General features: G+C 47.5%; 13 protein-coding genes, 5 long non-coding RNA genes and 5 pseudogenes across 23 annotated transcripts in view; 13 read left to right on the top strand and 10 right to left on the bottom strand.

Moving 5' to 3' along the window:
• The window catches only part of LOC144109765 (acidic mammalian chitinase-like), a 13,868-nt gene extending 7,021 nt beyond the window's left edge, over positions 1 to 6,847 (bottom strand). Inside the window, exons 1-4 of the mRNA XM_077642562.1 lie at positions 6,655 to 6,847; positions 4,996 to 5,213; positions 3,157 to 3,251; positions 877 to 988 (exon numbers count right to left, since the gene is read on the bottom strand). Coding sequence (XP_077498688.1) covers positions 877 to 988; positions 3,157 to 3,251; positions 4,996 to 5,213; positions 6,655 to 6,847 — 618 coding nt within the window. The remainder of the gene's footprint in view (positions 1 to 876; positions 989 to 3,156; positions 3,252 to 4,995; positions 5,214 to 6,654) is intronic.
• Positions 6,848 to 9,809: 2,962 nt separating this feature from the next.
• On the bottom strand, positions 9,810 to 12,363 carry LOC144111375 (uncharacterized). Its single transcript, XR_013310036.1, has 3 exons — positions 12,277 to 12,363; positions 11,369 to 11,431; positions 9,810 to 9,833 (listed from the first exon to the last, which is right to left on the bottom strand). It is a non-coding gene; the product is annotated as an uncharacterized LOC144111375 (long non-coding RNA).
• Positions 12,364 to 22,506: 10,143 nt separating this feature from the next.
• On the bottom strand, positions 22,507 to 345,772 carry LOC144111374 (uncharacterized). The gene is made up of 4 exons (XR_013310035.1): positions 345,495 to 345,772; positions 343,234 to 343,331; positions 37,493 to 37,644; positions 22,507 to 22,695 (listed from the first exon to the last, which is right to left on the bottom strand). It is a non-coding gene; the product is annotated as an uncharacterized LOC144111374 (long non-coding RNA).
• On the top strand, positions 32,247 to 32,392 carry LOC144111693 (U2 spliceosomal RNA; annotated as a pseudogene).
• On the top strand, positions 58,993 to 65,189 carry LOC144110824 (uncharacterized; annotated as a pseudogene).
• Positions 80,241 to 83,138, bottom strand: LOC144110497 (uncharacterized). The gene is made up of 3 exons (XM_077643458.1): positions 82,986 to 83,138; positions 81,155 to 81,248; positions 80,241 to 80,902 (listed from the first exon to the last, which is right to left on the bottom strand). Exons 1-3 carry the CDS (start codon positions 83,136 to 83,138, stop codon positions 80,241 to 80,243), a joined length of 909 nt encoding a protein of 302 aa, XP_077499584.1.
• On the bottom strand, positions 91,570 to 92,641 carry LOC144111083 (uncharacterized). The gene is made up of 2 exons (XM_077644223.1): positions 92,006 to 92,641; positions 91,570 to 91,899 (listed from the first exon to the last, which is right to left on the bottom strand). Exons 1-2 carry the CDS (start codon positions 92,124 to 92,126, stop codon positions 91,580 to 91,582), a joined length of 441 nt encoding a protein of 146 aa, XP_077500349.1. The 5' UTR covers positions 92,127 to 92,641; the 3' UTR covers positions 91,570 to 91,579.
• Positions 96,748 to 99,022, bottom strand: LOC144110022 (uncharacterized). The gene is made up of 3 exons (XR_013309679.1): positions 98,620 to 99,022; positions 97,769 to 97,830; positions 96,748 to 97,415 (listed from the first exon to the last, which is right to left on the bottom strand). It is a non-coding gene; the product is annotated as an uncharacterized LOC144110022 (long non-coding RNA).
• On the top strand, positions 127,325 to 131,945 carry LOC144111373 (uncharacterized). The gene is made up of 5 exons (XR_013310034.1): positions 127,325 to 130,364; positions 130,438 to 130,492; positions 130,560 to 130,759; positions 130,955 to 131,019; positions 131,280 to 131,945. It is a non-coding gene; the product is annotated as an uncharacterized LOC144111373 (long non-coding RNA).
• LOC144110823 (uncharacterized) lies at positions 130,951 to 136,156 on the bottom strand. Its single transcript, XM_077643915.1, has 4 exons — positions 135,585 to 136,156; positions 133,110 to 133,165; positions 131,988 to 132,925; positions 130,951 to 130,959 (listed from the first exon to the last, which is right to left on the bottom strand). The coding sequence occupies exons 1-4, from the start codon at positions 136,121 to 136,123 to the stop codon at positions 130,951 to 130,953; spliced, it is 1,542 nt and encodes a 513-aa protein (XP_077500041.1). The 5' UTR covers positions 136,124 to 136,156.
• Positions 153,550 to 161,629, top strand: LOC144111372 (uncharacterized). Its single transcript, XM_077644654.1, has 3 exons — positions 153,550 to 154,202; positions 154,636 to 154,724; positions 160,477 to 161,629. Exons 1-3 carry the CDS (start codon positions 154,061 to 154,063, stop codon positions 160,735 to 160,737), a joined length of 492 nt encoding a protein of 163 aa, XP_077500780.1. The 5' UTR covers positions 153,550 to 154,060; the 3' UTR covers positions 160,738 to 161,629.
• LOC144111376 (uncharacterized) lies at positions 199,143 to 201,301 on the top strand. The gene is made up of 3 exons (XR_013310037.1): positions 199,143 to 199,294; positions 199,638 to 199,852; positions 200,525 to 201,301. It is a non-coding gene; the product is annotated as an uncharacterized LOC144111376 (long non-coding RNA).
• On the top strand, positions 204,365 to 214,852 carry LOC144110821 (uncharacterized). The gene is made up of 5 exons (XM_077643911.1): positions 204,365 to 204,492; positions 208,424 to 208,549; positions 211,040 to 211,269; positions 213,793 to 213,952; positions 214,440 to 214,852. Exons 2-5 carry the CDS (start codon positions 208,444 to 208,446, stop codon positions 214,850 to 214,852), a joined length of 909 nt encoding a protein of 302 aa, XP_077500037.1. The 5' UTR covers positions 204,365 to 204,492; positions 208,424 to 208,443.
• On the top strand, positions 245,211 to 252,072 carry LOC144110820 (uncharacterized; annotated as a pseudogene).
• Positions 254,636 to 256,215, bottom strand: LOC144110819 (uncharacterized; annotated as a pseudogene).
• Positions 260,868 to 266,751, top strand: LOC144110818 (uncharacterized; annotated as a pseudogene). The gene is made up of 9 exons (XR_013309928.1): positions 260,868 to 260,926; positions 261,720 to 261,824; positions 262,741 to 262,825; positions 263,052 to 263,213; positions 263,717 to 263,864; positions 264,173 to 264,183; positions 264,588 to 264,759; positions 265,568 to 265,653; positions 266,042 to 266,751. The product of XR_013309928.1 is annotated as an uncharacterized LOC144110818 (transcript).
• Positions 345,773 to 345,936: 164 nt separating the features above from the next.
• LOC144111452 (nuclear pore glycoprotein p62-like) lies at positions 345,937 to 372,462 on the top strand. Its single transcript, XM_077644757.1, has 9 exons — positions 345,937 to 346,072; positions 353,066 to 353,177; positions 354,008 to 354,148; positions 360,266 to 360,317; positions 363,068 to 363,158; positions 364,593 to 364,819; positions 367,388 to 367,499; positions 370,650 to 370,716; positions 372,326 to 372,462. The coding sequence occupies exons 2-9, from the start codon at positions 353,123 to 353,125 to the stop codon at positions 372,400 to 372,402; spliced, it is 822 nt and encodes a 273-aa protein (XP_077500883.1). The 5' UTR covers positions 345,937 to 346,072; positions 353,066 to 353,122; the 3' UTR covers positions 372,403 to 372,462.
• Positions 372,463 to 376,370: 3,908 nt separating this feature from the next.
• On the bottom strand, positions 376,371 to 385,125 carry LOC144111025 (glucose-induced degradation protein 8 homolog). Its single transcript, XM_077644113.1, has 4 exons — positions 384,819 to 385,125; positions 382,488 to 382,717; positions 378,727 to 378,912; positions 376,371 to 376,904 (listed from the first exon to the last, which is right to left on the bottom strand). The coding sequence occupies exons 1-4, from the start codon at positions 384,850 to 384,852 to the stop codon at positions 376,629 to 376,631; spliced, it is 726 nt and encodes a 241-aa protein (XP_077500239.1). The 5' UTR covers positions 384,853 to 385,125; the 3' UTR covers positions 376,371 to 376,628.
• A 34-nt stretch (positions 385,126 to 385,159) lies between these two features.
• On the top strand, positions 385,160 to 425,022 carry RhoGAP93B (MyTH4 and RhoGAP_KIAA1688 domain-containing protein RhoGAP93B). Of its 5 annotated transcripts, none has more exons than XM_077644107.1 (12): positions 385,160 to 385,293; positions 389,503 to 389,604; positions 391,241 to 391,379; positions 393,236 to 393,316; positions 396,510 to 396,584; positions 397,569 to 397,821; positions 400,712 to 400,836; positions 403,866 to 404,126; positions 404,675 to 404,919; positions 407,856 to 408,156; positions 410,096 to 410,338; positions 416,980 to 425,022. In XM_077644107.1, exons 1-12 carry the CDS (start codon positions 385,280 to 385,282, stop codon positions 417,172 to 417,174), a joined length of 2,034 nt encoding a protein of 677 aa, XP_077500233.1. In that variant the 5' UTR covers positions 385,160 to 385,279; the 3' UTR covers positions 417,175 to 425,022. The 5 variants fall into 5 exon arrangements, with proteins under 5 accessions (XP_077500233.1, XP_077500232.1, XP_077500235.1 ...); XM_077644106.1 differs by having other exon boundaries at positions 400,709 to 400,836; positions 416,980 to 417,318; XM_077644109.1 differs by lacking the exon at positions 393,236 to 393,316.
• Positions 425,023 to 425,263: 241 nt separating this feature from the next.
• Positions 425,264 to 430,689, top strand: LOC144111026 (uncharacterized). Its single transcript, XM_077644114.1, has 4 exons — positions 425,264 to 425,783; positions 426,032 to 426,078; positions 426,258 to 426,444; positions 429,748 to 430,689. Exons 1-4 carry the CDS (start codon positions 425,765 to 425,767, stop codon positions 430,026 to 430,028), a joined length of 534 nt encoding a protein of 177 aa, XP_077500240.1. The 5' UTR covers positions 425,264 to 425,764; the 3' UTR covers positions 430,029 to 430,689.
• A 1,614-nt stretch (positions 430,690 to 432,303) lies between these two features.
• LOC144111027 (ubiquitin-conjugating enzyme E2 T-like) lies at positions 432,304 to 440,181 on the top strand. Its single transcript, XM_077644115.1, has 5 exons — positions 432,304 to 432,604; positions 432,794 to 432,863; positions 434,233 to 434,338; positions 438,160 to 438,258; positions 438,766 to 440,181. The coding sequence occupies exons 1-5, from the start codon at positions 432,490 to 432,492 to the stop codon at positions 438,841 to 438,843; spliced, it is 468 nt and encodes a 155-aa protein (XP_077500241.1). The 5' UTR covers positions 432,304 to 432,489; the 3' UTR covers positions 438,844 to 440,181.
• A 1,689-nt stretch (positions 440,182 to 441,870) lies between these two features.
• Fpps (Farnesyl pyrophosphate synthase) lies at positions 441,871 to 452,282 on the bottom strand. Its single transcript, XM_077644112.1, has 5 exons — positions 451,793 to 452,282; positions 450,968 to 451,262; positions 443,872 to 444,231; positions 443,061 to 443,273; positions 441,871 to 442,191 (listed from the first exon to the last, which is right to left on the bottom strand). The coding sequence occupies exons 1-5, from the start codon at positions 451,966 to 451,968 to the stop codon at positions 441,988 to 441,990; spliced, it is 1,248 nt and encodes a 415-aa protein (XP_077500238.1). The 5' UTR covers positions 451,969 to 452,282; the 3' UTR covers positions 441,871 to 441,987.
• A 141-nt stretch (positions 452,283 to 452,423) lies between these two features.
• Positions 452,424 to 486,052, top strand: r-l (rudimentary-like). Its single transcript, XM_077644111.1, has 11 exons — positions 452,424 to 452,801; positions 452,897 to 452,995; positions 461,666 to 461,827; positions 462,699 to 462,802; positions 464,363 to 464,504; positions 477,076 to 477,204; positions 479,165 to 479,298; positions 480,905 to 481,034; positions 482,258 to 482,339; positions 485,120 to 485,218; positions 485,800 to 486,052. Exons 1-11 carry the CDS (start codon positions 452,670 to 452,672, stop codon positions 485,991 to 485,993), a joined length of 1,407 nt encoding a protein of 468 aa, XP_077500237.1. The 5' UTR covers positions 452,424 to 452,669; the 3' UTR covers positions 485,994 to 486,052.
• The last annotated feature ends 2,467 nt before the right edge of the window (positions 486,053 to 488,519 follow it).

Raw genomic sequence — 488,519 nt, 5'->3', positions numbered from 1 at the left:
CAATCACTAACCTCTGACGTTTTTCTTACGCACGTGCCCTTCCTTGACTCATGTAACAGCGGTTCACACTGGAAAACGCATTCCAGCCCACAAGCAGAGTCGACACGTCGTAGCACGTCGACGTGTTGACTCTGCTTTTGCTATGACGTTAAGACGCGTTCTGTACTTATGCACTTCGGTCCTGCCTTCCGCGTTTGGTGGCACGCCCTTGAGATGGTTGGCAGTATCTGACCTCCAGTGATGACGTTGAGTGTTGCGTCGGCACTGCGTGCACATTCATGGTTGCTCATGTCATTGGGCACGTGATGTATTGGAATGTATATAATGTGGCCTGTTTTCAGTATAAATTCAGTTGGTAGTACAGCGCTTGTCCTGTGTTCTCGTGTCTCTCTTTCGTCCTTGTTCCTTCGCGCTGCCGCTTCCCACTAGTAGATGTCGCGGCAGAACCTGCTTTCTTTTTTTTTTGCTGTGTTTCACAACACAGTTGAACAAAAATTAAAAAAGCCAAGCATGGTGGCAAGGTGCCACCACCCCGTTTGAAAGGGGACGATCCGTCCGTCCAGTAAACAAAACAGAAGAAGTGCAATAATTTATCCGAAGTGTTGTTGAGTCAAAATACTCATAACTGCTCACAAATTAAGAGAAAGGTTGCCTAAAACCTAAAACGAGAGTTGTTTCACGTCATCGTTGTCTTGGCATCCCTGGTTCCAGTCCATATGCTGCAGACAGTGACGGCATCGGCGCTTCCGCCTGGCAGATTAGTTGACTTCAAGTACCGAGCACGACGTAACGGCAGGAATGGATTAAGCGCGCTGGGCAGCCGCGGTACTCTTCCGGCCGTTTATGTACGCGATCAGGCGCTGAAGCAGAACTCACCAGGAACCGCGCGGAGGTGCTGTTGTCGTACTTGTCGTAAGGGTTGGTCAGCGCGGTGCGTTCGTCCGAGTGGCGCACGGGGCTCGTTCTGAAGGCCGCGAAGTCCACCAACCTGGATGTATACGTTGCTCGTTCGGTCCCTGCTTTACAGGCAAGCGTGAACTGCTTCGCCCCTATAGCTCCTGCCTCAGGCGCCAGTGTTTTAATTCTAAATGTGCTCTGATCATCGCTTGTATATAATCAGTGCTCTTTCACAACTGGGCTGTGAAAATACGGTTGCACTTTATTTCTGCTTCCTTTCGACTGCCTCCTGTTTAGTGCTGTGCAGGAACGGGAAACGAAAAACCGCAGGCGTGTGCGAATAGCACTTTTTCCAACTCGAATCGAATAGTAATCATGCAGCTTCGCTTCCGAATCGAACACACGACACGAACGTACTCTATTCGATCTCTTCAATTCCCCTTCCCCACCCCCGTGCAGTGCAGCGAAGGTGTTCTGCGAAAGAGACAGTTGCACGCCCTGCACACAAATTTTCCCCACCAAATAGAACCACCACTTGTCGAACACAAATAGCTCGGCTAAAAACGAAATCAAATACGAATCGAATATCAATATGATTATTGGATACTTTTGCGCATATTCGTACAAAAAGAGCAATAGTACGAAACACTCAAGTGCCAGTGGTGGCACTGCCCTATACGGTGCTACAAGTTTAGAAATTATGAAGGGAAAGCTGGTGAAAGACGCAACACATATAATCCACTAACTGGTCGCAACACGAAGCCACTACAGTAATTCCAAGACCGTCAAGTTGTAACCATAAAAAATAACTATTTGCTTGCTTTGGTCAAATACTCTTCTTTCCCAAGCATTTTACCCCAGAAAAGCCGAGCTCTAGGCCTGAGGAAACCTTGTGACCATCAGAAAACCGGTGGGCACCCGGCGGCACTGGAACCACACTGCAGGAAATGAGACTGGTGGTCCCTACGCGTGAGCGTACCGCAGCGATGGCCTAGTGGTTTGGGGTTCGATCCCCAGTGCCGCCGGGTGCCCACCGCTGCGGTACAATGAGTACAAGCTTTCCCCTGCCTGGTGCTCGGCTAATTTAGGGTGAAATGCTTGGGAAATCGGTCTTTGACCCCACCTTGAGCAAACGAAAAATACCTTGTGTCATGGCGCTCTTTGGCCAAAGCGGCCATTGCGCCATAAAAATTCATCATCATTAATTCATTCCCTACATGTGAATTATAACCACTGAGATCGAGCAAAAAGGCAGGGTTTTCCTGAAGTCGCCTGAGTCCTGCCGCGCCGTCCAGTATTAGAGGCCACGCACAAGCATTATGAACGCCAGCGCACAAATGGACCGCGCCGTGGCGCTGAAGTCTTAATCCAGTTCATACTTTTATCGTGGAAGGATTGTTCGCGGCGTCGGTGTGGTCCGTTTTTGGAACAGTCGTCGAATAAAAATACGGCGGGAATTACTTGAACCTCCTGCCGATAATTCGAAAACTATGCTAGAAGCTCAGAGCATGTTCCATTCGTTTCGAGTAATTTTGAATGTGCACTATCTGACGCGTTCGAATAATCAAATAGAAGTATACTCGATTCGCTATTCGAAATTTTCGAAAATTCGCCCACCCCTAAAAAAGTGACAGAACTAGACTACTGCTAAGTCAAAACATTCATTGAGAACAGTCACTGGTCAAAATTTACAACTTGCAAAATTCTGTGCGTCAGCTGAACCGTGAATATTTTTTTGCACACAAAAAGGCGTTAGGGCGAAGAGAGATGCGCTAGCCTCTTCAATATTAATCTTGTTATAAAGAGAAATCCTTTACAAACATTTGGAATTTTCAGTAGTTTTATCTAAGATTTTTAATGTATGCATTTTCATTTTAAATATAATTTTTAAAGCCTGTATTTACATTAAAAATTTGAAATGCGAAATTAACCTTTTAATTTATATTAAAATATAAATTCAAAACTTTAATCTAAATGCATATTTATAGCTTTACAGTTTCATCTGAAATGCAAATTTATATCGAAATCTCAATTTACATTTCTAATAAGTATGAAATCTCAATTTGAATGAAATATAAATTTGCCGGAGCTGACAGTAAAAGCGCCGCGCACTGTTTCGGACTCGGCTTCGGCGACGTTTCAGGAAGACTCCCAATAACAGCTCTCGCCGTACAAAAAAAAAAAAAACACCAGAAATCCGGGGTTCGAATCAGTTCGTGGTAATGGCAGTGGCATCTCGAGCGTGCATGGGAATCGTACTTAAGTATCTTGAGTAGCTCCTTCTCGACGATCTTCTGCGTGCGGTCGACGCCAATGGTGAGCAGGTACTGCCGCTTGAACGACCTGCGCAGAGCCTGCGCGAAAATAAAAAGTGGAGACGTGATGAGAGCGGGAGAAAAAAATGAGCGAACCCGCACCTGACAGTAGTGCTCGAGCAGTGGGCCGATGGTTGTCCTATGTCACGTCCAATCGAGCTTTGAATCAAATGTGGTATTTCGGATCGATAGTGTATGCGACCTTAACTCACAAGTGTCATCTCGCTGCTCTAGCGAATCACACGGAATTCAAAGGCTTGAGGTCGCATTCCAGCGGCGGAATGTGGTTGTTTTCTCGTCTACATTCTAGAAAATTAGTTTTGAGCCATAACATGACTACACTGTTAATTTCCCATTAATTAGCAACATAAATTTAAAAATCTGAAACATTTTCCTTTCTCTGCTTGGTTTCAGTGACTGTTGGCTTACGTCACATGCACGAACTCTGATAGTAGCAGTAATAGTTCGATAGAGGCGAAATTCTAGAGGCCCGTGTACTGTGCGATGTCAATACACGTTAAAGAACCCCGGGTAGCAGAAATTCCTGGAGCCCTTCTCTACGGGGTCCCTCATAGCCAGAGCCGCCTTGGGGCGTTAAACCCCCACAAACAAACAGGAACAATCCTAGAGTGAAAGCACGCGAGGACAGGTTAATTGACTGTTTGATGGATGACTCAAAATAAAAGGAACAAGAACAAGGATCGGGGGGGGGGGGGGTGTACCCCGGCTTAACTCGACAAAGTTCCAATCGCGCGTGGTTGGCAGAATGGGACGCGCACAAGATTACGGCCGTATGGTCAGCTGGAAGCGCTGGGGTTGCTTACTGCTGTCACTGACCCTCATGTTTTCGAACGGCTTTCAGTAATATCCCGCCAGAAGAGCGGTTGTCCATTTCGTTGAACAGATAGAACACCGCGGCGATGAAAGCACACACTTCACAGATACGTTCAGTGCACGGACATTACGTAGCCCTCTCGTTATGCGAGCAATCCTGGAGTTAAACTATAGGCATAGTTGTACTGAGTCTTGTGTGCGCTATTTGCACGGTCTTGAACAGTCGAGCAGAAATGCGCAGTAATGGAAACCCAGTTCTTCCAGGCGACGCTCACGTGTCACAAATGAATGACTCATTTGCACACTGGCGGCACCTCGAGGGAGCAAACAAAAGCGGCCCACACACTTGGCAGTGACGAGTGATGAAACTTCTGTGGCGCGCCGCCACTGAATGCCACCCGTTTGTCGCTTCCCTTTCAATCTGTGAGGTCATGTGGCCGATAGTAGAGAAGCTTGGGAGACCCTTCTGCGGAGCACGGACCCCGTCAAGCAGAAGCAAGCCATTCATCTGGCGGTGGAGGCCACGAAGAGCCAGCAACTCTTTGCCTGCCTTTAATCGCGGGGGTCCCGGCCCCTACCCCTAGGCCTGCGTGCCGGGGGTAGGGAGTAGGGGGCCTCCCTTCTGATCGAAATAAAGGTTTTTGGATTGGATGCTCCCACCAATGAGTTTAACCTGATGTGTGCCGTCGCTCTCTGGACTCGGTAAAAGATGCGTCCTCCACAGAGAGCAAATTTGGAGATCGGCTTAAATATCGCGAAATGAAATGAATAATGAACGAGAGATACATTGGTGCGAGCCTATCTGCACCCTGGGCACTGAAATAGCGCGTAAGGTGAGAAAGATAGCGGGCGCGAAAAAGTCACAAGCACGTAGAATTCTGCCACCATTGTCCTTTCACGTTAGTTCTCTATCCGCGTTTCTCGGCACAAAAAACCCACAGCTGCGAACCGTGACGACGTCGCTGACGTTCTGCACGGTCCTGGGCAAGAGGTCGAGCCCCGTGACGTGCAGTCCGTCGACGCCGCTGCGGTCGAGCCAGATGCGGGCGTCGGAGGCCAGCCGCTTCGGCGACCAGCCGGTCTGCAGCATCGCCTGCAGGTCCACCGAGAGCAGCAGCCGCGCGTCGGCCGCAGTGTCGCGCACGTGGAGGAACTTCCTGAAGGCCCCTGCGTCGACACATTGCGCAGGTGGACGAATGTTATCTTACCCGCCACGGTGGGCTCAGTGGTTAGGGCGCTCGTCTACTGAGCCGGTGTACCCGGGTTCGAACCCGACCGCGGCGGCCGCGTTTCGATGGAGGAGAAACGCAAAAGGCGCCCGCGTGCTGTGCGATGTGAGTGCGCGTTAAAGATCATCAGGTGGTCGAAATTATTCCGGAGCCCTCCACTATGGCACACCTTTCTTCCGTTCTTCTTTCACTCCCTCCTTTATCCGTTCCCTTACAGCGCGGTTCGGGTATCCGCCGAGATGTATGTGAGACGGTTACTGCGTCATTTTCTTTCCTAAAAACCAATTTTCAATTTGATGTGATCAAGTTAGCGGAGCGTGCGTATGGGTTCATACTGGAAATAAAAATCCTCACCCCGTAAAAATCAAGCCGGATACAACTCAAGAGTGAAGCGGCGGATGCCTCCCTAAGGAGGCGGTCCAACGAAAGTCGTCAACGTATTGTCATCACGTCGAGGTCAACCGCCTTGCACGTGCACGTGCCCTTGGCGCGATCCGGATCGGCCTTAGTACTCCCGGGCAGGATTCTTTTCTCGTGTCCTGCCTACGCCAAGGATGGTGGTAACTCTGTGCCGTGAGAAGAATCCTGTGCGCTAGCTATCTCTTTTCCTCGCGCCTAATAATGCGATTTACAGCAAAACGTGGTGTGCGTGAGGCAACTGTCTCTGAAAGCAAAGCTAAAATATGGGCCAATTGGTTCTGCATTCTGGTTTACTACGCGTTACTATACAACACTACAAACGATGAGACGAAGAAACAGACAGGTCCAGGGCTGTTCAAAAGTTTCCGGGCAACACGGTCTGTGTGTCGGCATTGTAGGTAGTGAGGCATTTATTATACCTCCGATATTCAAAATCTCTGGATGGTAGATGATGAGTTATTCTCCCTCCTGAGGGGACTGGCAATCTCATGAAAGCAGACCCTGTGACATAACTTTTGAATAACCCTGTACACATGAGGCGCGAACTCAAAACTGTTTATTATGCATGAGACAGTTGCTTGTTATACATTTTTAGCGCATGCTGTGTCCAATTATTTGGTCATGATGATGCACGTGTCGCTCCATTTCAATCCTTTCTTGATTACATCTCTGTTTCTGTTTAGACAACGGAAGGGTCACTAACCCACTTTTCACGATCTGCTTAAATCTCTCGTTCTATCCTGTCATTTCTTTGCTTTCATTTCTTTGAAACGATAAAGTTAAAGCAGCTTGAACAAGCTCTACAAAAACTATCACAGAAATCATAAATTAACCCCACATACGAAAATGCATATGTGCAATTAGATATTTCACTGCAGTTCTGTTAAAATAAATGCCAGCAGGGGGGGGGGGGGGGCATACTAAGAAAAAGCAGTGTGGCTGGCCGCAGCGCCACGGACCTTGGTCGTAGCTGTAGAGGACATCCGGCGAGTCGGTTCTCGCCCGATTGGGCACGCTGGCGTAGATGAAATGCGTGCAGACGCCGTAAGGGTAGATGCCCGCCCGGTAGCGGGGCGAGAAACGGCACAACAGGTTCACGCTGCTGGACGATGCTGCTGCAGGCGCGACCGGGGAGTCACCGTGAACAACCATTGTAGGGAGTATAGGCAGAAACTGGAACCTTTCTCGCAAGCGCAACCACCGTTGATATAGCAAGGGGGACGCAAGGAAGTTTTCGAATGCGGATTCGAGTAAGAAACGAGCTTTCAGTTTTGCAGTGAGTCATTAAGTTTAGTATAGACAGCGCAGTGAATTGCTTCAGGTCTCGTCCACAGTGTCACGTGCACGCTTGCTTAAACACAATTTTTCGGCACAAAACGTGCTTAGGCGAGGCCACTGGAGTTCTACCAACGATGTACACAGTCGATAACGCATAACTGGAACACCTGAGAGCGCGGTTCTGCGGCTACCACACGGTAGCATTATAAAGACTCTCACATTGCAGTCAAGCTGTCCATGTGCTTGCGGCTGCCACTGCGCGAGCTGCAAAATCATGACCTGAAGCACTCCCGCTAAGCGTGAGATCCTATAAGTGGCGTCTGAAAACTAAACATTTTGACAGACTTGCCTGTCTGGCTGGTGTGATAACGTATACTAAACTCTGACCCATCTCCAACCAAAAAATTTAATCGAAAAACCAACGTGTCGGAGCCGGCTCGGCTCCTTAATCAAAGGTTAACGGGGGCTGTAGCTAGCGCCTTTAAGTATGCATGGAGGGGAGCAGGAGGTCGAAAGAAGGCAAACGGTGATGCGAGAGGCGTGGGGGAGGGGAGGTTAAGGCTGTGAGTCACGCTGTCGGACTGTGGGGAGGCGGTCAATGGCGACTCGTCTTCTTGGAGCTGCACAGCGAAGTATATGCACTGGGACTTCACTGTGCAGCTCCAAGAAGACGAGTCGCCATTGACCGCCTCCCCACAGTCCGACAGCGTGACTCACAGCCTTAACCTCCCCTCCCCCATTCTTTCGACCTCCTGCTGCCCATATAGCCTACCCTGAAGAAGGAGCCGAGTCGGCTCCCAAACGTTGGGTTTTAAAATTAGTTTCTTCTTGGAGATGCACACAGTTTATTAAATAAGGGGCGTCGTTACGACAGTTTGGGGACCCTTATTGCGACAAATGTTCTGTAAACAAACTGTCTGAAGTTTTAAAAGCCCCCATCACTCAAACCAGCGCCACTAAAACCATGTTAGGTCCACTATGCCATGAGCATCGACCGAGTCACGGGAGATTTTCAGCAGTTGAATATTTTATCATCAAAGTCCCAGCAACCAACAAAAAGTACACTTGGGCCCATATTCTGCAAGGGTTCTTGACCGGCTCATTCTTTTCGGCCTTTATCATTGGTAGCTGGTGAATGCTGTCGCAAGGTTGACAGTAAGCAAGTAGTGAACTTCTGGCATCAAAGACGGGGCTCTCGGGTCAATGGTAAATAGGGAATATAATGAATCAGGAAGATAATTCTCGCCGAATAGAATATCAATGGATCGAAATGCTAGTAGAAAGGTTGCTGCGCGAAAGGTGATCGTATTTCAAGGACCTCATTTTACATCGTACAGCTACACTAAAAATCAATTTTTTTGTTTTTGTGAACTGGGAGCTCAATGCTGATGAATAAAATTTTATCACAAATTTTCAACCGACTTTAGAGCACTATATGGTGCACCCTTATAAGTACCTAGGTGTAACCCTCTCTCACGATCTGTCTTGGCGCGAACACGTTACCAATGTCATCTCGGCATCTAATAAAACCTTACTCTTTTTGAAACATCGTTTACGAAACGCCTCGCCACATGTTAAGCTACTCGCGTACAAGACACTCGTCAGCCCGAAACTCGAATACGCCTCGGCAATTTTGAACCCGAATTAATGATATCTCATTGACTCATTAGTATCTTTCCAAAATCACGCTACTAGGTTCATTCACTCCCTATACTCGTACGCCGTCAGCGTTACATCTTTAACATCAGAATCCGGCTTGTTAACGCTCTATAGTCGACGCCGCATTGCAGCCTGTCTTTGTGTCACAACTTCTCCTTTTCTTCCCTTAATCAAGCACCATACACCACAGCAGCGTCCCGCATATCCCACCGCACCAGCCATCAGTTTCAAGTTGCCCGCCCACGAGCTAGAACCGCTACATTCACTGCTTCCTTTTTCTACCGAACCGCGACAGACTGCAACGTCCTTCCACCAGACATCGCTGCTACCACGTGCCCATCTTCATTTTTACACGTTTTAAATGACGATTTTGTTAGATAATTACTTGTCTCGAGATGTTTTTCTCTGCATAAAAACCCATACCTTATGTAATTCCTCCCCCCCCCCCCTACATGGAACTTTAAGCCAATAAACTGAACTGAACCCTACTTAAAGAATTCTATGGATGCTTTCAGAAACGGCGATATTTCGCCTGATACGTTCTACTAAAGGCATATTTAGCGCCCCGTGAGGTCAATCTTCACTGGTTTAGAAAACAGCAAATAGTTACTACTGTAGTTGGAAAAAAAATCTGTTGCCTTTGCTGTGATTGTCTCTGACAGACATAAGTGTAGCAGCAGACATCCACATTGACTATATAAAAAGTGGGTAACCTTTGGTAACCTCAGAGTATAAAACACCCTTCTACTGAAAGTGTTTCACTCTGGTTTGAAGGATGCGGTGCAAAAGCGCTCTGAGTACGCATGAAACAATTCTATAAGTTAATTTAACTGCCCTGGCTATTCGCCCAAATTTTTAATTGCAACCATTCCTTTCCTCTTCGTTTATTGGTGAAGAGGTCGAGGCGTACACAACTTATTACTGTACATTGCTCACACATGCCAAGCACATGCAGTCTGGCAGGCAACGGATGAACTTGAACAGAACATTCTGAGGAAATGTGTGGTTCACTTGCCTCATATTCAAGAACACGAATTAAAAAAAAGAAACAGCCAAAAACTATGCATCGCGAGAACGTTCCTAGATAAGCTAGTGCTACAACAACATAATGGTCCCATTAAAATCTGCACGACTGGGGCGCCAAATTTATGTTAGTTGTATCGATATGTATACTTGCCCGAGTACTTTATCGGTGCGTTTTCTGAAAGGACATATATAACGTTGATATTGATTCATTCATACATTATAAATATATACTTACATACTGTAAAGCGCTTGCACATGTTTGTAATAAAGGACACCCTATTTACGTTCCCGAATCACTACAGCATTATAAACTTGAGGGCGCTTAACTACAAAGAAATCCCAAATGGTCAACTTGGCGTAGAAGGCCGGTGGGTGCCAAGTATTACTTCCAGTGCTGAAATTTAACCTCACTGAACATGTACAGGGTGTTTCATCTAAGACATTGCACAATTTAAAAAAACATAGGCTTAAAAATAGGGCGAATTAAGGACACAGAGCAAAAATTTTAACGATTCGAGTTGCCGGCGATTGGCAAGGGTAGTTATTTGTAATGATTCGAGAGAAGAGGAGGATGAAAAATCACGGCGATAATTATTACATATGAAGTGAACTATCTACCTTTGGATGGCCTGAATTTAATGTCTGTTACTTGTAAGCGTTCCACATAAAACAACCATAGTTAGGTATTCGAAGGATTAGGGATTAATTTATAGTGCTAGATCAACCGCAGGACACTGAGAGTGACCCTCTCACCAATTCAGGATTTATCTTGACCTAGGAATCGGTAAAAGGGTCGCTCTCCACCTACAATACTCGCCGCGGTGGCTCAATGGTTAAGGCGCTTGGCTACTGAGCCGTAGCTCCCGGGTTCGAACCCGACCGAGGCAGCTGCGGTTTGATGGAGGCGAAACGCAAAAGGCACCCGTGTGCTGGGTGATGTCAGTGCACGCTGAAAATCCCCACTTGGTAGAAGTTATTCCAGAGCCCTCCACTACGGCAGCTCCTTTTTTTTCTTCTTCCACTCCCACCTTCCTCCTTTTCCTTACGGCGCGGTTCGGGTGTCCACCGAGATACGTGAGACAATTACTGCGCCATTTCCTTTCCACAAAAACCAATATTCAATTTTTTTTCGCCTACAAAGGCTTACGATACTATTCAGAGCAGCAAAATTGGCTACTGTGAATTATGTTGAATGTAACAGCACCCTCACTAGGAACCTGCTTCCTTGTGGGTACGTGGCCGAAACGCATTAGACATGTCATACATATCAGCCGCCACTGCGCCTGGAATTGATGCGGCCACTAGGTTTCGAACTTTGCGACCAAAAGTGACTATCCCTCCGGAGCGCCTGATACACAGAACGCATTCAGCACCAAAAACCAATTATTATTTATTATTATTAAGTCCTGCTTGAGTATTCCGAGGTGGGATCCGGCGTTGTGCATCATCGTTCTCGTTGTGTTCTCTCGCATCTCATAAATGGAGACAACAATAGTTCCGCAATTTTCGATGCGCTTTAAGGACACTTGTCCTGCGAGGAAGCGATAGGAGCGCCAGCTTTATTTTTTCACCGCTATGTTTAAAACGCAGGTCGAACGACTGCCTGCTACACTCTTGTCAGGCTAACACTGCCCGCATCACAGCTATGCCCCGCCATCACCTCACAGAGCACGAGTCCCGACGTGTGAGCCAGCGCTGCGGATCGCTTACGTTCCAGGTTGGAATTTTCTTCGAAGGCCTTTCTAATGACGTCCATGGCCTCCTCTGGTGCGTCTGCGTAGATAGGAACGAATGTATAAATGGTTCATTGGTTATTACACGTCAAAGAAACACTAAGGGCCATGAGGCAAACTCCTGACGCTTTAGCGCCCAGTGTCGCTAATTCGTGATGTCAATCAATCAACCAATCAGTTTATCAATCCTGCGTTTTAGGCGACAAAATGTAATTGTGCGCTTATGTATACTGTAACGAAGCCTCGACTATATGTCATCGCAGTTTCCCATAGTTTTAACAATGGGAGTTTCACATACAAATTCGTTACTTTATTTGCTTTTTCAATGCTATTCTCAAAGAAATCGGCCAGCGTTTCAAACGCGCTGCAGACAACAGATTTCTTTAAAGCTTCAACGTGTGTCCAGCTTCTCAGAAAGATCTCGTTGTATCTGCCAGCAATATGATAAAACGTGCTTTTAATCCTTATAAATATCCATGTGATGAAGAATACTTGGACAGAATAAGAAATAAGTATTTTTAATGCCATCCATTCAACAAATATAAAAGATATAATCTGTTTTTTTTTGTCTTGGTTGCCCGCGCTGTTACGCATCACACGCACAACGATGTCAGTGCACGTTAAAAAACGTCAGGTGGCCGAAATTTCCGGAGCCCTTCACTACGGCGTCCTTCGTACTCTGAGCCACTTTGGGACGTTAAACCCTACAAACCATAAACTATAGATGAATGTTTCTTAGTGCGAAGAGACGTAAATATTAACGCTAATAAGTGTTTTCACCAATTTGATAGGACTACGTTCGAACGGCCCCACTGCGAGGAGGCCATTGAAAGCACTGGATCTTTGCAAAAGACCGGTGCTCCCCAGGTGATGCCGTTTACTTGCCTTCGACGCGCATGCCTTCATCGCTGTCAACGTTTCCGTCTTGCGCTGCGAAAGAGAAGAGCCATCAAACTCACTCGACGATTGCTGGTTCTCAAAGCGACTGTCCTGCGGAGCCTCTGGAACTCAGCTCTGTGTGCCGTCACTGAAGAAGAATACCTGACCGCACAGAGTAACGGAAAGTATTCGGCAAAGACCCGTGGAATGAGTTTTTAGTGGGCCCTGATTTCGACTCAGGACACTAGAAACCAAAGGGCCCAGAAAGATGTGTAGAATAACAGCGTGCTCACACATTAATTGTGCAGTTTATATCTGGATGAACTTGCTTGTTGTTGTATGGGGTTTTATGGCGCATAAGCAACTATGGCTATGATGCGCCAAACACAAGGTTAGATGATGCTATGTCAAGTGTACAGAGGTTACATTATAATAGATTTAAAACACTGGCTTTCTTTAGAAACTTACAAACAAGTGAAAATTCGACGAGTGTTTGCTCGCCTAAAAGCAATGCGGGATGAAATGGAATGTGTTCATTGTAAAATACCGTAAAAACTTTTTGTCTAAGTTCTTCGAGATGCGAACAAGAAATTAAAATGTGATTTACTGTGAGCTCTTCACCACACATTTCACACACAGGTTTGTCTTTTTTTGTTAATAAGAAGTTATGGGTGATGTGTGTGTGACCTATGCGTAAACGACATAAAATTACTTCGATAAAACGCTCTTTATGGTGGCATGATTTCCATTCTTTTATAATGGGCTTTATGGTATGCAGCTTGTTGTGTCCTTCATTTTCCCAAGAAGCTTGCCACTTGTCTCTTAGTCTGCTATGCACTAACTTCATGTAATCTCTAGGAGGCAAATTCACATGTTTTATTTCCATGGTTCTGGTTTGTGCAGCACACATGTCGGCTCTCTCATTGTCCTGAATGCCAACGTGACTGGGAATCCAGCACAATTTTATAACATGTTTTTGTGTTGTGACCTTTACTATATTTTGTATGATGCTTCCAATCAGTGGCTCCGTGGCATTTTTAGAGTTTAATGCTGTAAGGACGCTCAGTGAATCTGTATAGATGATGCTGTTTTTGATGTTTTCATTTGTTATTTTCTGCACCGCAACACTAATAGCATAACACTCCGCGGTGAAAACTGTAGCACATGAGGGAAGTCGTACTGCATTTTCATTTTTTCCTTGTATTACTGCGCTTCCTACATGAGCATGAGTTTTTGACCCGTCAGTATAAAATGGAGTGTAATTTCTGTATTTTTCTTGTAGTGCTAGATATTCTTGTATTATCTGGTCGTGTGGTGTACAAGTTTTCCTGAGGCGTGTTAGTGTGACGTCACACACTGTGGGAAGAGTGTACCACGGTGGTAGCGCTTCGCATCTTGGGGCAATATTTTTAATTTCATTTAGTATGTTTAGTGCTTGGCATTTTTCTTCGAAGCGCAAGAGCAACGGTTTAATTGCGTGAGGCTTGTTGTTGAAGAGTATTCTGGATGGGCATTTCGTGACGATTGAGTAACAGAGATGTTTGGGGTGAGAAAGGATTTTGAGGATGTATGTACAAGTTAGTGCAGTTCTTCGTTCTTCTAAGGAAGGTTCATTCGTTTCCACATACAGACTTGCTATTGGTGAAGTTCTGTAAGCACCAGAAGACAACCTTAAACCAAGATTGTGGATAGGATCTAGTCGTTTTATGTAGGACGGTCTTGCTGAGCCATATACTATGCACCCATAGTCTAACTTAGAGCGAACCAGAGAACGATATATATGTAATAGGCATGCCCTATCAGATCCCCAGCGTTTTCTTGACAGTAGTTTTAGCACATTGAGGGCTTGGGAAGCTTTTTTCTTTAAGGTGTTTATATGTGGCAAGAAAGTGAGCTTTTTATCGAAAGTTATCCCTAGAAATTTATGCTCTTGTTTGACAGGTAATTGGGTTTGGTTTAGACATATTGTGGGGTTGGCCTGTAGGCCTCTTCTCAAAGAGAACAGAACCTACGTTTTTCTGAGGGGAAAATCTAAATCCGTTTCTATCTGCCCAGGTAGCCAGTTTATTTATTGTTATTTGTATCTGTCGCTCACAGGTGGGTATGCTGGATGACGTGCATGCTATTTGGAGGTCGTCTACGTAAACAGAGTACATTATGGATTTTGGGATTACTTTTTCTATTGAGTTCATTTTGATGATGAATAAGGTCGTGCTGAGGATGCACCCCTCGGGTACGCCAGTTTCTTGTGTAAAAGTGTTGGAGAAGGTTGCACCTAGGCGGACTCGGAACGTGCGGTTGGTTAGGAAGTCATTCAAACAGCTCAGCATCCTGCCGCGGATACCTTGGTCCGCTAGGTCACGGAGGATACCGAACCTCCACGTGGTATCGTAAGCCTTCTCCATGTCGAAGAAGACCCCGATACAGTGCTGGTTGTGGATGAACGCTTCCCGAACTGTGTTCTCAAAGCGAACGATGTGATCGGTTGTGGAACATGTCTTTTTAAAACCGCACTGGTGTATATCTAAAAGTTGCCGGGACTGAAGTATGAAGGTTAGTCTGATGTTTAGAATGCTTTCGAATGATTTTGCTATACAGCTAGTGAGTGCTATTGTCCTGTAACTGGTGGGAGTAGTTGGTGGCTTGCCAGGTTTTAGGAAGGGTACTATGATTGCTTCTTTCCATGCTTGGGGGATTTCTCCACTCATCCATATTTTATTGAAAAATTTTAGGAGAGCCTCTATGGCAGTCTCAGAGAGGTGAGCAAGCATGGCATAATGTATATTGTCTGGGCCTGGTGCTGTCATTTTACCGGATGTTAGTACTGTGTTTAGTTCCTGCATTGTAATAAGCTGATTGTAGTCTTCGTGTATGCATGTTCCAAAGGGAAGTTTTTGTTTTTCTACTATTGTTTTGTGCTTTTGAAATGTTTGTGTATAGTTGGATGAGCTTGAAACTGTGGAAAAATGCTCACCCAATATGTTGGCCTGTTCTTCTAATGTTGTTTGAGTACCGGGTGTTGTTAGCATTGGAAATGTGAATGGAGTAAAATTTCCAGTGAATTTCCGCACCTGCTCCCACATTTTCTTGGATGTTATTGAGCTGTTTATGGAGGATATGTACTGTTGCCATGATGCCCTTTCTGTGTTGCGTCTGATGTATCGTGCTTTGGCTCTAGCCCTTTTGAAGATGAGCAAGTTTCCTGCAGTGGGATATCTGCGAAGGTTGCCCCAAGCCTTGTTTTGCTGCTTTTTAGCCGATGAGCATTCGTTTGACCACCAAACTTTATGTGTTTTTCGTGCAATTTTAGACGTTTGTGGGATGGCTTCTATTGCTGCAGATATTAAGCATGTGACAAATTTTTCATTTAGTTCTTCTATAGTAAGGGTTTCGGCATATTCTTTTTCTAGTGTGGCCTTCGTTCTGAAAAGTGCCCAATCGGCGAGGTGAATTTTCCATCGCCGTGGCTTCGTAGGGATGATGGATGTAGCTGATGTTAGCTTTAAACTGTAGGTAAGTGATCACTTCCCCGAGGGTCGTCTAAAACATCCCAAATAAAATCATTAAAAACCGATGGTGATGCAAACGCTAAATCTAGGCAGGTCATTTTTCCAGAGCTGGGGCAGCAGTACGTTGCTTTTCCAGTGTTCATTAAACATATGCTATTTGAAAGAATAAAATCCTCGATGAGCTGACCCTTGGAATCAGTATGCTCACTTCCCCAGAATGAGGAGTGTGCGTTAAAATCCCCAATTATGACATATGGCTCAAGCAACTGTCCCGGAAGTTCTTCTAGGTCATGCATAGTAATTGTGTTGTGTGGTGGTATGTACACAGAACATATTGTTATTGTTTTATGGCTAATGATGTTTACTGCGACCGCTTCTAAGTTCGTCTTTAATGATACCTCTCTTGCAGGGACATCGCTTTGCGTAATGATAGCGACGCCTCCTGAGAGTCGGCTAGCTTGTTCTCGGTCTTTCCGGAAAATATATTTTTTTAAGATGTTTGTGTGCTGTGGCCCAAGGTTCGTTTCTTGCAGGCACACAGCTGTAGGCGCCATTGTTTTGAGCATATCGGTTATGTCTGTGTAGTTTCTGTGTAGACCTCTACAGTTCCATTGTATTAGATATGCCATTGTGATAAGTTGGGGATTGGGGAAAGTCACTTATTTTCAGGAGCAGTGATTCGTGGTTTCCCTTTTTTCTCTAGGGAGTCTCGCCGCCGCTGCAGCGGTGGCGAACTAAGAGTTGTATCCATCGCCACTTTCGTGGCGCCGGATTTCTGCGGAGATTCCGCGGATGCGTGTATTTTAGATGTCCGCGGACTTTCGCTGACATCCATCTCCTCCACGGTGGACGTGGAGGATGCTTCTTGGTTGCGATGGCCCGTGGCCTTCGCATTCGTCTTTTTTGCTGGCACCGCTGAACCAGGCCCTGCTCCAGCGGCAGAGTCTTTTGGGCCAGTAGTTGCCTTCTTATAGGGGTGGGGCGACAGGTCCAGTTCAGCATAGCTGTTCTGGGTGTCTATCGCCGAGGATGCCACTGCTGAAAGTAGGGCCTGAGGGCCTCCGGCGAGGATCGCGTTGTCTTCCCGCGAAATTTTCAGCCCTGTGGACTGTGTCATTGACTTCTGTGGTGGGGACTTGGTTGTCGACCCCAGGTCCTTCGGATCGACCTGTGTGCCGACAGAAACCGAAGGCGGCGGCGGTCCCCGCGTCACCGCTTCGGAGTATGTCCCTTTCTGTTGGAAAGAGACGCGTTTTTTTGCTTCAAAGTAGGACAGGTTTTCTGTGGTCTTCAAAGTTATGATTTGTTTTTCTGTTTTCCAAACTGGGCACGACCTGGAGTACGCGCCATGTGCGCCATTGCAGTTGATGCATTTTGGAGTGCGTTCGCATCTTTCTTCTGTATGTGCGTCTTCTGCGCATGTGACACACGTGGGTTTGCCCCGGCAAGCCAACATGCTGTGTCCAAAGCGCTGGCACTTGAAACATCGTCTCGGATTTGGTATGTATGGGCGGACTTTACAATGGAGGTATGCGGCGTGGATGGAATCAGGGAGAGTTGTACTATTGAAAGTTAGGACGATGTGTTTTGTCTTGATTTCAGCATTATTTCTCCGGATGGTTATTCGTCGGGCTGCTATTACTCCTTGTTCAGCTAGTTCTTCTTCCATTTCCGCATCCGTACTCTGTAGGAGTTCATATTCAGATATGACGCCCTTTGAGTGGTTCAGGGTGCGGTGCGGGGTTACCTGTACGCTCATTTCTCCAAGATTCTGTAAAGACATCAGTTTCGCGCTCTGTTCTTTTGTGTTTATTTCTACAAGGAGATCTCCGGTTCGCTGCTTTTTTGCTTTGTAGTTTTTGCCTACACAGCTTTTTAGGGTGTTGGCGATGACAAATGCAGACAGGTTGGCTACCGGTTCATCAGTGTTTGAGTGAACCATGAAAAACTTCGGAAACGTTTCTGGTTTCTGTGGCATCAATTGTTTCGCATCGGTGCGACTCCTTTTTGGGAGCCGATCAGATTTTTTTGAAAATTTTTCCATACGGCATGTACTGGCTAAGGGTTCCAAATACTTTGTCGCCTCTGATTCACCCTTATACACAGAGGAAGGTCCCGGGACTCCACCCCTGGTAGACAGACGAGGAGCCCATCGGCCGAGGATTGACCACTTCCTCGACCGCCACCGTTCAAGGTTTCTTCCCTCCACCTTTCAACCTATCGCCACGGTACGGATGACAGCTTCGGTATGGGGGCTAAGGGTCCGTGGTGGCGCCAAGCACCAACACCTCGTTACACAAGGTGCCCTTGCGGGGGATGAACTTGCGGATAGTTTCGCAGTAATGTGGAGCAGACCGATTCGGGCAAGCGGTGTTGCTTTCCTTACACTATGCTGAGCTTAAGGCCTTCTACTGTGTTTGCATTATTTCTTCTTATTTAATATTATCGCCCAAGCTATTATCAGTTCTGTTTCTTCTACAGCAATACGCACTATAGGTTCTGAGGCTTAGCAAGTGAGCTTTATTAACTATGGCAGTCAGTATTTTTCGCGTACTATCTGGGTACGCAGCCATAATTTTTGTTTGCTCACACACGTTGTCTTACACATCACGTCGAAATAAATTATTTATGCAAGTTAATTTCGTCCGCGTGATATATACACCGACACACTTTTATTGATACGCCTCCTTATTATGAAAGCAGATTGTATAAGTTATCTATTTATTTATACCCATTTTCTCTTCTCCTCTATGTGTTCTTTCCTAACAATGTCATCATCGCTGCTGTTTCTGCCAAGTGTTTCTCAGTAGGGTGTAGGTCTTCACCTGCCTCCTGAAGCCCTTTTGCCTGCACCCGAAAAATTGCATATATACCGTGTGATGTCGCAATAAATTGATTCTGATTCTGCTCGCGATTCCAATGACGAAAAATTGGCAGCGGCTTAACTTGGCTAACCCAGGCATTCAGCGAAAAGCAAGGACGCTTGCTAAGCGTCTGAGGCTCGTCCACGGCAGCTTCGCTACACGCTCGTGGCAACCGTTCTATATATAGCCACACGACCACGTGGCCATGACGTGGTCGTCTCCCGCATCTGCGTAGACAAGGTGAGAGGTGGCCATTGGTTAGATTCTTTCAGACGTCAGGCAGCTGCCGTGGCCGCTGCCAATAAGCCGATTAGCTCCGGCGGGTCGGGAAGCTCTGCTCCCAGAGGGGGGTCGGCGAAGGAGCGCCGACCTTCCAGCGTGCAAAAAGTGACGAGAGGAGAGGGAAAGGCGCGAAGCCGCTGAAATTCAAATTTTAACTACAGATAACGCAGCTTCTACAAAGCGCATTTAAGAAATCCTTGCTGGACACTATTCGTGCAGCGGCGTGCTTCAATATCCCAGGCATGCCGCAACTTTATTACAGCCCCTTCACAGCCCCTTTAAGGCCAAGGGCTCGACACCACAACTGTACCACATATGGTCATGAGCCGTTCAAGGTAATTCTCCGGCCTACGCGACGACTGCTTTACCTAGCGTAGTGAAGCTTTTCGCTTAAAAACTATCCTGCTGCACCGCCACCAATCGACTATAGTAATACCCCTGTCACACGGGCACTTGTAAGGCCTTAGAAATTAAGGTCCTTTGCCCGAAAGGCGCGTGACGCGCATCTACACGGCAAAGCGTCGAGACCTTTGCGATAAAGGTCCGTAGCAATAAAGGCGGCCGTCAGCGGCCTTAAAGTTGCTTAAAGGAGCAACCCAGACGGCAGCGCCAGCTAGCGAGCTCAAAGAATAAAAAAATGACGCAATTTTAATTTTGAAACCGTAAAAAAATATCTAATTTATCTTATTTAATGGTTAATTTTGCGTTACAGTGCACTTAACCGTAGAGGAGGCTAGGACTAAAGACATCCACACTGCTAAGAAAGGACTTGAACGCTTTTCAGCAGCCGCAACGACACACACGCGCTTGCGCATCTCGCTTTGCTGTTTTTTCTTCGTTCGCTCTTTGTTGAGTGCGTGTTTTGAGCTTGCTTGTGTGCACAAAGACACAAGCAACAAAGCACGCTTCTCGAACACAACGAGGAGCCGAACGGAAAAGTGCGCCTACCGTGGTCGGACCGAGAACGATGAAAAAAAAAAAGAAACTGTTTCAAAATATCCGTTTCTCACCGTCAGAACGCTCGCTTATTATCGTGATAGCTACTTTTTCCAACATAAACGAATGCACTCTTAGCTGAAGTGCTACCGTCTGCTTTAATTTCATAATGTTACTAGCGCCGCTTCACACACAGCGGTGACTTTTGGCATTCACGGAGGCCGCGTTCTAGCTCCTTTGGATTTTCCGCGTAGCAGCGTCGCTGCTGCTTTTCGGTTTTCCTCCTTTAGTGCAAAAAGACAACTTTACGGCAAAGGCCGAGAAGAAGTCCCGTGTGACAGGGGTATAACCCTCGTGAGCTTCTCAAAAGGGGATTCTGTTACTCGAGTTACGGTGATTGTGATAGCTGTTGAGCAGTTCTCAGTGCTACAAAGTCCCACAACCCCCTGAAGTTCTCAACCCCGCACCACCGATGCGTGTCCTGGTATGAACGTTTAAAGGTCACTAATTATAACTCCATCCAATTATTGTTTTGAGTAAGAATTGATCCTTTCCGGATCTTAATGGCTCCGCCGACATTTGACTTGCATCCTCTGTTTAGATACGGTGGTTAGCATGCAACGATCTTAACTTGAATCCTGGTGTGAGCACAGTACATGACCCACTTTTGCAGGCTGAGGTGCTCCAAATGGGGTTTGGAACCGAAAGGGGGCAGCGCGGTTTGCGGAGCCTCTTCGAAGCGCATGCACCTAACCACGGCCCGCTCCGCTCAGCGAGCTAGCGGAAGCGCTACTGCGCATGCGCAAAACGCTCAGGCGGGAGCGCGCGAGCGGAACGGTTACTCGGCCCCGCTCCCGCGCGAGCCCGGAGCGGCGTGGTGAGCGGGCCTCGCGCAAAGCCTTGTGGGCTCGCGCTAGCCGAACCAAACGAACACATTCAACATGGCTGCCGCCAGCGCTTCTTCTGCCACCTCCGCTACCTCCGCAGAATGCACAGATGCCGTTTCGATTCGAACGCCTCGAAGGAGATTTCGTATCAGCGAGGATCTGTGTCTCTTGCGCGAGGTGGTGTCGGTGAATCCATTTCAAGACCCGCTCAGGTGGCGCCATGTTTTGAAAAATGTTGCGGCTGCCATCCAGCGCAAGCTGACTCTTCGTGCCATGCTTGACAGGGTGGACCTGTTGATTGGTTATTTCCGGCAACGGGACCGTGCTAATCTGCGAAAGTAAGTGACTGTGTGCTTTTTATCTTGATGTGTTTGCGCTTATAGTCGTGTTGTGTGTGGGGATCCTGTACTATGCTAGTTGTCCAGCGTTTCCGCGGCCGTCCCCGTCACTTCGGTTCACGAGGTGGCTGCGGCGCTCGTATTTCTGTCCTTCCTTGAATCTGTTTTTGCTTTTTATTCCCTTTTAATCGCATGAAGCATTGATAGCGGCCCTGTTGTTTGTAGTCGACAGGCTCGTGATCTTTCCTCTTGCTGCTTTTAGTACCACTAATTGGCATTCGTAATCACTTACATAACCAAGCCTGAGATTCTCGTATTTCCTTCTCAGATCCAGCACAGAAGAGGATTACAACGAGCTAGAACAGTTTCTGCAGGAGGCTTCCGACCTAGCGCGGGAGTTTGCGCATATACTCAGAACTGTTCCTCGAAAGGGGAACAGATCGGCGCCAGAGAAGCGGCAAACGCCGCCAGCACAGACATCGGCCGCTGCAGAAATGCGTACGGCCCAGCGAAAAAGAGACGCTGCTTTGGCGGAAACATCTATTGTGCAGGCCAGCCAGGATGAGGACAGCCAAATGAGCAGTAATTGTTGTGGTCTTGTTCACGAGTATTTCTGCGCTAATCCTGGTTTGCACTTCGTTCTCCTTGTTGAGATGTTTGTCATCGGTGGGTGTTTGCATGACTGCAATGATTAGTAAGGGCATATAAAATGCGAATTTCGATTTGGGTTAAATGGGCTGCTTTATGGTGTATACAGATAATATTTTATTGACTCACACGTTATTACTTTCTGCATTGCCTTTTTCTAGCAGACAATGAGTCAGCAGCTAGACAGCTGCTGATGACTTTGTGCGAGCCCTAGTGCCGGCAGCCATATTCCCCACACAGCCCGCAGTCACTGCAAAGCGAGCAGGATGCCACTGCAGAAAATAGTGCCGCAGTCCACATTGGAAGCGGCATTGTGCCTAGTGCACAGGTAGACGAGCAACAGCAGAAACGAAAGCGGCAGTGCAGGATGAATGTCGCAACAGGCAAGAGAAAGCTCTGAGAGGTGCCCTAAACCAGCTTGTCACCATTATGTTCAGACATTAGTGTCAAGCAAACCTGCATATATTATCCCTTGCAGGGAGCACTTTTGACTACAGGAAAGCTGTATGTTGTATATTTGGAACGTGCACCTAGACAGTGTGGCACATGTCACACCTGATTCTTGCACCTGAAACATTTGAAAGTGGTTCTTCCCTGTATAAGTACTCTTCCATGTAGACATAATGCAATCAGAAAAATCCAAGAATGCACATCAAACAGCTGCCACAGATTTAATCAAGCAAAGCTGTAATGCACACCTGGTCACATCTATTTTTAATTTTATTTCTTAGAGTTTCAACAAGGAAAACAATTCAACATGTACAGGTGCGGACATAAGTAAATGGAGCACGAAGTTTTGCTCTAAGTGCAGTTACGTCTTCTGTATGAAAAATGCAGAAACACTGACATTGCAGTTGCTGTTCATTCTGTCAAGCCTGCCGTTCCGCCTCAGACAGTTGGTTCCGAGGTCCACTCTTGTCTTCTGCAATCTGTTGGCGTCTTCTCATTGTTCTTCACCAGTCTGCCATGGGCCAGACCAGGTAACATACAGAAAAGCAAAAAACTGCTTTTGAGCTGAGTAGAAGCCATAGTTCTAGCACACTAAAAACAGAGCAAAAATACAAGGCACATAAGTTGAAGCATTATTTCCAGTAATGTTTGCGTTTACTATATGTTTAATTAAGAATGATTTAGGCTTTTCAGAATGATTTGAGCATGCACACATCACCTTGACAAAGACTGTACTCGGCCCCTCCGCTCAGTCAAAAGTATACAGTTGAAGGGGTCTGCTTGTGAGGCCTGCAGCAGGCTTAGTTATGCATCCTCAGCGACAGAAATCTCTCGAAAAGAGGAATGGTTTCGCGTCTCCAACCCTCCAAATCCTTACACTGCTAGAACAGCTTAGAAGCAAACTCCTTGGGCTGTATACTTAGAATGGGCGCTACACAATCAAAGGCAATGTCCCGGTGGACATCGCGATGGATAAGAAGGTACTGTGGCATATTAATTTTGAAGGTACCACGTTTCATCAGAAAAGGAAGCATGACCCTTTCAACCTTTGTTATAGGTTAGTTTTGTACTTTGCCAGTTTGCATAATTCACTACAGAATATGTGCGGAATTATATATGGGAAATACAGTAGGATGTGGGTATCTAAAAGTATTCAATGATTTTTTCCTAGGTATTTTGCAAGGATCTCGCCTGAGTTTTGCATGCCCTTTGATTGGCATTACCAGGGTAAATTGATTGAGGATTACTGCATCTGGAGCTGCACTGCGGAGATTCTAGCTGTCTTTCACAGCATGCGTGGGTGCATGCATTAGTTAAGGATGTATTCCACTGTAGATGGAAAGTGAACTTCTGGCCACATACTTGTGCTCTTGGACTCTTTTAATCTGCTTACTGGTAATTAGGTGGCAATAAGTCATAACGCCTTTTTAGGAGGGGGGGATGAAATAGCGACAAACTTGCCTGAGAACACTCGGTGCTGGGCGAGTTATCCAACGTGACGGTGAAAGGCCACTATGCGTGTCCGCAGCTTTTTTAATGTGTTAACAGTTGCTTGCTGTACATTTATTCTTCATTTGGAGAAGGCAGGTGCATTACAGGTTAATAGGTTTTTGATTACTTTATGCTGCGTTGCAGCAATATATAATGTAACTGGCTGTCCTCATGGTAGTGTTCTTTCAGGCGACATTGCTCAAATTTTCCTTTTGCCGTCCCAATAGGAGTGCGAAGTCTTCAGGCAATGGGCTTGCAGCTCCTGGCTCGCCGTGAGGATTATGAATTTCGGCTGAGGCAGGAAGAACTGGCACTAGGAAGACAGCGGCTGGCCCTCGAAGAAAGGAAACTAGCTCTCGAGGAAGAACGGCACCGCCTTGAAGTGCAACGCCAGGCAGAACAACATGATCATGTGCTTGCCCGCCTGGACAGGCTTGAGAGACTTCTCGAGAAAAAGAACACCTCGGGTGCTTGAGCAATGAACATCAAAAATGAATGGGTTGTCATGCTTCATTTTCACGTAGCTGTCAAGAGCAGCAGCGATGTGTGGAAGCCATCACTCAGGGTAAATCTTGAAGGAAGGCTCAGTTAGTCCTTGTAATTGGCAATGATGTGCAGACACGTAGTATAAGTACACTACTTAAAACAACGTAATGCCTTCAGCACTATTTTTACATTCTGAGTTTTAATTCAACTTTATTTTCCAGAAGATTCTGGTCGGCTATTTGAGCTTGACATGGCCCAGACAACCATTACTAGGCATGACTTCACACACACTGGCAGAAATATTCGTACACGTCAAAGAAATACTTTAAACGCATTAGAAGCATAACCCAACCAGAACAGGAAATGAAGGGAGCGCATAACACACATATGTCCACTAAGTTCATTAATATCAAAATATAAAGGAGATAAACATGAAAAATAGCAAGAATATGTATACAATCAACTGCTCAATAACAGCAATTCACATATACATTTTTGGGCTCTTATGCAACGTAAAAACAAGCGAAACAAGACTGCACAAAAACTAAGCTGAAAGAAGTTGAGGTTACATGATTACAAAGGGCACAGCACAGTGAGAACCTTTAGTCAAATAGACGGCCTTGGAATTGCCACCCAAGTGACGTGCTGAAGTACAGCATGCAAAGCCGAAAAGACCAGCACAGTCACCTGCTTGGCCGGCTTGAACGAACGGAAAATGTTTAGTAAATGCTGAGGAGCCCCGGTTTTTAAATAGGAAAAATAAAATTGTGTTGATTTGACACTGTGCACGTTTCGCCACGTGGCTCTCATAGGTGGTTTTCCATTTCATGCTTTGTTTTTAAAGTTTACACTCCACCAGGCCTTTTGTGTTTATTGTGCAAACACGACAGTAGGTACCACATCATTTGAGTGTGTAATTGCCCCCACTTCGCGCACTTTTGCGTGTGCTCCCAGACACCCTTAGAGCGTGTGGGGGTAGCGGTCTCGGTCACGAAGCAGATGCCCTCGACTCAGCTTGGCAAGCTCAGTCGGAGACCAGCTACCAAGTGACAAGGGGGTTGGTCGTTTGGTGCCCAGCTTTCGCCGGTCGCAAGCCAGAGAATGGTCAAGTAAAACTCTAGTTTGGGCGAGTTGGTTCATGTTGAAAGAAAAACTGGTAATGGCGCAAGAAACGGGGACACAAAAGGCACACAAAAGACAGGACTGACGCCAACTTACAACTGGGGTTTATTGCACCTAGCCTGCCTTTTATACCACAACCAAGCCATATCAACAAATGCGTAAACGTTGTACATATCAAACGGCAATTCATGCGAACACTGGCAACAAAGTAACGCTGATCACTACAGAATCTAATATACACAGAGCTTGGGAAGCCAACTTCTTTTCTGGCCAGCAGAAATAATAACAACATCATCCAAGGGGCATGACAAGTCCACACTATCAAATTATTAAACGCGTGAAGAAGGCGAAAAAGAGCACGAATTGAACGACAATGAGATAAAACCACGTGAAAAAAGATGACAATAATGAGGGATGAAGTCTGAAGATACAGCGCCTAGCGTCAAGTGATAAAAACTGAATATCATTCCTGTAAAAAACAGTCGTCTTAGCGTCTAAAAACTAAAAATTGTAAAACACCGAAAGAAAGGACGAAACGAGAGCACGAAACCAAGGGAAATCTGCGAACTACAAAAAGCCTTCTATAAAAGACGTCTCGGCACTGCTAAGAATAATGGAAGGCCTGCTAACGCATTTGTTTCCAGCTTTTTTGATGAAATATGCCTCAACAATCTCTCTCTCAGTTTATCTTTTCCACTCTTCAAAAATCTAGTTTTGTCGAATTCGGGACCCCGCCGCGGTGGCTCAGTGGTTAGGGCGCTCGACTACTGATCCGGAGTTCCCGGGTTCGAACCCGACCGCGGCGGCTGCGTTTTTATGGAGGAAAAACGCTAAGGCGCCCGTGTGCTGTGCGATGTCAGTGCACGTTAAAGATCCCCAGGTGGTCGAAATTATTCCGGATCCCTCCACTACGGCACCTCTTCTTCCTTTCTTCTTTCACTCCCTCCTTTATCCCTTCCCTTACGGCGCGGTTCAGGTGTCCAACGATATATGAGACAGATACTGCGCCATTTCCTTTCCCCAAAAAACCAATTATTATTATTATTATTCGGGACGGCACTTAGAACAGCTATTGCAGTGGTCAACGAGGAAGCTCCTTTCGTTGTTGCGCAAGTTTCGGGAATGTTCACTTGCACGCTCATTAAAACAACGACCTGTTTGCCCGATGTAAACGAGGCCACAGCTAAGCGGTATCTCATAAACCACTTGTGTCCTGCATTGCGTGAACGTTTTTTGGTGTTTTATGGTGCAAGCCGGCCGCTTTTCTCTGTTGGTCATGGCACAATGTCTTGAAAGCTTACAAGGCGCGGTGAATACAACCTGAACATTGTGTCTGCTCGCTATTTTCTTAATATTATGCGACACCTTGTGAATATACGGTATTACTGTTACTGATGAATGCGAAACCGGCTCCCTGATGCGAGTGAGTTGCTTAAGTTTCTGCAAAAGCATTTCGCAAACCGGCGAAATTAGACAAAGCGGATAACCTGCCTGTTTTTGCGTTTCAACTTGAGTTCGAAAGCTTGTTGACAACATGTGGGGGCAGGATTTGTTTAAGGCAGATTGCAGGGAGTTAAAAACAATCGCGCGTTTCACAAGCTTTGAATGAGCGCTGTCAAATGGTAGCAAGCCTTTCTTAGAACGCGGGTTGCACATCCAACAGAGACGTTTTTCCGGAAACAATAACTTGATATCTAAAAACTGGAGTTGGCCGTCCGTAGGGACCTCCTTGGTAAACGTGAGACCCTGGCCGTGGCTTGAGAAAACGGACACAATCCTCGTGACGGCAGCGTCTAAATCCTGTTCCGGATTGTCCTTCATAATGACCAAGATATCGTCGACATAGCTGTGTAGGAAACTACATGAGGGTCACAGACATGTCTGCTGATGTCCGCTCCTACCACTGAAAGGAAGATGTCGCAAAGGACAGGTGCAACAGAAGAGCCGATGCAGATTCCTTTCTTCTGGACGTAGAACTTTCCCTCGTAGGAAATTGCGGTGGATTTCAAGTAGAATTCTAATAGCGTAATGAAATTATCAGTGCTTATTCCAGCGGCATTTTGGAAGGGAACTTCTCCTGTAGATAGAGTTTTATCCCTGACCGCTCTTAGGAGTCCTTAGTGAGGAACCGAGTAGTACAGTTCCTCTATGTCAATGGAGAACGCGGTGTACTTGTGGGCGGGCAAAGCCTCTAAATGCTTAATAACGTCCGATGAACTGCGCACAAGGAAAGGGTCATCGGTTACCAGGGTGCCAAGGTTTGCCTGGAGGTAGCGGCTAACGAGACGTTGCCAAGTTCCTTTTTCTGACACTATGGTGCGCAGCGGAAATCCAGGCTTGTGGGTCTTTACAGTGAAGAACACTTCAAGAAATCCTTCCTTTTCACCCTTTGCCAATTTCTTAATGCCTTCTAGATGGAACTCTTCTAGGATTTGAAGAGCTTCTTTTTGTTTTCGAACTTTAAACGGGACCTGTTTGAAGTTTTTGTGAATTGCAGTCAATGGCTTTTCACGGAATACACCAGCGGACAGGAGAGCAAAGCCACCCTCCTTATCAGCCTGTAGCGGTACGAGATCATTGTCCTTTAGTGCAGTTGAAAGCTTCTGCAATGGCGGCTTTTTCGAACGACAGCCATGTGCTGTGGCCTTCAGGCAAGCAACGCCGTCGCTTATGATTCTTCCTTTTTCCTGGTCTGGGGCATTGCTAGCCACCCTTCTTACCATGGTACGTAGCTCTTGACGCTGAGCACAAGGAGCCAGGCTGAACTTTGGGCTTTTTTCCAAAATCCGTTGGACTTTTTCAGGCACAACTGCATTTCCTAGCATGGTAAGCTGCCTGGGGCTTTCAGCAGGCGGCCTCTTTTCACGGGGAATAAGGCTCAAAAGAGCACGCTGCCAGAGAAACTCTGTAGAACTTGCCGCCATACGCTTCATCTCTTGAAAACGCCGGTTTTCCTTGGCAGGTTTACTTCCTACCACAACGAGGACACGAAGCCAATCTTGGTACATTCGTACTTGCCTCCAGTACTCAGACTTGAGTATCTTGCAGACGCGCCTGACGTGCCCCCAAGATGGCTGCAGAACACCGAATAATGACTAAACCTCCAAAGGAACTATTTTCCGTTTCAAGCAATAGGAGACCACTCGAGACTGGCACGTTAAGACGGCAATCAGGTTGAGACACGTAATGGCAGGTTCGGTGCGGAAGATTCGAAAGAGGAAAAGGCCCGTTGTAGGAGAAATATGGTCAAGTAAAACTCTAGTTTGGGCGAGTTGGTTCATGTTGAAAGAAAAACTGGTAATGGCGCAAGAAACGGGGACACAAAAGGCACACAAAAGACAGGACTGACGCCAACTTACAACTGGGGTTTATTGCACCTAGCCTGCCTTTTATACCACAACCAAGCCATATCAACAAATGCGTAAACGTTGTACATATCAAACGGCAATTCATGCGAACACTGGCAACAAAGTAACGCTGATCACTACAGAATCTAATCTACACAGAGCTTGGGAAGCCAACTTCTTTTCTGGCCAGCAGAAATAATAACAACATCATCCAAGGGGCATGACAAGTCCACACTATCAAATTATGAAACGCGTGAAGAAGGCGAAAAAGAGCACGAATTGAACGACAATGAGATAAAACCACGTGAAAAAGATGACAATAATGAGGGATGAAGTCTGAAGATACAGCGCCTAGCGTCAAGTGATAAAAACTGAATATCATTCCTGTAAAAAACAGTCGTCTTAGCGTCTAAAAAACTAAAAATTGTAAAACACCGAAAGAAAGGACGAAACAAGAGCACAAAACCAAGGAAAATCTGCGAACTACAAAAAACCTTCTATAAAAGACGTCTCGGCACTGCTAAGAATAATGGAAGGCAGGCCTTCAGCGTTACTTTGTTGCCAGTGTTCGCATGAATTGCCGTTTGATATGTACAACGTTTACGCATTTGTTGATATGGCTTGGTTGTGGTATAAAAGGCAGGCTAGGTGCAATAAACCCCAGTTGTAAGTTGGCGTCAGTCCTGTCTTTTGTGTGCCTTTTGTGCCCCCGTTTCTTGCGCCATTACCAGTTTTTCTTCCAGAGAATGGGTCGGAGCCAATGGTTCACAAAACAAAACAAAGTTTATACAGCAAAGGCGATACAGAGGATTTCACTATCACTCGTACGAGCAGATACGAAGTGATTTGAAAATACAATGCAATCGTGCAAAGTAGCAATAGAGAGAGATACAATTCAACAAAATCTTTGCACCTAAAGTGCACTAACACAGAGAGAGACAAATAATGAAAACACAATTTATTCCCCGGGCACTGCGACAGTCCGACGACCTGAGGACCACGACGGGGCCGATCCGCAGACTGGCGCACGTTGCCTTGCTGGTCCGTGGCTGGGTGAGTGGTGTTTTCCCCCGAGTCGAGCGGGCGCGCTTCTCGGAAGCTTAAACGGCGGCTCGGACTAAAAGACAGTAGTAAGTGGATGAAAAGGGAAGAGGAAAGGAAAATGCACGGGCCTGTGACTGGTGTTAAAACACCACCACCACTGCCGGCGTGCAGATAGAGAGAAGGATAGGTAGGGTTTCAGAGGAAGAAGGAAGAACGCGCGCGCAGGGGCGCGCGGCGTTCTCTCTAAAAGACAGCGGTTGAAGTCCGTCCTTTATAGGCGCAGTCCACGTCTGTTCTTCGCGCCATGGCAGGCGCGCACATACACACAGCTTCAACTGCACAAACTCCTCCTTGCGCCGGACGCGCGACCCCATTGGTCGAGCGCGGAGCCAGCCTTCCAGAATTTCGGATGCGAAGTCGCCGGCGAGAGAGCGAAGGGGAGAGGGTATCACTTTAGCGCAGTCAAGGTTACGCCCTCTCCGTAGACGATGAGTAGAAACTACTCAGACATTTTAGAGAAATCGCCGCCGTGCGTGGCTATGTTTACTTTGGCACCGTGCCGGCGAGCTGAGTGGAAAGGGAAACAGAACACTCAAAGTTACGCGCTCTCCGGGGATACTTCCCCGCTGTTTTTGTTTTATTTTACCGCGCGCGGGCGCGATTTCTTACGCGCAGCGCCGGTTTTTTCGGAGATGCGCCGAATTTTGTGACAGTAATACTTGCCTGCGTGTCCTCGTCACCGGCCTACAGTTAGGAAACAACGTGCGTAAGACACTACTCGAAGGAAATTTTGAGCAGCGTAGATTGAGTACTCACTGGTGACAGACACACCGACAGGTATTACATACTCAAATAATGATACGTACTGTAGTGTTTGCTTAAGAGCCACAAAGGACCTGCTGCAGTGGAAACTGCAAAAACGAAGCTTGCAATGAAAAAGCCAATCACAGTACACGCTCGTGTGAAGCACAGCGAGGTGTCAAGTACACTTCAAGTGACGGTGGTTCCTGGTCAAAATATAGCGACACTTGGGCACTGTATAGGCATGTGTGGCAATTAGCCAGCAAAGCACTTGCCTTAAATATACGTGACACATTTTGGAGAAAGAGCTGATTTTTTTTAAATCCACGAAAGCAAACAACTATTTTTCCTAAGCCCCATTCTACCGCCTGTATCACAGCGCTCATTGACTCATTAAAATCATACTGCTGTGCTGTTAAGTGGGCACCACCATATGGCTTCAGCAGGAGGGGTCGCAGTGGATATGCCAGGTCTCGATATGTGGAATAGCTACGTCCTTGCACAAGTTTTTGTAGCTTCGCATACACATTGCTCCTCCCGAAGTTACCTGCAAGGGCATAAAAAATGGTACATTCAGACAAGCTTAGATGACACCTAGCTTCAAGCTGCAGGTACAGGTAGACCAGCTTGTTGAGCCAGCTAGTGTTTTACTTCTGCTAGTTGCACGCTTACAGGCGTCATGTTTGCTGCCGGAATAAGAGCCATCCAACTGGCAGATTATGCCATTTGGGCACATAATGACCTGGTACTTCAGGGCATGAAAGCGTTTGTGGCCACTGAAATACAGCTTCTGGTCCCTGGACGGCCGGCATATTGCACGCGCCGTGCCGTCAATAAACCCCCAGAAGTTCCTAAGTGGGGCTCCTTTTGCGTGGATAGCCTAAAACGAAAGGGCGAGTATGTAAGAAATTTTCAGGACCACAGAAATCCCCTAGATTTTACTTACTTGCGAGAACTTCTCCAAAGTGTTAAGATCAAGCCACGCGTGGTTGTTCACGTCGTCCAACAGATGAAAGAACCTTTCATCGATGTGTTGCAGAACGGCACTCGTGACCGATGAAATTGTGGAGCTGTGCCGCCAGAAAAAGTTTTCTACTTTGAGGAGCCGGTTGGGGTATGCGAAGCGACGTAGAGTGATACAAAGGGCCTCGTCCCCAGGCACTGTAACCCTTTGAGGAGTTGTCACAGCCTCGGAAATGAGCAACGCTCTTTGCAGCCTGTTTAAATCACTTTTTTTTTTTAATCGGAAGCAAGTCCGGAATACGCCAATGTCCATAGCGTCAATATTCAGTAGGCCGTGTATGGAGAGAGGGTCCCGGCGGTTTTCTCCGAGTACTTCTACAAGTCCTCGATCTCGGACCACTCCAGCTGGGAAAGCAGAAGTGGGTCCTGAAGAATGCTCTTGGGCATAGTGGAGACGCAGCAGACGGTGCCAGAGACGGTGTCAGAGCCCGAAACTCGCGAAAAACCAACGTTTTAAAAAACTCACGGGCGGCATTCACGACGATCGCACAAGAAAGGGCTTGCGAGCAAGGCCTTGGCTTGACTCGCACTGGCACATATTTTTTAAAAACAAAGCCCTAATTGCTAAAATCAGTGCGCGGTTTTTATCAAGCAATGCATATTTAATATTACAAGATATTTGTATATTCATACGTAAAAACAGCAGTATCTATTCATTGCCTTTTCCCGGTAGGTCCGAATACGAATACTAGGCGGCGCAGCCGGACTCCTCGCTTGTGCGAGCGGAAAACACGCGGCGCTAAAACTCATTTCTTGCGTGACGCTCTGCTAGCGCTCCGCTCGGGTCTGGATGTTGAACTAATTTTTGAAATCGGACGGAGTGCTTGAGGCTCGCCTCACCTCTGCCACGGGTTGACCCGGCATTGCAGTGCCGCTGGGACCAGCCCACTAAAAAAAAAAAAAAAATACTCGTGCTACACGGGCGCTTCGAATGCCTTCCAACCGAATGCCATTCGGCTCGACTGCCGAACTTACGCTGCTACACGAAATTTTTCGACGGCATTCGGTTCAGATGCCATTCGAGTCGACGGAGCTCCGCAGAGACATTCCAGATTTTGGAATGCCTTCGAAACGCGAACACAGCACGAACCGGCCAATAGGCGTTGCCGCCGCCATCGCTTCGCACCGCCCACAGCCGCGCGTCTGCTTTCGGCTCTGTGGCTGCTCATTTTGATACCCGCTGCTCGCTTTTTCCGGCTCTTTGCTTAGCAAATAGCTCGTGTTCTGTCTACGTAAGTGCTTGAAGGTAATAGTACACCAATGAACATTTACCGCATGGGTATGAAATTTCTCCAGCAGTGCGCCGATGAGGACGGCTATTATTTACATCTATTATGATGAGGACGGCTATTATGATGAGGACGATTATGATGAGGACGACGATGAGGACGGCTATTATTTACATCAGCTATTGTTTACATCGCTGCCTACGACCAGCTAGCGCTCGTTTTCATGACATAAAACGCATTCCGCGCTTTAGTTCTATTAAATAAGCTCATCTCATGTGTACCGATTTCACCCGTGCTTGTTAACGCAATGCGACAATCTGTTGGGAGGAAGCGCCGTATCGCTCGCCTGAAAAACACTTGCCAGCTGGGCTGCTGACATCGCCTACGACCGGCGCTTGTCGCTAACTGTCCCGATTTCCTCCGACACGATCAGTAGTTTATTTTAAACTGCTTTATTCAGAAGTATGATTGGCGACCATTCGCGGTAATTAAAACGGCATAACTTGTTATCCACAAAATAGTAACGGCGACGACTGCTCCTGACCCTAGTGCTCGGCGGCCTGGGTCACACCGGCGCTTCCCGTTCATCGAATGCGCACCCTGCGATGTGAGCGATAGTTGATTTCAGATCACTGTTCTCAAAACTACACTCGTTGATCATTTGCATTCGCTAAAACTTGTGAATTCGCTCTTCACAACCGCCGAATTCACAGACGTAAACCTGCGGACTCACTAGGCCTATAGTCGCCGCGGAAGGGAAGGGAGTCGCCATCGATTAAAATTAATTTGGCAAGCGCTTATAGCTGGTGAGTGTTCGAATGCGCACATGTGAAATATACCCGTTAATTTCGCTTGTTAGCTATATGGATAAGGTAGAAGGGCGAATATATTCACACCGTCGCCTCATCAGCGTGTTTTCGCTCAGCCGCCGGCCTGCCGAGGACATGAAGGCTGACAGTCCGCCGTTCGGATTCCTCGGTGTCGTTGGCCTCAAAAACTTGTCCCACTACAATCATATATGCTGCTGTTGACCGTGGCAGTGTCGTTGTCGCACTAGTGTGACCACCGCCGTCGTCGTCATCGTACACTGAAAACGAGCTGAGGAATTTTCAAATGCGCTTGGAAAGCGTCGTGTAGCGCCGCGGAAGTCGGTCGAGTCCGAATGCCATTCCAAGTCTCGAATGCCGTTCGACTCAGATGTCATTCGAACGTGCCCGTGTACCACAGGTATAATAAGCCTGGCGCCGGTCCACGGGGCGCTTGCACCCGTCCTTGTCCGACGGTCGGTTTCAAACACCACCGCCCCCTCCCCCAGCCGAGGCGTCTGCCAAGCCACAAGGCCACTCGTTGCCTCCCACCCTCCTTCCCTGTTCCTTAAAACTGGAGAGGGATATCCTCCCTCTACACATTGCCACCAGTCGCCCCCTCCTCCTTGTCCAACTCTCCGTCTTCTCGCTTACAAGTGGAGAGGGTTATTTCCCTCCGCTTTGCCGCCTACAACCGAAGCAGGTGGCACTGTGAACGCCGACGACGACGGCGCAAAACTGAGGAGTGAGCTCGTGAAAGTTCATAACGGAAAAATACAGCGCAGAAAAGTCTGCAGACGAGAAGAGAGAGATAGACAGGTCTTCCGTCTTTTGAGCGGTATTTTTTCCAACATGAACTTATTCCAAATCGCCCAACTGAACGTTCTAGTAGTAAAAGCTGACGCTTTAAAATTTGCCCGCCAGTGCATGCAAACTCGTGACGGCCTCACCGCGTCTGAGATCCCCGCAAAAACTCAAGTATTTTACTAATGAAATCGGTCGGTAATAGCGACACCTGTCTATAGTTTTTTTGTTGCTATTTCTCAGTTTATTAAAACCTATGTTTTCGGTGAAAGTAGTCCGCGATTAGAGCGCGATGCATTCTTTTCGGTCATTTTAAAGCTGGGACCGTCGTATGGCCAAGAAATGGTTTTAGTATTGACACTATCACACTGCAGAATTTATAAAGGACTGCTTTGTATTGTGGCACAAAATATTCATTTGGAAAGCTAGTGGAACCGAGTAACCAACAAAATCCCTCCAGTACAAAACTGATATTTATGTTAGGTTAGTGGCAGTAAAGAGCAATGGGAGTGCGAAATTCGCTTAAGCTCACTTCGCATGAAAACGCCAAGCAGTCAGGCTCAAACTGCTCGCTCAGTTAAAGACAGGGTTGAAAAGACAACAAATAATTTTTTTCGTAACAGCAGTGCCTGCCGTCGCAGAGTGCACGGCAGCTTTCACGCCAATGTACTACGTCTAACTGTAGCTGAGCTCAATGGCGACCTTCGTAGCCTAGCTGTGAACCTTGAGCCAGAACTGCGGAGAATTGCGAACAAAAGAAAGACAGGGCAGAGAGGTTGGTCAGATGGCTCTTGATAATCACAAAGTGAACAAGAAAGGTAAAACCACAGGGTTTTATCTCCCTTGTTCAATTTGCGATCACTGGGAAGACAACGTAGTTAAAAGCCTTGACAGCCAAGAATTCAATTAGTTCTGGCTTTCCTCAGTGCGGACACACCAGACGGCCGTCCCCTCGAGTTACGCTTCTCCTCACAAACTTTCCACAAAAATATGAACAGGCGTTCATACCACGTGATGCGACAAATATGCATTATAAGTATTGACTGCACTCTTAAATCTCTTTTAGATTAATCGTCTTAGCTTTGCATCTTTGAATTTGATTTTGTCATCGCTTTTTCATTCCACTGAAGCGTGGGCTTCTGTAGTGTGCAGGCGGAAGTAGATTCGGGGGTGGGACAGTTTTTAAAACCAGACAGTCCGGAGGCGCTCCTTCCAGAGGGTACTCCGGAAGCGACACCTTCAGGTAGCGGATTACACACACACACACACACACACACACACACACACACACACACACACACACACACACACACACACACACACACACACACACACACACACACACGCGCGCACGCACACACACACACACACACACACACACACACACACACACACACACACACACACACACACACACACACACACACACACACACACACACACACACACACACACACACACACACACACACACACACACACACACACACACACACACACACACACACACACACACACACACACACACACACACACACACACACACACACACACACACACACACACACACACACACACACACACACACACACACACACACACACACACACACACACACACACACACACACACACACACACACACACACACACACACACACATGTTGTTCCAACGCAGCAAGCGCCACGTACGGCGCGAAAACGACGAAGGCACAGCGGAAATGTGAGCTCTGCTATTCGCTAGCGAGATGTAACCTCGCGGGAAGGCATCCAACGAGTTCGCTCAGTCCGGCCTCGGAGCGTCGCCCCAGTCCTGCAGCGGGCCAACAGTAACCTCGCTGCTGGGTCGGGTGTTGTAGACTGTAGTGCAGCCCGCCCGAGGAACACCTCGTCTGTCGATAGCAGACTTTCTACCATTAATGAAGGTAGCTTATCTGTCACAACATCGTCGCGTTTCTTTGTTCCCATGAGCATGGCTCCTCGCGGCCGGACTGTACCCTGTTGCTCTAGAAATTGAGCCGCAAGGCCTCTCCCACATCTCTCCAATTGGCACTGCCCTGTGCCAGCTGCGGTCACCCAATCGCCGCAAACTTCTCAATTTCTTCTGTCGCCCGCTGCTACGCTTGCCTTCTCTTGGAAACCACTCCGTTACCCTTAAGGACCAGCGGTTATCTTGCCTTCGCATTACATGCCCTGCCCAAGCCCATTTCTTCCTCTCGATTTCCACTAGGAGGTCATTAACCCGCATTTGTTCCCTCACCCGCTCTGCCTGCTTCCGCTCTCTTAACGTTACACCTATCATTCTTCTTTGCATAGAATTCAGTAGTTGTACGCATTTCTTCCGCGTTTTCTTGTTACCCAGTGATCCTGTTTTTCTCTGTGAATTTTTGTGCATTCTCCAGTGCAGTGCACAAGTTGCTGTCTAACGGCTTTCGATGTGTGATCTGGTGCCGTCAGTGTGCGCGCTGATGTTGCCAACTTAATTTAATAACGTTTACTCTAACTGAAATATTTTACAGGTCTAACCAACAAGCTCACGTCGAGTCGAGGGCACCTCCTGAGAGACCGGAACCGCTACCCCCGTACGCTCTAAGGTTGTTTAAATCCAGTGGAGGTGCATATGGGACAAGCTTTTACCGCGACGCGGCCACTACGTCAGTCTCGTGCGTTGTGCTCCTCAAGGTCTTGGTCCCTCGCTACTTCCGCGGGTCCGAGAGGGCCGCCGCCCCCTTCCTGGGGGTGCTGCCCGCCTTCTCCTCGGTTTCGCTCTGTCGCTGCCTTTCTAGAGCTGCCGAGCCCTGCGGTAAAAGCTTGTCCTCCCTGCGTGGAGGGAGCCTAACCGATTCTGGAGGCATTTTCAATAAAGTTGTTCTCTCTCTCTGCACATGGGGCTAGAAGCTATGGGAACGTGCATGATTCAAGGTGTATTGTGACTGCGATTTGTGCGACGGGATGGCTTACGAGTTCGTGTCTGGCGTAGCAGCATTTTTGGGCAAGTACTGCTGAAATATGTCAGGGCAAAGAACATAGTATCAAGAAGGCGAGCTGAGGAGTGGCCACGATGCGAATACCTCGACGAGGTTTCGACAAAGTGCAGTTCTCGACGCGCCACGACCATCGTAAATGGGCTAGCTGTTAGAGTACAGGAGGAGCTCACCTTGCTGCTGCGTCCAGCCGGCGAAGGCGAACAGCGCACCAGACGCCAGCGCCGCCACGCATGTGACGGCGAGGAAAAGGCCGCACTTCCAAGGAGCCGCCGGAAGCCACAAGGAGACCCGAGACTCCTGCTGCTGCTGTCCCGGACGTTCACTGCGAATTAGCGCATGGAATAGGGCCCAATGTGACTAGGCATCTGGCTGCGATAGAGTTGTTGAGGGTGCTCTATGATATATTTTGAAGTCGTGGCCGTGAAGGCAAGGATGCTTCACCACGGTGGACTATATACGCTTAAACGTATAAGCGCTGCCTGACAGTTATGCAAGGCCTTTTGGCCAGTAATAAGGGAATAATTACTCACTGGCATCCACTCAAGCGCAGCCATCGGCTGCAAAAGAGAGCTGCACAGCTTTCTCGGAAACTTCACAGTTAAAGAAAAAAAAATGAATGCCAATGAGTAATTACTCCATTATAACAAATATTTCTGCACCTTGGGGGATTCCCCTAAACATTTTACCAGCCTCTTGGCCTGTAACTGCCCGGCATTGAAAACATCTGATAAAAATAAAACTTGTATAATTCCGTTCTAAACAGTACCTTCAATGAGGATATGTAAAATACTGGAAGGCTTCTTTAAAGCAATTAATTTAAGCTAATTTCGATGATTTCTCAATATAAAAGACGATGAGAAAAATTCAAAACTGCTCAATCGCCTGCAAGAGCAGCATCACAACCAAAAACATTTTAAGCCGTTTTGCCATCATTGCTAGCTTTGGATAAATATCTTTCAGACGGCCGTCCAGAGCTCTAGAAGCTTCTAGTATGACCTTAAATTGAAAAATATATTTCGAAACACTGTTTCTTCAAGTATGTTAGCAAATAATGTTGTTCTGCGAGCAGAAATCAGAAGTGTTCTCACAGGCCACACGTGCAGCATCAGAGAGAAAATCATACTATCTAACCGCCTTACGGAACGCATCAGAAACAATTCCGTTGCGGCAAAAGAAACACGCAGCAGCAAATGATTTCTTCGGCCTGTCTATGGGCACGGCGGCCCTACCGGCATGCGGTGGAATAATCATTTTGCCTTCATTGTGCAGATGGTCATCGGAGCGCTGCCTCCGACCAGCGCCAGCATCAGCCGCTTGCCCGAGGAAAATGCCTTCGATCGCGGAATCACCATCGCCAAGTTCCACGTGCGAGACGCGCTGACACCGCATCTGGATGTTAACTGGCTACACCGATCGTCACCGGGCACATTCGCGGACCACTGCACGCACGGATCGCTACCAGCGCCACCGCAGATCAACAGTATATACTGCCTCCCCGAACATCACGCTGTCACTGGGCACGGCGGCACTACCGGCATGCGGTGGAATAATCATTTTGCCTTCATTGTGCAGGTAAGAAAAGAATTTGGAAATTGTTACCGTTCAGCTGACCGCTTTCTACTAGTGCTGCCGTGCCCGCAGCTTCAGAGTATAGTGCACGATACTGCACTGTTTCTTGGAAAATTGTTGCTCTTAGGAGGTGATGTGGAAACTAACCCTGGCCTGAACTTGCGCAGATTGCAAAACAACTAAAGGACATTGCTTGCGACATAAAAGACATAAAAGAAAAACGACTCACAGAAATAGATAAGAAACTGGATGCATTGTCAGTGTTAGAAACCAAGATTACGTCTTGCCAGAATAAAGTTTCCCGCATGACTAAAATTATTGATACACTAGAAAGACGGATTAACAATTTGGAAAACCGGAGCAGAAGATCGAATCTAATAGTGTATGGCCTAGAAGAGGAGAATGAAGAGAACAGAGAAACTCTAGAGCAGGCTGTTAACAAAAAAATTATTCAAGATACTCTGGGGCTTGACCAGGTCGCCATCGAACGAATTCATAGATTAGGACGACCAGAGAGCAACAAAATCCGCCCGGTTATCTTTAAACTATTAGATTCGAGACAGAAGACAGCTATATTGAAGAACGGTCGGAAGCTAAAGGACACAAGATTCTGTATTGGCGAAGATTTTTCCCCCAGAATTCGTGAAAGCAGGAAAAATTATTTGGGCGAGCGCGAAAGAAGAACGCGAAAGAAAAGAAAAGGTGTCTTTGGCCTTCGGCAAGTTATTCATCAACGGCCGTGCATATGTCTGGGACTATGAGAAGAATAATCGAGTACCTCTGAGAGAACGTGATGGGAAGACCAACCAACCACCGCTGGAAAAAAACCCTACCGATCTAAGCCCACCAATGACTCGACGCGGAGCACGGTCAAAGAATTGACGGTTATCAACATCAATGCGAGAAGCGTTATAAATAAAGTCGAATCGCTAGAGACTGTTCTGCTTGAGTACGAACCAGATATAGTTGCGATTACTGAAACCTGGCTCTCCCAAAATGTCAGCGACGATGAAATTGCTCCACCGAACTACGAACTTGTCCGAAAGGATCGCGCCTCCCGCGGTGGTGGCGTGGCACTTATGATACAAAAGCGCATCCCATTTGTCATGCTTCCTGAAGTAACCGGCGCTAAAGCTGTTTTCTGCAAAGTTATTTTCAACAACAGCAACATTATAATTGGCAGCTTCTACAGAAGCCCTTCTTCTGGACACGAATGCATATCGGTAATTCAAGATTTCCTCCAGCAATACTGTTGTAACTCACGAATCATTCTAATGGGCGATTTTAACCTACCAGATGTCGACTAGACTACCATGCATCACACTTCAGTTATCTCCGACGCAGTAATTAATTTGATGATAAACTTTAACCTCCATCAAATAGTTTTCGATCCTACACGCGTACAAGGCTCAACAAAAAACATTCATGATTTGAATTTAATCAGAGAACATTTCCCCGTCCATCGTGTTGCAACCCACGTCATCGAAGGCATCTCAGACCATAAAATCCCAGTTTGTGAATTACCGCTACAGTGCATCATGACATGCCACTGTCCAACCACCACCATAAAAAACTTTGCAAAGGCACACGACGCAGCGATCCTAACTTATCTCGCCCATGAATTCGACAGCTTTGCCGAGAGCGCATCAGACAGATCTACAAACATAGACGCTACATGGCTTATCTTTAAACGCGCTGTACAGTACTGTATGGCTAACTTTGTCCCGCTCAAGATCAAACGCATCGCTAAAAATAACCCTTGGATCACTAGAGACGTCATTCACGCGCAGCGTCAAGTAAAGAGGTTACGCAAAGCTATCAAGACCAAAGGTGGTAGTCATTTGAGGAAATCTAAATTAAGCAGTGCCGTTGAAAAGCTCAAGCAGGTCACGAAACAAGCGATAGACTACTACTTCAATGTAACTTCCCCAAGTTTTTTGAGAAATAATCCACACAGGTTTTGGAGCCATTTTCGTGGCCATAAAACGGTGCAGTCCGGTCTCTCTGTAGAAGATAAGGACAATACTGCTAATATGTACAACGATTTCTTCTTTTCAGTCTTTACTAAAGATAACGGCATCATCCCCGACTCCTGCAATTTGCCCCTGCTAAATATTGAACCTCTCAGAATTACCGATGACGGGATTTTCAATCTTCTGCTGAACCTAGATCCAAAAAAATCAACAGGTCCGGATGATATTCCAAATGAGTTTTTAAAAAGATAGGCCGAATGGTGTAGCAAGTACCTTGGTACTATTTTTCGCAAGTCTATTTCATCTTCAAGGCTGCCCAGAGACTGGAAAATGGCAAAGATCATACCTATTCATAAATCAGGGGACACTACCTCACCCTCAAACTATAGGCCAAGCTCTCTTACAAGCACATCATGTAAAATTTTGGAACACATAATTTCGAAGCACATAACCTCATTCGAGGAGCGCAATAGTATATTAACACCCCATCAGCATGGATTCAGACGCGGGTTATCAACCGTTACTCAACTAACAGAGGTTGTACACGATCTAGCACTTAATATTAATAACTGTAGCCAGACAGACATAATATTGCTCGATTTCTCAAAGGCATTTGACTCTGTATCACACAATAAGTTGCTAGGAAAACTAAAAACTGTTATCGGGGAAGGCGAATTACTATCTTGGTTAGAAGATTTTGTCAAATCGGTCTCAGTTCGTGGTTTTTGAGTATGTTTCATCTAAAACAGTTCCAGTAACGTCGGGCGTTCCTCAGGGATCAGTCCTTGGTCCATTGTTATTTTTGCTCTTCATCAATGACATAACTAATGACATTGATTGCAGCATTAAGCTCTTCGCAGATGACTGCATTCTTTACAAAACAATTAACAACCGCGAAGACCATCTGTCGTTAAACAGTTCTCTAAAAAAATAACAGAATGGTGTAATACGTGGCAAATGACAATAAACACTAAAAAATCCGTTTGTATGACAGTAACAAGAAAAAAATTCCCGTTTTGCTTTTCTTACTCTGTAAACGGCGTTCCATTAACGAAAACTAAACACCATAAATATCTAGGTATTACGCTGTCTTCTGACCTGAGGTGGGACTCTCACATTGCTAATATCACGTCTACAGCTTTACGGAAACTTCTCTTTATCAGGAGACGCTTGCGGTCCGCACCAGTATCTTCTAAACTCCTGGCCTACAAAACCCTTGTAAGGCCAGTCTTAGAATACGCGAACACAGTCTGGTTCCCCCAATCAATAACTAACATCACAAAACTTGAGGCTATAAAACGCAAAGCCCTACGAATAATTCACAATAAATACAAGCGCACAGATTCCCCAACATTGCTTGCAGCTTCATCCAGTCTCCAAACACTATCCGCAAGAGCAAAACAAGCGCGCTTAAAATTTTTGTTTCAATTATTACACGAGCAGTACAGGATAGATGTGCAAAAATACGTGACGTACTCAAAACCGCCACCTTCACGGCACAAACATATGAACACACTGGCCGCCGCGGTGGCTCAGTGGTTATGGTGCTCGGCTGCGGACCCGAAAGACGCGGGTTCGATCCCGGCCGCGGCGGTCGAATTTCGATGGAGGCGAAATTCTAGAGGCCCGTGTACTGTGCGATGTCAGTGCACGTTAAAGAACCCCAGGTGGTCGAAATTTCCGGAGCCCTTCACTACGGCGTCCCTCATAGCCTGAGTCGCTTTGGGACGTTAAACATTCATAAACCATAAACCATATGAACACACTAACCGAGTATGTGTGCCATAATGACACGTTTAAGCATTCCTTTTTCCCTCTCTCCATTAGTGAATGGAATCGCTTAGATCGTAACATCACCTGCACTCAATCCTTATCATCATTCGTGTCACAGATGGAGCATTTGTCGTAATGCACAGTGGCGATGCAGCAACCGTGACCACAAATCTAGGCAAGAAGACAACCCCTTCTAACTTGTCATGTATGCGATTTTGAGTGCATTCTTAAATTGTGCCTACCATTGTCGAAGATCTGTTCTGTATATCCTTTTGCTATGGCCAATTCACTTTTCCCTACCTTTGCTTTTATGCCATGTTTGCTGCCTTTGAATAATATGTTTAGATTTGTTTTCTTTTTTGCACTGTACTAATTGCCCCTGCTATGGTCTTGCAATAAGACCAGCAGTATTGTAAATAAAATAAATAAAATATAGTCTCACAGGTCAAGACTCGGTGTACGGCGCGCGTGACCTGAGCCGACATTCGGCTAGCATTTTGGTATCTCTGACTTTCAGAGCTGTTAATTTAGCTTCCGAAGCATTCTACAGCATCTGGAAAGCTACGGAAGGCACAAAGGGGGGGGGGGGGGGCAGGTTCGCTTTTGTTTACGCACTGGTGATACAAATGGCTACAAGCTTTCCCCTGGCCTGGTGATCGGCTCATCTGGGGTGAACTGCTTCGAAAATGGGTCTTTGGCTCCACCTTGTGTAGTTCAAGAAAAACTTCAGAGTATCACTGTGGTTTTGGGCAAGGTCGGATTTCTCTGGCTTTCTGACTTCACGAGAGAAAAGGCCACAGTGAGCTTTGCCACATAAGGCGGATTTCGGTCACTCGACGATAGATTTTCTATCGAGGGAGAGGTGAAGTTTGCCAAAGCCCATTTTCCAAGCAATTTCCCCCGTAAGTGCCGAGCTCCAGGCCGTAGGAAATCTTGCACCCATAAGTAAACAGGTGGATACACAGCGGCACTGGGGATTAGACCCTGCACCTCCCGAATGCGATGCGGATGCTCTATTATAAGGCGACCGTTTCGGTTACTCAACAAAGGTAGGAGCAATGCTCGGTTAAATTGCGGCTACTTGTATACAGACACTCACTCATGAAGAATACGCCTTTGCAATGACACTGGAAAAAACATTGAGTGAAAGAGGGAACGGGACTGACGTCAGGCTGCGCAGTCTCTCCAAAACTGCCACAATGCTTACACTTTGGGAGCAGTAGTTTCCCCACCTTGGGTACGCTTGTGAACTGGGTGCACAGAAGGAAAGATAAAACGACACGTGATTCAGGACGTGCCAGAGCGTGTACAGTGCAATGGCTACAATCTAGGATAATTCACGTGAAGCGTGCAAACCTTCCGGCTGCAGCGATGAGTTAGTCAAAAAGCATTCAATAAAATTGGGAGACATCGTAGAGTCCCAGGTGGTGTTCCTAGTCCGGAGCATCATATGTGGCAACCACCACATCGGCGCGTGCCACCAGCGCTCATCCTTTTTCTATTACTTCGTGCTAGTCCTATGCGCTAGTCTCTTTAATAACTGCCAAAGTGGACCGGTGGCCGCGTGTCACGGGCATTTGAAGCAGAATAGAGCATGCACTCTTTTTTGGTTTTTGAGGAAAGGAAATGGCGCAGTATCTGTCTCACATATCGGCGAACACCTGAACCGCGCCGTAAGGGAAGGGGGATAAAGGAGTGAGTGAAAGAAGAAAGAGGCAACGTAGTGGAGGTCTCCGGAATAATTTCGACCACCCGGGGATCTGTAACGTGCACAGACAACGCACAGCACACGGGCGCCTTTTGGTTTCGCCTCCATCGAATGCTGCCGGGTTCGAACCCGCTGCAACTCCGGGAAAGTAGTCGAGCGCCCTAACAACTGAGCCAGAGCCACTCTTGCAAAAACTCATTTTCTGAAGGAAGAAGCCGCGTTTTCAGAAGGCCATTCTGCGTCGCGCACGCCTTTCCTCCTCAGGCTCTACTGGTTGAAAACAAACCGCCAGCTTCTACTGCGTGTTCAGAGTTCACGTTAGAGACAGGTGCAAGAGACAGGTGGCGCCAGCTGTCAAGCACACACTTGCCACTTCGTAGGCTTAGTTGGCGCCTCGTGAAACCGGATCGCCCCTGAGTCGCTCGTGTGTGTTTGTTTACAACCAGTTTTCTGAGTATCGGACGAACTAGGCTGATGGGTTATAAGAGAGGAGAGGAGTAGGAAAGTTTAAAGCACGACGGCGAGATTCACAGGAATCATCTTTTTTTTAAGAACAGGAAGGGCGTAGTAACTGACTTCTTGGTAGACCGCACCGTGAGGGAAGGGATGGAGGAGGGAGGGAAAGAGGTGCCGTAAAGAGGACTAGCCCTGCCCCATGGATGAAGGGAAGACTTCAGGGGAGCCGTTAGGTGAAATTTTTTGAAGCTGGACGTGAGGGTGAACCCTCGCCATCCAAGCGCGCTTGCGCATGCGCAGCAGACGATCTTGCGTCGCGCCGGGCCTCCGTAGCTGAAAGACGCACCGATGACCTAGACGACGACGCTGCGCCATGGGCCAAAGCATGGCCAAGGTGTCCAGAAGTCTTGAAAAAAAATTGGTGGACGATTACGATAGTCGGTAATGCGAAATTTGAGCACAGTTCGTTACACGCAACCTTCCAGGATCTTTCAGTGGTGGCCATCTTGCGGTTGTCCATTCCTTCACTCTAGCCGTGGCAGGTGGCATGTTGCGCAGACAACGATGACTATAGCAGGATACAAGTTAAAAAAACAGCAGTTGCTAACACTGGGCCACGGTCCGCGGCGCCTTGTATTACTCCGCTAGCCAATCACAACCGTAAACGAAAGAGGCTTTTTAATGTTTTACTTTATTAAACTATCCAGCTATCAAAAATGTAGAGCTTGTAATTTTTTTCTTGCGATTATAGTTTCTTGTTTAGGTAACGAGAAATGTTTTAACTAGGACTACTTTTTGTCGTGGAAGAATTCTGTGAGGCGGTAGTCAATGTGGGGGGACCTTCACTGGAGACTTAAGTTGTATCCGACTATACGACGACGAATCCACGAACGGGTTCTTAAGAGCTGCGCTCTAAAACACTAACGTCTAGCACACTTTTTGTCATGCAGCTCGGATAGCAAAGGCCTCTTCTAAATTTTCCTTCCTCCGTGCCCTGCACTGTACATACGCAATGCACAGAGGGAGCGCCAATAGCAGCGCAGAGTGGATGGGGGCGAGGGGAATGCAGAAGCGCAGAGGGAAGGGTGAAATCAGCAGCTACAACGCAGGCCTGTGGGCAAGGTGGAAAGGCCACTGCCCGACGCAAGAGGGCACAGGCGCGACATAATAGCAATCGCTGAGCTGTTGTATTACGCTACACATCTCCGTGTTGTTGTGTCTTCATAGTGGTTCAACGCGCTTAACTTTTCACAGAACGAGACGAGCTACCTACTAGGCCCAATTCTCGCCATTTTAACGTGCACAGCCTGATTTTTAGCCAACGCCAGTGAGTGCGTACAAGCCAGCTCCTTTCAGAGGCTGAAAGCAACATAAATGCCACTGCAGCTTTCAGGGATCAGAATGGAAGTTGAGCCTACTTAGCGGCCTATCACTAATGCAGAGATAAACGTAATCTAGTTAATAAGCAACAAGTGTGAGCAAACATTAAAAATAAGAAGTTTTGCTACATATATTACGTCAGCACAATAAATAAACAAAGCAACGCAGCGTACTAAACAACTATTTATAAGGAAAGCATTAACAGGGTCGAAAACGCCAGTAAATTAAATTATCACCTTGGAACCGTAGAGGCGATAAATGAATTACATTCCCTTAAAACATACTAAGCTGTGTGGTTCTGCAGTGGGTGCAGTCAGGTTGACGATGATGATGGGTCATAGCATTCTTACAGCCATGTTATCACACCCGTTCTATGTCTAGGTCCTACTGGTGTCCCCCCTGGCAGCTCCCATGAAGGTTGTGACCCCCGGAGTGTGCCCCTGCTCTACGGAGTGTGCCAGTATCTATCTCGGCAAGCTTTGACTCGGATGTTGATGATAGTCTAGTGCTCCTGTTTCATCCCTTCCCTGCATTTCCACACTGGCACCAGGTCTGGCTGCAGCAGTGAATCTAATCTGGCAACAAGGACCCACTGGGGGCGAATTATCTGAGGGGCGGATACTTAAGCTGCCTCTGCAAGACGTCCGGGGCACAGCATTTTGGTCACGTGATTACACCTGCTCTACGCCCACGTTAGTTTTCTACTACCTGCTAAATGTTACCATAGTTCTAATAATAAATTTGCAATAACAGTGCTGTGTGCTCCAGTGACTTGTTCATGGGAAAGTATCTTGCCCAGTTGACTTCTGCTGTCACTGCCTTGTCAAAGGTATTGTTTATGCTATCCAGAGCACTACCAGCTTTATAGAGAGTGACCTGTTTATGAGTAGCTGCACCAGTGCCCTGGATTAATTTTTTTTGCTGCTGTTGTGCTTTAGTTCACTCAACTGCCAGTGCCGCCACTAGCTCTGGAACTTACTCCCACGCTGCTGTGGTGCATTCTGTTAACATCCCTTGGTGGCCGTGTTTACCAGTGTTTAATCAATTGTAGTTGGCTGTGGGTGCATGCTTAGAATGTTTTAATGCTATGTGCTGTGGTCACCATGTTCTGAACTGGTGATATTAGTAGGAATTTTGTCAGCTGCGTAGTGAAAAAATCGCACGCATTTTTATCTGCTGTGTTACTCTTTGCAAATGGAGCACCCGCACGATGATGCAATTTTCTTTTGATGAGTTTCATACAACTGTTGTACGGAACTGGTTGCTCAGCAGGATCTGATGACGTTCCCGTGGAACCACGAAGATCAAGATCACAAGAAGGAGAAGACACAGGCACTTCAATAAGCACACCTAAGGCCCGGAAGCGCAAGCCTGAGGTTCTCTTCACAGGCATAGACTGATGATGTCGTTCCCGTGGAACCACAAAGATCAAGATCCGAAGGAGAAGACGCAGGCGCTTCAATAGGCGCACCTGAGACCCGGAAGCGCAAGCCTGAGGTTCTCTTCACAGGCATATACTGATGATGTCGTTCCTGTGGAACCACAAAGATCAAGATACCAAGAAGGAGAAGACGCAGGCGCTTCAATAGGCGCACCTGAGACCCGGAAGCGCAAGCCTGAGGTTCTCTTCACAGGCATATACTGATGATGTCGTTCCTGTGGAACCACAAAGATCAAGATACCAAGAAGGAGAAGACGCAGGCGCTTCAATAGGCGCACCTGAGACCCGGAAGCGCAAGCCTGAGGTTCTCTTCACAGGCATAGAGTCTTTCTGTGCGAAGTCCTTCACCACAGAGACAGGGGCGATAGGGTTCCACCATCTTCAACCATAACGTACGCGTAGGATGGCGTTGTCATCTTCGTTCGAGGGTTGATGAAGGAGGAAATGCGCAAGACACAAAATCAACGAATACGAGCGAGTGTCAGCGCGTTGCTGGCACGCCTAACTGCTACAGCGTAAAACATCGGCGACAACGCGTTAAATGCAGGTGCGACGACGGACGTCGGCCTACTATATGCGTAGGCCAGCATTCACTCCGCCACACCATATGCAAAAACTTGCGCGAAAATTGAAATGCATATGCAGCCTGGCTTTCTTACCGAGCATCCCAATGCTCTTCGTCTTCTTTTACTCGGAAACTCGACGATGATCCCCGTTGTAAACCTGATGGGCCTTGTGACCAGCCACTGCGACTTCCGTCTTATGCGCGGAAACTCACACTTCGAGAGTAGTCAGTGTGACAATATGCGCCTGTGGATAAAGGGTGTAGTGATTCACACAAACTTACACAAAATAAACTGCCAGATTTTGCCCTTGATCGCGTGATTCGCAACGCTAGTCCTCGGCGTAGTTAACAATTTCGGATTTGAATCCTGCCGGCTGTGGCCAAATTTCCCATCCATTATTGTTTTTTTTTTGTTCCTTCAAATAAAAGCACATTGCTGTTCTGATGACGACGATCTGAGAATGCTAAACCTCGCATATTTTCTTTTTTGCCTCTGTGGGCGTAGTCAGGTTGATGATGATAATGCATAGTGGCTACATACGATGGTTTATTTCTAGTCATTTCGACGTGCACTAGCTATGCTAGCTACAACTGGCAACGGTGCATTTTGCTAATTAACACACTTTTTTGCGGTTCGTATGAGCAGGTGCCATCACCGATAAACAGCATACATGTGCATGCTGCTCAGGCTTACTGGGCAGGTGGCTTGCGACCGAGGAGGGCGGGGGGGGAGGGTGGAATCTGGCGCCAGTGGCTCTTTGTTACTTATGTTGTCAATAAATGTACAGACATCAAATTGTCTCATTTACTCATTTTTGCGCATGTAATTGTACAACGTTGCCTTTAGAAACTCGTGTCATAGAAAATGGTTGCCGAAATTAAACATCTGTTCAAAATGGACTTGTAACCTTGGGGAACGAGTAATTGGATTGCTAATTAGTGTGCTTGGTAGCATGCGGTGAACAAAGGGTAAGCTTGGGTGGGAAATATTCGGTAGCCAGTGAGTGCGGCTGGATGCCTGTTACGAACCAGTGGATCAGCTTGGGTGGGGCATATTAGGTAGCCAGATAGTGTGGTTGTATGCCTGTGATGAATAGTGGATAAGCTAGGACGGGAAATATTTAATAGCCGGTGAGTTCGGCGAATTGCCTGTGATGAACAAGCCAAAAACCCAGACAGCCATTGATGTCCATGTGATGTCCATATATGATCACAATGTCCGATATCACTTGCGGATATCCTAGCAACATCCAGACGATTTTCGACGGTGAAACGTAAGCAAAAGGATATTCACAAGATATCGTTGTGAAGACATTTTTCTTTTTTACCGCGGTGCTTGCAGCTTTATCCAAGATTCTGCTGCCTTTTGTACTAAATTTGAGGGGCCATATATCTACTGCACATAAAATTAAGCGCGCCACTCCTGAACAATTCCCGCGGGCCTAATAATTTCGAATGAATCTCAGCCGTGTTGAGAATCGAGCGAAATGTTTAAATGAGATTAAAATTATGCAGAAGCTCCATGTCCGGGGCGTGTGCAAGAAATTTATATACCCGCACCGGGACGTCGAGCTGTCTCGCAATTGTCCATCATCATCATCATGGAGATTTGCAGATTGAGGCGCCATCTATGGGTGGAAAATAAATTCTTGTCCATTATTTACATATTTCCGAAGTCTTAAAGTGTGCTGGTTGTTTCAGCTTTTTCTGGAGCAGTTTTGTTAGAATTTTCATTACTGCATCTATTATACTCAGTTTGTAATTTGTACACAGCCGAACTAGTCCGTAGACGAACTGGTGGTGGTAGTGGTTGTTTATTAATGTGTTGTGTTTAATGGCGCATAAGCAGCTAAGGCTATCATGCGCCAAGCTCAAGGTATAGGAAATGTTTTCGCCAGAATTTACAGATAAGAAAAAAAGGCGGTGTAGAAAGTTTCAAAAGTTATTTCCTTGTACATATTATAGAGAGCGAAGACAAGATTGATAAATGGCTAATATTAAAAGCTTCAAAGGAGGTCGGGTAACCTCAGCAGCCGTCCTTAAGGGGCCAAGGATCTGGAGGCTACCAACCGGTAAAATAGACACCTCGGCCTTCTTCTTAGGAGACAGAAAGTGGCCGAGGTGTGTCAACGACAAGTGGGAAATTCGCAGTTTATCAAGAAAACCCGCTTCTCTTAAAAAGTTAAAAACAGAAGACATATCAACAATTGCATAATCACTTAAGAGCAGCGCAGAGTGAAATGGGTTGCACTGGTTGTAAAACTGAGTAAAATACTCCTTTCTTCGTTTTTCGAGTTTTGGGCATGATAATAAAATATAGTGTATTGTGAGCTCGTCTCCACATCTTTCACAAAGAGGCTTGTCCTGATTGGTTAGTAAGAAATTATGCGTCAGGTGTGTGTCCGATGCGGAGACGACATAAAATTACTTCTGTAAAACGTTTCTGGTGTGTACATGTCTTCCATTCGCCGAGGACAGGCTTTACGAAATGCAGCTTGTCGGTTATTTCATTATCCCAAGCTGTCTACCATTTAGCCTCCAGATTTCTGTGTATTAATTTCATGCAGTCTTTGTGTTGTGTTGTGTTGGGTTTAATGGCGCATAAACAGCTAAGGCTATCATGCGCCAGGCTCAAGGTATATGAACACTTTTCTGTAGGTGGGAGGAAACATGGTTGTGTAGAGGACTTAAATTGCTATTTCGTTCTGGTAGTAATAAGAGAAAGAAGAAATTTTATAAATGGCTAAAAATAAACGCTTTCAAGAAGGTCAGATAACCTCAGTAGCCATCCTTGGCTGGGCAAGGATCCTGAGGCTCCCAACCATTCAAATAACCACCTCAGCCCTCTTCTCATGGAATGAGAAAATGGCTGAAATGCATCTTATTTTAAAGAAAAGCTGTGGATCAAATTTTACAGTTTCTGAAGAACATCTGCTTCTTTTAAAAAGCTAAAAACGGAAGATATGTTAACAATGGCATTTTCGCCTAAAAGCAGCGCTGAGTGTAAAGGAATGTATTCATTATAAAACTTCGTAAAGTGCTTATTTCTTAGTTTTTCGAGTTTTGCACAAGAGAATAAAATATGGTTTATTGTTAGTTCGTATCCACATCTTTCACAACGAGGTTTGTCTTGTTTCGTTAGTAAGAAATTATGAGTAATGTGTGTATGTCCAATGCGGAGACGACATAAAATTACTTCAATAAATCGTTCCTGGTGCCTACAGGTCTTCCATTCACCCAGGACAGGTTTTACAAAGTGCAGATTGTTGTTAACCTCGTTGTCCCAAGAGGCCTGCCATTTTTCTCTCAATTTATTCTGGACTGACTTGATGCAGACCTTATGCGGTATGTTTACTGGTTTTATTTTTGCGTTAAGGGCAAGTGCGGCGCTTGCATCAGCCCTCTCATTTCCGCTGATGCCCACGTGACTGGGAACCCAGCAAAACTTTATTGTATGTCCTTGTGAATAAGCTCGTATTAGATTATGTATTATGTTTCCTATTAAGGGTTCAGTTGCATTTCTGGGGTTTATTGCTGTAATTACGCTGAGAGAGTCACTGTAGATAACACTGTTCTGTATGTTTTTCTTCAATATTTGTTCTACAGCTAGAGCAATGGCGTAGCATTCTGCTGTAAAGATTGAAGCGCACTGAGGCAGCCTGACTACTTTTTCCCATTTCCCTTGCACTATCGCGCTCCCTACATAGAGTGCTGTCTTAGAGCCATCTGTGTAGAAATCTGTGCAATTGTTGTATTTTTCACTTACTCCAAGAAACTCTTGCTGTATATATTCCAGTGGGGTATGTCTTTTTTGAATGTGTGTCAGTGCGAAATCGCATACACCAGGAAACAAGTACCAAGGTGGCAACCTATCGGGTCTCTGGGAACATCAGGAAGTGCATCTAGTATGTTTATTTCTTGGCATATTTCTTCAAAGCGGAGGAGCAATGGTTTTACAGATTGAGGTTTGTTGGTGAACAGTGTTCTGGATGGGCATTTTGTAACTATGGTGTAACAAAGATGTTTCGGTAGCGACCTTATTTTCAGTACGTATGCACAGGTAAGCATTGTTCTCCTGTTGGTGAGGGTCGGTTCATTTGCTTCTACGTGAAGGCTATTTATGGGTGATGTTCTGTAAGCACCAGTTGAAAGGCGCAACCCGAGGTTTTGTACTGGATCTAGCTTTTTAAGGTATGATGGCCTCGCAGACCCATACACTATGGATCCATAGTCTAACTAAGAGCGTACTAGAGAGCGATAGATGTGCAATAGGCACCTCCTATCGGATCCCCAACGCTTCCGAGAGTACTTTGAGTATATTCAGGGATTGGGTGGCTTTCTTTTTCAGGGTGTTTATATGTGGTAGAAACGTTAGCTTTTTGTCAAAAGTTAAGCCTAAAAATTTGTGTTCTTGTTTTACTGGAAGTGTGGCGTCGTTCAAGTGGAGGGTGGGATCAATCTGCAGTCCTCTCTGCAGCGAGAAAAGAACCGCAACAGTTTTCTGTGGAGAAAACCTAAATCCATTTCTGTCTGCCCAAAGTGCTAATTTGTTTATTGTGAGTTGTAGTTGTCTCTCGGGTGGGATCAATCTGCAGTCCTCTCTGCAGCGAGAAAAGAACCGCAACAGTTTTCTGTGGAGAAAACCTAAATCCATTTCTGTCTGCCCAAAGTGCTAATTTGTTTATTGTGAGTTGTAGTTGTCTCTCGGGTGGGATCAATCTGCAGTCCTCTCTGCAGCGAGAAAAGAACCGCAACAGTTTTCTGTGGAGAAAACCTAAATCTATTTCTGTCTGCCCAAAGTGCTAATTTGTTTATTGTGAGTTGTAGTTGTCTCCCACAAGTTGCCAGGCTAGAAGATGTGCATGCAATTTGAAGGTCATCAACGTAGACCGAGTACATAATGGACTGTGGAATTATACTGGTTAAAGAATTCATTTTTACTATGAACAATGTAGTACTTAAAATGCATCCCTGAGGAACGCCGTTTTCCTGAGTAAAATTATTTGAGAGGGTTGCGCCGAGACGAACTTGGAAAGAACGGTTGGATAAAAAGTCGCTCAAATATTTCAGCATCCTCCCGCGGATACCAAGATCTGCCAGGTGGCGAAGAATCCCGAACCTCCAGGTCGTGTCATATGGCTTCTCCATATCGAAAAAAAACTGAAAGGCAGTGTTGTCTGTGTACAAAGGCCTCTCGGATTGTGTTTTCCAGGCGGACTAAATGGTCGACTGTGGAAAATGTTTTTTTAAAACCACATTGGTGGACATCAAGAAGCTCTCGGGATTCTAGAATAAACATTAATCTAATATTTATAACACTCTCAAAAGATTTGGCAAGACAGCTTGTAACGGTTATAGGCCTGTAACTGTTAGGGGAGGTAACAATAATGGCTTTTTTCCAAGCAGCTGGTATTTTCCCTACTACCCATATTTTGTTAAAAAATTTTAACTGAACTTCTACAGATTGCTCAGATAGATGGGATAGCATTTCATAATGAATTTCGTCGGGGCCTGGTGCAGTTTGTTTACCTATAGACAGTACTCTCTGTATTTCTTGAAGTGTAATCAAATTATTGTAAGGCTCGTTTGTGCTGCCTGCCGTAGGGAGTCTTTGTTTTTCGGTTGTGTTTTTGTATTTTAAGAATGACTGTGTATAGTGGGAAGAACTAGAAACTATAAAAAAATGTTGCCCCAAAATGTCTGCTTGTTCTTTAATACTTGTCTGAATTCCAGGATCCGTCAGCAGAGGAAGGGTGAATGGGGAATAGCTGCCATTTACTTTTCTGACCTGCTCCCACAGTTTTTTTGATGTTACCGAGCTGTTTATGGACGACACATAATTTTGCGAAGACATTTTTTCCGCGTTCCGCCGTATATATCGGGCTTTAGCTTTTGCCTTTTTGAAAGCTATTAGATTTTCGTGAGTAGGATACCTACGAAATACACCCCAGGCCTTATTTTGTTGTTTCTTGGCTTCCCAACATTCTCGCGTCCACCATACCTTGTGGTTCTGGCGCACCACGCCTGTGGACAGGGGAATAGCTAGCCGTGCAGCATCGATGATGCACTTTGTGAGAATTTCATTGATTTCATCTATGTTAAGTGTTTCTGAGTGAATGTCCTCTAATCTGGCCTTTTCTCTAAACAACGTCCAATCAGCTAGATGTAGCTTCCATCGCCGTGGTTTGGTCGGGATGACTGCAGGTGAGGATGATAGGCTTATAAAAACTGGTAGGTGATCACTCCCAAACGGGTTGTCTAAAACGTCCCACTTAAAATCGCTAAAAACAGAAGGCGAACAAAAAGACAGGTGTAAACTGCTCATTTTCCCAGATGTTGGGGAACAGTATGTGGCCTTTTTCGTATTTAAAAGACATACATTATTCGTCAGGATAAAATCTTCGATTATTTGACCTCTAGCGTCACAGCGTTCGCTTCCCCACAGGGAGGAGTGAGCATTAAAATCCCCAAGTAACAGATATGGCTCCGGAAGTTCTCTGATTAGTTGCTGTAGATCATGGAGTGTTAACGTAAAATGTGGAGGAATGTATACGGAACAGATTGTTAGTGTTTTGTAGCTTACGATACTGACTGCAACCGCCTCAAGTTTTGTTTTGAGTTTAATTTCTTGAGCAGGGACACCGCTTTGAACGACTATCGCGACGCCTCCCGATAGCCGATTTGCCTGCTCTCGATCGCGTCTATAAGTTTTATAATGTTTCAGGATATGTACATGTTGTGGACCAAGATTGGTCTCCTGAAGACATAAAGCTGTGGGTAACATTGACCCTAAAATATGTGTTATGTCGCTGTAATTCCGCATAAGTCCTCTACAATTCCAATGGATTAATAATAATAATAATTGGTTTTTAGGGAAAGGAAATGGCGCAGTATCTGTCTCACATCTCGGCGGACACCCGAACCGCGCCGTAAGGAAAGGGATAAAGGAGGGAGTGAAAGAAGAAAGGAAGAAAGAGGTGCCGTAGTGGAGGGCTCCGGAATAATTTCGGCCACCAGGGGATCTTTAACGTGCACTGACATCGCACAGCACACGGGCGCCTTAGGGTTTTTCCTCCATAAAAACGCAGCCGCCGCAGTCGGGTTCGAACCCGGGAGCTCCGGATCAGTAGTCGAGCGCCCTAACCACTGAGCCACCGCGGCGGGGCCCAATGGATTAAAAAAGCCATGTTTATGTTTTTGAGAGGAAATGAAAGGGGATTTACTTAAGTAGTGGGCCCGTTATTATGGGCCTGTCTTTTTTCCGCTCAAGAGAGCTGTTCCGCCTCTGTAGTGGAGGCGGAGTGGCAGTTATATCCATCGCCTCGCGAGAGGCGCTGGAGGACCGCGGGGAAGCCGCGGGTTTGTGGGGTTCAGTCCTCCCCCGGTAGGGGGAAGTCCTGCGGGATGCCGACGCATGGACCGGCGCTCCCTGCTTTGACACTGGCAGGGCAGCTTTCGCTGACCCTGCCTGGGGCGTGAATGGTCCTGCCATTGGCTCGATGGAAGTGGCCTCGGCAGCGACCGGGGTGCGGTGTGGTGCATCGCCCCTGCGCACCACATCAGCAAAGCTGGATTTTGCTGTGAAGGAGAACTGGTTGGTAACGGCAAATCGCCTTCTTGCTTCTCTAAATGAAATGTTTTCCTTGGTTTTTATCGTAATAATCTCTTTTTCCTTCTTCCAGGACGGACAGGCCCTGGAGTATGCAGCATGTTCTCCTTCGCAGTTAGCGCAGCGCAGGGCTGCGTCACATTCCTCAGAAACGTGATCCTTGGAAGCACATTTTGCGCACGTTTTGCGGCCGCGGCAGCTCTGTGAGCCGTGGCCAAACCTTTGACAGTTGAAGCATCTTCGTGTGTTTGGAATATAGTGCCTGACATTTACTTTTAAGTATCCTACATCGATGGTTTCTGGTAATGTACTTGTATCGAATGTTAGGACCAAGTGTTTTGTCTCTATTTCTTTATTGTCTTTCCGGATTTTGATTCTGCACACATCTGTGACATTTTGGTCAGACAGGCCTTCCAGCAATTCTTTCTCAGTTAGGTGTATGAAGTCGTTTTTAGAGATGACTCCACGGACTGAGTTTAGGAATCGGTGCGCTGTTATGAAAACTGGGGTTTCTCCGATGGATGCAATGTTTGCGATTTTCGAGTTCTGGGTGTTGTCAAGGAGTTCTAACAATAAGTCTCCGCTGGCCATTTTAGAAACCTTGTAGCCAGGGCCCAGGGTATCTGTTAGGCATTTAGACACAAGGAACGGAGAAATTATTCTTGCTTGTTTTTCATTACTTTCGCTGTGGATAACATAGAACTTGGTGAATGTCAATGTCGGTTTCTTTTTTGAAAAAAAGTCTGCTGCTTCGTTCCGCCCTCTCTTGAGAGAGCGATCGGGTTTTGAAAGGGGGGGAGCCATAAAAATGAAGTTTTTCAGTCATGGTGCCAGCCACCCACCATGGAGTCCAACAAGGGGACGGGACTGGAACTTGAACGCAAGTCCTGCCTACGCCAGCTGTACACCTCAACTATAACCAAATCCGACACAACTCAGTGTGGTTGGCCACACAAGGTTAACCCTCGCCGCCTATGAAAAGTGAAAAAAACTAAGAAGTGAGTAGGAGATAGCAGAGTTGTGAGAAAGAGATAGGAAAGTGAAAGACAGAGTGGAGGATAGGAAAAGGCGACTGCCGATTTCCCCCGGTCGGGTCAGGCCGGAGGTGCCGTCTACGTGAAGCTGGGGCCAAAGTGGTGTGTTGCTTCCGCCGAGGGGCCTTAAAGGTCCAAACGCTCGGCATCGGCTCAACCACCAGGATCCCCTTTTCCCCGGACACGGCGATGCCACGCACGGCGAAGCGTGGGTGCTCGGGTCCGTGGTGATGCACAGTTCACCATCATCCCCTTGCGGGGATGTCCCTGCGGATGCTCGGGAACCCGCGGTGTCGCCAATCACCGTCGCGACGCCTGCAAGCTGCAGGCGCCCCCCTGCGGGGATGTTTTTGTGATGTAGGTCTTCCAAAGAAAGGCTCGGTTTGGACGCATGCAGAGGTTCTCCTGATCTCATATTCCAATCACAGGCAGGACTTCAGTGGTCGAAAACAGAAATCTGGGCAAGGATCAGCAGTGAGATGTGCAACCATGGACACATGCATACTGGTAATGACTGTGAAATAATATTCAAGGGCTCCAAGAAAACCTACGACAAGCACCGTCTGTAAAAAAGCAGTTGGGGGGGGGGGGAGAAAATAGTGGCCATATTTCCAGTTAACGAACGAGTAGCCCTCTGCAAGCATGGAGTATGAAGATCCTGTGGTATCAAGCCAGGGCGAAATACCTACCACCTCAGCTGTCTATGCAAATGCAGGCTGCACGCCAGCTGGTGGCAGTGAGGAACAAGCAGAGATATCTGCACATAGCAGGAAGGCGCAGACAAATGATGGACTATCTTACTGAGAGCGCCCACCAAATGCTTGGTAACATCAACACCATCCGCCGTCTAGCGTGAAATCCTGAGAAACATGAACCTATGGCAAGATGAGAGACAACGCTACAAGCAGCAGCTCAAGGTGCAGCGACTCAAGTTGCAAATGCTCAAGCACCTTACCAACAGTACTTGGTAGGAGGAGTAACTGACTTTTCGCCCCTTTTTGTGTGTTTCGTCTTTTTGCTGGCAGAACTGCTGGCTGGCATTTTCATTCCTAGTGAATACCGTGAAATTCCGAACAATTTAAGCGCCCCCACCCATGCAAGGGCCCCCTCTTAAGTTTATAGTCAATTTCATATTTCCGCGCTATTGCGGGAAAACACCCCCTGCCCCCGCCCGCGCTCTTATCACGCGCCGCGCATATGCAACACTGATCTGCCCCATCCAGTCCAAGAAGCCAATCCAAGTCCTTCTTTTCAAGCCATTCGCATGCTCATTCGCACGTGCCATTTGTCGTCTTCTTTTGGCGTTGTAAAGTTCGCGAAGCCGATGCATTCGTACACAGTGGCGAAAAAAGTAGAGGTCGTACAATGGCATCGGGAAAACAGAAGAAACGTGCACCAAACGTCTCGACATTTCAAGCTGGACCGCAAACGGATACGGGAATGGGACAGTAATTTCGAGAAGTTGCTTCAGCAAAACTTCGCAGAAAGCTCAGTAACGGCCCCCCAGTTTTTCAGTGAATCGTGTGGACGCTGTGCTCTTCGAGTTCTTCGAGCAAGAAAGAGTGGCAGGACGTTCCGTTAGTAACCTGCTTCTCTCTAAAGAGGCTATCAGAATAGCCACAATATGCAGTTGGGAAACTTCGTAGCTTCCAGCCATTACATAAGTCGATAGAAGCAGCGGTTCGGCGTGTCAATGTGCCGTTCTACGAACGAGAGCCAGAAAATGCCCAGAGTTTTCGGAGGCAGCAAGTGCCTTTCGGTCTGCCGAAAACTCCCTGCGATGGCGCAACGACTACACGTTGTACAACAGCGCCAATATGGGCCAGACGATGGTCCGAATAGACAGCCCAGCCAACAGGGCAAGCAACATGGTCGGGAAAAGCACCATACAGATCGCTGACACTGGATGTGCCCGACGAGGCTTCACAGTTTGCCTAGCCGCACGTGTCACCGGCCACAATCTCCCGGCATTCGTTATTTTCAAGGAACAAACCAGAAAAACTAAAGCCAGGGTCATCGCGAGCCTTCACATACCAGGTGAGAATGCCTTTTTTTTTTCAATGGGGCGACACAGTGTCGCCAAGTTTGTTCTATCAAAATGCTGACTTTTTTTTCTTTCACTCGTAGCAAATGTTCGTCTCACCACCACAAAAAATGGCTGGATGACATCGAAAAAGATGCAGGGGTGGCTGTCAAGAATCTGGGGCCCAAACGTCGATAACGTGCGGCGTTTACTGATACTGGACCAAGCACCCATCCATAAAACTCAAGCTGCCAAGACTGCTTTTGTTGTTGTTGTGTTGGGTTTAATGGCACATAAGCAGCTAAGGCAATCATGCGCCAGGCTCAAGGTATATGAACACTTTTCTGTAGGTGGGAGGAAACATGGTTGTGTAGAGGACTATTTCATTCTGGTAGTAATAAGGGAAAGAAGAAATTTTATAAATGGCTAAAAATAAACGCTTTCAAGAAGGTCAGATAACCTCAGTAGCCATCCTTGGCTGGGCAAGGATCCTGAGGCTCCCAACCATTCAAATAACCACCTCAGCCCTCTTCTCATGGAATGAGAAAATGGCTGAAATGCATCATATTTTAAAGCAAAGCTGTGGATCAAAGTTTACAGTCTCTGAAGAACATCTGCCTCTTTTAAAAAGCTAAAAACGGAAGATATGTTAACAATGGCATTTTCGCCTAAAAGCAGCGCTGGGTGTAAAGGAATGTATTCATTATAAAACTTCGTAAAGTGCTTATTTCTTAGTTTTTCGAGATTTGCACACGAGAATAAAATATGGTTTATTGTTAGTTCGTCTACACATCTTTCACAACGAGGTTTATCTTGTTTCGTTAGTAAGAAATTATGTGTTGTGTGTATGTCCAATGCGGAGACGACATAAAATTACTTCAATAAATCGTTCCTGGTGCCTACAGGTCTTCCATTCACCCAGGACAGGTTTTACAAAGTGCAGCTTGTTGTTAATCTCGTTGTCCCAAGAGGCCTGCCATTTTTCTCTCAATTTATTCTGGACTGACTTGATGCAGTCCTTATGCGGTATGTTTACTGGTTTTATTTTTGCGTTAAGGGCAAGTGCGGCGCTTGCATCAGCCCTCTCATTTCCGCTGATGCCCACGTGACTGGGAAACCAGCAAAACTTTATTGTATGTCCTTGTGAATAAGCTCGTATTAGATTATGTATTATGTTTCCTATTAAGGGATCAGTTGCATTTCTGGGGTTTATTGCTGTAATTACGCTGAGAGAGTCACTGTAGATAACACTGTTCTGTATGTTTTTCTTCAATATTTGTTCTACAGCTAGAGCAATGGCGTAGCATTCTGCTGTAAAGATTGAAGCGCACTGAGGCAGCCTACTTTTTCCCATTTCCCTTGCACTATCGCGCTCCCTACATAGAGTGCTGTCTTAGAGCCATCTGTGTAGAAATCTGTGCAATTGTTGTATTTTTCACTTACTCCAAGAAACTCTTGCTGTATATATTCCAGTGGGGTATGTCTTTTTTGAATGTGTGTCAGTGCGAAATCGCATACACCAGGAAACAAGTACCAAGGTGGCAACCTATCGGGTCTCTGGGCAACATCAGGAAGTGCATCTAGTATGTTTATTTCTTGGCATATTTCTTCAAAGCGGAGGAGCAATGGTTTTACAGCTTGAGGTTTGTTGGTGAACAATGTTCTGGATGGGCATTTTGTAACTATGGTGTAACAAAGATGTTTCGGTAGGGACCTTATTTTCAGTACGTATGCACAGGTAAGCATTGTTCTCCTGTTGGTGAGGGTCGGTTCATTTGCTTCTACGTGAAGGCTATTTATGGGTGATGTTCTGTAAGCACCAGTTGAAAGGCGCAACCCGAGGTTTTGTACTGGATCTAGCTTTTTAAGGTATGATGGCCTCGCAGACCCATACACTATGGATCCATAGTCTAACGAAGAGCGTACTAGAGAGCGATAGATGTGCAATAGGCACCTCCTATCGGATCCCCAACGCTTCCGTGAGAGTACTTTAGGTATATTCAAAGATTGGGTGGCTTTCTTTTTTAGGGTTTTATATGTGGTAGAAACGTTAGCTTTTTGTCAAGAGTTAAGCCTAAAAATTTGTGTTCTTGTTTTACTGGAAGTGTGGTGTCGTTCAAGTGGAGGGTGGGATTAATCTGCAGTCCTCTCTGCAGCGAGAAAAGAACCGCAACAGTTTTCTGTGGAGAAAACCTAAATCCATTTCTGTCTGCCCAAAGTGCTAATTTGTTTATTGTGAGTTGTAGTTGTCTCTCACAAGTTGCCAGGCTAGAAGATGTGCATGCAATTTGAAGGTCATCAACGTAGACCGAGTACATAATGGACTGTGGAATTATACTGGTTAAAGAATTCATTTTTACTATGAACAATGTAGTACTTAAAATGCATCCCTGAGGAACGCCGTTTTCCTGAGTAAAATTATTTGAGAGGGTTGCGCCGAGACGAACTTGGAAAGAACGGTTGGATAAAAAGTCGCTCAAATATTTCAGCATCCTCCCGCGGATACCAAGCTCTGCCAGGTCACGAAGAATCCCGAACCTCCAGGTCGTGTCATATGCCTTCTCCATATCGAAAAAAAACTGAAAGGCAGTGTTGTCTGTGTATAAAGGCCTCTCGGATTGTGTTTTCCAGGCGGATTAAATGGTCGACTGTGGAACATGTTTTTTTAAAACCACATTGGTGGACATCAAGAAGCTCTCGGGATTCTAGAATAAACATTAATCTACTATTTATAACACTCTCAAAAGATTTGGCAAGACAGCTTGTAACGGTTATAGGCCTATAACTGTTAGGGGAGGTTGGTGGCTTTCCTGGTTTTAGAAATGGAACAATAATGGCTTTTTTCCAAGCAGCTGGTATTTTCCCTACTACCCATATTTTGTTAAAAAATTTTAACAGAACTTCTACAGATTGCTCAGATAGATGGGATAGCATTTCATAATGAATTTCGTCGGGACATGGTGCAGTTTGTTTACCTATAGACAGTACTCTCTGTATTTCTTGAAGTGTAATCAAATTATTGTAAGGCTCGTTTGTGCTGCCTGCCGTAGGGAGTCTTTGTTTTTCGGTTGTGTTTTTGAATTTTAAGAATGACTGTGTATAGTGGGAAGAACTAGAAACTATAAAAAAATGTTGCCCCAAAATGTCTGCTTGTTCTTTAATACTTGTCTGAATTCCAGGATCCGTCAGCAGAGGAAGGGTGAATGGGGAATAGCTGCCATTTACTTTTCTGACCTGCTCCCACAGTTTTTTTTATGTTACCGAGCTGTTTATGGACGACACATAATTTTGCGAAGACATTTTTTTCGCGTTCCGCCGTATATATCGGGCTTTAGCTTTTGCCTTTTTGAAAGCTATTAGATTTTCGTGAGTAGGATACCTACGAAATACACCCCAGGCCTTATTTTGTTGTTTTTTGGCTTCCCAACATTCTCGCGTCCACCATACCTTGTTGTTCTGGCGCACCACGCCTGTGGACATGGGAATAGCTAGCCGTGCAGCATCGATGATACGCTTTGTAAGAATTTCATTCATTTCATCTATGCTAAGTGTTTCTGAGTAAACTTCCTCCAATCTGGCCTTTTCTCTAAACAACGCCCAATCAGCTAGATGTAGCTTCCATCGCCGTGGTTTGGTTGGGATGACTGCAGGTGAGGATGATAGGCTTATAAAAACTGGTAGGTGATCACTCCCAAACGGGTTGTCTAAAACGTCCCACTTAAAATCACTAAAAACAGAAGGTGAACAAAAAGACAGGTCTAAACTGCTCATTTTCCCAGACGTTGGGGAACAGTATGTGGCCTTTTTCGTATTTAAAAGACATACACTATTCGTCAGGATAAAATCTTCGATTATTTGACCTCTAGCGTCACAGCGTTCGCTTCCCCACAGGGAGGAATGAGCATTAACATCCCCAAGTAACAGATATGGCTCCGGAAGTTCTCTGATCAGTTGCTGTAGATCATGGAGTGTTAACACAAAATGTGGAGGAATGTATACGGAACAGATTGTTAGTGTTTTGTAGCTTACGATACTGACTGCAACCGCCTCAAGTTTTGTTTCAGTTTAATTTCTTGAGCAGGGACACCGCTTTGAACGACTATCGCGACGCCTCCCGATAGCCGATTTGCCTGCTCTCGATCGCGTCTAAAAGTTTTATAATGTTTCAGAATATGTACATGTTGTGGACCAAGATTGGTCCCCTGAAGACATAAAGCTGTGGGTAACATTGACCCTAAAATATGTGTTATGTCGCTGTAATTCCGCATAAGTCCTCTACAGTTCCAATGGATTAAAAAAGCCATGTTTATGTTTTTGAGAGGAGATGAAAGGGGATTTACTTAAGTAGTGGGCCCGTTATTAGGGGCCTGTCTTTTTTCCGCTCAAGAGAGCTGTACCGCCTCTGTAGTGGAGGCGGAGTGGCAGTTACATCCATCGCCTCACGCGAGGCGCTGGAGGACCGCGGGGAAGCCGCGGGTTTGTGGGTTTCAGTCTTCCCCCGGTAGGGGGAAGTCCTGCGGGATGCCGACGCATGGACCGGCGCTCCCTGCTTTGACACTGGCAGGGCAGCTTTCGCTGACCCTGCCTGGGGCGTGAATGGTCCTGCCATTGGCTCGATGGAAGTGGCCTTGGCAGCGACCGGGGTACTGTGTGGTGCACCGGCCCTGCGCACCACATCAGCAAAGCTGGATTTTGCTGTTAAGGAGAACTGGTTGGTAACGGCAAATCGCCTTCTTGCTTCTTTAAATGAAATGTTTTCCTTGGTTTTTATCGTGATAATCTCTTTTTCCTTCTTCCAGGACGGACAGGCCCTGGAGTATGCAGCATGTTCTCCTTCGCAGTTAGCGCAGCGCAGGGCTGCGTCACATTCCTCAGAAACGTGATCTTTGGAAGCACATTTTGCGCACGTTTTGCGGCCGCGGCAGCTCTGTGAGCCGTGGCCGAACCTTTGGCAGTTGAAACACCTGCGAGGGTTTGGTATGTATGGTCGTACATTGATTTTCAAATATCCCACGTCGATTGTGTCGGGCAGGGTGCTGGTGTTGAACGTCAGGATCATGTGTTTTGTGTCTATTTCCTTGTTGTCCTTCCGGATTTTGATTCGGTGGACATCTATGACGTCTTGGTCGATGAGCCCTTCGAGCATTTCTTTTTCAGTTATGTGAAGAAAATCATTTTCCGATATTACGCCTCGGACAGTGTTTAGTGAGCGATGAGGAGTCACGGAGACCGGGATTTCCCCTATGGACGTTAGGTTGGAGAGCTTAGAATGTTGGACATTGTCACACAGTTCGAGCAGTAAGTCGCCGCTGGCCATTTTTGACAGCTTATAACCAATGCCTAGGGTTTCAGTCAAGCACTTTGACACAAGGAAGGGGGATATTATTCTTGCCTGTTTATCTTGTTGTTCACTGTGGATCACATGATATTTGGGGAAAGTTACTTTTCTTTTTTGAAAGAAGTTGTCTGCCTCGTTCCGTCCTCTTTTGAGAGAGCGATCAGGTTTTGAAAGTTGGGGAGCCATAAAAAAACTGTTTTTCGGTCATGGTGCCAGCCACCCCCCACGGAGTCCAACAAGGGGACGGGACAGGAACTTGATAGCAAGTCCTGCCCACGCCAGCTGTACACCTCAACTATAACCAAATATGACGCAACTCAGGGTAGTTGGTCACACAAGGTTAACCCTCGCCGCCAGGAAAAAAGGAAAAACCAAGAAGTGAGTAGGATATAGGAGAGTTGTGAGACAGAGATAGGAGAGTTAAAGATGAAGAGGAGGATAGGAAAAGGCGACTGCCGATTCCCCCCGGTCGGGTCAGGCCGGAGGTGCCGTCTGCAGGAAGCTGGGGCCAAAGTGGTGTGTTGCTTCCGCCAAGGGGCCTTAAGGGTCCAAACGCTCGGCATCGGCTCAACCACCAGGATCCCCTTTTCCCCGGACACGGCGATGCCACGCACGGCGAGGCGCGGGTGCTCGGGTCCATGGTGATGCACAGTTCACCATCATCCCCTTGCGGAGATGTCCCTGCGGATGCTCGGGAACCCGCGGTGTCGCCACTCACCGTCGCGACGCCTGCAAGCTGCAGGCGCCCCCCTGCGGGGGAGACTGCTTTTGAGGAGCGCGATACCGACGTGCTCTCTGTGCGTGCGGGGTGCATGAGCATCCTGCAGCCGGCTGACGTGTAGTAGAACAAGCCTTTCAAGTCTACCCTACGGTGTTTATAGAAAGAATATATGCGCAAAGAAGATAGGACGCTCAAAGGATACCTGAAGAAGCCGTCGCAGCAGCATGTTCTTAATTTTGTTGCCGAGGCGTAGGCTGCTGTACCCAAGGATTACTAACGCACTCAATGGCTCGGAGGATGGTGACCTGCATGGCAGACTGGCAGATGTTGGAGTCGCGGCGGCAGAAGACCGGGGTGGGCTTCAAGCGGAATGCTGTGAACAGGTTGCATCGCAGCTACTGCTTGGATGCATGCCACTGTAAACAAGGAATCTCATTAGAAATTTTGATGTTGCAAGATTTTGGCCATAAAGTGTAGTTCTGGCTGAATCTAGCTGCTCATTACTTGCCATTGTTTGTGAATAGAGTTCCTGGTCGTAAACCTGATTGAATTCTTGGTGTGTGTAGTCTGCATCCATGTATTGCAGGGTAACTAAATTTCTGAGCTGTCACATGGCAGTGGCTGTCATTGGGTGGAGATTTGCTTGCCTCTCAGAGCTCGGTTAGTTAAACAGGTATATCCATTGTCCTCGACGAACAGACTCAATCGATGCTCACCTTAACCTCTTTTGTGTTATCACAGACAGTCTAGTAGTTCCTGGTGCAAAATAATGACTTTTTGGTTTGAATTGATGTTGGAACTGTGCAGCTTGGAAGACAAGCAGTTCGCTGCCCTGAGTGAAAGTTGTGATGCAAGGACACCGGTTAGCTATGGCAGCGACTGCTATTGCAAAGCAGCTTGCCTGCACTGGCAAAAATTTCATGAAGTTGATGGTCCTGCCTAGTTGTATCAAATACTAGTGGGATATAGAAAAGGCTGACTAAGCCAGGGTGTTCACACTTGAGAGCCAGTTAGACTCTCAGCTATTGCTAGCAGAGATGCACCTCCTCTGGTTGTTTTCAAGACACTTGAACTTTTTTTTGCGACAGACTCGGAGGAGTCTTTCGATGGTTTTGAAAGCGATTGACATAGCAATCATGAATCTTTCGGTCACTAAAGTTCACGTTCCTAGAAGTAACCAAAATTTTAAATGCATGTGCACTGCGCTTTTTTTTTTCTCGCGGGAAAATGTAACCACCATCTGGAATTCGGCGCCGTTCCGGGATAGCGCCCCCCTACTTTGCCAGTGATTTCGACTTGCTTGGGGGGGGGGCACTTGCTTGGAAGTTTACGGTAACTCTATTTTGCAACAGCATTTTTTTCCAGTGCTTTACTTCTTGCCTTTTGTTTCTAGTCACAGTGACTGTATTCTGAAAATTGCAACATAATGAACGATTTACAGTACTCGAGAACAACTATTTAGTTTATTTTGTTTTCTAAAAATATACAGGCAGCGTATTTATTTACTTGAATAATATTTTATTGCCATTCACAGGCCTGTGTGGCCAAAAGTATTCATACAATAAATTGTTTAGAGAGAGTCGGCCTGTGTGTTGCAGTGTAACACTTTCATTTCGGGACTGCAAGTTCACATCATATTGTAAACCTTCTTTACACCATATTCTGCACAGGAAATGTGCTATTGCATTTTGTTTTATTGCAGCGCAGCTATTTGCAGGCTCTGTGTCCTCATCATCAAGAGGTGTATCCGCGTCACTCTCTTCCTGCATGGCGTTGTCACCAAATGATGCTACAGTATAGTTGCTCATCTTCAATGTGGGTTGCATGTCGAGATACTTGAGTCTTCTTAATTTTCTTTCGAGCTAAGCAAATGCTCGCTCAATTACGGACTTTGCTGCTGGAAGTCTGGAGATGGAGAGAAGGAGAACAAGCTAACTTCCAGGAATGAGGTCGCCGTCACAGATAAGCGGCGACATAATAATCCGGAAGTTAGGATGGAGGAAGGGAATAGCCAAGTGCTTATCGGTGGTGACTAAATATGAGTAGGTGCAAAAGAACTATAATGCCCTGCTTGATTGCTATTTGCTGACGAATCTACATGGCTCGTTATATATGAAAACAAAAATACCGGTGGAGATGGTGAATGAACCCAAATCTTAATAATTAATTGATCTTTTCTTTTGCTGTGAAGGTTTGCGAGCTACATTTCAAGCAAGAGCTTCTCAAGACCACCTCTAGCTACACATCTTCTGGTGGGAGGACAGTGTAAGCACCGATGGGACTTACATGTCTGACACAAGAGGCTGTGCCAACCATTTTCCCCAATAGCCCTGCCTACCTATCACACTTTACTCCAGTGCGTTATGCACCGGAAGAAAAACGAAGGCGCCTTGAAGCATCCCATCTGGAGGAAGCCGTGCAGTTATCACTGGCAGCACATGCTGAAGAAGAGCACAGGAACAAGCTGGCATCATATGCACGATGTACTCAGAAAAGTGATCTTGGAGCTTGAGAAGGCAGGACTCACAGTAATTGCTGTCATAACAGACAATGCAATAAACAGAAAAATGATGTCCATGTTTTCACCGAATAAACAGGTTGGATATAGTTTACCCTCACCCTGCTGACAAATCAAGGCCCCTATTTTATGTAGTGGATCCTGTTCATTTATTGAAATGTGTGAGGAACTATTGGCTTGATGAGAAAAATCCTGGAACATGAATTTTCTATCCGGAGCTTTCAAGTGCATCGTCATTAGTTCGCATTAATGGAGCTTCTTTTAAGGCACTGCGCGACATACACGAATTGCAAAGAAAAAGTCTCATAGTTTGGCTATGGGCTCACATACAATGCTCTCCACCCATCCAACATAGAAAGACAGAACGTAAAACTAGACACAGAAAGTTTTCAATCCATTCGTTATTGAATAATAATAATAATAATAATAATAATAATAATAATAATAATAATAATAATAATGATTTTTTGGGGAAAGGAAATGGCACAGTATCTGTCTCATATATCGTTGGACACCTGAACCGCGCCGTAAGGGAAGGAATAAAGGAGGGACTGAAAGAAGAAAGGAATAGGTGCCGTAGTGGAGGGCTCCGGAATAATTTCGACCACCTGGGGATCTTTAACGTGCACTGACATCGCACAGCACACGGGCGCCTTAGCGTTTTTCCTCCATAAAAACGCAGCCGCCGCGGTCGGGTTCGAACCCGGGAACTCCGGATCAGTAGTCGAGCGTCCTAACCACTGAACCACCGCGGCGGGGCGTTATTGAAGCCCTGAAGTCACTCGGAGCAAAACTTAGCCTGTCCTATGCTGAAGGAACGGCAGACTTTATAAAGTGGTGGCACATTGTCAACATAAAAATGCCTAAGAAAGGCTGTCGGGTAAGAGACCCCTATCAAGAACCAGTGACGAGCTTGTCTGGTGTTCAAGTGCAGTTCCTAAGTTCTTTTATAAGCTGGTTAGATGTATGGAAAGAGGTGAGAATGGACACTGGTGCACCGACAACTGAGCATGCTGCACTCACTCACAACTTATTTCCTAATTGAGACCTGCCGCTATTTTTTTGACGAGCTTCACTTGGAGTATGTCTTGCTTGGCAAATTCCAAACTGACAGTCTCGAAGAAAAGTTTGGAAGATACCGTCGCCTTTGTGGGACAAACTCTCATGTCTCCATACAGCAAATATATGAGGCTGAAACGAAGCTAAGGCTGCAAGACTCGCTTATCTTCCCTGAAATGAGAGACCTGTGGAAATCTAGCAGCAAAACATTAGATGCCAGCTGCCTCATAGAAGACTACAAAATAAAAATAACAGAAGAATACATTAAAAGCAAGGATTCTAGCTTGCCAGCTATTACATACATAGAAGGATTTTGTGCACATGTAGCCCTAAAAAAGGTTCCTTGCACAGCTTGCAGAGAAAACTTTACTGCCCACGAAAGAGAAATGGAGCTGGATCGCAACATAATAATTGGGAACCTCTCCAGGGGTGGCTTGAAGTTCCCGAGGCCTGTAGTCATACATGCCGTGCTACAAATGCAGCTAGTTCTTGAGAAATTGACTACACAAGAAAATGTTCTGCAGTTTCATGCTTCCAGACATCAGAGGGAATTGCTGATTGGATTCAAACAAGAAGTAATAGACAATGAAGGATTCGATATCTGTTCTCAGTCATTATCCTGATGTTGTCTATCACAATATACTGTGGGCAGCAGCGAAGATATTGCTTAAAAACTATATCCAAATGAAGACAGACCTCAGCAAAGAAAGCTCAAAACACTTTCGTAATGGAGACAGGTTGGTTGGTTCAAGGGTTTGTTTGTATTGTTTGTAGTCAGTGTATTGTAGTGTGTGCTCTTAGTGTTTGTGAGGATTCAATTTTCGTTCTTCAGTGTGCATTTGAAGTAAATCTGTCAGTGTATTGTTCAGTGTTTTTTTCTTAATCAGTGCTAGTATTGGAAAATAAACCTTTTTTCCTTAATGCTACTGCCGCCCACTCTCTTGTTGCTTGCATGACAGCATGACACCATTAAGGGGGGACACCCCTCTTAGTACTTTTTTCCTTATTTATGGGTGGATCTGGTTGAAACTCGCACCATTTGTATATTTTTGCATGCTGATTTCAAATATCTGATTAGTTGTCTTGTAGATGAAATAGTTTTCAAAATTTAACCTAATTCATGCTGCTCATTTGGAGGTGGGCTAATTACTAGACACTTTGTATAGAGTGATCTATAAGGATCATAGAGTGCAACAAGAAAAGAATTAATGTGCTAGAAGAATTTCAACCAAAGTTACACCTAGTCAAACTTTTGTGACAAGAAGCCCAAGTTGGTACCCAAGATTTATAATTAATTTTGTAAATTGTATTGTATTGGGTTCTATGGCACATAAGCAACTTAGGCTATCATGCGCCAAACACATGGTATAATTTATTTCAAAAATTGGGTGTCCTCAGCGAAAGTCGTCTGGACAAGGACTCCGAGGAGCCCATCAAATTGAATGCAGACCTCAGCCTTCTCAGGACTGAGAAAATGGATGAGGTGCGTCATAAAATGCGCGAAAGCACGGGGTAAAAAATTTTTAGAATTATTAGTTCTGGGATATTTGATGTCATATAGTGTTAAAGATGGCCGCATATTTCAGAAAATTAAAAACAGATGAAGTTCTTACAAGTGGGTTATTTCCTAAAAGTAAATTGGGGTGGAAGAAAATGCGTTCATCGCAAAAAACAGTAAAATATTTTTTTCTTAGCCGTTCAAGTTGTGAGCACGAGAATAAAATGTGAAACTGTCAGCTCATCTCCACCTTTCTCACATAAGGGTTTGTTTTGTTTTGTCAGTAGAAAGTTGTGTTAGGTGTGTGTGTCCGATGCGCAGGCGGCATAAAATTATTTCTATAAAATGTTCCCGATGCCTGCATGATCTCCATTCTCCCAGAATAGGTTTTACCAAATGTAGTTGGTTATTTTCTTCACTATTCCATGTACTTTGCCGTAAGTTTATTTTTTACTAACTTCATGCAATCTGCATAGGGTATATTTACAGTCGGGACTTCCTTATGGCGAGCTTGAGCAGCACACGAGTCAGCTCTATCGTTGCCACGAATTCCGAGATGGCTTGGTATCCGACAGAGCTTAATTTCATGTCCTTGTGTTTGAGCAGTTCTTATGTCATGTATTATATTTCCTATTAAAGGTTCCCTTGCGTTTTTGTGTTGTGTTGTGTTGGGTTTAATGGCACATAAGCAGCTAAGGCTATCATGCGCCAGGCTCAAGGTATATGAACACTTTTCTGTAGGTGGGAGGAAGCATGGTTGTGTAGAGGACTTAAATTGCTATTTCGTTCTGGTAGTAATAAGAGAAAGAAGAAATTTTATAAATGGCTAAAAATAAACGCTTTCAAGAAGGTCAGATAACCTCAGTAGCCATCCTTGGCTGGGCAAGGATCCTGAGGCTCCCAACCATTCAAATAACCACCTCAGCCCTCCTCTCATGGAATGAGAAAATGGCTGAAATGCATCCCATTTTAAAGCAAAGCTGTGGATCAAAGTTTACAGTTTCTGAAGAACATCTGCTTCTTTTAAAAAGCTAAAAACGAAAGATATGTTAACAATGGCATTTTCGCCTAAAAGCAGCGCTGGGTGTAAAGGAATGTATTCATTATAAAACTTCGTAAAGTGCTTATTTCTTAGTTTTTCGAGTTTTGCACACGAGAATAAAATATGGTTTATTGTTAGTTCGTCTCCACATCTTTCACAACGAGGTTTGTCTTGTTTCGTTAGTAAGAAATTATGTGTAATGTGTGTATGTCCAATGCGGAGACGACATAAAATTACTTCAATAAATCGTTCCTGGTGCCTACAGGTCTTCCATTCACCCAGGACAGGTTTTACAAAGTGCAGCTTGTTGTTAACCTCGTTGTACCAAGAGGCCTGCCATTTTTCTCTGAATTTATTCTGGACTGACTTGATGCAGTCCTTATGCGGTATGTTTACTGGTTTTATTTTTGCGTTAAGGGCAAGTGCGGCGCTTGCATCAGCCCTCTCATTTCCGCTGTTGCCCACGTGACTGGGAACCCAGCAAAACTTTATTGTATGTCCTTGTGAATCAGCTCGTATTACGTTATGTATTATATTTCCTATTAAGGGTTCAGTTGCATTTCTGGGGTTTATTGCTGTAATTACGCTGAGAGAGTCACTGTAGATAACACTGTTCTGTATGTTTTTCTTCAATATTTGTTCTACAGCTAGAGCAATGGCGTAGCATTCTGCTGTAAAGATTGAAGCGCACTGAGGCAGCCTGACTACTTTTTCCCATTTCCCTTGCACTATCGCGCTCCCTACATAGAGTGCTGTCTTAGATCCATCTGTGTAGAAATCTGTGCAATTCTTGTATTTTTCACTTACTCCAAGAAACTCTTGCTGTATATATTCCAGTGGGGTATGTCTTTTTTGAATGTGTGTCAGTGCGAAATCGCATACACCAGGAAACAAGTACCAAGGTGGCAACCTATCGGGTCTCTGGGCAACATCAGGAAGTGCATCTAGTATGTTTTTTTCTTGGCATATTTCTTCAAAGCGCAGGAGCAATGGTTTTACAGCTTGAGGTTTGTTGGTGAACAGTGTTCTGGATGGGCATTTTGTAACTATGGTGTAACAAAGATGTTTCGGTAGCGACCTTATTTTCAGTACGTATGCACAGGTAAGCATTGTTCTCCTGTTGATGAGGGTCGGTTCATTTGCTTCTACGTGAAGGCTATTTATGGGTGATGTTCTGCAAGCACCAGTTGAAAGGCGCAACCCGAGGTTTTGTACTGGATCTAGCTTTTTAAGGTATGATGGCCTCGCAGACCCATACACTATGGATCCATAGTCTAACGAAGAGCGTACTAGAGAGCAATAGATGTGCAATAGGCACCTCCTATAGGATCCCCAACGCTTCCGTGAGAGTACTTTAAGTATATTCAGGGATTGGGTGGCTTTCTTTTTTAGGGTGTTTATATGTGGTAGAAACGTTAGCTTTTTGTCAAAAGTTAAGCCTAAAAATTTGTGTTATTGTTTTACTGGAAGTGTGGTGTCGTTCAAGTGGAGGGTGGGATCAATCTGCAGTCCTCTCTGCAGCGAGAAAAGAACCGCAACAGTTTTCTGTGGAGAAAACCTAAATCTATTTCTGTCTGCCCAAAGTGCTAATTTGTTTATTGTGAGTTGTAGTTGTCTCTCACAAGTTGCCAGGCTAGAAGATGTGCATGCCATTTGAAGGTCATCAACGTAGACCGAGTACATAATGGACTGTGGAATTATACTGGTTAAAGAATTCATTTTTACTATGAACAATGTAGTACTTAAAATGCATCCCTGAGGAACGCCGTTTTCCTGAGTAAAATTATTTGAGAGGGTTGCGCCGAGACGAACTTGGAAAGAACGGTTGGATAAAAAGTCGCTCAAATATTTCAGCATCCTCCCGCGGATACCAAGCTCTGCCAGGTCGCGAAGAATCCCGAACCTCCAGGTCGTGTCATATGCCTTCTCCATATCGAAAAAAACTGAAAGGCAGTGTTGTCTGTGTATAAAGGCCTCTCGGATTGTGTTTTCCAGGCCGACCAAATGGTCGACTGTGGAACATGTTTTTTTAAAGCCACATTGGTGGACATCAAGCAGCTCTCGGGATTCCAGAATAAACATTAATCTAATATTTATAACACTCTCAAAAGATTTGGCAAGACAGCTTGTAAGTGTTATAGGCCTGTAACTGTTAGGGGAGGTTGGTGGCTTTCCTGGTTTTAGAAATGGAACAATAATGGCTTTTTTTTCCAAGCAGCTGGTATTTTCCCTACTACCCATATTTTGTTAAAAAATTTTAACAGAACTTCTACAGATTGCTCAGATAGATGGGACAGCATTTCATAATGAATTTCGTCGGGGCATGGTGCAGTTTGTTTACCTATAGACAGTACTCTCTGTATTTCTTGAAGTGTAATCAAATTATTGTAAGGCTCGTTTGTGCTGCCTGCCGTAGGGAGTCTTTGTTTTTCGGTTATGTTTTTGTATTTTAAGAATGACTGTGTATAGTGGGAAGAACTAGAAACTATAAAAAATGTTGCCCCAAAATGTCTGCCTGTTCTTTAATACTTGTCTGAATTCCAGGATCCGTCAGCAGAGGAAGGGTGAAAGGGGAATAGCTGCCATTTACTTTTCTGACCTGCTACCACAGTTTTTTTGATGTTACCGAGCTGTTTATGGACGACACATAATTTCGCCAAGACACTTTTTCCGCGTTCCGCCGTATATATCGGGCTTTACCTTTTGCCTTTTTGAAAGCTATTAGATTTTCGTGAGTAGGATACCTACGAAATACACCCAGGCCTTATTTTGTTGTTTTTTGGCTTCCCAACATTCTCGCGTCCACCATACCTTGTGGTTCTGGCGCACCACGCCTGTGGACCGGGGAATAGCTAGCCGTGCAGCATCGGTGATACATTTTGTGAGAATTTCATTGATTTCATCTATGCTATGTGTTTCTGAGTAAATGTCCTCTAATCTGGCCTTTTCTCTAAACAACGCCCAATCAGCTAGATGTAGCTTCCATCGCCGTGGTTTGGTTGGGGTGACTGCAGGTGAGGATGATAGGCTTATAAAAACTGGTAGGTGATCACTCCCAAACGGGTTGTCTAAAACATCCCACTTAAAATCGCTAAAAACAGAAGGTGAACAAAAAGACAGGTCTAAACTGCTCATTTTCCCGGACGTTGGGGAAAAGTATGTGGCCTATTTCGTATTTAAAAGACATACATTATTCGTCAGGATAAAATCTTCGATTATTTGACCTCTAGCGTCACAGCGTTCGCTTCCCCACAGGGAGGAGTGAGCATTAAAATCCCCAAGTAACAGATATGGCTCCGGAAGTTCTCTTATCAGTTGCTGTAGATCATGGAGTGTTAACGTAAAATGTGGAGGAATGTATACGGAACAGATTGATAGTGTTTTGTAGCTTACGATACTGACTGCAACCGCCTCAAGTTTTGTTTTGAGTTTAATTTCTTGAGCAGGGACACCGCTTTGAACGACTATCGCGACGCCTCCCGATAGCCGATTTGCCTGCTCTCGATCGCGTCTAAAAGTTTTATGTTTCAGGATATGTACATGTTGTGGACCAAGATTGGTCTCCTGAAGACATAAAGCTGTGGGTAACATTGACCCTAAAATATGTGTTATATCGCTGTAATTCCGCATAAGTCCTCTACAATTCCAATGGATTAAAAAAGCCATGTTTATGTTTTTGAGAGGAAATGAAAGGGGATTTACTTAAGTAGTGGGCCCGTTATTAGGGGCCTGTCTTTTTTCCGCTCAAGAGAGCTGTTCCGCCTCTGTAGTGGAGGCGGAGTGGCAGTTATATCCATCGCCTCACGCGAGGCGCTGGAGGACCGCGGGGAAGCCGCGGGTTTGTGGGTTTCAGTCCTCCACCGGTAGGGGGAAGTCCTGCGGGATGCCGACGCATGGACCGGCGCTCCCTGCTTTGACACTGGCAGGGCAGCTTTCGCTGACCCTGCCTGGGGCGTGAATGGTCCTGCCATTGGCTCGATGGAAGTGGCCTCGGCAGCGACCGGGGTGCTGTGTGGTGCACCGCCCCTGCGCACCACATCAGCAAAGCTGGATTTTGCTGTGAAGGAGAACTGGTTGGTAACGGCAAATCGCCTTCTTGCTTCTCTAAATGAAATGTTTTCCTTGGTTTTTATCGTGATAATCTCTTTTCCCTTCTTCCAGGACGGACAGGCCCTGGAGTACGCAGCATGTTCTCCTTCGCAGTTAGCGCAGCGCAGGGCTGCGTCACATTCCTCAGAAACGTGATCTTTGGAAGCACATTTTGCGCACGTTTTGCGGCCGCGGCAGCTCTGTGAGCCGTGGCCAAACCTTTGGCAGTTGAAGCATCTTCGTGGGTTTGGATTGTAGTGCTTGACATTTACTTTTAAGTATCCTACATCGATGGTTTCTGGTAATGTACTTGTATCGAATGTTAGAACCAAGTGTTTTGTCTCTATTTCTTTATTGTCTTTCCGGATTTTGATTCTGTACACATCTGTGACATTTTGGTCAGACAGGCCTTCCAGCAATTCTTTCTCGGTTAGGTGTATGAAGTCGTTTTCAGAGATGACACCACGGACTGAGTTTAGGGATCGGTGCGCTGTTATGGAAACTGGGATTTCTCCGATGGATGCAATGTTTGCGATTTTCGAGTTCTGAGTGTTGTCAAGGAGTTCTAACAATAAGTCTCCGCTGGCCATTTTAGAAACCTTGTAGCCAGGGCCCAGGGTATCTGTTAGGCATTTAGACACAAGGAACGGAGAAATTATTCTGGCTTGTTTTTCATTACTTTCGCTGTGGATTACATAGAACTTGGTGAATGTCAATGTCGGTTTCTTTTTTGAAAAAAAGTCTGCTGCTTCGTTCCACCCTCTCTTGAGAGAGCGATCGGGTTTTGAAAGGGGGGAGCCATAAAAAATGAAGTTTTTCAGTCATGGTGCCAGCCACCCACCATGGAGTCCAACAAGGGGGCGGGACAGGAACTTGAACGCAAGTCCTGCCCACGCCAGCTGTACACCTCAACTATAACCAAATCCGACACAACTCAGGGTGGTTGGCCACACAAGGTTAACCCTCACCGCCATGAAAAGTGAAAAAAACTAAGAAGTGAGTAGGAGATAGGAGAGTTGTGAGAAAGAGATAGGAAAGTGAAAGACAGAGTGGAGGATAGGAAAAGGCGACTGCCGATTTCCCCCGGTCGGGTCAGGCCGGAGGTGCCGTCTACGTGAAGCTGGGGCCAAAGTGGTGTGTTGCTTCCGCTGAGGGGCCTTAAAGGTCCAAACGCTCGGCATCGGCTCAACTGCCTGGGTCTAATTGCTTAAGGTAGGATGGTCGAGCTGAGTTGTACACTATACACCCATAATCTAGGCAAGAGCGAACTATGCTGCGGTAGATGTGCAAAAGGCAGGTTCTATCAGACCCCCAGCGTTTATGTGAAAGCACCTTTAAGATATTTAATGATCGAGAAGTTTTCTTCAGGTTCTTTATGTGGGGCAAGATGGTCAGTTTTTTGTCAAATGTAACGCCCAGAAATTTGTGTTCGCTTTTTATTGGTAATTCACTTTCGTTCAGGTGTAGTCTAGGATCTGTCTGTAGGCCACATTTGAGTGAGAAAAGAATGGCCACTGTTTTCTGTGGGGAGAACCGGAAACTATTTCGGTCAGCCCTTGTTGAAAGTTTATTTATTGTTAACTGCACTTGTCTTTCGCATGTTGATATGTTTGAGGATGTGCAGGCTATCTGCAGATCATCGACATAGATCGAACACATCATAACAGACCTTGGAATTATTTTGCTAATAGAATTCATTTTAACAACAAAGAGGGTCGTGCTTAAGACACTTCCTCGAGGCACTCCATTTTCCTGAATGAAAATTCTCGAGAGGATTGAACCGAGGCATACATTGAATGAACGGTTTGACAGGAAATTTTTTAGGCAGTTCAACATCCTGCCACGAAAGCCAAGTTCAGCCAAGTCGTGAATAAATCCGTACCTCCAGGTTGTGTCATATGATTTCTCTAACTTGAAAAAAACAGCAAGATGTTTGTGTATGAAGGCCTCACGGACAGTATTTTCAAGGCGAACTAGGTGGTCTGTTGTGGAGCATGCCTTTTTGAAACCACACTGATGGACATCGAGAAGCTCACGGGCTTCTAGAACAAAGGTTAATCTAATATTCACGATACTTTCAAATGATTTTGCAAGGCAGCTGGTGAGGGCTATGGGCCTATAACTACTGGGAGAGGTTGGTGGTTTTTCGGGTTTTAAAAATGCAACGATGATGGCCTTCTTCCAGGTTTCGGGTAGTTCCTCTACGGCAGGTTCGGAGAGGTGGGACAGCACTTGATAGTGTATTCCATCCGGGCCCGATGCTGTCTGTTTGCCAGCAGACAAAACTGTTCTGATTTCTTGAACTGTAAATAAATTATTATATGGTTCATTTGTATATCCACTTGTAGGTAGTCTTTGTTTCTCAGCTGTGGATTTGTACCTTAGAAATGATTCTGTGTCGTGTGATGAGCTGGTAACTACCAAAAAATATTCACCTAAAATGTCTGCCTGTTCTTCGATGTTTGTCTGTATAGACAAGCGTCAGGCTGGGACGGCGAACAGATGCGGCGGCTCTGGCGTCAGCAGCGACTTTCGTTGTGTAGGCAAAAAGCGGGACCTACCGCATTCGGCCAACAGAACAGGCTTGTAAGGGGCAACTGTCCAAATATTTTAAGATTTGGACGGTCGTTTCTCCTAGCACACGGCGACTCGGGTGCTAGATTGGAAAGAGTTCATAGAGCGCACTAGGAACCTAACTGCAGGATTAAAATAAATTAATAACAGCAATATCATAAGCAGGTAGATTGCATTCAATTACTCAATTGTGTAACTAATTAAGAACGCTCCAGTTGCCTTATTCACATTTATTGTCAACCTAGAATGACGGTTTTTTTTGTAGAAGAAAAATGATTAATGTGCTTTACGTGCCTTGTCCTAAGAAATAAAAGCCAGCGCATTCGCCACACGTACATGGCAGTACCTGAGCCGCGCATGCATGCATTGTGCACTGAAAACCCCAAATATCTCCAGGCATTTTTATACGCGTGTAGTCGGCCATTCGAACTTGGCGGGACCACTGTATATTGGTCAAATGATGAGGAAAGTTATTAGTCGCAGTGAAAATACATCCGTTTATACTCGAATGGAATCGAAATTTTGAGGTCATTAATAGGTCAAACTAATGAGAGTCGACTGCATTAGTATATTCAACGCGCACTTAAGACAGTGTTTTAAAGACAAAATAACAATCTATTGCCGCGATCAGAGGTTAGTTGAAAACAAACAATCATTAATATTGTTTAAAACCATGAAAGTTGTTTATTTGCCCCGAAAAAAAATATTTCAGGGTACTTTGAAGGCATGTTTGCACAGATTATCCTTGTCTTCAGAACCTGGAGTCAGTGCAATTTAGAACACTTATTAGGTGTAATAATAGGAACTCCGCTAATGCTAGCAGCATGAGTGTACTTCAGCGTGGATAGAAGCTTAGGTTAAATTAACTCCCGCACACGTCTTGCTTGCGTGACCATTGAGGCGAGCTTTCTGAAGGTGTCGGAGGAAGATGCGCAGTCTCAATCTTGCGTACCTGTCGGTCAGCGTTTTCCGTATTTCTTCATCATGGCTTGCGCACAGCTTCAAGCGCGGTCGGTATGCTTGCTTGCAGCAGACCTTTCCTAGGTATGCTGTAAGTGAGCGGACAGGTGACTTCATTGTCACTAGTTTGCCTGTGCACCATGAGTTTATCCCTACAAAGTGCTCCTCGTAGATTTTGAGCATGTGCATCACATCATCACTGGGATAAATTAGGTTGTCACCTTCTGACACATATTCCTTCAGAGCAGTCAGAGAGGCATGTTCGTCACTAGCACATCCCAGTAGGGCATCCTTGCATTGCTGGCAGCTGACAGACGGCAAGATTCCTTTCAAAATGAAGCCTCCTAAGTAGTGTAGAATGCTGCACTCTGTTGTGGACAGTTCTTCAATGAACAGAATTTCTGAGTCATTTATCTCATTAGCTTCCACTTCTGTCCTTTCTTTCTTTGCCTGCGAGAGAAGGTCTACCAGATATTCGCGGCCATCGAGATCGTAGCACGTCGTCCGTGGGGTAAATAAAAACTGGCTCACGCTCACAAGCCTCAGAGCGCATTTCATATCATACGCACTGGGCACAGGTTTTCTTAGTCGAACCACCGAAAAGAGGTTCCACGACAACGGTTGTTGCAATGAGAAGGTCAGCTTGGCATAGTTTCCACAGTGATGTGGGCCCCATTTTCGTACTTCTAATGGTCTCCATTGTCGTGTGCAACGTGCCTAGGGCGGCATAATACTTGGCCATACTCCTGCGACTTAAGGCCATTGTTGGGTTGCGAGACGACATTAGAGAATACCATTTGAAAATGAGCTCCAAAAACCATGCAGTGGTTTCAGCTTCTTCAATTACAGATGCTCTTATTAAAAACCGAATAGCAGCTGGTGCTTCGCGGAAAAACTGAACGGCAACACCAACTTTCATTTTCGTGAAATGGCCAGTGCTAGTGTGCACCTCGCATAGGTTGGGCGCTACCTTGAGCTCGTGATCTGCGTCATAGTCGAGCGCAGCCTGAACATGCTCGAGTTTGACCTCCGATGATGGCAGGTTGTTCTCCTTTACAGTGGCGTCACTCAACATAAAAACTGATGAACTTAGTAACTGTCCTCTGAGATTTTTGAGAACGTGTGCAGGGTCAGCCGCGAAAAACAGTTGCTTTCCATCCAAACATGGGTGTGGTATAGAGCACACAGTTGAGGAGTTCCTGTGGCTTGAAAAGCCAAAGTCTTGCCACATCGCTCGATTTGACACACCCATATCAGATGTCACAACACGAACTCTGAGGGACACCTGGCTGCATAACTGAACAAGCTCAAGGACATAGTGCTTGAGCACAGTGCCCTCTACGTGATGTCCGGTGAATTCATAAGCGATCACCTGTTTCCACCTCTGATTTAAACCGCCTAGCATGAACACTAACGCGTGATTGGCAGGCTCGTCAGGCTTTGGCGGTAGCGTCTTTCCTCCAAGGAGCGCATCTTCAGCACGGTCCAACTCATATCCACTTGAAATCTCCATTTCATCCAAAAAAAGGATGCAATCTTTCTCCGCCTCCTCCATGGCCATTGCCTTGCACCGCATGACGTCAATAACCTAGTGAAGTATCCCCGGAAGGAACTTCAAACCTTCGAGCCTGCGAGTCAGTGTCCTGTTTGACGGAAGGGGATATCCCAGCTTTCTGAGCGTTTCATATCCAGTTGTCCCGGAAGCGAACTTAATTTGAAGGCCTTGCTTGACCGTTTCAGGCGTCCAGGAATTGCCCCGGTTGTTGCTCCTAGACAGAGCACGGAGCTGATCTTCATTCAGGAACTTGACATTTTTTGAAAAATTCCTGATTTCGCTTTCAAGCCTCTGAACTTGATTTTTGAGGCCCTTAATACTGTTTCTGGCGGCAGCATGATGGTCCTGAAGGTCTGTGTATTTCCTCGTGATGTCCGCTAGCTGCTTCTTCAGCTCTGCAGAATACGAGGAAGCAGTCTGGGTCCCACTAGGTTCGCCGGCTTGCTCTCTCCTGTCTGCATCCTGAACCTGCCGTGGACACTCAGCAATGACATTGCTGACCTGGAACGAGTCCATTTCGGATGTATCTTCCTGAAGCGGAGGTCTGAATTGAGACTGCTCCGTGGTCTCAGAGAGCGTTATTCCTTCACATGACGAGCTTCTTGCTTCCACGGGGGTCGCATCTGATTTACCATTTGAGAGCGAGATCTCTGAAGCCGCTCTCTCCTTCGGTGCTTTTCGCTCCTTAGGTAAAGCTGCAACATAAAAAAATATGCACTTTAAGATCGGTTTATTCGACCTGGCGAGCTAGTACATTCTTTTCTACAACAAGCAAGATGGGACCAAGGATCCCATCTTTTCTACAGTGTACTCTTGAGAACGCACATAAACTGGAGCAAGCATGTTAATGTTGTACGCTAACGTGCACGAACCCGACATTTCCTGTAAGCAATGCAGGTAACAATAGCTATATAATACTTATCCGGACTTTAGAAATAACAACTTACGTTTGAATGAAAAAAGAGTTGGAACTGCATTCGGCTTCAGCTTTTTCCATCCATCTGAACGATGCTGTTCAAAGCTGCCTGGTTCAAAGTGAGCCTGCAAATGAATGTGTAAGGTTGAGGCACATTAGCATTTTTGTTTCACTGTAGATGATATAGACAAAACCAAGTATATCATATAACTGGTATGTCCAAAACTGTGTAGTATAACCAAGTGTGTCATAAATGAAACTTTGTTTTACACTTGCTTGACGGAGAGCATCCGTAGAGCACCCAGAGCGAGATTTTATTTACAGACCCCAAGTATAGATAATTAATATAGCAACGTGCGAACAAAAATTCCAGTCATCATGAATATGTGCTCGCAGCAAACAATGCAGGTCATAGAGACGAGGGGGTGCATGTGCTCAAGGACAGGGTGCGAAATAAGTGATAGCAGGTACCAAGAAAAGCCTATGCAGAATGCACTGAAAAAGTGAAGCTTTATTTTCGCATGCATTACTAATCGAACAAATGCACTTTTTCTCAGCTGTTATAAATTTTTTAGGACAGTACCACTAATTTTATTTGTAACAAGCACAGGAGGACAATTATGCCATGTGTACTATAAGCGGCTATCCGCGCATCTTATACCGAGCAATGAAATCAATTAGGTGGCATCAGTGATGTGAGCTGCAGTCGGTACACTGTTACGGCTGTCGCTAAACGTTTTAATGCGAGGGCAGCTCTCGCATTCCTTGGCTCGTTGTGCGAAAAGCCCGCCGTTGCCGTGGCAGGAATGCGTGGCAAGCACCCCCCCCCCCCGTAATTAACCCGGGGGGCGGGGGGGGGGGTTATGACGAGTGTATTGTCACCGCGGTGGTGACAATGCACAAGTTTAAACCTGTCGGCGTGGTGAAGGAATGTAGAAGAACTTCTTGCTGGGCGAGTTGGTGCATAGCTTTCTTGGGATCGAGCATAGCTTTCTTGGGAAGGAAGGAGCGAGCAGACAGCGGAATGTTTCTGCAGCTACCGAGTGCATTAAAAGGAAAATCCCGCGGTCAACATCAGCTGGCCTTCAGTTTTCGGAGAGCGAGGTTGCGGTGCTATGCCGTCTTCACCGTCTGAGGTTCAATCACTCGCGTCCACATCACCACTCGAGACAGCAAAGCATGGCCGTAGGCGGCAGGGTATGGTGAGAACACCGCAAATAAAACCCAGCTGAGAGATCGCAATATGACCGATTTGTCGTCTCGCTTTGTCGCGACCTCATAATAAGCAACTTTCGGAGCCTCGCAAAAATTACATAGCCGCACTACACATTGCAGTAGTATTTCGCCGCAGCCCTACACTCAGCAACAAGTAACGCTCTCGCCTTTACACAACATAATGATTGCTTAGGAGCCCACATAATCGAAATAGACTGCACTTTTCTTTACTTTACTATGAAGGGGAATTGTGTGCGCCATTGTGAAGAGATTTCATGTTCATTGTTTCAAGTTAAAATGCAGTCAGTGAGTCTCATTCGAAGGAAAATACTCGAACAACGCCTCCTTTTTTTTTCTTTTTTCAGTCTCTCTCGTCAAGTGAACGCGGGCATTTTTGTTTTCTTAAAAGGTGCGGAACTTTCCGGGCAGCGATACTCGTTCTGTGAGCAATCTAATTTGCTCCCAACATTTGCCACACAATCCCTGTGCACGAAGTTGCTAATCCTCAGCGGCACTTAATTTTAGAGCGATCATATTTACATGTCCCTGTTCAGACCTTCCACACGTTCTCTCAATAAAAATGAATCGCGTACCTCAACGGCACGCACATGCGAATCCTTTGGCATACGAAGGAAAGTTTTACTCACGCTGCAGATGCACGATGTGTTTGTCGGCTGCCACTTGTCGCGCTTGGTCTTTACTGTCCAAAGCAGCCTTCTCTTGGGGTCCCTCGGGAACTGAAACATTCTCCATCCCTTTCTAGAGTGGTTGGTGCACTGCGGCACACAACATCCCGGCATTTTTCGATGTGCGCCACCGGTCAGCACCAAGAGAAAAGGCGACAGAGCGAACGCACGTGTTACGGCCGCCGCGCCGCCGCGAGAAAGGGCATGAAAATGGCCGCAGGTGGACCGTCCCGGCCGAGGAGGCGGCACTCGCCCTCCCAAATGGTGACCTCACCCTAGAGGGCGCGCGCGCATCGAGGCACCCTAGCTGGATGGATGGATGGATGGATGGATACGGCTGAACCCTTTACATCGGGCGGTGGCTCAAGCCACCTAGCCATGTCTTGTGAAATTTTACTCCTGTCTTGCTTTTAGCCACCAATCAGATAACCTTCGCTTGGTTACTTCTAACCTCTTAAAATCCACTTTCCCCTCACTATCCCTAAACCCCAATGCCTTGGGTAAGTCAGCCCCGCTGCCTTCCACTGTAGGGTGAAGCCCTTTACAGAAAAGTATCAAGTGTTCAGCCGTTTCCTCCTCCTCTCCGCACGCAATGCACAAAGTGTCTATCTCCTGGTACCTGACTCTATACGTCTTAGTCCGCAAAACTCCAGTCCTGGCCTCAAACAGCAAAGAACTTCCCCTACAATTATCATAGATATTTTCTTTGACAATTTCCTGTTTAAAGGTCCGGTATGTTTCCAGTGCCGATTTCGTCAGCATCCCTGTTTTCCACAACGCTCTCTCTGTTCCCCTAACCTTTTTCTTAACCGATAAATGCTGATTTGCCCCCTTACTGCTGTCCAGATATTTGCTTGTCAATTTTCTAGTTCGCTTTCTCCATTTCGTGTCAACATTCTTTATATACAGGTATCTGAAAACTTTCCTAGCCCACCGCTTTTCCTCCATCCTTCTCAATCGTTCCTCAAATGCTATCTTACTGCTAGCCTCTCTGCTCTCGAAAGACGCCCATCCCATATCCCCCTGTACCCCCTGATTTGGTGTATTGCCATGTGCTCCCAAAGCTAACCTCCCTACTCCCCGTTGCCTAATTTCCAGCCTTGCTTGAACATCTGGCCTCATACACAGGACCGCATTCCCGAAGGTCAGGCTAGGGACCATCACCCCTTTCCAGATCCCTCTTACCACCTCATACCTATTGTAATTCCACAGTGCCCTATTTTTCATGACAGCTGCATTCCTACTAGCTTTATTCATTACATATTTTTCATGCTCTGTCAGATACTCAGCACTGTTATTTATCCACACCCCAAGATACTTGTACTCATTCACTACTTTTAGCACGAACTCCTGTATTCTATGCTCGCCGCCCTCTTCATTAAATATCATGACTGCAGATTTTTCCTTACTATACTTGAAGCCTAATCTATCTCCCTCTGTACTGCATATGTCTAACAACTTCTGCAGGTCTTCCTTGTTGTCAGCCATTATCACTATATCGTCCGCGTATATTAGTCCCGGTAATGTCTGTTTAATCAATTCCCCTTGCTTGAAAAAAGATAGGTTGAAGCCTAGTCCACTCCCCTCTAGCTTGGCTTCCAAACCTTGCAGGTACAACATGAAGAACAAAGGGGACAGAGGACATCCTTGTCTAAGCCCCCGCTGTATCTCTACAGGCCCTGATACATTTTTTCCCATTTTATGAGCACTCTGTTACCTCTATATATATCTTTTAAAAGGTTAATTACTCCATTTTCCACATCCAATGTGCCCAATATGTCCCACAAATGCTCCTGAGTAACGTTGTCATAGGCTCCTCTAATATCCAGAAATGCTAGCAATAAGGGCATATGTTCCTTTTCCGCAATTTCTATACACTGTGTCAATGAAAATAGATTGTCCTCCAACCTCCTTTGTTTCCGGAACCCATTCTGTAGTTCCCCTAACACCCCCTCGTTCTCCACCCAAGCCTGCAGTCTATCCTTTATAATTTGCATCACCACCCTGTAAACCACAGATGTCACTGTTATGGGGCGATAGTTACTTACGTCTGCTTTGTCCCCCTTTCCCTTATATATCATGTTCATTCTACTTAATCGCCATTCATCGGGGACTTTCTCATCCACTATCATTTTGTTCACTACCTGTATTAATGTTTGCTTGGATTTTGGTCCTAACTTCTTTATCAACATAATCGGGATACCATCTGGTCCTGTTGATGTGCCACTAGGAACCTTCTTCTCTGCCCTTTCCCACTCTCCTTGCTCAAGTGAAGCTATTGCTGTAACCGGTCTATCCTCCTTCGATAAACTATGTACCACGTGCTTTGCTGAAAATTTTTCCGTCATCCTTGTTCCTATGTGTTTTATTGCTTCATCCCCTTCTAGTCGAATACCCTCATCTGTAACAATAAACCTTTGTTCTAGCCTAGTTTTATTACTCATTGCATTTAGATGTTTCCAGAATTTTTGGGCTGCTTTTCTATCCTTTTTATTTACTTTTGACATCCATTGGGCACCCTTTCTTCTAATTTTCTCATTAATCAAATAGGATGCGTCCCTTCTACACTTTATGAAGGTATCCCATTTTCTGTCTACTTCGGGTTTTGGTTCCCCCCTCTTCTTGGAATATCTGTGTTCTCTGGATGCTTCCTTGCGCTTTTCTATTGCCCTCTTGACCTCCTCATCCCACCAACTCTTGGGTTTGCGTCGTTTCCCTTTTAACTTTACTCGCACCTTAGCTAGCTCTAGCTCCAGTAATCGAGTTAATTTGGTATAAGTCCATTCTGTTTCACTATCCTCAAAAATTACTTTCTCGATTCTTTTGGCTGCTACTTCCAATTGCTTTTCTGAGTAAAAATTTCCCCCTGATTGTTCATCTTGCTTCAGTCCTACATTGCATTTTCCTCTGAAGCTCAACTTGATACGCTTGTGGTCACTACCTAGACTTCTGGAACCATCTTCATCTATGCTCATTACCCCTAATCTGTTATACATCCTCTGTGACATTAGTGCATAATCTATCGTCGAGTGCAGACTCCCCGCCTCCCATGTTATGAGCCCTTCACACTTCTCGGTGCTGTTGCATACAACTAAATCATGCCTGTCACACATGTCCTGCAGCATGCTTCCTGTCGAATCCGTGTACCCATCCAGGACTTCTATGTGTGCATTCATGTCACCTAATATAATTATCTCGCCCTGTCCTCCTAGCTCATCAATGTCGCTTGCAATACATTCCAACATTTTCCTGTTTTCCTCTCTGGCATTGACCCCTGTCCACAGGTATAAAGCCAAGGAGTGTTAGCTTGCCTGCCACTGTTCCTTTTAGCCATTAATGTTCCCTGCATCCCAGTCTAACCCTTTGAAAATTCATACTTTTATGAATGAATGCCCCAATTCCACCTCCCTTTCTGCTGCCCTCTGTTCTATTGCAATATTCCCATGCGTAGTCTGGGTTACAGGGTGGTTGCTCCATGTCTCTAAGATGTGTTTCCGCTAAACCATATACCATTAATTCCTCCTGTCTTAACTGTTCTTCTATTTCCTCCCATTTCAGTCTATTCCTGCCACCTTGCATGTTAATGAAACCTGTATCTGAATTAACTTGGCCCTGGCGCTTGCGTCTCTTTCTTCCCCTATGGTTCCATTGTCCGTTTGATCTTAATTCTTCCTTCTCTACACTGGTTCCATCAGAGCTCTGGGTCCCCCCAAAAAAGCTGTTGCCTGGCGACCTATCCTACTACCCACCTTCTTGCCAGTGGCACCACCGTAGTGGATGCCATCCTGTGCAAAAGGGTGGGGCCTAACCTCGTACACGTCCCTGTTCACCTCCATCACCTCGTATCTTAGTCGTCGACTCAATAGCCTAATTACCCGATTAGTCTCCACGACCCTCCTTTCCGTTTCGCGAGCCTGTCTCTGGACCTCTGGGATTGTGCATATGGTCACATGCACACTCCTAGAGGCCTCTCTAAGCCTACGCATCCCCACCTCCAACTGCGTCTCAAGATTCTGGCTCCTCCCCTGCAGTACATCATTGAGACCAGCATGGATGACCACAAGGTGTTCGCCATCCATGCTGCCCACCACCACCTCCCGGGCTCTGGCCATTGTATCCACCATGCACTTTCCCGACTGAGCCTCCACCTGCACCCGCCTGTCTGCCTTCACTGCCGTCAGAACGCCTCCCTCAACCCTCGCTACATTCGAGTCCCCGACCACAAGAACTCTCCTGCGCCCCAAACGTTCGCTTCCTAATTCCATCTGTTGGCCTCCGGATCGCTCTAGCTGCCTCTCCTGCCGCTGTACGCTATTGTCGCGAGTTTCCATGCCCGCTTTAACCTTTTTCATTGCGTTCTCATTTTTCTCACTCGATGCTCGCTGCACTACAGCACTGTACGATTGACGAGCCTCGTCCCCCGCCTGACACTTCTCCGAACTGGGGTGCCCAGCCGGCCGCGACCTGAGCGCTTCAACCTGTTTTTCTAGTTGGATCCGCTTTTCCCGCTCTTCTTTAATCTCGCCCACCATTCGCTTCAACAGGGCGGCATTATTCTCCTCCTTTTTAATCAAATCGGCGACCTGAGCTTCCAGCTTAATCCGTGCCTCTCGTTCGACCTGCCAGTCCGCATTAAGTGCATTAAACCCAGCTTCCCATTCCCCTTTTAACGCATGAACGGCGTCCCCAAACCGCTTGCACATCTTACACACGAAGCTAGCCTCATCCGCCTCGGCTAAGCTCCCGAACCCAGTCTCATCTAAGTAACACCAACGGTCGCACTCCTGGCACTGTACTAACTCCCCGTCCTCGTCCTCCTTAACTTTCCTAGCTTGCCGACCCATCGTCCGGCCGGCTACGCCTTGTGAAAGCCCGCCAAAATTCCTATGCCGATAGCCCTCGACCCTGCGCAACGTAAAAACCCGCTAAAAATTATTCTCACACTTCTCACAAGCTTTCTAATGCTTTTAGCGCCATCTATTGCCACGAGCAAAAACTGCAACGCGGATTCAATCGAAAGAAATATCCAAGCCAAGCCTCAGTCTTTCCGTTCTTGTAATCTTCAGGAGCCGGAGCGAGTTTTCTGCGAGTTTTCTTCTTCCTTCATTGCCATTATATTTTAAGATGCCTCGAAGAAGTGTTCTTTCGAATGCTCATGTGATCTCTATGTTGTCATGGCAAGAGATCGACATCACCTGGCGAGCGGAACGACGGCTATTTGGAGCTGCTACGCATCCGCACAACGGCGACGACTACGAGATGAGCAGCAACTGGGATGAATTTTCCAACTACTGCTCACGATATGGGCTGCTCGATATTGATAACTTCGAGCCTACACTTTTCAGACAGCAGTTCAGGTTTGCTAAGGAGGATTTTGGTGAACTGTGTAGCGCCCTTCGTATTCCGGACGCAATCAAGACTGCGCAAAACGTCAGCATTCCTGGCCGAGAAGCCTTGTGCATTACGCTGCGAAGGCTCGCTTATCCAAACAGATGATGTGACTTAGAAGCGATGTTTGGAAGGCATTCGTCTGTAATGTCGAGAACTGCAGCAATGGTGATAGACCACATCGTCGCCGCTTTAGGACACCTTATCACCGACTGCAACAACCATGACTGGTTATCGACTGCTGTCCTCCAAAAGTTTGCAAATGTAAGTCACAATTGCAAGTTGCGCGCCTGACGCTGTCATTACACAGCAGGACCTAAATGCTTGTCTTCTAATTTTTCGTTACAGGCTGTTGAAGCAAAAGGTGCAGCATTGCCGAACTGTTGGGCTTTTATTGATGGGACTGCCCGCCCTATATGTCGTCCCAAAAGGGATCAGAAACTGTATTACTCGGGACACAAAAGAGTGCATTGCACAATATATCAATCATTAATGCGCCCAAAGGAATCATATGTCAGCTGGATGGGCACTATCCAGGGAGCTATCATGATTCAAGTGAGCCCCTTATATTATTCTCCCTGATAGTTCGGTGTCTTGATATTCTTCACTGTGTGCCACAAAGACTGGCACCGAAATGTCAGAAACATACTAGTGTGATTTACCTTCCATAAATGGGCTTTTTTTTGTGCAGGAATACTCCGAGTGGACTGTATGCCAAGTTGAAGAAGCTGGTGAAGGGGGAAGATTTGGTTATTTATGGGGACATTGCATACCCGCTTCGGCCACTTCTGATGAAGCCGTATGGTGGTTGTCATTTGACGCGTGGCCAGGAGGCTTTCAATTGTGCAATGAGCGGAGTCCGCCAGGCGGTAGAATGGGGATTCGGCAAGGTTATTGGTGAATTTGCCTTCCTCGACTACAAGAAGAACCAAAAACTTCGTTGGCAACAAGTGGAAAAAATGTACAAGGTGGTCACAATCTTAACAAACTGTCACACAACTATTTATGGCAGCAAAGTGTCCACATATTTTAACTTAGACCCACCTATCTTGTGTGAATACCTGCTCCCACTCCCTGTGCAATTATCTCAGCTGAGATATAAAGCCAACAGAGCTACAACTGGGGCTAGTTGGAAATGCAGTCTTGAAGGTAATGATGAGCGCTGTCAAAATACAAGAAGGGACGAGCACTTTGCCCTGTGTGCTCGTCCCTTCTCGTATTTTGACAGCGCTCATCATTACCTTCAAGAATGAGATAAAGCTTAGTTCAGAGAAATGAAACAAGCTTGTGCTTGGGCAAATCCTAATTTATTTTTGTCGTGAGGCTTTGAACCAACTGTATCAGAGCATTGTCCCTTGCATCAGTACGATGTCGCCACTCCTCTTCTTTTTCTTCGGCGCGTTCTCTGCGTTCCAGAATACTTTGTGCTCCACAATTTTCAACTCTTTCTCCCATAGAAGCTTGCCTTCTTCTAACGGCAATCGCCGCAATTCAACCTCTTTCTTTTTCTTTTATGATCATTTCACGCCTCATCCTTTTAAGCATGAAATCGTAGTCGGTGTTCTGATCTGATTCTTCTTTTCTGTAGAAGACACAATTCTCAAGGATAAGCAGGGAACATGTATGGCGCTTCATGTCTCAGGCACAATGTCTAGAATATGAACATCATTTTTGCTCACAGCGCAACAAGAACGGGACAAGAGACGAAAGACTACCACAGACAAGCGCTAACTAGCAACTGGTTTTTTATTGAAGAACGAAAGGCATATAAATACACACAATGAACTACTTATCAAACAACAAAATTTATCTGGAAGTCACATGAGAGGTCAGATAACCCAATTCCCTCTCGGATAATGCAATAGAAGGGCTCCTGATACACGTTTACTGTTGTGGCGAATATAGAAGGCCTCCATTACCTCGCGTGTTAGCTTATCGCTGTGTTGGAAAAGGATACGCGTGTTCTTGTAAACAGGAACGCATCTGCACTCCTTGCACTGAAAAGTCGACTGGCCAAGGGGTCACCTTTTGCTCTCCTTTCTGCATAATCTTTCTCATGCTTGCATTGGCATTTTCTGCAGTGGGAGCCTGTGTGGGAAAGGGGATCTTTTTTTCTTGTGTTCTCATGCTCCATCAGACGTTTGTTGACACACCTGCCAGTCTGGCCAATGTACATGGCACCGCATGAGAAGGGGACCTGATACACCCACCTCACACGGTATAGATGGCGAAACATGACGCACATGACAAGCATCCCTCTTGCCGTCTTGCCTCTGACTGACCTGTTTGCACATTGTGCTAAGTTTTCTAGGCACAGAAAAGACATCAATGTCGTATCTGCCAGGAATTTTTTCAACCCATGTGACAAGCAGTGTGCATACGGGACCACAGCCGCCTTTTTCTTCTTTTTGCCTTCTTTCGGCTGAGCCCCATTCTTAAGCTGTCTAAGGAGTTTCTCCGCTGCCATAGAAAAAAGTTGATCAGGGTACCCATTCACATGTAACCTGCTTCCTTGCGGCAAAATGCTCTCCCCTGTCCTCTCATGGCAAGATTTCCTGAGAGCTGATTGCAAGCAAGAAACGGCAATGCCCTGCTTTGAGCTTAGAATGGCCAGACCGAAAGTTTAGCAACGGTTTGGTAGTCCTCAGGCAATACCACCAGCACAAGTGTTTGTCCTCACCACACAATGCCAAATCCAAAAACTGCAGTTATCTGTTGCTGGCAACCTCAGTTGTGAACTCTAGCCCACGTCCATATCCCTTAAAAATCTCCAGAACGTCGACCAGACTTCTATGCAAGCCGCCTGTTCGGGTGAACACCAAGTAGTCGTCGTCAACATACCGAAAAACCCTAATGACTTATTCATCCAATGCCTTTTCAATTGCCCTATCAATCCTGCTTAAAAAGATGTTGGCTAATAGTACAGGTGCCACCCTGGAGCCTATGCTCCAGTGTCCAGGGTGGCACATGTGCATAAGCTCCAGGGTGGCACGAGGGTGCCCCACGTGCCTTCCAGATAAATTTTATTGTTTGATAAGTAGCTCATTGTGTGTATTTATACGCCTTTTGTTCTTCAATAAAAAACGGTTGATAGCCAGCGCTTGTCTGTGATAGCCTTTCGTCTCGTCTCTCGTTTTTGTTGCGCTGTGAGCAAAAATGATGAACACTTACCAACTCTCCCACATTTTCGCCTTGCTGAATGCTACAATATGAACGCTTTCAAATAACCTGCCTCGTCCTGGGTAACTCAAGGGCGTTTGCTGTTGCACTGGCTCAGATGGCTGAGTGCTGGGAAGGCTCCTGGCATCAGGCACTGCAGGAGTTGAGTCCATAGGAGGCCTGACTTCAGTTGGGTCCATAGGAGGCCTGGCATCAGTCATTGCAGGAGTTTGGTCCATAGGAGGCGTGTTTGGGTCGCGCTCCTCGTCATCTGCCGTCGTTGCCAGCATGCCGTGCAATAACTCTCCCGGCGTGACCCCGCTGCTGCCTGTAAACGCAACAAATGAAAATTTGCTTTCACCAACAAACCTGCATGATGCAAATTCAGCCTCTGTGATCGCAGCTGAATTATTGCCGTCTGCTGGAACGCTTACCGGCCATGTCGATGTCGATACCAGCACTTTCTGGTGGTGTATCCCGGTATGCCGCCGCATACCTCTCCATGTACAAATCCTTGGCAGCGGCCGTCTTCTTCCCCGCTGTGGTGTTGTTCATTGGCTGGGAAGCGACTGCAAGGTCTTTCCTGCTCGCAGACCCACCATCTTTTCTTGAACGTTTAATCTTATAAGACGTCCCTTCGATTAGACACAATATATCCTGAAGGAGTTGGTCACGCTTGCTGTACTCTTCTTCTGTTCCCGATCTGAATGAAGTCAAGTACAGAAATTAACGCTTGCGCGCACACATAAAAATAATAGAAAACTTGCTTCTTTTGATTCCTCTTATCGTTGGCGGCGTACCACGTAATCAGGAGGTCAAACCGATCGCGCACGCTACGCGACGTGAATGGTTTTTTCAGCATCGCCTTCAGCCGAAGGGCGATGTCGTCCCATTGGTCGGGATTCCGAAATGGGTCACTTGTTTGTACTTCAAGAACTAAAGTGACATCCAATTTCGGCGTATAAAATACTCTGCCTGCATTGACAGCACCTCTTCCATAACTCGCGTCGGCGTGCATGTTCACCATGGATGACAGCACGTGCACCAGTGTGGCGTCTGCATCTTTACGATGTTGTGGTTCCGTATCGTGCTGCCATCTAGTGACAAACACTGAAAGCGCTGTAGCGCTGGGCTGCACATCTTTTGCTTTCTGACAATTGTAATTAGTATATTACTGTTTCTAATGAAGAAAAAAAGGTATAATGTTTGTTTAACAAAGTGCAAAAGCAGGCACATCACAAAAAATTATTCGACAAGTGCAGTTGCTATGACGATAAACGTACACAACGGTACTTAAGGTTAAAAGGTCAAAAATCACTTCAGTATCTGAGGAGGAGGAGGAGGAACAACTTTATTTACGTCATGGCCTAATGGCATCATGACCTAATGGCGCCGTGACGGGGGCCCAGGCGGCAACTCAGCGGAGGATCTGAGGCCTTTGTCGCTCAAGAGCCGCCGAGACCTGCTGGACGGACCAGGGCCCGGATTACGGAACTCGCTCCGACCGCTCTACAATTGAGAGCGCTCTAAAATGCCCGCTCCTATTGGTCGCCGGCGCCATTTTGAAAAGTTGCGTCACGGGAAGCTGCAATGGCGTCACGGACAAGAAAAAACGCATGACGTTGAACACCTAATTATGCCCGCGGTTTTAGACTGTTTTTTGCGACCGCGAAGAGTCGGTCTACAGAGTTTTAGAGGGAAAATGGCGGCGGCGTCGTCTGCTGTTTATTGGTGGCGGAGGCGGCAACGTCGGCGCCAGCAACGACGAAGGACGGTGTACGAGGACGAGCTGTTCCGTCGGTTATTTCGACTCGATAAGGAGAAAGTGGAGTGGTTGTGCGGCGAACTTGCAGACGAACTGCGAGGCGTACGGACGAGCGTTTTGTCGGTGCGGCGGCAGGTGCTGTGCGCTCTCCGTTTTTTTTTTTGCCTCCGGGGGCTTTCAAGTGTGCGTCGGCAACGAGCAGACCGTCGGCCTCGCACAACCGACGGTGAGCAAGTGCGTGCGGCGTGTGGCTGAGGCCATCTGCAAAGTCGGCGCACAGAAGGGATGGGTGCGTTTCCCGGCGCACCCCGAGGAAAAAGCGGCAGCGAAGGCGACCTTCCTTCCCCGCGGCACCATCCCAGGCGTCGTCGGCTGCGTCGACGGCACGCTGATTGCCATAAAAGCGCCGCGGGGAGACCCAGCAAACCGGGCAGCATTCTGGAGCCGCAAAGGATACTATGCGATGAACACCATGATCGTGAGTAGACTGGCTTTCTGACCGCATGGGTTCGAAAGCCGCGACCTCGACAGTGGAAGTTCACGTCCAAGATTGTCTGCCTGTGTTTCTCGCAGATCTGCGACGCAGACATGAAGATCCTTGCGGTCGACCCTCGCTGCCCGGGGTCTTGTCACGATGCCTTTTCTTGGCGCTACTCACGGCTGCGTCGGAAGGTGGAGCACGGGCTGCTGGAGGATGGAGAGTTTCTTCTGGGTAAGCAGCACTTCGACAGCACGTATTAAGCTACAGCAGTGGCTCATACCTAAAAGAGGCGGGTTATAACATGGATGACATGCAACAATATGATGTATCCTATTTATTTTTTGTGTATTTACTGTTACTGCTGGTGCAGAGGCACAAGAAACATTGTTATAAAGTGAATCGTATTTCAAGCGTAAAACATCAAGGCAGAAGAGGTGTGCACATCGTTATTGTCGTGTAAGATATCACAGTACATCATTAACCTAGAAGGCTGTGCTTACAGAGGTACCCCTTAGTCATGAATATTCTGCATGCCTATGAATTCTGGTTCAGCATACTGGCTTTGAGCTGCTTGATATGAATCATTTATTACATAGGCAACAACACACTTCACTGCAAATTTTGGTCGTGCAGGAGACAGTGGATATCCACTGGAGCCGTGGCTGCTCACACCAGTGTCACACTGCAGAAGGGCAGTACAACGCAGCACACGCCTCAATGCGATGTGTTGTGGAACGCTGCATTGGTGTTCTCAAAAGCCGCTTCCGGTGCCTTCAAAGGTACCGAACACTCCACTACGAGCCGGAGCGGGCGGTGGTCATCATTGCAGCGTGTGCTGCGTTGCACAACATCTGTCTTGAAGAAGCCCTGGCTGCAGACGAAGACGACACTACTGATGACCCTGACAACAATGGACCACCTCTGCTTGCCGGGTACTTGGCGGGGACAGGATCCCGCATGACCTACCTGCGTGGTAGAGCCATGCGAGACCGTATAATTGGCCTCTTTGGCACAACCTGTCCGCAGAGGCAAGCACACCTGCAGATGGTGCGGCGACAGCAGCAGCGGCAGCAGCAGCGGCAACAGCAGCACCACCGGCACTAAGCCCTAGACCATCTGGCAGCTGTGGCTGCAATGACTCGCCGTGCTGGCGTGGCGAGTTGTCGTAGCCACTCTTGCTACGGGCAGTGCCATTGCCCTCTGTTAGTGCGTGAGCCCCTGTGTGATATGATGCCCTTGGCCACTGGTAGCCACATTCCAGCATTTGTAAATTACTTTTTCTTACGTGTGCTTGAAAGCCTCCAGTGTCAAGATATGAAGTGCACACACCAACTGCTGCTCCACCGGCAGTGGTCACCAGTACGCCTTTCAGTGCATCAGCAAGCTTGCCGCACAGCTACTGCACTTTCTCCTTCTCAAGTCGAAATACACGCCGAAACAGCTCGTCCAACAAGTGAAATGCATCCTTGTACACCGTCTTTCGCCGTTGCTTACGTCGACCTGCCCACTTAGGCAAACAGTTGCTTGCTGTAACTATGTGTTTGATGAATGTGCACGAGGGAAAAGTGTGGTGTGGAGACTGCTAGGAACCAGTAAAGCGTTTGTTTTTGCACCACGTTTATTCATTGGTCACAATAATTTTTTTCGCCACAGCTGTTCATACTAGTTTGCCAACTGTAACACACAGCAGGGAAACAAAAGCATGCAGCATCAACAGTGATTTGCATATGCCTTGTCGAGTGCTGCGCAGAGATTGCACAATAACAGTTGTATCTTACACTCTGGCCAAACGGGCGAGTTGGATGTACATTTTTAAGGCGAACAGTGCGAAAGACATAGCCGGAAAGCACAGGAAACACAGGATGAGCACTCGTCCTATGTTTTCTTTGCTTTCCGTCTAAGTCTTACACGCTGTTTGCCCCTTAAAAAAAAAGCTTCATCTTGACTGCCAGCTTGAATGCTAGTAATCACAGGTTTGGCATGTTGTGCAGACTTGTAGGCCCGATGCAGCCCTGGTTTGCAGTTTTCTGAAACACATTGCATAACTGGTGGAATGCACAGCAAGTGCTACACAAGACATTGCTCTTCGTAGATTTTACTGGACTAAAAAAATCATGTTACGTGTAAAAGACACAAGAGTATCACAGACGATGATGCCAACATGGCTGCGTTTGAAGTTGTAAAGGGATCCACAAACGAGATATTAACATTGTTGCATCATACCTTTAAAGGCGGAGCTCAAGCATCCGCCAAATTTTTTTTTTGCCTGCATTCAACACTAGTTCAGAAGCGACTTTGGACGAATGCTGGCAAGCCTCATTTTTCCTCGGGTCTACTGAGGATAGAACATGTTACAATGCACACAATGGACACTTTACGGAAAAGCAGGAAAAGTAATGCGGAAAAAAAACGACTCAGGAACATGCAAACAACCTTAACAGACACAAAATCGAAGTGTTCAAAATTTATCCAGAATCCCCATATTATGATGCCCTTCATAACTACAGTCACTTCAGAACAACTTTGCCCCACATATTGCACTTGCCCACATATTGCAATGAAAGAAAACAAGCACTAGAAATTGCACCTTGTGCACCTGCCACAGCTGCAGGTAAACATTTGAAAGGAATGGAAAATAAAAGAGTATAGGAGGCTTTCACACCTGGCAGAGCTTAAATTACATAACTGGAAGAAAATAAACAGTGTGAAGCATCCGGGCCTGCAGAGCTTACAATAAAAAAAATGATGCTATGGCACATGACAGAGATGATCTTGAATAAATACAAAAACAGAAACCTGACAGAGAAGCAGACAATGTAAATAAACAAACACATAAAACAGAAATTTTAACAAGCAAACTAAAAATTGTTCAATGAGTCTGCACCTGGCAGAGAAGTAAATAATGTTCTTGAATAATAATAAACATATGAAGAGGTTCTTTCATAAAAATAAAAACAAGCAAATAATGACATAAATATGAACAATTCAATGTGGTGCAGGTGGCTCAAGCTGCTTTTGTAAGATTAGTGTCAGTAGGTTCACATTCTGGATGAGCAGCTCTTGCTGACCATTTGACGCCTGCACAGCATCTGTCACCTCCCATATGGCCTGCATGTAAAAATACTTCCAATTACAAATTATTACTGACAACCAATTTTGAGATCTCGCTTAAGCTTTATGTAAAATTTCAGGTGCTGAGATATTTTGGACAAAGTATGGCTGTAGAAGACTCGTGTCAGTTTCATAAACTCAGCTGTCCCAACCACCTCCCACAAGAGGCGTCAAAACAGAAGTAGAGGTGCTCAAAAGAGAGCACTGATATTTATGCTTCAGGTGACGGCTTCGACTCTTCAAAGTGCAGTGTGCGCAGCGAGTACACACCTCCAGCATGCTTTGCTGAAAAGCAGCGTCCTGGCGGTTCCGGGCGTCAGTAAGGGAATCCAAGCGATGCGATTCATACAGCATCTGGCGCAGCACCTTATTGGCCCCATCGTCTCGCCGTCGCTTCCCAAGAAGGCTAGGCGTGGCACGCGTTGAGGGCTGCAGTGGGGGCTCTGGTGTGTGCTGTGTGAGGGCTGCGGCGAGGGCACCGGTGTAGCTGTCGGGAAAGAAAATGTGCTCATCACGTGGTGGAATACGCAAAACATTTGGTAAAATGTGTTAGAGGACTTGACATAAATATACAGGACAGCAATCTTGGGCAGCATTGTAGTAGCATATTTCATGTGCACATTTGCTAGACTGCTAGGAGATGTCACAGCCTCACTGCAAGAGAAATAAACATTCTGCACTGCGTGGCAAAGCCAGAGAGAGATAGTTTTGTGTGTACTGTAGAATCTCTGCAGTATTTTGGCTACTGCTGCAAATGCTGCCAGAGAGTATAGTGCTATTACTTTCAATCAGCTGCCAGAAAGGGTAGTATGGAGCTTGAATAATGGAAAGCCAACTCACGGTCTGTGGGGCTCCGTGTGTCTTGTCGACAACTTGCTGAGGCTCCCCGTTCATCTCCTCTGCTGTAACAGGGTAAAAGGTGCGGCTGATTGGTACTGGCAAACCATGAAACTAAAAGAGCACTAGCAAAAGAGAAGCAATCAATAATGCTCAACCACTTGTCTATGCATTCCTGCACCTCCTCCGAGACTAAAATACACCACAGATGGAATAAACAGTGCTAGCAAGGCGCAAGGCAAGGACATCATGTTTTTAAACGGCCGACCCCTTGTTGTTGAGAATCGACGCAAGCTGGATCCACAGCTCGCGCTTTTCAACAGCTGTGTATGAGTTTGTTAGGTCGGCAGAAGCCCGGGCCAAGAGCGGATGGCTCTTCATAGACTCTATTACGATTAGCTCTTGCTCGCTAGGCATTCTTCGAGTTGGCGCCATTTCGAGACTATAATTCCCGCTTAGAGAATTGCAGCAGCGAACACAGCGGGGAAAACAAACAGGGAATAGTTTCTGTTCCGCTTTTCGAAAGCAGGGAATAACAGGGAAAAACCTTTGCTCTGAGTTCGGGCTAATATGTTTTTACAGGAACATATGCGTGTGCTGCGCTGCAGCAACTTATAGCACAGCCAAGAACGACCGAAAACGAGCAAAGTTGTTAGCGTGCGCCCAACCGCCTTGCTTGGTTCTTGCTCCTTCCCAACTGAATCATTTGTGCCAGACGTTTATGAAGCCAAAAAAGTTGATTTTATCCAACAAGCCGTGCTTCGTGGACGCCTTGTATTTGCTAAAGTGAAAGAAACAGAACCCAAATCATATGCTTGGCATGTGGCATCTTTAAACCAATAACACAGGCTTACCTCAAGTTGTCTTCGTCGATTTTCGGGCCCGACGTTTCGTGCAGGTTCCTTTCTGGAGGCCCGTGACCTTCACTGGCTTCGATAATTGTTATCCGCTCACTTTGGACAACCAAATAGAACCTTGATTTCAGACGACGCCTAAAAAAGCAGGAACTAGCCGTGGGATCAGCTGTTTTTTAGAAGGCCGCCATGTTCAGTGTTTACATCTGCCAGCGCGCCCTCATGGCAACAAAACTTACCCACGAAAGCAGTTATTTGCAAAAGTGAATGTCCTTCTTGTTTTACTTCATGGCAGTGAGAGTGAAATACACTTTTATGAAAGAATAAAACAATGTTTATTTTATTCACTGCGTATTCTTATAAAAAAGTTAGCATACGGCCCCTTGCCGTGCAAATTGGCCTCTTGTCGTGCAAATAAACTCTTCCGGGGCGGCACCCTACTAGCCATTCGTTGATTCCGCGTTCCGTCACGCGTTGACGTCTCGCCTTGTCGTCATGCTGTCGTCATTTTGACGTAACGCTCTACAACTTTAGAGCGAGTTCCGTAATTCGGGCCCAGGTTTGCACATTACGGTCAGAGCATTCCGCCGCAGCCGCGAGTCGCGGCGGAATCGTTATGCTTTTAGAAGCCTCGTCGGGGAATTTTGTGCAGTCCCATAGGATGTGCGTCAGAGTAGGCGAAATAAAAGCGAACCGCTACCATTTGAGCGAGCTATTGCGTAAGACAATCCAGCGGCGACATGTATTTAGTTCGAAGCCGGCGAGCTGGGCGCCGTCATCTTGTCAACGCAGCACGTAGCGTCTCACGTTGCGTACGCTACGCTATGCTTTATAGCGGGCGTACGTCCGCAAAGCCCGGCTAGATACGTTGCGTTCTGCGCATGTGCACTTGTTACCCGCAGTGTCGTTGCGTACGCAAGCTCAGAGCGTACGTCCAACTAAAAGTGTCTAACGAGTGAGAAATTTGGATCAAACCTGGGGGAAATTTTAGCACTTTTCATTCACAGGCTATAGCGAAATGCAGCGTACTTTCTCATTTGTCTTTTGTCATTTGAATCAGCCCTGGGGAAAATTTTAGCACTTTTCATTCACAGGCTATAGCGAAATTCAGCTTACTTGCTGTTTGGCTCATCTGAAGACAAATGAGAAACATTCGACGCTTTCTACTCAGTTGTCTCCTGGATACAGTCTGAGAAAATCACCTTTTTAGGTGTTTTACAGAGAGGTTTTCTATAGAGGTGCGTGTTGTTTTCAGTGCTTGAGGTTTTTTGCAAAGTGAGAGCAATAAAAAGGGCTGTTTGTAGTGAGGACTAATTTAAATTAGCTGGGTCTGCTGAGTTCTGTCAGGTTTTCTTGCAATCACTGTGCAGGAACCTGACACTAATGTGATTGACATGAAACCACATGGCAAAAAAACAGAATTTTATTCTACTTTGAAGCCAGGAATAAGTAGGGTTATTTTTTTACGCTACACTGGCTGCACTAGTGTAGGCGGTGTAGCAAAAGACAATTTTTTTTTTGCCAGTGTAGAAAAAGCGTGGCTCCGCCCACCTACACAAATGCATTTCTTTTTCGTTTAGTGTAGCATGAAAGCTACACTTTTTACACCGAGTTGCTTGGAGGTGTAGGCTAGCAGACGACAGAAACCAGGCGGGAGTTTCGAAAGCCCGCGCATTCTGATAACCGTTTCCACACGCAGCAGACGTGCTTTTTCTCGCCATGGAGAAGCGCAGCCTTGCGAGCTTGCGAATTGTCTTCCGCCTCGAGGACGGCAGCGAAGTGGCGGCGCACCCGCGTGTCGGAGAGAGCGGCAACCTTATCTTTTTCGGAGATAAGATCGCCTACACCACTGAAAGTGCGTATTTCTGCCTGCAGAACGGGTTTTCGTTCGTTTGGCCGTTTGTTTCCTTGTGTGTAGTTGTTTACTTTTAAAGAATGATGTGCGATTATTGTGCCGATCAGGAGTCTCGCGCAATATCACCGGGTTTAGGCGTGTAATAATTTACGCCAAGGTGTATGCGCAGATGGGGTGCCGATCCTCGTTTCTCCCGAGGACGCCGGCATGCAGGTGGTGACAGCTCAGCCTGAGGCGCCGACTGGGCGAGTGCCGCTCGAACCGGCAGCGCCGGTTAACGGCGGGGACGCGCTGGAGCGCTGCTGGACGCCCGACAGGACAAAGTTCCTGATTGAACTTGTCAAAGTAAGTACTTCCCGGTCCTATAATTACAACGTGCTAATGGCACGTAACACCGGGGCAGGGAACGCGGCACCCGGCGGCGATCATGCGCGCACACGTATACATATACATACACGCGTTCGCGTTGGCATATGCCCGCTGCAGCTAGAGCATACGTGGCAATTAACATTAATGCATGCTGTGCTATTAGTCGCGAAGGGTACGATCCTGATACGAACAAAAGTACGTTCACAACATAAATGTCCCTCGCCCTACGCGGTTTTCAATATGTCGTCACCGCGACTTTTTCTTTTACTTCCATGGCGATTTCAAATTATAAGGCGATTATAAGAAATGAAAAGTAGGGACTGACGCAGCTGCGCGGTTGCTGTAGGGAAATCATTTATATATACGTATATATATATATAGCACACAGGTATTGACTACTATTTACGGGACAGTTAGTGTCTGAAGAACCTTCCACATACTGCAGCTTTCATAAAGATTCATGCGTATGTAATTAAAAGGCCTTACATGTCCTGTAAAAAGTCACTAGCATTGTATATAGCAGCCATGAATTTGTATATCTGCTAATTATAGAAAACAGACAAAATTTGCATGAAAGATATAGAGTTAATTGTTATTTAATTGAGCCTTACAAATAGCAGTTGGCCTAAATCATTCACACCACAATCATGCAATTAAGTGTGCCTGAACTGAACACAGATGTGCATGCATTTCTAAAAAGCAGCAGGATAACAGGCACGAAGCAACATATGTCATGCAAGTCGACAGTCAGGTTACATAGTGTTATGTACACAATTACCAGTCTTGCTTTCTCCCTTTCTGCACCTCGCAAACAGAGCAAGCTACAAAACCTTGCGTTCAAAACGAGGAAAGCAATGTGGGAGGATGTGGCGACATCACTGAGGGACCGCTTTCAAGGCACAGGTGTCACCCCGCTCCAGGCCGAGAACAAGTGGAAGACGCTGGAGCGGGCGTACAATCGTGTAAAATATCACAACATCAGATCTGGTCACCAGCACAGAACTTGCGTTCATGAAGAGTAAGTATGCAGAATAAATGAACCTCACAAAAAGCAGCTAGGTGCCCAATTAACCGCATATATTTTATTGTTGTACCCAATTCACCCTTCCGTCATCCACAGGTCACATATCACTCCATCATTAGACTTTGAATTGAATTCATCGCATAATCAATTAGCTCACGCCATTTGATTAATCATTAAAGCATTGCAGGAGTACTGTTTGAAGGTCCAGTTGGCGTGTCAAGGTTGAAACACACACAAAAAAGGGAACAAGTGAAAGAACAAGTAAGATGAAAACTGGAGGTAATTGCCATCTGATTTATTGTAATAACGCCCATTCTTTGTGCACACGACTGCACCATTATTGAGCAAGAAACAGAGGGCTTGAAACAGGCACCGAACAAAATAAATACAATCATTTCATGTCAGCAAATTATATATCTATAACCACTTGGTTTAAAACGAAACCAGCATAAGCCCACTTCTTTGTTCTCACTGAGATACACACGGTGCCCAAGGTTACCTGTAAGCAGCTGTTTTCATGTGGAAGCTCGGCTTCATGATTTCTACATTCAAATTTGTGTTCTTTTGATGAACTGCGTCCTTTCATAGTTGGGCTGACACCTGCAAGTGGGACATCGGGTGCCATCTGGAATTATCCAGCAACAAACGCTGTCCTTGCTGTCTCACTAAACCTCTGTAATCATACAAGCAATATTACAAGCGTAGAGCCTGTCAATGAGGCAACTAAAACAATCAAGCATGCAAATCATTAGTCCGGTATATTTTGGTGCAAGGAACGTGAGCAACAAAACCATCTTTATTTGCAGCTCAGTGTGTGCACATGTATCTTAGACTAAAAAAGCACGAGGATTGCCGCAATTCGACTGTCATATTGATTCAGATGTGATCTTCACTGTATACTGCAATCGATGCATGTACAGTACTCACGGATTGAAATAGGACATTCGGAGCGCTAGCCTTGCAGTGCCACGCAGGCATGTGGTAAACCACAGGCCGGCTGACTGGCTACTGGAAGGAACAAATCTGCTTTGTAGATGTTCTCCCTCTCACGCCATACCACAATGCACCACCTTGGTTCCATGAGCGTCTACGGGCGGCGCTCCATGAAGCGACGGCCACGCGCTCCGAATGTCCTATTTCAATCCGTGAGTACTGTACATGCTTACATTATACTCTTGAAGAACTCACAGCCAATATGCCATTTATGAAGCACTGACAGCAAGTTATGTAATGCATGGCTTATTCTTGTTTCTTGATCTTGACCATGGCTGATCAGCCTTCGGGTAAGTATCGATTTTCACAATATATACCTTTTGAAGTCTCGAGTATTTGCGGCTGATATTTTTTATATTTATTTCCTACTGTTAGCGCAGGCAGCATGCGAAAAATTGTAGGCCTAACCTGCATACTTTTTCTGGAGTGGTCTTTTGTTTACATGTCCACTTTTGACGACATCAGGGCTTAGTGGTTGCAAGTCGTGCGTTTGTCGTTTTATCCGCGTTCTCTTTCTTATCTTTAGGTGCATCGATACCGGCGGCGTTATTTTATTCAAGCCATGGTAAACGCTCCCGACTCTTGCAAGAATGCACGGATAATCTCTTTGAACAACTGGATAACGGTAATTTATCAGACGTGGAAGACGAGTGCGGCGAGTCTGGCGGCAGCGGTGACGAGGGGGACGACGAGTTTGGAGCCCCGGCGGAGAGCGAGAGTGATAGTTCAGAAGCTGACTCGGAAGATGATAGCACACAAGCAACGGCAAACGGATGGGCGAGAAAACCTTTCAAGGTGCCAGAGTCTGTATTCAAAGGGGCAGCTCGCGAAGACCTTCACATCGAAGGGGACATACCCTCACCATTTGGTTATTTTAGCCGTTATGTCCCGAAGGGCGTCTTTACTGAGCTTGCTGAGAAAACAAATCAGTACTCGGTTTTTCAGAATGGCAAGTGTGTAAACACTCATGAAGATGAAATCAGCCGACTGGTGGCTCTCCATCTGAACTGCTCTCATCGCATCATGCGAGATCTCGCGCAACAGCTTCGAGAAGCTGCGCAACACTCTTCACATCGTTGATGCGAACAAGCCAGACACCAATGACAGACTCTGGAAGGTGAGACCTCTGCTCAAGAATTTTCAAGCAAAGTGCCACGATCTCGAGGTAGAGGAGCATCTGCGCATTGATGAGCAGATTGTTCCTTTCAAAGGCCGTTTGGACATAAAGCAATATGTGAAGGGCAAGCCTCACCCTTGGGGTGTGAAGGTATTCATGCTATGCGGGGAGTCCGTCCTGATTTATGATTTCTTGGTATACAAGGGCTCTACAACAAAGCTGAACGAGAGTGAAAAACAGCTATATGGTGTGACAGGTGCAATCGTTTCGCACCTGGCCAAGCGAATCCCGCCGTTTGTTGGCCACAAACTTTTTGTTGATAATTACTTTACTTCGTTGCCCATGCTGCGCGCCCTGCGTGAACAAGATATATTTGCAGCTGGTACTGTACGCATGAACAGGTGTGAAAAGTGCCCGCTCATGAGTGAAAATCAACTAAAGAAAAATGGTCGAGGCTCATCTGACAGTTTGGTCAGCAATGACGGCAAGATTGTTGTGACGCGGTGGCTGGACAATCGAGCCGTAAATATGTCCTCAAATTTTATCGGTGTAGAAGAGGAGGATACAGCACAGCGCTGGAGCAAGGTGGACAAATGTTTCATTGATGTGAAACGCCCAGCTGTAGTCGGAGCGTACAACCGAAGCATGGGAGGTGTAGACAAAGCGGACGTCCTTGTAGCCTTGTACAGGACCACAATTCGTTAAAGAAAGTGGACCCTCAGAATGATTTTTCATTTTGTGAATCTTGCTGTTGTGAACTCTTGGTTAGACTACAGACGTGATGCTGATGTGCGACGAGTCACATCGAATGAGCAACTTGACCTCCTGGACTTCACCCTCATAATCATTGATGCTCTTGCAAAGAAAGACGAAAAATGCAAGATAATGAAGCGTGGTAGGCCATATTTGTAACCACTAGAGCCCAGGAAGCAAGCTCGCTTTACGGAGAATAGGCTTTTAGAAGATGTGAGGTTCGACCAAGTTGGACATTGGCCAATTCACACCGACGCTGGGGCGCAGCGGTGTAAAATGGACGGTTGCACAGGGAAAGTTCGAGTTTTTTGTGAAAAATGCAAGGTGCACCTGTGCTTGACGAAGTCGAGGAATTGCTTCAAGGACTTTCACACAAAGAAATACTCAAAATTGTGCTTAGTTTTTGCTGTAAGAGCGGCATGAAATAAAGTGAACATTTTTTATTCCTACACCCACTGAGCCCTGACGTCCTTTTTTAAGGGCATGAAGCCAAATCGGTAATTACTTCACACACAAGCTTTATATTTTGTGAGCATGTCATTCTGACCTTCCAAGTGAAGAAAATGAGAGAGAAAAAAATCTGCGATAAAAATAAGAATTCCAGGGCTACGAGCCACTACGAGCCATTCTAGATGTAGATACGCTCGTCAGAAAGCTGCATGCACTGTTTCGGTCTGCTCGTGTCAGTTCTCGAGACTGGCGATGCCCGATCTAGACTCGCTGACCGGCCGAGCCCCGGCATGTGCGCTTCCTTGTGTGATTTTGTGTTTCGGGTGAAGCCAACCGCGGGTAGCTCGCACAGCAGTACTGGAGGCGGCAATTCGCGTTACGAGCCGTTCGAGAGGTAGATACATCCGACAGAAAGCTGCATGAACTGTTTCGGTCTGCTCGTGCAAATTCTCAGGACTGGCGATTCCCGATCTAGACTCGCTGGCCGGTCGAGCCCCGGCAATGGTGTTTCCTTGTGTGAATATGTGTATAGGGTGAAGCCAACCGCGTATAGCTCGCACAGCAGTACTGGAGGCGGCAATTCGCGTTACGAGCCGTTCGAGAGGTAGATACACCCGACAGAAAGCTGCAAGAACTCTTTCGGTCTGCTCGTGCCAGTTCTCAGGACTGGCGATTCCCGATCAAGACTCGCTGGCCGGTCGAGCCCCCGGCATGTGCGCTTCCTTGAGTATGCGTGTGTATCGGGTGAAGCCAACCGCGAGTACCTCGCACAGCAGTACTGGAGGCGGCAATTTGCTTTACGAGCCGTTCGAGAGGTAGATACACATCCGACAGAAAGCTGCATGAACTGTTTCGGTCTGCTAGTGCCAGTTCTCAGGACTGGCGATTCCCGATCTAGACTCGCTGGCCAGTCGAGCCCCGGCGAGTGCGCTTCCTTGTGTGAACGTGTGTATCGGGTGAAGCCAGCCGCGAGTAGCTCGCACAGCAGTACTGGAAGTGGCAGCTCGCATCACGAGCCGTTCGAGGGATAGATACACTCGACAGAAAGCTGCATGAACTGTTTCGGTCTGCTCATGCCAGTTCTCGGAACTGGGCTCGACCCAGACTCGCTGTCCGGCCGAGCTCCGGCAAGTGGGCTTCCTTGTGTTAGGAGTGTACAAGGTGAAGCCAACAGCGGATAGCTCGCACAGCACTACCGGAGGCGGCAGCTCGCGTTACGAGCCATTCGAGAGATAGATACACTCGACAGAAAGCTGCATGCATTGTGTCGGTCTGCTCGTGCCAGTTCTCGAGATTGGCGACGTCCGACCCAGACTCGCTGGCCGGCCGAGCTCCGGCAAGTGCGCTTCCTTGTGTTGAGAGCGTGTACAAGGTGAAGCCAACCGCGGATAGTTCACACGGCAGTATCGGAGGCGACACCTCGCATCACGAGCCGTTCGAGGGGTAGATACACTCGACAGAAAGCTGCATGCGCCGTTTCGTTCTACCCGTGCCAATTCTCGGGGCTAGCGTTGCCCGATCCTGGCTCGCTGACCGGCCAAGCCCCGGCAAGTGCGCTTCTTTGTGTGACCGCGTGTAGAAGATGAAGCCAACCGCGAGTAGCTCACACGGCAGTACTCAAGGCGGCAACTCGCGTTACGAGCCGTTCGAGATGTAGATACACTCGACACGAAACTGTAGTCGCCGTTTCGTTCTGCTCGTGTCAGTTCTCGGGACTGGCGACGTCCGACCCAGACTCATTGGCCGGTCGAGCCCCGGCAAGTGCGCTTTTTTGTGTGACCGCGTGTACGAGGTGAAGCCAACCGCGGTTAGCTCGCACAGCAGTACCGGAGGCGGCAGCTCGCGTAACGAGCGGCTCGAGAGGTAGATACGCTCGACAGGAAGCTGCATGCACCGTTTTGGTCTGCTCGTGTCAGTTCTCCCGACTGGCGATGCCCGATCTAGACTCGCTGACCGGCCGAACCCCGGCAAGTGCGCTTCCTTGCGTAAACGTGTGTCTAGGGTGAAGCCAACCACGGATAGTTCGCACAGCAGTACCGGAGGTGGTAAGTCGCGTTACGAGGCGTTCGAGAGGTGGATACACTCGACAGGAAGCTGCATGCGTCGTTTCGTTCTGCTCGTGTCAGTTCTCGGGGCTGACGATACCCGATCCCGACTCGCTGACCGGCCGAGCCCCGGCAAGTGCGCTTCCTTGTGTGAGCGTGTGTATCGGAAGAAGCCAACCGCGGGTAGCTCGCACAGCACTACCGGAGGCGGCAGCTCGAGTTACGAGCCGTTCTAGATGTAGATACACTCGTCAGAAAGCTGCATGCACTGTTTCGGTCTGCTCGTGTCAGTTCTCGGGACTGGCGATGCCCGATCTAGACTCGCTGACCGGCCGAGCCCCGGCAGGTGCGCTTCCTTGTGTGATCGTGTGTACGAGGTGAAGCCAATCCCAAATAGCTCACACGGCAGTACCGAAGGAAGCAGCTCGCACTACGAGCCATTCTAGATGTAGATACGCTCGTCAGAAAGCAGCATGCACTGTTTCGGTCTGCTCGTGTCAGTTCTCGGGACTGGCGATTCCCGATCTAGACTCGCTGGCCGGCCGAGCTCCGACAAGTGCGCTTCCTTGTGTGACCGTGTCTATCGGGTGAAGCCAACTTTGGATAGCTCACACGGCCGTACCGGAGGCGGCAGCTCGCGTTACGAGCCTTTCCAGAGGTAGATACACTCGACAGGAAACTGTAGTCGCCGTTTCGTTCTGCTCGTGCCAGTTCTCGGGACTGGCGATTCCCGATCTAGACCACCACCACCGAGAACTTGCAAGGCCGGCGCGCCACCTCCTCTCACAGCCGCCTACGTCACGACCGCGGGATGGAGCCGGGAATAGTCAGGGGATGAAGCTGCTCACGCTGACGAGTTGAGCCGTTGAGTTACTACCGGTTGAGCCGGTTTGGCTGTCACCACACAGAACTTCTACCGGGTCGGCCGAGTGGCGAGGCGACGGCATTCCTTCGGTGGCTGTGCTGGTGCAAAATTGTCGTCGAATTCTCTCGTGTTGGTTGTCAATGGTGACGAAAAGGTGCTGTTGGAAATAGGAGCCGTGCGCAGGCACAGATCAGAATGCCTGGCTCATGCTGTGCCGCGTCCGCAGTGTCCGCGTCTACAGGTTTCCGAGTGACCTGCAGCAGAGAGCGGCGTGGACAAAGGCGATTTCTCGTGAAAATTTCACGCCAACAAAGCATACTGTGGTAAGCATCGTTTTTTTTTTTTGGTTATGCTCGATGTATATGTAACATAAAACAAGCGCTTTTCCTTACGTTTGTTGTGCTTATTGCGGCACACTAGCTCTCTCGCCTGTAGGTATTTGTTAAGTCTGTGTTCATGCTCGCTTCGATCCGTTTCCCGTAAGCGTGCATAGAACTATACATTACTCTTTTTTTCAGCTGTGCGAGAAACATTTTGTCGAAGCAGACTTCGTTAGAACTGCAACATACACAGATGCGCAGACCGGCAAGGTGATTGAAGTGCCGCTGGAACGCGTTCGCCTAAAGCGAACAGCAGTGCTTGTTTTTGCGGGACTGCTGTACACAATATCACCGCATGCATATAAGTTTATCCGAAGTTCTATGAAAGTGAAGTGGCCCCACCCTGTAACCATAAGGCGCCTCTGCTCTTCATATCTGGTGAACCCTGCCCTAGAGCAGCACGACTCTTCCTTCCTGAGCTATACGAAGACAGAGTTGAGCGTGATGAAAGAGCATGAGCGGACTGTTACTCTGATGATGGACGAGATTCATCTCCAAAGATACTTTGATTATAAAGGTGGCTTTATCACAGGCGCTGCAGTAAACAGCTCAAGTCCAGCCAAAACAGCTCATGTTTTTATGATACAAAACCTTCTTTCAAACCACAAAGATGTTGTTCACATTCTGCCCGTAGCTCAGATTGATGCAGAAAATCTTCATAAATTCTTACACAAACTAATAGGGAATCTTGAATCACTTGGACTGAAAATTATAGCAGTTGTCTCAGACAATAACTCAATAAATCGAAAGGCTATGAAATTTTTCGCAAGTCCGCCAAAGGCCAGCATTGTCTATCAGCATCCAGCTGATTCTTCTCAGCCACTGTTTTTCATTTTAGACCCAGTTCATGTGTTAAAGTCGGTGCGAAATAACTGGTTGAACCAGCGTAACATTGGCAAATGCATGTATTTTCCAGATCTGAACAGCGCTGAACCAAATCCACCGATTCTGACAGCATCATTTAAAACTTTGCGGGAGCTCCACGATGCAGAGAAAAATGAGCTATTAAAAATAGCACCAACCCTATCATTAAAGGCACTAGACCCATCGAATATGGAGCGGCAAAACGTGAATCTTGCACTTCGCATTTTCAATGACTCCACAGTGGCTGCACTGAAATCTACCAACATACGGCATGCAAAAGAAACTGCTGATTTTATTGCTACAATTCTGACTTGGTGGCGGATAGTCAATGTAAAGACGCCAAGGAAAGGTCAGCGCCTGCGGGATGAGATGCAGTATCCTGTGAGTTCCACGTCATGCCCTCAGTTGGAATTTTTGAAGAAGATAACAGAGTGGCTTGACTACTGGGCTAGCCTAAAGCATGTTGCAAGGCGTTTCACACCAGAAACACACATGGCTCTCGGACACACAAGCCACGCTCTGCATGAAATTTCACTTTACTGTTTAGAGGAGCTTGGGTTTAAATATGTCCTACTTGGAAAGTTTCAGACAGACTCTCTAGAAGAGAGGTTCGGAAAATATCGCCAGCTGAGCGGTTCCCAATATCATGTCTCGGTTCGGCAGATTTATGAGTCCGAGAGCAAACTACGGCTGCAAAAAGTCCTAGATCTTCCCGACTTAGATGTCATAGGACGGCCGGTGTCGAAGACAACTGCCAGCTCATTTCACGAGCAGTTTCCAATAAATGTGTACAACGGAGACATTGAAAAAAAAACTTCAAGGATGCCAGCTGTGACATACGTTGCTGGATATTGTGCGCATGCTGCGTTGAAGAAGCTCATGTGTACATCGTGTAAAGAAATGCTTGTTTTAGAAAATACAGATTTAGACAAAGATGAAAACGTACTCATTGCAGGCATGACAAGAGGGGGTTTGAAATTCCCCCCAAGCAGTGGTCGTCAATGCGGTGCTCTTCACTGAGATTGTCCTTGACAAGCTTAAAAGCCAGCAGTATTCTTCGCAGTTTCTTGCTCTGGCTAATCAAAAGGAGGCACTGGTAGCACTCGTATCTCATGCTCTTGATGGTTTTGAGGCGCCTGACTACTGCGATTCGGGGCATTCTCCGCAGGAGGTCATGCATCACATCCTCAGTGCGGCAGCCAATACACTCCTCAACAATCTATGCAAAGCAGCCAACAACAAACTGGCTATGCCAAAACCAAAGCGAAAGCTGCAAACTGTACAGAAATGAAGTGACTGCACGCAAAACTACTGGAATTGTTAAAAATGCATAAGAGGTGTATTTTTTCATCTTGCTGTGATTATGCTGCATTCTACATATTTTCCTCAATTTTGTGTTGTTTACCATAATAAATCACTCGTTTCTTGAAACACTGTAGCCATTCATTCCTGGCTTCCTTTCTTCTGTGTTGTCAACAGGCTGTGTATTTACATTGCTTTAAATGCCGTGTATTGATTCTTTGGTGACTGAATTTATATTTTGTGGTAAATGACCTGGCCAGAACATTTCCATGCGGACACCGCGGCGAAATTTACTTGCGGAAGTAAGATCCTATCAATCAGCGAAAAGCACACTAATTTAGGCATACGCTAAATAAAACCACAAAATTAAAAGTGATTGTGTTTCTGTCGGGAAAGTATTTTGTAATAGTAGTTCTTATTACTATGGTCCTTACATGAACGAAACGGTATAAACCGACGGCCTCGGGGTAAGGAGCGCGCTGAAGATCCGTCGAGGAGTACCGCGCGAGGTGAAGCCGACTTCCAGGCCCATCCCGCGAGCGTGACGTCACGGCGGCGCGCGGAGGCCTTGAGTTAGTCTAGGTGGTGGTGTCTAGACTCGCTGGCCGGCCAAGCTCCAGCAAGTGCGCTTCGTTGTGTGACAGTGTGTATCGGGTGAAGCCAACACCAGATAGCTCACACAGCCGTACCGGAGGCGGCAGCTCGCGAAACGAGCCTTTCGAGAGGTAGATACACTCGCCAGGAAACTGTAGTCACCGTTTCGTTCTGCTCGTGCCAGTTCTCGAGACTAGCGATGCCCGACCCAGACTCGCTGGGCAGCCGAGCTCCGGCAAGTGCGCTTCCTTGTGTGACTGTGTGTATCGGGTGAAGCCAATTGCGGGTAGCGTACACAACCGTACCGGAGGCGGCAGCTCGCGTAACGAGCCGTTCTAGACGTAGATACACTCGACAGAAAGCTGCATGCACCGTTTTGGTCTGCTCGTGTCAGTTCTCCCGACTGGCGATGCCCGATCTAGACTCGCTGACCGGCCGAGCCCCGGCATGTGCGCTTCCTTGTGTGATTTTGTGTTTCGGGTGAAGCCAACCGCGGGTAGCTCGCACAGCAGTACTGGAGGCGGCAATTCGCGTTACGAGCCGTTCGAGAGGTAGATACATCCGACAGAAAGCTGCATGAACTGTTTCGGTCTGCTCGTGCAAATTCTCAGGACTGGCGATTCCCGATCTAGACTCGCTGGCCGGTCGAGCCCCGGCAATGGTGTTTCCTTGTGTGAATATGTGTATAGGGTGAAGCCAACCGCGTATAGCTCGCACAGCAGTACTGGAGGCGGCAATTCGCGTTACGAGCCGTTCGAGAGGTAGATACACCCGACAGAAAGCTGCAAGAACTCTTTCGGTCTGCTCGTGCCAGTTCTCAGGACTGGCGATTCCCGATCAAGACTCGCTGGCCGGTCGAGCCCCCGGCATGTGCGCTTCCTTGAGTATGCGTGTGTATCGGGTGAAGCCAACCGCGAGTACCTCGCACAGCAGTACTGGAGGCGGCAATTTGCTTTACGAGCCGTTCGAGAGGTAGATACACATCCGACAGAAAGCTGCATGAACTGTTTCGGTCTGCTAGTGCCAGTTCTCAGGACTGGCGATTCCCGATCTAGACTCGCTGGCCAGTCGAGCCCCGGCGAGTGCGCTTCCTTGTGTGAACGTGTGTATCGGGTGAAGCCAGCCGCGAGTAGCTCGCACAGCAGTACTGGAAGTGGCAGCTCGCATCACGAGCCGTTCGAGGGATAGATACACTCGACAGAAAGCTGCATGAACTGTTTCGGTCTGCTCATGCCAGTTCTCGGAACTGGGCTCGACCCAGACTCGCTGTCCGGCCGAGCTCCGGCAAGTGGGCTTCCTTGTGTTAGGAGTGTACAAGGTGAAGCCAACAGCGGATAGCTCGCACAGCACTACCGGAGGCGGCAGCTCGCGTTACGAGCCATTCGAGAGATAGATACACTCGACAGAAAGCTGCATGCATTGTGTCGGTCTGCTCGTGCCAGTTCTCGAGATTGGCGACGTCCGACCCAGACTCGCTGGCCGGCCGAGCTCCGGCAAGTGCGCTTCCTTGTGTTGAGAGCGTGTACAAGGTGAAGCCAACCGCGGATAGTTCACACGGCAGTATCGGAGGCGACACCTCGCATCACGAGCCGTTCGAGGGGTAGATACACTCGACAGAAAGCTGCATGCGCCGTTTCGTTCTACCCGTGCCAATTCTCGGGGCTAGCGTTGCCCGATCCTGGCTCGCTGACCGGCCAAGCCCCGGCAAGTGCGCTTCTTTGTGTGACCGCGTGTAGAAGATGAAGCCAACCGCGAGTAGCTCACACGGCAGTACTCAAGGCGGCAACTCGCGTTACGAGCCGTTCGAGATGTAGATACACTCGACACGAAACTGTAGTCGCCGTTTCGTTCTGCTCGTGTCAGTTCTCGGGACTGGCGACGTCCGACCCAGACTCATTGGCCGGTCGAGCCCCGGCAAGTGCGCTTTTTTGTGTGACCGCGTGTACGAGGTGAAGCCAACCGCGGTTAGCTCGCACAGCAGTACCGGAGGCGGCAGCTCGCGTAACGAGCGGCTCGAGAGGTAGATACGCTCGACAGGAAGCTGCATGCACCGTTTTGGTCTGCTCGTGTCAGTTCTCCCGACTGGCGATGCCCGATCTAGACTCGCTGACCGGCCGAACCCCGGCAAGTGCGCTTCCTTGCGTAAACGTGTGTCTAGGGTGAAGCCAACCACGGATAGTTCGCACAGCAGTACCGGAGGTGGTAAGTCGCGTTACGAGGCGTTCGAGAGGTGGATACACTCGACAGGAAGCTGCATGCGTCGTTTCGTTCTGCTCGTGTCAGTTCTCGGGGCTGACGATACCCGATCCCGACTCGCTGACCGGCCGAGCCCCGGCAAGTGCGCTTCCTTGTGTGAGCGTGTGTATCGGAAGAAGCCAACCGCGGGTAGCTCGCACAGCACTACCGGAGGCGGCAGCTCGCGTTACGAGCCGTTCGAGAGGTAGATACATCCGACAGAAAGCTGCATGAACTGTTTCGGTCTGCTCGTGCCAGTTCTCGGGACTGGCGTTGCTCGACCCAGACTCGCTGGCCGGCCGAGCTCCGGCAAGTGGGCTTCCTTGTGTGACCGTGTGTACGAGGTGAATCCAACCGCGAGTAGCTCACGCATCAATACCGAAGGCGGCAACTCGCGTTACGAACGATTCGAGATAATCTTTATTTGCAATAGCGACAACGTCCCCCACACGACACCCGCAATTTTTTGCGCAACGTCCTCGGGCCGCAGATAGGGCGTCACGAAGCACAGGGCGGGCAGCCGTTCCAACAGCTGTTCCGGCGCGCGACTCCACTGCCAGAAACGGAGTCGCACAAACTTGGTCACGTTGGCGCAAATTTGGCGCACGTCGATCCCGTGGTCGCAGCTCGCACTAGCCAGAGAAACGTGCTTGACAAAGTGGCAGTCGTCGGCCGCTCCTCGGGCGCAGTGCGCGTGCATCACGTCCACGAGGCGCCTAAAGCGCTCTTGAAGCAGTAGCAGCGCAAAGGGACAAGCTTGGTCCTGGCTCCCGGTCGCAGACTGCCGCGCTTGTCGCGCTTGCCACGCTTGTCGCGCTCGCCTCGCTCTCTGCGTCTGCCGCCCTTGCAGCTCCTGCTGCGCTTGCCGCTCCTGCCGAGCCTGCTGCGCCTGCCGCTCCTGCTGCGCCTGCCGCAGGCACAGCATGCGTTCTCTCTTCACTCGCGCGCAAAAAGCGTCGAACGAGTGCCCGTACCGAGCGACGATGGCGACCGCCTCAAAGTACAGGGTCTCGTTGCGAAAGGCCACCGGGGAGTATCGCAGGCCACTGCGCAGACACGGGTTCAGCAGCGCCTCTCTACGTGGCACGAAAGAGTACGAACACAGCGGCCACGTTTCGCGGCAACAGAGGCGCCTGTTTCTCTTGAGCAGCGCGTACATCTCGCCAAAGCGCACCCGGTCGCGTCTCAGGTCTCTGGCGACGCGCGTTCCTTCTTTCCGACCGTAGTGGTCGTCCGAGTCCCAGCCGTAGTAGTCGGCGTCGCTCTCGCTGTCGCCGCCACTGCTGCAGTCGGTGCTGCTGTCGTCGCTGCCGTCGGTGTTGTCATCCGCCGGGGGAAGAAGCGACGACGAGAGCACGCGAAAGCTCCACGCGTGAGCGTTTGCGGCCACCGTCCGGCCAAACGCCGCGCGCGCGGGCTGCGTGTCGAAACGCACAAAGCCGAGACGCAGGCTGGCGCAGCTGCTAGGTATCTCTCGGAGCGCCTCTCGGTCGGCGGCCGTGCGACAGTAGTACTTGTTGTACGAGTGGAGAACGACGCGGTCCGGGCGTACGCCCGCGCCACGCGAAACGCAGACAGCAGCTTCGTGGGCGATTCTTCCGAGCCCTGGTCAAAGTTCGGCATCCTGGCGCACATGGTCCGCTGCAGCACGCACGAGTCTTGTCGCGCGGGCGCGGCGCCCGTCCCCGCGTGGACGGGCGTCGCGTGGACGGGGGTGCACACGGGAGTGCGCACGCGCACCTCCACCGACTGGGTAAACTTTGGGCACGCTTCAAATCCCAGTCGCACGCTCAACACGTTCGTGCCGGCCGGCGGCGGTTCGGGACCATCCGGCCCGACCAGCTGCTCCCAGTCCGGGCCGCTCAGGCGGTCGCGCCGAATCTGCAGCAAGATCCAGTCGAGCCAGCGCAGAAACTTGCCGTTGAGTGCGTCTCGTCTGCGCATCAGTTCCTGCGGACGCCAGGCGCGAGCGTCCGCCGCCAGCACACTCCGTGCTCGCTCGCGTCCTCTCCGCTCTTGTCGCTCTCTTCGCTCGCTGCGCTCTTGCCGCGCGCGTTGCCCGCCCTTACAAAAATGGACTTCGAGTTTCTTTTGAACATGTATAGAGAGCGTAATGATTCTAAAGGACCTCTATAGGGACTCGCTGTCTATTGAGCCAGCTCATTAAGCAGTCTATGTGTTCTGTAATGAGACCTAACTATAAAGTTCAGCTGTGTTCACAGTCCATAAAGATTCTATTGGCTCAATAAGACTTTATAATGAGTCAACCTTATAGAACTTGTTTTGTGCCTTCACTATAAGAAGTCGCTCCTTTCGAAGTCAGAAGAGCCTCTATAGACATAGCTCAGTAAGACATCATAATGAGTCAGAAATTACAGAGCTTGTTTCGTGTATTCTCTATAAAAACTCGCTCCATTTGCAATAAAAACAGATTCTATCGAACTGGCCCAGTAAGACTTCCTAATGTGCCAGATTTTATAGAGCCTGTTTTGTGACCTCGCTATACGAACTCGCTCAGTTCGAAGTCAAAAGGGGCTCTATAGAAATAGCTCAGCAAGACTTCATACTTAGTCAAAATCTATACAGCTTATGTCGTGCATTTCCTATAAAAACTCGCTCTATTTGCAGTCAAAACAGATTCTATACAACTGGCCCAGTAAGACTTCATAATGTCCCAGATTTTATAGAGCTCGTTTTGTGACTTCGCTATACGAACTCGCTCACTTCAAGTCAAAAGGGGCTCTATAAAAATAGCTCAGTAAGACTTCATGCCTAGTCAAAATCTATAGAGCTTATGTCGTGCATATTATGTTATAGGCCTTCCTGCCTTCGCTGTGTAGACTCACTTCTACGACTACGATACGCATGTTATAGACAGTGTAATAAATGCATTAATTACGAATCATAATCAGCCCTTTTGCGTATGAATTTTATTGACTCCCTTAACGCGCTCCATACATGTGTAATACTGATGCCATAGGCAGAGTAATGAGAAATTGAAACACTACATAGTGAGTACAGTTTACAGCAATGATAAGATCACTTGTGCATGCAGATGGTGTATATAAGAAAAGACAGAAAAGCACTCTCCAGCATGCATGTCCGAGTAATTATGACAGATATGCAACATGTAGGCAACATTTACGAAAGCAAAACACATCAGGTATCAGGAGTATAAATCCCTTCCGGTTAAATTTCCTTTTACGAAATGTCACCTGCATTTTGGTGCTCCTTCTCACACTATACTGAAGGTTTATCACAGTTCAATCAATTCAGTATACTTTTCTCCTGCCACACTAATGACAGCTGCCTTACAGTGAGGTAAGGACCACGGCTGTACATAGTTATAATATGCATGCGTGGGACATAGTGAGAAAAGCACGTATACATCCTAAACGCCTCTCTGACATTCCCAACTTCAAGACCTCGAACCACGCGAACTTTGGGCATAATCTGCTCCTCTCATCGTTGTCGATTGTGTTATCTGGTGGCAGTGAGCACGCATTATTGTCTGAGGCCTAGTATAACTGCTGTAGACTACGCATCCACGCTACATTACTGGTGACGCCGCCACCCTTTTCCGACAAATGTTGCCTGTCTTCACTTTTGTTTTTCTTCTGGAGGGTATATATCAGCCCCCAATAAAATGTAAAGTGTAGCTCCTGTCACAACGCCTTTCAATAGTCACTATATAGTAACACCACGTGTGCATTTGTGAAACGATCTGCCTTTGAGTGTGTAGGTCTACCCACTGAATCAAGCCAATAGCTGGTCTTGCCGTGCACTTTTTTTACCGTGCACGCAGTCAGCGTATCGCAAGTGCCAGCAGGCGCACTGTGCATTCATCTCCCATAGGAGCCGCCACTTCGCCAATGCGAGAGCAGTCCAGGTGCGGCCTTCAAATGGCTGAGGTCGCATGATCTGCAAAGCACTGTTTTTGCAATCAAATCAACTAATCATGCAGCCCACAAAATGCTTTCCTGTCAGCTGAGAAGGACTGTTTATCAATACTTACTTTTCCCACAAGCTACAAAACATTCCAATACCAGACACCAGGAAACACAGAATGCTTATCATTTACATCAGTGCACCCATTATTAATTACACTTCCTCTATTCCACCATAACATTAAGTACTTGCTGCCATTTCCATCAAATCTTGCCTATGAAGATGCCACACTAAGACAGCATGCATGCACTGTTACATACAACAAGCTGTCATTTAGAGCACGAAAAATACAACATGTTTGCCAATTCCAACATGCCAATGTGTTTCGGCCTCAAACACAAATATACAATTCAAACATATTTCAATAATTACGCTGTGACCTTATACATCTAGGAACACTAGTTTTGTTCAGCAACTTACACTGAAACTAATGTATCAATAACTGATATGATTAATACACATATGAAAAAGATGCACACATAATGCGCCGTTGTATCATCATCAGAGTGACTACGTCCACGGCAAGGCAAAGGCTTCTTCCACATCTCGCCAACTAACCCTGTTCCGTGTCAGCTGCGGCCACCCTGTTCCTACTAACTTCCCCAATCTCATTTGCCCACTTTCTGCCGCTCCCTGCTATGGTAGATTTGTCTTGGAATCCAGACCACTGCCTTTAAGGACAATCGGTTATCTTGCCTTCCCATATTGTATGCCCTGAGGCACGAAACCGGTGTTTGCCCCATCACCCACTCCGCCCGTTTCCTGTATCTTAATGCAGCACCTATAAGTTTTTTTCATAGCTCGTTGCATTGTCTTCAGTTTAAGTTGAACCATTTGTTAGCCTCCACCTTTCTGCCCCGTAGGTGAGTACCAATAAGATATAGCTGTTATATACTCTTCTCCTAAAACTATATATCCTCAAGAAAAACCACACATCTGTGCGCATGAAAAGACAAGGTAAAACACTGTGCTAAACAGCAGACACATATCTTACAAGATCACATAGAAAGCAGCGGCACTGAAAACCGTGCAAAATAGTGGCAAAACCATCTTTCTCCACTGCAGCCAGGTTTAGTGTGAAACATACATACATGTAATGAATAACCTTGTGGATAATTCTTGACAATAATGCATTATGAAACTTTTTGCACATAGCATAGATAAGAAAACATATACAGTCGTGCCTCTGTAACATATACTTTGCTTCCCCGAGAAAAACTGTCCATAAAGCAAGTCATCTGTAATAAGGAATTGGGAAGAAAAGCAACAAGCTATGAATAGTCTGCTTCGGTGTATAGTGATGGCCAGTGAAGGCAAAATCAGGCATAAGTATGGGACCTACACACCCATTATCCTTGTTGCCATTGCGCTTCAAATAATAGGGTGCAGCTTGATGTGCCTACTAATCTCTGATACCATCCCACGAAATGCTACTATGCATCAGCACTCAGTTCGCTGACAGGAGCTATGTGGCTTTCTACATGCATGCAACGTGGAATATGGTAAGGCGTGCTGAATGGACAGTTTTGTATTCTAATTAAAGCATGAAATCACAAAAGAAAAGGGCTATCACTCAGCCATTTGCACTTTTTCACTGAAAAAGAATGTTCTGTCACTGTACATATTAAATAAATTTTGTGTTGTGTTGTGTTGTGTTTTATGGCGCATAGGCAACTAAGGCCATCATGCGCCAAGCTGGAGGTATAGGAGAAATCTCTGGATGATTTTATGGAAATGTGAAAATCGTCGCTGGTGCAGAGTGCTTAAATAGTTAAAATTACCTCATGATGATGAAGGAAAAAGATGCTAGAAATGGGTACTATTAAAAACGTTTAAAGGGGGTCGGGTCACCTCAGCAGCCATCCTTACCAGGGTAAGGATCTCGAGGCTTCCAACCAATCAAATACAGACCTCACCCTTTTTCTCAGGAATGAGGAATGGCCGAGGTGTGTCAGACGAAGTACTGGGTCATGATTTAAATATTTTTAAGAAAACCAGCTTCTGTTAAAAATCTAAAAACACAGGACATGTCCACAATTGCGTTATCACTCAAGAGCAGTGCTGGATGAAAAGGGATGCACTGGTTATAAAACGGAGAAAAACACATTTTCCGTAGCCTTTCCAGTTTAGAGCATGAAATTAAAATGTGAGTCACTGTAAGTTCATCTCCGCATGTACAAACTGGTATGTCTTCTTTCCTTAGCAGAAAGTTGTGTGTGAAGTGTGTGTGACCTATCCGGAGTCGGCAGATAATGACCTCTTTGAAACGTTTCTGGTGCACACATGACTTCCATTCACCTAGGACTGGTTTTATTAACCGTAGTTTGTTATTTAGTTCGTTGTTCCAGGTGGACTGCCATTTTTTCCTTGCATTAATATGTATTAAGTTCATGCAATCTCTATAGGGCACATTTATGTTTTTAATTTGCTTTTAACAAGCTTGAGCAGCGCACAAATCTGCTCTTTCATTGCCCTTTATGCCAACATGACTTGGTACCCAGCAGAGTCTTATGTTTTGTCCTTGAGCTATGGCTGTTGTAATGTTGTGTATGAGGTCGCCAAGCAGCGGGGTTATTGCATTTCTAGGATGAATGGCTGTGAGCACACTTAGTGAGTCTGTGTAAATAATACTGTTGGGTAGGTTCTCGTTTAGTATTTTTCCTATGGCTACACAAATGGCGTAACATTCCGCAGTGAAGATGGAAGCGCACTGTGGAAGTCTTAATATTTTATTCCAATTTCCCTGTACAACTGCACTTCCAACGTATGCATCTGTTTTGGAACCGTCGGTATAAAATGCTGTGAAAGTAGTATACTTTTCCTCGAGTGTGAGGAATTCTTGTATTATATGTTGTTGCGGAATTTGTTTCGTACGGAACTGTGTTAGAGTGAAATCACAGATTTCAGGGAAATTGTGCCATGGCGGCAGTGGACCTCGCCTTCGGGCAATGTTTGGCAATACGTCTAATATGCTAAGGTTCCGGCACATGTCTTCAAATCGCAAGAGGAGAGGCCGAGTAGCTTGCGGCTTGCTGTTGAAGAGTGTTCTAGAAAGGCACTTTGTGGCGATAGGGTAACATAGATGTTTATGCAGTGAACGGATTTTTAGAATGTATGAGCATGTGAGTATGGCTCTTCTATCTGTAAGCGATGGTTCATTGGTCTCTACATGGAGACTGTTTATGGGTGATGTCCTATATGCACCAGTGGAGAGACGTAAACCTAAATTATGTACCGGATCTAGCCGTTTGAGGTACGATGGTCTCGCTGATCCATACACTACACATCCGTAATCCAGGGTAGAGCGTACTACAGAGCGGTATATTTGTAACAGACATGTCCTATCGGCTCCCCAGTGTTTTCTCGACAGTACTTTGAGTATGTTCAGGGATCGAGAAGCCTTCTTTTTCAGCGCATTTATGTGAGGCATAAAGGTGAGCTTTCTGTCGAATGTTACACCTAGAAATTTGTTCTTTTTTCACGGCTAAGTCTATTTCGTTCAGGTTTAGGGTGGGATCTATCTGCATGCCTCGTCTGAGTGAAAAAAGAATGGCCACCGATTTCTGTGGAGAAAAACGGAAGCCATTTTGGTCTGCCCATATTGCCAGTTTATTTATTGTTAGCTGTATCTGTCGTTCACATGTTGATGTATTCGAGGATGTGTAGGCTATCTGGAGATCATCTACATAGACAGAATACATTACGGACCTCGGGATTATTTTCCTGATAGAATTCATTTTTACAATAAAGAGTGTTGTGCTCAAAATACATCCTTGAGGTACTCCGTTTTCTTGGATAAACTTCTTTGAAAGGGTTGAGCCTAGGCGGACGTGAAATGTACGGTTAGACAAAAAGTCTTTAAGGCAGTTCAACATCCTGCCGCGGATGCCCAGTTCAGCCAGGTCCTGAATAATCCCAAATCTCCACGTTGTGTCATACGCCTTCTCTAAATCGAAGAAGACAGCGAGACAATGCTGTCTGTGTACAAAAGCCTCACGAACAGTGTTTTCAAGACGAACCAGGTGGTCGGTGGTGGAGCAAGCCTTTTTAAAACCGCATTGATGGACATCCAGAAGCTCCCGGTCTTCTAACACGAATGATAGTCTGATGTTCAATACACTTTCAAAAGATTTCGCTAGGCAGCTAGTCAGAGCTATGGGCCTATATCTGCTAGGAAGGGTAGAGGGCTTTCCGGGTTTTAATAGAGGAATAATAACAGCCATCTTCCAGGCTTTAGGAAGTTTCCCCGATACCCAAACTTTGTTTAACAAATTTAAAAGCGCCTCCACAGCCGGTTCAGAGAGATGAGCCAGCATTTGATAATGTATTTCATCTGGGCCAGGTGCAGTTTGCTTACCAGCGGACAGTACTCTATTAATTTCTTGGATTGTAAGTAGGTTATTATAGGGCTCATTTGAACTGCCACTTGTCGGCAGTCTTTGTTTTTCAGCTGCGTTTTTGTATTTCAGGAATGATTCTCTGTAGTGAGATGAACTGGAAACTTCAGAAAAATATTCACCCAAGATATCTGCCTGCTCTTCTAAATTTGTCTGTATGCCAGGGGTTGATAGAAACGGAACTGTGAATGGGGAGTAGCTGCCATTTATCTTTTTTACCATCTCCCACATTTGTTTTGACGTATATGAGCTGTTTATTGAGGACACGTAACCTTGCCATGAAGTTTTTTCTGCATTACGGCGAATATATCGAGCTTTTGCTCTTGCCTTTTTAAAGCTTATTAAGTTCTCGTGCGTTGGGTACCTACGAAAAATTCCCCAAGCTTTGTTTTGTTTCTTTTTTGCATCTCTGCATTCCTGTGTAAACCAAATTTTGTGATTCTGCTTTACTACTCCAGATGACCGAGGAATTGCTAGGCGTGCAGCTGTTCAAATGCAGTTCGTGATAGCTTCATTCAGTTGGTCTATGCTGAGGTCATCTGAAAATATTTTATCTAAGCTGTCCCTTTCTCTAAAAAGTTCCCAGTCGGCTAATTGTAACTTCCACCGTCGTGGTTTCGTTGGGGTGACTAGTGGTGGGGATGTTAGGCTTATTGATACAGGGAGGTGATCGCTGCCGTATGGGTTATCAATGACATCCCATTTAAAATCACAAAAGATAGAAGGTGAAGTAAAAGACAAATCTATGCAACTCATTTTTCCCGTGCTCGGAGAGCAGTATGTATCTTTGCCGGTGTTAAGAAGGCAAACATTATTACTTAGAATAAAATCTTCTAAAATACGACCTCTTGCATCAGTGTGTGCACTGCCCCAAAAACCGGAGTGGGCATTAAAATCACCAACTAGCAGATATGGCTCCGGTAGCTGTTCTAAAAGGGATTCTAAATCATGAAGTGTTACTGTTAGGTGTGGTTCAAGATATATGGTGCATATTGTGAGTGTTTTAAAATGAAGAATGGTGACTGCGACGGCTTCGTATTTGGTTTTAGGTTTGATCTCGCGGGTTGCCACACCATTCTGGATGACAATGGCAACACCTCCAGACAGTTTGCTTGCTTGCTCTCGGTCACACCGAAAGATATTGTACTTGTTTAAAATATTTTTTTTTGGACCTAAGTTGGTCTCCTGTAAGCACAAAGCCACCGGGGACATTGTGTTTAAAAGGTCTTTTATGTCAGAGTAGTTATTTATTAGTCCTCGGCAGTTCCACTGTATAAGGAACGCCATATTTGACTAGTGTAGTTAAAACTTAGGGTACCGGTTTTGGGGGTGCCAATACCGGGGTCTTTTTTCTTTCTCGCTCCAGGGAGCTGTGCCTCTGCTGCAGCAAAGGCTAATTCTGAGTTGTGTCCATCGCCTCATTAGAGGCTCTGGACTTCCGCGGTGAACCCGCAGGTGTACGGTTTGTGGGCTTCTCCCGACTGGGGGAAGCCTTACGGGCGGCCGACTGAGGGGCCGGCGGGCCCTTGCTCAGAGGTGGCAGGGCAACCTTCGCTGCATCTGCCGGGGGGGGGGTGGCCCTGCCTCAGGCATTTCCTGGGCAGTGGCCGAAGCCTGGTGTGGTGTGCCGCCCCTGCGCACCACATCGGCGAAATTTGTTTTTGCCGTGAATTGGAAAGCTGATGGGAGTCTTTTACGAGCTTCTTGGTATGTTATGTTTTCCTTTGTCTTTATTGTTATTATTTCCTTCTCTCTCTTCCAGGTAGGACATGACCTCGAGTACGCGGGGTGATCCCCTTCGCAGTTCGCGCACAGTGGTGAAGCACTGCAGTCCACAGATTCATGATTTTTTGACGAACATTTGGCGCATGTTTGGCGGCCACGACAGCTCTGTGAGCCATGGCCAAATCTTTGACATTTGAAGCAGCGTCTGGGGTTTGGGATGTACGGTCTTACATTTATTTTGAGATATCCTACTTCTATGGTTTCCGGAAGTTGGCTGGAGGCAAAGGTCAGGACTATGTGTTTTGTTGCTATTTCCTTGTCATCTTTTCGGATTTTAATACGATGTACTTCGGTGACGCTCTGGTCTTTTAGACCCTCCAACATCTCTTCTTCAGAAAGGTTCAGGAAATCGTGTTCAGATATTACTCCTTTCACTGTGTTTAGTGATCGATGTGCAGTAATGGATATAGGAATGTCTAGAAAGGACACTATGGATGGGAGTTTGGAAAATTGGACTTTGTCTCGGATTTGGAGGAGTAGGTCGCCACTGGCTAGCTTCGTCACCTTGTAGCCAAGGCCCAGGGCGTCGGTAAGAGATTTAGAAACAATGAATGGGTACATTTTGCTAGCTGGTTGATCTAGATTTTCACTATGTACGACATGGTACCTAGGGAAAACTTCTTTTGTTTTTTGCAGGAACTGCGTAGTGGCATCGGTCCGCCCTCGTCTATGAGGGCGATCATTTGTTGAAGGAAAGGGATCCATAAAAAAAAAGTTGTTTTTCGGCTGCGGTGGCAGCCACCCACCACGGAGCCCAACATGGGGACGGGACAGAAGGTTGCAAGCAAGGCCTGCCCGCGTCAGCTGTACACCGCAACTATAACCGAATATGACGCAACTCAGGGTAGTTCGTCACACAAGGTTAACCCTCGCCGGCAGGAAAAAGGAGAAACCAAGAAGTGAGTAGGGGATAGGAGAGTTGTGAGAAAGAAGATAGGAAAGTAAAAGATGGAGGGGAGGATAGGAAAAGGCGACTGCCGATTCCCCCCGGTCGGGTCAGGCCGGAGGCGCCGTCTGCAGGAAGCTGGGGCCAAAGTGGTGTGTTGCCTCCGCCAAGGGGCCTTAAGGGTCCAAACGCTCGGCATCGGCTCAACCACCAGGATCCCCTTTTCCCCGGACACGGCGATGCCACGCACGGCGAGGCGCGGGTGCTCGGGTCCGTGGTGATGCACAGTTCACCATCATCCCCTTTTGGGGATGTCCCTGCGGATGCTCGGGAACCCGCGGTGTCGCCACTCACCGTCGCGACGCCTGCAAGGACATGCCAAAATAAATTGGCCCCATGAAATTTTTATCTGCGAGTGGGGCGCGCTATATGAAGCTTCATCAACAGCCAGTTCACTTCTTATATGAATTGTTATATGAAGTGTACAGTCGCGCCTCTCAAACATGACCCCCCTTAATATGAATGACATAATTTTGTGGACAATTTTTGTCGGAGGAAACTTTTTCAATGTATTTACGCCTTGTTAATATGGAAACTCATTGTCTGAATAATGGACAAGGGGAAAATGCACAGAGTCCATGGGGCCAATTTATTTTGGCATGTCCATATATTAAATAAATATGGACATGCCAAAATAAATTGGCCCCATGTACTCTGTGCATTTTCCCCTTGTCCATTATTCAGACAATGAGTTTCCATATTAACAAGGCGTAAATACATTGAAAAAGTTTCCTCCGACAAAAATTGTCCACAAAATTAAGTCATTCATATTAAGGGGGGTCATGTTTGAGAGGCGCGACTGTACACTTCATATAACAATTCATATAAGAAGTGAACTGGCTGTTGATGAAGCTTCATATAGCGCGCCCCACTCGCAGATAATAATTTCATGAAGCCTCCAGAATCATCACGTCAGACAAAGAAGACAAGTAAATTTCTCCATTGCACTTAATTGCCATACACTTCCTCATGGATGAAGCAGACACAGTTGTAAATGTACCTGTGGATTCTACCTGCACAAGCGTGAAGCTGCTGACACTGTTGACACTGGTCAGCAGGTTTTTCCTTGCTCTGAACACCTCAATCTTAGCATTAATGTTTTCTCTTTGATGATCACAAACACAACTCTTTGCTGTGCAACAGCTAACAAGATCAATGTCTATAATACGCCCAAAAGTGGGCCCTGACAACACAAAGGAATTGCATCGTCTAGATTTGTCAAGGTCAGCTGTGCAAAAGCAGAAGTGACCTAGGCTCATCTTTTTGTAATGGATTTTACCATTAGCTGTCATGCCCTTGCCATAAAGTACCAGTGAGCCGACTTTGGTGTACCTTTGTCTCAAGCTGTAATCTTTTATGAGAGTCCAAAACTGACTACTTATGTGGCTTTCCTTTTGACTCAGTGATAGATGCTGCCAGAGTTTAGGCAATGCCGATAGAAGGCAAAACTTATCAATGATTTGAGTTTCTGCAAACCTTGTCCCGCAAACGAACTTACCTAGCTTTCCATTCATCGATTCAAAAGGGTACAGTGAGTATCCCCATAGGGGGCTCCACTGTTTTACACTATCAATGAGATGTGTGAGCAGATGAGCATTATAAGTCATGCACTCCTTGCCATACAAACTTTCATATTTTTTTAAGAATTTCTTCATTTTTGTTCTCAAGAGCTTGATTGTCTCCATTGAAATTGTGGGAGCCAACATGCAGTGCATCATTTCAACAAAATGCATCCAGTTGTTGTAGTTTTTTGGGGGGAGATCGCCATACAGAAGAACAGGAGAGAAAAACAACACCCAGTTTCTCCATTCTGATGATTTCCACCGTCTCACTTCAGACAATGGGCGTGGCAAGCGAGACTGGTCCCATGTAGGAGCCCAATGAACCACGGATATCCGTCGTACGTCCGTTTAAGATCCGAATCTCCAGTGCCAGGGGGGGATGTCCGTAGGGCATCCGTGAGGATGTCCGTATTCGGATATCCGCATCGGAGATTTGGTGTATGTCCGATGGACATCCGTTATCGGATGTCCGATGGATATACGATTCTGTATAGCCATGGAATATCCGTTTTCATCCTTTCGTGGATATTTTGATGAGCCTGCAGCTGTGCATTGCAAATTTCAACATGCATTTTAATTTCTACAGTGGAATGATTGATGAAACAATTGCTTAAACCTTCTAATGGCTTTGCCTCTGCATGCAAATGTAAAAAAGCTAAAACCACTGGTGCTTCCTATAATTGGCTGCATTTTTTAGCTCAATTTGCGTGAGGTGTTATTTACTTCAAACTGTCCACACACTTTCAGGCATGTAATCTGAAATACCTGCACAATAATTTTCGTATGTGAGCTGCACAATATAACCGCTCTCAACAACAGATCATTCCACTCTCGGCATGAATCTGTTATGGAAGCATTATATTGAAATTAAAAGCAATCATAACATCTGGAGAAATACAAACACCTAGTAAATATTCAGCAGCAAACAAACGTAGGGCCCAGAAAAGCTTTCAGGATACCAAAGGCTTGGCTATGAACGGATGGGGTGCAGACTAGTGCAGCCTCAAGCGGTGTCATTGCGATAGAAAAATTATAAAAGCAATATTAAATTTTGTCACATAGACAGATAAAACTACTGTAGGTAACAATTTTAAAAATAAAATGTTTCATTTTTAAAACTGCTGGAAAAAGTTGAAATGTTGCTACTATTTTTATGGCTTTTTTGCTCGTCTGGCAACTACATTTTAGGGTACGCCAGCTACACAGGTACCGCGGCTACCGCTAGCCACTCCACCAACCCCACCATCGCGTCAACCGCGCTACCGTGCTCGCGACCGTGCTTGGTACCCAGGGACAGGTGTGCACGTGTGTCGTTGCGTGATTTCATTTTGTCGAGGTGAACTGAGCCACCCAGTTAGTCTTGCTCTTCGATGCACGCAGTTTCAAGTCTCAATTGTGCTTTCCGAGACGCCTAAAATCAAGATCGAGGAATAGGCTTATGCAAGGGCAAAAGCCTCGCGCGAGACTAAGGTGCTCTTCGAGAACTTTGGGCGATGCAGTCGCCAAAGAACGGTACCCGTGCCTGCAGCTTCTGTTGCGTCGTCTGCCGCTTCTACTGTGTCGTGTGCCGCATCCAGTGATGGTGCCACTACAATATCAGACGCATTCTTTGACAGCCGCGCTCTCCAGAATGAACAAGTGACTGCCGTGAGCGACATAGCAGCAACACCAGGCCTCCCAGAAGTAGCGCCAGCTGTTTCTTCAGGATTCCCTTGTTCATCGGCTTCAATTTGCGACACAGCTTCCGAGGACCCTGCTGATTGCCCCAACCCAAAGCCAGCCACCGAGTCTCGCGATCTGGTGACAGCACTGCGGGCTTGGGCCCTAAAAGAAAACATTTCGCACTCGGCATTATCATCCCTACTCAAGCTTCTGAAGGCACACCCTTTCGATACAACTTGCCTTCCGTCTGACGCTCGCACATTGCTCCGCACACCGCGAGAGACTGAATATTTCAGCGCTGACCGCCATGCCACCCGCGGAATACTGTCATTATGGTCTCGAGCACCAGCTCAGAAACATGCTGTCACATAGAAGTCTCGTAGGCAGGTCTGTTAGTCTTTCTTTTAATATTGATGGACTCCCAATTTCTAAAAGCTCTAGAATGCAGTTATGGATAATTCAGTGCCAGGTTCTTGAATGTCGCAGCGCTGCACCTTTTGTTGTAGGTGTATTTGCTGGAATATCAAAGCCAAACTGGCCAATGAGTTCCTATCTCCTTTCGTCACTGAACTGGGGCAGCTTATTTCATGCAGGATTATCGTGCAAGGTCAAATTTTCCAGGTTTCAGTGAGGAGCCTTATTTGCGATGCTCCAGCGTGGTCTTTCATCTTCTCTATCAAAGGCCACATGGGGTATTCAGGTTGCCCAAAATGCTCTGTAGAAGGAATGTATGTTAACAACAGGGTTGTCTTCCCTTCAAAAAGCTCGACACTAAGGACAGACGATTCTTTCAGACGCCAGACTGACCCAAATCACCACAATAACGTGTCAGTTCTTACGTCACTACCCATTGACTGCATCACAAGTGCGCCTCTTGACTATATGCACTTGATGTGCCTTGGTGTCATGAAAAAGTTGTTAAAGCTATGGTTGGAATGGGCCACTGAGCATACGTCTGGGGCCAGCAGAGCGCAAGAAGTTGTGCGATGCGAACATCTCCTTAGCTGCACACGTGCCCAGTGAGTTTGTGCGAAAACCACGAAGCATTGTGGAGTTTGACTGCTGGAAGGCAACCGAATTCAGTCTTTTTATTGTTGTATACAGGTCCAGTAGTACTCAAATCTGTTCTTCCTACTGCTGTGTACTCTAACTTCCTCGCCTTACACTGTGGTGCTTTTCTTCTTGCTCATCCTGCACTGTGCCACAAGTATGTGGAGTTTTCAGAGGCACTTCTTCAGCATTTTGTGAAGACATTTCCAAGTCTATATGGAGACGAACATATTTCTTATAACGTTCACTGTCTTCTACATATAGCTAATGATGTGCGCAACCATGGGCCGCTTGATTCATTCAGTGCATTTCCATTTGAAAACAACATGCAGTTTTTGAACCGCCTTCTCAAAAGGCACAGTGCTCCACTCGCCCAACTGTACAATCGTCTAAAAGAGCGGGAAAACATGGAACCTATTGATAGGTCATCACCATCCACTGTCAAACTTGAAAGGCAGCACACAGATGCACCTCTATTTTTTGGTTGCAGTCCTCCATTGTATAAGTGTGCAAAGTTTGAAAATTTCAAGCTTGTTTCAGGGACAGCCAACAATTGCTGTATGATAAAGGGCTCTGTAATCCTTGTGGAGAGCTTTGCACGCTTGACTACAACACTAGCACCTTGTATAATTGGCAGAGAATTCACAGTGAAAGAGAACTTTTACAGCAAACCATTTATCTCTGGTCAAATTGGGGTTTTCATTGTCTCTAGGCCATCTGGTATAAAATGCTGGCCAGTAGATGGTGTCCGTAAGCTCGTCAGGTTTCCTTTTTCTGAGAAGTCAATTGTTATTCCACAGCTACATACATGTTAGCTGTCAGAGGCAAACTTTTTAGTATCAGGTTTAACATTTCAAAAAAACATGGACTATGAAAGAGACTATAGTGAATGGGTTTGGTTTGGTTTGGTTTATGCGGCTTAACATTCCAAAGTGACTAGGCTATGAGGGACACTGTAGTGGAGGGCTCTAGATAATTTCGACTACCTGGGGTTTCTTAACGTGCACTGACAAAACGCAGTACTCGCGCCTCTAGAATTTTGCTTCCATCGAAGTGCAGCTGCCGTCTTTCAGGTCAGTAGCCGAGCACTAACCACTGAGCCATCACGGTGGCCAGTGAATGGGTTCCAGATCAATCTCAGACACCTGCAATTCTATATGTGTACTTACACCACACAGTACATCATACTGCCGCCATAGAAATGCAGTCAAGATTACTGAACCCATCTTCTCAGACTCGGCAGCCGAGTGCCCTAAACACAGAGCCACTGTGGTGGAGCTTGGGAAGTACTACTGAGTGACAGCATTACAGATTTTGATGATCCACTATTGCCAAGACAAGCCATTCCTGCTGTAACCCTGTCTCGGCTACAGTTGCGGCTCTTACAGGTCTGCTCAATCTTGCACATCATGAAGAAAACACAAGTAAGTACAGCCATCTGCCTTTTAAGTTTTCTAATCACATACAGAATTTTTCTAGCCCCTAGAACTGCGGACTGCATCAATGCTCATGGGATGCATTATCTCTTACTCTGCCTCTGTGTTCAGTGGTAAGTTACAGTTGCTTGGCAAATGTTGCCTACTCACACTCTGTTAACTTGTTTTCTCACGGATGGTGCATAGATGTGAACAGCCTGTTCTGGTATAGGAGGTTGCAGTACGGAGCAGCAGTCCACATGTAAGTTTGTAGTGCGTTGTTAAAATTGCCAACTCCCCAAATGCATATCTCGCTTTTTCCTTTGCAGCATGCTTGTGGAGGCTCGTGCAGCTGATTGTAGCAAATGTGCCACATCGTACAGTCAACAGGTATGTAGTAACACCAGCATAAGTGTTGACCACTCTTACAGCCTGTCCACTTATTCCCTCAGGATAGCTGTGTGGATGTGACCAGCCCATTCAGAGCAACTGTGTAGTAGCTTGCGCTGCAGAGGAGCAGTCTACATGTGTAAGTTCGAAGTCTTGTTGAAAGTGCGAACTTCCCTCATGCATTTTCCAGTATTTCTTTTTGAGCATGCATGTGGACGGCTCGTGCAGATCATTGTAGCAAATGTGCTACATCGTAGAGTCAACAGGTTTGTATATTAGTATCAGCTAGCAGAAGTGTTGCCCACTCTCGTAAATTATCCACTTGTTCCCTCAGGGTTCCTGCATGGATTTGACCAGCCCATTCAAAGCAACCATATGCTACTGAGGAGCAGTGTGCACGTAAGTTCAAAATATGTTGAAATTATCAACTGCCCTTATGCATTTTTCATATTTTCCTTTGCATTATTTGTATGGATGGCTCATGCAATTGACTGTTGCAAATGTGTGACATAATAGAATCAATAGGTAGACGTTCTATCTCTAGTATCTTTCATTATGATCTTCAGTGGCAGTATCTTGAATTGAAAAATCATGTACCCTTTCAGTGACACTATTTTTGCATTTGTTGTTTTCTTGGGAAAAAACTTCTTTTACAACAGATTCAACTGAGAATACAACCTGCACGCAGTCACCCCTTCCTATTGCGTGGGACTTCTTCCTGCATCAAGCGTGAAGAATGCTTCTTGAAAGCTGAATGCATGTATTAATGCCTTTAATAAAATTATTTTGAGTTTAAGACAACTTGCTTTGGGTTTATTTGCTTCCTATAGGGACATGCATTTGCCATATGGTGAGGCCCGATTTTGGGGCTTGTACAGCTATATTAGTGGCTGCAGTCACCAAGGCCTGCTTCATAAAAGCACAGCATGCCCAACATGCCAATGGCCTCATTAGATCCGTGGGGGATATCCTCGGATATTTGGATCGGACGTCCATCGGAGATCGTTCCAGTTACATATGTACGTCCTTGGAACGTCCGACGGAGATCCGTCGGACATCGGCGGATCTCCCACGGATATCCGTATATCCGAAAACGGACATACGTAGTACGTCCGCTGGACGTACAGTGGTTGATTGGGAGACATATTAACGAGTTTAGCGCTTAGCTCTTCAATTCACTGACGCATTCAAAAATTTCTGCATTTTTCTGACTCAAGCCACATCAGTGTTGTTGTCTTTACGAAACCCGAGCAAACGGCATGCATGTAATCAACAACAAAGCTGGAGCTGAAGCTGAAAAAAGTCATCATAGTTAGAATGCTCAGCCCTTTCACACCACAGCTGGCTTGCTTTGGGTCTCTTTTTGCCTTGTTTGCATGCTTTAGAAAGGACTCTTGTGTTCTGAGGGCTGGAGCACTTGAACGCGTGGGGTAGACACAGCAGTGACCCCTACCTTTGTTAACAACTTCTCCAGGTTCTTCGCACCATACGCAGCCATGCTCCCCATTAAACTGTGTCATACACATGACCTCACACCTTGCCACACTATCAACAGAACACGGTCCTGGAAACACCTTCGTTATCCTGTCTTTACCCGTGCTGTCCCTCCAAGTGATGCCTTCACTTGAAAGGCTGTTCATGTGCTGAACGAAAGGTAGAAGAAATGTGTTCATGGCTGGCTTTTTGGAGCGAAACCAAAGACCAGCCAGTAGCAGCCTTTGCATTCGTTCATTATATTCAAGCTCATTTACTTGGAGCAGTAGCGGCCACATGCCAAAACCAGAACTCTCGTATAGTGGCACACCATCTGTGTTAAAAGTGAGAGTGAGATCACCTGGCTGCAGTGGGAGTCTGTGGTAAGCACGACTTTGAGTGATATCACTAACATCATATGCGTGGGCACACATTTTAAAGCAACTGGCTTTTTCTTCAAGAATATCTCTAATTTGATTTTCAAAATCTACAGTGTAGAAATAGCACCTCTGTGCATTTGAAGTCATTGTACAATGCTCCTTCTTGCAGTATGGACATGATACATTCAAAGCGCTGTTTTCAAGTTCACCAATGTACGAATTGCATGCACTGCAATAGAAGTGTTTTCGTTTCTGATCGCTCAGAGAGAAGTTCTTGAAGAACTGAGTGTGCTTTGTTGACGGAAAATCTGTTCCTTTTGGAAGATGGGCCTCGACAAGCTTCAGCACACTCTCCGTTGCCTCCTTTGATGCACAGTGCCTCAGGCTATGTCCCATAACCAACAGGATGCTTTCAGCCTTGGTCAGTTGCGCACCAGGATAAAGTGGTTGATCTTGTTGGATCATATAATACACAACAGAAGCGTGAGCTTATAAAAAATTGAATATAGGAAATAGCTATCAGCATGCAAAACAGCCGCATCTTCTCATGTCTCTCATTCTGCTCAGTGCAACAATGTACAAAAAATAACTGAATAAACAGCAAGGGTCAGTATTCCTGATGGGCAGTGAAATGACATCCCAAAATGATAACGCAGTCCTCCGAGCTGTCCTCCATTGCACGGATCCAGTCACTGATCATTAGAAAAATGAAGATAATGTGCTGAGCACGTATGCTACTACTTCACAGATTCATGCGGCACTGTGGCCGAAACCACATTGACATTCCACATCACAAAACACACAAAAACCAAGGCTATATTTACGGTTTTTCTGTTTGCAGCTCTGCCTGCCAGGACACGTCACACCACTGGGGTTAAGCTGGTCTAGCATTTATGACAGTATACAGCGTGCTATACTCCAGTACAATTTGTGTGTACATGCATGCACTGTGGCCCAGTGTTAACAAGTGCTGTTTTTTTTTAAGTTCTATCCTACTATATTCAACTGCAAGTATTTATTGCAAAATAAATTTAGAATTTTATTTTATTCTTAAATGTCTCACTGCTCCTGTGCTAAAAAAGAAGCAGAGTCATTCCACAGGCAAATCATTCTAAACCCCCACAATGCCACCGAAACTGTTGTATATACTTCTAAGGACCATATCAGATGAAACGCGCATGCCGCTGCAACTTGACGCACATGCGTCGAGCGCACCGCTGATGTGTACGTACATTACTCAGCCAGTAGAAGTCCTCTCGAGCTACCACGTGACTCAAGCCGCCGATCGTATCAATGTATACTTTGCTTTTGTTCTACTGACTTGTTTAATTTTGCTCGAAGAAATGCTGCCTTTTGGCTACCAGAACTTTTGTATCATGGCGATACAAAGATGGCGGTGCTTCGTGTCGTCAGAAAGCTGAGGAATCCGCGATGCGCGGAGACCATCGGAACGCGATTCGCTCACAATTTTCAGCAGTATATTTAAAGAAAGCCTTAATTTCCGAAATTTCTACTCCTGGAAACAGGCGCACGTCACAGGACTACGTAAACTATAAATCGCAAAACTTAAAATTTGGAAATTAGGACTACACTGCCAGTTTTATTTGGCGCGTACGTCCCTCTTGTAAGTTCATAATCACGAGATGCCCGTTCGTCCTAGACTTTTTAGATTCATTTAATTACATTATCACTAAAATTGCCTCCAATTTTTGCTCTGCGAGGTCAATGCAGGTTTTTCCAGGCATTTCTCTTCAATCTACACAACTATGCATGTTAAAAGCTTGGCACCGTATAAACTATGTATTTTCAGACGCCTTAATTAACTCAAGTCGCGGTCTATACGCCGGAAACCAGCAATATATATTGACAGCTAAGATGGGATGTTTTACATGGACTGAACGACTTTGTTCTAGTTCCCCGCAGTAAGCGTATAATCTGAGATAAACATGACCCTTTTGACATTTTTTTCATTAGACCAAGCGGATTGCTATAATCACATTTAATAGTGCTCTCGTTGGAAGCTGTCATGTCCCTTGTAAACACTGGCTTACAAAAAGTTCAAAATTAAAACTATTTTTAGACAAATGTTGTATTGGCAATTTTGTGTTAAATAGTTTTCCTGGCATTTTTTCATGAGTGGCGCGGAATAGGGGGAGGCGGCACAAGTCAAGCTGCCGCAAGTTATGAACACTACTGTGCGGACAGGGCTGCAGGTAAAATGATAATATACCCCGGAGTTTCAGTGAACACATTCCGAAAAGTATAGTGGTTGAGATGTAAAGCCACGGCGGATGTCAATAACTACCCACTAAAACTAACAGTCTGGACTTCATTGCGAATATCGAGATATTAGCCACAAAAAAAGACAATCCGGTGTCCTTACGGACGAAAATGAAGCTCAGCGCATGAGGCACGCAACAAGCTCAGTGCCAGCGCAACGCCCCCTGGTGACGTGTTGCATGCAGTGTGCACGGCACGCTATTCGAACAGCCGGCTCTATTGTTTGTTGGTTGGCCTCAAATAAAGCTGGCAAATACCGACTACGGAGGAGTGGCCAAGACACAAGCAGTTAATTGCTGGAAACAGGAACGTTTTGATGGGAAAAGGAGTAGTAATAGTATATAGGCTGACAGATTGGAAGACGCAATGACAGGAGTCCTGCTAACTTGGAGACTGAAGACGGGACAATGGCTTAATGTGCATAATCGTATAGAATCGTATCTATTGTATTTCGGCACGCACTTTCTTTTGATTCGTCGCTCTCATATAGCGACGACGTGGTTGCCGATGACTATCCTTTTTTTTGCCTGTGGTGCAGCACTTGGCCGCTAAATACTACAAAACGTGACTTCTTCCTACGGGCGGCGCAACCAGTAGATACAAAACGACTAAAATTCCTATTACGCCAGTTCCTCGTAACAGTCAGGCCTCATGCCGTCTACTCCCCAAAAAGCTCGCACACATACATATGTCATCACACTTTTCTCCTCAGAACAGTTCAAATTACGCGCCCAACGCATCACCGTCGTATACGTTTCGCTATACAGAGCTTCCTGCGCGCTTCGTGCGTTTAGTTTCGTGAGGAAATGTTACCTGAAACACCCGGTACACTAGCACATGCAAAAGTATGTATTGGACGTCAATATCGTATCAGCGGACATACAGCGTAGGCTGTGAAAAGAATTCTCGCTTACCATGTCAGTCAGGCGACACTTTGGGTCATCGGTGTTCTCACTGCGCTGAACTTGGCTGCAGAATGAGGAATCAGACGTGCCACTTTCGGAAGCAAAGTCGTTGCATGGTTCGACAGTCGCAGCAGTCTCGTTTCCAATTTGTTCTTCTGTTTCATCTTCCATTTGGTCTTCAGATTGGTCCATTGTTAGTGCCATGCATCCCTCCGCAGTTGGTTCGTCACTTGCCATGGCTGAAGGCGCTGGAAGCGCTGACGCCTTATCTCGATCTGATGACCCACTGCCACCACAAAAAGATTCACCGGTGGCATCGTCTTCCTTCCAGTCCTCCTTGACAGTGCGGTCGTTGATGCATCCGCTGGCAGAATTTTCAGCTTTCTTAAAGCGGTACTTTGACCGCAACGGAACTTCACACTTTGGGTCATATAAATAGCGGCCATATCTTCTCTTGTACGGCATGCTGAATTACTCTCCTAAGGTTTTAAAATATGCAGTGCACTATACAGTAAATAACTATATACATTAAACTCTCTAAACCACTGACGAGAGATGTTCAGCATTAGTCTACGTACTATAGAGTGATAAAGTCCCTCTGATGCCTGACTGGTTCGCAGGGACAACGCTGTAAGAAACCCGGAAGCAACATATGCTTGGCCTTGCTCTGAATGAACCCTTAGGTCCCCATTGCTTTTTAAAGGTATACTGTCAGGTAGGAATGAAATGCGAACACGCATATACCGTCATTTTTTACCTTGCAGCGAGATTTTTTTTTCACTCAGTTTATGAATATGTACCTTGGTAGAATTTTTTCCCAGAAACATGAAGCAGGCTCTTTGTACGCTGCAGCTGAAAGTACACAGAATTTTTTTTCCCGTGTGCTTTCGAGCACTCCTCACTCTCGCGTCCGTCGAGAAGACAGGTAGTATATGTTTCGCATTCACAGATCAACACTCAAGATCAGGAAAGCCGTTGGGAGAAGAGCTGTGAAAGATATTTGGCAGAGCAATGCAGATATGGCATGCCTTTGCAAGCTTGACGAATCTTACCATCCGGCGAGGAGAATGTTGAAACGCACTCTAAAATTAAGCAACCTCATGCATGAGATTGCCAGCTGGAGGATTCACAGCATGTTTCGCATGACTATGACATATTTGCCCTTTGGACCCTCCAACTGGCACGACTATATGAAGCCTTTGCGGTATATACTGCGCCAATAGATTGTTGCGCCGTGCACTATATGAATAAATATTTAATTAACGGCACATTTTGTGACGTGTCTGTCATACTTTAAAAACTTTTCACATATGGCGTAAAAAGGTTTACATCTTAGCGTGATCAAACAGACCGATCGACGCGCAGGTGTTCCATAGTATTAAAATCATGTCCGGAACCTTGGTTCCGGACTTGCTTTTATAATACCGTGGAACACAATGATGGCGTGATCAGTGACCACATTTTCACCTCCGCTTGCGTAACATTTGACTAAAGGCTAAGGGGAAAAAATATGCTGGCTGCTTGCATGGGGAACCAATATATCACGTACGTCACGTTCACGTAGTTTTTATTGCGAAAGCACTATTAATTCCGATGGGTAAACTCCGAGCAAGATCTAGCGGTGTTTGTGGGTTTGTGCCAACCAAAATGAATAAATAAAAATAGATCAAAGAAATATTGACTGGGATGCTTAAGAGCTGAACATTTCCGCTTTGAGGCTGTCAACAGGCGCAGACTGAGCAGCATGATTTTTCTTGGACCCCGAATATGGCATGAGATTCCCAATGCTTATTCTAAGACAAGATTTTTGGCGATACTTACGCCGTTGCTGCACATATATTCTTATGCGCTGTTTGCACACTTGGACACTGTAGGTAACGTACCGGAAGCGGAAGAACCATAAAAAAAATTACTGACGATTTAGCAATGGTTCGGCGAAATGAAATATAGGCGCGCATAGTGTACGTTGTGCTTATTTGGGGCTTTGTTTTAGCGCACTAAAACTGGAGGGGACACTCATACTCCGCATAAGGGCATAAAACGATAGACTTGACAGGTTTTCATGCAAAACATACCGGATGCGGGGACTGCATACTGTAACTTACGGTATTTGCTTTCCCGCGCACTATGACTACCGATTGCCTCGATACGAGGAAAGACTCGCAGTACTTCTCTTTTTGTTGTGCACCTCACGGGAAGATATTTCGGCACCTCAACCGAGAATTGCTTAATTTCGGCAGCATTTTCCTGGCTACAAATAAACTTAGTATACTGTAGTCAGCAACATGACTGGTGCTTGTAAAGCCTGTGTAAAAAATTGAACATCTAAAGGTAGCGGTCATGGCAAAAATTGATAATCGAAACCGAAAGTGAGCAGAAAGAGCAAAAAATATTGTAAAAAGCAAATAAACATCAAACGTTAGTTACATTTAAAAACTCAATTTTTTTGTTTGAATAGTAAAGAATAATTTATGAAATATAGGTCAACTTAAAATATTTTTTCACACCGGCTACATTTCACCATCGGCCTTGCCAGTGGCTTTGTCGCCTTGTGTAGCCACTAGCCAATACAAGCCAGATAATTTGACAAAAAGCGCGTGCATGGTGCTCGTCACGTCAGATTTAGGCGTGTGCGTCTCTCTGTCTTAGCCTCTTTAGAAGTGGGAGTTTAATGCAAAGTGTTTATTGGATGTGTTCCGTGAAGTTACGAGGACCATCTGAACACCAATTTTATCTCTGTGAGTAGAATCTATTTCCACTTACGGGACATTGAAATCTTGAGGCGGCGAGAGTCACGCTAACCCTAACGCCGACGTAGCGTCGGCCGTGGCCGAAGCAGGAGACGCATGGGCTTCGCTGGCCCTACCGGGGCTGAGCAGCCTCGACGGCGGCATGGCATCAGCATCGACTGCGGCACACATTACGGCCCCGGTTATTGAAAATAGCCCGGGTACGGACCAGCCCCAAGCCATGGAGCTTGCAAGCATCAGCAACGCCGGAGGTACGAGGGGACCGCAAGAACAACCAAGAGTCTACCCAGTCAACGAGACCCCGTGGCGAGTGATGAAGGAATTAGTGGAGCGCAGAGCCCAGAAGGATAGGAAAGCTACCGGTCAAGCAAGTACACCTTCCGAGGCCAACAAGACTCCAGTGAGTACGAGCGATCCGCAGCAGCAGAAACCTGGGACGCTGGGACCGAACGCCATGGTCCCGAACGCGCCACCGGCGTCCGCTGTAAACAAACAACTGAAGACGCTCGCTGGTAACAGGCGAGATTTCGTACAGCTCCCGAAAGGAGGATACAAAATCGTATTCCGACCGAAGAGCCACAACCTAAGAGTGGGAGATTTCAAGCCCAGCGATTACATACAAGCCCTGGTGAAGGAATGCAACCTGGTCTACATCGGCGACATGCTTGTCGCGGTGAAAGCCATCTCAAACATAATAATAGTCCGGACGCCAGATGGTGCGAAGGCAGAAGCTCTGCAAAAGACGAGGAAGTTGTGCCTCGGAGACAAAGAATTCGAGTTCAATGCCTACTGCTCCACAGCGGAGGGAACTGTCCGGGGTGTGGTGCATGGAGTGATGGCCGGCACCACGCAAGAAATCCTAATGAACCACATCCAAGTAGGAACGCCGGGAATTCGTGCAGTCTACGCCAGAATGCTCGGGAAGTCAGAGTCAGCGCTCATCGCGTTCGATGGACCGAGGTTGCCCAAGACAGTCGCAGTGATGGGAGGACTGTACAGAGTTTACCCTTACCAACCTACGAAGCAGGTGTGCTTCAGATGCCACCTGCAGGGGCACCGATCAGACGTCTGCCCGGAACCACAACCCATTCCGCAGTGTCCTAGATGCAAACGTGCCAACGTCGACGGACACGAGTGTGGGGAGCCCAGGTGTGAGTGGTGCGGCGACGCTCACGCCACGGGCGATATAGGATGCAAGAGACGCCTCAAGCAGAAAGGCCAGCAGAACAAGCAAGGCAAGAAAAAAGAAAGTAATTACCACGGTGGCCACAGGCCGCGGTGGTTCGACAGCGAGGAAGCCGAAACGAGAGGAAAGAACGGATCTTCGAGATCTGCGTCTCGGAACAGGCGCGGCGGCAGCAGAAGCCGAACGCCGTTCTTCAAAGATGGAGACTTTCCGGGGCTAGCAGACGCGAGATCCACCGACCACGGTGGCGGCAACGCCTGGGTTCCAGGGAACGCTCATGACGCTTCCGCAACCAAACAGAAGACCAAGAAGTCCAAGAAGGTGAGTCAGTCTAGGAGCGAGTCTCCAGTCTATCCCACTGCTCTAGACTATTCCATACAGGCTCGATTCGAAGCTCTAGAAAAAACAAACAGGTAACTTAGAGAGGAAAACGAACGACTAAAAAGGAGGCTTTCGTTTATAGAACAGCGACAACAAAGAGAACAAACAAACCAACTTGCCCAACAAGACGTTCTTTTAAACCAAGGAAAAGTACACGGAGTACAATCGCCCTCGACGACAACAAGCACGCAGGGGCCAGCAGCCGTACAACCGCAAGTAACGGAAGCAATAGATGCTACTAAACCACTACACCAAATACAGGAACAACAGAAAACAGTCTTGACGACGCTGGAACAAATCATGACCAGACTGAACGCGACCGATCAGAGACTGGCAGAACTGTTCAGGAGACAAAACAAGAGAGCACCAGAACAGGTCGACCTAAACGAAAGCGCGAAGATCTTCGCGGCGCAGCAGTAGTGTCACATCATGGCTAACGCAGAAGAAAAATTTACAATATGGCAATGGAACTGTAGAGGATTTAGAAACAAAAACGATTTCAACGTACATGTAATGCAGCATAAACACCCACCTACTGTAATAGCGCTGCAAGAAACTAACACTTCGCCGAAGATAGTCGGCTACGACACCATAGTAGATGAAAGATATAAAAAAGTGGCCATTTTATGTCAGAAGGGGGTCACTACGCACAAGCACACGACGCCAGAAGAAGATATAGAACACCTTTTAATAGAGGTAATACCTAAGAAGCGCGGGGAGAAGAGCCTGTTCGTACTTAACATTTATTCCCCACCGCGCAAGAGGAGACATGACTTCAGAGAAATCATTAGAGCGGTGATCGGCCTGGTAAAACAAAACCACCTTGTGATTGTAGGAGATTTCAATGCTCCGCACAAAGAGTGGGGCTACAAGATGAATACAAAGAAAGGAAAAACCATCCTAGATGGAGTGGACACGCACGGGCTGGAAATCGTTACCGATAGCAGATACCCTACTAGGGTCGGAAACAGCGTTTCAAGAGACACTAGCCCTGATTTGACCATCATAGGAAATATCCTAGACTACGAATGGTCTAACACCGGGGAGCAGTTCGGAAGCGACCACTACGTAATTCAAACGCAAATTAAACTTACAAGGTTCAGCACAATCCAGAGGAAGACAAAAATCACAGATTGGAAAAAATTCCGACAACAGTTGGAGAATGAAGGCGGAAGAAATGCGATAACGGACATCGAAAAGTGGACCAAACGACTACGGGAGGTCCACAGAGACAATACTATGACGCTAGATGTTACCGATGAATTTCCACGTGCGGATAAACGATTGCTACATCTTTGGGAGGCTCGTAGGGGGCTGACGAAAAGATGGAAGAAACAAAAACATAACAGAAAATTGAGACTCAGAATAGCTCAAATCAATAAGGAGATAGCAGACCACACCGCAAACTTACTTAGAGATAATTGGCACCAAATTTGCGATGAACTAAACGGCAACTTGGGTAGCGCTAAAACATGGGCGCTGCTCAGGCACCTCATAGACCCGACAAAATCGAAGAGAGAAAACAGCAAAACGATAGAACGTATCACGCACAATTTTCAGGGCACGGACGCCCAGATTACAGATTTTCTTTGGTCCAGGTACGTCGGAAGCACGCAGGTGCCACCCTGCACCATGGTATATTCAGGGACAAGGAACTCGAAGCTGGATGACCCGATAAAAGAATACGAGGTATACGCGGCTGCCAGGTCATTCACGAGGAACACAACACCGGGAAAAGATCAAGTAACCAATGCAATGATCAGAAACCTCAGTGATGACCAAATGGAAAGCCTGACCGGACTAATCAACGAGCACTGGGAAAGGGGCACGGTCCCGGCGGAGTGGAAACACGCTGAGATTATCGTGATACCTAAACCAGGGAAAACACCCAGTTTAGAGAACCTTAGGCCGATATCGCTAACTTCATGCCTTGGTAAACTATACGAGAAAGTGGTCAAGACTAGACTGAGCAACTACATGGAGGACAACGGTCTGTTTCCGGATACTATGTTCGGGTTCAGAACGGGACTCTCCACGCAAGACGTGATGCTCCAGTTAAGAGACATGGTACTAAAACAAATATCGGGGACTCGAGAAGGCGTAATCTTGGCTGTAGACCTCAAGGGGGCCTTCGACAACATCAGCCACAACGCCATTCTCGCAGAACTCTCGACAACAAACTGTGGGGAGACGATCTTCGCATACGTAAAGGCCTTCCTGTCTAACAGAACAGCAACGATCGGCATCAACAACATTAGGTCAGAAAAGAAGACGACGCCAAACAGAGGGACACCACAAGGATCCATCATCTCACCTTTGCTCTTTAACATAGCAATGATTGGATTAACTAGGAGACTGAAAAACATCAAAGATGTAGAACATTCAATTTATGCGGACGACATAACAGTGTGGACGACAAAAGGATCGACAGGACACAAGCAAGAAATACTGCAAAGAGCGGCGGATGAGATCGGTCAATTTGCTTTATTTAGCGGGATGCAGTGCTCTCCAGAAAAATCAGAATTTATTAGACTTCACAAAAACAAAGAGGACAGGGGATCGATAGAGTTAGAGATCGATGGACAACCCGTAAGAAGGACACATAAGCTTCGCATCTTGGGAATGTGGCTGCAGGAGAAAGGCAAACGAGACCATACCATCCAGCTCTTGGAACACTCCACGAAACAGATATGCAGGATGTTAAGCCGGATTACGAACAAGAGAAAAGGGGTGAAGGAGCGAGATGCGTTACGGATCACTTCTGCGCTCATCATACCGAGGATGACGTACGCGCTTCCGTACCTACAACCTAATAAAGGGGAAAAGAACAAAATGGAAACATGCATCAGAAAAGCGTATAAGCAAGCCTTAGGCGTCATGACCTGCGCCTCGACAGAAAAGTTAATGAACATGGGTGTGTACGGCACCTATGAGGAGCACAGTGAAACTATGCTCAGATTTCAACTCGAAAGACTTAAAAGAACAGCCACTGGCCGCGCACTACTGCTAAAGCTAGGATACCCGGCAGAAGGCGAGGGCGAAGACAAGACAGACATTGACAGCCAAATTAGGAGCACTTTCTTGGTTAAACCAGTGCCCAGAAACATGGACCCGAAGAACCACGAAGGAAGACGGGCGGCGAGATCATTGGAGTTGGACAGGTTCCTCAAGAAGAAACAGATGGTTCTGTATGTTGACGCGTCCAAGTACAGAACGAAGGAAAACACTAGGGCGGTAGCAGTAGTGAACGCCAATGGGAAGATAATTACTGGTGCATCAGTGCGCACAAGGACAACACAAGCAGCGGAAGAGATCGCCATAGCTCTAGCCCTGACTGAAGCCCATCGGCAGGGACTGAATTACTGGATAGCGACGGATTCTCAGGCTGCAGCGAGGGCATACAGAGATGGCAGGATCGGCCAAAAAGCCGCGAGGATTCTCTTCGCACAAAACCAACACAGACATGGATCAAACAACACACACATTCAACACACCATCATTTGGGTCCCTGACACTGGGGTTGAGGGAAATCTCATGGCAGACACCGTTGTCCGAGGGTTCACGAACCGGAGGGCGGGTTTGCCGGTCGAACCCTTCAGCACGCCAGAATCGTACGGGGAGGCAATGAAGGCGTTGTTGGGAGCGCGCAAGAAGTACTCGGCTCCGGCGGATATCCTCAACAGAGAGCAGGCCACCACGCTCAGAAGACTACAAACAGACACCTACCCAAGCAGAGCCATGTATCATAAAATGTGGCCGAACAGATATGCGAAAGAGTGCGTGTGGTGTGGGGGCTACGCCACAACGTACCACGCCACCTGGGGCTGTGAAAAAAGCCCTTTACTACCAAAGATAAATAGCCCTAGTCTAGAGCAGTGGGAGGCCCTCCTGGCTGACTCCGACCCGAGCACACAGCTTATGCTGGTGACGAGGGCCAAGGCAGCGGCGGAGGCCAACGGGATCCTGGACTAGGGAATACCGACCACTGCAGCTCCACTTCTATCTATCCCCAACACCCTACTCCCTTACTCTTCCTTCTGTGAAAATAAATGTTTTTACTACTACTACTACTACTAGAAGTGGGACGTATATCCGATACGTGCTATGGTCAATACGGCCGTCGGCTTCCGCCTGCTGACGGAGCCCGGCGCCATCGATGATGTGCGCGGCACAATAGAATTGTTCACGTGGAAGGACAGTGAACCACCTGCTCCCGCAGAGGTCCTGGATATTAGTAAGTGGTGACGAATTTCCTCATGTTAGCAGTTTTTGAATTATTCTGCTTCTTGTCAGTATTTACTGTTCTATTTGTTCCAGGCAAAGCGCGCGTACTGGAGACGAAGCGCGCGCGCCTCGCTTCAGCTGGGTTAAGGGACGAAGGCGACGTCATGACCGAGTCGCTTGAATGCAGCCCTAAGGGCCCATTCACACTTGCGAGTCGCAGAGGTCGCGCGACTGTTTTGGTCGAAAAGAGACAGTCGCAAACGGTCGCATTGGTCGAAAAGCGACGGTCGCAGGCCAGTCGCTCCCTGCTCGATTTTTCAGCCTTGCGACTGCGACTCGCAAACGGCTGAACCAATCAGCGGCGCTTCGGAAGTTGACGAAAGCGCCGCCTACATCCGGTTGTTCATTCCTGGCGGCAAGATCGAAATTTGCGTCAGACAACAACATGGAGTACTCCGCTGAGCTGCTCATCAACGCTGTGCGAGAGCACAGATTCCTCTACGATAAATATAGCCGAGACTTCAAAAACAGAAGCAAAAAGGACTTCGCATGGGAAGAAATAGGACAGTTATTCGGCCTAACCCGTAAGTATGCCACGTTTTTTAGATGTGCTGAGTTAGGCCCGTTTCACATGCTGCGACTGGACCGAAAATATCCGGTGTAGTCGGTGAGGCCGCAGTGCGATTTTCGGTCACTGCTTTCACATGCGACACCGACACAACGAATTCGGTCAGAGGAATAGGCAAGGTTTTTTTATGTTTGCATAGGCAATCCATTATTAAACGCGACAGAAACATCGCGCAGAATGTGTTGATGATCTTATGACCAGCGTATTTTTAGATGCAAGGCATTATTCCGTATGTTTTCATTAGAATAAAGTTTTGCTTGCACCGCGATAACAGCTCCCACTTGACCGCACGTCGCACGCCGTCTCGGCGCTCCCCATTGGCCAATCGCAGTGCGAACACATCGACACTGCGACTGAATACCAACCGTACGGAACTCGATCGCAAGCCGTCTGCGACTAGACCGACGGCTCTCCCCAGTCGCAGACCGACAGAATTCGCAGTGTCGCAGGCGAAAATCGCATGCATATGAAACAGGCCTTAGTGTTGTTGTAGCATGCATGATGAGGGCAGCTTGTTTTTCCTCAAGAGCGCGTGCTCATGTTTACATACGACGAAAATATACTGCGAACTGTTTTTATCTTCGATCGCTTGGCATTTGTCCCTCTTTCGCTTGAAATGCGGGAAGACGAGACGTGTGTTTTCACGTTCGCGAGACACGTGTGTTTTCACGCTCGCGACTCGCGAGACACGTGCGTTGGCTACCACGAGGACTGTTTACTCTCGCCCGCCCCCCATTTTTTTCTCTCTCTCCCCGTACCCTGTCTTTAACGCTTGCTCAAGTGCAAGTTATTACTACACGTTTGTGCGCACCCAATTGCGTTACTTCGGCGCCAACCCAAAATGTACATACTCTGAGCATACACATGCCATGCAGCGCAGTGTTCTAGAGAGAAGCAAAAAGGTCACTACTTCGAAGTAGGAACACTTTGAGCACAGTCAGACAAAACAAGCTGAACGCACAGCCTTTCCTGAATGATGATTATTTTATTTGCAGATATATTCATGATGTTTTTATCTTCCAGGCACCCAGGCGGAGCAGAAGTTCAAAAACTTAAAGGATATTTATGAGAAAAAAACAAGAAATAAAAAATAAACAAAAGAGTGGAGCTGGGGTAGCAGATATTCCCACCATAAAATGGCCACACTTCGAATCAATGATGGCATTGATGGAGCCCTCACCACAGCCTGCTCTGTGAGTTGAATTTCTAGGAATTTTTTCTGCTATGGGAATCATTAATGTCAATTCACCCTCTGCCTCAGTGCGATGACCAGTTGTCCTCAAATCTGTGCATGTTATCAAGCAGCTATATTTGTTCTCCTGAGAGTGGATCATAAAAAGCTGAACTACATAATTTTTTTTTCCAGTCTCCTTTGCAGTACAGAGGATGATATAAGGTGAGAAACAATAGGCAACTAAAAGAACATATAGTTTTCTGCAAACAAATTTCACAAGCAACTGCACTTGGTCATGCAGAAAGTTCATTGTGGTTATCCTGGTGTGAAATATTTCCGTTATTTTCTTTTCAGCTTCAAATTATCTGCTGACGAGGCTGGTGAAAGGTTAGTGACCAACAGGAGTCTTTTTAGGCATAACTCCAGATGTATGCCGCATGGTGTGGGCCTGCCAAGACAGCATGGAAATAGACATGATAAAAGGACCGATGAATGAGCGGTTGAAGGAAACACTGGCTAGCTTAGACCCAAAAGTTCAGTAGGAGCTGAACTTTGAAATTGGTCTTGTATAAGCTCCTGCCATTAGTGAAAACAAGAATTGAGGGTTTTAGGGAACAGTGTTTGAAATAAGCAAATCCTGTTGCAGTTACTTGTGAAGCATCTATGGTGCCTTTGCATAAACTGTTGTCATGCTGCTAGATATTCATCCTTGATCTTTGGTATTGCAGCTCCACGCAGGCAGTCGAAGGGCTTCCGGAAGCACTGCCTCAGGCGTCTGGCTGTGATGTGGAGGGGGAAACCTGGGAACAAGAGTAAGAAAAAATTGAAATGCTCTGATAGATTTTCACATTCTTGTAAGCCACCTACTTCGCAGTCGGTTGTGTGTTGGTATAAATTACATGTGTAGAAAAAGTGCCCTAATCATACTCGTATTGCAGATGCAGTCCTGATGTGTATGAGCAAGAGGCTGCCCAGCTGCCGCCTGCAAAACGGTATGTGTGCAGTTTCTGGCGGAACAGATAGTTAGTTAAAAACCCTGGGTGAGTTTATAACCTGTTTATTACTGAGAGTGTACATGTTTTTTTCCTCAAGTTTAAGGAATTTGCAGCAAGGTTCATTGTGAGACTGTGCTTAGTCTGTTGCTCTCCCTTGTCCAGTCTCTTTTGCTCAAGATTTCCTTCAGTGATGTTTCGTGAACTGACTCACTAGTTAAGTTTCCACTACTCTAAAATGCTTGGTCTACAGGAACGCAGGTGACGAAAACATCTTGCAGGCATGTGTGAGCCATTTGTCAACAATACGGGAGCAGCGAGAAAGGCAACAAAAAGACGACATTGCACTATTCTGCATGTTGTTAGACTCCCGCCTGCGACGCCTGTCACGTCAGGTAGCCGAAGACTTCATGCACAACATCGAGATGATGACATACGACGTGCTGCTGCAGGCTAGAACTGGAGTGTAAATAGTGGTGGTGTGCTTTTATTTTTCATGGTACTACCTTGATGGAAAGAAACGCGAACAACCCGGCGCCAACAAGCCCTGCTGTTGGAATTTATTTTCATTGTGCTTTTACCTGGGCGGTACGAAAAAGATGTTAGAGTCGTCCTAGAATGTATCATGGACGAGTCTAGGGTCTTTTTGCTATCACCGAAGAAAAAGCGCGGTGAAAAGAAATTGAAAGAGGGGAGCGTGTTGGCGCCAGGTTGTTTGCGTTTCTTTCCATCGAGGTAGTACAAATAGTTTTCTACAAATGAACGTGCAATATCTACAAAGTCATTTTCTAGGTTCTTTTTTTATGTGTTTCATTTTTAGCGTTGTCTTACATGATATGACTGAAGTCTGATATTTCTGGTTCCCGGTCCATCAAAGCCAGAGTTGCTTTCGGGAATGAAACCTCATAAACGCTCAAAGCAGTCATGCTTTGCGTAAGGTTGGCTGTAGAATTGTTGAGGTATCACAGTCGAGGTGTCAGGGGTTTGACGTCCCAAAGAAACTCAGATTATAAGAGATGTCATAGTGGAGACAGGGATCAAACATGCATCTTTTGAGTCAACAGTCTGGCACCATAACCACTGAGCGATTGTGGCTATGTGACTACCCTGAAAAGTACAAATGATTGCTGCGATTAAATGGCCCACATAGCAATACTGAAGTGCCTAGTATTTATTTATTACTCATAGTTCCTTTGTCAAGGCATTACAGTGAACGGGGAAGAATAACAGATTTCACTGTTCCTGTTCATGCTCCTGTTCATTTTTTATTGTGATATTTTTATGTAATATTTTAAAAATATGCAATTGATAAAAATTACAAATGGCTTTTTACTTGCATAAATACATGTGCAATCTTCATCTTCAACCAGTCACTTCTCATGTTACTTGTGCTTCACTTATAGGTAATCTCACTGCATGCATTCTTGTGAAAGAAGCTCATATCTTCCCTGTTCATGTAAATGTACAGTCTGTTGCAAAAGCTTTCAGTCTGCTATGCCATTCAAAGCAACGGTGCAGAGGACTGTAAACCTTTGTTACAGACAGTACATATTTTTTTATTAAGCAAAAGATCGTCTTGCAAGTATTCATTGTATAAAATAAAAGTCACCATTATTCAACCCACCTTCAGTTGTGATCACCAGTGACCATTGCATGCTGCCATGGCACTGCACCAGCCGTGACGAAGTGGTGCGTCAGCTTGTCACGCACTTGCTTGGCATGGCTAGGAAGAAATTTCACTGAAGTTATATTTCATAATCTCCATAAACCAAGTCCAGTGCTGCATGTCACACAGTGCCAAAATATTGCGAGCGTCTGATGTGTACCATTAAACTTGGGTTTCTAAAAGTGGGTTCTATAGAACCCTCTAGTTTGCTGGGCTATTTTTTTTCCTCTCAGATTTTCTGCATATAATAAATCGAAACAAATTACATGAGGTTTAGTAAGTTGAACAAGTATGATCGCCAATGCCAGACGCCTACAGTAGCACACTGAGAAGTGTGCTCCTGTTTTGGTGATGCGTATAACGCGTATAGTGCAAGGCTCGGTACAACTCGCTATAGTATAACAAACCTCGTACCGTGTTGCGTTGCAGCCTGTCAGCTTTTGTGCCTTGAAGGCCAAGCTGGAGTCATCGTCCCTCCAGCTTCCAGGAGAGAGGCGCCCCGCCCAGTCTTCAGTGTCGGCAGAGCCTGGCGGGCAGTACATTGAAGAGGATTCTGCGGACTCTTTAAGTAGACAGTTGTGCAGCACTATGCACGCACCAACATATCTATTGATGTTAATAACTTTCACCTTAAAGGGTCGCCGCAGAATCCTCCACCTCTGCGCCAGGATGCCAAACGCATTCTCTATAATGCGTCGTGCCCGGCTAAGCCGATAGTTGAAAATTCGGCGCTCATATTTTTCCTGCAGCGCAGCTTCATGCAGGGCTGAAGACAAGAACAGGAGAGATAAAGTACAGAGAACATTTTCATACACTTCTAGGTCATAAGCACTGCACTGCAAGACCAAACGGTCTACTTTGTTGCACGGAAAGCATGACCTTGAGGCCTTCAGTGAAGCTGAAAAGTTTCAAGTGTGAAGAATACTGAGGTTCGTGCTACTGTTTATAGAAAAGTTACACTGCACATGTTTTGTTATTTTCCGGTACCCCTGCTATGGCACACCTGGAGCCGCATTTTTGGAATGTGATTTTGGTGTTCTTGTTAACAGCGCAGTCACTGGTTTACAGAAATGAACCACAAACCTGCTAGTTAGATGGAAAGGTGATATTGCAAAGCCTGAGCTGATGAATTCGTGACATCCAACACAAAACTGTCAGCATGCTTTAAACTGGCCTACTTTACAGCCTTCTTGAAATGGTAACATATGACAAACATTGATGAAATCAGGCATGCAACATTTGGAGAGCAAAAAATATGGAGAATTTGGATTATGACAGATGCACACTTCACTGCTTGATCATGCCAGTGATTTAGCTCTTTTTGTCTTAAGTGAAGTGAAACCTCATATGTAGACCTCTACCTCGTCTTGGATAAGGCCTCATCATATATTCTTTCAGTGGGAAGGCCTCGTCCCCGACGAAGAAGTATGGCAGTGGCCCCTCGCTGCCTACAGGCCTTGCAGTGGGAAAGCCCCACTCGCCTCCAGCGATCTTTTTCTGAAGCGTTGAGGAGGCGAAAATTCCCCCATCACAGTCACTGCCAAAATGCCCCATTTCAATGTAGAAGAACCTGCATGAAAAATAGTTTGAAATTCAGTGCAGATATATAGACTAGCAATGAATATGTGTGTTTCTGACAACTGCTGTTTTGGATTGGACCTGTAAGTTATGTTTTAAAGGTCACACCATGATGCAGTTGCTGAGAATGTGTAGTGCTCAATAATTTTATGCATGGATTGAAACCCAAAGTGCTTAAACGAAATGGTGCCCTATGCATAGCATCGAGATTGATCATGTGTTTTGTTCACCGCTGTCTGATAGTCAGCAATCATGCAAGCCTGTGGTGGGTGTTATTAAGAAGGTGTCGCTGAACTGAACTTTCAATATGATTGTCTCGCCACGAGTCGGCATTTCTTAATTCATGATGATGAGCCTAGTGTTTTTGCTGCTGGCACTGCTGCTTCCGCTTCCTCCCAATTTCCGTGCATCTGTCGGTCTGTGTATTTATACGCTCACGCATTAAACACAATCATTTGGTAGTTGGTGCTTGTGTGTCTGTTCCTTCTTCATCTCGCCTTTTTGCTCTGTATGTGTCTAAGATGAATTGAACGTGCCAAGATTGTTGTATAATAGAGGGCCTTACCTGTAATGCGCATCACAGACAGCAAGCAGTGACTTGCTGAATGAGCCTTTATAATTGTGATTGGCGCTTCCAGAATTTGCTGGGCATTCTATAAGGACGTGCTTTCCGTCGATAGCACCAACACAGTGTGGCATCTGCCACCTCTCCTCAAAGTCTGCCGCAACCTGCAGAATAAATTTTAACGGCTATACATCCATATATCAAACTGAATTGCATTGGTCACTTACTCATTGTTCCTGTGCCTGCAGAGCACAGCAGCAATAGCATAATTATGATAACGAAGCTTACCTTTATCCACTCATCTGCTGCCTGTGGATGCCTCAGATAGAGTGGCTTCAGCACAACCCACAGTGCCTGGCAGACCGTTGCCACAAGGGAGCATGCAGTAGACCTTCCTACTAAGAAGTTAAAGGATAGCTCCCTTAGGGTTTGACCCGTGGCCAGGAACCTGCCGAAGCAATGACATAAAAAGGTTGAACAGCATAGATATTCGCTTAACTATGAAATTGATTTACACACCACAGATGAACTATTCATCCTTGATTATTTATAATGAAAACAATGCTCACTACTATGCAGCATGAGCTCATGAAACAGATCAATTCAGCAAGCATTCTGTTATGACATGGTCAGAACTAAAATACTGTATACATGCAGTACATGCAAATAGAGTTTACCATTTTTCTAGCAACGCGAGTTACCTGATTGTCATGGCCAAACGGTCAGCCACCGGAATCGGTGTCCTGCACAGTTATAGAACTTCGCACCAGATCCAGGAGTGTGTCGAATGTCCGAGGCGGCATCCGGAGAAAGCTGCAAAGTGCAAAGGAGAAAAAAGAAGGATTGAAGAAAAAAAAGGTTGCAAAGTTCTGCCTTGTGCCACGAAGAGAGAAATGAAAACTTACTCTCTGTAGTACTCCTCATCGTGCGCCCGCAGCTGCGGTAGCAGGTGGCTTGCGTGTCCGGCCACTTCCCGCGATCGGAGACAGGGCCGGACCCACCAGCGACGCCGTTGCCGCTTTTTCTGTGCAGTACGCGCGCACGCTGCAAGAGCTCGCGTGGCCGCACAGCACATCAGAACGGCGACGACGTCTTCCTCTTCGCTCATGTCATCGCAATACATATTATAAAAGCACAGGAACAGCACAACAGACAAGCACGAGCGATCGAGGGTCTGGCGCCAACAAGCAGAAGACAGAGAAAGAGCGCGAACGACGTCATTCCCGATGGTTCTCGTTTGGAACGAGAACGGAACGGGAAGGCGACTCAAGTAGTCGCTTTTCAAGTGTGAACACCGGTGTTGTTGAACTGCGCTGTAGTCGCAGGCGACTGCTGGTCGCGCGACCTCTGCGACTCGCAAGTGTGAATGAGACCTAATGAAGAGGTTAGTGGCATGGTGCACTGCCCAGCATTTAGGAATTGTGCCGATGGCTGTCATCGTATCGAGTAGAGCGTTGAGAAAGCACTTAGTCGCGCCGCATTGTTTTTATGGCGCTGTTTTGCGAAGGACGTAAAAAGTGGTACTTGCGTTGAAATATTCAGTGCTGTTTTATCTGGACTGTGCACGCGATGCATACCGAATGCGCACGTGATTTCATTGAGAAGTGCCCATGCGTGCACATTTGCAGGCAGTGCATGGGACGGTCGTGGTATGAATGGTTGATATGGTATATGGAGTTTCAATCATTCCAGAGGGACATGGGCATTGAGGAACGCCGTAGTGGAGAGCTCCGGCTTAAGTTTGACTTAATGGGGTTCTTTAACGTGCAGTGATATCGCTCAGTACGCGGGCGCCTTGTGTTTCACCTCCATCGAAATGCAGCCTCTGTGGATAGGATTGAACCCGGGTTCAAGAGAAGGCTTAATCGGGCTGGTTGTTGCATGTTGATGGTAATCGGCTGAACAGTGCTAACAGGCAGGGCATAAGAGATAAACACATACACAAGCACTGACTGGCAACCAAATGATTTATTGCGTTTGATATTTGATGCTTTTTGTTTAGCTTGCTTATATTGCAGCCTTCCCTCCCGCAGTAAATCATTTGGTTCCTAGTCAGCGCTTGTGTCTATGTTGTTCTCTTGCGTCATGTTTGTGCTCTTCAATCAGTTTCCATGAACCCAGGTCCTCAGGCTTGGCATCTGAGCGCCTTAACCACTGAGGCACCCTGGCAGGATGCATGGCATTGTCGTGATATTCGGTGTGTTCTCTTCATATCATTGCCGGCATGACAGGCAGTACACCTCATCTTTCTGCCGATGTTATACCTGCACGGCTGCACGCCAGTGCATACCACCGATAACATGTGTTTTTGTTAAGTTGGAGGCCAGCTCGCAACAGGTATTCGAATTGAGTGCCGGTATGTTTCACTCAGACCTCTGTAGATTCAGCGTTTGCGAATTTGCGTTCAGAGGCGCATCTTCGTTTCATTTTTCAGTGCGTTTCATTTTCCACTGCTGCACATTAGCAGCCTTAAGTGCCGTTTGAATTTTTTTCACATCTACATAGTACCGACTATGTGTGATTTAATTGCCTCATTAATATATCTTGCAAGATGCCATTTTGCGCACAGTGCAATACATGTGGTGTCCACAACAATAAATTACAAAAAGCCAATTGCCTAAGCTAACAGCCTCCATTTGCCAATAAGGACACCAGCCCACCATTACTTTTTTGATATCTTTATTGTAATATTTTAGATCTCCCTCGCCCTTATCTAAAGCCCCAACCTGAAGGACTTTAAGGGTGAATAAATGATGAATGATAAAGTTTATAATAGCCTCTGGAAATCGAGCGAAAGAAAATGCAAAAGATATAAAAGATACAGGAATCTGTCTTGCCTGTCACGCATGTGTAGCTACAGGTGCACTGCTTGCTTTCTTGATTACACATTAACGTGTCAGCGTTAAGGCTCTCATGCAGCAAGGAACCCGGCGGCATCCGAGAAAATGCGGATTGCTTGAAAAGGTAGTTGTGGTGTCATGTGGAGTGGCAGATTTTAAGAGATGAAAACATTGCATAAATTGTGAATATAAGGTCGCAACATGACTTAAGTGCCATTATGACACATATGAGTCATTAATTGCACTCAACATAAAATTAAGGTGACGGGAAACAGACCCTTGTATCCAGAGTCGGACACTTTACCCTTAGGCCACTGAGGCATGTTTGTTCAACTTGGTTGAAGGGAGGCCTTTTGTGCCATGTCCAAAAGTGTCAGTGCCTGCAGATAGGACCTTAGGCCATTGGAGGCAGCCGTTAATGCTATCGTGCCATACCCTTAAGGTGGAACCTAAGTGTCGTCCAATTTTTTTTCATTTGCAGTTTTGTTCTCAATGTGAGAACATGCGCAGAGAGTTGGATGTCGTAAAAAGGCGAAACGAAGATCTGGAGGCTGCCCATGGTATGTCAGATCATAACGGTGCTGTTAAGGGCTGTTATAACCTTTATGAGTGTAGCTTGAGTTTGACCTGGTTGTATAATGGGCTTGATAGCTTATCTCCAATATACCTACTTTTGAAGCGTCATCTGCTTTTCTTGGTGTGCTGGTTTGTTGAAGCTTATTCCTAGTTTTGTATGCTGTGAAATGGCTGCTTTCCTACTGTTAACTTGCATGTAACTGTCTAATGTACAGCTGCTAGTATTAGAGAGTTACAAATCTGCTCTTTTAGCAGGCACACTCTCAAAAATTATAACCATGTAGCTGATTCATGTCGTTTTGTAGTAGGGCACCATAGTAGGCAAACAAAATTGTTATACTGTATAAAACAGCTGGCAGAATGTAGTGTTATGCTGTCACTACAGTTTTTTGATAATTTGGTAAACTGCTCTTTCAGAGTCGCAAAAGGTTCTGAAAAAGCTCAAAAAAATGCTTGATGACATGAAGAGCATTGATGCCATCAGTGCAGTGCGGCCGTGCCCCCAGGTAAGGCCTTTCCCTTACAAGTTTTGACATCTTCTGGATGGGAACAGGGTTTTAACATGCACACTTGTGTAAGGGCTGCTTTCCTGAACTTAACAGCCAATAATTTAAAAAAAACTCTGGAAAGAGCTATTGCTTTCCACTTGTGTATGGTTTTCCTCGTGCGGCATGATTCATTGGATGATTTCATTTAGGCTTCACCTAGAAATGCTATTAGGTGGAGTCTTTGCCACCATGCAGCAATATCTTTGTGCTTTTGAACTTGTCTTCTGTGATATGTGTTGGCCTTGCGAAAGATAAAATGTGAACATAATGTTTACATCTGACGCGAAGGCCAGGGTAATTTGCACCCATGCTGGCGGAAGTGTCTCCTGCAGCAACATGCTTGCTATCGGTGCATCAGGCAGTGGTGGTCTGCTAGCATGCCGCTCGCTTGAGGTCTCTTTTCCTGGCATGCCTTGCATGCTTCACATCAGTGCCACTGTGGAAGGTGCTCTGAAGCTGATGGCCCCTTATCATGAATAGGCTAATCTTGTAACCAATTTCCCAAGAACAGATTTGCCTCATATTAAAATGACTTGCAATGTACATTAATGCAACCTTTGGCAGCGAAGCTAGTGGGTATGTGTTCCAGGAGAGAGCCACCTTGCACTGGTGGCTGTAGGCTACATGCACTAAGTGTAGTTTGAAAGCGTCATTCAAACCACTGCAGTCAAAGTTCAATATAACTAACACAGATATTACGTATTGTTGGCTATATTGAACTATTCCTAGATATTTTGAACAAGCACAGGCAATTCTTGCTTCATATATTGAATCCAGTTTGCCATATTAACTTATGTATCGAACTGTTAAGCACCTAGCTATGCCCGCTTCGATGACTGGTGGCAGACTTTGCCTTACTAAATGAGTGACTGGGGGTGCCAGTGCGGCAAGCGACACAGTTCACGCTTTGTCTTGCACTTTTTAATAGTACCACGGAAGCTTAGCGACTGCAACGGTTGGTAGCCTGGAGGTCAGCACCCTTTTGCGGCTCTCGAACCCATCAGTAGTGTCCCACAACTAGCGGCATGGCCGTTTGTAGCCTTCCAGTAGCCATCTCATCTTCATGTCAACTGTCATGGAAGTGGCGAACACTGCGACAGCTTTTATTCTGTCATCCCAATTTTCACCCGACACTGCTGTTATTCGGGGATGCCGCCCTAACTGGTGTTTCACCTGCCACCACCCCACGCTGGCAATGCTTTGTTAAGAAGCCAGCCTAATTGGCATTGAACTATTTAACAACTTTTATCTGTTCATGTAATGAAGTTTGATTGTATTATGGTCCATAGAAGTTGTATTATGGTCCATAGAAATCTCATTGCTTTTCACGTGCGATTCTGCCTTAATTCTTATTTCAAGTAATTTTGATGTCCTACCAGTCTTTTTTAATGCAGGCAGTTCTCCCCAGCCGTTCAGATTTTGTGTGTTTGCGAAATCTTATTGCGAAATAATGCATAGAAATTAAACTAAAGCTAAATGTTGCTTTCAACAGCAGTCTATGTTAGCAGCATGCCATGCAGTTGCACTAGTCTGTTACAGAAGTTGCAAGTGCTATGCATAATTTCTTATAATGAACTGCTAGGTGTCAGATATTCTTAGTTCTTTGGTAACAATGCCATGCATATTGGAGATCTTGGCTGTGTAATCAAAAAGATGTAATGAACAGTGCTTACCATTCAAGGAAAGCCACTGTGCAGTTCTGCTGTGTGTTGCTAATTTGCACATGCATTGCCGCAAAGTGACCGCCGTTCTAGGGAAGGCTGAACAGAAGTCTGAACAGAAAGCCGTACTGCACGTCACAAACAGTCTTCAAAGGGTCAGAGCAGATAATTTAGGTCCGCTATCCAATCATCAGTTTTCGACGCGATTGTGATGTCTACTTAACGCGCAGGGGCAGGAGCATTCGCATGCCTCGTCTAAAGCCGCCACTTCGACGCTGAAAAGCCTAGCTGCGCGCCGTCTCGAAGTAATTCTTGCAGAAAAAAATGAGCGCTTTTATAATGCGCATAAAAGAACATTTATTTCTAAAAGCCAAACTAGGGGGCTCATTTATGTGCAAATGCATCACTTGTGTGAGATTTTCAATTATAGGACGGTTTCGCGCAGTCTGCTGAAAGTTAGAGGTTCTACTGTATGCGCCAACTGTGTAACAACTGAAAGCACGCGTGATCACCTTCTAGCTGACATGGTGATCTGTTTGAGCTCGGGCCATAGGAGTCATATTGACTAGGAATTTTTTTTAAACAGAACAGCGCGTAGTTTGACAGGAACACGACACAGATGAGTGCTGACTTTTAACTGACGTTTATTGCTTGGAACGGGGCATATATACAGTTCCAACCAAAAAGAAGAAAACAAAACAACCATTCATACAAGCCGCTCTGAAAACAGGAAATAACTAGGATCATCATACCCCCCCCCCCCCCCCCCGCTAAAAATGCAAGTTCTTTGGAACAAATCAATAAGGAGGGGCTGCTGACGCAGGCGTCTTTTGACCAGGTGATGTGCGCTGCTTAAATTATTTCATGTGTTAGTCACGTGACACTAGTGTCAGTGTCAATCTATTCTGAGTAATTTGGGCAAAGACAGAAAAAGAGAGCAGGCAGATTCTATGACGCGGAAGGAAAAAGAAAAAAAACCACTGTTGTGCCTTGCATTCATCATTTCTCCCACAGACTAAAAAAGATAGCAAATAGAGTACTTGTAAAAGTCATTTTTTTCGGCTCCGGATAAGCTTGGGAAGATGTGCAAAATGGTTAACACTGATTTCATTCCCAGAGAGTGCGACATCAAGCATGAAAATCAATTCATATGCTGCGAAGAAGGTGTAGTTTATGCCATTCCCTTGTCATGTGGCAAGCTTTATGTGGGTCAGACGGGGAGATGCCTCAATGAACGCTTGAAGGAGCACAATAACAATGTGCATAATACTGTAAAAGAGCATCTCGGCATCCACTGTAGAGACTGTGACAGCAAAACATGCACCCCTGACTTCACTCGCACACAAGTTTTAAGCTAGCATAGTAACCAACTAACACGTGAAATAATTCAAGGAGCGCACATTGCCTGGTCAAAAGACGCCTGCGTCAGCAGCCCCTCCTTATCGACTTGTTCCAAAGAACTGGAATTTTTAGCAGGCGGAAATAATTATCCTAGTTATCTCCTGTGTTCAGTGCCGCATGTATGAATGACTGAATCTATGAATGGTTGTATTGTTTTCTTCTTTTTGGTTGGAACTGTGTATATGCCCCGTTCCAAGCAATAAATGTCAGTTAAAAGTCAGCGCTCATCTGTGTCGTGTCTCCCTTCGTGTCCCTGTCAAACTACGCGCTGTTTTGTTTAAAATGACTTACCAACTCGCCCAAGCATCCATCTTAATGATTGACTAGGAAAGCTGCAGTCTTGTAAGGGAGATGAGGGGGGATGAGAGGAATAGGGAGTATTTACTGATGTCCTAGTGGCCGCCATTTTGGTTTACATAAAGCATGGGCAGAGGCAGCATGGCATGCCTAACTGTGTAGTCAAGCGTTACACTGAAATCCATCTGGTTAGGCATGGCGATGCAATGAAATGAAGTAGGAGTCGCTGACTATAGTCGAAAAGGAGGAAAAACATCGCGAAACCAGTGTGGCTTTCTTGTGCACAGTGAGCAGGACAAGAGCAGTGGCAAATTTATAACCGATGAATGTGATGTAAACATGGGGCATAAATGGTTTTCATGGGGCCGGCGTTCTTGTTTGAAGTCGGTTGCACCTTCTAAATGAATAGCGATTTCATCAGAAGGCACATCCCCAGGTTCCTTTTTCTATATGAGGTAGAAGAATTGCCCCGCGCAGTCTGACGGCCACTGCTGTGTGCATGGCCTGCATCCCTGTCAGTAAGCTGCAGAATCAACAAATGAACTGACCAAGACCGACTACAGATGAAGTTTCCAGGAGTTATCTACAAGATACCATGCCTGAACTGTAATCATGCTTACAGCAGTGAGAGAGGAAAGTTCTCAAGACTCATAAAGGAGCATCAAAGTGATGGGACAAATGACAGGCATGCCACAAATGCATTGGCGCGCCACGCACATGGCACTGGCCACCAGATTGATTGGGGCAATGCCTGTATCTTATCCAGAGAAAGGAGTCTGACGATGTGCCTTCTGCTTGAATCCCTATTCATCCAGACGACGCAAGCAACAAGAATGCCGGCCCCATTCCAAACATCTATGCCATAAGTTTCACATTCTTCAGTTATGTGTTCTCCACCATTCTTGTCCTGATCATTATGAACAAGAAACCCTTATGGGTTTTGAAATGTATTTCTTTCTTTTCGACTATGGTACGTGACTGCTACTTAATTTTATTCCCGACTGTCGTATTGCCACCTGCAGCCTGCAGCACTGAACCTATGTGCTGTACATAATGGCACCCACAATGTTACATGAATACTTTCCGCCTGCTTTTTATCACTTATTGATTCTATTTTTAATATTTTCATGTTTCACTTCTTATATATGGGGTGGTTCAATGAACACCCAAAAATTTTCAGTCTTTTTGGGGTAAAAATTCGGTTTTTGCGGTATACCAGTGTGGGCGGACACCATAAAACCGGTGAATCTTCTTAAGTAGTAAGCTAGTTCTCTAGCTGGTCATTAGTAATAGCCATATCAGTTTTTAGAATTATGAAAACACTATTACCCTGGGTGCTGTGGCTGGACGAAATTTGGCTTTTTCAGCTAGTTGCATGCACTGGAGGGGTTGTTTTGCCTGCATGCTTCCGAAAGCATGTTTTTGCACGATGCAGCCAAATTTTGTTACCCACAGTGCCAGGACAATCGTGTTTTCGAAATTCTAAAAGCTGGTACAGCTTTACTAGCAGCCTATCAGAAATTGGTTAGCCAACTTATTATTTAAGACAATTCACAGGCTTTTTCATTTCCAGATCGACATTAGGGGCGGTGTTCTGATAGAAGAGGCAGCCCTTGAAAAGCTGCGCAGCAGCTGCCCAGGAGCCCCTGCGAAATTTGCAAGGGGGCTGATGCGGCAGCTGTTTACAGCTCATGAGTTGAGAGGAAAGTCGTTATTTGGGCAAAAGTCGAATTCCCACCCTGACGCATCCTTGAGGGAGGCCTTGGACCCTGTAAGAGTGAACGCCATCATCGGTACGTCACTTTTTTTCCTACCATCCGGATTCACCACTTGAACATTTATTAGAACTGCTTTTCTTTCATAGCCTCTACTTCTGTGCACGTATGTGAAGTCAGCAACATGCATTTTACTGCACATTGCTGAGCTTGAGTGTGCTTGTGTATCAGTTTACCTTAGCTCTCTTTTTAACTACTGGAAATTGAAGGGTTTGCTGTATTCCAGATGCCCAGAGAGTTTTTATCGCATTCACTGCGTTGTGGGTAGTCAATCTCTAGCTGGTCATTAGTAATAGCCATATCAGTTTTTAGAATTATGAAAACACTATTACCCTGGGTGCTGTGGCTGGACGAAATTTGGCTTTTTCAGCTAGTTGCATGCACTGGAGGGGTTGTTTTGCCTGCATGCTTCCGAAAGCATGTTTTTGCACGATGCAGCCAAATTTTGTTACCCACAGTGCCAGGACAATCGTGTTTTCGAAATTCTAAAAGCTGGTACAGCTTTACTAGCAGCCTATCAGAAATTGGTTAGCCAACTTATTATTTAAGACAATTCACAGGCTTTTTCATTTCCAGATCGACATTGGGGGCGGTGTTCTGATAGAAGAGGCAGCCCTTGAAAAGCTGCGCAGCAGCTGCCCAGGAGCCCCTGCGAAATTTGCAAGGGGGCTGATGCGGCAGCTGTTTACAGCTCATGAGTTGAGAGGAAAGTCGTTATTTGGGCGGAAGTCGAATTCCCACCCTGACGCATCCTTGAGGGAGGCCTTGGACCCTGTAAGAGTGAACGCCATCATCGGTACGTCACTTTTTTTCCTACCATCCGGATTCACCACTTGAACATTTATTAGAACTGCTTTTCTTTCATAGCCTCTACTTCTGTGCACGTATGTGAAGTCAGCAACATGCATTTTACTGCACATTGCTGAGCTTGAGTGTGCTTGTGTATCAGTTTACCTTAGCTCTCTTTTTAACTACTGGAAATTGAAGGGTTTGCTGTATTCCAGATGCCCAGAGAGTTTTTATCGCATTCACTGCGTTGTGGGTAGTCAATTAATCACATTGTGTATTCATCTTATGCAGCTTTCAAAACTGAGACATGCAATGAATCAGTGCCAGAGCTCTTATTTTTAAGTGTGCCCATCAAAACAATGCGTGCCAATTAGCTATTGCCATCTCTTGGCAGCTCACAGATGATGGCTTCACCAGTGGCTGACTTGCAGGTCATGCCATATGCAAGAAAATTTGACAGCGGCCTATGGGGAGTTTTGCACAGTCTGTTTTCTTTTTGTTTTTGTACAAGGAGACGATATAGCATAGCTAGGCAAAATGCAAATTAGGTGCACTACCACTTCGGTATTTATTTTTGTTTCTCCTCAAGGTTCGGCTCTCATGGTCAAGCAGGCTTCAGGCAAAGATCGATGAAATGAGACTCAAGCTTAGGGGTATGACGTGATAGCGTTAAAGGGGAATGTCCAAATATACGGAATTGGTTGTTCTCTACTTTTCATTCATAGACTGTTTGGAGTCTTCATACCACTCTTGGCACAGTGGTCCAGCAGTTAAGTGATGCACCACTGCACTGCGATAGCAGGTGCTACAACCGGTGGGGGTTGAGACACAGGTTGCGCTTCCCGAGCAACTTGTTGCGACCAATCTTTAATTGAACTGACACCTCCCATGTTGACACTGGACAAACAGACAACGGCCAAATTGCCAAGTGGGGCTCTAGTGCTAGTGCACTAAATAACATACGAAGGAGCGTACTTCCCTAAGTCCAGCTGCATTATGGATATGGAATAGACTTCAAAGAAGAGAAACTGTTGATCAGCGCAACAGAATTGACAGAAGTATCAGGTTGTCTTACAGCGTATAAGCACTAAAATACACTAGGAATGAAATGGGTGTGACTAAGTGTAAACTAGTAATTAATTGTAATAAATTGGGTATTCTTTTTAAGTTTGTAATTCATTACTTTTTCTAAATGGCAAGTTCTGGGTAATCTATTCTTGGTAATCGGTTACTTTTTCCAAAAACAATTAACTGGTGGTATAGCTCGGACAACTTGAACTTCGTGGCAAACGCTGGCGCTAGCCGGAGATGTTTCCTTCATGACAGCAACAACGAACTGGCTGCGGAGCAGCATTGCGCGCAATTCTGCCTGGGCCACGAGAGAGGCATGGTTGCCTCCAGTGGTGCCTGTCCTGGAAACTATCACTTGACTGCTCTGTAGGGATCCCTGGTCCTGTTGGATGGCACTGAAATTTTACTTTGACTACACCGAGCTTGGCGGCAACTACACAGAGCAAGAAGGCAGAGATATATAGCTCGCAACAGTGCATAAAGGAAGGATTCTGTTGAAACCAGTACTACTTCCAGAGTTTCATATATTACTACAATAGCTTCAAAAAACTCGTGAAAGTTGACACTGCACGACAGCATATCATGCAAGCTGCACGAGTTCATTTTAGTCTGAGTATCTTGCATTATTACAATAAAAGTTGGAACGCAAATAATGGAGTAGAAATCATTTGCCTCTGGGGCTGTAATAGACCAATGAAATAAGTTGCATTTCAATTGTAACTGGTTACTTTTATTCTGTAGTGTATACAAGACTGGCCGTGACGCATAGGGACTAGGGCTGTGGAAGTTGCTGTTCCAGTCAATCTATTAAACAACACTGATTGTCCCAGGCAACTGAAACCAAGTGCCATGAACAGTGCCTTAACACCCATCAGCGTTGAGTTTGTTCCACTTGCCTAGGACACTGATGTGCTTTTAAAAAACTTCATTACGTTTAGCCGGAACACTAGTATTTACTCTGCTTCTATATGCAGCCCTTCCCCCTGCAATTTCAAAAAACAACTGATCGACATGTGCAGTGCTGGTTAGGCTCTTCAAATGTAGTGCTTTCCACTGCATTGAAAAAAGCTGGGTACATGAGTTGTTGGTCTCCTTAAATGTCATGTCTGTGTGCTGCCTATGCATTACATTTTAACTGCACATGTACCTTAAAACATCTAATTTTGCACAATTTTGGCTGCCTTCATATCTCTTCTATAGTAGGATACAACTTTAAAAAACAGCAGTTGTTAACACTGGGACACGGTCTGCGGCATACTGTATAACTCTGCTAGGCAGTCACAAAAGTAAACGAAATCATTTTTAATGTTTGACTTTATGAAACATGCCAGGTATGAAAATTTTAGAGCCTGTAGCTTTTTTCTTGTGATTAGGTTCTTGTTTAGGTGACAAAAGAAGTTTTAACAAGGGGCTACGTTTTTGTCATGGAGGGATTCTGTGCACCGGTCCTAAATGTGGGCGGAGCTTCACTGCAGACTTAAGCTGTATCCGACTATAGTAAATTTTGCTGGTACAAATGAAATGGCTTGTGGGGAGCTTGCCTTCTCCCCACGTTTTCATCATTCTCTCTTTAACCATGATAAACTGTTGTATGTATTTCTATGCATGTTTGTATGTGTTTTGTGTATTTTTGTTGCTTCATATGCTTCTGTCAACAAACATTTTTTTAGGTGGGCATGTGTAGCTTGGCCACTTGGGACACTTGGTAAATGTTTGGGATGAAAAGTACTGTAGGAGGGCAAGGTAACATCTGACTTCTTGTGTTTTCATTTTTTGTGCTATTTATAATTGGGATGGGGCCTCTTAGCACTGTAAAGCACGAAGACAGAAAAAAAAGGACATCATAAGGTATTGCCACTTTTCCGCTGGCTGTTGCTGGCCCCTGCTCTGAAAATATGGGAAAGGAAAGATCTAGCTGGGGTAGTCAAGGTTTTCTTCTCATTGCTATGCATATAAATGCTGCAAAAACACATGGGCTCCAATGGCCTCTATACATTTCCACCTTGTTTATTGTCCAGGCAGTGAGCTTCCATACTGACGAGGCATAAATGCACTGCAGAAATTTTGTCTGCTGAAAAACTATCAGTAATTAGAGTAGTCTATATTAATGGGGGTCATATTATTGGAGCACGACTGCACAGTTTCATACATCAGGTGCAATGCTGTTCAATCTAGCGCTCTTGTTTGAGCAAAAAATGATAAATGCTTTTCCTGCAGGCTTATTGCATGATACATTTGTCATGAGCTTGGTTAAATGCTCACTTATTGCCGACAATACGTTGTCGGAACAAGCGTGGAGTAACACACCTTCCTATATTTTTTTTTTTGTGCAGACTGCCTTTCACGAACCTTTCACAGTGTTGCACCTGATGCATGAAACTGATTATTATTCCTATGCATCATGTCCCACCGGGAGGCTGCCATTCTTGGGCTACCTGCGAGGCCAGCTTCTTTTAGCCGCCAACAGATGACACTAGCAACCTGGCGTGCATGCATTTTGCTTGCTCTTTGAAAAACCACATCTATGCCAAAGCGTCATCACATGATTGAGTATTCATGGCCACATAGCTTGCATACAGGACGTGTCCACCCATGACCCACAATGCAGTGTGTAAAAGGAGTCAGTTGCATCCAAATTTTAATGCGGGAGTTCCCTCCGTGTCGGAAAAAATTGCCCTGTGTTGGCATTGGACACCGTTTGAAGCCTCGCAGCCAGAGAAGCCACCCAGAATCTTGTGACCTTGTGAAATCATCACAACCTGTTCACTATATTGTGAGCAAACAGACCTCTATCACAGGTGGAAATAAAATTAATGATTGGTCAGGAGAGGTTGCTCAGGAAGAGCAACCACACCAGTGACAGCATCTGCCATGGCAGGGCAGTGGCGCATGACCTAACCGCTGCACCATTGCGCCAGGAGTGGTATGAGGACTCCCAAGGATCTATGAATGCATAGTCGAGAATGCCCAATTTCACATATATGGGCATTCCCCATTGCGATCGCATCATACCCTTAAGGCAGAGCTCAAGTATCCCCTCCAATTTTTTTTATGCGTGTTATTCCAGTTTGGGATTAGCTTAAGAAAAGTCAACAACGGACTCTATTCTTGCCGCAGAGAATTATATGGTAGATGTGAATAATGTGGGTTGAAGCTTCATTGAAAACTTAAGTTCCGTTCGACGAAAGTGGCTAAGTTTAAGCTCACTGTGTTAAAATTAGTTAATAACATGTGCATGAAGTGTCGAGTGTGCGAGATTTGTGTCAAATTATTCATCTGCTTGCGTGCTTCTTTGTGCAGGCTTCACTATTCGGGAGTTCAAGGCCGACTCTATCCGCCTGAAGAGCAGCTTGTCCTCCCTGCTCTCTCGGGAGATTAAATGAGACTAGGTAATAAACAATGCATGAAGGACCTTCTTGTATGATTGCATGTTTTGCAGCACATATCACATTCACTCACTTTTTCAAGTCCCCGTGGCTTCAGTCTACAAGTATTTCTACCTACCTCTTCATGTTCGTAAAGAATGTATTGAAACTCGTTTGGTAATACTTATAGAGCTTCAATAACTACACTGTAAGCTCTACTCAGGAAATCCAAAAGAGCAATACCTCCTAGGCTTCCTATAGGAATGCGGTGGCCAGTTAGTCATTGAAACTCGTTACATAATAGTTAGAGGTTGAGTAAATCCACTATAGGCTCTATCAAGGAAAGATAAAGGAGGTTCTTTTGAATCTCTCAAAAGATTTGCAAAAGACGATCAATGAAGTGTTTCAATAGCACTACCTTTTCGTGTTCCTATAACAATGCGGTGAACAATTAGTTATTGGAACTCGTTAGGTAATACTTACAGAGGTTCAGTAAAGCCACTATAGGCTCTATTGAGGAAAGCTAAAAGAGCTTCGATTGGATCTCCTTAGAGAGTTGCAGAAGACACTCATTAAATTATTTATATAGCAAAGCCTCATTGCATTTTTATACGGATGCGGTGGCCAATTAGTTATCGAAACTCGTTACATAATAGTTATAGAGGTTCAGTAAATCCACTATAGGCTCTATCGACAAAAGCTGAAAGAGTTTCTATTGAATCTCCTTAGAGAGTTACAAAAGACACTCATTAATACAGTATTTCTATACCAGTACTTCTTTGTGATCCTATAAGAATGCGGTGGCCAATTAGTTATTGGAACTCTTTTAACATACTACATACAAAGTTAAAAGCAACACAATAGATTCTATTGAGAAAACTAGAAAGAAATTCTAAAGCAACACGATACAAATTTTTGTAAGGATCGCGACGTCTTCTCCGCGTCGCTCGCGCTCCTCTCGCTCGTACTGCTCAAATTGGTGCTCGAGGTCTCGATCCTCGCCTCGCCCGCGTCGCTCCCGTTGCTCGACGTCTCGAATCCTCCAGCGCGTCCAGCTTTGCGGGGCGTCGTGTTCGTACGGCTCCTCGTAATCGTCGCCCTCCAGAACCGGCGCTATCCACGAAGAGGACCACACCTGTCGGCTGCACCTCACCTCGCGAAGGCTAGGGCGGCAGTCGGCCAGCTGGTGCGCCACGTTCAGCACGTCTTGCACGTCCAATCTGTCGAACGGGCCGGACCCCGGGACCACATATTTGGCCAGCACAGTCGCACCGACAACAGCGACGCCAGCTCGATCAGGCTCGCTCGGTCGGTCCACACGCACAGCTCGCGCAGCTCCCGCAGCTCGCGTCGCGGCGCGCACAGCTCGCGGGGTCGCGCAAACGGTAGGCTAGAATGAGCCAGTCGCGTCTTCTGCAGGCCGATCGGTGGCAGGCGGTAGCTGTTCAACGCGTGCAGCAAGAACGGCTGGCTCTTGGACCGCTTTACCGACAGCCTGCGCAGGCGGAGCAGCGGCGGCAGCGACAGGAGCAGTTGGTCCAGCGAGCACGGTTCGGCGCAGTTGGATCGGATCGTAACCGAGGCTGCCTGCAGGGTCCACTCTCGCAGCGCGTCCGTCCAGTTCACCCCGGGGCCGCAGCAGAGCATCACGATTCCCTTCACGGTCGACACGAAGCGGCGCAGGGCAACGATCAGCGCCTCTTGCGAGGGTTCGTTCTCGGTGGCCGCCGCCGCCTCGCCGGTTGGCTTGTACAAGGAAATCTGCGCGTGGCGGGCCAGGGGAATTCGCGAAACGTCGTCGTAAATTTGCGGCACTGCCGGGACGACCCGCAGGTGCAGACTGAGAGACACCGTTCCCATGTCGGAAGCGCCACAAGTAAACAGCGCGCGAAGAAGCGCGTGCGCTGCTGCCGCCGCCGCCGCGTCCGCCGCCGCAGAGTCGTCGGATTGATGCAGGCTCGACAGCGGATGACACCACACGCAGCAATGAGCCACGCAGTCAGGGTGACGCGCGAGCAAGTACACAACACCCCCTGGACAGGTTTTCAGGCCTGCGCCCAAAATTCTGACGTCACGGCCCGCCGGCCGACGTTCCCGGCCTCCCTTCTTCCCGTCAGGAATGTGGTTAAAATTGAGCCGTCACGGAAGCGGCTACAGTGGCCAGAGTGACCCTCGACCTCGCCTTGACGGCCGTGCCTTGCTGACTTCCTATGCGTGTTATAGGAGGTTGAAGGTGCGATGCCCAATAAGTGTTGCGTGCCGGGTTGTTCTGGCAATTACCTGAAGGGAAAAAAGGTGCAGGTGTTTTCGTTTCCAAAAGACGAGAACACCATAAGAAAATGGACACGTGCCATTCCTCGGAAGGATTTTGTGCCGACTTCGTACACCAAGGTGAGCTCATTCTTGCATCTCTGTAGCTTTTCTAGTGCCACTTCATCTGCGTTAATCCTGCTTTATTGAAAGCGTTAATTGCTGATGCAACGATGTGGCAGGATAACCGGTAGTGGTAATGTTTGTGAGACTGAATGTGTACTCCGTGTTTGCGCAGGTGTGCGCCGATCATTTCGATCCTTCGTGCTTCGAGCGAAAAACAACGTACACCGATCCGAGGACAGGGAGAGTGCTTGAGGTGGACTTGCCAGTGCCTCGTTTACGCCTCGGATCTGTGCCGAATTTGTTCCCTGAATGTCCGTCATACCTATCAAAGGCAGGTCACAGCACAAGAGAGGCGCCTGACGTGAAAAGAAGCCGACAGGAAGCTTCAGAACTAGCTCGGGCTCTCGAAGAGTCTGTTGCGTCATATGAGGAACAGCGTCAACAACGTCTCTTCTCAACGCTTGAAGAGATGCGAGTGCGGCTCGAAACTGCACAAGTACCCAAAATGTGGACAGTCATTCATCAGACCGAGTGCACAATGTTTCTGCAGATTGTCGATGAAGGAACACCATGGCTGAAAGCGTCAGTGACAGTTTTCGGCAATCTGCAACTCAGTGCATGCCATTATGGCGTTCAAATCAAGAGGGTAGCAGAAGGTGTTGTGCCTGACTCTGTTCGCGATGTGAGCGACTTGATGGATTTATTAGAACGTCTTGGCTCGTTAGGTGATGAGCACCAAACCTGTTCTCACTTTCTGAACACAATAACTGCTCTCATCGACAAGCTTGAGACGTCTCTGGATGAGAGCAAAAAGAGACCGTGAAGTTTATGCGGGAGCAGTTGCTACTTGTTGGAAAAGAGCGCATCCAGTACAGTTCACAGACTATGGTTCTTGCATGTATTTTGTGTGTTCATCTTTCCGATTGTCGCCAGAGAATGAGTGCTCAAACAATAATTTCTTGCAATATGTTGCACAAAGGTTCAAGAATCTACAGCCTCATGAGCACACAGTTATTCTGATGCTGGATGAAATATATATAAAAGCTTGCTTAGACTACAAAGGTGGCAACATATGCGGCGCCGCTGCCAATTCCAGTGAAGCAGCGACGTCGGCGCATGTGTTCATGATTCAAAGCCAGCTAAGTTCCTTTAAAGAAGTGGCACACATTCTGCCTGTTAAGACGATAAATGGTGATCAGCTTTATGCTGTTCTGAAAACAGTCATTTTGGGCTTAGAAAAAATTGGGTACAGAGTAGCTGCCGTCGTCTGCGACAACAACTCTCTCAACAGGAAGGCGATGATGATGTTCTCAACACCACGTAAACTTCGCATTGTTTATCAGAATCCAGCAGATTGTTCGCGACCACTTTTTTATGTGGTAGATTCTGTCCACCTCCTGAAATGCATTCGTAACAACTGGCTAAATCAAAAAATTTTGGCACATGCTTTTTCTACCCTCACTTCGACCTCTCGGACAACAGTGTCCATCCCGAGAGCATTAAAACAGCTTCGTTCAAAGACTTGCGCGAGCTGCACAAGCAGGAAGCTTCAGAACTTTTAAAGTCAGGTTATGGTCTAACATCAAAGGCACTGAACCCCAGCAATTTAGAAAGGCAGAACGTAAAACTCGCACTTCAAGTATTTAATCCACATGTAGCGGAAGCCCTCAAAGCCAAGAACTCAGACACTTCTCTCTACCATGCGGAAGCGACGTCGAACTTCATCAAGATCATCAATCTCCAAAAAAGGGATTCCACCATCGCAATGTGTTCGAGGAGCCCATTTCATCTACTGAAGATGATCCAAAGATAGCCTTCTTGTCTTCCTTCATCACATGGCTTGATGCCTGGGAATTTTACCGTCACGACACAGGCGTGCTGACAAAGGAAACGTTGAGCGCTTTAAGGCTTTCATCGTATTCTCTAATGGAGTTTTCGAAGTATTGCATTAGTGACCTTGGCCACGAGTACGTACTTCTTGGAAAAGTTCAGACCGACTCTTTAGAAAGCCGCTTTGGGCAGTACAGGCAGATGGCAGGGGGACAGTATCACATTTCTGTTCGTCAGCTGTACGAAACTGAAGGAAGGATCCGCCTCCAGAACTCTCTTCCCGTAATGAGTACCGTAAACAGTTTCCACATAACAGTTACTGACGCTGACCTTGATGCTCTGAAGTCGCGTATGCCTGTCATTGCTTATGTTGGCGGCTATTGTGCTCATGCTGCATTAAAAGTCGTAAAATGCGACAGCTGTCGAGACAGCCTGGTTGTTGGTAGGGTTGAAAGTGCGCCAGATGATGATGCCCATTCATTAATAGCCCAGCTTGATCGCGGTGGCCTGAAATTCCCATCAGCATTTGTGGTCACCGTGGTGATGCACGCAGAAGCCGTTGTCAGGAAGCTTGTAGCAGAAAGCACCTACGCACACTTTCTACAAGTCGGAAATCAAAAAAAGCTTGTAAGGTACCTGACAATGAAATCACTCCCAAGCTTTGAAGAGGTGTCTACTTGCGAAAAAGGTCACACATCCGATTTGCTGGGGGCGTTAGTGACTAACTGTGCCACAAATATTTTGCTCAATAATCTGTGTAAGCAGAAAAACGATCTTGACCGTGTCGTACGAGAGGATAAGTTGAAAAAAAGGAAGGCGAGCATTTTTGTTGAAAAGTAAGCTTTGCCTGTCTTACGCTTTGTGTACTTGTGCGCCGAGTGATATATGTAAATACATGTTATATTTATTTGGCTATGTTTTTGATTCACTGCTTGCAGAAGTCATGTACGCTTGTCCTTCGCCCCCCATATATTTTGAGTGTTTTTCCTCATGTACACTTTGCAATAACGTTAGCATCTAAACAAGTTCGCCGATCATTTTTGGTTCACGCGTGAGTGATGCTCAAAATAAACAAGGATACTTCTGTTTGATTTCTGTCTGTCATTTAAGGATGTATGGCTCACTGGAATCTGAAACCGTACAAAATGTGTACTCTAGCTCCTTACCAAAAGTTTGTCTGGGAGAACAACCTGTTTCTTCGTGGGTCATCAGCACAATAAATGAACACCAAACGGATGTTCAGCCGGCGCGTCATGAGCTGCGTTCGTTTACATCTCTAAAATTCCTATTTTTATACGTAAAACACACGTCCGTATATGCGGATGCTTCCCTTTTCGTGCTCATGCGTTCGCAACGCGCGCGAATGAATACCAGCCAAACCGGCTGGCCTTCGCGCCGTGACGTCGCCGACGTCATATCACGTGACGCGCAGGCCTGAAAACCTGTCCAGGGGGTGTTGAAGTACACCGCCCTGCACAGCGACGCGTCGCGCTCGCCCTCACCAGTTGGTCTTGGGCGATTGCAAGTGCTCTTGCAGGACAAACTGTAGGCACACGTTGACGAATCCGACCGGAGCCAGATCCGGGTCGTCGAGGCAGTGGCTCTGGCGCGGCGTGGGCAATTTCGGAGTGTACTGCTCGAACGACACGCAGTCGGGCGTTTCCACCGCGCACACGTACTTGAGCGTCTCTTCTTCGACGGTGGTGAATCGCCGAAACCCCGCGGGCGTGCGAATCCAGCACGTGTCGCGGCTTCCCGTGCAGGGCGGAAACGACGCCTGGTCGTGCAGTGTCTGGTCCACAAAGTCTAGCGGGAACGCGACCGGGGGAATCGAGGGCCGGCCCAGAGCCACAGAGAGCAATTCGTTCGTCACCTGGTCTCGAGACACCTCGACCGACCGGCGTTCTCCAAAGTCGACGTCGGGAACACGAGGGTCCGCAGACAAGTCTCGGTGCGCCTCGGTCGCCGCACGTGGCGTCCGGTTCGCACCTTCGAGTAGGACGGGCGCTGCATCCGTCGGAGAATCTTGGCACGCCTGGGACACGCGGCGGTCTGCAAGGTTGGCTACCGCACTCGTAGATGAATCTTGGCACGCCGGGGACACGCGGCGGTCTGCAAGTTTGGTTGTCGCGCACGTCGATGAGTCTTGGCACGCCGGGGACACGCGGTGGTCCGCAATTTCGGTTGTCGAGCACGTCGACGAGTCTTGGCACGCGCGGTCTGCAGGTTCGGTTGTCGCGCACGTCGATGAGTCTTGGCACGCCGGGGACACGCAGTGGTCCGCAATTTCGGTTGTCGAGCACGTCGACGAGTCTTGGCACGCGCGGTCTGCAGGTTCGGTTGTCGCGCACGTCGATGAGTCTTGGCACGCCGGGGACACACAGTGGTCCGCAATTTCGGTTGTCGAGCACGTCGACGAGTCTTGGCACGCGCGGTCTGCAGGTTCGGTTGTCGCGCACGTCGATGAGTCTTGGCACGCCAGGGACACGCGGTGGTCCGCAATTTCGGTTGTCGAGCACGTCGACGAGTCTTGGCACGCGCGGTCTGCAGGTTCGGTTGTCGCGCACGTCGATGAGTCTTGGCACGCCGGGGACACGCAGTGGTCCGCAATTTCGGTTGTCGAGCACGTCGACGAGTCTTGGCACGCGCGGTCTGCAGGTTCGGTTGTCGCGCACGTCGATGAGTCTTGGCACGCCGGGGACACGCGGTGGTCCGCAATTTCGGTTGTCGAGCACGTCGACGAGTCTTGGCACGCGCGGTCTGCAGGTTCGGTTGTCGCGCACGTCAATGAGTCTTGGCACGCCTGGGACACGCGGCGGTCTGCAGGTTCAGTTGTCGCGCACGTCGAAGAGTCTTGACACACCTGGGACACGCGGCGGTCCACAATTTCGGCTACCGCGCACGTCGAGGAGGCTTGGCATGCCAGGGACACGCGGCGGTCTGCAGGTTCGGCTACCGCGCACGTCGAGGAGGCTTGGCACGCCTGGGACACGCGGCGGTCTGCAGGTTCGGCTACCGCGCACGTTGAGGAGTCTTGGCACGCCGGGGACACGCGGTGGTCTGCACGTAGAACGGTAGCCGCATCCGTCGAAGCATCTGCGCACACTTTGGTTCCTCGATCGCGATCCGCAAAATCAAGCAGGACGTTGGCCGGTGGCGAGCCCTTTCGCGAGAGGCGGCGTATCTTTGTTGGAGGAGATTCCATCGGTTCGGGCGTGATGTGCACGCCTGCGCACGCGCTTCAAGCTTGTGTCGCAGCAAGTGTCCAGCACGACAACGCTTCGACGCTGGTCTGCAAGAGACGCCTGCCGCCGCGTTATTAAGCATTTCTCGCATTACTCAACGGGCGCGTGTCGCAGAACGAAAGAAATGCCCAGCGCGGCGCATTACGAAATTCTGGCGATAAGCATAGTACCCCGTAAGCGTTTCCCATTACTCGGCGGCACGTGTCGCGGAATCCAGCACGGCGCATTGCGTAACGATAAGCACCGTCACACGTTACTTGCTTGCGCATCGTCGCCGCCTGTAAGCGTCGACGGCGCGTACCGATAAGCACCGTCACGCATTACTTGCTTGCGCATGGTCGCCGTCTCGGAGCCTACACAAACAAGCATAGCAAACACCACTACGGCAAACTGGGGGTACGGTGATTCCGAGAACCCGTCGCCGTAAAACGGTGCCGCACGTTTTCGGTCCGGAGGTTCGGAATCACCGTACCCCAATGTGCCGTACTCGTAGTCACGACTACAAAACACGAGGGGTACGGTAATACCGAGACCCTGTCGCCGCAACAAGGTGCCGCACGTTCTCGGTCCGGAGGTTCGGAATCACTGTACCCCAATGTGCCGTACTCGTAGTCAGGACTACGGCACACGGGGGTACGGTAATTCCGAGAACCCGTCGCCGCAACCTGGTGCCGCACGTTTTCGGTCCGGAGGTTCGGAATCACCGTACCCCAAAGTGCCGTACTCGTAAAATGTAAATGAGAAGGGGGGGGGTGTTGCGCAATCAAGGATAGCGAGATCGACCGGGTCCGGACCCCAAACCTTGGCACCCGATCTCGCACACCTCCCGTTTTCAATTTTTGCAAAAAGTGTTGCACTCTCTGCGTGATGACGTCATCGCCCCGACTCTAGTTTCACGAGTACGGCACACGGGGGGTACGGTAATCTTGAGACCCTGTCGCCGCAACAAGGTGCCGCACGTTTTCGGTCCGGAGAGCCCGACTCCCCGTACCCCGTGTGCCGTACTCATAGTCACGACTACGGCACACGGGGGGTACGGTAATTCCGAGAACCCGTCGCCGCTACAAGGTGTCGCACGTTTTCGGTCCGGAGGTTCGGAATCACCGTACCCCAATGTGCCGTACTCGTAGTCACGACTACGGCACACGGGGGTACGGTAATCTCGAGACCCTGTCGCCGCAACGCGGTGCCGCACGTTCTTGGTCCGGAGGTTCGGAATCACCGTACCCCAAAGTGCCGTACTCGTAAAATGTAAATGAGAAGGGGGGGGGGGGGGGTGTTGCGCAATCACGGATAGCGAGATCGACCGGGTCCGGACCCCAAACCTTGGCACCAAATCTCGCACACCTCCCGTTTTCAATTTTTGCAAAACGTGTTGCACTCTCTGCGTGATGACGTCATCGCCCCGACTCTAGTTTCACGACTACGGCACACGGGGGGTACAGAAATCCCGAGACCCTGTCGCCGCAACAAGGTGCCGCACGTTTTCGGTCCGGAGAGCCCGACTCCCCCGTACCCCCGTGTGCCGTACTCGTAGTCACGACTACGGCACACGGGGGGTACGGTAATCTCAAGACCCGGTCGCCGCAACAAGGTGCCGCACGTTTTCGGTCCGGAGAGCCCGACTCCTCGTACCCCTGTGTGCCGTACTCGTAGTCACGACTACGGCACCCGGGGGTACGGTAATCCCGAGACCCTGTCGGCGCATCAAGGTGCCGCACGTTTTCGGTCCTGAGGATCGGAATCACCGTACCCCAATGTGCCGTACTCGTAGTCACGACTACGGCACACGGGGGTACGGTAATCCCGAGACCCTGTCGCCGTAAAAAGGTGCCGCACGTTTTCGGTTCGGAGAGGCCGACTTCCCGTACGCGTAGTCACGACTACGGCACACGGGGGGTAGGTAACCTCGAGACCCCGTCGCCGCAACGAGGTGGCGCACGTTATCGGTCCGGAGGTTCGTAATCACCGTACCCCCGCGTGCCGTACTCGTAATCACGACTACGGCACACGGGGGTACGGTAATCCCGAGACCCTGTCGCCGTAAAAAGGTGCCGCACGTTTTCGGTCCGGGTGGCCCGACTCCCCGTACCCCCGCGTGCCGTACTCGTAGTCACGGTAATCTCTCTACAACACTACTCGGTTTGCTAGAAAAGAGTATTTTAGCGCGGCCGCCGCCGATGCGGCAGACACTGGTGGGCCCGGCGGGGTCACGAGCCGCCGTGCTGCTTGGTCGGCCGCTGCCGTCCCATGCGGTTCCACTCGGACGACAAGTACTTTGCGTACGACACGTAGCGCCGGCACAGCGTTTTGGCACTCAGTGTAAACACCTCCGTCTGCGAACTCCGATCGTATTCGTCTTGTTCTTCCTTGGCCATGCAGCCCTCGTCCTCTTCTTCTTCGGCGATGCCCCCCTTCGTCGAGTTCAGTTGCTGTCTCTGTCTGAGCGGCACACCGGCGGCGCCGGCAACGACGACGGCGGCCTTTCTCTTCTTGTTCTTTCTCCTGCGCCTCTTGGGCCTCCTCCAGCGCCACGACTCGAGGGGCACGAGGCCGTGGTCGGCTATGGCCGCCGCGCGTTCTTGCAGGGCCACTTGCACCTGTCGCCTAAAGTCGCGGTTGTCGCTCTCGCACTGCGCCCGCGCAACCACCAGAACGTTGCGCAGGTTCTTGCCCGCGGGAGACGCGGCGCCGAACGCGAGCACCCACAGTCGGGTGGACCGTTGCAGCCGAAGCAGCTGGACCGAGTCGCCGCGAGTCTCCTCGGGCGACGCGGTCGTCATTTCCAGGTCCCACAGCCGCCGGTTGCCGAGCGCCACGCTGGCGGCCCGGCGGACCAGCGCCTCGTTGGAAAACGGGAGACGAGAAGCGTACTAACGCGCACTCGGCCAGCAGCGTCTCATGGCTTCTTTGCGCCTCTTGCGGAACGCGTAATACCGCTTTCGCTGCTTTCTTCTTCCGTCCCTGGAGCGCACACGGTTGGGACACCTAACGTGCACGTTGGACGAGTTCTCGTCTTCCATCATGGCCGATTGGAAAATGCTCACTGGGCGACGCCAATCTCGGCCACGTGGAAACGAAGGTGTAAGGATCGTCCTCGGTTTCCTCGTCTTCCCAATGTGCGCCACCGACGAGAGGGTGAAGTGCAACTTGCGCCGGTGCAGAGTTTGCACTCTGTGCATCTGCTGACTCGGTCTATTTGTGTTGGGATTCAAGAAACTCGAGTAATATTCTTTTTAAAGAGTCAATGTTGGCCGCCGTTTGGTCGTTGTCTTCGACCGGCGTCTGCGGCGATGCCGGAGGAGGACCAAAGAGGTCCAGACGTTGCGGCGTGCTACTCCAAGTAGTATCGCTCAGACGCGACCAACCAGCGTCCGTGTTGGCGCTTTCGTTGTGCTCTTGCCAGGCCGCAGCCGTTGGAACAACTGCAAAGGAATCGTACGTACACGGGATGACAGTATTGTGGGGGGATACTTCCAACTGCTGCTCCGTAACCCCTGAAGCAGCAGCAAAGGAATCGTACACACCTGCGCACACCTCGCTCGTCCGGGCATCGATGCCTTGCGATGGAGGCGTATCTTGGGCCTCCAACGATGGCGAGTCGCCATGGGCGTTGTAGCGTCGTCCTCGTCGCAGCATTTCTTGCGATCGCCTTCGCGGCGGCAAAGACTGCTACTAGCTCCTGTGTAGGTCGCAGGAGAATAAATAGCGTTTCAGAGACCAGCCGCCCTCGCCTCTCTCGTTATCTTCTTTCAGAGGGGCTCCATAATGGATTCGCCCCCCCTTCCTGTGCTCGACAGGCCTGCGGCGAGCGCGTTGATACGAATGCCGCGCTCGCACAGCGTCGATGTACACGGCTGCAGCCGCACCAGCCTCACCACGTTGCTGGTCGAGCTGGAGCGCGCGAACGGCCTCCTGAAGAATGCTGGCATCGCCCCGGGACCTACGGCCACGTACGGCGTGCCCCATCAACCCCGAGGACCTGGCGAGCTGCCGCTGCCGCGTGGCCTGCCTGCTGAGCCTTCTGCCACGTCGGAGCACGTGGTCGCACCGACGGGCCCCCCTGCCACCCTTGGAGACCTGGCGACGGCGAGTGGGACCGCGGCCACGACAGCGGACCTGGAGAGCCCATGGATGAAACCACGGTCCGCAAGCGTCCTCGCTCGCCATCCCCTCCTGCTGCTGGGACCACAGAGGGACGCAGGGCCAGGCCGGGCAGAGAGCTCTGCGGGGCCAGCGAGCAGGGCGCTGAGGACCACGTGGCGATGGACAGGCCAGCCGCATACCACGGCAGCAGCGGCCTGTCAATCACCGGCGGAGCAGAGGGGGCTTCTTCCGCATTCCGGCCTTCCCTTCCCAGCGAGGGTGTAAATAATGTATATAGTATATTTATTTTGCATTTATAGTGTTCACTTTTAATGTTTTTATGCAGTGTATATCTATTTTATGTAGTGTACTATTTACCTCCCCCCATGTCTTTCTTCTGTCCCCTCACCTCTTTTATTTCATTTCTCCCACCTGCCTGCGATCCTTTCTTTCCGCTGCCCCAGCTCAGGTGCCGCCGCACGTGATGGCAGATGCCGGGGCTAGCAAAAATCTTTTACCTTCCTTTTATGTTATTTTAAATAAACCACTACCACCACCATCCAGCGAGGGAGCGCCCAGCGACGCGGAGGCCGCCCCCTCTCTCGGACATTTCGAGGAGCAGCCGCCGGGAGGCGGCGAGGAGGTGCCTGGCGGATCCCCCTCTCCCTCACCGCGGCAGACGGAGGGGAGACCGTCGAGCGGCAGAGAGGGGGAGGCTGCTGTCGTCAGCCCCGCTGACACGGAAGCAGCCGGCCGGTGCGCGCCGCGACGAGCGGAGAAGCCCTTGTTTGTCAACACGGCGCCTCAGAGCGCGCAGCATCCAGCGCGCGGGGACGGCTGTGACCCGGAGGCAGCCTGCGACCTCGTGCCTTGGAGGCTGCAGACTACCAAGGCCCAGCGGAGGCGCAGTGCTGCCCTAGCCGGGGCGGCAGCCGCGGTTCGAGTCCCGGAAGACATCCAGGGGACCGTGCTCTTCCGCCCAGCCCAGCGGGGTACCACCTTCACGAGGGACCAAGGCTGGGAACTGGCGGAGGAGCTGGGATCGCGGCCTGGTGTCCTGGCGGTCCGGGTCAACACTCGGCGCGGCGTTGTGGCTGCGGACGTGGGGAGCGATGCTGCCCTGCGCGAGCTGCTCGCCATGAGCGTCATACGTGGCGTGGCAGTAAGCGCGAGGGAGCCCGCCCCGCGCAACCACTGTTCCGGCCTCGATTTCGGGGTGGACGGGCGCCGGACAGTGGAGCAGCTGCTCGCCGCGACCGAGTCGGCTGTGCCGATCGTGTCGGCGTCGCTCACGGACTCGACGCTCACGGTCCGGTTCGCGGCGCCGACACCACCAGCCCATATCTCCATCCACAGGAGGCGCCTGGCTGTGAGGCCCTGCAGGCCACGACCGCTGCAGTGCGGGAAGTGCGGCGGTCTTGGCCACATCACCGGGGCCTGCCGAGCTCCAGTCCGCTGCATCCGCTGCGGGGGCCCCCACGACCAGGGCGCCTGCTCGAGCCGCAAGCCGCGCTGCATCAACTGCGGCGGGCCACACGCGGCCTCGGACCCCGTGTGCCATCATTGGCAGCGCGAGAGGCATGTGGCCACCCTGCTTGCCACATCGCAGGTGCCACTGTCTCGACGCGCGGTCCGGGGCGTGGTGGCGGCGGAAACGGCGACCCAGGGTCCCCCGCAGCGACCTACTACATCGCCTGCTGCTCTCTCCTATACGCAGGTGGTGAAGGGCGGACGGAGCAATCGCAGCCAGCAGCCTCCACAGCGGGACCGGCAGAAACCGGGCCCGCGCGCGTCCCGCCAGGCACCAAAACGCGCACCCGCTGCCAAAGCCCCAGGCCAGCCTCCGGACGCACGGGACCGCGAGATCAGCCAGCTTAGGCTGGCCTTGCGGGCTCTCAGCTCCCTGCTTCCGGAGGGCTCAGAGGGTCGCCGGGCCTGCTTAGAAGCTGCAGGCTCTCCTCCACTGGATGCCGACAACCATGGCTAGTCGCCGGGCCCCCCCACGGATCCCCACCATTCTCCAGTGGAACGTGCGGTCTCTTGCGGCGCGGTATTCCGAGCTCCGCGTGCGGATAGCGGAGAGCTCGCCGGAAGTTATCGCGCTGCAGGAGACGTATGTGCGCGTCCACGACGGGGACCCCCAAGGGCGACTACCTGGATATGTCGGCTACCACTCACCAACATCATGTGAGGAGCTGACCTGTGCAGCAGTGCCATGCGGCGATCGCTCCCATCCGCCTGGGAAATCGCGGTGCGCGTTGTATGTGCGGCGGGACGTGCAACATACTCTTGTCGGTTCGGCGGCGGCGACATCCGATGCACAGGAGTGTGTGGTGGCGACAGTGCGCGTCGGTGGTGTTGACACGTCGGTGGCATGTGTTTATGTGCGCCCAGCTGTCGCGTGGAACGCGCTGTTGTTTCGTGCAGTGTCGTCGTGTTGTGCCCCGCGCCAAATCATCTGTGGCGACTTTAATGCGCACCACAGTGCGTGGGGCAGTGCGCGTCACACAGCGCGAGGAGACGACCTGCACGACGCAGCCACGCAGCTGGGACTCACCGCCCTGAACACCGGCGAGCCCACCTTTCGACGACGCGGAACACCCGGCTCCTGCATCGACGTTGCATTCGCATCCAGAGGCATCGAGGCGACATGGCACCGATCACCATCTCTCTGGGGCTCAGACCACTACTCCATCCTGATTGAGCCCACTGCAGTGGAGGCGCGCGCCAAACGAACCTACTCCATTGTCAACTGGAGCGCGTTCAGGCAGGCTGTAGACGAGGCGGCTGCCTCAGGCGCGCCCTTCTTCACCAGCTTGGTCCGGAGCGCCCTCGCAGCCACCAGAACAGCAGAAGTGCGGGCAGGCCAGCCCGCACCAGACAACCGCCTGCTGGAGCTGCGCGCTCAGAGAGACCAGGCAGAGCGCAGGGCGCGACAGGGCCGCCGATTGGACTGTCTACAACCGCCTGGACGCGAAGGCGCGCCGCCACTCCAACAAACTATACCGGCAGCAGTGGGCTTCACTCTGCAACAGGATGGAGCAGGACGCTAGCTCGCGGAGGCTTTTCGACACCCTGCGGCGCATCTCCGAACCGCAGGCAAACCCTCAGCCGCTCGCTGCCCTGGCAATAGCGAGCGGGCTCAGCTTTGAAGAACTCGCTGAGCGGTTTGCCGATCGGTTCGCGCCGCAAAGCCCCGCGGGCGCAGCCAGCATGGTTGCATCGGAGAGCCCCAGAAGCGGTGCCACGCCCACCCCCATCAACCCCGGAAGGTCCCTGTGACGCGCCTTTCACCGCGGCGGAACTGAATAACGCGCTGCAGCGCTGCCGCCGCCGACCGGCGCCCGGACCGGACGGGGTGACCTACCAGATGCTTCGGAACCTGGATGCGGAACAACGACAGGTCCTCCTGCAGCAGGTCAACCTGGTGTGGGAACGCGGGGAACTACCAGAGGAGTGGCGCACTGCGGTCGTCAGCCCTGTCCTGAAGCCCGGTCGCCCACCGACGGAGCTGAGCGGATACCGACCAGTGGCACTAACATCGGCAGCGGGTAAGCTCATGGAGCACATGGCGTTGCAGCGTTTGAACGAGCGAGTCGCGGAGGCTGATTTGTTTGACGAGCGGCAGACTGGTTTTCGCGCGATGCGGTGCACGGCCGATTCGATTTCGGATGTTGTCACGGCGCTGGAGCACGCTAGAGCGGCGCGGCACGTAGCGCTGCTGCTGCTACTGGACGTCTCCAGCGCCTTTGACAACGTCCTCCGTGCACCAATTCTCGCGATACTGGAGGGGGCAGGCGTGAGCGGGCGCCTGTTGCAATATGTTCGCGGTTTCCTGACCGGGCGCACCATGCGCGTACGAGTAGGGGGCAAGCTCTCCGAGCCTCGTCCGGTGGAACAGGGCGTGCCGCAGGGCTCTGTTTTGTCGCCTTTTCTTTTAAATGTGGCCATGTCGGTGGTGCCGGCCTGCCTCCCCGCGGGCGGCCGACACCATGTGTGCATGTCCATATATGCGGACGACATTCCCCCGAAGACATTAGAGTGTTTTGCATGGAGGATACTTTCTCCATGATGTGGTACAGCCGTGCCAAGGTGGGAACTTTGTGTTGAGGATTATTTTTTCCTTGTGCGCAAAATATTTATAGCTAAAGAGCTAATGTAAATATATTTAGTCATCAAAAATTTCTTTAAACAAAAGTTTGTAAAGCAGTATAGACGCCTATTTCTGCTGGCATTTTTTTCTTCTCTACAATGATGCGGAAGACACTACTACGCATTAATCACCATATGATATTCCCCTACGACCGCTTAATAATTTATAACCGAATTTTTTCTGCCATGTTGTTTCGGTGTCGGTTTTAACAGCCGGACGATTGTTGTAACGTCAAAGAGTACTTTGTGTCACGTGAGGCATGAAAAACATCCATATAATCGCTGCTTCATCGTTATAATTCACTGCAGTGCTGAAGCCAGCCTTCCTCAAGAGCTGGAATGAAAACGAATGTGGAAGCAGCCATTATAATGCAGTTTTTTCATGTTTCACGTGACCTGTAAACACACGTTGACATCACAGTCCTCATTTTGCTGTTGAAACCGAAACCGAAACAGCGCGTGAAACAACTGCGATAAATTATTTAGTGATTGTAGGAGAATGCCAGGTGGTAATTTATGTATATTAATGCCTTACGCGTTATTACAAAAAAAAAAACAAGCACCCAAAAGTTAGGTGTGTCTACTCCTTTGACAAGGCGTTGTTATATTTGTGACCGAAAGGTGTCCCACAACACCCGCGGTCACGTGACTTCTCCTGCGTGCATTTTCGGTGGCGAAGGCTGGGCCGAAAAGTGGTTTAGCGCGACTGCAGCACAACCAGAGGATGGGGGGGCAAAACACTCATATAAATAAATGATAAAACTACAAAATTGGAATGTAATCTGCCAATAGAAAAGTAAAAATATATTAGCACCTTGTTTTATGAAAGAGGTAAGTCATTTTATTAAAACCTGGCAAATTTTGTATTTTTGCAACACTCTTGACCTGCCCCCTATTCATGAGTGTGCGGTGCATTACAGCGCGTCTTTGCAGGCCTTGTTTCGATACCCGGCTAACCCGGCCACAGTGGCGGGAGCTTACGAAGCGATTTCTTATCGCCAGCTGTCTGCGATGGCGCGCCTGGTAAAGCGTATAAATTTAGCTCGCCGGTCTCAAAATGCTCCTTTTGCGAAGTTTTCGTCGTCCTTGCACGTCGCTTCTTTGTCACAGTTCGGTAAGATTTGCACCCCGCTGCACCGCTGCGGCAGTTTTCTCGGTTTTGTCGTTTCCTTCGGCGTGCGGCCAGTGCGCAGTCTTTTTCCGTCTTTGCACGCTTCGCGCTCTTCTTTTGAAGCGCTTAGCGCTTCATTTCAAGATGAGCTTGCGGCATGTGAAGAAACGATGCTCCGTGGTACACTGCAACAGCGTGGATAGTACCACTGGTGTCAAGCTACACCGATTCCCGCTGGACTTTCACAGGTGAGCTCTTGACAGTGTCGTCGTCTCTAGGTATGCACGATAGCTTCGATATGGTTTCGCCGGGCTGTTCGCTCGTGTTTCATAGCTATAACCCAAGTACGGGTTAATGTTTTCGGGGATATTTATGTACTACACTGCAGGGCACACACTTTCAGTGCTGAGGTGTGCGAAAGAGGCCCACATTTTTCTAATTTATAGTGAGTTTCATGCAGCTGACTATCACCAACGTGAACTTCACACCGGGCTCTCAGGAGCAACCACGTGCACGCTACTGACCGGGAGGCCCATTTAGAACAAAGTTTGCTACCTGACAGCTCCGAGTACGACATTGTTTAGTTTTGCAAAACCATGAAGCCAATTTGAGGATCCCCTCGCAGCTGGGAGTATCGAAACTCAGCCTCGTGTATGTGCGCGGCTTTGAGGAGGCTTTAACTGGATTCGCTCAGCAGGAGTTATTGCCTGCCTTGGTATTGCTGTCCTACATATACATGACTGTCAGGGTAATTTTAAACGCACTTCACTCTCGTCACTCGTTGAGCTTAGAAAAGCAGCTAGCCGCGTGGCATGAGGATGAGCGTTACCGCACTCTGGGGCGCAGAGAGCTTGGCGCGAGCATAGTTCAGATGTAATGCAAGTATAATTTACTGCAGTTAGCAGTGACAGGAATAATGACGCATTGGCGTTTCGAGTATGCGTATTCCTTTTGGCGCAGTTGTATCTAACGTGCATGTTGCATCACGTCCAGGTGCCGAGCGTGGGTGCAGTTCTGCCGCAACGTCAGCCTGGAGAAGAAGGCGCCGTCGCAGCTACGAGAACTCAGGATTTGCTCGAGGCACTTCGAACCATCTGTGTATCTGACGTCAGGAAGGCTGCCACACGATGCTTTGCCTACTCGAGCAAGCATTGCCGGTAATTTTTGTTATCAAACTTTTAAGGCATTCGCCGCCCTTGAAATGTCAGGTTTTGTGAAAAAATGTTTGTCGTAACCGTAAACAGTCTAGCGTCTTTTGCAAAACGAATTATGTATCTGTGTTGTGGCTTTAAAAATTACAGTACATTTTTACCTGCACCCTGCTAAGCGAAAACGAAAATGGAAGTATCGCTTTCACGTGAGCACATATGATTATATACATATCGTGTATATATATATATATTGTGAGGCAGAAGAACGCACCAGCAAATTCACCTTTTTACTTCAGGTAGGCCGAAGCAGCAGCTACCGACTAGTCACAGCTTAGCAACACTTCGTCTTCTTCGCACGACCCGATGACCGATGATGATTACGCTGAGATGAAGATGAAGGTCACTCACAGTGCTTACAACATTCCCCCTCCCGAACGAAAGCGACCATCCTGGTCGCAAATTAAATCTTAAGGTCGGCGGTTAAAGGGTTTCAAGCGCGACACGTGCACAATCTCGGTGCCGCGACACCGACGATCGCGAACAGGCGATGCAGGTGTGATGAGATAGTTTACAGGGGAAGTTTGTTCCAGAACCGTGTACGGGCCAATAAAACGGCTCAGAAACTTTTCACATAGGCCGGGGATGCGAGTAGGTGTCCAGAGTAGCACTTCGTCTCCAGGGCGGAAAGACACTGAGCGATGAGTCGCATCATACGTGCTTTTCCTGGAAGCTTGAGTGGCTTCAGTTTGAAGGCGGGCACGATCACGGCAGTGGGCGATACGAGACACGAACTGTTCGTGGGAAGGCGCGGCAGAAGGAGTAGAAGCTGTGAAGAAAGATGCTTCGAGGGAGAAGGTAGGATGGCGGGCATAAACAAGAAAAAACGGAGAGTAGGTGGTGGTTCGTTGAACGGCAGTGTTGTAGGCGAAGGTTACAAAGGGGAGTAAAGAGTCCCAGTTGTTGTGCTGAGGGTGAATGTAGGTGGATAGCATATCAGAAAGGGTGCGATGAAAGCGTTCTGTGAGGCCATTGGTCTGAGGGTGGTAAGGAGATGTAGTTTTATGCACCGTGCCTGAAGCATGAAGCACTGCGGCGAGGACGGTGGAGAGGAACGACTTGCCACGATCGCTAAGGAGGAGGCGAGGGGCGCCGTGGCGAAGAAGTATGGTGTGGAGGAAGAAGTTGGCGATTTCGGAAGCGGAGCCGGAAGGAAGTGCTGCGGTTTCAGCGTATCGGGTGAGGTGGTCAACGGCAGTAACGACCCAGCGGTTGCCAGCTGGAGTCAAGGGCAGGGGTCCATACAAGTCGATTCCGACGACTTCGAAAGGTGTGGAAGGACATGGGAGAGGTTGCAAGAGACCGGCAGGAGGCGACGTAGACCGCTTGCGTCGTTGACAAGGGATGCAAGACGCTACGTATTTTAATACTGAGGTTGAAAGGCCAGGCCAGAAGAAACGACGTTTGATGCGGTCATAGGTTTTGTGGTACCCAAGGTGACCTGCGGTGGGGTCGTCGTGGAAGGCTTGTAGAACTTGAGGACGCAGGGAAGAAGGAATTACGGGAACCCATGTGTGGCCCAGTGGGCTGTAGTTGTGCCAAAATAATGTGCCATCCTGTAACTTGAAATTTTTGAGCCGACGACGGAGACGGGCATTTGGAGGTCTAAGAACACCGCTGAGACTATCAATCAGCTTTTGACAGTAAGGGTCAGCACTCTGGTGGTGAGCAAGATTGCAGTGTATATCTGGCATGGGAGCAATAGAGGCGGCGCTCAAAGACTGCATAACTGTAGGGTTTAAATGGCTTGACTCCGTTGGGACAGGAGAGGAATGCGAGGACATGGGTTGCGACGGCAAAGCAATAGGGCAACGAGAGAGAGCGTCGGCGTCCTTGTGCTTCTTGCCCGATTTGTAAGTGACAGTAAAGTCGTACTCTTGAAGGCGGAGGATCCACCGCCCGAGACGACCGGACAGATTTTTCAAAGTGGATAACCAGCATAGGGCGTGGTGGTCAGTGACGACTGTGAAGTGACGGCCGTACAGGTAAGGACGAAACTTCTGAACAGCCCAGACGACGGCGAGACATTCTTGTTCGGTAATAGTGTAGTTTTGTTCCGCAGAAGTCAGAGTTCGGCTCGCATAGGCAACAACATTTTCTGTAGAGGTGTTTTGGCGTTGCAGAAGGACAGCGCCAATGCCATGGCTACTGGCGTCGGTGTGCAAAATTGTCGGTGCTTTATCATCAAAATGGCAGAGGACGGGACCCGAAGTCAGAGCACGCTTCAGAGTTTCAAATGCTTCTTCGCAAGCAGGAGACCAGATGAAAGGCGTGTCGTTGTGAAGAAGCGCATGTAAAGGTGAGGCAATAGAGGCGAAATTGCGGATGAATCTGCGGAAGTATGATGCCAAGCCGAGGAAACTGCGGAGATCTTTGACCCGAGTTGGACGGGGAAAGTGCAGCGCAGCAGCGATTTTTTCAGGGTCAGGCTTAATTCCTTCGCTGCTTACGAGATGGCCAAGAACTTTAATGGATTTTGATGCAAAACGGCATTTCTTCGTGTTTAGCTGTAGGCCAGCGCTGGAAAGTGCTGTCAAAACTTCATCGAGACGAGTAAGGTGATCAGGAAATGACGAAGAAAAAATGACGATGTCATCTAAGTAACAGAGACATGTTTTCCATTTGAGGCCGCGGAGAACTGTGTCAATCATACGCTCGAATGTAGCAGGAGCGTTGCAGAGTCCAAAAGGCATTACATTGAATTCGTATAAACCGTCCGGTGTTGCAAAGGCGGTCTTCTCCTTATCATCTTCATTCATGGGGATCTGCCAGTAGCCTGATCTTAAGTCAAGGCTGGAGAAAAATTGGGCACCTTGCAAACAATCGAGGGCGTCGTCAATTCGAGGGAGGGGATACACATCCTTACGAGTTATTCTGTTTAGAGCACGGTAATCTACACAAAAACGAACCGAACCGTCTTTTTTTTTGCACTAGCACAACAGGCGATGACCAGGAACTAGACGATGGGCGTATGATGTTGCGTGCAAGCATGTCAGCAACATTTTCCTGAATAACTTTGCGCTCGGTTGGAGAAACACGATAAGGCCGGCGTCTAACTATGCTTGATCCGTCGGTGAGTATGCGATGCGTTGCTGCAGCGGTTTGACCCAGTGTGCCGGAATTGACGTCGAACGAGTCTGCGTGCTTGTTCAATACAGCGAGCAATGCGTCTGTCTGGTCTGTTGTCAGGTCGGTGCTGATCGTGTGGCGAAGTGCTGCACTGAGCGAGGCAGGGGATGAATCAGAGCGATCGGAGGTGGAAATGGGAAGAAGTGTGACAGGCTGGGCGGAAGCAATTGATGCAACAGTAGAGTCGCGTCGCAGAAGAATGGGCTCTGATGTGGTGTTGAATGCGGCGAGAAGAGAAGAACCGCTGGAGAAGCGAAGAAGGGACACGATGATGATAATACCTCTTGACAGGAGACGAGGGCTGGGTGTAATCAGGACGTCGCCATCGGTGACGGCGTCAGAAGTCACAGATAGAATATCTTCGTTGCCCGGATAGAGGACGTGATCGGCAAGCATAACTACACGGGAAGAAAGTGGTTCTCTATCGGCAAGAATGTTGCATTCAGTGACTTCAATAGTGGGAGGGGAACACGTAATGACTGCTGAGGCGTTTTGGAGGAAATCCCAGCCGAAGATGAGTTGATGGACACAGGAGGATAGGACAGCAAACTCAATGAAGTGCAAGATGCCATCAATGGTGACTCGGGCTGTACACGCTCCACAAGGGTTAATATTCTGTCCATTTGCAGCACGTAAAGGAGGACCGGTATAAGGTGTGCGCACTTTTCGCAGTTTTAAACACAAGTCAAGTTTCATAATAGAAATAGCGGCGCCGGTATCAATTAAAGCTTCCAGTTCATGTCCCTCAAGGAATACAGTCAACATGTTTGATGGGAGCAGAGGAGGAATTGGAGCGACGACAGGCGGTGCAGTTTTACCTCCGGAAACTGCACAGGTTAGTTTTCCGTTTGGCGGGCAGAAGCTGAAGATGGAGGGCGAAGGGGCGACGAAGTCCGGCGAAAGGGTGACGGGGAGCGACGACGCGATGGCCGTGCTGTCCTAGACCGGTCAGGAGAAGTCGACGGGGAGGAAGAGGGACGGAGGTCATTATCGGTGTAGTACTGGCGAGGAGGAAGCTGGTAGGCGTCGTCACGTCGAACGTACCCATAGCTCGCACGCTCATCTCGCAGTCGTCGGCGACAAACGCGTGTTACATGGCCGCGGATTCCGCAGTAGAAACATACTGGACGAGGTGGGAGAGGCCGCCAATTACCATACACCGGTGGTCGCGGGGACAGGGCGGCGAGGCTGGGTGGGACGGGCGCGTGATGGACAGGAGGACAAGGAGGAGGAGCCGCAGTGACTTCAGCATACGTCGGAACGTAGGGAGGGGCTGGTGGTTCTGTAGCCATGGGACGATTGAGTGAAGTAAGCTCCTCCTTGATAATGCCACGCAACCCAGTAGATTGAGCAGGTGGGCGTGAGAAGGCAGGAACCGACGAAATATCATTGTGGAGCTCTTCCCGTATTATAGATCGTATGATGGTGCGCAGATCAGTTTCGGGAATTTGGCTCGGATCCCAGGTGTTGTTGAGGCGGCGCGACTGTAGATAGTCAAGTCGCTGGCAAGTGGCACGAATGTCTGCCACCGTGACGGGATTTTGGGCAGCTAGAGCTGCGTAGGCAAAAGAGCCAATTCCTTTTAAAATATGTCCGACACGTTCAGCCTCGACCATGCCATTGTTAACTCGCCGGCAAAGGGCGAGTACGTCCTCAATGTATGATGTGTATGTCTCTCCTGGAAGCTGCACACGGGTCTCTAGCTTCTTTTGAAAAGAGGTCGGACCAGAACCAACAGTTCCAAATATCTGGCGGATCTGTGTCGTGAATTGAGGCCAGTCAGGAATGGCGTCCTCATGGTTGAGGAACCACGTCTTAGCCACGTCACTCAGGTAGAATGAGACGTTGAGTAGCTTCATAGAAGCGTCCCAACCGTTAAAAGCGCTCACCCGATCGTACTGCTGTAGCCAGTCTTCGACGTCGTCACCGCGGAGACCGGCGAAAACCGGAGGGTCGCGCTGACGTGAGGTAACTGACCAAGTTGGGTGGGTCAAATGGTGCTGAGCAAGTGCACCTTGGGACGTCAGTGGTGCAGAGGTGGCATGGGCAGCCGTGGGATGCCCATCGGTAGCTACAGGCGCCGGAACGGTGAGAGCAGGGGGATGTGACTGCGCCATGGCGGTTGATGTGCCGCCAAGAACACGACCGGAACGGAGCTCCAGGGGGTGCCGCGTTGAGGACGCTGGGATCAGGAGTCACCTCCACCACTTGTGAGGCAGAAGAACGCACCAGCAAATTCACCTTTTTACTTCAGGTAGGCCGAAGCAGCAGCTACCGACTAGTCACAGCTTAGCAACACTTCGTCTTCTTCGCACGACCCGATGACCGATGATGATTACGCTGAGATGAAGATGAAGGTCACTCACAGTGCTTACAATATATATATATATATAATATTCGTTTTACGTCTCTTGTATGCACTGTACACTGTATGTGAGGTTCGTGACAAATGTCCAACATAGCATAGAATTAGGTTTGTACTTGTGGTAAGCTAATGGCACAAGCTTAGTAGGCGAAGGGTGCTCAAGCGAATTTCTAGGCACGGGTGCGGAAAAAGTACACTGACGGTGTGAATACTCTTGCCTGATATTTCCGGTAAAAAAAAGGATAATGGAAGTGGGATATTCGATAGTCTGGTATGGCAAAGGGCTCCAAAGGATCTTAACGTGAGTCTGTCAGTCTTTTGGTTCAGGCTGTTTGATGCCGCTAGCCACTTCAGCAACGGAAACCAGGCGACTCTACATGTTTTGCAGCAAGTGGGAGTTGAATCTTTCATATTCACCGTGAAACCTTGTCTCATGAACGGTCCCTGTCGTGTCCAGAGGGCATTCTCGTCCTTCCTTTGATAGCTCAAAAGAAGTGAGGGGGAAAAAAGGGTGAGCCTTCCTAAATGTTTGATGAATTTTAGTACTCCAGAACTTTGCTTTCTTGTATGCAGAGCTTCTTTTTTCATCTTCAGTCTTATCAGGATGCAATCTTATGCCGACTTGGGCAAGGTACGCTTGGTGAAAAGCTTCTCGAGATATTGTGTGCTCATGTGTTATGTATCAAAGCATGCACTGAACGATTATAGAAATGCACTAATAATTGTTTGTGTTGTTGCCTTTTTCCTCAATATTCATGGTAGCGAAAGCAATGTTTGTACAGGTTTTTATTTTTTGCGATAATTGCTTAAGAATTCATCTTGTTGCATCTCATTGCGTAGGCCATAGGCTGACCTGCATAAATCTGTAAACAATATGGGGCACATTACTTGATTTGCGAGCTATCGTTGTTTGTGTGACAGGCAAATTTCGCACTCTTCAAAATGATGATGATGATGATGGTAAAACATAGCATATGAAAATTGCAAATGATTTACTGGTACTCCACAGCTGCTGATGACATCAAACTAATGTGCCTAACGATTAAGGGTGGTAAACAGAATTTTATTTCATTGGATAAGCATTTTTCTTTCTAGAGTGATGACAATGTGAACCGCATGCTGTGGAAGCTATAGTTCTTTGGAAATTATTTACTATAAAGGTACTGAATTCTCTTTTCTCTCCGCAATAATGTTGGCATTTCAGACACCTCAAGCGAATGCAGCAGCGACATGAACTGTTCACAATCTCTGAGCGAAACTTCGGCATCAGTGCGCCGGGCTGGAGAACCAGGTGAGCAGGGTTGTATGCATAACTGACATAAATCTTTTGAAAATGGTGACGACTGAAAGCTCATTGGACTGCTTCCTATGATAGCTGCTGTCTCCGGTGAACCTGTTTCCAAGGGGTACGTCCAGAGTCGGTCGTCCCAGTCGCTGCTACTCTTCCAAGAAGGTGATTGTTATTTCGTATCTGCTCGAACAGCCTGAGGAGGTATGGCTCAGAAATATGCTACAATTCCTTGTCTGTGCGCTGTGCAGATGCAGATGGTGCCAGCCCTACTGGTTCTACGCTGAACCAAGATTGTTCCCACGCCATTGGCTTCATAATGGTTCAGTGTAAGTGTTAATTCCGCCTGTGGTGCTTAGTTATTATTTGTGCATTGTTGGGTTGCTGGCTTCCCTGTCAGAACTGTGCTGTCACTATATTCTGTGGGCGCAGCTGACCACACATATGCAGGACCAAGCACTGAAGCAAGCGCTTCATCTCTGGAACCTGGCACGGCAGGGGTGGCCGCAACAATGTCAGCGAGTACTGATCTGTCACCAGGAGCTCCGTTCAGCAGTTCGCCTCTTTCTTATGAAGGTTAGCAATTTTACAACGCTTTCGCAATATTGCGCACTTTTTGGTGCTACAGGACTACATGCAGCTATGACTAAACCCGACGTAGCAACTTATTGCTCTTCCGTCGACTCTGTACGTTGCAGGATCTTTCACCAGCCCCATCAATGAAAGGCGGCCACTGCAGAAACTTCGAGCCAAGCTCAGGCAGCTGCGTAACCGCAACAAGAGGCTGCAAGGACTGCTGCTTCAGCGCCGTCGCATGAAGACCACTGCCGAATTGGTAGATAATCTGCGTGAGCCTTTAACACCAGCTGTTGCTGCTTTTGTTGAAGCTCAGTTAAAGATGCACAATGTTAGCAGGTTTGGCCGTCGATGGTGCAGCCAAAACAAAACCTTTGCTTTAGGTTTATACTTCCACAGCCCAAAAGGTTACAGATATTGCAGGAAACTCCTGAAACTTCCATCTGTTAGGTCACTGCAGCTGTGGCTTGCACGCGTACCATTGAGGGTTGGATTTTATCCTGAAGTTTTTGATTTGATCAAGAAACGGGCAGCGTCTTTTCCACGGCAAGACAGGGCTTGCACCATAATTTTTGATGAAATGCATGTTTGAAAGGAGCTGTCGTACAATCCAGTGTCGGACAGATTTGAAGGCTTGAAGAGTACAGTGCAGCACAAGGTCCAAATCTTGCAAACAAGGCGCTTGTGTTCATGGCCAAAGGAATATGTACGCCGTGGAAGCAGCCTCTTGGCTACTTCTTTGCAGATAAGGCAGCGCCTGCAACTGTTCTCTATGACCTCCTCTTCAAATGCCACAAAATGTTGGTTGGAGCTGGATTGCAGCCTGTGGCTGTGGTTTTTGATCAGGGGAACCAAAATGTTTCTCTGTTTTCGAAACTTGTGACCTCTGAAAAGCCGTACTTAAGTGTGAATGGTGAACCGCTTTTCTTTATTTTTGATCCACCGCATTTGCTCAAGTGCTTGCGCAATATGCTCTTCAAGTATGACTTCAGGGTAGGCAGTGACACAATTAAAAGCTCGTACATACGACAGGCTTATGAGAAGGATCGAGAAATGCAAATTCGGTCCATCCCAAAGTTGAGTGCCCGGCACTTTAATTTAACTTTTGCTTCGAAGATGTCTGTGAAACTCGCAGCACAGGTATTCAGCAATCATTGCGCTGCTGCATTGTGCTCATTGGTAACATTCCAACAGTTGCCATCAGAGGCTATCCACACAGCCAGATTTGTTGAGAGGATTGATAGACTCTTTGACAGTCTAAATACTTCACAGAAGCGGGGAAAGTCTCCGTATGCATCTGCAATTTGTGCAGGATCTGTGCATGAGTTTTTGGAAGAGTGTATTGCAGTTTTCGAAAACATCGAAGTTCTAGGCTGTGCGCGGCAGCCTCTTTGCATCCGTGGCTTCTGCCAAACTATGAGGGCTGTGCTGCTGTTATGGAACCACCTGGCCTCTCGCTATGGTTTGACATACCTCCTTACCAGGCACCTGAACCAGGATGCACTTGAAAACACCTTTTCTATTGTTAGGTTGAAATCTGGATCAAACAGCAACTCGTCTTGCCGGCAGTTTCAAGCAGCATTTAGGCATCTTTTAGTTAACAACCTTTTCAAACTGTCTGAAAGCAGCAACTGTGCTGAAGACATGTCTAGCCTTCTAGCCACTCTCCCAATTTGTTTATCTAAGTCTGCTCCTTCTCTCTGTACAGCTGCCACATCTTTGCCAGTTGCAGTAGAAGTTTTGCCATATGATTATCAGTCTCCAATACTAGAGAACAACATTGTCATTTTTGCTGGCTGGCTTGCCTACAAGTTTATGAATGATAACAGGTGTGTTACAGGGCCACATACGTGCGAGGTGAGGCTAGAAAATGCCGCCTTTGCCAATCAGAGCCAAGTTCTCTTGTACTTAAGTGTCAAAAATCCTGGAGAAGGTGACTTTGGGAGCCTGTCAGTTCCTACACCCTCGTTTGTAGCTTTCATCAATACTTGCGAGCAGGTTTTTGTCGCATCTAGTGCCAATATTGTGGGAAAAGAACAAGTAGGGCATGATCTGTGCATGTTGCTTCATGCCAAGGTAGAAAAATCGCTGACTGTGTGTGGTGATGACGTTTATGATGGTTTGTTTGCCCTGTTCGTCAGGGTGAGGCTGCATTGGCTTGCACGCAGAAAAAATCTTGAACTGCACAGTCAAACTACTAAACGGAAAGCCACGAAGCAAGCACTGAGGCTAAGCAAATGAAAAGGATGCAATTCCCGAGCTGTTGGCTGAATATTTTGTGAAGTTGCAGGCTATTATGCAGCCTTTGCAACAAATCAGGTTAGTCTGGTTTAACGGTTGCAAAGGGTTTTTTTCTGGTTCACAGCCTGGTTTTATTCTTTTATTTTTTACTTGTGTATTTTGATTTGCTAGGATGTGACGTGGTTGCTCACAGGGGCAATGGCAAGGCGGGTTTAACAATGTAGCATCTTTCATCGTTCATTCCACTATGTCGCTCTTTTAGGGTACTTTTATGCCATGTACAGCCTGTTCAAGTGTCACCTATGTACTTGTGCAATATTGTCAGATAAAACGCCATACCGATAAAGCGAATGCCTCTGAAAGGAGACTTTCTAGGCAATGGATTAACCTAGTTTCCGTGGCGCTGGGATTAATTTTTCCACCTGCTCGCCCCCCCTGCAGTTCCGTGCTGGCAGGTATAATGAAATCAACCATTGTCATCATAACTACCACTCGGCACCACTGGCTACCAGGCCACCTTTTAGCAGGCTAGTTGCATCTCAGAGTTTTTAGTAGGATCTTTGTCAGCGCAACGAACAGAACAGCGCTGGACTTTTATCTGGCTATATTGTAGCGTACAGTACACTGATTACATGCTTTACTGCCCCGTGAATGTCCTTGCACTTCACTGTACGCTGTACTTCATGTGTACTTTTGTTGACGTAAAATTACTTCAAATTTATCCGGCTAACGACTAGAAGTACTCTGGAGATGGTACGCCGGCTCAATGTATGGTATTTGCTCCTACGTTGAGCACGTTTGAGAGTGCTAAAGCTGGCTTTAACATTGCCTTGCAGATGTAAACGCACCTGCTATATTCTTTCAGCTGAAGAAATTAAATGTGAAGAATAATCCCAGTGTGCTCTATGCTCTGTGTTGATGCGCCTACTTATGTCATGTTATGTTTGCTTCAATTGAAGCTGTCGTAGCATTGTTTTCTATACTTTTCAATTTCCTGACAACGTTCGTGGCACTTCAGGGCTTTTTCCTATCTGCACTGTGACTATTGAGATGATTAGCCAACTTAAACAATACTACTTGTGCTGCCTGTGACATGTATTTTTTGTTTGTGTGCCAAGGGTGTGCTTTGTGACTGTATTTGTTTGGTTGCTGCAATAAACAATGAATATGAAACTATGAAAACCATACTTGCCGTACACTCTATTGCGAACTGTGCACTTGAGCCAGTGTTTTGTGCATCATACCTTGCTGTACTCAAAAGCTCTCAAAAGTACTAGCACCAGTATTTGCACTACGAATCATGCATGCTTCGCCAGTGTCTGGAAGTGTTGCTGCCTTTCTATGCTGCCCCTCCTTTACCAGTCACTTTCATTGCGTTCCCAATTGCACATTAACAAGGCCATAACTAGCAGGAACTCGAGCACATTTCAATTGCACATTTGACTGGCAAAGGTTGGGGCGCGCTGAAAGGCAGCAACCTTCGAGAGATACGGGCTCGAAAACGCGGTTTCTACAGAAAGACCGCTTTATAATTCGCGCCAAAAGCATATGTATGCGTGACGTCATTCTACGTCACGTTTGCGTAGTTTGCCCCCCAAAATCCAGAGGGCGCTGGAGTGCCCATGAGCCGCCATTTTTTGGACCAATGGGCGTCTATGGAGCCTTCGCTACCAGTATAGCCTTTTCTTCCTCCACGCACGCCATTTTGCTTATTCTTCTCGTTGGCAGCAGCCCGTCAGTTGCACTAAAAAAAAAGTAGCAGAATGACACACGTGTTAGTAAGATGGATTACGGAGCGCGCGTGGGACGTTTACAGCGTGCGCGCCCTCGTGGACGCCGAGCTGAGCGTGCGCCTTCTCACCGAAGAAAATACGATAAAGAAAGTGCGGGGCCAGGTGGTCTCGGTTCGCTGGAAAGACGGCGAAGCGCCTGCAGAAACGGAGCTCCTAGATTTCGGTGAGTGCGGAGCGTGGTCCCGGGAGTCGTCAAGGCACAATATAACTGGCTGTATGTGCTTTATGCTGTTAAAACGGCGCAGGCTCCGAACGAAGCATGGAAAAGAAAAGGGCGAACCTTGCAAAGGCTGCCGTGGCAACAAAGGAGCCGGAGGCTGCAGCAGAGGTGAGCGCTTGTCATCGCTACATTTTTCTGATGCATGGTGTCGTGTGTTTATTACATTTGTCAACCCGCGGTGTGACACGAGCTGTGACCAGTGGTTTGTGAAGAAAGCATAGTGAGGGTACAAAACGCGGAATTGGTTACCAAGATGAACACGCGCGTTCTTCTCGTGTGTCCTGTCACGTTCTGGATCTGTTGCGGTGGTTTTTGATGCAGATAAGAATAATTCTGGTACGATACAAATGTGTGCTGTTGCGTGCGTGCCCTAATTGCAGCGAGATCAAACCCGCTGCTTGGCAAATTCCTTAGTGCGCCCGGTGTGTCAGAGATGACTGTGCGTGTTTTCTACGCTCTATGCTTTGTTTATGATCTTATTTATTTAGGTCATAGGCTTGTTTTTGTTCACACGAACAACACTGCTAAGTGCACCTTAGGCCCACTAGGCCCTGGGCCCACCAAGGTTTCCAGTAGCACGTCAACAAGACCGGATAGTATTCAAATTGTTTATAAAGCAATTCGGCCCAAAATCTAAGCAAGCATTGAGAGGTAGTGAGCGAAATGATAATTGATGGAAAAGGTCCTGATGGATGTAGACTAAGTGGGATGGGCATGATATATAAGGGAAAGCGGGGCAAAGCTCACACGCAACTACCATCTCATAACACTGAAGTCAGCGGTTTACAGGGTGGCCATGCAGGTTGTAAAGGACAGACTGCAGGCTTGGGTGGAGAACGAGGGCATGCTAGGGGAGCCATAAAATGGGTTCTGAAAACAAAGATTAGAAGGCAAAATCTATTGACGCAGTGCCTCAAGATCACTGAAAAGGAACACAGGCCCCTATGGCTAGCATTTTTGTGTATCAAGGGAGCTTACGAACCCATTATTCAAGAGGATTTTTAGGACATACTTGGCACATTAGATGTGAAAAATGCAGTAACTATCTTTTGAAACGTATCTATAAACGGAACAAAGTGCATATAAAATGGAAGAAAATGTCTCTGAGCGTAAAGAGATGGGGGCACAGGCAAGAATGTCGTCTGTCACCTTTGTTGTTTATGATGCACCCATAAGGATTGAGACCAAACTAGAGAGGAGGGGACTTGACGTTAACCTTTCTTTTTTCAAGCAAGGAGAATGAATTTGAACAGTCATTACCACAACTGATGTACTCGGATGATATAGTACTTATTGCTGACAACAAAGATTTTTGCAGAGGTTGATGGACATTTGTGGTAGAGGGATACAGTAGGTCTGAAGTTTAAGGAAAAATCAGCAGTCATGACATTTGACAACTGAACATTTATTGAAAAAACAGCAGAGCTTATATGGATGTCGTGCGTGTAATCTGGCAAGCAATCTTAAAATGAAGATGAAGCATGAGAAAACAGTTCAGTGGCAACCATGACGAAAACAATCGGTACGGCAAAGGGAAGGAAACCGAGCAGGTATGACACAACTAACCTGCGCAAAACCAAACAAAAACAACCTAGTGAAACGCTGACAGAAACACTAATTCTTTCTGAATTCTTTCTGCTCCGGACGGTAGCGGGAGTGGAGGGGCGCTGACGACGTCCAAGGCCGCTTCGCCGCCCGTTCTCTTGCTTCCGGAGGATTTCAGATTCGTAGACGGTGGCCGTCGGATACCGAGCTCTTCCAAAAGTTCCCTGTACTCTTTTTCGATGATACGGTACCTCCGCCACTTGCTCATGACCTCCGTCTCCATGCTCATGATGGAGCGCTAAAGATCAGAGTGACGAACAATCAACAAACCTAACCGCTCAGAGCTACAGTTAAAAACGAAAAGAGGCCTAACAATGAAGATACTCGCAGCGCACAAAAGCACAAACATCACAAAAAGGCGTTAACACTGTGCATAAAAAAGACCTCCGGTTGCGAATTATTCGGTATTATATTAGGTCACTATCTTTAGTAAATAAAAAAAATAGTTGAGTTGTTTTTATTTTCAATTCACGGAGAAAATAAGTGGCCGCAGCGGCACGTCTTAGTAGAATGCGTCTAAAATACGGTCGTGCCGCACCTCTATATTTACAACCACTCGCTAATAACTGTTCAGGTCATATAGCCTCCTTGACTCGCTCATCCATCCACTCCAGTGAGAGCTACACTCTACTGTAGTTGTCGGAGCAAATGTAGTCACTGTCTGTAATTTATATTTTTTTGTGATTTGTTTACAGCCTTTCTCGGCTTTGTGCCAGTGATCGATGCAGATCGAGGCTATTTTCTCTATTTAAGCGCTGATAGCTGGTAGAAAACTTGTCGTGAAATATTGTGTGGGCCTCGGGACAGACGGGGCATCAGCCCAACAGCCTTTACACAAAACTCAAGGCACAAAATGCGTGGTTCTAGCGTGGTTCTAAAGTGCGTGGGCTACCCCCACATTGACTGCTTTTCATATAATGTACTAGAATCCTTTACGTCAGGCTTTCAAATGAAGCACAGGTACTCCAAAACGGCAGCATGAGTACGGAGAAACGTACGCCGGCCTCATGTGACGCCGCTGATTATTCGTAATCTAGTCCGAGGTGATGGCGGCCGTGCTAGACATCTTATCTTCCCGCATACACCTAACGGCTTGTGTGCGTCAAGTTGGCTCAGCATAGCACCTGCCTTGCGATTAATTGTGAATAAATTGGCTATACTGGAAGGCCGCTTTAATCGGTGCATTGAAAAGTAGAGAACGCAGCTACGCAGAAAGAATACATATGGAAATATACACCGATGATCAAAATTTGCCTTTTGTTGGATTTGTAATCGGTGAAATTAATTTGAGCGAATGAACAAGGGCTTCGGTGGAAGACCCCGGCCCCTGTCCGGCGAGCTTTAGCTCTACCGTACGGTAACTACGCCAATTCTTTTGCGAAAACGCTGAGTTGCGTGCAGCTACGCAGAACGACAACACCAAATGGGAGCAGCACATATGTTACATTTCAGGGCATGCGGTAGGGTTTTTTCTAGACAGCCCCTAAATATCTTCCCCTGATCAGCATTTCTGACAAACGTTTCCTGCTGGATAGGTGCCGCAGCGTTTCTTCTTTTTTTTTTCCTGCATTAAATGTGAGCTGAAGAGGCATTACTGCGAACCTAAAGCTTCTGAGTGACCGGCGCCGACCCGAACTCCGTCGGTTTTGTCTATTGTCCATTCGGTGATTTCGTAGCAACAAAGTCAATTTATGCAATCGAATCTGACAATCGCATGCTCAAACGAAAGTTGACGATCTGTCAGACAATACCCGGTTCTGCGTGATAAATGCAAAAAATGTTGGAAAGCCGATAGACGGTCCCGCTGATGAAGTTGAAGGTCACATGACCGCGCATGTCGAGGTGATGAGCCGTACGTATGGGTTCAGAAACGTCTATCGTAACCTGGACATGGTCAGTGACTTTCAAATTCATCAGTATATCATGCCTCCAGACGGACTTTCCCATTGATGTCTGAGCTGGCACTCTCTTTGTTGTCACTGCCGTCATCAAACGCAGCCGTCAAACAAATGCTCAGCTAAGTCTTAGGGCTGAGACGGGACAAAAATTCTTGGCCGGTTTAAAATCCTAGCAGCCTCCATTCCCGGCCATACCAAACTTCACGTACATGGAGGAGCGCTTGCAAAGTCTAGTTATAGATCTACATTCTATTTCGCAGGTAGGTTTTATAGTGAACGAGACCTGGCTGAACATTTGTTCGGTGGCTGCGTTTGATGACTGTAGGGACAACAAAGATAATGCCAGCTCAGACATCAATGGGAACACATATATGCTAGGGCTCGACGAAAGTTCGTCTCCATGGTCAGGCATGATACTGATGAATTTGAAGGTCACTGACCATGTATGGGCCAAACTTTTCCCCTTCGAACCAGGTCACGATGCCTGAGATCCCTCTCTAGACTACTTCCGTCTATTGTGCTATATCTTGTCTAGCCGCAACCTCTGTACTAGAGTTTGTCTTGGAATTTATTGTAGTGTATTTATTTTATTGTGTTTAGTGAAAATGTCGTGAGCTGTACCTACACTGCATTGCTGAATGCATATCATTACTGAGTGAGTTTACTGTGCGATGTTTTTTGCGTGTTGTTATTTTCCCGATACTGCTATGCTTTGAGAAAAAAATAAAACACGACGTTTATGATAAACACCACATTTGCTTAATCATGAATTCGCTTGCAGGCAAGCCTTGCGCTACTTCTAATAGTATTATGTAGATATACTTGCGAAAAATAGTTTAATATGGCTAAGGAGTTTTCCATGCAAAAACAAAGTTCTTTGGCTTTATTTGGGCTACTACGGAGGCCAGCTTGGCTACCTGTGCTTGGAGCTATCTGGCAACCCTTGCTGCCCGTCCGACCGCTCCGACGGATGCCATCTCTTTCTTTGTTCGGTCGTCGCTGCGTATACATCGTGTTTTCCCGTGATCTTCAAGCCCGCCACTTGCGTAAGTATTTACGCTTTTTTGTTAGTAGCTTCTTTTGTTTCCTCATGAGCCTACTGTCATGAGTAGCAATAAGGGGAGAGGCGTCATTTCTTGCCCTGTTCTGTAATTGTACTATTTTATAGTCATGTGGGAGGCTAGCTTGCCACATGGGTTCGGACCGACGACATGTGCACCTTCAATTGTATGCCTTTTTCACGCACTTATTTTCTTAACGCTGCGTTGTATTGCTTCTGAGATGTGTCGCGAGACCTTCGTGCGAGAGGAACATGAGAATAGGGCGAGCGAGCTTGTGAAAAATCAGTTTACGCACTAATCTTTGTTTGCATCGCTTTACTCCTTGCAGCATGCCACCAAAACCGTTTGCGGTCGTGAAGATCCCGATGGAGGACGGCAGCTTGGCTGTCGTCCCTGTCGGGTGGCTCTCCCACGATTGGCAGCATTGCCACTGGCCGAAAAGGCGAGCCGCGGAGGTAATCCGCCTCGCTCGAGAGGAGGCGGACCCATCCGCCCCAGGGTGCGAGTGGTTCCGCTGCCCAGTCGCTGTCGTCACAACATGCAGTAAGTGGTTTTATTGCCGGGATAACGCTATGTGTGCAATTGTGAATTGTGGTGTCTAGCATCCCGAAGCGACGCATGGGCTGTGACGGGCGCTGTATTGGAGGGTCCCGGAGTTTTTAACCGGCTTTAACGTGCGCCAACACTTCACAGCACACGGGCGCCTTTTGCTAGCCTGTCAAGTGACTAATCTTTTCAAAACTCTGAGGCTAATGAATGATGCACACATGCATTTGTGAGCTGATGTCATTGCTTCATCTGCATCAAAAGCGATTGCCAGTCCAAATTCGCATGTGATCTCAAACACTGCAATGCCTTGTTTTATGGTGATATCCAGTTTTCCAGGTCACTGGACTCTACAGGTTTGAAAACATTTAGGACTGACTGTGCTTTGTTCTTGTCCAAGTTTATCGCTCGTGATTGAAAAGACATCTCTATCACATAAGCATTTCAATGACTTTCAAACCAATTGTCTACGACTCAGGAGATGAACACTAGTTGCTGCACAGTTAGCTGCAGCAGCAATTGAGTCAATATATTGGCTTGCTCGTGACGTGACTTCTGCTCCTATCAAGCGCTGGCGGCCATGCCGCCAAACCACTCGATCCCAGACCGTCCGCCTTGCGTGGCCTGACTGCTCCTTAGATGCTTTGGATTAGTTCCTTATCCTTTCAGGCGTGATGCTGCCTCCACAGGGGAATTGGCTATTCAATGCAGGCTATTACTTTGAACTTGCTGGATCGGTGCATGTGCGCTGCACAAAAAAGGTGGAAATGTGCGACAATATGCATGCATACATAGTGTGGCCGGGTTACGATGCAATGATAGATGATGATGTGGTCTGAAGTGACCCACAGGGATCGTGAACTATCTAGTTTACTCTTCCAGCTTTGTGACATTAGAAAGAATGGAAACCTCAAATCATTGGAGGTACAAAAATATTTCACGAGCTGCTGGTCGAGGATCCTGTCTGCAACGAGTCTACGATACCTAAAGCTCGGCCTCAGCATGCTGTCCTTTCTGCCGTTGTTGCTGGCTGTGGCCGTGGTGATGAACCACTTTGCCTAGTGCTGTAGCCAAGGTATATGCAGTGACGCAGGGCCCAGTCTGTGTTTGGGTTGTCAAACAAGTCAGATGGCCTCACTCGAAACAAAAACATTCACTTCTTCAGGGTGTAGTCCTTGCTCACCATAGCTTTGCAGACATTAAGTTCACGACCCAAACCTCTTATCTGTCACAAAGTGCACTCTGTACTCTTGTAAATTGAGACTCTTGGGGTCCAAATTGTCTTGCTTAGTCCGAGCCAGCCACAACCTGCAGCTCTTTGTGCTCTGGGATCTTGGAGTTCTTGTGCTAAGTTCATGTTAGTCTGCTTCTTCTTGTGCCTGTACCTGTCGCTATGATTGGAGCCACTGAGGATAATGCACAAAACCATAGTGAAGCTGCGGATGGACGGGAATCAACTGTGTGTGAGCAAACAGAGGCAGCAGTAAGCTAGAGGCAGTCTGGCAGTGGTTCAGCACAGCATGGCCGCCTGGCAACCGATGGGCACTGAATGCGACATGCGGGCCATGTATAATGTATTGAGACAGTGAAGCAGCACGAAACTTGGTGGTGATTTCGAAGGCCTTCAAGAGCGGCAGTGTGCACTCTTGAATTTGGAAATCAGAGCCTTATAATTGGCGAATAATTGCTGATGTTTAAAAATATTCAGTTGAACCTTGCTGTAACGAAGGAAACCCCAAAATGTCTGTTTTAGCCGTTCCATTTTTATGGCAGTCATCGACCTTTGTTGCAAATGGATTTCATGTTAACAAGCTTATCTACTACAATGTTTTGCTAATGTGCATGAAATTTGACTCCACATTGCAGTGGCACTGTGAACTAGTCGAAGAAAGATAGGTGTACAGAATCGGGTGGTTTGCTTTGTCACTTGAAGGCTCCACTGGTACTTTCTTGCATCACTTTTGCTGTGACAATATATATTTGTAACGCTGTTCCACGAATTGCTTGAAAGTAATGAGATAGAAGAGCTGCTGATATCATTATGAAATTTTTCTGCTGCCAGCAAGCAGCACAGAGAAATCATACAGGAGGATGTCTCTCTGCATTGCAACATTTGCTGCACCATGACAGTGCAGTTATCAGGAACCCAGTCTATATAATAATGTTCAATTATCGAGTGATTTCTTCTGTAGGGTTATATGCTAAACTGACGGGACCAAAATATGCTTCACTTCTAATTAACTGGAAATTCCAATTAAGCGGCTTAAAAATATCGGGAGTCAACTGTATAAATTATTTAGCGGTTTTAGGCGAATAATACGCAGTGATCTGCGTATACACTGATGCCTACCGCATCATTTGAAAGTGCGCACCAACAAGCTGTGGTGTCAGTCGATGCATGCGCATGTACCTGTTAGTTTTAAGTAAGCAAAAGCATTGGGCGCACAAGACAGGGGCAGCTTTGAAACCAAAATTACTGCACGTGGTTGGTGATCAGTCATTAAAAGCCTTACAAAAAATTAACACAGATTGTCTTTTATACACATATAGCTTAGTGTGTCACCAGTGTGCGTTGCGGGAGCTTTCAACACACACAAGTGCCTGCCTCATGCCCTAATTTAAGTAGATCAACTGAATATGTCAGCCTTGCCAACGCTTGCCTGTTTCTTGCAGAGCCCACATGAGAACGGCTAGCTGTCTTCCCACAGGCCTAATCGCCTGCATGTAGTCATAATGACCAGGCAGTGGAAAGCTTCTGTGAAATGTAGAATTGGCAATGGGGAAAGTAAAAATGCAGTATTCTGTACTAATGGGAGGCTTCAGTGCCAATGTTGGCAAAAAGCAGGCTGGAGACCAGGCAGTAGATGAATATGGCATTGGCACTAGGAATAGCAGAAGGTAGGTATTGAGTTCGCTGAACGCAATAACTTGAGAATCATGAATACTTTCTTCAGAAAACGGAAGAGCCGAAAGTGGACATCGAAAAGCCCTAACGAGGAGACTAAAAATAAAATTGACTTCAAACTGTGTTCTAACCCTGGCATTGTGCAGCATGTGGAAGTAATCAGAAAGGTGTGATGCAGTGACCACAGATTGGTAAGGTCTCAAATTAGTCTGGACTTGAAGAGGGAACGGAAAAGACTAGTAAAGAAGTCCATCAACAAATTAGCGGTAAGAGGGGAGGTAGAATAATTCAGGATTTCGCTACAGAACACATATTCAGCTTTAACCGAGGAAGACAACCTCAGTGTAGACGCAGTGAACAATAAAATTTCAGAGATATTACCGAGTGCAGTGAAGAAGTAGTTCAGGGGGAGGAGTGCAGGGAAGAAGTTCTTTACCAGTAAACTATCCAAGCAGATGAAAGATTTGATTAAGACATGAGAAAGTGTGAAAGCCTCCAACCCAACAGACAAGATAGAACTGGCAGAGCTATCAAAGCTGATCAACAGGCGTAAAGTATACGACATAAGGAAGTATAATATGGAGAAAATCGAGCATTCTTAAAGAACTGTGGCAGCCTGGAAGCAGTGACAAGAAGATTAGGCATAGGCAAAGATCAGATATATAGGCGCTTAGGGACAATTAAGGGGGCAATGTCATTACTAATATGGACAAGTTTGTCAAAGTAGCAGAGCAGTTCTATACTGACCTATACATTATTCAGAGTAGTGAGGACAATGAGATTGGCAGTAGAGAAGAGCAATCAAACGTTCTGCCAGTAACGAAGACCGAGGTTAAGAAAGCTTTAGAAGCTATGAAAAAGGGGAAAGCAGCTGCGTAGGACGCGGTAACTACAGATTTGTTGAAGGATGGTGGGGCTATTGTGCTAGAAAAACTAGCCACCCTGTATAAGCAGTGCCTCTTGGCATCGACGGTACCGCAGTGAAACTGCCCACAGTCAGGGCCACTGCACAGAATGCCTCCACGACAAAGTAGTCCGTTGTTAAAAGTTCTTTCAGCGCAAGCTAGAAGCTAATCACAGGAAAAACTTATAAGGTCTGTATTCTAGAATTTTGGTGCCTGGCTGGTTTCATAATTCAATATAGTTGCATTATCGTTTACCACCTTCCAGCCTAGCAGGAAATAAACCACATATGCAGCAAAGGCCACTGATGCTACCACAGAGGCTGTGTGCTTGGCCACCAAGGTCACATGATAATCTACATCCCTTCCCTACATTTCCTTTCATAGCCCACAGGCTGCTTCAAGATGCCTACTGTAAAGTGTTTGTGTTTGCAATAGCCAGGAATTATTGCATTAAAAGTAATATCCAGGAATTGTTGCATTAAATGTTTGCCTTATTTTCATGTGAAGCAGCAATTTTAGTGTGGACTGCACTTGAGTTGGGTGTTTGATCTCTAACCTTTTGCAGGATCATACAAGAATGCAGAGAAAAAGGCTAAGAAATATGAGATGAGCTCTGCAGTGGAAAGCTCTGCAATTTCTGGTAAGTGGAAAATCCTAAATTTTTAAACATTAGTAAAATTAATGCATATTCAAAATATGCACGCATTTTTCTGTTTTAGGCAATGAAGGTCTGGATGGGCCTGACGTCCGGCTGCCATCGCCACCACCCCGGCTCCCGTCGCCACCACCCCAGCTGCCATCGCCACCCCGGCTGATATCACCACCCTGTAAGCCTTTATCTGTGTTTAGTCTTTAGATTTACATTGTTTCAGTTATGGCTTAGTGAATTTATGGTAATATCACATAGGAGAAAGGGGGGACACCCACCCTCTAGCCGTGCCTGCTTTTTATTGATCGCAAAAAATGCATATGGGTGACTCATGAATTTGAGCTCAATTAAGACCCTGTTGCAAAACTGAATTAAGTCTGCTTTCCTGCATAGCAAAAACCCCTTTACCACAGAGTCCATGCGAGTCCTTGAAAACCTTTCAAGAGGGAGAAGTTATTTTCAAGGGCTGAAGAACAATTTGAGGTGAAGGCAACGGAACAGATTCTTTCAGTTGTCAACACGTGTGCCCTATCCTTAGACGATGTCATTGCCAGTTGATACAGTGTTAGGTGGTAGCTTTAGAGATCACTTCTTGGTTTTTATCGTTGTTACAATGTTCTTTTTGGTGCCTTTAAAATCACCAGTCACACCTGTGTAGGCATGCGCTGTACCCTCAGAAGACTGAAGCATGCGCTGATTGATGTCAGACGTTCTTTCTGAGAAAAATGTGCCCGGGCGTTGTTTACGGCGTCCCGTGTTCCGAATGTGACAGTGTCTACATTGGCGAGACTGGCAATTTTAAAAGGCACCTAAAAAAACATTGCAACGATAGGTTTGCCGAGAAGAGCAATTGTAGTGAGGTACTGTAAAAATTGAGTCATGAAGTTTAGCAATTCATTGTTTTCAAGCAAAGGATGGAAGGTAGAATATAGTTTTTGTACTGAAAATTTAAAAGTGCACAGAAGACAGGGACAAGAGGACTGGATGGGACAAACGCTGCTCACAACTGGGTTTATAAGAAACATTTTTCATTAACAGCCCACCTGTGAAGTCATAGTCAGCATTGACTTACACAATGTAACTGCCAAAGGCAGGAGAGAATTTTAAAATTGTAATTCATCAGAATGTAATCAAAGGATGGTGCTACGTGTGTACAATGCTTGCTGACACCAAAGCATGTACTATAGTAACCATATGCGACTTGCCCATGAACAGCAGCTCTTTTTGAAGCATGGTCACAGAGCCTTTCGCTCATACACTCGACACACAAATTGCCGCAATGGCTTTGTGGTTAAGGTGCTTGGCTGCTGACGCGAAAGGTGCCGGCTCAATCCCGACTGCAGTGGTCTCACTTCAGTGGAGGTGGAATGCTAGATGCTCGCCCGTGTACTGTGCAATGTCTGTGCACGTTAAAGAACACCAGGTGGCTGAAACTATCGGAGCTCTCTACTGAGTTGCTCCAGCTAAGGTGGTTTGGGACATTAAGCCTCGTAAGTCATGACTAAGAGACAATTTCGGTATCTCCCTTTCAGTTTGTTTTTTTGCCATATCCCACGACTGCAGTCCTGTGCACTTCAGGGAAGCATCCGTGGCATTCCCCACAATGAAGTGGCAGATTCAATCCACCGCCTGTTCCAAAGGGCGTGGGCGCTCTCTGAGGCGGTCGTTAATACACCAGCCAATTTGGCTGATGTACACTGCCACACCTGTGTGGTATTCGATAGATGACACCAGTGCAGCAAGGAACATGCACGTTTTGGTGCTTCTTCCGGCAGTCAGTATGGCGATCCGGCCTTTCCTCTACAAGTCTTGCATAGCTGCGACAGCTTACATGGCGTACAAAAATCCCAGCTGTATGCCATACTTAGAGGCAATTTTCTTCGGGCTATGAAAGCTTTGTGCTGTAGGGCGTAACCTAATACCATTTGTTCTTGGAACCTCATATATTTTGATCTCGAAAAGTATGAGGTTATGCCCTAACTGCACAGTCTCATAAGCTGAGGATACTTGCTTCTCAGTATGGCATACGGCTGGTGTTTTCTGTGCCACGTAAGCTGTTACAGTTATGAAGACTTATAGAGGAAAAGACATATTAGCATACTAGCTGCCAGAAGAAGCACCAAAACATGTACGTTCTTGCTGCGCTGGTGTAGCCTATAGGACACCACTCAACTATGGCAAAGTGTGCATCAGTAAAACTGGCCGGTGTATTAAGAATATAGATACCTTCCTTTTGGGTAGTGTTTTCATCTTTAAAATATTGTGTAAGGCATTGTTACACATGGATTACCGTGTGGTATTTTCCTCTGGCTGCTATATAATTTACAATCCATTTTCTTGTGCTGTTTTGGCTTCAGTTTGAGCAGCTAAACAATGACCGCGACGTCAACATGTGGTTACAGGTCACGTGAGGCATGAAAAAATGGCAGTATAATCGCTACTCCTACATTTGTTATCATTCAGGCTCTTTGGGTGAAAGTGCATATTTCGCTTCTTTACTTGTGATGCATCAGTAATCACGGTTCCCTTTTCTCAAAGGTCCCATGTCTGCCCCACTCCCCAGTTTTGCAGTCCTGCAAAACCATATATATACAATTTTTTCTGTTATCTTTGCGTTGCTGTCATGCATTGTTGCAAGTGTTTGGTTTGGACGCGTTTCTGAACATCACTGCGCGTATGACTACGTATTACTCCCCCGATAACAGAGCAGCAAGCTTCCACACAACCGACCGAAAGGCACTTCTAGCATTACTTTTTTTCGAACTGAGCACAGAGAGGAGGTGAAGCCTTAGAGAAAGGCGCATGCCGTGATCACCGACGCACCACAAGGAAAGAAGTGAAGTGTGTGCTTCCGGCAGAGCAGGCGGATTGGTGCATCACCCGTTCGCAGCAGTCTCACAGAAGCAAGGACTCCTTGGGTACTTTTATTTCTTTGGGCTTAACTTACAGCTGTGTTGTGTCGACTGCAAGGACATTTTAAAGGAAATCCAAGGGCCAAAGTAAAAACAAAAATGAAGTTTTCCAGAATACTCTTTTGGAACAGACAGTGGATCAAAACTTCATTGTGGTAACTGTCTTGAATGCTTTCCTGAACTGCACAGGATTGTAATCGTGGGACGAGGCAAAAAAATGAACTTGAGAAGGAGGTACTGGAAGCATCTCTTTTGGGTGATAAGTGCGTGAGCGAAAGGTCTGTGACCGTGCTTCAGAAATTGTCCACGTGCAAGTAAAATATGGTAACTATATAGTACGTGTTTTGGTGTCATCATACGTTCTACACACGTGGCACCATCCTTTGATTGTATGCTGGTGAGTTGATAATTTTCTTGTTCTGCATTTGGCGATTACCTTATGCAAGTCGATGCTCGCTACAGCTGCGCTGGTGGGCTGCTATCAGAAATGTCTGAATAAACTGCTATGAGTAGCGCTTGTCCTCTCCGGTTCTACTATAGTAGTTCTACGACTATAGTAGACCATAGTCCGGTTCCGGACTATAATCTAGTGATTGAATGTGTGTGTAGATGGTGCCTTCTGGAGTGGACTATTTTATACTGTGAGTGAGTGCGTACATGGATGGTGACTGCGGGAGTGGAATATGTACTATTATAAGTGACTGTGTGCATAGTGGGGAAGATCCGACAGGTTATAGGTCGTTGTTAACATAAGTGACGCTACGGAGGATCAATTGCCAGCAGAATAAGCAAGGCTAATCCCACCTGTAGCAGACAACTCAACTCTGCGGTTCTCTCATTCAAGTTGTTCTTGTGCTTTCAAATTTGCAGCACGATACCAGCTGGGGCAGCATACAGCTTCGTTAAGGCTTTTTGTGTTTTTGAGGGTCCGCCAGAATAAAGGAGCAGTTTAAATTACTAAATCTGGTAGAATGAGATGACACCCTGAACAAGCATGGTCTTAATGAATGGGAGCTCATAAATGCTTAATGCTAATTCTGTACGAGGCAGTTACGGTGTATATATATGTATCCTTTCAGCAGAAGTGCTGATGTAGCATTTTGGCATTATCTGTGTAGCATTACCTGTGTTATACTGAGTAATTTTTCCGTTCTTCCTGCATCAACACTAATGCTTCATGTTCGTGTCCAACTTCAGCCCTGCTTAGCAGCCACTCAATGGAGGCGGCCACACCAGCTGGTGCAAATTGCACTGCGGGCTGCCCGGCTAGTTCGGCCTCCACTGCAGGTGACCTTGAGGATGTGGAGGAAGCGACTAGCGATCGTAAGGCTTTTCGCTTTCTTTACTTGTATATGAAGAGCCTGAAAAGACGAGAATGCAGTGAGAGGATAGGATGAGAATCTATTTTTTTTGAAGTATGAGCCTAAACAGGCCTTGGTAGAAGTTCTGTTTTGCCTTAAAGGAGACCTAGTTGGTGGATATTTCAAAACGTGTGTTTTGAAAATGACCACTGTTTGTATAAATATGCCTGCTGCAAGTAATTCTTAATAGAAGTACTGAACCTAAGCGGTGATAAAATTTGCTACTTGACACTTCCACAGCTCTATCTCATTCCTACTAACTAGTTGCAGTGTGTTTTCCCGGCGAGTAGCAGTTTGTTTCCTTTAATTTCTTTTTTTGGTTCTGGATTGTGGTTTTGGTTCTGTTATTGTTGTTTCCCTTGGCCTATGTCACTAGAAAGCCACAACCTTTTAAGGACGGACCAATAGAAATAAAACAAACATTACAGATTGTGGCTCAGGACTGCAAAGTGGTCACTGTACTCTATACAGTTTCTCTAGTTTTTGTGCATATATTTTTTATGTGCCCAGCCTGCTGTGCTTTCTCACTACCACTGGCAGCTGTTGTCACAATGGAAGAATACACTTATGGCTGTTTCCATCCTTGCCATGATGTGACGGCAATCAAAATGGCAACCAAGCTGAATAGAAAACTGGTGGTACATAGAAGGAACAGTATTCAGAGCAGCTATTTTTATATAAGGCATTGTCAGTGCATGGTGCATTTGTGATATATAGATCTGCAAGGGATAGAGCAGTTGTACAGAACAAATACCTTTGTGTTTAGCTGTGCCTTGTGGTGGAATCAATGGCAATTTAGTAGCTTAATGCAGAGCATGTTGACGCCCAGTGTTGGTTTACATTACCATCATCGATGCTGCAGTCCCACAGGGTGTTAATTGTTCTGACGTCCAGTGAAATCTTCCACAGCAGTTCATCATCCTGCAGAATCTCGCACTTCACAAACAACCTCACCATGACATCGTGTAGAACAGCCACAAATATGTTCCCTCGAGGCATCCACCACATTTGCATTACCCGTCCTGATATGTCAAACTTGCGGCCAGGTGCGCAGTTGTTCTGTGAAGGATGACAGCCATCTTGAACATATTCGTGAAGAAGCACCGAATGCTTATGGGGCATTCACTCTTGGACACTCGGCGGAGAGAGCAAGCGAAATCCTCTGCCACCGAAAAAGCTGCATCGTTCACACTTCCCAACGACCTCGTCTGCGCTCATCGTCTGTGTGTCGTCTGCTCAAGGCGTACACAGATATGGCAAGAGGTTAATCCATGCTGTCTACGTACGATAACTGTATGCACGCTTACTTACGCTAAATGCAGCTATTTTGCCAGACGTTACGCCATTTCTAGCATTGTCGCTTTTAAATACATAAGATTAGCCTAGTGGCGCCATCTGGTGGTTACTCTCAAGCCTTTTTTAAAAAAGGAAAGGATCGTCACCTAAAATAAAAAAAGAACACATTTATCACTCACACTTTTTTTATGGGTGAGATGAGACAAAGCGAAAGAGTGCTGGCGCTTTTATGGGCGTTGAACGCGCTCAAACAGGCAGTAACAGCGACGAATTCAGTCCCAAACGAGGCGTCCCGCACCGAAGGGCGTCGCCATGTTTGTTGCCGAACTTCGTACTCTCCTTCCTATTGGCTGACTGGATTCGGCGGATTTTTTTCCGGTGGCAGAATTCGGTCCTGGACCGATCAGGCTTACCGCTTGGTATTTCGGCGCAATCTCTGCCGCGGCAGCGGATTCCGCTCGTTCTCTCTGCCGAATGTCCAAGTGTGAACGCGCCATTACTTGGCCCTGAGCACAATTGATGAAGCACCACATTACAAACTGGTAAAATATGTAGCCAGGAGACATTACATGCATCAAACAGCCACAGAGAAACTGTGTGCGTGGCATCAGCTCTTTTGTCAGCTGCAGAAGAACCAACAACAGAGTGAGCTGGTGCATCAGTGAAGAACCAAAAACAGCGCTCGCCCATCTTCTAGTCTGTCTATATGGCGCTGTTTTTAGGTTTTCATCAGGTACCGGCACTCCCTGCAAGTGTTGCTGTTCTGAGTGGCAGTTCCACTGCAATTGGAACAGTGCCCCTTTCATCAACTATCAACACTCCCAAGAGTGCTGAGCATACAGCTAAAAGTAGAAAGGAAAACGAAAAATCCTTCTCAAGAACCATGCAGAAAATTCTGGGCAGAGCTGTGGAGCAAACATAAAATTTCATTTACCGCATCATCCCTGATACTAGTTTGTCTCCCCTTTATTTATGGTGCCATGCTCTGATTTTCGATTGCAAGCCAACACCCGCATTTCGGATTTTCAAATTTGAAAACAATAGGTCGACTTGCAAGCGTGTAAATGCAGTATGTTGCTCATATTGCGTCCTTGAGGTGTAAATATATACATCTGCTGTGAAAGCCTGCCCTCACTGGAAACCTTGCTCGTTTCAGCGACAATGCTCAAGGTGCTGCGGCTGCTGCTAGAAATACGGCAGCAGCAGCGGGAAATCCTGCAGAGGCTGAGCCGGCTGGAGCAAGCTCGGCAAGAGCCGAGGACACGGTCGCCGTCTCCTCCCGTGAGCTCCCTCCCGCCACTGTGCCCTCAGCTGCCAGCCTTCAGTATTGAAGATTTTGAGGCGGCAGAAGCTGCTGTCAGAGATGACAGAGTAGCAGCTGCCCTGGTAATTTAATTTTTCATTCAATGTTTTATTACAGTAGTCTGTTGGGTGCTTAATGTATATAGTTGAGATATTTATTGAAAAATCTGAGCTCCAGAAGTAGATTCTTGCCATGCCTAAGCCATAATCATGCTGTTCTTGTATAAGTTTTCAGCTAATATAGTGGGAATGAATGAATTTTGAAAAGTCCGCACATAGTAGGGTTACTATGACATTGTTAATAGTCTGTTTTATTACAACTGAAAATTCCGGAAACAGTCGCGCCCACTTATACCGAACATGACAGTTGCATAGATTACTTTATACTAAGTCTAATTCCTGTATTACAGTGAAAAATCCAAACTCCCGTACAGAATTAACATTTGTTTCTTTTTGATTCGAAATAAGTGCCTTAATTGTTTTTGCTTCTTCTACATTCGAAATGAATGCATTGTTTCTGTTCCTTCTAAAATCGGATTGAACTTTTCTTCAAAATAGACCCTATTTAATGCACTTTCTAAGCTCCCAAGCACAGTCGTGTGCTCCTTATCAAGATCCTTGGCTATAAGCTGACTGCAGGCACTATGCAATTAATCCCCATTGCCGCTTTCACGGCAGCTAGTGGTAGGTCAGGCCTGTTGTCATTAGCTTCCTACTAGTTCAGTGCTTGTAGTTCACATGGCATATTCGTTTAAAAGCATCAACTATAGGGTTCATGACCTCTGCAACAAAGCACACAAGATGGTACAAAGGAAAGAAATTAACACGGACAGCACAGCTGTATCGGGGTATATAGCACAATTTCAGCTGATGGAAAAGGTGCGAAGGAAACAGGGCGAGAATTAACAAGAGTAATTAACATTTTGATTAGTAATTATATGCTGTCATTGACATATAGCACATTCTTGGCCACATGAGCAAGTTCTTCACTGATACTGATGGGGTACTAAGGCAAGGTTTACCTGCTTGGATATATGAGGGTGCAACTCTGATGATTCAGACGAAAATCTCTGTTACGGTTCCTAATGTTAATTGGCAAGGTCTTTGCCTTTTATATGGCAGTAGCTAGTTCTAGTCCACTTTGCTTCTCCAGTCTATGAAGGCCAACTGAATCTTCGTTATGTGATGTTTTTGTGCAAACCGATTACAGAGCTCTTTTCATGTTTCTAATGCTAATCGGCAAGGTCTTTGCATTTTATATGGCAGTAGCTAGTTCTAGTCCACTTTGCTTCTAGTCATTATATTTGCTGCAAGCCAGTTACCACCTTTGATGCAATTTTTACTTGCTTTCTCTTATACATTCAGTAGTAAACTAGTCTGAAATAGTTAACCTTAATTGTCACAGCTAATTATTGTCATTGTCATATATGGGGTGGTTTTGCACTGAAGTGCTCTGGGTTTGTTGACACAAATAAAACTGTCGCCATTATGTTGTTGTTTTCTCTTTTTCTGAACTGAAATTAATAACATCTAATGTACTGCTGCTACTGTTTGTTGTAGCTGCCACATGTCTTTTTTTTTCATGAACTGTAGCAAATATCTAGAATAATTGCAGTCCTTTTCATGAATTCTGGCCTGTGGGATCCGTGATCAATATTTATGCAATTTTTGGTCCAGTTGCAAACAAAATTGCTCTCAGTCGCATTTAAATGTCGCCATTCTGCTCCAAAGTGCTCCAAAATAGCCTAAAAATTGCTCCAAACTTGCTCCAAAATGGGACTTTTGCTGCTCCAAAGCTGCTCCAAAATAAGACTTTTGCTGCTCCCATGCCTGCTCCAAAAAGTTGGAGCCTGCTTCCACCCCTGGTTACCTTGAAGTTTGAATTACAGAGTACTGTATCTGTGCTGCTAACAATGCTTTCAAGAGATATTTTAAGGCTGTCTTGATTTATTTAATCACAGGACTATGTTATGCTCTAATATACTATTTGTGGCACATTCCATAAAAGTATTGAGCCTCATGAAGCTAGTGTAGTGTAATGTTAAGTCTATTTTTTGGTATGTATTTTGTTCACAAAGTTTGGCTGAGTTAAGGTGGCACACAAATTATTTTAATTATTGGTTTGAGACGATTGACTGGGAGTGCTGTTTCGGAGCTAATTTTTTACATTATTCGTTGTTTTCCAATTAAGGAGACAGCTTTGATCAGCCTTTTGCCTGGCTATTGCTTTTTATGCCTTTCATTAATTGAAGTGCAGTACTCCACTCCAACCAGGACAGTTTCAAGAACCATAGATGCTAATTTTAGTTGCATATTTTCCCTGTAGTGATGCATAAGACATGAATCACCGTGGAGTATTCCCTTACGAGTGCTAAACAATTTAATATTGAACTTCTTGATGCTGTTACGGTGGTCAAAATGTAAGAAGTGTTTCACATGAGGTGTAAAAAAACCACTATAATTGCTGCTGTGTTGTAGCAGGTATACTACGATTACTTTCGAAGTCACACCGTTGTCTTTGCTATTGCGTTCTACAAGTTAAGTGGTTATAGAATGTGATTTTTCATGTGAAATAACCGTTGGGCAACTGCAAATTTTTCCTTTCAGAAGAAGCAGCTTCTCCGCCTAGGCGGAAACAATTTAAAGGAGGTGGCGGCGAATGTCATGGGTGCTGTGATGGGGGAGGCTGTGCAGAGACTATTCAGCCTGCGGGGGAGGAAAGGAAAACGGCCATTCGTTGGCACAAAGCTGTGCAGGGTGGCAACAGGTATACCTGATTTTGAATTGCTGTAGCTTTTAATTTAGAAATATTGAGATTCCTGCTTTTAAACATGTACAAGTTTTTCCAAGCTATTTTCTTGCTGTATCTTACTGTAATTTTTTATAACAGCTGATGAATATTCTGTTGCTGTGTTTATGTGATTAGTTTGGGGGTCTTAGTCATAAAACTCCATAAAGAAGCAGCAGATGCCCTCAATCAAACCAATCATTTCCATTTGTCATATTGTAATCCGTTGTCATGAACTTCCCTGCAATGGCCGCTTTGACGTTGACTGCAGTGTCTTCATGATAGCTCATTTTTTTTGCATTTCACTACTGTACAGTACTTGTGTTGTTTGTTGGGATACCTTGCATGTCAGTAACATGTGGTTTTTCTGTGTCAAATCATGAACTTGGATTTCCATATGCTTGCAGGAAGTGTATCGTTTTAAAAGTTGCATTTCTTGGTCTTAATGCACACTCACCTTGCACAGATGCCATCTGCGAGAGGCAGGGTGTCGACATCCTGGCAGCACAGGGTTTCATTGGCAGGTGGCTGCCCGGTGCGTGCGACCGAGGGGGCGGCCGAAAGAGGCGCTATGCCCAAGCTTTAGAGCCTCCTGAGTCTCACGCTCAAGCGCCACCTGTTAACCCCTGTGCTGGGTCAGCACCCTGCCCAGGCGCGCCCTCAGCCTCCTGCCCTGCAACCCCTCCAGGCATGGCCATCCTGTACCCCTCAGGGGTCCACCCAAGCTCTGCCCCCCCCACAGCCTCCTCCTCATGCCCAGCCACCCTCCACCCAAGCTCTGCCCCTTCCCCTGCCCCCCCACAGCCTCCTCGTCATGCCCAGCCACCCCACGTAGCACCCTTGCCACATGGGTCATTGCCCCACGGGCACGAGAAATAAAAAAACATTTTTCTGAAATTCCTGTTTGCTTGTTTCATTTGGTAGCTGCTGGACATTAAGTAAAAAATGTGCATGAAATATTGTTTGCAAATCAAAATACATATGCAATGAAAATACTGCATGCAGTTTTGAAATTTTAATGGGAGTTCGAACCAATTGCATATACAGCTAGAAGTCGCACGGTATTGAAAACCACGGACGGGACCTCTAAATGCATGCGATAATTCTGCACTGGTCTCGGAAAATACTGGAGATGCCTAGAGGTAGCCAAGATATGCCGGTATCCGAAAGGCCACTATTCGGCCCTATTGGGGCCACTATTCGGCCATATTGGAGCCACTATTCGGCCATATTGGAGCCACTATTAGGCCATATTGGAGCCACTATTCGGCCATATTGGGCCCTATATTGGCAGTGATGTTTGGGCCATTCTTGGCATTCAGATTGGCTGAACATCAGCCCAATCTTGGCGGGAATGTTGGGCCATGCTTGGAAAGAGTTGCGATTTGCCTAAATGCCAACGAAGGGCCGATATTCGCGCCAATTTTCGCCAATGATATGCCAACGGTGGCCCGATATTGGCGTGCTGCTTGGGCACGTACGTGACTCTGGATCGGGCGGTGCTCGCGCACTGTTTCGATCCAGACTCCGGCAACGTGGTGTGCTTCACGCCTGTCGGACGCAAGGGCGGCTCGTGTCGGCGAGTAGAGCGCTCTCGTATGGCCCACTGCGCAAACCCCAACTTGGGCGAAGTCCACTACGTGTATCAGCTCAATGGCAGGCTCGAGTTCACTTATGCTGCGGATCATGCCATGTTCAATGGACTGTTCTCCAGCGACGAACATTGGCTGAACCCGTTGCTGCAGATGCTGCCCGACGGCGGCTATGTGAGCACTTTCAAGGCGCTCTACCGCAAGATCTGCGAGTTTGCCGCAGACAACAGGTGCTATATGCACATGTTTTGGGATTGGATGGCGCCGTCTGTAAACGCCAGCATAGAGCGGGCGAGCGAGATGAGTGATCAGCAGCAGTCGGCAGTGGTTGCTCCCTCCACAGCGATGGAGAAGATCATCGCAAACATGACGACAAAGCAGGTGGGCTGCACCTTTGCCGCAATTGCAGTGCATGGCGCAGACAGCTACGGTGCTTGCAAGGAAACTCTGCTGTCTAAACAACACATGGCTGATCCTACCATCCGTCGCAAGCATTGGGAGGCGGTGAACAAGCAATTCGCGCCGCTATTGAAGCGTGTGAATACATACATCTCTTACTTGTGTAACCGCATTCTCAATGCTCAAGTGGAGTTGCAGGATATTGCCAACTTTGGCTCAATGCTGCTGGGCGGCAATTCGGACGCTTACACACTCCCGTCGCCCGTCGGAGGCAGCGAGTCGGTTGTGTATGAGCAGCCGGACGAGTCGGAAACCTGGATGTACGAACAGTTCCAGGCCCTGTTTCGACACCAGCGCGAACTGGACTCGGTGACGGAAATCAACCCAGATATGTTTACCACCATGTTGGACGCCGAGCTGCCCCTGTACTCCTGGCGCGCCATCACGCACGGCGTGACGCACTTTTGGATCTCCATCATTGCTTACTACATGAGCTTTCGTGCCATGTACGCTCATCAACAGACACAACTCGAGAGCAGGATGAAAGATCCCATGGTGGTAGTGAAAGACTACAGGATGGGCAGGGAAGATCAGAAGGAGAGCTGTAGCAACGGCGGCGGTCGGCTGAAGGACGCTACCGTGCCCAGCAAGCAGCGCACGTGCGTGTTGGTCTTTTGGTGCAATGGTGATGACAAGTGTGCACTCATGCTGCTAGAACGACTCTACTGGGCACTGCACGTTGTGCTTCGGCTACACGCCGGGCAAGGGGAGGTGAACAGAAAGTACAAGAACGTGTATGCCAACAACGTGTTTCTGCACACATTCATGGATGAGAAGACTGACAGGGTGGAGCTGGTGTTTTCGGACTCTAACGTTGGCTGCAAAATGGAGTTCAATACTTTGCACATTTTGTTTTGCTCCAGCTCTTTAAGCGACCGCCCGCCACTCGTCGTGCTGCCCCAGATCAGTGTAAAGCAGCGAACGCCCGGAAGACGGTGCGTATCGTTCGTGAAACTCAGTCCCCCGCATAAGATGGCCAAGACCCCGCCACCAGCGACAGCGCACGCACTGTTCGAAGACCGCACAAAGTCTGGCAGAGTGTACAGCAGTGACTACTACATCTCTCTAGAGGCCGTTCAGAACCCGCTCGTCATTGACGGCATCGGAAATGTGGAAGTACACGACCAGAAGTACACGGATTACATCTGTCCTCGCGCGATCGTGAACACGATCCGGCGTCGCTGCGGGGACTATATCGGCACCCGCGTTTGCGCCGCTCGAGTCGGGAACTCGAGAATCGAGCCCTGCAGTTTTGGCGCCTAGCCGAATGCTCGCAAAAGAGCAGTACAATATCGGCACCCGCGTTTGCGCCGCTCGAGTCGGGAACTCGAGAATCGAGCCTGCAGTTTTGGCGCTTAGCCGAGCGCCTGCGAAAGAGCAGTACAATATCGGTACCCGCGTTTGCGCCGCTCGAATCGGGAGCTCGAGAATCGAGCCTGCAGTTTTGGCGCCTAACCGAGTGCCCGTGAAAGAGCAGTACAAAATCGGCATCCGCGTTTGCGCCGCTCGAGTCAGGAACTCGAGAATCGAGCCCTGCAGTTTTGGCGCCTAACCGAGTGCCCGTGAAAGAGCAGTACAATATCGGCACCCGCGTTTGCGCCGCTCGAGTCGGGAACTCGAGAATCGAGCCCTGCAGTTTTGGCGCCTAGCCGAATGCTCGCAAAAGAGCAGTACAATATCGGCACCTGCGTTTGCGCCGCTCGAGTCGGGAACTCGAGAATCGAGCCTGCAGTTTTGGCGCTTAGCCGAGCGCCTGCGAAAGAGCAGTACAATATCGGCACCCGCGTTTGCGCCGCTCGAGTCGGGAACTCGAGAATCGAGCCTGCAGTTTTGGCGCCAGCCGAGTGCTAGCGAAAGAGCAGTACAAATTCGGCACCCTGCGTTTGCGCCGCTCGAATCGGAAGTTCGAGAATCGAGCCTGCAGTTTTGGCGCCAGCCGAGTGCTAGCGAAAGAGCAGTACAAAATCGGCACCCGCGTTTGCGCCGCTCGAATCGGAAGGTCGAGAATCGAGCCTGCAGTTTTGGCGCTTAGTCGAGCGCCTGCTAAAAGCAGTACAAAATCGGCACCCGCGTTTGCGCCGCTCGAATCGAAAGGTCGAGAATCGAACCTGCCGTTTTGGCGCCTAGCAGAGTGCTCGTGTAAGAGTAGTACAAAATCGGCACCCGCGTTTGCGCCGCTCGAATCGGAAGCTCGAGAATCGTATCTGCAGTTTCCGCGCCGTTACTGCGACCGCTTGCGCAAGAGTAACACCTGCGTTTGCGCCGGTCGAGCTCCAGCTTAAAGGTCAAGGTGTCAGCGGCGTTAGAAACCAGTCGTTTGCGTCGGTGTTAGCGAGCCCGCCGTTTTGGCGCCCATAAACGGATTCGGTGTCGTCTGGCTTACTAAAGCAACAAAAAGCGCAAACGCGCAAACAAAAAAACCCCAGGATTTTACAGAGACGCTTTTCGAAACACGACGGTGCCTAAGAGGATGTTGCAAACCGGAGACACCGTCTGCTGCTATGCATACCGGCGGCGACAGTAGCAGCAAAAGGCGTACTACGATGAATCACGCACAAGGATGAATCAGTTTCGCAAGGGCTCTACAAAATGGACGCCTCGTTTCGTGCCCCGTTTTCGCTTCTTCTTCGACTACGATTCAAACGCCGTCGCTATTCAATGGAGCGACTACGAGTAGACTGCACATTCACTGCGGTATCGTTTCTCCGCGGCAGCCATTATTACGCACCGCAGCAGCCATTATTACGCAACGCGGCCCCGACCGCCGGCGTGCCGGACAGCGCGGTGCACCGCCAACACGTGCGCCGGTACGCAGTCATGACCAAATAAGGTCACGCCGCCGGTAGCAAATTGGCGGGAAACGTGTTGCCGCGCGCGGGAACCGCCGGAGCCGAAGCCGGCGCACCGAGACCCGAACGCGTAACGTGCGAAAACGCGGTCTTCGCAGCTCGGAATCTTTTCTAAAATACCACCTCGAGGTACGCACATATTTTGAGCACATCGGAAACATTTGAGGGCCGTTTTGGCCAAGGTACAAGCCGCCATCAACGCGAAATTGGAGGCACCCGAAAGGCGCCATCGAGGTCACGCCCCCGGTAGCAAATTGGCGGGAAACGTGTTCCCGCGCGCGGGAACCGCCGGAGCCGGCGCACCGAGACCCGAACGCGTAACGTGCGAAAACGCGGTCTTCGCAGCTCGGAATCTTTTCTAAAATACCACCTCGAGATACGCACATCTTTCGAGCACACCGGAGAAACATTTGAGGATCGTTTTGGCCATCGTACAAGCCTGCCATCAACGCGAAATTGGAGGCACCCAAAAGGCGCCGAAAGCCCTACCGCGCCGCAATCGCGCGTAACGTGCGAAAACGCGGTCTTCGCAGCTCGGAATCTTTTTCTAAAATACCACCTCGAGGTACGCACATCTTTCGAGCACATCGGAGAAACACTTGAACGTTTTGGCCATCGTACAAGCCGCCGTCAACGCGAAATTGGAGGCACCCGAAAGACGCCATCGCTAGCCCTAACGCGCCGCAATCCCACGTAACGCAATCCCACTGTAAGTAGCAGTGCAGGGCAAAGACAAAAGAGCAGATGACCGAAAACTGCGTTGTTCTTTATTGCACAAATCATTAAGTAGGACTTAATGAAAGCAGGTGCCACAGAAATAAGCTTTGTCTAAAAAAATTCCAATTTGTGATATGAGGCATATGCAGCTTGTCCACTAAAATGCAGTGTTGTATCGGCGCTTTCAATGGCAGGTGCAGGCATTTCGTTTTCTCTGTACATGCTAAGTGGCACACGAGAACTTTCCTTTTTTTTTCTTGCACAATGAATAGCATGCAAGATCTAGCATCTGTGCCCCATAATTCTTCCTTCACACTAGTGCAGCAGGTATTTTCAAGAAATCCTGTGTGCCCAATTTTAAATGTCAGTTTAAAATTATGCTCACAAAACAGTCACCTTGAAAAGCATCTTTAACCATTGTTTTTTTTAGGCAAGAATATAACATACGAAACCCGTATAAATGGAAATACTTCTGTATATAATCCGTTGGCATTTCTAGGCTCAATGTTGACAGAATGCTTAAATTTTTTTTAATTCACATCAGACAGTTTCTGCATTGTGCTGGTAAACTCTCCTAGTACCCTAGTTATACGACCAACTTAACCGCAGTTAAGTTTGCCTCAGTTAATACTAACCAGAGTTGTGCGCTGTTAGACGGAGAGCCTAACTGCAGTTATGCCACTAACCATGGTTATCGGTAACTAGGTTGCTACCTCAGTCAAGCGGCTGACAAAATGGCTGTCACCATGTCGGCTGAACCCATGATGCCCGCTGCCACATCAAGTGAACAGAAGCATGTCAACTGGTCTGTTGTCACAACAGAAGCATTGATATGCATATGGGAGGACAATCTCTCGGCTCTGCGGTCAAATATGCGCAATGTACAGCGCCATGGCGGACTCCCTGAACGCAGGCCTGCCGGCAGGCAAAGGGCCGTATTCAGTGAAGCAAATCCGGCAGAAGCTGGAAAACCTCAATAAGCACAACCAGTAAGTACGAAAGCCATTTCATATAATCGTGTAGTTTGAAAGCTATTTAGTGATTTTTAAGTGCTGGTATCCGGTGCGCTGCAAGTACGCACATTCACCGTGCTGCACGGTGCTTCGTCCAGCATGACAACTACTTTGCTGTAAATAGAATGCGTTACTATTTTTATGGCTGACCTGTGATGTGTGCGGATCGTTATTGCCCTGAACTCGGCTCGGTTGAACTGACGACTTGCATGTCGACTCACAGTAACCGCATCAAGTGCAGTGTTTTTCGGCAGCGTCTCCTGAATTGACTCGTATATCGCCCAAAGTGATGTGCACTCGCAGCACGAAGGTCTGTTTCGTTCTTGATGCTCTATGGAGCGCATAGCATCGCATGCATTCGCCTGGCAGTGCGAACGTCGCCGACGTAGTTTGCACGTGCCATATAATGACGATAATACGGGTTGGTGGTGAGAGTTCGCACAACAGTACAAGGTCCTGCCTCGAGCTTGCAACCTTTTTCGCAGCCTGTCGGCGGTCGTGCAGTATTAGTAGATGCCCAGAGGCTGTACAGAAATGGTATTCACTTTATATTTTCCATCCAAAATTAACCGTAGCAACAGCACACTAACCTCAACGTGAAATCAGGTGCCTGCACTAGCACGGTTGATGCTTAAGGTGTACTACTTTATCTGCTAAATGTGATACCAGCATGATTGCCCTCTGATTCTGCACCCTTTCAGTCTATACAAGGACAGGCATAATGTGTACTTCTTCCATATGGGCAGCCGGTTCTTTCTTGTTTGTTTATTTATCTTTAAAAGAAACATAAACACCTATAAATTTTTCTGATGCAAAGTTTCATGGAATAAAACTGCCTTTGCTTACAGGAAGTTGAGGAGTTCTGGTTCTAGCACTGGATCGAAAGGCGTTGAGTGGCCATTTTGCTGGCTGCTTCACTCTTTTCTTCGAGTGCTGCCAGTGAATGTCAGTTGCCCAGTGCAAGAAAGTATGGAGGTAATCTAGTTTCACCGGTTCAGAAAAACTCAATCTTAGAGTGCCTGCAAACATGTACATTTTCTTCACAGGTATTGCAATCCATCATGACTTGCAACGCTGCAAGAAGGAAATGGTTTTTTTGTCTCTGCAAGATGACGTGTTATAGCAATTAGCTATGCTGTTCGAAAACACTACACAACACAAACCAAGTGACTAAAACTTTGAAAATACATGTCTCATTCACTTTCTATTTTATTATAAACAACAGAATAAACTCATCTGAATATATATGCACTTTGCTCCAAAGCAGGCAGTGAAAAGAGAACACAAAAGAATTTGAACATGTTCATGAGCCAACAAGCAAAGAAAACCTGTGGGAAACGACAAGGTGAACAAGAGGTGACGCATAGCTCTGTGAAGTGTTTCCAATAAGTTGCACATGACTTGGTTGTGTTTGCATGTCATCACACATAACACAATAACACAGTGCACTGTGAGAGATCTTTGCTGTCAGACTGTACTGATACTCTCCAAGACGAACAAATTGCGGTACAAGAAATGCATTCCATAACACTTTCTGCACCCCGGTTAGTCCTAAATCTCCCCTTGTGTCCGCTGTTTGCAGCAGCTGGCTGCAGTTAAAGGAATAGGGTGCAAGTATTTGTACTTTCCGAAACATGTGGCTACCATATTATAATACTTCTAAGGTATTCCTTAATAGGTATTCAGCCTAATCAAGTATAAGGTCAAATATTTGACAAAAGGAAGAATCCACACTGCATTTCCCATGATAAAATGGCTTGTGAGTTGGAAGTCGTCTTTTCTACCTTTTTTTATCCTGCTCATTTCCCTGAGCTTTCTTGATAAGATATCAAAAAATCTGTATTTGGGGCCTTGCCTAGCAGCTTCGTTTCATATCCTGCAGCTATGTGGCGTACATATTTATAGTTTCTAACTTTTGCTTGGTATTGGCAGGTGCCAGAGGTTCCTGAAGATGGAGTTGAAGATGTTCTCGCATCCTTTACACTTGAAGCTGACCAAGATACAGCTGAAGACACTATGGCCAGTACCCAGCCCAGAGAAAGCAGCGACAGCACTACAAGACGCCGAAAAAGACCTGCGAGCTTGCTTTTGCAGGAGCTGCTGACAATGCAGCATCAAGCAGATGACCGTGCAGCCAAGGCTGCCAGAGAAAATATCGAGCTGAGAAAGAAGATCTTGGAACTGCAGAAGGAAAGGAACAAAATTCAGAGGAATGCTTGATGTCATGAAGTCGTACTTCACACCAAACAAAAATCAGGAATGAAATAATCTGTCCCCTCTGAAATAAGTGATGTTTTGCCAACTGCGACTGACAGTGGAGCACGGTCAAATGCTTAAGCCAAAACTTGTTTTAACTACTACCGCCTACTTTGTCCACATCAATCATGATGCGGCACTCACTTAAATAAAGTTAAGAATGCTTATCACTGTCCTTTTATCCTGCAAACATTAAACAAGCCTTTGCCCAACATAAAACAACATATTTTGTGGCCAATATTGTTCATAAAATACACATGCTATATGACAAGCTATCAAAATTACGAAATGTGTAGGCAACTGAAGAAGATCGAAGTTGTAAACCTTCTGAACCCTACAATGCCATTTTGCACAACATGACACACCGGTAGCACTGAATAAAACAGATACACATATATGCTGCAAGCACTAGGCTGAAGCCACATCTCAGTACTTTGTGCGGTGTAATGAATAGGTATATTACGAAGTGGGCAGGTGCTTTGATTGATGGGTGTATCATCACCATTCCATGATAAACTCTGCTGCTAAAGACACTACTTTTCGTCATGATATACAACTTGTGCAGCCGTAAGTACAGTGCGGTATAGACATGTTCTTTTACTGCCACTGGGCTTTCCTATTGAAATAACAGAATAAACAAAACCCATAGGTGGCAAGTGTGCAAATAATGTGCATGCAACTAAACAACACAGAAGGGAAACAGTGGTTCTAGTCCACACAGTAGAACAGTAAATTATGGGAGGTGGAGTAAATACATGAAGAACATTGCACTCACACCAGTAAATGGAATGCAATAAATACCTGATCCCAAATTTCTAATGTTCTTTAGTGCCACCGACATGCAAAGCTTTATAAACTTCTGAATCTGACTGCCCCAGAAAAACTCACACATCAAAAGTGCAACTGTTAGAATATACTATTGCCGAGCGGGACACGGAACTGGGCGGCGCCCACAAGCCCTTTCTTTGGACGCTGTCACCTGCAAGGCGTGCGGTACTCTCGTCGTACACAACTCGTACTACACCGGGCGCCTGCATCCCAAGGCCAAGGAGACCACCACCGTCCCTGCAGTGCCCTGCGAGCTGGCACCAGCGACGTCCAACGAAAAACTGGCGGCGATGGTGTGCGGCCAGATGCAAGTGGACCCGGCATTTTGAGCACTGGTGGCCACAGAGGAGCGGGTCTTGGTGGTGAGAAAGGCAACCGATGTGAGCACAGCTGATGCTGGGCAGTTGATGGACGTTCTTTAGTGCCATGACAGTTTTCTTTTGTTATTTCCAGTACTATATTTTCTTTGTTTCGTTTATATAGTGGATAATCATTTGCATAGCATTCAGTAATCCAGGATGAATATTGCCACCTGGTGTTCTCAGGTGGCGCTGAAGTGTCTTCGAAGACGTTGAAGTGTCTCGCGTTGGCTGGCTGGCTGCTTGCTGTATTCTGCTGGTTAGCGACCTGTCTCCCTGTTTTCCGTTACATATTTTGGTGGAGGTGCTGGGTAAAGATCCCTGTATATGTCTCATACTCCTCCGGATACCCTGGGCTCCAGTCCTTCGCTAGTGGACACCCCCGTGCACCGTGCTAGCCGGAGAAATCAAGGCCTACCTCCCGAACACGGGCTTTTGGAGTCTGCCAGAGCACCCACCCATCGACCTGTCATGCCAGCTGCTGCCTACTACACCTTGCAGAATCCGCGACTGCCCAAACCATTCCACGGCAGTCAGCTCGAAGACGTAGAGGACTGGCTTCTCGAGTTTGAACGCGTGGCCTCATTCAACCAGTGGGACGACGCCGCTAAACTTCGAAACGTCTTCTTTAGTCTCGAGGATGGTGCACGTACCTGGTACGAAAACCGAGAAGACGCCCTAACATCATGGCACGAGTTCCGCCGACGCCTGCTGGAGACCTACACCAGCACGGATCGTCGAGAACGGGCTGAACGGGCTTTGCAGTCTCGCATTCAGATGCCGAATGAGACTGTAAGCATGTACGTGGAGGATATGACTCGGCTCTTCCGGCGAGCTGACCCGGCCATGCCCGAAGATAAAAAGGTGCGCCATCTCATGCGCGGCGTTAAAGAGCAACTTTTCGCTGGCCTCGTGCGCAGTCCACCTGGGACTGTTGCTGAGTTTCTCTCGGAGGCGGTCACGATGGAGAAGATGCTCTTGCGGCGGTCTACCACCTACGACCGGCCGGTACTCGCCGCTTCACTTACAGAGCCGCTTCCTGCCTTCGGGGCTAACCCTGGTCTTCTCCGCGACCTGATCCGCTCCGTTGTGCGTGAAGAGCTCCAGGCGCTTTTCGGTGCTCCCCTGCCGACGGCCGGCTCTCTCGCTAGCCTGGTCCGCGAAGAGGTTCAAGCCTTGAGACCTTCGTTCCCGTCCGTTGACCCGCCGCCTTTACCAACGGAGTGCCGTCGTCCAACGTACGCTGAAGCCTTGCAACGTCCTGCGCCCTCTTCGGCGCAGTTTCCTCCGTCCAATCAAGGCTCGCTGTTTTCCGCACACCCCGACACGTACTACATCGACAATCGACGATCACCCCAGCGGAAGACGGACCTGTGGCGTGCTCCGGATCGGCGGCGTCTCTGCTTTCACTGCGGGGAACCCGGTCATCTGTATCGCCAGTGCCCGTATCGACAGCTTGGGCTGCAGGGGTTCCCTATCGACATGCCCCGTCCACCAAGAGGTCAACGACCCCGGGAGATCGAGGACTACGTAGCCCAGCAGCGCATGGCGACAATTCCCCAGCGGCAGTCTCGGTCTCCATCACCACGCCGACCTTCGCCACAGCCCCAAAGCTCCTCCTGGATGGCGCAGAGACGGTCGCCAAGTCCCCGCCGGGAAAACTAAAGAGAGCGACCTCAGGGGGCGAGGCCGCTGGCAATCGATACGAACAAGACCCCCCGACAACGCGAACAGCGACCGACCGCGATTTAAAGGCAACGACTGCAGTACCTGAACTCGGAGATCGATTCTCGTTGGATATACCCGTGCTTCTCGATGGCTATAAGGTTAGTGCTTTGGTGGACACTGGCGCTGATTTCTCGATTTTAAGCGGAAAGCTAGTGGCGCTTCTTAAAAAAGTAATGACACCATGGTCCGGCACGCAGATTCGCACGGCTGGCGGACATGTCGTAACTCCGCTTGGCCTATGCACAGCAAGAGTCCAAATTCGCAGCTCCACATTTGTTGTCAGCTGCCTAGTTCTACCGAACTGCTCCCGTGACTGTATCCTTGGCGTTGATTTTCTCCGAGAGTATGGAGCTATTATTGACCTCCGAAAGCGCACTGTCACATTTTCTACCGAGAAAGCTGATGTTTACTCCGAGGACTGTCCACGCCGCGCCGCCCTTAGAATATCCGCCGAGAGCGTTTGGATTCCGCCACGCGCCAGCGTTTTTGTGAGTGTTCACTGCGACGGACTACGTGAAGGGACAGCGGTCGCAGAGGGCAACCTGTCCCTTTTGCTCACCCACGGCATCTGCTCAGCGTGAGGTCTCATCCATCTCCGCGACGGCTGCTCTGAGCTCCTGGTGACTAACTTCTCTAACGAGCCCTGGCACCTTTTTCGTGCTACTGCCATCGCATTCGCCGACCCCTTAGCGGAGGTTTCTGAATGTTTCGCGTTCGAAGCTGTTAGACCTGTGCGCCCATCCCTTGACATCAGCCCGGACCTTTCGGTGACTCAACAGCGAGAACTACGTGCCCTCCTACTTGAATACTCCTCCTGTTTCGCTTCTTCGTCGAAAGTCCGGCAAACGGCTCTTCTCAAGCACCGCATCATTACGCCCGACGATGCCCGCCCCATCCATCAGCAGCCGTACCGTATCTCACCGAAGGAGCGTGAGGCGATCCAAACGCAGGTGAAGGAGATGCTTTCAGATGGAATCATTCAACCTTCCAGCAGCCCCTGGTCTTCACCTGTCGTGCTGGTGAAGAAAAAGGATGGGACACTCCGCTTCTGCGTGGATTATCGGAAACTGAACAACATCACCAAAAAAGACGTCTACCCGCTGCCTCGTATCGACGACTCGCTCGACAGACTTCGTCGCGCCCAGTACTTCTCCTCCATTGATTTAAAGAGTGGGTACTGGCAGATAGAGGTCGACGAGCGGGACCGCGAAAAAACGGCGTTCGTGACACCCGACGGACTGTACGAATTTAAAGTGCTACCTTTTGGGCTATGTTCAGCGCCGGCAACTTTCCAGCGGATGATGGATACCGTTCTCGCTGGACTAAAATGGCAAACTTGTTTGGTTTATCTCGATGATGTCGTCGTATTTTCCGAAACCTTTGCCGAACACCTTGAACGCCTGAGGACAGTATTAGATGCCCTCCGATCGGCCGACTTAACGCTAAAGCCCGAGAAGTGCCACTTTGGGTACAAAGAGTTGAAGTTTCTCGGTCACCTCGTGAGTGCCGATGGCGTTAAGCCCGACCCCGAGAAAACTGCTGCCGTCGCCAACTTTCCTGTTCCTGCAACAAAGAAAAGTGTGCAACGTTTTTTGGGTCTGTGCGCATATTACCGCCGCTTCATCGCCGACTTTTCAAAGATTGCCGCACCCCTGCACCACCTCACGCGCAATGATACACAGTTCGTGTGGGCTGCCGAGCAGCAGGAGGCTTTTGCCGAGCTGCGCAGACGACTGCTAACATCCCCTGTTCTTGCGCACTTTGATGAAGAGGCTGAAACCGAAGTCCACACCGACGCGAGCAACGTCGGCCTCGGCGCCGTACTCGTCCAACACCAAGGTGGCGTGGAAAGGGTCATCGCGTATGCAAGCCGCACGCTTTCTCGCGCTGAAACAAACTATTCGACCACAGAAAAAGAATGCCTTGCGGTTATGTGGGCAACCATGAAATTTCGTCCGTACCTCTACGGCCGCCCGTTCAAAGTAGTTACCGACCACCATTCGTTGTGCTGGCTTGCAAATCTTCGCGACCCATCGGGGCGCCTAGCCCGATGGAGCCTCCGCCTCCAAGAATTCGATTACACCATTGTGCACAAATCTGGCCAGACGCACGAAGACGCTGACGCACTCTCTCGCGCGCCCGTCGGGTTAGCGGATGATAGCATAGAGGACGAGAGTGGTTTTATTGGAGTTGTCAGCGCCTTAGACATAATGACCCGCCAGCGCGCTGACCCAGACCTGCGACCTATCATTGATTATCTGGAGGGCCGAGCTTCTGTCGTACCCCGACAATTTTCTAGAAACCTGCCGGCCTTCTGTCTCCGGAACGGCATTTTGTTTAAGAAAAACTCCAGCACTGTTGACCGAGCGCACCTCCTCGTCGTTCCGGCAGATCTCCGCGCCGATATCCTTCTTGCTTGTCACGATGAGCCGACCTCCGGCCACTTGGGCTTTGCCCGCACACTTGCCCGCGTGCGCCAGGCGTATTATTGGCCCAAACTTTCTCACGCCGTCCAGCGTAACGTCAGAGGCTGCCGCGATTGCCAACGTCGTAAGGCGCCTCCTCTCAAGCCAGCGGGCTTGCTCCAACCTATTGAACCCCCTCGGACGCCTTTTGATCAAGTCGGCATCGATCTTCTGGGCCCATTCCCTGTGTCATCGGCCGGTCATAAATGGATCATAGTCGCGACCGACTATTTAACAAGGTATGCGGAAACTAAAGCGGTGCAGCGCGGTACGTCATCTGAGATCGCCCAGTTTTTTATGCAACAAATCGTGCTGCGTCATGGCGCACCGTCCCACGTAATCACTGATCGAGGTACGGCGTTTACGGCACAGCTCATGCGCGACGTGTTCGAGCTCAGTCACACGAACCATCGCAAAACTACTGCCTATCACCCACAGACGAACGGGCTCACAGAGAAACTCAACAGAACGATCGCCGACATGATCGCAATGTACATAGACTCGCAGCACAAAACCTGGGACGAGATTCTCCCGTACGTCACATACGCTTACAACACGGCCACCCAGGAGACGACCCGATTTACACCATTTCGTCTGGTCTACGGACGTGACGTTCAGACGATGCTGGATGCAATGCTTCCATGCAGCACTGATGACCACCCACTCACGCCAGACGCCGAGCAGTTCGCTCAGCGCGCCGAGGAAGCACGTCAACTTGCCCGTCTTCACATTCAGCGGCAGCAGGGCACGGATGCACGCCGCTACAACCTCCGTCATCGGCACGTCGAATACCATCCGGGAGACCAAGTTTGGGTGTGGACCCCGGTACGCCGCCCAGGCTTGTCTGAAAAACTGATGTGCCGTTACTTTGGACCGTACCGAGTTTTGCGCCGCGTCACCGAAGTGACCTACGAAGTTCTTCCTGACGGGACTGTGCAGCCTCAGCGTCGTCCACCCCGCTCTGAGGTTGTGCACGTTGTCCGCATGAAACCCTGCTTCACGCGGTAATGGATAGTACGCTCAGTGTTCTGCTAGTTTTCCCGTGGGACACCTTCGCCCACCTCCCTTGTACATTTTTGTGTGCTTGTGCTGTTTTTTTTTCTCTTTCCACTGCCCATACTGCAACCCCGCTTTTGTTTTCCTTTTTTTTTGGAGGGGGAGTAATGCCACCTGGTGTTCTCAGGTGGCGCTGAAGTGTCTTCGAAGACGTTGAAGTGTCTCGCGCTGGCTGGCTGCTTGCTGTATTCTGCTGGTTAGCGACCTGTCTCCCTGTTTTCCGTTACAATATTATCCTTCATTATTTGCTTTCTGGCATGCATATAGTATCTCACCATCTGTTTTCTTATCCCTTCTCATTATAGTTTTTATTTTGTGTTCATCAATATCATTTTTTTTTTATCGTACCGTGCTAGTGGAAGGGCTGGAACGGAGGCTGGCAAGAAGGACTCCTCCTTGCAGTGCCAATTGCATGTTTGCCTACGGATGTCGGCTGGCTTTCCAGACTGACCAGCGCACTTAACATTTTCCTGCCCATGCCTATTCCCACAGACAGCCTGCTATCGATGGTTGCCAATTCGTATTTACACGCTTCCCAAGCGTTCATGGTCAGATAATGCCCTCCATTAAGTAACAAAATAACTATTCAGTTATGGTTAATTGTTTTGCGTTTTTGCCATGTGGTGGTTTTTAACGACGCTCCGAAGTTGGGAGATCCTCTCTCGTGTCCGTGTTGGCATCGACATCGCGTGCTTCTGCTCCGTGCAAACGGCGTGCTTCCATCAATCCAGATACATCTGTGAGCGATGTATTGGCCAATGATAGCAACAGCAACTCGAAGGACAACTTCGCTTCGTCGAATTTTAGCACGGAATGCGAAAGTGTGTCGATCCAGCCCGGAACATCAACAGGCATCCGTCTGTAAGTTTCACTTTCTCCGAATCGTTTCACTGCGCTCGCACGCTGATCTGTAGATATCCTCAGTGTGCTGAAGGTCAGATCTCTTATCTGCAGGGCGCCAATGTCTTTCGGGAAGAACCATTTGCCAGCGGCCGCACAGAGTGTCGTGTTTACCCTGTAAGACAACCAGGCCTCGACCTCGGCATCGCGCTCCGGAGTGCCGCGAGGCAGTTCACCAGAGCCGTTGATTTCTTTCTGCTCTTCTCCACTGCTGAAGTAATCGGGGAGATATGCATATTTTTGAAAAACCGACATACAGCGAGACAGGCGGATCGTGGAGAGAAGTCACTCCGGATGAAATGCAGAAGTTCATCGGACTAATATTATACATGGGTATCGTGTAAGTCCAGCACTTGCACTCATACTGGAACACGGAGAGGTTGTTTTGACCGTTGTTTTGCCTGTTTTGCCCATTGGCATGATACACACCATACCTAACGGTTTTTTTTTTGCGCCTCAATAAGTTCTGTACATAGAAAGGTGAAATTTTGCAAAACATTGCACAGATCTCTAAATTTTTGATATTTTGTGTGTAAGAAGAAATGTTATGTTTTTGCATATTTTGGCCCAGCGTTACAAATTTTTCTGTAATTTTTTTCCCAATAAATATGTTCATTGAGACTAATACCAATGAAAAGAGAATTTCTTCCTCGCAACAATGATACTATTCACTTGAGTATGAAGCACGTTCCGTAAAGAAACAAATTATTTCCTATACCACCCAAAAGCAACTTTTCTCAAGGCCAGGAAAGTGTTAAGAAGAGAGAGATGTGGGGATTCGCCGTCTCGAGGGTGGCCTGTGCTGTTTCTTTTAGACTCCTGCGAAACCCCGTCTGCTAACGAAGGCGTGGTACGCCCCAGTTTCGCGTGACTTGCTACTTTGATTAAGCCGCGGGGGCGTGACATTGGCGCAAAGTTGCGCTTGCTTCCGGGCCGATTGCTGGGGCTCGGGGGTGTTGGATACAGGCGTGCGACAAGTGTGGAATGAGGAAGCGGCAAGGCACGTGAGCGACCGTTATTCGCTGTCTCAGAGTCCTTTGCCGACAGTCATTCACAAGCCTTGTACAGTCCCCTAACATCATAAGCGGAGAGCCTTATGCACCGCCCTTGCGGAACTTGCGAGCTCCTGGAAAAGACCGCTGAGTAACCACCGCCACTGACCGAAGTCAGACGCGCCTCACAGCAGTTTCCAGGTGCATCGGTCTGCACGCGCCAACCTGTGCCCGTGCGTGCATTTGCTGCGGCCCACTGTCGGGTGGCGGTGGACGCCAGGTGTGCACTAGTTGAGGCAATGCAATACAGTGCTTGTGTTTGTATTGCAGTTGTCTGCATAACAAATACGTGTACAGTGAACATGCTATTTCTCTTGGATTGAGAGCTCGTGAGCGCGGCAAGGGCAGACCAGATCCCTTTCGGCTCGGTGCTCGAACCACGCAGTCGGTCTCTCTGTCTTCACACACGGCCGCAACATACAGGAAAGTGCACTCTTGGGCTATGTAATACTCCGTGCGCAAGGCGATTCAAGGAAGAACCCACTGCATGAAGTAGGGCAAATTGACTTGGATGAGCCAGCGCATGCTTGACAAAAAGGCAGTGCGGAAAAGCAGATTTATCGTGCCATGTTTTTCTGGAGGTAGACCAGTTCGCATTCAGTGTGCCCTAACGCACTCCCAAAGAATATTTATGAACTTAGAAGAAAAATTGATTGAATTTTGTGAAGTGTGCAGACAGTGCCAGGCACCTTGCAAAGTGTCAAAAAGAGTCACTGGCTGTGCCCTTGATGTCACTACAGTATACATGAAAAGCAGCAAACATTGACTTAGATAAGTCAGCGCATGCTTAACAAAAAGGCAGCAGGAAATGGACTGCTTTCTCCTGCCATATTTTTCTGAAGCCAGGCCAGCTTGCATTCTGTGTGCAAAAAGACACTGCTAAAGAATATTTATCAACATCGAAGAAAACTTTATGGAATTCTTTGAAGTGTGCAGACAGTGCCAGGCACCTTGCAGTGTCAACAAGAGTCACTGGCTCTGCACTTCACGTGACAACAGTACGCATGAAGCAGCACACAATAACTTGGATAAGCCAGCGCATGCTTAAGAAAAAGGCAGCAGGAAATGGACTGCTTTCTCCTGCCATGTTTTTCTGAAGCCAAGCCAGTTTGCATTCTGTGTGCAATAAGACACTGCCAAAGAATAATCAACTTCGAAGAAAACTTGATGGAGTTCTTTGAAGTGTGCAGACAGTGCCAGGCACCTTGCAAAGTGTCAACAAGAGTCACTGGCTTTGCACTTCCTGTGACAACAGCATGCATGAAGCAGCACACATTGACTTGGATAACACACATTGACTTGGATAAGTCAGCACATGCTTAACAAAAAGGCAGCAGGAAATGACCTGCTTTCTCCTGCCATATGTTTTTCTGAAGCCAGGCCAGCTTGCATTCTGTGTGCAATAAGACACTGCCAAAGAATATTTATCAACTTCGAAAAAAACTTGATGGACTTCTTTGAAGTGTGCTGACAGTGCCAGGCACCTTGCAAAGTGTCAACAAGAGTCACTGGCTCTGCACTTCATGTGACAACAGCATGCATAAAGCAGCACACATTGACTTGGAAGAGCCACCCCATGCTTTACAAAAAGGCAGCAGGAACCGCACTGCTCTCTCCTGCTTATGTTTTTCTAGAACCAAGCCAGTTCGCATTCAGTGCACGCCAGCACACTTCCAAAGAATATTTATTAACTTCGAAGAAAACTAGATGCAATTGTTTGAAGTGTGCACAGTGCCAGGCACCTTGTAAAGTGCCGACAAGGTTTACTGGCTATGCACTTCATGTGACAACAGCATGCATAAAGCAGCACACATTGACTTGGAAGAGCCACCCCATGCTTTGCAAAAAGGCAGCAGGAACCACACTGCTCTCTCCTGCTTATGTTTTTCTAGAACCAAGCCAGTTCGCATTCAGTGCGCGCCAGCACACTTCCAAAGAATATTTATTAACTTCGAAGAAAACTAGATGCAATTGTTTGAAGTGTGCACAGTGCCAGGCACCTTGGAAAGTGCCGACAAGGTTTACTGGCTATGCACTTCATGTGACAACAGCATGCATAAAGCAGCACACATTGACTTGGAAGAGCCACCCCATGCTTTACAAAAAGGCAGCAGGAACCGCACTGCTCTCTCCTGCTTATGTTTTTCTAGAACCAAGCCAGTTCGCATTCAGTGCGCGCCAGCACACTTCCAAAGAATATTTATTAACTTCGAAGAAAACTAGATGCAATTGTTTGAAGTGTGCACAGTGCCAGGCACCTTGTAAAGTGCCGACAAGGTTTACTGGCTATGCACTTCATGTGACAACAGCATGCATAAAGCAGCACACATTGACTTGGAAGAGCCACCCCATGCTTTACAAAAAGGCAGCAGGAACCGCACTGCTCTCTCCTGCTTATGTTTTTCTAGAACCAAGCCAGTTCGCATTCAGTGCGCGCCAGCACACTTCCAAAGAATATTTATTAACTTCGAAGAAAACTAGATGCAATTGTTTGAAGTGTGCACAGTGCCAGGCACCTTGTAAAGTGCCGACAAGGTTTACTGGCTATGCACTTCATGTGACAACAGCATGCATAAAGCAGCACACATTGACTTGGAAGAGCCACCCCATGCTTTACAAAAAGGCAGCAGGAACCGCACTGCTCTCTCCTGCTTATGTTTTTCTAGAACCAAGCCAGTTCGCATTCAGTGCGCGCCAGCACACTTCCAAAGAATATTTATTAACTTCGAAGAAAACTAGATGCAATTGTTTGAAGTGTGCACAGTGCCAGGCACCTTGTAAAGTGCCGACATGGTTTACTGGCTATGCACTTCATGTGACAACAGCATGCATAAAGCAGCACACATTGACTTGGAAGAGCCACCCCATGCTTTACAAAAAGGCAGCAGGAACCGCACTGCTCTCTCCTGCATATGTTTTTCTAGAACCAAGCCAGTTCGCATTCAAAGTGCGTCCATGTGTGCTGCTTCCATGTATAGTAGAGCAATGTAGAGATTGCTTCTGAGGCACGTGAGAGCTCAAGAGTACAACCATTTTATTTCTGCATGCACTGTACTCCTGTTTTATTATACATGAATTCAGGTGTGGCTTTGATTTTATATGCCTAGCTGGTTTGGCGTTCCAGCATACTCTCTTGCCTGCCATGCCTAAATGCAAACCAAATAAATGTTCCGAATAGAGCTCTGATAAAAGTGGACACCTTTTTTGATGTTTTAGTTTGCTCAAAAAATAGGCATTTTATTTCGGAATAAATTTAATGCCTTGAACCATGCACCTCAATGTGACCCCGCCTAACTTTGGAGTGGTTGTTTCCTGGCCAGGACATGATGGGTGCATTTTAATTCGGGATAAATTTAATGCCTTCAACCATGCACCTCAATGTGGCCACGCCTCACTTTGGAGTGGTTGTTCTCTGGCCAGGACATGATGGGTGCCTGTAGTGGCTGTACCACAGGCAAGCAGGTCAGCTTTTCCAAGTCCCACCATGTTCACGTGACCAAGAACTTGTGCGATCTGCAACACACCAGTTGGTACATTTATGAGTACCTTTGTTCTTTGTCCATAAAGTTTCGAGACTGATTTTCTTTCTAGAAGTCAATTCCGAAAACAAATGCTGGTGCTTGGGAGGCTACATGTGCCAATTTGCTTCGGGTGGGGACATCCTTTGAGGTACGCCTTGCCGATGCCCACTAAAATTCAGTGTTGCCAGTTCTGGGTTTTCATGGAAACCACGCTACTCTGGCTCCCAACTACAATAGCTCAGTGAGCTTGTTTTGTATAGGCAGCCTGCAGGTGCTCTACTTTGTGTGCTGGCCGGGAGTGAGGGGTGGAAAGACACGGGCTGATCACTGGTGCGGATCACTGGTCGACTGCCACCAGCTTTTGACGTTGCATTGTGCTTTGTGGCTGTTAGAAAGGGCACAATGCCTCTTTTTCAGAGAACGCTAAACTGCGGGTCAGTGACACTGTAGTGAGAGGATTGAAGGATGAAAGTTTTAAAAAGAAAAAGGTGACCACTTTAAAAAGAAAATAAATAATAACAAAAGCAGGGGCTATCGTGTCAACTCTTAAGGCGAAGCTTAAGAATCCTCTGCAACTTTTGTATAAAAAGAGGCCGACTGCAATTATAAATAATAAATAAGTGCGATTCGGCTCGAGCGAGCAGATGCAGTCAAGCCAGATTAGCTCCACTAGCTGCAGCAACCTTATAGTGCATTATAGCAGCCTTTTCTTCCAAATTGGTGGACCTCTACAAGTGCGTGGGGAGACAAGGAGGTGAGATGGGGGGGGTGGGTGTTTAGAGGCATTCACCCCTCTGCCCTGGTCTCAGAATTGCCCCTTTTTCTTCTGAGAATAGGGTCCTCCATACAATGCTCCCAAGTCCCCTTTGTGCTGTGGTGCCCTTTTAGGCTGTTTTAAGCAACTTTGTTGTCCCCCGCCTTAAGCAAAGCTAGCAATGCGGTACATGTGGCCTCCCTAGTTGGTGCTACAGTCACTATTTTTTGAAGATGTTAACCTGTGCTAGTTGGCTATGGTAGCCGCTTGATGGCAATAAATGTCCGAAAAAAATTATATATTCCAACCCCCCTATGGGGCCCTCAAGCCACCCTACCTGCAATGTACGGAGCTGTGGGAGAGCTGGTTCGACATCACCTGATGCCAGCTCACCAACTGCCCCACTAGGACATCGACCTTGGCCTTGTGGTAAAGCATCTGCCTCGCGCCTTTGGAAAGTGCTGGGTTCAATTCCCAGTGCCGCCGGGTACCCACCGGTTTTTTAATGGGTACAAGATTTCCCCCAGCCTGGTGCTCGGCTCTTCTAGGGTGAGATGCTTGGAAAACGGGTCTTGACCAACTGTGGCTCTTCTAGGGTGAGATGCTTGGGGAAAGGGTCTTGACCACAGTTGACATCGTGGAAGGACATCTGCCATGACGAGCTCTGGCTGCTTGGGCTGCAGTTCAGCGTGAAGAAAACTGCGGTAGTCCTAATGGCAGGGCAGAGCACTGACAAAGCCGAGGTGACCCTAGGAGGAGACAAGCTGCTCATCTGCTCTGCTTATTGATACTTCGGAGTGACCCTCATTGCCAAGGAGGGCATCTACACGAGCTACAAGGCCGCACTCCGCAAGAGTGCTGTTCGGGGCCAGTGCATCCTCCGACGCCTGTCTGTGGGCCGCAGCCGATATTGAATGGCGCGTGACCTTTGGAAGCTGGTGGACTATCTGCGCTGACATTCACAAACGCCATGATTTGCCTCTCGGCGACTACGCTCGTAAGGAGGCGGCAGTGCGAGGTTGCCGTCAAAGCAATCCAGGGCGAGATGGGATAGCCCATCTTCATGGCATTGCGTCGTCGCCTACTCTTGTCACTCGAACGGTGGGCGCATAGAGAGTTCGACTACATGGTGGCTACATGCATTCGAATGAACTGGGCCAAGCGGGTGTACCAGCTGGAGAAGTTCAGCTTCTTTAAGCACCCCGTGGCAGCAGACACTGCAACCAGATGGAAAGTCGAAGTGAGGCAGCGGGTAGCGGAGATTGAGTGCGATATGTGGTGCAGGGCCTTAGAAGCTAAATCTACATTGGTGCTGTACCAGGAGCACAAGCTGCGCCCCGACCCTGTGCAGCTGTATGAGAACAGCCAGTGCCAGCTTCTGGGGTGGGCGACCACACACGCCAGTATGAAGGGGGTGCCGACCATGTCGGGCACGAAGCATTAGGTTCTGCCGACTCTGAAGGACTCGCACAAAAGATCAGACAGTGCCGCTGTCTTTGCCATCCTCTCCACATGTCGCCTGTTCCGAAGAAGCACGCCCCTGCCAGCAACAAAACCAATGGGGCTTCAAGCAGGACACTCGTGTCCCCACTCCAACCCGGCAAGTGCAGGGGAGAAAAAGCTAATCCTTTGCAGCCATAGGTATCAGCTTGAGGGGTCCATGCTCTCTGTGCGATGGCCTTCCTGTCCGTACACACAGGGCGGCCGGAGCGGCGAGGTTCAGGCAGGACGGAAATTTTCGCGCCGGCGACATGGCAGCACCGCATCTTAACCAATGATGGCCCGGCGTTGCCATGAGACCAGTAGAGGCCTGGTACAAAAAAGCATGCACACAGACCAGTGTTTATATGCTGCACGTGCAACCGTGAACATGTCACGCGAGGGATTTATTGAACTGTTAATTGCTGAAGTTGCAAAGCGGCCAGTACTGTGGGATGGCATATCAAGGACAATAACTTCAGAAACCAGACATGCAAAGAGCCCTTTGGGAAGAAGTTAGAGACACCCTGCGAAAAAACTATGCCACTGGTAAGCAAGGACACTAGTTGTAGAGAACTCTTGGATTGCGAGCTTTTTTTTTTGAGCTGCAATTTTTTTAACTACATGACACTACGTGTGCTTTGTCGTAAAGCAAATTTTTCTTGCCACCCAGCGGGACGGCGTAGCTTGTCAGAAACTCGGGTTTTTGTCGCCGCGCAGACCACACATCATACGATTGCTATGATTCGCACACGACCGCTCTTTGTTGCGCTTCTGCAAGCTCGCATTTTCTATGTGTATTTTAGACAGATAAGCATATAAGTGTATATTGCACTAGGCCACGCGCACACTACTGTAGGCTCCTCAGGGTTTATTTTTCCAGTGCATGCAGATGTTCTATGCAGTCCGAGTTTTACCAGTATTGTTTGCTTCACGCAGCCATGAGAAAAAAGCTGGCATTCGTTCGTAGCCTTTTAGTCAGTTGTGAAATGTAATTTAATGCACTGCCTGCCTGTTTTCATAAGTAACGCTAAGATGCATTTGTAAACGGGAGTCGGCCCTTTCGAGTTCGCATAGATGTGGACTTATTTTTTAGTAGTGTGCTCACAAGCTGCAATATCTGCATGTTCATGCATGATTTTGACACTTTTATGTGCACTCATAATCCTTTATTTCCTATTTTGATTAACATCATGCTGCGTGCTGCTCCCCATTTCAATGACACCGGAATAGGTACACGACTATGTACACGAATTGCATGTGCTACGGTGCGCCTCCACCGAAAAGCGTCGATGCCCGGAGGAACGAGACATGCGTGGACTATGTGGACTGCGACGTCGCCTCGCCAACCAGGGCCATCTGCGCACCTTGTGCAGACTACGGTGATTACGGTGATTATGCACGTGATTACTTTTTCAGGTCACATGCCCCGAGTGTAAGCTGCTGCTTACAGGAAAGCCTTCACGTGACGGAGCATACAAGTTCGTGTCCGGCCTTGACCAAGGAGGTCTGAGTTATGCGCGCCCTGAAGCTGTATGGCTGTGCAAGCTCATCTGCACGTTCGTCGAGAGGGCCCTTATGTCAGCAAAGCTTCGTCGTTGTGCACGTATTTCCAAACTTCTTTCCAATGCCGTGCTTCCTCGCTTGAAGGACTGCCCCGTGATGTGGTGCAAAGACTGCATTTACCCACAACACTGTGAAGAACTTTGTGAGATCTTTGTTAAGAAGCTGTTGAGGCCACTCCTAGCCAACTGGGCAGGAGACGTGAATAGCTCGCTGGAAAGTATCCTGAAACTTTCGCGGAAGCCTCTGTCCCGAAAAGTCTTGCGTCTATAGAGAGCACATGTTGGACGAGTGGTCTTATTAAAGTGTTTCTAGCTTTCATTTTTGTATGCTGCATATATTTATTACTGTATCAAAGGTACACGAAGTATCCTTGTGCTGTTGTCAGATGTGCTGAAAGTCTCGTGAGGAGACACATGGTTCGCCTTTAGCCCCTCCTCCTTGACATAATTCACAATATTGTCGCAAACTACGAGACTACAGAGCGAGGAGTGGTGAGTACAGGAGCGCTCGCGCAAGGCCCAGCACCATTAAATCATGCCATGGCCACTCGCCGTGTAGTCCAGTCTTCGGCTCGCCGTCACGTTACATGTATTTATGTCCTGCATAAGCGGAAATGTACGAAAAATCGTTACTGCTCGCCATCTTTTATATACATCAACAATACTGAGTAAAAAAACATTTCTGGTTATCTGAGGGCGCACTTTCTTCGAAAAAAGCAATAAGTGCGTCTGTGCCGTAAACAAAGGGCATGAGTTGAGCATGCGTGGAAAAAACAATGTCATTAGTCGTTATGTCAATCTCAGTTGCGTGTTCTGCATAGCTTTGTGTGCTGCGAAATTTACCGACCACGCGGATATCGACAAACATCCGCGTACGCGACCGTGATCATTTTATTTGCGTTTCCAAAGGTGTGAAATTATACCCGGCAACCCCGTTCCCTACTTTATACCATTATGAATACTACAGGATAAAGAACCAGTAGATCGAAATGTAATTTTTATTAAATTTCGGAGCCCTAACTCACAGGGCTCTGAGGCCCAGTGCATACCGCGACGGGCAGTGCATACACCATAAAACTGCAGGCAACGATTCCGTTACAAATGCGCACACTGCGCCGCCAGCGCTTCTACTCCTTCACCGATAGCCAGCGCCACGGCCGCCGCAGCGGCGCAAGCTGGTACTTCCGCCATCACAGGCCGTGAGGCGCTTTCGGCAGGCCGCTGGAGATCGAGCGGCCGTGGTAGAAGACACTGACGACTCTGCGCCGAGTTCGGTTGGACCGGCGGCAGACCGAGGGTGCTCTTCGCAAAGCTCGATCGAAGACTGCTACTCAGTCCTACGCGATTCTGCGGGGAAAGGCTATGACGCGAGAGTTTGTTACGAGCACGACATTCATTGCGATAGCGACGAAGAATCGCAATTGGGAGACTCTCGCAGTCTGAGAGTGGCAACGACTCGGGGTGCACCACAACCGAAAACGGGGCGCCCTCGGACGCAAAGACGTTCACGACCGACGAGAGCGAATGCGAATATTCCCAGAGGTCCTCTTTATGGCCTTGTTCGGTCGAGGTGGAAACTTGCCGCGTTATAACGTTGGACACGGAGAATGAACGTTGGGCACCGTGGAAGAGTCCTCCCAATTCTGCAGTCCTTTCGCATGCGCAAGCTGCACTCCACCCTCTCGTCGGTTGCAAACGTTGGGAAGACATTGGCGCCGTCGCGGAAAAAGAGAAAGAAGATAATGAGAGAGGCGAGGGCGGCTGGACTCTGAAACGCTATTTATTCTCCTGCGACCTACGCAGGAGCTAGTGGCAGTCTTTGCCGTCGCCAAGGTGATCGCAAGCAATGCTGTGACGACGACGACGCAACAACCCCTATGGCGACTGGCCATCGTTTGAGGCCCAAGATGGGACCGTGAGCGCAGCCTGTGCGCACTACGATACGCCTCCATCGAAAGGCATCGATGCCCGGACGAGCGAGGTGTGCGCAGGTGTGTACGATTCCTTTGCTGCTGCTTCAGGGGTTACGGAGCAGCAGTTGGAAGTATGCCCCCACAATACTGTCATCCCGTGTACGTACGATTCCTTTGCAGCTGTTCCAACGGCTGCGGACCAGAGAGAAGTGTCCCCTCACGGCACTCACGTCCACGAAGAAGGCGTTGGTGCCTGGCAAGAGCACAACGAAAGCGCCAACACGGACGCTGGTTGGTCGCGTCTGAGCGATACTACTTGGAGTAGCACGCCGCAACGTCTGGACCTCTTTGGTCCTCCTCCGGCATCGCCGCAGACGCCGGTCAAAGACAACGACCAAACGGCGGCCAACATTGACGCTTTAAAAAGAATATTACTCGAGTTTCTTGAATCCCAACACAAAGAGACCGAGTCAGCAGATGCACAGAGTGCAAACTCTGCACCGGCGCAAGCTGCACTTCACCCTCTCGTCGGTGGCGCACATTGGGAAGACGAGGACACCGCGGACGATCCTTACACCTTCGTTTCCACGTGGCCGAGATTGGCGTCGCCCAGTGAAAGCATTTTCGAATCGGCCATGATGGAAGACGAGAACTCGTCCCACGTGAACGTTAGGTGACCCAAATCGTGTCCCAACCGTGTGCGCTCCGGGGACGGGCGAAGAAAGCAGCGAAAGCGCTATTACGCGTTCCGAAAGAGGCGAAAAGAAGCGAAGAGATTAAGTATGCAATAAGGACGTTTCGCACTTTCCCGTCTGTCTCGTCTGCTTGGTTCACTAACTAACGGGTTTCTGTAAGCGGTGCTTGCCAAACCTTCTTTTTTTTTTAACGCACATCTTCGTTAACAATCTATGCGTGTGCGACGCCAAAAAGACAGACGGCGCCAAGGTTGCATACCACGAACGAGCGAGCGCGCCTGCCAGCCCTTCCCCTCTCTCTATCTCTCTCCGGTAAGCGAGGCCGCTCTTTAAAGAGCGGCAGTGTAGGCAGCCAAAAAGAACACGACTTGCAAGCGCGCCTGTTCGGGAAGCAAGAAAAGAAAAGGACGCCGCACGCCGAAGATGGCCGAGCTGTACAACCACTTGCTCGACTTTGACGGTCCGCGGATGCGCGTACCTGAAGCGCGGTTTGCGCGTTTTCAAACCGCTCGATTTTCAAAGCCGCCGTACTGGATGGAGCCGTACAGAGACTTTATTTCCGCGGCCTGCGAGTGGAAGCGAACGTCGGTGGCGTACCAGATATTCCCCGGCAACTATACCTGCAAGCCCAACGTGCTCCTCTTTGCCGGGGACCACTCGGACCGAGCACGAGAGTCTGTCAAGTCCATGTACAAGCTCTTTGACAAGGAGTACCTCATTGCGCGCACGGAACAAGTGGCCCTGCGCTGCAAGGTGGCCACAATCCCGGCGACGACCGACCCGGAAGGCAAGTGTGCGTCGTCGCTACAAGTCGTCCTCACACCCATATTCGTGGAATTGCTCGTAAACGACAGCGTGGGTATGACCGTGGTGGGCTACATTCCGTCCCACAAGTGCTGCATCACCATTCAGCAGCGGCGATGTTTGGCAGTCCGCTTCTCCAGCGACGTCGCCTTTTTCGCCGTTTGCAACGTGTCAGTTTCCTCCAAATGATTGCAAGATCGCTTTGTCTTTCTGGAGCGGCGGTGGTGCCTGGCAAGAGTACGACGAAAGCGCCAACGAGGTTGCGCCTCGGCAGAAGCTGCTTTCGCGTTTGAACGATTCTCCTTGGCGTTAGCACGCAACGTCTAGATCTCTTTGGTTCTCCTCCGGCATCGCCGCAGACGCCGGCGGAAGACAACGAGCAAACGACCGCAAACATTGACGCGTTAAGAAGAATATTGATGGCATGTCTCAAATCTCAATCCACAGACAAGTTCGACAGTGTGACGCAGGGTTCGGCAGGCGAGAGCGAAACGCAAAGCTTAGACTCTGTGCAGACACAGTCAACGAACATTAGCTGGACGCAGGGTTTGACAGACGAGAGCGAAACACAAAGCTTAGAATCTGGAACAACCCACGCTAGAACAACTCGTACTGGAACCAGGCGAGCTAGAGCAACAGCCATGCCCATTGGACCAGCATGCTCAAATCGAACTTGCGCCACCCGAGCAACAACAATGCCCATCGGACCAGTATGTTCAACTTGTGCTGAATGACATACAAGAGATTGTTCTTAACCGGCTTAGCCTGGTCCAGTTAGGAGAACAAACTGTGCAAATGAGCATGCAAGAATTGTTAGATTTTCAAGAGCAGCAGAGCAACTTGTTTGTGTCTGTGCCTGTAAATTTTCAAACATTGAAAGTCACACCACCAGAGCCGCTTCTGTCATCAATGTTGCCATCCAAGTCTCAAGAAGAACTGCCAATGCCCATGATTTTGGAGGTGTCGCCCGAGGTCTCTGCAGTACCCGTGTCGGCAGCATCACCCGATGTCTCTGCAGTACCCGTGTCAGCAGCATCGCCCGAGGTCTCTGCAGTACCCGTGTCGGCAGCATCGCCCGAGGTCTCTGCAGTACCCGTGTCGGCAGCATCGTCCGACGTCTTCGTAGTACCCGTGTCAGCGGCATAGCCCGAGGTCTCCATGCAGGAAATCAAACAAACCGATGCCACCGTGGGGGTGTCGCCCATGAGAGCTGAAGGGGGCATTGAGGAGACGTCCACACAAGCACTCGGAGAGGTTCAAGTACCGTCATCATCATCACCACGATCTGAAGAAGCGATATCCACTCAAGTACCCTGAGATGTTGAAGTGTCATCACCAGTGCCATCGACGCCGCCGCCACCGCAATCTGATGGGACTGAGGTGGCACCCAAAAATAATGTACCAGATGCAATGTGTGAACCATTTAGAAATGATGTTCAGAGAGCTCGGGAGTTGTTGTTGTGTGCGAAAAAGCATTTTCCTTCTCGCAGGCTAAAGAAAATTCCTCGCAATATTTGCACTTATTTGAAAACAAACGAGCATGACGTTAATGAGGTTATCGAGTTATTTACCACGCCTGCACAATCGGATGCAAATATTTGCATGACCGCCATTAAATCGAAACAACTTGGAGATTTAACTAAACGCTCGTGCGAAGCGGTATATTACTGCAATTATATAATACACGCAATAACCTGCTATGTAAATTTTTTGTCCGGTGAGGCCAATGCACTTCCATATTCATTTGCTCACCAAATTGTAATGGCACTGCTGAAGGAAACGATGCAAATTTATGACTGAGTTTGTTATGGCGCATTTCGGTATTTATAAATTGACAAACAAAGCCTTTTTTGATTTGTTGATGGAATTTATGGTTGGATGTGAGTTTGAACTCTCAAAGAATCACAAACTGCATAAAGATATTTTGACGTGGGAATCTGAAAAAAAGATTCACTAATGTAAAAATAGTGTATATATCTAATGTAAATATTGTAAAAATATTTATTTGTAAGTATTTGATGATGTTAATAAAAGAACATTAAATGAATGTTTTGTCTTGGCTATTGTTTATGGATTGCCCAGTTGCAATCTATTGCTGCATGATAAGGGTACGCCATCTATGAATGGGCGTGGTTATAACAATATAGCCAGGCGATAAGCGGCCAGTTCACCAATAACAGCCGAACTATGTGTCCGGTGATCTCCTCTGCCAATGCTACAACAACGAGAAAATAGTTCATGACGGTGCGCGGTCAAGATGTCGGTTTCGTCAGCAGCAGATTGTGATGAAGTAGTGCATGGTGTTGTGGTGAACGGTGCTGTGGGAAAAGAACAATATCGACAACTGCCGCCCTCTAGCAAGCAGCAGCAGCAGCAAGGTAGAGTGATTTTTGAGAACGATGACATGGACCACATAATGCGAGCGTACAACGCCGATCCCACCATCAAAGAAATGTTTTTACTTTACCCTACCGGATCGGGAAAGACTCGCAAAGGTGCTCTTGTTATGAAAACTTTGTTAGACACGGGGATGATTACCAAAGTGATTGTTATAGTGCCGAGACCCGCATTAATTGGTGATACGGAACGTGAGTATCAAAGAGTTTTTGGGAGTGACATTTATCAGGCTCCTCGCAGAACCGAGCATGTGATGCTAACGGGTAAATTGTTGAATGCTGTGAAAGCGTGTTCAATAATTACTCCGCGTGCAGGTCTGTCTGGTTGCAAGCAAGTCACGTATGGAACGGTATTGCCCGCGCACGGAAAGGCGTCGAGAAAAAAATATTACAAACCTCGAGTTTCGCGTGGTGGTGAAAACGAAGAAGAAGAAGAAGAGGGTCGCGAAGGCAAATAAGGAGTGGCTAAGCAGATTCAACAGCAGCAGAAGCAACAGACAAGCGTGAGTTCAACGTTTTGCGGCACGTCCTCAAACAACCAGAGTAAAAACGTGGTCCAAATTTATACGAGAAAAGAGTTTGTCAAGCGCATCCACGAAGGGGGTGTGTGTACCACGGACGAAGACGTTGACATGTATGGATATTTCATAGACAAATTCCACACTCTAATATCCAGATCAGATTTGCTGCCAGATATGATAGCGTTGTTAACGTCGAGCGAGAGGTCAACGGGGCCATTGAACCCGCTACAGCAGCAACAGCTTCAAATTTTACAGAAACAGCTCAAGCAGCAGATGCTGATGAAACAGAGGATGCGTCGCGAAAAACGACAGGCCATGGGAGATGATGCACCCACCACATCGTCAGCATCAACCTCTACGGCAGCCGCGTCTAACGTTGCCGAATCTGCAAGCAACCTGTTTCACGCGACGAGAAAAAGAAGGAAGTCTACCCTGGACGATGACGAGGGGTATAAAATGTTTGCAAGACACACTATTCAGATGCTCGCCCACAACACCAAGAACAGGATATTTGTGTGTGGGACCGCCACCCCATTTTTGACCAAGTATGACAAAGAATTGATGCAATAGGTCAATGTCTTTGATATGTCAATTGGAACGAAAGAAGACGCGGAAGCATATTTTGGGAAGCGACTGGTCATACCAACGCCGTCATTTCTCCAGCACGTGTACATGACTACACTGCGGTTTGTGAACGAAACCGGCGGATGGACGATCCCAAATATAGTGGACGTGAGGAATTTGTTGAAGCCGTCGGAATTCCCAACAATCGGCTGCTGCTGGCCGGAGTACAGAGCACAGGGCAGGGCGTGCAACACGGAACCGTACAATTTCCCCACGAACCTGACACCCGGCGGTCGCAAGGTCTACGCAAGAGCAATCAACAACGCCTCGGATGCGTGTGTGGTACGTCGGCTGCTGTCGGAAATCGCCCAATATCCCAACGATAAGCATTTTGTTGTCACGTACAGATACGAAATGCGGGAGCGAGTTTTGGATGCCATGCGCAGACCCAAAGTCGAAACTGCCCTTCGCAAGTTCAACTGGAACGGCATGGAAGTGCTCTTTGTGCAGCCGGACGACCCGTCGTCCAGGCTGATCAAGACCAGAGACATATAGAACAACCATTACAACGGGGCGGTGGTGATGGTCCCCAACTTTTTCTTCTGCGAGGGACACACGCTGCGTAACGTCAATCACAAGCACATTCTCGGGGGATTCCCCACGTACGAATGTGCCACCATGTTTCAGGCCCTGGGGCACGTGTCTCGAATGGGCTCGCACACGGTTAGAGATCCCACAGTGTACGTGTACATGTATCACGACAACCGCCGAAGCAAAGCCATTGGCAGAGAAAATGTGATTAGGCGGGCAATGTGTCGCATGTTGAACCAGCAAGAAGAGGCAAACAAGGATCTGCCACCTCCACTCCCACGACCATCGGGATTGCTGGCTTTGTACAGCACGACTCCGGTGCGTGCGGATCAAAGCAACGACATGTTGCTGAGCGTGACTTCGAGATTCCACCAATCGCCATATTCTTACCACGTGAAGAACACCGGACTGTGCCTGTTGGATCATTCCATTAATCAAAACGTCATTGAATACAAGAGAAAAATGAAACAATATCACGGTGAAAAAAGGGCACAGGAAGGCGCAAAGCTCAAGGTGATAACTAGTTTTTGCGTGAAAAATGGATTGAAATCCGGGGACATTTTCTTTTCGCTGCCATGTGATCCCGATGCCACGCAACAAAGTGCCACTATTCCCAAAGATCAATTCAATGTGACCAATGTATTTGAAGAAGAAGATGATGATGATGAAGACAACGATGAAGAGGCACAAATTGAAAAGAAGCCCGAAATCGGCAAGAAGCGCCGAGGTCTCAGAGTTTGATGCCGGATGCAAAGCGTTCCCGAGTTGACAGAAATAATGCGAAGCAGTCTAAACACCCCATTTACAGCGATTGCGAAGAATATGAAAGTTGCGACGTCATCATCTGCAACACCGAGAATGCATTTGCACAACTTTCCAAAGACAGTAAAATGTGCAGCAGAGACAAACCACTGAACGTGAAAATTGCATGCACGTTGAGACGCCACGTCGTGACGCCTTATATCATAGGTTACAACGATGACACGACGTCTCAATTTTCTAAAAAGAAGATTTTGAAGGGTGCAAAACTCATAAACATGACCGTTGTAACTTTCCAAGAAATGCTAATTTCTTTAAACGTGGCTATTGATGTAGAAAATGGCGTCGATGGTGCGAGTCGGTATTGCATGATATATGCTGCGTATAACTGGAGCAAAACAAATGGAAGATTGGTTGTTGTGTGACATGTATATTATATATATATATATATTTGTGTATATGAAAGATTATTTGTATGACATGTATATATATTTGTGTATATGAAAGATTATTTGTGTGACATGTGTATATATATATGTGTATATGTATCGATGTTTTAATGTTGCAATAAAAATGATCCATTGCCAAACATTGTATTTCTTTCATAATAACAAGTAGCGCCGCCTATCCACAGTGTGAGACACTAATAGTTATCATGCATGTGCATAGATGGCACTATTTGTTGTATGTAATAATTAAATAATTAACATGGTTAGAGGCAAATGAATTACATTTTTAAAATCAGCACAAAATTTCGAACACGATAGATACCTCACTTATTTCATTGTTAATTACTATTAATTATGATTAGGGTTAACATTGTGACGTCACAGCACATGGAAAAATTTTTAGTCGGCGGCGGCGGGCCGCTCGCCTCCGAGGGGTCGGACGCAGTTCTCCCCGGAGCTGGAAAACTTTTTCAGCCTCGAGGGCAAAATCGCGTTCTAACCCCCAGGCAGCGGGCCGCCCGCCGCCGCCGCCTAAAAACTGTTGTGACGTCACAATGTTAAGCCTAACCATAACATGAGATAAGTAGGATACCTATCGTATTACAAATTTTGTGCTCATTTCAAAAATGTAATTTGTTTGGTCCTATCATAATTAGGCAATTAGTTATGACGTCATAAAGGTCACGTGACCTCCAAATTTTGGCCCAGGGGGTTCATCTTGGTTCTAAGATGTTCTACTCTCAATGCCGATTCGTAAAATATGAGTTTTAATTTCATAGCTTCATTAGTTCTTTGGATAATACGCATAATAATTCCGTGACGTCATAATATAGATGTGTTTACTAGGCGGCGGCGGGCCGCCCGCCACCAGGGGGTCGGACGCAGTTCTTGACGGAGAGCTGGAAAACTTTTTCAGCCTCGAGGGCAAAATCGCGTTTTAACCCCCAGGCAGTGGGCCGCCCGCCACCGCCGACTAAAAACTTTGCCTGTGTTGTGACAAAATGGCAGTGTGAAAAAATGGCAGCACCTGCCGTCGCAGGGCAGTGGCACATCGCTTAACCATTGTAACACTGTGCGAGGAGTGGTATGAAGACTCCCAGGGGTCTCTGAGTGTAAAGTCAAGAATTACTAATTCCGCATTTATGGGCATTAACACATTAACGAAGCCATATCATACCCTTAAGGCGGTGCTTAAGCCCCTCCAATTTTTTTTACGTGTGAACAGGTGCATCTTGTGGTGTGTCGCTGAAGAAGGGATCGAGTTGGTCCCGAAACGTTTGGTAAAGTTAAAATATTGGTTGTCAGTTTTCTGTCAGCTATCTGAAAAACCCAACCAGACGAACTTTCGTCGAAGATGTTTTCGTTAAATAAAGAAGAAACTACGAAAGGCTTCTAAGCAGGCAGAGCTTAAGTGACCCCTCCATTTTTTTTTAATAGCTGCGTTTTAGTGTAGCGCAGGCAAATAAACTAGTGCCTAGATCATCCACCTGTGAGTCATTCTAACACTCCTGATGCATTAATTTTTCTTTTCTATGCAGTATTCTTCAACCATTATGCAACAAACAAGGGCTGCACACAGGAGGAGTTGACGAAGGCGGCAAAAAATATAAGACTGTGGCTGTCTCAAAAAGCATGTGAGCCGCGGCGACAGAGGCCACCAAAATAAATTAAGTATTTTGTGAAAACAGAAAATTGCATGTTTTTCATCAGAGAAGTGGCATGGAATTTTTTCCCTGTGCAACTTTCTCCATATAATTCTCCATTATGTCTCGCCATACGTACCGAATGCTTCTGACAACCGCATAGCGGCAGTAGGGCATAAGCTGCAGGCTCGTATCATGAGCCTGTATGCCTGCATGCATAGAAACACCAGACACGGCCTGGGGGATTTTTATGCTCGTTGGCCGGAAGCACCAGCCCGTGTCTTCTGGTGTTACCAGACACGGCCTAGTGGGTTTCTCAATCCCAAGAACACCAGCCGAGAAACACCAACCCGGAAACACTAGAACCGTGTCTGAATTTCCACCCTGGTGTTAACACCAAATAAGGCCTGGTGGAATTTTCGATCGGGGTGCGACGATAAGCTTGAGGCTTTGCTTAAGTTTCCGTCGCCCACAGATATAGCCGGTCTCAGGCGCTTCCTGGGAATGGCGAACTTTCATCGCCAGTTCATCCCAGATTGCGCAGCGCTGCAGGCGCCTTTGACAAAGCTTTTGAAGAAAGGCGAGCGCTGGAGTTGGGGTCACGAGAAAGAGGAGAGTGCTCGCTGACACGGCTCAGTTGCAGCTACCCGACCTAAACAGAGAGTTTGTGATTCAAACCGACGCAAGCGACCTGGGCTTAGGAGCAGTGTTGCTTCAGGAGCATGAAGGCGTTCTCCGTCCGGTAGCTTGCGCGAGCCGTTCGTTGACGCCGGCAGAGAGAAACTACTCGGTGACAGAGAACGAATGTCTCGCGATAGTTTCGACTGCTACGTCGATGGGGTGGCATTTGTGATCGAGACGGATCACATGGCGCTCACCTGGCTGAGACGACTCAGCGAGCCGAGCGGCCGCCTAGCGCGTTGGTCCCTGTTGCTGCAGCGTTAAGACTTCACCGTGCGCTACCGCAAAGGGGAAAACAACGCTGTGGCTGACGCACTCTCGCGAGCGCCTGTCCAGTGCGAGGAAGGTCACGCGACCGACAGCCCGACAGCCGGAGAGAGCGAGGGACTGACCCGAGCAGTAGCCCATGTAAGGAACGCGGACCAACCGTTGATCCAGGGCGAGAGCGTGAACCACGTGGACTACGCGAGTTCCGTGGGGATCGTGTTCAGCAGAAAGGAACTGCTCGAAGCTCAGCAGAAGGATCAGTTTTGTCGAAAGGTGTTCGACGGGCTCCAGGAGCCGGGCGGCAGGGCCGCCGCGCACACAGAGACAGCTGGTTTTGCTGTCGGTGCGGAGCGCTCGGAAACAGCTGGTAGTGCTGTGAGCGCGATGGATTCGTATCTGCTGGATTCCGACGGCGTCCTGCTGAGGTATATCCCCTCCGAGAACGACACAAACGAGGCGTTCAAGGTGGTGATACCGCGAGTATTGAGAGCAGCACTGTTACGCTACTTTCACGACTCGTGCATCGCTGGGCATGCAAGCGGCCCCAAGACTTACACTAAGTTGTGTCGCTTTGCTACCTGGCTTGGCATGAAAAAGGACGTAATACGCTACGCCCGCTCGTGCCATGTGTGCCAAAGTGTGAAGCCCCGAGGCGGACGACCACACGGCCTCATGCACCCGATTAACAGCAAGACTCCCTGGCAAATCGCGGCATGTGACATCATGGGACCGTATCCTATGACACCGAGTAGGAGCAAGTTCCTGCTGGTGGTCACGGATCATTTCAGCAGGTGGGTTGAACTTTTCCCCCTTAGAAAGCTGACGGCACGAGTGATCATGGAGAAGCTGATGGACGTATTCACCAGGTCCGGTTTCCCAGAGCAGCTGATAACGGACAACGCGTCCTACTTCACTGCGAAGGAGTTCGTTGATTCGTGCGCTGCACTCAGCATTAAGCACAAGAAAACGACCACCTATCATGCTCAGTCGAACCCCACGGAACGAGTCAATCGCAACGTTAAGCACTTGCTTGTCGCGTACTCTGAGAAGCACAAAGATTGGGACTCCTATCTGCCGGAGATCCCGTTTGCTTTGCGTTCGACCGTTAACCGCTCGACTGGGTATGCGCCATCTTCTCTCAATCTGGGTAGAGAGCTGCTAAATCCGATGGACCGGATTTTATCGGACAGCAGGAAGACGCCAGTCGCTTCGTCAGCACGAGCTGAGTACGCGACGCAGCTGCGCGCTAAGATGACGGAGGCCTTACGCAAGGCTCGCCGCAACCTGAGCACCGCTAGGGCGCAGCAGAAAGCACAGTACGACCGCTCGCACCGGGATGTTCACTACGAAGTGGGCGATCTGGTGCTTCGACGCCAGCACGTTCTCAGCGACGCTAGCAAACAGTTTGCGGCCTCGTTGGCGCTGAAATGGATCGGGCCGTTCCACGTGCGAAACTTTCCTCGCTCATTTACAGGCTTGAGGACTTGCGGTCGAAACCGACAGGCAGACCGGTGCACGTAGGCGACGCGAAACGCTACGTGCAGCGAGATGAGTGGGTAGAGGACACAGCCCGACCCGCGCCGCATTCGGATAACGAGCACCACGATCAGCCGGCGAGCCCCGCGTCCCGCTATAACTTGCGCCCTAAGCAGAAACAGAATCTGCCTGCGCAGCCTAGAGCGAGGGTGCGAGTCGGCAGGCAGTCTCGTTAGATGCATGAACGTACGGGCCGCTCATGCCGATCAGTTGCACGCAAGACTGACTTGCGCTAACCCTCATGACTCTCGTGAGGGTCGAACAGCTACGTAGCACGCGCTTTGGTAGTTGGTTACGTCTGGGTCGACCTTTTCCCCGACGCAGATGAAGAAGCAGGCACAACCCAAGTGCCGGCGGTCACCCTCAACGTCCGGCCGAAGCCCAATGCACCCCTCGCCGCATCGCCGTCACCCGGCGGCCACCCCACCGGGCCCCGGGCGTGCTGGCCCGAGGCACTTGGGCCCCCTCTTCGGGCAATCGCCGCACCACCGCCAGGCTTCCCCCGCCACCTTGGGTCACTCGCCGGCTCGCTCGCCACTCTGCCACCGCCTGATGTCCACCCCGCCAGCCCGAGGCCCGGAGCCGCCAGCAGCGCAGGCCCCGCGCCAGCCGCCCCGGGACGTGGCCACGTGGACGTACCGAGCCGGAACGGACGCGCCGGTGGGCTACGCCTCGTGGCGGCCGTGAAAGCGGCAGGAGAGGGCGAAGAGGCTCACGCCCCCCGGCCAGGCTGTTTAACGTATTCCGGGGGCGCACCGTCGCCGACGCGGACCAGCGGGCCGAGGGCGTGTCCCTACCCCTGCCCCCAGGAACCCTGCTGTGCCCGTGTGGGGCCGTGATGCTGCACGAGAAAGCCCACAAGGCGGGGGACCTGCACGACCAGAGGACGCGCGGGGCCACGACCCGGGACGATCTACATCCAGCGGCGGGCCACTCCCAGCGCCGCGGCCCGTCAGATGCTGGCGCGAGCGGGGCGCGAGGCCGAGTTCACTGAGTGGCTTCTGCAGGTAGCCGCCTGCCACGCCAGTGGCCCGCCGGAGCCGAGCCTTGGCTCGCAGTCCTCGGCCGCGGTGGCTCCTCCGTCTTCGGCAGCGGTGCCTCCTGCCCCGAGTGACGAGACCCGGAACCCGGACCCCAAGCGGCCGGCCCCTGCGCTGGCGGCTGCGGAACTGCCGGCGCCCGACATGGAACCAGGGGCCACGCCAGCGGGGGGGGCTAGAGATGGACCTGGACCTATGGTCCACTGAAATTTAGTAAAGCTTTTTGTGCCTGTTTCTGTGTTCGGGAGGCTTCTTAAGGAGGGGAGGATGTGGGATACACTGGTATCCCCTCCTCGTCCCCCGCGCCAGCGGCGACCGTGACTTACACGGGCGCGTTGGCCACCAGGAATGTGGAGAGAAGGCATCCCCGCGACTCTGCTCATTTCCGCCCCAGCACTGACGTGACGTCACGGCAGCGCACTGCCATCTGCGGAGAGGGTAGCACGCCTAAGCAGCGAGTCTCGCTGCCGGACTTTACCTAACTGCCCCACGGACCCCTTCCGCTGCCCGCCGGACCCCGAACACCAAAGCCGGTCTACGTCAACGACTTGCACAGTAAAAAATTTTACACCCTTAAGGGTGCTAAAAAGATGCTCCGGTAATATGCACCCTTTGGAGCACCTTTATGACACCCTTATTTTACCATATACACCCTCCATCACTGTCTAAAAGGGTGCTGTTCCTCCAAGCACCCTTCATTTTGTGTAGGGTGTAGAAAGGGTGTAAGAAGGCTACATAAAATGACCATATATTTATATATGCATTGGCTTGTAAGGCTCGTGTGTACCAGAGATATAACTAAGAAAGCGGCAGCCACTGATAAAGAACCAATATTTAACATTAGTTCGAACAGATGTCCATATCTTTACATTTAGTTGGCAGTTTTTTCACTTGCCATTCTAAACACAAGTGTTTTTCTCAAGCAGTTTTTGGGATCGTGTAACATATATGCGCACTACCAGTCTGCCAGAATCACTTACGCTGAACAACTCACAAAACATTTTTCCTCGATTACATCTCTTAACTGTTTTGTGATATTTAAGAGCCTTGCATTTATCTTCTGTCATTATTGTAAAAAACAATATAATCTGAGGGCCTCACCTAACAGTACAGATGAAAATTGACGAAATCTATTTCGATAAAAATGATTTTATTCACCAGAAAACTGAACCATAAGAAGTGGAATCAAGACCAAACGCAACATAATACATACAAACATTCACAGAAAAAATAAAACTGTAATTGAAGAACATGTGATAATGAAAAAAGTTCAGTAAGTGCAATGCATATGTAGAAGCATGCAGCAGACAATTAAGGATTTCAAATGATGAAAGCTTAAAAATTGCCGTGTCCTGGATTTTCACAATGAAAGTATGAAGGCACCGAATATGGCAGGAAGTTGATAAAAACAATTCAGAAATCAGTAAAGCAATGAGTGACGTGCATTCAAAACAGTGCGTCCCCTGTGCTCTTGCATGTACATCACTTCTGTGTCAAAGCTGGGCACAGAGGTTAACACTTTATCTTCTTGAGTAGCAGACACAACATAGACGTGAAAGTGCTCATCAAAGTAAATAGTTTCAAGCAGTCTCCCCAACAGCAGCAATACCTTGTTGATGTAAAATATTTCACGGAGTTGAACAAAACTTGGCAGGGAATCATTACAGACATATTCCACAACACATCCGGCCTCGTATGTCTTCCCATCCATACAAACTGAGCTTACAGTGTATGAATGAGTAGTTTCAAGGTTATGCTCAGAAATGAACTGCTTGATTTTTTCAGGGAGGTTTGCAGAAATGACAGGCAAACATTTGGTTGTGTCTGGCGCTGTTTTGCTGGCCTCCACTGCCACTGAGAAACACTGAAAATATTGGTGCCTTACAGCCAAGGTATAGGCGAGGTTCTTAGAATTGTGTATTCTGCGAGCAATGTCCTTAAAATATTGATGCTTTGCTTCAAATCGCATTGCCCAAAGCCCAGTCAAAGGCCCAAAATTTTCAATGCAAGATGGATAATGAATCATAGTGCATCTTACAAGGAAAAGTCACGGCTGGAAACAAGGCCTTGATGTCCAGAAGAAAGAAGTGAATCTTCCTCTGCAAGTAAGCAATCAATGAAACAGAAATTTCTGGGCACATTATTATGTCCATGATTTCGCGGAGAAGCAAGTAGAGATGCCAAATTTCATTGTCCAATGGTACACACTCTCAAACAAAAAAGGCTAGGTGGCGAAAGAGGCAGAAATTCTCTGAAGCTGAGCCTTTCATGGTGGCCTTTCCTTGCAAAAACTGCTTTTGGATGGCTTCTGGCTTATTTCGCATTTCCCTTGGATCATACCTCCAATGAGCAATTGATTTGTTCAACTGGTCAAGAGAAAAGAAACCTTGTGAAATTAAAGAAGAAATGTGTTTAAGTACAAACGGTATGACACCCTCATGCATATCATGCATAACATCAGGGGGAAAGTGCTGCGTTGGATTGAATCCCTGACTAGTGATAGCAAACGCTTGCTTAACTCCGTACAGTGGCCCAGTTGGCAGGCCCGCATTCAACATATTTATGTGGTGTTGATGTCCTGCTGGTGTGCGAAGTGAAAGATCACTCTCCAGATATTTGTACGTCATTTCATGGTGAAGTGCCATGCAGAACCTACAATTTCTACCATGACAGAAACTTTGCTGAAAGCCACCAATCCTATGGGTAGAAAGGTTGTCACCGGTAAAGACACAGATGAACCCTTTCACACGGCTTTCATTAACAAATACGCCATCACTTTCCAAACTGTGAATATCTTCAAGCAGTGGTGCAAGAATTGCAGCATGCCATATGTTTTCACATGTTTGTCTTCAACTAAAAGAGCCAAGTGAATGTGCGACAAAGTTGATCGTAAACGTTTGCTGAAATTAAGCAGTGAGAAGTACACTGCCATTATCTTATGCTTTCCTCGTTTGCTGCCCAGAGGGTTGCAGACTTCAAATTCATCACTGTACAGTTGTATGCAAATCTTAGTGTCATTACCAGCAAAGAATGTATGTTCACGAAAAGCCTTTCCATCAAACACAGAGCACAAATGGGTACTATGTTTCAAGTAACCATTGAAATTGTCTGAAAATGAAGGCTTTTCAAGAAGAATTTGGAGGACTTTGCACAAGGGCACATACTGCATGCTATCAATCTTCCCATTTTTCCTTCCTAGCACCACAGTACAGGGTTCAACAAGTGACAGATGCATTTTCCAGTACATAAACCTGCCATGCAGTGTCAAGAGCTGCTCAGTTTCAGGGCTGCATAAGAGCTGTTTGACATTTGCGATCTCTTCTGTGGTGGAGTACCCGTCTTCAATAACAGATTTAAGAAAAGAAATCACGTCATTTGCTATTTCATCCACGGTCGACTCTGTCAGCCTCCTTCCTTCTTTCCAATTAAGTAGCAGCATTGCCAGTTGCTTCACATATTCACTTCTCTCACTCTGCGCCTTGTCCTGGTCTCCATCCTTTGGGGGCGTTTCTTCAATGTCTTCCAATGGAGCACACTCACTCTGTCCTTGGTCGAGAGGAAGTTGTGGTGCAACCATCGCTGCTGTTTCTCTTTTAATCATTTCAGCATGATTCCTGTACACATGTCTCTTGTATGAAGTGAAGACTTTGAAAGTATTCATGCAGCCATTTAGGCCACACACCCAGTTTGCCTCGTGTCCATGCATTAGCCACAGGTGCCTGAAAAGGCATCTCAAGGAAAACCTCTGGCAGTCACACCTAGGGCAACGAAAAAAGCGGATGCCTGGCATGTGCAAAACAAACAAAGCACATGTTTTGATTAGTATTGGTTTTACTCAGCTCTTTGTATGAAGCTATGCAAAGTAAGAGGTATTATAAGAAATATATCATGTGCTAGGCAAAAAAATTTAAGTTAACATAACTTCCGGCCTCACCACCGCCATTCTCGCAAGACGAAGCCACCGAACCTTTTCGTCTACTGCAACTCGCTGAACCTCGCACAAAGAAGACAACCACAACGAGCCACGACCTGTCTCGAGGCGAGTGCGCGCTTTCCGCTCCTCGAGCCCGGCCGTGAACGGGCGATTTCGGCTACTGCAACTCGCTGAACCTCGCACAAAGAAGACGACCACAACAAGCCACGACCTGTCTCGAGGCGAGCGCGCGCTTTCCGCTCCTCGAGCCCAGCCGTGAACGGGCGTTTTCGGCTACTGCAACTCGCTGAACCTCGCACAAAGAAGACAACCACAAAAAGCCACGACCTGTCTCGAGGCGAGCGCGCGCTTTCCGCTCCTCGAGCCTGGCCGTGAACGGACGTTTTCGGCTAGTGTTTCACTTAAGGAGCGAAGCGCAAGTAAAAGAAAGCGGACGTCGCTCGAAAAAGTGGTGCGGATCAGATGCATGGAAAGGAGAACAGCGCTAGAGCGACATAGGAAAAAGCGTGGATGCTGCAGGATACTAACCCGTGCCCAGTATCCCCTTCACAAGAATACATCAGAGCAACCAAGAACAAGCTGTTGCAGATACTTGCAAAAGACGGAATCAACGCGTGGAGGCTGAGGAAGCGAACGGCGCGCGCTCGGAACCCGAACACGTGTTGCACCTTAAACTACAACTACACAGGTGGTGCGATGTGCTGTTTCGCACAGCGAAGCCCTGTGCCGCGCATGAACGCGCAACTGATGTTCAGCGCTGTCACTGAGCGGATTTCAAAACCACGCTATAACCGCTATTGCCTTTCGCGCGGCCCCATAACAAATGATATGGCTTTACAATTTCTATGAAAGCCAGACAAGCTACATGTCTCTATACATGCCTATAGAAGGCTACATGCCTACGAAAGGTTACATGTCTCGTTAGCTGAACAAAGAGCTCTGCCTCTGGACTTTGGCAGCTGTACCAGCTTAACTAGTGAGCTTGTATTCCTCCGAGTGCATTGTAAACAGCGCTCTCTTCAGCATTTTGCCTCGGAATTCCGGAAGGCGCCATCCTCTGGTGTAAAAACTAATACGTGGAGAATAACGCATTCAGGATGCGAACCACTGTAATACCCAATCGAAAGCAGAATGCTAACACATTGCCCCACACACACACAAAAAAAATGAGGCTGAAATCTGTTTGCCGCACTCCTCGTCGCTCTTACAAGCAGTATTTTTAAGCAGACAGCACCAACAACGTCGCGTCGTGCATGTATATAGTCTATATTAACATACCTTGCAATCTGTTCCAATGACAAATATGTTGCACTGGTTCCGCAGTCGTGAAATTCCTTGCTGCTTGAAGTTTGTCGCCTTCTCTTCGATTACAGCAAAAAAAAAACTTGCAGTGATGCGATATGGTTTCGGTATCCTCCGTCACCGCCGATGATGCCGAAACGAACTCCACGCGCTTTCAGTGAACGACGGTCCGCCCCGAGACGCTGAGCACGACAATCACATGCTATATTGCATGCGGCTAAAATCCTTTCACTGGTGCACTTGCCGAAGAAGAAATACGCGCAGCTGTTCACCGCGCCGCTTGAGGCTCGCCATTTTTTCTCTCTGCGCGCCTTGTCTATTTTTTTTTTTTAGTCAGTGCCTCCTTCAGACAATGCCTGCAGCATGAGGGATCCCAGAGGCCTCCGGTCTTTCCTTTCTCTCTCTCCCCCCACATTGTGTAATAATGTAGCGCTACCTCGCGTCCAGCATGCCGATCTTCCCTCTGACAGACCCTACTTGCTCAAATGTGGGTACTTCTGAAACTCATGATTGTTTTAAAAAATCATAAAATACTACCTGCAACAATAAATTTGATAACTGCTGATGTTACAAAAAAAAAGAACTTTCGCGGTTATGTAATAGGCTAGCGCTACCTCTTGCTCCTTCAGAGAAACAGACGGACACATGAACGGACATGTGCACGGCGCTGCGGACGCAGCGGTCGTTATTCGCATCGCTGATCACGTGACGCTCTTCCCGCCCGCGGCGCCCGCGGTTCGCCATTCCGTCCTTGTCACGCTGAGTGATGCGCTTGGTGGTGACGGACGGTGACAGCGCAAGTTTTTTGTGGTAGAGTGCTTTTGAGCCCCATCGGACTCTTGCGGCGCAGAAATGCCTCCTGTGCGCGTCATGGTTTCTGCTCCACATGTGAATGCAAGGAGGACGTTCACAATCCGGGAAGGCTCATTTTCGTGCTTGACAGAAGCAGTCACGTCATGCCCCGTGTTGGGAGGCATCATCGACCTTTCTGGAGTGAAATTTCAGGTGAGCACCCTTTTATTGTGACCGCGTTTTATCACATACTTGCTAGTATGCTAACCCCAAAGCGCATATGCGAGTATGCTTGCCCTTTACGTGTTATAATGGTTTTTCACGGACACACGTGCGCGAGAGAGTTCGCAACGGCTCTCAACAGATATACCAGTGGATGCGCACGACACTTTAACACTGCCAAATTACTGTCGCAGCGTGGTGAACCTTTTGCTTTATTCGATGTGGATTTCGCAGCACTTGCGCAGCGCGCCCACTTCTAATGTTTTGGATTTGGGTATTTCATTGTTTCTGAGCGTACAGGTTAAAGCGTGCTGTAGTGTCTCGTTCCTCAGCCCATTTCTAAAGTTCCATATTTAGGTGTTTTAATTGCTTGTGAGTGTGCAGATTATAGCGCGCTGTGGTGTCTCGGTCCTCATCGCCCCAGCTCTCTTCTGAAGTTTCGGATTAGGGTATTTATGTGCTTGTGCGCATGCAGATTAACGCGTGCTGCTGCGCCTCTTGCCTCTCTCAGCGTCTTCGTCCGATTCTAAAGTTTCGGATGGTATTTCAGTGTTTGAGAGCGCGCAATTAACACCTGCTGCGGCGCCTCCTCCCTCTCTCAGCGCAGCCGCCGGCTTTAACAGTTTGGGAGTTGGGTACTAGAGAGCGTTTCGGCTGGTTACGAGGTGTTGCGGTTGTTGGTGAAGCTTCTTCAAAGAAAGTAGGCAGGCCCCAATGTTGCCTGGTATTATATGTACACGTATCTCAAAATTCTTTCACTCAGTATATCAGAACATCAACACACCTACACAGCTGCGCCGAAATTTCGCACTAGGGAGAATCGTAATCATCCTGCAAACTTTTTCCAACTCGCAGCGCTTCGTGGAGGTGCAGCTCGGAGAATATTAGGCGACGCCGTCGCTATACTAAGCTGCATCGCGGGACATGAGCGATTGCCGCTATAGTGCGGCTGGCCGTGAAGTACAAAGGACATATTCTTCAGCGTCCTTTTGCTTCCTGGGCATTCCTGCGGGTTGTGCAAAGCTTGGAGTCCACCACTTTGACGTCATGAAATCACATTTTGTGGCTGCTGAATATGTAGAAACACCAGTTGGCGTAATCTTTACTGGAATTTTTTCGTAGATTTTGGATGGCGATTTTCAAGAATATGTTGACCTGGCAGCGGGAGATGAAATTCCTGACATGGCTAAAGTCACTGTACTAATTAATGATACTCAAGCTTCGGGTCATCCACCTGAGCCACCGCCTTTGGTATGTGACTAACAGCAAGTACCTGAATGTCATTGTGCAATATATTACACCACTTCATACTTGCTCATTTCTCAGTCTGTACAATTTGCTTATTGAAATTAACAAAATTTCTAATGAAGTGCATTATACAGGGAAATATTGAGTGCATCATCGTATTTTAAAAAAAAGTGAATTTTATACTTATGTGGTGATCATTGGTATAGCTTGGGTGTATTGGCTTTCATATTTTTGTAGCGATAGCTACTTTACGGTGGCATTTTGAGCCTTCAGCGGGGGAGCGCCGTGGCGGTGGCGGCGCCACCACCCCGTGGCTGTGTCGCCACGCTGTCACGTGGTTCGTTGCGTGGTTGGTCACGTGACCAAGTTCCACTCAGCCAGCTGTCGCTATCGCGTCACCCCAAGTTTAACCACAGCTAAACCACCATCAATTTTGTAGTGATAGCTACATTATGGTAGCATTTCGAGCCTTCAGCATGGCGGCGCCGCCACGCTGTCACGTGGTGCGGAGTAGCTGCCGGCGGAGCAGCGCCGTGGCTGGTCACGTGACCAAGTTCCACTCAGCCAGCTGTAGCTATCGCGTCATTCCAGGTTTAACTAGAGCTAAACACCGTCAATTTTTTGTTTTTTCTGTCCACAAGCATTTAGGATGCCTATTTATTGTTTACATTTTCTTTACGCATTTTTAAAATTAGTGATTGAAAGCACTGTCTGACCAAAATGCTTTTTGCTTCAAAAGCGAAAGTCAGAACTTGGGTTGCCAGTTTCATAGTAAATGCATATATCAAAAATAGCTGTTGTCATTACATGTTTGCAGTTATTTGTTGCTTGTTACTTGTTGTATTTATTGCTGAAAAATCAGGAAGGATTATCAGTCATTTTGTAATAGTAATATCATTTCTCATTGCTTGCTTCAGAACACAGTGCTTGAGATGGAACACGATATGCCTGCTCACACTAACATTGGAGCTGAACCAATGCAAGAACCTGTGCACTTTGATCTGTAAGTTTTTTTGATGCTTGAACTAAAATGCATGGGGTCATTATGCTGCTCAGCTTTCTCTAACTACCTTTTCTAATTTGTGACTGTTGTACTTGCACTAATGAGAATATTTGTGTTTAAAGAATTATTTCGGTTTACCTATTGCCAATAATGCCAATAATAAATGCCTCAATAAATTCATCTTGAATGCAATTTAGCTATTTTGGCTGTTTAAAGCACCAGTTGAATGAACAGAAATGATAAGTCCAGATATGCATATTGAACTCTAAAAACTAAAGGGTCTTCCCTGTCAGAGCACAACAGGAAAATTTTCGTGCCAGTGCTGTAGGAAAATGAGAGCAGTAGTAAGAAAAAAATCGGGGCGCTGCGTGTGCCGCTTTTTTTCACATAAACATGTGAAGTTGTGATGTCAATTTATTAGGGAAGAAAAAATATCGGCAGTTAAATAACCTTGTAATATGAAAATGATACACTAACCAGCTGCTGAAAGTGCTGGGTTTCTGCCATAAAGTATTTGCTTGTTGAAGCCCCTCATCGGGGCTTCCAATCCTCCCTCCTCCTCTAATCCTCGGCACATCTGAATTCTGGTCTCTGCTACATTTTCTGGATTGCTAGACAACTTTGAATGCATTCCATTTTATGCTGTCTTCCTGCCACTTTTTCTTGTTGGATTCTTTTTCATAAAGTGAATAGACTTTCTAAGATTACTGGAAACAAATACAAAGGGTTAAATTAAATCATATTTTAGGTTGCCATTTCCAGACAACAATGGAAAAGCCTTTGAATTGCCCAGCTTCGGTGGACTTCATGATTTAATCATGTCTGGCAAGCCACTGACTTCATCTGTGCAGAGAAAGATTGTGGATCTTCTATTCCATGCTATGCTGAAGTACACAGTGTAAGTTAAGGAAGCATGACTTATTGTTGCATCTGTGGGGCCCATAGAGTACCATGAGTATGTAAAACGCTATACATTTTTCCATTCCAGACTTGTCATACTGGCATTTCTGTTTCAGTGTGCAGTGTTAACCTCATTTTGCACATTTCATTTTCTCAACTCATGGCGCCTCTAATCAAAGTAGCCAAAGTGAATATATATAGTGGATAAACTTTCACGTTATTAAATGTTTATGCAGTAAACCCTTGCAATTTAAAGTACCTTTGAAGATTCAGAAAAATCGTGCTTAGAGCATTGTCTTGGCCACCCTTATATGGTGTCATATACCGTTACTTTAGACACATGATGAATAGCGCCAGTTAATTGGGTTGCATTTTGCTACAGGGAGCAAATCCCAATTTACATGAATTAGGCTACACATTTAGCATAATGCCCACATAGTACTGAATTTAAAAAGGTTGTGCTGGACACATCAGTGGCGACTTTGGTTATTGGGGTTTAACGTCCCAAAGCAACTGAGGCTGTGAGAGACGCTGTATTTGAGGAGTCTGGAAATTTCGACCACCTGGCATTTTAACATGCACCGACATTGCACAGTACACAAAGGCCTCGCTTTTTGCTTCTATTGAAAGGCAGCCGCCGCGGCCGGGATCGAACCCCCGTCTTTGGGGTTAGCAGTCAAGTGCCTTACCGCTGAGCCGCCGCGACGGGTTACATTTTAACAGTCTTCGGCAAACTTTTCATTGCATGCTCTGCCACCATGGTAGTCATTCTGATTTTCCTTGGTATTCCAGTTAACAATAAAACGGCCATATTCTAATAAATTTGTGCTTAAAACATTCCTTGTAATGTTTCTTAGAAACATGTTAAGTTAATGTTTCATTCGTCTCTAAAAATAGCATTGCTTTCTGTACAGGGTGCCTACGAGGGACTTCTATGCTAGAGTTACACATCTCCTTCAGAAGTACCCACAACTGACGGACGTCGTGGGAACTGGATCAGTAAGGAAACTCCCTTTGAGTGTTTCAGTGTTACAAAATATGATGTAGCTCCTTTTTGTATTATGTGCTTTGTTGGCATGCCAATTTGCCTTGAATAATTTTAATCTTACACTGAATTCTTGTGCACGTTAGAGGTTCAGTCGAGTGCTTTCAATTCTGAGCCATTTTGAACTGTGTATACTGAACAGTGCTGCTTTGTATTTATTTTGTCCTGTTTCTTTTAAAGGATTCCTGGAAAGTTTCATTGCGGTAGAAGTTTAAGAATCAGCGACGACGGCTTTCAGAAGATCCACTAGTAGCTGAAAACAAGAGAAAATTTGGTTCACAAAGAAAACAGGCTCAAGGCTTCACTTCAACCGAATTGAAGAGGCACACAAGACCAAAGCTAGTGAGAAACCTCTAGGGTTATAATCCTGACACTTGAGCATTATTTACCAGGATTATTTGCCTTGCATCCTGGAAGTATACATGCAGTTGCACTCGGTCATATTCGTAATGAACTAATTGTGTATGCTTCCTAAATACTTTTCTTCTTTTCCTGCATGCACTTTATCATGTGTCATTCATAACAATTTTAAACTAATGCCATTTTCTACTAGTATGCACCGATGAAGGTAAACTTCAAGCTTTTCCTGTTCTAAACATTCATACTCTACAGGAGGTGTGAAAACATTGTCATGATTTGTTTTGCAATTTCACAAGCTGGAAAGCAAATCAAGACCACTTGTGCGAATCCGAGAATGCAACATTTTGAATCAAATCATAGTAGCAGATGTAGCTTGCATGAAACATACATTACAGGTCAGCATTTAAAGGGTGTATTAGGAGTAGGCATCCAGAGGTCCAGAAGAACCTATTTCATTGTTTAGAAGCTTGTCTGAAATATTCCAGGATATAAAGCATACAGCCATTTTGGGAGAAGATGACACCACCTTGGCAGCTCATGAAGAATGGCTTTTAGCTGAGGCAAAGAAAGGAGATCCTGATGAAAGTGGCATGCGAGAGAGAAAGACTCTGACTGCAAAGAGCAGGCTGCAAAGTATCAGAACGATGAAAATTGAAGGGTAAGTGATGGGCCTAATCTTTTTCTTTGCTTATGCATGAAGGATACCTAAAATACAATTTTGTAGCTCAAAATGTTTCGTCACATGCCCTAACTACTCACGAGACGGTGCCATCTGATAGAATTAGTAATTAAGGTGAATTAGAGCGGGAAAAGATAGTTTTGCATGAAAGGTACAAGAACATTACTAGAATCATTGGTAATCTGACTGGTTTTCATTATTTGCTGGCATGTTTAGCCTTTATTGACAAGACTTTATACTGACTCTATTTTTACTGGCTTAGGTTCACAGAAGGTGAAGAGCTGCATTATCTGCAAGAGCTAGGTTTTAACTGCATTAGTTCAAGAAACAGACTTCATAGCTAATCTACCAATGATGTAATGAATGGCATGATTTTCCCACAAAAAACGCTACATAATATTATAGAGAAGGGGCTGGAAGCTGGAATTCTTTGAAGGGCACAGAGCATATGAGCAAGTGGTAAGGGGAAAACTCGGGCACTAGCCAACAGTTCAGCAAGAGGGCTTAGCAAGTCGAGTCCTCTTTCCGAACTGTTGGCTAGCGCCTGTTGTTTCCTTGTTTTATTTTTGTTCCTTAAGAATATTTTGTTTTCCATAATTACGTTTGATATTTCTTAATAGTGCTGTGAAGTAATAAACTTAAAACCAATATGCATGAACTCATTTTCTCTCATGTAGTTCATTGAGGACTTCAAACGGCTCATAAGGTCGGATGTGACTGATTGCATCAGCCGTGGCATTGACGCTACGGTTGCTCTTGGATGACAGGAGGCTGTTGCTTGCAGTGAGCCGATACTACAGCTTTTGCAAGCGACATTACCAATGGACCCAGCACGAAGCAGGACACGACGTACGTGCTGAATTTAAAATCAAGTATAAAATTAATTTCAACTACATGTGCAGAATATCCTTTTTGTGCTTTATTTTTTTCACTTATAGGATGAAAGCAGAAGTGACATCCAAGTGACTTAAAGTACTTTTTTTCATGTTTAGATTATTACATATATTATAACTGGTGCCTTAAAAAAAATATTTTCGATGTAATTGCCTCACAAATATAGAATTGGTGATATGACTTGTTCAGAAGCATATATAAAAACATTTTCAAATCCAATAAATTCGACTTTGCAGATATTTATGCAAATGTAAATGCTGCAAACTTGTATGCTATTCTGAGTGTCTTGCAGGATGACGTTATTTCAAAAATGTCTGCCAAATATTTTTGCACGATTTTTGTGCTAAGTTTTTTGGAGTGAATGTGGCCCTAGTTGCAAGACAAGCTCAGAGAACTTGTTAAAAACAGCCTGTGATAGCATTTATTGCAGTGACATAGGTTTCTGCAAAAGAAATGAACTAGTCAAGTGCAAAGTGTATGCTATCTAATGTTGTGTGGATTTCATGTCACTTGTCAAATACTAGAGGAAGCCAACAGCCACTGACCCCAGGAAAAGCATAGGAAATGTTTTTATTTCTTGCATTGGTTGTCAGTGTGAAATAGTAATATAATCATCGAGATAAATATTTAGAAAGTAGAAGAAACAAATATGTGTCACCAGTAGGATCCGAAATGTGGGAAAGGCAAACTGTGTCATGGCATGGTTTTTCTTTTTCGAGTTCGTATTGCAGCTGGATGGTATATTTGATCACTTTTTTTTCGGACCTCCTTTCTCTCGCAGCCTTGAAGATAATAGCCCTAAGTGTCAAAGAACCAAAAGCTTTTCATGATATGTTTGTGCAAGAAGGTGTAAGTACTGCCAACTTTATATTTTTAGGATTACTTTCCAGTCGGGGAATTCCACTTGTGAATACAACTTAAGCATTCTTTTTTAGAGAAAATGGCACCAGTTGCATTTTTACTGCTTCGAATCCAACATCTCTGTTATCCATGCAAACAAAGATGATGCCTTTATTTTGGTTTTTAAGAGCAGTTCTTAAAGATGAATATGCATACATCCAAATAATGACCATTGTGTATTTATTTTGAAAGTATCAGATAAATCCTGTTATGGCCTATGATATCTTAATGGTATAAAATATTGCATTATGGATGATGCAAGCTTTAAAGTAGCCAGACACCTAGTACAAACTGCTGCAGTTAGCCAACTAAATTGTAAACTTGTTTCTCACTGCAGGGTCAAGATATGCCAATCACACCTTGTGTACTGTACTCTGGAGAGTCGATTGAAGATGCAGACTACTTTTACCTCGTCGTGGAACGCAAGCGCCTGTTTTCTACGTGCAATGCAGAAGAAGGACTAATTGTGTTGCTTGGAGCCTACTGGCTGTTCAACCTGTGTTATTCCAGTGATGCATTTAACACGCTAGTTGTCTTGGAGCGCCTGTACCTAAAGATGAACGTGACAACACCCCGAACAGTTGTCACGAAGTTTTTAAACAAACTTGTGAAAAAGCATTCAGTGGTAAATGCTGACTTCCAAGAAGCTTAATGCAAGGAACAGAAACCAAGTGCTAGTTTCTTTGGCATCATCTAAGAGGGTCAGCCAACTCAGCTGTTTGGTGTTAATAATTTTTTTGCGGGTGCTACAAGTGCCTTGTTTCAGTGGCACATTTTATAGCTGCTTTTTAAACTCAGCGCTACATCCATTTCTGCACAGTGGCTGAGCAACTCGGTATAAAGCGTGAGAGACTATAGTATCCGCAAGCATGCTTTTGGAGTGCAGGCTTGGGAGGTGTCATGTTTCTGTACAGATATCAAATATTGTTCCATGTTGTTCTGTGAGAAACATTCTTCATATTCACCCATTTATACGATGCAGTAAGCAGGATGTTGCTGCAAGCCGACTTGGGAGTAAGGTGTGGAGGATGTCTGGATAATGGTCTTGCCTGTGGAATAAAAGTAGGTTGCATTTTCCACCCATATGGTTCTTTTATGTGTGCTTTTTTTCATTTTTAACTAATTTCTTTGCAACACTACACAGTTGCATATACTGTGCCAATTCCTAGCTTTTGCTTTGCGAAAGACTTATGGAGTCGCTCGTTAAGCACAAATTTGGAATTGTCACAGGAACAAACTTGCCGTATGGGAAACACCCTACCTTGAAGGGTGCAGGTTACGCACCCCTAGCAAAAGGGTGTGGTCCCAGCACCCCAATTAGAAGGGTGCAGATGCAACACCCCAGCCAAACGGGTGTTAATATACACATCCCTAGGGTGCTACCCATGCGACAAGCCATTTACACACTTAGGGGAGAAGGCATTGTTGCCCTCATGTTTGGAACACTGCAGAACTGATGTCCATGATGAGTTTATTGAGAAATACTCGGCTTATATAGTGCAGAAAAATGCCTATCAACATAAATTGGAGGCTTTGGATCAGGCAATGATTCGGCTCGAGGACGGTGAGCAACCTTGCAGCACGCGATTCTCGTTGACCAAACTCATGATTTCAGATGCAAAATCTATAGATCATGCAGTTGTACGCGCAATAGCAGAAATGACATCGACATTCGAGGACGGCACCAAGTGGCACCCAAACTTACAGTTGGTTGAAATTGTAATAACTGATACACGACTGACACAGCCAGAAACTAAAGGCATGTCGCATTCTTACATAGAATATCATATTGGCAACATGTACGACGCACATCTTTTCAAAACTACATACACACTACATGATCCACCAAAGAGCATACATGGCAAAATTGTGTCCTGGCTGAACTCTATCCGCACTGTCGTGTGCAATAAGCTACAAGTGGTAGTGGAACTACCCCACTTCATATCCAAAGTGAGTGGCATAAACATTTTTGTGCAAAAGACAACCGACGACAATCCCGCCATTCAAGCAAACTGCGAAGTGGAACTGGCGATGAAGTGCCCCCCCGGCGTGGGATGCGCGCCGCTGGTTTTAAAATTGGTGATCAAGATTTCCGAGGGTCTGGAAGTTGTTTCTTCAGGTTGTCAGTCGTCCGGAGAGCTAGGCAGGGCTGTGCCGGAGGTAATCCACCGCTAGCCGGACACCCAGGCAACTGCGCTCAGTTTTAGAATATTTTTTGGAGGCTTTCCCGAGTGCCTACTATCCGGAAGAGGAGTTGGCCGTGGACGAGAGCCTGATGAAGTTTCGAGGTCGGCTCTGCTATGTTCAGTTCAATCCATCAAAGCGAGCACGCTTTGGCCTAAAGTTTTACAAGATCTGCGAATCAAGGGTACTGCCTCAAGTTTTCCATCTATACCGGAAAAAGTGACAAGTCGCTTGCTACCGCTGGGATGTTGTGCAGCGAGGCTGTTGTGGTCGACCTTGCAGGCGACTACCTTTCGAATGGCCATACTATTTTTGTGGACAATTAGTACAGCTCTCCAACCCTGTTTCTCCACATCAAAGATTCAGGATCAAGCGTCGTTGGCACAGTGAGGCTGCACCGCAAAAACATGCCAAAAGGTTTCAAGAAACAACCTGCAGAAGGGGGACTGCTCCATTGTTTTTTCCCACGGACTCATGGCTGCAAAATGGCAGGACAGAAAACCAGTGACTATGCTGTCAACAGTCCGTGCTGCTGCAGACTTCAGAGACACAGGAAAGAAAACGAAAGATGGTCAGCCTATTTGAAAACCCAGCGTTGTGGTTGACTACAACAAAGGTATGGGGGGCGTTGACCGCCAAAATCAACAGCTCGCTTCGTTGCCAATAATGCGCAGATACGCCAAAGGGTACAGAAAAATTTTTTTTCTATGTGATGGAATTGGCTGTTTACAACAGCTATGTCCTCTACCAGAAAGCAACCGGGAAAAAAAATGTTCTACGCAGACTGGAAAGTAGATCTAGTCGTCGAACAGATTGTCGAAGAGACTGTACTGGCCGGGTACAAGCGCAGGGGGAAACCTGCCATAGCTCCATCTCCAATGCGCCTAGAAGCTTGTGAATGGGCTCGTTTTCCTCGGCAAGTACCTCCCAATGCAGTGAAGGAAAACCCATCACGCAGATGTGTGGTTGTAAAGTGCAGGGTAAAAGAAGTGAGAGCCGCTGGGAATGCGAAAAGTAACATCGCCTTTCACATGCCAGAGTGTTTCAAGATTTACCATATCCGAACGCATTTCTAGATTCCCAAGCAAAGCCCATGTCATGAGAGCAGAATAAAACAAAAATGGTTATGCTGTTATTTTTGTAGCGCAAGTTATTGCAGGTTCTCTGCAGTGACCCAGGTCGTGCCGCGCGCTCAAAAAAACCCGCGGATAGCAGCGCGCAGAACGTGGACGAAAGAGCGGAAGAGAATGGGTTAAGCAGTCAATATAATCACCCGCCATAGCTACGTTGTTAATTGTTGCGAAGTATCGGCCATGAAGAAAGGCGATGCAAGGCCCTGTTTGGTAATTCAGATTTTACAGATTGTAAAAAGTGCAAATTCACTCTCCAGGCGTAAGCATAAATGCTTCTAACCACAAGAGTACTGCATGCATAAATATTTGCTCATGTGAGTTTGCTTCAAACGCAGCATTGCCTGGTGCAGTGTAGGCGTGCTGCTTTTTTGTCTACACTTCGCGTCTCTGCCAAGCGCAGCACCGCCTTTGTTTACAAAGATGTTTGTGTATTGGTAAATCATGTGGTAAGTGCAAAAGAAGTGCTGGCCTCCATTATCAATGATGCTGTTTTCAGTCACTCAGCCCTGCCATTGTGCACTACATCTAGTGATTAATGTGCTACTTGCAGGCATTCATGGTACTGATGTGTGTAAGGGGCGTTTTTGCGCTAGTTTTTGATTGCGTGAAAGATTGGTAGGGGTTTATAGACTGCAGTATGTATTTTGAATTCATTATAATATACATTCCTTTTTAGCCTGATGAATCAGCAAGGAGTAAAGATGCCGACATGATTTTAGAGCTAGAAACCTCTCTTGCAAAGAAGGAAGAGGAGATAAGGCGGCTCCAGAAAGAAAATGATCAGCTCCAGCTCAGAAACAGTTGCCTGACAAATGCACTGCTTGTCAAAATAAGTAAGTACAGTGTTATTGGTTCATTTAGAAGCTAATATTTTGTATTGAGGCTTTGAGTGCTCCGGGAAGCTGTTATATATCCTTTGCGATGTTTTCATCAGCAATGTACTCATATCGGTGTATTGAAGTAGATCATGAAAACAGCATCTAACCTGCTTTGTTTTGTTTCCTTCAGTGTTGCTTGAGTGTTTTGTGCAAGCACCCCCCTACTACTAGTACTTTAAGACGTAGCAATAACTGAGTATGTTTGTAAGGCAGAAGCAGTTGGCGCTCTCGAACTGAACGGACGTGTGCCAGCGAGCTCCTGCCCATCTGCCTGGCTCCGCCCTTGGGCTCGTGCTCTCCTCGCCCGGGCCTTTCACTGCTCCTGATGTCCCGGGGCTGAAGGCCTTGGTTCCTGAGGTCCTCCAGCCCCCCTGCCACTGGATTTTCCCCGGATATTCATCTCCGCCAGCGGTTTTTAACCACTTTTTTGCGCTTTTCCGCATTTTGTGGCGGCGGGCCCAAATTGGCTCACGGTCGGCGAGGAGGAGGACGAAGTTTCTCCTCCTGCCCCGCCCGTCCCTGCTGCGGCCCCGGGCTCCTTTTTGGGGCTTTCGGGGCACCTTTTGCGGTCCCGGTTCGCGGACCTGGGCCTGACTGCGGGATTCACCACCTGCCCGCGGTCCTGGGACGCGGCGGTCTTCGCCGTCTCGGCGGTCGGGGCGGTTTTTTGGCCGCTTCTGCCTGCGGCCTCCTGTGGCTGCTCGCGGCTGCCTCTTTGCCGCTGCTGGCGCCTCTGGCTCTTTCTGAGCCTCGGGGACGCCTGTTCCGGCTGCGGATCCTGGTCCCGTCCCTGCCTGCTGTCCCCACCATTCCGGTCCGGACACTTTGTCGTCGCCCGACCCCCAGCGGTTGCGTCCCCTACGCTGGTAGGGGCGCTCTTCACCGGCCGCGGTCCTACCTACTACCATCTTCATGTGGGCCGCATACTTCATTTTCTCCGCCCTTCCACGACCGCTGGCCGCTACTTCGGGCGGCTGGTTTTTTCTCCCACTTGAACGGGCTTGTGGACTTGGGCCCTCGCCCTGGGGTTTTGCCCTAGCGGGGCTCTCCGGGGCCCTAGCCGGCTCTCGAACTGAGCGGACGTGCGCTGCCGAGCTCCTGCTGCTTGGCATTCGAATTGGCTCGCGCTCTCCGCTAGGCCGGCTCTCTGTGTTTGCGCCCCGAGGGCGGGGCCCCTCGACGCCTGGGGCTGCCTTCTCGGGCCTCCTCATTGCGGTCCTGGCTGCCCGCTTGCGGTTTTTTCGCCGCTTTTTGCCCTGCGCGGCCCTTGGCTGCCGCTTCTGCCTGCGCCGGCTGTGAAGAGGAGAAAGAAGTCCCTCTCTCGGTCCTCGGCGCTCTGCTGCGGCCTTGGGCTCTCTGCGAGCTTTCGCGGCGCCTTCTGCGGCCCCGGTTTTCGTTGCGGCGCTACCTGCGGTCGTCTCATTCGTGGTCCGGGACTTTGTTCCGGGCCCGACTGCCTGCCGCCGCGGTTCCTGCCCTGGTTCCCGGCCTGGTTTCCTGCGCCGGCCTTCTGCTGCGGGGCCTGCAGGTGGGCGTTTAGCGCTTCGGCTCACCGCGGTTTTCGACCGCGCCGGCTCCCTTTTTTGGGACGCCGGCGTTTTTTCATCGCTTTGCGCGGAGCCCGGACTTTGGCTCGCGCTCTGGGCCTTGCCCTTGCGGGCCCTGCGCCTTTCCTCGCATTGTTCCGGTGGTGGTCGGGGCTCGCCTCGGTTGCTGCCAATGCCATGAGCGCTTCGCGCTCTCCTCCTTCTGCGTCGCCCCCTCGGGCGAATTCACCTCATGTGGTAGTTCATCGGCTCTCCCCGGACGCGACCATCGACCCGGGCGTTGCGACCGACTCCTCAAGGTCACCTTTCTCCGAGACCGGGGACGCTCTTCTGGCGGCGTTACCGGACCAGGTTGCGGCCGCGCAGCTTCCTGCTGCGTCTCGGTCAGTCTCCGGCACTTCTGCTGAGGCGGCGGCGTCATCTTCGGGGGCTGCCCCGGGCTCCCCACGACCTCGAGCCCCGGGTTTGTCTGCGGGCCCACTCCCGGCGTCGCTTGTTTCAGGTCTAGCCTGCGATGCGCCGCGGCCCCCGCCCGCTGTTTCGCCTGGTGCTGGGGCTGCCTCTGAGGACGCCGCGGCTCGCTTGGACCTGGCATTCTCGGTCCTCCCCGACTTCGAGGCGGTGACGCGCCTACAAGATCGCCTCACGAACTTCTTGAACCTGGACAAGAATAAGATACCTGTGCAAACCCGCACCCATATTTCCCAGCTCTTTGGGGAGCTGGTGCTTCGATGTGCGGACTACCGCGCCTTGGCCTCGGACGCCCGCGGACGCGCCGAGGTCCTTCGGGCGATGTGGTCGGCTGAACGGAGGGAGTGTTCGGACGCCAGGGCTCGGGCGTTTGCTGCGGAGGCGCGCTTTGCGGTGCCTGCCTCGCCCCTCGTGCGTCCGGTTCCTGTGGAGGCTTCGCGGCCTCACACGTTTGCGGACGTCCTGCGTGGCTCTTCCTCCCGGGAGCCTGCTGCGTCACCTCCTGCGGCGTCTCCCTCTCCCCTACGGCAAGTCCCCACACCTCACATCGCTTTCCTTTCTTCCGCGCCTGAGGCGAACGTCTCGCCTCATGACCTCATTGCGACGCTCAAGGCAAATATTGTTCCTGAGGACGCGGGTATCGGCCCGTCACTTTGCGCCAGACGAATGCGGGTGTAACGGTTCTGGCTCGAGAGCGCCAGACAGTAGATAATTTGCGCGCCGCAGTCCAACAAAACGAGACGACGCGAGCAGTCATGTCGATTAGGGTCGCGGAGCGGCGCAAACCGCAGATCCGGGTTTATGGAGTTGACCCGGATGTTCCAGACGACGCGGTTCTCGAGCACATAGCCGCGAAAAATCCCGCCCTCCAAATCGATCCTCGCACTGCGCGCCGTCGGCACACATTTCGGCAGAGGGACGGTGCCAAAACACACATCATTTCGCTAGACCCTCCCACTTTCCGGTGCGTCATGGCTAAGGGTCAGGTGGTGATTGGATGGTCCTCGGCCTCTGTTGCCGAGGACTTACACGTCCCCATGTGTACCTTCTGTGCGACCTACGGACATTCGCGTCGCGGTTGTCCCTTATCTGCCAACCCCGATCGCGCGGTGTGCACAAAGTGTGCCGGCGATCACGCCGCCGCGACCTGTTCGGTTCGTGCGGGAGACGCGGCCGTTGCCTGTGCAGAGTGTAGGAGGGTCGGCCGTGAAGGTGACCCGCATCCTGCGGGTGCGGCTAGTTGTCCCCTTTTGAGGGAGCGCGTGGCGAGGCTGCGTGCCAGAACCGATTATGGCACTTAGCCTTTCTTCTGCACCTTTTTTCTTTTTTCTTTTCACACTTCCCTGCTGGGCTTTTCTGCCCAGGGTCGTCCTGCCTGTCTTTGTTTTTTCATGTGTTTCCTTTTTCCTTTTCGGTAGGGTGTTCTCTGTTTTCTTTTGCCAAACTGTTTTTCGTAGTCATTTAATCTTTCCTTTTTATTTCGCCTTCCCTGCTGTTCTATCCTGTAGCATCTCTATGCTCCTTTTGTGCGCTAGCTCCCCCCTTTCCTTTTATTCAGTTATTATTTTTCCTTCACTCGCCTTTCCTTATATTGTCTTATTTTCTTATAGTTTGCGCCTCCTTTGCGCTCTTTCCTTTTAATTATGCGTTCCCCACTGTTCTGTCCTGTTGCATTTCTATGCTCCTTTTGTGCCCTGTCTCCCCGCCTGCCGCTCCTTTTATTCTGTTACTATTTTCTTCTCCTCGCCACGTCCCTTCCCTTCTTCATTGCTTTTCGGCCCTGTTGCCTTTCCTTCTTTTGACCTTTTTGCACACAGTTTGCGCCTCCTTTGTGCGCCTGCAGTGTCGTATTTACTTTTTGTTTTTTCATTCGGTTTTTTCGCTTTTTACTCGTTTTTCTTTTAATAATGGCTAGCCATTTCTCGTTCTCTTTCATACAAGCCAACCTCGATCACTGCAGGCGCGCAAATGGTGCCCTTGTCGCCCGATTAGAGGAGGGAGGATTTGATTTTGCCATCCTTTCAGATCCCTATGTCAGGGACGGCAGCATTGCTTCTGTTCCCCGCGAATGGGCGTGCTTTGCCGCTTCCGACGGTCCGCGCTGTGCGGTTTTGTCTCACCGTCCCCGCTTCGATCTTTTCCCGATCTATGTCTCCTCTCGCGTAGTGGCACTTAGTTGCACAGCTTCGTCCGGCTCTTTTCTTTTGGTCAGCATTTATGCGCCGCCGCACTCCCCAATGGCCCCTGTTTTAGCCGAAATCTCGCATGTTTTCTTGCTCGCGCCCAACACACCGGCTGTGGTGGCTGGAGATTTCAACGCGAAACACGAAGTTTGGGGTCCAGGGATGTGCGACGCGCGGGGCGGCGAGCTGTTGCGCTTTGCCACTGCAAACGACCTCCTAGTGCTTAACGACCCTGCCTCCCCACCCACCTACACTACAAAGTATACGGACAGCTGGATAGATGTTACACTGGCCAGTCCAGCTTTAGCGCTCGGTGCCTTTAGTTGGACTGTTGCAACCACCGAGACGTTTTCCGAACACCAACACATTGAGGTCCGTGTGGGGTTGGGGGATGCGCCTCGCGAGCGAGGTTTGACGGGTCGGGGTCTCTCTCGTGTCGTCGCTTCTCTGCAGGGTTCCCGTTTCTTTTCCGCTGTTCTTGGCGCCGATTTTCGTTCGCCGCGCGCTTTAGACCTTGTGGTGGACCGTGTGGGATACACTGGTATCCCCTCCTCGTCCCCCGTGCCAGCGGCGACCGTGACCTACACGGGCGCGCTGGCCACCAGGAATGTGGAGAGAAGGCACCCCCGCGACTCTGCTCATTTCCGCCCCAGCACTGACGTGACGTCACGGCAGCGCGCCGCCTTCTGCGGAGAGGGTAGCACGCCTAAGCTTGACGGTAACGATTTGCTGCGAGGGAGGCAATGACCGAGGGGATAAAAAGGGGTGATCGCGCGGCGGGAAGGGCTCTCTCGCCGCCGGACCTGACCTAACTACCCCACGGACCCCTTCCGCTGCCCGCCGGCCCCCGAACACCAACGCCGGTCGACGTCAACGACTTGGTGAGCTGCTGAACATATATTTTACGGATAGAAAATTCTTCCGCAGTGTGCTTTACCTCGCGTTAGGATAATAAACTATTTCCTAGCGTGCCCTGCCGTTGCCTATTTCGTCCGGACCTGCCGTGGCTGCGACTCTGCGCCACGGGTTGGGGAAACGTGTTGCGTGCTTAAATAACGCCTGCGTGTAGCTTGCACGGAAGCTCGCCTTCCCGGCCGGCTGGACGCAGTGACCCCATAACCGCTTTCACGCACTTTACGATCAGATGCGCAGGCGCCATTCATCGGCGCTTCGTCCCCACCAGTCCGCACGCGGTGCGGTTCAGTGGTGGACGCCAGAATTGCGGTTAGAGCGAAAGCGCGTTCGTGCTCTGCGCCGCCGGTACCAGCGGGCGCGCCATCCCTTTGTCCGCGCTGTTAACCGCGTGACTTTTAGTGCGGCTCTGGCAGATTTTCGGAATCGCGTTGCGGCGGCGCGGGAGGCGGCGGCGCGGGATCTTGCGAGAGAGGCGACACTTCACAACTTGTACGGCCGGCCCTTTCAGCGGGCTTTTGGCCGTCTTCGCGGGCCGCCCATCTTGCCTCCCGTTTTGAGACAGGATGGCACCTTGACGGAGTCCGTGTTGGAGTCTGCCAGGGTACTTTTGGACGAGCAAGTGTCCTGCGATGCCACCGACGAGGACACGCCTGCGCATGTGGCAGTGCGCGCCGTGGCTGCTCGGCCCGATTTGGGCGGTCCTGACGATGTGCCGTTCTCGTTTGGCGAGGTCGAGATGGCGATTTCCCTCGTCCGGATGGGGACGGCATCGGGTCTGGATCAGATCGGCCCTCGCGCGCTCCGTGCACTGTGGGCCTGTTTTCCAAATTTTTTCTTATTTCTCTATAACAGTGCACTGCGCCTCGGCCACTTTCCCCGAATCTGGCGGAGGGGGAGAATCATTTTCCTCCTCAAGCCCGGAAGACCGCCCGAGGCGGCGACGTCTTATAGGCCAATTGTGATTAATTCTGCCGTGGGGAAGATCCTCGAGCGGTTGCTCTTTAATCGCATTTATCATTTTCTTGCCCGTTGCGGACTGCACCACGAGGCACAATTCGGTTTCACGAGAGGACGGGGGGCTGTTCAGGCCCTGCACGTTCTCGTTTCTAAATTGCGCGAATTGAGGGACGCCGGCCTGCACGTGCTGCTAATTTCCATTGATTTTCAGGGAGCTTTTGACAGCGTTTGGCACCCGCTGGTCCTGAGTTCGCTCGGTGACTGGGGGTGTCCGAGAAATCTCTGCGCGCTGCTCCGGTCGTTTCTATCTGACCGTGAGGTGGTGTACCGCTCTTTTGCGGGCGACGCGGTTGCGCGTCCCACCTTGGGCAGTCCGCAGGGATCCCCGCTGTCTCCCCTGCTGTGGAATGTTGTAGCGCGTGGCCTTTTGGCGGTGCCTATGCCGGAGGGTGTGTCGCTCCAGGCGTATGCGGACGACGTCGTCGTCCTTGTGCCTGGTTCCAATAGAAAGGAGCTCGAGCGTTTGGCGGACGATGCTCTCGGCCGAGTCGCTGCATGGGCGAGGGGTGCGCGTATCACCATCTCGCGAGAGAAGACGGTGTGCGTTCTTTTTTCTCCTCCTAGGAGGGGAATGGGAAACACAATGCCAGCAGTCCGCCTTGACGGTGTTCGCCTGCCTTTCAGGTCCGCTGTCAAGGTGTTGGGCGTCGTCTTCGACCGCACCCTTTCTTTCATTCCCCATGCAGAGAGGCTCAAGGAGCGTGCTGAGACGCTCTCCGCCCGCCTGGCGACTTTCTTGCGGATTAGCGGCACGCCGCCGCCTGCCCGTCTGAGGGTGCTTTACCGCCAGGTCGTCCTCCCCACGCTTGCGTACGCTTCGCCCGTCTGGTGGACTGAGCGTCCCCATTCGGGTCTTTGCGCCCGCCTTGTGTCTGTGCAGCGGTCCCCGCTTTTGGTGTTGGCGGGGGCTTATTCCACAACGAGTACGCGGGCGTTGCAGATCCTTCTGCACGCCCCGCCTTTAGCGATCGAACTCGATAGACTAAACGCGGAATTCGACCTCTTTTCCCGTGGGCGCGACGTCGCTTTTGGGACGAGGACGTTTCGCGCTGTCGAGGTTCAGCAACCGTTCGACGTCTCCACACGGCATCCATCGGAGGTTGTGGCTTTTCAGCACCGTCGTTTGGACGTGGGGGCGGCGGCGGCTTTGGCGTTGTCGCCGGCGCACCACGTTTATACTGATGGTGCTTACACCTCTGTAGCTGCGGGCGCCGCTTTTGTGGCGTTCGACCCGCGTGGCCGCCTCCGGGCGGTCGGCCGTTTTCGGGTTGAAGGTGCGTCGGGTCCATACTGGCCAGAGGTTGTGGCGTTTGAGGAGGCGGTGCAGTATGTCCGTTCCCTTCCGGGAACGGTGCCGGTGCACTTTTATACAGATTCTTTGTCTTTGCTTTCGGCCCTTGCCGTTTTAAAAACAACAGTATCGGAAATCGACCGAATTAAGGTCGCACTGACGTCGGTGGCGGAGCGCAGGCCGCTTGCTCTGTTTCATGTCCCGGCGCACGCTGGTGTTCTAGGAAACGAATTAGCAGACATTGTGGCTTCGCGAGCGAGTCGCTCCCCTCGTGTGCGACAAGTGTTTCGCTCGCGCGCGAGTATTCGCCATATTTTCCATGCGGTGGTAAGATCAAAGTGGGCAGTATGGTGGAGAGAGAATCACGAGGGGACTGGCATATTTACTTGGGTTCCGGATGCGCTATCCCTGCCCGACTCTTTTCCACCACCGCGTCCCCTCGTGACACTTATTACTGGCCACGGTCGCTTCCCCGCTTATCTACACAGATTTGGTCTCGCGGCATCTTCTCAATGCCCTTGCGGTGCCCCTGTAGGGGACGTCCCACATTATTTGACTAATTGTCCTCTAACACGCACGTTAGTGGCACGATTGCCCTCACCACCTCGGGACAACCAACCTACAGTTTCCCACTGGCGTGGTTGGTTAGAGGACCGCCGATCTTGTGCCCTACTATTACAAATCGTGGCCACAGTTAGCCAGGCTCTACCAAACTATGTTCGAGGTAGACTATAATTTTTTTTTTTACTCCTCTTCATTTTATTTTTGTCTCTTCCCTCTTTACCTCTACATCTCCTGTTCTTTTCGTCTTTGCCTACTTTGATTGTTTCCTTTATGCTTTGGTATCACTGTTCATGCATTAGTTTTTTTTTTTTACTCTGTGTGTGTCTTGCACATTTTTCATTTATTCCTGTATTTTGAAGCCGCCTCTTTGCACCAGCACACTGTTTTCTTATGCTTTTGTTTTGTTTTCGCATTGTAATAGCGCTGGTTCACGAGGCCCTTCAGTCTTTCGCTTTAGTTTTTTATTTTTTTTTAGGCTCCATCTGAGCCTTTTCTACTGCTCGTGCGCTATTCTTATTATTATTTTTTTATTTATTTTTTCTGTTGTTTTTTCTCCTTTTTTGCCTTCTTTGCGTGAAAACAGTTCTTAACGCATTGTGTTTTTATTTATTTTTTTTTTATATGCATTTGTAGTGTCGGCTGCAGCTGCGCACTCCTGCGTGCGCAGACACTAGGCGCAGTCTTTTATTATGTGTCTATTTTTGCACCTCACTTTATCGAGGGTGCGTCTGAGAGGCGTCCTGTTCTATTTCGTTTTTTTCTTCTCTCTTTTTCTTTCTTTCTAACTTTTCGAATACTGTTCTCCAGTGCACATCAGTGACTGTGTGCACTGTTTTTTGTATTATTAAACATTTTTGTGCCTCACTTTATCGAGGGCGCGTCTGAGAGGCGCCCTCGCTTAGTTCGTTTTTTTTTTCTTTCCTTTCTATTCTTTCTTTTTGAGTACTGTTATGCAGTGCACATCAGTGCCTGTGTGCACTGTTCTTTTTGTGCTGTGCATCTATGCGGTGCACTTTTTGCTGGGGTTTCGTGGCTTCTCGGAGGGGCCCTTCTGGCCACATGAGGTGGACATTTTCGTGTCCGCCCCTTCGGGGGCCACGTGCCTCAGTTTTAATGGTTTTTTTTTTTTTGGAGTGTGTGTGAATGTGTTTTCTTTCTATACCTTTCCTTATTTTTTCTTTATCTCATTTTCTTATTTTCTTGTTGCTGTTTTGTTTTTTTTAGGTATGTTTGAAAGTGTTTTCTAGTATGTGTGTTTTTGTGTGCTTTGCCGTTTTTCTTTTGAGTGAATGTGTTTGCATTTCAGATTTTTTGTCTTTTTCATTTTCTGTCCTGTCGGGGCAGATTTTGTGTGCACTTTTCTCTTTTTTCTTGTGTATCTTCTTTCCCTCCTTTTTCAGATCATCCTGACACACTTCCTGCTGCCCGAGTCCCTGTCATCTGCTTTGTTCGTTCATTCTCATCATTTTATTTATTTTTTTTTTTCGTGTGTGTGTGTTTACATGTTCTTTTTTCATTCTGGGCACCATCATATTTTTATTAAAACTTTATTCATCAATAAATCAGCTCGCGCGGGGATTTTATCATCCCTCTGTGCTCGTTGCGCCCTTAGGACACCATCGCGTCTACCGTGCCCACCATTTTATTTTTTCAATTGGCTTTTATACCAAATTACTTCTTTGGCCATTTCGGCCCTGTTCGTTTTTCTTTGATTGGTTTAAGCCTGGTGATGCTCTGCAGGTACAGGCTACTTCTCATTCCACTTTATTTTTGCTGTTACTTTTCCGATTTTAGCCGGGAATGAGACTCCGATTGGGGCCTGAGCCCGGCCCCGCGCTGTCCCGTTGGTGGTCGGCAATTTTTACACCCTCCGGCCCTACCATGAGCGCTTCGAGCTCTCCCTCCCCTGCGTCGCCCACACGGGCGAATTTCCCTATCGTGACTTTGCACCGCATTTCACCGACCGCGACTTCGGGCTCGAGCGCTTCGAGGGTGCCGTCGGACCCCTCCGATTCCCCATTCTCGGAGGCTGGCGACGCCATAATCGCCCAGGTCCCGGACGAGGTTCCGACCGCGCAGCCTCCCGCTGTGCCTCGGCCCGTGCCGCCCGACGTGGCGGCGGACTTCGCGGGACCTTCGGGTCCTGCCACCGGGTCCTCTTCGTCGCTGGTCCCGGAGTCGACAGCGGCCGCTCCGAGCCCGCCCGTGGTTCCGGTTCCTGCGGGTGCGACCGCGGAGGCTGCCCGTGACTTCTCGAACACCCCCGTCGCGGGCGCCGCGGACTCCGGCGCCAGGCTAGACCTGGCGTTTGCTGCCATGCCGGACTTTGCGGAAGTCACGCGGTTGCAGGAGCGCCTCACGGCGTTCCTCAACCACGACAAAAACAAGATCCCGGTCCAGGCCCGCACACAAATCTCGCACATGTTCGGCGAGATGGTGTACCGCTGCGCAGAATATCGCGCACTGGCCTCCGACGCCCGCGGTCGCGCCGAGGTCCTCCGCGCCATGTGGTCGACGGAGCGCCGGGAGTCTTCGGCTGCCCGGACCAAGGCCTCTACCGCGGAGGCCCGACTGGAGGCGGCGTCCACAACATTCCAGCAGCGTCCTGTCCCGGCGGAGCCTGTGCGGCCTCCCACTTTCGCGGAGGTCGTCCGAGGTTCGACCCCGCGGGCGGCCCCTTCCATTCCGACACAGCCGCCTCAAACAGCAATGCGGCAAGTCAATAATCACGTTGCTTTTTTGACATCTGCGCCCGCGGCGCACGTATCGCCGCGGGATTTGATCACTACCTTGAAAGCTAACATCACCCCCGAGGACGAGGGGATCGGTCCCGTCGTGCTGCGTGCCACGCCCGCTGGCGTAACGGTTCTGGCGCGTGATCGAAGCACGGTCGATAACCTTAGGTCGGCGGTCCAGCGAAACGAGGCCACCCGCACAGTTATGACTGTTCGGGTGGCCGAGCGCCGCAAGCCGCAGGTTCGCGTTTATGGTGTGGACCCGGATGTGCCGGACGAAGCGGTCGTCGCCCAACTGGCGGCGAAGAATCCAGACCTCAGTCTGGACGTTAGATCCATCCGCCGCCGCTACACTTTTCGCCAGCGGGACGGGGCGAAGACGCACGTGTTGTCCCTTCCGCCCGACGCATTTCACCGTGTCGTTGCGCGGGGACGTCTTACTATCGGCTGGTCCTCGGCCTCTGTGGTCGAGGACCTTCACGTACTATTCTGTACTTTTTGTGCTACTTACGGCCACTCCCGCAGGGCGTGCCGCCAGTCCTCCAACCACGACAGTGCGGTTTGCATCAAGTGCGCACAGAATCACTTGGCGGAGATCCACAGCCGTGGCAGCACACACTCCTGGTGCTATTTCTCTCGCACGCCCAAGCCGAAATGCATAACTGCCGCCGTTTGCCACTGTAGCAACGTGCCGCGTATGAATGTGTTCTTTCGTGCTCAAGAATCGGCTTATTCTTCCAGAGGTTTGTTCCTTCTTCTACCCGGCAACACCATCTACAAGACATGCTGTTAGGACTAGGTGTCCGTCCTGTGTATTTGTGTTCATTGTCGTGTGTGTTCACTCAGTGCTATCAAAAAGATTTCAAACGCTTTCCAACTAGCCCAAGTTCCCGACTTAATAAGTGCCATTGCTCTTATACAACTGATGATAGCACCACCCTTGTTTACAATAAGCAAGTTTTTGTTGTAATTGTGGCCATTATAAATAGGCTTGACTATAAATTAAATTGCTGTCAAACGAATATGGTGTGATGTTCCATGTAAATAATCGCAGCAAAGAAAATGTGCAAGTGAAATTTGGTGGCTATACTACTCTAATCTAAATAATTTCTACCAGTTTCATATTCAACAGGTTCTTCGAGACAAATGAAGAAGTAAATATATTTGTTATCCCTCTTTTAGACTACTTTTCCAACTATGTGGTGGTGCATCTGGCACCAGCACCACCAGCGGAAGTCAGTCGCTGCTGTGCGAAGATAATTGCGCGGCTTCTTTGTGGAAGCAGGCCGCCTTGGCAAGCGCGCAAAAAAGAAGCAAATAGAGGCATCTGCAATTCCAGAATAAAGAATAACTCAAATTCGACGGGTATTTTTTTAAAATACATATGCGCTGTGGATGCCAGCTACACACATAGTTCAGACTGCCAAAAATAATCCATGGATACAGCCATTCTAAGATTCCAGTCACTTTTTTGTGGCTGTCATCAATACCAATGAGTACGGGCTTATCTTTCGAACATCCAACGTGCAGACTCCAACCATTTTCACTGTCCCATATCATATATTTACTATGCTGGTGTTCCCAACAGCGTCCGATCATACCAACAGTGTCCAATCATCCCAACATGCACAATAATTCCAGCATGTCCAATCATCCCAATGTGCCCAATCATCCCACCATCCAGCGTGCCCAGTGCTCCCAATGTGCTTTCCATTACCATAATCCACTAAGGTGTTGGACGCTGGTTTCCAATATTCCCATCCTTCCATTTTCTCCAATAGGGTGAGGCTCACTACCACCAAACACAAGCGCCTTTACTCATCTGTGAGCAAAGGCCCAAAGGAGATGTGAAAGCAGTTTACGGTACGCCTGCAGAACTACCTAGAATACTATTCAGACAGCTGTCGGGTAACTACGCTAGAGGAGTTCGAACTGCTAGCTGTTGCGGACCGAGTGAGGGAAGCCCTCAGTCATGAGCGAGAGCACACGTTGCTCTAAATGATAAGCTAGGCTTCCTAAAATTAGCGAGATTGTCACGATGGCAGAAAACTACGACGAAAGCCGAAGGTCTAAGATAAAAAAAAGCAGCAAGCGCGTTGATGGCAGCGAAAGAGGCAGTCGAGGTAAGACAGCGCGACGGAACCCAGTTCCGATCAAACAACGAGCAGCCTCGGGGACAGGAGCAGTGTTTCTATTGCCATGGTCATGGACACGTTGCAAGATTTTGCCTGAAAAGGCAAACCGCGGGAAGGCCAGATATGGGGAGCAGACACACAGACTAGAAACCGGTAGTCGCCCGAGTATCGGTCCCATTGCATGACAGGGAGGCAGTGCATAGCTCGGTAGGAAGGCAGCCCACGTAGAAGAAGGCCAGCACCGGAGAGGTGTCATTTTTGAGTAGTGGAAATGGCATAAGTGCGCCAATTGACTCAGGGACCGATATCACGGTCATCTGCAGGTTGCTCGTGCCACGATATGAATATGTGGGGTCCACAATAAAACTCACCGGGGCTTTCGAAAGCAGGTTGTCGTGAAGCTAGCGTGTATTCCTCTAGTAGCAACTAAGGGAGCACAGTGAGTGTCATTTGACCCCTCGGAGCGGGGCATACTGTGTGCAGTCAACAGACAAGCTGATAACTGGGATAAGCGCGTTAATCACTCCCGAAGACTCTGAGTAGCTTCTCAAAAGTCGCGTCCATATGCAATAACAGGGAGAAGCAGAGGCTTCTGACGAAGAAAAGGAAGAGAGGGCAGAGCAGGTTGACGAGGTCCTAGCCGGCGCGGTGGCAGCTGATTGCAGCGAAAGGGAAACCGCTGTAGCACAGACGACGCGCCAACGATTTCGCGAGGCGCAGATTGGAGACGAATCACTCCAGGAAGCGTGGACTCAGGATAGAGAGGGAACACACGGCATGACGGTCCGGGACGAGCTTCTGTTCCACCAGGAGCCTGTTGCTGGGCATCAGTGTACTCAGCTTGTGCTCCCATCCAAACAACGTGCAGAGGTGTTGAAAATGGCGTGCGACTCAGTGTGGGCAAGACATCTCGGCAAGCGGAAAACGCTTCAGCAGATAAAGACTTCCTTCTTCTGGCCCGGGGTCACGCGCGACGTGAAGCAGCACTACCGCTCATGCCACTCGTGTCAAGTGAAGTCGCCTGCATGCACAGCAGATCGAGTGCCGACTGCGCAGATCGTTAGACCAGAGGCCGCATTCCAAGTGGTGAACATCGACTGCATAGGAACGATAGAGCCGCCGTCTGCTCGAGGGCACCGCTATGCACTTTGTGTAGTGGGCATGAACACGCACTGGCCCGAAGTGGTGTGCTTAAAAGCACTGACCGCTAAAGGCCACGTCCGACGCTCTTTTGCAAATATTCGCGCGCCTGGAAGTCCCTCAAACAGTGTGCTGTGACCACGGGACAAATTTTACCGCAAAACTTACGCAAGAGCTTCTCAGGAAATTGGGCGCCTCTCCCGAGGTTCTCCACGCATGAAAACCCTCAAAGCAACGAAGTGGTCGAGCACTGGAGTGGAACATTCAAGTCCATGATCTTTCAGATTATTCAGGAGCACGGGCGTGACTGGGATAGGCTTGTGCCATTTTTGCTCTGGGCTTACAGAGGTTTCTAATGAGACGACCGGGCAGTCGCCGTTTGAGTTGATGTATGGCAGAAAGAATACCGACCAGACCACTATCCATTCTCCAAAAAACTTGGACGGGAGGTTGGCGGTACCAAATCCTTTGGCAACGCCGGCGGCAGAGTACATGTTAGCTTTGCACGAGAAGCTGGCCGAGGCAAACGCAAGGGCGGGGAACAACAGCAAGGTAGCGCAATGCAGGTACACTGAACATTACAACTTGCACGCTGTCTATAAACATTTCACAGTGGGCAGCAGGTGTTGTTGCTTGAAAGGGATGGCGAGGGAAAGTTGATGTCCAAGTGGATGGGGCCCGTGACGGTACAGGGGAACACGCGCCCGTACAGTTAGTTATCTGACCACACTTGACAATGGCGCATGTCGGACTGTCTATGCAAACAAGCTCAGACCGTACCACGCACGGGTGAATGTAGTGGGAATGATATTTGAGAGTGCTGCACGGCACAACTACTGTCGAACTGACTAAGATTTTAGTCAAGCGATTTAACAAGAATGAGCTAGGCAGTGTGCAGGACTTCACCGGCGGGAAGTATGAAGTCGTTCTTAAGACGCGAGCAGCTGTAGAGAGGTTCTTGCAAGACCCCGTGGTCGAGGTGAAGGGCACTGCTGTGCCCTTCGAGTACAGATGTACGCAAGCGAAGATGGTGCGTGTCTTCGGGTATTCCGCGAAACACCAAGATGTAGAACTGGCTAGCGTGCCGGAGCCTTACGGAAAGGTCATTAGCCTGACACGCGAGAGCTTCCCTGGGTTCTTGACGGTCATCACAGGGATCAGGCGCGTTAAGATCAAAATGAAGAAGGCGGTTCCTAACTTCCTGGACGTGATCGATGCCACCGTGCAATGCGAGTACGAGGGCGCTGGTCGCGTCTGCCGGAAGTGTAATTTCCAGGGCCAGATGGGGGCTAATTGCAAGACTCCGCAGTGTGTTATATGCTGTGCCTACGGGCACGAGACATGCGAGGCCGCGTGCCCCAAGTGCGGTGAAGACCACGACGTGCGGGCCTGCAAGAAACGCACTTTCGCGTCCATTGTGGGCAAAGAAGAAAGCGAGCAGCCACCAGTGGTATGGGACCAGCCCAAGCCAGCCGTGAGCCAGGCAGCAACCCCCCCAGTGGCAACAGAGTAGCAGACGTCCGTGGAACCAGCAGGAGAGTCACTGGAGACCTTAGCCAAAGCTGCAGGTCCAGTGCACGAGGTTCCGCCTACCCAGGAGAAGCAGCAAGATAATCAGGTGGAAGAAGAAATGGACGCCACGTGCGACCGGCCAAAGAGGAAATGAAGCCCCCCCAGAAAAAAGAGGACCAGCCCTGCAGCAGCAGCTAGTAGCAATTCGTCAGAAGGGGGGCCTCTAACAAAGCGCGCCTTCCTGAAGAACCCGCCACCCCTTTCTAGTTCTGGGGAGAGCCAGTCTGAGAGTGAGGAGGACACTCCCAAGTCCAAGCCCTGTCAGTATGGTGGGGGGAAGACATGTGACTGTGAGGTGATCTCTGACAAAAGTTACGAGTCAACACCCGATTCCCCTCCCAGCTCGCCTGCTGCGGATGCGGAGGAAACCCCCCTCAAGTCTGCTGAACAATAGACCCCAGCCAACCTCCCGCCCTTTTTCCGCTTGCAAAGCACCAGAGGCCTCACGAGGGCAGCTAAGCAAGCAGAGGTCGTGCATGGAGCGTGAAGCAAGCGCCTCGACATATTATCCTTGCAAGAGATATGTCCATAGGCAGGAGCAAATTGCTACTTTTGACACTTCCTGCGGTACAAAATCGTACTGGAGTTTTGGCAAGAGGGGTTCGGGTGGTGTCACGCTAATTTTCCTTCGCGACATCGGACTCAAGGTGCTGTGCCATGATCGAAACACTGAAGGTCGTATCAGTTCCGTGGATTCAAACAACAGCATGCGTGTGCTAAGCATTTACGCACCTTGCAGCCACGGCCAACAGCATCAGTCCTTCGAGGGGTTAGACGATAAGCTGGTGGGCCCTGTGCGCGTCATTCTCCTTGGCGATTTTAATTCTGTGTTGTATCCAGACGATAGGCGATCCCATCGCGGAACAACACTGCGTCCTTATCGCGAGCAAACTAGCACACGGGCACTGCGTGCTCTCGTGGGCGAGTTGGATCTGACAGACTGCTGGCGCGTGCTACAGCCAGGTTGCGCGGGAATGACCTGGACGGGCCACGGCAGCGAGAGCAGAATCGACGGGGTGTATGTCTAGCCGAGTCTCTCGGGCAGCCTTCAGTCCGCATGAGTCTTTCCAACTGCACTAAGCGACCACAGGTTGGAGATCACCTGTCTGTGTGCCCCAGACATTGCACCGCGCGCCAAGGGGTGCTGGAGACAATGTCAGGCTCCTCGATGACAACAGCGTAGCCCAAGATGTTGCACGTGATAAAACAGCACATCACCTAATCCATGACAGCGCAATCTTGGGATGTGATGAAGCAACGCGTCAAGGAAACATTTAAAGAATGGGGGGGAAAGAGCGCGGGAAGAGCAAGAGGAGATCAGAATAGTGTCTGATAGCATTATCGCGCTATCTGCCCTCTTCTTGCAGGGACAGAGCATCGCTCCAACCCTGGCGGCGCTGCGCAGGGAATTACATCACCTGCTCAACCGCCGCTGGGACCGGCTAAGTGCGACGGCACGCGTTGAGCGATGGGAGTGCGAGGCATGGTGTGCTAGGCATTTGTTGCGCCGCCGACTCGCTAAGAAGAGCGACACGCTCACCACGATAGAGGACCCTGTCACAGGTGCATTAAAAACCAGCGCAGATGGGGTGCTTAATTCCGCACGGAACTTCTACGAGGATTTATACACAGCCGCGCCTTGTGCTTCGGATGAGTTACCTCTGGAAGGTCCATGCGATGAGCCCGAAGTAGACGCGACTTGGATATCCAAGGACGAGCTTTAAGCAGCGCTCCAAACAATAAAACCTAACCGTTGCCCGGGTACTGACGGACTTCTGCCAGCCTTCTATTAGAAATTCTGTCCTCTGTTGAAGCGCCCCTTGACGAACCTGCTCAACAATCTGTTGGAGCAAGGCGCACTGACCGAGAGCATGAACGAAGGGCTGAGCACCTTGCTGTGCGAGGATAGCAGCAAGTCTACTGACTTGAGAGCATGGCGGGCTATAACTCTGTTGAACAGTGATAAGCTGCTAGCCAAGTGTCTCTTTGCGGCTAACGCCAGCTCTCTCCTTCACCGTCAGGCCGCAGCAAGCTTGCTGTGTCCCAGGACGTTTGGTAGAGCTGCACGGACTGGCGTTAACCCTTTGGTGCCCAGTGTTGCCCAAGAGCAACAGCCTAAAAACTATTTTTTTTCTTGAACACGTCCTGCTGCACGATACAGCTGGCGCCATCTGTGGAATAAACAAAGACTAGCGAGCTTCTTGAGCTTGCAGTAAATACGTAGAGATGGCAGCACTGCTTCTTTGTTGTTTTTCTTGACGGTTCTAAGAGGCGCCAGCACAAGGACTGCACACGTGAGTAAACTTGTTCAGCTACGGCGGTTTAGGACACTAATATGACAACTGTCAGACTTAGAATAGCTCATAAGGCCTTGTACAACATTTATGAGGAGGCTAAACGGTGTTGCCGCAATTTGTACAACAAACTTTTACGCGCCAAAAGGGCATATGCGGAGGCATGATCACATGTAGGGAGATATCGTTTGTGCGAGTTTTTGCTGTGCTGAAGGTAAAGCAAAGCAATAGCAGAATGTTCATTTTACCGAATAGAATAAGCATTCCTCATAAGATGATATTTTGTGTCTTTCATATATAGATGGCGATATCAAAAGAAAAAAAGTGGCTTACTGATGAAGAAATTCAGGAGCTTATCTTTCTTCCGGACGGCGAATTGTCCGACGCTGACTTCGACAGCGACCCGGATGACCCCGACTATGATCAAAGAGATGCTCGAAAATTGATTGATACCTGTCCACTAGAAATAGAGACCCTTCGTTACAAAGAGCCATGCGTAGAGGATGACGAAGGAATGTCAGGCGATATTGTTGAAGCATTGCCGGGTACTTCTCGTGCCCACTCGGTGGCTCCGCACAAGAAAAAGAAAGAAAACGTTCAGAACATGGAGGAAAGAAGACCTTTCCGTTGATGACACTGACTGGAAGGGGGAGCTGCCCTCTCCGCCCAACGAGGTGCTAAGCCCTTATGAATACTTTTGTTCGTTTTTTGATAATGATATGGTAGACATATTGCGCTATCAATCAAATCTGTATTCTACCCAGAAGAAAGGCACCTGTGCGAACATCACCGAGGAAGAAATTAGGAAGTATATTTCCATATTGTTGATTTCAGGGACAGTCAGAGTACCTCATTTCCGGATGTTATGGCAGCGCGGCACAAGTTTTGCGCCTGTGGCGGACCTCATGTCGAGGTATCGCTTCGAGGCCATACATCAATGCCTACACATGAATGACAATTTGCAGGCAGTACCACGGGACTCCGAGGGCCACGACCGCCTTTTCAAGGTGCGCCCACTTGTAGACCGACTGAAGAAGAACATGAAGGCTGTGGCTCCAGAGGAGCGGCAAAGTATTGACGAACAAATTATTCCATTCAAGGGGAAGTCACCCCTAAAGCAGTACGTGAAATCCAAGCCTCACAAGTGGGGTTACAAAGTTTTCACGGGGGCAGATTCTTCCGGCATTATGCACGACTTCATCATCTATGAAGGTAAAGGCACTGCGCACGACCATGGGTTTGGCATCTCCGGCGATATAGTCATTGATCTGGTGAAAGATCTTCCAGAGCACAAAAGCCATAAGTTATTTTTTGATAACTGGTTTACCAGCCTGCGCCTTGTGGAAGCACTGAGGTGCAAAGGATTCTTGTGTGTTGGCACCGTCAGGGCCGACAGGACAGAGAAGTGCCCGCTGGCTGCTGATGCAGCTCTAAAGGCGCAAGGAAGAGGCTCCGTGGGTTTTCGCTTGGATGAGGAGTAATATTGGAATCATCAAATGGTTCGATAACAGCTCCGTCCGCCTTGTGTCCACCTATGCTGGCGTCCAACCAACCGACATATGTAAGCGTTGGAACAGCAAGGAAAAGCACATCGTCGATGTTCCACGCTCTTTTGCCGTAAGGGAGTATAATGCCTTCATGGGAGGTGTTGATCTCGCTGACATGCTCATTGAGCTTTATCGCACGGACCACAAGTCCAAAAGATGGTACATGCAGATATTTTTTTGAATGATTGATGTTTCAGCTGTCAATGGGTGGCTGCTGTACAAATGTCACTGTGCTAAGCTGTCCGTCCAAAGGAAGTTGTCACTCCTGACCTTTCGAGCTCAAATTGCCCAGACCCTCGCACTCGTGAAGTCAAAGCCATTGAAAAGAAGATCAAGTGCCGCTACTGAGCTTGGAATTGTGCCTGCAAAACAGATGATCCATTGTCCGGTGACACCAAGGCCCACAGTGGACGTGAGGTATGATGGCATAAATCACTGGCCTCAGTACGGTGAAAAGAAGAACCGGTGTAGGTACTGCAAATCCGGCTACACTTTTCTATACTGCGCAAAGTGTAATGTAACATGCACCTATGTCTCCTTTCAAGCCGCAACTGTTTCAAGGCATTCCATGTGAAGTAGGACCACAGATGCCCAATGTTGCTCTGGAGCAACACCTCTTCATGCAGCCATGAATAAACAATTTTTTTACAGCAAAATTCGCATATTTTGTCCGTCCTATATGCATGCTAAAGTTTCCGTGATGCTCCTTGATGAAATAAAGTTTTGGGCATCAAAGGGTTAAAAGACTTGTTGACGTGGGTGAGGTCTCGTGATCTGGGAGGCCTATTGCTCTCCCTCGATCAGGAGAAAGCGTCCGATCGCCTCAATCATAGCTGCTTAATCAAGCAGCTAGAACACACATGCATAGAAGCAGGCTTTATAAACATGGTGTGAATTCTCTATGCAGCACTGCGCGCGGCAGTCATCCTCCAGGGACGCATCTCTGGGTGATTTCCGGTTGCGCGAGGTGTTAGACAAGGCTGCCCGCTCTCACCGCTTCTGTATGTCATAGCCATTGAACCACTTCTGCAGCGTTAAACGTACTGTCCTGCCGGTGGGTCCCTCTGCTGTACCTGTGTTCGGATGCGCGGACATCACCATTGTCGTCCCGGACGCAGCGTCAGCACAGCGCGCACTAGAGATAACAGAACAATATTGCTCGACAAGCGGGGTGCGGCCTAACAAGCGAAAAAGCACCGTCATGCCGCTATGCGATGAAAGCCTGCCACAAATAGCTGAGGTACCAGAGGTTCGCGATACGCGGATGTTGGGCTTTTTCTTGAACAGGGAGGGGCCTTCGGCACGTAACTGGTAGCAGGTAACAAAAAAATTAGAGACGAAGACGGCGGACCTCGGACGACTGTGGTGCCAGATCGCAGTGCAAGCTACCATCATTCGGACCCTGCTAATCGCCATAATAAGCTTCAGTGCCAGCATCCTGGAAATCCTCGCAGGAGTAGAAAGGAAAGCAGAAAAGTCAATTTACCGATTTCTCTGGCAAGGAGCACCCAACAAGATCAGGCGCACAGTCATCAAGCAACCTAGAATAAAAGGAGGACTTGGAATTCCAGACCTAGATGCCCCAGCCAGAGCGCTGCATGTGCAGTAGCCGCTCCGCGCGTGTGACATGCAGCTAACAATAACACTGTCATTGTTCTTTCTATCAACGCGGCTAAGTGCATTCACGCAGCAGCCGCTACCGCGCATCGCACCCCGCGCGGGGACGCCGCTCGCATTTTACAGCGCTGCAGCTGCCGATATAAACCTGATAAGAGCAACGAACGATCACTGAGCCCCCACGCAAGATTTCCCTCAAGACAATGTTAAGCCTCCTCACCCCTGCGCTTCCCATCCATCTTCACTGGGAGCTGATGACGGCTGAAAAACTGATGTGGAGGTACCTGACGGCACATTTCCTGGACACGCGCCGCGCTTCATTCATGTGGCAATTCGCGCAGGGAATCCTGCCGATTAAACGCCGCACCTTCGTCTCGCGAAGCTCCGGACACAAGAACGCGTGCCCCTACTGTAGAACCGCGGAAACATCGACGCACATTTTTCAGGACTGCGTGATACCAGCAGCACTTCTCGAGCGCCTCCGTGATATGTTCGGCCTCCCAGGCATCCCATTTCAAATCATCCGATACTTTAACCCGATGCCCGGCGAGGCATGAAACCAGTTCGCGCTGGCGCTCGCGGAGATCAGTTACCAAATTTGGGTGGCCCGATGCCACGCAGCCTACCGCGGACGCATCCCCGACCTGATGGAGGTGAAGAACAAGATCAGGGAGGAGCTTCGGTTTCAGCTCCAGTGAGAAAGAAGACACCTGAGACGCAAGAGGTTCTGCGAAGAATGGTGACGGCCGATCATCATCTTCGAAGAATGCGGAGAAAAAACAGCATCAAGTATTAGGAGACCTGCTCGCATCGGGCTTCGATCCGCTGCTGTGGATTTGGATTAAGTGCGGTGCAAGTGTACCGTCTCGCCCTCGCGATGGCATCGCCCTCGATTGCTTCTAGAGCCCCTTGGCAGCGAAACCGCCTGCATACCCAAAACATAACTGCCCTCACCCATGTGGTGTGGGAGGCCTTGCCTGGGGTTGCGCCTGAATGGTGATGGTTGGCTGAGATATGCATTCTCAATGGGAGACGGTACCTATAGCGCCGTCCCCCCTCCCATCTGACAAGGCAAGGTATTCAGTCCTAAATTATTTTTCTTGTTCAGTTTCGGGGGAGAGCGAGCGGATGCGTTTCCTGTGGACTACGCCAATTTTAGATGTTTTCGGCAGATTTCAGTCTGTGTCTCCAGAAACATCTCGTAGGCTTGATGCCGGAAGTCACCAGGACCACCGGGATAACAAATTCACAGCAGGTGAACCCGATTCTTGTCCGATCTTCACAATCTTCAGTTCGTCGCTCCAACGACCACACTAAGCCTGTCGACTCTGGCTGCCGCCGCCCATAGGGTGCCAGCGAGGCAAGTCGCCGGCCTCTGATGCCCAGGACCACCGTGGAAGAATAGACTAGGTTTCTGAACGAGGGTGCTGCCCCGACAACTTTTTCAGTCGTGGTTTAAGTCTCTCTCGGCAGATGACACTGATCACTGCAGCGATCACTTCTCCCGGCTCGTCTGGGGGGTTCTGTGCTCCCCCTGTGAACGCTAGACATGGATTCACCTGTGAGGCATGAGAGAAAGAGCTACCCACGGAAAAAGGTCTCAAAATCCACATATCCCGAATGCACAAAAAACAGGCTTGTTCTGGCATGGGAGAGAAAAGGGCTCCAACAGCCAAGAGCTCCAAATCGCAACAGCCCAACGTCAACAGGGTCGAGGCAACCGAGAACGTGTCAAAAAAGACAGTGTCGAACTCGAGAGCACGCGACGCCGGCATCCGCCCCTGCAAGCGGAACGAGCGCGACTCCGAAGCCCAACTGTGTGGGGCCGAGGTGGAGCGTTCCGAGGCGACAGTGACTGAGGCTCAGATGATCGAGCCTCAACGAAGCCAAAGTGACAATGATGTTGGTCAGGTTAATGACGACCCGACGCAATCTGGACCAGTCTCCCCTGGCCTTCCAGTAGCTGGAGAGGGTGCCAGTGGGCCTCATCAGCCGTTAGTCTGAAAGGGTACGGGAGCACGACCGAAGGGCAGGCTGGAGACTCCGAAGCCTGTCACGGAGATGGTTCACTCCTCCGAAGCTGCGTTCTGCAGCGACGGAGTTGAAGTTGGAGAGGAACCACCCGACCAAGGACGCTCCGAAAGGGAGACAAGGAGTCAAGACTGCAGTCAGCACCACACATGCCCAGAGTGAGGGAGGGCCTTTATGAAAAAGGTCGGACTGAATCTCCACAGGCGTAGAGCTCACTATGAAGAATATAATCGGGCGATTGAAGTCACTCGGAGCAGGCCGAGATGGACGGAAGAGGAGTACTTGATGCCGAGATTAGAGGCTGATCTAACCCTTACGGGCGCCAAGTGCAATATCAACGAGCTGCTGGCCAATCGCCTCAATGAGCGATCGCTCGATTCCATCAAGTCCCATCGCAAGAGCCCCCGCTACAAAGAGTTGGTCGTAAAACTTTGGTCACGGCTCGCCAGTGGGGACGGCGATTGCGGGGCCTCTGAGACCATTGCAGGGTGCACTCCTCCGCCCTCCCAGCCTACCGTCAATCAGACAAGGGAGGCCATCAAAGAGGAGCTCCGAGCTCTGGTGGCGAAACCACCGCCTACCGAGTACGATGGCTCCCGGCTTTGGCAAATAGTGCAGCGATACCTTGGAGGAGAGACCAGTCGGAGCGGCTTAAGTACCGCCATAAACAACTATGTGTGAGAAGCCCTCCAAAAAGACCACCAGAAGAAAGACCGCCAAAAAAGCCCGAGAATAGGCGCAAGGAGAAGAAGCGCCTCTAGCTCGAACGCAAGAGCGCTTCAAGCGCAGACAAGGCAAGTGCGCCCAGGAAATTTTGGACGGCGAGGTCACGGCTGCGGTCGAGAATCCCCAAGTCTTTCTGGAAGAGTGGAGGTCGGTGATGGAATCGATGCCCACAGGAACCGTCTCCGACGTAGTAGAGCATGATGTTGAAAGTCAAATGATAAATCCCTTCGGTACGATCACTCCCTGGGAGATCAAGGCAGCAATGCCATCCCCTGGTTCGGCCGCTGGACCTGATGGTCTCTGGGAAGGAACTGCGAAATGTCAAGATGGACACTCTCCGAGTGCTGCTGAACACCATACAGCCTCTCGGGTGGCTTCCGGCTTGTCTGCGGAGAGCGAGAACAGTGTTCATCCCTAAAAAGATGGGTGCCTCACGCGCTGCAGAGTTCAGGCCGATCACCATGTCGTCATAGTAAGACTGTTGCACAGGGTGTATGCCGCGAGAATTTTGTCTGAAGTCAAACTTGACCATCGCCAAAGGGCATTTATCCCAGTGGACAGCTGCGCTGAAAACGTCGTGGTGCTGGCAGTGGCGCTTGAGGAAGCTAAACGCAGAATCAGGCCCCATGTATGGCATCATTAGACGTAGCAAAAAGCGTTTGACCGTGTGACCCTTCCTGCGATCCTAAGGGGTCTGCGCCGAAAAGGGATGTGTGACGAATTTGTAGACTATGTCAAGGAGTTCTACGCCACATCATCAACAGTGCTCAGCTATGACAACACCATTTGCTAGTGCATCCCACCGTAGGAGTTCGACAAGGAGATCCGCTGTCCCCCCTGTTGTTCAATCTGATGGTCGATGAATGGTTAGAGACTTGTGACCAGAACATCAACTTCTCAGGCAAGAACCTGAAAGTGGGGGCAATGGCGTTTGCCGACGACATCGTCGTCATGGCATCCACGCCACGAGGTCTGCAGGAGCAGTTGAGCAGCCTCGAAAGATTTTTGGCAGAGAGGGGACTACATCTCACCCCTTCCAAGTCTCTGTCGCTCCCACTCCTGCCAAGTGGTAAAAGAAAATTGGTAAAAGGGGACGGTACTAACACTTACCATCTCAACGGTGAAGCCATCCCCAAAGCCGATACATCTGGCACGTGGCGCTACCTTGGGTTGCGGTACACAGCAACGGAGATGGAGAAACTCCGGGTCGAAGCAGAACTTAAGACCTTGCTGGCTAGGGTGTCTAAAGGCCCCTTGAAGCCACAGCAAAGGATGGTAATACGAGGTCTGCAGGAGCAGTTGAGCAGCCTCGAAAGATTTTTGGCAGAGAGGGGACTACATCTCAACCCTTCCAAGTCTCTGCCGCTCCCACTCCTGCCGAGTGGTAAAAGAAAATTGGTAAAAGGGGACGGTACTAACACTTACCATCTCAACGGTGAAGCCATCCCCAAAGCCGATACATCTGGCACGTGGCGCTACCTTGGGTTGCGGTACACAGCAACGGGGATGGAGAAACTCCGGGTCGAAGCAGAACTTAAGACCTTGCTGGCTAGGGTGTCTAAAGGCCCCCTGAAGCCACAGCAAAGGATGGTAATACTAAAGTATTACTTGTTACCCAGAGTCTACCACCGTTTGGTGTTGGGGCCAATATACGCTAAGCTGCTCTCGGGGATCAAAAAAATGGTGCGTGCTTCGGTCCGGCGGTGGCTAGCGATTCCGCACGGCGTCCCGCTGGGGTTTTTCCACTCAGAGGTGAAGCATGGTCGACTGGGCATCCCCTGCCTGCGTACTGCAATACCAGGCCTACGCGCCCAATGGCTCGAACGTCTTGGTGACTCCGACAGCCCGATGTGTCGGCAAGCAGCCGCCGGAGCGTATGTGGGGCAATGTCTGGGCCAAGCCAGGTGACTCTCAGAGTACCGTGGCAAGACCATCCGCACCAAGAAGGAGTGCCATGTTTTCTGGAGGGACGCCCTACACAGTAGCGCCGACGGAGCGGCACTGAAGGGGTGCAGCAATGCACCGGGAAGTACGGCATAGCTCGGGGAGGGTACAACCTTCCTCCGAGGCAGAGAGTTCATCAACCTTGTGAAAATGCATACAAACGCCCTTCCCATACTTCAGAGGCTACAGCGCGGCCGCAAACGGGACACGACCTGTTGCGCGAAGTGTCAATCTATTGAGAACATTGGGCACACCCTTCAGAAGTGCAAGCGTACTCACTATGAGCACATCAGGTGCCATAACGTGATCGCAAAGTACCTTGCTAAACGGTTGCGCGAGAAGGAGTTTGAAGTGTTGGAGGAACCCCACTACCCGACCATGCTGGGGATCAGGAAGCCAGACTTGGTGCTTAAATGCGACGACCAGGCAGCTATCCTTGATGTACAGGTAGTCGGGACGACGGTGCCTCTGGAAGAGGCATACATTGAGAAGGCTAGAAATAAAAAGTACAGGGAACCCTCGCTCCTTGCCCTGGTACAGGGGAGCAGCTCTAAGACCACGATTGTGAGGAGTATAACCATTCCTTATTGGGGAGTCTGGTGCCCGGAGAGTGTGAAAGCACTGGTGGAACTGAGACTAAGAATGACTTTAAGGTGATGACAGTTCGGTGTTTGCAGGGTGGACTCGGGGCTTTCTGGGTGCACCAGCGGACGACCTCTGTTTGGTGAACAGGTAGATAGCCGGGCAGAGTGACGCACACCCAGGTTGCCAAGTCTCACCAAACCGCCGCAGAGCGGCAAAGCGGGTACCCCTGCCCATAATCGGGCTGTAAGACTGTCTAATTCCGTAGGGAGTTGGGCTATGAAAAAAAAATGATCCTGTACTAGGTTCAGAAATTGCCTTGATTGGGCTACATACTAGACAGACAAAAGAGAGATGTTAAGAGGATAACTGAAGTCACACAATAAGATGGGTATACAATAATTTGTTGCAGATAGTAATTTTCCGAGCAAATTTCCAGCACTATGAATGCCTATTTGAAGCTGAAAAGAAAGCTGCTATAAAAGTGGTGCATAAGCTGACTGAGCATCATGTCAAGCCACAAAAGATTCGGACCATGACTATTCGTCTAGCGACTCAGGTAAAGTATTCTCGCTATTTCAGGATTGAAATGCTTGTTCTATGCACTGCATACTGATTATAAACACAGTAAGCGGTTGATACGATAAAACTGCATGCTTATACATTACATGGCAACTACTTGTCTGCATCCAAGCCTTCTCAAAACTAATTTGCGACTGTTTTTTCAAACTTAAAAAATTTCTTTTACTTATCTTTTACGTGCATCTCTTAAGCCGAAGTGTGTTCATTGGCCTGGAGGTCTACAGATAAACTAAGGTACCTGGCTTTAATGACAGTTTGGAACGAAACAGTTCATGATGCTCCTAAAGGATCTCTCTGACATTCTAAACTCCAAGGTTCCTGTCCCTTTACATGCCTGTTAAGCTTGCCACAAAAGGTAACTGTGAAGCAGGGGATGAATGAGTTCTGCTCAGCACATTTGAGAGCCTTGGAGAGAAGCCCAGTGAAGCATTCGTACAAAAGAATAAGGCTAAAGATGAGGTCTTCCGGTGGCTCACACCACTGCCTCCCATTTCACCCGTTTCACGATCATGTGTAGTGTTTCTAGTCCAGAAAAAGCTGCATTGTACTATTTAGCTGTGCACATGGCATATAAAATGATGAAAGTGACCTCCTGAATGGAGCACAAAAGGGAAACAATGCCTTCATAAGACTCTAATTCCCGAAGCAATGCTTGCGACTGAACGCAATTTGTTACTGGCAGCCTTGTTTGTCCTTCAAGGAAGCTGTTTGGCTGCATGAAAAGCATAGAAGAGATCATTGTGCAAGCATCAAAAAAGAAGCCTTTGGGGACCTTTTCTGGAGTGTTTTAGACGCCCTTGCCAAGACAGGGACAAACTGTATCGGCTGCCCAGAGCACATATTGTATTTGGTCAAATGGATGCACTTTTTTAGGTGAAAGAAGAGGCAGGACAACAATAGCGCCAATAGAGCTCGGAGGGAACGTAAAAAGCGCAACTCATGTGAATGGTGAATGAAGTGAAAAGGAAGGTCTCTGAAAGTGTGTGAAAAGTTTTATAACAGTATAATATGCTAATACATATCCACTAAAAACTTGTGTGTTATGTTATTTTATAGCTGTTTACATCAGGTAGCCCTTTATGTGCATTGAAAAGTAAACAGTCGCTCTATAGATCCTCTCGAGACGACCCTGGAGGGTGTATCTCATCCTTAATAAAATTGAGAGAAACATTCAAGCTTTGTAGTTTCAATTTTTGTTAAATCCAGCACTTTTGTTACACCCTGTCTTGCGTGCTTTAGTATTCGGAAAAGAGCGATAAAAATTACTCGGAGGGGTAGTGTCACATTTCCAGTGAAAAGGAAACTCCGCATTTCACCATACAGATTGCGAACGTATGAAACGCCAGCGCCGAGATGCACAGAAGATGAATGAGATTTACACGGTTCATACTATTGTTTATAGATGTTTTGATAAATAAACATTGATTCATTCGCCATATATACACTAGCATAGTTTTCTACAGCAGGTTTAAAGCATTTGAACGCATTAAAAACCAAACGGACAAAATGCACACGCACAAAAGCTACTATTCTGCCCAAAACGGAATGTAATCACTGATGCCCACCTTTTTCTAGAGCAGTGACCGCTTGTACGCATACCTGGGTTAACTCGTTAACTTATAAAGCGTAGATAATGATGCCGCGAATCATGAGTAATGCTGTTAAACACTGTGAAGAAGCACAATGGAACGCTACGTGTCTGTACCAGACGACGCACTTCCTTTGTGCAAACTTCGACAGCAGCGCTGCAGTGGTGGATATTGCAGTGGAGGGTACCGCGGTGGCGGGTACCATGGTGATGGGTACCGCGGTGGGCCACATGCTCTCAGCTGGCGCGGCCAGGAGATGCGGAATTAAAAAACTGAAGCAGGATCATTGCAATTCTGCCAAAACTTAATGCAGAGCGAATGTTGCACAGCGGCGAAGAGAGAGGCGCTGGCGCAGCTGTTGGTCACATGGTAAGCAGCAGCGCCTGAAAAGGAGTCAACGCGACAGCGGCCGCGGCAGAGGAGCACGAGCCAGCTGTGACATTGCAGTCACGTGACTGTGACGTAGCATTGCCACCTGCGCTCCGCTGCCTCCCAAGGTCATTTTCCATACTAACATTACCTTGAACGAGAACGGGAGGAGTAGAGCTTTCGCTTTAAAACATGGGGAAAAGGGCGGCGCGGAGCGCTTCAAAGGCTGTCCCACCCTGGAAGCGGAGGCACGGCGGGCATCGAGGCACCCTACCCGTGCAATCAGGTTGAGCTGGGCAAAGCGAGCCTCCCGTTCTACTAGAAAACACTCCGAATCTAGAAAAATTCTAAAACTCAGGAGACTATCGAACATCTAACTAGAGAGAATCAAGAATTAATGCAACATCTGGCTCTGGTGCTGGAACATTTAAATACACTCACAGCATCTACTCTAAATCCTCTCTGTCCCCATCTTTCACCCCCTCCACCTCGGAGTCTGATATGGCAGACGAATCTGAGAGCAAACCCATAGAATCCGCCCTCCACCCCACGAAAAGAAAAGGACGCAACAGTCCGATTCATCAGACGAGAACACCAAACACGCATTTCAACAATTCCGAAAAGAGCACAGGGAGCTCAGACAAAATGTTGACTTAGACTTTACCCAAATCGACTTAGGCTTTATCCAAACTTCAACCCCTTCTGAAAAATGACATCAACATCATCATCCGACTGACACGTGGACTTGCGCTCAAGAACTACCCAACTCGGATCATTGCGGCAGCGCTCCTTCATTTCTGCAGAGACCCGTCCAAGGTGAAAGACAAGCACATATTCAGACCTCATGTCGGGTCCCACATCCTTGTGATTAGCGCCCTGCATGACGAAACAGCGGCGGATCTTTGTCAAATTACCCAATTCACCGTGGACGAGAGCCCCCGCCCCGTGCGAGTACGTATCCTTTCCAGCCACCACACTCCGACAGGTTAATCACGGGCTTGATCCCTGGGAGACATGCGAGACCCTCATGGTGGGGGTGCGCATCGGAGACAACCGCATCAAGCTCTTAGACATCAGAATTGTCAGCTCGTCAAAGGCAGCCCTTCCCAAACTGGAAGGACCCCAACACCCCCGTCAGCTGCGAATAACCGTGCTTCCCGAACAGGCCAGCCAGGCAATTCTGCCATATATGCATGCAGCCCAGTCACCACTCGGATCTCTGCCCGACCCCAAAAGCCTTAATCTGCCGCCTGTGCGGAATCCAAGATCTGCCCATGACACATCAACATCAATGCTAGCCCAAATGTGGACTGTGCGCCGGCCAGCCCGAGACGGCAACCCAGGAGTGCCCGAAACGCTTAAAGCCAGCCGGAACACCACGACCTGCCCCTGACAAGGCGCCAAGAAGACATCATCGAGACAAGACGTGGGACCCAAGATGTACAACAGAGGGTTCTCATCGGACGACGAGGACACTACAGGCCGTAGCCACAACATCAGCCGCTCATGGAGCCGATCCGACTTCAGACTAGGGTGGCTAGAACTTTTTGAGATGTGTAAAGCAGCCTCTGGAACCTGTCCCCCAAAACACACCAATTCCGTGTGGGGACGCTGAAGACAGCGGCATCGTCAGAGCAAGAAGCTCACCGGCTTGGCTAGCCGAAGTATTGCGCACAGCAAGAAAGCTTCGCTCGCACTGATTTTCTGCCACGCGCATTGAGGATGCCACCAATAGCAAAATAAATTGGCTGTGGTTTAGCTGTGGTTAACTCTTTCCTTACTGCGCCATAGAGCATCGAACGCAATGGATCGATGGTTTTTGAATGCCCCGCCAAAAATAAAACTCTGCGCTCACGGACGTGTGGCGCCATCTGGCCAGTAATAGAAGAACTACTGCGCGTTTTCTTTGTTTTTTTCTCGTGTTCCGGCACGAAGGTTGTTGCGAAAGAAAAAAGCAGCGGAGGAGGTAGCGCGGAGTTTTCGCGACTTGGCGCTGAGAACACGTGGCGCGCCGCTGGAAAAGTGATCTCAAAGTGATTCCGCTGCTTCTGATGCCAATATTCTCAGTATGAGCAGTAGTGAGGAGTCCGTAGCAGACATTGGATCGTCTGATTTCGACTCAGACAGTGGTGATTCGTCTACGCAGCCCGGACCTTCATCTAGTGTAGCAAGGTAAGCATAGTTTCGAATATCAGTATTGTTGTTAAACGGTGCGCGTGCTTTGTAAGTGACGACACCTGTTTACATTTTTCTTTTAGGGTGTCAACTACATACAGAGGCGATATTTTGCAAACACACCATGCCGAGTCACGTTCTCACAGAAACGCGCACTGGGCGTACACCTGGACGTGACGCGCCGGAGTGAGACGCGGAGGTTTCTCGGTGCACTGGACATGTTCATGTTTTTTACCGCTGACATGATTGCCACTTTCTGTGCACACACAAACAAGTATGCGTGGATGAAGATTTTTGAGAAGCCGAGCTTTGCTTAGCCAGGTGGCTCTTGGCTAGAGGTCACGCCCCCTGAGATGTTGCGTTTCATTGGGCTGTTGATTTACATGGGCATAGTGCAACTACCTTGCCTCCACTTGTATTGGAACGCCAGAACAATTTACGGCGGTCAGCTACCAGGGAAGATCATGAGCAGGAAGCGTTTCTTGTCCCTGCTTGCTTTTTTGCATGTCTCGGACCCTGAGGATGATGCTTCAGCTGGCAAACTGCGGAAGGTACTCCCGCTACTTCGAGAAATCGAGACGTCGGCACGACATTTTCAGCCACGGGAAGCCATTGCAGTCGATGAAAGTATGGTGAAATCTAAAGCACGCTCGGGAATCAGGCAATACATTCGGGACAAGGTGACAAAGTGGGGTTACAAACTGTGGGTTTTAGCTGAGTCAGAAACTGGATACACACTACAGTTCTTCGTTTACACGGGCAAGCGGGAAACACCGGGACCACATGGATTGGCTCTTGATGTAGTCAGTAAACTTTGTGATAAATATTTAGGACAGGGATACACAGTTTACATGGACAATTTTTATACTTCAAAGCACCTTTTCGAACACCTCCTTCAGTGCAAAACGCTGGCATATGGAACAACGAGAAAAGATCGTCGAGGCTTCCCTGGCGATATAAAAGATTCAAAATGGGAAAAGAAAGCTGAACGTGGAGACATCCATTGGATGAGGGAAGGAAACGTTTTGTTTCTTCAGTGGAAGGACCATCGGGTTGTCAGTCTTATGAGCACCATTCATACAGCCAATAAAAATGTGCCTGCAAAGAGACGTACAAAAGTGGGCAACAAGTGGAGCGAGAGGACGATAAGAAAGCCCTTGTTGATGCATGAGTACAACGCAGGTATGCTGGGCGTTGACAAGTCTAACCAGATCATTGGAACATACAATGTGCTTCGTAAATGTGTGCGCTGGTGGAAAACACTTTTTTTTTCACTGCATAGATATAGCTTGTGTAAATAGTTTTATTCTATTTCAAGAGCATCGGAAGGAGTACCCCGATACTCCTGAGCTACGTTTGAGTGCTCGCTTTGACCAGCTTTCTTTCCGATAGATGCTCATCAAGCAAATTTTGAATCTTGATGATGATCAACCAGCCAGCATATCTTATCTGCCACCCGACTGGATTCGCCATAAGCCTGAGAAGATTGACAACCGAAGGAACTGCAAGCAGTGCTATGAGAACACAAAGAAAGAAGTCAAGACAAATGTTTTTTGCAGCACCTGTGAAGCGCACCTGTGCTTCACGACAACACGCAACTGTTTCGCCGATTGGCACATGCGTCATGGGCGCTGAGTTCAAAGGTCACCTGAAAATGTAATTTTTTTTACCTAGAGAACTCAAATTTTCAGGAAGTGTACCTGAGTTCACGAACAATCATATGTATATTCCAGTTTCTTTTTATTCTATGTGTGGTGAAGGTATAGTGTCAATTTTGTGTCTTCGCATGTATGTTTTCCTTCCTTTTCTTCAGATTTCAGAAATAAAATGTCAATAAACGGCGCAGTGATTACTTTGTATTTAACTGCATTGGAAAGGCAAAACAATCGGCTACATTTTCATATATAACAATTCATTGTGCAACAAAATTTTACCAAGAAAAAAAATATTTTGTAGACACATAGCAAAAACGACCGTTTTCTGCGGTAAGGAAAGAGTTAAACCTGGAGTGACGCGATAGCTACAGCTGGCCAAGTGGAACTCGCTCAGTCGAATTGTGAAGTCAGTCTTTCGCCACTCCGTTTCGCTGGGTGTTCCTTCAGCTTCATCCCTGGACATGATTCACTCTCTCCCCCCTCCCCCTCTCCACTCGGTTTCGTCAGCGCGCCACGCCGCCGGCGGCTGCTTCGCACCCCATGACAAACCACGCGCCACGTGACCGACCACGTGACCATGTGGCAGTGCCATCACGCCGTGGGCTCGAAATGCTAGCATAATGTAGCTATCGCTACAAAAAAAGAACCAGCGCTGGTGTTTCGTGCCGGGAGCTCCAGCTTGTAAAGAGCTATTCGCCAAATGGACAAACGCCATTCCCAGGGCTGATAAGGAATTGTAAGAGAATTCTGCTGTGTGCGAGAAGCATTTTGACGCAAGGTACGTGCTTAATTATTTTAGGTCCATTCGTTTCAGCTGCACCTCCTGATCTGGTTCACGTGGTGCTGCACACTGCCATTCGTTTCAGCGGTGCAGCCTAGCGCCCTCTGCACCCTACCGTTCGTTTCAAAAAGTGCAGCAAAGGTGCAGGGCTGGTTCCCGAAATTTCTGAACCCCCGCAGTCGGAGGTGCCGGTTGTGGGCAACAGTGGTGCAGAGCGGGACGCAGCAGATGATGGCAGCAGGTGAAATTGGCGGAGCACTGAACGTGCTAATAAATGGCCAGCTCACGACGCTGCGACCTGTGGTCGACGAAAACGGGTACCGCGCTCGTCAGGGTGAAGGTTTTGCCTATGCCACGCAGGTACGTGCACTAACGACGTGCGTGCACGCGGTTCATTTTTTTGGTGGAGATCTTTGTTCACTGCAGCTGCCTACTGCCTTTCTGCAGTATTTCTTGCTACGACCTATTGGATGTTAAATTATGATAACAAACTTGTTTGTTATTCTGTTAATGCTTAACATCTAATGCATAGCTTTGTTCCAGTGTTAGCGCCAAATCGTAAGCGCCCAAGCTGTCATAAGTTCCCATATTTTTTCTGTGCACAAATGAGGAGATCGTGTCCGTTGCAGTGAGACACAACGCAGACGGCTGCACCACCGATGGCTCCGTCTCCACCCGCGGAGTCGGCCTCCAAGTCGCCTGTGCTGATGGCCCCGTCTCCAACCGTGGCGTCGACCGCTGCATCACCTGCAGCGCAGGTTTATGCGGCTTTGGGGCCTATGCCCGATGAGCGCCCAGGCTCCCGAGTCTGAACTTTGGAATGGGCCGAAGGCTCACTTTCTGATCTCCAAGTACAAGGAGCTCAAGGAAAATGTCGGGAGGAAGGACTGTTTTTGGCAAGTCACGCTACATGGATATTTCAGTGATCGTCTAGCTTCGAGTGCCCATAGTTTTGCATGATTTCAGGTAGTAAAGGCCAATGTGTGATCAAGTCTGGCCTTTTTGAAGCAGCAGATAGCTTTCTTGCAGCTGTCATAATCATGTATAGCTTTCTGCATGCTCAGGGGTTCGGCGATGGGAATTATAATGCAGCTTTGAAATTAGATGACACACTAAAGCTATGAACTTGACTATGACCAGCATTAACAGATGCATAGAAAGTAGTTTGTAATATCAAGTACATTTATAAACATAGTTGACATGCATGGTTCTTATGTGAAATGACAGTGAAATGACATGCATTTAGATGCAAAATGTAGAGCAGAAGTGTTGCGTTTCCACGTGTCTGAGCTTGTGCCCGTTCCTTTCCTTAGAACAAAGAAAGCCTTATGGCAAAAACTGGCTGATTTGATACATTGCGCTGCAGGCGCAAAACAAATGGAAAAGCCTTGAGCGGGCCTATAAAGGGGCTAAGGAAAAAAAATGGTTCTTCTGGGCATTCCAGGACGTCATGTGAGCATGAAGAGTGAGTGTATTAGTCTATTTCCTGCATTGTGCTTTTTCAGGCTTCTAATTTGCCTTCCTTTCTCCAGTGAGTTGAGCGAAGTTATTAAGAAAGAACATCATATAGTGCCAACTGTGCTCCTCGCACCTGGAAAAACAATAGGAAAAAGCAGCTGGGTTCCTTTACTGCTAATTCTCAAGCTGCAGCTATTGAGAAGCTAAGCATTCCATTCCTTCACATTGTAGCGGCGAAACTGAAGAGGGACCAAGCTGTTTCGACAAAGAGCCGCAGCCGTCAACATCGGCACAGCAAAACATGCCAGAAAAAAAAAACGGCGCAAAGAAAGTTTGGTACAAGGCCTCCTTGATGAATTCAGGGAGGCAAGAAAAGAAAGAGCCAGGCGCTTTGAGAAAACAAAATGACACTTCTTGAGCGCCTCGTCACGGCTGTCGAGAAGGTGGCATCCACTGATAGAGATAAATAAATTTTCATGTGTTCCATCAGACAATGTGCTGCAACACTGTTTTATTTGCAATAGTAAACATGCGATGTTGCACTATTCATTTCACAAGAGCACTGACAGTGGCACGTGTGAGTGACAGTGTGAGAGACGAAATATGAAGCGCCGAAGTGCCGTCTTTGCGAAAACTAACCGATCAACGGGTTTTTCCATCTTAGCCGAGCCGAGTAGCATGGCACTTATGGCAGACCTTAAGCTCTAATTCTGTGTAAGGTCAGGAGAACCCCTGTACTCACCTTTCGGGACTTTTCGCTCAGTAGGAGTGCCGTAAGGGGGCTGAAAAGCTAGCCCCGTTGCTCCGTTGCTTTACAAAGGGGGTACAGCTCGTTACCAAACATGCACTGCGCTGTTACGGGAATACGTTCTCCTGTGTTTGGTGTAGTGCTGAACAGCATGGTGACGCGGCTGCAAATGATCGCATTACGTAATATTAAACATCGTTACTTTATAACGCTTCATCAATCGCGAGTTTTCATAAATTGCTTCTTGGTTTTCATAGGGTAGCAGGATGCAAGCACATGTGGTAAAACTAATTATATAACGTAGCAGGATTTTGGTAAGTGCTGCATAAATTGATTAACTTCATAAAGATGGAGTAACCTAAAGAAATATGCAATCCTGTATTTTCAATGATTACTTTTAATAACTGCACTAAAAGCCAGCAGCAAGCGAATTGGAAATACTCAAAATCAAGCACCAGAGTTCATGCTTTCCAATACCTTATGTAGCACCATGGCATCTTTTGTGACACTCGTTTTTACGACTGTGATATCCACGCACTAGGCTGCAGTTTGTGCATATTCATAAAAAGGTAGTGAAAAAAAAAGTGCGTGTCAAATTGATAACACCAGGTATCTTGCAGGACTGGAATCCCTGGCACCACCACCAAAGCGGCGCATGTGGATGAAGAACAGAAGTAGTGATTGGTGGGACAATATTGTTTGCTCCAACTTTGACGATGGTGAATGGAAAGAAAACTTCAGAATGTCACGGGCAAATTTCTGTGAATTGGTTGCTGCCCTTGCTCCATTTATGTCACCAGAATGTAATTACGTTCGAGAGCCAGTGCCAGTTGACAAAAGAATTGCAATTGCACTGTACAAACTGGCTAGCTGTTGTGAGTACCGAGTAGTTGCAAATCAGTTCGGAATTCACAAAAGCACTGTGCAGAAATTTTTGTACCTTTTCTGCAGTACCGTAAAAAGGCACCTTTCAAACAAATTTATCTACCTGCCATCAACTGAAGAGGCCACATTGATTGGCAGGAGGTTCTCTGAGAAGTGCCACATCCCACAGATATGTGGTGCCATTGATGGCACTCATATTCCTATCACTGCACCAAGAAAAGGGTACAGAGACTTCATTAACTGCAAAATGTGGGCATCCTACAACATGCAAGGCAATCGTGGACGACCATGGACTGTAAGTGTATTTGTTTATTCATTATTGGAACTAAGCTTTCTTGCTGTTTGTATGCAACAGCAATAACTGAAAACTTATCTAAAACAGTAATGATGCATGCTATCAAGTGTTCCACACTAATTACTCTGAAATTCAAAACTAGATAATTATTTTGTTGTGCTTGTGCGCAAGGACAAGCATGACGAATTTTCAACCTTGACATTCTTGTGTGCTAGGACCTCTCCCAAGATATGTTTATGATGACTAACATGGCATCCATTTGTTGGTACTGTAGTGCATGTATCTTGTTCTATTTAAACTGTGGGACATCCATAAGTAATCTATTTGCCTTTAAAATCTCACTGCAGACTTTCAGCACACTTCCCACTGAGCAATCTAGTGGTGTTGTACAGTTTGCTTGTGAACTATTTCTTTTAAACCTGTACTAACTTTTTGGCACCTAAATAAAAACAAGCTATATGAATGCAACACATGGATAATTTGCAATTAGGGTTGTAGCTATAGCAAAAAAACTATATAAAGATGGCAGAAAGAAGCTCAACACAGGTACTGTGGATGTGCCCAGTGGCACATTTTTATGGCAGTGATGCCACAAAGTCTTTAGAATGCAATTCAGAATGGTCTGCAATTTTTTTTTTGGTTTTTCAAAATAATTTGTAATTACTTCTATTACCTTTTTTTGACGTTAATTTGCTGGCTAATTTTGCTTCCCTTTGGTGCAATTCCCATACAAACATATTGCTTTTATTTTGCACCAGTGCTCCAGCACCTAATAGATGGTGTAAAAAATAGCCTTCATCCCGGGGTTGGGATAAAAAGTTCTTTTCTATGGGTTTTTGCGTGTCGGCTCCAGGGTCGTCGCTCTACTGGTTGTGTGGGATTGGTGCCCCACACGTAAAAAGTAACCAAAAAACCTAAGATCAACACAGAACAAAACCTGACGCAGTTAGACAAGAGCAGGAGATTGCCTCTACAGCTGACCCAAGCCTACTGGCATAACTGCTGTCCACAAGTAATGGGAGTTAATGAGGGGCCTCCCCAGATGCTCGACCATTACGTACACCAAAATGTCGTAAAAACACCTAGCGACGTGACACCATGGACGTGGGCGGAGCCACTGACAGTCCGATCTGGACCTTCGAGGAGAGAGGATGTCCCCTGCCTCTCCTCCCGAGGCGCGTTCGTTCTCTTCCGACGAAGCAGTCTCGTCTCAGCCGCGCCCTGTGCACCCGCCTGCCCGCCATTTGGACGATCGCCAGGAGCACCGAGCGCACCCAGCGCCGTCCGGCGCCCCACCCAAGGAGCTACTAGGCCGCCCCGCCGACTCGCCGTCCGCGTAGGCGCCCCTCGCCCTACTCCTCATAGGCCTACTTACCCAAAGCCACCTAGAAGAGGGAGAAGGCCCCCGAGCGACCTCCTCTCTTTGACCACTACGTCACGGTAGGAGGATGGCCAACACCCCCTAGACTTCCAGGCCGCAGCGCTCCTGCTGATCACGTGATGCGCGTCATCATCTGGAGGCGGCTGCGGGGGGCCGAGGAAGCGCGAGCTGCCGCTATGCCGCCGCCGCCGCTCGAGTCCGGTCGTTGTCATTGACCCGAAAAGCCGCGTTCGCGGGATATTCATCCGCAGCCGAGTTACATGGCAATCCTGCATTCTTATTTAGAAAATAACGCTTGCTAAATGTCAGGATTGTCCGAGATCGCCTTATGTCTTCACAATAAAAGTTTGTTGTTACGCACAAAACTTCTTGTTTCTACGCCTTCTTAGCACCACTTCGTCACGCGGATGAGAGTTCTGCGGCAGCGTCTGCCGCACTTCTTTTTGCTGGTATTTCAGTTTTTCTTTTCATAGCAGAGCGCTGTGGGCCTATACTTGCTTCTTGGTTGTGCTTCACCTTTTGCGAGATTTTGTGCCCCTACTGCGACTTTGAGTCCTTATACGAGGTGTCGGCACAGCGATGGAATAACTGTGACGCCGCTATGCCGAACAAGTGTTGTGTACCGCGCTGCCGCGGAAACTACACGGCAGAGTAAAACACGTTTTTGGGCAAGTTGGTAACATTCTTGATTCATATTGCAGCGAAGAAGTACCTTCTCTGTGTGTGTGTGCTTCTTCGCTGCAATATGAATCAAGAATACACGGCAGAGTGCAAAGCCCATGTATTCAGGTCCCCGCAAGATGACGAACTGCGAAAGAAATGGATTCGTGCAATACCGCGTCAGGGCTTCGTCTGTACGCAGAACTCCAGGGTAAGCAATCTGCAGATTCCTGACTAATATTTTATTCTGTGAAATCGACGCAGTGGTTGACATCTTTTCTTGACTAATTATAACAGACTAATTTCTTGACCTGTGGAGCAGGCATTTTTTTTTAATGTCATTGGGATCTTTATCTATGTCGCCGTTGCGCGCCGGCTTAATTTAAAAACGGCGGTTATACTTGTAATTCTGTTTCCTCGAGAACTAAATTCTGTGGTAACAGTGACGGTAATAAGTCTGACGACTAAATTCATTAAGTAACGCCCGCGCATTCTTTTATTGTACTCCTATTAAGGTGTGTATTTTGATATGCTTCAGTGAACAATAATTTGATATTCACTTAACCGTTACAATGTAAATCTAATCTTTATAATTTTCCTTTTATGCGACCAAATCAAGCTTTTGCATGCGGTAAGGAAATAGTTAAGAAATGTGCTGTTTTGGGAGAACCTCCGCATGGTATATTTGCATTTACGGTGCATAGAGGAAAAAATTACTCATGTCCGGTGATATCTTCCTTAGGTAAGCGAGGCCCATTTCCGCTCAGAGGATATCCTGAAGGAAACTTCATACCTCGATGATGCCTCTGGAAGAACAATCACGGCTCCTTTGCCATATCCGCGCCTTCGTCAAGGTGCAGTGCCATCCAAATTCCCCGCCTGTCCGATGTATCTCTCGACTGAGAATGCAACAAGGGAGAGCCCAGAGGCCAAGAGGATCCGCTTAGAGGCTTCAGCTATGCAGAAAGCTCTTGCGGAATCTGTGGAGACATTTCGTGAAGAGGAAGACGCAGACAAAATTTCGAGAATTCAGGACATAATTGCTCACTTGCGGCTAAAGAATTCCTCATTCTGGCACACTATTGAGGGCAATGAGCGGATTATTCTCCTCCACATCGTTGAAGATGAGGCCCCATGGATTAAGTATTCTGTGACCATCAAAGCAGACTTGGCCGTTACGTTCCACTTCATGAAGTGCTTGACGACGAAGCTTGGATCTTGCTTAGTCGTTCCAGCGACCGCAAAGAGCAAGAGAGAGCTAGAAGGATTTCTCGACAGCGTCCAAACATGGGACAGCAAACTGGACTCAGCCTCCGAGAGATTGGAAGAGGAAACCTTTACAGCCATCCTTTTCCTGCTCGATAAGCTTTGCGACACAGAAAAAAAGGACAGAGGTCGTGCCGTCCGATTCATTCGCGAGCAGTTGAAGTCGCTCCTAGTGAACAAGGTTCGGAGGCGTTATTCAGCTGAATTTATGGTGTTTTGCTGCCTTTTATTCACAATTTCGCCCCATGCCTACAAATACATGCGCAGCTACGGGAACGTCATCTTGCCACACCCAATGACAATTAGGTCTATATGCTCATCCTACGGCATGAACCCTCTGCTAGAACACGATGAATCTGCGTTCCTGAAATACGTGGCCACACGGATTTCTAACTTGGATCACTACCAACGCACTGTTACCCTGATGGTAGATGAAATCCATATTAAACCTTTCTTTGATTATAAAGGCGGTGGTATAACTGGCGTCGCCCACAATTCGGCTGAAGCTGCTAACAGTGCCGTGGTTTTTATGGTGCAGAGCCTAACATGCAAATTCAAAGAAGTGGCCCACATAGTGCCCGTACGTGGCGCCGACGGTGACTTCTTGCATAGATTGCTGAAGCGCATCATATGTGGACTTGAGAAGATCGGTTATAAAATAATATGTGTCGTACCCGACAACAACAAGGTTAACGGGAAGGCAATGGAAAATTTCAGGAACTCTGCCCCTTGCCTAGGCAGCGATCACCCCGCTTTTCTTTACCCGCATCCATGCTCAGCCGAGAGGCCACTGTTCTTCATTATCGACACTGTGCACTTGCTGAAATGCATCCAAAACAACTGGATTCGGCAACGCAATGACCAACACTGAAATAGCATAGTTTTCTGTCCAATTTTCTGTTCTGTTTGTTGTGTACTATGTGGTACTTCTGTGCACATGCTGTTTTATATTTGTCAAAACCACGAGCCAACCAACATAGTCTGCACATAAGTCGGGCATTTGAGCTGTGCACAACTATGTTGGTTGGCTCGTGGTTTTGACAAATATAAAACAGCATGTGCACAGAAGTACCACATAGTACACAACAAACAGAACAGAAAATTGGACAGAAAACTATGCTATTTCTATACTGTTTCAGGCTAGGCAGATAAGAGTCAAATACAACAACGCAACAACAGAAACAGTGTCAGCAGGGTGCTCTCTTTCTTTACATATATTACAGAAAGGAATACATGAAGCAGAAGGGAGGAAAATGATTCACTTTTTCCACTAGCTGCAACAACTGTTACCAATTTTTCAAGTCACTTCCATGCAGTGCTCCAATTACTTTGCATTTGCATCGCTTAAATTTTATCAACTTTGTGATGCAGAAACAACTACCGAGAAATGAAAGCTTTCACACAATTTGGCAAGATCGGTCCACAAATATTTTTCTGTCTCAAAGCCCCCATTTACTGCCTTCCTATATATGTTTTACTCTCTCTGTTCGAATGGTTCATGGTTGCAAAGTGATCTAATTCAGTTGCGCATTTCTTCTTCTGGTCTTTTTTGTTGAATCCTTTTTATGTGTGTTCTCCTTCCATGTGTTATCACTTTTGTTAAAAGATTTTGCTTGCTTCAGGTAGCAAGCTATGTTTTGTAATAAGTGTTATGCTGTATCAAACCTTTTTAAAGCTCATATTTTGATTGTCCAATAAAATACAAATTTTGGACTTCATTAATCCGTTTAATCAGCTGAATGCAAGAAAGTGCAACTCGGCGAGGTGGTCGCGAGGGTCGACTCGGCATCTCGGTAAACGGTAAGTTGCGAGGTACACTCAATCTTACAGAGGCATGGCCTTACACTTCACCACCCTTAAGCGCAAATGTTTTAAACCTAACACTGCGCCTCCTAAACCCGGCTATGTGTCCTTACGCTCGCACAACAGCACTCGATCGAGACAGCAGCGCGGGTCGGTCGATCCACTGGGTCCATATCGGAGAAAACTTGCACGCAGTTGACATATCGCTCGCACAGCATACAGTAAACATATGGTACGCTTCAGACTGCTTCGCGTATCGCTTTGCTGACGGATACCATCGCATGCGGCGCGGCTTCCTTGGCACTGCACGCTTCGGTGAGCACACCGCGGCCCACGCATATCGGTCGCCACCAGTTGTGACCGTCATGCATAGGGGAATGTAGACGCAACGAGTATGCTTACAAGGACACGGTCTGGACGAGTTTGTATTTATTCGTGGTTAAAACAGCGTGGGAAAAATACACAAAAATGAAGGAACACGCAGAACACGTATCCACACACAAAACAATTAAGCGCCGACTCGCACTTTTTCTTCCCGCGCTGCTGTAACCATAAACCAGCGTGTCACCGTCGTCTATCGCTTTATGAGCCGTCGGCACTGTCAATTTCTCCTTGGAACAAGGCTAGCAGCGTTGAAAGACGCAACCGCACAAAGCCGAAAGAGAATAGCGCCAAGCCAAGCCTTTTCAGAGAAAGCTGTCGCGGGCTTCCAAAACAACCGCTTTCGTCAAGACGGCATCCTGAATGAACTAAGCGCACAGCAATGAAGACCAGCACCGACTACAGGCCTCTGGAACTTTGTGCCTCCCGCGGACCACAACGATTGAATAAAAATGCGAATTTCCAACTCTACTCGACCGGTCTGCCGACATGGGTGATGCATGAAGCAGACGACGCTGCGGCGCCCAACGCTGCTATTGGCTGCGCCATCGGCCAACAAATCCCAGTAGGCCTTACAAAACCACGTGACTTCCTGCACGTTTTTGTCATGCGGCTTAGATAGCGAGGGCCTCTCCTATGGTTTCCTTCCTCCGTGGTCGGATGGGAGAAGCCCAGCCGGCGGCGCGCGCCTGCGCCGCAAACATGCTTATCCTTCTTGGCTTGGCTTGGCTGAGCGTGACTCTACAGCTCGCAAAAAAAATATTGCAGGGTCATGCATAGGAATGCAGTCTTTATGTTTCCCGTTCAATTTTAGACAGTTTTGTAATTATGAATACAAATCAAAGCCCATAAACCTTTAACTGACAATAATATTGGAGTATAGAGCGAATCATATATGTATATATAATCCTAATATTTTGCCGCCCGCTGGTTTGAGCGAAGTTGTGTGTCAGTTGCTGGCAACACTTATTCAGGCGGCAGGCGGCGAGAACAGTGTTGCCAATTTAGCTACTTTGTAGCTAGATCTAGCTACTTTTGGACTCAACTAGTTACCAAAAATGTAATTTAGCTACGAGTAGCTATTTTAGCTCCTTTTTTCAAAATCTAGCTCCTAATCTAGCTATTTTAGCTAAGTCTAGCTTTAGTACAGTGACATTGTCAAAACCTCGAAAAACTTATTGCTACAGCTGCAGATGATGATGATGATTTGTGGCTGTACCCTTTGTACCGGGTGAGCGCAGGTCCGCGCCCGAGCCGAATGAATTAAAAGGTAGAGGGGGGGGGGGGGGGGGGGTGCTGCTAACGCCGGGCGAGTGTCCACCACATTCGCAGCCGGGCTTTCATCGCCAACACTGCGCTGTTCCGTTGGCCGTCTCCTACATCGCTTTCCGCCGAAGCAAATCCCAGTGCCATGAGTATCGTGGTGCCTTCTCGCGGCTTGGGCGACAGTTGTGGGCACTGCAGAATGATGTGCTCCGCCATTCCTCCATGTGCTCCGCCGTGTCCTCTTCGTTCCCACACGCTCGTTTTCGATCTGCGGCTTCCTTGGCTCCCGGTCAGTGGGAACACGCGCTTGTACCGCCGATGTTAGATGTTTGTGCGCCTGTATGCTTTTGTGCAAACGGACAAACACGCCATGACCTATAAATAAGCAATGAGTGCCGGATATCAACTCGCACCCATAGTTTCGTTTCCGAGAAGCGCTACCGTGCGACCTCCGGTGTTTCGACGCCGCTGATGTCCAGCCAGCACGGGGGATCGAGCATGCACCATTTATTGGGGCGGCCACATCATACATGATCCTGCAGCGGTCATCCCACTTTTAAAGTGACTGGTGAAAATGTGAAAATTTTTTTTTCGTTTGCCTATCTCGCTTGTTAGGGCACAGTTGTTGCAACAGCTCTTTCTGTACTGTCGCTGCTGCTCGATATTGTTTTGCATGCGCAGTGCTTTGTCGAACACTGTGCCTTTTTATGTGTGACTGGTAATTTCTCTTTATCACTGCTCTGATTGCGAAAAGGAATTTGAGAGCGTGGCGTACATATAGTACTTGTAAGATTGTTAGAGATTCGGACAACATGGCAGACAAGAGCAAAACGTACAAACAGTGCTTCAGAGACTGCTGGCTGAAAGAGGATAAGTACAAGGACTGGCTCATGGCGATGTCCGAGGACCCCTTGATGGCTTTTTGCAAATTTTGCAAATGTTCTATCGAGGCGAAGAAAGCGAGCATCGATAAGCACTCCACGTCTGCTAAACACCTGGCCTGTGCGCCACGCAAAGGATTTCAGCAGCGTGCTCTAACTGATGTCATGCCACGTGTAACGCAAAGTCCTGTGCAGCAAGCAGAAGCCACCCTTGCTCTTTTTGTTGCTGAACATTGCGTGATGAACACCATCGACCACTTGGGCGAAGCTTGCAAGCGGATTTTTCAAGATAGCCAGGTCGCGTCTAAGATTAAGATTCACCGCACAAAGTGTACTAATCTTATTAAGAACGTCCTTGGACCGCATTTTGAAAAATCGTTGCGGGAAGACATTGCGGAACAGAAGTACAGCGTTCTGATCGACGAGTCGACCAACATTAGTGTCGTCAAGGTACTCGGCATCGTTATCAGGTATTTTTCCCAGTCAAACGGTGAGGTCGTTTCGACTTTTCTTACCCTGCAAGAACTCGAACAGTGCAATGCTGAAGGCATCACCTCAGCGCTTTTAGAAGGATTGCGGTCTAAGGGCTTGAACCCCCAAAACCTTGTCGGCGTTGGAGTCGACAATGCAAGCGTCATGACGGGCGTGAATAGTGGCGTTTACACTCGACTAAGAAACGAAATGCCCCATCTTGTTATGGTGCGATGCGTCTGCCATTCACTTCAGCTTGCAGTTTCACATGCATCGGTTGCCTTGCCACGAAACGCAGAATTTCTGGTCAGAGAGACATACCGATGGTTTGCTCACTCCTCAGCAAGGAAACTGGAATACCAAAGCTTATACCGCGAAATAAACGATGGCGAGACTCCGCTTACTATACCGCTAGCCTGTGACACACGCTGGCTGTCAATACACACGGCAGTAAGTAGGATACTTGCCCAGTGGACTGAACTGAAGGAAGTTTTTGAAAAAGCACAGACAGACAAAAATTGCTACATGGCAATGATGCTTTATGAAATGTACAGTGACCCCAAGAACAAATGCTACGTATTATTGCTGGACTAGGTTTTAGCGGAAGTTCAGCGTGTCAACAAATCCTATCAAGCGGAAAAACAAGACCCGATGAAATTGTTCGAAGACCTGATGATCCTTGTGAAATCGACGGCCGCAAAAGTATCTTTGCCAACCTCCCGATACGACGTCTTAACGGTCAATATCAACGAGCATCTCGACCCAAATCCGTACTTTGGTCACCGGTTTGAAAAAGCACTCCGAGACGCATGCTTGCCACGCGACGATGAAAAGGAGCTGCGCCTTCGCTCGCGACGTTTCATTGTGGAACTCTTCAACCAGCTGCGTCAGCGGCCTCCAGAAAACATTCAGTGCTTGCAAAAGGCTTCCCTCCTCTCTGTAGAGCACGCACTGAGAGCAACACGTGAGCCAATTACGGAATTGGCGTCACAGTTTCTCTCCGTGGAAGCCGTGTCCGCTTGCGAAACTCAGTGGAGGAATTTGCGGCACGTAAAATGGTGCTCCACGAATACAACCGATGGTTTCTGGGCAGAAGTCGGTTCCTACAGGGACGCGCAAGGTGAAAACCCCTTTGCCGAGCTGGCCACTCTCGCCATGACAGTGCTGTCATTGCCTTTCTCAAACGCTGGAGTAGAAAGGTGCTTTAGCGACATGAGCATTGTGAAGAACAAGCGTCGTAATAGGTTAGACATTGACACACTAAATGCGCTACTAAGTGTGCGGGACGGGCTTCGGAGGTACAAGCAAAAATGTCATGAATATAGCTTGCCAAGTGACGTGGTATCAAAAATCGGCACGATGGCATCCTACTCAACGGCAGGTGATGATGCTCTGCAAGCTGCAGATATTATTCAAGAACTGTGTGTACAGCACGACTGATTGCGTTTATGTACTCCTGTATAGTTGCAAATAAATGCGTTATACACATAAAGTATATTTAAAAAAATCGCTTGAAAAACATTTAGCTACTTTTAGCTCCTTGCTGGATTTTTTAGCTACTTCTAGCTACTTTCAACCTGACATCTAGCTACGTTTGCTCGCCAACATTTGGCAACACTGGGCGAGAACCACGTTTTTACCATGTTTTTGACAGCATCACAGCATCGGTAAGCATGGCGCGTCGTAAGTGATCGTAAGTCAAGCTTACGAAGTTGCTGCTGGTCGTTTGTGTGCTACTCTTCACCCGTTCGAATGCAAGAATGCCTGGCTCATGCTGTGCACCCAACTGCAAGTTAAATTATGACGGCGGCCCAAGTGTCCGAGTGCACAGGTTTCCTACTGACCCGACGATGCGGGCAGCATGGACCAGAGCTGTTCCCCGGAAAGACTTCTTGCCAACAAAGTACACAGTGGTAAGCATTGCTTTTTGTGTTGTTATATGGTGTTCTGAGACGAAAAGCTTTCGTCGTGCGGTTTATCCGCTGACGGTTGCTAATGCATGATTTCGGTTACGCACGGTACCATCGTAACGCACGTGTTGACGATCTTTATTGCTTCCGCAGCAGAGACAAAGGGTCTCTGAACTTGTCGGCGCGTTCGTTAATGCCATCTCTTGTCCAGTTACATGCTCATTTGATTGTATTATTTTATTTCAGCTCTGTGAAAAGCATTTTTTGCCAACGGACTACTTGGAAACAACTGCCTACACAGATATCAAAACTGAACAAGTTGTGGAAGTTCCGCTGAAAACCATTCGCCTGAAACAAACTGCACTTCCAAGTTTGTTTCCGAAGTGCCCCGCATATTTATCTCGACCACAAGCGGCGGTTCGAGAAGCACCAGAACAGAAAAGGATACGCTTGGAAGATGCTTCAATGAAAGAGGCAATACTACTTTCGAAGCAGACTCAAGCTGAAGAGGAGGCCAAAAACAGGATAAATGGTTTCTCCGATTTGCTCGACGCTTTGCCAAGCCTTCAAAATTCCGACTTCTGGACTATTATCAACAAGGATGGGAAGGTTTTCTTCTTGGATCTGACCCTTAATTCTGCTCCTGCAGTCCGTTCGTTGGTGATTGTGTCATCGGACCTTCGCGTAGAAGTGTTTTTTGGTGAAACTCGCCTGAGCAAATGTGGTGAGGTGCTTGTGCCTGAAAAGCTTTGTGATCTAAGAGATTTGAAAAGAGTGCTACAGATGATTGAAGACAGTCACAGGAATATCTCCACTGAGCCTTCTGAGAAGATTTGTCATCTTCAATTGGTAGCAACTTTACTGGATGAAGTGAGTGATGAACATTCTGCATGCAAGTTGCAAGAATGGCATTTCGAGGTACTGAAATTCTTCAAAAGCCAAGTAGATCTTGTTTTAAACAATGCTAACCGATATCCCCCAGATTTTTTAGTTTTTGCAAGCCTTTTGTTCACGATTTCACCTCACGCTTACAAGTTTTTGAGAAGCTCAATGAAACTTAAGTTGCCGCACACTGACACAGTCAGAAGGCTTTGTTCATCATATGATGAAGCCCTGCAACAGAGCAACAGGAATCTAACTTTCTTTCTTATGCGAAGCGGGTTGTGAACACATACAAAGAGCATGAACGGACAGTGACTTTAAAGATAGACGAAGTGCACCTTCAAGCATATTTTGATTACAAGGCTGGTTTCGTGACAGGTGCTGCTGTTAACTCCTCAAGCCCTGCAAAAACAGCCCATGTATTCATGATCCAGAGCCTGCTTTCTTCAAACAAAGATGTTGTACACATTCTACCTGTTGCACAAATTGATGCCAGGGTGCTGCATGACTTTCTTCGGAAACTTATTATTGATCTGGAGGCATCTGGTTTTAAAATCGTAGCACTGATATCAGACAACAACTCCATAAACAGGAAAGCTGTCATTCTTTGCTAAGCCCGCAAGGCTCAGCATTGTGTACCAGCATCCTGCTGATCCATCACGCCCCCTATTTTTCGTCATAGATCCGGTTCACTTGATTAAGTGCGTTAGGAATAACTGGCTGAATCAGCGCAACATTGGGAAGTGCATGTACTTTCCTGACCCAAAAAGTGCTGATGCCCAACCAAAGATACTTACAGCACCCTTTAAAGTGTTGTGTCAGCTTCACGAAGCCGAGAAAAATGACCTTTTACAGGTAGCGCCAACGCTTACCTTAAAGGCATTGAACCCGTCAAACATGGAGCGCCAAAATGTTAAACTGGCCCTAGAGGTTTTTAACTTAGCGACTGTTGCTGCTCTTAACACAGCTTCATTCCAGCATGCACAGGAAACGTCCAAATACATTGACACCATATTGACTTGGTGGAATGTAATAAATGTCAAAACGCCAAAAAAAGGAGAACGCTTCGAGATGAGTTGCAAGGCCCAATACCATCATCCTCATGCCCTCAGCTTGAATTCTTGAGCAGAATAGGTCACTGGCTTGACCACTGGGCAAGCCTCAAGCATGACAATGGCCGCCTGACGCGAGAAACACTCTGCTTTGAGCCACATTACCCATGCCTTGCACGAACTCACCGTGTATTGTTTGGAAGAGCTTGGTTTTAGTTATGTGCTCTTGCGAAAATTCCAAACTTGAGGATCGCTTTGGCAAGTACTGGCAACTGTCAGGGGCCAACTACCACGTGTCCATCAGGCAAATATATGAGTCGGAGAACAAGTTGCGTTTGCAAAAAGTTCTAGATTTGCCTGAGTTGGATATGGTGCAAGCGTCAAGTCAGTCAAGTGCATCAAAGGTAGATGTAGATGTACACTCATTGCATGATCAATTTCTTGTTGCCGTGGCTGATCCTGACATTGAGGCAAAAGCTTCGAGGCTGCCAGCGGTAACATATGTCGCTGGCTATTGCGCCCATGCAGCTTTAAAGAAACTAGCATGCACATCCTGCAGGGAAAACCTTGTCCTGCAAGATGTAGACCTAGATAATGCAGACAATGCATTGATCGCAAACATGTCGAGAGGAGGACTCAAGTTCCCACGAGCCACTGTTGTGAACGCTGTGCTTTTCACAGAAATTGTACTGGACAAGCTCAGGGCCCCAGAATATTCCACACAGTTTTTTAGCCTTCCTAGGCAGAAGGATGCTCTTGTTGCCCTTGCATTTTCAGCCCTTGGAGACATTGATGACCTAGATGTGTGCGATTTTGGTCACACAGCAAAGGAAGTGATGGAGCTTGTCATAAGTGCTGCAGCGAATACACTACTGAACAATTTGTGCCGCAGAGAAAATGATAAATTGTCCCATGCCAAGAATGAGCGGAAACTGAAAACCTTGAAGGCCTGAGGAATGCTGCTCTTTTGTTGTCTAGTATTTATGTGGTTCTGTTTTGTTTAGCTATGTGCATGCTTGTGCTTATGGACTCTAAAAATTGTCTGTGGTATTTATAGCTTGGCAAAACTAAAAAACAAGTGGTTTTTGACTGCAAAGAACCACGAAGCACCAGTCATTTCTGTGCCACTTCTAAGTGTTCTTCTGTAGAAGTAAAATATTGATTTGGCTAGGTTGCTATTAATGAAAAGTGGCAATTGTTTTAAAACATAATCAGTATGACGCGCACTGGCTGTGCCTGTGCGCAATGATTATGGTTTAAAAAAATTGCCTGCGCCAGTCCCAGCGTTCGTGGCACAAGGCTAGGCGTGGCGGATGGGCGAAGCCGACTTGCAGGCCCATCGCACTGGCGTGACGTCACGCCGCCGTGCGGAGACCTTGGAAGTTGTCTAGGTGGCTTTGACTTACCCCGGCCGGGTAACCTTCGCCCGCCGGAAGAGCCTCTTCGGGCCGTCGTCGTCACCTGCAGCAGCGACAGCCCTTATTCCTGAAACCCCCCAGTAGCCGGCGCAGCTGACGACGTTGGCGGCGGCTCCTTCACCACCTCGTCGCCTGCTGTGCTGCCCTGGACGAGAGTGCGGCTTCCCTGCTGCCCTCCGCCCTCCCCGCGCGCACTGGTGTGTGCGGGGCCCCAACGCGCCGTCTTCCATGGCGGTCTTCAGCGTCTCCCCCCCTGCTGCTGTCCTGACGCAGCCCCTGGCGGCACAGCCAGGCCCGCACCTCGTGATCCTGGACACGGCCGCCGGTCCTTGTGCGCCAGCCCGCTGACGCCCCGGCTGTTACAGCTCCTGCGCGCCGCCGTAAACGGCGATATTCAGTGCACCCCGCCGCGCTCCTACCCTGTAGCAGTCTACCCCGCAGTCCTCACCAGCTGCCACGTGGTGGCCTCCTGCAGCCAACCCCGGCTGAGCTGCAGTCCTTGCCCACCTCCGCCCAGCCTTTCGGCTGGTCCGGGGTCATGGGCTGCTTGCCTCCTGCAAGCCCCCGACGCGCGCGCGCCACTCCCAGCGCGTGTTGTTTCATCCTCCCCGTCCCTGTTGTGGCTGCTGCTGCTGCGGGGACCCGCCTCCCTGGGCGCCGAGGACCACCTGCGCGCGACGCAAGCGCAGTGCACCGCGGCTTCCCCTCCCAGGTGCGAGATGGAGTTGCTGCTGCGGCGGTGTGAGGGCAGGACCGCAAGACCCCCTGGCTGACCCCTGGCCACGGTTTCCACTGGATGCGACGGCGACCACCTCCCCTCTCCCCCCCCCCCCCCCCCCTACATCCCTTTACCCCTTCCCCTGGTCCCCAAGAGTGATGCCCTAAGGGCCAACATACGTCGGGACCAGTATCCCCCTCCCCTGAATAATCCATAGCAACAACCACCACCACCAGCCACTGATTCCCAACATTGTGCAGTGGACAATAATCAAAGATGACACCCCAACCCAGAAGACTGCTGTGCAAAAGAAGCTGCGGCTAAGATACGTGCGCATTGACCCCCAGATAAGAACCGGGGTACACTCAGTCAAAGTGACAGAACGTTACGACGCTATATCACCCACAACCCAGACGTGCATCCCATTTTTTCTGCATTCAGGTTTTGCAGCATTTCATGCCATGTGCCAGGCAGTGTGCATGACTCGACAACATTCAAGATGTCTAAACTGTACAAGAGCAGTGACCAGCTGTTGCCAAAGGGCAGCCGGCTCTTCCGAGGGGAAGCTTCTTCCTTTCATGCTTCTCGCCAAACCTGTGTATCCCCCCACCGCCCTGGATCTTGAAAGGCTACACAGGGAGGCTATCCAAAGAAGCAGAGTCCTTTACATGTACCACAGTACTGAGAGGAATGTTGTGGAACAGGCATTTGGCAGGTTAAACGGGCGTTGGTGCGTTTTACTTCAGCGCACAGACATAAGTTTCTGCCTACCGTTGCCCTCACAGCATGCATGCTGCACAACTTTTATGAGCAGCACTTAGAAGCCTATGATGACTCCTGCGGTGCCATTGTTTCAGCTACTGAATCGGAAGACTTTCCGCAGCCGATCAGCGGGCCTTATGCAGGCACCCAATAGTCAGACATAAGGGACTGCCTGGGCAATTATTTAGCCCATAACTTCCCAATTCGCATAAGCAGCTTTCGCTAAAGTGAAAATGAAAATTGATTTTTGGGGAAACGAAATGGCGCAGTAGCTGTCCCACATATCGGTGGACACCTGAACTGCCGTAAGGGGAGAGATAAAGAAGGGAGTGAAAGTAGAAAGGAAGAAAGAGGTGCTGTAGTAGGGGGCTCCAGAATAATTTCGACCACCCGGGGATCTTTAATGTGCACTGACACTGTACAGCAAACGGATGCCTTAGCATTAGACTAAGTTTGCGGGGATACGGGGGCCGCAGCGGGCAAAGGACAGGGGACATGGGAGAGGCCTTTTCCCTGCAGTTGACGTAGCCAGGATGATGATGATGACGCCCGCAGCATGCTTCCTACCCAACGCCACACATTCGTGTCATCATTGTCGGGACGCATCGACGCGTGCCCCTACTGTGGAGTGCGTGAAACTGCTGAAGACATCTTCAATGCCTGCTTGCTGCCAACAATGCTCCTGGGATGCCTTTGCGACCTCTTTGAGCTCCCCGGAATCCCGTACTGCGCAGTCAGATATCTGAACCCCCTTCCGAGCGAAGGCCGCAAACAGGTCGTCCTTGCAATTGTTCAAACCAGTTACCACGTGTGCCTGGCAAGGTGACGAGCCTTAGACAGACAAGACGCCCAACTTTCAAAAGGTACAGAAAACGAAACCAGAAAGAATATTTGGCTCCACCTCTATGAGAGCACTCTCAACTCAAAAGGAAGACGTATGTGCCCTCTGCACTTTCCTCTTCTTTTTGTACAAGTGCAGGCCCAGTTCTCGACAAGTTCACGACTGGTGGAAATAGCTGTCGGCGACAGTATCAAGACGGTGACGGCTGTTCGTAGCAGCGATGGCTCCTACATTCCTGAAGGGAATGGATACCTGTATGAGGAAGCAGGTGAGTGTTGTTCGACGACTTACTGAAAAGACGTGGTAAGCACGTTTCACGTGGTGCGTGGTTTTGTCTACTATGGCTTCAAGCAGTGAGCAGCAAACTGTAAATTGTGGATTCTCTTTTACGTGTGCACGAATTGCGCATACCTGCGCTCGTACTGACCGTCTGAGGAAGCATTTTGCTACTCGCAAGCAAAGTCGCACCACGCTAACGCCACAGACTGGTGCTGTCAAGGGAAATGCACCCTGCGCGATTTCTCGGTCACTTCGCTAAGTTTCGCGTCTACAGCTCGTTCTCATTGTTTTTTTTTTCTTTTTCAAACGGCGAACGGTACGCGCTTGTTTTTCAAGCTGAGCATACACAGCGCTATAGACGCCTCTGCATCTGCTGGCAGAGGCAGTTGCACCTGTACCTGCTTCTGCGGAAGCAGATTTCGAAGAACTTTGGAGCGGTGCAAAAACGCGTTTTTTAATGGTCAAATACATTGACCTTAAGGACCTGGTTGGTCAGAAACGGGGATTCAGGTGTGTGTCCATCCCTAATTCTATGCAACATGCTTGCAAACGCAAAAAAAAAATGTATTTGACAAAAGTGCGAGAATTCATTCCGAGCGGTTACTGTATTTGAATGTATTGGCAAGCATTGTAATACAAACCAAAGTGCATTTCATATTTCATCCCAGCATGCTTTTGGAAATGTGACCCCTGTTTCTGCAGTTCAGTTTAATAGTTGCTGCAGCACGTGTTTCAGTTTTGGCTTGATTTCTTTAGAACAAAAAAAATGTTGTGGACGAGGTTGGCGAACCTCCTCAACGATGAGTTTGGAGGCACCCTTTCGGCTGTCCAGGTCGAAAATAAGTGGAAGTTGTTGGAGCGCAGCTACAAAAAAGCGAAAACGAAAAATAATACATGGGGCACCACAGTGTGCCGTGCAAGTATGAGTGAGTACCCGGTCCAATAAATGTCTAGCTGACTTGCTGAATAGTTCTAGTAGAACTTACGCCATGTAGGGAGCTGGCCAAGGTGTTGGAAAAGGAACATCATATACAGCCACCAGCACTCCTCGAGACTGGAGTCTCTGTGGGAAACTCGGAGTAAGTATACTAATTACATTAAATGCATTTGTCTTTGTAGGTAGGTTTACAACTGGAATGGCAGACTAAATTTGGACATTACATGAGAAGCAACACACATGACAAGGCTAAGCAGTGACTACAAGCTGAAATAACATTTACATTGTAAGCAATGCTTATTATTTTCCTAAGCAGTTAGAGCAAAAGAAGCATGTCATATGTGTCTATTCTTGTGCAGCTGGTTTCCTAGTGAAGTACTTGGTGCAAACCACAGAAAGTGATGTAATGTTTGTATTCATGTACGCAAAGTGTGGCCGCAGAGAACATGGACTCCTTCAGGGAAATGGAGGAGGTGCCAGCCAGCACGCCCCGCAGGAAGAGGCAGGGGACATCTTCCAACAGTGTCCTTGCCGAAACGCTGCTGAAATTGGATGCAGCTAGAGCCAAGCGCCACAAGGAGCGCATGCCAACTTTGACATGCTCATCGATGTCATGCAAATAAACAAGCAGTAAACGCTTGCACTTTGGTGTTTCGTGACCTGTGTGCTACATATCCCAAGTGAAAAGGAAACGTTCAAATTATGTTTTCACATTTATTCACTTCAAATTGAACAGCACTACAATTCATGCAAGCACTACACAGACAGCATGGCAGTAGCATGACACAATCTTCATGAAAACAAGGCTGCCTTAGCATTGCTGCTTTGAAAGGTATTCCCTCAGAGCCTCACTGTAGCCTAACAAATTAGGGTCAACATGTCCTGTTGGCTCTCGGTTTCCTGCATCGTCGTAAGGTGGCAAACTCTCCAACTCTTCCAAAAAATCCCTTTCTTCATTACAAAAATTGTGTAAAACGTAGGCAGCCATTACAAGGAAGCAGCACTGTACTACAGTTTTGGCGTCAACGAAGTACAACCTTCGAAAGCGCTGCTTCAACCGTCCAAAAGTGTTTTCAATGGTCACCCTTTGTTGGCTATGCCTTCCATTGAAGCTTCTTTTCCATGAAGGAAAACTGTTCTGGTTATCTCTAAAGGGGGTCATGAGTCACTGCATTAGCGGGTAAGCGCAGTCCCCAAGAAGATACCCACCGTCGCACATTGCGGATGCGTTCTGAAAGAAGGAGCTTTCTCTGAGGCAGCACCGAACAACGTTCAATTCAGGCACTGGCAGCAATTTAGCCTTGCATGTTAAGGTATGCGAGGGATGTTCTCCTTTGCTTCACCGCACGAGCATTATCAGTCGGGGGAGAACAAGACGAGAGCGTGAAATTCTTGAAGCGTTTCTAATCAGGAAAAACAAGGAAAAGTGTGTCAGCGATCCCTCGGTTTTTATCACGGATAAAGAATATAACTTTCTTTTATCTTAATACAGTTGTTCCCTTCATCCAGAGTGTGCGCTTGCGCAGGGAATCCTTTAAATGTGGTGGTTTTCTTCAAAATAAATCAGTTGCAAGTCCAGCGGTGTGGTGTGTGTACCTCCTTTTCTTGTCCTGCGTCTGTGTTCCGCTGGTTCCACCCTGACAACATTATGAACCAACTAGCCCAGCAATTTACGCTCCTGAGCTTTCTCTCAGCACACGCGCATGGTGTGTTGATCCCGGAAAACCGATGAACACGTGCGTGAATCTGTTTTTATCGTCGCAGATCCCCTGCAGTATGATGAACGGAAACTTATTCTGGTTGTAGTAAGAATGTGCGGATAGATTGGTCTGGCCCAAGGATCTCCACATGACATCCATCGATGCACCCTAAAGTGTTCCGGGGCCCCCTGCCACCACTCTTCGCGAGGAATCCAGCTTTCAAGCGGACAATCTCCACGCGGGGGACCGCCAGGGGGCGTCGAGGAGTACTGACGCGTTTCACGTCGGCTCCGCGAAATCAGTGATTTCATGGCGGATTTTTTCCTACGTTGACCGTAAATGTCCTTGAAACCTGTTTCCTAAGGTGCAAGCAACCCGAGGATACGACATTTGTGCCTGTAAGTGCATCTTTAAAGCCTATATCGTCACTCCAAGTTCGCCAGCGCTACACGCTACGATAGGCCTACTTCGACCGGGAAGGCGGCGACCGGCGAGCTCCCGCCATCGCCGACCGCGCCCGGCTCCACGATGACGATGGAAGTGGCGGTGGTAGGAACCGACATCGACCCCAAAGAAACCGAAAAAGAAGAATGGATTATGCGACTGAAGAAGCGAGCGGAAAAATTGGAGAACAACGAACGCCACCTAGGACACCAACATGGTGCCGGAGACGCGGCGGCAGCGAACGCCGCCACTGTTGCGACGACTGACGGCAGCGACACGAGAGCCTACAGAGAGGCGGGACGGAAACTCGCTGAACGTTCAATAGCCTCAGACCTCCCGAGACTTCCAGCGACCGGATGGAAAGTAGTTCTGCGTCCCAAAGAAGGACTCACAATGCTGAAGAGCACCACCGAGATGAGAATTGCGGCGACCATCAGGGAGAACGCCAAGCAAGGAACGATTACCTACCACTCGCCTAGCTACGAAAACGCGAGGAAGGTGGAGAAACTTGAAACTGTCAAGATCGGAGACAAGGAACGCGGTGTGACCACCTACATGAACGCACCAGAGAGTTGCGGCAGGGGAGTCATCCATGGAATTGATGTGGAATACACGCACAAGTATGTACTAGAAGGACTGAACATTAACGGATTCAACCCTCTAGTCATAGATGCAGGAAGAATGGGGAAGACTAAATCTTTCCTAATCACCTTTGAAGAAGAGAAAGTACCACGCAGAGTAGTCTTGAGCGGAATCACTTTCAAGTGCTTTCTATACAAGAAACGCTATGAGGTATGTTACAAGTGCGGAGGACTTGGCCACCGCTCGGACGTCTGCGACAGTGAGGTGACCAAGTGCCGCGGCTGTGGCATGACATCGCCCCCCCGAGGGGCACCAATGTACACCGCAGTGCCAACTATGTGGCAAAGAACACTACACCGGGGACAAGAGGTGCAAAAATCTCTTTCGCACCCCTTATATTGTCAAGAAACGCCAATGGGAAGCCACACAGGAGGCTGAAGAAGCGAAGCAAGAAGACCGAAGGAACAGCCGCTCCCGTGATAGATCCGGCAGCAGAACGAGGTTTCGGTCAGAGTCGTTCCCCCGGCTACAAACCGGACAGCAACAGCCACGCAAGGAGCAAGCTGCAAAGGTGAGCTGGCCAGCTAAAGTTTCCCAGGACTCCGAGACAGTTAAAGAATTAAAAGAACTTATTAAACAGCAGGCAGATCAGATTAAGACTTTAACTGATTATATTAAGAAGCAAGAAGAGCGGATCAAAATGCTAGAAACGACAGCTAAACAACCCGAGGAAAACAAACCGCAACAGGAAAAGGCAATGGCGCCTATGCAAGTGGAGCAGGATAGAGAGGTTGAGACAGAGAAGGTTGAAAAACCCCCTTCAAAAAAGAAACGTACCAAAGAGTCGGATCTTGAGACCAAATTCGAACAACTAAACGACAAACAACAACAGGACATGAAACTACTGAACGGAACACTAATGCAATTCATGAAACAAGTCACAGAAACGATCAGAGTGTTTAAATTCGTGTAAGCTTCTCGTTTGTGGGGACATTGAAGAAAATCCGGGACCGACTGTTGATGAAATGTTCGAGTCTATATTGAGTGGCCAGCAAGCAATTAGAGCTGACATCGCTTCATTGAAAGAACGCCTTGAATCCATGGAGACAGCAATACACTGTTTCGAACAGCGTTTAATCAGCTTGGAATGCAGTATGACCGAGGTTCGAGCAAAGACCCATGAAAATGAAGAAACATATGCAGTTGCAACCGCAGCTCATGACCTACTTAAACTTCACCATGAAAAACTGGTTGATTTGGAAAACCGCAGCCGCCGTTCGAATTTGATTGTTTTTGGGATTACCGAAGATCCTAATGAAACGGAAACAACGCTACGGGAGAAGGTTATTGAAGACGTCTTCAAGGATAAGGTGGGGGTAGATTGTGTTTCAGTAGCGAGAATTCACAGACTCGGGAAGAGACCCACAGGAAGGCCCGTCATCGCGTTTTTCCAGGATTACACTGAAAAACAAGCCCTCATGAAGAATGCTCACAAACTGAAAGGATCAGGAATATCCTTGCAAAATGATTACTGCGCAGACACGCTGCGCAAGCGCCGACTACTTTGGAACAGCGCGAAAGAAGAAAAAGATAGCGGCAGAAAGGTCTGGCTTGTTCATGATAAGATTCGCGTTGGCGGCGACTTGTACATTTGGGACGACGTACACAACACACGGAAACTAGTTGCAAAAAGGGATGACACAGAAATGAGACTAGAGCAGGCAGAATAGCAATCACGGTCTTTCCAGTTTCGGCTGCTTTCACTAAATGCCCAAAGCATTGTCAACAAAATAGACAGACTGCAAAATCTTTTATTAGTATACGATCCTCATATATGCGTTATTTCTGAAACCTGGTTGCATGACGGGGTGCAGGATGATGAAATAATTTCGCCAGGTTACCAACTGTTTAGAAGAGATAGATTCTCCCGAGGTGGTGGCGTCGCAGTTATAGCAAAAAATAGTGTTGATATAGGAGAAGTAGATCAGATTGATAACCACGAAAGCTTGTTTTTGAATGTCTCTGTCTGGGGTTTTTCATTCATACTATGTTCTGTGTACCGCGCACCAAATGCTGATGATCACTTTATGCAGAAATTATATGATCACCTTTTGAAATTCAGAGGAAAAAACTTAATTATAACTGGTGATTTTAATCTTCCTCAAATAAAATGGAATAACTGGAGCTATGGGCACAGTCCTTCCTGTGATATACTCATTGATATGATGCTAACTTTTAGTCTTGAACAGGTTATTACTGTTTCTACCAGAGGAGACAATATTCTAGACCTCTTATTCCTCAGTGAAATTTTCCATGAAGGAACCGCTGAAATTGATGCAGGCATTTCAGACCACAAATTAATTTCTTTTTCATCAACAATCAACGTGAATAGAAGAAAACAACGCGAACGATTTAAGGTTAGGGACTATGCTAAAGCAGATGATACATCAATCATCGATTACTTAGACCTATACCTAAATGTTGTCCATGATGATGTCGAGCTTTCATGGCAAAAGTTCAGGGACATAGCCTCTTATTGCATTAACAGATTCATTCCACTGAGAAGTGTCAAGAAACCTCCATCAAACCCGTGGATAAACAGAGATATTATCCAAACTAAGCGAAAACTAAAGCGAATGAAGAAACATAGCAGGCAGAGTTTGTCTTCCAAAAAATTGAAAACTGAATTACTAACAAAAGTGAAAGCAGCCCGAGATAAGTTTTTCAGTCATGATCTTGTTGATTTTATTTCACATGCCCCACAGAAGTTTTGGCGTTTTTTAGGTCAAACTAAACAGGCAATTCATAAAATTAAGGTTAATGATGAAATAATTGAAGACGTTTCCAGTATTGCCGAACACTTCAATGATTATTTTTGGAGTGTGTTTTCTGACCTGGATGAATTTGAACATCATAACAATGATAGGTCTTTTGTACATGACATTGTGATTTCCAGGCAAGGTGTTTTGGATATGCTCTTAAAAATTGATGTCAGGAAATCTGCCGGGCCGGATAATATACCAAATGCTTTTTTACGAAGGTATGCGGAACAGATATGCGTTTTTTTAACTGACTTTTTCAAATTATCATTACAATTAGGAGAAATACCATCTGACTGGCGTACCGCTAGAGTTGTTCCAATTCATAAAAAGGGTGACCATCTTACAGTATCGAATTATCGTCCCATTTCTATAACGACCACTTGCAGCAAATTATTAGAGCACATTGTCGCAGGCTTTATTCGTCAGTTTTTGACAGACCATAATGTCCTCTCTCCATTTCAACATGGGTTTCGAAAGGGACTGTCGACAACAACTCAACTTGTGTCAGTTGTTCATGAAATCTCTCAGGTGCTTGACACGTCCGGGCAAGTCGATATGCTTTTTTTTGAGTTTAGTAAAGCATTCGATAAGGTTCCCCATGGAAAATTACTCCACAAACTAGAGCGCATTGGTCTTCCTACAAATATTATAACATGGATCCAGGCCTACCTCCGCCATAGACAGCAATTTGTTGAAATAAACAAATGTACTTCCAATATCCGTCAGGTAACTTCTGGTGTACCGCAAGGCAGCGTATTAGGACCACTTTTATTTTTGATCTATATTAATGATATAGTCGACGTAATTCCTGATGATGTCCATGTTAATTTATTTGCGGATGACTGTGTCATTTTTAGAAAAATTGTTTCCAGGAACGACAGCAATTACTTACAGGAATCAGTTAATGCTATCCGTGATTGGTGTGAACTTTGGTGCATGGAAATCAATGTAAACAAAACAGTTTTGCTACGAGTCACACGGAAAAAAGAACCTAGTGTATTTTCTTATGTACTTAACAACACAATAATATCTGAGGTTGAAAAATACAAGTATTTGGGTCTCACATTCAACAGTAAACTCTCTTGGTCAAACCATATTTCCATTACATGTTCAGCAGCATTGCGCAAATTGTGGTTCTTGAAAAGGAAACTTAGAAATGCACCTGCAAATACCAAAATGTTAGCATACAACACATTTGTCCGTTCCAAACTGGAGTATGCAGCAGTTGTATGGGATCCTCATACTAAAAAGAATATAATGAATTTAGAGCGTGTTCAAAGGAAGGCTATCAGATTCATCTTTAGTAAATATAAAAGAGAGGATTCTCCGTCTTTAATAATGCTTGCAAATAAAATCAGTACGCTGGAAAACAGGCGGAAGATAAGTCGTCTCCAATTTTTACATAACATTATAAATGGAAAAAGCGCACTTCAGCTGCCTCATTGCGTAAAACCTCTAAGTTCACGCCAGACAAGACACAGACATAACCTTTCACTTACGCCAATATTTTCTAAAACAAAATCCCATATGAATAGTTTCTTTCCGCGTACTATACATGAATGGAATTCTATACCTGTCGATGTATTGCAGTCACAAAACTTTGCAGAAGAGCTGGAAAAACATCTTTCTTCCATAAACTAACTGAAACAAAACCAGTGTTCACAATCTGTTATGTTTTCCTAACTCCTTCACTTTGTGATGCCTTTTTTTTTTTCCCCCAGAAACAGTTCTGTTGTTCTGAGTTAAAATTGCCCGCCTGTTTGTTATTTCACATGTGCCACTCTTCATGTTTTGTTCGTTATTGTGCTGGTGCCAGAGCGTATTCATTGAGTAACACTGCTACACCCAGCATTATTTTTCGTTAGTGTTTATTGTTGTTTTGCATCGTCACACTTTTTACTGTATTGCCCCTCCTGCTAGGGCCAGTTTATTGGCCTGCAGTATCAATAAATAAATAAATAAATAAATAAATAAATTTGCAAAGCGAGACGCTGCTCTCACGGCGGAATTTGAGAAAAGGGACCAATGGATATACGCGGAATTCCAAGCAACCAAAAATGCCTTGGCCAAAGAACAATAATACTATCTGGCAGTGGAACTGTAGGGGCTTTCTGCGTAAACGGGCCGTTTTACAATCGTTCCTTGCAAACGGAGACAAACCCGAAATTATAGCTTTACAAGAGTGCGGGAAAAACGCGAAGCTGCCCGGTTACAAATCGTACCCGGGCCGAGGGGACAACACGCAGGTTGCCACCCTTGTCAAACGCAACGTTACCGCGCTGCAGCACGAGACAGGGCACGTCCAATTAGATCACACTCTAATCGAAATGATACCGCGTAAGCGGAGAGAGAAAAGCCTATTCGTCTTAAACGTATACAGCTCTCCGAAACAGAGAAAGGATTGCGGCTTCGACAGGCTATTCGCAAAAACGAAACAGATAGCGGGCAAAAACCCTATCGTCATTGTCGGGGACTTTAACGCTCATCATCCCGCATGGGGATACAAATATACGCAAATCAAGGGCAGAGAACTCAGGGACAGCATTCTCCACAATGAGCTCATCTTGATCACTGACCCCGTCAAACCAACAAGACAGGGCAATAGCGTGAGTAGGGACACTACACCTGACTTTACACTCACCGGAGGCCAAATCTCGGCAAGGTGGTGTAACACGGGGGAGGACCTAGGAAGCGACCACAAAATTATTGAGATTGTGGTAGAAGACGGACCGCCCACACCGATACCCAAAAAGGTCGCAGCGGTAAATTGGGATCTATTCAGGGCGAACCTTCCTACCCGAGACGCAATCAGGGACATAAAATCTTGGGGCACAGACCTTCTCGCAGCAGTTAAAGAAGCCACCAAAGAGGTGGAAGCAGACGAAACGCAAGAGGAGGTAGACAGGCGTATGATAGGCCTGTGGCGCAAGAAAAGGGAGCTAGAAGAAAACCTTGCTCAAAACAAGGGGAACAGAAACATACGTAAGCTCCTAGCCAAACAGAATAGAGATATCGAGGAGCATGCACTGAACTTAACCAGACAAAACTGGGGTAGTATCTGCGAGCAGATGGACCGCAGAATCAGCAAAGCCAACACGTGGAAAATGCTCAGACATCTCTTAGACCCGGACAAAACAAAGTATGAGGCACGACAACAACTACAGAAACTCGTATATAAATACGAAGGCACTAGCGATCAACTAATCTCTGAAGTGTAGGACAGGTACTTGAGGTGCACACCACCCACACCCCTCCCCGAGTACAAGGGCGCAGAGAATCCTCTTCTAGATGGGCCCATCACCATCGGAGAGGTTAGGGCGGAGTTGAACAGACTCAGAACTAAAACTGCGGCAGGTCCAGACAGAATCAGCAATCGCATGCTGAGGAATTTGGATGATGCATCAATTAGAAACCTAACAGCGTACATGCAGGAATGTTGGGACAAGGGCCGAATACCACCTTCGTGGAAAGAGGCCAACCTAGTCCTTATTCCAAAACCAGGTAAGAAACTAAGTCTCGAAAACCTGAGGCCCATTTCGCTTACCTCATGTGTAGGTAAGCTAATGGAGCACGTTATTCAAATGAGGCTAAACAGATTCCTAGAAGAACAAAAGCTTTACCCCGACACAATGCTCGGATTCAGGACACATCTTTCTGCATGCGATGTTATGCTTCAACTTAAAGAACAAGTGCTAGACAACGAAACAGCTGATACCAGAGTAATAGTCGGCCTTGACGTGGCCAAAGCTTTTGACAACGTTGACCACGCAGCCATACTAGAACGCTTAGAAACTCTAAATGTAGGGGGAAAGGTATACAACTACGTGAAGGACTTTCTTTCAAACAGAACAGTTACTATCAGCCTAGGAGGGAAGGAAGAGAAAGGCATAAGGCTGGGCAACAAAGGTACTCCCCAAGGCTCGGTCCTTTCACCGACACTCTTCAATATTGCAATGCTTGGCTTACCACAGAAATTGACGCGTATAGAAGGGCTCAACCACACAATATACGCGGACGACCTCACCCTCTGGGTTACCAGAGGCAGTGACGCGCACATCGAAGGTACCCTCCAAAGAGCGATCGAGGAAATTGAGTCGTACCTAAAACAAGTAGGACTCAAATGTTCTGCCGAGAAATCTGAAGCGCTCTTCCTCGGCCCACAAAAGAGACAAACAAAGCCCCATGAACATGGGATAACGCTAACGGTAAACGGGGACAAAATACCATCAGTGGAGATGATTAGAGTACTGGGTCTTAGGATACAGACAAACGGTAAGAACACCGAAACGATACGAAAACTCGAATCGAGTGTAAGCCAGACGTGTAGGCTCCTCAAAAGAATAGCAAATAAACACGCGGGAATGAAGGAGACGAACCTCTTAAGACTAGTTCAGTCATTTGTAATCAGCAGAATCACATACGTGGCACCATACCTACGGCTAGCCAAAGCAGAAAAAAACAAGATTGAAATCCTAATTAGGAAAGGCGTCAAAACCGCTCTGGGCCTCCCCCCGTACACATCCACCCAGAAAATTCTGAACATGGGGATTTCAAACACCCTAGACGAGCTCATTGAGGCTACCAGAGTAGCGCAACAACAACGACTTCTACGCAGCCATTCGGGGCTAAAAATACTAGAAAAGCTAGGCTTCGAACCTCGAGCGCGGCTCAAACACACGGAGAATATCCCAACAGACATAAGGAACAAAATCAGAATCCCACCACTCCCAAGGAATATGCATCCGGTACACCATGAGGGTAGGCGAAAGGACAGAGCGAAAGCTCTGCAGAAAAAATTAGCCAATAGACAGGACGTGGTTTACACGGACGCGGCGGAATATGAAGGCAGAACGGGTTTCGTAGCCCTGGCGACCAGGGAGGGCGGAGACCGAGTCTCGTGCTGCAGCACCCAACAGAGTGATGCAACAGCGGCTGAGGAGGTAGCCATTGCGCTGGCTTTAACTCAACGGAATGTTAGGGTGATTATAACAGATTCCAAATCGGCTATCCGCAACTACAACGCAGGCAGGGTATCTGTCGAAGCAGTCAAAATTCTCACAGCCGGCCCGACACCGGCAGAACTAATTAACCTTGTTTGGACTCCGGCCCACGAGGGCCTCCGGGGAAACGAGACAGCGCACGCATTGGCCCGAGGACTCACACACCGGGACCCCAATGCGGTCTCGTCGAGTAGAGAGTCCCTTCAGACGAGCGAGGAGCTGAAGACATACCAAGATATTCTTAACCATTACAGATTAGGAAGACAGACATTACCTGGAGCATGCAAGGGCCTCAGCAAAAAGGAAGAGGTCATATGGAGAAAGTTACAGGCGGGAGCTTTTCCGAACCCACTCGCACTAAGCAGATGGCATCCGGCGATCCAAGACCCCAGGTGTAAACAGTGTAATGAAATAGCAGACATGATCCACATGGTGTGGACGTGCCCTAGCCACAACGAACCAGACAGGAATATAGAGTCCTGGGAGGCTTTAATGGCCAGCCAGAAAGAAGAAGAACAAAAAGAAGTCATCCGTCTGGCCCTGGACACCGCTGAATCCCAAGGGATCCCAGCCTGCTGAAAGGGGAGGAAGATGACGGCGGTCAAGACTCGTCTTTTTCGCCCTCTGATTCCTTGACGGGTGCAAATAAAGTTATTTCATCATCATCATCTCCACGCTGCCAGGCCAGCAGATTACTTCGTCCCTGATGGCGTGCAAAAACTTGACGACTTGGTTGACACAGACTTGCATCGACGACTCCGTCACGTCAAATTTATCGGCAATAGAGTACATTGAGCCCTGGGAGCCTATGTAGACTAAAGCTATCAGGCATGTTTTTTCAGCCGAAATCTGCCGCCTTCCTTGTACAGTATCGGGGAAGAAGGCGGATGCCATGAAAAGAGCGCAATAGTTCCACCACCGTGCAACAAGCACGCAAGACCGGTTCAAGCAGTTCACAACACTAGCGCCGCACTGTCGCTGTCAAAACGAATAGGCAAGTTCACAAAATGTGCAGGCCTTGTTGTCTGCAGCACGTTGCCAGCGTCGCTTCGCCAGCTCCCTAGGCCCTAGGCGGATTCTTTGTGCCGGGTGCTTCATTGATTCGTGCTGCTAATTTTCTTTTTCTTGTGTGGTGCATCGGACTTTTCGTGCGTGTGTTTATAAATGTGATCGAGATGACTGCCTGCTTGCAAGCAGCTATGGAGCTGTTAGAGTCCGACAGCGACAAAGAATTCGACGAGATCTGCATTTTAGTTGCATGTGGTGTCGTCAGAAACGATCGCCATCGTATCCCTGGCTACTGTGAAACTGCAGTGGGCACGTACTTCGAAGTGGAGTTCAAGAGACACTTCCTGCTGTCTAGAAGGACTTTCGGTGAGCTGACCTTCCCGCTTCATTGACGGGGAGACAGCCCCAGCCCAGTTCCTACCTCACCACCAAAAGCAGGCCCGTCGGCCCAACAAAAGAAAGAAGCGCCGTCTTGCCTTTCGCCCCTTCGAGGAAGCGCTTCCTAAACAAGCTACCTCTGCTAGTCGCGAGACCAACAGGAGCCTCTCCTCCTCTGCTTGCTTCTCGACGCCAAAGCCGCAGCAACCTAATAATACGGCCAAGCCTGTCACTGTACTCTACTTCCCAGTGGGAAGCAGAGGAAGTTATCTCAGTGTCACACGCGATGCCCTCGCTGCGCACCCCTCGCAGCTGCCTGGCGTCGTCGCAGTGCGCGTCAGCATGCGCCGCAACGTTTGTGCAGTTGACACCCACCCTTCAGCTGACGTTGGCCTGCTTCTCGCCATTGATGTGCTCTGTGGCATCAAAGTTCGCCCCAAACAGCTCGGACCTAAACCTACACAGGCATCATATATGCTGTGGACCGTGGGTTTTCCGAAGAGGACATCGCTGCTGGCCTGGAAAGCAAAACTCCCGTTCTCGGTTGTTGGAGAAATGGAGGCAATGTGATAATCCGCTTTGCCGGCACCGAGCCCCCCCCCCCCCCCCCCCCCCCCCCCCAAGGAAGTCGCGCTTTTCAAGCTTCGCCGTCGCGTCCGAGTCCGCCTTCCTCGCCCCCTTCAAAGCAGTGTTTTTGGGCATGCCACTAGAACATGACACTCCAAGGCATGCTGCTTTCGCTGCGGTGCAGACCACGCCACTGATAAGTGCGATGCTCCCAAACCCCGCTGCGTTAAATGTCACGGCTGCCATCCATCTACTGAGCCTCGCTGCCCTCGTTGGCAGCATGAACGCCAGGTCGCCACTATCCTTGCGACCTCTGAGAAACACCTCACAAGCCAAGAAGCTGCCCGCATCATTCGCGACCAACAAACCCATCTCAGTGCCTCGACGCCTCAGCCTAAAGCCACTGCACCGAGCCGGCACACCTGAACTTGCGCAGCATACTGTTGCCCCCGCTGCACACAAGTATAAGCCTAGCCAAGCCTCCACCAGTCAGCCTGTGGGCTGCACTTTTGAAGGTGAGATTGAAAGTTCCACCTGTTCTGAGGATGCATCCGTGTGCAGCAAGCACAATGAAAGCTAGTTAGTTAGTTATATTGATTTTAATGGCGCAAAAGCAACTATGGTGATGATGCGCCAAACACAAGGTTAGGTTAGTTGAAAGCATCAACTCAGTGGAAGAGTTAGTTTCACCCTCACAAAGTGGCAGCCACCCCCTGCACAGCAACCATCAGCTACATCAGCCAAGAGTGGTTACCCATTTAGTGGCACCGCTATCCCGGTCACATGGATGAAAGTTCCAAATGCGTGTAGTCACAATTTGTCCTATGCATTCTGCGAAGCGTAAGCGAATGATTTTGGAAACCTGTTCGTTGAAAGAACGGTTACCTTTAGCAAGCCCTTGCCCAAAGGGGGGGCTGCTTTAGCCACCGTGTACTTGGGAGGAAGGGAGCACAGCAAGCAGGTGCTTACAACACGTGGCAGAGCAGAATTACCGGTACAGAAGACTTCTACGATGGTGCTTTGCTGTAGGTGTGGCATAAAGCCAGTGTCAGGAAAGTATTCCACGCATAGGGAAATGTTCTTTGCTGCAAGGTACTTATTAACAGCAGAAACTGAAGGAGATTCCTGTGCCCAATGCAAATATCGGCGAGTGCTTGCTCAAAACCAGATGTCCAGGATGAAAAAGGAGAAGAGGACTGGCACTGAAAAAATAAATGCCATAACATCTCTGCAACCTGAGAAGAACAAAAAAGAAGCTGGCCAGGGTGCAGGCACAAGAGGCTCGAATGAAGGAAGAAAATAAATCAATCGCGTAATAGGCACTGGAAGCAAGGATTTGGGCCCATACTAAGAAACAGCAACTTGCTGTGAAGACCTGCTTCATTGCTGCTCAACGAAAATAGATCAAAGGAATGGCTTCCAATGATGAATGGATTGCTGAGTGTATAATGATGTGGATGCGAAGTCTCAAGCAGTACGAACACTTCCGTAAAGAAAAAGTAATGATTCTTACAGGCCGAACTAGCCGTAAGAAATATCTGCAGCGCTTCAAGAGTGGTTTCGAATTTAATCCTAAAGTGTATGCTGCCCTGAAGGAAAAAACAAAAGACATGGATTAATCAAGCCGCCATGGTGGTCTTGTAATAGACGAGCTGAAGTTATCAGAGCACCTTGATGTGAAATCTAATAGTGAGTTTAACTGGTGTGTCCAGAGTGCTACTGAAATATACGTGTGTTACTGCATGAAAGTATTAATTTAATTTGTTGATGTCCAGTTCCAAAAGCACATAAAAATTATATTTTCATCAATCTATGCTAAATCTGAATTGGTGCCTAGACAAAATTTCAAATATTAGGGATGTGCGAATATTCAAAATTTTGAATACGAATCAAATACGTTTGATATTCAATTCGTATTCCAGAAATTGATATTCGAGAATTTCCGAATATTCAAAAATTCCTGAATACTCGCCAGCGATCGTACACTGTGCAGACTTTCATAAATTCAACCGTGGCAAAACCACAGTGTCTGGGCGAATTGGCCGATGATCGAGTTAAAAATTCCAAGAAAACAGTACAGAGGTCCTATTCCCTTCCTTCTCCGTCGTTTATCACGCAGACCGATCACATTCCGACGCCGCTAGGCTTGACCTCGTGCGAAATTCCGCAAGTTGGCTTCCCACACATCACACACGTGCGGCGAACAAGATGGTTGACGGCCTGCTTCGAACAATCGCAAAGCGAAATCGCGCTTTTGTTAATCCTTCCATAATACGTTACATATTTAATGCCCACATCCGAAGAATGCGTCCTGTCGCCTTCATAACTCTCCGAGCGTGACCTCCGCCATCCCGTTTTGTAAACTACGCTATGCGGGAAAGCCTACTTCCGGAGTTTCGCGGGAGCCTCCTGTAGGGGTGCGCAGAGATGTCACAATAGGGCAAGCGATCCTGTAAAAATCCCGCCTATTGCATGGTGCATTGTAACCCACACACCGCTTTAGTGGGCGTAACGGCAGGCGTGACAACCGGAAGGTCCCTGTCGCTAGGTCAAAAAATAGCCTGGCCGCATAGTTAAGGTTTCTGCACTTCGCCGCCGCTACAGGCGACTGCAACTGTCGGCTCGCGAAATCACGGTAGTCCAATCCCAGCTCCGCATTGCTTTCGGACGCTGACTGGCGCATCGCAGATGATTTCTTTTTCCTTTTTAGAAACCGTCTCGCCGTTCTGACGGCAGTGCGTGTTCCCCGGCCCCTTGCTTGCATTTGTGTTGTTCTTCCAGCACTCCAAAACGGCCAACTCGTCACGGGCTTGCAGGTGTTAGTGCGATGCAGCCACCTCATCAGGCCTTACTGCACCTTCACATTTTCGGCAGGTTTCCTTTCTTTCGGGAAGGGGGGGAGGGGGCAAAGAATTTTATAACTTGAGGTATTCAGACGAACCGGGGTCTTTTTGACTGGAAGTACAGCTGCAGGGCTGAGGGTCACAATTAAAAGTACTCTAGACCTGTTATCCTACCTCAACTCTGTTGCAGGCTTCAAATACCTTTTAAATACTCGGTTGAGCCAGGACAAACTAGAAAATCCTTTTGGGATAATCAGGCAGTCTGCAGGGTGCAACGGCCACCCTCCTGTATCGTATCGAAGTTTTTAGTAACTGCCAATCTTTTGTCTTTTTATAACCTTGCAAAATCACCAAATGGCGGAACTGCTCTCCTGCAGTAGTTAAATCGCTCTTGACTACTGCTGATGTTCCCGAAGTGACAGGCAAGTGCCTTTTGGACACACTGAACTGCCTTCTCGACAATGGAAACATTGACGAAGCAGAGGATGTTCTTCACTCCATTGAGTTTGAAGGCGACCATGAGGGACATTCTCAAAAGAAGAGAAATTCGGCTTTAGTGTACTATGCTGCGGGTTACGTGGCTAGGAAGGCTGTTGCTAAAAATGCATGTACAAGCTGTGCAGCCCAGTTGTGTGTACCTCAAAAAGAAGCAAGGAAAGATGCTAAGTCTTGGTTCAAAGTTCACTTTAACAACGGCGCGCTTATTTATCCCACTGATGGCCTAGCAAAGACTGTAACGGTCATGGAGGATGCAATCACTAGTTTCTGTAGTAAAATCAAGCTACATGAGGAAAGCATGCAGGAGTTTGCACAGAGTCTGCAGTGTTTGACATTTCCTCCATTGGGATGTGCCGAGCATGGAAAAAAAACTTTGGGAACACTGTACTGAAGTTTTATATTCTTTTAAGATTTCGATTCTCCGTAAAGGGTTTGAACAGAGAGCGTGAACAAAGGCAGTGGCTGAAATATTTGAAGTTGCGGCACTGCCAATAATTTGCCCTTGTTCAAACTGATGCTAAAGATTTGGATGCAGGTTTGCATATTTGTATTTAGCTTTCAGTGTCTTGTGTTCAGATTCTAAGAAAAAATTCTATGAGTATGAAATAAAATGTAAAATTAGTTCGGGCCGCATTTTTTAAAGTCCAATGTCTTCTGTTGAGATACAAAAAAAAAAAAGACTATGGCTATAAAATAAAATGTGAAATCATTTCGAGCCCCATTCTTTAATGTCCAGGTTATTGTTAGATATGCAAACACAAAAAGTAGAATGACCATGCTGATAATGCCGTCGGTAGGTGCATTGCCTGCTTTTTCCAATAACAGTGAAAGAAGACAAAAATTTAAGAAACAAAATGGGACGCGACGCAAGTACAACGCCGCGTCAGTACCCCAAGTAAATATAAAAACACCTACAGTGCCGCCAGTGACTCAGCGGTGCTGACAGAAATTGTTCATAACACATAAGAACATTCTTCACAACCTGGTACCCGCATCTAACAGCATAATCTGGCGACACACATTACGAATCCAGAGGAGCGGCCGCACTGGCAAAAACTGAAAAAGCAATGACATGAAAACAAACACAAGATATCTGTCCCCCTGCCATGTCATGCTACAGAAATATGTGTCAAGATTCAGTGGCATCTGCACACAATTTCAAATATTTCTTTTTAAGGAATTCCTTAAAAAGAAAAGAGGAAACCATCGCCCAGATGAAGGTGGCAGCGGCAAGAAACGAGGTTGTGAAAGGTGTGAAGGGGCCAACAGCTCTGGTGAACTTGCCGCACTTTGATGTAATCTGGGGTTTACCCCAGATTACATGCACTGTGTTCTTTTAGGTGTGGAACGCCAGTTCACAGACATTTGGCTGACAAATGCCAGAGAGGACTACTATATTGGCGATCCTGCACGAGCTGAAGCTTTGGACAAAAAGCTCTGTGATTTGAAACTTCCACTGTGCTTTCACCGACTGCAACGCTCGCTCACAGTATGCAAATACTGGAAAGCAGTGGAGTGGCAGCAGTGGCTGCTCTGCTTTTCGCTACCATGTTTGGATGGCATCTTGGGCGCAAAATTTCTGAAGCATTTTGCCTTACTAGTAAGGGGTGTTGCACTTCTGCTGCAAGACAGTGTAACCGATGATGATATCGCCCACAGCACGCAGTGTTTAGTGAAGTTTGTAGTGCAAACACAAGTTCTTTATGGGGAAAGATCCATGACATTCAATGTTCACCAGCTCTTCACTTGCCCAAGAGTGTACTGGCACAGGGGCCACTCTGGGCACATTCACGTTTTGCCTTTGAGTCAAATATTGGGAAATTGAAGGAGCTGGTGACTTCATCTAAAAGTGTGCCAGTACAGATTGCTGAGTGGCTGATGATGGCTAATTCTTTAAACAGTTTGAAGGCACTTGCTAGCAAGTGGCTCAATCACCAGCGAATTTTGCAAGTAAGTGTGACATGCTGAGAGTTTTTAGGGCATGAAACACAGGGGCTAGGTTACACCGCGCTTCACTGAATTCCACTTGCAAGCAGTTATCAATGAGCCCTTTTTCATCCTCTACTTCATAATTTTGATTCCAGTTTTCTCAGTAGTGCATCTTATGTTGCTGGACTAACTAAACATAGCCAGGAATAACTACAAAACTGCTTTTACTGCGAACAAGGTTTTGACGGCGTTGTCCTCGGTCTCTCTTTAAGCAGTGCTGTTATTTGCTGTTGTATACGGTTTGTGTGCATCGTTCAAAAGAATGTTTTGCTGTCTGTGTTTCATCTCCTTGCTTTTCCTTCAAATAAATTTCATCTTTATAGTTTATTTGATTTGATGCTGATTTTTCATTTGCTTTATGAATACTATGCATTCCTGCCTTTTGTGCATTTTTTAAATCATGAAATATGCATCATTTTAGTACTTTTACAAACTGCACAAGCAGCAAAGATGTCTAGATTTGTGTTAAAAACAGAACCAATCACAGAGGGCACACACTACGTAATTAAGCATGAGCTAACTCTTTTCACAACCCCATCATGAATGTGTTGATATGAGGACACACACTGTCCAGTTATATCAGCAGAGCTGAAAATTTTGGTTTGTAAACAAGCCTATTTTCAGTAAGTATTGTTTATGACTGTTACAATTTTTAACTATAAAGTAAATGACCTGAGGTGAAAAAATATAATCCGACTGTAAGCCTTTCATTTGCTCCGCAAGGCCCTCGCTGATATGGCTTGCAGCATATGGGAATATTGTTTGTGTTGCAGTACGTAGTTATAGACTTGCATAATCGGACACCTGCTGCATAAACTAATTTCTAGCAGGAACCAGCAATAGTTACACTCTGCACAAATTTCTGATTAGGTCCATTTTAGCCTGGGGTATAGTTCCTGTGCAGCTATACAATCGAAAAACTACTTCTAGATCAGCTAGTACGTACGTACATTCTAGCTCCAGGACAATTTATTATTTAAAGACCAGCTGGTTCCATTTTCTGACCAACTAGTTCGAGCATGTTCTACTTCCAGACCAACTGGTTCCAGCTGGTCCTATTTCCAGACCAACTGGTTCCTGCTGCGGTTACCAGTTGGTAACCTGTTGGCTGCCAGCTGGAACCAGCTATTTCCAGCTGGAACCAGTTGGAATTTGTTCATCTGGGAACTTACATTTCTTACACCTCAAATAAACCTACAGTTTCTATGAATAGACCAAAAATAATGACGTTGATCAATATCTTTAAACAAAAAATTGCAACTTGCCGTAAATACATCGTTGCTTGAACGGTAACAGTGTTCGTGAAAAGGTATGCACAGCTGACATTTACGCCGCCGAAAGCAAAACCACAAGCAATATCAAACTTGTGTAGACTACTTGACGCATTGATACAAGTGCAGAGGCTCTGCCTCCATAGCGTTGCCTGCGGACCCGCAATAAGTTTTCCATGAGTGTAACAGTACTAAGGCCCACAACACCACAAACAGCCAAAAATGAGTGCTATTTATACTATGAAGAGACCATGGTGTTTACACTAGCAGTGTCTCTTCACAGCAACATTTCTCACTCTACAGACCATGTCAAGGTGTGCACTCACCTGCAATGTCCATGCAGCCACTGGGGAAACATGGCTGCACTACTCACCTGCTACTGATTGCATACATATTGCATGCATGTGCAAACCAAATGCGCATGCATGCTACCAACGATTACTTTGAGGACAGATTTCATGTTATGTGGAACTCACAGTTTTTGCTGAAGTCTCTCATCTACCGCGAATCAGCAGACGATGCCTCTCAGCATGGCAGTGTCCAACACGTCCTTTTCCACAGTCAACAAAGGAACCTGCAATATAGAAAGCATTGTTCGAGATCAAGGCCAAAAAAATCAAAGAAACTAGGTTCCATAACAAATGTTCTTGGCACCATAATGAAGAAGACACGACTGAAACTTTTAACAGTTGCCAGCTTAAAAGCTACATTTTACATTTTCTCCGGTGGCTTCTCACAAATCTGGAGTTAAAACACCATGATGTTCAAAATCCCTCATCCCCAAAGAAACAAATGTACATCCAGAGGATTTCATATACGCTGAATTTACTAGTTTTTTGTAGCAGGACGGCCACAAAAAGCATGAAGCATTGTGCTCTAGCTTGCAGTGGCTCCACATTTGGAGGGAAACACTGCACAACATTCACTTCTTTTTCCTCTTAGACGCCTTGAAAAACTTAAAATCAGCGCCCCTGTACAGCAAAAAACCATTTACAGTAGCAGCTTGCCCATCCTGGGAGCACAAGTTGGCGGCTGCAATGGAGGCTTTTATTAACCTTTTGCTGTGCACGCACCTACCAAGCAGTGGCTTAACAGAGTTGCGCTTCATCTCTCCTTCGCAACTGCAACACGTGTCAAATGTGTTATACCTAAACCTGCCAAGTGGATCGCCAAGTGGACCCAAATCTGCACTTAGAAAAGAAGGGATGAGGTGACACCAAATTTTTGCTTGCAGGTTTTTGATTTTTGTAATGATCGCTAAATACCTTAAAATTGAATTTTTACTTCATGCTATTATGGTTTCAACAGTCTAATGATATTTATGAAGTAAAAGTTCCGTGTAGGTCACATACGAGGCATAGAACACGTACAATGGCAGTTTCTTCAACGATTGTCATTTCCACTCTTGAAGAAGGCTGGCTAAGCAGCGATTATTTACTTTTATGCTTTATATGTGACCTAAATTTCGATGTCACAGCTATCTCCGGTTGCTAAAACAACGTAAAACAAGGCATTCAATTCAAGGAAAGCACCAGCACACAGAAGGGACAGGTCTTTTAAAAGCTCACTGTAGCATCATGCGAGACGCAGTACGCTACAGACATCCCGCGTCTAAATTGGCTTGAAGTTTCAGGCGCAATTTCCCGAGGCGTTAAAACCAAAACATGCACATGTATTTTGGACGCCACTCTGCTCGCGCCGTGGTTCGCGCGCTAGGGACAGTGCGTCACGTGCTCGGCACTAGCGAGCTAGTAGACAAAGAGCTTTGCTCACATGAGTGCGAGTCGAATGTCAGGTTCTCTTCATCCTCCTTGTTGTCACAGGTCGAAGGGCAGAGGTCACATGGGAATGACAGTCTTTCACTCGACTGCAGTGCTTCATCCCTCTTGCGTTCCAGAACTGTCTTTTTCGGCGCAAATGTCCTTCGCACAAGAAAAGCAAGACTGTCCAGCCACGTGGACTCAGGCGACACAAACACACTTGCTGCCGAAAACAAAACTTCCGCTCAGTGGTTAGGGCGCTCGGCTACTGAACGAAAGTCCCCGGGTTCGAATCCGGCCGCAGCAGCCGCGTTTCGATGGAGGTGAAACGCAAAGGCGCCCGTGTGCTGTGCGATCCCCAGGTGGTCGATGTTGTTGCCCTCAAGATAATGGCGCGTATCCACTGCAGGTCATTGGCAAATACAGGCGGCGACTTGCAGAAGCACAAAACATTTTTACAAATTTTTCACCGCCTCCTAAACCTCTTTCGCTCTCATCTTTCTTCCTTCGTTCCTTCCTGTCAACCGAGATGTGAGAAAATTACTGCGCCGCTTCTTTTCCACAAAGACCATTCTAACTTCGCTCGTGTAGGGTGTGAAGCGTTTGCGGGAAGGTAGGCTGGAAACGCCGATTGAAGGAAGGAAGGACGGAAGGCCTCAGACGTTGCTGGCACATACCCACTACGGGGGAGTGGCCAAGACACAGGCGGTTAATTACTGGATACAGGAAAGTTTTGACGGGAAAAGGAGTGGTAAAAGTATGTAGTCTGAGAGATTGGAAGAGGGAAGGAAAGGGGTCCAGTTAACTTGGAGATCAAAGACGGCACAATTGCTTAATGTGCATAATAGTACACAATGCCTGTAATGTTGCAATGTCGTACTGACTGAGGGCGGGAAAAAGAAATTAGAGCCAGAATTAGAGCCGTGAGCCAGAATCTATTGAACATTTTTGGCTGTATTGTCGCCGATTCAACTCACTGAGAAAAAGGTTGCTGGAGGAGCCCTTGCAGCATCTTGGCCTTAGTTTGAGCAGCCCGCTCTTGCTATCATTTGGCGCCACCACATTTGGGTTCAGCCACAGATCTGTTTGCACCGCTGTTCAAAATTTCCACGTAGTCCCTTCCACGTAGGGCCTTCCTTGCACCGGGCACTAATACTTCTTCTTCTTCTTCTTCTCCTCAAGTAATATGGCACATACCCAACGTTACTAGTAACGTTGGCACATACCCACGTGGGGGGGATTGAATGCCAATGAAGCATTTGCGCGGAGAAGGAAACGTCAGAAGACTGAATCAAGATAAAAAAATTACATGTTTAATTCTTAGATAAAATGTGGTATTAGTAATGTGTTACATTTAAAAACAGCGAAAATTTTGAAAAGTGTGTCGGACAAGGATGACAAGGATCCGACAGTATGCAATCCAAGTCAAGGCAGATAATGCAAGTGAGGCCGCGCGTTTTAGTTTCTTAATTGTTACTGATAATTTGAAGGAAATAAAGGATTGTGAGCGGCTCTTCATTCCATCCAGTTTCTTCAAAACGCATCCTTTTCAAAGGCAAGTAATTGCGCCTTAGTGCTCAGGGGCGAAACCCGCCCGGTCAAAAGTTTATACTTGTGCTCGAGCATGCAGTTTAGTGCATTTCTTCAGGGCTACTTACCTTTCTGTGCGTGTCTTTTTGTTTGTGGGAAGAAATGTTTTATATTCTAGATGGATGCAGGCGAAAAAGAATCTGTAGTCTAACTTCTCTTCTTTCGCTACATGAACAACGGCGAAATTGGTGGAAAGGGTCCTTCTCAGCCGTGTCATGTCAATCATTTCGAAAAATGCTCTCTTGAATCCGTGTCAAATTGGTTTCAGGCCGGGTTGTTCAATTTGATGAGCTCATACTGACCTAGAGAGTCGTATTAAGTTAGCACGCAATAGAAAACAGTTTGCTGCGCTTGTCACCTTGGATATCAGTAAAGCATACGACAGCGTTGAGCACTCGACTCTGTTACTCAGATTACAGGAACTCAACTTCCCAAGCTATTTTGTAGCCTGGATTTCTGCTTTTTTGGAAAATAGAGATTTTTATTGCTGCCAAAATGGTGTTTCCTCAAGGAGATTTCAACAGACAAGAGGTGCATCGCAAGGATCAGTTCTCTCACCTGTTCTTTTGAACATTTTTCTAAGCTCAATTCCATGCATTCAAAATGTGAAAACTTATGTGTACGCCGACGATATTGCATTTTTTGCATCAGCAGGTGACATTCACCATCTTTATCGAACCCTGCAAAATTACCTCAATATTCTCTGGTTAGGAAGAATTCATCTGTCCCTCAATGTGAAGCATTGCGCATTGTTAGTATTTCCAGTTTCTGTTCCTATAAATATTTGCCTGGTCTATAGAAATAACATAATTCCTCAAGTTCAGACGGTGAAGTATCTCGGAGTAATATATGACTCTACTCTATCCTGGCGGCCATACATTGAGCAAGTTCCTGCAAAAGGAGTTCGGGCCATTGGCATCCTGCGTAGGCTTTGTAGTGCTAGGTCAGGCATGAGAAGGCATACACTTCTGATGATTTATAAAATGTACGTCCACCCAATTTTGGAGTTTGGTTGTGTTTTGTTCTCAGGAGCTTCTGCCTATAAACTTCGCCCTCTTGTGCTCTTGGAGCGTGAGGCATTGCGTCTCTGTCTGGGGCTTCCACAATAAGTCACCAATGCTGTTCTGCACCTTGAGGTGCGAATTCCATCGTTATCAGTTAGATTTCGCCTTTAAACAGTTCAAACATTTTTAAAATTGTGCGACTCACCTCTTCACGCCTCCAGTATAGTATTTCTTAGGCAACCTTCCGCCTTTTTTAGTGCCACCTGGTCTCGTTTTCATACTCCGCAGATATGCTACGTGCATCCCTCCTTGATCCCATAAACATTCATTTCACAGATGTCAGCCAAATGTATAACAACTCATCTTCTGTACAGATCGAATTCGATGACATTTTCCCATCGAATGCAAAGCTGCAGCCCTTTCTGCTTGTTCAGGGTTTGTTGCAGGACCACCTAAGGTCCTTTCCCTCTCATGTTCTTATTGCTACCGATGCCTCGCAGGATTGCGAAAAGGCAGGTGTGGGAATTTTTTCGCCTTCACTGGGTTGGTCTTTTTCTCTCCGTCTTCCTGACTTCACTCCAATTTATCTGGCTTATTAGCAGTAATTTTAGCCTTACGAAAATTAGAAACTACCGTTTCTCAGGTCGTGGTTATGACGAACTCTCTGTCCATTTGCTCTTCATTATCCTCACCCACTGAGCCTCGGGCATTACGCCTCTTTAAATTCCCGATTCCGCTCCATCTAAATTCGGTAAGGTTGCTTTGGGTACCCGGTCACATGGGCTTTCACTTGAATGAGGTTGCAGATTCCTTAGCAAGAGCCTCTCTCAGCGGCCCAATTGTTGCTGTCCTGCCATCGTGTGCATATACAGCTGCGGTGAGGTTTCGCAGCTACACAATATTTCAGGAATTTGCTGCCTCGGCTCTTACATCATCTCCCGAATATCAGGATCTTCTGCATCCTTGGAGTAGCAAAGACTGGCGCTCGCACAGACTGGAGGTCTCTTTCACGTGTTTCCGTTGCCGGGTTCCCCTTCTAAATTTCTACCTTCACAGATCTGGCCTGGCGGCTTCCCCATTGTGCCCGTTTTGTGCCGAACCTGACACAATAGATCACTTCTTGCTGTTCTGTTGCAAATTCCATTTCATCAACTCGGTTTGCCTGTGTCCTCTGCGGTTGTTCTTTCTATTGGCACTTCTTTGCTTGGACTAAGCGACAGGAGTGTGTGCTCTGCTGTGCAAATTTTCTACAGGAAACGCAGCAGCTCCCGTTGTAATATCTTTTTCCCGCTCACAGTCAGTACGACATTGAAACATTACAGGCATTGTATACTATTATGCACATTAAGCCATTGTCCCGTCTTCGATCTCCAAGTTAACAGGACCCCTGTCCTTTCCTCTTCCAATCTATCAGCCTACGTACTGTTACCACTCCTTTTCCCGTCAAAACATTCATGCATCCAGCAATTAACCACCTGTGTCTTGGCCACTCCCCCGCAGTGGGTATGTGCCAGGAATGTCTGAGGCATACCTACCTACGTATCTGTTGTTGTCCTCTGTTGGACGCTATTTCCCTTCGTGTCCGTGACCTGTGTTCTTCATACAACACTTGATTTGTCGAGAGCCCCGCATACTTGCTTCTCTGTACAGTGGATACTAGGGAAGAGTACAGTCCAAACTGTCACTTGATAATAGAGAAGTTACAGTCCAAAAGGCAAAACATCCCTCTTACCGGCGTCCTTTCTCAGTGCTGCCTCGAGCGATTGCGTGTGATTTGCGGTCTACATTACCGAGACATACTGTGCCCGGCCAATTTTTTAATAGTATCGCTAGACCATTGACCCGCCGGCTGGTTAACCAGTGGCAGTGTCCATAGGAAATACATGGGAATTTTCAGAAGCCATAGCGTGTCCGAAGATTTTCATGAGGCTTGTGGCAGCGTTTTCTTCTTTAGTGAATAGCGGAATTGTTGCCGACAGATTTTATTTCTTTTGTTTCATTTTTTTTACAAATAAGAGGTAAATATCCAAAAAAATTGTGCTTTTAGATATGTCGGTCTTTCATGTCATCTCGAGAAAAACCTTAAGCCAAATATCAAAATTCCATCCGAAAAATTTCCTCCCTTTTTCTTTCTTGATTGTTAAGCAGCAATTTTCATCCATATCGAACCTAGTGTTTGCGTTTTACAGGCTCTGAAAGTTGTGTATTTATTTTCTGCGCAGATTTGAAATTTGCGCTAAATTTGTCTATTCGTGCGCACGGATTTTTCTTGGAACTTTGGCGAAGTTGAATTCTTTCTATCCTTTTTTCTCCATTGGACTGTATTTCTAAAGGACTTCTACTTTTTTTTTTTTTGCTGGAGCTTGTGTGAAAAGACAGTGGGATGCAAGCCCACACCTAAAAGCTCCCCCCATCCTGGGCCACCACACACAATAAGGCATTGTTCACACCTACACACAGGTGGCCCACAGTAAGATGGCTCCCCATTCAGGAGGATGTGGGAGAACAGCATTGTTTTTTTCCCTGTGCAGGTGTGCAGGTGACCATACATGCCAAGAATACAGGGGCACATACACCTCAAAGGAGGCCCTCCAGCCAATATCATTACATCAACCCCACAGGGCTGGGTTGAGGAGTTATGGGATAGAAAACCGGTTACTGTGTTCATGTAAACGCTAAAATCCACGCTAAAAACGCTAAAAAATGTATACATGCACTTGTGAAGCTGGGTTGACTTTGGTCAGCTCGAACCTGTGATTCTACCCGACGCTATCGGGTTCATGTAAACCTATTGTCCTGACGTAGTGGTTAATCGCCTTTCGCTGAGGCACTTGCCAATCACCTGCGATTTCCCGCTGTACTCGTGGACATATATCTATGGCAGTGCCACAGGCCACATCAAGGGGAGAAAGGACCATCTCCTTGCTTTTCCTGCTTCGCCTCTGCTGCACTACTACTGCGACATCATGAGAACCGGTGGAAGCCAATTCTGGCATTTGCCTCTGGCTCCAAAATAGTGAAAAACCCTGTCCTTTGTCAGCTGCGCCCACCCTATGGCTGTAAAGTTCTTAATCTCATCCGCCCACCTAACCTTCTGCCGCCCACTGCTACGCTTGCCTTCTCTTGGAATCCACTCCATTGCCCTCAAGGACCAGCGGTTATCTGGCCTTCGCAGTACATGCCCGGCCCAAGCGCATTTCTTCCTCTTGATTTCGACTAGGATGTCATTGGCACGCGTTTGTTCCCTCAACCACTCTGCCTGCTTCCGGTCTCTTAACGTTAGTCCTGTCTTTTTTCGTTCCATGACTTGCTGTGTTGTCATAACTTAAGCTGAACCCTTTTCGTTAGCCTCCATGTTTCTGCCCCGTAGGTGAGTACCAGCAAGATACAGCTGTTGTACACTTTTCTCTTGAGGGATATTGGTAAACTGCTATTCATGATCATAGAGAACCTGCCTCTGCTGCACTACTACTGCGATGTAATGAGAACCGGTGGAAGCCAATTCTGGCATTTGCCTCTGGCTCCAAACTAGTGAAAACAGAATGTGTCGGATTGGAATCAAAACGTCGATTCTTTAATGAGTCTTTGATCGAGTGTCTCTCTTTTTTCTTTAATTCTCCTCCCGACCAGGGAGATCTCTGCTAAAATGTTCACGTTATCAGTGCAGGTGCTGCCGACTACGCAGGTAAGCGTGGGTGCACCCTCTCTGCAGAAAGGAGCTCGCGGGCTTCCGAGCCCGCTACTCCAGAATAGATATCTCCGTGGTGTAACAACGTGATGTCAGAGGGGCATGGCCTGGCTGGCAAAATCATCTAGATTTGCTTTTGAACCGTTTTTGCATGTGTCAAGCATTCCCCAACCATCTTTAGAGCCACCGTCTGCAACACACTGCCAAAAGTCACATATTTCAATCAGAAAAATGCTCTGAAGGGGCACTGTATAAATACAGAGCAATAAAAAAAAAAAAAGCAGCGAAGCAGTGCGCATAATGAGACTTCCCCGGAAACCATAGTAGATATGGAATTTTCGCTTGCGTGACGTCATGACAATTGGTCGAAGACAATGATTGGATGGTCTCCGTGGAGGTGTGCTGCTGTTTTTATGTAGAGCAGACGCAGGTGGCGAGGCCAGCACCCATCTTTCCTTCTGTAATTTTTATTATTTAAAAATAAGCCACTATTAACAACTTCGTCCAAAACAGCAGGAATGGAGTTGCTTGTGCAATGTCAAAATTTCACTTCTAAGTCACCACGAATAGCAACAGGACGAACTCAGTGCCTGTGCAAACCACACGTCTCACCCTTTTACTTAATTTTGATTTGTTCTGCTGTGAAATTATCTGCAGTAAAGGAGACATGAAATGAGGTACTTTAGCAGTAATGTAGTTGAATATTGTCAGGAGGTGGTGACAGTGCAGTGAAAAAAACAGACGAGCACGTCAATGTGGAACTTAAATGTTATTGCGCTGACTTGGGGCCATAAATGAACTGAAGAATTCGGCGACGGCGATTGCCTGTGCAAACCACACGTCTCACCCTTTTACTTAATTTTGATTTGTTCTGCTGTGAAATTATCTGCAGTAAAGGAGACATGAAATGAGGTACTTTAGCAGTAATGTAGTTGAATATTGTCAGGAGGTGGTGACAGTGCAGTGAAAAAAACAGACGAGCACGTCAATGTGGAACTTAAATGTTATTGCGCTGACTTGGGGCCATAAATGAACTGAAGAATTCGGCGACGGCGATGGCAACAAACGTGCTCAGTGGTGATCGAAGAGGAACCATCGAGATAAGGCGCTAAAAGCAACTATAACAACCCAGAGTAATGTTTAAATAGCTATGCCTGGCTGCAATCCTTCCAGATAACGCTAATCGCATCTCGCGTAACAAAGTGATATGACCCAGGTGTCAACAGTTTTCAGCTCGAACGAACAAACAGTACAGTAGTTCCGCGGCATTACTTCTCTCTCAAAGAAGCATCAGCCGGATGCTTTAACAAAAAATAAGGTCAACAACAGCAAAGACAATGCAAAATAAACATTGGCAGCGCAAACATGAGAGCGGAAAAAGTTTTTCACTGAGGCCACGTCGTCGGATCAGATTCCACACTCATACACGGTCACCAGGCTTGTATTGCGTGTGGCGACGTAGGAATACACGGAATACTGAATAGCCGGCCGAAGTGCGGAAGGGGAGGTGTGCCCAAGGTGTGTCAAAAGATGACTCACACTTATCTGTTCTGGCTAGGTGAAACCAACACTGCTTTTAACTACAGCCTGTATACCTCACCCTACCATTGTAAATGAATTTTCCCGGAAAATTACTTCTGTGTTCTCCATTAACACTAAGAATGCTGTATTGAAGTCATCTTACGTCCCTCCGCATTGGACATACTCATCTTACACATAACTTCATACTCATGAAACAAGGAAATCCCCTTTGTGAACTATGTGGCAAAGTGATCACAGTGAACCATGTTTTATTTTAATGCACAAAACTTGAAAAGCTAAGAAAAAAAAATATTTAACAGTGTCTTACGCTAAACATTATCCTTTCCACCCCAACTTAGTCTTATAAGAGAATGAAGTTGTTAGATTCCTAAAACAAAGAAATGTCATCAACGAACTGTAACACATAATAAGTAGTAGTCTGGCAGCACCCCACTGAGATCCTTCCAACTCTGTGTTTGGTGCATGGTAGCCTTAGCTGCTTATGTGCTATTGAACTCTACACACCAACCAACCAACCACTTTGTATCCTTGCAGTTTTCTGGCTACCGTGCACGGACTGTCGGAAAAATTGTATGCTGGGTCATAGTTTCATCTTATTGAAGGTGTATGCCATGTACACAGTATACTGCATGTGCAGTGATTGAGCGGAGTTCCTTTGAAGCTTTGTGTCTGTCTAGCTTGGAAAACTCATGACCTCATGGATGAATCATGTCATGCCGTGCAGGGTGCTTGCCACTGGTCCCCTGTGCCATCCCTGTGACGACCTTGTGCAAGAAACAGGATGAGTGGCAACACGACAACTACCAGCTTCACCTTCGGCACGCAGCCCACAAACAGTATATTGCCCTATCTAATTTTTTTTTTTTTGTATACTGTGTGATCTGCACTTGCATTAGTCCGTGTTTTGTGTATCATATCATTTGGTCTTAGTACAACACAACACTCCGTCACAATCTATCTCTGTAAGGTTCCAACTGCTATTGCACTTGGGCAGGTGAACTTGCTCACAAGTAGCATTGGCTGAGAAACTTGTATTAGTGCACTGTGTCTTTCTAGAAAATCCTGTTAACTTCCTTGCCAAGCTATCTTGGGATGCTGAGGTAAAGGACATCTACCGCATGATAAAATGTTTTCTAGAACCTCAGTGCTGTAAAAATATGCTGGTGCCCTCTGCGAGCTTTCTGTTCCAAGCGGGCAAATGAAGCCACTTCTCTCCCACTTTGGCCATATTTTAGCTTCATTTGCACATGGCGCTGTATGTTTATAGCTTTGCTGCCAGAGCAGCTGGGTCAATCACTGTTGTGGGACAGTTGTTCATTCACCTTACTCAGCTGGGAGTCTCAGTGAAGGTAGGACTGGAGACGACTGGGCAGCAGCTGACGTTCAAAGCCCCTCAACCTTAGTGATGTACCATAGGTAAAAGACTGCTGCTGCTGTGATCACCACACTGGAATCCAAAACCCAATTTCTTTCTTTCCTGCTTTGCCTTGCATTAATGAGCCACAAGTTGCTGAGTGGGGTCGACTGCATCGAAGCAAGAAAAGGTGACTTATGGGGAGGATTTTTTGTTTCTCCCTTCCCCCCCCCCCCCCCCCTCCCCCCCCCCTGGAAAAGAATGGCTAGTGGTCGGAAATGTGGCAGCGAGTGTCCGCCTTGTGTTTTTCAGCGTTTTCTTTCGGGGCCAACAAGACGAACCCGACGTTCAGCTTTGGCCAGCAGCAGCCATCGACAGGTTTTGCAGCTGGGCAGCCATCCACTGCAGCCCCTGCCACAGCGACTCCAGCCGCCACTGCTGCAGCTGTGACTGGTGAGGTTGCTGGCATCTGCCGGTCTCCTTCTTCGCCATACTCACTCGCGTAATGAACACACCCTCTACTTGGCTGTCAAGAAGCACAGTTTTTTTTCCCTTCATGTAATGAACGCACCCCCCTTCCTTTTGGTTTGCACTATGCTGATGATAATAGTGAATGCTAGCAGGGGCTCTTCCTTGGACGCTGAACTGTGCAGTATTACAGTGCTCCATCTGTCAAATGTCAAGACTATTGCACCTTACCCTGTGGGACGAGCAGCCAAGTAATAATACAGCGCAAAGAATCTGGGAATCAGTAGAAACGCCATCTGGCCACAAATGGTTTCTCTGTGTGTTGTGGCGTATCTTAATCACTGTGGCTTCGTGCTGAAGGCTGTGAGTTGTGCTAAAGTGAACTCTATAGTCATGTTTTCATTGGAGAGAATTATAGACTGCTATGTGAGTTATCAGCAAAATTTGTTGTTGGGCTATTTGGTAGGCCGTGATCTCAGAGGAAGCAGCGCAAAAAGAACAACAGACAAGAAACAAGGAGGCCGACACGGACAGAAGAGCTGGACTTTCAACTTTATTTCGGAAGAATTATTGTAACGTATTTATACAGTAACCTGTCAGAGGCAATGACGCACAAGCAGAGCAAAACAATCTTTTGATCGGACAATGATTCAGGAATTAAATGAAGGGGCAGTGGCAACAAGCAAGCAAAAACCGACACAGCTCTTTACTAAAATATCAAGGAAAGAAAAAAATAAAAAGAAATTTGAAGATGAATGGCCAACAAGGAACACGCCATAAACAAGCAGAGATAAAAACATGGTCACGAAGCTAAAAACGATAAAAGGTATGAAAATATAACGAGTTAAAAGGCCAAAAAGTAACACGGCAAAAAGATAAAACTAAAGCTATACATGTAGATTAACTATAAAATGTGGTCAAATGTGATGAAAGTGCTAAAAACTCCGGTAGTCATGGTGGGAATCAAAACAGCCTACTTCTGCACAGACCACCAATAAGAAGGTAGTCGTTATGCCCTACTTGCATCGCATTTCGCACAATATGAAGAAAATTGGAAAATGAGTTGGTGTTGAGGTCGTCTTCAGTGCTCCTGAGAAACTTTCCCAGCTTTGCAAACGGGTCAATGAACCACGAAAAAAGACAAGTAAATGCAGTGTTCAGCACCAACCGAGTTTCGTGCAGTGCACAGATTCAGTTGTTTATTCTACTCCATTGTCTTGTGGTAAGCAATATATTGGTCAGACTGGACTTTGTCTAAATGAAAGACTAAAAGAACATGACTACAACGTAAGTGTTCAAAAGTGCCGCCACATTGGTATTCATTGTCGGGATTGTGAAGCTGTGGAAACAGGCTGTTTGCCCCAATTTGAAAAAACTGTATTAATATCGAAGAACAGAAACAAGATGCCCCGTGAGATCATTGAAGCAGTGAACATAGCATCATTAAATGACAACTGCATTAGCAAGCCTTCTCTTTGTCTATCAGAAAAATAAATTGCCTATCTGACACGAAATTCGAGACATTAGCTGTGCAACCCTCCCACCATGACTACTAGATTTTTTAGCACTTTCATCACATTTGACCACATCTTATAGTTAATCTGCATGTATAGCTTAGTTTTATCTTTTTGTTGTGTTACTTTTTGGCCTTTTAACTAACTCGTTATATTTTTATACCTTTTATCGTTTTTAGCTTCATGACCATGTTTTTATCTCTGCTTGTTTATGACGTGTTCCTTGTTGGCCATTCATCTTCAAATTTCTTTTTATTTTTTTCTTTCCTTGATATCTTAGTAAAGAGCTGTGTTGGTTTTTGCTTGCTTGTTGCCACTGCCCCTTCATTTAATTCCTGAATCATTGTCAGATCAAAAGATTGTTTTGCTCTGCTTGTGCGTCATTGCCTCTGGCAGGTTACTGTATAAATACGTTGCAATAATTCTTCCGAAATAAAGTTGAAAGTTCAGCGCTTCTGTCCGTGTAGACCTCCTTATTTCTTGTCCGTTGTTCTTTTTGCGCTGGTTTCTCTGAGATTATGTCAGTTATGCTTGCAGTGTGTGACAAAAAAGTTGTTGATTATGCCCTCGAGCAGAGAAACTGTGCTGGGGAGTGCGTTTTCTGTAACAAGCAACTGTGTTTCATGGCAAGGAAGACATAGCAGAAATGCCCGTGATAAAGTCTTCATAGTCCACATGCTTATTGTACAGTAATATATCATGAAATACCTAACTACCTTGTTAACTGATGGCTTTTGTTATTTTGTTTCTACTTTGCTTCCTGTAATGCTATTAGTGTTCATCATTTTTCTATTTCTTTAGCTTGCACATTGTGTGACAGAAGTGGTGTCTGATACAGATGAACAATGTGCGCAAAACTTCCGACGAACCACATACACGGGAGAAACACAAGGACTGGCGCAACACTAACAACTGTTAGTGTTAGTAGAGTTGTTAGTGTTGCGCCAGTCCTTGTGTTTCTCCCGTGTATGTGGTTCGTCGGAAGTTTTGCGCACATTGTTCATCTGTATCACCGTGCACCAACTAGACCCAACAGAAGTGTTAATGGTGTCTGACGTCTAGCTGTGGGACCCCCTTCCAAGCAAATTGACTTTAGAATGTTTGTGTTCAAAAAAAAATGTTAGGAAAACATTTGGCATACATGCTGGAGATGTGAAGTTGCTGGACTGACTGTCTGGTTGGTAGGGAGCCTTGCAAAGACAATTGCTTAGCATAAATGGCTTTACATATCTGTCACCTTCTAGGGTGGCATTGTATTTCACATCTGTTGGGAAAGTTAGATTTCTGCAAAAAAAAGGGTTGGTACTTGCTCGTATACGAGCCATACCTTAGTGATGTCATACATAAATATGACCTGTATACAGCTCATATTTATGTATGACATCACTAAGGTATGGCGTACATATTCATTTTAAGCAGGGGTATGCAAATACTGAAGTTTTCTAATATGAATTGAATATGAACATGAAGAAAAAAATGCCTTCAACTATTGAATGTGCATCCAGTGTTAAAAAAAATGTTTCTGAAAAAGATAGGCAAATTTTGTTCTTCTTATTAGTTAATAATGTTATTATCATTATTATTTGTTTCTAATTGTGTATGGTCTTTGAACCAGCACTAAGCCTAGATTGACTGAGCACCATGCAAAAAAAAAACATGAAGTATACATACACTATTTGATTAGACAGCATAGTAGTATGTATACTGTACTGTGGTCATGTAAAATGAGTAACAAAATGAAACTCATGAATGGTACATGACTGGCAACTAAATATAACATGGTGGTTAGTAAAACTTCGTTAATTCAGATATCAAGGGGCTGGAAGAAATTCCCGAATTATCCAAAGGTTGACTCATGAGAATTGCCGTCCCCCTTTTCCTCAATAATAAAAAAAAGCTGCCGAAAATGCAGTGAAGCCTTGCGAGGAGGCCTCATCACGCAAACAGCAGAATGTTCACGACAAGCGTGCGTTTCGGTTCACCGGAATAACACAGACGTAAACGATGGGGGCGCACATTGGCATCGGAACGGTGAGACCGCTTCTAAGGAGAAAAAGAAATTGCCAGCCCAGTCAGCGCCTGAAAACGGCGTGCAGCTGGGTTCGGACACTGGTGAATGCGGGGCTGATATATCCACTGCCACAGTGGGCCGATAGCAAAGCCAGCTGAGAAGCCAAAACTACGTGGCCAGGCTATTGGCTTAATGACAGGGGCCTTCGTATTGTTATCACGCCTGCCATTATGCGCACATCAGCGGGGACGTGCACAATGGGTGGGATTTTTATGCGACCACTTGCCCTGCTGGTGACATCTCGACTCAGTCCCCCTTCAGGAGCCATATGTGAAATCCCGAAGAGGGCTTTCCCGCATATCAAAACGAGGTGACGGAGCTCACACCAGCAAAATTGTGAAGGCAACAGAATGAGTGCCTTGGGTTTGGGCGTGCGGTGTGAAAAACATTATGGAAGGGACAGTCATGAACACCACGCGCTTTCGCGTTGATTGTACAAAGCGGATCGTCAGCCATCTTGTTCTCATTACATGTGATATGCGGAAAAGCCCTCTTTTGGACTTTCACTCCAGCCACAAGCCTAAAAAAAAAAACGGAAATTCTGTGCGGTTTAACATCCCGAACCTACACATGGGCTATGAGGGAAAACTGCGGTGGAGGGCTTTGGATAATTTTAGACCCCTGGGGCTCTTTAACAAGCGCTGACATCGTACAGCACGCAGGGGCCTTTTGCTTTGCATCTCCATCGAAACACGTCTGCTGCAGCCAGGCCAAGCCTATCAGCATCCGAATGTGACCTATTTATGTGATAAACAATGGCTGAGAGAGTGAACAGGACGCCTTTGTACTGTTTTTCTAGTACTTTAAACCCTGTGTTTGGATAAATTGTTCAAGTATTGTGGTTTTTGCCATGATAGAATTTATAAAAATAGGCGCAGTATTCGATTGCTGCCAAATATTTTCAATATTCCAAAATTCTCAAATTTCAGTTTCTCAAATCGAATGTGCACTGAATAACAAACATCGGTGATACGTATTTTAAATTGCAATTATTCCCACACCCCTAATTTTAAGGCTTTATTTAAATATTCAGATGGCACATACAGCCTCCCGATGGTGTAGCGACTGCCTGCTTGAGACATTCAATTGCTTGGCAAATGTGAGCAACAGCTTCGCTTATTGTTAAGCTTCTCAGACAGTGGTGAAACTAGCAGATGTATTGCTTCATGGCATCCCTGCAAGATTCGGTTGAGATGTGGAGGACACCAAGCAACAGGTCACTCGCCTCATAACCTGTAATCCACCTAGACAAGGATTGAATTGTTTACAGAGCCTATGACACACTCCCTGCGTGAACTGTTCCTTCTTTTTTCTTCTTCTTTCACGCAAGTGGTTGCTCCTACCGTGTTTCTACTGTATATTTGTGTCACATCATTCACGTTTCGCGATGTCACTAGCATTTTCTCTAGGCATTGCAATTGGTGATAGGCTAGTGAGAGTGCATAGTGATTTGCTGCTTTTGATGGCAAGAGTTGTACAGCGAAACCTCATTATAGTGAGCTGGTAAAAAATCGCAAAATAGCTCGATATAGCCGAAATTCGTAATATAAAATGCCGCCAGAAAACTCACGATGGAGAAGCTAAATTTAGTCAGCGAAAGAACGGCAACTGGTAGAGAACTTTTCCATAGTTTTAGCACCGTTTCAAAGCGGCTCGCAGCAATTGCAGAGGCCGCAAAAAACCGAGCGGAAAATGCTAATTAAGTTGACTTCGCCGCAGAGCACCACAGCAGGCAGTGGCACATCAAAAACGCCAGCCAAGGTGCTTCCTTGCATTACAGCGGTGTTGCGTAAAAGATGGGACACCAGGACGAAAGCTATCATCATTTTCACCACCTCCGCCCATGCTAGTCGACGTGAGCAGAGGATGTCTGCTGGAAAGCTACAACAACCAACCGTGTCACTGGTTCCAGGGCACTGTCGTTAAGTGCGAGAGGCGCAGGCGGGTGCCGACTGCCTGGCTACCAGCTGTTCTCACCGCTATATTTTGTGTGGCGCTGTTCACAAAACAATGTAGAGCATGTCATGGCACGAATGCTTGCCGCTCCACCACCAGTCCACCCGTGTAGTGAGGCAAAGCCTGCCACCTGCCATCCGGCCGGGCACAGATTGGCGCTCGGCAGTTCAATATAGCTGTTTTATGGAAAACTGTGTTCAGTTGTTGAAAATGTTTTGGAGCAGTTTGATATAGCCAATAATTCGTAATATTCGTGTTCTTTGTAATGAGGCTGTCAACCAGTTCTTCATGTTTTGTAGACACAAGTAATGCCCCGTAAGCGGTTTCCTTCCTGTGTTGCTCATTCTTCATCGGTATGCTTGCCTTTGCACAACAGAGAGCACCACTTGTCAGTTTAGCCTGTGCCTTAGCACTGTCCAACAAAGGCCAAAAGTAGCTTGCCAGTGGCTTAGTGACAGTGACAAAGCCATGTCTTGTTTCTATAGAAGCGGTGGTGGGGTTGTCTCTTAAATGGCGGCGAGAGATGCTTCCATTCATTCATTGCTTATGCATCCTTTGTAGCTACCACACAAGCCCCAGCGCCAACGTCCAGCTCTACTGCACTGTCTTCAACGTAAGTGTGCACCTTTGGAAGCTGTACTGCAGAAAAGCAACAACCATGGCCATTTAGTGGGTCATCACTTAGTAGAGTAGATGCTTTGAATGAGTGCCATTACCTGCTTTGTGCATTTTACGCGGTCTTTACACTGCAGTAGAAACCTCATTAATTCAGGTACCCCGTCCAGTCCCCCGGGGGACGCATCTTTGAAAACCTTAAAAATGGGCAAAATGTTTCTTTTTTATTATTACTGTTATGTCCGCTTCTATGCCTCATTTTCTTTATGCTGTCCCGAAGTTTCATTGCCTAAATCGAGCAAAAAGTTCTGTAAAAAAATTGTTCCGTGAACCAGGGTGGCTTTGCTTTGCGGAAAAGAGCTCAAACAATGGCCGTTTTTCTTTGTTAGTTTTTTTTTCCTGATATACTCGCCTTGCGGAGCATATTTTTTCTCTTCTGTTTAGTCTTTTTTGACCCCATTTGCTCTGTTGCACTCCTAGAACCATACTGCAGGTCAACACCGCAGAGTAATCGTTTGAGCATCCACCTCGCATGCAGGAGGTGCGAGTTTGAATCCTCAGTGCCGCCGGGTACCCACCGATGATACCGTGGGTGCAAGCTTCCCCTTGCTTGGTGCTCGGCTTATTTAGGGTGAATTGCTTGGGAAATGGGTCTTTGACCCCACCTTGAGTAAACGAAAAATACGCTATACCATGGCGCTCTTTGGCTGCAGTAATCCCTTGCGCCATAAAAAAAAAAATCACCATCATCGTGCGGGTCGATAGTTCTTTGTTCCTCAAATTTGGGAACATTATATTCTGGTATGAAATTTTCCTGTCACTCTAGATATATCAACAGACGGTGCGTCACAAAAGAATTCAAAATCCAAATTTGTACTTTTGAGATACAAAATTCAAAAAGTGTCTTGTCCTGTAGCATGCCAGTGGGAATGCACTGAATGTTGAACCAGCCCTCTGCCACATTTTCTTAACCTGCAGTATTTTTGCAACATTCACAGGAAAAATATATTTAGAAGACAGTTTCCTGGAGATATAAGAGTGAAATTTGGTGAGAGTAATCGTAAAATTATTTCTAATAGGTCCATTTGCAGAACTTTGCATGAGGTTCCGAAGGGGCGAGTCGAGGTGTTGCAGCAGAGCGAGCGATCATGTAAAAATTTCGCCCACTACATAGTGCGTTGTAACCCGTTCTTCTCTTAAATGGGCGTAACAGCCACCGTGTCAGTGATTGGAGGCCCCTGTTGCTGAGACAAAAAATAGCCTGGCCGTATAGTTTTGGTTTCTGCGCATTCGCTGAATGTCCAATCCCATCTCCTCTCCGCTTTTGGACGCCCACTTACGCATCGCTTATCAGTTTTTTCCTTTTTAGAAGCAGTCTCACCACTGGGCGAAACTGAGCGCTCGTCGTCGGTTTTTAGGTGCTTGCGCAGTGGAGCCATCTCATAAGGCTGTACCACATTTTTGGGAAGTTTTTATTTGTTTATTTTTTTCAGGGGCCACGGGGCATTTTATAAATCGGCCTTCGGATAACCCAGGAATTTCTTCAGTCCTTTGATGTTATGCTGTCTAATGAAGTAGTATACATTTCTGTGCACATCATGTTTTTTTATGCGGTTCTGAGGCAGTCTAGTTTTAACGCGATAGCATTACGGCTCGCATTGTCAGTGTCACCGTCGTGAGCGAAAGATCACCGGAGTAGCAACCTAGGTGGGCAGCCTAGGTCACGTGATCTTGTGGCATCATCACAACCTGTCCACCGGATCGTGAGCAAACTGCCCACCATGGCAGGCGGCAGTTAATTTAATGATTGGTTAGAAGTTGCCCACGAAGAGAAACCTGGGTCACACAAGCACTGCACCAGGAGTAGTATGAGGATTCATAGCGATCTATGAATGTAAAGTGTAGAGACTGACCATTTCCACATGCATGGGCGTTAATCCTTCAAAGCTCATACCCTTAAGACGGAGCTTAAATGTCCCCTCCAGTTTTTATTTCAGTCGCAAAGACCGTGCACTATTTTGCAAAAAATAACCGCAACAACATTTGCTTGTTTATCATTTTCTTAAATATTTTTTTGTTCTGAACAGATATTCAATATTGGAAGCCATTTTTTTCCTCATATTCATATTTAATGGGTATTTGAAAATTTCAGTATGTGCACACCCTTACTTAATAGGCTTTGCAGCGGCACCTTGGTGTTTACATTTAATGTTTATTGTACTGAGAGTGAATATTTGTTTTTCCCTCTGCTGTAAATGATGCTGAATTCTATTCCTGTTTGCAACACTTCTCTGCATTCAAGGTTATTCTGGCATGCATAAAAAATGCTAATTGCTTGATGCTTTGTAGCTTGCTTGAGGATGTTTGTGCCTTTGAGAGCGTTATACACATGGGGCAGATAGGTGGGCAGTTGGTGGCTTTGAAGACGATTACCCAGAGAACAAAGAATTAGCCACTAAGAGCGCACACAAATTGATGTCCAGCAGTTCTTCCTTAGGCTTTGTCTCTTTGTGCTTCCTGCCTCACTGTGATCTCTTGGCAGCAATGCTGCTCCTTCACAGGCAGCTCCAAAGTATGCACAGCTGCTTTCTCCACGTGACTCGTATAGTGTTGACTTCACCTGCGAATGCACTGACAACAGTGCCAGTTTTGCTGCAGCTGAATGAGATTCTTGCCTAGGAATACTCTCCTGGCAGCCTATCAATTAAGGAGTGTGGAGTGCCTGGCTGAGTTTGGACATTGTTGCAGAATGCACTACCGACTGCTAGAAGAGTCGGTCAATCAGTGGAAGGTGGAGCTGGAAGAGCTGGAGAGGAACTTCATCAACCAGGCCACCCAGGTATGCTGGCTAGGGGAGAGCGAAGAAGGGATAAAAATGCACTGAAAGGATGCAAGTATGTTCTATATTTTTTGAACTGGAAACGCAGCTCGTCTAAGCAGAAAGTCACTGAATAGATGTGTGTTTTTTTGCACTTACGTACGAAACTTGCAAAATGCACTCCATGGCAGCAAATGGTCCAAAACTTCTTTTGCGTGTTCCCAGAACACAAAAAACATAAACAATTCTTGCAAATCAATTTTTTTTTTCTTAGATAAAAAAATTTAGGTCATAAGAGGTTAAATATGCATCAACAAATGGCACCTGATACTACTTGGCTGATAATTTTTAGATAACACTAGTTTTGTGAATATATTGGACGGAAAAAAAAAGTTCTTTTCTCACCACTTCTTCCGAACACTACCACGACGTGGCAGAAAGACTTCAGCGGCACTGAAATTCATGCGCAACTTTCTGGCTGTGAGGGGGATGCAGACTGAAAATATTCTAAACTTGTAGGTGGTAGTGAAGGCATTAAGTGTGACTTGATCCGCAAAGTGAGAATTTTTACTTAACTCTGAGTCTGGCATTTCAGGCATAGCCCCTACTTGGAAATCCAGAAGTGTGCAAGGAAATATTCATCACTGTAATATACTTGGCTGCTTTCATCAGCTTTATATTTTACCAAAAGTGGCTGTGAATCAATGAGCTAATCCGAGAAAGAAAATTTTATCTCGTTGAAAAGATCATTGACGTGGCTGTGTTGCCCCGGTGAGAGCACAGGAAACCAGCTGTAGCTCCATCCTAAGTTAGTGCAGATGCTTGTCAATGGCACCATTTTGATTGCCAAATGCCGCCAAATGACACCATAGCCAGAAACATCACGCCAATATTTAGTGTACAAAGCCCATGAAGAAAACTGCGAAAGATTTCGGAAGTGCGACGAGTGCCGCTTCACAGTCACACACATGATTGATTCAAGATTTTTAACAAAGAAAAATTTTTCTCGCTCTAGATTCGCGATTGTCTTGAGAGCTGAATATAATAAAAAGTTCTCGTATGCGGCTTTTTCAGCATGAGTTATTGTTAATTCTGTGCTGTGCACCAGGTCGTGCTCTGCCGCCATGGACAGCCTGCGTAAGCGAATGGATTAACGCGCTAAGCCAGTCACCTTAGCTCTTCAAGCAAGGAGAAGACCTAATGCTAACACGATGTCGTCGTATAATGATAATTAAGCCCCTTAATTTTTATTATTGTTATACTGTTCCTTTGTTAATTTTTTTTATGACCGTGTTTAAGTCCACGTTTTATTGCTCGAGAGCTGGTTTTTGTGTCCAGTGTCTGGACATCTAACGTCACATTAATCCAGTAGTCGATTGTGGCACTGAGTCACAACAGCATCATGGTTGTGCTGAAGGCTGTGGGTGGAGAATGGTGGATGCGTGTGTGGCGCAGGTGAACGCCTGGGATCGGCTGCTTCTGGCGAGCGCCGAGCGGGTGGCTCAGCTGAGCGGCCTGGTGGAGCGCGCCCAGCTGGACCAGCAGCGGCTGGAGCACGAGTTGGACTATGTGGCTGCTCAGCAGGGGGAGCTGGAGCAGCTGCTGGCGCCCCTGGAGAGTGCCCTGCGCACTGCACCCGCCCTCTCTGTGCAGCAGCATGCCGACCTGGAGCGTGAGCACACGTATGTGTGCCCCCCCCCCCCTGCTGTTTCTTTGGCACAGCACCGCAAGGCGAGCGTAACTGCAGTTGACTCTCGATAACTCAGACTCCAAGGAGACGAAAAATTTGGTTTAATCATTGGTAACTCTTTCAGTGCACTTGATGTTGGCAGAACCAAAGCTTCAATTTAAATAAACCAGCTCTTCGAATTGACATCTGCTGTACCAGCTCGTGCACTTATTGGCAGTGTGGTCGCGAGTCCCAAAGTGTGAAGCCTTTCATTGTGCAAGCATCTTTTGTCAGATGATGTGCTAGATGTCACTAGCTTCAGGTGGTTCAAGCACAGAAACTGTCAACAATATTTTTCACACTGACAATAGCCTACGTTATTGCTCTTTTTTTTTTTTTTGCAAGTTGTTAGTGAATCGCTGTTAAGGGGGTTACTGCTATATAGATCGCATTGTCCAAAAATTGACTCTCTCATCTCGGCGCTGAGAAAGCAATAAAATGCCTTCACTTTTAATCTAGACGCGGAGTGTTTGCCACTGAAATAGCACTTTCTTGCACAATATGCTTTGTCTGCCCAATGTCTCTGTTCCCAGTTTTTTTCCAGGCAGCCAGTTTTCCCAGCTCGTATAACACTTTCGTCCAGTGTCTTCTATTGTAACTCCAGGTAATCTCACAATTGCCAGTGTACCCAGTAAGCCAGCTCGAAGACATGTTAGTTTCATACAGGAAGGCACTGGGTTTGCAATAACACAATTGATTAGAAGACCTTGCTCAGTTCTTCAGAAATTGCCTGTTGTCTCCCTACCCCATTTGCAGGGTTTCAGAACTTCTTGCTGGGGGGGGTAGGACTTTTGGAAGTAGTGTTTTTTTTTTTCACTATCTGTATGTTTCATGACAACATCCCATTCTTGAATTCTGGGGTGATTTCAGCCACAAAATTTTACAAGGGCACAATGAGGTTAGTGACAGCCACCTCTTTTATTGGCGGTGGACTTACGAGCCAGCATGATGGATCCCATGTACCGTAAAAACCGAACTATAGGTCGGACCGGAATATAGATCGACCCCCCAACTAACCAATTCTGAAAATGAAAAAAATCTTTTTCAATGGAAAAAGTACCGAAAGTCACCTTTATCTTGAAACAAATGTGGCTCAACAAGTTGCATAATGGTGACAGAATTTATTTTCATTTAAATGCTGCTCATATGTACATACGGCCAATTTTTTAACATTATCACGCGCTCATCGACCCGTGTGTTTGTCGGCACGTTATCATCACAACACGGAGCGGCGAAAACAAACAAGCTACGCGCATGTGTACACATGCGCATACTCTCTCTTCCTTCATCGCGCACGCTCCCGGACGAACTCCGCAACCTTTCCTTCCAATTCTGGATATGCTGCGGTCCACCCACGAATTGTTTTATTCTGTTTGCTGCAAGTTGTAATACGCAGCTTCTGCCTCCACCAGTACCGAATTCTATTTTCAGATATACTCCAAATTTTCACTGTGCCGCCAGGTTGCCGTGAGGTTCCGTGTACCCAGTCACGTTTTTCTTGAAGGTGACGATGAATTGCCGTCGGGTTCTGCTCATTTTGAAACAAAATTTGAAAAAGCCAGCCTAGCAACAACGTAAACGCAAAATGGAGGTGCCACGCCGCGCTACTGCTGTTGATGGCGATGGTGATGGAGGACTGTTGACTTCAGCCACCCATTGTTGCAAGGCTTCCGTAGTTTTTCTGCCAATGACTGGTATATAAGGTGGGGGTCTACTTTTCGCCATGGTTTTTTTTTTTTAAGTTCGACCTGTATTCCGGTTTTTACGGTATGCAGCATTGCATACTGAGAGTGCACAGCTTTCGAAGCTCGTGATCATATGAAATTGTCTTTTCTTTGGCAGAAGTTTCTTTACGATGTCAGTAAAGGCCTTCACATGATCATTAATTCTAAATTTTGCTAAAAGAAATGTTGTTGGCAAGCTGTATTGCTGTGGCATGAGGACCTCTGAAATTGAATTTTTTTTTAAATTTAATCTGATGCCAAAGGAAGTGCCATGTTTGGGTGGCCAAGTTTCATTTGTTGGCAACTAGAATTGTTTGCAAGTCTAGAGTTTTCGCTGAATGTAGGACGTTTGTGAAGGTCCTGAAAATGACATGATCTTTGGTGCGGTATAAAGCCAGCTGACTTTTAAAATATTTTGCACTGCATACCATTGCACTACCATCATGAAATCAGTTTACTTAGATGGTGTGGTTTGGCTTATGGGTGTTTAACGTCCCTAAGCGCCTCAGGCTATGAGAGACGCCGTAGTGGAGGGCTCCGGATAATTTTGACCACTTGCGGTTCTTTAACGTGCACTGACATTGCACAGTACACGGGCCACGAGCATTTCGCCGCCATCGAAAGTCGACCGCCACTGCTGGGATCGGACCCGCATCTTTCGGGCCAGCAGCCAAGCGCTGTAACCACTCAGCCACTGCAGCGGGTTTAGTTTAGTAACAGAACGAAGATTGCTGTTGTTTCTTTGCGTTGTTATATTCTCGTTCTGAGTGGTGTCTTCTCTGCCTCGTGCATTGCAGGTACCACCTGGCTGACAACATCAACTCCCAGCTGAACTGTGTGTCTCGGGACATCCGTGACATCGTAGAACAGCTCAACGCTGCCAATGCGTTTTCGGCACAGGACAAGCCGGTTAGTCCTCATCAGGTTGCCGCTTGTCACTTTGGCATCACTGTACCAGAGGCAGTAGCCAGATAAACCCAGTACCGGTATCGCTGTTTTTGAAGCGGTCTCGAGTTCTATGACAGACAGGATGATAATTTTACCCTTATTACATTCCTTGATGTCACAGAAAAGCAATGGTGTGCATTTTAGCAAGCTTCTTGCAGCAAAATTTCCTAAAAGCTCTTGGCACAAAGTTATTTAACATAGTACACAAGTGAACAAGCACAAGTTTTACGTTAAATTAAATGACATGTTTGGAATTGGCACGCAAAAAAAAAGTTTTCTGAAAATTTCATAGTTGCGACTGTGATTTTGATTTTTTTTTTTTTAAAGACCAGCTCCCCTCTTAAAAGAGAGGAGAAAAAAAATTGTCAGCCATACTATGCTATGGCTTAGTTAAATGATTCAGTGCGAGCCACCATTAGCCAATAGGTCTCACACAGAGGGGGCGGTCGCTGTTTACTGCTGGCGGTTCTTATGCTCTTACTGCTGTACGGCCTTTTTTTGCGCGAACCTCGTTGAAGATGGCAATTCAAAGTCTCTCTTTCTCTGTGTCCTGGGCCCAGAAGATGCCTCCATAGCACCTGCCAGATTCTACGAACTTCATCCATGCAAAAGCCCAGGATGGGCTCCCTATAACAGCTCGTTAAAATAAAAAAATTAAAAACTTGCTGCAACTGTCTGTGGTGGCGAGGCGCACAATTTCTTGAACCGAGAACAGACAATCGCAACCCATGCTCTTGTGGTACTTCTACTTAGTTGAGGTGGATTTAGCATCTGTAGTTCGCAAGAGGTAAACGTGACACACACTTCCGATTAACTGCTGAAGCTTTTCCACAATGGTGATGCAAGTAATAGGATATCTCCAAATGAAAGCAGATATTTAAAAAAAATAACTGAACTTCAAGGAGTATAGACACCTAAATTTGGTCGCATGTTTCTTTATCTATAGTGATGCGGGAGACACTACTGTTCATAAATCGCCATGGGCTATTCGCCTACGGCCGCTAAATAATTAATAATGGAACTTTTCTGTCATGCTGTTTCGGTTTAAACAGCTGAACAATGGCTCTGATGTCAAGCTGTGGTTATATGTCATGTGAGGCATGGAAAAACTGCAATATAATCACTGCTTCTGCATTCATTGTTATTCCGTCTCTTGAGGAAGGCTGGCTTCAGCACTGTAGTGAACAATGAAGCAGGGATTATTTGGTGGTTTTGCCATGCCTCACATGACATATAACCACAGTTTGCCATTGTTCAGCTGTTGAAACAGAAACCGAAACAGCATGAGAAAGAAATATGGTTATAAACTATTTAGCAGTCGGAGAATACCACATGGTAATCTATGTATAATAATGCCTTACCTATCATTACAAAGAAGAAAACACGCACCCAAAGGTTAGGTGTCTATACTCCATTCAGCACATTTTGGTTTACAGTGTGACGCTTTCTAGTTGAACCTCCTGTCACATCACTGGTTCAAAAATTGTTGGACAGTTTAGGTAAACTCCGTGATTAAGAAACAAATATGCTGATTCCTGCTGTAATAGTATTAGTCATTTTCGTCCTTGTGAGATCTATTATCTCTTTGTGTTTCTCTGTGCGGCCAATAAATTTATTAAATTCAAATTACAGTACTGCTCTTGTGGGATGCTATGAAGACTGTGTTTATTCGCATTGCTTGGCTTGCACATGATTGCTTCCATATGAGAGTGTTGGCTATGCTAAATGTACAGGCAGACTGCAAGGCTATGGATTGCCTTTATCTTCATTTTGTGGCTGGCTCAGAAAGTACTTTCTGGCTTGCAGTGAAAGTGTGTGTATTGATGTGGTTGTGTTTTAATTTCGATAGCCGGCACAATTAAGGTGTATTGCCATAAAGTCCAATCAAAAGTGTGAAGGTATAATGGAGAAGAGCAGTGCGCCAGTTGGCGAGGCGCACTGTTGTGTGTCCGAACTATTTGGCGGAATGGCACAGTCAAGGGTGCTCCGCCCCTGTGGTCTCACCTTCATTGTCAAGAAAACCTGTTGCCGAGTGTAGTGGTTGCTGAGATCCAGATGCAGGTTGAGGCGGTAATTTGTTGCTATAGGGCGGCCATGGATGGCCCAGGAGAGGCCTAATTGGAGATAGTCAAACCTTGATATAACGAACATGGATATTACAAATTATTGGCTATATCAACCTCTTCGTAAATACTTTTTGACAAATGCGCGCAATTTTTGGCCATGAAACGAACTCCCCAGCACCAGACGGTGCCCGTTTTGATGGCATGTGGCAGGCATCGCGGCACTACACAACTGGTGTTGATGTGGCAAGTGTCCATGCCAAGGATAGCACTTATATTTTGTACTCGCGAACAGCAGTGCGTAGAGGTATAGTCCAGCTGTCAGCACGTGTTCACACCTCTGGCATCCGTCAACAGCGCCCTGGAAGCCGCAGCGCGGGTGGTTGTAAGCATTGTAAGCTTGCACTAACAATCAATCATGCACTCGTGTTGGCTGTCGCAGAGGTGGGGAAAATGGCGATAGCGTTCGCTCTGACGTACCACTTTCCACGTGACACCGTTGTGATGCGGGAAAGCCACCGTAACTAACGCTTGGGAACCTGCGCTCGTAGTGTTACGCGGGGAAGCCAACCTAACTGCGGGTGGGTTTTTTGCGTTCTCCAGAATAGCCGCGAGCGCGTTCGAAACGCCACTAAAGCCTGGGAGAACATCTCTCCATTTCTCTAGTAAGGATTGCATATATTGTCATCCCTTCATGACTAAATTGCGTTCCTGTCGCCTGCGTCTCTTACAAATTTTTATATTATATTACGAATTTCGGCGTACTGAACTTTTTTACAATTTTTTAACTTGTTCGCTGTATTGAGGTTTCAGGGCAGTCAAAGAGACATTTGTCCTGCAGTGGGTTTAGTTGGGCTGACAATGGGGATGATGAGAATGCCACTAAGAGCACCTTCGCGTTGCTGCCGTTCTCCTACGTTACAGTGTCTGCTTTGACAGCTGTCCAGTGTAGAGTATGTTGAGAACCATGTTTAGCGTTTGCTTGATAAGACTGGCACCAGACCTAATGTTGCATGCTCTGAATTTCTTTTTTTTTTTTTTCACGCAGCTTCAACAAATCTCAAAGGTGCTGAATACACACATGGATGCCCTCATGTGGATCCAGCACAACTCAGGTGAGCAGTGCCCGTTGTTGCACTCAGCAGCAGTTTGAATGACTAGTCTGACCACTGTGTAGCTGCAAAGTCAGTAACATCACATCCAGTTATGGGGAGGAGTTTCTTTTCTGCTGAGGTGAGCTGGCAGAGTATCTTTCCAGCTTTCTCCCTTCCCTGTCCCGTGCCTTTTAATGTGATAGCATTCAGATTGCCGTCTCAAAATATTTCTGGCTTCTCTGTCATGAAATCCCCTGCTTGGTCCAGACGCAACCTTGTGACCGTAGAAGGGACCGCCCACTGCTCAATGCAGTTGCCCACCGTGGCGCTGCACGTGAGCCTTACAGGAGCTCGGGAAGAGCAGCCTGGGTCGCACAATTCCTACGGATGGCTGTGTTTGAAACAGCCATTTGCCAGGGAAGTGGCGCATCGCTTAACCGCTGCACCACTACGCCAGTAGGAGTTTGAGGACTCCCCGCGGTCTGTGAACACGGTTGAGAGAGTCGTGATGTCATCAACCCCACGTGGCTATAAGTGGACCCATCATAGGGCACTGCCAAATCTGAATATGTGAGGACCCCAAAAATGTGAAAGCTGGCCCAACCCCTAAATTCTTAAGGACCCCAAAAATTTTGGAAATAGGCCCACCCCGGAAAATGGATCAAGCTGAATTAGTGTGTCGGATCAGTATAATTCCATGTGATAATCCAATGGAAGATACAGGAACATTCTAGAAAGTGATGTTCCAATCAGAGTTTTGGTGGCAAAATTGCAAGAACATTGGACACTCATTGTGGACACCATAGTAGGCAACCTAAATGCTATCACATTTCTTTCTTTAAGAAGGTAGTTAAGTTAAGAAGGCATCCAAGTTTTTTTTAGAGCAATGGCTGTATGCAGGACTTTTCTTGGAGATAAATTTATGTTGGTCTCATAGTATGTTGTAATCAAAGTGCTGCATGAGAGCCCGTTAGTGGGAACTGCCTATATTGTTGTGTATGGTTCAGGACTGTGCCCTGTATAGGTCTGGTGATTCCATGCAAGGCCTGGTGATCGAGGCTCATATGTGGAGCCTTGGAGTGGGTGCTTTCATGAGATAGAGTGCAGTACGGCTCTTGCTGTCACCTCATGTTGCTGGGCTTTTTAGTTCTGGCTTGAGGAGAAAACAGGAGCAGGAACCCAATGAAACACAGATGTAATGATAGGTTAGCGTTTGTCCTGCCCTCTCATTAAATCCGTATCCTTGGTTTGTTGTCCCGTTTTTTCTCTCTTGCCGTCGTTTCTGGGCAGGCACGTATTTGCGGGTGATGCTTGGGGGGGGGTCCTGTTTTTGCAGTGCATTTCTTGGGCTGTTGTAATTGAAAATTTAATTTCTTGCTTTGGAAGCAGAGGTGGCCACGCCCCCTTTAAATCCAACATTGCTGATGGAGCGAAAATTTGGGATTAGCATTTGGTCCTATCTGCTTTCTTGTGGTGTTGTCTTGGTTGCGCTACAGTATTTGTAAGGTCTGCAGACAGACTAGCCCGCAGGTACTACTTAGTTAACGTGCGAGTCATTAATAAGATGTCCTTGCCCTGTACCACACCCATGCCACATGGCTAAAGCCGTCCTTTTTTGTATCTGCAACAGACCTTTTGCAGCAGAAGCTTCAAGACCTGGAGCGTTCCGGCCAGCAGCAGAGGACCGACTCGCTGCTCAAACGCTGAAGGCCCACGCGATTTGCAGGTCACTGTATTCAGTTCTTAATAAACTGTTTTGCTTCATCATTGGCTGTGCCTGCTGCTTTGGTTGGTTGTGCTGCCTCGTGGGGTGGACCAAAGAATGTACAGTGAAAACCCAATAAGATACAACCCATTGGGACTTCCAAAAATATACCCGGAATTCTATTGGAAATTCGGCCCCGCTTGTGCTGTTGAAAGTTACGGTTGGTATTTTTTGATGGGAGTAGTACAACACAAAGTTTGAAGTCGCACTGCAACTGTTACGCAAGGGACTGTGCAAAACAAACATAGATGTGAAGAGCACAAGGACAGGCACACTTGCCAAGCAATGTACGACTGACTTGCTCAACTATGTGCACTCTTGAACCAATGTGGGACTTCTACTGGATCTCGCAGTTTGCCACTGCAAGTGTTGGCTGTATATAGCAGATTCACTTAATCACAAACGAATATATTGAACATCAAAATAATCTGGCATGAAAAATATTAAAATCTATGCATGTAGGGATGCTCGCTCGTGGAAATACAGACTAAAGGTTGCATACTTAAACATCTGACCCATTCTTGGCAAGGGTTAGGTCTCGGGAGATTTCGTCATAGTCTTCGCGCCATTGCAGTGACGTGATGGTCCGTGCTCCGAGACGAACCATGAGACACACCGCCCGACTGCCAACTTTGCGTAGGTGATGGTGGCATGGTCAACACAAGGCCGGGCCAGGCGGTGACGTGCAACATTTCTTGGTTTCAGGCCGGTGCCGTGTTGACTTTTTGTCCTCATTGGTCCTTTGTCAGTCAGCCTCTCACTGATCCATATTCATGCTGCACACCATGTGCACTAACAGCAGCACGGTATGCTTGTCTTGATAGGCTATCCAGATGCACCGGCCTGTGAGCTGAGGCATCGCAATCGTGACATATGAATGCGAATTCTTTGCGTAAACACCATGCCAGTTCCAAAGCAAGCTCACGCAGCTCAGGCATTCATTTCTATCTCTGTGGAAGTGTGGGCATGCATTTCTAAAGGCACTAGACCAGCAGTCTCCAGAAGATAATCCAGAAGTGTGCAAAAAATTCCGATGCGTGGTTGTCAGTCTTTCTCATTCTGGCCAAAAGCCGGGCACCTAGATTCATGTTGGAAAACTTTTTTTTCTTGGCGATGCTGCATTGGTTTAACACCATCCTTACTTATCCACTCACTCACCCATCTCATCCTCACTCATGTTTCGGGAAGCCCTGCAAGTCTTGACTGCTATAAAAGCTGAACACAGCAGCTGTCCCAAGTTTTAACTACAGTGAAGTAAAACATATCTGCTGGAAGTTTTCTTACCATGTCTCTTGGTATATACATATGCAAGCATTCATCTAGAGCAAATGAAGGTCGACACCTTTGACAGGTATGGCAAGTAATGGTAGGTGCCTACACTGCCCGATGACAGCCCTGGTGTCAATCACGATGCCTGCTTCATGATAAAAAAAAAAATTCCCAAGATTGCATGTGGGTTCAACAGACCCAAGAAATATTGCTCAGCAAGAAAAAAGAACATTACAAGTAAGCGTTTAGTTTTTGTCGCACAAATTGTCTCACTTCCTTATCAAATGCTTTTAGCTCGCATAAAAACCTTAAAACAAAAAGCTTTAGTTGCACTGTGCTGAGACTTCTTGCAGTCACTCCCAAAGTGTGAACAGAGATGTTGCGATGCCTGTCACAAGGTAAGCACTCATATGATGTAGCTTGGTAGTGCTCAGCTATGGGCCTAAAACTCTGAGGCCAAGAAAAGGCTTGAAAAGAAACGGATGACAGTGCAGCGAGTAGTCGGGAAATGATAGGTGTACCATACAAGAGTAGCATAACTAAAGAATGCAAGTTAACATTCCGTGCGAAATTAAAAGTTTGGCAGGACGAGTAACGCACAAAACAAGCAGTGGCGTACTAGTGTCGGAGATTACATCAATGGAGTGAAGACTTAGCCAAGGGAACCAATTGCCACGACGTATAGTTGGATCATTAGTGAGGATAGCTTGGCCACAAGTGGAACGAGATGGATAATCCGAGGTCTCATTCGATTTGGCCCAACGAAGCAGCCACTGTACAATTCTGCGATACTGATATGTGCAATAAAATATTATTGACATTATTTTAATGCAAAAATTGCTCTGCAAGACAAGCAGCAGCTCAACTTTGAGCATGACATTCTTGTTTTACGGGTCTCCTACAAGATGCGTGCTAGTGTATGTGCAGTTCAAAAGGACCTTGTCTATGGTACATGCCTCACAATGAAAACAAAATTTTTTATTGGCAACTTCTGCATGGCTGGTGTTTCAGTCAACATGTCGGTGATGACTTTGGTTCATAAGTTTGAAATGACAAGATTTACCTCTACGGAAAATCGCGGACATAAGTGAACACTTTCGAACAGAGTTGATTTAAAGGGAAATAATAATAACTGGTCTTTGGGGAAAGGAAATGGCGCAGTATCTGTCTCATATATTGTTAGACACCTGAACTGCACCGTAAGGGAAGGGATAAAGGAGGGAGTGAAAGAAAAAAGGAAGAATGAGGTGCCGTAGAGGAGGGCTCCGGAATAATTTTGACCACCTGGGGATCTTTAACGTGCACCGACATCGCACAGCCTCCATAAAAACACAGGCGCCGCGGTCGGGTTCGAACCACTCCAGATCAGAAGCCGAGCGCCCTAACCACTGAGCCACCGCAGCGGGTGATACGCAGGTTGACCATACCGTGTTTACACGATTGTAAGTCGACCCCCACATCACATTTCAGAAAAAACAAAAACTTGACGAGGTCGTTTAAGCTTGGTCTTTAATAATAGCTAGACGTGATAGCATTATCCTGCTGCCGCCGTTTATAGCCAGCCACTATCGTTTGCCGCGTGCGGGCGTGCCCGTGGGCACATTCCAAAACGAAAATGTATTATTCACTGGACTACTCATCCACACTAGCGCTGCCCTCGCGATTGCTGCTGCGGTCCCACAGCACGTCGTTCTAACATTGTCGTGCAGCGAAATCCCGCACTTCGCTAACAGCCACATCACGACATGGCGTGGAACAGCTGAAAATTTTGACTCGCTGCAGCTGCCACAACTGTATCACCCGTTGCGAACTTGCGGCCCGGCGCGCAGTTCGTTTCTTCGGCGTAAAGAATGACAGCCATCTTGAACGTGACCGTGAACGAGCGCCGGTCGCTTACCGGACCAGGATATCTAACGATGACTGATGAAGCAGTGCACTAAAACCTTGTGAAACGCGGCCGGCGGTAGTCAAATGCATCAAAGCCAATGCGAAACTACGTGACAGCGGCGTCGGCTATCGACACTCCCCGGCGCCGCTGTTGTTCCAAGTGGCGGTGCCGTCGCTCCCACTGCGATTGGAACCGTGGCCCTTCCATCAACTGTCGACGCTCCCTTGAGCACAGCGTGTGCAGTTGAAAGAAAAAAGAAAAAAAAACTTGGACGACGCCTATCAAGAGTAGAACGTGAACGCGCTATCGGACCGCTGCCTCTTAACAGCAGCCATAACCTGCGGCCACATGTGGAGGGTGGGCTGGCGCCGGTTTGCTGCTTGTCAACAACCACCATTGGCCGCCGCGCGCGCGGAAGGGATGCCGGTTTTGTGCGTTGACATAGCAGCTGCTCAAGGCCAGCACCAAAAGGACATATGAGACAAAGCTGCGCAGCAAAAATGCGACCACGCCGTAGCATGCCTGATAACTCGTTTGCCTCGCTTTTGTTTATGCTGCGATGCTTTGGTTTCGATTGTAAGTTGACCCCCCCCCACCCCCCGAAAAAAAAAAATGTCGCTTAGCAAAGGGTCCAGCAGTAGTATGAATGCTCTAGTCCGGGGTTTTTCACAGTTTGGCCAAATTTGGCACTAGGCCGCACTGTAAAAAATGAGGCCACAAGGTTGTCACACATGCACATCATTCATGCAGGAAAACCATTTTTGTTTTCTTTTTATTCTGCTTCCGAAAGAGTGGTGTCTGCCGACTCCTTCAACCGCCACCACAGGGAGTGGTGCACTGGTGCGTCCCGAGGCCAGCCGGCCAGCGTTTCTGCACACACGTGCTAGGCTGACGCAAAACGAGAAGTGTGGCTCTTTTTTCTCATGTGCACTGTCTTTGGTCACACAGCAACCGCCAACCACGAGGAGGGAAAAGCTGCCCCTATTAAGGAGGCCGCGCTCCACCTCCTCCCTACTGCTGGGGGAATGGGTCGGACAGCTGGGTGACCTTGGGGAATCGTGTCCGGGACACCCCTGGCGGCACCTGCTCCAGCTGTTCCTGCGCCCACAGCAGCAGGCGCAGCATCACCGACAGCTGCGGCCGTGGGTTCTGTTCCTCCAGGAGGGCCGCGTTGACCTCGCTGGCCACCTTCTGCCGCTGCGATGGGTGCAGCAGGTCCCCAAAGGGGCTTGACTGGGGCTCCTCGAAGGCCAGCAGAGCCAGCGTTCGCTCCAGCTCGGACATCACCTGTTTGCAATGCATGTGTGGGGCATGCAGAAACCACAATTATGTTGATGTTGTGCCTTATTGAAGGAGTAAAGACAGCAAATTTTTGATGCAGTGTTTTGTTCTTTAAAAGTCAAGAGGCATGAGATAGTAGTACATATGGATTGCCATGTGGTACTCACCTATGACCATTATAAATTTACAATCGAATTTAGTCTTTCAATTTCGTTTTCAACAGCTCGGCGACGACTGTCAGGTCAAAGGTCAGTAAAAGTCATGTGAAGCATAAAATCACTGTTTTGATTCACTACAACGCTAGAGCCAGCCTGCCTCAAGAGCTATCACGACTGAAGAAAGAGCTATTACACATTGCAGTTTTTTTCATGCCTCACGTGACCTATACTGACCTTTGATGTCAAAGCGATCGCTCAGCAGTTGAAACTGAATTATAAATTATTCAACAGCCCTAACCAAATACCACGTGGTGACCTATGAACAGTAATGTCTTGCACATTATTACAAAGAACAAAACATACAATTAAAATCTGGGCCAGCTTGCAATAGAACGGTCTAGTTCCCAGTCTAGTCTGCCTAAACCCTCTCTTGGCTTTGAGAAAAGGAAAGGTGCATAACTGCTTCACTCTGCGGGTGGATACCTCTCCTAGAATGCCAACTAAATGCTTGAGTTGTTGCCAAGCTTTTAGTCTGCGTTTCTAGCGCACTTGAGGCATTCACTGACAAGGTGAACCAGTTATGCCCCATTCCTTTTTTCAAAGCTAAGAGAGGGTTTTGACCGCGAATAAGATTACAGTGGGAACTAGACTGTCTTATTTGTGTAGTGCAAGCTGGCCCTGGTGTCTATAGACAAGCGTCATGTTTCTAAGTAAACAGGATGCTGCGGTCAGCAGCGAGGCGGGGTGTAGGCAAAAACGCAGCACGTGTGCACTGTGCCAAGCTATGCCACCTCCGAAACCAACTCGCATACGCAAATATTTCAAAGCATGCACATCCCTTGTGGCTAGAAACATTTTTGTTGGTGCCCAGAGAGTAACTTTCTAGTTTCAACCTGTTCGCTAGATGGAATCACCAGGCAGAGTGCTCCATTGGCTTCCTCCACTGCTCCTAGCACATAGTAGTACTTCATCGATTTCACTGAATAAGTCAACGTAGTTGCCCTCCATAGCTGTGCTGTAGCTGCCTTGTGTACAGGGAAACTAATCATGTACATACAGTCTCAACTTCTGTGCCGATACAGCATACCTGTTTGCTTAATGGAAGAAGTAGGACGACGCGACGCATGATGCAAGCAGCTTTTTCACATGACGAACCTTGTTACGTGCTTCCTGTTTTCTATGAGCCCGCTCCGGAGATTGTGGAACATTACTGGACACTTAGTTACTTTGAATAAGGCAAATGCAATCTCTCTGTTCTTTGGAACTATGTTGAGTGCGCAGCGAACTTAAATGCTTTATTCTGCTTGATGAAATAGACATTTGTGGCAGGAGTCGACATCTCGCTTCACCGGTAATGTCCACAAGAATTCTCTTTTTGTTCTCTTGGCTTTGGAAGAGTTGCACAAATACATACATAGATGTGTTCATTGAGCTTCCAACGCTAAATATTTTAAGTAATTCTGCTTACTTTAAAATTTGCATTCAAGTGCGTGCTTTACTTGGTTTGATCAGAGAGGCTTCTGGTGTGGTTTTAGGCTTTTAGCTGTTTTCGCCACATTCTGATCGACCTGCCATGGGAAAATCCAGGTAATCTGGGAAACAACGCAGCATCACCAATGGTCTAACTCCAATTATAATGCCTAGCCCGATGACTGGAACTGAATCTGCACCTGGGGGTCATCCTCGCCGCACTCGCAGAGGTGGTCCTGGGCGTAGGCGAGTGCCTCCTCAGTGCGGCTCTCGCGGATGAGCTCAATGAGGTGCTGCTGCCGCAGGTGGAACAGCAGGCACCGGTCGTTGTCCAGCAGCTCAGGCCGCAGCCCGTTGAGCAGGGCCACCGCCTCCAGCACACGGCCCTGCACAAGCCGGAGAAGCAGGCCCTCATTTCACCGCTAAAGTGGCAGAAAAGAGCGCAAGTCACTGCTGGCCGAGACAACTTATTTTTGAAAAAGATGGACAGAAAAGTGTAGTTAGATCTACCTTCATGATTACTCTGATGCTGCTCTCTAATGAACGCTTTTACTGCGTGTATGGAGGTGGGTTGAGGGTGGTGCTCCTGGGGGACACCTAGCCCTCCCACCAAGGGTGGATGCTTCACTCACAGAGGCTTCACATGGACACCGCCAGCATTTTTGCCACTGGTACTGCTTTTGCAGTGCACTTTCATCCTGGAATTGGCTCCAAAAAAAAAAAAAACTGCTCATTCAAAATAAGCCATCCCCACAATATCCCTGGCTGTTCCCCATTTTCATGCCCTTTCGCTCCCCAACTCCCCATACAGACTAAGTGGCATGTGAGTGGCTTTACTGAAAAAAAACTCTCCGCACTTCGATTACAGAGCTCCCACTGTTTAGGTGGAATTACATGTGTAATTTCCTCAAGAGAGGGTTCTCCTGTATCGCCCCTTCAAAAAGCTGCCAAAGGACTACAGAGGACACAATGGGTTAGGGGCAACATAAGCACTGCATAAAATGCATGCTTATGTGAACGGAAGTGAGTCCACATTTAGGGCATTCCTTCAGAAGGCTCGCTAGGAGTTTAAGGAGTAAAATAGATGTCCCTTTCTCAGTTAATTGGTGAATACAGAACCACCAACTTTTGCTGCATGCCACGTGACAAAGATGAAGATTACCAATTGGCTGATCTTTTTATTCATCAAATCAAGTTCGACTAACCATTATTCTAATAACTACGAAGTTTGTTTAACATCTAAATCTCCCAATGTATGGCTGAGAGCACTTCAAAGTATATTACCAATGTGCAATGTTGATTTCACTCATAGAGCTCCTCCACAACACAAAGTCTGTGATGAATGAGCAGTGATTGCACAATGTGACAAAGGGAGTGTGACTGAGATAGCTTACAGCCATTAGCACAGTGCAAAGAAGTGGGCACAAGGATCAGCACAGCAGTCGCCACAAAACAAGAACCAAAATCTGTTCCGTGCCGCACTGTGTGTCAGGCTAGCAAACATGAGTGCCAGCGGAAGGGATACAATCCCGGCTATGGCAGCTGTACAGTATTTTAATGACGGTAAAATGTAAAAGATGCTCATGTGATGTATGTGGCCGAAATTAATCTGGAACCCCTTTCTCTTCCTTTTCCACTCCCTCCTACATCCCCCCTTCCCTTATGGCAAAAGTCTCAAAGTGGGTTCCTTGGAAAGCTTTTTTGGGTTCCCAGAGCACCTAAGTCCATGCATGTCTCGACCTCTTTCCATTTCCTTTTGCCCCATCATAATGCGATTGCTCAGAGCAAACTCTTTTACTCTACTAGCAGAGAGTCATCATTATTGAATCTGTCCAATTTTCTGAGGGACTGCATGTCTCCATGCACTCATGGGGTCTACATAAACATGTGGGGTTCCTCTGCACCTTGTCAAAGGAACCATTGGCATTCCTCGAGGCTGAAAAGATTGAGATCCCCTGTCTTGTGGCATGGCCCCACCCTCCACCTCCAATGAGATGGTTACTGCATCTTTCCTTTGCCCATAATCACAATTACTACTACTACTACTAGCATTACTATTATTGTTACGGAAGCCCATATAGGAAGGCGTAAGGCACTGGAAAAACATAATGCCCCTGAAGAGATGGCAACTGCATTATGATACAAGCGCTCCAAGTGTGTTCCGTCAATGACTGCTTGACCCATAAACAATGGCCTCGACGTGGCTATCTTTCCCCTTAAATCTTAGCCGTGTATCTTGGGCAGTGCTTCCTATCAGTGCTGCTTCCGATAACAGTGCCCGTTCGTTTGGATGACATAAGACGGTTTACAAGCAGGAGCGAACACACCGTGGGCCCTGGATATTTTTTGCAGCACTTAGTGCCAAGCTACTTTATATGCCAAGTCAAACTATATGGCAATGAGCACACTCCATGGGGAGTAGTATACACTGTACTCCGTTCCATGCATAGCAGTGAATGCTGTGGAAGTATTGCATCTGTGAAACCATATGTCATTAGTGCGAACGTTTGGACGAGAACAAACACTGGTATAAAACAATGTGGTAGCATCGAAAATCACAGTCGGAGCTGTGAGATGCTCAGTGTTCGAACCCTCTGGCTATAATTTTCACTAAGTGTGAACTACTTTTTGGGAGCAGATTGAGTAATGGCGATTCGCACTACCAACGGCGTATCATATCGCCACATGTAATTCTTGCTTTTCGAATTAGTCGTAAATTTTCAGTCAAGTAGGCCTTTAACTGTCAGACTAATATCTTTCACAGCTCACTTTTTCCATACACCAACAACCAAAGGAATCAACTGCCCCAAAAAATTGTTAAATGCCAAACTGAAGTGCTGTTTCGGGCTTTGCTGTTGGATGTGTAATGGGTTGCGCGGTTGCCATTTTTGTTGCTATCGATGAGTTCGCTTACTAGAAGAATTTTTTTGTGCCATTATATATATTTTTCCTTTTTTCCTAATGTCAGCCTCATGAAAACATTATGTTCTCCCCCCATGCAATAATCTGATCGGATGCTGCAGGTATTTTAAATAAATAAATAAATAAATATGTCACATGTTCTGGTTACACCACGAGATGCAAAAATCCTTTTACACTGCTGCCTTTTCAAACAAAAAACAATATTTTTAAATACTCATTCTTTCCATGCTCGGCAGTCTAGTGGAACGGCCTTGACAGTATGCGAGTTGTGGATGACGTGGATAAATTTCAGGCGTTGACTGCACTTATTGTGTGAAGTCTGTTCATATCGTTTAAAGTCTTTGGGTACATAGTACTTCCATTCACGTGTTCGATATTTCATGTTTAATATATCCTTTTCAAATGTTGTGTTTAGAGCAAAAGCTCTACTTCGTACTTCACGACCAAAGCCGCAAAAGCCGATTCAACGCTGAAGCCAATGCTGATTCAACGCTATAAATAAATAAATAAATAAATATTGCCATGACTGGGATCTGGATCCGCGGCGGTGCGAACAGATCAGCTTCACCGGCCACTGCACAAGAGCACTGTGCTATCGCCTCAGGCGATCACGCCTCATGTTGAACTGAAACACGCTCTCACGCTGTGCACTGCACATCGTCGTCTTCATCAACTTCCACCTCCGGTGCGAACAAATCAGATCGGCTTAAACTAGATCAGAGCTTAACCTGGGTCTAATATCTTTGCCAGACGTGGTGACGACCCAGCAAAGCAAGACCAAGAGCCAATCAGGCTGAACACATGCTTTTGCACGTCTACTCAGTTTAACGAGATTGAAACCTTGCCATTTTTTACTAGTTAACTTCGTACTATTTTGATGTTCAGAGACATATCTCACACCCTACTACGGCTCTTAAGTGGAGGCTAGCAGTGTTGTAAATGTACATATGCCATGCTCCTAGGGCTTTTGTCCAGCCTTAAACCAGAAGGCAGACATGTCAGCTTGCAGTGCATCATGCAAGCATAATGTGATACTTGCATCCTGTAGGCAGTCGCGGATCCGGATGCGCTCGTCGAGTGTGTCAAGCGGCACAGGTGGAACGACGCCAGCTTCAAGCCGGAACTTGTCGGCGGCCTCCTTGAAGCCCTCAGTGACCAGGTAGTCCATGATGAGACGGTTGAGATCGCCACGGTGCAGGTGCACCTTGTCCAGCCTCTCCAGCCACTCTGCACGGCTTGGCTCCTCTGTGCTTGTCTTGTCGCTCGACCCTGTGTGCACATGCCCCATGCATAAACATTATTAGTGTAGTGACAAAATAGCAGTGGTCTTCCAGTTGCACATCATGACCTGAGAAAGATGAACAAACTAGGTAAACAACACATAGTGACTCGTTTGCTCTCCAACCTAAGATGAACTGAATGTGCTTTCATGTACTATCAGCAATGAAAGTTAATGGGACGTGAATGCATGAAAAAAAAATTAGCAGACAGTTTAGCATGGCTAAGTGTGGTATATTGTGCAGCAGCACTAGTTAAGGTGGGCATTCAAGGTTCTTACGTGCTAAAGGAATTTGACCTAAGGCCTTCTACGAAAAGACCTTTGCCTGGAAAGCATTTGACCTAAAGGCCTTTACCCTGAAGGCATTCGACCTTGAAGACCTTCACCCAGGTGTACCCTTCACCTAGATGAAGGCCGACCAGGTGTACACACCTGGCAGGTTGTCCCCAACCTGGTGGGCCACCTACCACAGAGCAGGCTTCAGGGCTTCATTTGTATTCAGCGCCCGTCCTTGTCGCCTCGTCTCTGTCCTCGTCTGTTCAGCGCTGCTTTTCCAGAAAAACATGTACCAACACGCCCAACTCGCCGCTTCAGGGATGTATGTATGCATGTCCGAAATTAGAAAATGCACCTAGCGGTGCTACAACACTGCAAATTTATTTCAGCCCAGTCCGACACATAAGCCAGTCGCCTGAAATGTCTGAAGGTATGAGAGGACATGTATGCTCTTTTACACCGATAACAATTACAGGTGCTCTATCAAGAGGGAGCACTCCAAAATCGTTTTCCAAGAACACATTTCATTAACTTTTGCTGCCAACAGTGCCTCCACTTGTAAACTCTAATGTGACTTGCAAGATATCAATCACGCTTATAAATTCATGCTTTCTGAGCTTTGCCATCTCCAATTTTCACAAGTCAGAAATACTTGGTGCCCAATTCAATGTTTGACATTTGTGATATTTGTATTCTATTACATACCGAAATTTTCTTTTTGATTCCGGCAGAGATTTAATTTTACGACGAGAGCCGCACAAGAGTCTCCACAGGGTAAAGAGTGTCGTTATTGGTGTAGTGCATCATCACTAAAAGGCGGTAATAACTATCCTGCCAGCCAACAGAATATTTCCAGGTGAGAAAAAAACATAAAAGACCTGTGGGCTCTAGGTGCTCTTGTGACTGCCATGAGAGGTAATATGATGCCATGTCCACCTGTGAGTGGGTGCAGTTAATATGGGCAGAGAGTAAGTGTCAGTCTTTTTGGTGTCTTCTGCTCTTCTAGCTGTGACACCTTGGTTGGTGTGAGAACGACCATCCAATCACACATATTCAGACTTTTTCAAAGTAGATTTTACTACTTCTGATTCAATCGGAGAACCAAACTATTTTTGTGACGGTAACAATTATTTCAGCTGGATATGGGCAGACTAAACATCTGAAAGTGACGGGCTGGGTCCTCAGTAATGTCTGCACTGAACGCTCTAGCTCAAGCGTAAAATTAAAACAAACAAAAAAAGCTGCTGCAGGCAACAGACAAAATTTCTCGAACAGTTAACACTCCACTCTGTGCCTTGTAGTTACCTCGCAGTGTTTTACAGCGCTTTTACGATATCGAGCTTATAATTTTGAGCAGCCGGGCAAGGACGGGTAAATCTCGCACGGGGCAATGTCAAACAAATCAAAAATGTATGAAGGCGTAAACCACCCCTTTCTTATTCTTCTATAGTGTACCAAAGTCGCTACAAGTGATGACGTATAACGCACTAGCCGATTGTTTCGTTCCCGTTTTTGCAAATACGGCAGCGTCCCAAAGTTGGCGTCCCAGCGATAGCCTGAGCAGTCAAGAAATACGAGCTCAAATCAAAAGTTTCGCTCGCCGCTGGCACGGGAAGCCAGCAAACCCGACAGGCGCTTGAACACGCCCGAATGAAACCCAGAAAGTGTTTGTGCGCAGCGAAATTTCCTACGGGCACATTAATTTCGGACAACTTTAGGACTGTTTGCTCATCGCGGCCAAAGTGATGTGCACTATCTGCGAATAATAAAACGCGGCAGGCATCATATGATCGATTCATAATTACAGAAACTCACTCGATTTGCTAAGAGGCGCTGTGCTTTGACTCATTGTTACAGCCTGTTACAACTCAGCTGGCTCAGCTGCTTGACGCCGTGTGAACTAGTGGTTCGACCGTCGATTGGCCGTTCTCGGAACTGTAAGCTTCAGCCGCTCGAAGCTACTCAGTAAGGAGTCGATAACTCGCACAACACTCGGCCACATTCACAGACACCATAGCAGTAGTATACGTCCAGGCGCCAAGCTGCAGCACAACCCCACTCGCAAGCACAAGTTCACTGCACAGACTGCGCGACCAATGTGTAACACACAAAATGCGCTCGCAAGAAAAGCACACAAACAGCGCAGCACCTGTCCCACAATTCCGCACTCCTCTAGCGAGAGCAAGATGGCGGTTTCGGCGTGGAGCGCCTGCATGGCTGCAGACAATTTCGTCAAAGTTTAACGCTCGTCGAGCTGCCGTGGTCTCTATTTCGCCATGGCCAGCGAAAAGTAAGCCCGCGCCTTTGCACCCGCGCGTTCAGCGCACCGTTTGCGCGCCGTCCTCAGGGTTCGTAGGGCGTTTGATCGGCGCTTTGCTCGGCAATCGTGGAAAGAGCGGAATAGATGCAGATCTCTGACCATCACTTTGCTCTCCCAGAGGAAAACGCGGCGTCTTGTAGGGGCCGAGAGAAAGTCGAAGCCGGTCGCCCGCGTCGTGTTCACGACGCTAGCGGGTGCTTTGGGCGGCGGCGTCCGCCGTGGTCCCGTTTCGACGGACCCGAACGGGACCCCGTGCCAGCTGGGCGCGGTGCCGCGAACCAAACCGGTGGTGAGCGTGAGAAACTGTCCCGTTGGGGCGTCCTTGCGCTTGGTTCGCTTCGATCACGTCGGAAGACGTCCACCGAGCCTAGCGTGCCAATATGCGACCCGGCACGGGGGGCTCGTTCACGTTTCAGCTTGCCGCGTTGCGTTTGTTGTTTACTTTATGTTCGGAGCGTGGCTCACTCATTGCGCTTGTAAGGAGATGTGCGCTGACAACCAGCTTGTCCCGTAAGCTGTCGCCGCGCTGGGATGGAAAAGCGTGCTTCAGTCAGACGCCCGGATCGTCGCGTGGCTTTCCTTCGGTGTCGTTCCTTTCGGAACGTCAAACGACTTCGGGGGACGCTCCTTTGCGTCCGTCTCATGCAGACCTCGCATTAGCTGCAGTCGTGATTGTGAGGAATACTACGCTTTGGCTCGAACCTCGGCCAGATGAGTGCGGTTTCTTTCCATTTAGTCTCATGTGAACGCAGAATTCTTCCGGTGTGCTCTAGGCAATTTGTTTCGCCACATGCCTATCGTGAAGATTGACTGCGCGTTCCGGAGAAAACGCTTTCGTTTCTAGTGACAAAGCTTTTGCCAGCACATTCTTGCGGTGCCTTTCCTGAACTGTTTTCAGGCGCTTCAGTATCGATGGCAGATGCCGGGGCTAGCAAAAATATTATCCTTCCTTTTCATTATTACTTTAATAAACTACTACTACTACTACTACTTAGTAAAGCAGTCTGAGAGTGTGCAAATGTGGCTGGTCTTCTAGAGGTTGTACAACTATTCACTGAGCCTAAAGGCCATTTGGATGACATATGCACCGTTTATGTAATGACGTGCAGTTCGCAAGCACCGGTTTTTTCTCCCGTGGAACATTAAAATGTTGATCGAGGTAACCTTGTGCAGTGCTGACCCACATTTTTTCCCAGCGGTGCTGCCAAGTGTGAAACATCACAATCATCTTTGGTACTTGCGTATTGCTCCCTGTCATGTGAGACCATGGCGTGGTTCAGGTCTTAGAACTTACATTCCAGAACCACGAGGAAGAGTAGACATAAAAGCACCTCGTTACATGTGACTGTAGTTTGTGTTCATGTTTCATGAAGCTTTCACCTTTGAAGTTACAGCATGTAGTTAATCCCACACCATTAAATACTCAGACTAATTATAGCTCAGCGAACATTCTGCTACAGCGGAACTTGACATGATACCAAGGGGTAATATAAGGAAGAGGCATGAGAAAACAGCGTGATATCATTTTCAACTGTATGCTACCACATTCGGGCACAGAAAACCTTCATCCAGTGCAAAACAGAGAGGCGCTTGTAGCGGCTTGTGCAGTCTTGTCAGACGAGTGTTGGTTGTCCAGCTTGTAATGCTTCTGTTCAGATCTGAGCTCATTGCACATTTGAAAAACGCCAGAAAGACGCCACATCTAATGCCGCGTGTTCAGAGTTTCAGGGCTACTTCTGTTTTATTTTTATTAGGCTTCTTTATTTATGCAGGGTGGGCCATTTCATCTGTGAATCCTCATAGCACGTGACCATGTTTTAACAATTTTTATCGCTTGCCCGAAAAGTCGAAAATAGTGACATGTGCAACAAAAGCTCTAAATACTGGATCCTCTATTTCTCTCTTTCGGGGTGTCATGTGCTGTGCCCTTTTCTTTGTTCATTATGTCTAGTGTCATAGTGACAAACAAAGATGGTGATGTTGCATCTACAGGAGCTGCTGATTCATTGCACGCTTCATTCAGACTGATCAACCGCAGATTTTCATTGCTTCATAGTGTCCACGCTTGAGATTACTGGTTGCCTCCAGGACAGAAGTGACACAGAGGTGTGGTTGGTCTGAATGCATAATGCATAGCATGGTTCTGCACAAGAACCAGGAAGCATTGAAATGCGCATTCGTTGTGTCTGCGGGTGCGAATTGGGCTGCCTGTACCAAGGTCGAGAGAAATGAAACCTTTTCTTTTTTTTCTTGATGATGTGCTGCTCATTGTGAGGACAAAGCGAGGTTTGGAAAACTCTTTTGGTCACAAATAGTTCAGTACATTTGTTATGCCACTAGGATATCCAAAACTTGGATCTACTCGTGTGAAGAGCATGCTGTTGTGCTTGCAAGCTGTGAGTCAATGTCATCTAGCGGCTTACGGCGTACCTGGCACTAGTCCAGTACTGATTGCAAGAGGAGGGCATGTGATGACTTGAGGGGTACTTGTAACGCAGAAAAGGCAATGCGTGAAAGCCTTTTAATCTTACGCAGCATAATATGGGAGAACATGCAGCAGATCAACCCATGGGAGCTTTCATGATTTGTTTTGTTTTTGTGGCAGATATGTGCTACGCATTCTAGGCAGGCACCCTTTCTCTCATGCCTTTCCTTGTTGAGCATTTTTACACTATGTTACGATGCTGTTGAGCATATCTTAGCTGTGTTTCTTTTTGAAGCTGTGAATAATATGGTCATAATAACATACCATCGACTAGCGTTCTTTACTAACTCTTGGATCATTTCCTAAAGCATAAGTTTAACAGAAGATGCATGCTGACAGTGAAGTGACCGTTTGCGTTAGGTTTATCATCTGAAAGAAACTCAGGGGCGTAAAACAACAAAAATCATTCAAAGTCACGTAAGCAATGACCGCGATGTTGAATAAATTAGATGTGAAAGTGAATTCCCCCTTTGTTGCTAACTTGCTGTTGGTGTTTGATATGCTAACTGTAGATAAAAATTTAAGCTCTTTATAGAACTAATTTTCAGTCACCTTTATTCCACCTGCTGTTTGCAACACAATGTCTAATTAACTGTTAAATACTTCTTGGTTGGGATAAATGCCGATTTTTTTTCATTCCAATTTTGGAGACTCTGAGATGCAGGGTGGCTGCTTGTTGTCATATTGTGCATGTTTGGCAATCTGTAATACGTTCCTTCTCTTTACATGGCTCAATAAGTAATGTAACTTCATTCTGCATGCGTAGTTTCTATTGCCCAGACATCTTTCGAGTGATCTCTACATTCTTGTTTCTTTAATTAAACTGTGCTGTTTGTTGTAGCTGTACTGTGATATTTTTGCATTTAGCTAATGCAAATAGATTTTACTGAAATTGGCACTGAATGCCATTGCCAGAAAGGTAAAAAGAGGGGATCGGATGTTACTAAGAGGGGTAGTTTCTTAAACGCATGCAGCAGACTGTTTCCTTTGTGGCTGAGGTTCCGTTTTCATTATGCGCGCTCTAATGTGGCCTGATTTTGCACAAATGGGAGGTTGTGCTCTCCATTTGACATGGTGCCGCTACATGGTATCTGCAAGCAGCATATGAAGCCTCCCATGGTTTCATGACAAGTAGAAAAGTGTCAAAAGGCTCCCTGCACGCTGGTGGTGGTACACTTTGCAAAGTTTCCAGCTTCCACCTGTACTGAGCTATTTGGTCCTGAGTATCACACGTCAGGACTGTGCAGAACAAAGCATTTTCATGCATTTGCAGCTTTCAGCAAAACAAATGTGCCTTACGCGGTTAAAAAGGCCTGCTCTCTTTGCTTGCAACCATTAAGTTCTCAAGTGTGGCTGCTTGCATCTGCATTTGGTAACTGTTTGTGTATGGGCCTTCTTTCACGGGCATAGTTTACCCATACGTATGGGACAGGATTCTAAAACCACTAAGTTTAACGGATATGTCATTTTACAGAACCTCTCTGTGATGACTTGTTATTCACGTTTGTGCTGTCCACTCAAGTGGGTTTCTGTTTTAGACGGGGAGCAATTCTTTTTAACCATATGTTACTTGCTGCCATGCAGTTCTGTACGGAGTCATGTAGTGCCGGGAAACGTTTCTGTGTTTGCTGCTCCCTGTTTGCATGATTTGAAGGGGGGAGCATTAACTTATTCATCCTGTCACTTGCGTGCAGGGTGGAATGGGTGGAGATAATCGAGCCGCGCACCAAGGAACACATGTACGCCAACCTGACAACGGGCGAATGCGTCTGGGATCCACCCATAGGAGTCAAGATGTAAGTGGTCGGGCAGAGTGGTGGGCACGGGCGGGGAAGCTTGTGGTCACTGTGATGCTATACATGGCAGTGCGGACTGGGGCATTATTTTTTTTTTTAACACCCACCATATGCATCTGTGATGACTGTGTCGATAGCTTTGTGGCATGAGCCCCGGATGAGTTGGTTTAAGCTGAGTTTTAGTTGTCCTAAGCTTTAGTAAGTTAAGCTTTGTGTGGTTGTATTTACTTGCAGGCTAAGAATGCGGCTTAGTTGGGGGTTGTTGATTTGAAATACCGTGCCACCGAACCTTATTTATTTGAATGTATTGAGTGCTGCTAAAATGCGCAGAAGTTGAAGGCGACAACATGAAGCATGCTACTTGTCACTGTTGTCTTTAGTTTATGCTTTTATTCTGTAGATTTCAGCAGCACTGTATTTACAATGAATGTCTTTACTTGTTTGGTTATTTGCCTGATGCATTTAGCTCATGCTTTCACTGCAGTGTCCACAGATATGAGGCAGGAGAGGCAACATTGACGTCACTAAGAAATTGGCATGGGGCAGTGGTGATGTAAAAATAGGCTATGCTGTTCAATATGTGGTGGACATCTCACTTCAAATGCACGCTGTGTTTAAGGCTTAAAATGAAAAAAAAAAGATAATAAATCTCCTATTTTTTTGACAGCAGGGAAGAGGTGTAACTACTGGAGAGCAGATGAGACAAAAGGCAGTGCTTTGGTCTATCCTCTGCCTTAACTGTTCCCCTCATCGAAGTGCATAGTTAGGAACCAGTTACAGTCAGCCGGGGTTAATTATAATTTCTTTGTGCCAGGTAATTTTGTTTGGATTAAGTGCAGTTTGAATACTCAAATCAACCTGTGTTAATACTTCAAGCCATATTTGTTTATTAAAACCTGAACGTAATAATAGACTTGTTCATTACACTTTCTGTATGTAGGCTTGTCCATCACACATAAAGAAGCATGCCTTGTGTCATGACGAAAGAAACACATTGTAAAATTCTTGGAAAATGCACAAAAATTTGATGCGAACAATAATGTTTTGTGTTATTCTTGCAAGCGCATATCTGTAAATGAGGCTGTGAAGTGGAAAGAACTGGCTTGTATTGAATAATATAACAGCTGGCTGTGGCTGACAATGTCACCAGTCAGTAGTTGGAAGCATGACACCAAAGACATTGAAAGAACTGGAATTTTCGCACATTGTTACTAGTTGCCAGAAACTCAAGTACATAGTTTCCACACCATGCTCACTATCTTTCACGTATGTTCCGGCGCACATTTTATTTTTAGGAAAGTGCTCTCACTGATGTGGTCTGGTTTGCCTGCATGGGTGTGATATAAAAGCTTGGTAACTGCATTGTTGCACCAAACATGCTGTTACAAAGATGTGGAGGTAGACATTCTAAAACAATTCTTGGGTACATGTAGGGGGGTGGTAAGGGAGTGGAAAACTGTCGGATCATGTGAAAGCACCAGCCTTTGAAATGTGCTGGAACGCCAAGTGAAATTTTGAAATATGTTTGAGTTGGTTGCAAGGTCATTTGTTCGGATTCACACAAGTAGCCTGCATATTGGATCTGTAAGACAAAGGAACCTCATGGGTCGAGCGTGGTGTGCTCTTGGCCATGCAGCAAGCTGACGGATGACAACCAGTGGTGGGAGCTGTTTGACCAGAACACGTCGCGCTTCTACTACTACAATGCCAGCAGCCAGCTGACCGTTTGGCACAGGCCCAAGAACTGCGACATCATCCCGCTCGCCAAGCTGCAGGTGGGTGCTTGTTGTCTGCCTCAATCCTCTGGCGGGGCATCTTTTGGTGCTGCGAGCTCCTTGTATCTGTTTAGCTCACACGGGATGGAGAGTGTTTGGAACAAGTAATGTTGCCATTCTAAACGTTATTCCAGCATTCATTTTCTCTAGTTGTGTGGATGGGCAGGTTGACGGGCTGAGCCGTTATTTCAGCATGGTCTTGAGTGGTAGCAATTAGAAGTGAGACCAACAGCAATGCCCGTTTCTAATAGCAAACTGTGTGGGTTCAGCGTTAATTTCTTGTAGGCTTTCAGTGTTGGAGTGTTGTTCTCTGCTAGCAACATATCTCTTGTCAATAAAGGAGACAGTGCACAGCACATTGTATTATGCACTGGGTTTTTTTATGAGTTGTGCTTATGGTTGTACACGGCCACTTCACTTACTCCAGCCTTAAAAATATGGCAAGGAGCAGGGGGGATTGAGGGCTGTGCAAACATGTGAGAGTGCATAGGTCACGGTGGGATTGTAGCAAGCGGCATGTTCGAAAAACTTGACTGCCGCGGTCTGTGTGCACATGGTCTGTGTTCCATTAGTTCTGCGTGCCCCGGTAGAGCTTCCTTCTTCTTCCTTGTGTGCCTTAGGTGGTGTACATGCTGTGCATGGTGCCACACCATGCTTGGTGTCTGGGTAGTGCCGACGGCGCAAAGTGGCTCTCTCTTTGGTCATTTGGCCGGGTTGCAGGGAACTGTGGCGGCTGCAGCTGCGAGCTACGCAGCACGCCAACCCCATTGACAGGCTGCCACCTCTAGTTGAGACAGTTCGGTGTCCACTGCACCCTTCTGCCTGGTTCTTTTCCGTGCATTGTTTTATTTTTAATTTATTTTTTTTTCAAAAAATTTTTTTCTGCCTTTTGTGCACTGTTGTTACCTGCTCTGCCCTGCATGCTTTGTTTTGTGTGCAGGCCCTAGTTGGGGTCTCGGGAATGGGAAAGTTGCCATTGTTTATTTGTTTGCAGTGTTTTTGGTTACCCAAGAGGCCAGTGCATCAACTGACAGCACATGTTTGTGAATCCGAAAGTATGTCTGGTGGCAAAGGGCTGCCCTGGCTGGCTGATTGGATGCTCCCCAACTGAGACCTATTGCTCCTAAGCCAGGAAGAAAAGATAGTACTGCACTCGAGAAAGAAAACGGACCAGGACTATTTATTTTCTTGTGTTTCAGTGTCAAGCACTGTATGCTTTTTGTGAGCTGTCAAAGCCACACAGAGACATGCAATAATCAGGCTGACTGCAGAGTACTTTTCCTTTGATAAATACCATATCTTCGTCTGCAGAAAAAACGTGCAGCTGCCTCACGGGACTCAATCTATACATTGGATATTCCCATTTGCTCTCGGGAAGTCTTGTGATTCAAACTTTTTGATGTGCAGTGCCAGTTGTGACAGTATTGAAAGGAAACTGCTAAGCCATGCGTAGGCTGATGTAGTTTAGTTTTTAAAACCATAGTAACCCTCAGCTTTATGTCTTTTTATATTCTAGTTGACGCTGAAGTGTATCAGGCAGCAACATCAATATCATCCAGCCTTATCAACATATATGTTTGTGAATGGTGCATCGAACTTTGTCTCAATGGCTGCTACCGCTCCATCCAGTGCAGCCCATTTAAGCATAATTTTTCGGGAGTGTTGAACACCTTGTGTCAGCAGCACTGTGCCTCCTCTGGTCACCACGGATGAAGTTTGCATGCGCAAGCAAGTTAACGTTGTTGCTGTCCGGCCTCTGATGGGAAGAGTGGGGAACGAGGGGTACCCCAGCTGCCCTGGCTTGCCTCTTGTTGTTGAACGCCGTGCGCTGGGGGGGGTTGCGGTGGGTGTTTCAGACGTTGAAAGAGAGCACAGAGCTCGAAGAGCAGGTCTTGAGGGCACCGGTTAGGAAAGAGTCCGTGGGAACACAGACCAGAGTAAGTGACTCCTTGGTTCTCCTCTGTTTCCTCTTTCACCCCTGTTCTGTTCTCTCTTTCCCGCATGGTAGCCCTTGCCAGTCACAGGGGGGGGTTATCTCAGTGGATGCCATGCCTTCTGGTGTTATGTTCACACCTGCTCTCAGTCTTGCTTTCAGGAGTTCACCGTGATGTTGCCACAAATGTATTGCTTTCATGCTTTGCCACGGTGCATCAGCACCATATGTGACGTTGCTAATCTAATCAGAAGGCATAATAAATGAATTATGAGATCACTGCGGCACCTGCATTGGAGGAATGCGTAAGCATTGACGCCTCCTCGCCCCTCTTTGCCTAAATTAATCAAGTTCCATCATTGCTCATTTTGAGTTTTCAAACTTGGTGCCACACTTTGCTCTGTCCACACTTCCGGTTTTTCAAATTTGGCGCCACGCTTTACTCCGCCCACTTCCGGTGTTTTAAATTTGGCACCACTTTTGCTCCAGCCCCGCCCACTTTTTTACATTTTTGGCTCTAATCGATTAACTAATTACTCCACATGCACCTCATGATTTCCCTTCGGGATTTTTTCATGCTATGTAATGCAACCATTTTTTTTTCTAATAACTCAATTCATTCGGACGTTATTGTGATGACAAGCTCGTGAAACCACAAACATAGCCATACAATGCTTACGCATTAATAATCAGTATTTACCATCTCTATGGGCAGTGAAGTCCAATTAGTCTGAGGGCATGATCCATTACCAGTGTACAGTGTTCTGAAGATCGCAGCATCTGGGAACTTGTGGACAGCACACTAGACAAGCCAGTTTAGTTGGACCTAAATGATGGGTAACCATCTTGAGAAATGGCAATCTGTAGTTTTGGTGTCAAAAAAACATGTTCAAGTGCTTTCTTTGTGATCCAGAGTTTCTTTTCTTCATCCTTGTCTCCAGACTCGGGTGCAAAAACTAAGGTATTGTATGCGGGAATTGCTAGGATGGAGTAAGATGAAAGTATTCTGTTGGTAACTGGCAACATGTGACGTGGATTATGTGCACTGCAATGGTGTCAGTGGTGGTGGACTGCATTATTCCCGGGTGACTGTGAACCACGAAGGCAGCACCCATTGAGGCATCCCCCCATCACATACATGCAAGAAGCTGCTTCTTTGCTCAGAAAATGTAGTTGTGTATACTGCAGTACTGCTTTTTTTTTTTTTTGCTTCTCACCCTTCTTTTCTCATTCTGCTTAAATTTTGCATGAAGTGTCATGCCTGCCTTGTTTTGAGTTAGCAGGCTGCGAGGTCTTGTGGCACGTTTTCTGGCAGTTCAGTTGATTCACCGAATTCTCTATATGACCTCAAGACCAAGGATGGGCAACACAGAAATCTTATTTCAATGGCTTGCTGTCCCAACGGAATTCAAAGTACCTTTGGCACCCGCTAACTTGTGGATGAATTGTGGCCTCAGAGAAGCATGACAAGAAAATTTGACTCAGCCAGAATCCAAAATTGAGTTGCATAACAAAACCAATTAGTTCACCTAGAACTGTTCCGGGCAGTTATTATGTGTGAGACATCCTGAAGTGAAAAATGAAAATCACTCTGTTTGTTCCGTGGTCGGATGAATAACTCCATCGGCATCGGAAATTCCACTTTGCAACTGAGGTGGAGAGAGACTGCTATTTTATTCGTTTGGTGTCATTTCCATAGGTCACCTATAGCAGCGGAGGTTAAATATGTAAGTATGGTTGGCTCTTTTCCTGTCTGTTGTCCAGTCTACTTGATAAGGCCAGTTTGATTGTTGCTTATTAAGTGTTTACAGCAACACATTGAGATAAACCCTGAATTCTCTGAGCGGTGCAATTTACAGGAGCAGGTGCCCGTTAATATTACCAATGCGGTAAAATAATTCACCTCGGCAGTAATGCAGTTTTGAGCAGTGCACTTATGTGACTTTGTTTGTAGAAGGTCATCATCCACTTGTAGAGTGAACACAAATGCGCCATACATTGGATACCCGCAAACTAATGGTCAAGTGCAGGCTGTGCAGGCAGCTGGCATGGCTCCTAAGATTGCTGCGCTTGCATAGTAATGTGGACATCAGCCTCATGTGATACTTTACGGAGCTGTGATTTAAACTTCATCACATGTTCCAGTGTTACATTACGTGTGGACAGCCCTGTACGTGCACACAGATAGTTGCTTTGGGCCAGCATTTATGTTAGTCTGTCTGTTTACCAATTTCCCTCAAGAGAAAAGTGTACAACAGCTGTATCTTACCAGTAGTCACCTATGGGCAAAAACGTGGAGGTTTACGAAAAGGGTTCAGCTTAAGTTAAGGACAGCGCAGCGAGCCATGGAAAGAAAAATTACAGGTGTAAAGTTAAGAGACCGGAAGCGGGCAGAGTGGGTGAGGGAACAAACGCGTGTAAATGACATCCTAGTCGAAATCAAGAGGAAGAAATGGCCTTGGGCAGGGCATGCAATGCGAAGGCAAGATAACCGCTGGTCCTTAAGTGTAACGGAGTAGATTCCAGGAGAAGGCAAGTGTAGTAGAGGGCGACAGAAAGTTAGGTGGACGGATGAGATTAAGAAGTTTGGGGGGATATAATGGATGCAGCTGGCTAAAGACAAGGTTAATTGGAGAGACATGGGAGGGGACTTGATGAAAATGATGTCTATTTAAAAAAAAAAGAAAAAGTCACAGCTAGTCAGCCTGGGACAACTCTGTGCTGTGATTTGAAAAAAAAAAAAGTGTGTCCTCATTTCGCAAGTGCACCAGAGTGTTCAAGGCAGGCCACTGCTCCTGGGTAGTCCTGGCCCATGGCCTCAAGCTTGAGTGGATGACAGCCACTTACTGGTGGCAGCCAGGGAGACTGTACACATTAGTTGTCTTATAGGGCAAGTAATGAAAGCAAGACACATTATTAACTGGCCTGTTTCTGTTGTTTGCACTGTGCTGCATACAGCGCTTATTTTGCGGTTATCGAGGGACATAATTTGGTTGTGTTTTAGTTAGCGCTAGCGACATTGTTCCATCATTGAGGAAAGTTGGTTGTTTTGCTAGCTTCTTCGCTTCTGCCGTGTGTAGCTGTAATCAAACAAAAGCATCTGTGACAGCATGGCTAACACTGGCGTCTCCCAGGTTCCTGCCTCCCTTATCTCCCACCTTGTGGGGCTGATGGTTCTTCCTCGGTGAATGTTGCAGGTGCGGGAAGAACCCACAACATGCACCGTCTCCACCCAAACCAGCCCGGCCCCGTCCCCACGGCAACACCGCAAGGTAGGACAACGCCTGGTCGGAGCATGGAGTTGGAAGTTTAGTGGACACGTTTTGATGGAGGCAATTTGGGTGCATAGTTGAAATTACTAATCCATAGCCCTGCACTCTGGTGGCCCTGAAGAGCGAAAGCAACATAAAGAGAAAAGAAAAAGTGTAGACGCTGCTGCTGCTGCTGACAGACCGTGCGAGCAAGTGGCATGGTCCAGTCCGTTATTCACCACTGAACCCCCACTTTAGTCTTCCAGTCCACTCCAGCAAACACGGTGTGACCTGCCCTCTCGCCTCCCACCATCTCTTTGTCTTCCCTTTCCGACTTCCCTCTTTCCGCCTGCCAACCAAAATACCCAATGTGAAGATTCTAATGCGAACACTTGAAAAAAAAATCGCCCCAAATGTCAGTGGGGGTCGATTGAGAAAGGTCCAAGGCCACCTCTTTGTCAGAGCTTGCTCTCCCTCTTCCCAGATCCGTGTTGCCGGTATGCTGTAAGATGCAAGTGCACTGCCATTGGAGCATAGCCAGTGGCTTCAAAGTTGAATCGTGTTGCATCAATTGTTGCATTGTGTTGCAACATCGTGTTGCGTCATTTTTGCGTTGTTTTTTTTTTGGCATTGCTAGCTGTGATGCTCTCTCATACAAAATATTGTTAGCAGTGCTGACGTTATTCATTCAATACCGCAGGATTCTGATTGTGGCGCACCACAAACGGCATGTTGTACCCCGCAAAAGATTGCATGGTAAGGGCTCATTAAAATGAGCGTATGACCTGAGAAGTGTGGTTCTACATGGCTCTAGGTTGTGTTAGTTCTCTTAGATTATAAGACAGTGCTGAGTAGAGCGAGAGGCAGAAAGAATTGGGCTAATGAGTGGAGTGAAGATACTTTATTGAACAGTTTGTTCGGGTGGAGTCCTTAGTCCAGGAACCCAGTGGTGAGACTGACCATCATCAGTGAGTGCTGCTCTCCCAACTGACCCTTTGCCTACAGCGGGAGGCGTCGTTGCGGTGTGGGGCCCAGCTGCCACTGCATCACTACATCCTGGAGCAGGCCAAGCTGCTGGGCTACCGGCTGGACCTGTTCGAAGACGGCTCGTCCTCTTCGGCCTCCTCGGCTGCTGGGGACTGGGGCCACGACAACGATGATGAGGAAGACTTTGCCGATGACGAGGCCATGAGCGCCCCTTCCTCGCCCTCCTCCTCTCAGGACGAGGCAGATGCCCACGACGTCAGCCGCTTCTCAGGTGAGGTGTGGTGGTGCATGCTTAAGGTCGCTGTTGTGCTGGTTTTTAAGTGCAGAAGTTCAGAAACGCACTGCTCTGCCGTGATCAAAACCACACACCAACCAGTCCGCCTAACTGCCCTTTGGTGCTGGCTTTTCTGCGCAGCAACTGGCAGTGACGTGTCTCAAAACGAGGGCTATTCTATGCTGTCTGCATGGCAGACAGAATGGTCAGCTCACAAGGGCTCTTCAGGCATTGGATGCAAGTTAAGAATGTAATATAGGGAAATACCGTATATACTCGCGTAATGAGCCCCCCCCCTTCACACACACTTCTGTCGTCCATAGTTAACTTTTTTTTTTTAGCCTTTACCTTTTGTAGCGGGTTCCTCAGTTTTCCTGTTGTCCACAGTGCAGACCTTGGCAGTGCGGCAGACCGCCAAGGCGCTCTATAAAAAAAAAAACATACCTGACTTTCAGGCCCAGTGTTCAATATGCTCGCGTTATCTCACTGCGATTGGCGGGTGCGGTCAGCTACCACAGAATTGTTGGATTGCGTCAAAATGAATGATGCTAAACACCAGTGGCACGAACGCATCTGATTGCTTGCGTTTGTCGATCACGGAAGGACGGACGGACATATGATATGAAATTTCGACGCTTCCAAAAAAATCTCTTGAAAGTTTTTTTCCCGCATAATGAACCCTCCCCCATAACTGATGTCAACATTTCTGGAAAAAAAGTGGGTTCATTACGTGAGTATGTTCAATGTACACATTACACGCACAGAAATTGTACAATTCAGCTTGAAATCTCTCAAAGTAAGCTTGTCTGTGCAGAGTAAGCAAGATTGGTGTCATGAGGCCTATTATTTACCATATATTGTCACATATAAGTGGACGTTTCTCTTGTAGCGATAGCTACATTACGGTAGCATTTTGAGCCTTCAGCATGGCGGCACGCAACCCTGTGGTGGCACTGCAACCCTGTGGCTGTGCCACCACGCTGTCATGTGGTTGGTCACGCGGTGCGGAGCAGCTACCGGCGGTGCGGCGCCGTGGCTGATCACGTGGTTCGTCATGTACAAGTTCCACTCGGCCAGCTGTAGCTATCGTGTCACTCCAGGTTTAACCAGAGCTAAACCACCGTCAATTTTTTTTTTGCCTATCCGAAATTAGGGGTTGAAGTCAACATATTCATGGGGAACCTAATGTGGTGTGAGTTGAGCCGCGGGTAGTATGTGTTCAGCGCTGACGTGTATCCCTGTCAATATGCATGGAGCTTTATGCATAAAAAAGATAATCTCTAATTTGCATGTAGATGAGTTCTGCCAATGAAAATTTGAACAGTGCATCATCTACCCGGCTCTCTCGTGTTTGTGGCCGCTTTCCTGGGCGAGCAGTAGATAGCACAAGAGCAGTTTCTGGTAACCTTTGGAGGTTCCTCACACCAAGTCTGGAACTACAGGACCATTGGCAGTTCGGTTTGCAGGGTCGTCTGCTGCAGTGCACGCAGGTGCGGGAGGCAAGAAGGTACAGTCGAACCCTGCTACAACGAACGTCGCTGCAACAAAATATTTCCAATTCCCCGTCAGCTCACCATAGAAAGTAATGGAACAAATTTCTCATCACAACGAACCATTTTTTGGGCGCGTTTCCGCTTCAACAAAATTTTTGCTATGCGAAGCTGGGTTTAAAAATCATCTTACAATAAAACAAGCATATCGCCGCCCATCTGTGTACTTCCGTAGGTCCACGCTGCTTTGTTTCACTAAACTTTCGCTGGAACCAATTGATCCAATCATTCAAACGCACGTGAAGACCGGCATTGTTTGGTGGTGATGACAGCCGGGTTGGCTGCCTCGCGACAAGGCGCGGGTGCAAGCTCCCGTTTTCTTCCAAGCCAGGGCCACAACCAATCCGTCGCCAAAGGACACAGCAGCCTGGCAACAGCAGCAGCTCGTTTGCCCTAGTATTTTTCACTCGTGCTTGTGATCTGAGACCGACACGAGCATGACGACTTTGTCTAGGAAGTGGAAGTTCCTTTCTCTTAAAGAGAAGGCACGAATTATCAGTGTGGCATTCAGCGGCAGGAAAAAGGGAGATGTTGCAGCGGACTTCGGCATCTCACATAGCACGCTGTCAACGATCCTGATGATGTTTTGGGACCATGCTGTCCAACGTGACAGTGTTTTTGGGCTGATATCGCCAGAACGAAATTTCCGCTTCAGCGAAATTTTTCGTACACCCCGTGAATTTCGTTGTAGCGGGGTTCGACTGTATGCTGCGCTGTTTGATCACTTTTGATCTCCATATTGTGATGAAGAAGACGAAGCTGGCAGTGGCACACGACGGAGCGCTCGCGCTAGTCCAGCGGCCATTAAATCATCTCATTGCCGTCAGTCATCTCGTCTCATTCTTCGGCTGGCCACCATGTAACAGTGTGACGATGACTGTTGGCCTGACCATTGCTCCATTACACATCCGTTGCTCTGAGTAGACATGCATCTTCCTGCTTTGGCGGTGGTGGGAATAAACTTTTTTTTTTGTTCCGTGAGGGCTGTTATTGGGGCGGTGATTTATATTCAGAGCTGACTTGTATGCAACATTATATCGTAACAGTGCCTTACTGGCTCAATAAAGGAGCCCTACAAGGCAGTTTGTTTCTAGTGCGGCCTGCCCACTCGCTGTTCACATTAGGGCTGGCACTACAGCTGCGCAGAGAGTGGCATACATCACAAGATTAATAATGTTGTGTCTTGTTTGCATCAGAATGCTGCAGTCATCCTTGCTGCTGCAATCTTAAAGCCGTTGTGGCACTATTCGTACCACAACTAGCACATGTCGTCAGTTGCCTTCTTAGTGTAGGGTGGGGAAACCGAAGCAAGGCTATTGCTCTTTGGTTCCCAGCAGAGAGCGACAATGGCAGCTGGACGTCTGGTTCCCCCGTGGGCCACCAGGGAACCACGCAGCACGCTTCCCTGCGGCGTGTTGGGCACTCGCGACCAGATGGTGGAAGCTTGCTGGAGAAGTCGCAGGTATGATATGTCTGATTATAACTTATCCCACTGCAGTGGCAGTGTGGCTGTGACACTTTTAACTAACTAGTCCAGGGCTGCTGGCTTGGTGAAATGCAAGAACATGCATGTACAGAGATTTTGATGTGCATTGGAGAACACCACGTGCTTAAAAATAGTCTAGAGTCGCTTTGACACAAAAGGAGTGGGGTGAAAGACTAGACGTGGCAGAAGCACTGTGATCTTCGTATGCATATCATTACCCTTTGCTATTTGGTGAGAAAATAAGCAGTGTTCCAGTTCTTTTCTCTTTCGGGGAAAGCATCTTCCTACATACATTGCTGAATGTGTCCACACAGTAGGTCATCTTTCTACATTTCTGCCAGCTTTGATGCAGCACCCTGCTTTATGGAGTAAATGTGCTGATGCAGAAAGCAACCCAGCATTGCCAGCTGCATAAGTCAAGCAAGAACCGGCGTGTTGGCTTGGCTGCTTAACAGTCTGTGTAACGTTCATTTTGCATTCAAGGAGTACACTTGTGCAAAAATGGGGGCAAGAAAAGAGATATAACGACAGGACAGAGCGCAAAGCACTTTAAAACTCTTGTTTAATGATGCTGAGAGGGCTTTTGTTAGAAAAGTGGTACAGGCATCACGACAAAGCCCCTATCCTGTAGTACAGTAGCTCCGCAGCACTGTATCGCCTTAGCTGTCTTCAATATGAGAGGCTTTCTCTCCTGGACAGTGTCCGCAGTTATAGTAGTCCCTAGCTCCCGTAGCCACTTCCTTTAGTAGTTCCAGTAGTGGTTGTCTTCTGGTGGTTGGTTCATAACTGAGCTTCAGTCCTTTTGCTGCATTCTTCTGACGTCCTCGGGCAGGTGCACATCCCCCAGAACGATGACCATGTCCGCTGTATCTTTTTTCTTTTTGGGGCAGGTTGCTGACAGTGCGTCACCACTGGACCTCTGTAGATTATCCTTGCCACTGTCATAGCTGCTATCTTTGTTAAAGGTGCACTAAAAAGGAATCTGAACTCATCTTTTTACCGCGGGAACTCGATCTAGACGTTCCGAGCATTCTTGGAAACTACGAATTGTTGTCCTGTGCGGCCGATTTCCTTAATTTAAATGAGATTAAAGTCCCGGCTCCTGCCTTTTTTTTAAACTAGGCGCTGAAAGTAGGAGTGGAGTGCCTTTCAGCCAGTCCCGTGGCGACTTGCTGCTTTGCCATCTGCGGGGTGATACGTAAATCAAAGAGTCCAAGCGTATCTTTATTTTCGTGGGCCTGATTTGCGGCTATGTTGTCTGCGACTGAAACTATTTATTCACAGAAACCTAAAAAACAAAATAAAAGCAAAAGAGAAGCCGCCACGGGACTGGCTGAAAGGCATTCCACGCGTTGGTGGACTCCTCCTACCTTCAGCATTGAGTTCAAAAAAGGCGGGAGCTGGGACGTTTAATCCGATTTAAATTAGGGAAATCGGCCGTACAGGACAATAACTCGAAGTTTCTAAGAATGCTCGGGAACGTCTAGATCGAGTTCCCGCGGTAAAAAGACGAGTTCAGATTCCTCTTTAGTGCACCTTTAAGGACAGCGCAACTGTACTACAGGCTGGTAAGGAAAGAGGCATTTTCGTGATGCCTGTGCTACTTTTCGAACAAAAAGCACTTTCAGCCTTAAAAAAAATTTTTGACGTGGTTTGCGCTCTGTCCTGCCATTACGTCTCTTTTTTTCCTCCCTTTTTTTGCACAAGTGTATTCCATTTTATGCATTCTGTGTGTGCTTGAAGCCGATTTCATCAGGCAGAGGTGGTGCACTGTCGATCATGTTTATTTTTTCAAAGGCGCCCATGGCCTTTGAAATTAATAACAAAATAATGTTATTCAAGGCGGGAAAATCTGTCTTTGATTGTCCTGACGGGATCCTTATTTTGAAAATTATTTTCCTGCTTGTGAAACTTAACAAAGAAACCACTTCTAGGTGATGCATGCTCTGAGAGAGAGAGGTGCGAGTTCATTGCATAAACAATTGTGTGCACTGCACCCAGTGTTGGCGGTAACGCTTTACTTTTTTCAGTACATTAGTAACATGCTGGTTACCATTTCGGAGCTGTAATGGGTAACATACTTACGTTAACATTTTTCGGTAATGTGAGGTGTCACGTTACTAGTTACTTTTTGTTAAAATTGCCCCCTTTTTTAGAAAAAAAAAAAGCGCACACCACCTAAAGTGATATTGTAAATAAACAAAATGAACAGGCGCTCTCGACGACCCTTGTTGCGGTTCGCATGCATGCCACAAAACACCTGCCCTTGACGACGCACGCAACTAAAAAAAAAAAGACAGAATAGCCATAAAGCACGAAACACGTGCACAAACACATATTCACACACTTGTCTTCACCTACGTCCCCTTCGCAAACCGCTCACGCACACAACTCTCTAAAGAGTGGAAGCGTGCGGAACATTTTGGAACATCACATTTTGCAGAATTGCCTTAAATTTGTTGAGAGTTCAGCGATGTTTTTTTTTTGTGAAGTTAGAATTGATGATGAAATGCCATTTTGTGCTTAATGTCACATTCAGAAAATGGCTTCACCACGTGCCACAGAGTTACAAGCCATCACATGTAATTCTACAGGCAACTTTAGGCCAATAGAACATTGCTAAGCTCCTGCACATTTGCGCAAAGTATCCTCGTTAAATCAGGATTTCGCGTAAAATCTTGTTTGGGCTAGAAGTTTTATGTGAAATGTGAGCTCTATAAAATTGTTACCGTAAGTTCTTAAGGCGAAGACTAATTAAAATTAATGGGCATGACGTAACGCAAAGTAACGTGCGGTACTTTTTTTTGGTAATGATAATGATAACGCGTTACCTTTTTTTTTATAGCGTAACGAGTAACGTATTTAGCTACTTTTTTCGGTAACGCCTACAACACTGACTGCGCCTGAAAGGGTTAGCAGCCTCCATGTGTCTGTATCCGATCTCAGACCCACTGATTCCAAAGAGCAGAAGCGTTGTTGTTCACTGTTGTTTGCGTGGTGCGCAGTCATTCCAGGTGGCAGGGGGTTCCCGGGAGGCGTCGCCTGCACTGCGGCCACTGTCGGCCGAGCGCAAGCCCCCATCGGAGAGCGACATTGTGCAGTACGCTCAGGACAACCTGAACCGGCACAAACGGGGCCTGTTCCGGCGCAAGTTCTCTCTGCGGGACATGCTCTCGTGGTCCAAGGACCCCATCCGGCAACCTATGATCATGACCACCGACAAGTCACTCAAGCATGACGCCTGCCACCTCTTCAAGCTCATACAGGTATAGCCAGCAGGCCTTGCTACTTGATCATGCCTCGGGCCTCAGTCATTTCCTCTGCTGAATCAGCGACACCAAGCTAGAAATGAATCAGGTTGCTGCTTACAGAAAAGCATGGAGGTTTGGCAGCAGTGGTTTTCTTTTTACAGCGACAGCTGTTAATGGCACGAACCCTCGAATCTGCGATGCTGGTGTAGGCGTCCACACCGCAGAGGAGTGTGACAGTGGTAGGATAGCTGTTTCACTGTGCTGTGCGTGCAACGTTGCTTCCTTTTGCCAACATTGTTTTCATTGCACATGTAGCACATCGCAACAGCTGTCGCTGGGTTCTCGCATTCGCAGCATAGCATGAGCGCTTGTCTTCTATTTCTTTTGTTTGTTTGTGCATGCTAGCACCAGCGAATATGAATTTGACCCCTGTAGGTGCTATTTTGTGCTGTTCAGTTTCTGTTAAATTCAAGCAAAAATTTCACTACGCCCTTAGCACTCGACATGCCAGGCCTTAGTGGCAGCTCCATATAGCAGAGGGGCGTTGCTGTGGCCTCCTGCAGGCGTACATGGGTGACCGCAAGTGGAAGGCACCCGCGGAGCAGGTGTCGGTGGAGATTGCCACCCGGGGCTGGAGCCAAGCGGCCCTGCGGGATGAGCTGTACATGCAGATCTGCCGCCAGACAACGGACAACCCTCGCGCCGAGAGTCTGCTGCGGGGCTGGGAGCTTATGGCCGTCTGCCTGGGCATCTTTCCGCCATCGGCCACCTTCCGGCCCTACCTGGAGAGCTACGTGCAGCGGCACCGGTGGGTGCGGCCACTGTACTGCACCATTTGGCGTAGTGGCCTAAAACAAACCCACTGCAAGGAAAGAGGGTTCAAATGAAAGCAAAAAAGGACAACCACAAACCCCTTTTCTGGGGGAAAAGGGTGTTGGGAACATAGCTCCGAAGATGAAAGATGAAAGTTGATCATGCCAAGTAATTCACGAGCGCCACCTTTCAGTGCGTGTGCACTTGACAGCTGATTTTTTTTGGACTCGGTGGGGCCTGGGAAATGGTCTGAATAATCGAGCAGCCTGAAAAAGCCTTGAACTTAAAAAAGACACACGCGCGCACACACAAACTTTCTTGTGGAAAACCAGCTTGAAAAATGGTGAATTTTGCCATATCTTTTGTAAGTGATAGTATGTGAGTTTATATTTGAGCCAGAGATGCTTTCATGTCTGTGCTGCACCTGTCCGCACCGCACCTTACGTCACTGGTGCCAAAATGTAAAGTCGCCTCGTGTCACGCCACAAACCATGTCACTAGCTAATCCTGCACTAGCATGCCACAGTGCACGTCTGTTGCTGTGGGCAGTAGTGGTTGCGAATACCGAAAGAGAGAACAACCCGCCCGAAGAAGCGAGCTCCGCAGACTCCCTTAGAGGCAAACTGCAACAGAAATTTGCAGCCTACATAAAAGACATTTTTCTAGTGCTGTGTGAACAGACAGCCATAAAAACGGAAGGTGTCGTTCGTAGAGGTGACTGCGTCAGGAATCGCTCGCAAAAATCACCGTTTTTCGAACTGAAACTCAAAAAAGGGGGCCATCATTATCAAGCGCCGTAAGTGTTGTAAAAATGGGCTACTCGGCCCAAGGGGGTGCTGCTTGGCCCTGTAGTAGTGGAGTTTTTGGGGCTCACTGTTTCCATAGAATTCACAGCGAGTGCACGCACGTTCCAAGCGTGCCCCGTTACAAACACAGACGCTGATCCCAAGAATGTACAGTTCTGTGAACGATCACACGGGAGCGGAGACTACCTTTTCTTTTTAGTATGTGTGCTTTTGTCCTCCTGTTACAGAGGAGACACAGAGCTGCTAGTATAGATTTAGCGAACACCCTCTTTTCTGACGGGAATCCCAAGAGATGATGCGGACTTTCGATTCGTATTGACCAATCCAGGCAAGGACCTCACCAGAACGCCACATGGAAGGAAAGAGATCACTGTATGCCATGTTCGTGTGCATCGTGCATGTTCATGGCCCCGACAGCTGTACAGCGCTTTGAAATTATCGGTATGATTATCATGCTGATAATCGCTTCAGCATGAAAAGCATAATTTCAAAGCACCATCCATAATACGGGCTTTCCCAGTGGGTTCTGCTTGAGGAAATTTATCGGTGTTCAATATCTGCGTCACGTCTGGTAATTACCAATTGCCTAACTGTGCGACGTGCCGCCAGGTGCATGCGTCATCTGCTCTAGAGTTTTTTAAACGTTTATAACAACAGAACTGGCTCTCTAAGAAGTGCAAAACTTGGTGACGGTTAATTTTGTGATGTACCCAACATATATTAAGAGGCATTCTAGCCAAGGCTATATGTCATTGCAGCTGGTGTTTAAACATCTCCCCCCCCCCCTCCCCCCCCCCCCCCCCAGTCCCCTCATACCATGGGCAACACCGCCACTGTCTCATAATCAGCATAACCATGCACCAGGCTTATGCGCTCTTCTTTGCAAGCCAGCCTCATGGGAACGAACCTGGCATACCAGTAGCTTCAGTTGCAACAACGAGGTACAAAAACTGCCTAGCCTAGTCAGTCTGTCCGATTAAATGCGCTTGAATTCAAAATGGCACCTTCCACGTTGGTGGCTGGTTGTGGTAGCAACATTTGCTCATGTCTGTTTGAGGTCGAAATACCGAACTTTCCGACTCTAGGAGTCTTGCTGGCATCTTTTAGTCCAAAAAAGAATGAACACCAAGTCCAAACTACTGGTTGCGAATATGTATACGTTCCTATGACATATGTGATGGTTCCTCAGTAAAGTCTGAAAAAATCCGAATAACTGGGCTCCCGAAAAATTGGTTGGGATTGGGTACTGTGACTTTGCCTGATCTTCAATATTAGAAGCGCTCTTATGTTGCGAGCAAATGATGTCTGACGCAAGCATGAAGGAACAGTTTGTTTCCCTCAAAAAACTACAGAAGCAGGCCTGCAATCCATTCATTACTAGAGGCTTGCTGACAGAAGCGCGAAACCGTGACAGGTCACCGGGCTAGTTTTTGAAGGCACACGGGGCTGTGCACAAAAGTCATTAAGCGCCTGTCTCTCTCTTTTTTTTTTCTTTCGCTTGAAAAACTTGCCCAGTGGACATTAAAACTTCCATGGCTGTCCTGCAAACACTCGGGACGTAAGGGAATTTCACTGCCCATTGGCTGCACTCGCTTTGTGAACAAGCAGTTCAACCTGTCCTCAAACAACACATGCCACATGCTTGCACGCTCACTCCAAGTGCAGTTAGGCGTTTCACAGCTCTGAGTACTGTTACTGAATTGTTTTGAACACGGGATATTGTAGGGCACTGATGAGTCTTGGGGGAAGTGAACGCAAAACTGGGAGTGTGGTGACCACATGTGAGCACTCCAGTGGAAGCTATAAGGAGTACTACTCAGTCACCCAAGCCTATGTATGAGGAAAAATATGCTGACCATAAGCTCTGTTCTACTGTGCACTTCTCACTGCTCAGCTAATTGCAACAATGTAATAAGCTTTATTAATCTCATTCTGGCCAAGCCGATCGCTTTCTTGTGTCTGACAGCACTGTGCCACGGAAGGCCGTGGCATGGGAGGGCGATCTGCATAGATGTGACCACTTTTCTGATTGGCTGATGACGGCTATTGTCGACTATTGGCGGCAGCTAGTGTCAACTAACCATGCGGCAGAATAGAGGTGCGAGCAGGATTTTCCTTCGTGCAGGGACGATGTGGCAGTAGGTGCTTATGCGGGGGCGTGCGCCCAGCGGCTCGAGCGTGGAGCCCAGAGTGGGGCCAAGCGGGGCCTGCGGCGGCCCACGGCCGAGGAGGTGGCCCAGTCGCGGGCACACCTATTCCGGCCTTCCATGTTCGGCAGCCGGCTAGAAGAAGTGATGGCGCTCCAGTGTGACCGCTTCCCCGACCGCTGCCTGCCATGGGTGCAGACAACCCTGTCTGAGGCTGTGCTGCGGTTGCACGGCGCCCAGACCGAGGGCATCTTCCGTGTGCCCGGGGACATCGACGAGGTACATCTTCTGCAACTTCAACCCGACCAACGGAGGCCACTGTTGATTCCATTGTGGGCGCCTGACTTTATTAATTTATTGCGAGCCTCAAATCATTTCTCAAAGCATTACAATGGGGGGGGGGCTGTAAGAATTAAAAGAATATACAGTAAAAGCTTTTAATTGGACTGCACGGAACCAGAAAAAACGTTCAGTTATTGGAAAGTTTGTTGGTATCCTTGTGAAAATCTGTGTGATGCCAGATCTGCTTTTCAAATAAGAACAGTGCAGGAGCAACAGTTTTTCGCATTTCTGTCGGGTGCTCACTGTGTGCCCACTGTCGGGAATATTCGAAACAGTGGAGCCTCCGCACAAGCCTCATTGTTGCGTTTGAGGACGCTTCACCATGCAAACTGCAAACAGCGCAGTTTCAGCACACAGGTATTGCGGGACAACCACGTTGACAGAAGCGAGGGAACGCCTCATAAATATTTGCACAACATGTTTGTTGTTGTGGTAATGCAAATTTCAGTGGCATCTGTGGTAGTGTGCGAAATGCGAAATACTATTTGGAGTGTTCAGCAACTCTGAGTAGGGGTGTGGGATGTTAGCTGTTGCATTTAATTCCCAATGCGCTCGCATTAGCGCTGCAGATAAGCTCTAGTGAATTCCATTTGTCTAGGCTATTGAAGTAGCCAGGTGCAGTCACCACTTGTAGGCCACTATGCTAAGGGTGGCGCGTAGCAGTGGTCATGTTACGCTGACAACGCCACAGAAGTGTGAAACGTAGTTAAATGAAAAGACCAGTGAGGCACAGCTGTGCTTGGCTGGCACAGCTGCTGCCCATGGGCTTGCACGTAGCTGAGAAAAGTGAAGCCAAAACTCTGCGGCCGAAATATTTTTCAGCCACTGCTGCCTGCCATTATCGTCACGCCAGCTGTTGCAGGCGCGGTAAAAGAGTGCAAGTTGCACTGCACCTCGCAGTTGAGGCTTGAGGAAGGCTAATTTAATGATCACGTGCTATGCCGCTAATATCTCATCACGACCCCCTCTGGAGCCCATCTTAATTCACTGTTGTGAGACCCACAGCATCTGATTTTAGCGTGTGTGCAACGCCGTAAACTTACATGGCCGTTGGCCGGGAGGACTGCAGCGCCTGCCCAAACTGTACTCATATTTCCAAATTAATAAGCTTTTACTGTACTTAATGTGCATCATTGCCAAAGGTAATGAAGCTGTGCACTCATGCTACATTGGCAGAAGTGAAAAGTTTTGAAGTGGACAGCGAGGAGAGACTGAGGGAAAAGTGTGATTGTGTTTAGAATGGTAATGCGAATTTTACTTTCAGCAAGTACCATTGAATCCACTCACGTAGCAGCAAAAAAATTGTGTGTGTCGAATGCCGTTCACTATAGACAGGGCACTAATTTTTACAGCGATAGCTGATAGGTGCCCGTCCCTGGCTTGCTCGTGGTTGCCGTCGGCATTGCTGGTGGGTGCGTTACCATTATTACCAGCCATGGTTACCATCTATGGTTACCATGGCAACCTGGGTGTGGTTATCATTCCGCATGACACCACCATGCCACGGCCACCACCTTATGTCACGGCCAACCTGGGTCACATAAGCCTACGGGTGGCTCTGTTCGGGACAGCCGCAAGCCAAAACTAAATGTTTACACAGCTATCACTGAATCTCGCTTTACATAGTGGTAACCGTGCTGCGAATTTTTTCCGTGTGTCAAGGTAGCCTGATATTCAGCAGTTCACTCAATGAGCCTACAAGACTTGAATACACGAACTCATAAATTGAAGCTGATGCAAATGATGACATTGATGTTGCTGAACATGCATGCGCAGGCAAATCATGTCAAGGTGGGCCTGCATGCAGCTTCACTCAATTCTGTGATTCTTGAAAGCGAGGCACAGAGTGGATGGACGGTGTGGTGCCCTGGTGTAGGTCAATGCCCTGAAGGTGCGGCTGGACGAGTGGCAGGCGGTGGACTGTACGGGGGGTGACCCTCATGTGCCGGCATCGCTGCTCAAGCTGTGGTACCGGGAGTTGCATGACCCACTGATCCCGGCCGCCCTGTACCAAGAGTGCGTGGACTGCTGCGGCGAGCCCCAGGCGGTGCTGGCGCTGGTGCGGCGCATGCCCGAACTGAACCAGCGCGTCCTGGCCTACCTCATCCGCTTCCTACAGGTGCGGTGCCAGAATCCGTTGCAGACATTGCACGCTCTTACACCGGCCACATGAAAACTGTTTCTCTTGCCTTGGCACCTTCGAAAAGCGGTGAGGCAAGCACTGGACAGGTCCTTTGTAATGTGGCCCTTGTACTTTCCTGGTTCCACACCAGGTGATAAACCTACAGTTGTGGCTGCCGAAACCATGGTCATGAAACGAATCCCAGTCGTGGCATGGACATTTCAGTGAAAACGAAATGCAATGCGCCCTTTAGCTGTAGAGTGTAACTGCACATAAAACAGTGTCAAGTAGTTAAAATTGATACAGATGCTATCATATCTCTTGTAGAACATGCGCAGCTTCGGAAGGCTAAACCCATGTGCCGCATTTTGAGAGTGTGCTGTTCAAAGCTAAAGATGACAAAAAAAAAATGCACTGGAGCTCGATATGAATACATTCGAACCCCGCTACAACGAAATTCATGGGTTGCGAGAAAAATTCGTTGAAGCGGAAATTTCGATGTGGCGAAATCAGCCCAAAAACACTTTCAGGTTGGACAATTAACATAGTCCGAAAACATTATTTATTTCCAAAGAAGTCGGTCAGCTTCTGCTTTTTTTTTTTTTTTTTGCCACGAGAGCCGTGGCGTGGCTTTCGCACTCGGCGAGTGTTTACATTGCGACGTCGTCATCGTGAGCACCAATAAATCTGCGGAGCACATCTAGTGCTTCCATCACATTTAGTTCAGGTGGTGGTGCTAAATCCTCTGCATCGCTGTCATCGTCCGATGATGCGTCGCTGTGGCGAACGCCCTCAATTATAGCTTCGTCACTCAGCTCCTCGGAAGAAAGGAACTTCCACTTCATAGACAAAGTCGCCGTGCGCGTGTCGATTGCAGCGCGCAAACACGAGCGAAAAAAACTAGGGTACACGCACTGCTGCTGTTGCCAGGCTGCTTTGGTGACTGATTGGTTGCGGCTCTGGCTTGGCAGAAAACGGGAGCTTGCACCCGCGCCTTGTCACAAGGCAGCCAGCCCGATGGTGATCACCACCAAGCACTGCTGGTCTTCATGTGCGTGTGATGAGTCAATCAATTGGATCCAGCGAAAGTTTAGTGAAACAAAGCAGCATGGACCTACGGAAGTACACAGATGGGCGGCGATATACAGTTAAAACTCGATTTAACGAAGTTGAGGGGAGCCGTGAATTATTTCGTTAAATCAAGAACTTCGTTAAATTGAATGAGGCATTTCTTGGGCACATAATTCAGTACATTCGATTACAGTAAAACCTCGTTAAAACATACCCGCTTAAACAGTACTTTCGTTTTAAAAGTAGTAAAGTCAAGTCCCCGACTGAGCACCCATTGAACATAATGCATTTTGCATCCGCATAAACCGTACCAGCTTATCGCGGTCGTATCGGTTAGCACGTACCATTTTCACTTTTCGTCGCACTCGCGCGTGACGAATTCACGCCGGTAGCACCGACCCAAAGGACGGTTCGGCTAGCGGCGCAACAATCTTCCCTAAATACCGCCGACGGGACGGCAAGCCACACAGCTAATGACAAATTGGCGCCAAAGTTGGTAATCATACAACTAGCGCAATCTTTGGGGGTCCGTATGGTCATCGTCATGACCCCCCGCGCTACTTTCGAGTGGGTAGCGCCAACACCACGACCGGCGCCGCTAGCGCGCATGAAAAGAAACAACAAAAATTCTTACTCGACAAGAAAGGCCCGAGGGGACTACAAATTTATTTTCCGCCAAAGAAGTCGGTGATCTTTGCCTGCGTGCGCTTTGTGAGCAACGGCCGCACCGATTTCTCGTAGGTTTGAAGTGCGTCCAGCGCGTCTTCCGTCCCCTCGTGTGCGCCGGCAAAATGTCGCAGCAGATCGAGAGCATCCATCACCTGACCTGGTGTCGGCACGGGAGCTTCGGCACCTGCAGGGTCGTCGGCAGCGTCTTCAGCCGTCACTCCCTCCACGCTTCCTACAAGCCGCAACATATCGGCATCAGTCAAAACTTCCGTTGTGACTGCGTTTGCGTCGGCGTTCACGTAGTCTGAGAAACTTATGCCTGTGGGCACTTCATCCACTGAGCGAAGGTGTTCCCAGGCATCTTCATCCTCGTGCACGGCGCTCGCGCAGTCCGGACCAGCTTCGGCAGTTTCAGGGCCTAGTGTACCGAAACCGGCAGTCCTGAAGCAGTTGACAATTATCGACGGCCTCAGTGCTCTCCAAGCCGCCGCCACCATCTCAACCGCCATAAAAATATCTATTTTCGTCTCGCGCTTCAGCTCCAGGTTGAGGAGAACTCTGTCGACGACTCGACGCTTGTATGCGCACTTCACGCTATTAATTATCCCTTGATCCAAGGGCTGAACCACGGACGTTGCGTTTGGGGGGAAGTAGCGGAGCTCCACGCTGGTCAGCTCGACCTCTGCAACGTAGTGGGCCGTGCAGTTATCCAGCAACAGGCACACTTTCCTTTTCTGGCGACACATGTCGCTGTCAAATTCCTTCAGCCATGTAGCGAAAATGGCACGCGACATCCACGCCTTTGAATTGGCAACGTACTTCACAGGAAGCTTTTTGGTGCCTTTAAACAGCGCGGCCTCGCACTCTTTGCGATGACAAGCGGGTCTCGTTTGTCGGTGCCGTCCATGTTGACGCACAGCAAAAGAGTCAGCCTTTGTTTGCTGTGTTTGCCGCCGTGGCACGCCTGCCCCTTCAGGGCGAGTGTTTTTTTAGGCAGCATTTGGTAGAATAGACCGCTCTCGTCGGCGTTGTAGACGTCGCTGGGGGCATATTTTCCCAGAATGTCGGGCACGTTTTCAGACTGCCAGTCGCCGACTACAGCCATGCTTACGCTGCTCGCTTCACCGCTAAGCACTTTCCCGACGATGCCGTGTCGTTCTTTGAAGCGCGACAGCCAGCCGGGACTTGCCTTGAACTCATTGTCGCCCAGCAAGCACGCGAAAGAGCGAGCTTTTTGTTGGAGCAGGTCTCCACTCACGGGAATACTATTCTTCGCCCGCAAATCCATAAACCAGGCGAAGAGGGCCTCTTCCATTTTGCTTTGAAGAGTGGTCTTCAGCGTTTTTTTTGCGCGAGAGATTCCCCGACGAAGTGGCGCGGAGGATGTCATCTTTCCCTTTCAATATTGTGGAGAGAGTACTCGCTGGAATGCCATGTGATGCAGCCACGTCACATTTCTTCTGTCCACTTGTCACAGCACGAATTATGTCCGCTTTCTCGTCCAGGGTAAGCCTTTTTCGTTTCTTGCAGGGCTCCATCTGCTAGTCAGGAGAGTTAGCGGCGCGCTTGCTCGCACACACCACGTCCGCGTTCACGATAGCAAGGCTAGACTGATGGAGGCCTAACAAGCTGAGCTTGACAAAGACCTGCGTTCAAAGGCATGGGGAAATCCGCACAAGAGCAAACACAGATCACAACACACAAACACACAAAAAAAAAAACACGCGAACTGCAACAGCGCCATCTATGAAATGTGGCACGAAACTTTTTTACTGCTGGCGCCATCTCGTGAGCTCGACTCAAAATTAAAACTCGTTTTGCGCCGCGCAGTTTGAAAAAAGCGACGGGATGAAGATGCTCCGCGCTGTTACCGCTGACTCGCAATCAATAAATTTTGGGGTGCTGCCTACAAAATATACCAAAAATTAACACTTTTTCACCTTTATTTCTTGAAAAAAGGTTCGTTAAATCGGGACAGATCACGGAATCGGTTTCGGTATTTCGGGTTAGTCAAAGCATTGAACCCTATGGGCGTCTGAGGGGGAATTAGGATACCTTCGTTAAATCGAGATTTTCGTTAAATCGGGTTTCGTTAAATCGAGTTTTGACTGTACTTGTTTTATTGTAAGATAGATTTTTAAACCCAGCTTCGCATAGCAAAAATTTCGTTGAGGTGGAAACACGCCACAAAAATGGTTCGTTGTGATGAGAAATTTGTTCCATCACTTTCTATGGTGAGCTGACGGGGCATTGGAAATGTTTCGTTGAAGAGACGTTCGTTGTAGCGGGGTTCGACTGTAGTAATTTCCAATTATGTGGTACATTCTGAAAATCAGCTCAGGTGTCATATGGCACCAGACAGGTCTCTGACTAGCTCTGGCACAGTTTCAGCTGGAAATGCAATGTCTCGCCTCAGCAGTCTGCCTTCATCTGTAAGTTCTGAAATGGGCGTTTACTGGTTGAGTTATGAGCACATCATTGCCAGCATTTCCGTAACATAGGGGAAAATTGGCATTTTTTGTAGGTTCTTTTTATGTTGGTTACATTAGCTTGCAGTGTATGAAAATGCAGCTAAATAAATGTACTATTTGATGGTGTGCATTTCAGGTCGAAATGTTATGCAGTAATGTGAACTTTTATTTGTCTAAAACACAGTTTGGTGAAAATTATGGTAAATATTTATGATGTTAGGCTTATACAGTCGATCCAGGATATATCGAACTCGAAGGGGATTGCAAAAAGTTTGATATATCGATAATTCGAAATATAAAATACGCCTATTAGATGCTTATTTCAAAATTGCACACATCTCAGACAATTTCCCCTGGATCGTGACGAGTGGGAACTTGCTGATTTGCTCCTCCAAAGTCCACAAAAACGGAAGCACAACTCCGTGACCACAGCACTTTTTTCGCAAGGAAAAGGTCCGTGAGCTTAGCTTTCCTCTTCTTCTGCACCCCGAAGTTCATTAACCTGTCCTCAAGCTTGTTGATGGTATCCAAATGAGAAAGTCCAGCGCCTTCTATTGCGCCACAACAGCAACGAATGACGCTGAATGCGGATGCAAGTTCAGACGCAATGCACGGCGGCTAGGTTTCTTCGCCTGAATCTTCGCCGCTGCTCGGGTCCGCTTCCTCGATATCTATGATGTCAGCCACAAGCTCAGCTCAACACAATCCGCAATGGCTTGCATGTCGTCAGCACTGACAAAATCTTGTGCTGTTACGCCGTCTGGGACGGTGCCTGTGAACGCCGACAACTCGTGAAACTCGTTGTACAGGAATCCAGTGCCGTCGTCTTCTGCGTCTAGACACCTGTCTCGGTTTCACCGCCGCTTTCACGATGCTGTAGCGACTCTTAAAACGCTGCTGCCAACCAGTGCCACCAGTGAAGCTCTCTTCTCCGAAGTCTACAGCAAACCATTTCGCTTTCTCCACGAGCATCGGGCCGTCGACAGGGATGTTTCTGGCACGTGTCTATAAAAACCAGGTGTACAAAGCTGTCTCTACCTTGTCGTAGGTCGGAGCATGTATACGACACGCTCCAGGGCGGCTGGATTGCGCTGTCTTCAGCTTCATGTCGGCTTTGTTCTTCAGGATTGTACTCAGCGTGTTGGGAGGAATTCAACGCATTGACCAATTATTTTTTCTCGCTGGCCTCCACCCGTCGAATGATATCCGCCTTTGTTGCAAAGTCCAAATTCTTGCGTTCATGGCTCCCGAACACGCGACCAAAGCGAAAAGAAAACGCACGGCGCCGCACAAGTCACAAGCGAACTCACATTGGCCTCGCGAACAAAGTGACAAGAATGGCCACTGCACCGTACCATACCAGTCACATGCCCAAGCAGCACCGACAGCAGTGACAGCCAAAATGGCCAAAACGTTGACAGCTAGCTGACGTCGCTTATTTTGGCTACGCCAGCGCAGTCAGCCAACCAGCATGCAGAAATCTGGCACCTGCAGGCCTACGGCCAGCACGGTTTCCCTCTTCCCAGCCCCTTACGTGCCCCTATGGCCATTCGCATTTCCGTTCACACCCCACAAAGTTCTCATCACGTGACTCTTACTTGTGCAGCTCCACACGAAACTGTCCAAGGCCAGCGCATGAGATGAGATTTCGGGAAGATCGTGACTTCGTTAGGAGAAGCCCATTTGCAGGCGTGTACAGCTATGGAAGAAACCCACTTCCAGGGAGGTTCATATTGGGAAAAGCGCACTTGTGGGGGCGCAGCTTGGCACGGAGTTCGATATATCAAATTTGGGGTGCACGGAAGTTCGATAAACGCCAACAGATTTGCAAAACTTTTGCATGGGATTCCCTAGGGGATTTTACAACTGTTGGATGTAGGCAATAATGCAATATATCCGGGTTCAATATATCTAAGATGGACTGTAACACAAAAATTTTTAAATATTCTGCAAATTCTGAGATACACCGAACGTTGCTTGTTTCATGGCATAAAGCATATGAAAGTTTTAATGCTGTGACTGACAAATGTGTCGAGCTACAAAAAAAATGTTTGCTGTCTCGTAGAAAGCAGCTATTTCTGGGGGTGATACAAAAGCTATTTTTTCTCAAATATTTTGACTGGGAAATACTGGAAAGTACAAGCACATTTGCCCACGTCAGTTAATGATAGGCACTAAAGATGAAATGTGATCCGCAAGAAAAACTGTAAAATGGAAAAATCTACTCGGTTATTGCTTGGCTTTCGAGCATACATCTTGGCACGTGTTATAGTGGCAGGCACCTGATAAGCACCTTCAGTACACCATTCTTAGCCCAGTGTTCATTACACTTCTTGTTTTGCGGGTCACTTTTTCACCACTGCGCCTGAGCTCCTTGCAGTCCTTCTGGCGTGTGCTGTCTGCACTGACCCTTGGGTGCTGTCGCAGGTGTTTGCGGCGCCCGAGAATGCTGCCCTGACCAAGATGGACGCCAGCAACCTGGCCATGGTGATGGCGCCCAACTGCCTGCGCTGCACGTCGGACGACCCGCGGGTCATCTTCGACAACACACGCAAGGAGATGGCCTTTGTGCGAACCCTCATTCAGACGCTAGACACCAGCTTCATGGAGGGCGTCCTATGACCCCCGCCGCCGCCGACGCATGCCAAACCCAGCCGCCCCGAGCGGTGGCGCTGCAAATGCCGGGGCTAGTGCATTGCGCACACGGTGGAAGGTGGTGCGATGCAGATGAGTGGCACTGAAAGGTTGAAGCGGCCAGAGGTGCCAGTGGTGGCAGGTGACGTAGAAAGCTGAGCGATGCTGCGTTACTAAGTTCTGGCTGAGCTCGCGTATCGGCTTTGCATGCGGTGCTGCCATCAGTGGCTTTTACGTACTAGTTCATTTGCTTGTGAGTGATCTGCCTCGTTTATTTCAAGTAACTTGAGGCTCAAAGAGACAAGCATTATTTGAAATTGATTGAACACTGCCACGCAGTATGTCTAATCATTGCAGCTACTTTTAGACAAGGCTCAAGTGCAAAAACTGCCAGTGGCATAGATCAGGGTTTTCCAGGGGCCCCTTGCGGACTGCCATATTTATTTGTGTAATCTGCACATTTTTTTTTCTCTAAAATAAGGCTTCAAAAACGGGGTGGGCACACAGATTAGAAAGAGATTTGCTGCTTATACATTGACCCCCTCCCCTAACTCACACCCCTCGGTGACCAAAAAAATCGATACAATCGCAAAGCCAGCAGTCAGGCAAATAGAGATAAAAGATGAAAAAACGATGCTCTCACGTGCGGGCAGCGCAGCTGATAGCAAACATTTTGGTAGTTTTGGATTCCAGTGCACGCCAGAGGTTACAGGAAGTTTGCTTTTGCAGCTGTTCATCCAGGAAAGCAACCGCCAGCGCGAACAAGCCAGGTGAAACTGGTGTGGCAGTGTCCCCTTGCTCGTTTGCTTAGCACTGGCTTCATTCTCTATGTGCTGCTTGGCTGTGTCGCACTAGTTTGCACTGGCAGGCTGGTGGGGTATTTGTTGAAGTGCACGGGGCGCATGGGACCACCCGGTGCTGCATACACTGAATCATCCCGCCCCCCCAGCTCTGCCATCTCCCAGTATTGCGGAGAAAAGGCTGCGACTCGCGCTTGGCTTGGATGTGTTCGTACTGTGCCGAAGATGCATCTGATGCATCATGGCGCCACAGACCAAAACCCGTGTCATGCAGGCACTTTCAGGCACCCATGCAGAAGCTCAACCGCAAAGCAACAGTTGAGTTTGTGAATGGTTTCGTGAAAGGCATTCCTAAATGCACATCTGGCATAGGCGTAAGACGGACTGGAGCACTGCCAACTTTAACAGCCCACAGTTTGTTGTTGTTAGCTGCGATTGCTGTGGGGCGCTTATACCGTGGGCAACTTGCCAGTGTGCCACATTTACTTTTTATTTTTACTTTTCACACATTTGGAAGATGCTCAGGTAGCACAACACAGCTGTATTATTATCCACTGGTACTCTGTGGGCTGTGTTAACAACTCTTTTTTTTTTCTGTCCTCAAATCTTCCTGCGTTTAGCAGCTGTGAGATGCATTGTGAGACCCTTCTCAGCCAGTCGTGAGGTGGTCGAAGATAGCAAAAGAAAAAAAAAAACGGAAATTGAGGTCTGAAAACGAGATACTCTCAGTAATCTCTCATCTTTTTATCACCAAACTGCACATGACAAGTGCAAAGTAATGTAGTTGAAGAATGTGTACTCACAAGTGCATGCAACTTAAACTATAGTTTGATTTTTGAAACTGTATTGGTGTTGCTTTCTTTCTCGGAACTGTCTCGGACCGTTTCAGATAAGGAGGCACCATCTTTGGTGCGACCCGTAGGACTGAGGCGCGACTCGCATGACTCATACTAGGCAAGTGATGGCCTTGCATTTACTGTACTTGAATGAGATACTGCTGCCAGGTTGCTGGAAGAAGATTCCAGCCTGACAGCTCACTGTAGCAGTTCTCGTGAGCGATCACCGCAGTTGTGCCACTGAATTCACTCAAGTGCAAGCGTTGGATTGTGCCTATGTCATGGCCCTGTGATGGGCCGCGGGCAATTGCCTTGTGGACCGTTGTTTAACTCCGTTTTTTTTTTTTTTTCGCTCACAGATGACTGCGTTTGCTTTGTCGCGACAGAGCTGTTGTTGGTTAGACCCTGTAACGCCTACCTACTTTTCCATCACATCATTGGGGCTTGTGCAATTTTAGGGTGTGGTCACGAGGGAGGCACAAGGCAGCAGAGTTGTTCGCAACGTTGCCTCGCCAAAATTTAACATTTTGGCTGGCTCGTTTTTTTCCTTAATGGCACTACAGCTTCCAGCTGGATGGACTCCAACTTAATCACGCCATGTCCCGAGCACTGCACTTTCTCTCGCTTCCTGCTTGTTCTCGTCAGACATGCTCAGTTTGAGGATGGCAGCGTGTTTTCACGAGGCTGTGTACTTGGAGAGATCTGGGCAGATGTTGGAGAGGAAACGGTTGACTTGAAATAACGCAAGACTCGTTGCCAAGAGGGAGGAATGCGCAGATTAAGTGCGATTTCCTTTGTGCTGTTGCATTGCTTCTATGAGGGGCTGCACAGCATCTCTTTCTCTTTCTTGTCTCACCCACTCACAGTTTTGCCGCAGTTTGTTCTCGGCTTTGTTCTCAACTTTGTTCTGGCAAAGTGGTAGTAAGCAGCTCTGCTTTGTGAGTGTCCTGTGAAGAGCGGAAGGAAAAAGAAAAGGTGAATGATCCCGGCCGCTGCTACCATATTTCGATGGAGGCGAAATGTGAATATGCCTGTGTGCTGTGCAGTGTCAGCGCATGGTGAACAACTCCAGTTGGAAAGGGAATAAGCAAATAGGCGAAAAGTGCTAAGCATTTCGTGCAAGGATAGTGCTGACTGCGGCTAGGTACCATTCTGGCCCGTTGTGTTCCAAGGGTTATGGCAGAGCGTCACTGGACTGCAAGTACTGCTCTTGCAGCGTATTTGGTTAGATCATGTTTACTTGGCGCTTGCGGAAAATTAGGGCAGCGTGAGCCTTAACTGCAACTGAACAAAATGCATTCATGCACTTTGAGCATGTCTCTGATGCACTCAGCTGCTTGCAGGCTTGCCGTGCATTGTGTAGCGTGGTGGCTAAAACGTTCTCTCTTTAAAAATTCAGGACCGCCCGAACCAGTTTATTCTGTAATAACGTTACGTTTTTTAAATTAAGAGACAGGAGTATAAAGCTGTGTTATACCAGCATAGTTTAGCCTCTCAGTTTTTCAATTATAATGTAAAAGAAGTCCAGCCTACTTGTGAGTGAAAAGTAAGTGTTCAGAAAAATGTAGTCGAAAGGAACTATAGTTTCTCTTTTTTTTTTTCCCGGTGCATATACACTATTGCCACTTTTTTAAACTGGCTGTACTGCAGCTGTTGTAGTTAAAACAGCTGCTCAAATCATGTTGATCATGCTGCGGCATGTTGCGGCACTGTGTTAAATGCCGCTCTGCTGCACGTGCAGCGCAAGCAGCTTAAAAAAATGCCTATGAACGGCTTTTTAGGTAATGCGGGAAAATTATGTTTGTATTGCACAGTGTGAGAGTCAGCAGCTGTCCAAAATGCTTTTTCCTTTTTCAGTGTTTCAGTGACTGATGCATTGTTAGCATGCTAAGGTTTTCGTGACAGCAAAGGAAAGCAGCGTTGCTCTCGGGCACAGTGCAAGGAAATTCTCCTCCTAAAACAGGGTAAGGGAGCAATGCGACTGTTCCTCTGCCACTTTTACACATTGGCATGGCTGGGAAAAAAAGAAATGCTCACTTCACAACAATCGTCGCCGTTATCCAGCTTTGTGCAAGCATTGCTTTCACTGTAATTTAGTACAATGTAATTTTTTTCTCAACTTAGGCACAAAGACTTAATTCTGTAGCTTGCTCTCTGGCAGACATTGACCAGGGGGTGACTGAGCGGCTAGACAGTAATGCCGCATCTGTTTTGAACAATGTGCAATGATGCAAGCTCTATCGAGTCTCGTGGAGGAAGCAAGTCTCAGATGCTGTGACAACCACGGGGATGGGGTCAAATGTTGACACAGCAATTGGTTCGTCTTATAAAGTGAGTTTATATTGCTGTTACACCTGTGTTAGCCATGACTTATGCACAGCACCATTTTATGTAGTCTTTGCTAGGTGAACTGTTTGGCTACAATAGTAGGATACAACTAAAAAAGCAGCAGTTAACACTGGGCCACGATCCGCGGCATACTGTATTACTCCGCTAGCCAGTCACAAAAGTAAATGAAATCAGTTGTTTAATGTTTGAATTTGTTAAACAAGCCAGGCATCAAAATTCTAGAGCTTATAACTCTTTTCTCGTGATTAGCTTCTTGTTTAAATGACGAGAGAAGTTTTAACAGCGGACTACTTTTTTTTGTCGTGGAGGAATTCTGTGTGGCGGTCCTAAATGTGGGCGGAGCTTCACTGCAGACTTAAGTTGTATCAGACTATAGGTGTCCAGACATATACACTTGTCTACATACTGCACAGTCATCATACGAGTCGCATCATTCACAGTGTATAGTACCACATTTGTTAGTGTGCACATAAAAATCAGCTCATGCATGTTGCATGGTCATCTATCTGCTCTATCAATCATAGTCAGTTACGCACTACTTCAGGTAGGCAGACATGGTTTCGAAGCTTATTGTGCACAGACCATCTTCTTTTCATTGTTGTGATGGTTTTTCTGTTTGTCGTCATTCTTGTCTCGCTTTCCTCCTGTTCTCTTTGACAGTGAGTCCATGTGTGAGATTTGTGTACGAGCTCTGTGTAGTGGGTTTGCTACCAGTGCTGCTGGTTTAGGCATGTACGAGTGCTTGACCAGCGTTTTTTTTTTAACCATCAGCTGCAATAACTATGAGTTGCTGGTGCCTAGCGCTGGCAGCAAACACTGCTTGGCAATGTTTTCCGATGGTGTCCCTAAGTGCCCCGTTGTGTTGCTCGTTTCTGTGCCGGTCGCCGTTCTTTTGCTCTTTTAATTTCATTGAAGGTGGGTGGCTCTTAAAACATGAGAGAAAGGTTTCAAAGTGTGTTACTTAATGTTTTTTAATGTTTGGAAAGTCTGTCTTGCCTGCATTGAATGCAGAGTGTGCTGTTAATTCACCCTCCTGTGGCATTTACTTGGATATACTTACTTTTTGATTTGTTTCTCTGGATTGCCCCATGACACAGAAGTCTTCTTACCATGACTTAGTAGTCATGGACAATAAGTTACAAATTGTGGAAACGATTTATAGACGGGTGATTTTTGTGACATTTTGTTACAAAGGGAAAAAAACTTTGTCAGTTATTTCTTTCCATGTTGCAAACAGGTATGTATGTTGGCATGCCACTTGTTTGCGAGTCTTCTGCTGTCATTTTTACAGTGGCAAACCAACTGAGTGAGCCTGACATTTTTTTTTTACCAAACTGCCGTGGCCATCCGTTGTCATTTCAAGTACTGAGGTGACCGAATGTCTCACCCACTGTTGCAAAACATAGTCCTGCCACAAGTTGCTGCTACTTGGTAGCCTACATAAAGCCTATCCCCTGCTGGACTCTGTTGTAGTGCTCAACTTGTATGGCTACTTGGTCACACCTGGGAGCAGGTGCCGTGGGATCGTAACTGTGGGTGCTGATGCTGTTACAACTGGCAAAGTGTGTTTGCCAATGTGGGCACGAAGCGTTTGTCATGCTTCGGTGTGGTAGATGTTGGTTTTGGGCCAAGAAGCCACGTTGTAGATCTGTTGGGTGCTGCTGCCCTGTGTCGCTCTCACTGTGCTCACCCATCTGTGTGCTGCCGTGCTGGTAGAATCGTGCATTGTTGAACACCTACCCATCTTGAGTCTGTGGGAAGGTTTCCTAATGGCACCAAATGACAGTGCTTTTAATAGACGTGACAAGGTTCTCCTGTTCCCTGTGACCACATTTAACGGTGGTGCTGCTTTTTAAACTGACATGCTTAACGGAACCTGGCGATGACGCACAAGCTCAGTGCCATTGCCTGTGTGCTAAGTACGAAATCCTGTGCAGAACAGAGTAGAGGCTGCCATCAGACTGCCCACATTGACCACAACAAAAGTTTTAGCACACCGTTAGGCTGGGATTTTCAGTCAGTTTGACTTGCCCACGCATCCTAGAGCATAGTGTCGGAGTCTGTTCCACTGCATTTCTCCCCTGTACTTTCAAAAAGAGGCGGGCTTTGTGCAGGCAGTGCTGACCTGATGCCAAACGACATCGGTTCGGCCATTGTGGGCTTGTCAAACGGAAGTCATGTCACCAGTGCTGCCAAAGGACAGATTCAAGCGTTTGATGTATCCCAGTCCTCTCAGTGTGACTGCATTTAACCGAGCACAGGGAGGTAGTATTTGGCACAAAGGCTGGCATACACGAGCGCTGCTTGGAAACCATGCGGGCGTCACACCACTTGGCATTGTGCTTGATACTGGTGCCATCACCTTCAGTTTTGAAACAAAGAGAATGTGCACCTCTTCCAGTATTATGCCAGGTCTTCAATTCAGAAACCAATGCCTGTGTGGACGGACAGGTTTCAGTGGGGCAGATCTTTCACCTGCGCTGACTTACTTAGGGGAAAGTTTCGAGGAGTGGGGTAGGAAGTGCTGTGGAGTTGGATTGACATGCTTTTTGGACACTTGCATATCTGTAGTGTTTGCCAGGCTACACCATTTCTGTGTTAACGCTTCCTGTTCTCAAAGACCGGGGTCATTTTCCCGGTCCTGGCTGATGAAGGCAAATCTCCCACAAGTCGAGACTTGTTTGTTTTTGATCAACACATGCCGCGTCGAACAACTACATTGACACCTGATGTGTTCCCCCAGCGTTCTGGCTGTCATCATATTCATTGAAGCGTTCATATTAGGTGCTTTGCTGCTGTATAAAAATGGTGGATGCTTGCGAGGGAGGGGTGTACATCTGTGCAAGACCCCGTCAAGAAAGAGCACTTTTCATTTGTTGAAGGTGGGATGTCTCAGTCGTGTCATTTCCTGCAGCCTCTGATCTTGTGGGAATCATTTTCCGCTGTCATCGTCTTGGCGGCTGCATCATGTGACCAATCAGTGGTTGCGACTGCTTGCTGTAAGTTAAAAGCTTGTCTCATTGCGTTTAGCCTAACACCTTTTATCATAGACTTAACCTTGTTGCTATGCCAGTTTGTGCTAGGCATATATTGTTTTCAGCTACCAATTGTGTAAAGACATGCATGGCCACGTGCAAAGTTATGCGACTGTGAGCAGCTACAGCTTCTTGCGTTGATGCGCATAGCTGCCTATGTTTTGCTGCAAATTGTGCTGCAGTTCTTTGCTGTAGCACATTTGAAATTTCAGTAACTTTTCGCCTGAGTTTGCCAACACAAACTGTCACTGACAGCTCGTTACTGCACTAGGAAGGTACTGGGGTAGGAAAAGAGACTCACACACAATGAAGAACACCATGATTTGTTGGCAAGCTGGTCTTGGGTGAGTGGGTGTTACCCACGGCTAGTGCATTGGCGGCAGCGTCCGCTTACTGTTGTGCCTGTGACGGGGTCGTGCTTCTCATCTACAGTGGTGTCAGCCACAAGTGTTCACAGGGCCCGTTGGGGTCTACTGTGCCAAGTTTGATCAGTGTAGCTTGTGGTAGCAACTTAGTGGCCTGGTCACTTAGTGAACAGATGCTCGGATGCCTTTTTGCGCCCCTCGAGTAAAGTTCTAGTCCTGTTGTGTCCCGACGTTTGCGTTTTTTTTAGAGCGTTTTTTTTTTTTTTTGCCATTATGAAGGAAGGGGGCTTTGCATTGCGTGGCATCGTTCTTATATGGTACATCCTGTTATAGAGCCTGCTTAAAAATACTCTAGCAAAGGCAATTCATCAATGTATGTATTTATTCCACATGACAATACAATGTACAGTCTGTTTTAGTGACAATAAAGAGAGTCTGCAAACCATTCTAACTGCCTGTGTTGTGTCTAAAAAATCGGGTGAGTGATGCTGCAGCCCGAAAAATTCGCCGTTACCAGGTCGGTGAAGGTGATGAGGTAAAGACGCCGGGAAAGTGGGAGTGGCCATGGCAACACTAATTTTGATGAGTCATTCAGAACTAGTCTGAATGGTTAATTAGGCGATATAAGGGAGTAAAAAAACTTTACCACTCTAAAGGCCAACAGCGGTGTTTTTTTTTTTTTTCTCGCAATCAGTTGGAGACGGCCCGCGTTCGGGCCAGCTCTCGGCGCCTTTTCCTCGTCCGAGTGCGGCGTAGCAACAGGTCCAGGGAAAAGGCATGAAGACTGCTCCGAACACAGCACGTGAGACACCGTGCAACAGGATCACCAAGCAGCTCCGGAAGGGTGCGCGAATCAAAGTAAACAGCGTATGCGTACGCAGGAGGACGTGCGAGATCCGATGTCCTCACGGAATCTGGGCGATTCCATTGCGCGCCCGAAGGGAGGGGGAGAGCGGCCAGAAGTGGCCGCCAAGTGTAGCCACTGCACCTCCCTCCCCTCCGACGGAGAGGCGCTGGTGAGCGCAGCCCGAGCAACGAGGAATGCTGGGAAGTCGTCTGGCCGCACAGCTCCCGAGTGATCTTCGTTTCCAGCCATAGCGTTGTACTGGAGGTTCGAAAAGTTTTCTTTGGTTTCGTCGAAGCCTTCGACGATAATGTAATGATCGTTCCCGACCGGCAAGCATCTTACGAGCATGGAAGGAGACGTGAATGGTAGGTGTGCCGACGCTAGTTGGCAGACTGCTGCGAAGCAGCACTCTCGAAGTGTTGGGGCACGGGCACTTTCCACTGCGTTCCCCGCCGATGGGTTGACAGTGTTTCGGGGTTCCCCGGGCCGCCAGAAACCGACTGGCGAGTTCTGGTAGCCTCTGTGAGTCGCGTCCGAGTGTTGTGTCCGGCAGCGGGCGACTGGAACGTCTTTGACTGCTGTCACGATGACCCCGATTTCCCCTGTCTCGCAGGCACCAAGACACTGGTCTTCAGGAGCGAATGCTTCACTTCGACAACGGTGAGTGCAGCTCGGAGGCCGAGACCCGGGCCCCGGCGGACGTTCGCCGGTCCGAACGCGTCGTTGGCGTTCTTGGCGGCGGCGCCATGTATGATGTAGCTAGCCGCCGCGCGATCGTGCACTCGGCCACCATCGTTGCTGGTCGTGAAGGGGGCTCTCTGTCGCGTCGTGCTGTGCAGGCGGATGGCGAACCCCCGCGAAAGCGTCAGCGGACCTCGGAGGACTTCATCTCCTTCTGCAAGTTCATCCTCGAGTACGAGAACTACGAGAGCATCAAGCAGGAGGAACTGCGAGAGAAGGCCGCCAGCCCTTCGGACAGCTCGGCGGACAGCGTCGACAGCGTCAAGCGAGAAGACGGCGAACAGGGTGGGTTAAACGTTCCATCGCCCAGGCTTGTGGGTTGCGAGGACGTCGAACGTCTTGCGATCGGACTCGAGCTTACACTAGCCCTGAACCCAAGTGTCATCTCCAGGGGCAGACAGCCCGATACTCGTGTTCGGCCCTCGGGCCCCTGAGAAGTTTCAATGGCGGATGCGGTTTCACGTTAACGAAACACGCTGATTGCTGCGGCGGGCTCTTCTGTTAGGAGTTAGTGCGGTTGGTTACGGCAGGGTTCAGTCGTCTACGTTTCCTCGACGTAGGCGCTCGACGCCTAGGTGTCGGGTAGCGGAACTCTGCTCGACCGGTGCCCAGTCGCGGAGCACATCTCTTTCGACTACGCTTGTGTGAAAAACGGTGGCAAGCTCACGCTACAGCTCCAGTAATCACCGGTTACACTGACGCACTGGTGGCTGAAACCAACACGCATCAGCTGAGCTCAATCCTTTCTTGGCTGTTCGAAAAGCTTTCGCCAGAGGTAGTGTAGAACCTCGCTTAACCGAAAGAGCAGTGTTAGGGGGTAAAATAGGACCTAGTCAATATTCTTTTAGTTATGAAACGCCAGTCCAGATCTTACAGAAGTGGCACTCTGTCGTGAAGCGCTTAAGAACCCATGGTTCAGTCGAGGCTTTGTTTTTGGGAGTAGACTAGAGTTTCCAGTCGTATCCGCGATTGAAAAAAAAAAAAAGAAACTGTCACAGAAGCTTCCCACGGTCGAGCAGGTGCTGTGAATTGCAACTGTATTCTGTGACAACGAGATTGTGCTTTCAGTTTCTGAACGGAATGGTTCCTAAACCAGGGTGGCAGGAGGCTAGGCTCTGTCCTTCAGTGGCTGGTGTAGAGGATGTGCGGAGGCTTGTGGTTGTTATCCCCAGATGCAAGGTATTGGCTGTGCACGCCCTGTCAGTTGAGGACATGATTCTGAACTAGAAAACATGGCTAGTGTGAGTCTCTTAACATGTACTGCTGGGCATGAGGGGGCACTCTGTGGGCCGTGGGCCTTGCTCGAGACTAGAACTCGCTAATGCAGCTGCTTGTGAATGCAAAACTGCAAATGTGTGCTGACATCTTGTTACGCATCAGGGACCCTCTGCTACAGTGTGAATTAATCCAGTGCTGCCCAATGTGAGTGGCACCTTAATAGTGCAACTCTGTGCCTTGGTGTGCGCTGCACATCCAGTGTCTGCCATTGGATTGTTCAGTTAGTGGAGGGGACAGCACTCATTTGTTTTGCTTGTGCAATGCCAGAGAAGGCTTCAGGCATTGTAGCAAAACCTAGCTGCTGTTGGTAGCAGCAAGCCTGCTGTCATTAGGTTGTGCGACGTGTAGGGACCAATAGCATACCTCCCTCACGACTATGCTATGCAGGGGCAGTGTTGATGCATTTTTCTGGCTCACTTCCCTGGTTATTCTCCCCCTAGTGCCTTATTTTCTTGCCTTCCCGCATTTGGAAAGCATTCTGAAAACCAAGTGCAACTGCAGTCGTGGCCTCAGCGTTTCCCTGTGTATTTTAGATGCTCTCTGTGCCTTCCGCTACAATGCCCAACTCTCACTTCGACTTCAGAGGGGCACTGTACGTGTGCCATGTTTGTCGTACTCGTGTTTGCTTCCTGGCAACTTCATTCTCGAAAAAGCGTGCATGTTGCCATGTCCAAAACCTTTCATAACTTGCCATCGGTGACAAGCTCTAAAAGCCCTCCGTAGAGGTGAAAGTGGTTGTGAGGAATGCGGCGACATTGCTACTGCACATTACCCTTCTGTTTCGCTGCTAGCTTTTCACATTTAGGTTCCTCAGGTGAATGTTTTCCAGGTTGTTCATTCTAGCCACATCACATGGATCATAATGGATTGGGTGGACTTACAGCAGCAGTTTGCCCTATTTTTTCAATATGCATGGCTCACACTGCGAGAAACTGTGTGGCTGCAGTACACCACCGCCGAGTGCAGCTGTGTAGATTTAGTTCCCGGCTGCAGCAGTTGCGTTTTGACAGACACAAATTACAGAAATGCCTTTGTGATGAGATTTCAGTGCACTCCAGGTGTTCAAAATTAACCCTGAGTCCTCTACTACGGAGGGCCTCATACCTGAGCTTTGGCACATTAGTTGCGAGCAATTAATGTTGTTGACTGTCGGTGAGGAGTAGCAAGGAACTCTAATATTTCATTGCGCTGCGGGTCTTCTTGTGTTTGTCTAACCGTCAAGCCTTTACCTTCTTGAAAACATTTCACAACTTTTGTGACTGTGCGTCGACATCTGTCTAGCTCTCTTGCACAGAGATGGTTGCATCGTTTTTTGTAAGACAGGAGGCCTGACAGCAGTAACTTGTAATAGTTTGTAGAGTTGTGTAGAATAAGGTAATTTAATGCCTTTCCTAAGCGTGGATGATGAAGAGCTGCATGCACAAGGTGTAGCACAACATTAAAAACCTAGCACCTATCTTGATTACACCCCATACTGCTAGTGTGTTAACTGGTATCACCACAGTTTCACAATCAGGTACAGTACTGACACATAGCCCACATGGCACGGTACATTCCTGCTAAAAAGATTTCATTCGGAGCAAGACTGGTTTAAGCATATTGCTTGATAGTTCAGCTTGGACCTACGTGTTTTGACACATTATGGACGACAGCAGTCATGCCGAAACACATGTACATAGCACCCCAAGCTTGAATAGAGCATTCAGTGGGTGGTGCTCAGGCAGAGCAAAGAAAACAACACATGGTATTCAGAAACAGTGCTTATTCACAAGAGTCACATACATAGAAGCCACATGTAAACAAATACTAAGCTTGACTCCAGCAGCCACTGTCAGAATGTCGCTTGCTATGCTGTGAAATTCGCTTCTTGCATCACACCTGGCTAACTCGTACCCCTCAATACCTTTGGTGGAGCCCAAATGGTAATCACTTCCACTATTAGCCAGTGCTCTCTGTGTGCTTCATTTGCTTTAAAAAGAAACATCTTTGAGCCACCTGTAGGTCAATGCCCCCATGAGTGGCGAGTGACATTGACCTGAAAGGTCCGTAAGGTCGCATAGGTGCAACAGTCTGGCAGGCTGTGGGTGAACTGTCCTTTTTACACAGTCATCTCTCTTGGTGTCACTCTACTAGCTGACAAGCTACTTGCAGAAAATGTCCTCTTTAACATTGGTTACCTGGATATTGCCGATGAAATGAGTGTCACTCTGCCTGCTGCCGCCACCGGGGGGGTTGATGAGCCAAAGTGGGGGCAAGTGGTGCGACGTGTTGTCGGTGCGATCCGTGCCTTCTCTCGTTGGTCTTGTGCAGGAGGAGGCCCCTTGTCCGACGTTCCGGCGGCATTGGCGGACGACGACTCGCACGACCTGATCACCTGCTTCTGCCTGAAGCCCTTCGCGGGGCGGCCCATGATTGAGTGCTCCGAGTGCCTCACCTGGATTCACCTGTCCTGTGCCAAGATACGGCGCAACAACATTCCCGATGAGTTCACCTGTCAACGCTGCCGCGAGGCCAAGCACACAACGCGGCGCTCGCAACGAATACGGGCCGGCGGGACAACGCCCCCGCAGAGGCGGCGGCCCTCGACGTGACACCGGTGTGACTACAATGGTGTGCGTGGCGGTGCGCCAGACTCTCGACTGTGTGGGAGGGCACGCGCGCCGACACTCTAGTCCCTGGGCCCCCGCGGCGCAGCCGTTGTACAGACTCGCGGTGTGTCTCGGGGCGCGTTCCTCCCCTGCCCCCGAGGGCAGGCCTCTCTGTGGGGTGGGGGCGCCTGTGTGTGTGTGTGTGCGCGGAGAAGCTGAGATAAAAAGAGCTTGGCTGTTTGGCACACCACCGACTTACCTGAACCGTCTCGGTCAGGGGGGTGCACTTCCTCGGGTTTGAGCGGATGCACCCGCTTGGTCTAACTGCCGCCTGGTTTTTGTTTCAAGCAGTTCAGCTGGCGAGAGGCAGCCATCTTTTGCAAGCTTTAAGTTTTTGCAGATGTGTATTTATGGACTCTGCCTCTTTATAGGCAGTGCCTCCAAACAGACATGCCCTTCAAGGGTGTGACTTAAGCTGAGCCACATGTGGCTGCTGGCGGTTTTAAGACCAGCAGACTGGCAAGCACCAGCAGGGCAATAATTCTAGTTAGCTTGTTAGCCGCTTGTTCCTAAATACTGGTGCAAAAGTCATGCTTGAAGCTTTTTTTTTTTACTTTATAAAAAAGCAAAAGTATATAAAAGCTCCGGTGTGCTGTGAAACCCTGTTGTACGCTCGGTTCTGTTTGTTTGGCCCACTTGTCTGCATTTACACCTCTTATTCCAGTGCTCTTTCACAGTACAAATAGTGGAGGATGTGGTTTTCAGTATTTTTTGCACAGTAAGGTGGCAGAACATGGGCATCCAAGAATTTTTTACAGTTGTAGAGTGCGGTGTTTATTACTGGTGTGTTGCAAGCTTAGGCTGCACATACTGCAACCACATTCTCCATTTCATGCATTTCAGTGCATCATAGTAGAAACAGTACATGCATGACTGCATGTCATTGTCCCCCTTTCTTTGGTGCACTGCAAGCCCGATGCAAGCAAAACCTTGCCACATTCAAAACTTGCTCAAAGCAGTCATTTAGAAGACAGCAATCGGACATTTCAGTGGGAGTCTCTCTGAATCTTGTAAAAAAGGAAAGGGAAACCACGCCTGTGCGCTTTTTAAATTCTGCCTAGTCTCTCTGCTGATTGGGAAATGAAACCCCAGTTGAATGTACATATTAGCACATATAATGTTTGCATATGGTACCAAAAGCAGGCAACTCTGAAGCTGCTGTATCTTGGCAGGCCTTAGTCCAGTTAGACCTCAGGTTCGCATTACTCTTATTGCCCGTTACCCAGGGATTAAGGGAGAACTGAAACGATTGCCAGGGCAAGTACTTGGACATTAGTGCTAAGTGGAGATGCTTAAAGCTCTGTGCTCGTGAACTGCCTGAGCACCACAGAAGGTGGCCAGATTGCAAAGGAATATTAGGAACACCTTGTGGGCAGTATGGGCAGTTTTGGCAAGGAGGAGCCTTAATAGCTATTTAAACATGTTGCCAGCGAGTGGACTGCGCTTTATCGCCGAAGTTGAATCGGAAGTGCTGCACAGCAGCTCTCGACGAGGTAAGCTTGTGAAGCTTTGGCCGAGGGCGACAAAGCACGTTAAGGCCTAAAAACCACCGGACCCCTGGACTTCATCCTGACACCGCAGGAGGCAGAAGTTTGCAGCAGAAGCATCAACGCATGCTGGTGCTTTGTGGGAACCGGTGCGTCTGTTAACGCGTTATTAGGCTCTCGCCAGTAGCCTTCGAATGAAGTGATGCACGGAACAGGTTCATCTCTTAGGCCTAACCTAAGAAGTCTGAATGCACCTAGTCCACGCAGTTTAAACAGAGCCTGTAATAGCTTACGCCGAGTTACGGAAACGTTACAGCTCAGCTTGACACGTGTCCTCAGTTATTCATGAGCGTAGTGTGGCCTCCGGCACTAAAGAACGCTGACAAAAAAAAAAAAAAGCGCAAGCGTCGATACTTACCAGACACCTTTTACGTTGATCTCAGCAGCGCAGTTTCGTACCGACAGGCCGCTTTCGAGTCATTTTTTAGGCCTAAAACGCCTCATATGTGCATAGCGGTTAGCGTAAATACTGTATATGAACAGTAATGATCTAGCGGACTCGCTTAGCTAAACATTTCGGTTGCAAACCAGGCTTAAGGCTTTGAAGCGCGCGCCATGCGGCAGCAAAACAGTGCAAAAATTAAATACGCACAGTTCTCTGACGTCATCGAAGCGTCACACGGCATTGACCAATCGCGTTTAAGCCACGAGTGCGTAATCGCTGAGGAGCCGCGAACCACGAACTTCCGAATAGAACGCGTCGGGGCCTTTGTCGTGCCTGTCTGTGGTCGCCTGTTTTCGGCTTGCATGTGTGAGGTTGGAGTGATCGTAGTCTAGTGTGGGGGAGTTGATACCGAGTCCTAATTGTAGGGGGATAAGAAAATCGAGTCTTTCAAACCAGATTCCTCAGTGACGCGATGGCGACGCTTCGTAACACGCGCCTCATGAAAGAACTCGACATGCTGAACTCGCAGCTCCCGCCCGGCATCGTCTGTAACCCAGTCGCCGATATGCTGGACAGCTTCGAAGCAGGCAAGTGTCTCAAGTGAAAGCGAAGGTGGAGAAAATACGGACAAGATAGGGGATGTGTAGGAGATTGGTGGGGTCCCAAAGTGTCTAGTGACGTTTCCTGGCGTTTTGTGTTAGCACATGCCAGTCTCCATGTTTGCGCTTTTCCCCGGCATCTGTCTCCAATATTAGTTTCGATTTCAATCGTTGCAGCCATCGCTGGCATCAGCGGAACGCCATACGAAGGGGGAACCTTCAAGCTGAACATCCGCATACCCGAAAGGTGCGTTGTCGCTTCTCGCCTCAAACTTTGAGGGAGCAAATTCACGACCTGTAGCAAATGTGCGTTCACGTCAGTGTTTGTCCAGGAAACTTACGTTTGAATCATGCTCAGCGTGCTTTGCCGGACCTCTGAGAGAGTCATATGCACAAAGTAATTTCCATGAGCAAGTGCAAAGCTTTAACAAGAAGCAGCTTGCGAGCAGTGTCTTGCTTAAAAAAACAAAAAGAAACTCTCTTCGCTATGCGGTGGATACTTATTGCTCTTAGGATAATTCTGAAGTTGCCTTAGAACTGCGTCAGATAACGTGTCACTTCGTTTCAGTTTTAGTTTAGACGTACCCTTTTCTAATAAGGGCAATATTTTCAGTTTTGCATTGTTTTCTTACATATTATAAGTGTTATAGTTTAGGGATCATTATTTTATGGAAGCCTTGGCAGCTGTAGCATCTCCTAGTTAGGCGCCTGTTGTGCTGGGGCCTCTCAGACAACAGCAACTTCCTTCACTATGTCTTCGCTTGACTGGCTTTGTGGACGTTGATGCGGACTGCCTTTTAGCACATGACCTCAACAGCTTGTTATCTGTGCCAGGAAGATTGTTGGAAGTGCACTTTATGGTGGCTGCTAGTAATTAAAATAGTGCAGATACACAGGGGAGGAGCCATGGAAACGGAGAGCATGAGTGCTTACTTTCAATATTTCTTTGCTGAAGCTTACAGATGATAGCAGCAGTTCTTCATTGGTCAAATGTTTTTAGGGGAATCCCCCAAGGTGGAGTAGATTTGTAATAAGGGAGCAATTGCTCATTGGCATCCACCCAAGCACAGCCGAACGGCTACAAAGGAAAGCTATACAGCTTTCTCAGAAACTTCGTAGTTAAAGAAAAATTCGTCCTGGTCCAGGGTTCGAACCAGGGACCACCGCTACACCGGAGCATTCGCTCTATGGCTGGCGTATGGCTGTGCTTGGGTGGATGAATGAGTAATTACTCCCTTATTAGCAGTTCTGCACATGCACTATAAACCATATCCGTCACAATCCCGCATTTTGTTATTTTGTAAGTGTCTGAAATAAAGGCGAGAGGGCAGGAATAATCTGCAGGAGCCCGTGAGAAACCAAGAGGTCATAATTTCATTGAACAGTTCTGTCTTGGTCGCGTGTACTGAGGGCGGGCTGTGTGCAGTTGCCGGGAATATGACTTAGCACATGCACAGAACTGCTGGCAGCGTCTGTGTGCTTCAGTAAACAATTTTTGAACGTAGCACTCGTCCTGTCCATTCCTCTGCGTACGTCCGTGTTTCTTCGCGCTGTTTCTATTACCATTATGTATTGCCAGCAAGCCCAAATCTCTGCATGGTGGCCGCACCTCGCAGGTACCCGTTTGAAGCCCCTGTGGCAGTGTTCAAGACGCCTGTGTACCATCCCAATGTGGACTCCACGGGCCGCATCTGCCTGGACGTACTCCAGATGCCACCCAAGGTGAGTGTTGCCCAAACATTAAGGATTCTGTTCACACATCAATTTAGCCATGCACTTAACACAAACAAGTACGCCTGTGTGCTGACACTTTAGCTGAGGACAACTTCGTACAATTTTTTTGTTGTTAGTAAAAGTCGATTCTGTGACTCTCGCTATGTCAGTGTGTGTCCAGCAGCAAAAGACACATTTATTAATGCAATAGCATTTAGGTTGGCGTGTCATGAAACGTTTCCAGCTTCTCTGTCGTGCAATTCTCTGATTGGCTGTGAGGGGTCGCATGACCTTGTGACATCATCATGGCCTGCTCTCGTGGCCCACTCTGATTGGCTGAGAAAGATCACAAGGCTTTGTGAGGTCATCACAACCTGCACACCATGGCAGGTGGCAGCATGTGGTTGAGTGGCTGGGGTTGGTAGGTGAGTTATAGAGCAGGCACTCCAGAAACTGTAATTGAGGAAATTACCCAAAATTTAATTACAAGAAGAACAATAGACACTCACAGTAGACACCATAGCAGGCAACCTAAATGCTATCACATTTTCTTCCTTGAATCTATGATTGAGAAAGACCCCAAGTTTCTGCCATGAAAATTGTATCTGAAAGTGTGACATTCTTGTCCCACACTGGTGGCATGGTACGTGTATAAATTTTTTTACCTTCTCCAGCTTATAAAAGCATCATTTTCAGTGAAGGCTGCCTCTTGAATGCTGGGTCATTCAGTGCATGTCAGTGTTGTTTCACCCTCGTAACACTTTAAAATAACCCAGATCCCTCCACTACAGTGCTTCTTATAGATTATAGTGTTGGTGTGCCATGTGGAAACCTGCTGACCGTTAACAGTTCCGATAGTTCTTGCAGGTTGATGAGGCAAGAATGTGGGCTAGTTGGTTGTTCACTGAGCAAGGAACCATGCTAAGCTGGTTGCAAGATGAAAGACGAAAAATACTTAAAGGAACAGTAGTTGTGATGGAGGGCGTTCTGTCTCATTCCATTGTGTGTTTTTCTTGTTCCATTTTGCAGTCAGCTTAGCGTGATTTCCTGCACCTTCTTGTGGTCCTTCATTTCTGGAGTTTAATTTCAAGGGCCTAAAGATATCAGAGTTTTATTTCAAATCTTGGGTATGCTGTGCAAGGCATATGCCATGCAAAGCAGGTGCAGGTTTGGGGTACAGAGAGGCCAATATTTTTTGGAATAACGTGCAAGACTCATCTTGCCGTGAGGTTTCAGATTCAGCGGCCAGACATGCCGCCGCGGTGGCTGAGTGGTTATGGCACTCGGCTGCTGGCCCGCAAGACACGGGTTCGATCCCGGCCGCAGCGGTCGAATTTCGATGGAGGCGAAATTCTAGAGGCCCGTGTACTATGCGATGTCAGTGCACGTTAAAGAACCCCAGGTGGTCGAAATTTACGGAGCTTTGCACTACGGCGTCTCTCATAGCCCGAGTCACTTTGGGACATTAAACCCATATAAACCAAACCAATCAGCGGCCAGACAGTGGGTATGATGTCATAAGTATGCACGAGATCATGTGAGACGTACAGAGATCTGCAGTATACTAGCTGTTTGTTTACTCTGTCGCCTCAGCTCTCGGGACAATCTAATTTAAGAGCTGGAGTAAATAGAAACGATAAAGCAGCAATTACACAGCAGCTTTTGTATTCCTCATTGTGATCTCAAGCCTACCGATGGCGTCATAACCATTATTCTGCTGAAACCTAAACTGAACCTACGTGCCAAAAGGAATTCAGTGACAAATTATTTACTGGGCACAGGTGAGCACCATGTGGTGATTCATGTTTACCAGTGTCTTGCACAACATTTTTATGGGATCATGGCGCCATTTTTCAGACTTAAGCTATTTATTCCTTGTTGTTCACTATCCATCTGGGAACAACTGGGCGAAATATGAACTCAATTGGTGTAGCAAGTAATTTGTAATTTAATTTTCAAAAGCTCTCCTGAACCGTTTGGCAGTCAGGCAATGCTGGGAGAGGTGTAGAGGGGTGGAGTGGGGAAGTGACGACAGGGGGACAAAGGCCTGTGCCTTTCCGTTTTCTGTCTAGACTTCTGGCCGACCTCGGTGACTTCACCACGATGTGCCACAGCCGGACTCGTGTAGGCACATGCTCTGCTTCGCTCCAACCGTCCGCACGGCACTTTGGCACTAGACGATGGCACAGTCCGGTCACAACGTCACTCAGACTGCTTCAATACGGCCATCGCTGCCAGGGGGAGGGGCTTAGAGCCGATAACTTCTAACTGCAATTTCTAGCTGAAATGTGCGCATAGAGCCCCACTTCTTAAGTACGCATAATAGCGTCCTAGCTAGTAGCTGCGACATAAAATCGTATGTTTTGTTGGTAGACCGTTTCGTGACCACTTTAATAAAAACACGAGAGTTTTATGCCTCCAGCCTTTGGAGAGCATAGGATGGCTTCTTGTTTAAGAACTTGTAGTCAACCTACACACACGGATGTGAATTCAGATGTCTCTTTTCACTGCCATTATGTGACAAGTTCATTCGTGTGCTTTGCTCACATGGAGAGGTATGAGATCTCCTGTTTGTCATAAGACGGTGGTGAAAAGGCAGCTAAACATGACAAGAATCAAACGGAGGCTGTGCCCTCTCATGTGAACAATCGGCTCACCCCATTTCTTACTGTGATTCTCTCATTGAAGCGGTGAAACCGCAGTCTCGTTTACTGGTGGACTGCACAAGCCACTTTGTTTGTCTTGCCTTTGGGCGTTTTCGTTTATCATCAATTGGATTAAGCCTGTTGTACATTAGTGGTGCAGGCAGAGGCTTATTATTTTTCGTTCTTTTTTGGTTGCCCCAACCTAATGAATGTCTTTGACAGCATTTTCTTTTGTGCCAGAAAACCAGGGTATTGGCTAACGTAAGCAGTTTCAGTCCTGGCAAATCCTGTCCTGAACTTATGTGCTATGCTTCAAAATGTGACAAGAAGAGAATGAATGCGTCCTGGGGTTTTGCCAGAATCTTTCAGCTACAGTTAATGGCCAGTTAGCTTGCTGCGTCTTTTTTTTTTTCTTTTATAGCATTGGAACCTCCCTTCCCCCCATACCGCAGCGGTGGCGAAGTTGTTGAGCATCCGCCTCGCATGCGGGAGGTGCAGGGTTTGATCCCCAGTGCCGCCGGGTACCCACCGGTGATACAGCGGGTACAAGCTTTCCCCTGGTCTGGTGCTCAGCTTATTTAGGGTGAAATGCTTGGGAAATGGATCTTTGACCCCACCTTGAAAAAAAGAAATTACCTTGTGTCATGGCGCTCTTTGGCCATGATACCCTTGCGCCATAAAAATCCATCATCATCATCCCTTCCCCCATGTAGGGATAAACTGTCCACTATTCTCTGAAGCCTCCAAGAACCACCTGCCACAGTTGATAGGTGGCAAAGTGGAGAGAGGAAATTCCCCTCTCTGGGATTTCTCTAGAGCCTGTAAATTTCTTCAAGAGGCTCCGGTTTCACTGCTTCAGTGAGAGAATCGCATTGAGAATTGGGGGGTGAGCTGGGAAACCAGCGTGTCAGTGTTTTCAAGTTCCTTTTCGACACGCTTTTCTGTCATGCAGGTTAGTCCAGTTCTTTGCTGTCTCTTTGTACCTATCTGAGTGGCAGTGCAGCCATACATACTGTGTCCCAATAGCAAGTTTTCTCTCCACATTAACTCGCCCAGCAGGGCATCCAGTTGTGAAGGTATTTGCCTTTCTTGTCTTGCTTTTGATGTTTTCCTTCACTGCAGTGAAAGTGGACAACTGCGGCCACAGAGAACTGTTGCAGTACATTGCCACCTTGCTCTGTGCAGGGTCGCTGGCGGCCATCGCTGAACCTCAAGGTTGTCCTCATGTCGCTGCAGGCCCTGCTTGCAGAGCCCAACCCCGATGATCCTCTGGTGCCAGAACTGGTGAGCGCATTCATATAACATGTGCCGGCGGATGTCATTGTAGTGATGGCGACGTGGCATATGTATCACTTGCTTTTGTGGCAGTAGCTGAGCTAGAGGCTATATCTGTGATATACTCCCTGGAAGGGAGAGTAGTTAGCGATTACTTTAATACAGAAAAATACCCTTGCGATTGCACACCATATTTTCATGCAGTTTTCCAAAGTCCACAGCGCTGAGCTCATGCCCGTGTCATTGTAAGTGGCCAGGTTTAGGAGCATACACTGAATGCATGACCATCCAGGTCGGAGGATAGGTTACACCAAGGTGAAGGTTGCAAGGTGAAGAAGAGGAAGCTGTACAGTAGAATGTCAACGTTGCAGTCACAGCCGATACGAATTTTTAAAAATTCTCTAGCTCAAGTTGATTGCGTTGTAATTTGTAAAATTCCCTAGTTGGAGTTTATTGGAGTTGCAGTCGACTATAGTCATGTTCCTCTTTCTTTTACTACCCTCCTCCCCGACCCAGGCTGACCAGTTCAAATACCAGCGGGACATGTTCAACCGGCTGGCTGCTGAGCACACCCGACGTCATGCCATGGGCTAAGGCTTCTGCATATGCTAGGGCTGCTTTATTTTTCTTCTTTCTTTTTGTAGAGCTAGTGGACATGTTCCCAGCTTTAGGCTTTCACTGTGGCTGAACCCGACAACTGGTTATTTTTGTTAAGGCCTCATTGTGTGGCTTGAAATATTTGGACCTATAGCTCGCTGCACACCCTGCTCACATTTTTTGTTTAAACATTTGGTAGTGCTCGACAACTTTCAGTTGTGTTTAATGCCTAGTTCTATTTTTGGTAGTCCTGCAGGGATTGCCATGCTCTCTTAAGTCTGCAAGGAGCAGGTAAACGTTTAATCCAGGTGAACAATGTGCAGTGTTAGAAAGCAGACTTAAACATCAAGAAGGAAAAGCTCTGGCTGTACAATCTGAATATATACCAGCTTTTTGTTGGCCATTGTGTTAGCCACAGTGTTGTTTTTTTTCTATACTAGTCATTGAAGGCATCAAAATAGCTGCACAGTCCAAAGTTTGAGACAGCAAAACAAAAAGGCCCATTTACACCTGTGGATCTGAAGTTCCACCCGTGCTTGACTGTGACCTTTCTGTGATACCATGAATGTTTGTCCATTACAATGTCTAAAAGGAGTTGTTTTTCACATTTTGCATTACACCATGTTTTACACCATTATGCTGTTTATCTTTGTAGCATGACTTAGGGCATTGCTTTGTAGCAAGTAATTAAGGCATTACTTGTGAAGTTATTCTCATGTTTTTGTGTGGCCATCAGACACCCAACTTTGGAAGAATCATCACAGCTACAGTGTATATTCACTCAAGCCTTTGGAGTGCATAGGATGGCTTCTTGTTTAAAAACTTGTAGTCAACCTACACACACGGATGTGGATTCAGATGTCTCTTTTCACTGCCATTATGTGACAAGTTCATTCGTGTGCTTTGCGCTCACATGGAGACGTCTGCAAGTAATAGGTTATGAAGTCAATGTTAAAATAAAATTTCAAATTGTTTCAATAGGCTGCATCTAGTTCCGATTTTTTCAGCATTTAGAGCCCATTGTTTTGCATTGTATTTGCATTTGAACAATGTGACCTTTCATTCATTCCAAGCATTTGAATGAGGGGACTAGTGATTGTAACTTTAAACAATCTCAAGCCTTTTGAAACATGCAAATTATTGAGGTGCAACTTGATTGAGCTTCATCGTCCAGTGCCTTGTGCAGCCAAGCCCCAGTAACACATCTGCCATTCCATGCATGCCCTGCCTGGTGTGAGGAACTCAGAAAGTCATGTTGCTGTTTTCTGCTGGCACTCAGAAGACAGCGACCAGATGTTTTTATCTCTTGGTATTAAAGCACCTTTGTGCTCTGCTTGTGGTGTGTGTGCACACTTTTTTTCTGCACTTGATTGCATGATGCTTCATTATAACATGACAGCTCATGTGTACAGTCAAACCTCGATATGGCTAACATGGATATTACGAATTATTGGCGACATCAAACTGTTCCTAAATATTAAAAAAAACACATGCAATTTTTACTTTATTACTCTGAGTGCAGTTTGCTATAAAACTGATATACTGAAATGCCAAGCGCCTAGCATGGCAGGCGGCAGGCTTTGCCTCGCTATGCAAGTGGGGTAGTGGTGGTGCGGCAAACGTTCGCACCACAGTTCGTGCTTTATCTCGCACTTGGCCATGCGCTCGGCACCCATTCACACGTCACACCCGTTGACAGTGCCCGTGAAAAGTCAATTGTAGCCTACCAGTATCCATCCTGTGCTCACGTTGGCCGTCACGGAAGTGGTGAAACAACAAACAAAAGCGTTTGTTCTGATGCCCCATCTTTCATGTGACATCGCTGTAATGCGGGAAGCCACCCTAGCTGGCATTTGACCTGCCACTACTCCATGATGGCAGTTTTCTGCAGGGAATTCAACCTAACTGGCGTTTGGCGCTTGGTTTCAGAATCTGCGCGAGTGGCTTCGAAACAGCCCCGAAACTTCAGGGAAGGTCCCTACCACTTTCTGTCCTAATTACCTAAATTGCGGTCCTCCTGCACGAGTTCCTGGTGAAATTTTATATATTACAAATTTGAGCTATGCTGAATAGTAAGCTTGCCGTGTAAGGTGCTTGATTCTGCAACGGTACAAGAAATGCAAAACAGTGGCACCATCGAGCGACAAAAACATATTTTCGACGATGCGAAGGGTGTGTTGCTTTTCAGTGAAGGGTACATTGGGGAAAGTGCAAACTTTAATAAAACATGAACACGCCTGAAAGAAAAATGAAAAATGACTGCATTTAAAACAAAGTGACACTTAAATTAGATGTGGTCACACGGTGCACTACACTAATAATGGCAGGGCTTCACCACAAGATAGCACTTCAGTTTGTTTTATACTCTTTTTAATGACAAATTAAAATTGTAAATCCTTGTTTCTTCAACACTGCAGTGCTCAGTTCTCGCAGTACGAGACACGATCTTTTCATTTCCACCATAAAATCTAGACACGTTTTGGTCAGTGGTCGGTCCCTGTAAGACATTTGGTAGACTAGGACGGACATTTGATGCTGCTTTAACTGCTTTAACCACACCACCCATGATCGCAAGCTTACTGTGAGGCAAGCTGACCACTTTTGCCGACACTCTGAACACGAATACACCTGCATGGGAGTGAAAAAGGAGTAAACTGTCCTCTAGCACGCACCCTTTTATAAAAGGGTTTATAAAAGGACAGTTTACACCCATCCTACTCCTTTGTGTTTAGAGCATGCGAACAAGCTTGCAGCGTGGTGGGAAGCTGCATTTGTTTTTCATTTCAGTCCCTGGACTGCCCCCGGCATGTAGCTTTCACACGCCCTCACGGTGCAGTGTGAAAAGCGGAACTGTGCAACTGCAAAGCCACATTGCCTGCCAGCAAGCAGTGTGACCTTTCACAACCAGCCTAAAATACAGCTTTACATACGAAGTGCACGCTCGAATGCAGCTTCAGCTAAGCATGCTTCGAGAAAGCTACCCATGTGAAAGAAGGTAAAAGCACACAAAACCAAAGGCAGATGTAAGCACAAAAATATCTTTTAGTTCGTGCTCGGTATACTTGCATAGCACATATGTGACATCCGTAGTTCGTTAATCTTGCAAATTTGGGAGTGGGTAAGGCGAGAAGTACTCGGTGCCTAGGGGTATAGTCTCAGAAATGCATCCCTCTGGAGACGAAACACTTCAGCCAGCTTGGGAGGCAGCCGGTCAATCTGGGCGTTGAGCTCGCATACAGCACGTTCGCGGTACGCTGCATAATGGCCCGGGAGATCCAGTTCTCGGTACACAGCCTTCACCGCAGCCTCATCACTGCCACCAGGGGCACCACGACCTACATGCGCCTGCAAGAAAGAGCACTGTTTAGAGAATGGGTGCTTTTATTTTCAGCTGATGAGACGTTCCCACTATATCCCGTGGACCCTTGTCAGTCTCCAACTCAGTGGGATCCATTGGATGACATCACTTCGCATGCGCTGCTTTTCTTCCTCACCTGCCGGCCTCCCCCGCGACTCAGTGCCATGATGTCACCCTATGCAAGAGCCATCTATCGGCGCAACACGTGCGCCTCACTCGGAGATGGCGCGATGAGGTCATCTTTTTGGTACCATCTCTCGGCCTAAGGAACAACAACGCCGGTCGCCGACGGAATTTCACCTAATGGAGCTAGTAGGGCTTTTGCCTTAAAAAGGAAGGGGTGCTGCAAGAAGTTTATGCCAAAAGTTACAGGCGGTGCATATGGTGGTTACTTTTCAAAAGCAAGTTGCAGGAGGTGATCAAATTTTAGTGCCAAGTTTTGCATCTGGTAGTGGGAATGCACCATTTTTGCATTTCCTGCTGAAGTTCAGCTTTTTCAAGCAAACGCTGCAGGATGCAGCATCGTTTACTGTGTGAACAGTTAGTTACACTGGATAACACAAGAAGGTGCCAATGCAACCATCGTTTCAGCGCCATCTCTGCTAGCTTGAGAGACACTGAATATCAGCTGCAGAAAGCTGCAGAAATCTCGCCCGCCAACAACTCCACAAAATACTCGCTAAAGAAATGCACCTACTTCCTTCTTCTCGAGTGATGACACCTTGAAGAGGACTGCCTCCTCTTTCTGACTACACATGGTAGCAGAGAAATCGACATTCAGGAGAAATACATTGCTTCGCTTGTAAGAGAGGGCAGCAAAGTGGAAGGTGACAGCGTCTCCTGACATGGTGCACACCTGTATAAGCTCAGCCTGCTGGGGTGAGGCAAGCTGTAGGGCGGTGACGAAGAGCCAGGAGTACTTGCGATCTACGATGTCGGTGCCCACTTTGCCGATGTCCTCTACTGTGCCAAAGCAGTCAATGTAGTCGTCGCGCACCTGGAAGATGCGCCCCAGTGTCAGCGCCATCTCCTGTGCCTGCTCGTGCAGCAAACTGTCCTCGATGCCCGCCTGCGGAGGAAGGCACACGAACCTCTCTTTCACTGCATGCCAAGCGAATAACAGATCGAAGTTCCGCCTGACTGAGGCAGCTTGCCATCGGCATAGCAATAGAAAGGTTTTGCCGCAACGCAGACAGGCTCCCAAACCTCTAGAGATATAGCATGCAGCTTGGACAGGCAGTCACATTAGTAGCCTGCAGCGCAGGCAAAGGTACAAGGTAGAGCCTTCAACAGCTGGCAGTTATATATGAGAACTAGCAGCACAGACATAAAAGCCGCTCTTCCAAACATGCACACAGCCACCATGTGGAGGAACAACTGCAGAGGGCAGATTACTGAAGTTAACCACATAATGTTACTGGCATCGGAATGGTTGGTGACAAATAAAACACCATTTAGGTGGTTGTTTCTTTTGTTCTTGCCTTTTCCTCAGTCCTTATTTGACACCTGTTCAGCACAAATGTTTGATTAAGATGTGGCATTCTGCTACAGAGTACCTCATTAAAGTGAACTTGGTGACGCACTTCCATCACTGCACTCGTCAAAAAGTAGGTATTTCTTTTTCTCTGATATAGAGCATTCTGTGACAAAAGGTGCCATGCACTCACCAGCAGCATACCAGCACGGATAGGCAGGGCAAACGAGTAGAAGGCCGTCTTGAACTTGACTGTGGCCCAGTAGCGATCAACTGCGCTCTGCCCCGCGCCACCAGCAGCGGCAGCCACCATGTCCAGTTCCTGTCCAAGCACGGTGCGCAGGTCACCTTCGTGGAAGAGCTCCAACAGGGGCAGGTAGCAAGGCAGTGAACGGAGCCGCTGCCTCAGCACCCAGCCCAGTGCCTTGTCAAGGAAGAGCGCGTCGTTGATGGCCCGGAGACCGACGTCGGGCCGTGTGTGCCAGCACGGTTGGCCGCGCCGCATCGACGAGCCGTCCATGATGTCATCAAGGACCAAAAAATAGCACTGCAGCTGCAAGACAGTAGCATAGTGGGCTTGTTTGCATGTAATCTGATGAATACTATGACAACAGGAGTGGTGCAAAATATAATCCATTGAACAGTGAACTCTTTACACATTCTCTGCCAAAGAGGAAAATGCAGTTGCCCAAACAAACAGACCTACTAGTATCTGATCCTGCTATGTCAAGACATGATGGAAAATTTGGAACGTGAAAAGCAGTGCCCATATGCTCCATGCATACGTAATTTCCCATGTGAATGACCCACAGGGCTGACTAGCATCAATGCCAACACACGTGCACGACAAAAACATTATCCTGTCAATGCCACTCTGACAGGAAGTGGGCAGAGTGGGTGAGGGAACAAACACGGGTTAATGACATCTTAGTCGAAATCAAGAGGAAGAAATGGGCTTGGGCAGGACATGTAATGCGAAGGCAAGATAACCGCTGGTCCTCAAGGGTAACAGAGTGGATTCCAAGAGAAGGCAAGTGTAGCAGGGGGCGGCAGAAGGTTAGGCGGGCGAATGAGATTAAGAAGTTTGTGGGGATAAGTTGGCCGCAGCTATCCCAGGACACGGTTAATTGGAGCAACTTGGGAGAGGCCCTTGTCCTGCAGTGGGCGTGGTCAGGCTGATGATGATGCTTACTCGGTGCAAAAAGAACATGGACAACACAAAGCTAGGATTACATTAGCCAATGCAGTTATGCGTGTGTTCTTTTCCCAAAAAAATGTAATGCATCCAGAGATCTGATTTCGACATTATACTCTGAATCAGTGAGACAAACATTTTCATCCCTTGGAAATTGTTGCACAGTGACAGGCCATGACCCTCTTCATACTGTCTCACTTTTGACATCCGGGCTACCGGAGACCAACAGGAAATGTTAGTCCTGTAGTTAATGCAACCTGGCCTGACGATGATCTCTAGGGGGCGTGTGAATATTTAGAATTTCTAATACGAATAGAATATGGTCATATTCGATTCGAGAAATCTGTATTAGAAAATTTCCGAATATTCGAAAATTTTCAACCAACTTTCATAAATCCCATCATAGCAAAAACACACTACCTTGGCAAATTATCACAAGATCGATTTTGATGTTTGTTAGTTTATTGATACTGTCAGCGCAAGAAGGGCTTTTACAGGAGTGGAGTAAAAAAATACACGACAAAGAAAAGGTAAGTCTCGCTCCAAGTCGACAACAAAAAAACAACGACAATGCAAAGCAGTGGTAGTATATGTAAAAAGTGGCTAGCAGTGAAGAGGTGAAAAAAAATACGCTCGTATTATACGCATCAGAAACAGAATCTACATAGACGCAGTCATGTCGGGGAAGATGAGAGCCTCTAACCCAGCAGTAAAAGCATTGACAGATGAACATATGGCAGCAACTGAATCTGGTAGTTCATTCCATTCTTTAATCGCCCTTGCAAAAAGCTGTCATGAAAACAGTACAAAGGCCACCTCTTTGGTGTTTTTCTACATTGTTTATGATGTGCACCAATCACATTCACACTACTACAGGCTCATGTAAAATTCTGCAAGTGGGCTTTCTAACATGCCACACTTTGTGAAAACACGATGGCCAACCACCCGCTTCGAAGAATCACGACCCGAAAGCGCGCATTTTTTTTTTGTTTGATCCTTCCATGATGTGCTTCATACTTAACGCCAACTCCCACGGCACTCGCCCAGTCACCATCACAGTTCTTCCCAACGGTTCTTCCAGCAAGAAGTCCGCCATCTCGTATTGATGAATGGTGATGTGAGAAAGCTCACTTCGGCAATTTCGCATGGGCCTCTCTAAGCTACGTGGGCCGAGTCGAGGAGTCACTGGCAGAGGTAAAGCGACCTTGTTAAAATCCCGCCTATTCCATGGTGCATAATAGCATGTGCACCTTTAACGTGCGTGTAACGACAGTCGTAGCGACGATAGGAGGGCCCCTGTAGCGAGGGTAAAAAACGGACCCGGCCGCGTAGTTCCGCTGGTTTCGCCTTCTGTGCCTCTTTAGAAGCAGTGTTGCCGTTCTGACGCCAGTGTGCTTTCCCCTCGCTTAAGTCTGCTTATCAGTCACGCATTCGCCAGCCGTCCAAACCCAGCTGCGCGCCACTTTCGAACACCGACTTGCGCGTCATTTCTTTTAGAAGCGTTAGCTCTACTTCTCGCGTTTCAGGTCTCGGCGTTATGTGTTACAAAGGAAATTGTAGCCAAGTGGTTGCCATGCTAACCGAGGTAGTTACATAATGGAATAAAATGATAAGCGGCAGCATGATGCCCGAGCACCACAACTCGAAACTAAACTGTGTTGATCCTGTATATTATATCCCTATCTGGCAGGCGTCCAAGTCGGGCATTCGTGTAAAATCGTGCAAACTGTTTCCCACAGAATGTTTCGGACGGTGTCATACGATTCAGCGTTTGTGCAGCATAAACTTACAAGTTAGAGCCTAGCTCGTGGCAGGGATTCGAAGCGGCGACCTATGTACCCCCAAACCTGCACATCTATACGAATCTTCCTGTGAACATTGCAGCTCAACTGTTTGTCGCAGAGTTTTCGGGGTGGTGGCATACGATTTCGCATTTTGTGCAGCATAAACTTACTAGTTACGTTAGCCTAGCTCGCGGCAAGTATTCGAACCGGCGACCTATGTTAGGTGTGTTAACGCTCGAAATTCTATCGCTGCCTCAGCGCTGGCTTATTTTTTATAGCACAGCCAGTTTCACTGTTCAAACACCAATGAGCGTTCCCCTCGCTTAAGTCCGCGCTGTTTGTCCAGCATGTTGAAAACGTGCGCTCGTTACAGGCTCTTCGCTGTTAGTGCAATGGAGATTCCTCACAAGGTTTCGCCGCATTTTTGAGTTTTCGGCAGTTGCTTTTCTTTGGAGGGAGTGGTGGGGTAATGGTGGGGGAAGCATCTGATAACTTGACTTTTGTGTGATTTGGCTATTTTTTCATGTTCTCTGAAGGCCGAATTATCGAGATTTTACTCATGATTGTTATTTCATATCATTTTTAGTCAAGCCCAGGATCCATAAACACCAGTTTTAATTCTGAAAAAATATGGAATATTATAAGGTGCTATTATGGAAACATTGAAGGTAATGGTCAATTCTTCCGATGCGTAGCAAAATCTTTTAAAGTTGGTCCATTGCTTGCATCGAGTTGTGAGGACTAGAAATCCAATCGGGAACATTTTAGACAGCAGCAAACATGTTAACAGCAAAAAATGCAAGCCTGCTGTGGGGAAGTCTGCAGATACATATTTATTGTTATTGTGAAAGCTTATGATATACAAAAAACATTTCATTCATAAACTACTTCCTGTTAAACAATGTGCTTGTCCAGAATCTCTGGGCATATGCCAATCATGTGTCACTTCATAAATTTCATTTTGTCACTCATTTTGCATGACACTGTTGTGCCATCTAATCAAGCAGCAAGCATTTCTGTGCCCATCGTGTTTTCTTTTCTGTTGTGCTGAGTCAGTCAAGTTTTCTTTAATTTCAACTGCAAAGACCATACATTATTTAAAAAAAAAAGGATTGCAATGTTTACCTATTCAATGTTATTTTCCATACGGAAGAGAAATTTAATATTTGCATTTTTTCCTTATACTCTTTCAAAAATTTAATATTCGCACAACCATAGCTATTTCTGATGTCCATCATCATTTTATATGAGCAAGCATTAACTCAACGACCCACTGAATGTGGTATTTCACTTGCATGTTTCAAAGCAGTGAAAGCAAGCATGTGCAAACCTATCACTCTTATTCAAGAGCAGCAGCTACATAAACACGATACTGTTAAGGCTCCCGCTCTGCAGAAAATCTGGCGTCATCGGTGTTGCGAGTGAAAAATCCCCAGAAAAACAACCCAAGTAAGCCACCTAGGTCCCGTGACTTTACGACGTCATCACAACTTGCACACCGGATTGTGAGCAAACTGACCACTGTGGCAGTTAAATTAATGAATGGTCACAAGAGGTTGCTCGAGAACAGCAACATGGGTCGCACAAGCCCCACCGGTGGCAGCATCTGCAATCACAGGGCAGTGGCGCATCGCTTAATCGCTGCACCACTGCGCCTGGAGTGGTGCCTATCAGGACTCCCAAGGATCTATGAACGTAAATTTCAGAATGACCGATTCCACATATACGGGCATTAATCTATTAATGCTGTCGTGTCGTATCCTTAAGGTGGAGATTAAGTGTCCCCTCCAATTTTTAAGCCCCGTTTCCTCCTTAACCACATATATATTAATCAAGTTGAATTAGATAACCTGTATATTAGAGAAACCCAGGCTTTCACCCATGACTAGTAAAATGGGCAGATGTTAGAATGAAATTATACACAACAAGCAGTGATCAGAGCAGCCACACAATCAGTGAGACAGAGCAGAATGCCTTACTGCTTTTTCATGCAGCAGATTTTGCCACGGAGATAAACCATAGGCAGTAGCTGCAGGCTGGTGAGTTTGAGTTCTCTGAAGACGACCCTTCACAAGCTAAGAAGAGCAGCCACCCCTGGAAGCAGGAAAGTCTATATCCTGCTAGAACACTGCCTTCCCTTCCTTGCAGAGCCTATGTTTAGTTGTGTGTCATTTCCTCCTACCAAAGTCAACAGCTCGTTCTGTGAACGCACAAGCAAAGGCAACTGATGCAAGCTGAAAGAGCGTGGCTTGGCATCTGTGTGATAGGAAAGTTGGTCAGTACGAAAAGCTTACATACAAGAACCGCTAGCTGTTGGTCACTGCCAATTCTCTGTTAGAACACTGGCTTACACTAGTGTCAGGCATGCAATTCAGTTAATTCAACTGACACCACTGTTCAGGGATCAGACCAAGCAAATGGCTGAATGGTGCTGAAGGTTGGCCCAGGCCTGCGAATTGCACAGTTTGGGCTCCCAGGCAAGGTACGACACCACATAAATGAAACCAGGTTAGTAGTTAAGGACTACACATCTCATCTGCTTCTAGTTTGTTAGTAACACGTGTACCACAAGTCAGCTCTAGTCTGGTACACAACTCAAAGTTCTCTCAATAGTGGGCAGCAGTAGCTTTAACACCCACAAGTATGTACTGACTGCCTATAATATTCAGAAGCTGCATTGTTCATTCCAGCATTTAGCCACCGATAGTGCAGTACACCCATATTGTAAATACAATGCACGAAATGATGTGCTCAATAGAATGTTCCCACGTAGCCCAAGTGCAAATCTTTCTGACGTGCCTGCGCTCCCCAGAAACAAGGCACGTTTCAAAAGAGAACCTCAAGTGTAATACTGCGACTTCCCTAAGGCTATCTTGACTCCTGCAAGCCAATACTTTGGTTCCAAACTTTTCCTTTGCCACATTTGAATGCAGAAAATGCAGGAATTCGTTACTCTTCAGCACATGCCTAGTATATGATTTGACCTCTCGCTTACCCTTACTGGCACAGTAATAAGAAAGCAGAAGCAACTATGATAATCATGCACTGCACACCACTGTGCCAGTCATGACAGCCATTGAGTGCCTGACTGAACAAGTGGTGGCTAAGCAAGGATGGCAATCCTGATGACAGGAATTGTGGCCCTGACACAAAGACCCTCGCCAAAAAGGATGAAATACACTTCTGTTCCTACTCTGCTCAGTGGCACACTTGTTTGTATTGTGCAGTGCACGAAATACAAACATAAATGCATACATAAGTAAGACAGAGCACTGTTGTACAAGTGTAAAGAAACTGCCTGCATGCAAGACAACCCTGAATCACAAATGTCAACACTTCTGGCTCATCTAGTTCATGTTATCAGCACTGAGCAAAATGTTTGTAAATGACCAACTAACGCGAAAATGTAAAGCTGGACTAGCTGCAACGACAGTTCCTTTCTAGAGATGAGCCAGCTTAAATTTTTGCTAGATTTGTGAGAAGAGAGAACACCGTGCTGTGAACACACAGCCAGCTCTCGACTCCAGGCTGTTTTGTGTCCTTGGAAAAATAATAAAATGCAAAATGTGACAAACAAACAGATTATGAACAGTCAGAATTGCTTGTGAATGTTGCTTGTTTCTGTGTCCCCTGTCAGAGAGCTTTCAACACATGATCTGCGCATATTACATGACTTCAAATTAAAGCGTACATAACCCAAAATGAGGACACAAGAACTGAGAGGCAGGGATGTTAGCAACACTACGCCCAGCATCATCATCATGCCTGACTACACCCACTGCAGGGCAAAGGCCTCTCCCATATGTCTCTCCAATTAACCTTGTCCTTTGCCAGCTGTGCCCACCGTATGCCCGCAAACTTCTTAATCTCATCCGCCCGCCTAAATTTCTGCGGCCCCCTGCTACGCCTGCCTTCTCTTGGAGTCCATTCCGTTACCCTTAAGGACTAGCGGTTATCTTGCCCAGTATGCTACCCTACATGTGGGAAGGGGTAGAAAGGAATGGGAGATCAGTTTTGCATGTGCCCATGGGCCATTACTGTGAGGGTATACAGGGCGCACACTGAAAGCATATAGCCTTGAACTTAACAAGAGACACACATAACAGTGCTACATGCATTCCATCCTTTCAACCAGTGCTCGTGCGCCTCTTGTCTCTGGGTTGTCGTCGTACTGGGTTGTGCCATAATTTAGAAATCATATATGTCGCACCAACTCGCCTAAACTGCCAAAACACCTACAGTCATATTACACGCAATGTGTGTGCAGATCACCAAATCTCGGGGCAGCCCTGCACTACATGTGTTCCTACCAGCTCGACACACCAGCCAACCAAGCAGGCCAGGTGCAGGTGCGGGGCGTCCTCCTCCTCAGCCAGCAGCTCGTACGTCTGGACCACGGCCAGTAGTCGAACACGTTTGCCGCCCGGTAGGTTGTACTCGACCGCCTCGCGGAGGGCCTCCATCGCCTCGGCGAGCGCCGGCTCGCCGAAGTCCATGCCCAGCACGGTCTTGAGGAGGTCGTCCCGCGCCTCCCGCACCGGCAGGTCGTTAGCCGAGCGCACCCGAGGCAGCCGCGGCCGCTGCTCGCTCGCCATGCTGTCTGGCCTGCGCTCGCAAGGAAAACGACACACTGCTGGGGACGGCTAGCACAGCACCTAGCTCAAGTGGGGTTTTGTTTTGTGTCTTTTTTTTTTCATGTGCGGATCGAGCGCGCTTTCAGGAACGAGGAAGTGTTCCTAGCGCTGTTTGTCGCGCTCTTTGTACGGCAGCGGCCCGCTGTCTTAGAGAACTGCATCGCTGCATGCAGCTCGCCCTTCCAACGAAAAAATTGCTTCATAGCGCAGTCGGCGACAACATAATCTGCCTTAACGCTACTCCGTGAATGCGAAATCAGTGGGATGTTTGTTTCGCTATTTGTCAGGTCTGCGTATACAGACAACACCCGTCATCCTGCGGAGGAGGAAAACAGCTCGACCGATGATGCATTGCCAGTCAATCGCTTCAGTGCATTATTCAAGCGGCATATCCTTATGCAAAAATAGGCACGAAGACAAGCTTGCTGTCATGCCACCTCAACTAGCGTGAAGTTTACGGGGCGTTGCAAAGATAGAAGTGTCCTCCGAAGAGAGGCGTACTTGCTGTTCGATGCCGCTGACGTGTGTTGAGAGGCGCATCCTGCAGCTGCGAGGGACCTGCCGCATGTGGTGCGCGCGAGCAGTCGGGTTCGGCGACGGCAAGCAGACAGCCTGCCGACGGATAAGCTGCAGCGCGGCGTCCAACCACGAAGCGCTGTCGCCACCAGATTCCACATTTCTGCCGATCGTTATTTGATCGCGATCGCCTGTTTAGAAAACGATGCTCCTAATCGTCAGACGTTCGCTTCCTCGTCCGCATGTGAGGTTGATGGCCTCTGCAACCTTGGCCTCAGTAGGAATGTGTGCCGAAGGCTGATGACCCGCCCAATGATCCTCCAAGTCCGGCGATCGTTGTGCGAAACCAGTGGCGGTGGGCTGCCGAAATAGAGACCGCAGTCAGCTGCAGTGCTCGCTGGGCCGCACAGCCTAGCTGCCGGCTCCACCGAACACGCAACCAACGCCTTGAAAACGCAGCGAACCCAACAGCAGCACGTCAACAAGCAGTAGCCTTCATTTGGATGCGGTTGGCCTTGGAGCCTCGGATGCGAGCCTCAAACATCATCATCAATGCTGGATATGCTGATGCCGTGGTTGCTATGGCAACATTCTCGGAGGCTGCTGCGTCGACGTCCGACGCACGTCCACGAAAGAGCACGTGACGCGCGTATTCGCCGGCTGAGCGGTCTTGCGCGCGGGCTATCCGAGGTTCGCATCCCGGTCGGTATCTGTGGGCTGAAGCAATCATACGCATCTCATCGCCAGACGTCTTCATTCTACCGAGACCGCGTCTCGACCGACGTCCTGACTGGGAGTTCGATCGCCGTGCTCGCGCCCGGCACCATCTTTTGGCCCGCTCACGTGTTGGTTCTTTCCAAGCATGGCAGACAGCTTGGCGTGCGAGCTGGTGGACGCTGGCGCAGTCAAGTTCGGCGCGTTCACTCTGAAGAGCGGCATCACTTCGCCCTTTTACGTGGACCTTCGAGTCTCAGTGAGCTACCCGAAACTTCTCGTAAGTGTGCCCAGGGCCAGCGCCTGTTTCGTATACGTGGCATACATTTGCGCAGTGGCTGAAAGCCAACTGAGGAATCACCTTCTGCATTGCAGCACGACATCGCTGATGCTGTCGTCGAGAAGATCAAAGCAGACAAGATTGAAGGCGATCTGCTGTGCGGGGTTCCTTACACGGCGCTCCCGATCGCCACGGTGAGAGCTCCTTTCCTTAGATTCGGCAATAAAAAGGCCCGCGGCCGTTTGATATCTGAAAGTGACGAGCGTTTATTTAGTTATTTACTGGTTTATTCCCATTCCTCGCAGGCCGGGCCCGGATCGGAAAATTGTGCGTGGGATGGAATATGTACAGGGTCGTCCATTCTTAGTGTGAGCACACGAGCGCGTGGGCGCGCCCATCGGAGGGCCACTGCGGAATCTAGGTGGTATTAGTCCACCCAGCGCAGTGGCGGATGGCGCGAGGCACCACCTTCAAGTCCGTCTTCGCCACTTAGCCGCGACGAGCGGCCGTGTCGGACGCTGTGCCCCACCGAAGAGCGCGGCCACGCGCTCGCGTGTTCACACTAAGAGTGGACGACCCTGTACATGAAATCATTAAACGGGCCTAGATGGAATGCAAACAATTGAACGGTAAATAAAATGAGGTCTGTGTACCTCGCGAACGCCTTTCTGTTCAAACTGCTTGGAGTGTGGCAGAAAAACCGAGCTTGTGCTCTGTGAGGAAATGAACAAGGTTACAAAAAGAATATTCCTAATGCAAGGCTTGTGTAATGAATGAAAGGCTGGCTGCAGCAGGCGCACTACATATCGGTTCCCACCACGTACAGCCTCGCACGTTGCTTTACATACCATTACTTTATGTGTGTGTGCAAATAAAGATGATTATTACTGTTTACTTGTACTGCACAAGGCAACGGACTAAGCAGAGCCAACGACGAGCTTCATCTGCAGTCATTTGCTGTCATGTCATACCAGCACACCCATTTTGGCCCGCTTGTACTGGTTTAGGATGGCTTGCACTTGACGTCAAGGGTAGATCACACATAGTTTCCACGAGGCATAGAGAGATGAACAGGCTTTCACAAGCTGTGGTTCTGGCCCTCCGACATGGTGACCAGTGTGACTTTGATGCACCATCTCGTGCAGTGAGCACATTCAGCGGGGAGTAGTATACTCTATACTCCGTTACATGCATGGCAGCCAACTCAGCAGATGCTGCGGAAGTAGTGCACCAGCAAAACCATATTACTCCGCACTCGCTCTCGGATTCGTCACTTCCGAGTGTGTTGCTCTCGAACGATTCCAACATTGCATTTAGATGCTTGCATTTGCGGCGAAGCAGCTTGTTATCTTCGGTAAGCACCCGGTATGACCGTGGCGCCACCCTCTGGCTGTTATTTTCACGAACTACTTTTTAGGCGTGAATGCAGTCGAAGCGATTAGCCCTACCAGTCGTGTATCATACAGCCACATGTCTCTTACTTCTCGGAGCTTTACGAGTTGCAGGGCGAAAATCTGTTAAGTGGTAAAACAAAGCGCAGGAGATTACCAGTCACGGTACTGTAAGATTTGTCATCATCATCATCAGCCTGACTACGCCCACTGCGGGGCAAAGGCCTCTCCCATGTCTCTCCAGTGGGTGAGACGCGTTTTCTGATTCAGTGCAGAGGATCATGGGAAAGTCGTCTGCTACCGTTACTTTCGGTTCCAAATTTCTCCCCCTTCTGACTGGCTTCACAGCAGTCGCTGTGTTAATATCGCTCCTTACACTAATTTATTTGCACCGCAACGCCACTTATTGTATTGCATCATCGCAAGACCAACGTGACATCGACTCTGCTATGCTTCGTCATGTTTTTCTCGCGTGAAATGCAACTAAAATAGTGTAAATGTTAGGAGGCTTTCTATGCGTATGCAATGCGATGTGTTGAGACGGGCTATGCGCACAATGGCATGTATGGATAGCTTGCTAGCCCACTTGCAGCTCTTACATGCTGTGAGGAAAATGCACCTATCGCCTGCTAAACTGTGCACGTTTCAGCCCTTTGCTGCCATTGTAGTGCAGCAAAAAAATATATTATATATATATAGGCCAACGCGTTAAGCTAGTTCAACTGACTGCTGTGCATATGCAGAGCGGGCAGCCTACTCAGGCATATTATAACCACGACAAAACACACCTACCTTTTGTTATTGTCAATTTCTGCGCTCAGGACACGTTCATACGCTGCGCGCGCAGATCTTACGGTGCTGCTGTGCAATAAGCGGTGTCACAGCACAAATAAATGAGTCAATAAACGATGCATTCATGCACGGCAATCGCTATGCAAAAGGCAGTGTGTGCGAGCAATTTGGAACCGGAAGTAGCTGGCAGACGATTTTCCCATGGTTCTTTGCGTCCACTTTGGAAACGCACCTCACCTATTAACCCTGTCCTTTGCCAGCTGCAGCCACCGTATCCCCGCAAACTTCTTAACTCATCTGCCCACCTAACTTTCTGAAAAAATTTTCCAGACTACCCACGTGGATTTTAACAAATGTTTATGGCAATGAGGGGGGTGAAAATAATTAAGAGGGCACTTAATTATCATTATGTGATGACAATTCATCAGCATTAGGTCTTCCCCTTGCTCGAAGAGCTAAGGTTGTCAGCTTAGCGCATAAATCAGAGGATGCTGGCTGGCACTGGCTGATTGGCCCTCCACCTTCCTCGGTAGCCACCAGCCGGATTGTTTCTGTGGCAACCACCCTCAGGTTGCGCATTCCTCTGCCTGCATCGGAACCTCCTCCATCCGCGGTAGCCACTCTCGGGGTTTGTACCGTGGCAGCCACCTTCCCGCCTCTCCCTCCTTTCCCATACAAGTGGAGAGAGGCTCTCCCTCTCTCTCTACTTGACTGCCTGCCAACCGTGGCAGATGGTGTGTACAGCACTACAACGCTGCACGCCAGCTTTTCTTATGATGGTACTTCTGGCAGGTGGCCCTTCCCCTCCTCTCCACTTTGCCACCTGTTGACCATGGCAAGTAGTGTAAAGAACACTACAGTGCCAGACACTGCTTTTTCTTCGTGATGGGGCTTCTAATACTAACACAACTAAGAAACCCTGGCCACAGCAATGGCCTAGTGGTTTGAGCATCCACCTCGCATGCGGGAGGTGCGGGGTTCGTTCCATAGTGCCGCTGGGTACTCACCGATGATACAATGGGTACAAGCTTCCCCCTGCCTGGTGCTCGGCTTCCTTAGGGTGAAACGCTCGGAAAATGGGCCTTTGACCTCACCTTGAGTAGAAGAAGAAACTTTGTGCCATGGCGCTCTTTGGCCACAGATGCCCTTGCGCCATAAAAATTTATCATTACCTAATAAGGAAATCAATAAAAAAAGTGATGCGTGTGTACGAGTATGCATCATTTTTTAGAAGACCAGAGCTTCAGTGAGAACTTTGAAGGTGCGCTTAAGACGGTACCATGACTCCGGATAGCTAAGCGAACTTAAGAGGGAGGGACCCTGCTGCTGAGGCGGAGGTGCCTCATCTGACTAAAAGTTATGAAGAAACCCTTTGCTACTGGTTAGGAAGTTGTTACTAACAAAGTTGCATGCTTTTCTGCATGTGGAATGGGGACGAGAGTATGCATTGCTCAGGCAAATGAGTTGTGGCGAACTCACTAGGCAGTGAATGGAAGTAAGACTAATGCCATTAGATTTGATCATGTGGCACCGTGCGAATGGCATTAAAACTTAAAACATTAAGCACTTAATAGCATTAAATTTGTCTGTGTAACACAGGTATAAGGTTGGGATCTCACATCGTACACCTCCCTCCGCCTTACTCCTCACCTGATACCTCCCAACTTCTCAGGAGCGCAGTTCTTCAGCAGAAATGTTTACTCAGTGGAATGGCATTCCTTTTGTGAAAAACAAGAACTGCCTGGAGGGTTGTTAGAAGTGACAGATGCTTCAGTTACATGGAACTGTAGTGCTTGATGTTTCAGAGAAAAGATTACTTGCTAATCATCGCCTCTTCAAAAATTCATTCCATCTGTTGTGCAGTTCTGGGCAGCGCCACTGCAGGTTATACTGAGTACAGTGGCACCATCAGTGAAGCTTTTCTACTGAAGTTAAGGTCAGGCTATGGCTGTGACGATAGGTTCATAGCACGCATCACAACGGTGAAATTTCAACCGAATTGAATGGTCTTTGAGTGTACATCCGGCCAAAGCTTTAACTGGCATGATTTTTGCACCCCTAATTGCACCTTGTAAAAGGCTTCTCTCGGCTAAACTGTTGGCATATTCATGCAGTAATTTGACGCAGGTGGTGGTTTTTGGTTGTTCATTTTTTTTTTTCATATTGTTCTTTGTACCAGTCAGGTCAGGCAAGAACAGAATGAACATTTATTGATAGCAGCTGTTCGCGTTTATATAGGCTGGGCGATGTAGGCACGTGTTAGCGGCAGCGGTCGGTTCGCGATGTGGCTGGCACGCACAGCGCATGCGTATCATATACGATACATCTTCCCCTGTTTATTAGTTCTTTGAAACACGTCACAAATTCACTTGGTTGAAGTTGTGATCGTAGTGAAGCCTGTTTGGCTGCCTCCTGTTTCTGGAGGACCGCCTCACCGCTGGCGTATAGTGTCCGTCCGTGGATGGCGCAGCTACTCCTCTTTGACTGGGCCCCTGCTCGTCGACAGGCTCGCACTCGCTCTCGGATTCGTCACTTCCGAGTGTGTTGCTCTCGAACGATTCCAACATTGCATTTAGATGCTTGCATTTGCGGCGAAGCAGCTTGTTATCTTCGGTAAGCACCCGGTATGACCGTGGCGCTACCGGCCCCAACACTTGCGCTTTGCGAGTCCACTGAAACTCTAACCACTTCTCCTTTCCAGAGGCACGGTAGGGATTTTGCGCCGGTATCCAGCGGCTTGCGTTTAAAGACCGTTGTTTTTGGCTGTTGGCTGAAGTTGGGAAGTCGTGTATGCAGTCTTCTTCCTTGCAGGAGCCCACCCGGCGAACGACCGTCCTCCACCGGAGTCGAACGGTAGAAAAGCAATCCCAGCCAGAAGTCTTCCCGTGTCTCTTGCGTTTTTTTTTTCAAGATTTTTTTTACGATTTGAGCAGCCTTCTCGGCAAGTTCATTAGACTGTGGAAATGCAGGGCTTGACATAATGTGCTTGATGCAAAAACAGCAAATTTGTGAGAGGAGATCTGGGGTCCGTTGTCGCTGCAAACTTCCACAGGGATCCTCTAATGGGAAAAAATTCCACTCAGTTTGTCAATGACAGTGCGAGTTGTTGTGTCACTTAGTATTTCAACTTCTAGAAAGTTCGATAGGGCATCATACACGCACAAGTAGGAACTACCACCGTGCTGGAAGATATCTACGCCAACTGTGTACCATGCATATTGTGGTGTTGGGCGCATCAGAAATGGCTTGCGTTGTAGTTGGTACGCATATTACCGGCAGACAGTACAATCGTTTAATATCATTTCGATATCGGAGTTTAGCCCAGACCAAAACACTAGCCGTCGAGCTCTTGCTTTGCACTTGTTGAAGCCCAAATGTCCCTTATGTATTCGTTGAAGCATTTCCGCCCTCATACTCTTTGGGATGACTACTTTAATGCTTTTTAACACATTGCCTTCAATCAGGGACAATTCAGCATCAAATGGTTTCATGCTGCCGGCTAGGTTACCGTCGGCTGTTATGTACCATATAACCGACTGTAGATCACGATCGTTTGTAGTGGCCTCAACAAGTCGATTTAGTGTTTTGCTGCTCACCATGTTCGTGACCACTCCAACCGCATGAACCTCTACTTCGTCTTTGGAGGCTGTGATGTCCAGTGGTTTCTTGGGCGATGTCCTTGACAGCATATCGGCCAGTAGCAACTCTTTGCCTGGTACAAATTGAAGGGAATAATTGTACTTCAACAAGCGCAAGAAAAACCGTTGAAGCCTTGGTGGCATATCGCCGATTCCTTTCAACGCAATCGCTAGGAGTCGGCGGTGGTCCGTCTCGATAACAATTCTTTGGCCGTAAACAAAATAGTGGAATTTTTCACACCCAAAAGTTGTTCCCATTGTTTCTTTTTCAATTTGTGAGTACCCTTGCTCAATCTCTGTCATGACGCATGATGCGTAGGCGATGGGTCGCCGGCTATCTCCGTGGTGCTGCAACAGTGCAGCTCCTAGCCCATTTTTTGATGCGTCAGAGCTAATCTCTGTTTTCTTTGCTGGATTAAAAATTGCCATCGCAGGTGCGCTGCTTAGAAGAATAGCTGCCCACTCAGAGCCATGCTTGTCTGTCCACTCGAAGATTTTTTGATAAGACTTCGCAACAACTTGGTCTTTTCAGCAAGATGCGGAATATACTTTCTAAAGTAATTGGCCACACCAAGCATTCGCTGAACCGCCGTCTTATCAGCTGGGTGCGGCATTTTGGCAATCGATGCACTGAATGCAAGATTCGGCTTTATCCCATCGTGGCTTATGATGTCGCCCAAGAACTCAACCTCAGTGCACTTGCATTTGGCTGCATTAAATGTCAAGCCAGCCTGCTTTGCTAGTTCCAAAGCCCCACGAAGGCGCTTGTCGTGTTCTTCCCAGGTAGCACCCCATATAATGACCAGTGGACTCACCCATTCTGTTGGTTCATTGACCCTTTGAATGATGTGGGCCTCTTCCATGCACTGCAGCTCCTCTCGCTGTGGTTCTTGCAGTGTCGAGGGAATGCGTCGCGCCGGCTGTATCACTGGTATGGCGTCTTGGCGCAGAACCATCCGGTATGGGTGGGCTACGCAGCCGGTACCTTGAAAAAGCGGCGAAAATTCTTGCAGTATTTTGTCAGACTCTTGCATGTCCACTCCATTGACTGAACGAACTAGCAGTCCCAGCACCTCTCTTGCATGTAGTCCAAGTATCGCCTGTTTGCTCTTCTTCACTATGACGAAGGTGAAAGTGCCGAACTTGTCGTTAATTACCGCCGGTAGATTCGCCACGCTGAAGTGCTTAATCACGTCACCACTGTAAGCTCAAAGAACGGAGCTGCTGGGCTTCAGGTCTGCCTTTGCTCTGCATTTGTGAAAGACCGAATAAGGCAGCAAGTTTGCCTGAGACCCAGTGTCTACTTTCAAAACAACATTCTGGTTCGCCACTTTGGCTGCAACTGTCCAGTCAGCTGTCCTTTCGACCGTGCACACCCTGACATTGAGGATGTCGAAGTTGTCGTCGTGAATTAGTGCACCAATTGCAGGCTCTTTCCAGCATCATGCCGCCAAATGATTGGCACCTTTGCATGCAAAACATGTCGTCCCGAACGCCAGGCACTTGTTTCGCTCGTGCAATCCGTTGCACCGGTCGTACCTGAACTGTTCACGCCATTTTACCAACGACACTTGCCTTTCTAATTGGCTCCAGATCTCATTTTGGTGAGCCGACACTTCGGCAGCTTTGCAGATCTGTTCTGCTTTCAGCAACGTTAGGTCTTTGAGCAGTTTCTCAAGTAGCTTCGGATTATTTGTGCCGAACACAATCTGGTCACAGATCATTGAGTGGCTCAGTGTTGAGAAGTTTCAACTCTGGGCTAGCTTTCGCAGGTCGCTTCGGAATTGTTCCAAAGGTTCACCTTCTGCTTGAATCCTTGAGTGAAGCGCGTACCTCTCGTAGACTTCATTCTGCTGCTCCTGACAGTACGCTCCAAACCTGCTCACAACTGTTGCATAGGTATTCTTGCTTTCTTCCGCCGAAAAAAATGAAGTTATTTAATACTGAAGAGCGTCATCCCCGGCCACACTTAGCAGCAGCGCCGTCTTAGCAGCTTCCGTCCTTGGTTCCTTGGTCGACGCTGTTGCTTCCAAAAAGAGCTCGAACTTCTGCTTAAACAACGTCCACTTCTTTGCGATGTTCCTGGTCAGAAGTAGCTGGTCGGGCGCCTTGAGTAGCTCCATCTTTTCCAGCTCGTTGGTGACGCCCTTGCGTTTCTTCTTCAAGCCACTGCTTGGGAAGCAGACAGTCGGCCCACTTCTGACACCATGTATCAGACAAGTCAGGCAAGAACAGAATAACGTTCATTGATAGCAGCTGTTTGGGTCTATATACGGTGGGTGACGTAGGCACGTGTTAGCGTCAGCGGTCGGTTCGCGATGTGGCTGGCACGCACAGCGCATGCATATGATGTACGATACAGCTTGAGTGGAGTAATTTCTTGATTAAATGAAAATGATTAGTAATATTCATCGTCTGCAGCTATGAAGAGTCAAAACAAGAGGGATACGTAGCAATGGTTCTGGTGGCGCAATCGCACTTACTCTGGGTAAACGACTTGTTTTGCATGGGAGGAGTAGTTTACCCAGAGTAAGCGGGATTGCGCCACCAGAACCACTGCTATGTATCCCCCTTGTTTTGACTCTTTATAGCTACAGACGATGAATATTGCTAATAATTTTCATTTAATCAGGCAATTACTCCACTCAAGCATAAAATGAAAAAAAAAAATGACCCACCAAAACCCACCACACGCGTCAACTTACAGCATGAATATGCCAACAGTTTAGCCAAGAGAAGCCTTTTACAAGGTGTAGTTAGGGATGCAAAAATAACGCCAGTTCAAGATTTGGCCGGGTGTACCTAACACTTAAGAAAATTTAATCCTGAAAATATTTTGTGACTTTGCAGAAGCATTTACTTTGAGATCTAGTGCACAAATGATGTTTAAGTATGAGACGTGGGGAGTGAACAGAATTGGGAATTAGTTTTCATTGTACTTACTGTGATGTGTTTGAATTATGAACGGTAAGCATAGGTCACCCCCAACAGAAGCTCAACAAGCCACCGCTTGCGTTTTTAATACTCCCTCTGTTTTGTGCAGTGTGTGTCGATGACTACAGAGCGACCAATGGTGATGGTTCGTAAAGAGGCCAAAGCATACGGCACCAAGCGTCCCATCGAGGGAAACTTCCAACCTGGTCAGAAATGCATCATCATTGAAGACATTGTCAGCAGTGGCTCCAGCATTATTGAGATTGCTCAGGTACCTTCATATCTTTTTCTTTAATATATTAATCAGTTTCCACGCAGATATACTGACTAACAACTTGCTGGCGAAGGCCAAGCCAAAGCTTGCGACTCGGTTAGTGCAGCTGCAGTTAATTAAAAGTGGAAGTGCGATGTTACATAGTATTGATGTGGAGATCAAGTTTGTGAAGAATATAAACAATCCAAAATAGTCTTTCAGAAAGCTGAAAAAAGCTGAAAGCTGAAAGTTCAGAAAGCTGAAAAAGAGGAAACCAGTTTACTGTGTGAATACATGTCTTTAAATGAGCTAACTCGGCTGTGGGGAAAATGACAAACACATTTGGATCAAAATTTCTCTGGCTGTTTCCGAGCTTTATTTTGCACAACTCAGGAGTCTACCAATTACCCTTGTGCTTTGTCATAAATATTATCAAGCATGGTAGATGAAATCGAAGAGCCTTTATATTTACTATCTTTGCCAAAAGTAACAAGGCTGCCGTAGCTGCAGAAAAAGCAGGCCGTCACAGAGTGATGACACTGTGGTAGCCAGCCCTCATTGGCTCTGAGAGTAATGAGTGTGGCGTGAACCTGCATCAATAGCTATACTACTCTGGTTAATAACAAAGTCTTCTGATACCTTGAGAAATGGTAAGAGCAGCCTTATTACTTTTGACAAAGACAGTGCACCTGCTTTTGCGAAATAAATTGGAACTTTATGGCGTGAAGCAATTCCTCATAAATGTTCATGTAGTGGCCGTATCTGTTTACCAGCTTCTTGTGGCCTGTTGACTAGTTTTTCGTTCAATTTCTTTGAAGAAGCAGCTCATTTTGGGGCGCGCAGATGAATGTAGGTGCCAAATACTCATGGCGTGGGGGATTTCTTGCAGGCACTCTCTACGGCTGAGCTGGTGGTGACGGACGCAGTGGTGTTCCTAGACCGTGAACAGGGTGGCAGAGAGAACCTGCTCAAGTGGAACATTAATCTGCACAGGTGAAGCATTTGGTGTGCAAGGACGCACATCCTCTTCAACTTCTTTCAGTTCAGAGGGTCTTGCATTTTGAAGTGCTTCTGAAACACATTTTGTTGGAGCAGCTGATTTCTGTGTCTGTGAAGTTTCCTTTCTCCTTGCCTCAGTCTCAGGAAGTACAAGTGCAAGTTTTCTGTTGTATTTTCGATGCTTCTGCTGCCTAATTCACTTTTTTAGAGCGAGAGCTCTACTCCTGTCGGCGCAACTTTGAGACAGTGGAGACCAAGCTTAACTGAGCTTTTTCGTTGATCCTCAGCCATTTTTTTTCACACAGCTGGCTTTTGCATGCATACCTCTCCTTCGCTGTCCTTTCCCACGGTCCATTGGCTGAAAACAAATTTGCCACCGTGTAGCACGCATGAGCAGGCAGTGTTGATGAAAGATGAAACCAACAGCTGCTGGCATGCACCTGCCACATCACAGGTGCAGCTGGCACCTTGTGGAAGTGGATAACACCTGTTGCACCCACGTTCATTTGTTTTCAACCTGTGTAGCAAACAAATTTTTACGCTCTCCACAGAATGTGTGCGCCTTGCAGATTTGTTCTTGGCAGTGAACTGCACTGCAAAGGAGTCATGATAAGTGCCACCTCATTTCCACTCTGAATATGGATGCCTCCTTATTTCCGCTGCCGAAAATGGCCGCTGCATTGCGACACCATCGGCTCGAAAGTAGCATTTGTGGAGATGATTAAAATTTTAAATGTCAAGATTTCAGCGATTTCTTTGGGTGTTCAGGCGTCACTATGTCCCTTACTTTGCATACAAAGAATAAAGACCTCGCGCTATATCTATGCCGCAGGGCCCCTTTAACTCAGCCACTTTAAAATATGGGCTGTCAGGTATGCCATTGAGAGTTCATAGTGATTCCAATCACCTGGAGTTACTGAGACTTCAGCACGCATGCATTTTTGTGTTTGGCCTGCATAAAATTGCATCCACAAGGAAAGGTAACATCATCATCAGCCTTACTAGACACACTGCAGGGCGAAGGCCTCTCCCATGTCTCTCCAATTTAACCCTGTCCTTTGCCAGCTGCGCCCACCCTATCTCTGCAAACTTCTTAATCTCATCCGCCCACCTAACCTTCTGCCGCCCCCTGCTACTCTTGCCTGCTCTCGGAATCCACTCCGTTACCCTTAAGGACCAGCGGTTATCTTGCCTTCGCATCACATGCCCTTGATTTCGACTAGGGTGTCATTAACCCGCGTTTGTTCCCTCACCCACTCTGCCTGCACCCGGTATCTTAACGTTACACCTATCATTTTTCTTTCCGTAGTTCGCTGCGTTGTCCTTAACTTGAGTTGAAGGTGACATGACCTGACAAAATACAAGTACAAAGTGTTTTTGTCCCTTGTCATCATGCTGTTTGTATTAGACCTTGCTGAATCAGCAAGCTCAAACATCCGCACTTGTCAGGAGACGTGAAAGCTTTGACAAACGGCTTTTGTGCCCTGAACCGTCCAGCCATGTAGGCTGTGCGCTGTTTGTGAGCGCTGAAAGTGGCTATGAATGGGGATGCAGTATCTTCCGCATCACGGACATCATGGAGAAGCTGGTGGCAAAGAAACGGCTCACCGCGGACGTGGCCACCGAAGTGACCTCTTTTGTGGAGACAGTCAAGGCGCCCCTGGTGCCTTCCCTCCTGCTGCCTTCACTCACCAAGGTTGGTAAGCCAGCCGTGGGCGACAGATTTGCTTGATGTGGTGCCAAGAAAAGGACAGCTGCGGCCTCAGAAATTTTTCTGTCTTCGTAAAAAAGGTTTGCAGTCGTTTCGAGCGCAGTTGTGGCACTTTTCAACAGGCCATGAAGCTGCATGTCTTTGCTCTGTATTTACTTGTTCAGGATGTTAATACAGGCAAGACAACGGTAAGGAACTGCAGAAACAACTTGATCCATAGGAATATTCTCTGAGGCCAAGAAGTTCGTCTTATGTTATTATGTTTTTATTATTTTATTTTGATCTGTTTTTACGTTTAAGGTTTTCACTGCTTTTGCTTCGAATGCATGACACTGCTTTTGCTGCGATTGAGTGACACTGCTGTTGCTAAGATTTTGTTTGGTTTATCTTTTTAGTATAACCTAGTGCTTTGTGCAATCTTTACATAAGCTAGGGCTTTAAGCGCATTGTAGATAAGCCTTCTGCGTTTTGTTTTTAATCTTGTAATTTGCATATTACTTGTTACTGGGTTGTGAGCAATAGAGCGGTGTCACATGGTGAATGAGGGTAATAAATGTGCCCCTTTTGTTCCTATAAGCAGTTGGTAGTGTGCGCACGTGTTGTCTTTTTCTTCCTTCGGTTGTCTTCATTGTGCCGAAGTTTTTTCAGTCATGCATGTACTCGCACCCCACAGCTGGTCGTCATTAAGTGACAGCGTACTTCTGCGTGGCGAACTCTGTGCAGCTCGCAGACGTCAAGCTGAACGAAACAATTCCCAGCACTGTTTGAAAGGAGTGTTTGTCTTACCCATCTGCTAAAAGCACAGACCGGAGCTTGGAGAGTAACGTCGGGTGTGCTCTAAATGCGCATTCAATGTTGGCGCTGCAGGTGGCACGGAGATTCTGGGGCCGTTATATTTTGACAGCAGCAGCAAGGCGGCGCTTCACAAACTAATCCAAATTAAACCCATTAAGTATATTTTAGAGTACATAACTGCTCCACTTACATATATTTTCAACCTATCTATTGAATCGGGAGAATTTCCCGCTGCAATGAAGAAGTCTAGAGTGTCAGTTATATATAAAGGAGGCGATAAAAACTTACCAAAAAATTATCGTCCAATATCAATAATACCTACGTTTGCTAAAGGTTTCGAAAAGATATTGCACTATCGTTTTAACCAATTCTTTGAGAAGAATCATCTCATTTCTGATGCACAATTTGGCTTCAGAAAAGGACGTTCAACTGAGCTAGCTTTATTGGGGTTAAAGGAACACGTGCTGCAAAATATACAAATGAAACTAATAACCCTTGGCCTCTTTATAGACTTTAGTAAAGCTTTTGATTCCCTTGATCATGGTATCCTAACTCATAAGCTCTCAGTCTATGGGATTCGTGGCAACCCTTTATCTTTAATAAAATCTTACTTAGCTGACAGGCAACAGTGTGTATATATTCGAAACCACCAATCATCTCTACTACCTATAATCAGAGGCATACCTCAGGGTAGTGTACTAGGCCCTCTGCTATTTAATGTCTATTTAAACAGTATTGTGAACATTGACCAAGGTTTAAAATTCATTATTTACGCTGATGACTGCACGATTTTGTTCTCTGGTCCTGATGTGAATGAACTAGTCACCAAGTGTAATCAACTTCTTAATCGGCTTCGTGAATGGTCTGATATTAATCTACTAAAAATTAATCCTGCAAAAACGAAAGTTATGTTATTTTGTGCAAGAAACAAAAATTTTCGTCTAGAAAAAAAGATCATTTGTGGTGGTGAAGAAATTGAAATTGTTCACGAACACACCATACTAGGTGTAACATTTTCTTCACACCTTACATGGGATTCGCATGTTGAGAAGATAATAAAAAAACCTCTCGTTGATAACAGGTGCAATTGCTCGTTGCCGCGCGTTCCTTCCTGGTAAAATAAAGCTACAAATATATAATGCATTATTTGTCTCGCAAATAAGCTATTGCTCATTAGTCTGGTTGACAACAACTAAGACCAACCTAGAAAAAATTTACCTTCTGCAAAAGAAAGCTATACGTCACATTGCCAATCTTGATTACCTAAGCCACACACGGCAAGTTTTTGAAACATTCAGTGTGTTAAAAATTCAAAGTACAGTGGAACCTCGTTAATTCGAAGTCCGTCGGACCGCGAAAAATCAACGAATTAACCGGGTTTTCGAATTATCAAAAATGGACGAAAAACGAGAAATAAACGTACAAAACGTGGCTGTATCAATACTGCACCTTTATTTCGCCTGAAAAACGGTCACTTGAAGTAGTCATCGATGCGCGATTGCTTGGCGCTGTAGTTAGCCGCACCGTAGGCTGCGTCCTCCAGTCTGCTTACAGTGCGCAGCAATTCGCTGTTACCGCCGCTACACTCCACAAAACTGCGCACAACATTCAGCGACTCGACGACTGCAGCTAAAGCTGGTGCTCGGACGGGCTCAACATCGCCTTCATTTTCGCTGGAAGGCCCGTTGTCACATATTTCTCCTTCCAAGTCGGCATAAGACGTTTGGACATCAAGTTCGGCGCTCAAATAGTCCGCAAAGGTCAATCCGTTGCTCCCGTCGCCGCTTTCTTCGTCGAAGTCGGTCATGCGCGCACACAATAACTCTCCTTCATCATCCAGTGTGCAGCTGGCATCAGATGCATCCTCGGGACTGACGTCTTGTTGCTTGGAAAAACCGGCGTGCATAAAACAACGCCTGATCATATCTCCCTCCACCTGCTTCCAGGCATACACGATTAGGCAAATGGCACCCAGTAGGTCCACGGAATATTGCTTACCATTGTCGTAGCACAACAAGATCCTTTTAAGTAAATGGCAGCGATAAATCTTCCTCGCTTGCAGAATAACGCCTTGGTCCATAGGCTGCGACACAGCTGTAACATTCGGCGGCAGGAAGACAAGCCTATCTGCTGTCAAGTTCTGGATGTCGGCGTGGGCTGGGCAGTTGTCAACAACAATAACAACTTTTCGTCCCGCGGCAGCAAACTTACAGTCAAGGTGCCTCACGTACTCCTCGAACAGCGCTGCCGTCATCCAAGCCTTTTTGTTGCTTCTGTACAGCACGTCATCTTTAGGAGGAAGTCGTGCGTTCTTGAAGCAACGAGGCTTCTCCACTTTTCCTATGATCAGCAGCGGCAGTCTGTGACTGCCGGACATATTCGCACCAAACAGAATGGTTATTCTGTCCTTGGGTTGTTTTTTTCCCGTGACTACCGCATCCTTTGGGGCAAACGTCTTCGTAGGCAGCATTTTGTAAAACAATGCGGCCTCGTCCATGTTGTAAACATCGTCCTCCGCCTACTGCTGAAGCAGCGGAGCCAATGTATGCCTTTTCCAATTCTCGACAACATTTGGGTCGACGCTCCCGCTTTCGCCGCACACTGTCACGAATTTGAGGTTATTGCGGTCTTTAAATCTGGACAACCAGCCGTTGCTGCACTTAAATGCTTCATGGCCCAGCCGCAGTGCAAGCTCATCGGCCTTTTCGCGCAGCAGCGTGCCGTTCACAGGCAGGTGTGCTGCATTTGCATGTTGACGCCACTTTATCAAGGCGTCTTCAACGTCCGGATACGTAGGAAAACGAATCCTTGTCCGCTTCGTCGAATGCGTCTTCCCGTAGGCCTCGAGGATCTTCGTCTTATTTTTCAATATAGTCGAAAGGGTCGATAAAGGCACCTTGTGCTTTTCCGCCAACTGCGTTTTGGAGCTCGTCCATTTTTCAGCCTCCTCAATTAGGCACACTTTCTGGCAGAGAGTCAGAGTTCTGTACTTCGGCATTTTCTTAACACCAACACCGCGCACGTGGTCAAGAACTAGCAGAGCACAGTACTCGCCTGGTCGCGGCACCGAACAATAAAGAACAACGAGCAGTGCGAGACTCGGACGCCGGCGTCGAGGAGAGTGGACGCATCCTATGTGCACTCCGCACATTTTCGATGTTTTCGACGGTTTTGTCGTTTGTGCTCGCAAACTACTGAGCTATTGCAACGCCGGAAGTCTTCGCGACCACCGGGATACCACTCTTTCGGCAAGTGCAGCCCTCTTTTGCAATTTCTACAGACTTTTGGACTCACGCCACCCGGCCAGGCTGCTAAGCCTAACCTGGTGAGCGGCTCTTCGAGCCGCCCGCCGAGCGGACACACAGGCTGGCTTGTCGCGGTGTAACTCAGCTGCGCCATGTCTCGCATGGAAGTAACTGTGGAAGGAGAGAGTATCCAGCCTGAAGAGCTCCACTCTCAAGTAGGTTGGTTTAAGGTTAATTATTCCAAAGTCAAGGCCCTCTCGAAGACAGGGGAGGGAGAGCAAGCTGGCGACCCGACCCGAGATGGGAGGCAAGACAAAGCTTCAGCGCACATAATGGCGATAAAGAGAGAGGGAAGGAAGCTGGCGAGGCAATCTGTTGACACGCAGCAGCCGCGCCTCTCCCCTGAGCTTCATAAAATATTGCTCAGACCGAAAGGGGGTCTCAAACTGATCATGGAACGCACTGACGCAACAGTGGCGGACGCGGTGAAGATAGCGGCAGGTTTTAAACCGGCGGAAGTTAAGGAAGATATCGTGCTCGTCAGCCACAAGCAAAACTCGATTCTCATAGGCACTGACAGCCAGGAGAGGATGCAAAAGTACCTGAAAATCGGCCCCATTCCAACGCCAAAGGGACGCGTTGACGCGTTCGTCTACCTGGCTACTCCGGACGGCTGTGGGAAAGGAGTCATACATGGAATTCCGGTCTCGCACACCGTGGAATTCATTCAAGATATGTTGAAGTGCTCGCGTAACCCGGAGGTGATGGGAGTCAGGCGACTTGGCCGTGAGTCTCGCAGCGTGTTGTTACTCTTTGAAGATGAGACAGTGCCGCACTGGATTTATTATGGAGGTATGCCGCTACGCTGCCATCTCTACAAGAAAAAATATGAGGTCAGTGTCACATGTGGCCAACTCGGACATCGAGCCGACGTATGCCCGAACCCAGACAACATTAAGTGCCGAGGATGTGGTATGAGCAACCCCCCTCGGGAACATACTTGTGACCCAAAGTGTGCCCTATGTGGGAAAGGGCACATACTCGGAGACAGGAAGTGCCGGGAACTGTACAGAACCCCGCACATAATTAAGAAGCGACAGCGGAAGGAACGAACGCAAGACAATGAGAGCAAGGCAACAACAGACAGCGAGAACAACGCATCTGTACGACAGAGCAGACCAAGAACCAGGGCAGAAGGGGGATTTCACATGCGACAGGACTCCTTCCCGCGCCTGGTGTCGGGGACAGGCTCTGGTGGTCATGGCCAGTCCACGGGACGCTCCAACTCCCGAGGTCGCTCGGGTTCCCGGGACCGCCTCAGCTGCAAGGGCCCTTCCAGCTCCCAGGGTCGTTCCAGTTCCCGGGGTCGTTCCGGCTCCCGGGGTCGTTCCAGCTCCAGGGGCCACTCCAGCTCTCGCAAGCGCTCCGCTTCCAGGGGGTGGGACAACACTGGCAACAAATGGAACATCGGAGACCGGCCCAAAATCGAGGGACGCTCTGAGTGTCATCAGCAAGGGTCAACGCCGCCCACGGACAAGACCAACGTGCCGGATGACCACAAGAGGGTGAGCTTTGTAGATAAGGTCTCCCATACCCATCCACCCGGTGGGTCTGAGGACATCTTACAACTTAAACGCATGGTGGAAAAATTAACCGGGGCGGTTACGGCCCTTCAAAATGAAAACGCGGAACTTAGGAAGCAGCTGCCGCTTAAGATCCAGATAGATAAGAAACGACAGGAAGCCGAAAAACCTCCACATAATACCCAGGAGAGTACAATGGAGGTGGAGAAATCCCTACCATCACCCAGCAAGAGAAAATCGTTGGAGGGCGCACAACCCGAACTTACGCTGGAGGAAGTCTGCCATAAACTGGAGACCAACATTCAGACCCAGATTCAGGCCCTGGATACCAAAATACAAGCGCAATTTCAGGCATTGGAAACTAACATGCAAAACCAAATTCAGTCGATTTTCTCCGCAATACAGGGACTCACAGACGTAACACAAGGACACAGGAATGAGCTCTTAGCCATCAATATATGGCAGCAAACTGTGGAACATACCATTCAGCAAATTCAACATGGCCATATACACAAAGAATAACAACTACTTGCTGTGGCAATGGAACTGCCGGGGGTATCGGCGGAAAAGGCCGATCCTCCAGCAGCTCCTTGCGTCTCTGAAGGTCCACCCAGAGGTTATCGCCCTCCAGGAGACTGGAGGCGCGTCAAAATTAATTGGTTATCAAGCTTTTAACGCCATAGGCGACAAACCTAATGTTACCACATTCGTTAGAAGGAACATTACGGCCATTGAACATGACACGGGCATCCGCCACATAGAGCACGTCCTCGTCGAACTTATTCCGGCCACAAAGACTCAACGCAGTCTTTTCATTCTGAATATTTATAGCACTCCAAGTCAAAAGAAAGTTAAATTCGACTCCCTCTTCAGGAAAGTGATGCGTATCGGCAACAAGCACGCACTGGTTATTCTAGGTGACTTCAATGCCCACCACCCTGCGTGGGGCTACCCGCGGCCCTGTACGAAGGGGAGAGAGCTATGGCTAGACATACAGCAAATGGGCTTCACCCTGCTCATGGATCCTCTTACCCCCACAAGAATGGGTAACAGCGTGTGCGCTGACACGTCCCCAGACCTCACCCTGGTGAAGAATGCGGGTACAGCTAATTGGTCCAACTCATTGCTAAACCTAGGCAGCGACCATTACATACTTGTCACGGAAACTGACGTTGGCCCTGCCAAGCGCCAAACGCGCTCCCCGCATATTATCGAATGGGACGCTTTCCGCGACGCTCGTAACCAGGACGGGAGAAAGGCAGAAATCACAAACATAGAACAATGGGCGGAGGAACTCCGCAGAAATGCCAAGAATGCGACTAAAACGCTCGACGACAACGCGGAACTTGAAGTACTTGACAGCCGCCTTCTTCATATGTGGGAGGCCAAAGTTAGTATGGAAAAGCGATTAAAGAGACAAAAGTGGAATCGCAATCTCAGAAGACGCCTAGCGCGCCACAACAAAGCGATTGAGGCATATGCACTTAGACTCTGCGATCAGAACTGGGAAACAATGTGCGACCAGCTTGAGGGCAATATCGGCCTCGCCAAAACATGGAACCTCCTTCGGCACCTCCTCGATCCAGAAGGTAGCAAATTAACACAGCGACAAAATTTACAGAAATTAGGTTATAAATTTGAAGGTTCGGAGCAGGAACTCCTCGATGCAATTCGTTGTCGATATATAGGCTCCGCCACCAAAACTACCTTACCGCGCTATGAGGGTAAATCCAACAGCGAACTAGACGCCCCTATTCACGAATTCGAGGTTCGAGCAGAAATACTAAAACTGAAAACCAAATCAGCCCCCGGACCCGATGGTGTAACCAACAAAATGCTTAGAAACCTAGATGACAAATCTATAACGGCGCTGACCAATTTCATGCAAGAATGCTGGGAGAAGGGTGAGATTCCCCAACAATGGAAAACCGCTAAGGTAATTTTCATACCTAAGCCAGGGAAACCGCTCAATCTAGAAAATCTAAGGCCTATATCCCTCACCTCTTGCGTTGGAAAACTGATGGAACATGTCATACAAACGCGACTAAACAATTTCATGGAAGACAACGGCTTATACCCCCATTCGATGATAGGTTTTAGATCGCATTTGTCCACGCAAGATGTCATGATACAGCTCACACGACATATTAGACACTAAGTCGCTGGATGCGAAAGTAATAGTGGGACTTGATCTCACTAAAGCTTTCGATAATGTAAAACACGAGGCGATACTAGAAAACCTGGCTCTTTTAAACGTCGGGGAGCGCACATACAACTACATTGCCAATTTCCTTTCAGACAGGATAGCGCGCATCCACTTTGGTGAAAGTCAGTCTCAAGACATACACTTGGGCAGCATAGGCACCCCTCAGGGTTCGGTACTTTCCCCTATTCTCTTCAACGTGGCCATGATACGGCTCCCGACGAGACTGGAGGGGATAGATGGCTTGAATTTCTGCATGTATGCGGACGATATCACCATGTGGATGACCCGTGGCCACGACGCGCACATCGAAAGTACGCTACAGAAGGCCATAAATGAGGTCGAAAACTATGTCAGCCGTAGGGGCTTGCAATGCTCACCGCAGAAGTCTGAACTTCTTTTTTATAGACCTCTGCATCACAGACAAACTAGAACCATCCCTAACATCAAATTACAAACTCAAGGGGCGGAGATTCCTCATGTTGAAAAAATCAGAATTTTAGGAATGATTATACAAAGCAACGGGTATAACGGTGATGCAATAACTAAGATGGAAAACTGCGCGCAACAAACTATGCGGCTCATACAGCGGATTGCCAACAGAAGACACGGCATGAAAGAGCAGAATCTCCTACGGCTGGTACAGGCGTTCGTAGTAAGCCGTATCTCGTATGCTGCCCTCTTCCTTGACCTTAAAGTTTCAGAAAAGGAAAAGATAAATGGAATTATCAGGCGATGCACGAAACAAGCTCTAGGATTGCCCATCCATACATCCACTCACCGCCTCCTAGAGCTGGGAATGCATAATACTCTGGAAGAAATTACGGAAGCAGTGAGAACGTTCCAAATCGAACGCTTAGCCGGGACCACAACCGGCAGGGCCATTCTAGAAAAACTCAATCTTAGCCGAGATAACAGAACAACCGCCAAAGTTGACATGCTCGGAAAAATTCGAGACAATATAGTTGTACCCCCATTACCCAGGAATATGCATCCTATTCATCACTCAGTGCGCCGGGCCAAGCGGGCAGAGGCTCTAGAGAAACGCTTCCGCTCCTACAAAGACGAGGACGTGGTCTACGTGGATGCCGCTGAGTATGGTAAGAACACGATGACCGTCGCGGTCGTCAATAATAAACAACTCCTCAAAATCAGTGCCTCCATACTCTTGGGTAACCCAGAGACTGCAGAGGAAGCTGCCATAGCACTGGCTTGTGTAGTCACAAAAGCGAGATACATCATCAGTGACTCCAAAGTTGCCATACTAAATTTCAGCAGGGGCCGGATCTCCCCTCTAACGAATACAATTCTAAGCCGTCATGTAATAGACCGGAAAATTACGCTAGTCTGGACACCAGCACATGCATCCCTGCCTGGTAATGAGACGGCCCACGAGTTCGCCCGAGGCTTTTCTTTCCGGGCGGACCCGAGCGAGGTGGTCTTTACAGACAGGGATCGCATGGTGACCTACAGAGAAATTACACACTATCGTTTGCAACGAGCTAGACTTCCTCCAGCGGATAGATCCTTGTCCAGATACCAAGCCATCAACTGGCGCCGGTTACAAACGTACACATTTCCAAACCCGGCCCTCTGGAGTCTTATGTACCCAGGGCAATTTTCAGAAAAATGCGCGAACTGCGAACTTAGGGCCACCTTGGACCACATACTATGGGAATGTCCTCATGCTCCCCGGGAGGGACGAGGTATTAACACAAAAGATCAATGGGAGACCTTACTACTGAGCTCCGACCCGGCGACTCAGTTACAACTCGTCCGACTGGCCGAAGCCGCCGCCGAGAGTCAAGACCTTTCGGCCGTCGTCTAGGCGGGTAGCCCTCTGGCTACCCTCTTTCTGTTGGATATTAAAAGTTTTCCTATCCTATAACGAGCAGTGCCTGCCACAAGCGAGACAAACAACAAAAACGGAAACGGAACCAGCAAAATTTTGACCTAGTGGCACCTGCTTGTTGCTTTGTCAACTAAAGCTAGCCTCCAAAACTGGTGCAGATCACTAAGGCACAACAAAGCACCGGAAACAGGAAGTTGATTTAAAGTGCCGCTTGGCTTCCACTCCGGCAACTATACTGGCCTCAGAGACTGGCACTATGGAAAAATCACGAAGGCCATGGCTTAAATTGACGTATTATCCGGATGAGGGCGCGCTGGCTGTTCAAATTATCCGGCAAAATTTGCATGCAAACTGTTGGGACCGCCGAAAACCTTCGAATTACGCGGGATTTCGAATAAACAGTTCGAATTAACGAGGTTTTACTGTATGTATGAATTCCGAATATTGCTTTCATTTCATCTGTCGTCATCCTTTAGGTCTATGATAGAAGGCACTGCGCTACTGAAACAGAACGATCACACAGTTAACACTCGCAACACAGGCACTTGGTTAGTTATGGCAGGCCCGGAAAAGCGCATTCGTAAAGGGAAGTATCGAACTATTCACAAGTTTAAAGGCCGGCGCAAAAGGAAGCGCAGGGTGCCTGTGGTGGTAAGCCCCCCACTCCGCCCACTGTGCTAGTTAACTGCCATGGTGACGTCATTGGCGCGCCTTTCAAGCTCGTCAGCGCTGAAGGAAAAAAGGTAAGATTCTTTTAGCGCTATGAAAGGAGAAGCAGCGACGGCTTTACTAACGTGATAATTCGCGGTGGCACTGCGTTGACTTGCTTCTTATCACACATGCAAACTTTCTTCGGGAACCAGCTGTGATACGCGAGGTTCTGTCGTCATCACTCCTTGAATGGCGCCGCGGAAAGGACGGGTGCCATGTACGCCTCTGTTATGCTCTCAAGGCATGTTACGTCAGACGGACAATGGCGTGGATTGAAGTTTCGTTTAATCTGGACTTCCGTCGGAGTCCCGCCAAATGCGCATGTAGGTTTGTGACGTCGTAAGCTCGTTTGTTTGAATGTCCCGGGTTTTTTCCCGATGTAGCGCTGTGTTTAGATATGACCTGCTCGAAAAGTGCTCATCCAAATATTCGTCGTCGGGCCTGAAGTGCATATTGCAGTCGTTACCGCGCGCTAGGGCAGGGCTGTGGACAGTCGGCAGGCCTCCTTTGGTAGGCCGAGAGAGAGAGAGTGGCAGCGTAGTTTTGTCGTCCCAACTTCACCGCCAGCCCGTGGCGCACCGTTCAGAACAGCGACACGGCGATTTAAAGGCATCTTGCCGCTGCGGCGCCAGTATTCACTTCCGTCCGCCTGGTACTTCCGTTCCGCGCTCATGATGTGCTGTTCGTTGATTATGTAGAGAAGCCTCCTCTAGTGCGTCCTCCAGAGCACCAACCAGTACAAATGCATCTCCCACCAAGCCTCCATGCAGTAGCCGATGCATAAGTGGATCGAAACGACAACGGCGAAATCAAATTAAAAGATGCAGTGGGAGGGCAGTCAATGTAAAATGTACAGCCAACACTGCTGAGGCAGACCTTTCACATCACAGTGCATGATTGCCTGTGCATTCTTTAGGAATTCTGGCCACTTTTCAAGATTTGTGCATGTTCACTTTTCTGTTTCCTTTTAGTTGCCATACACCAATGAAACATGGCACCTATAATCTTTAATGTGCTTAGAGGGTAGATATTTATTTAGATCTATTGTATGTTGTGTAAATTCATGCAAGTTATGTTCAAATTACAAAGTGCACAAAGAAAAAACGAAGGTACATTTTCTTTCACGATGGCAGCTTTGGCTGGTTTTCTTCGTTCAACCCATTAAGGAGGAAAAGAAGCTATTTCATTGTGTATTTCTAAAATTGATGATGCAAGACTCTGCCCAAACCACATTTTGTTGTACGATTATTGCCAACACAGTAAAAGCTAGAAAAGTGTGAAGAGAAATAACTTAGCGTACTGAAGCAAGAAAAAATGGCTCTGCAAGCTTGTGACATTTTGTTACTTTATGCTTCTTAATAAAAGAATTTTGATTAGCATCTCTTTTAAATTGTGTCCATATACCAATCAACACTGTTATTTGCTTGGATGCTGTTTCCGTTCTTCGTCATCGCGCATTAAACAGCTGTGCCAGGAAGCAGTTAAGGCTGCAGCAGCTTTGTTGCGCTCGTCATGTGCTCTTATTTGTGGATGCCTGCTTCTGGGTAGCAGTAGCAAGCAGCGAGACATGGCTAAAATGCCACTGTGGGAGGCAGGGAGCACCTGTACACCTTCTGGATGCTGTGTGTCGATTCCTTTTCATTGTGGTCAGCTAATCTTTTGCTAACTGAATGTCGTTGGAATAGGAAGGCTTATTGAGCGTGGTTTCTTGTGCTTTCGGTGCCTGCTGTATTTTGATGCGGCTAAAGAACGAAGTGGCAGATGCCTCTCAAAGGAGGCCCCCCTCCACCAATGACACCAGCCTGTTGTCATGACATCGCCTTTACCTGCCCTGCACCTGCCACTGCCGCTAGCAGGTGCATACTGCCCGTTGTAATGCAGTCGACTGCATCGTCAAGACTAAGCATAAGTCAGTGGCGTTGTCTGGAAGGTCCCCCACTTAATTCTTGAGTTGCATACAACTATAGTGAGACAGTTCCTCAGTGAACTCTGCGCACCAAGCAATGAGACAGACCGGCTGTTTTCTGCAGCGCTAGTCTGCATGTCAGCAAGAGTACATCATCACCGCTACATCTCAGACGTCGTGACGTGAAGGAGGTCTGTGGTAAGCAGCCTCAGCCTAAAGAGTGGCATGTTACACCCGTGCTCTCTGCTGTGTGTGCTGCAGGAGACATACGCTCACCGCAGCCAGGTGGTGCGCTGCCTGCTGGCTAAGCGCCTCCTGGGGCTGATGGACCAAAAGCAGACCAACCTGGCCGTGGCTGTAGATGTCACCTGCACCCAGAAGATGCTGCAGGTACAGTGACAAATTCTGCTCACTTGAGTGGCATCTGGGCTGGGCTGGTTTGCAGCTGTGCCATGCTGGTGACACTGGAGCTGTGAACCTCTCTAGCCTCTAGGGCCTCAAACAGCTCTCAAAATGTGCCGAGGGACACCGCGCATGTCTTGGCTACTGTGTCTTCCTGGTTAAGTTTCATGCAAACTTGAGTGTACAGGCGCACAGCCCCTCAGAAACGTCCGATATTGAATCAATCTGTGGCTGTCTGTACGGTGAAACAATATTCTATAAGCAATTACAGTCTATAAAGCAACTAAAAGGAAGGTGACGCCAAAGAGAACTGCATGTAATTATTGTTCTCAGCAGAAAGTTTATTCTTTGCCTCTTTTTGGGTCAGATGAGTTTATTGCCGAGAAAATTGGATTTGAAAATTTTCTTGCATGTTGGTTTAATCTCGTGACGTTCTTTTAAATTAATCCGGAGCTCTCCACTGCGGTGTCCCTTATGTGTCACTTCGGGACGTTCAAATCCACATACCACAAACTGTGATCCTAAGTTTAAGGAAGCTCCAGAATGAATAAACTCATTGAAATAAACGCGTTAGTAAAGGATGCATTATGTATTGAATAAAGGTCTGCAAGAAAATCAACAATGACGGATATCATCTTAGACTTTTATTAACAAGAGGACGATTAGAATAATGTGACAAGAACTTGAAAGAATAGTTGGAAGGATGGCAAGCTTTTTGTTAGTTACAAAACAAAGTCTGTTTCCTGCAGGTTTGCAACCTAAGTTGTAGAGAAATATTTTAGAAAAAAAGTTGGGGAGCCTTTATGCTGCTAAGCGTGAACCCTGCCTAAATTGTGCATGAAGCGAATTCAAGCTCAGCTGATGAGAGAGGTCACCATGGTATCAAATAACCTTGACGACATTCATCATCATCACCATCAGCCTGACTGCAGGGCAAAGGCCTCCCCATGTCTCTCTTCCTAATCTCATCCGCCCACCTAACCTTCTGCAGCCCCCTGCTACGCTTGCCTTCTCTTGGAATCCACTCCGTTACCCTCAAGGACCAGCGGTTATCTTGCCTTCGCATTATATGTCCTGCCCAAGCCCATTTCTTCCTCTTGACTTTGACTAGGATATCATTACCATGCGTTTGTGCCCTCACCCACTCCGCCCGCTTGCGGTCTCTTAACGTTACACCTATCATATTTTTTTCCATAGCTCTCTCTGTTGTCCTGAACTTAAGCTGAACCGTTTTCGTTAGCCTCCATGTTTCTAGACATTCCAGTGATGGTGCGGGTGTGCACATCTAAGCACCAGTTGCCACTTCCAAAAGACAGTGTGGCTGTTAAATGCAAAGAAGGCTTGTGCCAGATCAATTTGATGCAAGGTTTCATAGGCGGCAGTGGTCTGTTGCTTGTTCCTGTGCATACTCAAAGAAATAAAGAGGCACGTTTTCTATGTCTTGCAGAAAAAATGCGGCCTGTGGGCCATCATGCACATTATAAGCTATCCTAATTTTTTTATGTGGTGTTGCAATTTCATTGCGTAGGTCTGTGACTGATATGTCTCCTATAAAACATATAGTTTATTCCATGACTACACCGTGACGAACCAGACATAGAAGAAGGAAACACACAGGGACATGACTCACCACTGAGTGTCCCTGCGTGTTTCCTTCTCCTATGTCCTGTTCGTCGCGCTCTAGTCATGGAATATTACCACCAACTGGCCCAGCAATTTACTATATAGTTTATGCTCTTAGAGTGCTCGTCTCATGGAATGCAGTTGGGTGCCTTTTGAGGCAGCTGATTCATTTGGGATGTTGCCGCTGCAGCAGAAACAAAAACCATTAATTTGATTGCACAGCTAAGGAGGTTTGTAAAGCTAATGTGAACTGCGGGGGGAGGAAAAAATTAAAAACTTACATTTTCTGATTAATGCACATCCTTTTGTTTCGTGAACTGTGCAGCTGGCTGACCAGCTGGGCCCACACATCTGCGTCTTCAAGACTCACGTCGACATGCTGACGGATTTCACCCACGATGACATGACGCGGCTGCGTGAACTTGCCAACAAGCACGACTTCCTGATTCTAGAGGACAGGTGTGTGTTACTGGTTGGCATTCGTATTGTATGTGACATTATTGTATGAACTAATAGGACAGAACAAGATAATTGCAGCCATGCTCTGCTTAACCATTGCTGTATTTATAAAGCAAGGAAGGTAGAGGACGTGGCTACAGAAACTGTGCATCTGCTGCAGGTCGTGCCAGTGCATCTTCAGTCTAGAGGGAGGCTTGCACTCTCCTATCAATCAAGCACTGCACGTTCTTCTCTGAGAAATGCTTCTTCTAGCCAAAGGTTTCTTATGTTGCATATTGTTTATTTGCACAAAGGTGAAAATTGTAGACATCCTGTTCATTCCGACACCAACAGCAATGCAGACAACTTTCATCAGGGTAGATTGTGTCGTCATGACTGTTGCAGCATGTTAGCAAACAAAGCCCCTTGTCTGGCTAATGATAGTGCTCTCCGGGGGAATGTGAAGTCAGCACTCTTGGGAAGATGACCTCATCATGACAGTGTGCTTTGAATTGGATGCACTGTCATGATGAGGTGATGGTGCGGTGCAGTTATTGCCAACACTTCTTTTCCATAAAGGAATGGTGTCTTTTTAAAAACCCCATTAGCACAGAAAGTGGCCATCATTGGTGGTGCCATGTGAAGCATCGAGGGAGCGGAGTCAAGTTGGGGAGCGGGAAATGGCGATAGGGGAGTAGGAAGGGAGGGGGCAAGGGGGAACTAAAGACAGGGTGAGGAGTCGGTGGTAGGCCACGGGTGGCGAGAGAAAAACTGTGGTGGGGGTTGTGGCGTGGTGCACTGTGATTGCTGGATTGGATCACGCCACCAGCCACAGTCAGGGGGGAACAATAATGGTAACGCATACTCTGCCGCAAGAAACTTATTGATCATGTGTGACTTTTTTTTTTTCTTAAGTGGGTCCCAGGTTGCACAACTAATGCCAAAACGTGGCTCAAGGTGCCTCTTGCTGCACCATCCAGGAAGTAGTGCACACATATGATGAGCAGAGCAAATGAAGGTCTCGCTGCTCTTTGTTATTGCAGTGGCTATGAGTGAGACGTCGTGGTATAAATGGCGTCGGTGTCGCTTGTCATGGAGAAAAAACCATTGGATTCAACTGCTGGCCAACATTATTGCACATGCGGATCACGTGGCCATGGAATATGCCTTCTGCTGTGGTCATGTGATCTAGGCACGCTCGGTAGTGGGCGATATGAAACAGCAGTTGCTGTCACCTTTCCTGTACCTCGTACAGGAGACAGAAAGTCTCCGAATTTAACATGTTTTTTTGGTGCAGCCAGCTCGAGGTGGGCAGGGGATTGTAGCAGGGCTTTCCTTTGATGTTTATGGGGGTTTAGCACCCCAAAGCGACTCGGGCCATGACAGATGCCGTAGTGAAGGGCTCCGGAAATTTCGACCATCTGGGGTTCTTTTAACGTGCACTAACACCGCACAGTACATGGGCCTCTGGAATTTCACCTCCATTGAAATTCGACCTCCACGGCTGGGATCGAACCTGCGTCTTTCAGGTCAGCAGCCGAGTGCGATAACCACTGAGCCACTGTGGCGGATCTTTCCTTCGATGTGCTGCTCTTTTCCGACACCTGGATGTTTGACTGTGGCACAGGAAGTTTGCAGACATTGGGCAGACAGTGCAGACACAGTACACGGGCGGGCCATTCTTCATGCGCCAGTGGACTGACATGGTGACAGTGCACTCGCTGCCAGGACCGGGCATCCTGACTGCACTGCAACAGGTCAGTAGGACGCCCGAGAACGCCTGACACGACGCCAGTTAGGAAGGCGCTTACCCTGCCAGTTGCATGAGGGAAAAGGAAAGGAAGCCACTGTGATGTTGCACTAGAGCACCAAGCACTGTAGTGTAACAGAAGCACTGAAGTGATGGTGTGTTATAGTTAAAAATGTTTGCATTGCGAACTTACAGGAACACTGCTGACAAATTCAGGTTGGCTTGCGTTGATAGATTACCACGTTGTAATGACAAGAACTCTACTTCTACTAAGAACGGAACTCCTATAAACCAGAAAAAGCGAAGAAAAAAAACAAAGTAATATGGGCGTTGGCATCACCGGCCAATTTCGCTGGTAGACCGTGGTGCGTCGACACAGTTTTTTACAAGCAAATCCCAGAGACCAAGCTGAACTGGCTTTCGCTTGAAACTGGTGATCACGGAGTCCTTTTCAGCCTAGACGTTGCAAGTTTAAATCGGGTGGAAGGAAAATTTTTATATGCGGTTATTTCAACAGGCAGTGTGTCTTTTGCTGTGTGACAAAAATCAACATAGCAGGAAGGAGCCATAGAACCTATTTTTGCTACGAATTAAAATTAATGGAGTTGTACTTGGTACCCCTTTAATTTTCATATTTTGGGGCCACGAGTCTGGACAGAGGACTGCTGAGTTGGGCAGCAATGGAAGGGCAGACAACTGGCCCCTTCTCTCCACCATGGACAGAACAGTGGTCGGCTTGTGCAGTTTGCTGCTCAGATCTACACTTCATTATTCTTTTTGTTGTAGCTGAACGTGGACACTTTGTGGCACCTATTGCTTCATTATCAAGTTCTCTTTCTTTTTTCAGGCACATTGTTGTTAGCTGAAAACAGATGATGGGCTAGAAGTGGAAGTGTAAATATGTTTGTGCTGCCATCTGTAGGATTAACTGCATTCTCTGTGATGTGTGTAATCAAGGCCCAGCCAGCTAGAATCTAGGAAGTGTGATCCTGCTGTAGATCATCATCATCATCATTGACTGGTTTTAGTACACAATAGCACAAACCTTTCTCCTCGTGGTCTCCGATTACCTTCGTCTTGTGCCTGCCACGAGCACCGTGTACAAACAAATTCCTTTCCGTCATCTCTCAATCTGAACACTGATGTTGAAGACCGCAGTGTGCAGTTCAGTGTGCAAATGCAGACGGCACCACATTTACTGAACTCTCTTGATGTGGCTGTTGTGTGCAGGCCAGCCGACCGGAGCAGGCGTGTGTGCTGATAGCCGAGATGAGCTCTGCCAATGCACTTACAAGCAAGAGCTACACCGATGGTGAGTTAACCGCTTTGCCGTACTGCTCCGCAGCGTCTGGGCCCAACTGGCGTGAAAGGCACTGCTTAGACGCTTATTGACACCTCATCAGCACTGTAGAACCTCGCTGGTACATTGTTGACGTTATTGCAGTGAAAAGTTTATAAACCAGCAAACCACCAGGGTGTTTGGGTCGGCTTTTGGTGCATGATTCAGTTCAAATGGTGCATGTGTCGCCATGCTCAGTGTCCCTGTTTAACTAGCTCTGTTTGCATTAAATCAGTGGTGCACCACGTGAGCCAGTCATATAGAAAAAGGATTAAATGGCAGAAAGAAATGAAACGAAATGGATCCTTTAAATTCAGGAACCCTTCCCTCCCCTTGACCAAGAACTAAACATCTAAAAATTGCACTAATCATTCCAATAAATTTACACATAATTTCCTTTGTGGAACTCATCTTCACAGTAGTTGTAGAAAAAAAGGCAGTTTGTTGTTCCTTTAACCATTTTAATACGACAGTGTCCTTTGAACCAGTTCACATTATGCATATTAGGCCTCAGGCACAAGCTTTAGACCGATGATGGGCGCTTTCATGATTTATCACTGTGAGCGAAGCCTGCAGACAGCCATTGCAATAGTGCCTTGGATGGGACGCCTCTTCTTTCTAAACTCTCTCTTGCGAGTAACACCATACCAGATGGTGGCTGAGTGGTTATGCTGCTCGGCTGCTGGCCCGAAAGACGCGGGTTCGATCCTGGCCATGGCGGTCGCATTTCTATGGAGGCAAAATGCTTGAGGCCCATGTACTGTGCAATTTCAGTGTACTGTAAAGAACCCCAGGTGGTCAAAATTGTCCGGAGCCATCCACTAGGGCATCCCATAGCCAGAGTCTCTTTGGGACGTTAAACCCCATAAACCACAAACCGTAAATTGGTAGAAGGGGCCGGCTGCCAGCCAGTACCAGCTCGCGTTATGCATTTTTCAGTTTGATGCCCTCGGAACACTCACTCAACTCAGCAGAAAACAACCACATGTTGCTTGCGTCAGTGTGGCCACACGAGCTGGCTGTTCCAGAAGGGACGCGACTTGAGGAGAAACATGACTGCTGCTTCACAGTGCCCAGGGACTAGGGGGCGCAGTATGAGAGAACTACAGTCAAACATCATTATAACAAGCGTGGATATGACGAATTATTGACTATATCAAACTGTTCCTAAACATTTTTAACAAACACATGCATTTCCTGCTTTATAGTAAGTACACCAAATGCAGTTTGCAATAAAATGGACATATCAAACTGGCAAGTGCCACGTTGTGCCTGCTCGGATTTATTTATTTATTTTTGACCTCAAAGGCCCATGAGGGGGCATTACATGTGGAGTAGACGGATGGTAGGCAGCAGGCTTTGGCGAGCGTTCGTGTCAGGGTTCACTCTTTATCTTGCATTTGCTAACAGCACCACAGAAGATATAGTGGTGAGAACAGCTAGTAGCCAGGCTGTCGGCATCCGTTTGCATCTCTCACACCCGTTGATATTGCCTCGGAATAAGCGACATGGTGGGCTCTTGTAGCTCTCCAGCAGACATTCTCTACTCACGGAGCGAAGGTGGTGAAAACGGTGATAGCTTTCGGCCTGGCGTCAGAGTTTTCACACGACACCACTGTGATGAGAGGAAGACGCCCTAGCTGGCGTTTGACCTGCCGCCGCTGTGTGCTGTGCAGGGAAGCCAACCTAACTGATGTTTGCTGCTCGGTTTTTTGCGGCCTTCGAAGTCGCCGCGAGCGGCATCAGAGTGCTGCTAAAACTACGGTAAACGTATCTCCAAGTTGTCATTCTTTCCCAGTCAAAATTCCGGTTCTCCAGCCTGAGTTTCTAGCAAAATTTTATATTACGAATTTTGGCCGTATTGAACTATTTTAAGATTTTTTACCTATTCGCTATAACGAGGTTTCACTGTACAACAGTGCGCTTACATACGAGCGGGCCGGGTTTAGGGAAAGCAACATTTAAAGAAACAATGCTGTGACAGTGTGCCGCTGCGGTGGCTTCCCCACAGTGCACTAGTGCAAGGAGGCGAAGCAATCATAACAAAAAAAACGGCACGAAAAAAAATTTCCGCTAATTTCTTTATTTGCCATCGACGGATCGAATGTCTTGCGAAGTTTATTTCACGTTACGTGAAATGTGGACTGAATTCTTCAAGCATATATAAAAGGCACCACTCTGATCTTGCGCCAAGAAATCCTAATCGACATTTTTGTAAAGTGAAAGTGTCAATTTAGAAGTGTACTTCATTCAACAGTTACATTTCTTTAAAACTGGGCTATTTGTTCGTGCGTTTCTGCCGATAGTTTTTCCCTGTAATTTTTTTTCGAAAGGGGCAGGAAACGTTCTTTTGTGGATCTTTTTCAGTCCTGCACGTGTTTCTCCATTGTATATTTCCCTTTTAAAGATAACCTTTATACTGAGGAAGTGAACTACCAGGCCATTAGTTCAGTTGAAAGAGCATAAAGCAAGGATAAAAATGATATTAAAAGGTAGACACTCGCTCTATTGGTTGTTGAGAAAAGTGTACCGAAACATGCTCTAAAATAGATTTTCATTTACCAAATGACGTAGTAATTTAGTGTTTGCAATTTCATCATCAACATGGCCGATTTGTAGAAAAGCAGTGTTTGCAGCAGTTGTGCAGTGTGATGGCAGTGGCTGCCAATTAGCACTGGTTCTTAACTTGCCGACCAATTGTTGGCCAGTCTTGAGGTAAGCATTTCTAAGGCAGTGCGAATTGGTTGATGCAGCCACGGTGAAGATGGCCGAGGACTTCCCGGATTTTGTGCTGGGTTTTGTCTGCCAGTCACGGGTCTCCCACAACCCAGGGCACATCCACATGACACCAGGTGAGGAACCGATACAACCAGTTTGTCTCACGTGTGCTAAAACTGTTGACATGTTTCTTAGCCGTGGACCCGAGCTTCAGGTCAGTGCATGGGGTTCTGGTGGCCACGTGGCCCTGTTTCCTGTCAGGAGTGAAGTTGCGAATCGAAAGAGGCGTAATATTGCAACATTGACGTTAGGTGGTGTATTCTACCATTACTGACGTCTTACGCCCGCCCGTGTTTTGCTTTATACGGCCAGCTGGGCAGGAATGATGGGTAGCATATAAACTCACCTCAAATCCTGATGCCAGCAGGACCAGCGTCACTCATTCAAGCTTTTGTTTACTTGTTGTGTTTGCGGCACACCAAAAAAAAAAAAACTGGCGACTGAAGCATAAACTGGCTTTCGCTGTTCACAAAAGTTTTCAGGGCACACAAAGTTGTTTGGCAGTCTAAGCATGCAGGTATACTGAAAGGCACTCTTTGCAGTCGTCTTTACTAGCTGCACAGTGGAGCCTTCGGTGCTTGGTTGCGCATCTAGGCAGAGCATTTTCATGGTTTCAGTAAAACGTTTGTGGGAATTGATGAGGTGCCATCTGCAGGTGTACGGCTAGATGTGGCCGGAGACAGTCTGGGTCAGCAGTACTGCGACCCTGCGGTGGCGGTAACGGAACGCGGTGCCGACATCATTATTGTGGGCCGTGGAATTGTGGCCAGCCCGGATCCAGTGGAGGCTGCACTGCGCTACAAGAAGGCCGCCTACGACGCCTACCTGTCAACACTGACAGCCAAGTAGCACATGGAATGAAGACACTACCAACTGGGCAGGCCAAAAATAAAAGTTTGTGTTTTGAAGCTGCTGTTCTTTTTGTGTTCAGAGAATCTCCAGAAGTGCTGCAGTGTGGTTGCTTGCCTTTATGGATGGAACAAGTTGGATATTCAATGCAACTCTGCAATCTTATAGTAGCTGCATTGTATTTAAGGATAGCAGGACAAGCGAAATGTTTCCGTGCTTGTATCAGGACGGACTAGTCACAAGGTTATACATAGAGCCTTTTGTTTCCAGGTTTAATTTTTCTGGAATTCGGGGGTTAAAAATCGGGCCACATTTTTCTACCTCTATTTAGAGCTCCGTTTCGGGTAAAAATTGGGTTATTCATAAAAAGTTGAATTAGTTTGGGTTTTTCGGGATGTTCTTTGCAGCACAAGACAGTTTATTTCATTTCATTTCATTTTAATACCTTAAAGACCCACTGGGGGTATTACATAAGGGGTGGGTACATACAGTCAAATGAACAAGTGTTATGTTGAAAAATGGTTGGTAACAGCTTCGGCGAATGTGGATGGGCATGAGATGGTAGCGATGTCATTGGAGAGGTCGTTCCAGTCTACAGAAACACGGTGAAAAAAAGAAGCGGCACAGGTAACAGTACGGGCACGGGGGCGAAACACTTGGAAAGGATGACGAATGTGGTGGGATATGCCGGCTGGCGGGGCAATGTAGGGAGCGCAGCGCAGCGAACTATGGAAAAATTTATGGTATAGGCAGAGGCTAGAAATACGACGACGAAGTGAAAGGGGCGCTAAACTGGATTCCGCTTTTAAAGATGTTACACTGATATCGTACGAATAAGAGGAATGAATGAATCTGGCTGCTCTGTTTTGAAGTGACTCGAGCGCATTGATAAGGTAAACTTGATGAGGGTTCCAAACTGGCGATGCGTAATCTTTGACCTGACAAGAGTTTTATATGCTAGTAATTTTACCTGTTGTGGGGCGTGGCGAAGATGACGTCGTAAGAATCCGAGAGTTTTATTAGCCGAGGAAATGACGTTAGTAACGTGTGTAGCCCATGATAAGTTGTTACACAGTGTGACGCCTAGGTATTTGTATGATGAAACGGACTGCAGGTGAACGTTAGCGACTACATATGGGAAATCAAGCGGGTTACGGCGGCGGTGGAAGGACAAACGTTTACATTTATGAGGGTTCAGTTCCATTAGCCAACGGTCGCACCATTCCTGTATGCGGTTTAGGTCATCTTGAAGGTATGTTGGGTCGGAGGCGTTAGTAACTGTGCGATAAACGACGCAGTCGTCCGCAAACATGCGAATATTAGAGCACACATTGGTCGGCAAGTCATTAATATAAATTAGGAATAGAAGCGGGCCTAGTACAGAACCTTGAGGGACGCCTGATGTTACTGGTAGCGGATTGGAATTTTGATTGTTAACAACGACAAACTGTGAGCGATTAGTCAGGAATTCTTCTATCCATTTTACTATGTCGGGGGGCAAGTTCAAACGGGAAAGTTTTAGGATTAAGCGTTTATGAGGTACCTTGTCAAATGCTTTTGCAAAATCCAGGAAAATGGCGTCGGTCTGTAGGTTAGAATCGAGATTAGCATGTAAATCATGAATGAATAGGGCTAGCTGCGTTTCACAAGAAAAACCTTTCCGAAAACCGTGTTGAGACGAATGGAAAAAATTGTTCGAGTCGAGGAAGTTTATAATATGAGTATAGATGACGTGTTCCATTAGTTTGCAGGGCACACTAGTAAGGGAAATGGGTCGGTAATTTAACGGCGAATCTTTGTTACCTGATTTGTAGGCTGGAACGACCTTTCCAGTTTTCCAATCGTCCGGTAGTTGTCCTGTTGAGAGTGACTGGGTAAAAAGTAAGCATAAGAACTCTGCACAAATATCATTAGTGTTCTTTAGAAGTTTCGAGTTAATATTGTCTACACCAGATGAAGATGAGATTTCCATGTTTCTAATTAAGGACGCAATACCCAGTGAGGAAAATGCGACTACCGGCATAGCATGCTCAAAGAGTAAATTAGATGTATGAAGTTGCGTATCGGTTTCATTAGTAAAGACGGATGAGAACGCTGCGTTGAATAAAGTAGCGCACTCAGAGTCGGTCATAGCCATGCCTGATTCGTCTTTGAGGGTAATCGTGTGTTCATGATGAGGGTTAACGGCTTGCCAGAACTTCCTGGGGTTATCGCTGAGCATATTAGGAAGGTCTTGATGAAAAAAGTTGTGCTTGGCGTTATGGATAGCAGATTGATACGATTTTTCCGCAGCGCGGTACTTCGCCCATGCGCTTTGCGCTCCATGGGCTCTTGCTGAGCGGAACAGGCGTTTCTTTTTATTTTCCAACCTTTTAAGACTTTTAGTAAACCATGGTTTGTGTGGATTAGCGTGGAAAGTTATTTGGGGAATGAATTCATTGACTAGGGCATCAAGTTTATTCTTAAATGCTAGCCAGTTCTCATGAATACTTCGTGAATGAAAACTTGAGGAAAAACTTACGAAAA

The sequence above is a fragment of the Amblyomma americanum genome, chromosome 11 (genome assembly GCF_052857255.1).
Source record: "Amblyomma americanum isolate KBUSLIRL-KWMA chromosome 11, ASM5285725v1, whole genome shotgun sequence".
Lineage (NCBI taxonomy): Eukaryota > Metazoa > Arthropoda > Arachnida > Ixodida > Ixodidae > Amblyomma > Amblyomma americanum.
This window is presented reverse-complemented; position numbering and strand designations above follow the sequence as displayed.

Bases quoted from the DNA above. Each gene is read 5' to 3' on its own strand.
- RhoGAP93B (XM_077644106.1), top strand. The intron at 391,380-393,235 runs GTGGGTGCTTGT...TGGGTGTTTCAG, and splicing joins TCCCGCTCGCCAAGCTGCAG to ACGTTGAAAGAGAGCACAGA. The intron at 400,837-403,865 runs GTATGATATGTC...CGTGGTGCGCAG, and splicing joins GCTTGCTGGAGAAGTCGCAG to TCATTCCAGGTGGCAGGGGG.
- LOC144111025 (XM_077644113.1), bottom strand. From the start codon at position 384,852: ATGAGTCAAAGCACAGCGCCTCTTAGCAAATCGA. The intron at 382,718-384,818 runs GTGAGTTTCTGT...ATGTGCACACAG, and splicing joins AGCGCCTCTTAGCAAATCGA to GGTCGAGCGACAAGACAAGC. The intron at 376,905-378,726 runs GTGCAGATTCAG...CATTGCAAACAG, and splicing joins GCGGCGAGGATGACCCCCAG to GTGATGTCCGAGCTGGAGCG.
- LOC144110497 (XM_077643458.1), bottom strand. From the start codon at position 83,138: ATGCCGGGATGTTGTGTGCCGCAGTGCACCAACCACTCTAGAAAGGGA. The intron at 81,249-82,985 runs GTGAGTAAAACT...ATTCATTTGCAG, and splicing joins ACACATCGTGCATCTGCAGC to GCTCACTTTGAACCAGGCAG. The intron at 80,903-81,154 runs GTAAGTTGTTAT...TTTATGTTGCAG, and splicing joins AACTCTTTTTTCATTCAAAC to CTTTACCTAAGGAGCGAAAA.
- LOC144110823 (XM_077643915.1), bottom strand. From the start codon at position 136,123: ATGCCGTACAAGAGAAGATATGGCCGCTATTTATATGACCCAAAGTGT. The intron at 133,166-135,584 runs GTGTACCGGGTG...TCTAATGATCAG, and splicing joins ACATACTTTTGCATGTGCTA to TGACTGGATCCGTGCAATGG. The intron at 132,926-133,109 runs GTCATTTCACTG...TGATCCAACAAG, and splicing joins CTGCGTTATCATTTTGGGAT to ATCAACCACTTTATCCTGGT.
- r-l (XM_077644111.1), top strand. From the start codon at position 452,670: ATGGCAGACAGCTTGGCGTGCGAGCTGGTGGACGCTGGCGCAGTCAAG. The intron at 452,996-461,665 runs GTGAGAGCTCCT...TGTTTTGTGCAG, and splicing joins CGGCGCTCCCGATCGCCACG to TGTGTGTCGATGACTACAGA. The intron at 464,505-477,075 runs GTTGGTAAGCCA...TGTGTGCTGCAG, and splicing joins TGCTGCCTTCACTCACCAAG to GAGACATACGCTCACCGCAG.
- Fpps (XM_077644112.1), bottom strand. From the start codon at position 451,968: ATGTGGAATCTGGTGGCGACAGCGCTTCGTGGTTGGACGCCGCGCTGC. The intron at 451,263-451,792 runs GTACGCCTCTCT...TTGCGAGCGCAG, and splicing joins TCAGCGGCATCGAACAGCAA to GCCAGACAGCATGGCGAGCG. The intron at 443,274-443,871 runs GTGAGTGCATGG...CTTCCTCCGCAG, and splicing joins TCCGTGCTGGTATGCTGCTG to GCGGGCATCGAGGACAGTTT.
- LOC144111372 (XM_077644654.1), top strand. From the start codon at position 154,061: ATGCTATCGTGCCATACCCTTAAGGTGGAACCTAAGTGTCGTCCAATT. The intron at 154,203-154,635 runs GTATGTCAGATC...CTGCTCTTTCAG, and splicing joins AGATCTGGAGGCTGCCCATG to AGTCGCAAAAGGTTCTGAAA. The intron at 154,725-160,476 runs GTAAGGCCTTTC...TTTCATTTCCAG, and splicing joins CAGTGCGGCCGTGCCCCCAG to ATCGACATTGGGGGCGGTGT.
- LOC144111026 (XM_077644114.1), top strand. The intron at 426,079-426,257 runs GTGAGTGCAGCT...CGTGCTGTGCAG, and splicing joins AATGCTTCACTTCGACAACG to GCGGATGGCGAACCCCCGCG. The intron at 426,445-429,747 runs GTGGGTTAAACG...GGTCTTGTGCAG, and splicing joins GCGAGAAGACGGCGAACAGG to GAGGAGGCCCCTTGTCCGAC.
- LOC144111452 (XM_077644757.1), top strand. From the start codon at position 353,123: ATGAGTGGCAACACGACAACTACCAGCTTCACCTTCGGCACGCAGCCC. The intron at 353,178-354,007 runs GTATATTGCCCT...TGTGTTTTTCAG, and splicing joins CGGCACGCAGCCCACAAACA to CGTTTTCTTTCGGGGCCAAC. The intron at 363,159-364,592 runs GTATGCTGGCTA...TGTGTGGCGCAG, and splicing joins TCATCAACCAGGCCACCCAG to GTGAACGCCTGGGATCGGCT.
- LOC144111083 (XM_077644223.1), bottom strand. From the start codon at position 92,126: ATGAACAACACCACAGCGGGGAAGAAGACGGCCGCTGCCAAGGATTTG. The intron at 91,900-92,005 runs GTAAGCGTTCCA...TTGCGTTTACAG, and splicing joins TATCGACATCGACATGGCCG to GCAGCAGCGGGGTCACGCCG.
- LOC144111027 (XM_077644115.1), top strand. From the start codon at position 432,490: ATGGCGACGCTTCGTAACACGCGCCTCATGAAAGAACTCGACATGCTG. The intron at 432,864-434,232 runs GTGCGTTGTCGC...CGCACCTCGCAG, and splicing joins AACATCCGCATACCCGAAAG to GTACCCGTTTGAAGCCCCTG. The intron at 434,339-438,159 runs GTGAGTGTTGCC...TGCTCTGTGCAG, and splicing joins TACTCCAGATGCCACCCAAG to GGTCGCTGGCGGCCATCGCT.
- LOC144110821 (XM_077643911.1), top strand. From the start codon at position 208,444: ATGGAGGCGGCCACACCAGCTGGTGCAAATTGCACTGCGGGCTGCCCG. The intron at 208,550-211,039 runs GTAAGGCTTTTC...TGCTCGTTTCAG, and splicing joins GGAGGAAGCGACTAGCGATC to CGACAATGCTCAAGGTGCTG. The intron at 211,270-213,792 runs GTAATTTAATTT...TTTTCCTTTCAG, and splicing joins ACAGAGTAGCAGCTGCCCTG to AAGAAGCAGCTTCTCCGCCT.